Raw genomic sequence first — 430,075 nt, forward strand, 5'->3', positions numbered from 1 at the left:
CCCATTTCACATCTCCTCTTGTGCATGCCTCCTTTTTATGATGAGCTGTGTTGCTGTCAATCAGGTGAGATACCATGGTCTCTCCCCCCACACTTATCGCAGGTGCCACACTCAACGTCTATGTTGTGTGCTTCCATATCACCACAGCGTGTGTCCCTTTTGTACATCATTTTCGACATGGTGATACCACGACCTTAATGTTCAGCGTGCTTGTGAAATGAACCTCATTCACATGCTTTGCAGGGTTGTGTCATGTTTATTCTTGGCTGTGTAAGATTGAGGCAGAGGTGTTCTCCTGTCTCGTCTGCATTCTTGAAAGGTGAAGGTGTAGTGTACAAGGAGAGATATGTTAACACATGGGGAAGGGTCATATATTGTGGAACTCCATGTGTTCTCTGTCTCTCGGCAGGGTTTCCATGCTATGACCCACACTCAGAGCTCGTATGTGCTGCTGTCAGCCACCCGCGTTTCCGACTTTCCAAGTGTACATCTGCTAAGCTCATCAATAAGTGGGGGCACCCTGTCAGCTCAAGGTGATGAAGCTCGGCTACTCTCAGCCACGTTATAGTCCTGGCACTCGAACATCCAACCTTGAGGGTCTCTCACCCTGCGGTTGTGTGTCTTGCAGGAATAAGGCTCTCGTCACAAACGAGGGATGCAGCCCTGTGCATCCCTTCATCTGAGCATTCATCCAGGTCACAGATGCTAATTCCAAATGGCATTTTCTAGCAGGCAATAGAGGCTTCGAGCAGTCTCTGGAACTGCACATGGTTGCTTTAGACAATGTTGAGGGGAGCAATAGGATAGGAGCAAAGGTGTACTGAAGCTGAAGTGTGCTCTTTATTAGCAATGATACGAGCCCTTGAGGGCTTCATGGTGTGTGTGCACTGTGGACTTGACAAGGGCCAGGGCTGGCCAGGAGGGCACAATGTCAGCATTAAAGAGGAGGCATTTTAATGTGCGGCAGGCGAATGTTTGATGTCATCATGCTCAGGCTCCATGTTAAGCTGTGGATAAATGCGGCCCAGGATCGCTCACTGAGAGTGCCAGATATCAGTGTGATTTGGAAGAATGCAGCACCAGTGACTGAGTCATTTCTAAATGGATTCACAGCAGTAGAACGTCATCGGCTCCCTTGTCCAAGTGTGAATGATCTGATTCACCATCGATGTCACACAGGGTGTGTGGTTCTGTTGCTTCAGATGGATCTCCTTGAGGAATCTTGTCATGTTGAAGGTAGACAGCTACGAGATCACTGAGGATCGACCGATAGCTCCTGGCTCTTCTAGGCTGCCATTGCAACTGGGATGCTGGAGAGATGCTTGAAGAAGCAGCACCTTCTGATGTATGATGTCGGGATTCCTCCTCCAGTTATTACCTCAGCTCAGCATGGACACATGCTGCCGAAGGTCATCATCTGTCAAAGAATCAGGACAATATGGGCCTGATGTGTAACTATTCACTCTCATGTTGAAGTGCATGGGTGAAATGTAAGGAATAGGAATGCTGGTATTCATGTTAGCCCATAATGGAGGGCAGTTGCCCAAGATGTCAACTCATCGTCCTCCTTGTGGAATCTGGTGGCTTTGTCAGCCGCACATGCACGCCTGCTTCGTCTGACCCGTGCTATTGCCTCTTTCACTGCAGCCTTGGCTTCCTCTAACTCATCACCCTCATTCTCTTCGATGTCCTCCTCATCAGTGGACACACGTAGCTCCTCCATCTCATCTTCTGGCAAGTTCTCCCCACTTTGCAGTGCTGGGTTGTGCAGTGCTCAGCAAGCCATGATGATCCATGAGACCCTCTAGGGAGTGTATTGGAGTACTCCACCAAATCAGTCCATGCATCAGAATTGTAGCTTTAGGATCCCTATGATGTGCTCCACCAATGTTCGGCTAGCACCATAAGCCTCGTTGTACTTTCTCTCTGCAGGAGTCTGAGGTTGCCATACAGGCGTCATCAACCACATCCTTTGCAGGTACCCTCTGTCACCAAGAAGCCAGCCCTGGATCCTGCCTGATCCCTTGAAGATGTCCGGGATCTGTGATCTACTCAAGTTGTATGAGTCATGGATGCTTCCTCGGTATCTGGTGCAAACCTGCATAATCAGCTTCTTGTGGTCACTGACCTGCTGTATATTGAGCGAGTGGTAGCCTTTCTGGTTTCTGTATTGCAGCGCCTGTTGCCAGGGAGCTTTTATAGCCCCATGAGTGCAGTCGATGACATCCTGCACCTGTGAGAATCCGGAAATCTCAGCAAAACCCTGGCTTGTTTGATCTCTGTCGAAGTTGAAGTAATTGTGGGCCTGAGGAAGAAGGGCATCTGTGATCTCATGAATGCATTTGTGAGTGGACGCTTGAGAGATCCCACAGGGGCCCCCAGTGGAGCACGGGAAGGAGCCACTGGCGTAGGAGTTGAATGTAGCCGTTACTTTCAAAGCCACTGGCAATGGATGTCTCCCCAGTTCCCATGGCACCAATTCTTGGAGAAGGTGGGAAATGTGAGTCACCAGATCCCTGGACATGTGGAGCTGTCGGCAACACTGGTTCTTGCTCATCTGCGGATAAGACTTATGGGTTCTGTACCCCCTCGGTCTTGCGAGCTGCCTACGCACGTGTCTGTGAGCCTCATCCCCTCCTGGTTCTTGGTCTTTGAGGGTTTTGCTCCTCCCTTTGGCGATCCAGGTGCCTCTGCTTCAACCTTCTCCTTCTTCTCTACTGCCTGTAAGTGATAATGCAGCAGTGATAAATCCAGGCCCCATCTTCTCGATGGTTACCTCTCTGCAGCATCAATGAGAAACAGACAAGTGTCAGCATTAATCTCCAAGGGTCCTTTTCTGTCAATGAATCATCAGTGAATGTGGGTTCAAGGGCTTTGTTCCCGTGTCAGAGAGTACTCAACCCTGAAATGATGGCCGGTGCAGAGTACTTTTCAAAGTTCCCCCTCGCCCCGACTCGCATGACCAACCGCTATGACATTGCTTTGGCCAGGCACTTGGATGTGCTGCTTTCAGCCCAGGCGCTTGGAGCCTCATTCACTGCCCTCTAATACTGCACTCTTGTGAATAAACATGAGGGTAAATGTTTGTTCAGAGAATGAGATTATTTGAGGGGGCATGAGGTTTCTGTTCAGTGAATCATCCGGCACCAACTTTCTAACAGGCTCCTGGAGCTTGTTCATTCACCCAATTGCTCTGGAGTTTGTTATCGCTCTGGGGAATTTTCACGTTGTGAATAAGGGGTTAAAACAAGTAGATCGATTAGTACCACTTTGTGGGATTAGTCGTGCAAGAATGGACATCATTGCTTCACTTTCCTGATTACCTGCACTGTCATTGAAAGCTTCCTAACGTGTCTGAGCTGTGCCTCTCCCTTCACTCGGGAATGCACAGTTCAGTTGGGTGTCCCTTTAATTGCCCCCCCCCCCAACCAGTGCATGCACCTGCCCTCCAATCTGCCCTCAGAGTCCTCACCAGCAGAGATTCTCCTCATTTTAACTTTGTTCTGCGCCATCACTGCAGGTTAGAAGATGGTGGTGCTGAACTCTCACTGCCAGACCAGCCTCGACCCTCCCTGTGTGACTGTGGAAACCCCTCCCAGCCTGCTGGAGGAGCTTCATGTTCAGGTTTCCCTCCCCACCACACCTCTCAATCCTCCACCTGTATCCCTCGATCCCGTTGTGTTTCTGCTGCATGTCCCTGAACATTTTGAGTTGCATGTGCCTATGGCCTGTGTAGACCTCACCCATCCCCATCTTGAGGCCAATGACACTGTTCAACGTGATGCAAGGTGGGCAAATGAACCTCAAAGTCACAAGAGAATTGCAGGTCGCCAAGTGCAGGTTGCTTATATAGCTTTGTAAAACACGCCGTTCTAATTGCACGCTGATGTGCCCAGATGATCCAGTGTGAGAGGTTGATTCTGGTGAGGAGACATTATATTGACATGAAAAAATATTGAAATGATGTTCCTGGCATGCTGCGGTGGGAAACACTGCCTGCCAGTGGCAGCTGGAGCACACAATCACAGCCTGCTTTCATGACACCATCAAACCAATTTTTCTCGTGATATATTAGGCTTCCGCCCACCATTACACCTGCCACAAACAGGAGCGGAAAATCCCGGCCAATAATTCAGTACAAAATTAATAGTCACACAGACCAATGAAGGTTAAAGCCAGCCTGGACCTCTCAATGGAAAATCATGTTTTACTAACTTGCTGGAGTTTTTTGAAGAGGTAACAGTGGGGGCTGATGAGGGCAATGCTGGGGATGTGGTGTAGATGGACTTCCAAAAGGCATTTGATGCAGTGCCACACAACAGACTTGTGAGCAAAGTTATAGCTCATGGAATAAAAGGGACAGTAGCAACATGAATACAAAATTGTCGTGACAGAAAACAGCAAGTCGTGGTTAATGGATGTTTCTCGTGCTGGACGACGGTTTGTACTGGAGTTCCTCAGGGGTAGTGATGGGACCCTAACTTTTACTGACATATATTAATGACCTTGGTGTACAGGACACAATTTCAAAGTTTGCGCATGATATGAACTTGGAAGCATTATGAGAAGGATAGTATAGAATTTCAAAAGGACATGGACAGGTTGGTGGAATGGATGGACAGATGAAGTTCAATGCAGAGAAATGTGAGGTGATTCATTTTAGTAGGAAGAATATGGAGAGACAATATAAAACAAAGGGTACAATTCTAAAGGGGGTGCAGCAGCAGACAGACCTGGATATATGTGTGAATAAGTCATTGAAGGTGGCAGGACAGGCTGAGAGAGCGGGTAATAAATCATACGGTATCCTGGGCTTTATTAATGGAGGCATAGAGTACATGAGCAAGGAGGTTATGTTGAATTAAAAGCAAAGTACTGTGGAAGCTGCAGATTTTTTTTATTCAGTCATGGAATATGGGCATTGCTGGCCTAGCCAGCATTTATTGACTATCCCAAACTGCCTTTATTCAGAGGGCATTTAAGGGTCAACCACATTGCTGTGGGTCTGGAGTCACATGTAGGCCAGACCAGGTCAGATTTCTTTCCCTTAGTGAACCAGATGGGTTTTTATAACAATTGGCAATGGCTTCATGGTCATCATCAGATTTTAAATTCCAGGGCCAGAATCTTCTGTTCGGCGTGCAGGGGCAGGCCTCACACACCGATGCGTAAAGTGACGCACGGTGATGTCGGGCATGCGTCCCACTGTCATCACATGGCATTCTGATCTTCCGTTCGGCGGAATCGCACTGGAATCAGCTGCGCTCCCGCCGAACTGACAAAGGCCTGTTAAGGCCATTAATAAACTAATTAACCCTATTGAGAAACCTTAAGGTCAATGGGCAGACAAAGAGCCCAGAGGCCTTTGGATTTTTTATTTTTATAAAGGTTTCATAAATTAAATAAAAAATTTTATGAAAATTCACAAACATGTCCCAGCTGTCACATGAGGGTACATGTCTGAATATTTTTTTTAATTTTTTCCAAGTTTAAAACTTAGGTTAATCTCCCTGAGGCAGCTCTGTGCCTCAGGGGAGTTTCTGCACTCTTTCACGAGCATGCTTCCAGGCGCATGTCACGCTGGGTGGGCCTTAATTGGCCCACCCATGTAAAATGGCAGCGCAGCCAATCGTGGGCGCCTGCCTGCACCCACTCCCAACTGACGGGGAGAAAATTCCCCCCGCAGATTTTTATTGAATTCAAATACCACCATCTGCCATGGTGGGATTCAAACCCAGGTCCCCGGAGAATTACCCTGGGTCTCTAGAAAACTTCCCAGTGAAAACACCACTATGGATGAGGGGGGATCTGATTGAAACTTACAGAATACTGAAAGGCTTGGATAGAGTGGACGTGGGGAAGATGTTTCCATTAGTAGGAGAGTTTAGGACCCGAGGGCACAGCCTCAGAGTAAAGGGAAGACCTTTTAGAACAGAGATGCGGAGAAACAGAGATGAGGAGGCTAACTGGGTTGAATTATTTGATGAGTTAGCAGAGACGATTGCTGAAGGTAATGCAGTAGATATTGTATAAATGTGTTTTTGGAAGCCATTGTGTAAAGTAACCAGAGGCCATTAACTAGAGGTCATAGATTCAAAATCATTGTCAAAAGGTACTGGTTGGATTTGTTTGCGGACTAGTAGGGAATGTGCATCATTCAAAGGCACTCAATGCTTGTTCAAAGGACCTAGCATCAGGAAACGGGGCCCACTGAGAGCCACACCCTTGTTCTCTACTTTGATCCCCTCCTCCCCGATTCACTGGCAACCCCTCCTGCAACCCTTTCCCGCTCTCACATGCCTTTCTCCAGGGATCCAACTATGATCCCTGGTGAAAGCCCAAGGGGAGAGTTTTCCTCATGTCAGGTGGGCCGGTTAGGAGCGGGCACAGGCTGGCGCGCTCTGCCCACCAACATTGAGTACAGTAACATCATTGAATCCCTCACAGCATGGATCCCTCACTGGGTGTGACAGCAGAGATTGCCCATGCCCAGTTCACCATGAGAGGGTTGAACTAGGATGTGTTCTGCGTCCGCAGCATGTGTGACACTGAGACCCAGAGTATAGAATGGGGGTGAAGGTCAAAGGTCTGCACCTAGGCAGAGTGCTGGAACTGGGAAGCATGTCAAAGTCAGGGTGCTAACATGCTGGGAGGGGAGCTTCCTGTTGGCGGGGCACCAATCCATTTTCTGGTGCTTGTGCCTCCTTGCTTAGCAAAGTGGCACCTTGTGGTGCCACATGTGAAGGAGGCAGCATTTGGCCAATGTGGGGGGGGTGGTCAGCCCTGGCTTGTTTGGGTGAGTGTGCGGCAGCTGCGAGGTGATGAAGAACTGGAGTCCTACAATGTCCCACTCTAGCTGGGTTGGCAGGGATGCGATGGGAATTCCGGTGCAGGCTGGACTAATCAATGCTCCTCTCTCCTTTTCAGGAAAAGACTGTGCACAATGCATCAGAATGAATGCAGACTGGTGGAGGGCAGGCCCAGTTGGCCATTATTACGGCTTTCGAGCAGCAGGCCATGGATCTGGAGAGGTGCTCTGACCCCAGGTCCACCGGTGGTGGTGAGGCTGGGGTGCCACGGGGAGGTATGTTTGGCAAGCAGCCAGGTGTGTCACAGAAGCCATGGCACTGCTGGATGTTCCGTGATTGGAGTTAGCAACATGGGTTGACCATTGATTATGGAAGGATGAGCGCATAATAATGCAGGGGAGCAGCATGCAAGCTGACATTGTCTGCACTGTAACTAATCAAATGTCCTTTTTCTTCCTTTCAGCATCACTAGAGCAGGGCCGGTAGGAGGAGACAGAAGGCCCACCTCTCACACCTGAAGCCCCCGAGCAAATCCACTCACCAGTGTCACACCATCTCTGCCAGGCATGCACCAGCGCAGATACTAGCACCCCAGTGGGGATTAGATCTCCAACTGGTGTCCTGGGGCATGGTGGTGAGGGCACTTCACACTCAATTGCAGTGTGGGCAGAGACAGAGTGTGTCCAGTGCACCGGCAGTCGGAGGACTTCTGGGGACCAGGCACATGCTCGGTTGGTGGCTGATGATGTGCCTCTGGAGTTGTCTGTGAGGCAGCAGATGCTGGAAGTGCAGCAGGGTATTCTGGAGGAGCTGGTGGAGATACATGAGGCTGTGTGGCATGGTGCCCAGGTTGGAGGAGTCCATGCAGAGCATCACCGATGCAATGAGCCTCATGGCTGAGCGCCATGCTTCCTCCATGGAGAGAGTGGTGACTTTCATGGAGAGGCTCCTCCAGGAGAATGATCAGGCCCCCCTGGGGTTGCGCTCTGTCCTGCAAGCCCTCACAGCGGCATTGGCCACAGCTGGTCAGTGCCAGTGTGAGAGATAGTCTGGGCACCAAGTATCCCAGCTCAGTGCCCATCCATCTATGGGAGGTCTGAAGTGACCTCACATCGGCAGAGCAGCTGCCTGTCGGCTCTGCCGGCTCCTCTCAGGGCACTCTGGATGAGGGCAGTAGCTCCTCCGCCCCTCTGCCAGTGACCATTGCATCCGATGAGGCTGCGACAACTGGGGAGATGTCAGCTGTGGACCTGGCCGCTCCATTCCAGGCGGAGCGATCACATGCTCCACGGGCCAGAGGACGTGCGCCAAGGTCATCGAGGCCAACAGGACGGCACAGTGAGCAGGCTGTCTCAGGTGCCAGTGCCAGCCAGGGGACAGCACTTAGACGTAGCACCCAACAGCGTAAATTTAAGGCATCTTAGGCGCAGCACAGGTTTCTCACTGGTGCTTTTCTGTTGGCCCATAGTACTTAGTCAAAGACTTGGTGTGATGTCCAACACCGTTTTTGTTTTGCTTGATGAATTTGCTTCTGTTTACTCAAGAAATTTTGACATGTTGCCATGCCTCAGAATTATTCCTTATTTCTGCATGTTAATGGGAAGCCATGATGTTATGAGTGAGTTGTTTGACATTGAACTTTATTGACAAAGGCCTTAGTTAATGTTATTATCCAGGCTGATTTAGCACTCAGGTATCGAATATGGAGCCTGCAGCCCTGGCGTGTGTTGAAGGTCTACCTGTGGTGGGCTAGCTGAAGGTTCTTTGGATTAAAACCTCCCGGGTGTCCCTGCCTCCCTGGAGTATGCCTGGGTCAGCGTCTACCCCCTCAGTGTTCTCCTGTGCATGCTCATCCTCAGACTCACTGCTGGGCTCATCATGTGCATCCGGAGCAACTGCGTCCACATCTTCATTGTCCACAGCGTCCCCCCTTTCCAGCGCCAGATTGTGGAGAGCGCAGCATACAACCACTATCAGTGACACACAATCTGGGAGCTAGAGGGCGCCCCCTGAACGGTCCAGGCATCGGGAGCGCATCTTGAGAAGACCAATGGTTCTCTCCACCGCTCCCTTGTGGAGGCGTGACTCCTATTGTACCTACTATCTAAAGGCCACAACTGTCCTCAACATCTATGCCTCTGGCTCTTTCCAGGGGTCTGCGGAGTCTCCCAATCAGCTGTCCACACTTGTGTCAAGCAGCTGACAGACACTATTCAGGCATGCATTGACTTTCACCCACTACCACTGGGACGAGGCCAGCCAGACAGAGCGAGCCAGAGGCTTTGCAGTGATCGCTGGCTTCCCCTGCATCCAGGGTACAATAGACTGCACACATGTGGCCATCAAGGCACCGGCGGGTCAGCCGGGTGCCTTCGTCAACAGGAAAGGACTCCACTCCATGAACATGCAGGTAGCCTCTGTTCTTGGATGGCAGAGAGGCGTCATGAGCCACCTTCTGAGGGGATAGCCCTTATCACCCAGCAGCCATCCATCCAACCGGGCTGGAGCACTGAAGAGCCCTGGCACCTGGGAGTGTCTGAGGATGTAAGCGTCGTGGGAGCTGCCAGGGTACCTTGCACAGACTTGTAAAATCAGCATCCTGTGATCACACACTATCTACACGTTCATGGAGTGGAAGCCCTTCCTGTTGAAGAAGGCACCGGGCTCACCTGCTGGTGCCTTGATGGCCACATGTGTACAGTCTATAGCACCCTGGACACGGTGGAACCCAGAAATGGCCGCAAAGCCTCTGGTTCGCTGTGTCTGGCTGGCCTCGTCCCAGTTGTAGCGGATAAAAATCAATGCACGCCTGAATAGAGCTTTTGTCACCTGCTTGACACAAGTGTGGACAGCTGATTGGGAGACTCCACAGAGATCACCCACCGAGCCCTGGAAAGAGCCAGAGGCATAGAAGTTGAGGGCAGCTGCAACCTTTAGAGCCACTGGCATGGGGTGTCCACCCACACAGTTATCGGAGATCTCAGCCCAATCATCTAACAAATGGAGGCGACTGTTTCCCTTGAGAGACGGAGCCTCCTTCAGCACTGGACCTCAGGCATATTGAGGTAGCTGCTTCGCCGCCTGTATAACCTGGCAGCAGGGTATTGTCGCCTTCTGCGGCCCCTTCCACCCTGGACTTCCTCTTGCCCTGCACCCCTTGTGCCTGTTCCTCTCCTCTCAAAGATGACTCCCCTGGAGGCTGAATGTGGACTCCTGGCCTCCTCCCCCTTCTGGCCCTCCCTTCCTCCTCAGAGGAGGTGCCTCCAGTGGAGAGCACAACTCCCATTCCCAGGCTAAGGAAAGGCTTCCTGAAGGCTGCAGGCCAAAGAAATGATCTTTACTGTAGAGTCCTGACCAAGGCTTTTACCCCTGTCCTAGCAGCTGGAATGAGTTTTGAAGTCTTCCCGCTCACTCAGGCAAGTAAAAGTTACTTTCACACTTAAATACCTCAAACATCACATTCGCGACCCCACTCACCCCTCTTATCCCACCCGTGGATGAGGTTTATACAAATGTCTCCTACCCGCCTGCCCGTTGCGCCCGTGCAACATCCTGAAGATCGCACAGGCTGTGAAAAATCGAGATCAATTGTTGCCGCAAGGGCCTTAACTGGCCCGTTAATTAATGGCGATTGGACACGCTTCCGAACTCATAGCCAAATATTGTGATGGCGCGTGCTGACGCCAAGACGCTCACCCGACGTCACCGTGCGTCATTTCACCTGGGGGCGCGCGGGGCCTGCCCCCAAACGCCAATGGGAAAATTTTGGCCCAAGTGTATTACTGGCAGCACCTTTGTGGACATCTCAAGTGGCTTCCGGTAAATTCAATTACCTGTCCATTATCTTAACTCTTTGGGTAGAATTGATCCAGGTTTGCACTAAGTGTGGTAGCAGGCAGGAAAAAGGATGTTTTACCCGTCGGCTGCAATTGTGGCCTTTCATGCCATCCAGTCCCAATCCCACCTCATTAATTATGCATTTCCAGGAAACACGCTACTTCGATGGCGAGCGCGCTCTCATTCGCCCACCACGCCATCAACTCGCTGCTTCATCACACCGGGCACCACATTTAAAGTGCACCCGTGCACACACTGCTCAATGCTTCCAACCCAGGATTGCAGATGTGCACTGAAGATGTGGCCCCAAAAGAGAAGAAGGCTGAAGCCCCCCAATTTAATGATGTGGCCCTCGAGTGCCTTTTGGATGCAGTGGAGGCCCGCAGTGATGTCCTCTACTCCATTTTGGATGAAGACCAACAAACAAGGTCACCAATTCAGCATGGGAAGTGGTGGCAGTGGTGGTCAGTGCTAATGCCCTGCAAAAGAGGACAGCCAATCAGTGCCACAACAGGATGAATGATTCATCCATTCCGCCAGGGTAACTCACTCTTCTCATCACTCTCAACTCACACACTCACAAACCCATCGCATATCCACAGGCACTTCACTACTCAAGGGACAACAGCACTTGTGCAATGAGACGGAAGTAATTAATGATCTCATAATGATGGCGCCCCTAGGTAGCAGTGACAATAACATGATTGAATTTTACATTCAGTTTCAGGGAGAGAGGGGTGGGTCTGAGGCTAAGTTTTTAAACTTAAATGAGGGCAATTATGAGGGCATGAAAGCTGACCTGGTTAAAGTGAATTGGCAAATTAGGTTAAGGGATAGGTCAATAGAGATGCAGTGGCTAATATTTAAGGGGATAATTCAGAATGCACAGAATAGATACATTCCAACTAGTAAGGAAAAGTTCAAGGGTGGACCCACCATCCATGGTTAACTAAGAAAGATTAAAGATAGTATCAAACTTAAAGAAAAAGCATATACTTATGCAAAGATAAATGGAAGGCCAGGAGATTAGACAGAATATAAGGAACAGCAAAGAATGACTAAAAGACTAATAAGGAGGGAAAAATTAGAGTAGGAGAGAAAGCTAGCCAGATAGTAAGAGTTTTTATAAATATAAAAAAGAGAAAAGAGCTAACAAAGTGAGCGTTGGTCCGATAGAAAGTGAGTCTGGAGAATTGATAATGGGAAATAAGGAGGTGGCGGATGAATTGAACAGATATTTTCAGTTTTCACTATAGAGGATACAAGTAACATCCCAGAAGCAGCTATAAACCAGGAAATGGAAGTGGGGAAGGAAGTCAGGAAAATTACAGTAACCAGAGAAGTGGTAATGAGTAAACTGTTGGAGCTGCAGGCTGTCAAGAGCCCAGGTCCTGATGGACTTCGTCCTAGTGAAAAGAAGTGTCTAGAGAGATAGTTGATGCATTGGTCTTAATTTTCCAAAACTCCCTAGATTCGGGGAAGTTCCCATTAGATTGGAAGATAGAAAATGTAACTCCATTATTCAAAAACGGAGAGAGACAGTAATTGGGAATCTACAGGTTAGTTTAACATCTGCCATAGGGAAAATGTTAGAAGCTATTATTAAAGAAGCTATAGCAGGGCACTTGGATAACATCAAGGTCATCACGCAGAGTCGACATGGTTTATGAAAGGGAAATCATGTTTAACCAATTTATTAGAGCTCTTTGAGGAAGTAACATGTGCTTTGGATAAAGGGGAACCGGTGGATGTACTGTACGTAGATGTCCAGAAGGCATTTGTTAAAGGTTATTGTGGAAAATAAAAGCTCATGGTTTAGGGTGTAACATATTTGCATGGATAGAAGATTGGCTGGCAGACCGGAAGCAGAGAGTAGGCATGAATGGGTCTTATTCAGATTGGCAAGACTAACGATTGGTGTGCCACAGGGATCAGTGTTGGGACCTCAACTGTTTAAAATTTATATAAATGACTTGGCTGAAAGGGTGGATTGGATGGTTGCCAAATTTGCTGATGACACAAAGATAGGTAGGAAAGTGAGTTGTGAAAAGGACATAAGGAGGCTACAAAAAGAGAAAGATAGGTTAAGTAAGAGGGAAAAGATATGGCAAATGGAGTATAAGATGGGAAAATGTGAAATTGTCCATTTTGGGAGGAAGAATAAAACAGAAGCATATTATCTAAATGGTGAGAGATTGCAGAGCTCTGAGATTCAGAGGGATCTGGGTGTCCTAGTGAATTACAAAAGGCTAACATGCAAGTACAGCAAGTAATTAGGAAAGTTAATAGAATGTTATCATTCATTGCGAGGGAAATTGAATATAAAAGTAGGAAGGTTATGCTTCAGTTGTACAGGGCACTTGTGCGGCCATATTTGTGGTACTGTTTACAGTGTGGATCACCTTATTTAAGGAAGGATGTAAATGCATTGGAAGCAGTTCAGAGAAGGTTTACCAGACTAATACCTGGAATGGATGGGTTGTCTTAAGAGCAACGGTTGGACAGACTAGGCTTGTATCTGCTGGAGTTTGGAAGAGTAAGAGGCGACTTGATTGAAACATTTAAGACCCTGAGGTGTCTTGACAGGGTGGATGTGAAGAAAATATTTTCTCTTGTGGAAAAATCTAGAACTAGGGGTCACTGTTTTAAAATAAGGGGTCGCCCATTTAAAATGGAGGTGAGATGAAATTTTTTCACTCAGAGGGTCTTGAGTCTTTGGAACTCCCTTCCTGAAAAGGTGGTGGAAGCAGAGTCTTTGAATATATTTAAGGCAGAGCTGGATCGATTCTTGGTAAGCAAGGGGGTAATAGGTTATCGGGGGCAGGTGTGATGCAGATTTCAGATTACTATCAGATCAGCCATGATCTTATTTAATGGTGGAGCAGGCTCGAGGGGCTGAATGGCCTACTCCTGCTCCTTGTTCATAAGTTTGTAACTCTCACACGCACACTCTCACATCTTCCTCAGGTTCATATGCTCTCGAGCTCGCATCCCCATCCTGTCCATGGCTCCGCTTACCACACAAACATTCCACATAGTGCCAGGCGTCCGGCTCACACTCTCTCCATCTGTTTTCATGCAGGAGAAGCTGGCTCACATCAGCAGGGAGAGGTTCCAGGCTGGGGGTGGAGTGGCCCACATTAGGCCCCTCACTCACTTTGAGAAGCATGCCACTGCACTGACTGGTGAGGACGTGGACCCTGCCTGCAGTGACGGTGAGATCGGCGGTGAACACCCATGTGAGGATCCTGCACCACATCATCCCTCTCTCAACATAACTGAGAGTGCTCTCTCTCTCCTGCTTCTGACTCTGCTGCCATGCACTCATTATCTCTAACAAAAATAAAAATACCTGGAAAAACTCAGCAGGTCTGGCAGCATCTGCGGAGAGGAACACAGTTAACATTTCGAGTCCGTATGACTCTTCAACAGAACTAAGTAAAAATAGAAAGGTGAAATATAAGCTGGTTTAAGGATGGGGTGGGACAGGTAGAGCTGGATAGAGGGCCAGTGATAGGTGGAGATAACCAAAAGATGTCATAGACAAAAGGTCAAAGAGGTGTTGAAGGTGGTGATATTATCTAAGGAATGTGCTAATTAAAGGTAGAAAGCAGGACAAGCAAGGTACAGATAGCCCTAGTAGGGGTTGGGTGTGGTGAAGGGAAGAGATCGAAATAGGCTAAAAGGCAGAGATGAAACAATGGATGGAAATACATTTAAAAATAATGGAAATAGGTGGGAAAAGAAAAATCTATATAAATTATTGGGGAAAAAAAGGGCAATCAGAAACCCAGCCCCACTAGGGCTAACTGGAGGACTGTTGGGGAAGAGGCATCTGTGAATTCTGAGTCAGATGGCGAGCTTCTAGGTTTGGCCTTCCAACTCATCCTGGAGCGTCAGCAAAAGGCGAGGGAACATCACGTAGAGTGGTTGGAATCCTTCAGCAGAGTGGCATACAAATCGGCTAATAAAGGCAAGTATCCTATATGCCTTCTTAACCACCTTATCTACCTGCCCTACTACCCTCAGAGATCTGTGGATATGCACACCGAGGTCCCTTCGATCTTCAATACTTTCCAGGGTCCCACCTTGCCTTGTTAGCCCTCCCCAAGTGCATTACCTCACAAGTTTCTGGGTTGAATTCCATTTGCCAGTGCTCTGCCCATCTGATCAGTCCATTGATATCCTCCTACAGTTTACAGGTTATCCTCCTCACTATTTACCATCCTACCAATTTTCATGTCATCCACGAACTTCTTCACCATACCCCCTGCAATTAAGTTCAAATCATTTATGTACACCACAAACAGTAAGGGCCCCAGCACTGAGCCCTGTGGGACCCCACTGGAAACAGACTTCCAGTCACAGGACCATCCCTCTACCATCACCCTCTGCTTCCTGCCTCTCAGCCAATTTTGGATCCAACATGCCACTTTGCCTTGGATCCCATGGGCTCTTACTTTCTTGATCAGCCTTGCTAGAGTCCATGTAGACCACGTCAAATGCATTACCCTCATCAACATGTCTAGCTATCTCCTCAAAAAATTCAATCAAATTTGTCAAACACGACCTTCCCTTAATAAATCCATGCTGACTATCACTGATTAATCCGTGTCTCTCCAAGTGCAGATATATTCTGTCCCTCAGAATTCTTTCTAGTAACTTCGCCATCACCAAAGTTAGACTGACTGGCCTGTAATTTCCTGGTCTATCCCTTCCTCCCTTTTTTAACAATGGGACAATGTTAGCAGTCCTCCAGTCCTCTGGCACCTCACTTGTGGCCAGAGAGGATTTCAAAATTACTGCCAGGGTCCCTGATACCTCTTCCCTTGCCTCCCTCAATAGCCTGGGATACATCTCATCTGGGCCTGCGGATTTATCCACTATTAAGGCCACTAAACCTGCTAGTACCTCCGCTCTATGTTAATTTCCTGTAATATTTCACAGTCCTCCACCCTGATGTCTATACCTGTATCGTTCTTTGCTATTGTGAAGATTAGTGCAAGGTGGCCATTGGGGCCTGTACCCACGTCTTCTGTGTCCACACGCAGGTTACCTCTGTGGTCCCTAATTGCCCCTACTCTTTCCCTAGTTATTCCCTTGCCCTTTATATATTTAAAAAAACACTTTGTGTTTTCCTTTATTCTACCCACCAGTGCTTTCTCACGCACTCTCTTAGCTTTCCTAATTTCCTTTTTAAGTTCCCCCCTGCATTTTTATAACCCTCTAGGGACTCTGCCATATTGAGCCCTTTGTATCTGCCATAAATTCCGTATTTTTTTTAATCCTAACCTTCATGCCCCTTGACATCCAGGGTTCTCTGGACTTGGTCCTTTGTCTTTACGGGAATATATTTGCCCTCTACTCTCGTTATTTCCTCCTTGAATGCCTCCCACTGCTCTGACAATTTTATCTGCAAGTAGCTGCTCCCAGTCCATTTGGGCCAAATCATATCTCATCTTAGTAAAATTAGCCTTTTCCCAATTTAGAACTTTTATCCCTGGCCCAACATTATCCTTTTCCATAACTATCCTGAATCTAACTGAGTTAGGTCACTATCTCCATAATGCTTCCCCCACTGACACATCTTCCACCTGCCCAGGCTCAATTCTGAATATTAGGTACAGGACTGCCCCCTCTCTTGTTGGGCTGTCTCTGTACTGGCTAAAAAAGTTCTCCTGGATGCAATCTAAGAATTTTGCTCCATCCCTCCCTTGCACACTAAAACTATCCCAGTTAATATTTGGGTAGTTAAAATCCCCTACTATTCCTACTATTAGTGCCTTATTATTCTTACACTTCTCTGAAATGTGATTACATATTTGATCCTCTATCTCTCCCTGACTGTTTGGGGGCCTGTAGTACACACTCAACAGCTTGTTTTCCCCTTTTGTGTTTGTTACTTCTTTCTACCCTTATGGCTTCATTTGATGACCCTTCCAAGATATCATCCCTCCTCACTGCTATAATTGAATCCTTGATCAATATTGCGACCACCCCCCTTCCTCTTCTATCCCCCTCTCTACCTCGTCTGAATACCCTATAACCAGGAATGTTGAGCTGCAAATCCTGCCCTTCTTTTAGCCAAGACTCGCTCATAGCTATGATATCATACTCTCATGTGCCTATCTGTGCCCTTAGCTTGTCTGTCTTACTCCTCAGGCTCGTTGCATTAAAATATATTCCATTTAGCCTCGCTAAACTCACTCCTTTCTTATCTAGTCTATGTTTCCTCTGCCTTCCAGACTCACTTACCAGTATTTTAGCTCCTAATTCAATCTCAGCTTCTCTCCCCTCTGAACTACCTTTTAGGATCTCATCCCCCTGCCAATTTAGTTTAAATCCGCCCCAACAGCATTGGCAAACTTCCCCGCGAGGGTATTGGTCCCGTTCCTGTTCAGATGTAACCCGTCCAGCTTGTACACGTCCCACCTCCCCTAGAAATGGTCCCAATGCCCCAGGAATCTAAAGCCTCCCTCCTGCACCATCTCTCCAGCCACACATTCATCTGCTTTATCCTTCTGTTCCTATAGTCACTGCTGCGTGGCACAGGGAGTAATCCGGGGATTATTACTTTGAAGTCCTGTTTTTCAATTTCCTACCCAACTCCCTAAAGTCTACTTGCAGGACTTCATTTCTCTTTCTTCCTATGTCATTGGTCCCAACGTGGACCACGACCTCTGGCTGTTCACCCTCCCCCTTCAGAATGTCCTGCAGCCTTGACCCTGGCACCCGGGAGGCAACATAGCATCCTGGAGTCACGTCTACAGCCACAGAAACGCCTGACTACTCCCCTCACTAACAAATCCTCTACCACTATTGCCATTTCAAACTTCTTCCTCCAGCCCTGAACAGCTGGACCACCCACAGTGCCACGGCCTTGGCTCTAGTTGGCCTCCTCAGAGGAACTGTCATGCTCACCGTTTTCCAAGGCCGAAAAACAGTTTGTGAGTGAGATGCACTCAGAGGATTCCCTCACTACCTGCCTACCCTTCATCTGTCTGGCAGTCACCCATTCCCACTCCACTTGTATTTCCTTAAGCTGCTGGATGACCACGTCCTGGAACGTGCTATCCACAAACCTCTCAGCCTCGTGAATGCACCGACTGCTCCCAGCTGCTGCTCAAATCCCAAAACTCGGAGCTCCAGTTGCTCCAGTCGGAGGCATCTCCTGAACATGTGGTCATCCAGACCGGCAGGAACGTCTAGGATATCCCACATAGCGCAGGATGTGCAAAACATGGGACTGAGCTCCCCAGACATATCTTAACTAAATAGAATATGGACCCTTGCTTTTATTTAACCCTTACTCCTACTTGAGTGTAGGCTAGATGCTAGATCCTTTAGATAGACTAGATCCTCTAGGTGCTGCTGACTGCCTGTCCCAGGGATCTCCGCTCGCACTCTCCTCTAGGTGCTGCTAACTGCCTGTCCTAGGGTCCTCCTCTTGCACTCTCCTCTAGGTGCTGCTGACTGCTTGTCCCAGGGTCATCCTCTCACATTCTCCTCTAGGTGCTGCTGACTGCCTGTCCCAGGGTCCTCCTCCGGCACTATCCTCTAGGTGCTGCAGATTGCTTGTCCCAGGGTCCTCCTCTCACACTCTCCTCTATGTGCTTCTGACTGCCTATCCCAGGGTCTTCCTCTCACACTCTCCTCTAGGTTCTGCTGACTGCCTGACCCAGGGTTCTCCTCTCGCACAATCCTCTAGATGCTGATGACTGCCTGTCCCAGGGTCCTCCTCTCATACTCTGGCAGTAAGTCCCGACTTCTGCACGTCACACCTGTCAAGACATGTTCTGCATCGGCGTGTTTTCCCACTGACATGGGCAGACGATCCACTGTCGGGGGATGATTCCGGCGAGCTGGGATATAATGATATGCCGATGTATAACAATGAGGCTCCCAATGGCTGGAAACGCGGCCCGCCACTGACAGGCGGTTTCACGATGTCGTGAAACCAATTTTTGGCCTTCTCACATTATTGCCCACTCCCAGTCACCGCCAAACACGCCCGACGCCAACAGGTGTGGAAAATTCCTCCATCTGTCTCTTTCTGCTCAGGCAATTTCCTGACCTGGTCAATAATTTGTCTTCAATTCCATGAGCTTTAAGCTAACACTCTCTTTTGAGGGACTTAATCAAATAGATCTCCAGATAAATAAAATCCAGAGACATTCTCCTGTCCACTACTCCAAACTACCAAAAACCTTAATCAGGATTGTCTGCTATGACCTTCCCTTTACAACCCCATGCTGGATCTCTCTCATTAGCTGACAATTTATAAGATATTCAGTCACTCTATCCTTCATTATACACTCTGCTAACCTCCCGACAATAGGTTGTAGACTAACTGATCTAAGTAACTGATCTATAATTCCCTAGTTTTCCCCTGTCACTTTTCTTAAATAACTGAGCGACATGCACAATTTTCCAGTTTAAAGGAATGGTGCCTAAACTGAGAGAACCTGGAAAAACCTCTTCACCTTTAATATTAGGGATTTAGTGTCCATTCCCAACTTGGTGCATCAGGGATCCACTGTTCCGTCTGCATTCCCTTAACCTCTCCCTCCTTATGAAATCACCTACCCATATTCTTAGCCATTTCCTCAATCCTGCCATCTCACATGGTCTCTCTACTCCCATTGTGACAATCACAGATAAGGCCTTTTCTCATCATTTGTTTGTAACCCTCTCCACTCACAACCCCATTCTCCCTCATCCCTCACTTTCTTCTGTGTTCTTCACTGGAAAAGTGTCTCCCTCAGTTATTTATAACAGCACTTCAAATTGCCAAAGTAATTAGCAATTCTCCCAGCTCATCTTTCTTGACTTGTCTACAACTTTGACAAGGCTGACCTCACCATCCTCCTGCAATTCCTTCCCACTGCATTTCTGCAGCTACTGCAGCTACTCAATCACACTCTCACCTCAACCACTCATGGCATTGAAGAACTCTGAAGAAGAGTCATATAGACTTGAAAATTTAACTCTGTTTCTCTCTCCACAGATGCTGCCAGACCTGCTGAGTTTTTCCAGCATTTTCTGTTTTCATTTTGATGTCCTTGTCCCCATTCAAACTATTCTCTCTCACCAGGACTTTCTCCATGGTATGGTGCCATATCATCTCCCTTAAGTCCAAGGAATGCCGACTAAAATGTTTATAGTGGATTACTGGTTTATCCATTCATCACTGAGCTTGTTGTGCTCTCCTCTGCCAAAACTGTTCTCTATTCTCAGATCATCCTGCAATGCAAAAATTAACCTCAGCTTAAAGCAGACTTCTCCATACCACTACAAACTATTTTCTTAAACCCCTGTCTTCTGTCCTTCCTATTGTCATCTCCAACAACAAATGAGAAACCCATGGACTTCTCTGTCACTAAGATTGAAACCATCTGTTCAGCTGCCTCTACCACTCCCTCCCTTTCCCAATCCCATTGTTCTGTAAAGGGTTAACAGAATGAATAGACTAATCTATGGGGCACATGCTGATGTGGCACTGACACAGACATGGGTGAAGAACTGTATGGAGCAGACGGACAGCCCTGAGGGAAGAAGTGTCTTCCCAATAACTCACTATGTACATACTGTAAATAGTGTAAATAAACTCATTTTTTAAGTAAATACCTTGGTATGCCTGCAGCTATTCCTTGCTAGAATCCTGGCCTAGCACCTTCTACAACATCCATCAGGCCCAAACTTCCCTTCAGATTCTCCCCTACCCTAGATCTGAACTTGGATCTTTGTCTAATTTCCTTCCTATTTCTGCCCATTGTCACCCCAAGATCAACTTGCCCAGAAGACCCACTTCCTGCTCCCTCTATCTGATTCTCATCAAAGTATTGACCAACCTACTCCCTATCTGGGCCCCTTCATCATCTGCTATTGCTATCAACTCTCCACAGTTAATGTTCCTTTCACATTCCAATCCACCAGCAGTGCCTCCTCCTCTAAATAGCTACCCTTGACCCCTCTTTACTTGCAAATTACCAGCCCATTTCCAAACTCCCTGGGCAGAATTTTCTGCCTGTCGGGCGGGCCCAACCCAATCTCCGGCGGGTGGGGAGCCGATCCCCACCTGTCACATGAGATGGGACATGTTCATAATTTACATTATAAGCTTATTAAACTTTTTAAATCCCTACATGAAACCTCATCCCGCCGGTGGATGAGATTTCATGTTATTTCTATTTGCCACGGGGGCTCCTGGCCAACCCGCCAACCTTAAGGTTGGACGGACAGGTCGTTTAATTGGTTAAATGATCCTGTCAATGGCCTCAATTGGCCATTGACAGGTCGGCGGGCCCGCAGCTGATTTTGCTGCACCCGCGCCTTCCTGAAGATTTAAATAGGGTGGGGAAATGTCAAGGGTTCCGCCTGGCGTCATCCCGCGTCATTTTACGCGTTGGCAAGAGGGCCCTGCCCCTGCTCGCCGACGGCAAAATTCTTCCCCCTATTTTCAAAGTCCTTCAATGTATTGTCATCTCCCAAATCTGTGCCCACTTTTCCTTCATCAATATGTTTGAATTCATTGAATCAGAATTCGGTTCTCGCCACAGAACTGAAATCACCATTACAAATGACATCTTATGTGACTGTAACTGTGTAACCTTTCATTCCTTGTCCTTCTTTACCTTTGATCTGGGTGACCATACTATCCTTCTCCAATGCCTGTCTTCTGCCATTGCGCCAGTTGGCATTGGCTTCACCTGGTTCCAAATCCTATCATAGGCAGAGAATCACCAGCAATGAGGTCACTTCCTGTTCCTACACAGTTACCTCTAGAGTTCCCCAAGGCTCAGTACTTGGGCTCTTTAATTTCTCTTTTACGTGAGGCCGTTCTGTGACATCATCTGACAACACATCAGGTGCCACATGTACAATAACAAAACCCAGCTCTAGCTCAACACAGCATCTCTTGACCCCTCCACTGCCTTTGATTTGTCACTCTGCTAGTTAAACATCTAGTATTGAATGAGCAGAAACTTCCTCCAATTAAATATTGGGAAGTTCAAAGCCATTATCTTTGATTCCCCCTCCAACATACTCAGTTCACTAGCCATCATCTCGATCCATCATCCTGACAACTATCTGAAGGTCATTCATAGCCTCGGAGCACTGTTTGATCTGAGCTGAGCCGCGGATCCCTCATCATCTTCATCACCATTTGGGGGAGGAAATCTGCCACCCTAACCGGATCTGGCCGACATGTGATTCCAGACCCAGAACACTAACCTCTGAAATGGCCTATCAAGCCACTCAGTTGTAACAAAGTGCTACAGAGAAATCTAATAAAAGAAGATCGGACGGACCACCCAATCAACGTAAGGACCGGAAATTTCAAACGCCCAGTCGACCCTGCAAAGTTCGTATCAATAACATCTGGGGACTTGTGCCAAAATTGGGAGAGCAGTCCCATAGACAAGTCAAACAACAACCTGAGATAGTTTTAGTCACAGAATCATATCTTACAGCCAATTTCATAGACACCTGCATCACCATCCTTGGTATGTCCTGTCCCACCAGCAGGGCAAACTGACCAGAGGCAATGTCACAGTGATATACAGTCAGGAGTCATCAACATTAACTCTGGACCCCGTGAAACCTCATGGCATCAGGTCGAACATGAGGGAGGAAACGTCCTGCTGATTACCACCTACCGCCCTTCCTCAGCTGATGAATCAGTGCACCTCCATGTTGAACACCACTTGGAAGATACACTGAGGGTGGCAAGGGCACAGAATGTACTCTAGGTGGGGGATTTCAATGTCCACCATTAAGAATTGCTCATTAGCACCACTATTGACTGAGCTGGCTGAGTCCTGAAGGACATAGCTGCTAGACTGGGTCTGCAGCAGGTGGTGAAGGAACCAACAAGAGGGAGAAAAAACTACTTGGCCTCATTCTCACCAATCTACTTGTCACATCTGTCCATGACAGTACTGGCAGGAGTGACCACTGCACAGTACTTGTTCAGACAAAATCCAATTTTCACACTAAGGATATGCTCCATTGTTTTGTGTGGCGCTACCACTGTAATAAAAGGGACAGGTTCATAACAGATTTAGCAACTCAAAGCTGGGCAACCAAGAAGCATTGTGCGTTATCATCAGCAGCAGAATTGTATTCAGCCACAATCTGTAACCTCATGATTCAGCATATTCCTCACCACTATTGCCATCCAGTATGGGACCATCCCTCATTCAAAAAGGACTGTAGGAGAGCATGCCAGAAGCAGTACCAGATAAAAATGATGTGCTACCTGGTGAACCAAAGCACAGGATTACATGTATATTAAACAGAGGAAGCAACATACCATAGACAGGGATCAGCGATCCCACAACTAACAGATCAGATCAAAGCTGTACAGTCCTGTCACGTCCAACATGTACAGTCCAACATGAATGGAATCGGATACTCAACAACTAACGAGGGGAGGAGGCTTCACAAAACATCCTTATTCTCATTGATGTGAGAGCCCAGTATGTCAGGGCAAAGAAAAGAATGAGCACTTCCAATAGCCTTCAGCCAGAAGTCATGAGTTAATGATCCATCTCCCCCTCCTCTTGAGGTCCTCATCATCATAAATTCAGTCTTCAACTAATTCAGTTCACTCCATGTGGTATCAAGAAACAGCTGGAGGTATTGGATACTACTAATGCCAGGGGCTCTCAACAACATTAATAGTGGAGGAAGTGAAATGAAGAAGGGGAATACACTTGGGATCAAAGGGGAAACATTAAATTGAAATACAGGAAATTACTTTGAGAAAATTAATTCTCCAGGACATCACTGCAGGAGTTCCTCAGGGTAATGTCCTCAGCCCAAACATCTTCAGCTGCTTCATCAATGACCTTCCTTCCATCATAAGGTCAGAAGTGGGGATGTTCACTGATGATTGCGCAATGTTCAGCACCATTCGCAACTCTTCAGACACTGAAACAGTCCATGTCCAAATGCAGCAAGACCTGGACAATATCCAGGCTTGGGCTGACAAGTGGCAAGTAACATTCATGCCACACAAGCATCAGCCAATAACCATCTCCACCAAGAGAGAATCTAACCATTGCCCCTTGATATTCAATGGCATTACTGTCACTGAATCCCCCACTATCAACATCCTGCGGGTTATCATTGACCAGAAACTGAACTGGACTAGCCATATAAATACTGTGGCTACAAGAGCAGGTCAGAGGCTAGGAATCATGCGGCGAGTAACTCACCTCCTGACTCCCCAACGCCTATGCACCATCTACAAGGCACAAGTCAGGAGTGTGATGGAATACTCCCCACTTGCCTGGATGAGTGCAGTTCCCACAACACTGAAGAAGCTGGACACCACCCAGGACAAAGCAATCCGCTTAATTGGCACCACATCCACAAACATTCACTCCCTCCAACATTGACGTACAATGGCAGCAGTGTGTACCATCTACAAGATGCACTGCAGGAATTCACCAAGGCTCCTTCAACAGCACCCTCCAAACCCATGACCACTGCCATCTAGAAGGACAAGGGCAGTAGATAGATGGAAACACTACCACCTAGAAGTTCCCCTCCAAGCCACTCACCATCCTGACTTGGAAATATACCACCCTTCCTTCACTATTGCTGGGTCAAATTCCTGGAACTCACTCCCTAACAGCACTGTGGCTGTACCTACACCACATGGACTGCAGCGGTTCAAGAAGGTAGCTCTCCATCGCCTTCTCAAGTGTAATTAAGGATGGGCAATAAATGCTGGCCTAGCCAGTGAAGCTCACGTCCCATGAATGAATTAAAAAAAATGTCACTTAGTGTGCTGTTAAAACCTCAGTTATCCCTGAAACCACAAGTTTTAGTATTTGCGAGTCTTGATCTTATTCATTGTTAAAAGTTAATGGGGATGATTTTCCCTGGGTACTTGAGATACTAAAGACCCTCCAAGAAGGCCAAGATAAGGTCTTAAACTGAAACGATAATTTGACACAGGTTTGGCACAAGTTATTTTGGTTAAAGAGTTGAAGCTTACTCTAAGAATGGCCAACCAGGTTGGGATATGCCTCATAAATTGACTGCACTCTGTTCAATTCACATGTCGCACTCCGTTCTCTTAGGTCCAACCCTGACTTTGTTATCAAATACGCTCACAAGGATGGTGCTGTTATTGTCTGGCATACCGACCTCTACCTCGCAGAGACTGAGCGCCAACTCGCAGACACTTCCTCCTACCTCCCCCTGGACCATGACCCCACCACCGAACATCAAGCCATTGTTTACAGGGCTGTCACTTGCCTCATCTCCTCTGGAGATCTTCGCTCCAAAGCTTCCAACCTCATAGTCTCCCAACCCGGGACAGCCCGCTTGTACCTCTTCCTCAAAATCCACAAACAGGACTGTCCCAGCAGAACCATTATGTCAGCCTGTTCCTGCCCCACAAAACTCCTTTCTTCCTATCTTGACTCCGTTCTCTCTCCCCTTGTCCAGCCGCTTCCCATCTAAACCCACAATTCCTCTGATGCCCTATGTCATATCAAAAATTTACAGTTTCCTCGTCCTAACCATTTCCTCTTCACCATGGATGTCCAATCCTTCTACATCTCCATCCCCCACAGGGATGGTCTGAGGGGTCTCCACTTCTTCCTTGAACAGAGGCTTGAACAATCCCCATCCTCCACCGCTCTCCTCTGTCTGACTGAACTTGTGCTCTCACTGAACAATTTCTCCTTAAACTTGTCTCACTTCCTCCAAATAAAAGGTGTGGCTATGGGTACCCGCATGGGCCCCCGTTATGCCTGTTTCTTTATGGTGTATGTGGCACAGTCCTTTTTCCAGTCCTACTCAGGATCCCTCGCACAACTCTTTCTCCGGTACATCGATGACTGCTTCGGTGCTGCTTCATGCTCTCGTCTGGACCTGGAAAACTTCATCAATCTTGCTTCCAATTTCCATCCCTCTATCACCTTCATATGGTCCATTACCGAACTTCCCTTCCCTTCCTTGACCTCTCTGCCTCCATTTCAAGAGATAGGCGGTCCACCAATATTCATTACAAGCCCACCGACTCCCACAGCTACCTTGACTGCAGCTCCTCACACCCTGCTTCCTGTAAGGAGTCCATCCCATTCTCCCAGTTTATTCGTCTCTGATGCACCTGTTCCGATTATGCCACTTTCCAAAACGGCGCTCCTGACATGTCTCCCTTTTTCCTTAACCGAGGTTTCCGACCCACTGTGGTTGACAGGGCCCTCAACCGTATCCAACCCACCTCACGCGCCTCTGCCCTCACACCTTCTCCTCCCTCCCAGAACCATGATAGGGTCCTCCTCATCCTCATTTTTCACCCCACCAGCCTCCGCATTCAAAGGATCATCCTCCGCCATTTCTGCCAACCCCAGCATGATTCCACCATCAAACACATCTTCCCCTCACCCCCACCTGTCAGCATTCTGTAGGGACCGTTCCCTCTGGGACACCTTGGTTCAATCCTCCATCGCTCCCAACATCTCATCCCCTTCCCACAGCACCTTCCCATTGCAGAAGGTGCAACACCGGCTCCTTTACCTCCTCCATCCTCACCATCCAAGGGCCCAAACACTCCTTTTAGGTGAAGCAGCGCTTCAGACTGTGTGACCGCTTTGCGGAACACCTTCCGTCTGTCCGCAAGCATGCCCCGGCCTTCCTGCCACTTGCCATTTCAACACACCACCCTGCTCTCATGCCCACATGTCCGTCCTTGGCCTGCTGCAATGTTCCAGTGAAGCTCAACACAAACTGGAGGAACAGCACCTCATCTTCCGATTAGGCACTTTACAGCCTTCTGGACTTAACAATGAGTTCAACAACTTCAGACTATGAACTCTTCTCCATCTTCACCCCCTTTCTAATCCCCTTTTCTTTTTTTAAATTAATTTTTATTTTTTATCCACCTATTTTCATTTTTATTAATTTATTCATCGTCTTATCCCCTTTTTAAAATCCCCTTTTTCCTTTCTTTTTCCCCAACCACTGCCCCCTCCCCACAACCCATCCCCAAAAGGTCCATCTGTTCCTTGTTCCATGTTGTTCTTTCACAGAGTGCTTACCCTTCTTCTGCTATTAACACATTCTGCTTTCTTACCTTTAAGCAACTATCAGCACCTCCTTTAGTCCTTACTGCTACCATTAACACTCCTGTTGTCTTTTGTCCATGACACCTTTGTCAGTCTCTCCTTAGCCCCCATCTATTTCTGGCCTGCTACCCAGCTTCACCTGCTCCACCCCCTTAAACAGTATAAATTCCATCACATTTCTACTTCTCTTTAGCTCTGAAGAAGGGTCGTACGGACTTGAAACGTCAACTCTGTTTCTCTCTCCACAGATGCTGTCAGACCTGCTGAGTTTTTCCAGCATTTTCTGTTTTTATTTCAGATTTCCAGCATCTGCAGTATTTTGCTTTTAACACAAATTGTCTGATTGTGCTCATTAAAGAGGCTGTGTGGCACCATGGTGGCCAACACTTTAACTAACAGCAACCAGCTCTTTGGGAGTAAACTGGCTGTGCATTTTGAGCACAATTTAAAGGTTAAATCTTGCACTGCAGCTGGAGGTTTGAAGAAGATTTTTAAATACATTGGTAGGCATCTGAAACATTTGATCAAGTCTTCAACAATAATCTATCAACACTTATTCCAGAAATTATCTGAGGACATCACCTTGAAAGAGTAAGAGCTGTGCGGCTCGCTGGAAAATTCTAAAATATAAGGTACAACAAATAATTGGAAGGACCAAAGGAATCTACCAATGGTTTGTGATAAAATGGTGGAATGAGTAACAAAGTGGCAGATGGAATTCAGTGTATGTAAGTGTGCTGTGGTACAGAATGGTTTAAAAGGAAAAGTATGTACTTTGATGGGAAGGAAGATGGGTGAAGTCAAAGAGTAGCCTGGTCTGGGCACTAACGCTCATAAGACATTTAAAGCAGCACAAAAACTTTAAACCCTGAATTCCTTTAGCTTTTCATGCCAAAGTACAGACTACAAGAGTCGCGATCTCATGGTAAATCTGTATTGAATCTTAGGGAGACTGCTGTTGGCACACGGTGTACATTTTTGGGCACCATATTATAGGAAGTATGTTGAGGCAGATTCATTTGGATGTGACAATGTCTGGCAGCAGGAAATATAAATACTAAGAAAGTCTTTGAAAATTGAAACTGTTTTCATTTAAGCTGTGAAAATTAAGAGGTGACTTGATTGAGTTACTTGTCTAACTAACTTCTCTAAGACTTTTCATAAAGTGAATATCTACCATCGGCATGCCTGAGGGGAAATATTATGAAGAGCTATGATATAAATGGGGCATGTGGCCACTTAAGGGTTGTGAGGTGATATTGCTGATTTTAAAGGGACCATTTTCTTTTAGCAAAAGGATCAATAGCCAAAAGGAATTGACTTAAAATAATTGTTAGAAGAATTACACAGGAGTTGAGAAAGTACTTGTTCACTCAGAGGGAGGGAGGGGTTCTAGAACTTTCTACCTGAAGGGATGGTTAGAGGCAGAAGACGCCAATACATTTAAAACATATTTTGATGTGCACTTGATGAGCCGGAACCTACGAGGTTATGGACCAAGAGTGGGATTAGACTGGATAGCACTTTTTTGGCTGGCATGGACACAATGGGCCAAATTGTGGCACTCCTTCTATACCAGAAATATTTCTACATTTCTATGGGAGATCATCTAGACAATAACAAGTAATTTCATCTTTTGCAGAACCAGAGGACAGCCCGGGCTTGAAAGGGGGTAATTTCCAAACTAATCTGCAGAAACAATATTTCAGTGAGTGAGTGATGAATCCAATGGAAGAGACTCATCAATGAAATGCTGCAAATGTAAAACTAGATCGATCAATTTCAGAAATTAACATGTTGGGATCCAATATGTGAGTAATTTGAAAAGATGTGGGGTAAGTATAGAATGCTTGGCAGAAAAAAGGTGATTTTGGACTTTGCTTCCCAACCCTTTCCACCATGGGGTTTTTCCTCACCTCATGTCTGGGTGCGTTGTGGGTAGAGATTGATTGATATGAATTGTCGAATATCATTATATTGTACAACTTCCTAGATTATAGAAAAGAAACCAGATGGGCCCTAGCAATTGTTAGATGAGAAATGACCATGTTCTCTCTTCACTTCTAACCAATTCAGGATTTACCTCCTCCCAAATATCCTTCTCTTTTGTAAACACAAATGAGAAGTCCTTGTTCAGCATCCAAGCATATCCAATAACCTGCTGGTAACTCAGTATCAGCTCCTCTCAAGAGGAGACACCTGGTATTTAATCATTCCTTCTTAGCCATTATTTGTAGAATATTTTACTGATCTTTAATATTTCAAGATACTCTCCTCATAATTAGTTAGGCAGAGAGTGAGCATTACCCATAATGTGAACATCAAGCTGTGTGATGGAAGCTGTTTGACTCTGCCCTTTGGTAATTTAGCATCTTCTAATATTGTGGCTGAACACAGTCTAGAAAGAGCAGATGAATCAACTGGAGTAAAAGAGAAATGATGTGGTATTTAACGTTCGCTGATCAACAGGCATTAAAATGAAATATAGCAATAAAAGTGACATTTTAGGCCAGAGTAATGATGTATATATATATAGAGAGAAGAGTTGTGTGTCTATTTTGTTTGAAGCAATCGGTGACATTTGCCACAAAATAATTGTGTTTCTGACAAGTGTCCCCTTTAACAATGAGGATACCACAAAAAGATTGACTCACAACAAACTAAAAAGGGTTGTGAGTTAAGAATATTATTCTATTTTGACAGTAAAGTGAATATGTCCAGTGGTGCTCAGCAGTGTTTGCTGTGGAGGTAGTAGTCCAAACATTTAATGTCCTCTGATTGCAATTAATTGTTCACATTATAATTAGCACTAACTCACACTAACTGCCTACCATCTGTTTTGCTATACATGCCATATTTGTATTGGTCTATTATAGTATATTTATTAACTCAATAATTTAAACCATTGAAACTTGTTTCAAATGAAATGTGCAGAAGGTGGAGTTTGGTAGCATTTCTCAAACTCGGGCTATCTTTGCTAACAGTTGCAAATGGCAGTGATCATTGGTTCTTTCTCACTCGATGTTGCATCTTATCATTGCATTTGCAATAAGTCCAACAAAACGAAAAGGAGACCAGCAGCCAATCAGATAAATGGGGACTGGAGGGCGGGCCTAGGAGAAATGCATTAAAAACGATCGAAAACCGACCACAGACAGCTCGAAAGTGTTAAGACTGGAAGAGTAACGAGAGCCATAACCATGCCAAGCAAACAATTCACTGCAGCCGACAGGACTGCGCTCGCTCAGGTCGGCAAGGTTTTCACCCAGCATGCGGAAGCTCTAGGTGCAGAATCTTTGGCCAGGTAATTTCGTTAGATTTGCATTCTGTTCAAACTATTTTTGACGGGAATCTGTGATGATGAATATTTGATTTATTTTCTTCTAGAATCATGAGCTAAATGAAACGAAAATTTCTGCATAAAAGCAACAACTTTCTAAAGCAGTGTTTGGTGGTCTTAATACGAACTAACATGAATCTTCCTGAGATTCCTTTTCCTTGTCTTCCAGAAGAAACTTTAAATATTAGAATCGGGATACTGGGTTTGGATTGGGCTAGGTATTGCAGGTTTCAAAAGATGGAATAATGGTTTGTTTTATGTTCCTAAAGGTTGTTTGCAATTCATCCTGCAGCCAAGATTTATTTCAGTGAGTTCACTGACTACACTGCTGCCGGCCCTCGGGTCAGAGTCCACGGTGCAAAAGTACTCGGAGCTGTGGCCAAAGCGGCTGGGCACTTGGATGATCTGCATGCCCACCTGGACACGCTTGCCGCCAAACATGGCCAAGAACTTCTAGTGGATCCTCAAAACTTCCCGGTACGTATCCACTTCACAGATTCTTCCTGGTGTCCATCTGACCAAACTCTGATGATCAGAACTGTAATTGGACATTTCGATTGCTGCATTTCCAATTGAAATGTCAGTCTGTAAATACTTTAGGCCTGTACACAAATTTATGGCGGTAAAAGTATAAACGTCCGGTATTCATTTCTCTTTTTTAAAAAAAAATGAGAACAGCTTCCGACCAATACTCCATCTGGGATGCACACCCCAAATCAGGCACTCCGCAAAAATAGAGGGAACGTTGTTTCCAATTCATTTTCTCTTGCTTTTATTTTTACAGACATTTGCTACATGTATCTTGGTAACCGCGGCCAGCCACCTGGATGAGTTCGGTCCTGCTACCCACTGCGCTCTGGACAAGTTGCTTACTATAGTTTGCCAAGAACTGAGCTCCCAATATCGTTAGAAATGCAGCAGAAAGCAGTTTGATTCACATCCTTCAAACCTCTGTGTGCACCTTCCCTGCAAGGCAATAAATCCTCGCTCTTGTAAACAGACTTGATTTTGCTGTAGCTCCCACTGTTTAATCTTAGTCTGCATATTTCATCAGTTTTTTCCATTTTTTAATTGTTACTGAGGAACAATAAATATTTGCTTTCATCAATGAAACCTCGTCTTCTGTGTGTGATTTACAGAAACACTTTGCATTTAAGAATAAAAAAACTTGTAGAAATAAGTAAGAAAAAGGGAGATAAGTGCAGGCTGTACCTGAACCTCTACATGACAACCTAAGTGGGAAGAACAAATGGTGATGTAAAGACATTTTAGCAACTATAAAGACGTTGTTTGTCTTGCATTAGGGAATGAACAGATTCATAGCAGTACTTCATTCAATCAGAACCCAGAGTATTTCTGTCTTATGTGATCTGTACACAAAGACCTGTAATAAAAGCTTCCTTCATAACAAGGATAACATTTTACATTTGTTCTTTTTTTAAAAAATAATTAAATTGACTATTACCAAGTTTGCTTAGATTAAAATTTAAAATGTTAACTTACTTGGTGCTTCATGGTTTACCAGTAGCTCCATTAGAGCATTTCTTTTTATGATTAAGGGTTCATCTACAAACCTCCCATGGCAATATCCAGTTGATTCCAATATTTCAGTCTCTATCCTCTGGGAATCTATCCCAGGTGTTCAGCATTCTTTCTGTGAAGAGAACACCCTGATATCGCTCCTAAACTTCTCTTTCAGAACTTTCAGCCTGTGTTCTCCTTTCCAGGTGAAAGGTCGGAGGAATACTCTGGTACAAAATTTCAACACTCGGAGTCCAGATGCAAGGTTCAAGTAGTTCCTTTATTACACATGTGGGGAGTAAAATGCTGAGCAATCCAGGTGCTTTTCCACAGAAGTTCAAATGAGCAGAGTTTATTTATTTTTTACTATCAGTTACAGCTTAATGGTATTAGTTAGACAAAGGTCACAGCACAATGATTCCCCCCGGTGGGCTGATAATTGTGTTCTTGTACAGTAATTGCAGTGCAGAGACTAAGCATTGTCCTTTTGGGAGATAGCAAAGTATGTATGTTTGTTGTGTACAAAAGGTTTACAGGGGCTGAGTGGATGTGGTTCGAGGCCATCAGACAGTGTGAAATGTCCTTCCCCATTTCACAGAATCACAGTGCAGACGAGGCCATTTGGCCCATCAAGTCTGCACCGACACGTGAGAAACACCTGACCTACTTACCTAGTCCCATTTACCAGCACTTGGCCCATAGCCTTGAATGTTATGACATGCCGAGAGCTCATCCAGATACTTTTTAAAGGATGTGAGGCAACCCGCCTCCACCACCCTACCAGGCAGTGCATTCCAGACCCTCACCACCCTCTGTGTAAAAAGGTTTTTCCTCACATAAACCTCCCCCTAAACCTCCTGCCCCTCACCTTGAACTTATGCCCCCTTGTGACTGACTCTTCAACGAAGAGGAACAGCTGCTCCCTATCCACCCTGTCCATGCCCCTCATAATCTTGTACACCTCGATCAGGGGTCGCCCCTCAGTCTTCTCTGCTCCAACGAAAACAACCCAAGTCTATCCAACCTCTTTTCACAACTTAAATGTTTCACCCCGGGCAACATCCTGGTGAATCTCCTCTGTGCCCCCTCCAGTGCAATCACATCCTTCCTGTAATGATCGAGATATCCCGTGTCCCCGCCTGTGTGTGTCTCCCATTTCCTAATTGCAAATTCACAGCTGAGCCTTTTGTACAGGTTTTTAGCTTTCATGTAAGGCTGTGATTGTCTGTCTTTGCTTTGGTGCCCGAGCTGCTGGTCCTGGCTGGCACTTTAAAATAAATCCAAATTTTCTGCATCTTCAGTCCCCCTTTTGCGTGCGTAACCGTTAGGTTAAGCTAGCCAATTAATCTGCGTCCGATGGTTCTGTCATGGCTCCAGTGGTACTGATCCGAGCAAGTCCTATGGGCCATGGCATCACCCGGACCTCTCCCCAAGTTTTTAAACTTACTAATGCCCGAGATTCCTGTCATTCTGGTGGTGCGCGGCCACCAAGACGGGAGGCTGGGACCCTACTACATTAATATTGTGTCCTGTCCCAGCAGCTGCTGTTGCTCCTTTAACATTATTTTTGTCCTATGCCTAAGGGCTTCCTTCTTACAGATGCAACATGCTGCATTTCCCCACGCCAATGCTAACACTAGCTGCACTGCGACGAGTATATGAGAGATTATTCTTATCCAGGGGTGTATATCCACATTCACCCCCCAATCCCACACTTGCTCCCACCATGTCACATCTCTCAATTGCTCTTCCGTATCATTGATTAGCCGTTTAAACACTGCCTGTAACACGTGATGCTGTTTCATCACCTTTCATAAGTCACCTTTAATCTTTGTGAGACTTTCGGGAAGGTGGTGAATTGGGGCCTGCTTAGGTTCCTCATACTGTTCCAGGGTATCGTGGAGTGTGTCGGATGTGTTGACTGAGACCTGACCCCTTTGTTGGATGTACACCATTCGCGTGTGTCCAATAGTAACCGGGAGTCGGGTTTAAAGCAGAAGTTGGGTGTGGTGATGTTGCAATGTACGCTCTTGTATGTGTATGACTACTCAGTAGTTGTCACACAGTATTTCACCTTTCCCTTGTATCCTGAGCGGGTATGATGGTTTCCTCTGTGAGTAATTTCTAACATACAACCCTCCGTTCGGTTGTATCCGCATTCGTCCAGCCTCCCCCCCTGTTCTGACTAGATGGGGGCAAATCGTGAGCGTACCTTTCCTACTGCCTCCGCTCAGTGATACCCCGTGTATGATCTCATTCTTGTGTATGGCATGCATGTCTATGGGGTAGTACCGGAGCAAGTCGTTGTCTCGGATTAACCCAATGTTCTCCACTTGGTACTGAGGACACGGCTCCGTGTCTGCTGTGACTGAGGGGATTGCCAATAACATACCTGTCACGTGCATTTGGTTTTTGGCGCACTTCTGAATCACCGGATACACCCTGGTCGTTCCTTTCAATGTACAGGCATCAATGAAGCCTGGGTTCTTGGCCATCCCCCACAACCGGGCACTGTTGATCCAGCCCGGTACCTCCATCCTTTGGATCTGTGCCAGATTTTGCCTTAACCGCCTGATCATCCACTGGCCGTAAGCATGGCACAGCTGGATTTTTTGGGTGCTGTCCTCTTGTCATTGCTCCCTTTCTATTAATTGGCTGGTGGTTTTAGCATGGGTCTCTATAACGTGTACACTTTCTAATAGAGATGCCACACCCTTGCCCCCATGGGCCCCTGCCGTTTCACCGCCCCTCGCTGCCTCATGATTCCTTTAAGATTCATGACCTCAGAGTTGATTCCTTGAATGTCGAGAGAGTTTACCAGGGAAGTCCCTGTGTTCACCCCTGTCAGTATATTGTTAACTAGCCCTCTCTTCTGGTGGTGGAAAGCAGCAGGTCCCCTGAATCTAGTGGCGCCCGTGGCATCGGCCGCCTGATTAATCACAGCCTTACTCAGTCATTTGTATAGTTTTCGTCAGGGCGCTTGGTTACTGCAATACTCAGGCAGTTGCATACCTGCCAGGTTCACAATTACTGGTACAATTTCATGTTTAACATTTTCATACAATAGTTCGCCATCCATATACAGTACCAGTGGCCCAGGGGTCATGTCTGGGCAAGATAGTCTCTGTGGTGTCATTGTGTCCTGTGATAGCGGGGTGTGTCAGTCCAGGGGTCCGCCGTTGTAGTCAGAACCGTGTGTTTGGGCCTTAAGATCCAATGCCAGGTATCTGTCATTCCCAAGTCCTCCTCCCCGTGACAGTGACCCCAGTTGTTGTTGTCCTGGGGTGTGAAGGTAAATTGCGAAAAATCTCTCACACATTGTATCAGGACCTGTGCCCCCTTCGCATATGTCCAGGGTCCGTCCGAACCATCGCTGATCTGGAAGCATATTGGGCCATCATTTTTCCATCGGAGTTCCATTCCCATATGCGACCTCTGCCCTAGGCTCTCTCCATCGCTCATTCCAATGGATAGTTGCATAAACCCGGTGCCACACTTGAAGAGCATTGACCTTTCCGTTGAGACATTCACACCTCCTTTCACACAATATCTGTCGCTGACATTCTGGTAGTATAAGCCCATACCAGCCGCTGCTTTACGGTTTACGTTCTGTATTCTGGTGGCTGCGATAGCCAGGGCCCTGGTAATGATTATCGACAGCCAGCTTTTTTCCATCTTGGCGTGGAGGTTACCCAGTTATTGTTATTTCTGTATTGAAGCATATTGCTGGTGATCACCAGGGGTAAGGTCGTATATTAGAGGCAGCTTTCTCCTTTTCACCCCTCCTTGTACACAGTCCACAGTGACCCTCCCCGTAGTTGAGGATTCCCCCTTTGTCTTTCGGATGGCCAGTCCTCCAGATCGGGAATGAATCCTAAACCACTTGGCTAACACAGTATGGACTCCTCCCACTGCCCGGTAATTCAGTCTTTCTTACTCACATCATACCTTTTCAGTTGTGACCAGTGATTCAACCTAGCTTTTCCCTTCATATCGACGCAGGCACATGAATCGCTGGTCAAAATAATTTTGTATGGTCCAGTCCATTTTGGGGCAAAACCTGGTTGGCTCGGGGTGATTTGAACAAACACCATGTCTCCGACCTCAGCCGCTGGTGACGGCTTCCCCCCTTTGTCCTCTCTTCTAAATCCCTGATAGCCTGTTGGTTCTTCACTTCCAGTTATAATACCTTTAGCTGTCCATCCCATTGCTTAAAATAATTTATAATTTTATCTCTGATGGGTCCCATATCCCCGCTTCTGGTGGCTATGCCCCCTGGCAAGCGCATAGCCCTCCCGGTCATCAACTCATAAGGGGTTAACCTGGTTGTCCTGTTAGGGGTAGCCCTCAGTCGCATCAATATGCAGGGAAGCACATCCACCCATCCCCTACCAGTTGCTGTGATTGCCTTTCCAATAGCGTTTTTTAATGTGTGGTTCATATGTTCTACCATCCCTGAGCTTTGCGGAAAGTAAGGAACGTGAAATTTCTGTTTTACCCTGAGCAGCCCACATGTCCTTTTCATAACACTGCCCGTAAAATGCGTTCCTTGATCCGAACCTATCTGTAAAGGGATTCCCCACCTTGGTACCACTTCAAAAGCGATGGTCTTTGCGACCGTGGTGGTGCTGCGGTCCCTGGCGGGGAAAGCCTCCACCCATCTAGTGAACTGGTCGATTATGACCAGGCAGTATTTCTTTCCCCTGCTGTCAGAAGGGGTCCCACAAAATCTATCTGTAGGTTTTCCCATGGATCCTTGGGACGCGACTTGTGTGATAGCCTTACTTTGATTGGTTTGTCCAGGGTTATGCTGGGTGCAAATGATGCATCTGTGATAATAAAAAACAAAAACAGAATTACCTGGAAAAACTCAGCATGTCTGGCAGCATCGGTGGAGAAGAAAAGAGTTGATGTTTCGAGTCCACATGACCCTTCAACAGAACTGAGTGTAGTTAGGAGAGGGGTGAAATATAAGCTGGTTTAAGGTGGGGGGCGGGGGGAGAGAAGTTGAGGGTGGGGTGGTTGTAGGGACAAGCAAGCAGTGATAGGAGCAGATAATCAAAAGATGTCACAGACAAAAGGATCAAAGAGGTGTTGAAGGTGCTGATATTATCTAAGAAAAGTGCTAATTAAGAATGGCTGGCAGGACACTCAAGGTACAGCTCTAGTGGGGTTGGGGTGGAAAGACTGACAAGGTATTAGTTGTAGATTTAAAAATAATGGAAATAGGTGCGAAAAGAAAAATCTATATAAATTATTGAGAAAAAACAAAAGGGAGGGGGAAGAAACGTGGTGGGGATGGAGGGAGGGAGTTTAAGATCTAAAGTTATTGAATTCAATATTCAGCCCGGAAGGCTGTAAAGTGCCTCGTCGGAAGATGAGGTGCTGTTCCTCCAGTTTGCGTTGGGCTTCACTGGAACAATGCAACAAGCCAAGGACAGACATGTGGGCAAGAGAGCAGGGTGGAGTGTTAAAATGGCAAGTGACAGGGAGGTTTGGGTCTTTCTTGCGGACAGACCGCAGGTGTTCTGCAAAGCGGTTGCCCAGTTTGGGTTTGGTCTCTCCAATGTAGAGAAGACCGCATTGGGAGCAACGAATGCAGTAGACTAAGTTAGGGGAAATGCAAGTGAAATGCTGCTTCACTTGAAAGGAGTGTTTGGGCCCTTGGACGGTGAGGAGAGAGGAAGTGAAGGGGCAGGTGTTGCATCTTCTGCGTGGGCATGGGGAGGTGCCATAGGTGGGGGTTGAGGAGTAGGGGGTGATGGAGGAGTGGACCAGGGTGTCCCGGAGGGAACGATCCCTACGGAATGCCGCCAGGGGGGGTGAAGGGAAGATATGTTTGGTGGTGGCATCATGCTGGAGTTGGCGGAAATGGCGGAGGATGATCCTTTGAATGCGGAGGCTGGTGGGGTGATAAGTGAGGACAAGGGGGACCCTACCATGTTTCTGGGAGGGAGGAGAAGGCGTGAGGGCGGATGCGCGGGAGATGGGCCGGACGCGGTTGAGGGCCCTGCCAACGACCGTGGGTGGATCATCTCTGTTAATACTTGGCTACATCCCTGCGAATGCCAGTCTACCACCAGTTCTGAAGCAGCCTACTGAGCAGACTGCCCCGTCCGCTGTGGTCTGGTTCGTGATACAGTTCCAACAGGGTATATTGTATACAATTCAGGGCCTTTGCTAATAACCCTTTCCTCCAAATTCCGCCTTTTCCAGTGGTGGCCCCTGCCTTTCTCCATTTTTCCTTCTCCTCGGGATCTGTATCTGCCTTTAATTTCTACACATTCATCTCCTCTGCGCTATATGCAGCCACCCAGACTATGCGCGGTTCCTCTTTCTCAGCTGCCTCTTTGGCCGCTGCATCTGCCAGCACATTACCCCTTTGTTGCTGGTTTTCCACCTACCTATGCACCTGTATTTTAATAACTGCCGCCTCTTCAGGTGCCAGAGCTGCTTCCACTAACTCTCGTACTGTGCCTTATGTGCCCCCCTCCTGAGGTGATGATTCCCCTCCTATTACATGCTGCCATGTAGTTGTGGACTACCCCCAATGCATACCGGCTGTCAGTATACACGTTCACCCTCTTGCCTTTAGCCGCTTTGAGGGCCTCTGTAAAGGCAATCAGTTCAGCTACTTGAGCTGACAGGGCCCCTTCTAATCCCCCTTTTAGGAAAGCCTCTTCATTCTGGTCTACGACTGCCCACCCAGTCCGAAATTGCCCATTTATGTATTTTCTAGATCCATCCACATAGAGGATCAAATCTGGGTTTTCAAGTAGTTCATCTGAGATGCCCCCCTCCACCTTTTGCTCTAATCTCATCTGAAGCTGGTGCGGTTCCCCTTCAGATATCATTCCTTCTGCTGGATTAACTTTAGTATCCCTTATGATCTGTACTGCCTTATCTTTTGGTAGTAACACATGCTGCCTGTCTAGAGTCTGACACTGCTTCCAGTTTCCCAGTGTTTAACAGCTCCACTAAAGTACGCTGGGTGTGCAGTATTATTTATCCAGACATGGTGACAGGTTCACACACCCGGACTGTCCACGTGGCACAGCCTAGCGCTGCCACACACCAAGCCAGTCCCTTCACTGCAGGGTGCTGCTGTGTGCGACGGGTCTCATACTTTCTCCTCATTGTTGTGTCACAGCTGCGTTGTAAAAATCCCCATCAGCTGTAAACGTGGAATGGTTGGGACATGTTGGGTAGCGTGCGGTAGTGTTGACCTTGATCAATCTCATGGTGAGGCGGGGCTTAGTGGCATTGTCTATGTCCCTCACTAACGAATCCCCTATAATTGCTGCATTTTGACTCTTTCTTTCACCCCTGTGTGCAGTCCAATCTCAAAGGGTGCTGGGGAGGTTTGATTCTTATTGGATTCCTCCAAGGAGTCATCACTCTCTCTGATGTTCTCAAAATTAACTGATGAACTGCTGATTAAAATTAATAGTTTTATTTAATAAATTACGGGTGGAGATTTGAGAACTGACTGAGAAATGGATCCTGAATTTTCTTCTCACCGTGTTACCTCATGTGTACTTATGGTTTATAATAAAGTTAAATGAAGAATTCACATGTGACAAATGTCAGGGTAATATTGATTCTTTATTGTTGTTCTAAGTAATTGAAGGAAAATACATGGAGATATTTTCAGGAATTTGAGTCAGAATTAGCATATAAAGAGGAACATTGTTTTCAAGAATGCATCAGTTTTATTTTAACATAACTTGTTATTTATTTTTTTAAGAAGGGCACAGAGATTGTTATAGGTGTTGATAAGGGAACATTTTCATCAATTGCATTGCTTGATCAAAGCTGAAGGGTTATGTCATCTTGGATTTAATGGTACTGCTTGGATATAGCATCGACCACCACATTAAAAAATTTATCCCAAATTGCATGGATGTGAGGGGTGAACTTCTCCTTCTTTAACCAAGCCAGTTCCACAATGACGCAGGTAGTCAGCAGCTATGAGAAAACAAAGATCCATTATCTAATTTGGAACAAAATGTGTGCAAATGGGTTAAATTTAAAATTTAAAGCACCAAAAGATTTTGTCAGAAAATATTAAACGAGAAAGTTAATCACTCCAGGAAAAATCTCTGCATGCATGGAACAGTAAAAACAAATATTCATTAAGATCAGCTTGTAATCTTGTGTAAAACATTGTACGAGCCAATGAGAAGATGTGAGGACAACCTGGAACCAGTTGATGTATTTAAGTTTTGTGAACCTGCGCACTCCATGTCTAGAGTTATGGCTCCACCTGACTTTGCAGCAAAAGTGGAGTGAGACTCTCTTTTTCAGTGGAAACCAGATAACCCCAAAGCAATACTTTCCCTCTTTCAGGAAGTCTCAGTTTACTTTATTTCATTGTCATGTCAACTCTAATTCTGGAATTAGCTTTCATTTACAGCATAACTTTAGTAAAAATGGAACTTATATTTAAAAAAGATTAGTTTCTTACATGGAAGCTTCCAGCATCCACATACAACTCCTCAGCGTGCTTCCTGCTGAGCTCCTTAAACTGCGACTTGACATCATCCAAATGGGTGACCGCAGTACTCAGAGCACCAGACACTTTAGCTGCATGTCCTTGAACAGTAAATCCATGCCGGTCTTTAAAGTAGCGTGAAGTCCAGGGATAGACATGAAACATCCTGGAGGGAAAAAGCATAATAATTCAACTTAACATCAAACACTACATTGAATTTAAATCTCAAATCGAATCAATGAATCATTTGAACTAATAAAAAGTTAAGCTTTACATCAGTTTGACTGGAACTTCAATGAAACCTTTAATACTAATCCCCTTACCACGTAGCAATAAACACCCATCACCACAACGTTCGTGCAAAGAATAATGAATTACATTGAAATCAAACTGCATTCACACTATACCTGTCAAGGGCACTGGATATAATTTTGATTTTATCGATACTGCCCCATGTGTGGGTGATTTCCCCTTTCTCTTCTTGAGTCCAGTGCACCATTTTGCCTGTTAATATCTCGCCGCAGTACCTCGTACAAAAAGGCTGTGCTGATCAGCAGTTTCTGTCTGATTTTTATAGTCTGCAATAGGGCATGTCCCAAAGCAAAATCCCAATATCATAGGCTGACTGATTGGTAGGTGGGACCCTCTTCCCTTTCGCTGGGCAGCACTCTTCTGTGTTTGAGTGTTAAGATAAACACATGTTAAACATTCAGTCCTTCCTGCCTCTCTTGTGTTCACTCATTGCAAAGAGTCGTTGTACTATTTTGCTGAATAATATGTTAACACCAGGGCCAGAGAGAGAAGTCATGGGCCCTTTTGCTTCTCCCTTATTCCACCCGCCTGTTCCTTTAACCCTCCCCCTCAGTCATGCATGACATTTTTTCCCTGTTCAAGATTCACTAACTAATTTACCAAACAATCACAGAAAGGAATGATAACACACATTGTTGCATCTGGTTACAAATATCCTCTGATATATATGCAGCATGGGTCATTAACATTAAGGCAGTGTTAGTTTGTGTGCGTCCTATAGGTGATGCCACTAGGACCATTAAACAACCCAGGAACAATACAAATTTTACTGTATCAGCTTCATGTAATATTGTTAATTTGACAGGAAAATATCCCATTGGTTATTTATAACACTGTGGAGGTGATAACATTGATATCCATGACTGCCTCAGCCCTCAATGACATGTTCTGCACATTGCAACATATCAACACAGTGATAGTATATTCAGATTTGGGGGAAAGATTCAATACTTGCAACCCAGTTAAACTGCACAAGATCTTTTCCTTTCTGTAGAAGTAGAAGACTTTCTCTCATCTGGGTGCCCATAACCTCTGAGCTCCAGGGCAGTGTAACTGGTGGCTACCCCAAAGATGCTCTGGAGAACACCCCAGGCAGTTCCCAGGTAAGGATTGCGTGGCAATTGCCCAGGAAGTTCAGACTTCCAATGGGCAATTGCCCTGCACCGGGAACCATCCAATACTCTGTTTTAAGTCACAAACGTTTGGATGGTTCCAACTGTCAAACAATAATAGTTACCCAAAAAATTTAGGCCACTTCTAGCTTCTGGGTAACTATTGTTCTGACCCTCCCCAAACTCCTTCGGGCCCCTGACTACCCCCACCCCCCGCTACACAACTCTGACCCCCACGGGATCCTCCTCCACACCCCCAAGTGACCCCCCAACTCCCCAACTACCCCCAACCCCTTCGAGCCCCCCATCACCCTGGCTATCCCATGAGACATCCCTACACCCACCCCCCAACCCCCACAGGACACCCTAACTAAACCACCCCCAACTTCACCCTCCCGATAGTACCACACTGACTGCACTCATCAACAGCCCACCACACCATGCTTGTGCACTCCCCGTGATTGCACACTCCCCCCAGCAGCACCCCCACACCCCTGACTGTACCCCCTGACTTCACCCCCTTTGATAGCAGCTGCTCGAATACACACCCCAAGCCTGCACCATCCCCGACTGCCCACCCCCAACTTCAGCCTCCTCGAGTGCACCCCTTGACCGACCACCCCTGACCGAACACCCCACACTGACCACCCAACCCTCACCTCCCCACCCTTAGCACTGACCGTCCAATCCAAGCCCCTGACAACCCAAACAGTGACAACTAATGACACCCCACCCCCCGTCCCCAAACCTGCCCATTGACCTTACAAACCTAGCTTCTCCCTGGTTTAAGAGTGGCTGGGGCTTTAAACCAACATGATTTACGGCATCTAGTGACGTAAAAAAGGGGGCATGGCCTCCCTACATCCAACTCTGTAGCCCTCAACTAAATCTCTCAGGAGCGCAGTGCCCTATGCAGTTCTCACCCAGTCAGAGTCAGAAAGTCTGGTGTCAAAGGATCGTCTGGATTTCAGTGAAGGAGAGGAAGAGTGAAGCGGCAGTCCAATTGGAATTTCCACTCTGTGGAAGTTCAAGTCCATTATTTCATAGAAGGGGTGTAATTGGATACTATTTTATCAGTAATGTCACACAATAGAAAGAACAAATTATTCCTGAGCAACAAACTGGCATAATTGTACAAAATAAGTCTTCACTGTCATTGAGAAGTGTTGGAGCCCTCAGGTGACTCTGTGCGACACATCCTTTAAGAAGCCAGAGGGCAAAGGCTGAATGGTTTACAAAAGTTTTTGTGTTTGCTTGGTCAGCAAGTCTGAAGACTCTACTGTTTGCTGCTTCTCACTACAATATATTTTCGATATCTACTGTGCAACATAGCCTTATCACCATGGGTGTAAGCATCCCAGATTTCCAATAAGTGTGGTGTGGGCGGGCAAAAGTATGTTTTTCCCTTTGGCCGCAATGGTGGGTTTTTGCCAATCCCAATCCTGCCTCAGTAATCATGCATTTCTGGGAAACACGCCGTTTCAATGGTGGGTGGGCTCTCATTTGCCTGCCATGCCATCACCCAGCCATTTCATCATTCCAGATGCCAGGACCACTTGGCCCCAAAAGGCAAAAGGTTTGCAGGCCCCAGGTTTAGTGACACATTCCTCGAACACCTTTTGGATGCAGTGGAAACCTGCCATGATGTGCTCTACTCCCACTCCAGCCGCAGGGTGGGCAGCACATCACTAACCCGGCTTGGGAGGCAGTGGCAGCGGTGGTCAGTGCCAATGCCCTGCAAAAGAGGACAGCCACCAAGTGCCACAAGAGGGGAAGTCACTCTACTGTTCCGTCAGGGTAAGCCACTCTACTGACCACTCTTAACTCACACTCACAAAACCATCACACATCCACAGGGACCTCACTCATTGTCCGTTCAAGGACATCACCATTCACTCTCTCACATACACCTTCATTGTACTCATCCTGTCCATGGGGCCACTTACCACACATGCCAGGCATGCTTATAATCTGGCCTGGCAGGCATCCCGCTTACACTCTCTCCATCTGATTTCATGCAGGATAAGCTGGCACACAACAAGAGGGAGAGGCTGCAGACTGGTGGAGGAATGCCTGAAATCAAGGTCCTAATGGACTTTGTAAACAGAGCCATCCAGCTAACTGGGGATGACCGGGACCAGTCCTGTGCTGACGGTGAGGTCGGCGCTGCTCTACCAAGTGAGGATCCAGCAGTGCAACATCCATCAGGCAACCATGCTGTGAGTGATGTGTCCTGTTTCACAGGCCACTGCCATGCACTAATCTCTCCTTGCTTTTGCAGGCACATCTGGGAGACAGCTAATGAATTCCACGACCCAGGACCTCCAATCAAGCCCCAAAGAAACCTCTGAAAAAGAATCTGAAGGCACCCTCTCGGAAGTCCCGTCACAGCGCTCACCCACACTCTCCACCAGTGCAGAAACACACACCTTGGTGGGACCTAGCTTTAGAATATTTTCGGGATCACAATTTGGTGAGCACATCGCACTGTTTGATACACAGCAGTTGGCGACAGGGAGTTCCCAGGTCTGCGGCACTGGGAGGACTGCTGGAGGCCAGAGATTTGCTGAGTCCGAGTCAGATGAAGAACCTCTGGAATTGACCCTCCAGGTCTCAGCCCTCCAAAGGACGCCCGCCAAGGTTATCACAGACAGGGCGTAGCAGTCAGCAGGCTGCCTCTATCTCCTCTGTGGATGATGGAGAAGCACCAAGACATAGCGGCAGGGTTAGGAAGGTTGAGAAGATGTAACTCTTTTGGAGTTAAAACAATTAAACTAAATTAACAAAATAAGGGATAAAACAAGCACAGCCCCTAAGTCAGGTCAGCTGTAAAACCAAGGACAAAGTTTAAAGGAAACTTACGAACATTAAACCAAAATGTGATTAAAGGGGTCAACAAAACACCCCAGACCAGCGGTGCCCACCGAGCACAGGAGGCCTCGAGAGTGCCGGCAGACACCGCGTGCTCCCTCTCCAGGGACACCTGGCCGCGAACGTAGCTGCGGAAGAGGGACAAACAATCGGGCGGGACTCCCCCCTCGATCGCCCGCTGCCTGGACCTGTTAATGGCCAACTTGGCCAGGCCCAGGAACAGGTTCACGAGGAGGTCCTGCTCCTTCCCAACCCCCTTCCGCACCGGGCGTCCGTAGATCAGGAGCGTGGGACTGAAGTGCAAACAAAACAGTAACAAAAGGTTTTTTAAATAACTGAAAAGAGAGTGCAGCCTACAACACCCTATATACACGTGGTCCACGGACTCCACAAGACCACAAAAAGGGCAGGTGTCCTGGGAATCCGTGAACCAACACATTCTTCGATTGTAGGGGACTGCTGCGTCCGCAACACCCTCCAACCCAGGTCCCCGATAGAAAGAGGGAGAACACCTCCGTAGAGGGCCTCCCATCGGGGGCCTCCGCCGCCGGACGGCAACAAGGCACGCCAGGGCGTGTCCGGGCGGGGGATGAGGGCGAGAAAATGGAAGGTGTGCAGCAGCAGTCCGTACAGAAAACCCCTCCGCACCGTGCCAAATGGCACGGAGGGCATGTCCCCGAGGTGGCTCATATTGCAGGGCACCGGCACCCGAGGGAGGGTTCGGGGCTTGGGGCCAATGTGGAATTCCGTCCGAACAGGGGAACATTCAGCAGGAAGACCACCGCGCACCTAGGCCACCTCAAGACCTAAAATAACATCGGGTCTGTGCACAACCGTCCTTAGGTCTTGGATGGCATCGGCTGCGATCTGGACACTCACTGACGCGCAACGCGCCAACTCCTGCGGGAGCATCCAGCCCAGTCCTCCGCCACCCAGCACGTCCCCGATCCTGGTCACCCCGGCAGCCTCTTCCCTGTGCTCTGTGCAGCCTTCAGATCAAAGTGATGGTCCAGCCTCACATTCCCTGGACACATTACTGATGCCTGCACCTCGACGGTGCTGTCATTGCTGCCAGAATGTAGTGGGCAGGCGTCACAGAGTTCCTTCATTCTCTCTGTGTGCTCTCAGCACCTTTAAGGTGGGGCTGGCCCCCATCTCTTCAGCATCTGTGACCAGTGACACTGTGCTCCTGAGAGGCTCAGATGCTGAAGGCAGACAAACGATCAGGTGCATTTAAAGTTTCATGGCTGCATCGCTATGATATGACCCTGATCACAGAGCATGTGACCTGCCCTTGGCCAGACAAGAGTCAGACATTCTCAGAGACTATGTGAAGATCTATGGAGTGTCCTCACTGTATCTCAGCATCATCCTCCTGCCATCGAGTGACTGTTAGGCCCTCCTTTCATCCCTATGAAAGGAACTTTATCACAGAATGTATGTGTGCTGTCGTCAGCCAGACTGGGGTCAAACATTCACAGATGTAATGTAATTATCTATGGCGTCTCCTCACTGCATGTCATCATCATCCTCCACAAATCTAGCAGCTACGAGGGCCTCCTGAGCATGCTTGCCTTTTCTGGCCAGTACAATGGCCCCATCGCCTTCGAGAATCAGCTCACCCTTATGCCCATTGCCATCCTCCTCACTGGAGGAGACCTCCAGCTCCTCCATCTCCTCCTCAGCCAGCTCCTCTGCCGTTGCAGCGCCAGGTGGTAAAGGGCACAGCAGATGACGATGCGTGACACCCTCTGCGAACTGTATTGCAGGGCTCCACCAGACCGGTCCAGGCACCGGAACCTCATCTTCAACATCCTGATGGTCTGCTCCACCAATTTGCGAGCTGCAGCATGAGCCTCATTATAGCGTCGCTCTGCTGCAGTCTGAGGCCGCCGCTCGGGTGTCCTCAGCCACGGCCTCTGTCCCCGAGGAGCCAACCCTGCAGCTTCTGTGGACCCTGGAAGACACCAGGGATCTGAGACCGACTGAGAATGTAGGAGCCATGGACACTCCCTGGGAATCGTGTGCAGACCTGCAGGATTTGGTGCCATGGGGTCGAACACCAGCTGCACATTACGCGAGTGGAATTCTTTGCGGTCAAAGGTAAAAGCAAAAAACTGCGGATGCTGGAAATCCAAAATAAAAACAAAAATACCTGGAAAAACTCAGCAGGTATGGCAGCATCTGTGGATAGGAGAACAGTTAACGTTTCAAGTCCGAATGACCCTTTAACAGAACTAAGTAAAAATAGAAGAGAGGTGAAATATAAGCTGGTTTAAGGGGTGGGGTGGGACAAGAAGAGCTGGATAGAGGGCCAGTATAGGTGGAGATAACCAAAAGATGTCACAGACAAAAGGACAAAGAGTTGAAGGTGGTGATATTATCTAAGGAATGTGCTAATTAAGGGTAGAAAGCAGGACGAGCAAGGTACAGGTAGCCCTAGTGGGAGTGGGTTGGGGGGAAGGGATTGAAATAGGCTAAAAGGTAGAGATAAAACAATGGATGGAAATACATTTAAAAATAATGGAAATAGGTGGGAAAAGAAAAATCTATATAAATTATTGGAAAAAACAAAAAGGAGGGGGAAAATCGGAACGGGGATGGGGATGGAGGAGAGAGTTCATGATCTAAAATTGTTGAACTCAATATTCACTCCAGAAAGCTGTAAACTGCCTAGTCGGAAGATGAGGTGCTGTTCCTCCAGTTTGCGTTGAGCTTCACTGGAACAATGTAGCAAGCCAAGGACGGACATGTGGGCATGAGAGCAGGGTGGTGTGTTGAAATGGCAAGCGACAGGGAGGTCTGGGTAATGCTTGTGGACAGACCGAAGGTATTCTGCAAAGCGGTCACCCAGTCTGCGTTTGGTCTCTCAAATGCAGAGAAACCGCATTGGGAGCAACAAATGCAGTAGACTAAGTTGAGGGAAGTGCAAGTGAAATGCTGCTTCACTTGAAAAGAGTATTTGGGCCCTTGGACGGTGAGGAGAGGAGAAGTAAAGGGGCAGGTGTTGTACCTTCTACGTACCTTCTTTGCGGTCAATGCTGTTGACCGCTTGTTGCCACAGAGATCTGAGCACCAAGTGAGTGAATTTGATGGCACTTTGTATCTGTGCAGGATGGCACCTGATGGCACCTGAGATGTGGGCAAATCCCAGCGCTCTTGCATGCTGACTTTCCTGATCCCAGGCAAAATGCACAAACTTATATATCCTTTGCGAAGGTGGCATCTGTGATCTCATGGATGCATTTGTGGGTGGAGGCTTGTGATATCCCACAGAGGTCACCTGTAGAGCACAGAAAGGAGCCACTGGGGTAGAAATTGAGCATCGCTGTCACTTTCACGGCCACTGCCAGTGGTTGCCCTCCATGTCCCCATGGCACCAAATCCTGCAGCAGCTGGCAGAGGTGATTGACCAGCTCCCTGGACATGCACAGTCATCAGCGACATGGGTTCTCTGTCATCTGCAGGAAGGAGATGTAGCGTCTGTAAACCCTGGCTCTAGCTAGGTGCCAAGCAGTGACAGCTCACTGTGACTCTTCAGTGGTGTCTGCAGGTGCCCCATCCACCCCTTCTTCCAGACGGTGATGCTTCTCCCTCTATGAAGCCAGGAAAGTCCGTCACTCTCTTCTCCTTCGTCTTCTCTCTCTGTATGCTGTGAGGCATACAACTAATCCACCAGGCTCCATGTTCCTGATGTACTCCTTCTGCAGGATGAAAGAGAGATGCCTGGGTTAGCTTGATTATACTAAGAATCCCTCTTGGTTAAGTCTGAAGGCCTCTTATGCATCCCGGAGAGTGTTAGCAACCATTTAGGTGGCCAGAGTTTAGTGCACTACATGGCTGCCCGAAACCACACCCACCTCTGCCCCACTTCACCTGACCGATTGGCAGCAGCTTTGCACATTGGACTGCATGCTGTACTCTCAGCTCAGGCACAGGCATTCTCCTAAACCACACTGCAAGGCTGCACAGTTAGCTTGAACCATGGGGGAGACTGGTCCAAACCAGGATGATGACATTGTAAGGGGCTGTGAGCACCTCCAGCAGTGACTGCTCCATGGCCAACTTTAGCAAGGAGATTGTACAATGTGTCCAGTCATCCAACTGTTCTGCTGTCAACTAAAATGATCAATAGTTTGCAGTCTGGGCCGGAGGGGTGAAAAGTTCAGGAGAATTTGGTGGCACTTTCATGCCTCTGCGTTGCTTGTGCGGGCAGGTAAGCTAGAGGCCCAACTCCAAGCATGTCAATGTGCCTGCGCCTGACCTGTCACAGCTGGGGAGGAATGGTCCTTGTACAACCTTTATACAAGGTTTCCCTAATACATCCCTCCTCACCACCTCGCACGTGCTTGTGCACTACCATCAACTGCAGTGCAGCCCTTGCCCCCCAACAACTCGCCTCAACCGCAGGGCATCCCTTGTCCCCCGCAACTCATCTCGAATGCAGTGTAACCCTTGTCCACCCCACGCCTTCTCAACCTTGAATTCCAACAGATGACCCTGGTGAGTGCTGCACGACCTTACTGTACACTCTCCTCCGGGATCCCCTCAAAGTGCCCCCCGCCAAGTGCACACCTTATATATGCTGTTGTGAAACAGGTCAGTGTGTTTGGATGACCCAGCGTGGGGGATGATTCAGGTGAGAATGACGTGCAGATATAGTACAATGAGCTTCCCAACATTTGACGGTGGAAAACACAGCCCGCCATTGAGGGACAGAGCAGACGATTGCAAACTGGTTTCACGACGTCATGAATCCTATTTTTGGCCTTCTCGCCATATTCTCCACTCACGCCACTGAACATGCTTGACACATACAGGCATGGAAAATTCCACCCCATATTTCATACCTCAAAAAATTCATCATAAGCACCAGCATAGTGTGGGGTAACAGGTCAGTATATAAAAGGACAAGATTTGCCTCAATGGGAATCGAGAATCCTGTGCAGTGTAAAACAGTTTATTGATTCACTATGAGCCTACTACACACTCCTGTCCTGACAACTTCACCCCACAAAGCTCACTTGGTAAATTTCCACTTGCAACAAAATTAAGAGAACTCCAGCCTCTGTTTGGAAGATAATTAAGGATCAGAAATGCCATCTAGTGCAGCTCATCTCATCCATCTAAATGACATATGAACTTACATATTAAGAGCAGGAGCAGGCTATTTGGTCCCTCGAGCCTACTCTGCCACTTGTTAATATTGCCTACATTAGACCAGTGGCTACTACAACTCAAAAGTACTGAATTAGCTACAAAGTGATTTAGAACATCATGAATGGTGCTGTATAAATGCAGTTTCATTACGTTTGCATGCAGTTGGCAGAGTGACTGTAGCAATAGTGAAATTGGAGGCCCAATGCTGAATCTCTAAGGATAAATAATCACAGAGTAATCAACTGATGTGAGGAAAGTGGCTGTAAAGAAATTACTACTTTTACAAAACAATTCAATTCTGCAGCTAATCCAACCTTACCATTCTGACTTTCCTAGCACCAACCTACAACACACCACAAATGGCATCTGCCTATTTTACGCTGATGACCCTATCCCCATGATTTGTAAATCAAACATGTACCAGCGGCTTAGCAAGAATGTACATTTAATTGTTGATCTGAATTTTTCAGAGAAGAATGATTCATGGTGCAGAAGTTCAGTGCAGCCTTAACTCAAGAACTGGATTGTTTCCCCTTCCCCAAGAAGGCGTATTACAAATTGTGTTGTACACTGGATGGAGATTTGTAAAACCTTTTTGTAAGCAATCACCTACTGACAAATAGGGATTTCATCCCCAGACTTTGCAAGAGTAATAAAATGGGTGAAAATGAGTCAATGCCCTGTTTTGTATCACTCTTGGTTTTTATTTTCTTACATTTATTTTGATGAGGCCCGAGATTCTCAAACCTCTGGTACATCAACACAACATGTCATCAGAATTGTGTCTACTTTAGGGCATAATGACAATTAAATGGTTATTTAAAACCAAAAGAGAATTTTGAGAAGTGTACAGAATTTAATTTTGTGGTACTAAACCTCGAAGGGGACCCTCACCCCTAAAGGGCTGTGAACCAAGGCTCTTTAAAAACCTGGCATTAATCCATAAAAATGACAGAGGAGTAGGACATGCCTATTTCCACAATAGAGCCGGCCAGGTCGGGAGTGCCAGGTTCAGGCTTTTGACAGGAACCAGCCCGTACCCAAGAAAGGCACTCCTGAAAATCAGGCAGCTCGAAAATGGGGTGGGAATCGGGAACTGCCCACCACTTTTAAAGGGCTCCCAAGTCATTCTGTCTTGAGCAAAACTCAGTCCGTACTTCATAGTCAGGTGTGTGATGGAATACACCTCCACTTGCCTTGATGAGTGCAGCTCCAACAACACTCAAGAAGATCAACACCACCCAGGACAAAGCAGCCCGCTTGATTAGCACCCTATCCTCCACCTTTAACATACACTTTCATGACCACTGACATGTAGTGGCAGCAGTGTGTCCTATCTACAAGACGCACTGCAACAATTTCCAAAGGTTCCGTCAACAGCACCTTCTAAACTCGTGAACTCCATCACATAGAAAGACAAGGCCAGCAGATGCATGGGAACACCACCACCTGCAAGTTCCCCTCCCAAGTCACTCAACATCCTGACTTGGTACCTTTCCGTTCCTTCACTGTCACTGGGTCAAAATCCTGCAACTCCCTTCCCAATAGCACTGTGGGTGTACCTACGCCATATGGACTGCAGCAGTACAAGAAGGCAACTCACCACCATCTTCTCAAGGGCAATTTGGGATGGGCATCAATTGTTGGCCTAGCCAGTGATGCCCACATCCTGTAAAAGAATAAACAAATAACAATCCCTCAAAATCAGCTTTCACAAATCTGTTAACTTTTGTTTTGCCAAAGTGATACCCTTCTCTATTATCCTATTATATTATGGTCACTATTGCCTGATATTTCCCTACGTTTGCTTCTCTTATATGGTCCAGTTCATTCCTCATTATTAGATCCAATAGAGAATTTTCCCATGTTGGGCTTTCCACGTATTGAGTTCGAAAGGAATTCTGTAGGAGCAGTGTAGGAACTCCATTCCCTTATCCCTATTATCCAGCTCTTCTGTCCAATTAATATAGAGGATACAAGTAACATCCTAGAAGCAGCTATAAACCAGGAACTGGAAGTGGGGAAGGAAGTCAGGAAAATTACAGTCACCAGAGAAGTGTTACTGAGTAAATTGTTGGAGCTGCAGGTGGACGAAGAATGCAGGATCCATAAAGATCTGAGAGTTATAGGAACAGGAGTGGGATCTAACATTAGAAAGGAGAAACAAGGAGCTATATTTCCCCCTTTGTGGTGCAATTTTCCCGACATTGCAATCCAACCCCCAAAATGGCCCTGTCCCCCATCATGTTTTCACCCACCCTGAGTCAGGCTTAGGGCGGCTGCCTCTCCAAGTGTGGCGGAGGTATAATTCCTGCCGGAATTGGTGTCAAGTTCAGAGGTGGCTTCACCCCATCTCAGGATTGATAAAAGGGCTGCCTCAACAACCATCTTGGTACGGCTACATTTCAAAGAAAATTAATTGTTGTTTGGTTGTTCAAAGTTTGAGTATTGCTGATAGAAGAGACATGTCTAATCTTTTCATCTTGCACTCATCAGGACACTCACAAGAATACCAATATCAGGGGAAAACAACAATTTATACTGTAAAAAAGAGAGTGCTTAGCTCTCACAAGCATCTTTATTTGGTTCCATGAGAATCGTGTCTTTGATAGAATGACAGCAAACCTTGTATCCCTCGAATATTTCTGATACATGGATGATACATTTTCCATATTTAAATCCGTAGCTGCACGTAACAATTTCCTTACATATCTTAATGGGCTCCATCCTGCGTTCAAATTCACCTTAGAAATGGAGCAGTCAAATTAACTCCCTTTCCTTGATGTACTAGTTGAGAAATCTGCCAGGGGGTTCTCTACCACGGTCTACTGCAAACTGACCTTCACTGGTCAATATACGTGTTGAGATTCTTACAATTCCACACGCTAAAAGATTGGTCTTATCAGTAACCTCTTAAATAGAGCCCGAGCCTTTTGGTCACCATGCAAGATTGATACTGATATAGAGCGCATCAAAGGCATCCTGCGTGTTAATGGCTACCCTGATCAGATCATTTTGCACTATACATCATGCAAACTCATGAATGGGCCTAAAGCCCTGAAAAGTGCCCAGTGTACCCGAGATTACCCTGGAATAACAAGGTGTCTCAAAAATTTGAGCAACTAGTGAAGCTGGCTGTTTCACGCTGCTACTGTGCAGTAGCAACACAAGTGGTATTCGCCACTAACAGGAAGCTGCTGTCAAGCCAAAAAGATGTCCTGCCTATCACACAAATGAATAAGGTGTTTGTGAATTCCAGTGCCGGTGTGATGCTAGGTATGTGGGCCACATGTTCCATAGACTGGCGGTTTGTATCAGACAGTATGTCCCAGCTGCTGTCCACAATGGGCAGGGTACAGACCACACCCAACCAGCCCGTGCTTGCAAAATTCAAAACACAGTGTGCAACATTAGACATGATTCCACGATTGGACATTTGCTAAATAGTCCTCAGTGTGCTAAGAATTATGCTGACAACCAATTTAAGATTGTCAGTCAGGCTCACAATGTGTGTACTGGAAGCGACATATATTAATACACAGGGCCCTGTTCTTTGCAGACTGAAAAAGCATATACACACTTGCGCCTGTTTCAGTTAAACAAAATAAGTGACAGTCATTTGCTGATTCATTCCTCAGGGCAATGCCTTGACCAATCAGGGTCAAGCTGCCTGGTTTAAATTTCAAACAATGTTTGGCAGTTAACTGTCAGTCACCATCAGTGGTGAATTCTCCATGGCAATGCCTCTTGTCAACCTATCGGTACTGCCTCCAGTTTTGGACGTCATACTTGAAAGGAAGAACGTGAAGGCACAGGAGTGAGTACAGAGGAGATTCACAAGAGTGATTCCCGGGATGAAGAACTATAGTTATGACGATAGTTTGAAGAGATCGGGACTCTTTTCCTTGGAAAAAAGAAGTCTGAGAGGTGACTTGTTGGAGGTATTCAAGATCCTGCGGGCTATGGACAGGGCAGATGGTGATAAAATAAACCTACTCAAGTGAACATCGAGGACAGATTCAAATTAATTGGCAAAAGGAGTAAATGTGATGTGAGGAAAATTTTTTTCACCCAGAGGGTGGTTAGAACAATCTTCTTGAGAAGGTGGTGGAAGGAGGTTCGATCGAGATATTCAATAGGGAATTGGATTGCTACCTGAAAAAAGTGAATGGACAAGGTTACAGGGATAAGGCAGAGGAGTGGGACTAGGTGGACTGCTCTTTCAGGGAGACAGTGCAGACTCGATGGGCTAAATGGCCTCCTTCTGCAACGTAAAGATACTGTGATATTCTGTTATAAAAGTATAATAATTTTCATAATATTATTCTGGATTATTGTAAAGTAGGTTTATGGGTGTGATTGTAGATGGTTCTGTCTGTGTGATTTAATTACATTTGGAGTCAGGTAGGCGGCAAGCTTGAAATTATCAAAAGGAGCTAGGTATAGAAATAAACTTGAAATGCAAATGAATCAACATGGATGCAGTCTTAGCATGTAAGGTATGAAGGGAATTTGCATTTTTAGAAAAGTGAAGGGGTTGTTTGGATTTCGAAGGGATGTTAGGATGTTTACAACTAGCCAGTTTAGCAAGGCTAAGCAGTGTGTGTTTATTTTCCCAAGGTTACTGACAATATTGGCAACATGAGAGATTTTTACAATATGGGAAAGGTAAAGTTCCAAAGACATATGGAACAATGGAATTTACATATTAAAGAAAGCAAAACATATATAATGGAGAATGAAAGGCTATGTTGAGGGCCATGAAAGATCTAATGGGAGTGTGTGAAACAGCCTTCAGGAAGCCTTCAGCCATTTGTGCATAAGTCTTCTCTATCCAGTAACTAAAGTTGAAGACAAGATTTTGGAATTCCACTGTCAAGTAGGTACTGCGGTAACTTGTTGGCTTTTTTAAAAATTTAAAATCCATTTTGGACTGTTGACTTAAAATGGCGTACAATTGGCAGTCAGGTTAATTAGGAATTTAGGATTTGTTATAGTATTAAGTAATTACAGTCTTATTTATGTGCTTTAAATATTTTGGTTTGTTAATAAATATTTTAGTTTCATTCTTAAAAATCTCTAAACGTCTTAGTGAATTCATTGCTTCTGAATTCAGTGCACACATCTTCTCGAAATAAATACAAATTGCAAAACCATTGTGATAGCATTGTCAAGTTTCCCTTGTGTATTTGATCTGCCTGGCACACATCAGCTGCCATGTCATAACAACTGTGATTAGTATATTTGCGAGTGGCCTGATGAAAGCAAGATGAAAAGCTTAGACAGTCTCTTTTTCAGCAATACTCAAAGAAGATTGTTGAGGAAGTGATTGAAAACACTGCATCAAGTGGCTGAACTTTGACGTGGAACTACCATTGCTGATGTCATTGCTGTCTGATGTATTGTTGCTCTGTGAAAGTTGGACCAATATGAAGAGTCCCTTAGTGACCTCCTAACACATTTAGGATCCATTTCTGTCCTCCTCTGCGGCCAGTGGTTTCCTAGCTCTGAGGACTCTGCTTGACCAGCGTTTTGCTGCTGTTCCCCGAAATCTCTGCATTCTGCCAAGTGAACATGCAGCAGCTCAGAGCACAGCTCTGCAAGTGGGCACAGCAACCCAGCTCAGGCACTTAACCCCACACTCAGATCTCCACTCCACTACCCCTCACAACTCCCCCCTGTCTGCAATCTCAACAATCAGAGGCCAGACATTGAATAATCCCTTGGCTACTCCCAATCTTGCCTCATGCCATGGCATGTGTGCCCTTCAAGGAGCTCTGGCCCCTTACATAGTAGCCTTTCAGTTTCAATGCATGCTGCCCTGGCACTCGTACAATGGTGAGGCAACAAGCCTGTTAAACACCGTCCCCTCAATATCATAGCATCTTCTCAAGTTATTCATGCACCACATACTTAGAGAAAACACATAGTGACCCATGTACCCCTTCTAATCCAATAACAGGATGGCTGAAGGAGACGGCAGCTGGGAGACCTGGGACACGCTGATGCTAAGGATTATGAACCAAGATCTTGACCTCCTGGTGGTACTCTTCCTGCCTGGCTGCAAGCAAGCTAACCCCATCATAACCAAGAAGGCATGGACACAGATTGCAAAGGTGGTCAGTGACTTGAGGGAGTACCCAGGTGCAGTGCCACAAACCCTTCAGTTACCTGCTGAACTCTGACAAGGTTACTGGGACTCCCATCTACTCCGTGTTCCCCCTTGGATCACAACATGCAGCAAGAAAATCACCTGGGAGACACAACCTCAGAGCAGTTTGTCTCCAGGCCACTGACTCAGCAACTGCTGTTAATGTATATGGGCTGCCAAAAAGGAAATGTCATTTCAAAGCGGGAGGTTTTCCATGTCCGACTGAACCGTTTCATCACCCTCTCCCTCTTGTCCATGCAGGAGAATCGAGAACACGACATCTGAAAAAAGGGAGAAAACCCAGACTGGGAGTCAATGCTGCTCTCAGTATTGTCCATGGAGGAAAGGGCCATGGAAATTACCAGGTTGTGATAGAGGGAACGTGTGGGTGACAGCAAATCCCCCCTTACAGGTGCAAAGGGCCATGGAGGAGGCTCTCTCAGGAATATTGTGGCATTGGTTGTCATGGTGGTGGATCTTGGTGAATGATTGTTTTCTGGGTGCGGGGGGGACTTTAGATGGTGTAAGGGAGGCACTGAATCTGTGAGGAATGCCTAGTCTGACAGCATGCTGTGAATTGGGTGCAGTGTTCAGAAACATCCCTGAGGGATGATGAGTGTCTGCATGAATTCCTATATTAAGCTTCTCTTGTTTCTCTCACAGGTCCCAGAGGTGTGGTCCCACCCCCAGGAGCCACGGATTGCCTCAGACAACAAGAAAAGAGAAGCCTGTCTGAGAAAGCATTGTCACACCAGACTAGCTCATCAAGCAAAAGCTCAGGTACTTTCACGTTGATGGTTCCTTGTGAGGTTTTAGATTCAGGGACACTGGGTGAGGAACACAGCCCTCATGTGCAGGAGGAGGTGTTAGTGGCAGTGGCAGCTGTGGGACGTCCAGCACAGAGTACATGGCTCTGTATCTGGAGTGAGTGTAGAGCGAGGGGCCCTGAACAGGAGACTCTCGCAGGTGGCCCAGCGGCTGGAGGACGTGCAGCTGAACCCCAGCAGCACATAACTTCCAGCCAGCAGGACAGCACACCAAGGGCTGAGGAATCTTCAGAGGAGGATGAGGATCCCATGTAGTTTGTTGGATTGTCACCATTTTAATCATCTTACTAATAGGCTTGGATATTTTTGTTGCTGTAAATGACCAACTCAGTGATTAATTTTGTCACCAATTTTGTTTAAATATATTTGCACAATATTTTCAATATCACATTGAATGAGGCAGTTTTTGAAAAGAAACTTGGTTGAAACAAACATTAATTTTCAAATCAGCTCAAGCAGATGGCCTTACCTTTGGGTCATTATCTTATTGCAACCGAAACCGTGATCGACCCAAGTCTCTGGGAGGATGGGGATGACATTCCTGGAGCTGTTTGGGCAGATACACACTAACAAATTTTTTACACACCCATTTGGCACTCTTGTGTGACTTTAGCAGGCATGGACATAGAGGTGACATGAAAAATTAATTGACTGATTGTTTTCACATTGGAATATTTTGCAGTACTGAACCAATTGCTCTCCTTTTATGTGTGTTGTATTATATTTATGTGTATTATTTCAAATAAATGTAGTGGTAATATTCCTGGGTTTAGCATTAAAAATGTGAAAACAGACACTACTGTGCTTGAATGGCAGTGCAGTGGAATTTCCTGCATGATTTTCACTGGGTCACTGTGACTTCTGCTCATGTGGGTGCTACAATGAGAATTGCAGGTAAATGCACTCCAGACACCTGTGTACTCAGATTTGCTATTCTATCATCAAGAGAAAACCTTTACCAAAGAACTGTCAGTTCAGCTTCCAGACATACAGTTCCAATGTTATCTGTCGGAGTGAAATGCTCTTCTGTAGGAAACAGTCTTCAGTTTTCTCTTTTTAAATGGATAATGTTTTCACTGTTTCTGTACTGTGTGGCTTTACCTTTAGTCATGGAGACCATGTTCAGGACTGCGCCACTCCCAGCTTTTGCAATTTGACTCAGTTGGAGGCAACTAAATGGAAACAAGACTGCTTGACAGCTGCTGTAGCCATTCACATGACTCAACAATAACCCTTTTCTCACCACAAGAAATCTCCCTTGTTCTGACCTAATGTTTGCTACATGTTACCTGAAATAAGAGGAGAAATCTCTGACCAAAATAGCAGCCTATGCCGTTTCCCACCCCTCTGTTCCTCTACTTACTGCTTGGTACAACAGTCACACCATCTTACCATCTCCCACCAAGGCAAACTATAGCGATGTCCATAATTCTGCTTAAAATACTACCATCAGACCAGCCACAGCATGTATATTATGACATTAGCTATTACAGATTTTATGATACCATTTCTTCCTGCATGTGCAGCATAAATGGATATAAAAGGTGGGAGCCATTCTACTTGCTGACCAGCTCTGCAATAGTGTCTAAATAGTGATAAGAAATTTGCTTATTTCCAAAAGCAGGAGCCAGAGAATATCTCAGTTTAAGTTGTTTTGTTATCTGGGCAGAATTGTTTAGTTGGTGGGGGGTCTTGGTGGGAGCAGGTAAGGGTGGTTACTGAGCCAATTGCCGCCCCCAATCAGCTCCATGTCACCATTTTACGCGGGCATGCCAATTAAGGGCTGCCCAGCGTAAGACGCGAGCAGTAGCTGGCAGGGGGAGGAGGGAGATTTGGGGCATGCGCTCTTTCACGCATGCATATGAAAGGACGCTTCAATATCTCTGAGGCACAGAGCTGCCTTAGAGAGATTGAAGGACTTCTGAAATTATGAAATAAAAGGTTTATAAATTGATTTAAACATATACCTCATGTGTCACATGAGATTGGACACATTTTTATTTCCATGAAAATGTATTTATTTGTTTAATAAAAGCTTTAGAAGCCTCATCTCGCTTGTGGATGAGGTTTCCTAAAAAAAGCGAAGGCCGCTTGACCTCTTCGCCTGCCCGCCAAACGTAAGGTTGGACAGGCAGCGTAAACAATCACAATAATTACTTTGTTAATGGTCATAATAGGCTGTTTACATTTCAGCTGCCGCACAGCTGACTCCGGCGCGTGCCTGCCAAACAAAATATTGCTGGACTTCGCGATGATGCCTGGATGCATGCCTGATGTCATTGCGCGTCATTTTACGCGTTGGCATGTCGGGCCCGCCCCCGCACACCAACTGAAAAGTCCTGTCCCTGGCGTCACATTTCAGAGTTTGTGATTGTTGGTCGAGGAGGAATTTCAACTCAATTGATATTTAATTATTTAATTAAATTGAGCTCACAAGAATTTAAAGTCATAGAGGACATGCTGCTTTTGAGAATGCACTTCAGGTTGGAACTAAATGGCTGGAGAAATGTGGGACTAAATTGAATAGCCGCTGGCAATGGGTGCAGGGATTTCAATGCATGATTACACTGTACCTGTTCATAGAACTGCAGGCAGATTGGCAAATTTGTATTGCCTGCTCATTATAATGATTTCTATAGGCAATGTTATGCCCACAGCCAGTGTTAATTGCTGCGCAAACCAAATCCCAGAGGGAAACTTGGCTTACAGACCACAACCTTTTTTTTGTATTCTGAAAACGAGAAGGCATACTGATCTCAGCAGCAAGGAGTCCAGTAACATTTCTTGGATTTTCAAAATTACAAGTAACAGTTTTATTGACATGAAAAGAAGAAAACTTAAGCACACAAGATTATAGATACACTGTTAAACTTAGTCTTACAAACCATTCCCCCAAAAAGACACTCTAATTGGTCAGACCCACAAGTAAACACCTTCCAGGCAACACTACCTTTTAGAAGTTTAACTAGAAAAATACAGTAATGTTACCCAAGGCAAACTGCTGTAGCTTTAATAATGGCATATCACATGACCTGTAAGTCTCTTCCAATCTGCTGTGGGAATTCAAACTTCAGAATAAAACTGCTTTTTGCAGCCCAAGACTTTTCTGGCTTGACTGAATGACTGATTCAAACCTGCATCTTCTCCCAAACCAGAGCCATGGCTCCCAACTCAGCTCCAGCTCAACAGCAGCTTAGCTCCAGCTCTACCTCAACCAGCTTAGCTCCTCACCGTAACTCTAAAATACCCTTTTTTCCCTTTTATCTCAGATTCCATTGTTCTCACAACTCTTTGAAACTCAAATACTCCAAATATAAAATATTTCATGCCTCTATTTTGTCTTTGCTTTTCGGTCAATAAAATATAATATCCCCACTTCTACTTACCTATGGAACTCCTGCAAGATGCAAACATGTTTACTGTTATATCATATCTGACTTCCCTTTGATATTCAAACAAACTCTCAACTTATCTAAAAATCCAAATTTTAGATCTAACCTAGTTACTTGTACCTCAAACCTAACACCTCTATCCTTTTTATGTTTTAAACCAACCCCCCCACCACCCGACAACCTGTCCCTTATTAATCTCTGCCCAGCTTAATTAAATCATACACACACACACACACACACACACACACACACACACACAGCCTTCTAAACAGAATAACATGACATTCCCCAAAAATATTTTTAATATAACTTCCATTTCTCACACCAGCCAGTCTTAAACATGTTCAAGCATCAGCAGGGGCCACAATATTGTTGCTTTCTTCCTTAAAACTGACCTGCACTATTTAAAGTTAGTCGTACCTCTTAAAGGGAAGGTGCATCGTGGCTTCTGGAGATGCTGAGTTCATGGGGAGTCAGGCTGTGCCACAATGGCTGACCATGTGACAGCACACATTCCAAAGGTTTCAGGTTTTTACTGGGAATATTGATGGAGCTGGTGGAAGGGAGAGATCTCCTGTACCTGTGGGAGTGGATGGGTCGGTGTGGGATTTGCAGGAGGCCCCCCAACACACAATTAGAAGACAGGGGGGCAGATAGCCACAGTGGTCAGTGCTAGAAGATTATCCCCAAGGTCCTGGATGTAATGCTGCAAGAGGTTTAATGACCTCATGAGTGATTAAGGTCAATGAATGCAACTTCAAATATCATACCATAAAATCTGCACCAACAATCTCAATCACTGCTCAACTCACCACAGCCCCAATACTCAACTAACAATGATCCCTATCAATCTGGATTCAAACCTAACATTCATATGCTTCCCCTCACCTTCACACACTTAGTACTCATATCTAATCCTCCTTTTCAAATCCCACATTCCCTCACCCCACAACTTTGGCTGAGAAGCTGCAGGTGGTGTAAACATTCACTTCATACTTTCTCTTCTCCTCTCATCATGACCCAATGCTTGTCCTTTTTTCTGTTCAGATACCCAAGAACTTCAACCTGCCCTGCAAATGGTGGAAGATTAAGAAGCAGTGATGATGCAGGCACACTAGCAGTCAATTTCACACTCCCAGCTCAGATATTGGCACTGTGCACATCTTAAAACATAGCAGAAGGCAGGACCTGCACATCATGAGACTCCAGGCACATGTGCATTGCAGCCAAGCCAGGCTATAAGGGTAGAACAATTACAAACAAGTTTTAACTGCAGACTTTAGTTAAATACTTCAAGTAACTTAGAGAGCAAGTTCATTACAGCACAACAAAGGTACAACAAATGTTAGAAATAATCCTACACCATCTCCGAATTATGGACAATTGCATGGAAGCTTTAAAATTATCACCATCTTCCTTCAATTTCTCATTGGTCACCTTTGAGCTGGGATGTTTCATAATCTCCTTTCAGAGTTACACTTTATTCTTTCCCTTGCAAAAATATACTTTGAATGAAATGCAGCAATGTTAATATATATTGTTCAAAGTGGGACAGTTACCAAGGCATCAATTTATTCCAGAAACAAGGTGACTCCTTGGGCAACCTGCAGAGAAGCAACAGTTAGTGCGCAAACCAGGCATATTCTTTTGAAGGAAAAAAGAGAATCTAATACGCTCTGGATGACAAGAGAAATAAAAATTAAAAAGAAGCAAATAAAGGTGCTTACGACTAATGTCACAAACTGGATTCAGTTAATAATAACCAGGAAGGTCATACAAAGGATCGAATTGAAAAAGTTAATCCCAGAGACAACGAGAGTTTACAAGCAAATTTTATCTGGCAACATTACACTGAATCCTAAACATTTTCTAAAACATAAGTTTATGTGGTCGACAAGGGAAACATTGGAGCTACAAAGGACCTAAAGGGAAATCTTAATGTCGAGACACACAACGTGGCTAAGATAAAACATCTATTCTTCTGTTTTCAGAAAATAATTCGATGATGTGAAAGTTACACTGAAACAGAAGGGAGAATTCATGCATAAGACAGTAATAGAAAGAGAAGATTGTTTAGAATCAGTCTCTAAGCAGCAATACTCACCAACTAATCAACTTACAACTTTCCTGTGATGTCACACTTTGATTTTTGTTTCCAAACACGGCTCTGACTGTCCACAGGCTCCACAGGCCTGAACCACTCTCTCTTGTACTTTGATAGTCCTGATATCTCGCTCTCTCTTGTACTTTGATAGTCCTGAACTCTCGCTCTCTCTTGTACCTTGATAGTCCTGAACTCTGGCTCTCTCTTGTACTTTGATAGTCCTGAACTCTCTCTCTCTCTCATACTTTGATAGCCCTGAACTCTCTCTCTCTCTCATACTTTGATAGCCCTGAACTGCTCTCTCCTGCATTTTGATAGACCAGAACTCTTGCTCTCTCTTGCCGCTTTTATGGCCCTGAACTCTCACTCTCTCTTGTACTTTGATAGCCCTTAAAACATGGGCACCATAAAAGCGGCAAGAGTTTGGTGCCAATATAGGTGGAGAGATTTCAGTGAGAGTTCAGGGCTATAAAAGTGGCGAGAGTTTGGTGAGAGAGGCTATAACAGCGACGAGAGTCAACAAGAGTTCAGGCTCCAAAAGCGGGTGGAGGACGAGGTTCAAGACCATAGAAGCAGCGGGAAGGAGTGAGAGTTCAGGACCATAAAAGTACAAAAGAGCGATTGAGAGTCTATAGGCCACCAACTAATGAGAAGGATGTAGGGGAGCAAGTTTGCAGGCAAACTACAGAGAGGTGCAAAAATTATAGAGTGGTTATAATGGGGGACTTTCAATATCCAAATATTGACTACAATTGTAGTAGTAAAGGGCCGAGAGGGCCAAGAGTTCCTAGAACGTGTTCAGGAAAATTTTTCCACAGCAGTATGCTTCCAGTCCAATGAGGAAGGAATCACTGCTAGTCCTGGTTCCTGGGAATGATCATGTCACAGTCGGAGAACATTTAGGAGACAGTGATCATTGTATCGTAAGATTTAGGCTGATTATGGAAAGGGACAAAGAACAACCAGAGTAAGAATAATTAACTGGGGGAAAGACAACTTCACTGGGTTAAGAACAAATTTGGGCCGAATAAATTGGAGTCAAAGGTTGGCAAGAAAAATGTAGCTGAACAACATGGTTACCTTCAAAGAAGAGATAATTCAGGCACAGTCAAGGTGTATCCCCTTGAAAGGGAAAGGTAGCGTAAACAGGTCCAGAGCTCCCTGGATGACAAAAGGGATAGAAATTAAGATAAAGAAGCAAAAGTGTGCTTATGACAGGTGTCAGGTAGAAAATACAATTGAGAACCAGGTTGAATATAGAAGGTTAAGAGGGAAGGTGACAAATAAGAGAAACAAAGAGGGAGCATGAAAAGAGACTAGCAGCTAACATAAAAGCGAATCCGAAAGACTTCCATAGGCATATAAATAGTAAAAGGGTATTAAAAGGAGGAATGGGACTGATTAGGGCAAAGAAGGGGATTTATGCATGGAAACAAGGGGCGTGGCTGAGGTATTAAACAAACACTTTGCATCAGTCTTTACCAAGGAAGAAGATACTGCCCAGGCCATGGACATGTCCCAACTCATGTGACAATGGGACATGTTAGAGAAATTTTATTTTTTTAAATTTTATATTAAAATTTTATTTTATTTTTCTATTTTTAGCTTTTTTACATTTGGAGCTGATTTTCCTGAGGCTGCACATCGATTTTGGGATTCCCCCCAACTGCCCGCACAGGAAGTGCATAGCGCTTCCATGCGGATGTCACTCTGGGCGGGCCTTAATTGACTCATAAAATGGCACCGCTCGCCCAATCAGGGGCGCCAATCGGAAATACGCCTGTGTGCGCCCGCCCTTCAAGTACGCCCCCGAAAGGGGGAAAATCCTGGCCTAGATCTTATAGTGAATTGTAGGCCTTGTGAAGATGCACTTTCAGCTGAAGCCATCCTTAATAACACAGAGGTTTACATTTAACTCCAGAGTAAGGGCTCCGAGAGAGTCCATCGCAACCTATCTAGTGAAGTTAAAGTAGTTGACAGAACACTGCGACTTCGGAGACACAGTCAATGATATGCTGTGGAACTGATTAGTTTGTGGAGTTCATGACAACGCCATTCAGTGCTATTTACTCACAGGGGTTGAAATCGACTTGTGACGCGCCATGGAAATAGCACTATCCATGGAAAGTGCTGTGAGAGACTCATAGGCTTTACAACACGTACAACATGGCAATGTTCTTCATATGGAGCGGGAAACTACTGCTGGGCATGGGGCAAAAACTAGAGACACAGCCTTGAAGTGAGAGACAATATCTGCTGCCCAAAAAACAAAAAGCCCTAATTTCAGCATTTCAGCAGCGCCTCCGAGGTTAATCTCTCATAGATGTCGGGATACCCATGTTCCGGACCCCTGCAGATTCTAGGAGGCGGAATGCCATTACTGTCATTAAAAAGGTCATGTAATAAAGCAATGCAAGGGAAATTTGAGACAGCCCAAAAGGCAGCAGACCAAAATGATTGACGTGAATAATATAACAGAACCTGAAGCTGCCGATACCGACATCTATTCCCTGTATAATGTCACAGCTGTAAAAATTGAACCTGTTACTGTCACAATCCAAGTGAATGGGAAGCCACTAATAATGGAGGTAAATATGGGAGCCTCAACCACAGTGGTGGGAGAGCACACATTTAAATACCTAAATGACTGTACCCAGCCACTGAATCTGGAGCAGACCACTTCAATTGAAGTCATACACTGGAAAGTCCATCAGGTGAAGGGCATCACCACAGTAACTGTGTCCTATAGGCAACAGAGAGCCCAGCTTCCAGTGATCATAGTGACAGGTGAAGGACCTAGTCTTCTGGGCTGAGACTGGTTACAAAAAATCAAGCTCACTTGCTCTGAAATATTTCAAGTGAGAACAGGAGGTGTTCCTGAGATGTTAAGGAAATACGAGAGTGTACATGGCGATGATTTGTCAAGTTAAAAGGTTTGCAAGCAAAAATATATGTAGATTCTCAGGCGGCACTCCATTTCTGTAAGGCCAGAGCTGTGCCTTATGCCCTTAAGGAGAAGGTGGATGCAGAATTGTGCCACTTCAAAAATTTGGCATAATTCAGCCAGCCCAATTTTTGGAGTGGGCAGTGCCCAGAGTCCCAGCAGTGAAACCTGACCAAACTATATGCATTTGCGGGAACTACAAATTGACTGTGAACAAGGCAGCCAAACTAGGCAAATATCCTATCCCGAGGATAGATGACTTGTCCTCAAAGCTAGCTGGAGGCAAATACTATACCAAGCTGCACATGAGCATGCGTACCAACTGTTAGAGCTGCACGTCTAAAGGGTGTGTAAACATCAACACGCACAAGGGCCTGTATCAATATACTCGCCTGCCATTTGGAGTATTGCCTGCATGTGCAATCTTCCAAAGGACAATGGAGAGTCTTTTGCAAGCATTTCCCAGACTAGCATTCTGAGCACAGGGTCAATGGAAGCCAAACATTTGGCCAACCTTGAAAAGGTTTTAAGAAGATTCTTATATGATTAAATAAAGAGAAATGTACATTTCAAGTGCCTGAAGTCACTTATCTGGGTCACAGGGTGGATGCCACGGGGTTGCATCCAGTAGACGAGAAAGTTAGGGCAATCAAAGAGGCGCCCCCTCTGTCCAGTGTAACCGAACTCAAGGGCAGGATTTTTGGGTTGCCAGGCGGGCACCGCGGGCAGGCCTGGGAGCGGCTGTGAAATGGTCCACTGCCCGTGATTGCCCCCCAGCCGCGATTTCACGCTGGCTGGCTGATTAACGGCCAGCCAGCATGAAAGGGGCGCTGAGAAGATCAGCGCTGCTGGGGTAGGAGAGGGAGGAGGGCGAGCGCAATGTCTGCGCATGGGTGTGGAATGCGCATACTGAAAGCTCCCTGAGGGTAGGGAGCTGAAGAATTGTAAACCAATGAATAAAGGTTTTAAAAATCTGGAAAAAATGTACCCGCAGTGGATTCACTCACCTTAACGTGTATATTTGAAAAATTCTGCCCCAAAATTTTTATTTTTGTTATTTAGCTGCGGAAAGCTCATTGCCCCGTGGGTGAGGTTTTCTAAAAAATCCAAAGGCCGCCTGGCCGATTCGCCTGCCTGCCAACCAAAAGGTTGGATGGGCAGTGAGAAATAGCACTTAATTAATACTTAAATGGCCTTAATAGGCCTCATAATTGATGGCGGCCTGCTACCGACTCTTGTGCATGCCCACCGACCAAAATATTGTGCGAGTGCGTAATGACGTAAGGATGCTCGCCTGATGTCAGCATACGTTATTTCACGCTCGGTCATGTCGGGCATGTGCCCACACGTCAAGCTGAAAATCCTGCCCCAAGTCTTTTTTGGGCATAATTAGTTATTTTAGCCTTTTCTTGCCAAACTTGGCAACAATGTTAGCACTAATACACTTTTTATTGAAAAAGAAACACTGTTGGTCATGGAATTTGCAACAAGAAGAAGCCTTTGTAAAGTTAAGAAGCTATTACATTCATCACGTCTACTGGTACATTATGACCCAGCAAAAAAATTAATATTAGCCTGTGATGCTTCACATTATGGTGTGGGAGTTGTTATCACACAGGATGGAAGGTGGTTCCGGAAGGCCAATCAGCTATGCCTCCAGAACACTCTCTGCAGCCAAGAAGGGTTATCCCCAACTAGGGAAAGAAGTAGTAGTATTCGGAGTGAAGAAATTCCACCAGTACCTGCATGGATGAAATTTCACCATTATGTCGGACCATAAACTATTCATGAGTTTATTCAGTGAGGATAAGGCCATTCTGCCAATAGCATCAGCAAGAAATCAACATTGGGCTTTGATATTATCTGTGTAAGAGTATACCTTTATGCACAATCCTGGCTTAAATATTGCAAACACAGACGCACTCAGTCATCTCCCGTTACCAGATAGCATTGTACATGTTCCAATGCCACAAGAAGTTGTGCTTGTATTGAACTTCTTGGATTCTTCGCCTGTATGCAAAGCAAATTAGAAATTGGACAACAGAGATCCAATTTTGTCGAAAGTCCAAGGCCTTGTATTGGCAAAGGTGGTCAAATCCACCAGTGTCTGAAGAGATGAGACAATCCCATGCCTGTGAACAGAGCTAAGTTGTCAAGATGGAATCTGGTTGTGGGGACCAAGAGTTGATGTCCCTTCACAAGGAAGAGAGCCACTCTTGACAGAGCTTAACACTGCACATCCAGGCATATCGAAGATGGAAATGCTTGCGCAAAACTATGTCTAGTGGCCAGGCATTGACAGTGATATTGAAAGCATGGTCAAGCACTGTTTCCATTGTCGGCAACAACAGAAGTTGCCTGTTTCAGCTCCACTGCATCCATGGGAGTGGCCTGGTTGCCCCGGGGCTAGATTACATATTGATTATGTAGGTCCATTCTTACATACCATGTTTTTATTGACCATAGATGAGCATTCTAAATGGATGGATGTATATGAATTTCGATCATTGACACTGTGTGCAACTTTTGAAAAGCTATGCCAATGTTTTAGTATACATGGCCTACAGGAAGTCATAGCTTCGGATCTCGGTACAGTTTTTACTAGTACAGAATTTCAGAGATTCATGAGTTTAAATGGAATCGGACATATTAAAACATCACCACATCATCCCTCATCAAATGGGTTAGCTGAAAGAACTGTACAAACCTTGAAATCAGGAATGAAGAGGTTATCTAAAAGTACACTAGAATCTCGACTTTCCTGTTTTCTTCTCAATGATTGTACAAAGTCTCATTCAACTACAGATTCTACTCCATCTGAATTATTGATAATACACTGCCTATGTACAAGGTTAAATCTGGTGTTTCCAAACTTAGTGGGGAAGAAAGAGAAGAATCAAAGTAATCAATAATGGAATCATGGTGTTCATAGCAAAGCCCAAAGATTCACTGTCGGAGATAGTTTTCTTGTGGAATTTTGAAAGTGGACTTTGTTGGGTTCCTGGTACAATTGCCTAAAAAACTGGTCCCTTGTCATTCCAAGTGGAAGTGGAAGACTGAATTGTTTGAAAACATACAGATCATCTTAGGAGTAGAGAGACATTCCAATAACTTGATTGAAACATTTAAGACCCTGAGGTGTCTTGACAGGGTGGATGTGAAGAAAATATTTTCTCTTGTGGAAAAATCTAGAACTAGGGGTCACTGTTTTAAAATAAGGGGTCGCCCATTTAAAATGGAGGTGAGATGAAATTTTTTTACTCAGAGGGTCTTGAGTCTTTGGAACTCCCTTCCTGAAAAGGTGGTGGAAGCAGAGTCTTTGAATATTTTTAAGGCAGAGCTGGATCGATTCTTGTTTGGCAAGGGGATGATAGGTTATCGGGGGCAGGTGTGATGCAGATTTCAGATTACTATCAGATAAGCCATGATCTTATTTAATGGTGGAGCAGGCTCGAGGGGCTGAATGGCCTACTCCTGCTCCTTGTTCATAAGTTTGTAACTCTCATACACACACTCTCACATCTTCCTCAGGTTCATATGCTCTCGAGCTCGCATCCCCATCCTGTCCATGGCTCCGCTTACCACACAAACATTCCACATAGTGCCAGGCGTCCGGCTCACACTCTCTCCATCTGTTTTCATGCAGGAGAAGCTGGCTCACATCAGCAGGGAGAGGTCCCAGGCTGGGGGTGGAGTGGCCCACATTAGGCCCCTCACTCACTTTGAGAAGCGTTCCACTGCACTGACTGGTGAGGACGTGGACCGTGCCTGCAGTGACGATGAGATCAGCGGCGAACACCCATGTGAGGATCCTGCACCACATCATCCCTCTCTCAACACAACTGAGAGTGCTCTCTCTCTCCTGCTTCTGACTCTGCTGACATGCACTCATTATCTCTAACAAAAATAAAAATACCTGGAAAAACTCAGCAGGTCTGGCAGCATCTGCGGAGAGGAACACAGTTAACATTTCGAGTCCGTATAACTCTTCAACAGAACTAAGCAAAAATAGAAAAGAGGTAAAATATAAGCTGGTTTAAGGGGGTGGGGGGGAGTGGGTGGAGGGGGGGTTGAAGGAATCGAAATAGGATAAAAGGTAAGAGATAAAACAATGGATGGAAATACATTTTAAAATAATGGAAATAGGTGGGAAAAGAAAAATCTATATAAATTATTTGGGGAAAAAAGGGGGATCGGAAACCCAACCCCACTATGGCTATCTGTACCTTGCTTGTCCTGATTTCTACCCTTAATTAGCACGTTCCTTAGATAATATCACCACCTTCAACACCACTTTGTGCTTTTGTCTATGATCTCTTTTGGTTATCTCTACCTATCACTGGCCCTCTATCCAGCTCTACCTGTCCCATCCCCACTTAAACCTGCTTATGTTTCACCTCTTTTCTATTTTTACTTAGTTCTGTTGAAGAGTCTTACGGACTCAAAATGTTAACTGTCTTCCTCTCAGCAGATGCTGCCAGATCTGCTGACTTTTTCCAGGTATTTTTATTTTTGTTTTGGATTTCTAGCATCCGCAGTTTTTTGCTTTTAACTAATTCTCTCTACTTTGGTTCACAGGGAGCTCTGCCAAGTGACCAACACCTTCAGCCAACCAATCCCTCAGCTCCATCCACATCCTCACCTCCTGCCAAGAGGACACCTCCTCCATTGAAAAGCTGGAAATAAGCAGCCTGGAAGACCCATCACAGCGCTTACCCACACCCTCCACCAGCGCAGAGACACACACCTCAGTGAGATCTAGATCTAGAGCAGGCACAGGTTCACAATCTGGTGGTCACCGCACGGACACATGTCCGCAGCAAGAGGGAGCTTCGTGTGAGCTCCCCGGCACATGGAGGACTGCTGGGGAAGAGGCATCTGTGAATTCTGAGTCAGATGGCGAGCTTCTAGGTTTGGCCTTCCAACTCATCCTAGAGCGTCAGCAAAAGGCGTGGGAACATCATGTAGAGTGGTTGGAATCCTTCAGCAGAGTAGCACACGAATCGGCTAATAAAGGCAAGTATCCCAAATGCTTTCTTAACCACCTTATCAACCTGCCCTATTACCCTCAGAGATCTGTGGATATGCACACCGAGGTCCCTTCGATCTTCAAAACTTTCCAGGGTCCCACCTTGCCTTGTTAGCCCTCCCCAAGTGCATTACCTCACAAGTTTCCAGGTTGAATTCCATTTGCCGGTGCTCTGCCCACCTGACCAGTCCATTGATATCCTCCTACAGTTTACAGGTTTTCCTCCTCACTATTTACCACCCTACCAATTTTCATGTCATCCACAAACTTCTTCACCATACTCCCTGCAATTAAGTCCAAATCATTTATGTACACCACAAACAGTAAGGGCCCCAGCACTGAGCCCTGTGGGACCCCACTGGAAACAGACTTCCAGTCACAGGACCATCCCTCTACCATCACCCTCTGCTTCCTGCCTCTCAGCCAATTTTGGATCCAACATGCCACTTTGCCTTGGATCCCATGGGCTCTTACTTTCTTGACCAGCCTTGCTAAAGTCCATGTGGACCACATCAAATGCATTACCCTCATCAACACGTCTGGTTATCTCCTCAAAAAATTCGATCAAATTTGTCAAACACGACCTTCCCTTAACAAATCCATGCTGATTATCCCTGATTAATCCGTGTCTCTCCAAGTGCAGATATATTCCGTCCCTCAGAATTCTTTCTAGTAACTTCCCCACCACCAAAGTTAGACTGACTGGCCTGTAATTTCCTGGTCTATCCCTTCCTCCCTTTTTTAACAATGGGACAACGTTAGCTGTCCTCCAATTCTCTGGCACCTCACCTGTGGCCAGAGAGGATTTGAAAATTACTGCCATGGCCCCTGATATCCCTTCCCTTGCCTCCCTCAATAGCTTGGGATACACCTCATCTGGGCCTGCGGATTTATCCACTTTTAAGGCCACTAAACCTGCTAGTACCTCCGCTCTATGTTAATTTCCTGTAATATTTTACAGTCCTCCACCCTGATGTCTATACCTGTATCGTTCTTTGCTATTGTGAAGATTAGTGTAAGGTAGCCATTGAGGACTGTACCCTGGGTCCACACACGGATTACCTCTGTGGTAGGGACCCTACTCTTTCCCTAGTTATTCCCTTGCCCTTTATATATTTTTTAAAAAGAAATTGGGTTTTCCATTATTCTACCCACCAGTGCTTTCTCATGCACTCTCTTAGCTTTCCTAATTTCCTTTTTAAGTTCCCCCCTGCATTTTTATAACCCTCTAGGGACTCTGCCATATTGATTCCTTTGTATCTGCCAGAAATTCCCTATTTTTTTTGATCCTAACCTTCATGCCTCTTGACACCCAGGGTTCTCTGAACTTGGTCCCCACACTTTGTCTTTATGGGAGTATATTTGCCTGTACTCTCGCTATTTCCTCCTTGAATGCCTCACACTGTTCTGACAATTTTATCTGCAAGTAGCTGCTCCCAGTCCATTTGGGCCAAATCGTATTTCATCTTAGTAAAATTAGTCTTTTCCCAATTTAGAACTTTAATCCTTGGCCCAACCTTATCCTTTTCCATAACTATCCTGAATCTAACTGAGTTAGGTCACTATCTCCATAATGCTTCCCCCACTGACACATCTTCCACCTGCCCATGCTCAATTCTGAATATTAGGTACAGGACTGCCCCCTCTCTTGTTGGTCTGTCTCTGTACTGGCTAAAAAAGTTCTCCTGGATGCAACCTAAGAATTTTGCTCCATCCCTCCCTTGCACACTAAAACTATCCCAGTTAATATTTGGGTAGTTAAAATCCCCTGCTATGCCTACTATTACTGCCTTAATATTCTTACACTTCTCTGAAATGTGATTACATATTTGATCCTCGATCTCTCCCTGACTGTTTGGGGGCCTATAGTACACACTCAACAGCGTGTTTTCCCCTTTTGTGTTTGTTACTTCTTTCTACCCTTATGGCTTCATTTGATGACCCTTCCAAGATATCATCCCTCCTCACTGCTATAATTGAATCCTTGATCAATATTGCGACCCGCCCCTTCCTCTTCTATCCCCCTCTCTACATCGTCTGAATACCCTATAACCAGGAATGTTGAGCTGCAAATCCTGCACTTCTTTTAGCCTTCTTCTATGAGACTCGCTCATAGCTATGATATCATACTCTCATGTGCCTATCTGTGCCCTTAGCTTGTCTGTCTTACTCCTCAGGCTCATTGCATTAAAATATATTCCATTTAACCTTGCTAAACTCACTCCTTTCTTATCTAGTCTATGTTTCCTCAGCCTTCCAGACTAATTTACTAGTATTTTAACATCTAATTCCATCTCAGCTTCTCTCCCCTCTGAACTACCTTTAAGGATCTCATCCCCCTGCCTAATTAGTTTAAATCCGCCCCAACAGCATTGACAAACTTCCCCACGAGGATGTTGGTCCCGTTCCTGTTCAGATGTAACCAATCCAAATTGTACAGGTCCCACCTCCCCCAGAAATGGTCCCAATGCCCCAGGAATCTAAAGCCTCCCTCCTGCACCATCTCTCCAGCCACACATTCATCTGCTTTATCCTTCTGTTCCTATACTCACTGCTGCGTGGCACAGGGAGTAATCCGGGGATTACTACTTTGAAGTTCTGCTTGTCAATTTCCTACCTAACTCCCTAAAGTCTGCTTGCAGGACTTCATTTCTCTTTCTTCCTATGTCATTGGTCCCAATATGGACCATGACCTCTGGCTGTTCACCCTCCTCCTTCAGAATATCCTGCAGCCTTGACCCTGGCACTCGGGATGCAACATACCATCCTGGAGTCACGTCTACAGCCACAGAAACGCCTGACTACTCCCCACACTAACAAATCCTCTACCACTATTGCCATTCCACACTTCTTCCTCCAGCCCTGAACAGCTGGACCACCCACAGTGCCACGGCCTTGGCTCTAGTTGGCCTCCTCAGAGGAACTGTCATTCTCACCGTTTTCCAAGGCAGAAAAACTGTTTGTGAGTGAGATACACTTGGAGGATTCCCTCACTACCTGCCTACCCTTCTTCTGTCTGGCAGTCACCCATTCCCACTCCGCTTGCAATTCCTTAAGCTGCGGGGTGAACACGTTCTGGAACGTGCTATCCACGAACCTCTCAGCCTCGTGAATGCACCGACTGCTCCCAGCTGCTGCTCAAACCCCAAAACCCGGAGTTCCAGTTGCTCCAGTCGGAGGCACCTCCTGAACACGTGGTCATCCAGACTGCCAGGAGCATCTAGGATTTCCCACATAGCACAGGATGTGCAAAATATGGGACTGAGCTCCACAGACATATCTTAACTAAATAGAATATGGACCCTTTCTTTTATTTAACCCTTACTCCTACTTGAGTGTAGGCAAGATGCTAGATCCTTTAGATATTGGCCATTGACAGGTGGGCGGGCCCGCAGCTGATTTTGCTGCGCCCCCGCCTTCCTGAAAATTTAAATAGGGCGGGGTGACGTCGGGGTTCCACGTGACGTCATCCCGCGTCATTTCATGCGTTGGCAAGTGGGCCCCACACCCTGATCGCCGATGGCAAAATTCTTCCACCTATTTCCAAAGTCCTTGATTGTATTGTCATCTCCCAAATCTGTGCCCACTTTTCCTACATCAACATGTTTGAATTCATTGAATCAGAATTCGGTTCTTGCCACAGGACTGAAATTACCCTTACAAATGACATCTTATGTGACTGTAACTGTGGTAACCTATCATTCCTTGTCCTTCTTTACCTTTGATCTGGGTGACCATACTCTCCTTCTCCAATGCCTGTCTTCTGCCATTGCGCCGGTTGGCATTGGCTTCACCTGGTTCCAAATCCTATCATAGACAGAGAATCACCAGCAATGAGGTCACTTCCTGTTCCTACACAGTTACCTCTAGAGTTCCCCAAGGCTCAGTACTTGGGCTCTTTAATTTCTCTTTTATGTGAGGCCTTTCTGTGACATCATCTGACAACACATCAGGTGCCACATGTACAATAACAAAACCCAGCTCTAGCTCAACACTGCATCTCTTGACCTCTCCACTGCCTTTGATTTGTCACTCTGCTAGTTAAACATCTAGTATTGGATGAGCAGAAATTTCCTCCAATTAAATATTGGGAAGGTCAAAGCCATTGTCTTTAATTCCCCCTCCAACATACTCAGTTCACTAGCCAACATCTCCATCCATCATCCTGACAACTATCTGAAGCTGGGCCAGGTCATTCACAGCCTCGGAGCACTGTTTGATCTGAGCTGAGCCGCGGATCCCTCATCATCTTCATCACCATTTGGGGGAGGAAATCTGTCGCTCTAACCTGATCTGGCCTACATGTGATACCAGACCCAGAACACTGCCCTCTAAATGGCCTATCAAGCCACTCAGTTGTAACAAACTGCTACAGAGAAATCTAATAAAAGAAGATCGGACGGACCACCCAATCAACGTAAGCACTGGAAATTTGAAATGCCCAGTCGACCCTGCAAAGTTCGTATCAATAACATCTGGGGACTTGTGCCAAAATTGGGAGAGCAGTCCCATAGACCAGTCAAACAACAACCTGAGATAGTTTTAGTCACAGAATCATATCTTACAGCCAATTTCCTAGACACCTGCATCACCATCCTTGGTATGTCCTGTCCCACCAGCAGGGCAAACTGACCAGAGGTGTTGGCTCAGTGATATACAGTCAGGAGTATTCAACATTAACTCTGGACCCCATGAAGTCTCATGGCATCAGGTCGAACATGAGGGAGGAAACGTCCTGCTGATTACCACCTACCGCCCTTCCTCAGCTGATGAATCAGTGCTCCTCCATGTTGAACACCACTTGGAAGATACACTGAGGGTGGCAAGGGCACAGAATGTACTCTGGGTGGGGGATTTCAATGTCCACCATCAAGAATTGCTCATTAGCACCACTATTGACTGAGCTGGCCGAGTCCTGAAGGACATAGCTGCTAGACTGGGTCTGCAGCAGGTGGTGAAGGAACCAACAAGAGGGAAAAAAACTACTTGGCCTCATTCTCACCAATCTACTTGTCACATCTGTCCATGACAGTACTGGTAGGAGTGACTACTGCACAGTACTTGTTCAGACAAAATCCAATTTTCACACTAAGGATAAGCTCCATTGTTTTGTGTGGCGCTAACACTGTAATAAAAGGGACAGGTTCATAACAGATTTAGCAACTCAAAACTGGGCATCCAAGAAGCACTGTGGGTTATCATCAGCAGCAGAATTGTATTCAGCCACAATTTGTAACGTCATGATTCAGCATATTCCTCACTACTATTGCCATCCAGTATGGGACCATCCCTCATTCAAAAAGGACTGTAGGAGAGCATGTCAGAAGCAGTACCAGATAAAAATGATGTGCTGCCTGGTGAACCAAAGCACAGGATTACATGTATGTTAAACAGAGGAAGCAACATACCATAGACAGGGATCAGCGATCCCACAACTAACAGATCAGATCAAAGCTGTACAGTCCTGTCACATCCGGTCATGAATGGAATCGGATACTCAACAACTAACGAGGGGAGGAGGCTTCACAAAACATCCTTATTTTCATTGATGTGAGAGCCCAGTATGTCAGGGCAAAGAAAAGAATGAGCACTTGCAATAGCCTTCAGCCAGAAGTCATGAGTTAATGATCCATCTCCCCCTCCTCTTGAGGTCCTCACCATCATAAATTCAGTCTTCAACTAATTCAATTCACTCCATGTGGTATCAAGAAACAGATTGGATACTACTAATGCCAGTGGCTGTCAACAATATTGATAGTGGAGGAAGTGAATTGAAGAAGGAGAATACACTTGGGATTAAAGGAGAAACATTAAATTGAAAAGCAGAAAATTACTTTTAGAAAATTAATTCTCCAGGACATCACCGCAGGAGTTCCTCAGGGTAATGTCCTCAGCCCAACCATCTTCAGCTGCTTCATCAATGACCTTCGTTCCATCATAAGGTCAGAAGTGGGGATGTTCACTGATGATTGCGCAATGTTCAGCACCATTCGCAACTCCTCAGATACTGAAGCAGTCCATGTCCAAATGCAGCAAGACCTGGACAATATCCAGGCTTGGGGTGACAAGTGGCAATTAACATTCACGCCACACAAGCGTCAGCCAATGACCATCTCCAACAAGAGAGAATCTAACCATTGCCCCTTGATATTCAATGGCATTACTATCACTGAATCCCCCACTATCAACATCCTGGGGGTTATCATTGACCAGAAACTGAACTGGACTAGCCATATAAATACTGTGGCTACAAGAGCATGTCAGAGGCTAGGAATCGTGCGGCGAGTAACTCACCTCCTGAATCCCCAAAGCCTGTCCACCATCTACAAGGCACAAGTCAGGAGTGTGATGTTCCCTCAACACTGAAGAAGCTGGACACCACCCAGGACAAAGCAGTCCGCTTAATTGGCACCACATCCACAAACATTCACTCCCTCCACCATTGACGTACAGTGGCAGCAGTGTGTACCATCTACAAGATGCACTGCAGGAATTCACCAAGTCTCCTTCAACAGCACCTTCCAAACCCACGACCACTGCCATCTAGAAGGACAAGGGCAGTAGATAGATGGAAACACTACAAACTGGAAGTTCCCCTCCAAGCCACTCACCATCCTGACTTGGAAATATACCACCTTTCCTTCACTATTGCTGGGTCAAATTACTGGAACTCCCTCCCTAACAGCACTGTGGCTGTGCCTACACCACATGGACTGCAGCGGTTCAAGAAGGTAGCTCTCCATCGCCTTCTCAAGGGTAATTAGGAATGGGCAATAAATGCTGGCCTAGCCAGTGCAGCTCACGTCCCATGAATGAATAAAAAGAAATGTCACTTAGTGTGCTGTTAAAACCTCAGTTATCCCTGAAACCACAAGTTTTAGTTTTTGCAAGTATCGATCTTATTCATTGTTAAAAGTTAATGGGGATGATTTTCCCTGGGTACTTGAGATTCTAAAGACCCTCCAAGAAGGCCAAGATAGGGTCTTAAACTGAAACGCTGATTTGACACAGGTTTGGCACAAGTTATTTTGGTTAAAGAGTTGAAGTTTACTCTAAGAATGGCCACCCAGTTTGGGATATAACTGCCTCATAAATTGACTGCACTCTGTTCAATTCACATGTCGCACTCCGTTCTCTTAGGTCCAACCCCAACTTTGTTATCAAACATGCTCATGAGGATGGTGTTGTTATTGTCTGGCATACTGACCTCTACCTCGCAGAGACTGAGCAGCAACTCGCAGACACTTCCTCCTACCTCCCCCTGGACCATGACCCTACCACCTAACATCAAGCCATTGTTTCCAGGGCTGTCACTTGTCTCATCTCCTCTGGAGATCTTCCCTCCAAAGCTTCCAACCTCATAATCTCCCAACCCCGGACAGCCCGCTTGTACCTCTTCCTCAAAATCCACAAACAGGACTGTCCCGGCAGATCCATTATGTCAGCCTGTTCCTGCCCCACGAAACTCCTTTCTTCCTATCTTGACTCCGTTCTCTCTCCCCTTGTCCAGCCACTTCCCATCTACACCCACAATTCCTCTGATGCCCTACGTCATATCAAAAATGTCCAGTTTCCTCGTCCTAACCATTTCCTCTTCACCATGGATGTCCACTCCCTCTACATCGCAATCCCCCACAGGGATGGTCTGATGGCTCTCCACTTCTTCCTTGAACAGAGGCTTGAACAATCCCCATCCTCCACCAATCTCCTTTGTCTGACTGAACTTGTGCTCTCACTGAACAATTTCTCCTTAAACTTGTCTCACTTCCTCCAAATAAAAGATGTGGCTATGGGTACCCGCATGGGCCCCAGTTATGCCTCTTTATGGTATATGTGGCACATTCCTTGTTCCAGTCCTACTCAGGCCCCCTCCCACAACTCTTTCTCCGGTACATCGATGACTGCTTCGGTGCTGCTTCATGCTCTCATCTGGACCTGGAAAAATTCATCAGTTTTGCTTCCAATTTCCATCCCTCTATCACCTTCACATGGTCCATTACAGATCTTCCCTTCCCTTCCTTGACCTCTCTGCCTCCATTTCAAGAGATAGGCGGTCCACCAATATTCATTAAAAACCCACCGACTCCCACAGCTACCTTGACTGCAGCTCCTCACATCCCGCTTCCTGTAAGGAGTCCATCCCATTCTCCCAGTTTATTCATCTCTGTTGCACCTGTTCCTATGATGCCACTGTCCAAAACAGCGCTCCTGTTATGTCTTCCTTCTTCCTTAACCGAGCTTTCCGACTCACTGTGGTTGACAGGGCACTCAACCATATCCAACCCACCTCCCGCACCTCTGCCCTCACACCTTCTCCTCCCTCCCAGAACCATGATAGGGACCTCCTCGTCCTCACATTTCACCCCACCAGCTTCCACATTAAAGGATCATCCTCTGCCATTTCTGCCAACCCCAGCATGATGCCACCATCAAACACATCTTCCACTCACCCCCACCTGTCAGCATTCTGTAGGGACCATTCCCTCTGGGACTCCTTGGTTCAATCCTCCATCACTCCCAACATCTCATCCTCTTCCCCCAGCACCTTCCCATTGCAGAAGGTGCAACACCTGCCCCTTTACCTCCTCCCTTCTCACCATCCAAGGGCCCAAACACTCCTTTTAGGTGAAGCAGCGCTTCAGACTGGGTGACCGCTTTGCAGAACACCTTCCATCTGTCCGCAAGCATGACCCAGACCCTCCTGTCACTTGCCATTTCCACACACCACCCTGGTCTCATGCCCACATGTCCGTCCTTGGCCTGCTGCAATGTTCCAGTGAAGCTCAACGCAAACTGGAGGAACAGCACCTCATCTTCCAATTAGGCACTTTACAGCCTTCTGGACTTAACACTGAGTTCAACAACTTCAGACCATGAACCCTTCTCCATCTTCACCCGCTTTTTAATCCCCTTTTCTTTTTTTAAATTCATTTTTATTTTTTATCCACTTATTTTCATTTCTTTTAATTTATTCATTGTCTTATCCCCTTTTTAAAATCCCCTTTTTATCCCTTTTTCCTTTCTTTTTCCCCAACCACTGCCCCCTCCCCACATCCCATCCCCAAAAGGGCCATCTGTTCCTTGTTCCATGTTGTTCTTTCACAGAGTGCTTACCCTTCTTCTGCTATTAACACACTCTGCTTTCTTACCTTTAAGCAACTATCAGCACCTCCTTTAGTCCTTACTACTACCATTAACACTCCTGTTGTCTTTTGTCCATGACTCCTTTGTCAGTCTCTCCTTAGCCCCCATCTATTTCTGGCCTTCTATCCAGCTTCACCTGCTCCACCCCCTTAAACAGTATAAATTCCATCCCATTTCTACTTCTCTTTAGCTCTGAAGAAGGGTCATACGGACTCGAAACGTCAATTCTGTTTCTCTCTCCACAGATGCTGTCAGACCTGCTGAGTTTTTCCAGCATTTTCTGTTTTTATTTCAGATTTCCAGCATCTGCAGTATTTTGCTTTTAACACAAATTGTCTGATTGTGCTCATTAAAGAGGCTGTGTGGCACCATGGTAGCCAACACTTTAACTAACAGCAACCAGCTCTTTGGGATTAAACTGGCTGTGCATTTTGAGCACAATTTAAAGGTTAAATCTTGCACTGTCAGCTGGAGGTTTGAAGAAGATTTTTAAATACGTTGGTAGGCATCTGAAACATTTGATCAAGTCTTCAACAATAATCTATCAACACTTATTCCTGAAATTATCTGAGGACAACACCGTGAAAGAGTAAGAGCTGTGCGGCTCTCTGGATAATTCTAAAATATAAGGTACAACAAATAATTGGAAGGACCAAAGGAATCTACCAATGGATTGTGATAAAATGGTGGAATGAGCAACAAAATGGCAGATGGAATTCAGTGTATGTAAGTGTGCGGCGGTACAGAATGGTTAAAATGGAAAAGTATGTACTTCGATGGGAAGGAAGATGGGTGAGGTCAAAGAGTAGCCTGGTCTGGGCACTAACACTCATAAGACATTTAAAGCAGCACAAAAACTTTAAACCCTGAATTCCTTTAACTTTTCATGCCAAGGTACAGACTACAAGAGTTGCGATCTCATGGTAAATCTGCACCGAATCTTAGGGAGACTGCTGTTGGCACACGGTATACATTTTTGGGCTCCATATTATAGGAAGGATGTTGAGGCAGATTCATTTGGATGTGACAATGTCTGGCAGCAGGAAATATAATTGCAAAGAAATTCTTTGAAAATTGAAACTGTTTTCATTTAAGCTGTGAAAATTAAGAGGTGACTTGATTGAGTTACTTGTCTAACTAACTTCTCTAAGACTTTTCATAAAGTGAATATCTACCATCGGCATGACTGAGGGGAAATATTATGAAGAGCTATGATATAAATGGGGCATGCAGCCACTTAAGGATTGTGAGGTGATATTGCTGATTTTAAAGGGACCATTTTCTTTTAGCAAAAGGATCAATATCCAAAAGGAGTTGACTCAAAATAATTGTTAGAAGAATTACACAGGCGTTGAGAAAGTACTTGTTCACTCAGAGGGAGGGTGGGGTTCTAGAACTTTCTACCTGAAAGGATGGTTAGAGGCAGAAGATGCCAATACATTTAAAACATACTTCGATGTGCACTTGATGAGCTGGAACCTACAAGGTTATGGACCAAGAGTGGGATTAGACTGGATAGCGCTTTTTTGGCTGGCATGGACACAATGGGCCAAATTGTGGCACTCCTTCTGTACCAGAAATATTTCTACATTTCTATGGGAGATCATCTAGGCAATGACAAGTAATTTCATCTTTTGCAGAACCAGAGGACAGCCCGGGCTTGAAAGGGGGTAATTTCCAAACTAATCTGCAGAAACAATATTTCAGTGAGTGAGTGATGAATACAATGGAAGAGAATCATCAATGAAATGCTGCAAGCTGTTAGAATTCATTCATTCAAATGTAAAACTAGATCGATCAATTTCAGAAATTAACATGTTGGGATCCAATATGTGAGTAATTTGAAAAGATGTGGGGTAAGTATAGAATGCTTGGCAGAAAAAAGGTGATTTTGGACTTTGCTTCCCAACCCGTTCCACCACGGGGTTTTTCCTCACCTCATGTCTGGGTGCGTTGTGGGTAGAGATTGACTGATATGAATTTTCGAATATCATTACATTGTACAACTTCCTAGATCATAGAAAACAAACCAGATGGGCCTTAGCAATTGTTAGATGAGAGATGACCATGTTCTCTCTTCACTTCTAACCAATTCAGGATTTACGTCCTCCCAAATATCCTTCTCTTTTGTAAACACAAATGAGAAGTCCTTGTTCAGCATCCAAACTTATCCAATAACCTGCTGGTAACTCAGTATCAGCTCCTCTCAAGAGGAGACACCTGGTATTTAATCATTCCTTCTTAGCCATTATTTGTAGAATATTTTACTGCTCTTTAATATTTCAAGATACTCTCCTCATAATTAGTTAGGCAGAGAGTGAGCATTACCCATAATGTGAACATCAAGCTGTGTGATGGATGCTGTTTGACACTGCCCTTTGGTAATTTAGCATCTTCTAATATTGTGGCTGAACACAGTCTAGAAAGAGCAGATGAATCAACTGGAGTAAAAGAGAAATGATGTGGTATTTTACGTTTGCTGATCAACAGGCATTAAAATGAAATATAGCAATAAAAGTGACATTTTAGGCCAGAGTAATGATGTATATATAGAGAGAAGAGTTGTGTGTCTATTTTGTTTGAAGCAATCGGTGACATTTGCCACAAAATAATTGTGTTTCTGACAAGTGTCCCCTTTAACAATGAGGATACCATAAAAAGATTGGCTCACAACAAACTAAAAAGGGTTGTGAGTTAAGAATATTATTCTATTTTGACAGTAAAGTGAATATGTCCAGTGGTGCTCAGCAGTGTTTGCTGTGGAGGTAGTAATCCAAACATTTAATGTCCTCTGATTGCAATTAATTGTTCACATTATAATTAGCACTAACTCACACTAACTGCCTACCATCTGTTTTGCTATACATGCCATATTTGTATTGGTCTATTATAGTATATTTATTAACTCAATAATTTAAACCATTGAAACTTGTTTCAAATGAAATGTGCAGAAGGTGGAGTTTGGTAGCATTTCTCAAACTCGGGCTATCTTTGCTAACAGTTGCAAATGGCAGTGATCATTGGTTCTTTCTCACTCGATGTTGCATCTTATCATTGCATTTGCAATAAGTCCAACAAAACGAAAAGGAGACCAGCAGCCAATCAGATAAATGGGGACTGGAGGGCGGGCCTAGGAGAAATGCAATAAAAACGGGCGAAAACCGACCACAGACAGCTCGAAAGTGTTAAGACTGGAAGAGTAACGACAGCCATAACCATGCCAAGCAAACAATTCACTGCAGCCGACAGGACTGCGCTCGCTCAGGTCGGCAAGGTTTTCACCCAGCATGCGGAAGCTCTAGGTGCAGAATCTTTGGCCAGGTAATTTCGTTAGATTTGCATTCTGTTCAAACTATTTTTGACGGGAATCTGTGATGATGAATATTTGATTTATTTTCTTCTAGAATCATGAGCTAAATGAAACGAAAATTTCTACATAAAAGGAACAACTTTCTAAAGCAGTGTTTGGTGGTCTTAATACGAACTAACATGAATCTTCCTGAGATTCCTTTTCCTTGTATTCCAGAAGAAACTTTAAATATTAGAATCGGGATACTGGGTTTGGATTGGGCTAGGTATTGCAGGATTCAAAAGATGGAATAATGGTTTGTTTTATTTTCCTAAAGGCTCTTTCTATCTCATCCTGCATCCAAGATTTATTTCAGTGATTTCACTGACTACAGTGCTGCCGGCCCTCGGGTCAGAGCCCAGGGTGCAAAAATAATCGGAGCTGTGGCTGAAGCGACTGGGCACTTGGATGATCTGCATGCCCACCTGGAGAAGCTTGCCGCCAAACATGGCCAAGTACTTCTAGTGGATCCTCAAAACTTCCCGGTACGTATCCACTTCACAGATTCTTCCTGGTGTCCAAAACAAAAACAGAATTACCTGGAATAACTCAGCAGGTCTGGCAGCATCGGCGGAGAAGAAAAGAGTTGACGTTTTGAGTCCTCATGACCCTTCAACAGAACTGAGTAATATTAGGAGAGGGGTGAAATGTAAGCTGGTTTAAAGTGGGGGTGGGTTGGGAGAAGTTGGGGGGGGGGGGGGACGGTGGTTGTAGGGACAAGCAAGCAGTGATAGGAGCAGATAATCAAAAGATGTCACAAACAAAGAGGTGGTGATATTATCTAAGAGAATGTGCTAATTAAGAATGGATGGCAGGACACTCAAGATACAGCTCTAGTGGGGATGGGGTGGAAAGACTGACAGGGCATTACAAGTATAGATTTAAAAATAATGGAAATAGGTGGGAAAAGAAAAATCTATATAAATTATTGGAAAAAAACAAAAGGGAGGAGGAAGAAATGGAAAGGGGGTAGGGATGGAGGAGGGATTTCAAGATCTAAAGTTGTTGAATCCAATATTCAGTCCGGAAGGCTGTAAAGTGCCTAGTCGGAAGATAAGGTGCTGTTCCTCCAGTTTGCGTTGGGCTTCACTGGAACAATGCAGCAAGCCAAGGACAGACATGTGGGCAAGAGAGCAGGGTGGAGTGTTAAAATGGCAAGCGACAGGGATGTTTGGGTCTTTCTTGCGGACAGACCGCAGGTGTTCTGCAAAGCGGTCGCCCAGTTTGCGTTTGGTCTCTCCAATGTAGAGGAGACCGCATTGCGGGGCAACAAATGCAGTAGACTAAGTTAGGGGAAATGCAAGTGAAATGCTGCTTCACTTGAAAGGAGTGTTTGGGCCCTTGGACGGTGAGGAGAGAGGAAGTGAAGGGGCAGGTGTTGCATCTTCTGCGTGGGCATGGGGAGGTGCCATAGGTGGGGGTTGAGGAGTAGGGGGTGATGGAGGAGTGGACCAGGGTGTCCCGGAGGGAACATCCAGAAACATGATAGGGTCCCCCTTCTCCTCACATCACCCCACCAGCTTCTGCATTCAAAGGATCATCCTCTGCCATTTCCGCCAAATCCAGCATGATGTCGCCACCAAACACATCTTCCCTTCACCCCCACTGGCGGAATTCCGTAGGGATCATTCACTCCGGGACACCCTGGTCCACTCCTCCATCACCCCCTACTCCTCAACCCCCACCTATGGCACCTCCCCATGCCCACGCAGAAGATGCAACACCTGTTCCTTCACTTCCCCTCTCCTCACCGTCCAAGGGCCCAAACACTCCTTTCAAGTGAAGTAGCATTTCACTTGCATTCCTATAACTTAGTCTACTGCTTTCGTTGCTCCCAATGCGGTCTCCTCTACTTTGGAGAGACCAAACGTAAACTGGGCGACCGCTTTGCAGAACACCTGCGGTCTGTCCGCAAGAAAGACCCAAACCTCCCTGTCGCTTGCCATTTTAACACTCCACCCTGCTCTCTTGCCCACATGTCTGTCCTTGGCTTGCTGCATTGTTCCAGTGAAGCCCAACGCAAACTGGAGGAACAGCACCTCATCTTCCGACTAAGCACTTTACAGCCTTCCGGACTGAATATCGAATTGAACAACTTTAGATCTTGAACTCCCTCCTCCATCCCCACCCCCCTTCCATTTCTTCCCCCTCCCTTTTTGTTCCAATAATTTATATCGATTTTTCTTTTCCCACCTATTTCCATTATTTTTAAATCTAAAACTAAAACTTTGTTAGTCTTTCCACCCCACCCCCACTAGAGCTGTACCTTGTGTCCTGCCATCCATTCTTAATGAGCACTTTTCTTGGATAATATCACCACCTTCAACACCTCTTTATTCCTTTGTCTGTGACATCTTTTGATTATCTGCTCCTATCACTGCTTGCTTGTCCCTACAACCAACCCCCCACCCAACTTCTCTTCCCCCAACTCCCCCACCACCTTAAACCAGCTTATATTTCACCCCTCTCCTAATATTATTCAGTTCTGTTGAAGAGTCATGAGGACTCGAAACGTCAACTCTTTTCTTCTCTGCCGATGCTGCCAGACCTGCTGAGTTTTTCCAGGTAATTCTGGTTTTGTTTTGGATTTCCATCATCCGCAGTAGTTTTTGGTTTTTATCTTCCTGGTGTCCATCTGACCAAACTCTGATGATCAGAACTGTAATTGGACATTTCGATTGCTGCATTTCCAATTGAAATGTCAGTCTGTAAATACTTTAGGCCTGTACACAAATTTATGGCGGTAAATGTATAAACGTCCGGTATTCATTTCTCTTTTTTAAAAAAAAAATGAGAACAGCTTCCGACCAATACTCCATCTGGGGTGCACACTCCAAATCAGGCACTCCGCAAAAATAGAGGGAACGTTGTTTCCAATTCATTTTCTCTTGCTTTTATTTTTACAGATACTTGCTTCATGTATCTTGGTAACCGCGGCTTGCCACCTGGATGACTTCAGTGCTGATGACCACTTCGCTCTGGACAAGTTGCTTACTCTAATTTGCCAAGAACTGAGGTCTCAGTATCGTTAGAAATGCAGCAGAAAGCAGTTTGATTCACATCCTTCACACCTCTGTGTGCTAAAAACAAAAAAACTGCAGATGCTGGAAAACCAAAATAAAAAATACCTGGAAAAACTCAGCAGGTCTGGCAGCATCGGCGGAGAAGAGTACAGTTGACATTACGAGTCCTCTGTGTGCACCTTCCATGCAAGGCAATAAATCCTCGCTCTTGTAATCAAACTTGATTTTGCTTTAGCTCCCACTGTTTAATCTAGTTTGCATATTTCATCAGTTTTTTCCATTTTCTAATTGTTACTGAGGAACAAACTTTTGCTTTCATCAATGAAACCTAGTCTGCTGTGTGTGATTTACATAAACACATTGCATTTAAGAATAAAAAAACTTGTAGAAATAAGTAAGAAAAAGGGAGATAAGTGCAGGCTGTACCTGAACCTCTACATGACAACCTAAGTGGGAAGAACAAATGGTGATGTAAACATTTTAGCAACTATAAAGACATTGTTTGTCTTGCATTAGGGAATGAATAGATTCATAGCAGTACTTCATTCAATCAGAACCCAGAGTATTTCTGTCTTATGTGATCTGTACACAGAGACCTGTAATAAAAGCTACCTTCATAACAAGGAGAACATTTTACATTTGTTCTTTTTTTTAAAAAAGAATTAAAATGTTTGCTTAGATTAAAATTTAAAATGTTAACTTACTTGGTGCTTCATGGTTTACCAGTAGCTCCATTAGAGCATTTCTTTTCTTTATGATTAAGGGTTCATCTACAAACCTCCCATGGCAATATCCAGTTGATTCCAATATTTCAGTCTCTATCCTCTGGGTATCTATCCCAAGTGTTCAGCATTCTTTCTGTGAAGAGAACACCCTGATATCGCTCCTAAACTTCTCTTTCAGAACTTTCAGCCTGTGTTCTCCTTTCCAGCTGAAAGGTCGGAGGAATACTCTGGTACAAAATTTCAACACTCGGAGTCCAGATGCAAGGTTCAAGTAGTTCCTTTATTACACCATGTGGGGAGTAAAATGCTGAGCAATCCAGGTGCTTTTCCACAGAAGTTCAAATGAGCAGAGTTTATTTATTTTTTACTATCAGTTACCGCTTAATGGTATTAGTTAGACAAAGGCCACAGCACAATGATTCCCCTGGTGGGATGATAATTGTGTTCTTGTACAGTAATTGCAGTGCAGAGACTAAGCATTGTCCTTTTGGGAGATAGCAAATAATGTATGTTTGTTGTGTACAAAAGGTTTACAGGGGCTGACTGGATGTGGTTCGAGGCCATCAGACAGTGTGAAAGGGCCTTCCCCATTTCACAGAATCACAGTGCAGACGAGGCCATTTGGCCCATCAAGTCTGCACCGACACGTGAGAAACACCTGACCTACTTACATAATCCCATTTACCAGCACTTGGCCCATAGCCTTGAATGTTATGCCATGCCAAGTGCTCATCCAGATTCTTTTTAAAGAACGTGAGGCAACCCGCCTCCACCACCCTCCCAGGCAGTGCGTTCCAGACCGTCACCACCCTCTGGGTAAAAAAGTTTTTCCTCACATACCCCCTAAACCTCCTGCCCCTCACCTTGAACTTATGCCCCCTCGTGACTGACCTTTCAACTAAGGGGAACAGCTGCTCCCTATCCACCCTGTCCATGCCCCTCATAATCTTGTACACCTCGATCAGGTCGCCCCTCAGTCTTCTCTGCTCCAACGAAAACAACCCAAGTCTATCCAACCTCTCTTCACAACTTAAACGTTTCACCCCAGGCAACATCCTGGTGAATCTCCTCTGTGCCCCCTCCAGTGCAATCACATCCTTCCTGTAATGATCGAGATATCCCGTGTCCCCGCCTGTGTGTGTCTCCCATTTCCTAATTGCAAATTCACAGCTGAGCCTTTTGTACAGGTTTTTCGCTTTCATGTAAGGCTGTGATTATCTGTCTTTGCTTTGGTGCCCGAGCTGCTGGTCCTGGCTGGCACTTTAAAATAAATCCAAATTTTCTGCATCTTCAGTTTCCCTTTTGGGTGCGTAACCGTTAGGTTAGGCTAGCCAATTAATCTGCGTCTGATGGTTCTGTCATGGCTCCAGTGGTACTGATCCGAGCAAGTCCTATGGGCCATGGCATCACCCGGACCTCTCCCCAAGTTTTTAACATTACTAATGCCCGAGATTCCTGTCATTCCGGTGGTGCGTGGCGGGAGACGGGAGGCTGGGACCCTACTACATTAATATTGTGTCCTGTCCCAGCAGCTGCTGTTGCTCCTTTAACATTATTTTTGTCCTATGCCTAAGGGCTTCCTTCTTACAGATGCGACATGCTTCAATTCCCCACGCCAATGCTAACACTAGCCGCACTGCGACGAGTATATGAGAGATTATTCTTATCCAGGGGTGTATATCCATATTCAGCCCCCAATCCCACACTTGCTCCCACCATGTCACATCTCTCAATTGCTCTTCCGTATCATTGATTAGCCGTTTAAACACTGCCTGTAATACGTGATACTGTTTCATCACCTTTCCTAAGTCACCTTTAATCTTTGTGAGACTTTCGGGAAGGTGGTGAATTGGGGCCTGCTTAGGTTCCTCATACTGTTCCAGGGTATCGTGGAGTGTGTCGGAGGTGTTGACTGAGACCTGACTCCTTTGTTGGATGTACACCATTCGCGTGTGTCCAATAGTAACCGGGAGTCGGGTTTAAAGCAGAAGTTGAGGGTGGTGATGTTGCAATGTAGGCTCTTGTATGTGTATGACTACTCAGTAGTTGTCAAACAGTATTTCCCCTTTCCCTTGTATCCTGAGCGGGTATGATGGTTTCGACTGTGAGTAATTTCTAACATACAACCCTCCGTTCGGTTGTATCCGCATTCGTCCAGCCTCCCCCACTGTTCTGACTATATGGGGGCAAATCGTAAGGGTACCTTTGCTCCTGCACCCGCTCAGTGATACCCCGTGTATGATCTCATTCTTGTGTATGGCATGCATGTCTATGGGGTAGTACCGGAGCAAGTCGTTGTCTCAGATTAACCCAATGTTCTCCACTTGGTACTGAGGACACGGCTCCGTGTCTGCTGTGACTGAGGGGATTGCCAATAACATACCTGTCACGTGCATTTGGTTTTTGGCGCACTTCTGAATCACCGGATACACCCTGGTCGTTCCTTTCAATGTACAGGCATCAATGAAGCCTGGGTTCTTGGCCATCCCCCACAACCGGGCACTGTTGATCCAGCCCGGTACCTCCATCCTTTGGATCTGTGCCAGATTGTGCCTTAACTACCTGATCATCCACTGGCCGTAAGCGGGGCACAGCCGGATTTTTTGGGTGCTGTCCTCTTGTCGTTGCTCCCTTTCTATTAATTGGCTGGTGGTTTTAGCATGGGTCTCTATAACGTGTACACTTTCTAATAGAGATGCCACACCCTTGCCCCCTTGGGCCCCTGCCGTTTCACCACCCCTCGCTGCCTCATGATCCCATAAAGATTCATGACCTCAGAGTTGATTCCTTGAATGTCGAGAGAGTTTACCAGGGAAGTCCCTGTGTTCACCCCTGTCAGTACATTGTTAACTAACCCTCTCTTCTGGTGGTGGAAAGCAGCAGGTCCCCTGAATCTAGTGGCGCCCGTGGCGTCGGCCGCCTGATTAATCACAGCCGTACCCAGTCATTTGTATAGTTTTCGTCAGGGCGCTTGGTTACTGCAATACTCAGGCAGTTGCATACCTGCCAGGTTCACAATTACTGGTACAATTTCATGTTTAACATAATCATACAATACTTCGCCATCCATATACAGTACCAGTGGCCCAGGGGTCATGTCTGGGCAAGATAGTCTCTGTGGTGTCACTGTGTCCTGTGATAGCGGGGTGTGTCAGTCCAGGGGTCCGCCGTTGTAGTCAGCTCCGTGTGTATGGGCCTCAAGATCCAATGCCAGGTATCTGTCATTCCCAAGTCCTCCTCCCCGTGACAGTGACCCCAGTTGTTGTTGTCCCGGGGTGTGAAGGTAAATTGCGAAAAATCTCTCACACATTGTATCAGGACCTGTGCCCCCTTCGCATATGTCCAGGGTCCGTCCGAACCATTGCTGATCTGGAAGCATATTGGGCCATCATTTTTCCATCGGAGTTCCATTCCCATATGCGACCTCTGCCCTAGGCTCTCTCCATCGCTCATTCCAATGGATAGTTGCATAAACCCGGTGCCACACTTGAAGAGCATTGACCTTTCCGTTGTGACATTCACACCTCCTTTCACACAATATCTGTCGCTGACATTCTGGTAGTATAAGCCCATACCAGCCGCTGCTTCACGGTTTACGTTCTGCATTCTGGTGGCTGCGATAGCCAGGGCCCTGGTAATGATTATCGACAGCCAGCTTTTTTCCATCTTGGCGTGGAGGTTACCCAGTTATTGTTATTTCTGTATTGAAGCATATTGCTGGTGATCATCCGGGGTTAGGTCGTATATTAGAGGCAGCTTTCTCCTTTTCACCCCTCCTTGTACACAGTCCACAGTGACCCTCCCCGTAGTTGAGGATTCCCCCTTTGTCTTTCGGATGGCCAGTCCTCCAGATCGGGAATGAATCCTAAACCACTTGGCTAACACAGTATGGACTCCTCCCACTGCCCGGTAATTCAGTCTTTCTTACTCACATCATACCTTTTCAGTTGTGACCAGTGATTCAACCTACCTTTTCCCTTCATATCGACGCAGGCACATGAATCACTGGTCAAAATAATTTTGTATGGTCCAGTCCATTTTGGGGCAAAACCTGGTTGGCTCGGGGTGATTTGAACAAACACCATGTCTCCGACCTCAGCCGCTGGTGACAGGTTCCCCCCTTTGTCCTCTCTTCTAAATCCCTGATAGCCTGTTGGTTCTTCACTTCCTGTTATAATACCTTTAGCTGTCCATCCAATTGCTTAAAATAGTTTATAATTTTATCTCTGATGGGTCCCATTTCCCCGCTTCTGGTGGCTATGCCCCCTGGCAAGCGCATAGCCCTCCCGGTCATCAACTCATAAGGGGTTAACCTGGTTGTCCTGTTATGGGTAGCCCTCAGTCGCATCAATATGCAGGGGAGCACATCCACCCATCCCCTACCAGTTGCTGTGATTGCCTTTCCAATAGCGTTTTTTAATGTGTGGTTCATATGTTCTACCATCCCTGAGCTTTGCGGATAGTAAGGTACGTGAAATTTCTGTTTTACCCTGAGCAGCCCACATGTCCTTTTCATAACACTGCCCGTAAAATGCGTTCCTTGATCCGAATCTATCTGTAAAGGGATTCCCCATCTTGGTACCACTTCAAAAGCGATGGTCTTTGCGACCGTGGTGGTGCTGCAGTCCCTGGCGGGGAAAGCCTCCACCCATCTAGTGAACTGGTCGATTATGACCAGGCAGTATTTCTTTCCCCTGCTGTCAGAAGGGGTCCCACAAAATCTATCTGTAGGTTTTCCCATGGGCCCTTGGGACGCGACTTGTGTGATAGCCTTACTTTGATTGGTTTGTCCAGGGTTATGCTGGGCGCAAATGATGCATCTGTGATAATAAAAAACAAAAACAGGATTACCTGGAAAAACTCAGCAGGTCTGGCAGCATCGGTGGAGAAGAAAAGACTTGACGTTTCGAGTCCACATGACCCTTCAACAGAACTGAGTGTAGTTAGGAGAGGGGTGAAATATAAGCTGGTTTAAGGTGGGGGGCGGGGGGAGAGAAGTTGAGGGTGGGGTGGTTGTAGGGACAAGCAAGCAGTGATAGGAGCAGATAATCAAAAGATGTCACAGACAAAAGTATCAAAGAGGTGTTGAAGGTGCTGATATTATCTAAGAAAAGTGCTAATTAAGAATGGATGGCAGGACACTCAAGATACAGCTCTAGTGGGGTTGGGGTGGAAAGACTGACAAGGTATTAGTTGTAGATTTTAAAATAATGGAAATAGGTGGGAAAAGAAAAATCTATCTAAATTAGTGTTAAAATGGCAAGCGACAGGGAGGTTTGGTTCTTTCTTGCGGACAGACCGCAGGTGTTCTGCAAAGCATTCGCCCAGTTTGCGTTTGGTCTCTCCAATGTAGAGGAGACCGCATTGGGAGCTACGAATGCAGTAGACTAAGTTACGGGAAATGCAAGTGAAATGCTGCTTCAATTGAAAGGAGTGTTTGGGCCCTTGGACGGTGAGGAGAGAGGAAGTGAATGGGCGGGTGTTGCATCTTCTGCGTGGGCATGGGGAGGTGCCATAGGTGGGGGTTGAGGAGTAGGGGGTGATGGAGGAGTGGACCAGGGTGTCCCGGAGGGAACGATCCCTACGGAATGCCGCCAGGGGGGGTGAAGGGAAGATGTGTTTGGTGGTGGCATCATGCTGGAGTTGGCGGAAATGGCGGAGGATGATCCTTTGAATGCGGAGGCTGGTGGGGTGATAAGTGAGGACAAGGGGGACCCTATCATGTTTCTGGGAGGGAGGAGAAGGCGTGAGGGCAGATGCGCGGGAGATGGGCCGGACGCGGTTGAGGGCCCTGTCAACGACCGTGGGTGGATCATCTCTGATAATATTTGGCTACATCCCTGCCAATGCCAGTCTACCACCAGTTCTGAAGCAGCCTACTGAGCAGACTGCCCCGTCCGCTGTGGTCTGGTTCGTGATACAGTTCCAACAGGGTATATTGTATACAATTCAGGGCCATTGCTAACAACCCTTTCCTCCAAATTCCGCCTTTTCCAGTGGTGGCCCCTGCCCTTCTCCATTTTTCCTTCTCCTCGGGATCTGTATCTGCCAGTAATTTCTGCACATTCATCTCCTCTGCGCTATATGCAGCCACCCAGACTATGCGCGGTTCCTCTTTCTCAGCTGCCTCTTTGGCCGCTGCATCTGCCAGCACATTACCCCTTTGTTGCTGGTTTTCCACCTTCCTATGCGCCTGTATTTTAATAACTGCCACCTCTGCAGGCGCCAGAGCTGCTTCCACTAACTCTCGTACTGTGCCTTATGTGCCCCCCTCCTGAGGTGATGAATCCCCTCCTATTCCATGCTGACATGTAGTTGTGGACTACCCCCAATGCATACCGGCTGTCAGTATACACGTTCACCCTCTTGCCTTTAGCCGCTTTGAGGGCCTCCGTAAGGGCAATCAGTTCAGCCACCTGAGCTGACAGGGCCCCTTCTAATCCCTCTTTTAGGATAGCCTCTTCATTCTGGTCTACGACTGCCCACCCAGTCCAAAATCGCCCATTTATGTATCTTCTAGATCCATCCACATAGAGGATCAAATCTGGGTTTTCAAGTAGTTCATCTGAGATGCCCCCCTCCACCTTTTGCTCTAATCTCATCTGACGCTGGTGCGGTTCCCCTTCAGATATCATTCCGTCTGCTGGATTAACTTTAGTATCCCTTATGATCTGTACTGCCTTATCTTTTGGCAGTAACACAGCTTCCCATGCTGCCTGTCTAGAGTCTGACACTGCTTCCAGTTTCCCAGTGTTTAACAACTCCACTAAAGTATGCTGGGTGTGCAGTATTATTTATCCAGACATGGTGACAGGTTCATACACCCGGACTGCCCACGCGGCACAGCCTAGCGCTGCCACACGCCTAGCCAGTCCCTTCACTGCAGGGGGCTGCTGTGTGCTACGGGTCTCATACTTTCTCCTCGTTGTTGTGTCACCGCTGCGTTGTAAAAATCCCCATCAGCTGTAAACGTGGAATGGTTGGGACATGTCGGGTAGCGTGCGGGCCGGTGCTGACATGAGACCAGCCATCAACTCCGTATACGCTGTCTCTTGCTCTGGTCCCCATTCGATCTTTTCTATCCTGGGCTTTCCTCCCTTTACTAACCTCTGTATCGGCGTGGCCGTTGCTGCAAACTGGGGTAGGAGGTTGCGGCAGTAGTTGATCAGCCCCATGACCTTTCGGACCCCGCCTTACTGTAGTGGGGCGAGTCATGTCCGCGATGGCCATTTTCCTGTCCTATGGTAGGATCTTGTTTCCCTGACGGATCTCGTGTCCTAAGTATCTAACCAGTCTTTGCCCTACTTGCACCTTTTTGGGGTTTATTTTAAATCCAGCATTTTTCAGTGTCCTTAAGACCACCAGGAGAGCTCCGATGTGGCCCTTTCTGATTCTGACGCTATTAGGATATCATCTACATATTGTAAGATTGTACTGTTGTAAGACTCTACGTTGCACTGACTCAGCTTCTCACTCGTGACCCGATGGAAGATGTTCACGCTGTTGTGGAATCCCTGTGGGACCCTTGCCCAGGTATACTGTCTCCCTCCCACTGTGAAAGTGAGTTTATCTTGGGATTCCTCGTTCAGTGGTATTGACCATAATCCATTGGCTACATCTAAAGCTGTAAATATTTTATGTTTGGGTTTTTACAATTAAAGCACACCTCGGGTTTAGGGATGGCTGTCGCGGTGGCCAACGTTTCAATGGGGTCTGTAACCTCCACTGCCGACACCTTTATCTTAGTTTCCCCCATGTGGTTATCTACCCCGGTGGCCCATCTTCCTAGCTCATCACATGTGTTCTTGTCTGCTAGCCCGATGTCTAGGATTGCCTGGTGGGCCAGGCTAAGGCCATCCTTGTACAATAGCATAAACTGTACATCGTCTCGGTTCGGCGCAGCACCTACACCCCCATAGTTACAATATGCCTCAAACTTCCGATTGGCATATTCATGGGCACCCTCGCCCTTTTCTTGTTTTACTGCAGTCACTATATTCCAATTAACTGGGGCTTGCTCTATGACTTGTGCTATTTCTGCTTGAAAGGCTCGGAAATCAGCTTGCTGCTGTGCCTGGTCTGCCTGGTTGTATGGGCACCAGGGGCACATACTCTAAATTAATTGGGGCCATGAGATATGGGGGTGGTGATTCCCAACCCGCTTCCCATTGTTCCTCCAATCCTGCTGTCTGTTCCACCAGCCCGTTCCAATCTACATTATCTGCGTATTGCGCAGCTCCTGGTGGTTGTGTAAAAGCTGGCGAAACTGACATGAGATTTTTTTGCCGGTACCAGCTCTTCATTTTGGGATTTGTTGGCCAACATTCTATTTACTTTCTTACTTAACTCTACATGTTGTCTTAACATTAGGATCCATGCTTTATCATCTTTGTCTTTTTTCTGATTATCTCACCATTTTCTCTGATCTGTGGGTGAATCAAATGAGTTCCAATTGTTCTTTATCATTTTGCCTACCAATTTCTTATTTTGTCAGCTAAATGCTGTGTCAGGGATCGCTCTGTTCCCCACTCGAGTTTGTTACTAACCGGCCATCTCTGGGTAATACAGTCGGGGTATAGTTGTTGTCAGCGGTACGGTTCTTACCTGGGTCCTTTCTGACCAAACTTTTTACTTGCAACTTATACCGATGTAATTATAACAATCTATAATACAAGTGTTTCTACACCATCCTTACCACCCCTTGAACTATTGCCTGTAGCCTAGATTTCGGATATGCGGAGCGCCTGACACTTCCTGGGTCCGGACGGAGTCGGATTTAGCATGAATAAAAATGTACTCACACTGTGACTCGTCCTGCTTCCCCACTGGTGTCCTGCATCTTTTGTACCCTGCTCGCAGCGCCAATTGAAAGGTCCGAGGAATACTCTGGTACAAAATTTCAACACTCGGAGTCCAGATGCAATATTCAAGTTGTTCCTTTATTATGCATGCTGGGAGCAAATGCTGTGCAATCCAGGCACTTCTCCACCAAGGTTCAAATCAGCAGAGTTGATATATTTTTACTGTCAGTTACAGCTTAGTGGTATTAGTTAGACAAAGGCCACAGCACAATGAGCCCCCCGGTGGGCTGATAATTGTGTTATTGTACAGTAATTGCAGTGCAGAGACTGGGTATTGTCCTTTTGGAGACAGCAAAGAATGTATGTTTGCTCTATACAAATGGTTTACAGGGGCTGACTGGCTGTGGTTCAAGGCTATCAGACAGTGTGAAATGGCCTTCTCCATTTCTTGACCGAGTCATCCTGTGTCCCTGCCCGTGTGTGTCTCCCACTTCCTAATTGTAAATTTACAGCTGAGCCCTTTGTACAGGTTTTTAGCTTTCACGTAAGGCTGTGATTGTGTTTGCTTTGGTGCTCTAGCTGCTGGTCCTGGCTAGCACTTTAAAATAAATCCAAATTTTCTGCATCTTCACAGGCAAGTAATTTATTTCTGGAAGGCTGGTTAAAATGTTTAGGGACCTGTACATGGATTTGACAATTGGCTTAACTGAGAGTTTCTTGTAATCACAGTGGATCCAAAGGTAGTGCAAATTGTCATGTGTTGGGACAAGCAGCAGTAACTGTGAAGTTTTCAGATAATTATAAAAACCCAATTAGTTCACCACAACAATGACAGGCCTCATCGAGCTTCCGAAGCCCTTCTAAGTGGCCCCCAGAGCCAGTTTTCAAAATGTTGGTCAAACAGGTAAATTGGAGTAGAAGATTCTGCGAGGAACTGCTCCTCCAATCACAGGCCGTTGCTCTCCCACGTTTGCTGCTGCGAGGCTCATTGTGAGAGAAACAGCCTGTTATTGGAGGAGCAGCGAACACCAGTGGCGGTAAGTTTGCTGGGGAGAAAGAGGTTTCCTTTCAGGCGGGGGAGAGACGAGAGAGAAAGAGTGCCATAGTTGGTGAGAGTGCCAGGGCTCCTGGAAGGAGAGGCTGCCAGGGACTTGGAAAGATAGGCTGGCTGCGATGCCCAGGAGTAAGATACTGCAGAGTCCAGGGTCGTTGGAGCAGCAGTGGGAAGATGCTGGCTGGCTTGTGAGAGATTGAGTGAACGTGTGTGTGTGGAAATGAGAGAGTGAGTGTGTGTGTGTGTGTGTGAGAGAGAGTGTGTGTGTGTGTTTGGAAGTGAAAGAGTGAGTGAGTGTGTAGGGGAGTGAGAGAGCGAGTGAGACAGTGAAAGCGTGAGTATGTGTGGGAGTGAGTGCATGTGTGTTTGGGGGTGGTTGAGAGAGTGTGTGTGGGAGTGAGAAAGTGAGTGTGTATGAGAGAGAGTGTGTGTGTGGGAATGAGAGAGTGATTGAGTGTGTATGTGAGAGGGATGAGAGAATGAGTGTGTGTGGAAGTGAGAAAGTGAGAGTGAAAGAGAGTGTGTGTGGGAATGAGAGAGTGATTGAGTGTGTGTGGGAGACAGTGATTGAGCATGTGTGTGTGTGAGTGAGTGAGTGTGGGGGGGTGTTGAGAGAGCAAATGTGTGTGGGAGTGAAAAAGTGAGAGAGAGTGTGCGTATGTGGGGATGAGAGAGTGATTGAGTGTGTATGTGCGGGAGTGAGTAAGTGAGTGTATGTGAGAGAGAGTGTGTTTGTGAGAATGAGAGAGTGTGTGAGTATATGCGTGTAGGGGTGGGGTGAGAGAGAGAGAGTATGTGGCTGCCTTATTCCCAGTCTCAGGTTTCTCAACACTCTCATCACCTTACACATGCTGTTTATTAATTACTCTTTTTTTAATTTAGCAATTTATTGCTTTATTTTTGCTCAGCAATTGTTTCTTTTCTTAATGCCACAACTTTTTTTGAAATTCATGTTTAAAGTTGTGCCAACCCTAGTCTTTCTGAAAAGTGCTCAAAAAAATGGAAAGTGTCCCCCCCACCCACCCCCCCCCACCACCACCAAGCGAAAAGGTTGGACAAGCTTGGTTTATATGCTGCCTTCAATATCATAAAACATCCCAAGGCATTTCACAGAGCGATTGTAAAACAAAATATGACACCGAGCCACAACAGGAAATATTGGGACAGATGAACAAAAGCTTGGTTCAAGAGGTAGATTTTTAGGAGCACCTTAAAGGAGGAAAGTGAGGTGGAGAGGCAGAGTGGTTAAGAGAGGGAATTCCAGAGCTGAGGGCCGAGGCAGTATTCAGTGCCTTCACAGTAGAAAACAAAGGGCACATCACAGAAATAGAGATTAATCTAGGAGTGAAGAAATTTCGGTAATTATTGTCTGAAGGGGCTTGACATGGTAAACACTGAGAGGTTGTTTTCTATGGCTGCGAATCTAGAACAGTGGGGCACAATCCTAGATAAGGGCATTCACACTTATATGAGGAGAATTGTTTTCATTCAAAGGATTGTGAATCTTTGGAATTCTCTGCCCCAGAGGGCTGTGTATGCTCCATCATTGGATATTTAAGGCTGAAATAGACAGATTTGTGGTCTCTCAGGGAATCAAGGGATATGGGGAGCAGGCAGGAAAATGGAGTTGATACTGAAGATCAGCCATGATTGTATTGAATGATGGAACAGGCTGTATTGTCTGCATCTGCTCCCATTTCTTATTTTCTTAGGCATGAGAAGACACAGCCAACCATCTCCAGCTGCTTCATCAATGACCTTCCCTCCATCATAAGGTCAGAAGTAGGGATGTTCGCTGATGATTGCACAATGTTCAGCACCATTTACAACTTGTCAGATACTGAAGCAGTCCATGTCCAAATGCAGCAAGACCTAGACAACATCCAGGCTTGGGCTGACAAGTGTCAAGTAACATTCACTCCACACAAGTGCCAGGCAATGACCATCTCCAATAAGAGAGAATCTAACCATCACCCCTTGACATTCAATGGCATTACCATCACTGAATCTCCCACTATCAACATTCTAGGGGTTACCATTGAACTGGACTAGCCACATAAATACTGTGGCTACTGGAGCAGGTCAGAGGCTGGGAATCCTGCAGTGAGTAACTCACTTCCTGACTCCCCAAAGCCTCTCCACCTTCTACAAGATCCAAGTCAGGAGGGTGATGGATTACTCTCTACTTGCCTGGATGAGTGTAGCTCCAACAACATTCAAGAAGCTTGACACCATCCAGGACAAATCAGCCCACTTGATCCAATAGCTTTCACTCCCTCTGCCACTAACGCACAGTGGCAGCAGCGTGCACCATCTGCAAGATGCACTGCAGGAACCCACCAAGCCTCCTTAGACAGCACCTTCCAAACCCATGACCGCTACCATCTAGAAGGACAAAGCAGCAGACACATGGGAACACCACCACATGGAAGTTCCCCTCCAAGCCACACACCATCCTGATTTGGAAATGTATTGCCATTCCTTCACTGTCACTGCGTCAAAATCTTGGAACTGCCTCCCTAACAGCGCTATGGGGTAGCTACACCACATGGACTGCAGCACTTCAAGGAGGGAACTCACCACCACCTTCAAGAGCAAAAAGGGATGGGCAATAAATACTGGCCTAGCCAGCGACGTCCACATCCCATGAATGAATTTTAAAAATGGCGGAGCCATTAAAATCAGGGATACTCAAGAGGCCAGAATTAGAGGAGCGTAGATATCTGGAAGGGTTATGGGCTGAAGGAGATTACAGAGATAGCGAGGTGTGAGGCCATGGAGGAATTTGAAAACAGGACTGAGAATTTTAAAATCATAATTTGCTTCACTGTGTAGGTCAGGGAGCACAGGTTTGATGGGTGATTGGGATTTGCAGCAAGTAAGGACACAGGCACAGACAAAATCAAATATGGAACTGAGGTTGCAAACAGCCTGGTTCAGTGTCAGGCAATTGCCAGGGAGAGGGACTTGTACTAATTTTTAAACTTTGAGAGATAGTTGATATTAACACTGTGAAACTTCTGACAGACAGTTTCTGTCCCCGTTACTGAAGCGCTTGGCGCCAAAGTCGAAGGTGGGGAGAGGAGATCTTCCCCTCCCCCGCCGCCACCCAATCACCCAACGTATGGGCCAATATCAGTCGAAGCCTCCAGCTCTGCACCCTCCCTCGTTCCCTTGCTCCTGCACCTAAGTCAGGCCCTGGGAATGTTTAGGCCTCATCAGAGTGAATTTAACCTCAGACTCATGTGTGGCCCCAGGATCACTGCCAGCATTACCTATGGGCAATGGTACACTCACAGGCATGGGGACAAGCATGGATTCAATCATGGACCGGTTTGCATTTTCAGGGGGACTCGCCATGATGTTTTTAGTTTTACGTCCCACTTTCCTTCCACATGGACTGACTTCAACAGAGGGTTGAGTTAGGGTAGTGAGGGAGATGCAGTGGTGCCAGGCTCTACTGCCTGAGTGGTATGGGCAGCCTGGGAAGCAGGGCAGTTTTTCCAAACATGACCCACCTCCTTGCATGTTGGCACCGTACACCGTCTGTTGTCCAGAAGACATGATAGATGGTGCCCTATTGATCGATGGATAACCCCCACTCCATCATCTCCCCTTGTGCACCTCCATGAAATCCTGGAAGGAGAAGAAGATATGTCGAGGCTTGCCTCCCTGAACCCAAGTAGGATCGGCACTGCCCCTGACATCATCTCACTCAGTTAGCGACGGTGGTAAAGGAGGAGCGAACTCGCGGCAAATGGTGGCACATTAGAAATGATGACCCTCCGTGCAGTGGCTCCAGAGGGTACACCAGCAAGAATGTACTGCTCACCACGAGGCCCTTTTGGAGGGCCAGGTGCACTTCAGGAAGAATATGGGCTTCCTGTGTGTTTTTGAATAAGCAGCAATAGCTGAGGGGCCGACAGCCAGGGCCATGGCTTTCGCGCATGCCTCAAGCATTTGTAACCAACCTCATCTATAAGTGCAGAATGGATGATCCATCTCAGATTCTTCCACAGTCCTAAGATCACAGGTGCCAGTCTTCAACCAATTCGATTCACTCCACGAGATATCAAGAAAGGGCTGAAGGCACTAGATACTGCAAAGGCGATGGGCCCAGGCAGTATTCCAACAATAGTGCTGAAGATTTGTGCTCCAGAACTTGTCTTGTCCCTAGCCAAGCTGTTCCAGTACAGCTACAACACTGGCATCTACCCAGCTATGTGGACAATTGCCCAGGTATGTCCTGCATACAAAATCAGGACAAAACCAACCAGGCCAATTAATGCCCCATCTGTCTAATCTCGATCATCAGCAAAGTGATCAAAGGGGTCATCAGCTGTGGCATCTAACGGCTCTTGTTCAGCAATAACCTGCTCACTGATGCTTGAAAACAATATTTTCTGCCAAGACCACTCAGTTTTTTTTTTAAATTCGTTCATGGAATGTGGGCAAACCTGGCAAGGCCAGCATATGTTGCCTATCCATAATTGCCCTTGAACTGAATGGTTTGCTCAGCCTATCCAGAGTGCAGTTAAGAGTCAACAACATTACCGTGGATCTGAAATCACTTGTAAGCCAGGCAGGGTGAAGATGGCAGATTTCATTCCCTAAAGGACATTAGTGAACCATTAGTTCCTGACCTCATTACAGCCTTGGCCCAAACAGGCACAAAATAGCCGAATTCAACAGCTGAGGTGAGAGTGACTGCCCTTGACATCAAGGCAGCATCTGACTGAGTGTGGCATCAAGGAGCCCTGGCAAAATTGAAGTCAATGGAATCAGGGGGAAAACTCTCCACTGGTTGGAGTCATACCTAGCACAAAGGAAGATGGTTGTGCTTCTTTGAGGTCATCATCTCAGTCCCAGGAGCTGCTCAGGGAAGTGTCCTAGGCCCAACCATCTTCAGTTACTTCATCAATGCCCTTCCCTTCAACTTAAGATCAGAAGTTGGGATGTTTGTGGATGATCGCTCAATGTTCAGCACCATTCACGACTCCTGAGATACTGAAGCATTTCATGTCCATATGCAGCAATATCTGGACAAATTGGGCAGGTAAGTGGCATATCTAGCCACAAAAATGGCAGGCAGTAATCATTTCCAAGGACAAGGAGTCCAACTACTTCCAATTAAAATTCAATGGCATTGCCAAATATTCCAATCTCAATATTCAGGGGATTGCTATTAACCAGGAACTCAACTACACCAGTGATATCGCTATTAGAGCAGGTCAGGGGGCGGGTATTCTACAGTGAGTGACTCACGTCCTGGCTCCAAAATCTTCTCCACGACCTACAAGCAGAAGTCAGGAGGGTGATGGAATATTCTCCTATTGCCTGGATGAGGACAACTGCAACAAAACTCAAGAAGCTCAACACCATCCAGGACAAAGCAGCCCATTGATCAGCAGCCAATCCAACAACTCTGACGGAAATGTGTCGAGCAGACAAATGCTGATGTCAATCAGTGTGCAAGTCTATTTTGAGACTGAAAGTGCCATTTTGGAGCTCCACGCTCTAGCTAACACTTTCTCTTAACTTTGCAGTGTTAAGCAGCATGACAGACTCTCACACAAGTGCTATTTAAATAGATCATCAACAACTTACAGGTTAGTTGTCTGTTTATTTCTTCTGGCTGCTGCTGCAATGCCACTTGTTTTTGATGCTTTCCATAGTGTTTCAAGTTGCAAAAGTGTACAGAGAGCGGTTTGGCCAATGTTGAAGGACATTTTGCTGACTTCAGGGCTATTGCACAAACCAGTTGCTCCCAGATATGGCTGCACTAGTAGGCCTGGTCTTTCTCTTGGAACTGAGTATAACTGGGAGAATGAGTGGAAGCCATTCAGAACAGGAGAAGCTGCTGGAAAAGGGAATCGATGGAGGAGGAGAAGGGCTCTCAGTGGAAGGCCATATCAACAAAGGGTGCTCAGGGAGCAACTTTCCTGTCTGAACTTCAGCAACGACCAATGTTTGACACATCTGCACTTTTACAAGGGAGTTGTTACAGAAATATGTCAACTGCTGAAGTCACAACTTCAAGCTCAAGTTAAAGAATACAATTCCCTGATACGTCCCCTCATGTGACACTGTCACGTGAGTTGGGACATGTCCATCACCTTTTTAAAAACTTTAATTACATTTTTACAAAACCTACATGAAACCTCATCCCGCTGGTGGATGAGATTTCATGCTTTTTCTAATTCCCACCAGGACTCCTGAAAATTTAAATGGGGTGCGGTGACGTCGGGTGTTCAGCCCGATGTCATCCCGCATCATCTTACGCATCGGCGCGCGCGGCCCCCCACCCCCCCGCCCCCCCACCCACTCGCCGACAGGAAAATCCTGGCCAAGAAAAACATGACTCTGTCACATGAGCAAGCACTTGATAAAAAATTGTTTTAAAAGTTTATATATTTCTTTAAGTCACTGGTCAAAACAGCCTGGCCCTAGATGAGGTTTCGCAAAAAATACTTGGCCTATTTGCCTGCCCGCCAACCGAACAGTTGGATGGGCAGCGAAAACTTTTATTCAATTAATTAATTAACGGCCTTAATAGGCCTCTTAATTGCTGGCGGGTGTGCTACCGCCTCATGCATGTGCCCGCCGAGTGAAATATCGCGAGAGTGCGCAATGACGTCGGGACGCTTGCCCGATGTGGGAAGAATTCTGCCCTTGAACTCAGGAAAGTGTGTTGCCCACAAATGCCCACAGCATTCCAGCTGAGGCCTGAAAAATGATTTATGAAGTTCTAGCATGATCGAGTTTGCTTTATATAATATTCCACTCTTTATAAAGCTGAGTAACCTGTAACCTCTTTTTAACTGTCTAATCAACTTTTTCTGTCACCTTTAGGATTTAGAGTATATGGACACCAGGGTTTTTTGGCTCAATTACGTTTTTCAGAATTATGCCATGTAATACATACTGTCACTCCATATTAGTTCTCACACGTGTCAATTCACACTTCTCCATATTGACCTCTACCTACCATGCTTCTGTCTATTTCACCATTTCGACCTGAAGCCTAGAAAAACCCTCATCAGTGTTGACCTTGATCAATCTCATGGTGAGGCGGGGCTTAGTGGTATTGTCTATGTCCCTCACTAACGAATCCCCTATAATTGCTGCATTTTGACTCTTTCTTTCACCCCTGTGTACAGTCCAATCTCAAAGGGTGCTGGGGAGGTTTGATTCTTATTGGATTCCTCCAAGGAGTCATCACTCTCTCTGATGTTCTGAAAATTAACTGATGAAATGTTGATTAAAATTAATAGTTTTGTTTAATAAATTATGGGTGGAGATTTGAGAACTGACTGAGAAATGGATCCTGAATTTTCATCTCACCGTGTTACCTCATGGGTACTTATGGTTTATAATAAAGTTAAATGAAGAATTCACATGTGACAAATGTCAGGTTAATATTGATTCTTTATTGTTCTAAGCAAATGAAGGAAAATACATGGAGATATTTTCAGGAATTTGAGTCAGAATTAGCATATAAAGAGGAACATTGTTTTCAAGAATGCATCAGTTTTATTTTAACATAACTTGTTATTTATTTTTTTAAGAAGAGCACAGAGATTGTTATAGGTGTTGATAAGGGAACATTTTCATCAATTGCATTGCTTGATCAAAGCTGAAGGGTTTATGTCATCTTGGATTTAATGGTACTGCTTGGATATAGCATCGACCACCACATTAAAAAATTTATCCCAAATTGCATGGATGTGAGGGGTGAACTTCTCCTTCTTTAACCAAGCCAGTTCCACAATGACGCAGGTAGTCAGCAGCTATGAGAAAACAAAGATCCATTATCTAATTTGAAACAAAATGTGTGCTAATGGGTTAAATTTACAATTTAAAGCACCAAAAGATTTTGTCAGAAAATATTAAACAAGAAAGTTTATCATTCCAGGAAAAATCTCTGCATGCATGGAACAGTAAAAATAAATATTCATTAAGATCAGCTTGTAATCTTGTGTAAAACATTGTACGAGCCAGTGAGAAGATGTGAGGACAACCTGGAACCAGTTGATGTATTTAAGTTTTGTGAACCTGCGCACTCCATATCTAGAGTTATGGCTCCACCTGACTTTGCAGCAAAAGTGGAGTGAGACACTCTTTTTCAGTGGAAACCAGATAACCCCAAAGCAATTCTTTCCCTCTTTCAGGAAGTCTCAGTCTACTTTATTTCATTGTCATGTCAACTCTAATTCTGGAATTAGCTTTCATTTACAGTATAACTTTAGTAAAAATGGGACATATATTTAAAAAAGATTAGTTTCTTACATGGAAGCTTCCAGCATCCACATACAACTCCTCAGCGTGCTTCCTGCTGAGCTCCTTAAACTGCGACTTGACATCATCCAAATGGGTGACCGCAGTACTCAGAGCACCAGACACTTTAGCTGCATGTCCTTTAACAGTAAATCCATGCCGGTCTTTAAAGTAGCGTGAAGTCCAGGGATAGACATGAAACATCCTGGAGGGAAAAAGCATAATAATTCAACTTAACATCAAACACTACATTGAATTTAAATCTCAAATCGAATCAATGAATCATTTGAACTAATAAAAAGTTAAGCTTTACATCAGTTTGACTGGAACTTCAATGAAACCTTTAATACTAATCCCCTTACCACGTAGCAATAAACACCCATCACCACAACGTTCGTGCAAAGAATAATGAATTACATTGAAATCAAACTGCATTCACACTATACCTGTCAAGGGCACTGGATATAATTTTGATTTTATCGATACTGCCCCATGTGTGGGTGATTTCCCCTTTCTCTTCTTGAGTCCAGTGCACCATTTTGCCTGTTAATATCTCGCCGCAGAACCTCGTACAAAAAGGCTGTGTTGATCTGCAGTTTCTGTCTGATTTTTATAGTCTGCAATAGGGCATGTCCCAAAGCAAAATCCCAATATAATAGGCTGACTGATTGGTAGGTGGGACCCTCTTCCCTATCGCTGGGCAGCACTCTTCTGTGTTTTGAGTGTTAAGATAAACACATGTTAAACATTCAGTCCTTCCTGCCTCTCTTGCGTTCACTCATTGCAAAGAGTCGTTGTACTATTTTGCTGAATAATATGTTAACACCAGGGCCAGAGAGAGAAGTCATGGGCCCTTTTGCTTCTCCCTTATTCCACCCGCCTGTCCCTTTAACCCTCCCCCTCAGTCATGCATGACATTTTTTCCCTGTTCAAGATTCACTAACTAATTTACCAAACAATCACAGAAAGGAATGATAACACACATTGTTGCATCTGGTTACCAATATCCTTTGATATATATGCAGCATGGGTCATTAATATTAAGGCAGTGTTAGTTTGTGTGCGTCCTATAGGTGATGCCACTAGGACCATTAAACAACCCAGGGACAATACAAATTTTACTCTATCAGCTTCATGTAATATTGTTAATTTGACAGGAAAATATCCCATTGGTTATTTATAACACTGTGGAGGTGATAACATTGATATCCATGACTGCTTCAGCCCTCAACGACATGTTCTGCACATTGCAACATATCAACACGCTGATAGTATATTCATATTTGGGGGAACAATTCAATACTTGCAACCCAGTTAAACTGCACAAGATCTTTTCCTTTCTGTAGAAGTAGAAGACTTTCTCTCATCTGGGTGCCCATAACCTCTGAGCTCCAGGGCAGTTTAACTGATGGGTACCCCAAAGATGCTCTGGAGAACACCCCAGGCAGTTCCCAGGTAAGGATTGCGTGGCAATTGCGCAGGAAGTTCAGACTTCCAATGGGCAATTGCCCTGCACCAGGAACCATCCAAAACTCTGATTTAAGTCACAAACTTTTGGATGGTTCCAACTTTAATACAACAATAGTTACCCAAAAAATTTAGGCCACTTCTAGCTTCTGGGTAACTATTGTTCTGACCCTTCCCGAATTCCTTCGGGCCCCTGACTACCACCATCCCCCGCTACACCACTCTGACCCCCACGGGATCCTCCTCCACACCCCCAATGACCCCCCAGCTCCCCAACTACCCCCAACCCCTTTGAGCCCCCCATCACCCCGGCTACCCCTCTGATCCCCCATGAGACATCCCTACCCCCACCTCCCAACACCTACAGAACACCCTAACTAAACCACCCCCAACTTCACCCCCCCGATAGTACCACACTCACTGCACAGCCTCCTCGATAGCAACCCTTGACTGACCACCCCTGAACGAACACCCCACACTGCCACCCAACCCTCACCTCCCCACCCTTAGCACTGACCGTCCAATCCAAGCCCCTGACAACCCAAACACTGACAACTAATGACACCCCACCCCCCTCCCAAAACCTGCCCATTTACCTTACAAACCTAGCTTCTCCCCGGTTTGAGAGTGGCTGGGGCTTTAAATCAACATGATTTACGGCATCTAGTGACGTAAAAAAGGGGGCATGGCCTCCCTGCATCCAACTCTGTAGCTCTCAACTGAATCTGTTAGGAGCGCAGTGCCCTATGCAGTTCTCACCCAGTCTGAGTCAGAAAGTCTGGTGTCAAAGGATCGTCTGGACTTCAGTGAAGGAGAGGAGGAGTGAAGCGGCAGTCCAATTGGAATTTCCACTCCGTGGAAGTTCAGGTCCATTATTTCATAGAAGGGGTGCAATTGGATACTATTTTATCAGTAATGTCACACAGTAGAAAGAACAAATTATTCCTGAGCAACAAACTGGCATAATTGTACAAAATAAGTCTTCACTGTCAGTGAGAAGTGTTGGAGCCCTCAGGTAACTCTGTGCGACACACCCTTTAAGAAGCCAGAGGGCAAAGACTGAATGGTTTACAAAAGTTTTTGTGCTTGCTTGGTCAGCAAGTCTGAAGACTCTACTGTTTGCTGCTTCTCACTACAATATATTTTCAATATCTACTGTGCAACATAGCCTTATCACCATGGGTGTAAGCATCCCAGATTTCCACTAGGAGTGGTGCAGACGGGCAAAAGTATGTTTTTCCCATCAGCCGCAATGGTGGGTTTTTGCCAATCCCAATCCTGCCTCATTAATCATGCATTTCTGGGACACACGCCGTTTCAATGGTGGTTGGGCTCTCATTTGCCTGCCAAGCCATCACCCAGCCATTTCATCATTCCAGATGCCAGGACCACTCGGCCCCAAAAGGCAAAAGATTTGCAGGCCCCAGGTTTAGTGACACATTCCTCGAACACCTTTTGGATGCAGTGGAAACCTGCCATGATGTGCTCTACTCCCACTCCAGCCGCAGGGTGGGCAGCACATCACTAACCCGGCTTGGGAGGCAGTGGCAGCGGTGGTCAGTGCCAATGCCCTGCAAAAGAGGACAGCCACCCAGTGCCACAAGAGGGTGAATTATGTCCTCTGTTCTGTCAGGGTAAGTCACTCTACTGACCACTCTTAACTCACACACTCACAAACCCATCACACATCCACAGGGACCTCACTCATTGTCCGTTCAAGGACATCACCATTCACTCTCTCACACACACCTTCATTGTCCTCATCCTGTCCATGGGGCCACTTACCACAAATGCCAGGCATGCTTATAATATGGCCTGGCAGGCATCCCGCTTACACTCTCTCCATCTGATTTCATGCAGGATAAGCTGGCACACAACAAGAGGGAGAGGCTGCAGACCGGTGGAGGAATGCCTGAAATCAAGGTCCTAATGGACATTGAAAACAGAGCCATCCAGCTGGTTGGCGACGATCTGGACCAGGTGAGGTCGGCGCTGCTCTACCAAGTGAGGATCCAGCAATGTAACATCCATCAGACAACCATGCTGTGAGTGATGTGTCCTGTTTCACAGGCCACTGCCATGCACTAATTATCTCCCCTTGCTTCTGCAGGCACATCTTGGAGACAGCAAATGGATTCCACGGCCAAGGGCCTCCAATCAAGCCCCGAAGAAACCTCTGAAAAAGAATCTGAAGGCACCCACTCTGAAGTCCCGTCACAGCGCTCACCCACACCCACCACCAATGCAGAGACACACACCTCGGTGGGAACGAGCTTTAGAATATTTTCGGGATTACAATTTGGTGAGCACATCGCACTGTTTGATACGCAGCAGGAGGCGACAGGGAGTTCCCAGGTCTCTGGCACTTGGAGGACTGCTGGAGGCCAGAGATTTGCTGAGTCCGAGTCAGATGAACAACCTCTGGACTTGATCAGATCTCAGGTTGCTGGAGTTGCAAAAGCGAGCTTGGGAACATCAGGAAGGCATGTCCGCGGCACTCCTCAGATTGCAAGGCACAATGGAGGAGTACCTCCGCCTTCCGGCTGAGGTGATAGCGCCAACATGCCAACACACCAAGGTCAACACTGGTAGAATGGCGGCCACCATGGAGATCTTGGTCCTGGATATCGCTCCTGCACTGCTGCGCAGGCTGAACTCCGTCGCTGATGCCATATTTGGCCTCCAACAGTGTGTACACAAGAGGGGTGCCCGGCAGCTTGATCTCACTTCAGCTACTTCTTCCCCTCAAGGGGTTAGCCAAGAACTGTCGGACACCTATAGGGAGGGGGACCAGCAGCTCGAAACCCTGGGCCATCCACCAAGGTGACTCGAGGATTATCTGGCTCATCCAAATCCCCTTTTCCTGTGGCCTCAGCAGCTCCAGCTCCACAGTTCCAGGAGGGTGCCACTGTCACAGAGCAGGGCCCTGAAAGCAGGCCGGGGCACTCCAGGTCTCGGCCCTCCATAGGACGCCTGCCAAGGTAATCACAGACAGAGCATAGCAGTCAGCAGGCTGCCTCCACCTCCGCTGTGGATGTTGGAGGAGCAGCAAGACATAGCGGCAGGGTTAGGAAGGTTAAGAAGATGTAGTTGCACAACCTGAGTATGGATGTTAAAAACTTGTACATACTGTTCACTGCTGTAAATAAACACCCAAGAGTGTCTCCCTGCCTATGGCTCCTCATTCTAATGAACTGTGTTCGTGTCACTCAGATGTGAAACCTTTCTGCACAAGATAAAGGCAGGTGTCTCACTCCAGGGCCTCTTCCTTGTGCTCTGTGCAGCCTTCAGATTAAGGTGATGGTCCGGCCTCACACTCCCTGGAAACATTACTGATGCCTGCACCTCGATGGTGCTGGTCATTGCTGCCAGAATGTAGTGGGCAGGTGTCACAGAGTTCCGTCATTCTCTCTGTGTGCTCTCCACACCTTTAAGGTGGGGCTGGCCCCCATCTCTTGTGGATCTGTGACCAGTGACACTGTGCTCCTGAAGGGCTCAGGTGCTGAAGGCGGATAAAGGATCAGGTGCATTTAAAGTTTCATGGCTGCATCTCCATGATATGACCCTGATCACAGAGCACAAGCGACCTGCCCTTGGCCAGACAGTAGTCAGACATTCTCAGAGACTATGTGAAGATCTATGGAATGTCCTCACTGTATCTCAGCATCATCCTCCTGCCATCGAGTGACTGTTAGGCCCTCCTTTCATCCCTATGAAAGGAACTTTATCACAGAATGTATGTGTGCTCTTGTCAGCCAGACTGGGGTCAAACATTCACAGATGTAATGTAATTATCTATGGCGTCTCCTCACTGCATGTCATCATCATCCTCCACAAATCTAGCAGCTACGAGGGCCTCCCGAGCACACCTGCCTTGTCTGGCCAGTACAATGGCCCCATCGCCTTGGAGAATCACCTCACCCTTATGCCCATTGACATCCTCCTCATTGGAGGACCCTCCAGCTTCTCCATCTCCTCCTCAGCCAGCTCCTCTCCCCGTTGCAGCGCCAGGTTGAAAAGGGTGCGGCAGGCAATGACGATGCGTGACACACTCTGCGGACTGTATTGCAGGGCTCCACAAGACCGGTCCAGGCACCGGAACCTCATCTTCAGCATCCTGATGGTCTGCTCCACCAAGTTGTGAGCTGCAGCATGAGCCTCATTATAGCGTCGCTCTGCTGCAGTCTGAGGCCGCCGCTCGGGTGTCATCAGACATGGCCTCTGCTGGTAGCCCTTATCCCCGAGGAGCAAGCCCTGCAGCTTCTGTGGACCCTGGAAGACATCAGGGACCTGAGACCAACTGAGAATGTAGGAGCCATGGACACTCCCTGGGAATCGTGCGCAGACCTGCAGGATTTGGTGCCATGGGGTCACACACCAGCTGCACATTCAGCGAGTGGAATTCTTTGCGGTCAATGTTGTTGACCGCTTGTTGCCACAGAGATCTGAGCACCAAGTGAGTGAATTTGATGGCACCTCATATCTGTGCAGGATGGCACCTGATGGCACCTGAGATGTGGGCAAAACCCAGCGCTCTTGCATCCTGATTTTCCTGGTCCCAGGCAAAATGCACAAAATTGTGTGTCCTTGGCAAGGGTGGCATCTGTGATCTCATGGATGCATTTGTGGGTGGAGGCTTGTGATGCCCCACAGAGGTCACCTGTAGAGCCCTGAAAGGAGCCACTGGGGTAGAAATTGAGCATCACTGTCACTTTCACGGCCACTGGCAGTGGATACCCTCCATGTCCCCATGGCACCAAATCCTGCAGCAGCTGGCAGAGGTGACTGACCAGCTCCCTAGACATGCACAGTCTTCGGCGACATGGGTTCTCTGTCATCTGCAGGAAGGAGATGTAGCGTCTGTAAACCCTGGCTCTAGCTAGGTGCCGAGCAGTGACAGCTCACTGTGACTCTTCAGTGTTGTCTGCAGGTACCCAGCCACCCCTTCTTCCAGAGGGTGATGCTTCTCCCTCTGCGCAGCCAAGTAACTCCATCATTCTCTTCTCCTTCGTCTTCTCTCTCTGTATGCTGTGAGGCATACAACTAATCCACCAGGCTCCAATGTTCCTGATGTACTCCTCCTGCAGGTTGAAAGAGAGATGCCTGGGTTAGCTTGGTTATACTAAGAATCCCTCTTGGTTAAGTCTGAAGGCCTCTTAATGCATCCCGGAGAGTGTTAGCAACCATTTGGGCGGCCAGAGTTTAGTGCACGACATGGCTGCCCGAAACCCCACTCACCTCTGCCCCACTCCACCTGACCGATTGGCAGCAGCTTTGCACATTGGACTGCATGCTGTACTCTCAGCTCAGGCACAGACATTCTCCTAACCCACACTGCAAGGCTGCACAGTTAGCTTGAACCATGGGGGAGACTGGTCCAAACCAGGATGATGACATTGTAAGGGGCTGTGAGCACCTCCAGCAATGACTGCGCCATGGCCAACTTTAGCAAGGAGATTGTACAATGTGCCCAGTCATCCAACTGTTCTGCTGTCAACTAAAATGATCAATAGTTTGCAGTCTGGGCCGGGGGGTGGGGTGCGGGTGGGTGAGGGTGGGGGGGAGTTCAGGAGAATTTGGTGGCACTTTCATGCCTCTGCGTTGCTTGTGTGGGCAGGTAAGCTAGAGGCCCAACTCCAAGCATGTCAATGTGCCTGCGCCTGACCTGTCCCAGCTGGGGAGGAATGGTCCTTGTACAACCTTTATACAAGGTTTCCCTAATACATCCCTCCTCACCACCTCACACGTGCTTGTGCACTACCATCAACTGCAGTGCAGCCCTTGCCCCCCAACAACTCGCCTCAACCGCAGGGCATCCCTTGTCCCCCGCAACTCATCTCGAATGCAGTGCAGCCCTTGTCCACCCCAAGCCTTCTCAACCTTGAATTCCAACAGATGACCCTGGTGAGTGCTGCACGACCTTACTGTACACTCTCCTCCGGGATCCCCTCAAAGTGCCCCCCGCCAAGTGCACACCTTATATATGCTGTTGTGAAACGGGTCGGTGTGTTTGGATGATCCAGCGTGGGGGATGATTCAAGTGAGAATGACGTGCAGATATAATACAATGAGCTTCCCAACATTTGACGGTGGAAAACACAGCCCGCCATTGAGGGACAGAACAGACGATTGCAAACTGGTTTCACGACGTCTTGAATCCTATTTTTGGCCTTCTCGCCATATTCTCCACTCACGCCACTGAACATGCTTGACACATACAGGCATGGAAAATTCCACCCCATATTTCATACCTCAAAAAATTCATCATAAGCACCAACATAGAGTGGGGTAACAGGTCAGTATATAAAAGGACAAGATTTGCCTCAATGGGAATCGAGAATCCTATGCAGTGTAAAACAGATTATTGATTCACTATGAGCCTACTACACACTCCTGTCCTGACAACTTCACCCCACAAAGCTCACTTGGGTAAATTTACACTTGCAACAAAATTAAGAGAACTCCAGCCTCTGTTTGGAAGATAATTATGGATCTGAAATGCCATCTAGTGCAGCTCATTTCATCCATCTAAATGACATATGAACTTACATATTGAGAGCAGGAGCAGGCTATTTGGCCACTCAGGCCTACTCTGCCACTTGATAATATTGCCTACATTAGACCAGTGGCAACTACAACTCAAAAGTACTGAATTAGCTACAAAGTGATTTAGAACATCATGAATGGTGCTGTATAAATGCAGTTTCATTACGTTTGCATGCAGTTGGCAGAGTGACTGTAGCAATAGTGAAATTGGAGGCCCAATGCTGAATCTCTAAGGATAAATAATCACAGAGCAATCAACTGATGTGAGGAAAGTGGCTACAAAGAAATTACTACTTTTACAAAACAATTCAATTCTGTAGCTAATCCAACCTTACCATTCTGACTTTCCTGGAACCAACCTGCAACACACCGCAAATGGCATCTGCCTATTTTACACTGATGACCCTATCCCCATGATTTGTAAATCAAACATGTACCAGCAGCTTAGGAAAAATGTACATTTAATTGTTGATCTGAATTTTTCAGAGAAGAATGATTCATGGTGCAGAAGTTCAGTGCAGCCTTAACTCAAGAACTGGATTGTTTTCCCTTTCCCCAGAAACCGTATTACAAATTGTGTTGTACACTGTAAATTTACAGACTATCTGGGGTGAACCTAGGATGGAGATTTGTAAAACCTTTCTGTAAGCAATCAGCTACTGACAAATAGGGATTTCATTCCCTGACTTTGCAAGAGTAATAAAATGGGTGATAATGAGTCAATGCCCTGTTTTGTATCACTCTTGGTTTTTATTTTCTTACATTTATTTTGATGAGGCCCAAGATTCTCAAACCTCTGGTACATCAACACAACATGTCATCAGAATTGTGTCTACTTTAGGGCATAATGACAATTAAATGGCTATTTATAACCAAAAGAGAATTTTGAGAAGTGTACAGAATTTAATTTTGTGGTACTAAACCTCGAAGGTGACCCCCACCCCTAAAGGGCCGTGAACCAAGACTCTTTAAAAACCTGGCATTAATCCATAAAAATGACAGAGGAGTAGGACATGCCTATTTCCATAATAGAGCCGGCCAGGTCGGGAGTGCCAGGTGCAGGCTTTTGACAGGAACCAGCCCGTCCCAAGAAAGGCACTCCTGAAAATCAGACAGCCCGAAAATGGGGTGGGAATCGGGAACTGCCCACCACTTTTAAAGGGCTCCCAAGTCATCCTGACTTGATTAAAACTCAGGCCGTAATTCATAGTCAGGTGTGTGATGGAATACACCTCCACTTGCCTGGATGAGTGCAGCTCCAACAACACTCAAGAAGCTCGACACCACCCAGGACAAAGCAGCCCGCTTGATTTGCACTCTATCCACCACCTTAAACATACACTTTCTTGACCACTGACATGTAGTGGCAGTAGTGTGTCCTATCTACAAGACGCACTACAACAATTTCCAAACGTTCCATCAACAGCACCTTCTAAACTCATGAACTCCATCACCTAGAAAGACAAGGCCAGCAGATGCATGGGAACACCACCACCTGTAAGTTCCCCTCCCAAGTCACTCAACATCCTGACTTGGTACCTTTCTGTTCCTTCACTGTCGCTGGGTCAAAATCCTGCAACTCCCTTCCCAATAGCACTGTGGGTGTGCCCACGCCATATGGACTGCAGCAGTACAAGAAGGCAGCTCACCACCATCTTCTCAAGGGCAATTTGGGATGGGCATAAATTGTTGGCCTAGCCAGTGATGCCCACATCCTGTAAAAGAATAAACAAATAACAACCCCTCAAAATCAGCTTTCACAAATCTGTTAACTTGTGTTTTGCCAAAGTGATACCCTTCTCTATTATCCTATTATATTATGGTCACTATTGCCTGATATTTCCCTACTTTTACTTCTCTTATATGCTCCAGTTCATTCCTCATTATTAGATCCAATAGAGAATTTTCCCATGTTGGGCGTCCACGTATTGGGTTCGAAAGGAATTCTGTAGGAGCAGTGTAGGAACTCCATCCCCTTATCCCTATTATCCAGCTCTTCTGTCCAATCAATATTGAGGATACAAGTAACATCCCAGAAGCAGCTATAAACCAGGAACTGGAAGTGGGGAAGGAAGTCAGGAAAATTACAGTCACCAGAGAAGTGTTACTGAGTAAATTGTTGGAGCTGCAGGTGGACAAGTGCCCGGGTCCTGATGGACTTCATCCTAGGGTCTTAAAAGAAATGTCTGGTGAGATAGTTGATGCGTTGGCTTTAAATTTCCAAAACTCCCTAGATCTGGGGAAGGTCCCACTGGATTGAAAGAAAGCAAAAGTAACCATATTATTCAAAAAGGGTGGGAGACAGAAAGCGGGAAACTACAGGCCAGTTAGCCTAACATCTGCTGAAGGGAAAATGTTAGAAGCTATTATTAAAGAGGTTCTAGTAGGGCACTTGGATAAGCTCAAGCTCATCAGGCAGAGTCGACATGGTTTTGTTAAAGGGAAATCGTGTTTAGCCAACTTATTGGAAATCTTGGAGGAAGTAACGTGCTGTGGATAAAGAGAAGCTAATGGATGAACTGTACTTAGATTTCCAGGAGGCATTTGATGAATTGCCACATCGTAGGTTATTGTGGAAAATAAAAGCTCATGGTGTAGGGGATAACACATTGGTAAGGATTAGCTGGCTAACAGAAAGCAGAGAGTAGGCAGAAATGGGTCCTTTTCAGCAGTTTAGCAAGATGTAATGACTGCTGGGCCACAGGGAACAGTCCTGGGGCCTCAACTGTTTAAAATTTATATAAATGACTTGGATGAAGGGATGGATGGGATGTTTCTCAAATTTACTGATGACACAAAGATAGGTAGGAAAGCAAGCTGTGAAGAGGACGTAAGGAAGCTACAGAAATACATAGATAGGTTAAGTGAGTGAGCAAAAGATATGGCAAATGGAGTATAATGTGGGAAAATGCGAAATTGTCCATTTTGGGAGGAAGAATAAAAGAGAAGCATACTATCTAAATGGTGGGAGATTGCAGAGCTCTGAGGTGCCGAGGGATCTGGGTGTCCTAGTGCATAAATTGCAAAAGGCTAGTATGGAGGTACAGCAAATAATTAGGAAAGCTAATAGAATGTTATCATTGAGTGCAAGAGGAATTGAATACAAAAATAGGGAGGTTACGCTTCAGTTTTACAGGGCACTAGTGAGTCCACATTTGGAATACTGTGTTTAGCATTTGTCACCTTTTTAAAGGAAGGATGTAAATGCGTTACAAACAGTTCAGAGAAGGTTTACCAGACTAATACCTGGAACGGGTGGGTTGTCTTATGAGAAAAGGTTGGACAGGCTAGACTTGCATTCGCTGGAGTTTAGAAGAGTAAGAGGTGACTCGATTGAAACATATAAGATCCTGAGGTGTCTTGACAGGGTGGATGTGGAGAGAATGTTTCCTCTTGTGGGAGAATCTAGAGCTAGGGGTCACTGTTTAAAAATAAGTTGTTACCCATTTAAAACAGAGATGAAGTGACATTTTTTCACTCAGAGGGTCGTGAGTCTTTGGAACACTCTTCCTGAAAAGATGGTGGAAGCAGAGTCTTTGAATATTTTTAAGGCAGATGTGGATAGATTCTTGGTAAGCAAGGGGCTGATAGGTTATCAGGGGTAGGTGTGATGCAGATTTCAGGTTACTATCAGATCAGCCATGATCTTATTAAATGGTGGAGCAGGCTTGAGGGGCTGAATGGCCTACTCCTGCTCCTTGTTCATATGTAGTAGTTGAAATTTCCTATGATTACTATTCTAATTCTTTTAACGCCCTCAGTAGAGAATACAATAACAGGAGCGGGATCTAACATTAGAAAGGAGAAACAAGGAGCTATATTTCCCCCTTTGAGGTGCCATTTCCCGACATTGCAATCCAACCCCCAAAATGGCCCTGTCCCCCATCACGTTCTCACCCCCCCTGAGTCAGGCTTAGGGCGGCTGCCTCCCCAAGTGTGGCGGAGGTATAATTCCTGCCGGAAATGGTGTCAAGTTCAGTGGTGGCTTCACCCCATCTCAGGATTGATGAAAGGGCTGCCTCAACAACCATCTTGGTACGGCTACACTTCAAAGAAAATTAATTGTTGTTTGGTTGTTCGGAGCTTGAGTATTGCTGATAGAAGAGACATGTCTAATCTTTTCATCTTGCACTCATCAGGACACTCACAAGAATACCAATATCAGGAGAAAACAACAATTTATATTGTAAAAAAGAGAGTGCTTAGCTCTCACAAGCATCTTTGTTTGGTTCCATGAGAAATGTGTCTTTCATCGAATGATACCTAACCTCGTATCCCTCGAATATTTCTGATACATGGATGATACATTTTCCATCTTTAAATCCGTAGCTGCATGTAACAATTTCCTTACACATCTTAATGGGCTCCATCCTGCGCTCAAATTCACCTTAGAAATGGAGCAGTCAAATTAACTCCCTTTCCTTGATGTACTAGTTGAGAACTCTGCCAGGGGGTTCTCTACCACGGTCTACTGCAAACCGACCTTCACTGGTCAATATACGTGTTGAGATTCTTATAATTCCACACACTAAAAGATTGGTCTTATCAGCAACCTCTTAAATAGAGCCCGAGACATTTGCTCACCATGCAAGATTGATACTGATATAGAGCGCATCAAAGGCATCCTGCGTGTCAATGGCTACCCTGATCAGATCATTTTGCACTATATATCACGCAAACTCATGAATGGACCTAAGGCCATCAATTTCAGCCCTTTTAAGTACTCAATGTACCCCAGATTACCCTGGAATAACAAGGTGTCTGAAAAATTTGAGCAACAGGTGAAGCTAGCTGTTTCACGCTGCTACTGTGCAGTAGCAACACAAGTGGTATTCGCCACTAGCAGGATGCTGCTGTCAAGCCAAAAAGATGTCCTGCCTATCACACAAATGAATAATGTGTTTGTGAATTCCAGTGCCGGTGTGATGCTAGGTATGTTGGCCACATGTTCCAAAGACTGGCGGTTTGTATCAGACAGCATGTCCCAGCTGCTGTTCACAATGGGCAGGGTACAGACCATACCCAACCAGCCCGTACTTGCAAAACTCAAAACACAGTGTGCAACATTAGACATGATTCCACGATTGGACATTTGCTAAGTAGTCCTCAGTGTGCTTAGAATTATGCTGACAACCAATTTAAGATTGTCAGTCAGGCTCACAATGTGGCACACTTGTGTGTACTGGAAGCTACATATATTAATACACAGGGCCCTGTTCTTTGCAGACTGAAAAAGCATATACACACATTGCGCCTGTTTCAGTTAAACAAAATAAGTGACAGCCATTTGCTGATTCATTCCTCAGGGCAATGCCTTGACCGATCAGGGTCAAGCTGCCTGGTTTAAATTTCAAACAATGCTTGGCAGTTAACTGTCAGTCACCATCAGTGGTGAATTCTCCATGGCAAAGCCACTTGTTAACCTATCGGTACTGCCTCCAGTTCTGGATGTCATACTTGAGAGGAAGAACGTGAAGGCACTGGAGTGAGTACAGAGGAGTATCACAAGAGTGATTCCCGGGATGAAGAACGAAAACTATGATGATACATTGGAGAGATCGGGACTCTTTTCCTTGGAAAAAAGGCTGAGAGGTGACTTGTTGGAGGTATTCAAGATCCTGCGGGGTATGGACAGGGCAGATGGTGATAAAATAATCCTACTCAAGTGAACATCGAGGACAGATTCAAATTAATTGGCAAAAGGAGTAAATGTGATGTGAGGAAAATTTTTTTCACCCAGAGGGTGGTTAGAACAATCTTCTTGAGAGGGTGGTGGAAGGAGGTTCGATCGAGATATTCAATAGGGAATTGGATTGCTACCTGATAAAAGTGAATGGACAAGGTTACAGGGATAAGGCAGAGGAGTGGGACTAGGTGGAATGCTCTTTCAGGGAGACAGTGAAGACTCGATGGGCTAAATGGCCTCCTTCTGCAACGTAAAGATACTGTGATATTCTGTTACAAAAGTATAATAATTTTCATAATATTATTCTGGTTTATTGTAAAGTAGGTTTATGGGTGTGATTGTAGATGGTTCTGTCTGTGTGATTTAATTACATTTGGAGTCAGGTAGGCTGCAAGCTTGAAATTATCAAAAGGAGCTAGGTATAGAAATATACTTGAAATGCAAATGAATCAACATGGATGCAGTCTTAGCATGTAAGGTATGAAGGGAATTTGCATTTTTAGAAAAGTGAAGTGGTTGTTTGCATTTCAAACGAATTTTAGGATGTTTACAACTAGCCAGTTTAGCAAGGCTAAGCAGTGTGTGTTTATTTTCCCAAGGTTACTGACAATATTGGCAACATGAAAGGATTTTACATTATGGGAAAGGTAAAGTTCCAAAGACATATGGAACAATGGAATTTATACATTAAAGAAAGCGAAACATATATAATGGGGAATGAAAAGCTATGTTGAGGGCCATGAAAGATCTAATGGGAGTGTGTGAAACAGCCTTTGGGAAGCCTCCAGCCATTTGTGCATAAGTCTTCTCTATCCAGTAACTAAAGTTGAAGACAAGATTTTGGAATTCCACTGACAAGTAGGTACTGCGGTAACTTGTTGGCTTTTTAAGAAATTTAAAATCCATTTTGGACTGTTGACTTAAAATGGCGTACAATTGGCAGTCAGGTTAATTAGGAATTTAGGATTTGTTATAGTATTAAGTAATTACAGTCTTATTTATGTGCTTTAAATCTTATGGTTTGTTAATAAATATTTTAGTTTCATTCTTAAAAATCTCTAAAGGTCTTAGTGGATTCATTGCTTCTGAATTCAGTGCACAAATCTTCTCGAAATAAATACAAATTGCAAAACCAGCAACCCAGTTCAGGCGCTTAACCCCACACTCAGATCTCCACTCCACTACCCCTCATAACTCCCCCCTGCCTGCAATCTCAACAATCAGAACCAGACATTGAATAATCCTTAGGATAATCTCAATCTTGCCTCATGCCATGGCATGTGTGCCCTTCAAGGAGCTCTGGCCCCTTACATAGTAGCCTTTCAGTTTCAATGCATGCTGCCCTGGCACTCGTACAATGGTGAGGCAACAAGCCTGTTAAACACCGTCCCCTCAATATCATGGCATCTTCTCAAGTTATTCATGCACCACACACTTGGAGAAAACACATAGTGACCCATGTACCCCTTCTAATCCAATAACAGGATGGCTGAAGGAGACGGCAGCTGGGAGATCTGGGACACGCTGATGCTAAGGATTATGAACCAAGGTCTTGAACTCCTGGTGGTACTCTTCCTGCCTGGCTGCAAGCAAGCTAACCCCATCATAACCAAGAAGGCATGGACACAGATTGCAAAGGTGGTCAGTGACTTGAGGGAGTACTCAGGTGCAGTGCCACAAACCCTTCAGTTACCTGCTGAACTCTGGCAAGGTTACTGGGACTCCCATCTACTCCGCGATCCCCATTGGATCACAACATACAGCAAGAAAATCACCTGGGGGACACAACCTCGGAGCAGTTTGTCTCCAGGCCACTGACTCAGCAACTGCTGTTAATGTATATGGGCTGCCAAAAAGGAAATGTCATTTCAAAGCGGGAGGTTTTCCATGTCCGACTGAACCGCTTCATCACCCTCTCCCTCTTGTCCATGCAGGAGAATCGAGAACACGATATCTGAAAAAAGGGAGAAAACCCAGACTGGGAGCCAATGCTGCTCTCAGTATTGTCCATGGAGGAAAGGGCCATAGAAATTACCAGGTTGTGATAGAGGGAACGTGTGGGTGACAGCAAATCCCCCCTTATAGGTGCAAAGGGCCATGGAGGAGGCTCTCTCAGGAATATTGTGGCATTGGTTGTCATGGTGGTGGATCTTGGTGAATGATTGTTTTCTGGGTGTGGGGGGCACTTTAGATGGTGTAAGGGTGGCACTGAATCTGTGAGGAAAGCCTAGTCTGACAGCATGCTGTGAATTGGGTGCAGTGTTCAGAAACGTCACTGAGGGATGATGAGTGTCTGCATGAATTCCTATACTAAGCTTCTCTTGTTTCTCTCACAGGTGCCAGAGGTGTGGTCCCACCCCCAGGAGCCACGGATTGCCTCAGGCAACAAGAAAAGAGAAGCCTGCCTGAGAAAGCATTGTCATACCAGACTAGCTCATCAAGCAAAATCTCAGGTACTTTCACGTTGACAGTTCCTTGTGAGGTTTTAGATTCAGGGACACTGGATGAGGAACACAGCCCTCATGTGCAGGACGAGGTGTTAGGTGCAGTGGCAGCTGTGGGCCGTCCAGCACAGAGTACATGGCTCTGTATCTGGAGTGAGTGTAGAGCGAGGGGCCCTGAACAGGAGACTCTCGCAGGTGGCCCAGCGGCTGGAGGACATGCAGCTGAACCCCAGCAGCACAGACCTTCAAGCCAGCAGGACAGCACACCAAGGGCTGAGGAATCTTCAGAGGAGGATGAGGATCCCATGTAGTTTGTTGGAATCTCACCATTTTATTCATATTACTAATTAGCTTGGATATTTTTGTTGCTGTAAATGACCAACTCAGTGATTAATTTTGTCACCAATTTTGTTTAAATATATTTGCACAATATTTTCAATATCACATTGAATGAGGCAGTTTTTGAAAAGAAACTTGGTTGAAAAAAAACATTAATTTTCAAATCAGCTCAAGCAGATGGCCTTACCTTTGGGTCATTATCTTATCGCAGCCAAAACCGTGATCCACCCCAGTGACTGGGAGGGTGGGGGTGACATTCCTGGAGCTGTTTGGGCAGATACACACTATCAAATTTTTTACACACCCATTTGGCACTCGTGTGTGACTTTAGCATTCATGGACAGAGAGGTGACATGAAAAATTAATTGACTGATTGTTTTCACATTGGAATATTTTACAATACTGAACCATTTGCTCTCCTTTTATGTGTGTTGTGTTATATTTACGTGTATTATTTCAAATAAATGTAGTGGTAATATTCCTGGGTTTAGCATTAAAAATGTGAAAACAGACACGACTGTGCTTGAATGGCAGTGCAGTGGAATTTCCTGCATGATTTTCACTGGGTCACTGTGACTTCTGCTCATGTGGGTGCTACAATGAGAATTGCAGGTAAATGCACTCCAGACACCTGTGTACTCAGATTTGCTATTCTATCATCAAGAGAAAACCTTTACCAAAGAACTGTCAGTTCAGCTTCCAGACATACAGTTCCAATGTTATCTGTCAGAGTGACATGGTCTTCTGTAGGAAACAGTCTTCAGTTTTCTCTTTTTAAATGGATAATGTTTTCACTGTTTCTGTACTGTGTGGGTTTACCTTTAGTCATGGAGACCATGTTCAGGACTGCGCCACTCCCAACTTTTGCAATTTGGCTCAGTTGGAGGCAACTAAATGGAAACAAGGCTGCTGAAGCCATTCACATGACTCAACAATAACCCTTTTCTCACCACATGAAATCTCCCTTGTTCTGACCTAATGTTTACTACATGTTACCTGAAATAAGAGGAGAAATCTCGGACCAAAATAGCAGCCTATTCCGTTTCCCACCCCTCTGTTCCTCTACTTACTGCTTGGTACAACAGTCACACCATCTTACCATCTCCCACCAAGGCAAACTATAGCGATAAAAACAAAAAACCACTGCGGATGCTGGAAATCCAAAACAAAAACAAAATTACCTGGAAAAACTCAGCAAGTCTGGCAGCATCGGTGGAGAAGAAAGGAGTTGACGTTTCGAGTCCACATGATCCTTCAACAGAACTGAGTGTAGTTAGGAGAGGGGTGAAATATAAGCTGGTTTAAGGTGGGGGGGGCGGAGGGAGAGAAGTTGAGGGTGGGGTGGTTGTAGGGACTAGCAAGCAGTGATAGGATCAGATAATCAAAAGATGTCACAGACAAAAGGATCAAAGAGGTGTTGAAGGTGGTGATGAGGATCAAAGAGGTGTTGAAGGTGGTGATTATCCAGTGAAGCCCAACAGAAACTGGAGGAACAGCACCTCATCTTCCGACTAGGCACTTTACAGCCTTCCGGGCTCAATATTGAATTCAACAACTTTAGATCTTAAACTCCCTCCCCCCATCCCCACCCCGTTTCTTCCCCCTCCGTTTTGATTTTTTCAAAAATTTATATAGATTCTTCTTTTCCCACCTATTTCCATTATTTTTAAATCTACAACTAATACCTTGTCAGTCTTTCCACCCCACCGCCACTAGAGCTGTACCTTGAGTGTCCTGCCATCCATTCTTAATTAACACTTTTCTTAGATAATATCACCACCTTCAACACCTCTTTGATCCTTTTGTCTGTGACATCTTTTGATTATCTGCTCCTATCACTGCTTGCGTGTCCCTACAACCACCCCACCCTCAACTTCTCTCTCCCCCCGCCCCCCACACCTTAGACCAGCTTATATTTCAGTCCTCTCCTAACTATACTCAGTTCTGTTCAAGGGTCATGTGGACTCGAAACGTCAACTCCTTTCTTCTCCACCGATGCTGCTGAATTATAGCGATGTCCAGAATTCTGCTTATAATACTACCATCAGACCAGCCACAACATGTACATTATGACATTAGCTATTACAGATTTTGTGATACCATTTCTTCCTGCATGTGAAGCATTAATGGATATAAAAGGTAGGAGCCATTCTACTTGCTGACCAGCTCTGCAATAGTGTCTAAATAGTGATAAGAAATTTGCTTATTTCCAAAAGCAGGAGCCAGAGAGTATCTCAGTTTAAGTTGTTTTGTTATCTGGGCAGAATTGTTTAGTTGGTGAGCGGGCTTGGTGGGAGCAGGTAAGGGCAGTTACGGAGCCAATTGCCGCCCCTGATCAGCTCCATGTCACCATTTTACGCGGGCGTGCCAATTAAGGGCCGCCCAGCGTAAGACACGAGCAGTAGCTGGCAGGGGGAGGAGGGAATTTGGGGCATGCGCTCTTTCACGCTTGCACATGAAAGGACGCTTCAATATCTCTGAGGCACAGAGCTGCCTTAGAGAGATTGAAGGGCTTCTGAAATTATGAAATAAAAGGTTTATAAATTGATTTAAACATATACCCTCATGTGTCACATGAGATTGGACACATTTTTATTTCCATGAAAATGTATTTATTTGTTTAATAAAAGCTTTAGGAAACCTCATCTCGCTTGTGGATGAGGTTTCCTAAAAAAAGCGAAGGCCGCTTGACCTCAAACGTAAGGTTGGACAGGCAGCATAAACAATCACAATAATTACTTTGTTAATGGTCTTAATAGGCTGTTTACATTTCAGCTGCCGCACAGCTGACTCCGGCGCGTGCCTGCCAAACAAAATATTGCGGGACTTCGCGATGATGCCGGGACGCATGCCTGATGTCATTGCGCGTCATTTTACGCGTTGGCATGTCGGGCCCGCCCCCGCACACCAACTGAAAAGTCCTGTCCCTGGCGTCATATTTCAGGGTTTGTGACTGTTGATCGAGGAGGAATTTCAACTCAATTGATATTTAATTATTTAATTAAATTGAGCTCACAAGAATTTAAAGTCATAGAGGACATGCTGCTTTTGAGAATGCACTTCAGGTTGGAACTAAATGGCTGGAGAAATGTGGGACTAAATTGAATAGCCGCTGGCAATGGGTGCAGGGATTTCAATGCATGATTACCCTGTACCTGTTCATAGAACTGCAGGCAGATTGGCAAATTTGTATTGCCTGCTCATTATAATGATTTCTATAGGCAATGTTATGCCCACAGCCAGTGTTAATTGCTGCGCAAAACAAATCCCAGAGGGAAACTTGGCTTACAGACCACAACCTTTTTTTTGTATTCTGAAAATGAGAAGGCATACTGATCTCAGCAGCAAGGAGTCCAGTAACATTTCTTGGATTTTCAAAATTAAAAGTAACAGTTTTATTGACAAGAAAAGAAGAAAACTTAAGCACACAAGATTATAGATACACTGTTAAACTTAGTCTTACAAACCATTCCCCCAAAAAGACACTCTAATTGGTCAGACCCACAAGTAAACACCTTCCAGGCAACACTATCTTATAGAAGTTTAACTAGAAAAATCCATTAATGTTACCCAAGGCAAACTGCTGTAGCTTTAATAATGGCATATCACATGAACTGTAAGTCTCTTCCAATCTGCTGTGGGAATTCAAACTTCAGAATAAAACTGCTTTTTGCAGCCTAAGACTTTTCTGGCTTGACTGAATGACTGATTCAAACCTGCATCTTCTCCCAAACCAGAGCCACAGCTCCCAACTCAGCTCCAGCTCAACAGCAGCTTAGCTCCAGCTCTACCTCAACCAGCTTAGCTCCTCACAGTAACTCTAAAATACCCTTTTTTCCCTTTTATCTCAGATTCCATTGTTCTCACACCTCTTTGCAACTCAAATACTTCCAAATATAAAATATTTCATGCCTCTATTTTGTCTTTGCTTTTCGGTCAATAAAATATAATATCCCCACTTCTACTTACCTATGGAACTCCTGCAAGATGCAAACATGTTTACTGTTATATCATATCTGACTTCCCTTTGATATTCAAACAAACTCTCAACTTATCTAAAAAATCCAAATTTTAGATCTAACCTAATTACTTGTACCTCAAACCTAACACCTCTATCCTTTTTATGTTTTAAACCAACCCCCCCACCACCCGACAACCTGTCCCTTATTAATCTCTGCCCAGCTTAATTAAATCATACACACACACACACACACACACACACACACACACAGCCTTCTAAACAGAATAACATGACATTCCCCAAAAATATTTTTAATATAACTTCCATTTCTCACACCAGCCACTCCTAAACATGTTCAAGCATCAGCAGGGGCCACAATATTGTTGCTTTCTTCCTTAAAACTGACCTGCACTATTTAAAGTTAGTCGTACCTCTTAAAGGGAAGGTGCATCGTGGCTTCTGGAGATGCTGAGTTCATGGGGAGTCAGGCTGTGCAACAATGGCTGACCATGTGACAGCACACATTCCAAAGGTTTCAGGTTTTTACTGGGAATATTGATGGAGCTGGTGGGAGGGAGAGATCTCCTGTACCTGTGGGAGTGGGTGGGTCGGTGTGGGATTTGCAGGAGGCCCCCCAACACACAATTAGAAGACAGGGGGGCAGATAGCCACAGTGGTCAATGCTAGAAGATTAGCCCCAAGGTCCTGGATGTAATGCTGCAAGAGGTTTAATGACCTCATGAGTGATTAAGGTCAGTGAATGCATCTTCAAATATCATACCATAAAATCTGCACCAACAATCTCAATCATTGCTCAACTCACCACAGCCCCAATACTCACCTAACAATGATCCCTACCAATCTGGATTCAAACCTAACATTCATATGCTTCCCCTCACCTTCACACACTTAGCACTCATATTCCCTCACCCCACAACTTTGGCTGAGAAGCTGCAGGTGGTGTAAACATTCACTTCATACTTTCTCTTCTCCTCTCATCATGACCCAAAGCTTGTCCTTTTTTCTGTTTAGATACCCAAGAACTTCAACCTGCCCTGCAAATGGTGGAAGATTAAGAAGCAGTGATGATGCAGCCACACTAGCAGTCACTTTCACACTCACAGCTCGGATATTGGCACTGTGCACATCTTAAAACATAGCAGAAGGCAGGACCTGCACATCATGAGACTCCAGGCACATGTGCATTGCAGCCAAGCCAGGCTGTAAGGGTAGAACAATTACAAACAAGTTTTAACTACAGACTTATTTAAATACTTCAGTAACTTAGAGAGCAAGTTCATTACAGCACAACAAAGGTACAACAAATGTTAGAAATAATCCTACACCATCTCCGAATTATGGACAATTGCATGGAAGCTTTAAAATTATCACCATCTTCCTTCAATTTCTCATTGGCCACCTTTGAGCTGGGATGTTTCATAATCTCCTTTCAGAGTTACACTTTATTCTTTCCCTTGCAAAAATATACTTTGAATGAAATGCAGCAATGTATTGTTCAAAGTGGGACAGTTACCAAGGCATCAATTTATTCCAGAAAAATGGTGACTCCTTGGGCAACCTGCAGAGAAGCAACAGTTAGTGTGGAAACCAGGCATATTCTTTTGAAGGAAAAAAGAAAATCTAATATGCTCTGGATGACAAGAGAAATAAAAATTAAAAAGAAGCAAATAAAGGTTCTTACGACTAATGTCACAAACTGGATTCAGTTAATAATAACCAGGAAGGTCATACAAAGGATCGAATTGAAAAAGTTAATCCCAGAGACAACGAGAGGTTACAAGCAAATTTTATCTGGCAACATTACATTGAACACTAAACATTTTCTAAAACATAAGTTTATGTGGTCGACAAGGGAAACATTGGAGCTACAAAGGACCTAAAGGGAAATCTTAATGTCGAGACACAGAACGTGGCTAAGATAAAACATCTATTCTTCTGTTTTCAGAAAATAATTCGATGATGTGAAAGTTACACTGAAAGAGAAGGGAGAATTCATGCATGAGACAGTAATAGAAAGAGACGATCGTTTAGAATCAGTCTCTAAGCAGCAATACTCACTAACTAATCAACTTACAACTTTCCTGTGATGTCACACTTTGATTTTTGTTTCCAAACACGGCTCTGACTGTCCACAGGCTCCACAGGCCTGAACCACTCTCTCTTGTACTTTGATAGTCCTGAAATCTTGCTCTCTCTCGTACTTTGATAGTCCTGAACTCTCACTCTCACTTGTACTTTGATAGTCCTGAACTCTCACTCTCTCTTGTACTTTGATAGTCCTGAACTCTCGCTCTCTCTTGAACTTTGATAGCCCTGAACTGCTCTCTCCTGCATTTTGATAGACCAGAACTCTTGCTCTCTCTTGCCGCTTTTATGGCCCTGAACTCTCACTCTGTCTTGTACTTTGATAGCCCTTAAAACATGGGCACCATAAAAGCGGCAAGAGTTTGGTGCCAATATAGGTGGAGAGAGTTCAGTGAGAGTTCAGGGCTATAAAAGTGGCGAGAGTTTGGTGAGAGAGGCTATAACAGCGACGAGAGTCAACAAGAGTTCAGGCTCCAAAAGCGGGTGGAGCACGAGGTTCAAGACCATAGAAGCAGCGGGAAGGAGTGAGAATTCAGGACCATAAAAGTACAAAAGAGAGATTGAGAGTTCCGGGCTATCAAAGTGCGAGGGAGGGTGAGGTTTCTGGGCTATCAAAATGCGGGAAGAGCAGCTTTGGGCTATAAAAGTGCAAGAGAGAGTGAGAGTTCAGGACTATCAAAGTACAAGAGAGAGCGGTTCAGGCCTGTGGACACTCAGAACCGTGTTTGGAAACAAAAATCGAGGTGTGACATCACAGGAAAGTTGTAAGTTGATTGGTTGGTGAGTATTGCTGCTTAGGGACTGATTCTAAACAATTGGCAAATTAAAAAAGGATATAAATATTAAGTAGCAATAATAAATAACAAGTGAGTAGCTGGCGAGTATTATCTTGTCTTTTATTTCATAGTAAGTTTTATTACGAATAAGGTATGTTAAATATTAGTAGAATTTATCGGTGTTAGTAAGGTTTATTAACAGTCGTAAGGTTTATCAATCTCAGTATGGTGTATTAGTATCAGTAAGGTTTTTTAGCAGTAGCAAGGTTAACTAATAATTAAAGAAATGGCAGGGCTGCTCCAATCTCAAGAGTGCGCATCCTGTGCAATGTAGGAACTCCAGGATCCTTTCCGTGTCCTGAATAGGGGAGGTGGTGGCATAGAAGTATTGTCACTGGACTCGTATTCTAGAGGCCCAGGATAATGCTCTGGGGACCTGCGTTCGAATTCCACCGCAGCAGATGGTGAAATTTGAATGTTAAAAAAAATCAGGAATTAAAAGTCTGATGATGACCATGAAACCGTTGTCAATTGTTGTAAAATCCCAACTGGTTTACTAATGTCCATTAGGGAAGGAAATCTGTCATCCTTACCTGGTCTGGCCTACATGTGACTCCAGACCCACAGCAATGTAGTTGACTCTTAAATGCCTGAATGAGGGCAATTAGGGATGGGCAATAAATGCTGGCCTAGCCAGCGATGCCCACTTCCCATGAACAAAAAAATATATAACCATTTGTGCAGGAAAGTCTCATCAGCTGCAGCAGCGTGAGCTCTGGGTTTCGGAGCTTGTGCAGCAGCTGGTGCCACTGTGGTGCATCCATAAGTTTGAGAGCTTTTTGGATAGCACATTTATAGATGCGGTCACCCAGCAGCTTAAGAGTATGCAGCATGAGAGGGAATGGGTGACCACCAGACAGTCAAAAAGAAATAGGCTGGTATTGGTATTGCAGGATTCCCCTGATCGCATCCCACTCTCCAACCCACGATTCAGTTCTGAATACTGATGAGGGTGATGGTTGATCTGGGGAGTGCAGCCAGAGCTAAGTCCATGGCACTATGGGTGGCTCAGCTGTACAGGAAGACTGGCAGATCAATAATGATAGGTTCTTTAATTGTTAGGGAAATGGATAGGCATTTTTGTGGTCGCAGACATTAATCCAGGATATTGTGTTTCCTCCCCGGTGCCAGGGTCAAGGTTGTCACTGAGGAGCTGCAGAGCACTTTGTGTGGGGAGAGAGAATAACCAGCAGTCCTGGTGCACATCGGAGCCAACGACACAGGTAGAAAGAGGAATGTGGTCCTACAGTCAGAATTTAGTGAACTAGGTGGGAAATTAGCCAACAGGGCCTCAGAAGTAGTAATCACCAGATTACTCCCAGTTCCACGTGCAAGTGAGTATAGAAATTGAAGGATAAAGCCAGTGAATGTGGAACTCGAGAGATGGTGCAGGAGGGAGGGCTTTAGATTCCTGGGATATTGGGACTGGCTCTGGGGGAGATTGGACCTGTACAGACCAGACAGGTTTCGCCTAAACAGAGCTGGGATGGAGTTCCTTGCGGGCAGTTTGCTAGTGTTGTTGGGGAGGATTTAAACTAACTTGGCAGAGGCATGGGAACCAAAAGGAAATATCAGGGAGGAATACCAAGGTGCACAGAATACTGGCAGAGATAGATAATACCAGAATAGGAATAGTAAATTAATAGGTGGGACCAGAATAAAAGAGAAAGTAATAAAGTCTAAATCAGGGTCAATGTACATACGTGTGAATTCACGGAGTGTGGTAAATAAGATTGGTAAGCTACAGACGCAGATTGCCATGTGGAAATATGATGTTGTGGTGATAACAGAGACCTGCCTCAAAGAAGGGCAGGACCGGGTGTTAAATATTCCTGGATACAGGTGTTCAGGAAAGATAGGAAAGGAAGAAAAGTGGTGGGGGGGTTGGTGGCAGTATTGGTTAACGGGAGCATTGCAGTGCTGGAAAAAGAGGATGTCCCAGAGGAGTCAAGGACAGAATCTATTTGACTAGAGCTAAGGAACAAAAAAAGTGCATTTACATTGCCCAGTGTAGTCTTTAGGCCACCAACTAATGGGAAGGATGTAGGGGAGCAAATTTGCAGGGAAACTACAGAGAGATGCAAAAATTATACAGTAGTAATAATGGGGGCCTTTCAATATCCAAATATTGACTAGAATTGTAGTAGTAAAGGGCAGAGAGGGGCAAGAGTTCCTAGAATGTGTTCAGGAAAATTTTTCCACAGCAGTATGCATCCAGTCCAATGAGGAAGGAATCACTGCTAGTCCTGGTTCCTAGGAATGATCAAGTCTCAGTAGGAGAACATTTAGGAGACAGTGATCATTGTATCATAAGGTTTAGGCTGACTATGGAAAGGGACAAAGAACAACCAGAGTAAGAATAATTAAATGGGGGAAAGACAACTTCACTGGGGTAAGAACAAATTTGGGCCGAATAAATTGGAGTCAAAGGTTGGCAAGAAAAATGTAGCTGAACAACATGGTTACCTTCAAAGAAGAGATAATTCAGGCACAGTCAAGGTTTATCCCCTTGAAAGAGAAAGGTAGGGTAAACAGGTCCAGAGCTCCCTGGATGACAAAAGGGATAGAAATTAAGATAAAGAAGCAAAAGTGTGCTTATGACAGGTGTCAGGTAGAAAATACAATTGAAAACCAGGCTGAATATAGAAGGTTAAGAGGGAAGGTGACAAATAAGAGAAACAAAGAGGGAGCATGAAAAGAGACTGGAAGCTAACATAAAAGGGAATCCGAAAGTCTTCCATAGGCATATAAATAGTAAAAGGGTATTAAAAGGAGGAATAGGACTGATTAGGGCAAAAAAGGGGATTTATGCATGGAAACAAGAGGCGTGGCTGAGGTATTAAACAAACACTTTGTATCAGTCTTTACCAAGGAAGAAGATACTGCCCAGGCCATGGACATGTCCCAACTCATGTGACAATGGGGACATGTTCGAGAAATTTTAGTTTTTTTAATTTTATATTAAAATTTTATTTTATTTTTCTATTTTTAGCTTTTTTACATTTGGAGCTGATCTTCCTGAGGCTGCACATCGATTTTGGGATTCCCCCCAACTGCCCGCACAGGAAGTGCATAGCGCTTCCATGCGGATGTCACGCTGGGCGGGCCTTAATTGACCCATAAAATGGCACCACTCGCCCAATCGGGGGCGCCAATCGGAAATACGCCTGTGCGCGCCCGCCCTTCAAGTACGCCCCCGACAGGGGGAAAATCCTGGCCTAGATCTTATAGTGAATTGTAGGCCTTGTGAAGACGCACTTTCAGCTGAAGCCATCCTTAATAACTCAGAGGTTTAAGTTTAACTCCAGAGTAAGGGCTCCAAGAGAGTCCATCGCAACCTATCTAGTGAAGTTAAAATAGTTGACAGAACACTGCGACTTCGGAGACACACTCAATGATAAGCTGTGGGACTGATTAGTTTGTGGAGTTCATGACAACGCCATTCAGTGCTATTTACTCACAGGGGTTGAAATCGACTTGTGGCGTGCCATGGAAATAGCACTATCCATGGAAAGTGCTGTGAGAGACTCACAGGTTTTACAACACATACAACATGGCGCTGTTCTTCATATGGAGCGGGAAACTACTGCTGGGCATGGGGCAAAAACTAGAGACACAGCCTTGAAGTGAGAGACAATATCTGCTGCCCAAAAAACAAAAAGCCCTAATTTCAGCATTTCAGCAGCGCCTCCGAGGTTAATCTCTCATAGATGTCGGGGTAACCATGTTCCGGACCCCTGCAGATTCTAGGAGGCGGAATGCCATTACTGTCATTAAAAAGGTCGTGTAATAAAGCAATGCAAGGGAAATTTGAGACAGCCCAAAAGGCAGCAGACCAAAATGATTGACGTGAATAATATAACAGAACCTGAAGCTGCCGATACCGACATCTATTCCCTGTATAATGTCACAGCTGTAAAAACTGAACCTGTTACTGTCACAATCCAAGTGAATGGGAAGCCACTAATAATGGAGGTAAATATGGGAGCCTCAACCACAGTGGTGGGAGAGCACACATTTAAATACCTAAATGATTGTACCCAGCCACTGAATCTGGAGCAGACCACTTCAATTGAAGTCATACACTGGAAAGTCCATCAGGTGAAGGGCATCACCACAGTACCTGTGTCCTATAGGCAACAGAGAGCCCAGCTTCCAGTGATCATAGTGACAGGTGAAGGACCTAGTCTTCTGGGCTGAGACTGGTTACAAAAAATCAAGCTCACTTGCTCTGAAATATTTCACGTGGGAACAGGAGGAGTTCCTGAGATGTTAAGGAAATACGAGAGTGTACATGGTGATGAATTGGGCAAGTTAAAAGGCTTGCAAGCAAAAATATATGTAGATTCTCAGTCAGCACTCCATTTCTGTAAGGCCAGAGCTGTGCCTTATGCCCTTAAGGAGAAGGTGGATGCAGAATTGTGCCACTTCAAAAATTTGGCATAATTCAGCCAGCCCAAGTTTCGGAGTGGGAAGTGCCCAGAGTCCCAGCAGTGAAACCTGACCAAACTATACGCATTTGTGGGAACTACAAATTGACTGTAAACAAGGCAGCCAAACTAGACAAACATCCTATCCCGAGGATAGATGACTTGTCCACAAAGCTAGCTGGAGGCAAATCCTATACCAAGCTGCACATGAGCATGCGTACCAACTGTTAGAGCTGCACATCTAAAGGTTATGTAACCATCAACACACACAAGGGCCTGTATCAATATACTCGCCTGCCCTTTGGAGTATTGCCTGCATGTGCAATCTTCCAAAGGACAATGGAGAGACTTTTGCAAGGATTTCCCAGACTAGTATTCTGAGCACAGGGTCAATGGAAGCCAAACATTTGGCCAACCTTGAAGAGGTTTTAAGAAGATTCTTATATGATTAAATAAAGAGAAATGTACATTCCAAGTGCCTGAAGTCACTTATCTGGGTCACAGGGTGGATGCCACGGGGTTGCATCCAGTAGACGAGAAAGTTAGGGCAATCAAAGAGGCGCCCCCTCTGTCCAGTGTAACCGAACTCAAGGGCAGGATTTTTGGGTTGCCAGGCGGGCACCGTGGGCAGGCCTGGGAGCGGCTGTGAAATGGTCCACTGCCCACGATTGCCCCCCAGCCACGATTTCACGCTGGCTGGCTGATTAACGGCCAGCCAGCATGAAAGGGGTGCTGAGAAGATCAGCCCTGCTGGGGTAGGAGAGGGAGGAGGGCGAGCGCAATGTCTGCGCATGGGTGTGGAGTGCGCATACTGAAAGCTCCCTGAGGGTAGGGAGCTGAAGGATTGTAAACCAATGAATGAAGGTTTCAAAAATCTGGAAAAAATGTACACGCAGTGGATTCACTCACCTTAACGTGTATATTTGAAAAATTCTGCCCAAAAATTTTTATTTTTGTTATTTCGCTGTGGAAACCTCATTGCCCCGTGGGTGAGGTTTTCTTAAAAATCCAAAGGCCGCCTGGCCGATTCGCCTGCCTGCCAACCAAAAGGTTGGATGGGCAGTGAGAAATAGCACTTAATTAATACTTAAATGGCCTTAATAGGCCTCATAATTGTTGGCGGCCTGCTACCGACTCTTGTGCATGCCCACCGACCAAAATATTGTGCGAGTGCGTAATGACGTCAGGATGCTCTCCTGATGTCAGCATACGCTATTTCACGCTCGGTCATGTCGGGCATGTGCCCAGACGTCAAGCTGAAAATCCTGCCCCAAGTCTTTTTTGGGCATAATTAATTATTTTAGCCGTTTCTTGCCAAACTGGTTAACAGTGTTAGCACTAATACACTTATTATTGAAAAAGAACCACTGTTGGTCATGGAATTTGCAACAGGAAGAAGCCTTTGTGAAAGTTAAGAAGCTATTACATTCATCACGTCTACTGGCACATTATGACCCAGCAAAAAAATTAATATTAGCCTGTGATGCTTCACATTATGGTGTGGGAGTTGTTATCACACAGGATGGAAGGTGGTTCCGGAAGGCCAATCAGCTATGCCTCCGGAACCCTCTCTGCAGCCAAGAAGGGTTATCCCCAACTAGGGAAAGAAGTAGTAGTATTCGGAGTGAAGAAATTCCACCAGTACCTGCATGGATGAAATTTCACCATTAAGTCGGACCATAAACCATTCATGAGTTTATTCCATGAGGATAAGGCCATCCCGCCAATAGCATCAGCAAGAACTCAAAATTGGGCTTTGATATTATCTGTGTAAGAGTATACCTTTATGCACAATCCTGGCTTACATATTGCAAACACGGACGCACTCAGTCATCTCCCGTTACCAGATAGCATTGTACATGTTCCAATGCCACAAGAAGTTTTATTGAACTTCTTGGACTCTTCGCCTGTATGCAAAGCAAATTAGAAATTGGACAACAGAGATCCAATTTTGTCGAAAGTCCAAAACCTTGTATTGGCAAAGGTGGTCAAATCCACCAGTGTCTGAAGAGATGAGACAATCCCATGCCCATAGAACAGAGCTCAGTTGTCAAGATGGAATCTGGTTGTGGGGATCAAGAGATGATGTCCCTTCGCAAGGAAGAGAGCCACTCTTGACAGAGCTTCACACTGCGCATCCAGGCATATCGGAGATGGAAATGCTTGCGCAAAACTAGGTCTAGTGGCCAGGCATTGACAGTGACATTGAAAGCATGGTCAAGCACTGTTTCCATTGTTGGCAACAACAGAAGTTGCCTGTTTCAGCTCCACTGCATCCATGGGAGTGGCCTGGTTGACCCTGGGCTAGATTACATATTGATTTTGTAGGTCCATTCTTACATACCATGTTTTTATTGACCATAGATGAGCATTCTAAATGGATGGATGTATATGAAGTTCGATCATCGACACCGTGTGCAACTTTTGAAAAGCTATGCCAATGTTTTAGTATACATGGCCTACAGGAAGTCATAGCTTCGGATCTCGGTACAGTTTTCACTAGTACAGAATTTCAGAGATTCATGAGTTTAAATGGAATCAGACATATTAAAACATCACCATATCATCCCTCATCAAATGGGTTAGCTGAAGGAACTGTACAAACCTTGAAATCAGGAATGAAGAGGTTATCTAAAAGTACTCTAGAATCTCGACTTTCCTGTTTTCTTCTCAATGATTGTACAAAGTCTCATTCAACTACAGATTCTACTCCATCTGAATTATTGATAATACACTGCCTATGTACAAGGTTAAATCTGGTGTATCTAAACTTATCGGGGAAGAAAGAGAAAAATCAAAGTAATCAATAATGGAATCATGGTGTTCATAGCAAAGCCCAAAGATTCACTGTCGGAGATAGTTTTCTTGTGGAATTTTGAAAGTGGACCTTGTTGGGTTCCTGGTACAATTGCCTAAAAAACTGGTCCCTTGTTATTCCAAGTGGAAGTGGAAGACTGAAATGTTTGAAAACATATGGATCATCTTAGGAGTAGAGAGACATTCCAATAACTTGATTGAAACATTTAAGACCCTGAGGTGTCTTGACAGGGTGGATGTGAAGAAAATGTTTTCTCTTGTGGAAAAATCTAGAACTAGAGGTCACTGTTTTAAAATAAGGGGTCGCCCATTTAAAACGGAGGTGAGATGAAATTTTTTCACTCAGAGGGTCTTGAGTCTTTGGAACTCCCTTCTTGAAAAGGTGGTGGAAGCAGAGTCTTTGAATATTTTAAAGGCAGAGCTGGATCGATTCTTGGTAGGCAAGGGGGTGATAGGTTATCGGGGGCAGGTGTGATGCAGATTTCAGATTACTATCAGATCAGCCATGATCTTATTTAATGGTGGAGCAGGCTCGAGGGGCTGAATGGCCTACTCCTGCTCCTTGTTCGTAGGTCTGTAACTCTCACACACACACTCTCACATCTTCCTCAGGTTCATATGCTCTCGAGCTCGCATCCCCATCCTGTCCACGGCTCCGCTTACCACACAAACATTCCACGTAGTGCCAGGCGTCCGGCTCACACTCTCTCCATCTGTTTTCATGCAGGAGAAGCTGGCTCACATCAGCAGGGAGAGGTCCCAGGCTGGGGGTGGAGTGGCCCACATTAGGCCCCTCACTCACTCTGAGAAGCGTGCCACTGCACTGACTGGTGAGGACGTGGACCGTGCCTGCAGTGACGGTGAGATCGGCGGCGAACACCCATGTGAGGATCCTGCACCACATCATCCCTCTCTCAACACAACTGAGAGTGCTCTCTCTCTCTCCTGCTTCTGACTCTGCTGCCATGCACTCATTATCTCTAACAAAAATAAAAATACCTGGAAAAACTCAGCAGGTCTGGCAGCATCCGCGGAGAGGAACACAGTTAACATTTCGAGTCCGTATAACTCTTCAACAGAACTAAGTAAAAATAGTGAAATATAAGCTGATTTAAGGGCGGGGGTGGGAGGGTGGGGGGGGGGGGGGGTTGTGGGGATGCGGGGTTGGTGGGGGGGGGTGAAGGAATCAAAATATGCTAAAAGGTAGAGAGAAAACAATGGATGGAAATACATTTTAAAATAATGGAAATAGGTGCGAAAAGAAAAATCTATAAAAATTATTGGGGAAAAAAAGGGGGATTGGAAACCCAACCCCACTAGGGATATCTGTACCTTGCTTGTCCTGATTTCTACCCTTAATTAGCACATTACTTAGATAATATCACCACCTTCAACACCTCTTTGTTCTTTTGTCTATGGCATATTTTGGTTATCTCCACCTATCACTGGCCCTCTATCCAGATCTACCTGTCCCACCCCCACTTAATCCACCTTATATTTCAGCTCTTTTCTATTTTTACTTAGTTCTGTTGAAGAGTCTTACGGACTCGAAATGTTAACTGTATTCCTCTCAGCAGATGCTGCCAGACCTGCTGACTTTTTCCAGGTATTTTTATTTTTGTTTTGGATTTCCAGCATCCGCAGTTTTTTGCTTTTAACTAATTATCTCTACTTTGGTTCACAGGGAGCTCTGCCAAGTGACCAACACCTTCAGCCAACCAATCCCTCAGCTCCATCCACATCCTCACCTCCTGCCAAGAGGACACCTCCTCCATTGAAAAGCTGGAAATAAGCAGCCTGGAAGACCCATCACAGCGCTTACCCACACCCTCCACCAGCGCAGAGACACACACCTCAGTGAGATCTAGATCTAGAGCAGGCACAGATTCACAATCTGGTGGTCACCGCACGGACACATGTCCGCAGCAGGAGGCAAGTTCGTGTGAGCTCCCCAGCACTTGGAGGACTGCTGGGGAAGAGGCATCTGTGAATTCTGAGTCAGATGGCGAGCTTCTAGGTTTGGCCTTCCAACTCATCCTGGAGCGTCAGCAAGTTTCCAGGTTGAATTCCATTTGCCAGTGCTCTGCCCACCTGACCAGTCCATTAATATCCTCCTACAGTTTACAGGTCATCCTCCTCACTCTTTACTACCCTACCAATTTTCATGTCATCCACGAACTTTTTCACCATACCCCCTGCAATTAAGTCCAAATCATTTATATACACCACAAACAGCAAGGGCCCCAGCACTGAGCCCTGTGGGACCCCACTGGAAACAGACTTCCAGTCACAGAACCATCCCTCTACCATCACCCTCTGCTTCCTGCCTCTCAGCCAATTTTGGATCCAACATGCCACTTTGCCTTGGATCCCATGGGCTCTTACTTTCTTGACCCGCCTTGCTAAAGTCCATGTGTCCCACATCAAATGCATTACCCTCATCAACACGTCTGGTTATCTCCTCAAAAAATTCGATCAAATTTGTCAAACACAACCTTCCCTTAACAAATCCATGCTGACTATCCCTGATTAATCCATGTCTCTCCAAGTGCAGATATATTCTGTCCCTCAGAATTCTTTCTAGTAACTTCCCCACAACCAAAGTTAGACTGACTGGCCTGTAATTTCCTGGTCTATCCCTTCCTCCCTTTTTTAACAATGGAACAACGTTAGCAGTCCTCCAGTCCTCTGGCACCTCACCTGTGGCCAGAGAGGATTTGAAAATTACTGCCAGGGCCCCTGATATCTCTTCCCTTGTCTCCCTGAATAGCATGGGATACTCCTCATCCGGGCCTGTGGATTTATCCACTTTTAAGGCCACTAAACCTGCTAGTACCTCCGCTCTATGTTAATTTCCTCTAATATTTTACAGTCCTCCACCCTGATGTCTATACCTGTATCGTTCTTTGCTATTGTGAAGATTAGTGTAAGGTAGCCATTGAGTACTGTACCCACATCTTCAGGGTCCACACAAGGATTACCTCTGTGGTCCCTAATTGCCCCTACTCTTTCCCTAGTTATTCCCTTGCCCTTTATATATTTAAAAAAAATACTTTGAGTTTTCCTTTGTTCTATCCACCAATGCTTTCTCATGCACTCTCTTAGCTTTCCTAATTTCCTTTTTAAGTTCCCCCCTGCATTTTTATAACCCTCTAGGGACTCTGCCATATTGAGCCCTTTGTATCTGCCATAAATTCCCTATTTTTTTTAATCCTAACCTTCATGCCCCTTGACATCCAGGGTTCTCTGGGCTTGGTCCTTTGTCTTTACGGGAATATATTTGCCTGTACTCTCGCTATTTCCTCCTTGAATGCCTCCCACTGCTCTGACAATTTTATCTGCAAATAGTTGCTCCCAGACCGTTTGGGCCAAATCGTATCTCACCTTAGTAAAATTAGCCTTTTCCCAATTTAGAACTTTTATCCCTGGCCCAAACTTATCCTTTTCCATAACTATCCTAAATCTAACTGAGTTAGGTCACTATCTCCATAATGCTTCCCCCACTGACACATCTTCCACCTGCCCAGGCTCAATCCTGAATATTAGGTACAGGACTGCCCCCTCCCTTGTTGGGCTGTCTCTGTACTGGCTAAAAAAGTTCTCCTGGATGCAACCTAAGAATTTTGCTCCCTCCCTCCCTTGCACACTAAAACTATCCCAGTTAATATTTGGGTAGTTAAAATCCCCTGCTATTCCTACTATTACTGCCTTATTATTCTTACACTTCTCTGAAATGTGATTACATATTTGATCCTCAATCTCTCCCTGACTGTTTGGGGGCCTATAGTACACACTCAACAGCGTGTTTTCCCCTTTTGTGTTTGTTACTTCTTTCTACCCTTATGGCTTCATTTGATGACCCTTCCAAGATATCATCCCTCCTCACTGCTATAATTGAATCCTTGATCAATATTGCGACCCCCCTTCCTCTTTTATCCCCCTCTCTACCTCGTCTGAATACCCTATAACCAGGAATGTTGAGCTGCAAATCCTGCCCATCTTTTAGCCAAGACTCGCTCATAGCTATGATATCATACTCTCATGTGCCTATCTGTGCCCTTAGCTTGTCTGTCTTCCTCCTCAGGCTCGTTGCATTAAAATACATTCCATTTAACCTTGCTAAACTCACTCCTTTCTTATCTAGTCTATGTTTCCTCTGTCTTCCAGACTCACTTACTAATATTTTAACTTCTAATTCCATCTCAGCCTCTCTCCCCTCTGAGCTACTTTTTAGGATCTCATCCCGCTGCCAATTTAATTTAAATCCGCCCCAACAGCATTGGCAAACTTCCCCACGAGGATGTTGGTCCCGTTCCTGTTCAGATTTAATCAATCCAACTTGGACAGGTCCCAACTCCCCTAGAAATGGTCCCAATGCCCCAGGAATCTAAAGCCTCCCTCCTGCACCATCTCTCCAGCCACGCATTCATCTGCTTTCTCCTTCTGTTCCTATACTCACTGCTGCGTGGCACAGGGAGTAATCCGGGGATTACTACTTTGAAGTCCTGTTTTTCAATTTCCTACCTAACTCCCGAAAGTCTGCTTGCAGGACTTCATTTCTCTTTCTTCCTATGTCATTGGTCCCAACATGGACCACGACCTCTGGCTGTTCACCCTCCCCCTTCAGGATGTCCTGCAGCCTTGACCCTGGCACTCAGGATGCAACATACCATCCTGGAGTCACGTCTACAGCCACAGAAACGCCTGACTACTCCCCTCACTAACAAATCCTCTACCACTATTGCCGTTCCACACTTCTTCCTCCAGCCCTGAACAGCTGGACCACCCACAGCGCCACGGCCTTGGCTTTAGTTGGCCTCCTCAGAGGAACCGTCATTCTCACTGTTTTCCAAGGCCGAAAAACTGTTTGTGAGTGAGATGCACTCGGAGGATTCCCTCACTACCTGCCTACCCTTCTTCTGTCTGGCAGTCACCAATTCCCACTCCGCTTGCACTTCCTTAAGCTGCGGGGTGACCACGTTCTGAACGTGCTATCCACGAACCTCTCAACCTCGTGAATGCACCGACTGCTCCCAGCTGCTGCTCAAATCCCAAAATCCGGAGTTCCAGTTGCTCCAGTTGGAGGCACCTCCTGCACACGTGGTCATCCAGACTGCCAGGAATGTCTAGGATTTCCCACATAGCGCAGGATGTGCAAAATATGGGCCTGAGCTCCACAGACATATCTTAACTAAATAGAATATGGACCCTTTCTTTTATTTAACCCTTACTCCTACTTGAGTGTAGGCAAGATGCTAGATGCTTTAGATATTGGCCATTGACAGGTGGGCGGGCCCGCAGCTGATTTTGCTGCGCCCCCGCCTTCCTGAAGATTTAAATAGGGCGGGGTGACGTCGGGGTTCCACGTGACGTCATCCCGCGTCATTTCATGCGTTGGCAAGCGGGCCCCGCCCCTTGCTCACAGATGGCAAAATTCTTTCCTCGATTTCCAAAGTCCTTGAATGTATTGTCATCTCCCAAATCTGTGCCCACTTTTCCTACATCAACATGTTTGAATTCATTGAATCAGAATTCGGTTCTTGCCACAGAGCTGAAATTACCCTTACAAATGACATCTTATGTGACTGTAACTGTGGTAACCTATCATTCCTTGTCCTTCTTTACCTTTGATCTGGGTGACCATACTCTCCTTCTCCAATGCCTGTCTTCTGCCATTGCGCCGGTTGGCATTGGCTTCACCTGGTTCCAAATCCTATCATAGGCAGAGAATCACCAGCAATGAGGTCACTTCCTGTTCCTACACAGTTACCTCTAGAGTTCCCCAAGGCTCAGTACTTGGGCTCTTTAATTTCTCTTTTACGTGAGGCCTTTCTGTGACATCATCTGACAACACATCAGGTGCCACATGTACAATAACAAAACCCAGCTCTAGCTCAACACTGCATCTCTTGACCTCTCCACTGCCTTTGATTTGTCACTCTGCTAGTTAAGCGTCTAGTATTGGATGAGCAGAAATTTCCTCCAATTAAATATTGGGAAGGTCAAAGCCATTGTCTTTAATTCCCCCTCCAACATACTCTGTTCACTAGCCAACATCTCCATCCATCATCCTGACAACTATCTGAAGGTCATTCACAGCCTCGGAGCACTGTTTGATCTGAGCTGAGCCGTGGATCCCTCATCATCTTCATCACCATTTGGGGGAGGAAATCTGCCGCCCTAACCTGATCTGACCTACATGTGATTCCAGACCCAGAACACTGCGCTCTAAATGGCCTATCAAGCCACTCGGTTGTAACAAAGTGCTACAGAGAAATCTAATAAAAGAAGATCAGACGGACCACCCAATCAACGTAAGCACTGGAAATTTCAAACGCCCAGTCGACCCTGCAAAGTTCGTATCAATAACATCTGGGGACTTGTGCCAAAATTGGGAGAGCAGTCCCATAGACTAGTCAAACAACAACCTGAGATAGTTTTAGTCACAGAATCATATCTTACAGCCAATTTCCTAGACACCTGCATCACCATCCTTGGTATGTCCGGTCCCACCAGCAGGGCAAACTGACCAGAGGCAAAGGCACAGTGATATACAGTCAGGAGTCATCAACATTAACTCTGGACCCCATGAAACCTCATGGCATCAGGTCGAACATGAGGGAGGAAACGTCCTGCTGATTACCACCTACCGCCCTTCCTCAGCTGATGAATCAGTGCTCCTCCATGTTGAACACCACTTGGAAGATACACTGAGGGTGGCAAGGGCACAGAATGTACTCTGGGTGGGCGATTTCAATGTCCACCATCAAGAATTGCTCATTAGCACCACTATTGACTGAGCTGGCCGAGTCCTGAAGGACATAGCTGCTAGACTGGGTCTGCAGCAGGTGGTGAAGGAAGCAACAAGAGGGAAAAAAACTACTTGGCCTCATTCTCACCAATCTACTTGTCACATCTGTCCATGACAGTACTGGTCGGAGTGACCACTGCACAGTACTTGTTCAGACAAAATCCAATTTTCACACTAAGGATATGCTCCATTGTTTTGTGTGGCGCTACCACTGTAATAAAAGGGACAGGTTCATAACAGATTTAGCAACTCAAAGCTGGGCAACCAAGAAGCATTGCGCGTTATCATCAGCAGCAGAATTGTATTCAGCCACAATCTGTAACCTCATGATTCAGCATATTCCTCACTACTATTGCCATCAAGTATGGGGCCATCCCTCATTCAAAAAGGACTGTAGGAGAGCATGCCAGAAGCAGTACCAGATAAAAATGATGTGCTACCTGGTGAACCAAAGCACAGGATTACATGTATGTTAAACAGAGGAAGCAACATACCATAGACAGGGATCAGCGATCCCACAACTAACAGATCAGATCAAAGCTGTACAGTCCTGCCGCATCCGTTCATGAATGGAATCGGATACTCAACAACTAACGAGGGGAGGAGGCTTCACAAAACATCCTTATTCTCATTGATGTGAGAGCCCAGTATGTCAGGGCAAAGAAAAGAATGAGCACTTGCAATAGCCTTCAGCCAGAAGTCATGAGTTAATGATCCATCTCTCCCTCCTCTTGAGGTCCTCACCATCATAAATTCAGTCTTCAACTAATTCAATTCACTCCATGTGGTATCAAGAAAGAGCTGGAGGTATTGGATACTACTAATGCATGGGGCTCTCAACAACATTGATAGTGGAGGAACTGAATTGAAGAATTAGAATACACTTGGGATCAAAGGGGAAACATTAAATTGAAAAACAGGAAATTACTTTGAGAAAATTAATTCTCCAGGACATCACTGCAGGAGTTCCTCAGGGTAATGTCCTCAGCCCAACCATCTTCAGCTGCTTCATCAAAGACCTTCCTTCCATCATAAGGTCAGAAGTGGGGATGTTCACTGATGATTGCACAATGTTCAGCACCATTCGCAACTCCTCAGATACTGAAGCAGTCCATGTCCAAATGCAGCAAGACCTGGACAATATCCAGGCTTGGGCTGACAAGTGGCAAGTAACATTCACGCCACACAAGCATCAGCCAATGACCATCTCCAACAAGAGAGAATCTAACCATTGCCCCTTGATATTCAATGGCATTATTATCACTGAATCCCCCACTATCAACATCCTGGGGGTTATCATTGACCAGAAACTGAACTGGACTAGCCATATAAATACTGTGGCTACAAGAGCAGGTTAGAGGCTAGGAATCATGCGGCGAGTAACTCACCTCCTGACTCCCCAAAGCCTGTCCACCATCTACAAGGCACAAGTCAGGAGTGTGATGGAATACTCCCCACTTGCCTGGATGAGTGCAGTTCCCACAACACTGAAGAAGCTGGACACCACCCAGGACAAAGCAATCCGCTTAATTGGCACCACATCCACAAACATTCACTCCCTCCACCATTGACGTACTGTGGCAGCAGTGTGTACTATCTATAAGCTGCACTGCAGGAATTCACCAAGGCTCCTTCAACAGCACCTTCCAAACCCATGACCGCTGCCACCTAGAAGGACATGGGCAGTAGATGGAAACACTACAACCTGGAAGTTCCCCTCCAAGCCACTCACCATCCTGACTTGGAAATATACCACCCTTCCTTCACTATTGCTGGGTCAAATTCCTGGAACTCCCTCCCGAACAGCACTGTGGCTGTGCATACACCACATGGACTGCAGCGGTTCAAGAAGGTAGCCCTCCATGGCCTTCTCAAGGGTAATTAGGAATGGGCATTAAATGCTGGCCTAGCCAGTGAAGCTCACGTCCCATGAATGAAGAAAAAGAAATGTCACTTAGTGTGCTGTTAAAACCTCAGTTATCCCTGAAAACACAAGTTTTAGTTTTTGCAAGTCCTGATCTTATTCATTGTTAAAAGTTAATGGGGATGATTTTCCCTGTGGACTTGAGATTCTAAAGACCCTCCATGAAGGCCAAGATAGGGTCTTAAACTGAAACGCTGATTTGACACAGGTTTGGCACAAGTTATTTTGGTTAAAGAGTTGATGCTTACTCTAAGAATGGCCACCCAGGTTGGGATATGACTGCCTCATAAATTGACTACACTCAGTTCAATTCACATGTCGCACTCCGTTCTCTTAGGTCCAACCCCGACTTTGTTATCAAACATGCTCACGAGGATGGTGCTGTTATTGTCTGGCATACTGACCTCTACCTCGCAGAGATTGAGCGCCAACTCGCAGACACTTCCTCCTACCTCCCCCTGGACCATGACCCCACCACCGAACATCAAGCCATTGTTTCCAGGGCTGTCACTTGCCTCATCTCCTCTGGAGATCTTCCCTCCAAAACTTCCAACCTCATAGTCTCCGAACCCCGGACAGCCCGCTTGTACCTCTTCCTCAAAATCCATAAACAGGACTGTCCCGACAGAACCATTATGTCAGCCTGTTCCTGCCCCACGAAACTCCTTTCTTCCTATCTTGACTCCGTTCTATCTCCCCTTGTCCAGCCGCTTCCCATCTACACCCACAATTCCTCTGATGCCCTACGTCATATCAAAAATTTCCAGTTTCCTCGTCCTAACCATTTCCTCTTCACCATGGATGTCCAATCCCTCTACATCTCCATCCCCCACAGGGATGGTCTGAGGGCTCTCCACTTCTTCCTTGAACAGAGGCTTGAACAATCCCCATCCTCCACCGCTCTCCTCTGTCTGACTGAACTTGTGCTCTCACTGAACAATTTCTCCTTAAATTTGTCTCCCTTCCTCCAAATAAAAGGTGTGGCTTTGGGTACCCGCATGGGCCCCAGTTATGCCTGTCTCTTTAAGGGGTATGTGGCACATTCCTTGTTCCAGTCCTACTCAGGCCCCCTCCCACAACTCTTTCTCCGGTACCTCAATGATTGCTTCGGTGATGCTTCATGCTCTCGTCAGGACTTGGAAAAATTCATCGGTTTTGCTTCCAATTTCCGCCTTCACATGGTCCATCACCGAACTTCCCTTCCCTTCCTTCACCTCACTGCCTCCATTTCAAGAGATAGGCGGTCCACCAATATTCATCACAAGCCCACCGACTCCCACAGATACCTTGACTGCAGCTCCTCACACCCCGCTTCCTGTAAGGAGTCCAACCCATTCTCCCAGTTTATTCGTCTCTGTTGCACCAGTTCCTATGATGCCACTGTCCAAAACAGCGCTCCTGACATGTCTCCCCTCTTCCTTAACCGAGGTTTCCCACCCACTGTGGTTGACAGGGCCCTCAACCGTATCCAACCCACCTCCCGCGGCTCTGCCCTCACACCTTCTCCTCCCTCCCAGAACCATGATAGGGTCCTCCTCGTCCTCACTTTTCACCCCACCAGCCTCCGCATTCAAAGGATCATCCTCCGCCATTTCTGCCAACCCCAGCATGATGCCACCATCAAACACATCTTCTCCTCACCCCCACCTGTCAGCATTCTGGAGGGACCGTTCCCTCTGGGACACCTTGGTTCAATCCTCCATCGCTCCCAACATCTCATCCCCTTCCCACAGCACCTTCCCATTGCAAAAGGTGCAACACCTGCCCCTTTACCTCCTCCATCCTCACCATCCAAGAGGCCAAACACTCCTTTTAGGTGAAGCAGCGCTTCAGACTGGGTGACCGCTTTGCGGAACACCTTCCATCTGTCCGCAAGCATGCCCCGGCCTTCCTGTCACTTGCCATTTCAACACTCCACCCTGCTCTCATGCCCACATGTCCATCCTTGGCCTGCTGCAATGTTCCAGTGAAGCTCAGCGCAAACTGGAGGAACAGCACCTCATCACCCGATTAGGCACTTTACAGCCTTCCGGACTTAACACTGAGTTCAACAACTTCAGACCATGAATTCTTCATCATCTTCACCCCATTTTGATCCCATTTTCTTTTTTTAAATTCATTTTTAATTTTTATCCACTTATTTTCATTTTTATTAATTTATTCATTGTCTTATCCCCTTTTTTAAATCCCCTTTTTATCCCTTTTTCCTTTCTTTTTCCCCAACCACTGCCCCCTCCCCACATCCCATCCCCAAAAGGGTCATCTGTTCCTTGTTCCATGTTGTTCTTTCACAGAGTGCTTACCCTTCTTCTGCTATTAACACATTCTGCTTTCTTACCTTTAAGCAACTATCAGCACCTCCTTTAGTCCTTACTGCTACCATTAACACTCCTGTTGTCTTTTGTCCATGACACCTTTGTCAGTCTCTCCTTAGCCCCCATCTATTTCTGGCCTTCTATCCAGCTTCACCTGCTCCACCCCCTTAAACAGTATAAATTCCATCACATTTCTACTTCTCTTTAGCTCTGAAGAAGGGTCATACAGACTCGAAACGTCAACTCTGTTTCTCTCTCCACAGATGCTGTCAGACCTGCTGAGTTTTTCCAGTATTTTCTGTTTTTATTTCAGATTTCCAGCATCTGCAGTATTTTCCTTTTAACACAAATTGTCTGATTGTGCTCATTAAAGAGGCTGTGTGGCACCATGGTGGCCAACACTTTAACTAACAGCAACCAGCTGTTTGGGAGTAAACTGGCTGTGCATTTTGAGCACAATTTAAAGGTTAAATCTTGCACTGCAGCTGGAGGTTTGAAAAAGATTTTTAAATACATTGGTAGGCTTCTAAAACATTTGATCAAGTCTTCAAGACTAATCTATCAACACTTATTCCTGAAATTATCTGAGGACATCACCTTGAAAGAGTAAGTGCTGTGCGGCTGTCTGGATAATTCTAAAATATAGGGTACAACAAATAATTGGAAGGACCAAAGGAATCTGCCAATGGATTGTGATAAAATGGTGGAATGAGCAACAAAATGGCAGATGAAGTTCAGTGTATGTAAGTGTGCGGTGGTACAGAATGGTTAAAAAGGAAAAGTATGTACTTTGATGGGAAGGAAGATGGGTGAGGTCAAAGAGTAGCCTGGTCTGGGCACTAACGTTCATAAGACATTTAAAGCAGCACAAAAATTTTAAACCCTGAATTCCTTTAACTTTTCATGCCAAGGTACACACTACAAGAGTCGCGATCTCATGGTAAATCTGTATTGAATCTTAAGGTGACTGCTGTTGGCACATGGTGTACATTTTTGGGCTCCATATTATACGAAGTATGTTGAGGTAGATTCATTTGGATGTGACAATGTCTGGCAGCAGGAAATACAAATACAAAGAAGGTCTTTGAAAATTGAAACTGTTTTCATTTAAGCTGTGAAAATTAAGAGGTGACTTGATTGAGTTACTTGTCTAACTAACTTCTCTAAGACTTTTCATAAAGTGAATATCTACCATTGGCATGACTGAGGGGAAATATTATGAAGAACTATGATATAAATGGGGCATGTGGCCACTTAAGGGTTGTGAGGTGATACTGCTGATTTTAAATGTACCATTTTCTTTCAGCAAAAGGATCAATAGCCAAAAGGAATTGACTTAAATAAATTTTTGGAAGAATTACACAGGAGTTGAGAAAGTACTTGTTCACTCAGAGGGAGGGTGGGGTTCTAGAACTTTCTACCTGAAAGGATGGTTAGAAGCAGAAGACGCCAATACATTTAAAATATACTTCGATGTGCACTTGATGAGCTGGAACCTACAAGGTTATGGACCAAGAGTGGGATTAGACTGGATAGCGCTTTTTTGGCTGGCATGGACACAATGGGCCAAATTGTGGCACTCCTTCTGTACCAGAAATATTTCTACATTTCTATGGGAGATCATCTAGGCAATGACAAGTAATTTCATCTTTTGCAGAACTAGAGGACAGCCCGGGCTTGAAAGGGGGTAATTTCCAAACTAATCTGCAGAAACAATATTTCAGTGAGTGAGTGATGAATCCAATGGAAGAGGCTCTTCAATGAAATGCTGCAAGCTGTTAGAATTCATTCATTCAAATGTAAAACTAGATCGATCAATTTCAGAAATTAACATGTTGGGATCCAATATGTGAGTAATTTGAAAAGTAATGGGGTAAGTATAGAATGCTTGGCAGAAAAAAAGGTGATTTTGGACTTTGCTTCCCAACCCTTTCCACCACGGGGTTTTTCCTCGCCTCATGTCTGGGTGTGTTGTGGGTAGAGATTGATTGATATGAATTGTCGAATATCATTACATCGTACGACTTCCTAGATCATAGAAAACAAACCAGATGGGCCTTAGCAATTGTTAGATGAGAGATGACCATGTTCTCTCTTCACTTCTAACCAATTCAGGATTTACCTCCTCCCAAATATCCTTCTCTTTTGTAAACACAAATGAGAAGTCCTTGTTCAGCATCCAAACTTATCCAATAACCTGCTGGTAACTCAGTATCAGCTCCTCTCAAGAGGAGACACCTGGTATTTAATCATTCCTTCTTAGCCATTATTTGTAGAATATTTTACTGCTCTTTAATATTTCAAGATACTCTCCTCATAATTAGTTAGGCAGAGAGTGAGCATTACCCATAATGTTAACATCAAGCTGTGTGATGGAAGCTGTTTGACTCTGCCCTTTGCTAATTTAGCATCTTCTAATATTGTGGCTGAACACAGTCTAGAAAGAGCAGATGAATCAACTGGAGTAAAAGAGAAATGATGTGGTATTTAACGTTCGCTGATCAACAGGCACTAAAATGAAATACAGCAATAAAAGTGACATTTTAGGCCAGAGTAATGATGTATATATATATATATAGAGAGAGAAGAGTTGTGTGTCTATTTTGTTTGAAGCAATCGGTGACATTTGCCACAAAATAATTGTGTTTCTGACAAGTGTCCCCTTTAACAATGAGGATACCATAAAAAGATTGGCTCACAACAAACTAAAAAGGGTTGTGAGTTAAGAATATTATTCTATTTTGACAGTAAAGTGAATATGTCCAGTGGTGCTCAGCAGCGTTTGCTGTGGAGGTAGTAATCCAAACATTTAATGTCCTCTGATTGCAATTAATTGTTCACATTATAATTAGCACTAACTTACACTAACTGCCTACCATCTGTTTTGCTATACATGCCATATTTGTATTGGTCTATTATAGTATATTTATTAACTCAATAATTTAAACCATTGGAACTTGTTTCAAATGAAATGTGCAGAAGGTGGAGTTTGGTAGCATTTCTCAAACTCGGGCTATCTTTGCTAACAGTTGCAAATGGGAGTGATCATTGGTTCTTTCTCACTCGATATTGCATCTTATCATGCATTTGCAATAAGTCCAACAAAACGAAAAGGAGACCAGCAGCCAATCAGATAAATGGGGACTGGAGGGCGGGCCTAGGAGAAATGCAATAAAAACGGGCGAAAACCGACCACAGACAGCTCGAAAGTGTTAAGACTGGAAGAGTAACGAGAGCCATAACCATGCCAAGCAAACAATTCACTGCAGCCGACAGGACTGCGCTCGCTCATGTCTGCAAGGTTTTCACCCAGCATGCGGAAGCTCTAGGTGCAGAATCTTTGGCCAGGTAATTTCGTTAGATTTGCATTCTGTTCAAACTATTTTTGACGGGAATCTGTGATGATGAATATTTGATTTATTTTCTTCTAGAATCATGAGCTAAATGAAACGAAAATTTCTGCATAAAAGCAACAACTTTCTAAAGCAGTGTTTGGTGGTCTTAATACGAACTAACATGAATCTTCCTGAGATTCCTTTTCCTTGTCTTCCAGAAGAAACTTTAAATATTAGAATCGGGATACTGGGTTTGGATTGGGCTAGGTATTGCAGGTTTCAAAAGATGGAATAATGGTTTGTTTTATGTTCCTAAAGGTTGTTTGCAATTCATCCTGCAGCCAAGATTTATTTCAGTGAGTTCACTGACTACACTGCTGCCGGCCCTCGGGTCAGAGTCCACGGTGCAAAAGTACTCGGAGCTGTGGCCAAAGCGGCTGGGCACTTGGATGATCTGCATGCCCACCTGGACACACTTGCCGCCAAACATGGCCAAGTACTTCTAGTGGATCCTCAAAACTTCCCGGTACGTATCCACTTCACAGATTCTTCCTGGTGTCCATCTGACCAAACTCTGATGATCAGAACTGTAATTGGACATTTCGATTGCTGCATTTCCAATTGAAATGTCAGTCTGTAAATACTTTAGGCCTGTACACAAATTTATGGCGGTAAAAGTATAAACGTCCGGTATTCATTTCTCTTTTTTTAAAAAAAAATGAGAACAGCTTCCGACCAATACTCCATCTGGGATGCACACCCCAAATCAGGCACTCCGCAAAAATAGAGGGAACGTTGTTTCCAATTCATTTTCTCTTGCTTTTATTTTTACAGACATTTGCTACATGTATCTTGGTAACCGCGGCCAGCCACCTGGATGAGTTCGGTCCTGCTACCCACTGCGCTCTGGACAAGTTGCTTACTATAGTTTGCCAAGAACTGAGCTCCCAGTATCGTTAGAAATGCAGCAGAAAGCAGTTTGATTCACATCCTTCAAACCTCTGTGTGCACCTTCCGTGCAAGGCAATAAATCCTCGCTCTTGTAAACAGACTTGATTTTGCTGTAGCTCCCACTGTTTAATCTAGTCTGCATATTTCATCAGTTTTTTCCATTTTCTAATTGTTACTGAGGAACAATAAACATTTGCTTTCATCAACGATACCTAGTCTGCTGTGTGTGATTTACAGAAACACATTGCATTTAAGAATAAAAAAACTTGTCTCCCTTTTTCTTACTTATTTCTACAAGTGCAGCCTGTACCTGAACTTTTACATGACAACCTAAGTGGGAAGAACAAATGGTGATGTAAAGACATTTTAGCAACTATAAAGACGTTGTTTGTCTTGCATTAGGAAATGAACAGATTCATAGCAGTACTTCATTCAATCAGAACCCAGAGTATTTCTGTCTTATGTGATCTGTACACAAAAACCTGTAATAAAAGCTTCCTTCATAACAAGGAGAACATTTTACATTTGTTCTTTTTTTAAAAAATAATTAAATTAACTATTACCAAGTTTGCTTAGATTAAAATTTAAAATGTTAACTTACTTGGTGCTTCATGGTTTACCAGTAGCTCCATTAGAGCATTTCTTTTCTTTATGATTAAGGGTTCATCTACAAACCTCCCATGGCAATATCCAGTTGATTCCAATATTTCAGTCTCTATCCTCTGGGAATCTATCCCAGGTGTTCAGCATTCTTTCTGTGAAGAGAACACCCTGATATCGCTCCTAAACTTCTCTTTCAGAACTTTCAGCCTGTGTTCTCCTTTCCAGGTGAAAAGTCCGAGGAATACTCTGGTACAAAATTTCAACACTCGGAGACCAGATGCAAGGTTCAAGTAGTTCCCTTATTACACATGTGGGGAGCAAATGCTGAGCAATCCAGGTGCTTCTCCACAGAAGTTCAAATGAGCAGAGTTTATTTATTTTTTACTATCAGTTACAGCTTAATGGTATTAGTTAGACAAAGGTCACAGCACAATGATTCCCCCCGGTGGGCTGATAATTGTGTTGTTGTACAGTAATTGCAGAGCAGAGACTAAGCATTGTCCTTTTGGGAGATAGCAAAGAATGTATGTTTGTTGTGTACAAAAGGTTTACAGGGGCTGAGTGGATGTGGTTCGAGGCCATCAGACAGTGTGAAATGTCCTTCCCCATTTCACAGAATCACAGTGCAGACAAGGCCATTTGGCCCATCAAGTCTGCACCGACACGTGAGAAACACCTGACCTACTTACCTAATCCCATTTACCAGCACTTGGCCCATAGCCTTGAATGTTATGCCATGCCAAGTGCTCATCCAGATACTTTTTAAAGGATGTGAGGCAACCCGCCTCCACCATCCTCCCAGGCAGTGCATTCCAGACCGTCACCACCCTCTGGGTACAAAAGTTTTTCCTCACATACCCCCTAAACCTCCTGCCCCTCGCCTTGAACTTATGCCCCCTTGTGACTGACCCTTCAACTAAGGGGAACAGCTGCTCCCTATCTACCCTGTCCATGCCCCTCATAATCTTGTACACCTCGATCAGGGGTCGCCCCTCAGTCTTCTCTGCTCCAACGAAAACAACCCAAGTCTATCCAACCTCTCTTCACAACTTAAACGTTTCACCCCAGGCAACATCCTGGTGAATCTCCTCTGTGCCCCCTCCAGTGCAATCACACCCTATAATGATCGAGATATCCCGTGTCCCCGCCTGTGTGTGTCTCCCATTTCCTAATTGCAAATTCACAGCTGAGCCTTTTGTACAGGTTTTTAGCTTTCATGTAAGGCTGTGATTGTCTGTCTTTGCTTTGGTGCCCGAGCTGCTGGTCCTGGCTGGCACTTTAGAATAAATCCAAATTTTCTGCATCTTCAGTTCCCCTTTTGGGTGCGTAACCGTTAGGTTAAGCTAGCCAATTAATCTGCGTCCGATGGTTCTGTCATGGCTCCGGTGGTACTGATCCGAGCAAGTCCTACGGGCCATGGCATCACCCGGACCTCTCCTCAAGTTTTTAAGCTTCCTAATGCCCGAGATTCCTGTCACTCTGGTGGTGCGCGGCCACCAAGACGGGAGGCTGGGACCCTACTACATTAATATTGTGTCCTGTCCCATCAGCTGCTGTTGCTCCTTTAACATTATTTTTGTCCTATGCCTAAGGGCTTCCTTCTTACAGATGCGACATGCTTCAATTCCCCACGCCAATGCTAACACTAGCTGCACTGCGACGAGTATATGAGAGATTATTCTTATCCAGGGGTATATATCCATATTCAGCCCCCTATCCCACACTTGCTCCCACCATGTCGGATCTCTCAATTGCTCCTCCGTATCATTGATTAGCCGCTTAAACACTGCCTGTAATACGTGATACTGTTTCATCACCTTTCATAAGTCACCTTTAATCTTTATGAGACTTTCGGGAAGGTGGTGAATTGGGGCCTGCTTAAGTTCCTCGTACTGTTCCAGGGTATCGTGGAGTGTGTCGGAGGTGTTGACTGAGACCTGACCCCTTTGTTGGATGTACACCATCGTGTAGTTGTGTTCTATCTACCCATCTAGTGAAGTGGTCGATTATGACCAGGCAGTATTTCTTTCCCCTGCTGTCGGAAGGGGTCCCATAAAATCTATCTGTAGGTTTTCCCATGGGCCTTTGGACGAGACTGGTGTGATAGCCTTACTTTGATTGGTTTGCCAGGGTTATGCTGGGCGCAAATGATGCATCTCTGATAATACTTGGCTATATCCCTGCCAATGCCAGTCTACCACCAGTTCTGAACCAGCCTACTGAGCAGACTGCCCCGTCTGCTGTGGTCTGGTTCGTGATACAGTTTCAACAGGGTATATTGTATACAATTCGGGGCCATTGCTAACAACCCTTTCCTCCAAATTCCGCCTTTTCCAGTGGTGGCCCCTGCCCTTCTCCATTTTTCCTTCTCCTCGGGATCTGTATCTGCCTTTAATTTCAGGACATTCATCTCCTCTGGGCTATATGCAGCCACCCAGACTATGCGCGGTTCCTCTTTCTCAGCTGCCTCTTTGGCTGCTGCATCTGCCAGCACATTACCCCTTTGTTGCTGGTTTTCCACCTTCCTATGCGCCTGTATTTTAATAACTGCCACCTCTGCAGGCGCCAGAGCTGCTTCCACTAACTCTCGTACTACATTCTCGTGCCTTATGTGCCCCCCTCCTGAGGTGATGAATCCCCTCCTATTCCATGCTGACATGTAGTTGTGGACTACCCCCAATGCATACCGGCTGTCAGTATACACGTTCACCCTCTTGCCTTTAGCCGCTTTGAGGGCCTCCGTAAGGGCAATCAGTTCAGCCACCTGAGCTGACAGGGCCCCTTCTAATCCCTCTTTTAGGATAGCCTCTTCATTCTGGTCTACGACTGCCCACCCAGTCCAAAATTGCCCAGTTATGTCCCTTCTAGATCCATCCACGTAGAGGATCAAATCTGGGTTTTCAAGTAGTTCATCTGAGATGCCCCCCTCCACCTTTTGGTCCAATCTCATCTGACACTGGTGCGGTTCCCCTTCAGATATCATTCCGTCTGCTGGATTAACTTTAGTATCCCTTATGATCTGTACTGCCTTATCTTTTGGCAGTAACACAGCTTCCCATGCTGCCTGTCTAGAGTCTGACACTGCATCCAGTTTCCCAGTGTCTAACAACTCCACTAAAGTATGCTGGGTGAGCAGTATTATTTATCCAGACATGGTGCCAGGTTCACACACCTGGACTGCCCACGCAGCACAGCCTAGCGCTGCCACACACCTAGCCAGTCCCTTCACTGCAGGGGGCTGCTGTGTGCTACGGATCTCATACTTTCTCCTCGTTGTTGTGTCACTGCTGCGTTGTAAAAATCCCCATCAGCTGTAAACGTGGAATGGTTGAGACATGTCGGGTAGCGTGCGGGCCAGTGCTGACATGAGACCAGCCTTCAACTCCGTATACGCTGTCTCTTGCTCTGGTCACCATTCGATCTTTTCTATCCTGGGCTTTCCTCCCTTTACTAACCTCTGTATCGGCGTGGCCGTTGCTGCAAACTGGGGTAGGAGGTTGCGGCAGTAGTTGAACAGCCCCATGACCTTTCGGACCCCCCCTTACTGTAGTGGGGCGAGTCATGTCCGCGATGGCCATTTCCCTGTCCTATGGTAGGATCTTGTTTCCCTGACGGATCTCGTGTCCTAAGTACCTAACCAGTGTTTGCCCTACTTGCGCCTTTTTGGGGTTTATTTTAAATCCAGCATTTTTCAGTGTCCTTAAGACTACCAGGAGAGCTCCGATGTGGCCCCTTTCTGATTCTGACGCTATTAGGATATCATCTACATATTGTAAGATTGTACTGTTGTAAGACTCCACTGACTCAGCTTCTCACTCGTGACCCGATGGAAGATGTTCAGGCTGTTGTGGAATCCCTGTGGGACCCTCGCCCAGGTATACTGTCTCCCTCCCACTGTGAAAGTGAATTTATCTTGGGATTCCTCGTCCAGTGGTATTGACCATAATCCATTGGCTACATCTAAAGCTGTAAATATTTTATGTTTGGGTTTTTACAATTAAAGCACACCTCGGGTTTAGGGATGGCTGTCGCGGTGGCCACCGTTTCAGTGGGGTCTGTAACCTCCACCGCCGACACCTTTATCTTAGTTTCCCCCATGTGGCTATCTACCCCGGTGGCCCATCTTCCTAGCTCATCACATGTGTTCTTGTCTACTAGCCCGATGTCTAGGATTGCCTGGTGGGCCAGGCTAAGGCCATCCTTGTACAATAGCATAAACTGTACATCGTCTCGGTTCGGCGCAGCACCTACACCCCCATAGTTACAATATGCCTCAAACTTCCGATTGGCATATTCATGGGCACCCTCGCCCTTTTCTTGTTTTACTGCAGTCACTATATTCCAATTAACTGGGGCTTGCTCTATGACTTGTGCTATTTCTGCTTGAAAGGCTCGGAAATCAGCTTGCTGCTGTGCCTGGTCTGCCTGGTTGTATGGGCACCAGGGGCACATACTCTAAATTAATTGGGGCCATGAGATATGGGGGTGGTGATTCCCAACCCGCTTCCCATTGTTCCTCCAATCCTGCTGTCTGTTCCACCAGCCCGTTCCAATCTACATTATCTGCGTATTGTGCAGCTCCTGGTGGCTGTGTAAAAGCTGGCGAAACTGACATGAGATTTTTTTTGCCAGTACCAGCTCTTCATTTTGGGATTTGTTGGTCAACATTCTATTTACTTTCTTACTTAACTCTACATGTTGTCTTAACATTAGGATCCATGCTTTATCATCTTTGTCTTTTTTCTGATTATCTCACCATTTTCTCTGATCTGTGGGTGAATCAAATGAGTTCCAATTGTTCTTTATCATTTTGCCTATCAATTTCTTATTTTGTCAGCTAAATGCTGTGTCAGGGTTCGCTCTGGTCCCCACTCGAGTTTGTTACTACCGGCCATCTCTCGGTAAGACGGTCGGGGTATAGTTGTTGTCAGCGGTACGGTTCTTACCTGGGTCCTTTCTGACCAAACTTTTTACTTGCAACTTATACCGATGTAATTATAACAATCTATAATACAAGTGTTTCTACACCACCCTTACCACCCCTTGAACTATTGCCTGTAGCCTAGATTTCGGATATGCGGAGCGCCTGACACTTCCTGGGTCCGGACGGAGTCGGATTTAGCATGAATAAAAATGTACTCACACTGTGACTCGTCCTGCTTCCCCACTGGTGTCCTACATCTTTTGTACCCTGCTCGCAGCGCCAATTGAAAGGTCCGAGGAATACTCTGGTACAAAATTTCAACACTCGGAGTCCAGATGCAATATTCAAGTTGTTCCTTTATTATGCATGCAGGGAGCAAACGCTGTGCAATCCAGGCACTTCTCCACCAAGGTTCAAATCAGCAGAGTTGATATATTTTTACTGTCAGTTACAGCTTAGTGGTATTAGTTAGACAAAGGCCACAGCACAATGAGCCCCCCGGTGGGCTGATAATTGTGTTCTTGTACAGTAATTGCAGTGCAGAGACTGGGTATTGTCCTTTTGGAGACAGCAAAGAATGTATGTTTGTTCTATACAAATGGTTTACAGGGGCTGACTGGATGTGGTTCAAGGCTATCAGACAGTGTGAAATGGCCTTCTCCATTTCTTGACCGAGTCATCCTGTGACCCTGCCCGTGTGTGTCTCCCACTTCCTAATTGTAAATTTACAGCTGAGCCCTTTGTACAGGTTTTTAGCTTTCACGTAAGGCTGTGATTGTCTGTGTTTGCTTTGGTGCTCTAGCTGCTGGTCCTGGCTAGCACTTTAAAATAAATCCAAATTTTCTGCATCTTCACAGGCAAGTAATTTAGTTCTGGAAGGCAGGTTAAAATGTTTAGGGGCCTGTACATGGATTTGACAATTGGCTTAACTGAGAATTTCTTATAATCACAGTGGATCCAAAGGTCGTGCAAATTGTCATGTGTTGGGTCAAGCAGCAGTAACTGTGAAGTTTTCAGATAATTAGAACAACCCAATTAGTTCACCACAACAATGACAGGCCTCATCTAGCTCCCAAAGCCCCTCTATGTGGCCCCCAGAGCCAGTTTTCAAAATGCTGGTCAAACAGGTAAATTGGAGTAGAAGATTCTGCGAGGAACTGCTCCTCCAATCACAGGCCGCTGCTCTCCCACGTTTGCTGCTGCGAGGCTCATTGTGAGAGAAACAGCCTGTTATTGGAGGAGCAGCGAACACCAGTGGCGGTAAGTTTGCTGGGGAGAAAGAGGTTTCCTTTCAGGCGGGGGAGAGACGAGAGAGAAAGAGTGCCATAGTTGGTGAGAGTGCCAGGGCTCCTGGAAGGAGAGGCTGCCAGGGACTGGGAAAGATAGGCTGGCTGCGAGGCCCAGGAGTAAGATACTGCAGAGTCCAGGGTCGTTGGAGCAGCAGTGGGGAGATGCTGGCTGGCTTGTGAGAGATTGAGTGAACGTGTGTGTGTGGAAATGAGAGAGTGAGTGTGTGTGTGTGTGTGTGTGTGAGAGAGTGTGTGTGTGTGTTTGGAAGTGAAAGAGTGAGTGAGTGTGTAGGGGAGTGAGAGAGCGAGTGAGACAGTGAAAGCGTGAGTATGTGTGGGAGTGAGTGCATGTGTGTTTGGGGGTGGTTGAGAGAGTGTGTGTGGGAGTGAGAAAGTGAGTGTGTATGAGAGAGAGTGTGTGTGTGGGAATGAGAGAGTGATTGAGTGTGTATGTGAGGGGGATGAGAGAATGAGTGTGTGTGGAAGTGAGAAAGTGAGAGTGAAAGAGAGTGTGTGTGGGAATGAGAGAGTGATTGAGTGTGTGTGGGAGACAGTGATTGAGCATGTGTGTGTGTGAGTGAGTGTGGGGGGGTGTTGAGAGAGCAAATGTGTGTGGGAGTGAAAAAGTGAGAGAGAGAGTGTGCGTATGTGGGGATGAGAGAGTGATTGAGTGTGTATGTGCGGGAGTGAGTAAGTGAGTGTATGTGAGAGAGAGTGTGTTTGTGAGAATGAGAAAGTGTGTGAGTATATGCGTGTAGGGGTGGGGTGAGAGAGAGAGAGTATGTGGCTGCCTTATTCCCAGTCTCAGGTTTCTCACCACTCTCATCACCATACACATGCTGTTTATTAATTACTCTTTTTTTAATTTAGCAATTTATTGCTTTATTTTTGCTCAGCAATTGTTTCTTTTCTTAATGCCACAACTTTTTTTGAAATTCATGTTTAAAGTTGTGCCAACCCTAGTCTTTCTGAAAAGTGCTCAAAAAAATGGAAAGTGTCCCCCCCACCCGCTCCCCCCCCCCCCCACCACCAAGCGAAAAGGTTGGACAAGCTTGGTTTATATGCTGCCTTCAATATCATAAAACATCCCAAGGCATTTCACAGAGCGATTGTAAAACAAAATATGACACCGAGCCACAACAGGAAATATTGGGACAGATGAACAAAAGCTTGGTTCAAGAGGTAGATTTTTAGGAGCACCTTAAAGGAGGAAAGTGAGGTGGAGAGGCAGAGTGGTTAAGAGAGGGAATTCCAGAGCTGAGGGCCGAGGCAGTATTCAGTGCCTTCACAGTAGAAAACAAAGGGCACATCACAGAAATAGAGATTAATCTAGGAGTGAAGAAATTTCGGTAATTATTGTCTGAAGGGGCTTGACATGGTAAACACTGAGAGGTTGTTTTCTATGGCTGCGAATCTAGAACAGTGGGGCACAATCCTAGATAAGGGCATTCACACTTATATGAGGAGAATTGTTTTCATTCAAAGGATTGTGAATCTTTGGAATTCTCTGCCCCAGAGGGCTGTGTATGCTCCATCATTGGATATTTAAGGCTGAAATAGACAGATTTGTGGTCTCTCAGGGAATCAAGGGATATGGGGAGCAGGCAGGAAAATGGAGTTGATACTGAAGATCAGCCATGATTGTATTGAATGATGGAACAGGCTGTATTGTCTGCATCTGCTCCCATTTCTTATTTTCTTAGGCATGAGAAGACACAGCCAACCATCTCCAGCTGCTTCATCAATGACCTTCCCTCCATCATAAGGTCAGAAGTAGGGATGTTCGCTGATGATTGCACAATGTTCAGCACCATTTACAACTTGTCAGATACTGAAGCAGTCCATGTCCAAATGCAGCAAGACCTAGACAACATCCAGGCTTGGGCTGACAAGTGTCAAGTAACATTCACTCCACACAAGTGCCAGGCAATGACCATCTCCAATAAGAGAGAATCTAACCATCACCCCTTGACATTCAATGGCATTACCATCACTGAATCTCCCACTATCAACATTCTAGGGGTTACCATTGAACTGGACTAGCCACATAAATACTGTGGCTACTGGAGCAGGTCAGAGGCTGGGAATCCTGCAGTGAGTAACTCACTTCCTGACTCCCCAAAGCCTCTCCACCTTCTACAAGATCCAAGTCAGGAGGGTGATGGATTACTCTCTACTTGCCTGGATGAGTGTAGCTCCAACAACATTCAAGAAGCTTGACACCATCCAGGACAAATCAGCCCACTTGATCCAATAGCTTTCACTCCCTCTGCCACTAACGCACAGTGGCAGCAGCGTGCACCATCTGCAAGATGCACTGCAGGAACCCACCAAGCCTCCTTAGACAGCACCTTCCAAACCCATGACCGCTACCATCTAGAAGGACAAAGGCAGCAGACACATGGGAACACCACCACATGGAAGTTCCCCTCCAAGCCACACACCATCCTGATTTGGAAATATATTGCCATTCCTTCACTGTCACTGCGTCAAAATCTTGGAACTGCCTCCCTAACAGCGCTATGGGGTAGCTACACCACATGGACTGCAGCACTTCAAGGAGGGAACTCACCACCACCTTCAAGAGCAAAAAGGGATGGGCAATAAATACTGGCCTAGCCAGCGACGTCCACATCCCATGAATGAATTTTAAAAATGGCGGAGCCATTAAAATCAGGGATACTCAAGAGGCCAGAATTAGAGGAGCGTAGATATCTGGAAGGGTTATGGGCTGAAGGAGATTACAGAGATAGCGAGGTGTGAGGCCATGGAGGAATTTGAAAACAGGACTGAGAATTTTAAAATCATAATTTGCTTCACTGTGTAGGTCAGGGAGCACAGGTTTGATGGGTGATTGGGATTTGCAGCAAGTAAGGACACAGGCACAGACAAAATCAAATATGGAACTGAGGTTGCAAACAGCCTGGTTCAGTGTCAGGCAATTGCCAGGGAGAGGGACTTGTACTAATTTTTAAACTTTGAGAGATAGTTGATATTAACACTGTGAAACTTCTGACAGACAGTTTCTGTCCCCGTTACTGAAGCGCTTGGCGCCAAAGTCGAAGGTGGGGAGAGGAGATCTTCCCCTCCCCCGCCGCCACCCAATCACCCAACGTATGGACCAATATCAGTCGAAGCCTCCAGCTCTGCACACTCCCTCGTTCCCTTGCTCCTGCACCTAAGTCAGGCCCTGGGAATGTTTAGGCCTTATCAGAGTGAATTTAACCTCAGACTCATGTGTGGCCCCAGGATCACTGCCAGCATTACCTATGGGCAATGGTACACTCACAGGCATGGGGACAAGCATGGATTCAATCATGGACCGGTTTGCATTTTCAGGGGGACTCGCCATGATGTTTTTAGTTTTACGTCCCACTTTCCTTCCACATGGACTGACTTCAACAGAGGGTTGAGTTAGGGTAGTGAGGGAGATGCAGTGGTGCCAGGCTCTACTGCCTGAGTGGTATGGGCAGCCTGGGAAGCAGGGCAGTTTTTCCAAACATGACCCACCTCCTTGCATGTTGGCACCGTACACCGTCTGTTGTCCAGAAGACATGATAGATGGTGCCCTATTGATCGATGGATAACCCCCACTCCATCATCTCCCCTTGTGCACCTCCATGAAATCCTGGAAGGAGAAGAAGATATGTCGAGGCTTGCCTCCCTGAACCCAAGTAGGATCGGCACTGCCCCTGACATCATCTCACTCAGTTAGCGACGGTGGTAAAGGAGGAGCGAACTCGCGGCAAATGGTGGCACATTAGAAATGATGACCCTCCGTGCAGTGGCTCCAGAGGGTACACCAGCAAGAATGTACTGCTCACCACGAGGCCCTTTTGGAGGGCCAGGTGCACTCCAGGAAGAATATGGGCTTCCTGTGTGTTTTTGAATAAGCAGCAATAGCTGAGGGACCGACAGCCAGGGCCATGGCTTTCGCGCATGCCTCAAGCATTTGTAACCAACCTCATCTATAAGTGCAGAATGGATGATCCATCTCAGATTCTTCCACAGTCCTAAGATCACAGGTGCCAGTCTTCAACCAATTCGATTCACTCCACGAGATATCAAGAAAGGGCTGAAGGCACTAGATACTGCAAAGGCGATGGGCCCAGGCAGTATTCCAACAATAGTGCTGAAGATTTGTGCTCCAGAACTTGTCTTGTCCCTAGCCAAGCTGTTCCAGTACAGCTACAACACTGGCATCTACCCAGCTATGTGGACAATTGCCCAGGTATGTCCTGCATACAAAATCAGGACAAAACCAACCAGGCCAATTAATGCCCCATCTGTCTAATCTCGATCATCAGCAAAGTGATCAAAGGGGTCATCAGCTGTGGCATCTAACGGCTCTTGTTCAGCAATAACCTGCTCACTGATGCTTGAAAACAATATTTTCTGCCAAGACCACTCAGTTTTTTTTTTAAATTCGTTCATGGAATGTGGGCAAACCTGGCAAGGCCAGCATATGTTGCCTATCCATAATTGCCCTTGAACTGAATGGTTTGCTCAGCCTATCCAGAGTGCAGTTAAGAGTCAACAACATTACCGTGGATCTGAAATCACTTGTAAGCCAGGCAGGGTGAAGATGGCAGATTTCATTCCCTAAAGGACATTAGTGAACCATTAGTTCCTGACCTCATTACAGCCTTGGCCCAAACAGGCACAAAATAGCCGAATTCAACAGCTGAGGTGAGAGTGACTGCCCTTGACATCAAGGCAGCATCTGACTGAGTGTGGCATCAAGGAGCCCTGGCAAAATTGAAGTCAATGGAATCAGGGGGAAAACTCTCCACTGGTTGGAGTCATACCTAGCACAAAGGAAGATGGTTGTGCTTCTTCGAGGTCATCATCTCAGTCCCAGGAGCTGCTCAGGGAAGTGTCCTAGGCCCAACCATCTTCAGTTACTTCATCAATGACCTTCCCTTCAACTTAAGATCAGAAGTTGGGATGTTTGTGGATGATCGCTCAATGTTCAGCACCATTCACGACTCCTGAGATACTGAAGCATTCCATGTCCATAGGCAGCAATATCTGGACAAATTGGGCAGGTAAGTGGCATATCTTGCCACAAAAATGGCAGGCAGTAATCATTTCCAAGGACAAGGAGTCCAACTACTTCCAATTAAAATTCAATGGCATTGCCAAATATTCCAATCTCAATATTCAGGGGATTGCTATTAACCAGGAACTCAACTACACCAGTGATATCGCTATTAGAGCAGGTCAGGGGGCGGGTATTCTACAGTGAGTGACTCACGTCCTGGCTCCAAAATCTTCTCCACGACCTACAAGCAGAAGTCAGGAGGGTGATGGAATATTCTCCTATTGCCTGGATGAGGACAACTGCAACAAAACTCAAGAAGCTCAACACCATCCAGGACAAAGCAGCCAATCCAACAACTCTGACGGAAATGTGTCGAGCAGACAAATGCTGATGTCAATCAGTGTGCAAGTCTATTTTGAGACTGAAAGTGCCATTTTGGAGCTCCACGCTCTAGCTAACACTTTCTCTTAACTTTGCAGTGTTAAGCAGCATGACAGACTCTCACACAAGTGCTATTTAAATAGATCATCAACAACTTACAGGTTAGTTGTCTGTTTATTTCTTCTGGCTGCTGCTGCAATGCCACTTGTTTTTGATGCTTTCCATAGTGTTTCAAGTTGCAAAAGTGTACAGAGAGCGGTTTGGCCAATGTTGAAGGACATTTTGCTGACTTCAGGGCTATTGCACAAACCAGTTGCTCCCAGATATGGCTGCACTAGTAGGCCTGGTCTTTCTCTTGGAACTGAGTATAACTGGGAGAATGAGTGGAAGCCATTCAGAACAGGAGAAGCTGCTGGAAAAGGGAATCGATGGAGGAGGAGAAGGGCTCTCAGTGGAAGGCCATATCAACAAAGGGTGCTCAGGGAGCAACTTTCCTGTCTGAACTTCAGCAACGACCAATGTTTGACACATCTGCACTTTTACAAGGGAGTTGTTACAGAAATATGTCAACTGCTGAAGTCACAACTTCAAGCTCAAGTTAAAGAATACAATTCCCTGATACGTCCCCTCATGTGACACTGTCACGTGAGTTGGGACATGTCCATCACCTTTTTAAAAACTTTAATTACATTTTTACAAAACCTACATGAAACCTCATCCCGCTGGTGGATGAGATTTCATGCTTTTTCTAATTCCCACCAGGACTCCTGAAAATTTAAATGGGGTGCGGTGACGTCGGGTGTTCAGCCCGATGTCATCCCGCATCATCTTACGCATCGGCGCGCGCGGCCCCCCACCCCCCCGCCCCCCCACCCACTCGCCGACAGGAAAATCCTGGCCAAGAAAAACATGACTCTGTCACATGAGCAAGCACTTGATAAAAAATTGTTTTAAAAGTTTATATATTTCTTTAAGTCACTGGTCAAAACAGCCTGGCCCTAGATGAGGTTTCGCAAAAAATACTTGGCCTATTTGCCTGCCCGCCAACCGAACAGTTGGATGGGCAGCGAAAACTTTTATTCAATTAATTAATTAACGGCCTTAATAGGCCTCTTAATTGCTGGCGGGTGTGCTACCGCCTCATGCATGTGCCCGCCGAGTGAACTATCGCGAGAGTGCGCAATGACGTCGGGACGCTTGCCCGATGTGGGAAGAATTCTGCCCTTGAACTCAGGAAAGTGTGTTGCCCACAAATGCCCACAGCATTCCAGCTGAGGCCTGAAAAATTATTTATGAAGTTTTAGCATGATCGAGTTTGCTTTATATAATATTCCCCTCTTTATAAAGCTGAGTAACCTGTAACCTCTTTTTAACTGTCTAATCAACTTTTTCTGTCACCTTTAGGATTTAGTGTATATGGACACCAGGGTTTTTTGGCTCAATTACGTTTTTCAGAATTATGCCATGTAATACATACTGTCACTCCATATTAGTTCTCACACGTGTCAATTCACACTTCTCCATATTGACCTCTACCTACCATGCTTCAGTCTATTTCACCATTTCGACCTGAAGCCTAGAAAAACCCTTATCAGTGTTGACTTTGATCAATCTCATGGTGAGGCGGGGCTTAGTGGTATTGTCTATGTCCCTCACTAACGAATCCCCTATAATTGCTGCATTTTGACTCTTTCTTTCACCCCTGTGTACAGTCCAATCTCAAAGGGTGCTGGGGAGGTTTGATTCTTATTGGATTCCTCCAAGGAGTCATCACTCTCTCTGATGTTCTGAAAATTAACTGATGAAATGTTGATTAAAATTAATAGTTTTATTTAATAAATTATGGGTGGAGATTTGAGAACTGACTGAGAAATGGATCCTGAATTTTCATCTCACCGTGTTACCTCATGGGTACTTATGGTTTATAATAAAGTTAAATGAAGAATTCACATGTGACAAATGTCAGGTTAATATTGATTCTTTATTGTTCTAAGCAAATGAAGGAAAATACATGGAGATATTTTCAGGAATTTGAGTCAGAATTAGTATATAAAGAGGAACATTGTTTTCAAGAATGCATCAGTTTTATTTTAACATAACTTGTTATTTATTTTTTTAAGAAGAGCACAGAGATTGTTATAGGTGTTGATAAGGGAACATTTTCATCAATTGCATTGCTTGATCAAAGCTGAAGGGTTTATGTCATCTTGGATTTAATGGTACTGCTTGGATATAGCATCGACCACCACATTAAAAAATTTATCCCAAATTGCATGGATGTGAGGGGTGAACTTCTCCTTCTTTAACCAAGCCAGTTCCACAATGACGCAGGTAGTCAGCAGCTATGAGAAAACAAAGATCCATTATCTAATTTGAAACAAAATGTGTGCTAATGGGTTAAATTTACAATTTAAAGCACCAAAAGATTTTGTCAGAAAATATTAAACGAGAAAGTTTATCATTCCAGGAAAAATCTCTGCATGCATGGAACAGTAAAAATAAATATTCATTAAGATCAGCTTGTAATCTTGTGTAAAACATTGTACGAGCCAATGAGAAGATGTGAGGACAACCTGGAACCAGTTGATGTATTTAAGTTTTGTGAACCTGCGCACTCCATGTCTAGAGTTATGGCTCCACCTGACTTTGCAGCAAAAGTGGAATGAGACACTCTTTTTCAGTGGAAACCAGATAACCCCAAAGCAATTCTTTCCCTCTTTCAGGAAGTCTCAGTCTACTTTATTTCATTGTCATGTCAACTCTAATTCTGGAATTAGCTTTCATTTACAGCATAACTTTAGTAAAAATGGAACATATATTTAAAAAAGATTAGTTTCTTACATGGAAGCTTCCAGCATCCACATACAACTCCTCAGCGTGCTTCCTGCTGAGCTCCTTAAACTGCGACTTGACATCATCCAAATGGGTGACCGCAGTACTCAGAGCACCAGACACTTTAGCTGCATGTCCTTTAACAGTAAATCCATGCCGGTCTTTAAAGTAGCGTGAAGTCCAGGGATAGACATGAAACATCCTGGAGGGAAAAAGCATAATAATTCAACTTAACATCAAACACTACATTGAATTTAATTCTCAAATCGAATCAATGAATCATTTGAACTAATAAAAAGTTAAGCTTTACATCAGTTTGACTGGAACTTCAATGAAACCTTTAATACTAATCCCCTTACCACGTAGCAATAAACACCCATCACCACAACGTTCGTGCAAAGAATAATGAATTACATTGAAATCAAACTGCATTCACACTATACCTGTCAAGGGCACTGGATATAATTTTGATTTTATCGATACTGTCCCATGTGTGGGTGATTTCCCCTTTCTCTTCTTGAGTCCAGTGCACCATTTTGCCTGTTAATATCTCGCCGCAGAGCCTCGTACAAAAAGGCTGTGTTGATCTGCAGTTTCTGTCTGATTTTTATAGTCTGCAATAGGGCATGTCCCAAAGCAAAATCCCAATATAATAGGCTGACTGATTGGTAGGTGGGACCCTCTTCCCTATCGCTGGGCAGCACTCTTCTGTGTTTTGAGTGTTAAGATAAACACATGTTAAACATTCAGTCCTTCCTGCCTCTCTTGTGTTCACTCATTGCAAAGAGTCGTTGTACTATTTTGCTGAATAATATGTTAACACCAGGGCCAGAGAGAGAAGTCATGGGCCCTTTTGCTTCTCCCTTATTCCACCCGCCTGTCCCTTTAACCCTCCCCCTCAGCCATGCATGACATTTTTTCCCTGTTCAAGATTCACTAACTAATTTACCAAACAATCACAGAAAGGAATGATAACACACATTGTTGCATCTGGTTACCAATATCCTTTGATATATATGCAGCATGGGTCATTAATATTAAGGCAGTGTTAGTTTGTGTGCGTCCTATAGGTGATGCCACTAGGACCATTAAACAACCCAGGGACAATACAAATTTTACTCTATCAGCTTCACGTAATATTGTTAATTTGACAGAAAAATATCCCATTGGTTATTTATAACACTGTGCAGGTGATAACATTGATATCCATGACTGCCTCAGCCCTCAATGACATGTTCTGCACATTGCAACATATCAAAACACTGATAGTATATTCATATTTGGGGGAAAGATTCAATACTTGCAACCCAGTTAAACTGCACAAGATCTTTTCCTTTCTGTAGAAGTAGAAGACTTTCTCTCATCTGGGTGCCCATAACCTCTGAGCCCCAGGGCAGTGTAACTGGTGGCTACCCCAAAGATGCTCTGGAGAACACCCCAGGCAGTTCCCAGGTAAGGATTGCGTGGCAATTGCCCAGGAAGTTCAGACTTCCAATGGGCAATTGCCCTGCACCAGGAACCATCCAATACTCTGATTTAAGTCACAAACATTTGGATGGTTCCAACTGTCATACAACAATAGTTACCCAAAAAATTTAGGCCACTTCTAGCTTCTGGGTAACTATTGTTCTGACCCTTCCCAAATTCTTTCGGGCCCCTGACTACCACCATCCCCCGCTACACCACTCTGACCCCCACGGGATCCTCTTCCACACCCCCAAGTGACCCCCCAGCTCCCCAACTACCCCCAACCCCTTTGAGCCCCACATCACCCCGGCTACCCCTCTGATCCCCCATGAGACATCCCTACCCCCACCTCCCAACACCTACAGAACACCCTAACTAAACCACCCCCAACTTCACCCCCCGATAGTACCACACTGACTGCACAGCCTCCTCGAGTGCAACCCTTGACTGACCACCCCTGAATGAACACCCCACACTGCCACCCAACCTTCACCTCCCCACCCTTAGCACTGACTGTCCAATCCAAGCCCCTGACAACCCAAACACTGACAACTAATGACACCCCACCCCCCTCCCAAAACCTGCCCATTTACCTTACAAACCTAGCTTCTCCCGGGTTTGAGATTGGCTGGGGCTTTAAATCAACATGATTTACGTCATCTAGTGACATAAAAAATGGGGCATGGCCTCCCTGCATCCAACTCTGTAGCCCTCAACTGAATCTCTTAGGAGCGCAGTGCCCTATGCAGTTCTCACCCAGTCTGAGTCAGAAAGTCTGGTGTCAAAGGATCGTCTGTATTTCAGTGAAGGAGAGGAGGAGTGAAGTGGCAGTCCAATTGGAATTTCCACTCCGTGGAAGTTCAGGTCCATTATTTCATAGAAGGGGTGTAATTGGATACTATTTTATCAGTAATGTCACACAATAGAAAGAACAAATTATTCCTGAGCAACAAACTGGCATAATTGTACAAAATAAGTCTTCACTGTCAGTGAGAAGTGTTGGAGCCCTCAGGTGTCTCTGTGCAACACACCCTTTAAGAAGCCAGAGGACAAAGACTGAATGGTTTACAAAAGTTTTTGTGTTTGCTTGGTCAGCAAGTCTGAAGACTCTACTGTTTGCTGCTTCTCACTACAATATATTTTCAATATCTACTGTGCAACATAGCCTTATCACCATGGGTGTAAGCATCCCAGATTTCCAATAAGTGTGGTGCAGACGGGCAAAAGTATGTTTTTCCCATCAGCCGCAATGGTGGGTTTTTGCCAATCCCAATCCTGCCTCATTAGTCATGCATTTCTGGGACACACGCCGTTTCAATGGTGGTTGGGCTCTCATTTGCCTGCCATGCCATCACCCAGCCATTTCATCATTCCAGATGCCAGGACCACTTGGCCCCAAAAGGCAAAAGGTTTGCAGGCCCCAGGTTTAGTGACACATTCCTCGAACACCTTTTGGATGCAGTGGAAACCTGCCATGATGTGCTCTACTCCCACTCCAGCCGCAGGGTGGGCAGCACATCACTAACCCGGCTTGGGAGGCAGTGGCAGCGGTGGTCAGTGCCAATGCCCTGCAAAAGAGGACAGCCACCCAGTGCCACAAGAGGGTGAATGATGTTCTCTGTTCTGTCAGGGTAAGTCACTCTACTGACCACTCTTAACTCACACACTCACAAACCCATCACACATCCCAGGGAGCTCGCTCATTGTCAGTTCAAGGACATCACCATTCACTCTCTCACACACACCTTCATTGTCCTCATCCTGTCCATGGGGCCACTTACCACACATGCCAGGCATGCTTATAATCTAGCCTGGCAGGCATCCCGCTTACACTCTCTCCATCTGATTTCATGCAGGATAAGCAGGCACACAACAAGAGGGAGAGGCTGCAGACCAGTGGAGGAATGCCTGAAATCAAGGTCCTAATGGACATTGAAAACAGAGCCATCCAGCTGGTTGGCGACGATCTGGACCAGGTGAGGTCGGCGCTGCTCTACCAAGTGAGGATCCAGCAATGTAACATCCATCAGACAACCATGCTGTGAGTGATGTGTCCTGTTTCACAGGCCACTGCCATGAACTAATTATCTCCCCTTGCTTCTGCAGGCACATCTTGGAGACAGCAAATGGATTCCACGGCCAAGGGCCTCCAATCAAGCCCCGAAGAAACCTCTGAAAAAGAATCTGAAGGCACCCTCTCTGAAGTCCCGTCACAGCGCTCACCCACACCCACCACCAATGCAGAGACACACACCTCGGTGGGAACGAGCTTTAGAATATTTTCGGGATTACAATCTGGTGAGCACATCGCACTGTTTGATACGCAGCAGGAGGCGACAGGGAGTTCCCAGGTCTCCGGCACTTGGAGGACTGCTGGAGGCCAGAGATTTGCTGAGTCCGAGTCATATGAAGAACCTCTGGACTTGATCAGATCTCAGTTGCAGGAGCAGCAAAAGCGAGCTTGGGAACATCAGGAAGGGATGTCCGCGGCACTCCTCAGATTGCAAGGCACAATGGAGGAGTACCTCCGCCTTCCGGCTGAGGTGATAGCGCCAACATGCCAACACACCAAGGTCAACACTGGTAGAATGGCGGCCACCATGGAGATCTTGGTCCTGGATATCGCTCCTGCACTGCTGCGCAGGCTGAACTCCGTCGCTGATGCCATATTTGGCCTCCAACAGTGTGTACACAAGAGGGGTGACCGGCAGCTCGATCTCACTTCAGCTACTTCTTCCCCTCAAGGGGTTAGCCAAGAACTGTCGGACACCTATAGGGAGGGGGACCAGCAGCTCGACACCCTGGGCCATCCACCCAGGTGACTCCAGGATTGTCTGGCTCATCCAAATCCTCTTCTCCTGTGGCCTCAGCAGCTCCAGCTCCACAGTTCCAGGAAGGTGCCACTGTCACAGAGCAGGGCCCTGAAAGCAGGCCGGGGCCCTCCAGGTCTCGGCCCTCCATAGGACTCCTGCCAAGGTAATCACAGACAGAGCATAGCAGTCAGCAGGCTGCCTCCACCTCCGCTGTGGATGTTGGGGGAGCAGCAAGACATAGCGGCAGGGTTAGGAAGGTTAAGAAGATGTAGTTGCACAACCTGAGTATGGATGTTAAAAACTTGTACATACTGTTCACTGCTGTAAATAAACACCCAAGAGTGTCTCCCTGCCTATGGCTCCTCATTCTAATGAACTGTGTTCGTGTCACTCAGATGTGAAACCTTTCTGCACAAGATAAAGGCAGGTGTCTCACTCCAGGGCCTCTTCCTTGTGCTCTGTGCAGCCTTCAGATTAAAGTGATGGTCCGGCCTCACACTCCCTGGATACAATACTGATGCCTGCACCTCGATGGTGCTGGTCATTGCTCCAAGAATGTAGTGGGCAGGTGTCACAGAGTTCCGTCATTCTCTCTGTGTGCTCTCAACACCTTTAAGGTGGGGCTGGCCCCCATCTCTTGAGGATCTGTGACCAGTGACACTGTGCTCCTGAAGGGCTCAGGTGCTGAAGGCGGATAAAGGATCAGGTGCATTTAAAGTTTCATGGCTGCATCTCCATGATATGACCCTGATCACAGAGCACAAGCGACCTGCCCTTGGCCAGACAGTAGTCAGACATTCTCAGAGACTATGTGAAGATCTATGGAGTGTCCTCACTGTATCTCAGCATCATCCTCCTGCCATCGAGTGACTGTTAGGCCCTCCTTTCATCCCTATGAAAGGAACTTTATCACAGAATGTATGTGTGCTCTTGTCAGCCAGACTGGGGTCAAACATTCACAGATGTAATGTAATTATCTATGGCGTCTCCTCACTGCATGTCATCATCATCCTCCACAAATCTAGCAGCTACGAGGGCCTCCCGAGCACACCTGCCTTGTCTGGCCAGTACAATGGCCCCATCGCCTTGGAGAATCACCTCACCCTTATGCCCATTGACATCCTCCTCATTGGAGGACCCTCCAGCTCCTCCATCTCCTCCTCATCCAGCTCCTCTCCCCGTTGCAGCGCCAGGTTGAAAAGGGTGCGGCAGGCAATGACGATGCGTGACACACTCTGCGGACTGTATTGCAGGGCTCCACCAGACCGGTCCAGGCACCGGAACCTCATCTTCAGCATCCTGATGGTCTGCTCCACCAAGTTGTGAGCTGCAGCATGAGCCTCATTATAGCGTCGCTCTGCTTCAGTCTGAGGCCGCTGCTCGAGTGTCATCAGACAAGGCCTCTGCTGGTAGCCATAATCCCCGAGGAGCAAGCCCCGCAGCTTCTGTGGACCCTGGAAGACATCAGGGATCTGAGACCAACTGAGATTGTAGGAGCCATGGACACCCCCTGGGAATCGTGCGCAGACCTGCAGGATTTGGTGCCATGGGGTCACACACCAGCTGCACATTCAGCGAGTGGAATTCTTTGCGGTCAATGTTGTTGACCGCTTGTTGCCACAGAGATCTGAGCACCAAGTGAGTGAATTTGATGGCACCTCATATCTGTGCAGGATGGCACCTGATGGCACCTGAGATGTGGGCAAAACCCAGCGCTCTTGCATCCTGATTTTCCTGGTCCCAGGCAAAATGCACAAAATTGTGTCTCCTTGGCAAAGGTGGCATCTGTGATCTCATGGATGCATTTGTGGGTGGAGGCTTGTGATGTCCCACAGAGGTCACCTGTAGAGCCCTGAAAGGAGCCACTGGGGCAGAAATTGAGCATTGCTGTCACTTTCATAGCCACTGGCAGTGGATACCCTCCATGTCCCCATGGCACCAAATCCTGCAGCAGCTGGCAGAGGTGACTGACCAGCTCCCTAGACATGCACAGTCTTCGGCGACATGGGTTCTCTGTCATCTGCAGGAAGGAGATGTAGCGTCTGTAAACCCTGGCTCTAGCTAGGTGCCAAGCAGTGACAGCTCACTATGACTCTTCAGTGGTGTCTGCAGGTGCCCCAGCCACCCCTTCTTCCAGAGGGTGATGCTTCTCCCTCTGCGCAGCCAAGTAACTCCATCATTCTCTTCTCCTTCGTCTTCTCTCTCTGTATGCTGTGAGGCATACAACTAATCCACCAGGCTCCATGTTCCTGATGTACTCCTCCTGCAGGTTGAAAGAGAGATGCCTGGGTTAGCTTGGTTATACTAAGAATCCCTCTTGGTTAAGTCTGAAGGCCTCTTAATGCATCCCGGAGAGTGTTAGCAACCATTGGGGCGGCCAGATTTAGTGCACTACATGGCTGCCCGAAACCCCACTCACCTCTGCCCCACTCCACCTGACCAATTGGCAGCAGCTTTGCACATTGGACTGCATGCTGTACTCTCAGCTCAGGCACAGACATTCTCCTAAACCACACTGCAAGGCTGCACAGTTAGCTTGAACCATGGGGGAGACTGGTCCAAACCGGGATGATGACATTGTAAGGGGCTGTGAGCACCTCCAGCAGTGACTGCTCCATGGCCAACTTTAGCAAGGAGATTGTACAATGTGCCCAGTCATCCAACTGTTCTGCTGTCAACTAAAATGATCAATAGTTTGCAGTCTGGGCCGGAGGGGTGAAAAGTTCAGGAGAATTTGGTGGCACTTTCATGCCTCTGCGTTGCTTGTGTGGGCAGGTAAGCTAGAGGCCCAACTCCAAGCATGTCAATGTGCCTGCGCCTGACCTGTCCCAGCTGGGGAGGAATGGTCCTTGTACAACCTTTATACAAGGTTTTTCTAATACATCCCTCCTCACCACCTCACACGTGCTTGTGCACTACCATCAACTGCAGTGCAGCCCTTGCCCCCCAACAACTCGCCTCAACCGCAGGGTATCCCTTGTCCCCCGCAACTCATCTCGAATGCAATGCAACCCTTGTCCACCCCAAGCCTTCTCAACCTTGAATTCCAACAGATGACCCTGGTGAGTGCTGCACGACCTTACTGTACACTCTCCTCCGGGATCCCCTCAAAGTGCCCCCCGCCAAGTGCACACCTTATATATACTGTTGTGAAACGGGTCGGTCTGTTTGGATGATCCAGCGTGGGGTATGATTCAGGTGGGAATGACGTGCAGATATAATACAATGAGCTTCCCAACATTTGACGGTGGAAAACACAGCCCGCCATTGAGGGACAGAGCAGACGATTGCAAACTGGTTTCACGACGTCATGAATCCTATTTTTGGCCTTCTCGCCATATTCTCCACTCACGCCACTGAACATGCTTGACACATACAGGCATGGAAAATTCCACCCCATATTTCATACCTCAAAAAATTCATCATAAGCACCAAGATAGAGTGGGGTAACAGGTCAGTATATAAAAGGACAAGATTTGCCTCAACGGGAATCGAGAATCCTGTGCAGTGTAAAACAGATTATTGATTCACTATGAGCCTACTACACACTCCTGTCCTGACAACTTCACCCCACAAAGCTCACTTGGTAAATTTACACTTGCAACAAAATTAAGAGAACTCCAGCCTCTGTTTGGAAGATAATTATGGATCTGAAATGCCATCTAGTGCAGCTCATTTCATCCATCTAAATGACATATGAACTTACATATTGAGAGCAGGAGCAGGCTATTTGGCCCCTCGAGACTACTCTGCCACTTGATAATATTGCCTACATTAGACCAGTGGCTACTACAACTCAAAAGTACTGAATTGGCTGCAAAGTGATTTAGAACATCATGAATGGTGCTGTATAAATGCAGTTTCATTACGTTTGCATGCAGTTGGCAGAGTGACTGTAGCAATAGTGAAATTGGTGGCCCAGTGCTGAATCTAAGGATAAATAATCACAGAGCAATCAACTGATGTGAGGAAAGTGGCTACAAAGAAATTACTACTTTTACAAAACAATTCAATTCTGTAGCTAATCCAACCTTACCATTCTGACTTTCCTGGAACCAACCTGCAACACACCACAAATGGCATCTGCCTATTTTACGCTGATGACCCTATCCCCATGATTTGTAAATCAAACATGTACTAGCGGCTTAGGAAAAATGTACATTTAATTGTTGATCTGAATTTTTAAGAGAAGAATGATTCATGGTGCAGAAGTCCAGTGCAGCCTTAACTCAAGAACTGGATTGTTTCCCCTTCCCCCAGAAGCCGCATTACAAATTGTGATGTACACTGTAAATTTACAGACTATCTGGGGTGAACCTAGGATGGAGATTTGTAAAACCTTTCTGTAAGCAATCACCTACTGACAAATAGGGATTTCATTCCCTGACTTTGCAAGAGTAATAAAATGGGTGATAATGAGTCAATGCCCTGTTTTGTATCACTCTTGGTTTTTATTTTCTTACATTTATTTTGATGAGGCCCAAGATTCTCAAACCTCTGGTACATCAACACAACATGTCATCAGAATTGTGTCTACTTTAGGGCATAATGACAATTAAATGGCTATTTATAACCAAAAGAGAATTTTGAGAAGTGTACAGAATTTAATTTTGTGGTACTAAACCTCGAAGGGGACCCCCACCCCTAAAGGGCCGTGAACCAAGACTCCTTAAAAACCTGGCATTAATCCATAAAAATGACAGAGGAGTAGGACATGCCTATTTCCATAATAGAGCCGGCCAGGTCGGGAGTGCCAGGTGCAGGCTTTTGACAGGAACCAGCCCGTACCCAAGAAAGGCACTCCTGAAAATCAGACAGCCCGAAAATGGGGTGGGAATCGGGAACTGCCCACCACTTTTAAAGGGCTCCCAAGTCATCCTGACTTGATTAAAACTCAGGCCGTAATTCATAGTCAGGTGTGTGATGGAATACACCTCCACTTGCCTGGATGAGTGCAGCTCCAACAACACTCAAGAAGCTCGACACCACCCAGGACAAAGCAGCCCGCTTGATTTGCACTCTATCCACCACCTTAAACATACACTTTCTTGACCACTGACATGTAGTGGCAGCAGTGTGTCCTATCTACAAGACGCACTACAACAATTTCCAAACGTTCCATCAACAGCACCTTCTAAACTCGTGAACTCCATCACATAGAAAGACTAGGCCAGCAGATGCATGGGAACACCACCACCTGTAAGTTCCCCTCCCAAGTCACTCAACATCCTGACTTGGTACCTTTCTGTTCCTTCACTGTCGCTGGGTCAAAATCCTGCAACTCCCTTCCCAATAGCACTGTGGGTGTGCCCACGCCATATGGACTGCAACAGTACAAGAAGGCAGCTCACCACCATCTTCTCAATGGCAATTTGGGATGGGCATCAATTGTTGGCCTAGCCAGTGATGCCCACATCCTGTAAAAGAATAAATAAATAACAACCCCTCAAAATCAGCTTTCACAAATTTGTTAACTTGTGTTTTGTCAAACTGATACCCTTCCCTATTATCCTATTATATTATTCTCACTATTGCCTGATATTTCCCTACGTTTGCTTCTCTAAAATGCTCCAGTTCATTCCTCATTATTAGATCAATTAGAGAATTTTCCCATGTTGGGCGTCCACGTATTGGGTTCGAAAGGAATTCTGTAGGAGCAGTGTAGGAACTCCATCCCCTTATCCCTATTATCCAGCTCTTCTGTCCAATCAATATTGAGGATACAAGTAACATCCCAGAAGCAGCTATAAACCAGGAACTGGAAGTGGGGAAGGAAGTCAGGAAAATTACAGTCACCAGAGAAGTGTTACTGAGTAAATTGTTGGAACTGCAGGTGGACAAGTGCCCGGGTCCTGATGGACTTCATCCTAGGGTCTTAAAAGAAATGTCTGGTGAGATAGTTGATGCGTTGGTTTTAAGTTTCCAAAACTCCCTAGATCTGGGGAAGATCCCACTGGATTGAAAGAAAGCAAAAGTAACCATATTATTCAAAAAGGGTGGGAGACAGAAAGCGGGAAACTACAGGCCAGTTAGCCTAACATCTGCTGAAGGGAAAATGTTAGAAGCTATTATTAAAGAGGTTCTAGTAGGGCACTTGGATAAGCTCAAGCTCATCAGGCAGAGTCGACATGGTTTTGTTAAAGGGAAATCGTGTTTAGCCAACTTATTGGAAATCTTGGAGGAAGTAAAGTGCTGTGGATAAAGGGAAGCTAATGGATGAACTGTACTTAGATTTCCAGGAGGCATTTGATGAATTGCCACATCGTAGGTTATTGTGGAAAATAAAAGCTCATGGTGTAAGGGATAACACATTGGTAAGGATTAGCTGGCTAACAGAAAGCAGAGAGTAGGCAGAAATGGGTCCTTTTCAGCAGTTTAGCAAGATGTAATGACTGCTGGGCCACAGGGAACAGTCCTGGGGCCTCAACTGTTTAAAATTTATATAAATGACTTGGATGAAGGGATGGATGGGATGTTTCTCAAATTTACTGATGACACAAAGATAGGTAGGAAATCAAGCTGTGAAGAGGACGTAAGGAAGCTACAGAAATACATAGATAGGTTAAGTGAGTGAGAAAAAGATATGGCAAATGGAGTATAATGTGGGAAAATGTGAAATTGTCCATTTTGGGAGGAAGAATAAAAGAGAAGCATACTATCTAAATGGTGGGAGATTGCAGAGCTCTGAGGTGCCGAGGGATCTGGGTGTCCTAGTGCATAAATTGCAAAAGGCTAGTATGGAGGTACAGCAAATAATTAGGAAAGCTAATAGAATGTTATCATTTATTGCAAGAGGAACTGAATACAAAAATAGGGAGGTTACGCTTCAGTTGTACAGGGCACTAGTGAGACCACATTTGGAATACTGTGTATAGCATTTGTCACCTTTTTTAAGGAAGGATGTAAATGCGTTGGAAACAGTTCAGAGAAGGTTTACCAGACTAATACCTGGAACGGGTGGGTTGTCTTATGAGAAAAGGTTGGACAGGCTAGTCTTGCATTCGCTGGAGTTTAGAAGAGTAAGAGGTGACTCGATTGAAACATATAAGATCCTGAGGTGTCTTGACAGGGTGGATGTGGAGAGAATGTTTCCTCTTGTGGGAGAATCTAGAGCTAGGGGTCACTGTTTAAAAATAAGTTGTTACCCATTTAAAACAGAGATGAAGTGACATTTTTTCACTCTGAGGGTCGTGAGTCTTTGGAACACTCTTCCTGAAAAGATGGTGAGGGCAGAGACTTTGAATATTTTTAAGGCAGAGGTGGATAGATTCTTGGTAAGCACGGGGCTGGTAGGTTATCAGGGGTAGGTGGGATGCAGATTTCAGGTTACTATCAGATCAGCTATGATCTTATTAAATGGTGGAGCAGGCTTGAGGGGCTGAATGGCCTACTCCTGCTCCTTGTTCATATGTAGTAGTTGAAAGTTCCTATGATTACTATTCTAATTCTTTTAACGCCCTCAGTAGAGAATACAATAACAAGGAAAATGCAGGATCCATAAAGATCTGAGAGTTATAGGAACAGGAGCGGGATCTAACATTAGAAAGGAGAAACAAGGAGCTATATTTCCCCCTTTGAGGTGCCATTTCCCGACATTACAATCCAACCCCCAAAATGGCCCTGTCCCCCATCATGTTCTCACCCCCCCCGAGTCAGGCCTAGGGCGGCTGCCTCCCCAAGTGTGGCGGAGGTATAATTCCTGCCGGAAATGGTGTCAAGTTCAGAGGTGGCTTCACCCCATCTCAGGATTGATAAAAGGGCTGCCTCAACAACCATCTTGGTACGGCTACAGTTCAAAGAAAATTAATTGTTGTTTGGTTGTTCGGAGCTTGAGTATTGCTGATAGAAGAGACATGTCTAATCTTTTCATCTTGCACTCATCAGGACACTCACAAGAATACCAATATCAGGAGAAAACAACAATTTATATTGTAAAAAAGAGAGTGCTTAGCTCTCACAAGCATCTTTGTTTGGTTCCATGAGAAATGTGTCTTTCATCGAATGATACCTAACCTCATATCCCTCGAATATTTCTGATACATGGATGATACATTTTCCATCTTTAAATCCGTAGCTGCATGTAACAATTTCCTTACATATCTTAATGGGCTGCATCCTGCGCTCAAATTCACCTTAGAAATGGAGCAGTCAAATTAACTCCCTTTCCTTGATGTACTAGTTGAGAAATCTGCCAGGGGGTTCTCTACCACGGTCTACTGCAAACCGACCTTCACTGGTCAATATACGTGTTGAGATTCTTATAATTCCACACACTAAAAGTTTGGTCTTATCAGCAACCTCTTAAATAGAGCCCGAGCCATTTGCTCACCATGCAAGATTGACACTGATATAGAGCGCATCAAAGGCATCCTGCGTGTTAATGGCTACCCTGATCAGATCATTTTGCACTATATATCACGCAAACTCATGAATGGGCCTAAGGCCATCAATTTCAGCCCTCTAAAGTACTCAATGTACCCCAGATTACCCTGGAATAACAAGGTGTCTGAAAAATTTGAGCAACAGGTGAAGCTGGCTGTTTCACGCTGCTACTGTGGAGTAGCAACACAAGTGGTATTCGCCACTAACAGGAAGCTGCTGTCAAGCCAAAAAGATGTCCTGCCTATCACACAAATGAATAATGTGTTTGTGAATTCCAGTGCCGGTGTGATGCTGGGTATGTTGGCCACATGTTCCAAAGACTGGCGGTTTGTATCAGACAGCATGTCCCAGCTGCTGTTCACAATGGGCAGGGTACAGACCATACCCAACCAGCCCATGCTTGCAAAACTCAAAACACAGTGTGCAACATTAGACATGATTCCACGATTGGACATTTGCTAAGTAGTCCTCAGTGTGCTAAGAATTATGCTGACAACCAATTTAAGATTGTCAGTCAGGCTCACAATGTGGCACACTTGTGTGTACTGGAAGCTACATATATTAATACACAGGGCCCTGTTCTTTGCAGACTGAAAAAGCATATACACACATTGCGCCTGTTTCAGTTAAACAAAATAAGTGACAGCCATTTGCTGATTCATTCCTCAGGGCAATGCCTTGACCGATCAGGGTCAAGCTGCCTGGTTTAAATTTCAAACAATGCTTGGCAGTTAACTGTCAGTCACCATCAGTGGTGAATTCTCCATGACAATGCCACTTGTCAACCTATCGGTACTGCCTCCAGTTCTGGACGTCATACTTGAGAGGAAGAACGTGAAGGCACTGGAGTGAGTACAGAGGAGATTCACAAGAGTGATTCCCGGGATGAAGAACGAAAACTATGATGATAGATTGGAGAGATCGGGACTCTTTTCCTTGGAAAAAAGGCTGAGAGGTGACTTGTTGGAGGTATTCAAGATCCTGCGGGGTATGGACAGGGCAGATGGTGATAAAATATTCCTACTCAAGTGAACATCGAGGACAGATTCAAATTAATTGGCAAAAGGAGTAAATGTGATGTGAGGAAAATTTTTTTCACCCAGAGGGTGGTTAGAACAATCTTCTTGAGAGGGTGGTGGAAGGATGTTCGATCGAGATATTCAATAGGGAATTGGATTGCTACCTGATAAAAGTGAATGGACAAGGTTACAGGGATGAGGCAGAGGAGTGGGACTAGGTGGAATGCTCTTTCAGGGAGACAGTGATGACTCGATGGGCTAAATGGCCTCCTTCTGCAACGTAAAGATACTGTGATATTCTGTTACAAAAGTATAATAATTTTCATAATATTATTCTGGTTTATTGTAAAGTAGGTTTATGGGTGTGATTGTAGATGGTTCTGTCTGTGTGATTTAATTACATTTGGAGTCAGGTAGGCTGCAAGCTTGAAATTATCAAAAGGAGCTAGGTATAGAAATATACTTGAAATGCAAATGAATCAACATGGATGCAGTCTTAGCATGTCAGGCATGAAAGGAATTTGCATTTTTAGAAAAGTGAAGTGGTTGTTTGCATTTCAAAGGAATTTTAGGATGTTTACAACTAGCCAGTTTAGCAAGGCTAAGCAGTGTGTGTTTATTTTCCAAAGGTTACTGACAATATTGGCAACATGAAAGGTTTTTACATTATGGGAAAGGTAAAGTTCCAAAGACATATGGAACAATGGAATTTATACATTAAAGAAAGAGAAACATATATAATGGGGAATGAAAAGCTATGTTGAGGGCCATGAAAGATCTAATGGGAGTGTGTGAAACAGCCTTTGGGAAGCCTCCAGCCATTTGTGCATAAGTCTTCTCTATCCAGTAACTAAAGTTGAAGACAAGATTTTGGAATTCCACTGACAAGTAGGTACTGCGGTAACTTGTTGGCTTTTTAAGAAATTTAAAATCCATTTTGGACTGTTGACTTAAAATGGCGTACAATTGGCAGACAGGTTAATTAGGAATTTAGGATTTGTTATAGTATTAAGTAATTACAGTCTTATTTATGTGCTTTAAATCTTATGGTTTGTTAATAAATATTTTAGTTTCATTCTTAAAAATCTCTAAAGGTCTTAGTGGATTCATTGCTTCTGAATTCAGTGCACAAATCTTCTCGAAATAAATACAAATTGCAAAACCAGCAACCCAGTTCAGGCGCTTAACCCCACACTCAGATCTCCACTCCACTACCCCTCACAACTCCCCCCTGTCTGCAATCTCAACAATCAGAACCAGACATTGAATAATCTTTTGGCTACTCCCAATCTTGCCTCATGCCATGGCATGTGTGCCCTTCAAGGAGCTCTGGCCCCTTACGTAGTAGTCTTTCAGTTTCAATGCATGCTGCCCTGGCATTCATACAATGGTGAGGCAACAAGCCTGTTAAACACCGTCCCCTCAATATCATGGCATCTTCTCAAGTTATTCATGCACCACACACTTGGAGAAAACACATAGTGACCCATGTACTCCTTCTAATCCAATAACAGGATGGCTGAAGGAGACGGCAGCCGGGAGATCTGGGACACGCTGATGCTAAGGATTATGAACCAAGGTCTTGAACTCCTGGTGGTACTCTTCCTGCCTGGCTGCAAGCAAGCTAACCCCATCATAGCCAAGAAGGCATGGACACAGATTGCAAAGGTGGTCAGTGACTTGAGCGAGTACTCAGGTGCAGTGCCGCAAACCCTTCAGTTACCTGCTGAACTCTGGCAAGGTTACTGGGACTCCCATCTACTACGCGATCCCCCTTGGATCACAACATGCAGCAAGAAAATCACCTGGGGGACACAACCTCGGAGCAGTTTGTCTCCAGGCCACTGACTCAGCAACTGCTGTTAATGTATATGGGCTGCCAAAAAGGAAATGTCATTTCAAAGCGGGAGGTTTTCCATGTCCGACTGAACCGCTTCATCACCCTCTCCCTCTTGTCCATGCAGGAGAATCGAGAACACGGCATCTGAAAAAAGGGAGAAAACCCAGACTGGTAACCAATGCTGCTCTCAGTATTGTCCATGGAGGAGAGGGCCATGGAAATTACCAGGTTGTGATAGAGGGAATGTGTGGGTGACAGCAAATCCCCCCTTACAGGTGCAAAGGGCCATGGAGGAGGCTCTCTCAGGAATATTGTGGCATTGGTTGTCATGGTGGTGGATCTTGGTGAATGATTGTTTCTGGGTGTGGGGGGCACTTTAGATGGTGTAAGGGTGGCACTGAATCTGTGAGGAAAGCCTAGTCTGACAGCATCCTGTGAATTGGGTGCAGTGTTCAGAAACGTCACTGAGGGATGATGAGTGTCTGCATGAATTCATATACTAAGCTTCTCTTGTTTCTCTCACAGGTGCCAGAGGTGTGGTCCCACCCCCAGGAGCCACGGATTGCCTCAGGCAACAAGAAAAGAGAAGCCTGCCTGAGAAAGCATTGTCATACCAGACTAGCTCATCAAGCAAAATCTCAGGTTTTAGATTCAGGGACACTGGATGAGGAACACAGCCCTCATGTGCAGGACGAGGTGTTAGGTGCAGTGGCAGCTGTGGGCCGTCCAGCACAGAGTACATGGCTCTGTATCTGGAGTGAGTGTAGAGCGAGGGGCCCTGAAACAGGAGACTCTCGCAGGTGGCCCAGCGGCTGGAGGACATGCAGCTGAACCCCAGCAGCACATACCTTCAAGCCAGCAGGACAGCACACCAAGGGCTGAGGAATCTTCAGAGGAGGATGAGGATCCCATGTAGTTTGTTGGAATCTCACCATTTTATTCATATTACTAATTAGCTTGGAAATTTTTGTTGCTGTAAATGACCAACTCAGTGATTAATTTTGTCACCAATTTTGTTTAAATATATTTGCACAATATTTTCAATATCACATTGAATGAGGCAGTTTTTGAAAAGAAACTTGGTTGAAAAAAAACATTAATTTTCAAATCAGCTCAAGCAGATGGCCTTACCTTTGGGTCATTATCTTATCGCAACCAAAACCGTGATCCACCCAAGTGACTGGGAGGGTGGGGGTGACATTCCTGGAGCTGTTTGGGCAGATACACACTAACAAATTTTTTACCCACCCATTTGGCACTCGTGTGTGACTTTAGCAGGCATGGACAGAGAGGTGACATGAAAAATTAATTGACTGATTGTTTTCACATTGGAATATTTTGCAGTACTGAACCAATTGCTCTCCTTTTATGTGTGTTGTGTTATATTTACGTGTATTATTTCAAATAAATGTAGTGGTAATATTCCTGGGTTTAGCATTAAAAATTTGAAGACAGACACTACTGTGCTTGAATGGCAGTGTAGTGGAATTTCCTGCATGATTTTCACTGGGTCACTGTGACTTCTGCTCATGTGGGTGCTACAATGAGAATTGCAGGTAAATGCACTCCAGACACCTGTGTACTCAGTTTTGCTATTCTATCATCAAGAGAAAACCTTTACCAAAGAACTGTCAGTTCAGCTTCCAGACATACAGTTCCAATGTTATCTGTCGGAGTGACATGCTCTTCTGTAGGAAACAGTCTTCAGTTTTCTCTTTTTAAATGGATAATGTTTTCACTGTTTCTGTACTGTGTGGGTTTACCTTTAGTCGTGGAGACCATGTTCAGGACTGCGCCACTCCCAACTTTTGCAATTTGGCTCAGTTGGAGGCAACTAAATGGAAACAAGGCTGCTGAAGCCATTCACATGACTCAACAATAACCCTTTTCTCACCACAAGAAATCTCCCTTATTCTGACCTAATGTTTGCTACATGTTACCAAAAATAAGAGGAGAAATCTCGGACCAAAATAGCAGCCTATTCCGTTTCCCACCCCTCTGTTCCTCTACTTACTGCTTGGTACAACAGTCACACCATCTTACCATCTCCCACCAAGGCAAACTATAGCGATAAAAACAAAAAACCACTGCGGATGCTGGAAATCCAAAACAAAAACAGAATTACCTGGAAAAACTCAGCAGGTCTGGCAGCATCGGTGGAGAAGAAAGGAGTTGACGTTTCGAGTCCACATGATCCTTCAACAGAACTGAGTGTAGTTAGGAGAGGGGTGAAATATAAGCTGGTTTAAGGTGGGGGGGGCGTGGGGAGAGAAGTTGAGGGTGGGGTGGTTGTAGGGACAAGTAATCAGTGATAGGAGCAGATAATCAAAAGATGTCACAGACAAAAGGATCAAAGAGGTGTTGAAGGTGGTGATAAGGATCAAAGAGGTGTTGAAGGTGGTGATTATCCAGTGAAGCCCAACACAAACTGGAGGAACAGCACCTCATCTTCCGACTAGGCACTTTACAGCCTTCCGGGCTCAATATTGAATTCAGCAACTTTAGATCTTAAACTCCCTCCCCCCATCCCCATCCCGTTTCTTCCCCCTCCCTTTTGTTTTTTTCAATAATTTATATAGATTCTTCTTTTCCCACCTATTTCCATTATTTTTAAATCTACAACTAATACCTTGTCAGTCTTTCCACCCCTCCGCCACTAGAGCTGTACCTTGAGTGTCCTGCCATCCATTCTTAATTAGCACTTTTCTTAGATAATATCACCACCTTCAACACCTCTTTGATCCTTTTGTCTGTGACATCTTTTGATTAACTGCTCCTATCACTGCTTGCTTGTCCCTACAACCACCCCACCCACAACTTCTCTCTCCCCCCGCCCCCCACACCTTAGACCAGCTTATATTTCAGCCCTCTCCTAACTATACTCAGTTCTGTTCAAGGGTCATGTGGACTCGAAACGTCAACTCCTTTCTTCTCCACCGATGCTGCTAAACTATAGCGATGTCCAGAATTCTGCTTAAAATACTACCATCAGACCAGCCACAACATGTACATTATGACATTAGCTATTACAGATTTTGTGATACCATTTCTTCCTGCATGTGCAGCATTAATGGATCTTTTAGAGAGGGAGCCATTCTACTTGCTGACCAGCTCTGCAATAGTGTCTAAATAGTGATAAGAAATTTTCTTATTTCCAAAAGCAGGAGCCAGAGAATATCTCAGTTTAAGTTGTTTTGTTATCTGGGCAGAATTGTTTAGTTGGTGGGCGGGCTTGGTGGGAGCAGGTAAGGGCGGTTGCGGAGCCAATTGCCGCCCCCGATCAGCTCCATGTCACCATTTTACGCGGGCGTGCCAATTAAGGGCCGCCCAGCGTAAGACACGAGCAGTAGCTGGCAGGGTGAGGAGGGAGAGTTGGGGCATGCGCTCTTTCACGCTTGCACATGAAAGGACGCTTCAATATCTCTGAGGTACAGAGCTGCCTTAGAGAGATTGAAGGGCTTCTGAAATTATGAAATAAAAGGTTTATAAATTGATTTAAACATATACCCTCATGTGTCACATGAGATTGGACACATTTTTATTTCCATGAAAATGTATTTATTTGTTTAATAAAAGCTTTAGGAAACCTCATCTCGCTTGTGGATGAGGTTTCCTAAAAAAAGCGAAGGCCGCTTGACCTCTTCGCCTGCCCGCCAAAAGTAAGGTTGGACAGGCAGCGTAAACAATCACAATAATTACTTTGTTAATGGTCTTAATAGGCTGTTTACATTTCAGCTGCCGCACAGCTGACTCCGGCGCGTGCCTGCGAAACAAAATATTGCGGGACTTCGCGATGATGCCGGGACGCATGTCTGATGTCATTGCGCGTCATTTTACGCGTTGGCATGTCGGGCCCACCCCCGCACGCCAACTGAAAAGTCCTGTCCCTGGCGTCACATTTCAGAGTTTGTGATTGTTGGTCGAGGAGGAATTTCAACTCAATTGATATTTAATTATTTAATTAAATTGAGCTCACAAGAATTTAAAGTCATAGAGGACATGCTGCTTTTGAGAATGCACTTCAGGTTGGAACTAAATGGCTGGAGAAATGTGGGACTAAATTGAATGGCTGCTGGCAATGGGTGCAGGGATTGCAATGCATGATTACCCTGTACCTGTTCATAGAACTGCAGGCAGATTGGCAAATTTGTATTGCCTGCTCATTATAATGATTTCTATAGGCAATGTTATGCCCACAGCCAATGTTAATTGCTGCGCAAACCAAATCCCAGAGGGAAACTTGGCATACAGGCCACAAACTTTTTTTTGTATTCTGAAAATCAGAAGGCATACTGATCTCAGCAGCAAGGAGTCCAGTAACATTTCTTGGATTTTCAAAATTAAAAGTAACAGATTTATTGACAAGAAAAGAAGAAAACTTAACCACACAAGATTATAGATACACTGTTAAACTTAGTCTTACAAACCATTCCCCCAAAAAGACTCTCTAATTGGTCAGACCCACAAGTAAACACCTTCCAGGCAACACTACTTTATCGAAGTTTAACTAGAAAAATCCATTAATGTTCCCCAAGGCAAACTGCTGTAGCTTTAATAATGGAATATCACATGACCTACAACTCTCTTCCACTCTGCTGTGGAAATCCAAACTTCAGAATAAAACTGCTTTTTGCAGCCTAAGACTTTTCTGGCTTGACTGAATGACTGATTCAAACCTGCATCTTCTCCCAAACCAGAGCCACAGCTCCCAACTCAGCTCCAGCTCAACAGTAGCTTAGCTCCAGCTCTACCTCAACCAGCTTAGCTCCTCACAGTAACTCTAAAATACCCTTTTTTCCCTTTTATCTCAGATTCCAATGTTCTCACAACTCTTTGAAACTCAAATACTTCCAAATATAAAATATTTCATGCCTCTATTTTGTCTTTGCTTTTCGGTCAATAAAATATAATATCCCCACTTCTACTTACCTATGGAACTCCTGCAAGATGCAAACATGTTTACTGTTATATCATATCTGACTTCCCTTTGATATTCAAACAAACTCTCAACTTATCTAAAAAATCCAAATTTTAGATCTAACCTAATTACTTGTACCTCAAACCTAACACCTCTATCCTTTTTATGTTTTAAACCAACCCCCCCACCACCCGACAACCTGTCCCTTATTAATCTCTGCCCAGCTTAATTAAATCATACACACACACACACACACACACACACACAGCCTTCTAAACAGAATAACATGACATTCCCCAAAAATATTTTTAATATAACTTCCATTTCTCACACCAGCCACTCCTAAACATGTTCAAGCATCAGCAGGGGCCACAATATTGTTGCTTTCTTCCTTAAAACTGACCTGCACTATTTAAAGTTAGTCGTACCTCTTAAAGGGAAGGTGCATCGTGGCTTCTGGAGATGCTGAGTTCATGGGGAGTCAGGCTGTGCCACAATGGCTGACCATGTGACAGCACACATTCCAAAGGTTTCAGGTTTTTACTGGGAATATTGATGGAGCTGGTGGGAGAGATCGCCTGTACCTGTGGGAGTGGGTGGATCGGTGTGGGATTTGCAGGAGGCCCCCCAACACACAATTAGAAGACAGGGGGGCAGATAGCCACAGTGGTCAATGCTAGAAGATTAGCCCCAAGGTCCTGGATGTAATGCTGCAAGAGGTTTAATGACCTCATGAGTGATTAAGGTCAGTGAATGCATCTTCAAATATCATACCATAAAATCTGCACCAACAATCTCAATCATTGCTCAACTCACCACAGCCCCAATACTCACCTAACAATGATCCCTATCAATCTGGATTCAAACCTAACATTCATATGCTTCCCCTCACCTTCACACACTTAGCACTCATATTCCCTCACCCCACAACTTTGGCTGAGAAGCTGCAGGTGGTGTAAACATTCACTTCATACTTTCTCTTCTCCTCTCATCATGACCCAATGCTTGTCCTTTTTTCTGTTCAGATACCCAAGAACTTCAACCTGCCCTGCAAATGGTGGAAGATTAAGAAGCAGTGATGATGCAGCCACACTAGCAGTCACTTTCACACTCACAGCTCGGATATTGGCACTGTGCACATCTTAAAACATAGCAGAAGGCAGGACCTGCACATCATGAGACTCCAGGCACATGTGCATTGCAGCCAAGCCAGGCTGTAAGGGTAGAACAATTACAAACAAGTTTTAACTACAGACTTATTTAAATACTTCAGTAACTTAGAGAGCAAGTTCATTACAGCACAACAAAGGTACAACAAATGTTAGAAATAATCCTACACCATCTCCGAATTATGGACAATTGCATGGAAGCTTTAAAATTATCACCATCTTCCTTCAATTTCTCATTGGCCACCTTTGAGCTGGGATGTTTCATAATCTCCTTTCAGAGTTACACTTTATTCTTTCCCTTGCAAAAATATACTTTGAATGAAATGCAGCAATGTTAATATATATTGTTCAAAGTGGGACAGTTACCAAGGCATCAATTTATTCCAGAAAAATGGTGACTCCTTGGGCAACCTGCAGAGAAGCAACAGTTAGTGTGGAAACCAGGCATATTCTTTTGAAGGAAAAAAGAAAATCTAATATGCTCTGGATGACAAGAGAAATAAAAATTAAAAAGAAGCAAATAAAGGTGCTTACGGCTAATGTCACAAACTGGATTCAGTTAATAATAACCAGGAAGGTCATACAAAGGATCGAATTGAAAAAGTTAATCCCAGAGACAACGAGAGGTTACAAGCAAATTTTATCTGGCAACATTACATTGAACACTAAACATTTTCTAAAACATAAGTTTATGTGGTCGACAAGGGAAACATTGGAGCTACAAAGGACCTAAAGGGAAATCTTAATGTCGAGACACAGAACGTGGCTAAGATAAAACATCTATTCTTCTGTTTTCAGAAAATAATTCGATGATGTGAAAGTTACACTGAAAGAGAAGGGAGAATTCATGCATGAGACAGTAATAGAAAGAGAAGATTGTTTAGAATCAGTCTCTAAGCAGCAATACTCACCAACTAATCAACTTACAACTTTCCTGTGATGTCACACTTTGATTTTTGTTTCCAAACACGGCTCTGACTGTCCACAGGCTCCACAGGCCTGAACCACTCTCTCTTGTACTTTGATAGTCCTGAAATCTTGCTCTCTCTCGTACTTTGATAGTCCTGAACTCTCACTCTCACTTGTACTTTGATAGTCCTGAACTCTCACTCTCTCTTGTACTTTGATAGTCCTGAACTCTCGCTCTCTCTTGAACTTTGATAGCCCTGAACTGCTCTCTCCTGCATTTTGATAGACCAGAAATCTTGCTCTCTCTTGCCTCTTTTATGGCCCTGAACTCTCACTCTCTCTTGCACTTTGATAGTCCTGAACTCTCACTCTCTCTTGTACTTTGATAGCCCTGAACTCTCGCTCTCTCTTGAACTTTGATAGCCCTGAACTGCTCTCTCCTGCATTTTGATAGACCAGAACTCTTGCTCTCTCTTGCCGCTTTTATGGCCCTGAACTCTCACTCTGTCTTGTACTTTGATAGCCCTTAAAACATGGGCACCATAAAAGCGGCAAGAGTTTGGTGCCAATATAGGTGGAGAGAGTTCAGTGAGAGTTCAGGGCTATAAAAGTGGCGAGAGTTTGGTGAGAGAGGCTATAACAGCGACGAGAGTCAACAAAAGTTCAGGCTCCAAAAGCAGGTGGAGCACGAGGTTCAAGACCATAGAAGCAGCCAGAAGGAATGAGAATTCAGGACCATAAAAGTACAAAAGAGAGATTGAGAGTTCCGGGCTATCAAAGTGCGAGGGAGGGTGAGGTTTCTGGGCTTTCAAAATCGGGAAAAGCAGTTTTGGGCTATAAAAGTGCAAGAGAGAGTGAGAGTTCAGGACTATCAAAGTACAAGAGAGAGCGGTTCAGGCCTGTGGACACTCAGAACCGTGTTTGGAAACAAAAATCGAGGTGTGACATCACAGGAAAGTTGTAAGTTGATTGGTTGGTGAGTATTGTTGCTTAGGGACTGATCCTAAACAATTGGCAAATTAAAAAAGGATATAAATATTAAGTAGCAATAATAAATAACAAGTGAGTAGCTGGTGAGTATTATCTTGTCTTTTATTTCATAGTAAGTTTTATTACGAATAAGGTATGTTAAATATTAGTAGAATTTATCGGTGTTAGTAAGGTTTATTAACAGTCGTAAGGTTTATCAATCTCAGTATGGTGTATTAGTATCAGTAAGGTTTTTTAGCAGTAGCAAGGTTAACTAATAATTAAAGAAATGGCAGGGCTGCTCCAATCTCAAGAGTGCGCATCCTGTGCAATGTAGGAACTCCAGGATCCTTTCCGTGTCCTGAATAGGGGAGGTGGTGGCATAGAAGTATTGTCACTGGACTCGTATTCTAGAGGCCCAGGATAATGCTCTGGGGACCTGCGTTCGAATTCCACCGCAGCAGATGGTGAAATTTGAATGTTAAAAAAAATCAGGAATTAAAAGTCTGATGATGACCATGAAACCGTTGTCAATTGTTGTAAAATCCCAACTGGTTTACTAATGTCCATTAGGGAAGGAAATCTGTCATCCTTACCTGGTCTGGCCTACATGAGACTCCAGACCCACAGCAATGTAGTTGACTCTTAAATGCCTGAATGAGGGCAATTAGGGATGGGCAATAAATGCTGGCCTAGCCAGTGATGCCCACTTCCCATGAACAAAAAAATATATAACCATTTGTGCAGGAAAGTCTCATCAGCTGCAGCAGCGTGAGCTCTGGGTTTCGGAGCTTGTGCAGCAGCTGGTGCCACTGTGGTGCATCCATAAGTTTGAGAGCTTTTTGGATAGCACATTTATAGATGCGGTCACCCAGCAGCTTAAGAGTATGCAGCATGAGAGGGAATGGGTGACCACCAGACAGTCAAAAAGAAATAGGCTGGTATTGGTATTGCAGGATTCCCCTGATCGCATCCCACTCTCCAACCCACGATTCAGTTCTGAATACTGATGAGGGTGATGGTTGATCTGGGGAGTGCAGCCAGAGCTAAGTCCATGGCACTATGGGTGGCTCAGCTGTACAGGGGGTACAAGGAAGACTGGCAGATCAATAATGATAGGTTCTTTAATTGTTAGGGAAATGGATAGGCATTTTTGTGGTCGCAGACATTAATCCAGGATATTGTGTTTCCTCCCCGGTGCCAGGGTCAAGGTTGTCACTGAGGAGCTGCAGAGCACTTTGTGTGGGGAGAGAGAATAACCAGCAGTCCTGGTGCACATCGGAGCCAACGACACAGGTAGAAAGAGGAATGTGGTCCTACAGTCAGAATTTAGTGAACTAGGTGGGAAATTAGCCAACAGGGCCTCAGAAGTAGTAATCACCAGATTACTCCCAGTTCCACGTGCAAGTGAGTATAGAAATTGAAGGATAAAGCCAGTGAATGTGGAACTCGAGAGATGGTGCAGGAGGGAGGGCTTTAGATTCCTGGGATATTGGGACTGGCTCTGGGGGAGATTGGACCTGTACAGACCAGACAGGTTTCGCCTAAACAGAGCTGGGATGGAGTTCCTTGCGGGCAGTTTGCTAGTGTTGTTGGGGAGGATTTAAACTAACTTGGCAGAGGCATGGGAACCAAAAGGAAATATCAGGGAGGAATACCAAGGTGCACAGAATACTGGCAGAGATAGATAATACCAGAATAGGAATAGTAAATTAATAGGTGGGACCAGAATAAAAGAGAAAGTAATAAAGTCTAAATCAGGGTCAATGTACATACGTGTGAATTCACGGAGTGTGGTAAATAAGATTGGTAAGCTACAGACGCAGATTGCCATGTGGAAATGTGATGTTGTGGTGATAACAGAGACCTGCCTCAAAGAAGGGCAGGACCGGGTGTTAAATATTCCTGGATACAGGTGTTCAGGAAAGATAGGAAAGGAAGAAAAGTGGTGGGGGGGTTGGTGGCAGTATTGGTTAACGGGAGCATTGCAGTGCTGGAAAAAGAGGATGTCCCAGAGGAGTCAAGGACAGAATCTATTTGGCTAGAGCTAAGGAACAAAAAAAGTGCATTTACATTGCTCAGTGTAGTCTTTAGGCCACCAACTAATGGGAAGGATGTAGGGGAGCAAATTTGCAGGGAAACTACAGAGAGATGCAAAAATTATACAGTAGTAATAATGGGGGCCTTTCAATATCCAAATATTGACTAGAATTGTAGTAGTAAAGGGCAGAGAGGGGCAAGAGTTCCTAGAATGTGTTCAGGAAAATTTTTCCACAGCAGTATGCATCCAGTCCAATGAGGAAGGAATCACTGCTAGTCCTGGTTCCTAGGAATGATCAAGTCTCAGTAGGAGAACATTTAGGAGACAGTGATCATTGTATCATAAGGTTTAGGCTGACTATGGAAAGGGACAAAGAACAACCAGAGTAAGAATAATTAACTGGGGGAAAGACAACTTCACTGGGGTAAGAACAAATTTGGGCCGAATAAATTGGAGTCAAAGGTTGGCAAGAAAAATGTAGCTGAACAACATGGTTACCTTCAAAGAAGAGATAATTCAGGCACAGTCAAGGTGTATCCCCTTGAAAGGGAAAGGTAGCGTAAACAGGTCCAGAGCTCCCTGGATGACAAAAGGGATAGAAATTAAGATAAAGAAGCAAAAGTGTGCTTATGACAGGTGTCAGGTAGAAAATACAATTGAGAACCAGGCTGAATATAGAAGGTTAAGAGGGAAGGTGACAAATAAGAGAAACAAAGAGGGAGCATGTAAAGAGACTGGAAGCTAACATAAAAGGGAATCCGAAAGTCTTCCATAGGCATATAAATAGTAAAAGGGTATTATAAGGAGGAATAGGACTGATTAGGGCAAAAAAGGGGATTTATGCATGGAAACAAGGGGCGTGGCTGAGGTATTAAACAAACACTTTGTATCAGTCTTTACCAAGGAAGAAGATACTGCCCAGGCCATGGACATGTCCCAACTCATGTGACAATGGGGACATGTTCGAGAAATTTTAGTTTTTTTAATTTTATATTAAAATTTTATTTTATTTTTCTGTTTTTAGCTTTTTTACATTTGGAGCTGATCTTCCTGAGGCTGCACATCGATTTTGGGATTCCCCCCAACTGCCCGCACAGGAAGTGCATAGCGCTTCCATGCGGATGTCACGCTGGGCGGGCCTTAATTGACCCATAAAATGGCAGCGCTCGCCCAATCAGGGGCGCCAATCGGAAATACGCCTGTGCGCGCCCGCCCTTCAAGTACACCCCCGACAGGGGGAAAATCCTGGCCTAGATCTTATAGTGAATTGTAGGCCTTGTGAAGACGCACTTTCAGCTGAAGCCATCCTTAATAACTCAGAGGTTTAAGTTTAACTCCAGAGTAAGGGCTCCAAGAGAGTCCATCGCAACCTATCTAGTGAAGTTAAAATAGTTGACAGAACACTGCGACTTCGGAGACACACTCAATGATAAGCTGTGGGACTGATTAGTTTGTGGTGTTCATGACAACGCCATTCAGTGCTATTTACTCACAGGGGTTGAAATCGACTTGTGGCGTGCCATGGAAATAGCACTATCCATGGAAAGTGCTGTGAGAGACTCACAGGTTTTACAACACATACAACATGGCGCTGTTCTTCATATGGAGCGGGAAACTACTGCTGGGCATGGGGCAAAAACTAGAGACACAGCCTTGAAGTGAGAGACAATATCTGCTGCCCAAAAAACAAAAAGCCCTAATTTCAGCATTTCAGCAGCGCCTCCGAGGTTAATCTCTCATAGATGTCGGGGTAACCATGTTCCGGACCCCTGCAGATTCTAGGAGGCGGAATGCCATTACTGTCATTAAAAAGGTCGTGTAATAAAGCAATGCAAGGGAAATTTGAGACAGCCCAAAAGGCAGCAGACCAAAATGATTGACGTGAATAATATAACAGAACCTGAAGCTGCCGATACCGACATCTATTCCCTGTATAATGTCATAGCTGTAACAACTGAACCTGTTACTGTCACAATCCAAGTGAATGGGAAGCCACTAATAATGGAGGTAAATATGGGAGCCTCAACCACATTGGTGGGAGAGCACACATTTAAATACCTAAATGATTGTACCCAGCCACTGAATCTGGAGCAGACCACTTCAATTGAAGTCATACACTGGAAAGTCCATCAGGTGAAGGGCATCACCACAGTACCTGTGTCCTATAGGCAACAGAGAGCCCAGCTTCCAGTGATCATAGTGACAGGTGAAGGATCTAGTCTTCTGGGCTGAGACTGGTTACAAAAAATCAAGCTCACTTGCTCTGAAATATTTCACGTGGGAACAGGAGGAGTTCCTGAGATGTTAAGGAAATACGAGAGTGTACATGGTGATGAATTGGGCAAGTTAAAAGGCTTGCAAGCAAAAATATATGTAGATTCTCAGTCAGCACTCCATTTCTGTAAGGCCAGAGCTGTGCCTTATGCCCTTAAGGAGAAGGTGGATGCAGAATTGTGCCACTTCAAAAATTTGGCATAATTCAGCCAGCCCAAGTTTCGGAGTGGGAAGTGCCCAGAGTCCCAGCAGTGAAACCTGACCAAACTATACGCATTTGTGGGAACTACAAATTGACTGTAAACAAGGCAGCCAAACTAGACAAACATCCTATCCCGAGGATAGATGACTTGTCCACAAAGCTAGCTGGAGGCAAATCCTATACCAAGCTGCACATGAGCATGCGTACCAACTGTTAGAGCTGCACATCTAAAGGTTATGTAACCATCAACACACACAAGGGCCTGTATCAATATACTCGCCTGCCCTTTGGAGTATTGCCTGCATGTGCAATCTTCCAAAGGACAATGGAGAGACTTTTGCAAGGATTTCCCAGACTAGTATTCTGAGCACAGGGTCAATGGAAGCCAAACATTTGGCCAACCTTGAAGAGGTTTTAAGAAGATTCTTATATGATTAAATAAAGAGAAATGTACATTCCAAGTGCCTGAAGTCACTTATCTGGGTCACAGGGTGGATGCCACGGGGTTGCATCCAGTAGACGAGAAAGTTAGGGCAATCAAAGTGGCGCCCCCTCTGTCCAGTGTAACCGAACTCAAGGGCAGGATTTTTGGGTTGCCAGGCGGGCACCGTGGGCAGGCCTGGGAGCGGCTGTGAAATGGTCCACTGCCCACGATTGCCCCCCAGCCGCGATTTCACGCTGGCTGGCTGATTAACGGCCAGCCAGCATGAAAGGGGCGCTGAGAAGATCAGCCTTGCTGGGGTAGGAGAGGGAGGAGGGCGAGCGCAATGTCTGCGCATGGGTGTGGAGTGCGCATACTGAAAGCTCCCTGAGGGTAGGGAGCTGAAGGATTGTAAACCAATGAATAAAGGTTTTAAAAATCTGGAAAAAATGTACACGCAGTGGATTCACTCACCTTTACGTGTATATTTGAAAAATTCTGCCCAAAAATTTTTATTTTTGTTATTTAGCTGTGGAAACCTCATTGCCCCGTGGGTGAGGTTTTCTTAAAAATCCAAAGGCCGCCTGGCCGATTCGCCTGCCTGCCAACCAAAAGGTTGGATGGGCAGTGAGAAATAGCATTTAATTAATACTTAAATGGCCTTAATAGGCCTCATAATTGTTGGCGGCCTGCTACCGACTCTTGTGCATGCCCACCGACCAAAATATTGTGCGAGTGCGTAATGACGTCAGGATGCTCTCCTGATGTCAGCATACGCTATTTCACACTCGGTCATGTCGGGCATGTGCCCACACGTCAAGCTGAAAATCCTGCCCCAAGTCTTTTTTGGGTATAATTAATTATTTTAGCCGTTTCTTGCCAAACTGGTTAACAGTGTTAGCACTAATACACTTATTATTGAAAAAGAACCACTGTTGGTCATGGAATTTGCAACAGGAAGAAGCCTTTGTGAAAGTTAAGAAGCTATTACATTCATCACATCTACTGGCACATTATGACCCAGCAAAAAAATTAATATTAGCCTGTGATGCTTCACATTATGGTGTGGGCGTTGTTATCACACAGGATGGAAGGTGGTTCCGGAAGGCCAATCAGCTATGCCTCCGGAACCCTCTCTGCAGCCAAGAAGGGTTATCCCCAACTAGGGAAAGAAGTAGTAGTATTCGGAGTGAAGAAATTCCACCAGTACCTGCATGGATGAAATTTCACCATTATGTCGGACCATAAACCATTCATGAGTTTATTCCATGAGGATAAGGCCATCCCGCCAATAGCATCAGCAAGAACTCAAAATTGGGCTTTGATATTATCTGTGTAAGAGTATACCTTTATGCACAATCCTGGCTTACATATTGCAAACACGGACGCACTCAGTCATCTCCCGTTACCAGATAGCATTGTACATGTTCCAACGCCACAAGAAGTTTTATTGAACTTCTTGGACTCTTCGCCTGTATGCAAAGCAAATTAGAAATTGGACAACAGAGATCCAATTTTGTCGAAAGTCCAAGACCTTGTATTGGCAAAGGTGGTCAAATCCACCGGTGTCCGAAGAGATGAGACAATCCCATGCCCATAGAACAGAGCTAAGTTGTCAAGATGGAATCTGGTTGTGGGGATCAAGAGATGATGTCCCTTCGCAAGGAAGAGAGCCACTCTTGACAGAGCTTCACACTGCGCATCCAGGCATATCGGAGATGGAAATGCTTGCGCAAAACTAGGTCTAGTGGCCAGGCATTGACAGTGACATTGAAAGCATGGTCAAGCACTGTTTCCATTGTCGGCAACAACAGAAGTTGCCTGTTTCAGCTCCACTGCATCCATGGGAGTGGCCTGGTTGACCCTGGGCTAGATTACATATTGATTTTGTAGGTCCATTCTTACATACCATGTTTTTATTGACCATAGATGAGCATTCTAAATGGATGGATGTATATGAAGTTCGATCATCGACACCGTGTGCAACTTTTGAAAGCTATGCCAATGTTTTAGTATACATGGCCTACAGGAAGTCATAGCTTCGGATCTCGGTACAGTTTTTACTAGTACAGAATTTCAGAGATTCATGAGTTTAAATGGAATCAGACATATTAAAACATCACCATATCATCCCTCATCAAATGGGTTAGCTGAAAGAACTGTACAAACCTTGAAATCAGGAATGAAGAGGTTATCTAAAAGTACTCTAGAATCTCGACTTTCCTGTTTTCTTCTCAATGATTGTACAAAGTCTCATTCAACTACAGATTCTACTCCATCTGAATTATTGATAATACACTGCCTATGTACAAGGTTAAATCTGGTGTATCCAAACTTATCGGGGAAGAAAGAGAAAAATCAAAGTAATCAATAATGGAATCATGGTGTTCATAGCAAAGCCCAAAGATTCACTGTCGGAGATAGTTTTCTTGTGGAATTTTGAAAGTGGACCTTGTTGGGTTCCTGGTACAATTGCCTAAAAAACTGGTCCCTTGTTATTCCAAGTGGAAGTGGAAGACTGAAATGTTTGAAAACATATGGATCATCTTAGGAGTAGAGAGACATTCCAATAACTTGATTGAAACATTTAAGACCCTGAGGTGTCTTGACAGGGTGGATGTGAAGAAAATGTTTTCTCTTGTGGAAAAATCTAGAACTAGAGGTCACTGTTTTAAAATAAGGGGTCGCCCATTTAAAACGGAGGTGAGATGAAATTTTTTCACTCAGAGGGTCTTGAGACTTTGGAACTCCCTTCTTGAAAAGGTGGTGGAAGCAGAGTCTTTGAATATGTTTAAGGCAGAGCTGGATCAATTCTTGGTAGGCAAGGGGGTGATAGGTTATCGGGGGCAGGTGTGATGCAGATTTCAGATTACTATCAGATCAGCCATGATCTTATTTAATGGTGGAGCAGGCTCGAGGGGCTGAATGGCCTACTCCTGCTCCTTGTTCGTAGGTCTGTAACTCTCACACACACACTCTCACATCTTCCTCAGGTTCATATGCTCTCGAGCTCGCATCCCCATCCTGTCCACGGCTCCGCTTACCACACAAACATTCCACGTAGTGCCAGGCGTCCGGCTCACACTCTCTCCATCTGTTTTCATGCAGGAGAAGCTGGCTCACATCAGCAGGGAGAGGTCCCAGGCTGGGGGTGGAGTGGCCCACATTAGGACCCTCACTCACTCTGAGAAGCGTGCCACTGCACTGACTGGTGAGGACGTGGACCGTGCCTGCAGTGACGGTGAGATCGGCGGCGAACACCCATGTGAGGATCCTGCACCACATCATCCCTCTCTCAACACAACTGAGAGTGCTCTCTCTCTCTCCTGCTTCTGACTCTGCTGCCATGCACTCATTATCTCTAACAAAAATAAAAATACCTGGAAAAACTCAGCAGGTCTGGCAGCATCTGCAGAGAGGAACACAGTTAACATTTCGAGTCCGTATAACTCTTCAACAGAACTAAGTAAAAATAGTGAAATATAAGCTGATTTAAGGGCGGGGGTGGGAGGGTGGGGGGGGGGGGGGGTTGTGGGGATGCGGGGTTGGTGGGGGGGGGTGAAGGAATCAAAATATGCTAAAAGGTAGAGAGAAAACAATGGATGGAAATACATTTTAAAATAATGGAAATAGGTGCGAAAAGAAAAATCTATAAAAATTATTGGGGAAAAAAAGGGGGATTGGAAACCCAACCCCACTAGGGATATCTGTACCTTGCTTGTCCTGATTTCTACCCTTAATTAGCACATTACTTAGATAATATCACCACCTTCAACACCTCTTTGTTCTTTTGTCTATGGCATATTTTGGTTATCTCCACCTATCACTGGCCCTCTATCCAGATCTACCTGTCCCACCCCCACTTAATCCACCTTATATTTCAGCTCTTTTCTATTTTTACTTAGTTCTGTTGAAGAGTCTTACGGACTCGAAATGTTAACTGTATTCCTCTCAGCAGATGCTGCCAGACCTGCTGACTTTTTCCAGGTATTTTTATTTTTGTTTTGGATTTCCAGCATCCGCAGTTTTTTGCTTTTAACTAATTATCTCTACTTTGGTTCACAGGGAGCTCTGCCAAGTGACCAACACCTTCAGCCAACCAATCCCTCAGCTCCATCCACATCCTCACCTCCTGCCAAGAGGACACCTCCTCCATTGAAAAGCTGGAAATAAGCAGCCTGGAAGACCCATCACAGCGCTTACCCACACCCTCCACCAGCGCAGAGACACACACCTCAGTGAGATCTAGATCTAGAGCAGGCACAGGTTCACAATCTGGTGGTCACCGCACGGACACATGTCCGCAGCAGGAGGCAAGTTCGTGTGAGCTCCCCACCACTTGGAGGACTGCTGGGGAAGAGGTATCTGTGAATTCTGAGTCAGATGGCGAGCTTCTAGGTTTGGCCTTCCAACTCATCCTGGAGCGTCAGCAAGTTTCCAGGTTGAATTCCATTTGCCAGTGCTCTGCCCACCTGACCAGTCCATTAATATCCTCCTACAGTTTACAGGTCATCCTCCTCACTCTTTACTACCCTACCAATTTTCATGTCATCCACGAACTTCTTCACCATACCCCCTGCAATTAAGTCCAAATCATTTATATACACCACAAACAGCAAGGGCCCCAGCACTGAGCCCTGTGGGACCACACTGGAAACAGACTTCCAGTCACAGAACCATCCCTCTACCATCACCCTCTGCTTCCTGCCTCTCAGCCAGTTTTGGATCCAACATGCCACTTTGCCTTGGATCCCATGGGCTCTTACTTTCTTGACCCGCCTTGCTAAAGTCCATGTAGACCACATCAAATGCATTACCCTCATCAACACGTCTGGTTATCTCCTCAAAAAATTCGATCAAATTTGTCAAACACAACCTTCCCTTAACAAATCCATGCTGACTATCCCTGATTAATCCATGTCTCTCCAAGTGCAGATATATTCTGTCCCTCAGAATTCTTTCTAGTAACTTCCCCACCACCAAAGTTAGACTGACTGGCCTGTAATTTCCTGGTCTATCCCTTCCTCCCTTTTTTAACAATGGGACAATGTTAGCAGTCCTCTAGTCCTCTGGCACCTCACCTGTGGCCAGAGAGGATTTGAAAATTACTGCCAGGGCCCGATATCTCTTCCCTTGTCTCCCTGAATAGCTTGGGATACTCCTCATCCGGGCCTGCGGATTTATCCACTTTTAAGGCCACTAAACCTGCTAGTACCTCCGCTCTATGTTAATTTCCTCTAATATTTTACAGTCCTCCACCCTGATGTCTATACCTGTATCGTTCTTTGCGATTGTGAAGATTAGTGTAAGGTAGCCATTGAGTACTGTACCCACATCTTCAGGGTCCACACAAGGATTACCTCTGTGGTCCCTAATTGCCCCTACTCTTTCCCTAGTTATTCCCTTGCCCTTTATATATTTAAAAAAAACACTTTGAGTTTTCCTTTATTCTATCCACCAATGCTTTCTCATGCACTCTCTTAGCTTTCCTAATTTCCTTTTTAAGTTCCCCCCTGCATTTTTATAACCCTCTAGGGACTCTGCCATATTGAGCCCTTTGTATCTGCCATAAATTCCCTATTTTTTTTAATCCTAACCTTCATGCCCCTTGACATCCAGGGTTCTCTGGGCTTGGTCCTTTGTCTTTACGGGAATATATTTGCCTGTACTCTCGCTATTTTCTCCTTGAATGCCTCCCACTGCTCTGACAATTTTATCTGCAAATAGTTGCTCCCAGTCCGTTTGGGCCAAATCGTACCTCACCTTAGTAAAATTAGCCTTTTCCCAATTTAGAACTTTTATCCCTGGCCCAAACTTATCCTTTTCCATAACTATCCTGAATCTAACTGAGTTAGGTCACTATCTCCATAATGCTCCCCCACTGACACATCTTCCACCTGCCCAGGCTCAATTCTGAATATTAGGTACAGGACTGCCCCCTCCCTTGTTGGGCTGTCCCTGTACTGGCTAAAAAAGTTCTTCTGGATGCAACCTAAGAATTTTGCTCCCTCCCTCCCTTGCACACTAAAACTATCCCAGTTAATATTTGGGTAGTTAAAATCCCCTACTATTCCTACTATTACTGCCTTATTATTCTTACACTTCTCTGAAATGTGATTACATATTTGATCCTCGATCTCTCCCTGACTGTTTGGGGGCCTATAGTACACACTCAACAGCGTGTTTTCCCCTTTTGTGTTTGTTACTTCTTTCTACCCTTATGGCTTCATTTGATGACCCTTCCAAGATATCATCCCTCCTCACTGCTATAATTGAATCCTTGATCAATATTGCGACCCCCCATTCCTCTTTTATCCCCCTCTCTACCTCATCTGAATACCCTATAACCAGGAATGTTGAGCTGCAAATCCTGCCCATCTTTTAGCCAAGACTCGCTCACAGCTATGATATCATACTCTCATGTGCCTATCTGTGCCCTTAGCTTGTCTGTCTTACTCCTCAGGCTCGTTGCATTAAAATACATTCCATTTAACCTTGCTAAACTCACTCCTTTCTTATCTAGTCTATGTTTCCTCTGTCTTCCAGACTCACTTACTAATATTTTAACTTCTAATTCCATCTCAGCCTCTCTCCCCTCTGAGCTACTTTTTAGGATCTCATCCCGCTGTCAATTTAATTTAAATCCGCCCCAACAGCATTGGCAAACCTCCCCGCGAGGATGTTGGTCCCGTTCCTGTTCAGATTTAATCAATCCAACTTGGACGGGTCCCACCTCCCCTAGAAATGGTCCCAATGCCCCAGGAATCTAAAGCCTCCCTCCTGCACCATCTCTCCAGCCACGCATTCATCTGCTTTATCCTTCTGTTCCTATACTCACTGCTGCGTGGCACAGGGAGTAATCTGGGGATTACTACTTTGAAGTCCTGTTTTTCAATTTCCTACCTAACTCCCTAAAGTCTGCTTGCAGGACTTCATTTCTCTTTCTTCCTATGTCATTGGTCCCAACATGGACCACGACATCTGGCTGTTCACCCTCCCGCTTCAGGATGTCCTGCAGCCTTGACCCTGGCACTCAGGATGCAACATACCATCCTGGAGTCACGTCTACAGCCACAGAAACGCCTGACTACTCCCCTCACTAACAAATCCTCTACCACTATTGACGTTCCACACTTCTTCCTCCAGCCCTGAACAGCTGGACCACCCACAGTGCCACGGCCTTGGCTCTAGTTGGCCTCCTCAGAGGAACCGTCATTCTCACTGTTTTCCAAGGCCGAAAAACAGTTTGTGAGTGAGATGCACTTGGAGGATTCCCTCACTACCTGTCTACCCTTCTTCTGTCTGGCAGTCACCCATTCCCACTCCGCTTGCACTTCCTTAAGCTGCGGGGTGACCACGTTCTGGAACGTGCTATCCACGAACCTCTCAACCTCGTGAATGCACCGACTGCTCCCAGCTGCTGCTCAAATCCCAAAACCTGGAGTTCCAGTTGCTCCAGTCGGAGGCACCTCCTGCACACGTGGTCATCCAGACTGCCAGGAATGTCTAGGATTTCCCACATAGCGCAGGATGTGCAAAATATGGGCCTGAGCTCCACAGACATATCTTAACTAAATAGAATATGGACCCTTTCTTTTATTTAACCCTTACTCCTACTTGAGTGTAGGCAAGATGCTAGATCCTTTAGATATTGGCCATTGACAGGTGGGCGGGCCCGCAGCTGATTTTGCTGCGCCCCCGCCTTCCTGAAGATTTAAATAGGGCGGGGTGACGTCGGGGTTCCACGTGACGTCATCCCGCGTCATTTCATGCGTTGGCAAGCGGGCCCCGCCCCTTGCTCACAGATGGCAAAATTCTTTCCTCGATTTCCAAAGTCCTTGAATGTATTGTCATCTCCCAAATCTGTGCCCACTTTTCCTACATCAACATGTTTGAATTCATTGAATCAGAATTCGGTTCTTGCCACAGAGCTGAAATTACCCTTACAAATGACATCTTATGTGACTGTAACTGTGGTAACCTATCATTCCTTGTCCTTCTTTACCTTTGATCTGGGTGACCATACTCTCCTTCTCCAATGCCTGTCTTCTGCCATTGCGCCGGTTGGCATTGGCTTCACCTGGTTCCAAATCCTATCATAGGCAGAGAATCACCAGCAATGAGGTCACTTCCTGTTCCTACACAGTTACCTCTAGAGTTCCCCAAGGCTCAGTACTTGGGCTCTTTAATTTCTCTTTTACGTGAGGCCTTTCTGTGACATCATCTGACAACACATCAGGTGCCACATGTACAATAACAAAGCCCAGCTCTAGCTCAACACTGCATCTCTTGACCTCTCCACTGCCTTTGATTTGTCACTCTGCTAGTTAAACGTCTAGTATTGGATGAGCAGAAATTTCCTCCAATTAAATATTGGGAAGGTCAAAGCCATTGTCTTTAATTCCCCCTCCAACATACTCTGTTCACTAGCCAACATCTCCATCCATCATCCTGACAACTATCTGAAGGTCATTCACAGCCTCGGAGCACTGTTTGATCTGAGCTGAGCCGTGGATCCCTCATCATCTTCATCACCATTTGGGGGAGGAAATCTGCCGCCCTAACCTGATCTGACCTACATGTGATTCCAGACCCAGAACACTGCGCTCTAAATGGCCTATCAAGCCACTCAGTTGTAACAAAGTGCTACAGAGAAATCTAATAAAAGAAGATCGGACGGACCACCCAATCAACGTAAGCACTGGAAATTTCAAACGCCCAGTCGACCCTGCAAAGTTCGTATCAATAACATCTGGGGACTTGTGCCAAAATTGGGAGAGCAGTCCCATAGACTAGTCAAACAACAACCTGAGATAGTTTTAGTCACAGAATCATATCTTACAGCCAATTTCCTAGACACCTGCATCACCATCCTTGGTATGTCCTGTCCCACCAGCAGGGCAAACTGACCAGAGGCAAAGGCACAGTGATATACAGTCAGGAGTCATCAACATTAACTCTGGACCCCATGAAACCTCATGGCATCAGGTCGAACATGAGGGAGGAAACGTCCTGCTGATTACCACCTACCGCCCTTCCTCAGCTGATGAATCAGTGCTCCTCCATGTTGAACACCACTTGGAAGATACACTGAGGGCGGCAAGGGCACAGAATGTACTCTGGGTGGGCGATTTCAATGTCCACCATCAAGAATTGCTCATTAGCACCACTATTGACTGAGTTGGCCTAGTGCAGAAGGACATAGCTGCTAGACTGGGTCTGCAGCAGGTGGTGAAGGAACCAACAAGAGGGAAAAAAACTACTTGGCCTCATTCTCACCAATCTACTTGTCACATCTGTCCATGACAGTACTGGTAGGAGTGACCACTGCACAGTACTTGTTCAGACAAAATCCAGTTTTCACACTAAGGATATGCTCCATTGTTTTGTGTGACGCTACCACTGTAATAAAAGGGACAGGTTCATAGCAGATTTAGCAACTCAAAGCTGGGCAACCAAGAAGCACTGTGGGTTATCATCAGCAGCAGAATTGTATTCAGCCACAATCTGTAACCTCATGATTCAGCATATTCCTCACTACTATTGCCATCAAGTATGGGACCATCCCTCATTCAAAAAGGACTGTAGGAGAGCATGCCAGAAGCTGTACCAGATAAAAATGATGTGCTACCTGGTGAACCAAAGCACAGGATTACATGTATGTTAAACAGAGGAAGCAACATACCATAGACAGGGATCAGCGATCCCACAACTAACAGATCAGATCAAAGCTGTACAGTCCTGCCGCATCCGGTCATGAATGGAATCGGATACTCAACAACTAACGAGGGGAGGAGGCTTCACAAAACATCCTTATTCTCATTGATGTGAGAGCCCAGTATGTCAGGGCAAAGAAAAGAATGAGCACTTGCAATAGCCTTCAGCCAGAAGTCATGAGTTAATGATCCATCTCTCCCTCCTCTTGAGGTCCTCACCATCATAAATTCAGTCTTCAACTAATTCAATTCACTCCATGTGGTATCAAGAAAGAGCTGGAGGTATTGGATACTACTAATGCATGGGGCTCTCAACAACATTGATAGTGGAGGAACTGAATTGAAGAATTAGAATACACTTGGGATCAAAGGGGAAACATTAAATTGAAAAACAGGAAATTACTTTGAGAAAATTAATTCTCCAGGACATCACTGCAGGAGTTCCTCAGGGTAATGTCCTCAGCCCAACCATCTTCAGCTGCTTCATCAAAGACCTTCCTTCCATCATAAGGTCAGAAGTGGGGATGTTCACTGATGATTGCACAATGTTCAGCACCATTCGCAACTCCTCAGATACTGAAGCAGTCCATGTCCAAATGCAGCAAGACCTGGACAATATCCAGGCTTGGGCTGACAAGTGGCAAGTAACATTCACGCCACACAAGCGTCAGCCAATGACCATCTCCAACAAGAGAGAATCTAACCATTTCCCCTTGATATTCAATGGCATTATTATCACTGAATCCCCCACTATCAACATCCTGGGGGTTATCATTGACCAGAAACTGAACTGGACTAGCCATATAAATACTGTGGCTACAAGAGCAGGTCAGAGGCTAGGAATCATGCGGCGAGTAACTCACCTCCTGACTCCCCAAAGCCTGTCCACCATCTACAAGGCACAAGTCAGGAGTGTGATGGAATACTCCCCACTTGCCTGGATGAGTGCAGTTCCCACAACACTGAAGAAGCTGGACACCACCCAGGACAAAGCAATCCGCTTAATTGGCACCACATCCACAAACATTCACTCCCTCCACCATTGACGTACTGTGGCAGCAGTGTGTACTATCTATAAGCTGCACTGCAGGAATTCACCAAGGCTCCTTCAACAGCACCTTCCAAACCCATGACCGCTGCCACCTAGAAGGACATGGGCAGTAGATGGAAACACTACAACCTGGAAGTTCCCCTCCAAGCCACTCACCATCCTGACTTGGAAATATACCACCCTTCCTTCACTATTGCTGGGTCAAATTCCTGGAACTCCCTCCCGAACAGCACTGTGGCTGTGCATACACCACATGGACTGCAGCGGTTCAAGAAGGTAGCTCTCCATGGCCTTCTCAAGGGTAATTAGGAATGGGCATTAAATGCTGGCCTAGCCAGTGAAGCTCACGTCCCATGAATGAAGAAAAAGAAATGTCACTTAGTGTGCTGTTAAAACCTCAGTTATCCCTGAAAACACAAGTTTTAGTTTTTGCAAGTCTTGATCTTATTCATTGTTAAAAGTTAATGGGGATGATTTTCCCTGTGGACTTGAGATTCTAAAGACCCTCCAAGAAGGCCAAGATAGGTTCTTAAACTGAAACGCTGATTTGACACAGGTTTGGCACAAGTTATTTTGGTTAAAGAGTTGATGCTTACTCTAAGAATGGCCACCCAGGTTGGGATATGACTGCCTCATAAATTGACTACACTCAGTTCAATTCACATGTCGCACTCCGTTCTCTTAGGTCCAACCCCGACTTTGTTATCAAACATGCTCACGAGGATGGTGCTGTTATTGTCTGGCATACTGACCTCTACCTCGCAGAGATTGAGCGCCAACTCGCAGACACTTCCTCCTACCTCCCCCTGGACCATGACCCCACCACCGAACATCAAGCCATTGTTTCCAGGGCTGTCACTTGCCTCATCTCCTCTGGAGATCTTCCCTCCAAAACTTCCAACCTCATAGTCTCCGAACCCCGGACAGCCCGCTTGTACCTCTTCCTCAAAATCCATAAACAGGACTGTCCCGACAGAACCATTATGTCAGCCTGTTCCTGCCCCACGAAACTCCTTTCTTCCTATCTTGACTCCGTTCTCTCTCCCCTTGTCCAGCTGCTTCCCATCTACACCCACAATTCCTCTGATGCCCTACGTCATATCAAAAATTTCCAGTTTCCTCGTCCTAACCATTTCCTCTTCACCATGGATGTCCAATCCCTCTACATCTCCATCCCCCACAGGGATGGTCTGAGGGCTCTCCACTTCTTCCTTGAACAGAGGCTTGAACAATCCCCATCCTACACCGCTCTCCTCTGTCTGACTGAACTTGTGCTCTCACTGAACAATTTCTCCTTAAATTTGTCTCCCTTCCTCCAAATAAAAGGTGTGGCTTTGGGTACCCGCATGGGCCCCAGTTATGCCTGTCTCTTTAAGGGGTATGTGGCACATTCCTTGTTCCAGTCCTACTCAGGCCCCCTCCCACAACTCTTTCTCCGGTACCTCAATGATTGCTTCGGTGATGCTTCATGCTCTCATCAGGACTTGGAAAAATTCATCGGTTTTGCTTCCAATTTCCGCCTTCACATGGTCCATCACCGAACTTCCCTTCCCTTCCTTGACCTCACTGCCTCCATTTCAAGAGATAGGCGGTCCACCAATATTCATTACAAGCCCACCGACTCCCACAGCTACCTTGACTGCAGCTCCTCACACCCCGCTTCCTGTAAGGAGTCCATCCCATTCTCCCAGTTTATTCGTCTCTGTTGCACCAGTTCCTATGATGCCACTGTCCAAAACAGCGCTCCTGACATGTCTCCCCTCTTCCTTAACCGAGGTTTTCCACCCACTGTGGTTGACAGGGCCCTCAACCGTATCCAACCCACCTCCCGCGGCTCTGCCCTCACACCTTCTCCTCCCTCCCAGAACCATGATAGGGTCCTCCTCGTCCTCACTTTTCACCCCACCAGCCTCCGCATTCAAAGGATCATCCTCCGCCATTTCTGCCAACCCCAGCATGATGCCACCATCAAACACATCTTCTCCTCACCCCCACCTGTCAGCATTCTGGAGGGACCGTTCCCTCTGGGACACCTTGGTTCAATCCTCCATCGCTCCCAACATCTCATCCCCTTCCCACAGCACCTTCCCATTGCAAAAGGTGCAACACCTGCCCCTTTACCTCCTCCCTCCTCACCATCCAATAGGCCAAACACTCCTTTTAGGTGAAGCAGCGCTTCAGACTGGGTGATCACTTTGCGGAACACCTTCCGTCTGTCCGCAAGCATGCCCCGGCCTTCCTGTCACTTGCCATTTCAACACTCCACCCTGCTCTCATGCCCACATGTCCATCCTTGGCCTGCTGCAATGTTCCAGTGAAGCTCAACGCAAACTGGAGGAACAGCACCTCATCACCCGATTAGGCACTTTACAGCCTTCCGGACTTAACACTGAGTTCAACAACATCAGACCATGAACTCTTCATCATCTTCACCCCCTTTTTGATCCCATTTTCTTTTTTTAAATTCATTTTTAATTTTTATCCACTTATTTTCATTTTTATTAATTTATTCATTGTCTTATCCCCTTTTTTAAATCCCCTTTTTATCCCTTTTTCCTTTCTTTTTCCCCAACCACTGTCCCCTCCCCACATCCCATCCCCAAAAGGGTCATCTGTTCCTTGTTCCATGTTGTTCTTTCACAGAGTGCTTACCCTTCTTCTGCTATTAACACATTCTGCTTTCTTACCTTTAAGCAACTATCAGCACCTCCTTTAGTCCTTACTGCTACCATTAACACTCCTGTTGTCTTTTGTCCATGACACCTTTGTCAGTCTCTCCTTAGCCTCCATCTATTTCTGGCCTTCTATCCAGCTTCACCTGCTCCACCCCCTTAAACAGTATAAATTCCATCACATTTCTACTTCTCTTTAGCTCTGAAGAAGGGTCATACGGACTCGAAACGTCAACTCTGTTTCTCTCTCCACAGATGCTGTCAGACCTGCTGAGTTTTTCCAGCATTTTCTGCTTTTATTTCAGATTTCCAGCATCTGCAGTATTTTGCTTTTAACACAAATTGTCTGATTGTGCTCATTAAAGAGGCTGTGTGGCACCATGGTGGCCAACACTTTAACTAACAGCAACCAGCTGTTTGGGAGTAAACTGGCTGTGCATTTTGAGCACAATTTAAAGGTTAAATCTTGCACTGCAGCTGGAGGTTTGAAAAAGATTTTTAAATACATTGGTAGGCTGCTAAAACATTTGATCAAGTCTTCAAGACTAATCTATCAACACTTATTCCTGAAATTATCTGAGGACATCACCTTGAAAGAGTAAGAGCTGTGCGGCTCTCTGGATAATTCTAAAATATAAGGTACAACAAATAATTGGAAGGACCAAAGGAATCTGCCAATGGATTGTGATAAAATGGTGGAATGAGCAACAAAATGGCAGATGAAGTTCAGTGTATGTAAGTGTGCGGTGGTACAGAATGGTTAAAAAGGAAAAGTATGTACTTTGATGGGAAGGAAGATGGGTGAGGTCAAAGAGTAGCCTGGTCTGGGCACTAACGTTCATAAGACATTTAAAGCAGCACAAAAACTTTAAACCCTGAATTCCTTTAACTTTTCATGCCAAGGTACACACTACAAGAGTCGCGATCTCATGGTAAATCTGTATTGAATCTTAAGGTGACTGCTGTTGGCACATGGTGTACATTTTTGGGCTCCATATTATACGAAGTATGTTGAGGTAGATTCATTTGGATGTGACAATGTCTGGCAGCAGGAAATACAAATACAAAGAAGGTCTTTGAAAATTGAAACTGTTTTCATTTAAGCTGTGAAAATTAAGAGGTGACTTGATTGAGTTACTTGTCTAACTAACTTCTCTAAGACTTTTCATAAAGTGAATATCTACCATTGGCATGACTGAGGGGAAATATTATGAAGAGCTATGATATAAATGGGGCATGTGGCCACTTAAGGGTTGTGAGGTGACATTGCTGATTTTAAATGTACCATTTTCTTTCAGCAAAAGGATCAATAGCCAAAAGGAATTGACTTAAATAAATTTTTGGAAGAATTACACAGGAGTTGAGAAAGTACTTGTTCACTCAGAGGGAGGGTGGGGTTCTAGAACTTTCTACCTGAAAGGATGGTTAGAAGCAGAAGATGCCAATACATTTAAAACATACTTTGATGTGCACTTGATGAGCTGGAACCTACAAGGTTATGGACCAAGAGTGGGATTGGACTGGATAGCGCTTTTTTGGCTGACATGGACACAATGGGCCAAATTGTGGCACTCCTTCTGTACCAGAAATATTTCTACATTTCTGTGGGAGATCATCTAGGCAATGACAAGTAATTTCATCTTTTGCAGAACCAGAGGACAGCCCGGGCTTGAAAGGGGGTAATTTCCAAACTAATCTGCAGAAACAATATTTCAGTGAGTGAGTGATGAATCCAATGGAAGAGGCTCTTCAATGAAATGCTGCAAGCTGTTAGAATTCATTCATTCAAATGTAAAACTAGATCGATCAATTTCAGAAATTAACATGTTGGGATCCAATTTGTGAGTAATTTGAAAAGTAATGGGGTAAGTATAGAATGCTTGGCAGAAAAAAAGGTGATTTTGGACTTTGCTTCCCAACCCTTTCCACCACGGGGTTTTTCCTCGCCTCATGTCTGGGTGCGTTGTGGGTAGAGATTGATTGATATGAATTGTCGAATATCATTACATCGTACGACTTCCTAGATCATAGAAAGCAAACCAGATGGGCCTTAGCAATTGTTAGATGAGAGATGACCATGTTCTCTCTTCACTTCTAACCAATTCAGGATTTACGTCCTCCCAAATATCCTTCTCTTTTGTAAACACAAATGAGAAGTCCTTGTTCAGCATCCAAACTTATCCAACAACCTGCTGGTAACTCAGTATCAGCTCCTCTCAAGAGGAGACACCTGGTATTTAATCATTCCTTCTTAGCCATTATTTGTAGAATATTTTACTGCTCTTTAATATTTCAAGATACTCTCCTCATAATTAGTTAGGCAGAGAGTGAGCATTACCCATAATGTTAACATCAAGCTGTGTGATGGAAGCTGTTTGACTCTGCCCTTTGCTAATTTAGCATCTTCTAATATTGTGGCTGAACACAGTCTAGAAAGAGCAGATGAATCAACTGGAGTAAAAGAGAAATGATGTGATATTTAACGTTCGCTGATCAACAGGCACTAAAATGAAATACAGCAATAAAAGTGACATTTTAGGCCAGAGTAATGATGTATATATATAGAGAGAGAAGAGTTGTGTGTCTATTTTGTTTGAAGCAATCGGTGACATTTGCCACAAAATAATTGTGTTTCTGACAAGTGTCCCCTTTAACAATGAGGATACCATAAAAAGATTGGCTCACAACAAACTAAAAAGGGTTGTGAGTTAAGAATATTATTCTATTTTGACAGTAAAGTGAATATGTCCAGTGGTGCTCAGCAGTGTTTGCTGTGGAGGTAGTAATCCAAACATTTAATGTCCTCTGATTGCAATTAATTGTTCACATTATAATTAGCACTAACTTACACTAACTGCCTACCATCTGTTTTGCTATACATGCCATATTTGTATTGGTCTATTATAGTATATTTATTAACTCAATAATTTAAACCATTGAAACTTGTTTCAAATGAAATGTGCAGAAGGTGGAGTTTGGTAGCATTTCTCAAACTCGGGCTATCTTTGCTAACAGTTGCAAATGGAAGTGATCATTGGTTCTTTCTCACTCGATGTTGCATCTTATCATTGCATTTGCAATAAGTCCAACAAAACGAAAAGGACCAGCAGCCAATCAGATAAATGGGGACTGGAGGGCGGGCCTAGGAGAAATGCAATAAAAACGGGCGAAAACCGACCACAGACAGCTCGAAAGTGTTAAGACTGGAAGAGTAACGACAGCCATAACCATGCCAAGCAAACAATTCACTGCAGCCGACAGGACTGCGCTCGCTCATGTTTGCAAGGTTTTCACCCAGCATGCGGAAGCTCTAGGTGCAGAATCTTTGGCCAGGTAATTTCGTTAGATTTGCATTCTGTTCAAACTATTTTTGACGGGAATCTGTGATGATGAATATTTGATTTATTTTCTTCTAGAATCATGAGCTAAATGAAACGAAAATTTCTGCATAAAAGCAACAACTTTCTAAAGCAGTGTTTGGTGGTCTTAATACGAACTAACATGAATCTTCCTGAGATTCCTTTTCCTTGTCTTCCAGAAGAAACTTTAAATATTAGAATCGGGATACTGGGTTTGGATTGGGCTAGGTATTGCAGGTTTCAAAAGATGGAATAATGGTTTGTTTTATGTTCCTAAAGGTTGTTTGCAATTCATCCTGCAGCCAAGATTTATTTCAGTGAGTTCACTGACTACACTGCTGCCGGCCCTCGGGTCAGAGTCCACGGTGCAAAAGTACTCGGAGCTGTGGCCAAAGCGGCTGGGCACTTGGATGATCTGCATGCCCACCTGGACACACTTGCCGCCAAACATGGCCAAGTACTTCTAGTGGATCCTCAAAACTTCCCGGTACGTATCCACTTCACAGATTCTTCCTGGTGTCCATCTGACCAAACTCTGATGATCAGAACTGTAATTGGACATTTCGATTGCTGCATTTCCAATTGAAATGTCAGTCTGTAAATACTTTAGGCCTGTACACAAATTTATGGCGGTAAAAGTATAAACGTCCGGTATTCATTTCTCTTTTTTAAAAAAAAATGAGAACAGCTTCCGACCAATACTCCATCTGGGGTGCACACCCCAAATCAGGCACTCCGCAAAAATAGAGGGAACGTTGTTTCCAATTCATTTTCTCTTGCTTTTATTTTTACAGACATTTGCTACATGTATCTTGGTAACCGCGGCCAGCCACCTGGATGAGTTCGGTCCTGCTACCCACTGCGCTCTGGACAAGTTGCTTACTATAGTTTGCCAAGAACTGAGCTCCCAGTATCGTTAGAAATGCAGCAGAAAGCAGTTTGATTCACATCCTTCAAACCTCTGTGTGCACCTTCCCTGCAAGGCAATAAATCCTCGCTCTTGTAAACAAACTTGATTTTGCTGTAGCTCCCACTGTTTAATCTTATTCTGCATATTTCATCAGTTTTTTCCATTTTCTAATTGTTACTGAGGAACAATAAACATTTGCTTTCATCAATGAAACCTAGTCTTCTGTGTGTGATTTACAGAAACACATTGCATTTAAGAATAAAAAAACTTGTAGAAATAAAATTATCCACAGTAAGAAAAAGGAACACAGTGCACCTGAACTTTTACATGACCAAGAACAGCTGTTTCTTGCTCCTTCATATGATCTATACCCAGACAGCAATTTAAAAAATGAATTTCCCTTTTTATATTTTGAGTTGTTTCAGCAAACAGAAAATCAGAATGACTGATTGCTTAGATTCAAATTTAAAATGCTAAACTCATTTGGTCTGCCTTTCAAAAGTTCATGTCTGATGACAAATAGAAACTCCATTCGTGCATTTCTATTCTTCTCAAGATTAAGGGAAGCCATGAGGTCATCAGAAACCTCCCATGGCAATATCCAGTTGATTCCAATATTTCAGTCTCTATCCTCTGGGAATGCCTCCTAAGTGTTTAGCATTCTTTCTGTGAAGAGATATGATGTAGGAGCAGGAGGAGGCCATTCAACCCTTCAAACCTGCTCCACAATTCAATGAGATCATGGCTGATGATCTGCTTCAACACCTTTTTCCTGCGTTATCCCCATATCCCTTGATGTTTTAAATATGTAGAAATCTATCGATCTTAGTCTTGAACATACTCAACGACTGAGCCTCCCCAGCTTCTAGGGTAGAGAATTCCAAAGATTCACCACCCTCTGAGTGAAGAAATTCCTCATCAGTCCTTAAATGGCCTACCCCTTATTCTGAGACTGTGTCCCCGGTTCTAGACCACCCTCCCCACCCCCCAGCCAGGGAGACATCCTGCATCTACCCTGTCAAGCCCTGTAGGAGTTTTGTATGTTTGAATGAGATCACCTCTCATTCTTCTAAACTCCGGAGAATAAAGGTCCGGTCTGTTTAACCTTTCCTCATAGGATGTTCCCTCAATCTCAGGAATTAGCCTGGTGGACCTTCATTGCACTCCCTCTATGCCAAATATATCTTTCCTTAGGTAAAGAGGCCAAAACTTAATATTAGAATACATCCTGATACTGTGCCTAAACCTCTCTTGAAGTGGTGTTCCTTTTCCAGGCAAGTAATTTATTTCTGGAAGGTAAGTTAAAATATTTAGGGGCCTGTACATGAATTTGACAATTGGCTTAACTTTGAATTTCCTTTAATCACTGTGGATCTTAAAGTAATACAAATTGGCATGTGTTGGTACAACCAGCAGTAACCATGAAGTTTTCAGATGATCATAAAAACCTAATTAGTTCACTACAACAACAAACTATATTTATATGGTGCCTTCAAGGTCATAAAACATTCCAAGGTGCTTCACAGAACGATTGTAAAACAAAATTTGACACCGAACCGCAAAAGGAAATATTGGGACAGATGAACAAAAGCTTGGTTAAAGAGGTAGATTTTAAGGAGCACCTTAAAGGAGGAAAGTGAGGTGGAGAGGCAGAGTGGTTTAGAGAGGGAACTCCAGAGCTGAGGGCCGAGGCAGTATTCAGTGCCCTCACAGTAGAAAACAAAAGTTACATCATAGAAATAGGGGCTAATTGATGAAGTAGTTTAGAGTTCAAGAATAAAAAGAATTTAATATAACTAATATCTGAAGGGGTTTGACAGGTCATTTCCCCTGGCTGGGAAATCTAAATCACAGGGGCGCAGTTCCTGGATAAGGGGCCGGTCATTTGGGACTGAGATGAGGAGCAATTTCTTCACTTAAAGGGTTGTGAACCTTTGGACACTCTATGCCAGAGGGCTGTGGATGCTCCATCAATGAATACATTTGAGGCTGAAATAGATTTTTCTCAGAAATATGGAGAGCAGCTGCGAAAGTGGAGTTGAAACTGAAAATCAGCCATGACCGTATTGAATGGTGGAGCAGGCTCAATGGGCTGAATGGTCTACTGCTGCTCCTATTCCCCATGTTCTTAGGCATGAGAAGGCAGCAATGGTGGAGCAATTAAAATTAGGGATGCTCAAGAGGCTAGAATTCGAGGAGTGTAGCTATCTTTAACAGGCTGAAGAAGATTACAAAGCTAGCAAGGGGTAAGGCCATGGAGGGTTTTGAAAATAATGAATTTTAAAATCAGGATTTGCTTAACCAGGAGCCAGCATAGGTCAGTGAGCACAGGGCTGATAGGTGAATGGGACTTGCAGCAAGTAAGAACACAGGCAGCAGTTTTGGATGACTTTAAGTTTACAGAGAGTAGAATGTGGGAGGCCAGCCAGGAGTGTATTGGAATAGTCAAGTCTCGAGGTAACAATGGAATGAATGAGGGTTTCAGCAGCAGTTGAACTGAGGCAGTGGCATGGAGGTGGAAATATGTAACCTTAGTGACGGTGCAGATATGAGGTTGTAAGCTCAACTTGGTGTCCCAGACTCCTCCATCAGCATCCCTGGTATATCCTGGCACAGTGGTATACAGTCGGGAGATTGTTATCCCGGGAGTCCTCAGCATCGACTCCAGACCCAATGGAGTCTCATGGTATCATGGGAAGGGAAACCTTCTACTGATTACCATTCCACCCTCAGCTGATGAATTAGTGCTCTTCCATTTTGAACACCACCAGGAAGAAGCAATGAGTCCCAGCTTCACACCAAGAACATCATCCATTGTGTTGTGTGACAATGCCACCATGCTAAATGGACTAGATTCAGAATAAATCTACCAGCTCAAAACTAGGCCTCCATGAGGTGCTGCGAACCATCAGCAACAGTAGAAATGTATTCACTCACAATCTGTAACCTCATGGTCCAGACTGTCCATCACTCTACCAATGCCATCAAGCCAGGGCACCAAGCCTGATTAATTGAGGAATGTAGGAGAGCATACCAGGGCCATGCATACCTAACAAGCTAGCCTGGTAAATCTACAACACACGACTACTTGCCTGTGTATTGCAAGATATAGATAGAGTTAAGCGATCCCACAAGCAATGGATCAAATCAAAGCTCTGCAGCCTGCAACATCAAGTTGTGGATAGTGCTGGACAATTAAACAACTATCAGGAGGAGGAGGATCCACAAACATTCCCATCCTCAATGATGGTGAAGACCAGCATATTAGTGCAAAAGACAAGGCTGAAAGATTTGCAACAATCTTCAGCCAGAAGTGCCGAGTGGATGATCCATTTTGACCTCCTCCTGAAGTTTCCAGTATCACAGGTGCCAGTCTTCAACCAATTCGATTCACTCCACGTGATATCAAGAAACAATGGAAGGCATTGCGTACTGCAAAGGTTATGGGCCCTCAGAATCATACAATAGAATGGGTACAGCACAGAAGGAGGCTATTTGGCATGTAGTGTCTGTGCTGGCCCTCTGAAAGAGTAATTCTGCTCCCTTACCTTTTCTCTGTAGCCCTGATTTTTTTCACTTTTCAGATAAAGATCCAACTCCCTTTTGAAAGCATCAATTGACCCCGTCTCCAACACACTCTCAGGCAGCACATTCCAGATCCTAACCACTCGCTGCATGGAGCAGGAGGCGGCCATTTGGCCCCTCAACCCTGATCTGCTGTTCAATAAGATCGTGGCTGATCTGATTATGGTCTCAATCCCACATTCCTACCTGACCCCGATAACCTTTGACTCTCTTGTTAGTTAAGAATCCATCTATCTCTGCTGTAAAAATATTAAATGACCCTGCCTCCACTGCTCTCCGAGGAAGAGAGTTCCAAAGACTCATGACCCTCAGAGAAAAAAAAATCTTCTCATCTCTATCTTAAATGGGGAGACCCCTTATATTTAACCTATGTCCCCTGGTTTTAGTCTCTCCCATAAGGGGAAAGGTCCCCTCAGCATCTACCCTGTCAAGTACCCTCAGGATTTTATATGTTTCAATAAGATCACCACTCAATCTTCTAAACTTCCATGGATACAGACCCAATCTGTTCAACCATTCCTCATAAGATAACCACTCCCATCTCAGGTATCAGTCGAATGAACCTTCCCTGAACTATTTCCAATGCATTTATATCCTTTCTTAAATAAGAAGGCCAACACTGTACAGGTACTCCAGACGTGCTCTCACTAATTCCCTGTAGCAAAACATCCCTACTTTTATATTCCATTCCTCTGCAATAAACAACAACATTCCATTTGCCTTCCTAATCATTTGCTGTACCTGAATACTAACTTTTTGTGATTCCTGTACCAGGACACCCAGATCCCTCTATACCTCAGAGATCTGCAATCTCTCTCCATTTAAATACTATACTGCTTTTCTATTCTTCCTGCCAAAGTGGACAATTTCACATTTTCCCACAATATACTCCATCTGCCAAATTTTTGACAACTCACTTAACCTATGTCCCATTCAGACTCCTTATGTCCTCTTCACAACTTACTTTCCTACTTATCTTTGAATCATCAGCAAATTTAACATCCGTATACTCGGTCTCTTCATCCAAGTCACTGATATAAACTATAAATAGTTGAGCCCGAGCACTGATCCCTGTGGCACTCCACTAGTCACATCTTGCCAACCTGAAAATTCTGTTTCCTGTTAGCTAACAAATCCTCTATCCATGCTAATATGTTATCCTTGATACCTTGAGCGCTTATTTTGTATAGTAACCTTTGATTTTGTCAAATGCCTTCCGGAAATCTAAGTACACAACATCTTTTGGTTCCCCTTTATTCACATTAAATCACCTTGAATCTGTTCCCTCTAGTTCTCCATCCCTCCACCAATGGCAACATCTTCTCCCTATCCCCTCTGTCCAAACCTCTCATGATTTTGAACAGCTCTATCAAATCTCCTCTCAACCTTTTCTTCTCCAAGGACAACAGTCCTAATTTCTCCAACCTTTCTATATAACTGAAGTTCCTCATGAATTCTTTTCGCACCCTCTTTGATACCGTCACATCCTTCCTAAAGTGAATGCCCAGAACTAGAAGCAATACTCCAGTTGAGATCAAACCAAGGTAGGCATTCCTGGAAGAGAAGTGGCAGTGAATTAAACACTAAGATAAAAGCAAAATACTGCAGATGCTAGAAATCTGGAACAAAAACAGGAATGCCTACCTTGAAGAGGTGCCGCTCTTCTCCCCGATAGGATTTCCATTTGTCTCTTTTGTCCTGTTCACCTTCATTGCTTTCCATTTCCCTCCTGGTGTTTGACAAGGTGTTTACCAAAACTCGCTTTCACAGCCATTTTTCCTTTCTCAGTGACTGTCTCCGTCTCTGACTTTCCCCACTTGGATTCCTGCTGAATTTCTATCCCTCATGTTTCGAATCCCACCCAGGATTACAGGTACCTCTGGGACATACAATGTTCCTCAGACTGCTGTTCTCGTCGCATCCTGAGTTCCACACTCAGTGCCATGCGCCGCCATATGAACACACTCGACCTCTCCCTCCAGCAGCACTGACTCACCCTAAGTCAAAGCTGTCCTTGTCCCCAGTTTTATTTTATTCTTCGTCTCATCGGACGCCTTACCAAGGAACTTTGTCTCTTCCTTTCAGGTGCTAAAGAATGCAAGTTCCAACAATTCATTGATACTTACACCCATCCAAGACCCTCCACCCCTTCCCGTCCATCTCAGACACTTCCCCTCCCTTCCTTGACCTCTCTGTCTCAATTTTTGGTGATAGACTGTCCACCAATATTCATTACAAGCCTACCGACTCCCATAGCTACCTCCTCTATCAACTACAGCTCCTCACACCCCGCTTCCTGTAAGGACTCCATCCCATTCTCTCAGTTCCTTCGCCTCTGTCGCATTTGTTCTGATGATGCCACTTTCCAAAACAGTTCCTCTGACATGCCTTCCTTCTTCCTTAACCGAGGTTTCCCAACCACTGTGGTTGACAGGGCCCTCAACCGTGTGTGGCCCATCTCCCGCGCCTCTGCCCTCACACCTTCCCCTCCCTCCCAGAACCATGATAGGGTCCCCCTTGTCCTCATTTTCAACCCACGAGCCTCTGCATTCAAAGGATCATCCTCCGCCATTTCTGTCAACTCCAGCATGATGCCACCACCAAACACATCTTCCCTTCACCCTCATCAGCATTTTGTAGGGACTGTTCCCTCCAGGACACCCTGATCCGCTCCTCCATCACCCCCAACACCTCAACCCCCTCCCATGGCACCTTCCCATGCAATTGCAGAAGGTGCAACACCTGCTCCTTTACCTCCTCTCTCCGCACCGTCCAAGGGCCCAAACACTCCTTTCAGGTGAAGCAGCGCTTCACTTGCGCCTCATTGAATTTGGTCTATTGCATTCGCTGCTCCCAATGCCGTCTCCTCTACATTGGAGAGACCAAACACAGACTGGATGACTGCTTTGCGGAACACCTTCGGTCTCTCCACAAGCATAATCCAGACCTCCCTGTCGCTTGCCATTTCAACACGCCACCCTGCTCTCATGCCCACATGTCTGTGCTTGGCCTGCTGTAATGTTCCAGCGAAGCTCAACGCAAACTGGAGGAACAGCATCTCATCTTCCGACTAGGCACTTTATAGCCTTCCGGCCTTAACACTGAATTCAACAACTTCAGACCATGAACACTTGCCTCCATCTCCATCCCTTTTTATCCCCTTTTTTCAATATTCATTTTAATTTTTAAATTTTTTTATTTTTTATCCACTTATTTTTATTTATTTTCATTTTTATTCGTTGTTTTATCCCCACCTTTTATCCTATTTTCGATCTTTTTCCCACCACCCTCCCCTCCCCCCACCCCCACTAGGACCATCAGTCACTTGTTCATGTTGTTCTTTCCAGAGTGCTTATCCTTGTCCTTCTATTACCACATTCTGCTTTCTGACCTTAATTCCACCATCAGCACCTCCTTTAGCCAGTACCACTGCCATTAACACCCCTTTGTCCTCTTGTTCATGACATCTTTGTCAATCTCTCCTTTGCCTCCACCTATTGCTGGCCTTCTATCCAGCTTCACCTGCTCCACCCCCTTAAACAGTATAAATTTCATCACATTTTTACTTCTCTTCAGCAATGAAGAAGTCATACAGGCTCAAAACCGTAACTCTGTCTTTCTCTCCAGAGATGCTGTTAGACCTGCTAAGTTTTTCCAGCATTTTCTGTTTTTGTTTCAGATTTCCAGCATCCGCAGTATTTAGCTTTTATCTCAGCATTTTATACAGGCTTATCATAACTTCCTTGTTTTGTACTCTATGCCCCTATTGATAAAGCCCAGGATGCAGCCCTCTGCATCAACTGCTCTCTCAGCCTGTATGTCATCTTCAATGATTTATGCACATATACACCCAGGTCCCTCTGCTCCTGCATCTCCTTTAGAATTATACCATCTGCGTTCTTCCTACCAAAATGAATCACTTCACACTTCTCTGCATTAAATTTCATCTGCCACCTGTCCACCCATTCCATCAACTTGCCGAAGTCCTTTTGCAATTCTACAATAAATCCTCATGGTTCACAGTACTACCAAGTTTCATATCATGCACAGATTTTTAAATTGTGCTCTGTGCACCAATGTGTAGGGTCATTAATATACATCAGGAAAAGCATGAGTCCCAACACTTACCCCTGGGAAACATCGCTACAAACCTTCCTCCAGTCTGAAAAGACCACTGTTCATCTTTGTTTCCTGTCACTCAGCCAGTTTCAAATATAATGTTACTGTGCCTTTTATTCCACAAACTTTAACTTTCCTCTCAAGTCTGTTTCATGGCACTTTATCAAATGCCTTTTTTGAAATCAATGTACATCATACCAACAGCATTACCCTCATCAACCCTCTCTATTACCTCACCAAACAACTCAGGCAAATAAGTTACACAAAATTTTCCCTCAGCAAATCTGTGCTGGCTTTCCCTAATTAGCCCACCTCTCTCCAAGTGACTATTTTGTCCTCAATGGTCATTTCAAAAAGCTTCCCCACCACCAAAGTTAAACTGATTGTCCTTTGGTTGCAGGGCTTATCTTTACACCCTTTTTTGAACAATTGCAATTCTTTAATTCCCTAGCACTACCCCCTGGGTCTAAGGAAGACTGGAAAATAATGGTCATCGCCTCTTACATCCTTCAATATCCCTGGATGCATCTCATCTGATCCTGGTGCCTTATAACTTTAAGCACAGATAGGCTATCCAATGACTCCTCCTTATCAATCTTAAACTCTTTAAGTTTCTGAACTACCTCTTCTTTCACCATGACCTGGGCAGCATCATCTTCCTTCATGAAGACAGGTGCAAGGTATTCATTTTTTGGTCTCTAATTGGCCCCTCTCCTCCTTTTACCGCCTTTTTGTTATTTGTACGACTGTAAAAGATTTTTGGATTCCATTTTATGTTAGCTGTTAGTCTCTTCCTATACTCTTTCTTTGCTTCTCTTATTTCCTCTTTTCAATTTCCCCCTGAATCTTTTATATTCAGCCTGGTTCTTAATTGTATTATCCACCTGACATCAGTCATAAGCACACTTTTGCTGTTTCATCTTAGCCCCAATCTCTTCTGTCATCCAGAGAGCTCTGGATTTGTTTGCCCTACCTTCCACCTTTGTGGTATATACTTTGACTGTGCCTGAACTATTTCTTCTTTAAAGGCAGCCCTTGTTCAGTTACAGTTTTACCTGCTAATCTTTGATTCCAATTTATCTGGGCCAGGTCCATTCTTACCCCACTGAAGTTGGCTTTTCCCCTGTTAATTATTTTGACGCTGGATTGTCCATTGTTCTTTTCCACAGCCAACCTAAACCTTATGATACAATGATCACGGTCCCTTAAATCTTCCTCTACTGACACTTGATCCACTTGGCCCAAGTCATTTCCAAGAGCCAGGTCTAGCAGTACCTCCTTTCATGTTGGGCTGGAACATACTGCTGTAGAAAATTCTCCCGAACACACTCTCAGAACTCTTGCCCCTCTCCTCCTTTTACACTACTACTATCCCAGTCTATATTTGGATAATTAAAGACCTCCATTATAATGACTCTATAATTCTTTTTTGTAATTTCCATTGAAATTTGTTCCTCTACATCTTTCCCACTGGTTGGTGATCTATAGACTACACTGAGCAATGTAATTGCACCTTTTTTGTTCCTTAGCTCTAGGCAAATAAATCCTGTCCTTGACTCCTCTGGGACACCCTCGCTGTCCAGCACTGCAAAGCTCTCCTTAATCAATGCCACCACCTCTACTCCTTTCCTTCCATTCCTATCTTTCCTGAACAGCTTGTATCCAGGAAGACGTAATACCCAGTCCTGTCCTTCTTCTGGCCAGGTTTCTGTTATAGCACAACATTGTATTTACATGTGGCCAACTGTGTCTGCAGCTGACAACATCTCAGCTGCAGTACTGAAGATTTGTGCTCCAGAAATAGTTGAGCCCTTAGCCAAGCTGTTCCAGTAAAGCTACAATGCAGGCAGCTAGCTAATAACATGGAAAATTGCCCAGGTAAACATGTCCACGAAAAAACAGGACAAATCCAATCAGGCCAATTACCATCCTACCAGCCTATTCTCCATCATCAGCAAAGTGATGGAAAGTGTCGCTGACAGTGCTATCAAGTGGTTCTTTCTCAGTAATAACCTGTGCACTGATGCATAGTTTGGGTTCCACCAGGCCCATTCAGCTCCAGGCCTCATTACAGCCTTGGTCCAAATTTGGACAAAATAGCTGAATTCCAGAACTGAAGTGAGAGTGACTGCCTTTGACATCAAGGCAGCATTTGACCACATGTGGAATCAAGAGTCCTAACAGAATTGAAGTCAATAGGAATCAGGGGGAAAACTCTCCACTGGTTGGAGTCATCCCTCATTCAGAGGAAGATGGTCGTTTGTTGGAGGCCAATCATCTCAGTCCCAGAACATTGTTGCAGGAGTTCCTCAGGGTAGTGTCCTCGGCCCAACCATCTTCAGCTGCTTCATCAATAACCACCCCCTCAATATAAGGTCAGAAGTGGAGATGATTGAACAATGTTCAGCACCATTCACGACTCCTCAGGCATTGAAGCAGTTCATGCCAACAAGCAGCAAGACCTGGACACATTCAAGATTTGGGCAGATAAGTGGAAAGAAACAGGCATGCCACAAAAATGCCAGTCCAAGGCGATTTCCGATGAGACAGAGTCCAACCACTTCTAAATAACATGTACTGGCATTGCCAAATTCACCATCATCAACATTCAGGGGATTGCTATTAACCAGGAACTCAACTGCACCCAGCTACATAAGTGATATGGCTATTAGAGCAGGTCAGAGGGTGGGTATTCTACAGTGAGTGACTCACGTCCTGACTCCAAAAGCTTCTCCACAACCTACAACTCTGGAAACTATGTGATGATGATTGTTAGTTCCTCAATGAGAGGTTGACACTTGCTAGCGAGAATGATTGTCCTCCACACTTCCGAAGATGGGTGATGAGGCTAATTTTGGATCTGCAGAATTTATGGCTCGCAGGCATTTGTTGGCATGTGGGATCTCTGCTCGTATATTATCAGTCCACCTCATGGCATGTTCTTTTCGCCGCTTTCTCTTTCCTTTTTCATTTTGGGTCTCAGAATGTTGGGATCCTTCCAAGCAGCGGCAGAAGTGAGAGTGGCCCTGTGTGTAAACAGCGTGGAGAGAGAGTGAATAAAGAGCGGGGGAAAGAGTGAATAAAGAGCGGGGGAGAGAGTAGATAAAGAACGGAGGAGAGAAACAGAGGCACGCAAACAGCCATTCAAACCAACACTGAAAAAACAGAGAGTGAAGACACAGGAGAGCAGGCAGGTGATTAGTTGGTGAGTATTTCAGCTTTTAGCTTTGTTATAGATTTAAATTAGCAGCTGAGTAACTATCACTTGTTGATTATTATTAAATTAGTAATTTAAGGATGGGGGAAATAATAAAGGAAATAATAAAGTGGAGTTTACCTGTGAGGGAGCGGAGCGGCTGTGTAAAGAGCGGAGGGAGTTTACCTGTAAGGGAGTGGAGCAGCTGTATAAAGAGCGGAGGGAGTTTACCTGTGAGGGAGCGGAGCGGCTGTATAAAGAGCGGAGTGGAGTTTACCTGTGAGGGAGTGGAGCAGCTGTATAAAGGGCGGAGGGAGTTTACCTGTGAGGGAGTGGAGCAGCTGTATAAAGAGCGGAGGGAGTTTACCTGCGAGGGAGCGGAGCGGCTGTATAAAGAGCGGAGCGGAGTTTACCTGTGAGGGAGCGGAGCAGCTGTATAAAGAGCGGAGGGGAGTTTACCTGTGAGGGAGCGGAGCAGCTGTATAAAGAGCGGAGGGGAGTTTACCTGTGAGGGAGCGGAGCAGCTGTATAAAGAGCGGAGGGGAGTTTACCTGTAAGGGAGCGGAGCAGCTATATAAAGAGCGGAGGGGAGTTTACCTGTAAGGGAGCGGAGCGGCTGTATAAAGAGCGGAGGGGAGTTTACCTGTGAGGGAGCGGAGCGGCTGTATAAAGAGCGGAGTGGAGTTTACCTGTAAGGGAGCGGAGCAGCTGTATAATGAGCGGAGGGGAGTTTACCTGTGAGGGAGCGGAGCGGCTATATAAAGAGCGGAGTGGAGTTTCCGGTGAGGGATTGGAGCGGCTGTATAAAGAGCGGAGGGAGTTTACCTGTAAGGGAGCGGAGCAGCTATATAAAGAGTGGAGGGGAGTTTACCTGTGAGGGAGCGGAGTGGCTGAATAAAGAGTGGAGGGGAGATTACCTGTGAGGGAGCGGAGCGGTTGTATAAAGAGCGGAGCGGAGTTTACCTGTGAGGGAGCGGAGCGGCTGTATAAAGAGCGGAGTGGAGTTTACCTGTGAGGGAGCGGAGCGGCTGTACAAAGAGTGGAAGCGAGTTTACCTGTGAGGGAGCGGAGCGGCTGTATAAAGAGCGGAGGGGAGTTTACCTGTGAGGGAGCGGAGTGGCTGTATAAAGAGCGGAGGGGAGTTTACCTGTGAGGGAGTGGAGCGGCTGTATAAAGAGCGGAGGGAGTTTACCTGTGAGGGAGTGGAGCGGCTGTATAAAGAGCGGAGGGAGTTTACCTGTAAGGGAGCGGAGCAGCTGTATAAAGAGCGGAGCGGATTTTACATGTAAGGGAGCGGAGCAGCTGTATAAAGAGCGGAGGGGATTTTACCTGTAAGGGAGCGGAGTAGCTGTATAAAGAGCGGAGCGGATTTTACCTATGAGGGAGCTGGTTCTCACCCAGACACTCGGTGGTGCTGGAATTCGAAAGGAGTGACATCAGGACAAGGGAGGGAGCTGATTGGTAGCTAGTGGGTAATTTGCTTTTTTTCCCACTTTAAAGTGACATAACAGAAGGTGAGAGTCTCAGCATTTGTTTTTTTTGAGAAAAACTAAATAGTTTTCTACTTGGCTTAAATTTAAGGAAATCGTCTTTTAATTAAAAACAAACAAAAAGTACAGAGAGGGAGCTTAGTCCCGTGTGTTGTCCGGCCTGCAGTATGTGGGAATTCTTATAGACTCCTCGCAGTCTGGGTGACCATATGTGCAGGAAGTGCCACCAGCCTGACCAGCCTGAGCAACGGGTTTCGGAGCTTGAGCATCAGCTGGAGACATAGCGGTGCATCCGCGAGACTGAGGTGTACGTGGATAGCACGTTTTTAGATGTGACTCCTCAGTTTAAGGAAGTGCTGTCAGAGAGGGAGTGGGTGACCACCAGTTAGAGGAAGGGAGGCAGGCAGGTAGTCAGGAAAGCCCCAGAGTACATCTCACTAAAGAACCGTCTTTCTGTGTTGGAAAACAGTGAGGGTGAAGATTCCTCTGGAGAGTGCAGCTAGAGCCAAGTTCACGGCATTGTGGGTGGCTCCGCTGCACAAGGCGGGAGGAGTAAGAGTGCAAGAGCAATATTGGCAGGAGACTCAACAGTGAGGGGAGTAGACAGGCACTTCTGCAGCCATAGACATGACTCCAGGATGGTATGTTGCCTCCCTGGTGCCAGGGTCAAGGATGTCACAGAACGGCTGCAGAGCATTCTAAAGGGGAGGGCGAACAGTCAGAGGTCGTGGTTCATGTTGGTACCAACGACATAGACAGAAAGAGGGATGAGGTCCTGCAAGCAGAATTTAAGGAGCTAGGTAGCAGATTAAAAGGCAGGACCTCAAAAGGTTGTAATCTCTGGATTATTCCCTGTGTTACGTGCTAGTGAGTATAGGAATAGGAGTTTACAGAGGATGAATGCATGGCTGAAGAGATGGTGCATGTGGTGCAGGAGGGAGGGCTTTAGTTTCCTGGATCAATGGGTCTGTTTCTGGCGAAGTTGGGACCGGTACAAGTCAGACGGTGTGCACCTGAACCAGAATGGGACCAACCCTTGTGGGGAGGTTTGCTAGTGCTGTTGGTGAGGCGAGGGAGGGGGGGGAGTGGTGGGGTTTAAACTAATTTGGCAGGGGATGGGATACAGAGTGGAGGTACAGTAGGGGGTGATGCACAGACAAATATAGAAGAGAAACTAAGTCAGTCTGGAAGGCAGAGCAAATATAGACCTGTTAGGGCACAAGGGAATAATGCAAGGCTGGATTGCATCTATTTTAACACAAGGAGTCTTACAAGTGAGGCAGATAAATTGAGGGCCTTGATTAACACATGGGAATATGACATTGTTGCTGTCACAGAGACATGGTTGAGGGAAGGGCAGGATTGGCAGCTCAATGTTCCAGGGTATAGAATCATCAGGGGTGACGGGGGTTGGGGGAGGGGGGGCGTCACGGGGGGGTGTAAAAGAGCAGGTGGCATTGCACTATTGATCAAGGAGTCAATTCCTGCAGTAAGGAGCGACAGTATCTTAGAAGGTTCCTCAAATGAGGCCATGTGGGTAGAACATAAAAAAAAGTAGGCAATCACTTTGCTGCGAATGTACTTTAGGCCTCCAAACAGTCAGGGGGAGATAAAGCAGATGTCAAGGCAAATCTCAGAGAAGTATAATAATAATAGGGTAATAATAGTAGGGGATTTCAACTTCCCCAATGTTAACTGGGATAGTCTTAGCGTGAAAGGCTTAGAGGGGGCGGAATTCTTAAAGTGCATCCAGGAGAGCTTTTTGAGCCAGCACGTAGAAAGTCCTACAGGAGAAGGGGCGGTACTGGACCTAATCTTAGGAAATGAAGCTGGGCAAGTGGTAGAAGTGTCAGTGGGGGAGCATTTCGGGGATAGTGACCATAACTCTGTAAGATTTAATGTAGTTATGGAAAAAGACAAAGATGGACCAGAAATAAAGGGGCTGAATTGGGGGAAGGCCAATTTTAATATGATAAGACAGGATCCGGCCAAAGTGGACTGGGAGCAGCCACTTGTAGGAAAATCTACATCAGAGCAGTGAGAATCATTCAAAAAGGAAATAGTGAGAATTCAGGGCCAACATGTTCCTGTAAAGGTGAAGGGTAGGACCAACAAGTCCAGGGAACTTTGGATGTCAAGGGGTATAGTTGATTGGCTAAGGAAAAAAAAGGAGGCTTATTGCAGATACAGAGGCTGAAAACAATGGAAGCTCTAGAGGATTATGGAAAGTGTAAGGGGGAACTTTAAAAAAGTAATTAGGAGAGCGAAGAGGAGGCATGAAAAGCCACTGGTGAGCAAGATAAAGGAAAATCCCAAGGTCTTTTATCAATATATTAAGGACAAGAGGATAACCAGGGAAAGGGTAGGGCCCTTTATAGGGACCAAAATGGCAATCTGTGTAAGGAGCCGGAGGACGTAGATGAGGTGTTAAATGATCACTTTTCATCTGTTCACCATGGAGAAGGACAATGTAAGTGTAGAAATGAGGGAGGGGGGCTGTGGTATACTTGAACAAATTAACATTGAAAGGGAGGGGGTATTAACAGTTTTAGCTGCCTTAAAAGTAGATAAATCCCCAGGCCCAGATGAGATGTATCCCAGGCCACTCTGTGAGGCAAGGGAGGAGATGGCAGGGGCTCTGACACCAATTTTCAAATCCTCCCTGGCCACAGGAGAGATGCAAGGGGACAGGAGGACAGTGGATGTGGTACCATTACTCAAGAAAGGTAGTAGGAAGAAACCAGATAATTATAGGCCAGTGAGTCTAAGATCAGTAGTAGGGAAACTATTGGAAAAAATTCTGAGGAACAGGATGAATCTCCACTTGGGGAGGCAGGGATTAATCAGGGATAGTCAGCATAGCTTTATCAGGGGGAGATCATGTCTAACAAATTTGATTGAATTTTTTGAGGAGATGACTAGTTGTGTAGATGAGGTTAGTGCAGTTGATGTAGTCCTCATGGACTTCAGTAAGGCTTTTGATAAGGTACCACATGGGAGACTGGTCAAGAAGGTAAGAGCCCATGGGATCCAGGGCAATTTGGCAAATTGGATCCAAAATTGGCTTAGTGGCAGGAGGTAGAGGGTGAAGGTCAAAGATTGTTTTTACAATTGGAAGCCTGTGAATAGTGGCATACCGCAGGGATCGGTGCTGGGACCCTTGCTGTTTATAGTGTACATTAATGATTTTAGACGGGAATATAGGAGGTATGTTCAGTAAGTTTGTAGATGACATGAAAATTGATGGTGTCGTAAATAGTGAGGAGGAAAGCCTTAGATTACAGGACGATATAGATGGGCTGGTACAATGGGCAGAGCAGTGGCAAATGGAATTTAATCCTGAGAAGTTTGAGGCGATGCATTTTGGGAGTATTAACATGGCAAGGGAATACGCAATGAATGGTAGGATTCTAGGAAGTACAGGAGATCAAAGGGACCTTGGTGTACATGGCCATAGATCCCTGAAGGCAGCAGGAGAGGTAGATAAGATGGTTAAGAAGGCATTGGGGATACTTGCCTTTATTAGCTGAGGCATAGAATATAAGAGCAGGGAGGTTATGTTGGAGCTGTATAAAACGCTGGTTCGGCCACAGCTGGAGTACTGTGTGCAGTTCTGGTCGCTACACTATAGGAAGGATGTGATAGCACTGGAGAGGGTGCAGAGGAGATTCACCAGGATGATGCCTGGGCTGGAGCATTTCAGCTATGAAGAGAGACTGGATAGGCTAGGGTTGTTTTCCTTAGGGCAGAGAAGGTTGAAAGGAACCTGATAGAGGTATACAAAATTATAATGGACATGGATAGGATAAATAGGAAGAAGCTTTTCCCCTTAACGGAGGTGTCAATAACCAGGGGGCATAGATTTAAGGTAAGGGGCAGGAGGCTTGGAGGGGATTTGAGGAAAAGCTTTTTCACTCAGAGGGTGGTGGGAATCTGGAACACACTACCTGAAGGAGTGGTAGAGGCAGGAACCCCACAACAGTTAAGAAGCATTTAGATGAGCACTTGAAATGCCATTGCATATAGGGCTACAGGCCAAGTGCTGGAAAATGGGATTAGAATAGATAGGCCAGCATGGGCTTGATGGGCCTAAGGGCCTCTTTCTGCACTGTATAACTCTATAACTCTATGACTATGACTCTGAGACTCTGCCGCCATCTGCCTTGGTCCAAGGTGATGGTGTCCCAGGAGTTGGTGTCAATGTTGCATTTCTTCACATTGGCTTTCAGCACATCCTTGAAACACTTCTTCCGTCCTACTCTGGTGTGTCTGCACTCACTGAGCTGGGAGAAGATGACCTGCTTTAGGAGCCTGGTATCTGACACCCGAACTACGTGACCAACCCACTGAAGCTGGTGGTGGATGATTGTAACCTCAGTGCTTGTGGTGCCTGCGTGTGAGAGGACACTGATGATCTTCTGGAGGCAGCATTGATGATATGGCTTCAGTGCTTTGAGGTGCCTCCTGTACGTTGTGCATGTTTCAGCCCCATACAGTGTAGAAGGGATCACAGCCGCAAGGTAGACAATGAGCTTGGTTTCAGTTTTCATGTTGTGATCTTCAAACACTCGCTTCCTCAGGTGGCCAAAGGCTGCACCAGCAGATTTCAGGTGAAACTGGATTTCTTCGTCAATGTCAGCCTCCTGTCAATGGTAACTTCCACAATAATGGAAGTGTTCCACGTTTTCAAGGCACTCGTCATGAATCCTAATCAATGGGGCTGGGGAGTGTGCATTTGGAGCTTGCTGCTGGAGGACTTTGGTCTTCTGAAAGTTGAGTGTAAGTCCCATAGTAAATAATTCAATGATTCTCTGGAGATCCGTATCTGACACAATTCTTACTGCAACATCATCAGCAGATTGAAGCTCAAAGACTGAGGTCGGCATGGTCTTAGTTTTTGATTGGAGTCTAAATAGCTTATTTGATAATTAAGCTGCACTCCAGCAGGGAGCTTGCCTCTAGTCATACAGAGCATGGCAGTAAGGAAGATCGAGAAAAGAGTTGGAGTAATGACACAACCTTGTTTTGACTCCTGTCTTAAATTCAAAAGGGTCTGTAATGGATCCGTTGTTAAGGGACACTGCTCACATATCACCATGAAGCAGGTGAAGGATGGTAACAAATTTTGGAGGACATCCATACTTCAGCAGGACCTTTCAGAGTGCCTCACTATTTACAGAGTGAAGACCTTTGTCAAGTCAAAGAACACTACGTAGAGAGGTTGATGTTGTTCGCAACATTTTTCTTGTAGTTGGTGAACTGTAGAAATCATGTCAGTCATGCCTCTCGATGGCCTAAACCCTCATTGAGATTCGGAGAGTAACAAGTATAAGTCAGTTCAGAGAGTTCTTGTAATGATCTTTCCTGCAATGGAAAGTAGAGAGAGGCCTCTGCAATTTCCACTGTTGGATTTGTCCCCATTCTTGAGGATTGTCACAATCCTGGTGCCCTTGAGATCATTGAGGGTTTCCTCTTTATTGGAGCTATCATGTTAGTTCCTGTCCTCTGTGCTTAAAGATTTCAGCGGGGATTCCATCACCTCCTGCTGCTTTATTGTTCTTCATTTGTGCGATGGCTTTCATCATCTCAATAGGCATTAAAGGAGTTCCCAGCTCGTCTTTAAATGGATTTTTTGGGATGGAATTGAAAACACTCTCATCAACAATTGATTCTTGATCGAAAAGGCCTTCAAAATGTTCCCTCTAGCGGGCATTGACAGCTTCCCTTTCTTTGATCAGATCTCCCCCCCAGCCCTTAAGCCTCAGAGGGGCTGGCTCTTGAGTACCTGTCCATAAATGGTCTGTGTGGCAGTGAAGAAGCCATGGATATCTTTCATGTCAGCGAGATGTTGAATTTCTTTTGCCTTGTCTACCCACCATATGTTCTTCATGTTGCAGGTGCACCTTTGTACCTCGGCCTTTACTTGTTGGTAAGCCGGTTTCTTTTGCTTTGAGTTTGGGTCATTCCGCCAGGCACAGAATGATCACAAGCGCAAGACGATCAGTTTGTTGATATCCTGATCATTTTCATCAAACCAACCCTGATGTTTCCTGACAGAAAATCCAACTGTCTCTTTGGATGGGATTGGATGGGATTTTCCGTGCCCACTGGCAGTGGGCATGATAGGTGGCGTGCGTGGACAATATGACATAATTGGTCTCACGACGGCAGGAAGGCAGGTTGCAATTGTCCACTCAGCCCACCGATGCCGGCTGCGTTTCCCACCGACGGTCATCGGGGAGCTCATTGTAATACATCAGCATATCATTAAAAGGTCATCCCGCCAGGCTCTTGGACCCCCGCTGGATTGTCCACCCATGTCAGCGGGAAAGCACACTGACGTGTTTCACAACAGCACGCAGGTGATATGCACTTGGCAGCTTCACTTTGGGGGAACTGAGGTGAGTGAACAGCAGTGTTCTCCACAGCTCACCAGGGCCACCTGTTGCTTTGCAGGCTTCAGGGGCGCCAGGGGGCCGGGGTGAAGTGCCACCCTAACTCAGAGGCGATTGTTGTCGGGTGGGGCAACCGCTGCCCTGGCAATGGATCCCGCGCACAATAAATCGAGGTGGGGGGCAGGGTAGGCGAGAGAAGTGGCCACACAGTAGGGACACCTGTATAAACTGACCATTCTTCTACAACTGAAACAGTTCAGGCGCAGCCACTGTGATATGATTGGGGTCGGGCTCCTAGCCTTCTCACCCACACAAGCAACGCGGAGGCACCAAAGGGCCACAAAACACTTCAGGTCTTACCCTCCCCACCTCCCATCCCTCCCCTGACACAGGCTGCGAGTCTGCGACCACTTTACTAGACCATGCAGTTGTTGGGCTGCACACATACAATCTCCTCTCCAACACTGGCCATGTAGCAGTCACTGCAGCACTCAATTTCTACACCAGTGGCTCCTTTCAGGGCTCCACAGGTAACCTCTGTGGGATTTCACAATCCACCACCCACAAATACATCCATGAGGCCATGGATACCATCTTCAAGAGGGCCACACAACTTTGTGCATTTCGTCCGGGACCACGACAGCCAGGATGCAAGGGTCATTGGATTCTGCCGGGTCTTGGGATTCCCACAGGTGCAGAGTGCAATTGACTGCACCCATGTGGTGCTCAGGTCTCTGTCACCACACACAGTGGACTACATCAACCGCAAGGGCTTCCACTCACTGAATGTGCAGCTGGTGCGCGACCACCAGAAACACATCCTACAGGTGTGCGCACAATTTCCAGAGAGTGTGCACAACGCATAAATCCTCAGTTGGTCACAGAGCCCTGGAGCCTTCCAGGGCCCACAGAAGCTGCAGGATTGGCTGCTCAGGGACAAGGGCTACCCGCAGAGGCCGTGGCTGATGACACCCGAGCAGTGGCCTCAGACTACAGCAGAGCAACCGTATAATGAGGCTCATGCTGCACCTCGCAACTTGGTGGAGCAGACCATCGGGATGCTGAAGATGTGGTTCCAGTGCCTGGACCAGTCTGGTGGAGCCCTGCAATACAGTCCACAGAGGGTGTCACGCATCATCATCATCTCCTGTGCCCTTTACAAACTGGCACTGCAATGGGGAGAGGAGCTGGATGATGGAGGAGCCGCACGTCTCCTCCGATGAGGAGGACGCCGAAGGGGATGAGGGTGAGGAGGTCCTCGAAAGTGCTGATGACAGGGATGAGGCCCTCGCACTGGCCAGATGAGGCAGGCGCACGCGGGAGGCTCACATAGACGCTAGATTTGTGGAGGATGATGATGACATGCAGTAAGGTGACCCCATAGATCCTCACATTGCAACTGTGAATGTTTGACTCCAGTGTGGCTTATGGCAGTGCGAATACCCTCTGTGATAATGGTCCTATCATGGAGAAGCAGTGGAGGCCCTAATAGTCGCTCGATTGCAGGAGGATAATGATGACATGCTGTGACGATCCTGCATAAATCTTCACATAGCTTCTGAAAATATCTGACTCCTGCCTGACTGAGGGCAGCTCGCTTGTGCTCTGTGATCAGGGTCATGTCATAGAGATGCAGCCGTGAAACTTTAAATGCATATGTTCCTTTGTCCGCCTTCAGCATCTGAGCCCTTCAGGAGCTGGAGCACAGCGTCACTGGTCACAGATGCTGAAGAGATGGGGGCCAGCCCCGCCTTTAAGGTGCTGAGAGCACGCAGAGAGAATGATGGAACTCTGTGACACCTGCCCACCACATTCTGGCAACAATGACCAGCACCATTGAGTTGCAGGCATCAGTAATGTTTCCAGGGAGTGTGAAGCTGACCCATCACTGTGGTCTGAAGGCTGCACAAAGCCCAGGGAAGAGGCCTTGGACTGAGACACCTGCCTTTATTTTGTGCAGAAAGGTTTCACATCTGAGTGACTAGAACACTGCTCATCAGAACAAGGAACCATAGGCAGGGAGACATTCTTGGGAGTTTAATTACAATAGTGAACATTATGTACGAGTGATTAACACCCATGCCCAGACTGTGCAACTAATTCTCCTTAACTTTCCTAACCCTGCTGTTACGTCTTGGTGCTCCCCGGACATTCACATTAAAGATGGAGGCAGCCTGCTGACTGTGATGACCTTGACGGGCATCCTCTGGAGGGCCACGACTTGGAGGGCCCTGGCCTGCTTTCAGGGTCTTGCTGTGTGGCAGTGGCATCCTCCTCGAGCTGTGGAGCTGGAGCTGCTGAGGTCACAGGAAGAGGGGAGTAAGATGGGCCGGACACTCTGAGTCACCTGGATGAAAGGGCCTAGACTGTGCACCTGCTGATCCTCCTCCCTATGGGTGCCCAGGGGCCCCAGGCTGACTCCTTGATGAGTAGAGGTAGCTGGAGTGAGATCAAGCTGCCCAGCACTAATCTCGCGTACAGATTGTTAGAGGCGAACTATAGAGTTCAGCCCGCACAGCAATGCAGGACCAACATCCTGGTCCAAGGCAGCCACCATCCTACCTCATGTTGACCTCAGTGCGTTGGCATGCCAGCGCTATCACCTCAGCCTGAAGGTGGACAGATTCCTCCATCGTGCTTTGCAATCTGAGGAGTGCAGCGGACATCCCTTCCTGATGTTCCCGAGCTTGCCTTTGCAGCTGCAGCAACTGTGACATGACCGAGTCCAGAGGCTCCTCATCTGACTCGGACTCAGCAACGTTCTGGCCTCCAGCAGTCCTCCGAGTGCCGGAGACCTGGGAAGTCCCTGCCGCCACCTGCTATGGATCAGACAGTGCGATGTGCTCACCAGGTTGTGAATCTGAGGCTACTCTAAATTTAAGTCCCACCGAGGTGTGTGTCACTGCACTGGTGGAGGGTGTGGGTGAGCGCTGTGACAGGACTTAAGGGAGGGTGCCTCCAGATTCCTCTCCAGAGGTTTCTTTGGGGCTTGATTGGAGGCCTTGGGTCATGGACTCTGTTGCCTGTTTGGCAGATGTGCCTGCGAAAGCACGAGGAGATAATTAGTGCACGGCAGTGGCCTGTGAAAGAGGACACATCACTCACGGCATGGTTGTCTGATGGATTTTGCACTCCTGCATGGTCACTTGGTAGATCAGCGCAGACCTCACCGTCAGCACAGGACTGGTCCAGCTCCTTGCCGGCCAGCTGGATGGCTCTGTTTCCAAAGTCCGTGAGGACCTTGATTTCAGGCATTCCGCTTCCAGTCTGGGACCTCACTCTTTTATTGTGTGCCAGCTTGTCCTGAATGGATAGAGATGGAGAAAGGGTAAGCAGGATGCATGCCGGGCCAGATGATAAGTATGCCTGGCCTGTGCGGGTGGTGAGTGGTGCCATGGACGAGATGAGGACAATGACGGTGAGTGTGAGAGAGTGAATGGTGATGTCCCTTGCACTGGCAGTGAATGAGGGCCCTGTGGATGTGTGATGGGTTTATGAGTTGAAGGTTATGAGAAGAGTGACTTACCCTGATGGAATGGAGGAGGTCATTCATCTTCTTGCAGCACTTGGTGGCTGTCCTCTTCTGAAGGGTGTTGGTGCTGTCCACCACTGCCACAGCCTCCCAAGTCGGATCGGTCACATTGCTGCCCATCCTGCGGCCAGAGCAGGGGTACAGGATATCCTGGTGGGTCTCTATGGCATCCAGCATTCGCTCGCGGGACCCGTCATTGAAGCAGGGCGGCTGCGGTGTTTTTCCTTTGCTGGCCATGTCCTCCATGCAACAGTGGTGAGCTGGAAGCAATGAGCACTGTGCTTGTGGCTGGACTTTAAACATGGTGCCCAGGGTGATGGCCGACGGGTGAATGAGAGCCCGCCTGCCATGGAAACGGCGTCTTTCCCGGGAGTACATAAATAACGAGGCGGGTTTGGGACAATATGGCGTGAAAACCCGCCATCGCAGTCCGCAGGTAAAACATAATTTTACCTGCCCGTTACCGCACTTAGTGTAAATCTGGGAAAATTCTGCCCATTGGCCTTAAGGACAACCAGGCACTGTGGACACTCTTCTTCTGTTCTTGATTGAAGTTTGAAAATTTTTCCCTAAGGCATTGTTGGAATTGATCTCTTTTGATTGGATGCGTCAGAACTTTGATGTTGATCTTTCTTCTGTTGCAGCTGTTTGGGAGCCAGTTTGATGGACATAATTCAATGAACAAGTTGGTGATCAGTCCGGCAGTCATCAGCCCTGTCATTGCTCTGGTGCTGCGGACATCTTTGCGATTTCGGGTATGGACGATGATGTAATTGATCAAGTGCCAGTGCCTGAACTATGGATGTTGCCATGACATTTTGTATTTGTTCTTCTGGAGGAACACAGGAATTGATGATGATAAGCCCGTGTTCTGTGTATTTGGTAAGGAGAAGGAAGCCATTGGAGTTGACATTTCCAATTCCTTCCTTGCCAATAGTTCCATTCCATAGATTGGAATCTCTTCCAACTCTGGTGTTGAAGTCTCTGAGACGAATAAGCCTGTCCTCTGGAGCCCCACAGAGAGCTTGGTGAAGTTTGGCACAGAGATCTTCCTTGATTTCAGTGTTGGCATCTAGACTTGGGGCATGTGCACTGATCACGGTGGCAAATTGGCTCCTTGCCAGCTTCAGATTAAGAATCATTAGGCACTCATTTCTTCCAAGAAGGAACTCATGAAGCCTGTTCCCAAGTTGATTCTTGATGGCAAATCCAACTCTGTGAACACTGCATTCATCTTTTGATTTCCCTTTCCAGAAGAAAGTATAGCCACCTCGGAGTTCCTTGAGCTGCCCCTCACCAGCTGGTTGGGTCTCAATCAGAGCGGAGATGTCAATGTCATATCACCAGAGTTCTCAGGTGACAAATGCAGTGCAACGCTTTGGGCATTCATTCGCAGATGTATCGCTGAGGATCCTGATGTTCCAGGTCCCAAACTTTGTTGCTTGTCTCTTTTGTGTATTTCTGCCATGGAAGGTGATCTCTCTGGACGGGGCTATCCAGTCGGGAGAGATTACGCAGAACGGGTCTACTTTTCTTGTCCCCTCCCCAATATGGGGTGAGCAGAGTGGATCCTAAAGAGAGCTGGTCAGTCACAGTTACAGCTGCTGAAAGTCACCCCTGCCTCATCTAAGTGCTAGACAACCATTTTGGAACTGCCGCTTCTGTGCCACAACATGACTAGAAGGTTCCAGACAACACAATCCTGCTCCTGTTGCAGTTTGCTGTTTGACGAAGAGCTTGGATGATGTGCTTGGAAAGAAAGACACCTGTATGCAACATCTTTCAATGTGGAAAATCTGTCGCACACCAACTTTCACAAGTGTCTTGACAGAATAAAACCTTGATCCAACGGCGAGGAAACCAAGATGACTGGAGGTTTCATTCTGCTGCAGCCTTCATCAGCCAGGACAGCCTTTAAGATATTCCAGATGGCACATCTTCCTCCACCTGTTCTACCGTTGAGGACCTTTTTGCCTAAGCCCTGTTTGCTGAGTATTTCTAGGGTTCTTAACTGGCCTTTACAGTAACCAAAGTGGCTCGGGACATAAGGAGTTCCACCATACTTCAACCTGTTTTGATGGACTCTTTCTTACTCATTGCCCAGGTTCCTCGGTGGAGGCAAGGGGGTGGAATTTGGAACCCACCACAGAGTACCATCCATGTCAAGAACCTGCACTTGGAGTTTTTTAACATGGGGAGGCTGCTGTGCTGCACTACTGCATGGATCTGGCTGAGCTGCAGACTCTCCCACTCTTACTCCTGCCTAGGTATATTGGAAGGATTTGCAGGTTGATAATCAACCTGTTTAGCTGAATCCGAGTCGGATTCGAACCCAGAGCTTCTGGCTCAGAAGGAGGGACAGAACCATTGCACCACAAGACCTCCTTTGGAATCTATGCAGTGGCATTATGTATTGGACTGCAACACTTCAGGAAGGACTTCACTAGGGGAGCTAGGGATTGGCAATGTTTCACGTTTAAGGACAGCAATCTTCAACAGTGTCTGTCTCAGTGTGAGGTTTTGTTGGACTGCTTAGAAATAACAGCCTCATGGAAGAGTCACAAGACTATGGTAAGCTAGGTTGTACACTTAGTAAGATTGCATTTTTAAAACCCCAAACATCCCCTTTTCATAGCGAACAAAAAAGACACAAACATTCCCTTTTTCCCAGTGAACAAAAATACATTTGCAAGCATGATCCTGTGTGACTATGAATTACCCATGTTACCCACTATACACCCACTGTTCTCATGCATTAACAACTGTTGGTTCTACTAATCAGTCTCTGCACCTGCATTACACACATAGGAATAGCCCGCGGGGGGTTTTGTGGTGGGCAGGAGCAGAGAATCCAGCAGCAGGCAAAAAGCCACAAATCCGCCTTCCTAAAAACAGTTTGCAATTCTCCCAGTGGTGGGTTTACGGTAAGTTGGTTATCCCGCCGACTAATGGCGTGACCACCGTTTGCAATCTGCTCACCGGAATCTTGTCATGCCTTCCAACCTTGCCAGTGGGAAATTACGTCAGCATCAAACCCGTTTGAAAAGGTGTGATGTGCACAAGTCGGACCTCAGTTTGCTGATAACTTCAAGGTGAATGGAACATACATAGTTTACCCGCCATAGCGCTGTGCCGGTCTTGATATGATGAACACCACTCTGCTGGGGCTGCGGGGTTGGTCTGCTCCTGCTTTTTGCCTACATTGTCCTGAGGAACACCATTGTGTGTGGTACTCAAGCAGGCCTCCACTTCCAGCAATTAGCACTTCAACCAAGGGTGGGCTGTGAGACATGGGTGAGGTTAATGGAAACAAGGGGAGCAATGGGGAGTGAAGGCTGTGGAATGGTGGTAAGAAGGAAGGGTGAATACGAGGGGGGGCCTTTCTGGGGTCACCCTCTGACATCTTGTTGCCAAAGGAGTGAGCAGGAGTCTGCTCAGAAATAAAGGAGGAAGACCTCATTCGATGAAAGCCAATGGCTTCGTTAGCACTGTTAAAGGGCCACTCAGAACTCAATGGCTTCACATCACAGTCGCTGCATCTCAAGAGTAACGCATAGTAATGTAGAATTTGGGAATGCAGGCAATAGTGAAGGAGGCACAGCTGTACCATATATGGCATTCCATCAATGAAGGCCTGTCACATGTTCACCAGATGTGACACTCCTAATGGGCCACAGGGCATCCATTCATTGACCATGAGCATCTGATTGGTCATTAATATGCCACATCAGAGATTGGAGCACAGAGCTAGGTTGGGTCATTCATCTCACTTAAACATTAGCATCCCACACAGGGCTCATGATGTTATATATCTGCGATGCCATCTTGGTCACCTCAATGTGTGTGCTGGTGTCACAGGGCCAAGGCGGCATCAGCCACCATGCAAGTAGGGCAGGAAAAACTATAGACCCCGACAGTCTCCAACCATGTAATCCTCTGAGCTTCACTTTCTTGCCCCTTGAATCATTAATGTCTTCAATGTTTCCTTTCAGAGAGAAGGCAAAAGCAGACATGGATCCAGGGCTCAGTGCTGCCTTTGTCAGGGTCCTAATGCAATGGAGATGGTGAAGGAAGGAGAGGCTACTCCATGCACAGCACCAGCAGGAAGGACATGGTCAAGCGGAGCCAGAGTGTTTACAGAAGGGTCAGGAGGAGAGACCCAGACAATGGGGGCGACTCGGCCAGAACTAGGGTTTATCATCGAAGAGTCTCCTATTTACAAATGAGTGAGATGCAATGCCGTGCACGTCTGTGCTTGCCCTGAGCTCTGGTACATCACATATGCCACATTCTTTGTGAAGACCTGATGCCACGTGGAGTTGGAGGGTATCCCTTGCCAGTGGCTTTGAAGGCAACCGCTGCACTCAATTTCTTGGCCTCTGGTTCTTTCCAAGGAACAATAGGGGACCTGTGCGGCATCTCTCAGTCCGCAACACATCAATGCTTAAAGAGGGCACAGATGCCCTTTACAGAAAGGCCCATCATTATGTCGGGTTTGCTCTGGATGACGATAGCCAGGCTGCGAGATTCACCGGCATCACCGCCATCTCAGGCTTCCCAAGAGTGCAGGGGGCAATAGACTGCACCCATGTGGCTATACGGTCTCCATGGCAGCAGGCCCTAATGTTTATAACCCACAAGGGCTACCATTCCATCAATGTACAACTGGTGTGTGGTCACCGGAAGCACATACTGCATGTTTGTGCATGGTACCCTGGGAGTTGCCATGACTCCTACATCCTGAGTCACTCCCAGGTGTCTGAGATTTTCAAGGGATCATTACATCTGCAGGGATGGCTGCTTGGGGATAAGGGGCACTCACTGAAACACTGGCTGATGACACCAGTGCATCGCCCTCAGAGTAGTTCCGAGGAGAGGTACAACGCTGTTCACAGCTCCACACACTCCCTTATAGAGCAGACCATAGGGATTCTGAAGATGCGTTTCAGATGCTTGGGCCACTCAGGTGGCTCACTACAATACACTCCCGACAGGGTTTCCCGCATTGTCACAGTGTGTTGTGCCATTCACAATCTGGCAATGCAAAGAGGTGACCCCCTGCCAGAGGATGACCTGGAGGAGGATAAGAGTTCATTGGAGGATGAAGAACCAGAGGCCCAGGAACCTCAAGAGGCTGCTGATCATGATCAAACCATGAAGGAAGACATACCTGGGAGAAATACTCATGATACGTTACTTACTGACAGGTTCCAGGAAGAGTAAAGTTGTGAGGGAATATGGCCACATCTCTCCTAGCCCTCAATGCCATTTACTTTCATCTCAGGGGATGTCCACTTGCAGCAACAATGAGTCCCACACTCACACTTGCGCATTCTGACCTCATGAATGGCCAGGCCATGATCTTTGCTTTGGTCCGTGGGGCCCTGTGAGTGAGCTCTCTCTGGGAACTGAGAGTCCACTTAGGAACAAGAGCGATGTGAAAGGTGACTTGAAGCCTTCGCCGCCATCTAATGATGCAAACACTGCTGTGACTGAGATGTGCACATGCCTAGGGATCCGCTCCTCCCGTGCATGTCTGTTCTTCTGTCACTACCACTGAGGAGACACAAATGTCGCTAGATTATCAACGCTGATGAGCTGCCCTCACTCAATGGTTTTCTTTGAGGAAGAAGTGTTAGAAACTCTTACATCAGCCGCTTCCAATAAAGATTTAAACACATCTCCCTGACATCAGACAAGGTTGCGGAGAGTAGTTCAACTGAGGTTGACATCACAGGAATGTGAATCTCACAGTGGGACACTATCACTGAGTGGGAGGAAGGCTAAACCTCGAAATGAGGGTTCCAAAGTACAAAATCACAACACCTTCATTTGACAGGAACATTCACATAAACATCGAATGTATTAACAAAAGTGCAACGTATTTACATGTCCAGCACACCAGTGATCTAAAAGTGACATCAATTTGTCTTAACTTTTCTAACTCTGCCGCTACTCCTGGGTGCAGCCCTGACACCCGCAGCAGAGTTGGAGGCAGCCTGCTGACTGCTACGTCTTGATGTCTGTGATGACCTTGGTGGACGTCCTCTGGTGGCCCGAGGCCTGGAGGGCCCCGGCCTGATAAGAGTCACCTGCTCAGGGGCAGAAGTGCCCTCGGTGGCCTGAGCAGCCAGAATGGATGGGGTGACAGGCAGAGGGGGCTGTGAGCAGCTGCACACCCTTGGAGTGTCCTGAGAGGAGGCCCCTGGGGTGTCTGGCTGACGCTCATCCTCCCTGTGGGTGCCCCAGGGCCCCACCCTGACTCCTGCAGGAGATGGTGCACCCGGAGGGAGGTCACCTACATCCTGATGGTGCCACCCAGGGTGTGTGGCCATGGAGTGCAGGGCCAAAAACAAACCAAGGTCTCCATGGTGGTTGCCAGCCTTCCCATGGTGACCTCGAGGCGCTCGCAGCCACGACATCAGACAGAACGCAGACTCCACCATCATTCATTCTAGTCTGCTGAGTGACTGTTGAATCTCTGCCTGATGTTCCACCGCCTGTCGTTGCATCTCCAGCATTTAGTTGTCGGCTGCTTCCAAAGGCTCATCATCTGACTCAGTCTGAGCAGGTGGCTGGTCTCCAGCAGCCCTCCGAGCACTGCTGCAGGGACGTGTCAGTGAGGTGTTCCCCAGAAGGTGAGCCCGAGCCTAATCTACAGCTGTGCCCCACCGACATGTACTCCTCTGAGCTGGTGGACGGTGCATGTGAGTGCTGGGACAGTTCCAGAACAAACTTAGTTTCATGAAGCAAAAATTCCATCCATAGTCTTTAAATCATGCACGTCTCTTAATGGCGCGCGGGCAAGGTGACATTGGCTCTTTGTCTGGTTGATGTTCTTTGTCCAAAGAGTTTCTTTCCCATGGCCCTCGTTGCCTTTGTTCCATTAGGGTTATTGGGGACTCGTGGACTTCTGGGATTGATGGTAGTTCTGTACTCAGTGCAGCTGGTGAGATCACTTCTCCCTGACTGGTCGATTGCAGTGAAGGAACAGCTTCACTCTTTAAGTTTACACATGGGTTGACTCTTGTTGACATCGTTGAGGGTTTGTACCCCGACTGACTCCTCATGTTTTTTCATGGCTACAAATTGACTCTTCAAGAAGTATTTCAAGGTCGTAACTACTTTGTATGACTTTTCTGTCTGCTCTTTTGCCTGGCTTTTATCTGTTTTCAACTCCTGCTTTGAGTTGCCAACTGTGGAATTGTACATAAGAACATACAAACAAGGAGCAGGTGTAGGCAATTCGGACTCTCGAGCCTGCTCTGCCATTTAATAGAATCATGGCTGACCTGATAGCAATCTCAAATCTGCATCCCCAATAACCTATCACCCCCTTGCTCACCAAGAATCTACCTACCTCTGCCTTAAAAATATTCAAAGACTGCTTCCACCACCTTTTCGGGAAGAGAGTTCCAAAGGCTCATGACACTCAGAGGAAAAATTTCACCTCATCTCTGTTTTAACTGGGCGACCCCTTATTTTTAAACAGTGACCCCTAGTTCTAGATTCTCCCAGAAGAGGAAATATCCTCTCCACATCCACCCTGTCAAGACCCCTCAGGATCTTATATGTTTCAATCAAGTCGCCGCTTACTCTTCTAAACTCCAGCAGATACAAGCCTAGCCTGTATAACCTTTCCTCAAAAGACAACATACCCATTCCTGGTATTAATCTAGTAAACCTTCTCTGGGCCGCTTCCAATGCATTTGGATCCTTCCTTAAATAAGGTGACTAATACTATACAAGTACTCCAAACGTGGCCTCATTAGTGCCCTGTACACCTGAAGCATAACCTCCCTAGTTTTGCATTCAATTCCTCTTGCAATAAATGATAACATTTTATTAGCTTTCCTAATTACTTGCTGCACCTGCATACTAGCCTTTTGTATTTCATGCACTAGGACACCCAGATCCCTCTGAATCTCAGAGCTCTGCAATCTCTCACTATTTAGCTAATATGCTCTTTTATTCTTCCTGTCAAAATGAACAATTTCACATTTTCCCACATTATGCTCAATTTTCCTGATCTTTTCCCACTCACTAACCTAGCTATATCTTTTTGTAGCCTCCTTATGTCCTCTTCGCAACTTACTTTCCTACTCTTCTCTGTCATGAGCAAATTTGGCAACCATCCCTTCAATTCCTTTATATAAATTGTAAACAGCATTGATCCTTGTGGCACTTCCACTCGTTATATCTTGCCAACCTGAAAAAGACCCATTTATGCCTACTCTCAGCTTCCTGTCAGCCAACCAATCTTCTATCCATGTCAATATGTTACTCCCGAGACCATGAGCTTTTATCTTCCGCAATAATCTTTGATGTGGCATTTCATTAATCTATGCACAGTACATCCACTGGTTCCCTTTTATCCACAGCACATTACTTCCTCAAAGAACGTCAATAAGTTGGTTAAACACGGTTTCCCTTTCACAGAACCATGTTGACTCTGCCAGATGACCTTGAGCTTATCGAAGTGCCCTGCTATAACCTCTTTAATAATAGCTTCTAACATTTTCCCTACAACAGATGTTAGGCTAACTGGCCTGTAGTTTCCCGCTTTCTGTCTCCCTCCCTTTTTGAATAATGGAGTTACATTTGCTATCTTCCAATCTAATGGGACCTTCCCTAAATCTAGGGAGTTTTGAAAAATTAAAACCAACGCATCAACTATCTCACCAGACACTTCTTTTAAGATCTAGGATGAAGTCCATCAGGGCCCGGGTACTTGTCCACCCGCAACTCCAACAATTTACTCAGTATCACTTCTCTGGTGACTAATTTTCCTGACTTGCTTCCCCACTTCCAATTCCTGATTTATAGCTGCTTCTGGGATGTCACATGTATCCTCTATAGTGAAAACTGATGCAAAATACCTGTTCAATTCATCTGCCACCTCCTTGTTTTCCATTATCAATTCTCCAGACTCACTCTCTATAGGACCAACAATTGTGGGTTGTTCTTTCCTCCTGGTACCTTAGTGTTGTCCCTGAAATATGTTCGCTCAGAATCTTGCACAGCTTGGTTCATTGAAGACTTCAGTTTATTGTGCATTTTGAATGGTATATATTCAGCTGGAATCTTGCCCTTCAAATCTTTCAGTTCAGCTCTGATGTGTACATTTTCCTGCAGAACTTTCATTTTCCTTCAGCTCGTGCCTTTCTTCATGCTGACATGGTCAGCACCCATCTTGTGCTTTACTTACATATTGTCTCCCTCACTCTGGAATCTTTTGTTTCCCTTTCTCTGTTGGCATGTTTAGACTTGATTCAGCTGAGATGAGTGGCTGTTGTGTCCCATCTATAATCTGGAACTCCAGATCTTCCTTCTTGCCATCACATTGGGCTCTCAGGCTAATTTGTCCTCTTGGTATGAGTATTGTGTTTTTTATATAGCCTCAATCTTACTTTCAAGGGCTTCATTTTCAGGTTGACACGTTGAGCCACTTCACACAGATCTGTGAAGATCATTATGCACTATGATGCACCAGTGTCTAGTTGACATTTCTTGTTTGCCTGATTCTCTCCCTCTGCGGTCATCATAGTAATCATTTGTCATCTATAGACATGGCTGAACCAAACTGTTGTGTGGTGTATGGTTCTTCATCAGACTCTTCTGTTGATATCTCTCCCATGGCCATCTGTATGGGCTTGTTTAGCTTCTTTCTAGCCAAACACTTGTGTGCCAAATTATTTTACTTCTTGCAGTTAAAACACCACTTACCCAACACTGGGCAATCCTTGTCCTGTGCAAGCTGTCCTCCGCAGTATTTGCATCCTGCCCTTTGTCTGTGATTGCTCCGCTCTTTCAGCTTGAACTGTCCCTCAGTATAATGTATCTCCTGATTTGCTCTGCCATACATATGCTCTAGCTGTTATTTCACAACTTCCACATTTCGACACGTCTATCACGCTCTTTAGCGTCAGTTTCTCATTTTTCAGCAGACTTGCTCTCACCGAGGTGTCTCTCATGTCTAAGACCAATCTATCTTTAATCAGATCATCTTTTAGTTATCCAAATTCACATGATTCTGCTAGCTGCATTACTGCCGTGACATTCCGTTCAATGGTCTCGTTCTCGCCCAGAACACTAGTGTTGATATGTAGCATTTACTCAGGGTTCAAAATGTGCATTCAAGGTGTTCAAAATCTCTGCTGTCTGTTTTCTTTGCTTGTTAGTTAGATTTAGGTGTGGTATACACTTTGTAGCAGTCTTTTCCCAGCAGTGTTAAAATTGTGACTACTCATCTTTTCAGGCTTGTTAATTAATCTCATAGTTTTACCATTTTAAGTGTCATGCGTCACTGTCCAATGTTACTGGAGATGGGATTGGAAAGTTTACTGCAGCCATTTTTATTCACTATTTATTTGCAGCCTTTGTCTGTTTCCCTTTGTCCTTTTCAGCAGCATTTTGCAGATTTGAACCTTTCTGTGTTCCTGGCTCTCTGCATCATTTGCAGGGTTCAATAATCTGTTTTAACTCCACTTCCTGACACCATGTTTCATGTATAAGGACAGCAGTCTTCATCAGTATCTGTCTCAGGGAGAAACTTACTGAAATGCTTAACAAATGGCAGCCTAGGTCTTGCCTCATGGCAGAGTCACATGATTATGGCAAACTAGGTAGTACATTGAGCTAGATTGTGTTTTCAAAATCCCAAACATGCGTTAATATTGGCCTTGCCAGTGATATCCATATCACAGGCATTATTAAAAAATACAAGAAAAATTAGATGGAGTGTCAGAGTCTGAAGGAAATAGCAAATTGTTATGCCTGAAATCCACCATGCACATGACATCCTAGCCCTCAAAATTTCCAAAACTGGCTTCACAAAATTAAACTCTGTACTGGATAACCTTTAGGGTTCAATGTCACCAGCCCATCCTGTAAGCAAACTGTACATTCCTTCAAATCAGGCCTATGCCTTTACTGCATAATATCTATGTATACAATAGCATGACCCAAGCCATAACCCCTTGTGGAGCTGCAGGATATCATAAACTCACAATATATTGATCTGTCTTCCATAGGTGAACAGGAAGACGAATCAAATTAAGAAGCTGCTTTACATGTAATATACGAACAAAGAGAAGACAGTTTCCATATTGAATCAAATCATTACTCCTCCTTGTAATATGAAAACTAACTAACTACCCAAATTTATCCTTTGATGGAGTTCAAGTTTCATTTTTTCAAGACATTTGCAACATTGATCATCTGGGCTGTTTCCACTCCAAACTCTGATGACTGATTTTTTTTCTCTTTTACATGGACAGGGAGCCAAAGATTTGGCCACTGAACTTCATGCATTGGCTGCTTGAGCTGCCAGTCAAACCTCTCGCATGGTATCTACATTGACTGCTCAGCTAAGAGCCCCTGCAATGGCCTTACTGAACTCATTCTGAACATGGTAGCAAAAATACCACTGAAGTGTTCTAACTCAATTGCCTCCAGCTGATGTAGTATATGGCAAACACCAAATGAATGATATTGGGCTTATTGGCTGCATGTAGAAATCACTATAATGAGCAAGCAATACAAATTTGCCAATCTGCCTGCAGTTCTTTGAACAGGTACAGGGTTATCATGCATTGCAATCCCTGCACCCATTTTCGGGGGATATTCAATTTAGTCCCACATTTCTCCAGCAATTTAATTCCAACCCGAAGTGCATTCTCTTTAAACTCTTGTGAGCGCAATTTATTTTAATAATTAATTATAAATTGATCTGAAATTCCTCCTAGACTAACAGTAACAAACCCTGAAAAATGACACCAGATAACAAAACAGCTTAAACTGAGATATTCTCTGACTCCTGCTTTTGGAAATAAGCATATTTCTTATCACTATTTAGACACTATTGCAGAGCTGGTCAGCAAGTAGAATGGCTCCCATCTTTTAGATCCATTAATGCTGCACATGCAGGAAGAAATGGTATCACAAAATCTGTAATAGCTAATGTCATAACGTACATGTTGTGGCTGGTCTGATGGTAGTATTTTAAGCAGAATTCTGGGCATCACTATAGTTTGCCTTGGTGGGAGATGGTAAGATGGTGTGACTGTTGTGTCAAGCAGTAAGTAGAGGAACAGAGGGGTGGGAAACGGAATAGGCTGCTATTTTGATCAGAGATTTCTCCTCTTATTTCAGGTAACATGTAGCAAACATTAGGTCAGAATAAGGGAGATTCCTTGTGGTGAGAAAAGGGTTATTGTTGAGTCATGTGAATGGCTTCAGCAGCTGTCAAGCGGCCTTGTGACTGTTTCCATTTAGTTGCCTCCAACTGAGCCAAATTGCAAAAGTTGGGAGTGGCGCAGTCCTGAACATGGTCTCCATGACTAAAGGTAAACCCACACAGTACAGAAACAGTGAAAACATTATCTATTTAAAAAGAGAAAACTGAAGACTGTTTCCTACAGAAGACCATGTCACTCCGACAGATAACATTGGAACTGTATGTCTGGAAGCTGAACTGACAGTTCTTTGGTAAAGGTTTTCTCTTGATGATAGAATAGCAAATCTGAGTACACAGGTGTCTGGAGTGCATTTACCTGCAATTCTCATTGTAGCACCCACATGAGCAGAAGTCACAGTGACCCAATGAAAATCATGCAGGAAATTCCACTACACTGCCATTCAAGCACAGTAGTGTCTGTTTTCACATTTTTAATGCTAAACCCAGGAATATTACCACTACATTTATTTGAAATAATACACGTAAATATAATACAACACACATAAAAGGAGAGCAATTGGTTCAGTACTGCAAAATATTCCAATGTGAAAACAATCAGTCAATTAATTTTTCATGTCACCTCTCTGTCCATGCCTGCTAAAGTCACACACGAGTGCCAAATGGGTGTGTAAAAAATTTGTTAGGGTGTATCTGCCCAAACAGCTCCAGGAATGTCACCCCCACCCTCCCAGTCATTTGGGTGGATCACGGCTTTGGTTGCGATAAGATAATGACCCAAAGGTAAGGCCATCTGCTTGAGCTGATTTGAAAATTAATGTTTTTTTTCAACCAAGTTTCTTTTCAAAAATTGCCTCATTCAATGTGATATTGAAAATATTGTGCAAATATATTTAAACAAAATTGGTGACAAAATTAATCACTGAGTTGGTCATTTACAGCAACAAAAATTTCCAAGCTAATTAGTAATATGAATAAAATGGTTAAAATTTAGATATTTACGAAGCATGCACAACAACCTCAGCTGCTCTTTCTTTTAAAAAAAAGCTCCTGTTAGATCTAAAAATTGCCCAGAATACCCAAAGATTTCCCGGAGTACTTTATAAACTCTGTACTAATCCATGCAATGCCAAGTTAACTCAATCTGAGCAAACTGGCCCCGGCTCATAGCTGCCCCCTTGACAGAGGGATTGTGGACACCAGGGATGGTGAGATTCCAACAAACTACGTGGGATCCTCATCCTCCTCTGAAGATTCCTCAGCCCTTGGTGTGCTGTCCTGCTGGCTTGAAGGTATGTGCTGCTGGGGTTCAGCTGCATGTCCTCCAGCTGCTGGGCCACCTGCGAGAGTCTCCTGTTCAGGGCCCCTCGCTCTGCATTCACTCCAGATACAGAGCCATGTACTCTGTGCTGGACGGCCCACAGCTGCCACTGCACCTAACACCTCCTCCTGCACATGAGGGCTGTGTTCCTCATCCAGTGTCCCTGAATCTAAAACCTCACAAGGAACCATCAACGTGAAAGTACCTGAGATTTTGCTTGATGAGCTAGTCTGGTGTGACAATGCTTTCTCAGACAGGCTTCTCTTTTCTTGTTGTCTGAGGCAATCCGTGACTGCTGGGGGTGGGACCACACCTCTGAGACCTGTGAGAGAAACAAGAGAAGCTTAATATAGGAATTCATGCAGACACTCATCATCCCTCAGTGACGTTTCTGAACACTGCACCCAGACTGCTGTCAGTCTAGGCTTTCCTCACAGATTCAGTGCCACACTTACAACATCTGAAGTGCCCCCCTCACCCAGAAAACAATCATTCACAAAGATCCACCTCAATGACAACCAATGCCACAATATTCCTGAGATAACCTCCTCCATGGGCCTTTGCCCCTGTAAGGGGGGATTTGCTGTCACCCACACATTCCCTCTATCACAACCTGGTAATTTCCATGGCCCTTTCCTCCATGGACAATACTGAGAGCAGCATTGACTCCCAGTCTGGGTTTTCTCCCTTTTTTCAGATGCCGTGTTCTCGATTTTCCTGCATGGACAAGAGGGAGAGGGTGATGAAGCGGTTCAGTCGGACATGGAAAACCTCCCGCTTTGAAATGACATTTCCTTTTTGGCAGCCCATATACATTAACAGCAGTTGCTGAGTCAGTGGCCTGGAGACAAACTGCTCTGAGGTTGTGTCCCCCAGGTGATTTTCTTGCTGCATGTTGTGATCCAAGGGGGAACACGGAGTAGATGGGAGTCCCAGTAACCTTGCCAGAGTTCAGCAGGTAACTGAAGGGTTTGTGGCACTGCACCTGGGTACTCCCTCAAGTCACTGACCACCTTTGCAATCTGTGTCCATGCCTTCTTGGTTATGATGGGGTTAGCTTGCTTGCAGCCAGGCAGGAAGAGTACCACCAGGAAATCAAGACCTTGGTTCATAATCCTTAGCATCAGCGTGTCCCAGATCTCCCGGCTGCCGTCTCCTTCAGCCATCCTGTTATTGGATTAGAAGGTGTACATGGGTCACTATTTGTTTTCTCCAAGTGTGTGGTGCATGAATAACTTGAGAAGATGCCATGATATTGAGGGGACGGTGTTTAACAGGCTTGTTGCCTCACCATTGTACGAGTGCCAGGGCAGCATGCATTGAAACTGAAAGGCTACTGCGTAAGGGGCCAGAGCTCCTTGAAAGGCACACATGCCATGGCATGAGGCAAGATTGGGAGTAGCCAAGGGATTATTCAATGTCTGGCCTCTGATTGTTGAGATTGCAGACAGGGGGGAGTTGTGAGGGGTAGTGGAGTGGAGATCTGAGTGTGGGGTTAAGTGCCTGAGCTGGGTTGCTGTGCCCACTTGCAGAGCTGTGCTCTGAGCTGCTGCATGTTCACTTGGCAGAATGCAGAGATTTCGGGGAACAGCAGCAAAACGCTGGTCAAGCAGAGTCCTCAGAGCTAGGACACCACAGGCAGCAGAGGAGGACAGAAATGGATCCTAAATGTGTTAGGAGGTCATTAAGGAACTCTTCCCTAATGGACCAACTTTCACATAGCAACAATACATCAGACAGCAATGACATCAGCAATGGTAGTTCCACATCAAAGTTCAGCCACTTGATGCCGTGTTTTCAATCACTTCCTCAACAATCTTCTTTGAGTATTGCTGAAAAAGAGACTGTCTAAGCTTTTCATCTTGCTTTCATCAGGCCACTCGCAAATATACTAATCACAGTTGTTATGACATGGCAGCTGATGTGTGCCAGGCAGACCAAATTACAAGGGAAACTTGACAATGCTATCACAATGGTTTCGCAATTTGTATTTATTTCGAGAAGATGTGTGCACTGAATTCAGAAGCAATGAATCCACTAAGACATTTAAAGATTTTTAAGAATGAAACTAAAATATTTATTGACAAAACAAAAGATTTAAAGCACATAAATAAGACTGCAATTAGTTAATACTATAACAAATCCTAAATTCCTAATTAACCTGACTGCCAATTGTATGCCCCTTTTAAGTCAACAGTCTAAAATGGATTTTAAATTTTTTAAAAAGCCAACAACTTACCGCAGTACATACTTGACAGTGGAATTCCAAAATCTTGTCTTCAACTTTAGTTACAGGATAGAGAAGACTTATGCACAAATGGCTGGAGGCTTCCCAAAGGCTGCTTCACACACTCCCATTAGATCTTTCATGGCCCTCAACATAGCCTTTCATTCCCCATTATATATGTTTCGCTTTCTTTAATATGTAAATTCCATTGTTCCATATGTCTTTGGAACTTTACCTTTCCCATAATGTAAAAACCTTTCATGTTGCCAATATTGTCAGTAACCTTGGGAAAATAAACACACTGCTTAGCCTTGCTAAACTGGCTAGTTGTAAACATCCTAACATCCCTTCGAAATCCAAACAACCCCTTCACTTTTCTAAAAATGCAAATTCCCTTCATACCTTACATGCTAAGACAGCATCCATGTTGACTCATTTGCATTTCAAGTATATTTCTATACCTAGCTCCTTTTGATAATTTCAAGCTTGCAGCCTACCTGACTCCAAATGTAATTAAATCACACAGACAGAACCATCTACAATCACATCCATAAACCTACTTTACAATAATCCAGAATAATATTATGAAAATTATTGTACTTTTGTAACAGAATATCACAGTACCTTTACGTTGCAGAAGGAGGCCATTTAGCCCATCGAGTCTGCACTGTCTCCCTGAAAGAGCAGTCCACCTAGTCCCACTCCTTTGCCTTATCCCTGTAACCTTGTCCATTCACTTTTATCAGGTAGCAATCCAATTCCCTATTGAATATCTCGATCGAACCTCCTTCCACCACCCTCTCAAGAAGATTGTTCTAACCACCCTCTGGGTGAAAAACATTTTCCTCACATCACATTTACTCCTTTTGCCAATTAATTTGAATCTGTCCTCGATGTTCACTTGAGTAGGTTTATTTTATCACCATCTGCCCTGCCCATACCCCACAGGATCTTGAATACCTCCAGCAAGTCACCTCTCAGCCTTCTTTTTTCCAAGGAAAAGAGTCCCGATCTCTCCAAACTATCGTCATAACTATAGTTCTTCATCCCGGGAATCACTCTTGTGAATCTCCTCTGTACTCACACCTGTGCCTTCACACCCTTCCTCAAGTATGACGTCCAGAACTGGAGGCAGTACCGATAGGTTGGCAAGTGGCATTGCCATGGAGAATTCACCACTGATGATGACTGACAGTTAACTGCCAAGCATTGTTTGAAATTTAAACCAGGCAGCTTGACCCTGATCAGTCAAGGTATTGCCCTGAGGAATGAATCAGCGAATGGCTGTCACTTATTTTGTTTAACTGAAACAGGCACAATATGTGTATATGCTTTTTCTGTCTGCAAAGAACAGGGCCCTGTGTATTAATATATGTAGCTTCCAGTACACACAAGTGTGCCACATTGTGAGCCTGACTGACAATCTTAAATTGGTTGTCAGAATAATTCTTAGCACACTGAGGACTACTTAGCAAATGTCCAATCGTGGAATCATGTCTAATGTTGCACACTGTGTTTTGAGTTTTGCAAGCACGGGCTGGTTGGGTATGGTCTGTACCCTGCCCATTGTGAACAGTAGCTGGGACATACTGTCTGATACAAACCGCCAGTCTTTGGAACATGTGGCCCACATACCTAGCATCACATCGGCACTGGAATTCACAAACACATTATTCATTTGTGTGATAGGCAGGACACCTTTTTGGCCTGACAGCAGCTTCCTGTTAGTGGCGAATACCACATGTGTTGCTACTGCACAGTAGCAGCGTGAAACTGTTGCTCAAATTTTTGAGATGCCTTGTCATTCCAGGGTAATCTTTAGCACACAGAACACTTTTCAGGGCTGAAATTGATGGCCTTAGGCCCATTCATGAGTTTGCATGATATAAGGTGCAAAATGATCTGATCAGGGTAGCCATTAACACGCAGGATGCCTTTGATGCGCTCTATATCAGTATCAATCTTGCATGGTAAGCAAATGGTTCGGGCTCTATTTAAGAGGTTACTGATAAGACCAATCTTTTAGTGTGTGGAATTGTAAGAATCTCAACATGTATATTGACCAGTGAAGGTCGGTTTGCAGTAGACCGTGGTAGAGAAACCCCTGGCAGATTTCTCAACTAGTACATCAAGGAAAGGGACCCGCATGGGCCCCAGCTATGCCTGTCTCTTTATGGGGTATGTGGAACATTCCTTGTTCCAGTCCTACTCCGGCCCCCTCCCACAACTCTTTTCTCCGGTACATCGATGATTACTTCGGTGTGGCTTCATGCTCTCATCGGGACCAGGAAAAATTTATTAATTTTGCTTCCAATCTCCACCCCTCCATCATTTTCATATGGTCCATCTCTGACACTTCCCTTCCCTTCCTTGACCTCTCTGTCTCAATTTCTGATGATAGACTGTCCACCAATATCCATTACAAGCCTACCGACTTCCAAAGCTACCTCGACTACAGCTCCTCACACCCCGCTTCCTGTAAGGACTCCATCCCATTCTCTCAGTTCCTTCGCCTCCGTCGCATCTGTTCTGATGACGCTACCTTCAAAAACAGTTCCTCTGATATGTCCTCCTTCTTCCTTAACCGAGGTTTTCCACCCACGGTCGTTGACAGGGCCCTCAACCGTGTCTGGCCCATCTCCCGCGCATCCGCCCTCACGCCTTCTCCTCCATCCCAGAAACATGATAGGGTCCCCCTTGTCCTCACTTATCACCCCACCAGCCTCCGCTTTCAAAGGATCATCTTCCGCCATATCCACCAACTTCAGCATGATGCCACCGCCAAACACATCTTCCCTTCAGCCCCCTGGCGGCATTCCGTAGGGATCGTTCCCTCCGGGATACCCTGGTCCACTCCTCCATCACCCCCTACTCCTCAACCCCCACCTATGGCACCTCCCCATGCCCATGCAGAAGATGCAACACCTGCCCCTTCACTTCCTCTCTCCTCACCGTCCAAGGGCCCAAACACTCCTTTCAAGTGAAGCAGCATTTCACTTGCATTTCCTCTAACTTAGTCTACTGCATTTGTTGCTCCCAATGCGGACTCCTCTACACTGGAGAGACCAAACGCAAACTGGGCGACCGCTTTGCAGAACACTTGCAGTCTGTCCGCAAGAAAGACCCAAACCTCCCTGTCGCTTGCCATTTTAACACTCCACCCTGCTCTCTTGCCCACATGTCTGTCCTTGGCTTGCTGCATTGTTCCAGTGAAGCCCAACGCAAACTGGAGGAACAGCACCTCATCTTCCGACTAGGCACTTTACAGCCTTCCGGACTGAATATTGAGTTCAACAACTTTAGATCTTGAACTCCGTCCTCCATCCCCACCCCCTTTCCATTTCTTTCCCCTCCCTTTTGTTTTTTCCAATAATTTATATAGATTTTTCTTTTCCCACCTATTTCCATTATTTTTAAATCTATAACCATAATACCCTGTCAGTCTTTCCACCCCACCCCCACTAGAGCTGTACTTTGAGTATCCTGCCATCCAACCTTAATTAGCACATTCTCTTGGATAATATCACCACCTTTAACACCTCCTTGTTCCTTTGTCTGTAACATCTTTTGATCATCTGTATCACTGCTTGCTTGTCCCTACAACTCCCCCCCACCCAACTTCTCTCCTCCCCCACCCCCCCCACAACAACCTTAAGCCAGCTTATATTTCACCCCTCTCCTAACTTCACTCAGTTCTGCTGAAGGGTCATGAAGACTCAAAACGTCAACTCTTTTCTTCTCCGCCGATGCTGCCAGACCTGCTGAGTTTTTCCAGGTAATTTTGTTTTTGTTAAGGAAAGGGAGTTCATTTGACTGCTCCATTTCTAAGGTGAATTTGAGCGCAGCATAGAACCCATTAAGATATGTAAAGAAATTGTTACATGCAGCTACGGATTTAAATATAGAAAATTTATCGTCCATGTATCAGAAATATACGAGGGATACGAGGTTAGGTATCATTCTATCAAAGACATGTTTCTCATGGAACCAAACAAAGATGCTTGTGAGAGCTAAGCACTCTCTTTTTTACAATATAAATTGTTGTTTTCCCCTGATATTGGTATTCTTGTGAGTGTCCTGATGAGTGCAAGATGAAAAGATTAGACATGTCTCTTCCATCAGCAATACTCAAGCTTTGAACAACCAAACAACAATTAATTTTCTTTGAAGTGTAGCCGTACCAAGATGGTTGTTGAGGCAGCCCTTTTATCAATCCTGAGATGGGGTGAAGCCACCTCTGAACTTGACACCATTTCCGGCAGGAATTATACCTCCGCCACACTTGGGGAGGCAGCCGCCCTAAGCCTGACTCGGGGGGGGTGAGAACATGATGGGGGACAGGGCCATTTTGGGGGTTGGATTGCAATGTCGGGAAATGGCACCTCAAAGGGGGAAATATAGCTCTTTGTTTCTCCTTTCTAATATTAGATCCCGCTCCTGTTCCTATAACTCTCAGATCTTTATGGATCCTGCATTCTCCTTGTTATTGTATTCTCTACTGAGGGCGTTAAAAGAATTAAAATAGTAATCATAGGAAATTTCAACTACTACATGTGAACAAGGAGCAGGAGTAGGCCATTCAGCCCCTCAAGCCTGCTCCACCATTTAATAAGATCATAGCTGATCTGATAGTAACCTGAAATCTGCATCCCACCTACCCCTGATAACCTATCACCCCCTTGCTTACCAAGAATCTATCCACCTCTGCCTTAAAAATAGTCAAAGACTCTGCTTTCACCATGTTTTCAGGAAGAGAGTTCCATAGACTCATGACCCTCTGAGTGAAAAAATGTCACCTCATCTCTGTTTTAAATGGGTAACAATTTATTTTTAAAGAGTGACCCCTAGCTCTAGATTCTCCCACAAGAGGAAACATCCTCTCCACATCCACCCTGTCAAGACACCTCAGGATCTTAAATGTTTCAATCGAGTCACCTCTTATTCTTCTAAACTCCAGCGAATGCAAGCCTAGCCTGTTCAACCTTTTCTCACAAGACAACCCACCCGTTCCAGGTATTAGTCTGGTAAACCTTCTCTGAACTGTTTCCAACGTATTTACATCCTTCCTTAAAAAAGGTGACAAATACTATACACAGTATTCCAAATGTGGTCTCACTAGTGCCCTGTACATCTGAAGCGTAACCTCCCTATTCTTGTATTCAATTCCTCTTGCAATAAATGATAACATTCTATTAGCTTTCCTAATTATTTGCTGTAGCTGCACACTAGCCTTTTGCGATTTATGCACTAGGACACCCAGATCCCTCTGCACCTCTGAGCCCTGCAATCTCTCACCATTTAGATAGTATGCTTCTCTTTTATTCTGTCTCCCAAAATGGACAATTTCACATTTTCCCACATTATACTCCATTTGCCATATCTTTGCTCACTCACTTAACCTATCTATGTATTTCTGTAGCTTCCTTATGTCCTCTTCACAGCTTGATTTCCTACCTATCTTTGTGTCATCAGTAAATTTGAGAAACATCCCATCCATTCCTTCATCCAAGTCATTTTTATAAATTTTAAACAGTTGAGGCCCCAGGACTATTCCCTATGGCCCACCAGTCATTACATCTTGCTAACCTGCTGAAAAAAAACCATTTATGCTTAGTCCCTGCTTCCTGATAGCCAGTCAATCCTTGCCAATGTGTTATCCCCTACACCATGAGCTTTTATTTTCCACAATAACCTATGATGTGGCAATTTATCAAATGCCTCCTGGAAATCTAAGTACAGTTCACCCATTAGCTTCCCTTTATCCACAGCACATTACTTCCTCCAAGAACTCCAATAAGTAGGCTAAACACGATTTCCCTTTAACAAAACCATGTTGACTCTGCCTTATGAGCTTGAGCTTGTCCTAGAACCTCTTTAATAATAGCTTCTAACATTTTCCCTTCAGCAGATGTTAGGCTAACTGGCCTGTAGTTTCCCGCTTTCTGTCTCCCTCCCTTTTTGAATAATGTGGTTACTTTTGCTTTCTTTAAATCTAGTGGGATCTTCCCTGGATCTAGGGAGTTTTGGAAACTTAACACCAATGCATCAACTATCTCACCAGACATTTCTTTTAAGACCCTAGGATGAAGTCCATCAGGACCCGGGCACTCGTCCACCTGCAGCTCCAACAATTTACTCAGTAACACTTCTCTGGTGACTGTAATTTTCCTGACTTCCTTCCCCACTTCCAGTTCCTGGTTTATAGCTGCTTCTGGGATGTTACTTGTATCCTCTATATTAATTGGACAGAAGAGCTGGATAATAGGGATAAGGCGATGGAGTTCCTACACTGCTCCTACAGAATTCCTTTCGAACTCAATACGTGGACGCCCAACATGGGAAAATTCTCTATTGGATCTAATAATGAGGAATGAACTGGAGCATTTCAGAGAAGCAAACGTAGGGAAATATCAGGCAATAGTGACCATAATATAATAGGATAATATAGAAGGGTATCAGTTTGACAAAACACAAGTTAACAAATTTGTGAAAGCTGATTTTGAGGGGTTGTTATTTATTTATTCCTTTAGGATGTGGGCATCACTGGCTAGGCCAACAATTGATGCCCATCCCAAATTGTCCTTGAGAAAGTGGTGGTGAGCTGCCATCTTGAACCGCTGCGGTCCATGTGTTGTAGGTACACCCAAAGTGCTGTTGGGAAGGGAGTTCCAGGATGTTGCCCCAGCAACAGTGAAGGAACAGTGAAGTTCCAAGTCAGGATGGTGAGTGACTTGGGAGGGGAACTTGCAGGCGGTGGTGTTCCCATGCATCTGCTGGCCTTGTCCTTCTAGGTAGTGGAGTTCACGAGTTTAGAAGGTGCTGTTGATGGAACGTTTGGAAATTGCTGCAGTGCGTCTTGTAGATAGTACACACTGCTGCCACTACATGTCAGTGGTCAAGAAAGTGTATGTTTAAGGTGGAGGATAGGGTACTAATCAAGCGGGCTGCTTTGTCCTGGGTGGTGTTGATCTTCTTGAGTGTTGTTGGAGCTGCACTCATCAAGGCAAGTGGAGGTGTATTCCATCACACACCTGACTATGAATTATGGCCTGAGTTTTAATCAAGTCAGGATGACTTGGGAGCCCTTTAAAAGTGGTGGGCAGTTCCCGATTCCCACCCCATTTTCGGGCTGTCTGATTTTCAGGAGTGCCTTTCTTGGGTACGGGCTGGTTCCTGTCAAAAGCCTGCACCTGGCACTCCCGACCTGGCCGGCTCTATTATGGAAATAGGCATGTCCTACTCCTCTGTCATTTTTATGGATTGATGCCAGGTTTTTAAAGAGCCTTGGTTCACAGCCCTTTAGGGGTGGGGGTCCCCTTCGAGGTTTAGTACCACAAAATTAAATTCTGTACACTTCTCAAAATTCTCTTTTGGTTATTAATAACCATTTAATTGTCATTATGCCCTAAAGTAGACTCAATTCTGATGACATGTTGTGTTGATGTACCAGAGGTTTGAGAATCTTGGGCCTCATCAAAATAAATGTAAGAAAATAAAAACCAAGAGTGATACAAAACAGGGCATTGACTCATTTTCACCCATTTTATTACTCTTGCAAAGTCTGGGGATGAAATCCCTATTTGTCAGTAGGTGATTGCTTACGGAAAGGTTTTACAAATCTCCATCCTAGGTTCACCCCAGATAGTCTGTAAATTTACAGTGTACAACACAATTTGTAATGCGGCTTCTGGGGGAAGGGGAAACAATCCAGTTCTTCAGTTAAGGCTGCCCTGAACTTTTGCACCATGAATCATTCTTCTCTGAAAAATTCAGATCAACAACTAAATGTACATTTTTCCAAAGCCGCTGGTACATGTTTGATTTACAAATCATGGGGATAGGGTCATCAGCGTAAAATAGGCAGATGCCATTTGTGGTGTGTTGTAGGTTGGTTCCAGGAAAGTCAGAATGGTAAGGTTGGATTAGCTACAGAAATGAATTGTTTTGTAAAAGTAGTAATTTCTTTGTAGCCACTTTCCTCACATCAGTTGATTGCTCTGTGATTATTTATCCTTAGAGATTCAACACTGGGCCTCCAATTTTACCATTGCTACAGTCACTCTGCCAACTGCATGCAGAACGTAATGAAAGAAAGACAAAACCTGCATTTATACAGCACCATTCATGATGTTCTAAAGGCTGGAGTTCTGTTAATTTTGTTGCAAATGGAAGTTTACCAAGTGAGCTTTGTGGGGTGAAGTTGTCAGGACAGGAGTGTGTAATAGGCTCATAGTGAATCAATAATCTGTTTTACACTGCATAGGATTCTCGATTCCCATTGAGGCAAATCTTGTCCTTTTATATACTGACCTGTTACCCCACTCTATCTTGGTGCTTATGATGAATTTTTTGAGGTATGAAATATGGGGTGGAATTTTCCATGCCTGTATGTGTCAAGCATGTTCAGTGGCGTGAGTGGAGAATATGGCAAGAAGGCCATAAATAGGATTCATGATGTCGTGAAACCAGTTTGCAATTGTCTGCTCTGTCCGTCAATGGCGGGCTGTGTTTTCCACCGTCAAATGTTGGGAAGCTCATTGTACTATATCTGCACGTCATTCTCACCTGAATCATCCCCCACGCTGGGTCATCAAAACACACTGACCCGTTTCACAACAGCATATATAAGGTGTGCACTTGGCGGGGGGCACTTTGAGGGGATCCCGGAGGAGAGTGTACAGTAAGGTCATGCAGCACTCACCAGGGTCATCTGTTGGAATTCAAGGTTGAGAAGGCTTGGGGTGGACAAGGGCTGCACTGCATTCGAGTTGAGTTGCAGGGGACAAGGGCTGCCCTGCGGTTGAGGCGAGTTGTTGGGGGGCAAGGGCTGCACTGCAGTTGATGGTAGTGCACAAGCACGTGCGAGGTGGTGAGGAGGGATGTATTAGGGAAACCTTGTATAAAGGTTGTACAAGGACCATTCCTCCCCAGCTGGGACAGGTCAGGCGCAGGCACATTGACATGCTTGGAGTTGGGCCTCTAGCTTACCTGCCCACACAAGCAACGCAGAGGCATGAAAGTGCCACCAAATTCTCCTGAACTTTTCACCCCTCCGGCCCAGACTGCAAACTATTGATCATTTTAGTTGACAGCAGAACAGTTGGATGACTGGGCACATTGTACAATCTCCTTGCTAAAGTTGGCCATGGAGTTGTCACTCGTGGAGGCGCTCACAGCACATTCCTTAGACAATATCAACACCTTCAACTCTTTGTCCTTTTGTCTGTGACATCTTTTGGTTATCTCCACCTATACTGGCCCTCTATCCGGCTCTACCAGTCCCACCCACACTCCCCCCCCCCACTTAAACCAGCTTATATTTCACCTCTCTTCTATTTTTACTTAGTTCTGTTGAAGGGTCATTTGGACTTGAAACGTTAACTGTGCTCTTCTCCACAGATGCTGCCAGACAAGCTGAGTTTTTCCAGGTATTTTTGATTTGTTTTGTATTTCCAGCATCCGCAGTTTTTTGCTTTTACCTTTGACCGCAAAGAATTCCACTCGCTGAATGTGCAGCTGGCCCATGGCACCAAATCCTGCAGGTCTGCACACGATTCCCAGGGAGTGTCCATGGCTCCTACATTCTCAGTCGGTCTCAGATTCCTGATGTCTTCCAGGGTCCACAGAAGCCGCAGGGTTGGCTCCTCGGGGACAGAGGCCGTGGCTGATGACACCCGAGCGGCGGCCTCAGACTGCAGCAGAGCAACGCTATAATGAGGCTCATGCTGCAACTCGCAACTTGTTGGAGCAGACCATCAGGATGTTGAAGATGAGGTTCCGGTGCCTGGACCGGTCTGGAGGAGCCCTGCAATACAGTCCGCAGAGGGTGTCACGCATCGTCATCTGCTGCGCCCTTTACCACTTGGCGCTGCAACGGGGAGAGGAGCTTAATGAGGAGGAGATGGAGGAGCTGGAGGTCTCCTCCAATGAGGAGGATGTCAATGGGCGTAAGGGTGAGGTGATTCTCCAAGGCGATGGGGCCATTGTACTGGCCAGACAAGGCAGGCATGCTCAGGAGGCCCTCATAGCTGCTAGATTTGTGGAGGATGATGATGACATGCAGTGAGGAGACACCATAGATAATTACATTACATCTGTGAATGTTTGACCCCAGTCTGGCTGACGACAGCACACATACATTCTGTGATAAAGTTCCTTTCATAGGGATGAAAGAAGGGCCTAACAGTCACTCGATGGCAGGAGGATGATGCTGAGATACAGTGAGGACACTCCATAGATCTTCACATAGTCTCTGAGAATGTCTGACTCTTGTCTGGCCAAGGGCAGGTCACATGCTCTGTGATCAGGGTCATATCATAGCGATGCAGCCATGAAACTTTAAATGCACCTGATCGTTTGTCTGCCTTCAGCACCTGAGCCCTTCAGGAGCACAGTGTCACTGGTCACAGATGCTGAAGAGATGGGGGCCAGACCCACCTTAAAGGTGCTGAGAGCACACAGAGAGAATGACGGAACTCTGTTACGCCTGCCCACTACATTCTGGCAGCAATGACCAGCACCATCGAGGGGCAGGCATCAGTAATGTGTCCAGGGAATGTGAGGCTGGACCATCACTTTGATCTGAAGGCTGCACAGAGCACAGGGAAGAGGCTGCCGGGGGGACCAGGATCGGGGACGTGCTGGGTGGCGGAGGATTGGGCTGGATGCTCCCGCAGGAGTTGGTGCGTTGCGCGTCAGTGAGTGTCCAGATCGCAGCCGATGCCATCCAAGACCTAAGCACGGTCATGCTCGGACCCGATGTTATTTTAGGTCTTGAGGTGGCCCAGGTGCGCGGTGGTCTTCCTGCTGAACGTTCCCCTGTTCGGACGGAATTCCACATTGGCCCCAAGCCCCGCACCCTCCCTTGGGTGCCGGTGCCCTGCAATATGAGCCACCTCGGGGACATGCCCTCCGTGCCATTTGGCACGGTGCGGAGGGGTTTTCTGTACGAACTGCTGCTGCACACCTTCCATTTTCTCGCCCTGGTCCGCTGCCCGGACACGCCCTGGCGTGCCTTGTTGCCGTCCGGCAGTGGAGGCCCCCGATGGGAGGCCCTCTACGGAGGTGTTCTCCCTCTTTCTATCGGGGACCTGGGTTGGAGGGTGTTGCACGCAGCAGTCCCCTATAATCGTAGAATGTGTAGGTTCACGGACTCCCAGGACACCTGCCCTTTTTGTGTCTTGTGGAGTCCGTGGACCACGCATATATAGGGTGTGGTAGGCTGCACTCCCTTTTCAGTTATTTAAAAAACCTTTTGTTACTATTTTGTTTGCACTTCAGTCCCACGCTCCTGATCTACGGACACCCGGTGCGGAAGGGGGTCAGGAAGGAGGAGGACCTCCTCGTGAACCTGCTCCTGGGCCTGGCCAAGTTGGCCATTAACAGGTCCAGGCAGTGGGCAATCAAGGGTGTCGTCCGACCCGACTGTCTGCCCCTCTTTCGCAGCTACATTCGCGGCCGGGTGTCCCTGGAGAGGGAGCATGTGGTGTCTGCCGGCACTCTCGAGGCCTTCCGTGCCCGGTGGGCACCGCGGGGACTGGGGTGGTTTGTTGACCCCTTTAATCACTTTTTGGTTTGATGTTTGCAAGTTTCCTTTAAACTTTGTCCTTGGTTTTACAGCTGACCTGACTTAGGGGCTGTGCTTGATTTATCCCTTCTTTTGTTAATGTAGTTAATTGTTTTAACTCTAAAAGAGTCCAGACACAGAGGAGAGAGGGTGTGCTGCTGCTGCTGCTGCTGCTCCTGTTCCTGACTGTTGCTGCTGCTGTCTCCTGAGGGTTGCTGCTGTCTCCTGAGGGTTGCTGCTGTCTCCTGAGGGTTGCTGCTGCTCTTGTGGAGCTGAAGGAGAGAGAGGGAGAGGAAAACAACTACTGCTACAGGACAGGAAGGCCAGGAGGCCTGGTCTGGGACTTGTAACATCCTAGGTGGGTGTCTGGACTTTCTATTTGTTCAGGTGGGGGATATTAAAGACTGTGTTTTGTAGGGGGAGGCCAGAAGACTTCCAGAGGGCTTGGGGAAGGAAAAGGGGTGGGGGGAGGGTTGTGTGTGCATTGAAACATCTTGCTGACACCCCTCCCCTGCCCAGCCTTTTTTTCCTTGTGGCCAGTTGGCTTAAGACATCGCCTCCCCCTACCGGAAGATCATCAAGCCCCCACCCACCATACATCTATCAACCCAGAGGCACCCACCTAGACTTTCCCCTTTCCTTCCTGTGCCTCCCTGTCCTCCACCCCTCTCCCTCCTCTCCTCTACATATATCTAAAAGGGGGAGGTTATTTCCACCTTTCTCCCCCTTTCCCCCCGTCCAGGGAGGAACTTTAATTTAAAAAAAATTTACAAATATAAATATATTTTTTTAAAAAAGACACAATGGCCAATCCTTCTCGGGGTGGGTGTGGCTCAGGCCCAAAGGCCAATTTACCATCGCCTGTGGCCGGGCCCTCGAGGGCAAACGTGGAGGCGGTATTGTCACCGGTGGCAGGGCTTTCGAAAAAGACCTATGCGGGGGTGGCTGCTTCTGAGGCTCCTGCTGCTCCCGCGGCCCTGTCACCTTTCCACCTCCTTACCAGGGCCCTGGGGGTGAAGAGCTACGCTCACCCCGACATGACAATCGAGGCCTGCGTTAAAGCTATGGCTGGGGTTGTCGGCCCCTCGGCCATAGTCGCAGCCTCGAAGATGTAAGGAAAGGTCATATTCTTCCTGAGGTCCGAGTGGGCGGTGCACCTCGCCCTGCAAAAGGGGCTCACTGTGGGCGGGACGTTTCTGGCGGTGGACCCCCTTGAGGCCACTGCCCAGAGGATTATTATTTCAAACGTCCCGCCCTTTCTGCCTAGTGAGCTCCTCCTCCCCCACCTTTGTAAACTGGGGGAGGTCAGGTCGGAGGTAGCACCGATCCCGCTCGGCCTCAAGGACGCAGCCCTCCGCCACGTGTACTCCTTCCGACGCCAAGTATTCGTCCGCTCGGCCCGGGAGAAGTGCCTGGAGGGGGCCTTTTCTATCAATTATGAGGGGACCACCTACCGGGTGTTTTGGACCGCGGAGGACGTGCCATGCTTGTAAGGAGGCGGGGCATGTCAGGAAGAACTGCCCCGCCTCCAAGGCCACTAGCTCCACTCAAGTGGCCACGGCTGGCACCGCCCCTCCTCCCCCCACCACTACTCCATCTCCCTCTCCGCAATGGGAGGCGTCGCTGGCAGCCACTGCCATCTCGGTTGTCGGTGAGGCGGGGGGGAGAGCCCCTGCGCCGTAAGAAGGCGCGCAGGAAGACCTGCAACCTGGGGGCGGTCCCTGAGACTCCCCAAACCCCCCAAATTCCCAAGGATCCCCAAATCCCTGTAGACACCGGCTCGGGGGATATATTAACATACGGCCCCGGCGTCGTCCCTGCGCGTACTCCCGGGCCTGTGGGCGCTGAGGCGCCATGTGCTGGGACTGGCGTCGTCCCTGCGCGGGTTCCCGGGCCCGTGGGTGCTGAGGCGCCATGTGCTGGGCCCGGCGTCGTCCCTGCGCAGGATCCCGGGTTCGGCGGGGGCGAGACTCGTGCCCCCGAACCGGTAAGAGAACATCCCAACCCCAGAGGGCGGGGCGTCCGGGAAGGCTGGACAAGGTGGAGGAGGCCTCGCAGATGGAGGTCTCCCTAGCCCCCAGCCTACCCTGGAAGAGACGTCACCTCTCGGAGAAGGAAGAGGAGGAGGAGGGCGACGCCCAATCTGATGAGGTTGGGTGTGTCCCCTCCCCTGATGAGGAGGTGGTGGCGTCTCCACCTAATAAAACCTCGACCTGCCCTCTGGGAGAAACACAAACCCCTACACCCACACCCATTGGTCCCCCCACAGACCTGCTGCAGTCCCCTGAGCAGGGCCCCTCGGGGGTCACTGAGGGCACCTCCCTTGAGGAGTTGCCTTTCTTAGACCCACTAAATACCCCCGAGGTATCGTCTGGCCCGTCGGGGGACTCCAGCCTCCCCATTTTAAAAATATTTACTGGGTCACTGGGTGGTGGTGGCGAGGAAGGCCTTCCCGCTCCCTCCCAGAACTTAGCACCGGGCGTCCTAGTGTTAGGGCAGGAGCTCGTCCTGAGCTCCCTGGACGACCCGGTGCCGGGAGGAGAGCGGGCATCTGTAGTGCCGCCACCCTCTGACCCGAAATCATTAGAGGAGACCAGAGAGGACCACTCTGGCCTTGATCCTGGGGGTGGGATCGAGGTGGAGGTGGAGCCGACTGGCAGCTCCGGACCAGCCCCCGTACTCAATACAGGGGAGGGGTTGGGAGCTGGAGGCGACGACCCGGAGGAGGACGGAGTTTCGGTGGTGAGCACCGGGGATGACGTCGACTCGTTCTCAAGCGAGGCAATGGATCCCCTGGTGCCCTCCACTGACTCTACCCTCATCCCCCCACGGAACTCCGGGACTTTTTGGCGAGTCATCGCGGTCGCCGAAACAGAGTCCAGTTGGCCTTGGACCGGTGGCATTCATTTCCGCTAGTGTTCTGGTCCACTCGCGAGGCCCTCAAGGCTCCCGAGTTGGACAGGAACACCCGGCGGAGGGTCCAAATGTTTCTCGCTGGGCTCCTGAAGGAGAGGAAGGATTAAAAGTCCTCTCCTTCTTTTAAATAAGGTGACGATTGTATGTACCTTTGACAATGAAGACGACTGTAGCCAGCCTCAACACCCACAGCAGCAGGGACGCACAGCGCAGGTTCCAGAACTTCTCGGTTCTCCGGGAGGGAAGTATGCGGTGTGCTTCCTGCAGGAAACCTAGACCGTTCCAGGAGACAAAGCTACGTGGCTCCTGGAGTGGCGAGGGGGTGTCTACATGAGTCCCCCAGCCTCCAATTCTGGCGGGGTGGCTATCTTGTTGGCCCCGCATTTTCAGCCGGAGATCTTGGGGGTCAAGGAGCCGGTGCCAGGCTGGTTGCTGCACCTTACTGTGCACCTGGGGGGTGCGGGGATCACTTTGTGAATGTGTACGCTCCCCTGGGCGCGCAGCAGCAAGCGAGACTCTTTGAGGAAGTGTCCACTCATCTCGGCTCCATCGACGCAGGCGAGTGCATCGTCCTCGGAGGGGATTTAAACTGTACCCTCGAGGCCCGGGACTGTCACGGTACCCAGCACCGCTCGCTCGGTGTGAGTAAGTTCCAGGACCTAATCGGGTCCTTCGACTTGTTGGACGTCCGGCGACATCTCCATCCCGACTCCAGCGTTTTCACTCTTGTGTCACCTGGAGTCAGAGCGTCCAGACTCGACCGTCTTCACGTTTCAAAGGCCTACGTGTCCTGCATTCCGGCGGCTTCTGTGCAGCAGGTTCCGTGTACGGACCACCGTCTGGTGTGGGCGGAGGTCGCTCCATTCTGCGCTTGGACGGAGTCTGCGTACTGGCCCTTTAACAAGCTGCTGCTGGAGGACGAGCGGTTCCTGGACTCGTTCCGTTGTTTCTGGGCCGGCTGGAGAAGGAAGCGGGGAGGCTTCCCCTCCTTGAGGCTCTGGTGGGACGTGGGCAAGATTCACGCCTGCGTTTTCTGTCAGGAGTACGCGAGGGGGTCGACAAAGAGGCGGAAATCCAGGGTCGAGGAGTTGGAGAAGGAGGTGCTCGACCTGGAGGCAGGTCTCCGTCAGCCCGATGCGGACCCGGCCCTGCGGTCGGTGTACGATGAGAAGAAGGGCGCGCTGCGGGACCTGCAACTCGTCGGGTCCCGGGGCACGTTTGTGAGGTCACGGATCCAGTTCGTCATGGACCTGGACCATGGCTCCCCCTTCTTCTACTCGCTGGAAAAAAGGCACGGGGTCCGTCAGCAGCTCCTTACACTGCTGGCCGACGACGGATCCCTCGTCTCGGATCCGGAGGGCATCAGAGCCATTATCCGAAACTATTACACTGCCCTGTTCTCTCCGGATCCATCCAGCGAAGATGCTCGCAGGGTTTTGTGGGAGGACCTGCCGCAGGTCGGCCCGGAGGGCGCCGGAAAGCTTGACTCCCTGATAAGTCTGGGGGAGCTGACCAGAGCCCTCGACAGCCTCTCCAGGGACCAATCCCCGGGACTAGACGGGCTGACCGTGGAGTTCTTCAGGGCGTTCTGGGACGTCCTGCGGAGCGACTTCGCGGGGGTCCTGGGGGAGAGTATTGCTACAGGGGAGATGCAGGGCCATGATTGCCCTGTTGCCTAAGAAGGGGGATCTCCGCCACCTTAAAAACTGGCGCCCAGTCTCCCTCCTCGGCGCGGATTACAAAATCTTCGCCAGAGCCATGTCTTCTCAGCTCGGCACTGTGCTGGACCACATAATCCACCCTGATCAGTCTTACAGCGTCCCAGACCGTACTATTTACAATAATATCCATCTGGTCCGGGACATTATCCACTTTTCCCAGAGGGCTGGTCTGTCGAGCGCCTTCCTGTCTCTTGACCAGGAGAAGGCGTTCGACAGGTTGGACCACGAATATTTATTCGGAACTCTGCGAGCATTCGGGTTCGGGACGCATTTTGTCACCCGGATCCGACATTCTGTACACTGCCGTGGAGTGTCTAGTGAAGGTTAACGGGTCCCTGACAGCGCCCCTTCACTTTGGGAGAGGGGTACGTCAGGGCTGCCCCCTGTCTGGCCAGTTGTATTCTATCTGCGTGGAGCCTTTCCTGCGCCTCTTGCGGAGGAGTTTGTCGGGATTGGTTCTGCGCGGGCCGGGCATCAGGGTGGTCCTCTCGGTTACGCCAATGATGTGCTCCTTGTGTTTAGCGACCCGGCTGACCTGCGGAGGATGCGCGAGTGCCAGGAGGTCTACTCTGCCGCTTCTTCTGCTAGGATCAACTGGGAGAAATGTTCTGGACTCCTGGTCGGTACGTGGCAGATGGATCCCCTACCCGAGGAGCTCAGGCCTTTCACCTGGAGCAGGACCAGCCTCCTCTACCTGGGGGTCCATCTCTGCCCTGCCGAGGAATCCTGGCCGGCGAACTGGCAGGAACTGGAGACGAAAGTCACCGCTCGCCTGCGGCGCTGGACAGGACTGCTCTGAGTGCTGTCTTACCGGGGTCGAGTTCTGGTCATAAACCAGCTGATCGCCGCCATGTTGTGGTACTGGCTGGTCACTTTGTTCCCTCACCCGGACTTTGTCACGAAAATCCAGAGAATGCTCGTCGAGTTCTTCTGGGACAAAAGATTGCACTGGGTCGCTGCTGAGGTTCTGAGTCTCCCGCTTAGGGAGGGCGGTCAGGCGCTAGTGTGCCTATGCACACAGGTGATGACTTTCCGTCTGCAGACCCTGCAGCGATACCTTTACGTCGAGCCTCCTCCGAGATGTTGTGCCCTGGCGACGTATTTCTTCCGCCAGGTGCACGGCCTGAATTATGACGTGCAGCTCCTGTTTATAGAGCAGAGGGGCCTCGGTGGCTCCTCACAGGCGTTGCCCATCTTTTATCAGGACCTGATCAAAGTCTGGAACATGGTCGTCTCGCGACGCAGCTCTCCCCTGTCAGAAGTAGCGGCTATCGTTAGAGGAATCCGCCCCTCTGTCCATTTCAGAGGCTGGCAGAGAGGAGGGCTGTTTGCACTTCAGTCGCACACTCCTGATCTACGGACACCCGGAGCAGAAGGGGGTCGGGAAGGAGGAGGACCTCCTCGAGAACCTGCTCCTGGGCCTGGCCAAGTTGGCCATTAACAGGTCCAGGCAGCGGGCGATCGAGGGGGGAGTCCCGCCCGATTGTTTGTCCCTCTTCCGCGGCTACGTTCGCGGCCGGGTGTCCCTGGAGAGGGAGCACGTGGTGTCTGCCGGCACTCTCGAGGCCTCCCATGCCCGGTGGACACCGCTGGTCTGGGGTGTTTTGTTGACCCCTTTAATCACATTTTGGTTTAATGTTCGTAAGTTTCCTTTAAACTTTGTCCTTGGTTTTACAGCTGACCTGACTTAGGGGCTGTGCTTGTTTTATCCCTTATTTTGTTAATTTAGTTTAATTGTTTTAACTCCAAAAGAGTTACATCTTCTTAACCTTCCTAACCCTGCCGCTATGTCTTGGTGCTTCTCCATCATCCACAGAGGAGATGGAGGCAGTCTGCTGACTGCTACACCCTGTCTGTGATAACCTTGGCGGGCGTCCTTTGGAGGGCTGAGACCTGGAGGGTCAATTCCAGAGGTTCTTCATCTGACTCGGACTCAGCAAATCTCTGGCCTCCAGCAGTCCTCCGAGTGCCGGAGACCTGGGAACTCCCTGTCGCCACCTGCTGTGTATCAAACAGTGCGATGTGCTCACCAAATTGTGATCCCGAAAATATTCTAAAGCTAGGTCCCACCAAGGTGTGTGTTTCTGCACTGGTGGAGAGTGTGGGTGAGCGCTGTGACGGGACTTCCGAGAGGGTGCCTTCAGATTCTTTTTCAGAGGTTTCTTTGGGGCTTGATTGGAGGTCCTGGGTCGTGGAATCCATTAGCTGTCTCCCAGATGTGTCTGCAAAAGCAAGGAGAGATTAGTGCATGGCAGTGGCCTGTGAAACAGGACACATCACTCACAACATGGTTGCCTGATGGATGTTGCACTGCTGGATCCTCACTTGGTAGAGCAGCGCCGACCTCACCGTCAGCACAGGACTGGTCCCGGTCATCCCCAGTTAGCTGGATGGCTCTGTTTACAAAGTCCATTAGGACCTTGATTTCAGGCATTCCTCCACCAGTCTGCAGCCTCTCCCTCTTGTTGTGTGCCAGCTTATCCTGCATGAAATCAGATGGAGAGAGTGTAAGCGGGATGCCTGCCAGGCCAGATTATAAGCATGCCTGGCATGTGTGGTAAGTGGCCCCATGGACAGGATGAGGACAATGAAGGTGTGTGTGAGAGAGTGAATGGTGATGTCCTTGAACGGACAATGAGTGAGGTCCCTGTGGATGTGTGATGGGTTTGTGAGTGTGTGAGTTAAGAGTGGTCAGTAGAGTGACTTACCCTGACAGAACAGAGGACATCATTCACCCTCTTGTGGCACTTGGTGGCTGTCCTCTTTTGCAGGGCATTGGCACTGACCACCGCTGCCACTACCTCCCAAGCCGGGTTAGTGATGTGCTGCCCACCCTGCGGCTGGAGTGGGAGTAGAGCACATCATGGCAGGTTTCCACTGCATCCAAAAGGTGTTCGAGGAATGTGTCACTAAACCTGGGGCCTGCAAACCTTTTGCCTTTTGGGGCCAAGTGGTCCTGGCATCTGGAATGATGAAATGGCTGGGTGATGGCATGGCAGGCAAATGAGAGCCCACCCACCATTGAAACGGCGTGTTTCCCAGAAATGCATGACTAATGAGGCAGGATTGGGATTGGCAAAAACCCACCATTGCCGCCGATGGGAAAAACATACTTTTGCCCGTCTGCACCACTCCTAGTGGAAATCTGGGATTCCTACACCCATGGTGATAAGGCTATGTTGCACAGTAGATATTGAAAATATATTGTAGTGAGAAGCAGCAAACAGTAGAGTCTTCAGGCTTGCTGACCAAGCAAACACAAAAACTTTTGTAAACCATTCAGTCTTTGTCCTCTGGCTTCTTAAAGGGTGTGTCGCACAGAGTCACCTGAGGGCTCCAACACTTCTCACTGACAGTGAAGACTTATTTTGTACAATTATGCCAGTTTGTTGCTCAGGAATAATTTGTTCTTTCTATTGTGTGACATTACTGATAAAATAGTATCCAATTACACCCCTTCTATGAAATAATGGACCTGAACTTCCACGGAGTGGAAGTTTCAATTGGACTGCCGCTTCACTCCTCTTCTCCTTCACTGAAATCCAGACGATCCTTCGACACCAGACTTTCTGACTCAGATTGGGTGAGAACTGCATAGGGCACTGCGCTCCTGAGAGATTCAGTTGAGGGCTACAGAGTTGGATGTAGGGAGGCCATGCCCCCTTTTTTATATCACTAGATGCCATAAATCATGTTGGTTTAAAGCCCCAGCCACTCTCAAACCGGGTAGAAGCTAGGTTTGTAATGTAAATGGGCAGGTTTGGGGAGGGGGTGGTGGGGTGTCATTAGTTATCAGTGTTTGGGTTGTCAGGGGCTTGGATTGGACGGTCAAGCTAAGGGTGGGGAGGTGGGGGTTGGGTGGTCAGTGTTGGGTGTTCGTTCAGGGGTGGTCGGTCAAGGGGTGCATTCGAGGAGGCTGAAGTTGGGGGTGGGCAGTCAGGGATGGTGCAGGCTTGGGGTGTGTATTCGAGCAGCTGCTATCAAAGGGGGTGAAGTCAGGGGGTACAGTCAGGGGTGTGGGGGTGCTGTTCGGGGGAGTGTGCAATCATGGGGAGTGCACAAGCATGGTGTGGTGGGCTGTTGATGAGTGCAGTCAGTTTGGTACTATCGGGGGGGTGAAGTTGGGGGTGGTTTAGTTATGGTGTCCTGTGGGGGTTGGGTGGTGGGGGTAGGGATGTCTCAAGTGGGATCAGAGGGGTAGCCGGGGTGATGGGGGGCTTGAAGGGGTTGGGGGTAGTTGGGGAGTTGGGGGGTCACTTGGGGGTGTGGAGGAGGATCCCGTGGGGGTCAGAGCTGTGTAGCGGGGGGTGGGGGTAGTCAGTGGCCTGAAGGAGTTTGGGGAGGGTCAGAACAATAGTTACCCAGAAGCTAGAAGTGGCCTAAACTTTTTGTGTAACTATTATTGTTTGACAGTTGGAACCATCCAAAAGTTTGTGACTTAAATCAGAGTATTGGATGGTTCCCGGTGCAGGGCAATTGCCCATTGGAAGTCTGAAATTCCTGGGCAATTGCCGCACAATCCTTACCTGGGAACTGCCTGGGGTGTTCTCCAGAGCATCTTTGGTGTACCCACCAGTTACACTGCCCTGGAGCTCAGAGGTTATGGGCACCCAGATGAGAGAAAATCTTCTACTTCTACAGAAAGGATAAGATCTTGTGCAGTTTAACTGGGTTGCAAGTATTGAATCTTTCTCCCAAATATGAATATACTATCAGCGTGTTGATATGTTGCAATGTGCAGAACATGTCATTGAGGGCTGAGGCAGTCGTGGATATCAATGTTATCACCTGCACAGTGTTATAAATAACCAATGGGATATTTTCCTGTCAAATTAACAATATTACATGAAGCTGATACAGTAAAATTTGTATTGTCCCTGGGTTGTTTAATGGTCCTAGTGGCATCACCTATAGGACGCACACAAACTAACACTGCCTTAATATTAATGACCCATGCTGCATATATATCAGAGGATATTTGTAACCAGATGCAACAATGTGTGTTATCATTCCTTTCTGTGATTGTTTGGTAAATTAGTTAGTGAATCTTGAACAGGGAAAAAATGTCATGCATGACTGAGGGGGAGGGTTAAAGGGACAGGCGGGTGGAATAAGGGAGAAACAAAAGGGCCCATGACTTCTCTCTCTGGCCCTGGTGTTAACATATTATTCAGCAAAATAGTACAATGACTCTTTGCAATGAGTGAACACAAGAGAGGCAGGAAGGACTGAATGTTTAGCGTGTGTTTATCTTAACACTCAAACACAGAAGAGTGCTGCCCAGCGATAGGGAAGAGGGTCCCACCTACCAATCAGTCAGCCTATTATATTGGGATTTTGCTTTGGGACATGCCCTATTGCAGACTATAAAATTCAGACAGAAACTGCAGATCAACACAGCCTTTTTGTACGAGGTACTGCGGCGAGATATTAACAGGCAAAATGGTGCACTGGACTCAAGAAGAGAAAGGGGAAATCACCCACACATGGGGCAGTATCGATAAAATCAAAATTATATCCAGTGCCCTTGACAGGTATAGTGTGAATGCAGTTTGATTTCAATGTAATTCATTATTCTTTGCACGAACGTTGTGGTGATGGGTGTTTATTGCTACGTGGTAAGGGAATTAGTATTAAAGGTTTCATTGAAGTTCCAGTCAAACTGATGTAAAGCTTAACTTTTTATTAGTTCAAATGATTCATTGATTCAATCTGAGATTTAAATTCAATGTAGTGTTTGATGTTAAGTTGAATTATTATGCTTTTTCCCTCCAGGATGTTTCTTGTCTATCCCTGGACTTCACGCTACTTTAAAGACCGTCATGGATTTACTGTTAAAGGACATGCAGCTAAAGTGTCTGGTGCTCTGAGTACTGCGGTCACCCATTTGGATGATGTCAAGTCGCAGTTTAAGGAGCTCAGCAGGAAGCACGCTGAGGAGTTGTATGTGGATGCTGGAAGCTTCCATGTAAGAAACTAATCTTTTTTAAATATATGTCCCATTTTTACTAAAGTTATGCTGTAAATGAAAGCTAATTCCAGAATTAGAGTTGACATGACAATGAAATAAAGTAAACTGAGACTTCCTGAAAGAGGGAAAGTATTGCTTTGGGGTTATCTGGTTTCCACTGAAAAAGAGTGTCTCACTCCACTTTTGCTGCAAAGTCAGGTGGAGCCATAACTCTAGACATGGAGTGCGCAGGTTCACAAAACTTAAATACATCAACTGGTTCCAGGTTGTCCTCACATCTTCTCATTGGCTCGTACAATGTTTTACACAAGATTACAAGCTGATCTTAATGAATATTTGTTTTTACTGTTCCATGCATGCAGAGATTTTTCCTGGAGTGATTAACTTTCTCGTTTAATATTATCTGACAAAATCTTTTGGTGCTTTAAATTTTAAATTTAACCCATTAGCACACATTTTGTTTCAAATTAGATAATAGATCTTTGTTTTCTCATAGCTGCTGACTACCTGCGTCATTGTGGAACTGGCTTGGTTAAAGAAGGAGAAGTTCACCCCTCACACCCATGCAATTTGGGATAAATTTTTTAATGTGGTGGTCGATGCTATATCCAAGCAGTACCATTAAATCCAAGATGACATAAACCCTTCAGCTTTGATCAAGCAATGCAATTGATGAAAATGTTCCCTTATCAACACCTATAACAATCTCTGTGCTCTTCTTAAAAAAATAAATAACAAGTTATGTTAAAATAAAACTGATGCATTCTTGAAAACAATGTTCCTCTTTATATGCTAATTCTGACTCAAATTCCTGAAAATATCTCCATGTATTTTCCTTCAATTGCTAAGAACAACAATAAAGAAGCAATATTAACCTGACATTTGTCACATGTGAATTCTTCATTTAACTTTATTATGAACCATAAGTACACATGAGGTAACACGGTGAGAAGAAAATTCAGGATCCATTTCTCAGTCAGTTCTGAAATCTCCACTCGTAATTTATTAAATAAAACTATTAATTTTAATCAACATTTCATCAGTGATTTTCAGTTTGAAGATCAGGTAGTGTGATGACTCCTTGGAGGAATCCAATAAGAATCAAACCTCCCCAGCACCCTTTGAGATTGGACTGTACACAGGGGTGAAAGAAAGAGTCAAAATGTAGTAAATATCAGGGATTCGGTAGTGTGGGACAGGCATTTCTGTAATCACAAGCATGATTTCCAAATGGTATATTGTCTCTCTGGTGCCAGGGTAAAGGGTATCATAGAGCGGGTACAGGACATTCCGCAAGGGGAAGGGGAAGAGCCAGAAGCCATGGTCCATGTTGGAACCAATGACAGAGGCAGAAAGAAGTATTGAGATCCTTCAGGCAGAGCTTCAGGAACCAAGAGAAGGATTAAGAACGGGATTTCAAAGGTAGTAATCTCAGAATTTCTCCCAGTGCCATGTGTTACTGAGTATAGAAACAGGAAGATAGTGCAGGTAAGTGTGTGGCTGGAGAAGTGGTGGATGAGAGAGATTTTCAGTTATTGGGGTATTGGGATTGGTACCGGGCCAGGGGGACCTGTACAAAATGGACAGGTTACACCTGAACAGTCAGGGCCAATGTTCTTACAGAGGTTAACAATTACTGTTGGGGAGGGTTCAAACTAATCTAACATGGGGAGAGGAATCAGAAAATAGCAGAGAGGAACACAAATGGCAGTAAAATTAGAAATATCCCAAAAATTGCTACTAATCAAGATTTGCACTTATATATTGCCTTTCACAACCTGAGAGCATCCAATATGCTTTCCAACCAATTAAGCACATTTGAAGTGTAATCACTGTTGTAATATAGGAATCGTAACATCCACAGCAAGCTCCCACAAACAGTAAGGTGATAATGACCAGATAATCTGTTTGAATGATGTGGATTAAAAGTTAAGCATTAATCACAACACCAGGGATAAAGTGCCTTCTCATCTTTGAAATAGTGCCATGGGGTCTTATACCTCCATCTGAGACGGACAGGGCATCATTTTAACATCTTCATTAGGTGGCACCTCCGACAGTGTAGCACCACTCTTGTTATTGCTCTAGAATGACATTTTTATGTTCAAGTCTCTGGTGTGGGGCATAAACCTCCAGCCTTCTGACTCAGGGGTAAGTGTGCTACTAACTGAGCCACAACTGAGATTGAAGAGACTAGCTTGAGAAAGTAGCAAAAATGACGAAGGAATGGTATACGCAGTGTCCATAAAATAACAAATAAGATTGGTGGACTGCAAGCAGAAATTGCTATGTGGGATAATGACATGGCTGCATAAAGTATTGGAAAAAGCATATGAGCTACTCGGGTGTATAAATAGAGGAATAGAATATAAAAGCAACAAAATCATGCCGTAAATTTATAAATCATTGGTTAGGTGTCAGCTGGAAAATTGTGGGCAAGTCTAGACAAACACTTCAGGAAAGATATAAATGCCTTAGAAATGAATACAGAAGAGGTTTAACAGAATAAGAATGGTTTGAGAAAGTCAGGGCTGTTCTTGCAATAGTGAACGGTAAGAGTTGATCTATTAGAGGGTTTCAAGATGATGAGATGTTTTGCTAGATGGAGAAAGATTATTCCATCTGAGGAGCAGGTCAACCAGAGGCTAGAGGTTCAAAATCATTGAAAATGACTTAGAGGGGAGATTCCTTTTTATTGTTTGAAGGTGGCAAGAGAAGTTAACCTCCTGACCTTTGACCACCTCAGTAGAGTGTAAAGTAAAATTGCTTCCATCTCCATGACAACTTTACTGACTTCTAGGAAATACATGTTGCACCAGGTAAGTATAATTTGGGTTCTTATTTGCATTGTAGGAGTTCAATTAAAATGTGCTAATATTCGTCCTGTTTCTCCATGACGTGATATTCAGGACTGGAATTTTACATTGAGAAATTGAGACCGCTGTGCAAGTGTAAAATCCAATGGGTCACCACATGGATGATTCATTTTGTTGCTTTTCGCTGAATACAAGTGAGGCGCTGTCATATTGCAATGCTGGGTGGGTTTGATACAGGGGCAGTGAGGGCCGTGAGGTTCAGGTTCAGCAGGGAGAGACAGCGAGGCAGGATGTTCCGCTCCCGCCAGCGGCGGGGATCGTGGCGGGCAAGGGCGCTAAATTTGGCGTGATGGATGGCAAAAGTCAGTTTCCCGCCGGCGGGAAAATAGTTTAGAATTTTGTTCTCCCGATGGGTTAAAGGCGGGTGGAGTTCACTGCTGATCTATATCAGAAACCATGTTTGTATCCATTTCCATCTCATGAACCCCCATGACCAACTCACCTGAATTACATTCCCCCTCCAAATTAAGCACCCCACCAGTGGATAATTAGAATGGTCTGTTTCTTGACTGTGAATAAATGGCGTGCACCTGGCGAGCTTCACTTCATCAACAACTTCGAGGTATGTAGATGCTTCTTTCACCTTCCTTTAACAGCGCAGCTGTGAGATTTCAGGTGCTTGTATCAGAAGCTGCGCCAAGGCTGGGCATGGGAGGCAAGATCAGCGGGGAGGGGAAGACAGGGGCAAGACTTGGGGAGATTGTGGAACACGGGGGAAGGAGGAAGATGGAGGCAGGGCTGGGGATCAAGGGGCAGAGTGGAGTTGTAAAAGACTATCTTGGGCAAGAATTATAAGACCGTCCAAGGAGGAATCAGAGACTCTCTTAATGCTGAGGTCACGCTGTTGGAGGGTGATTGAAGGGACTGTCCTGGGGCTGTGGGGGCCATGTTACAGTGTTCTGCTTGGCACGCATGTCTTGGTCCCAGTCTTCGGCGGGGGAATGCTTCTCTGGGCAGTGACAGTCGTGCAATGCATGGTGTGCAGAGTGTGATCAGTCACCTAAGGTAATTGGTCTTGGGAGTTAGAGGCATGGTGCTGTGAGGCAGATGACACAACCATGGTCAGGGGAGACATCTGTACCCTGTAAGCCAGGAGCTGAGAAGTCATGTGGGGGTATTGGATGGTTTCATGGAGAGTATCCCGGAAAGTCACAGTGTATGTGGTCTTGAGAAGGGAAGGGATCAGATCGACAAAGGGCATGGGGACATCAACATTAAAGTGTTCGGGGTGGACGGAGGGATGACAGGGATATCAAAATGTACAATGATGGGGTCAAGGGTAACAGGGGAAGGCTAGATAGTGATGGGGCGAATGAGAATTAGGGGGTGGTGAGGGTGGAGGAGGATTGGAGGGACTTGGTGGGTGACTGGGGAAGGTTGGAAGCTTGACTCTCACAGGAATATTAGCAGCACCATTTTCCACTTTATCTTCCAATGACTGTTCCAAAGTCAGGAAAAGAATTGACTGGGGAGGGTTCTCAGGGTGTTATGGAGGAGCTCAGCACAGCAAATCTTGACTATTTGAAGGGGCATCCTATAATTGCCTTGCTCAAACCATGGAGGGCATGGCTCAGCTGAGTGCTGGACTCCCTGGTCTCATGCACAATGGATGAGCTTGGCTGCTTTTCTAATGTTGTGCATTCAGGCGACAATCCATCATGTTTAGGTGCTGCTATGCATATGATTTTAATTGGCACCTGATCCTCACAGAGGCATGTCAGAACAGATGCAAGCTCTAAGAATCAATGGCCATGCCTGCTGTGCAGAGGCAGCATGGACCACACAAGCCTCCATCTTCCCAGTGCAATAGTCATGGCATTCAAGGCACCAGGCTTGCAGCCAGGACACAAGTCCAAGGACTAGGTGTCCATAGTTGCTGTAAAGGCCACTGGAGGACAACAAACACAAGACTGACTGTGGCTCCTAGGACTTGGGCCTTTGGACCCTAATGAAGACCCTAATTGTGAATTCATGCCTGAGGAAGATGATCAGCCACCTGTCATCCTCCAGAATGACATCATCCTACAAGGGGTAGCCTTAGCAGAGTGAGGAAAAGTCAAGGAGTGGAAAATGTACATCTGCCTTGTATATGGAGGAGGACAAATCAATGGTAACTAACATTGATTACTCAATTGCATCAGTTCACAGAAACAAGGAGGAGTTGAGAATGCAGGCTGCAGGCAATGCTACCTTCTTGCTAGCTTTGATATGTGTTATGACACAGCCATGGTAAATTCTGAGCTGTTCAAATCCCAGAGGGAAACTGGAAACAACTGCCACAACTTGTTTTGCAATTTGTATAAATTTCGAGATGTGTGCCTTGAATTCAGTAGTAATAAGATCACCAAGTCCCGTAGGTTTCTTACAAAACTAAATTACACCTTTATTAATAGAAGAAATGATTTTAAATACATACGTAGATCTACAAATTACTACTATGATAACTTCTAAATCCCCTAATTAATCTAACTCCCAGTTACACTTTCGTTAAGGCAACAGTAAGAGACATAGATTTTAAAAGACACAGATAAAGTGACACACAATACCCCGAACCAGTCGAAATCAATGGGTGGAAATTTCTGAGCCCACTGGCGGCCGATGTGATAGGTGGCGTGCGTGGAAGATATGACGTGATCTGCTTCACAACAGCATGTAGGCAGGTCACGATTGTCCGCTTAGCTCACCAACAGCGGGCCGCGCTTCCTGCCATCTGTCGGGGGGGGAGCTAATCGTTATACATTAGCGTATAGTTAAAAGGCCATCCTGCCAGGGTCTTGGAACCCCATCATATCGTCCATCAACGTCGGCGGGAAAGCACACCGATGTGTTTCACAACAGCACACTTGGCGGCCTTCATTTTGGGGGAACTGAGGTGAATAAGCAGCAGTGTTCTCCACAGCTCACCCATTGTTTACAGGCCTCAGGGGCGCAGAGCCAACTGATGCCTGGCCTCGGAGGTAACTGTTGTTGGTGGGGTGGGAGGGGAGTCAAGTCCTGCCCTGGTGTTGCATCCCACGCACAGGCAATTGAGGTGGGGGCCAGGATAGGTGAGGGAAGTGGCCACCATGCCTCTGCAACTGAGACAGATCAGGCACAGCCACAGTGATATGACTGGGGTTGGGCTCCTAGACTGCCCATGCAAGCAATGCAGAGGCACCAAAGGGCCACCAAGCGCTTCATTACCTTACCCCACCTGCCCCCTCCACCCCCCAGCACAGACTTCGAGTCTGCCGCCACTTTATTGAACCACAGAGCAGCTGGACTGCACACATTGTACAATCTCCTCGCCAATGCTGACCATGTAGCAGTCACTGCTGGAGGTGCTCACAGCCCCTTGCAATCTCAGCATCCTGGTTTGGACCAGTGTCCCCCCATGTCACAGGCTGACAGGGCAGCCATGCAGCGCACTCAACTCTATGGCCATCCGAGTGGTGACCAGCACTCTCTGGGAAGCATTAAGGGGCAGTCACACAGGGCCAGGAAAGGTGCAAAATACACCCATTATAACCACGTCTCTCTCTCTCTTTCATGCTGCAGGAGGACCATGTCAGGATAATGGATCCTGGTGGCCTAGCTGTATGCCTGATGGCCTACAGAGGCCGTAAAAGACAGAGGAGAGAGTGTCTGAGGCTCCTGGCTGCACAAAGGCAGGATCAGCAACCTCATGAAGAAGGGGCAGCAGGGGCTCCCGCACACACTGCCCAGGAGTGACAGTGAACCGTGGCTGTTCAGCGCCTAGCAACACCCAGAGTCTATAGGCACCACCTGCCATTCCTGCAGATAACTGAGGACCAGTGTCGCCGACGACTGCTCATGTCCAGGGACCTGGTCACTCACAACTGCCACTTACTGCAGGACTTGGCGCCAAGGGGACATGGAGGACATCCACTGGCAGTGGCTGTGAAAGTGAATGCGGTGCTCAATTTCTACGCCAGTGGCTCCTTTCAGGGCTCCACAGGTGACCTCTGTGGAGTTTCACAATCTGCCACTCAAAAATACATCCATGAGGTCACGGATACCACGGATATGGGAACAGTCAGGATGCAAGGGGCATTGGATTTGCCCTGATCTCAGGATTCTCACAGGCGCTGGGTGCGATTGACTGCACTCATGTAGCGTTCAGGTCTCCATCGCTACACTCGATGGACTTCATCCACCGCAAGGGCTTCCACTCAATGAATGTGCAGCTGGTGTGCGACCACCAGAAACACATCCTGCAGGTATGTGCACGGTTTCCAGGAAGTGTGCATGACGCCTACATCCTGAGTCTCTTGCAGATCCCTGCAGCCTTCCAGAGTCTACAGAAGCTGCCGGGTTGGCTCCTCAGGGACAAGGGCTACCCAGAGAGGATGTGGCTGATGACACCCGTGCGGTGGCCTCAGACTGCAGCAGAGCGATGCTATAATGAGGATCATGCTGCAGCTCACAACTTGGTGGAGCAGACCATCGGGATGCTGAAGATGAGGTTCCGGTGCCTGGACCGGTCTCGTGGAGCCCTGCAATACAGTCCACAGAGGGTGTCACACATTGTCGTCGTCTGCTGTGCCCTTTGCAACATGGCGCTGCAGAGGGGAGAGGAGCTGGCTGAGGAGGAGATGGAGGAGATAGCAATCTCCTGCGATTAGGAGGGTACTGACAGGGATGAGGGGGAGGGGGTCCTTGGTGGTGACAATGACAGGGATGAGTCTCTTACACTGGCCAGATGAGGCAGGCGTGCACGGAAGGTCCTCATAGCTGCCAGATTTGTGAAGGATGATGACGACATGCAGTGAAGTGTCCCCGTAGATCCTCACATCGCAGTTGTGAATGTTTGACTCCAGTCTGGCTTATGGCAGCGCCAATAGCCTCTGTGAGAAGGCTCCTGTCATGGAGATGCAGTGGAGGCCGTAATAGCCATTCGATCGCAGGAGGATGATGACAACATGCTCTGAGGATACTCCATAGATCTTCACATAGCCTCTGTGAATGTCTGACTCCTGTCTGGCTGAGGGCAGCTCGCTTGCGCTCTGTGATCAGGGCCATCTCAGAGACGCAGCTATGGAACTTTAGATGCATCTGATGCTGTGTCTGCCTTCAGTGACTCAGCCCTTCAGGAGCTGGTGCACAGCATCACTGGTCACAGATGCTGAAGCGATGGGGGCCAGCCCCACCTTAAAGGTGCTGAGAGCACACAGAGAGAATGACGGAACTCTGTGACGTCTGCCCACTACATTCTGGCAGCAATGACCAGCACCGTCGAGGTGCAGGCATCAGTAATGTTTCCAGGGAGTGTGAGGCCGGACCATTGCTTTGCTCTGAAGGTTACACAAAGCACAGGGAAGAGACCCTGGACTGAGATACCTGCCTTTATCTTGTGCAGAAAGGTTTCACATCTGAGTGACACGAACACTGCTCATCAGAACAAGGAGCCATAGGCAGAGAGACATTCTTGGGAGTTTGTTGACAATAGTGAACAGTATGTACAAGTGATTGACACCCGTGCCCAGACTGTGCTTCCTGACTGGTCTCAGCTACAGCTCGTTGCTGTTGCAGTTTGGAGTTGGGTGGGTTGCTGCTGTGGCTGTGACTGTGGGATTACCAGTGGCTGTTCCTGCTGCTATTGCTGTTTTGCTGCCTTGCCTCCAGCCTTCTGTGTTGCCAGGGACCTGGAGCCTGCAGGGCCTTAGGCCTGAGGAGAGAGAGAGAGGGAGGGAGAGAGGGAGGAGGTGCTGCTGCTGCAGAACAGGGGGGCTAGTAGGCAAGGACTGTTGGTTTAACCTCCTAGCTGGGTGCCTGGACTTTTCTTTGGTTGGGACTGAAGACAGCCGTGTGTTTCATAGGGGCAGGAGAGAAGACCACTGCAGACACTTGGGGGAGAAGGGGTGTGTGTGCATCAGTTAAAATCTTGCCACGACCCACCACCTCCCCCCTTGCTTCGACTGAGTCTGAGTCCAGGTAACTGGTGCTGCCTGGTGAAGATGGGCAGGGCTGACTCCTGTGTGCCATGCAGTACCAGCTGCCTGGTGAAGACATTGCCCTCCTTATAGGAAGAACATCGAGGCTCCCACCCACACTCCACTCCACCGAGTGACACCCACCTACCCTTCACCCTTTCCCTCCTGTGTCCCTCTGTCCTTTACCCCTCCACCTCCTCTCCTCTCTGTTTTTGTCATCCTGGAGGGGGAGGTTACACCATCCTTTCCCCCCTCTCCCCGGGGTGGGATATTGTTGAATATGGAGCTGGGGGTGGGTGTGGCTCAGCCCCTATGGCTGTGACAGTGTCGCCTGGAGCCGGGCCTTCCCGGGTGAATGTGGAGGCGGTGCTGACACTGGGGGTGGGGCCCTGTCACCTTTCCACCTCCTCACCAAGGCCCTGGGGGTGCAGAGCTACACCCACCCCGACATGTCGATTGAGGCATGCGCCAGGGCTGTGGCTGGGGTTGTCGACCCCTCAGCCGTAATTACAGCAAAGCCGTAATCCTCTTGAGGACCGAGCGAGCGGTGCACATGGCCCTAGAAAAGGGGCTCACTGTGGGCGGGACCTTTCTGCCTGTGGACCCCTTGGAGGTCACCACCCAAAGGCTCATCATTTCCAATGTCCCGCCCTGTGTCCCCAGTGAGCTCCTCCTCCCCCACCTCCATCAACTGGGGGAGGTCAGGTCAGGCTGATCCCGCTCGGCCTCAGGGACACGGCTGCTCCTTCCAGCACCAGACTTTCTTCCACCTGGCCCGGGAGGAGTGCACTGAGGGGGGGTTTTACTGTGGAATATCAGGGGGCTGCCTACAGGGTCTTCTGGACTGCGGAGGGTGTGCGGTGCCAGGCCTGAAAGCAGGTGGGGCACATCCGTAAAAGCTGCCCCATCTCCAAGGCCACCAGCACCATCCAGGGGGGCTGCAGCTGGCATCACCACCCCTCCCCCTACAACCATCCATCTCCGCAACCCCCACCCCCCCCACCCAACAACACCCCCCCACCCCCACCCACCGCGTGGGGAGGTGCCACTGGTAGCCCCCACAATCTGAGCTGCCAGTGAGGTGGGGGGAGAGACCCCACGCTGTAAGAAGGAGCGGAGGAAGACCCGTCACCTGGAGGCTGCCCCTCAGACCCCCCAAAGCTGCCCTGATCCCCAGACCCCTGAAAACACCAGCTCGGGGGTAAAAACATCATCCGGACCCAGAGACGTCCCCACGCGGGTTCCCGGGCCCGTGTGTGCCTCAGTGCCATGTGCTGGGCCCAGCGTCATCCCCACGCGGGTTCCCGGGCCCGTGTGTGCCTCAGTGCCATGTGCTGAGCCCAGCGTCATCCCCACGCGGGTTCCCGGGCCCATGTGTGCCTCAGTGCCATGTGCTGGGCCTAGCGTCGTCCCCACGCGGGTTCCCTGGTCCAGTGGGGGTGGAGTGCGTGACCCCGAGCCAGTGGTCCTATTAAAGAGGGTGTACCTGCCCAAACCCCAGAGGGCGGAGTGTCCGGAGGGGCTGGACGAGGTGGTGAGGGCCTCACAGATGGAGGTTTCCCCAGCCCCCAGACTAACCTGGAGGGGAGGCCACCCCTCGGAGGGGAAATACCTCACGACTCACGAGGTCGGATGTGTTCCCTCCCCCAGCGAAGTGGTGATGGTGTCTCCGCCCCATTAGTCCTTGCTCTGCCCTCTGGGGGGAACCCAAACCCCCGTTCCCTCGCTGGAGCCCCCTGAGTAGGGCTCCGCGGGGGTAGGTGAGGGTATCGCCTTTGCAGTGGTGGCGGCAAGGAGGACCTCCCCGCTCCATCTCAGCCTTTGGCACTGGGCACTACTGTTTTGGGCCCAGAACTTTTTCCATATTCTCCTGGCGACCCGGTGCCTGAGGCGGAGCGGGTCTCTGAGCTGCTGCTGCGCTCGAGGCCCTCAAGGCCCCTGGGCTGGACCGGACGCTAAGAGGAGGGTCCACACGTTTCTCGCTGGGCTCCTGAAGGAGAGGAAGGATTAAAATAGTCCTCTCCTTCTTACACTTTGCATTAGGTGATGGTAGCACATTCTCCTGACAATGAAGACTACCATAGCCAGCCTCAACACCCACAGCAGCAGGGACGCACAGCAAAGGTTCCAGAACTTCTCGGTTCTCCGGGATGGGAAGTATGCGGTGTGCTTCCTGCAGGAAACCCAGACCGTTCCGGGAGACAAAGCTACGTGTCCCCTGGAGTGGTGAGGGGGGGTCTACATGAGTCCCCCAGCCTCCAATTCTGGCGGGGTGGCTATCTTGTTGGCCCCACATTTTCAGCCGGAGATCTTGGGGGTCAAGGAGCCGGTGCCAGGCCGGTTGCTGCACCTTACTGTGCGCCTGGGGGGCGCGGCGCTTCACTTTGTGAATGTGTACGCTCCCCTGGGCGCGCAGCAGCAAGCGAGACTCTTTGAGGAAGTGCGGCGGCCTCAGACTGCAGCAGAGCGACGCTATAATGAGGCTCATGTTGCAGCTCACAACTTGGTGGAGCAGACCATCGGGATGCTGAAGATGAGGTTCCAGTGCCTGGATCGGTCTGGTGGAGCCCTGCAATACAGTCCGCAGGGGGTGTCACACATTGTCATCGTCTGCTGTGCCCTTTACAACTTGGTGCTGCAACGGGGAGACGAGCTGGATGAGGAGGAGATGGAAGAGTTGGAGGTCTCCTAGGATGAGGAGAATGCTGACAGGGATGAAGGGGAGGGAGTCCTTGGTGGTGACGATGATGGGGATAAGGCTCTTGTACTGGCCAGATGAGGCAGGCGTGCTCGGGAGGCCCTCATAGCCGCCGGATTTGTGGAGGATGATGACGACATGCAGTGAGGAGACACCACAGATCCTCACATCGCAGTTGTGAATGTTTGACTCCAGTCTGGCTTATGGCAGCGCCAATACCCTCTGTGATAATGCTCCTGTCATGGAGACGCAGTGGAGGACCTAATACTCACTCAATTGTAGGAGGATGATGACAACACGCAGGGAGGGCACTTCATAGATCTTCACATTGCCTCTGCGAATGTCTGACTCCTGTCTGGCTGAGGGTAGCTCGCTTGCGCCCTGTGATCAGGGTCATATCATAGAGACGCAGCCATGGCACTTTAGACGCATCTGATGCTGTGTCCACCTTCAGCACCTGAGCCCTTCAGGAGCACAGTGTCACTGGTCACAGGTGAAGAAGAGATGGGGGCCAGCCCCACCTTAAAGGTGCTGAGAGCACACAGAGAGAATGACGGAACTCTGTGACACCTGCCCACTACATTCTGGCAGCAATGACCAGCACCATCGAGGTGCAGGCATCAGTAATGTTTCCAAGGAGTGTGAGGCTGGATCATCACTGTGGTCTGAAGGCTGCCCAGAGCACAGGGAAGAGGCCCTGGACTGAGACACCTGCCTTTATCTTGTGCAGAAAGGTTTCACATCTGAGTGACAAGAACACTGCTCATCAGAACAAGGAGCCATAGACAGGGAGACATTCTTAGGAATTTCTTGACAATAGTGAACAGTATGTACAAGTGATCAACACCCATGCCCAGGCTGTGCAACTGCTTTTACTTAACTTTCCTAATCCTGTTGCTACATCTTGGTGCTCCCCGGACATCCACAGCGGAGATGGAGGCAGCCTGCTGACTGTAACGCCCTGTCTGTGATGACATTGGTGGGCGTCCTCTGGAGGGCCCTGGCCTGCTTTCGGGGTCCTGCTGTGTGGCAGTGGCACCCTCCTCGGCTTGTGGGGCTGGAGCTGCTGAGGTCACAGGAAGAGGGGCTTTGGATGGGCCGGTCACTCACAGAGTCACCCAGGTGGATGTCCCTGGAGTGTGAACCTGCTGATCCTCCTCCCTATGGGTGCCCGAGGGCCCCTGGCTGACTCTGTGAGCGGATGGGGTAGCTGGAGTGAGATTGGGCTGCCCAGCATCCATCTCGTGTACACGCTGTTGGAGGCCAATGATGGCATCGTCAATGGAGTTCAGCCCACACAGCAATGCAGGAGCGACATCCTGGACCAAGGTCTCCATGACAGCCACCATCCTACGGACCATCCTGCGGCCTCCACGGCAGTGTTGACCTCGGTGCATTGTTATGCCGGCACTATCACCTCAGCCTGAAGGCAGACAGGCTCTTCCATCCTCCTTGTAATCTGAGGAGTGCAGCGGACATCTCTTCCTGATGTTCCCGAGCTTGCCTTTGCAGCTCCAGTAAATGTGACGTGATCGAGTCCAGAGGCTCACCATCTGACTCGGACTCAGCAACGTTCTGGCCTCCAGCAGTCCTGCGAGTGCTGGGGACCAGAGAAGTCCCTGCGCCACCTGCTGTGGATCAGAGAGTGCGATGTGCTCACCAGATTGTGATCCTGAGGCTACTCTAAAGCTAGGTCCCACCAAGGTGTGTGTCTCTGCGCTGGCGGAGGGTGTGGGTGAGCGTTGTGATGGGACTTCAGGGAGGGTGCCTTCAGATTCGTCTTCAGAGGTTTCTTCAGGGATTGATTGGAGGCCCTGGGTAATGGACTCCTTCGTCCATTTGGCAGATGTGCCTGTGAAAGCAAGGAGAGATAATTAGTGCATGGCAGTGGCCTGTGAAAGAGGACACATCACTCACAGCATGGTTGTCTGATGGATGTTGCACTGCTGGATCCTCACTTGGTAGAGCAGCGCTGACCTCACCGTCAGCACAGGACCGGTCCCAATCATCGCCGGCCAGCTGGATGTTTTCAAATTCTGTCAGAAAGCTACCTGGATCTGCACCTTAAGTGCTGTAAGCTGCAGGGCTATGGGCCGGGTGCAGGAAGGTGGCACCTGGGTGTCCTCAGGCTGGCATGGACAAGATGGACCGAATGGCCTCCTTCTGTGCTGTAACTTTTCTATAGTTCTATGGTTCTAACTTTGATCTCCAGCATCCCTCCACCTGTCTGTGACCTTTCCCTCCTGTTGAGAGCCAGTTTGTCTTGCATGGATAGAGATGCGGAGAGCGTAGGCAAGACACCTGCCAGGTCAGATAATAAGTATGCCTGGCATGTGTGGGTGGTGAGTGGTCCCATGGATGGGATGAGGACAATGAAGGTGTGTGTGAGAGAGTGAATGGTGATGTCCCTTGAATTGGCAGTGAGTGAGGGCCCTGTGGGTGTGTGATGGGTTTGTGAGTGAGAGTTGGGAGTGATGAAAAGGGTGACTTACCCTGACGGAATGGAGGACATTATTCATCCTTTTGCGGCACTGGGTGGCTGTCCTCCCCTGCAGGGCATTTGCACTGACCACTGCTGCCACCGCCTCCCAAGCCAGGTTGGTGACTTTGTTGCCTGTCCTGCGGCCAGAGCTGGGGTAGAGCACATCCCTGCGGCCTCCACGGCATCCAGCAGTCGCTCGAGGGACCTGTCGTTGAAGCGCGGGGCTGCAGTGGTGATCTGGTGGCGATGAGCGCTGTGCTGACTGCCTTTTAAACCTGGCAGCCGGCATGATGCAACAGTAGGGTGATGGTGGGCAGGTGAATGAGAGCCCGCCCACCATGGAAATGGCATGTTTTGCAGGAGTGAATAAATAATAAGGTGGGCTCGGGACAATACAGCGTGGAAACCTGCATTTTCACGAGCGAGTAAGACTCCATTTTACCCGCCTGCTACTGCACTTAGTGCAAATCTGGGAAAATTCCACCCAAAGTGAGTTTCTTTAACTTCAGTACTTTGCAGACAGCAGCTTGAGGCTTAAATGCTGAAGGCTTTTCACACTTGTTAGATCTTAAAATGCTTCCCCTTACACACAGCCTTCGCTCCTTTATAGATGTTTTCCCCTTTGAATGCAAATTCCCATTGTTTCACTATGTCTTTGGACTTTACTTTCCTGATCATAAAATCTCTCATAGTACTAAGTTTGCCAGTAATCTTTGGGAACAATAAACACTGTTTCTGAACTTCACCTGGCTAGCTGACACATTTCATTCCCTCTTTTGAAAACAATCTAGTCTGATTTATTTAAAAATGCAAATGTCCCCTTGACACCTATGTCTGCCTGCATAACATTTCAAACCTTGCTCAAGTTCTACCATATAAAAGCCTTCAGGCCAGCTGCCTTTAATCCAATTAAGTCTCTCTCTCACAGACACACACACACACACACACACGCACACACATGCACACAGACACAGATATCACTATTTTACAGTAAATTCCAATAACATTATTATACCTTCCTGGCACACGAATGAAGAGAAGAAGGGCCCATTGCCATTTGGCACTGCTCAAGCAGGACTATCGCCCTGGGAAGCAAATGCCAGCAGGGCCCCAGGAAGACCCAGATGCTGTCGAGGAGGGATCGAACCCATGAAGACGTTTGACATGATCAAGGGTTTGTGGAAGACACAGCTCATACATGGAGATAAGCAAAAGACAGTGCTGCAGATGCCTTCCCTTGTCCAAGGATGTTGTAGCTCCTAATTGCCACATTCTCCGTGAGGAACTTAAGTTCGCTGCCGCACTCAACTTTTTTGCCAGCTGATCCTTCCAGGGCTCCACTGGGGACCTCTGCAGAATCTCACAAACAAGGATGCATAAATGCATAAGGGAGGTGACAGATGTCCTTTTCAGTAAAGCTCACCATTACGTGCAGTTCCACATGGATGATCCAAGCCAGGCTGCCAGGGCTGTGGGATTCGCAAGGCACCATCGATTGCACATATGTGGCCTTCGGAGCTCCTTAGCAGCCCCTGAGACTCATTAATAGGAAAGGATTTCAGTCTCTAAATGACCAGCTGATCTGTGATCACAGAAAGCAGATCATACATGTTTGTGTTGGGTATGCAGGGAGCTCTCACACCTACTTACATCATGACTCACTCACAGGTGCCACAGATCTTCAAAGGCCCTCACCGCACAGAGGGCAGGCTTCTCAGTGATAAGGGGTACTTGCTAAAGACACAACTAATGACACCTGTTCGTCATCCACAGAGAGCATCTGAGCAGAGATACAATGCTGCACATTCAGCCACAAGATCCTTAATAGAGCAGACTATTGGCCTCTTAAAGATGCATTTCAGATGTTTTGCCTGATCAGGTGGAGCTCTCCAATACTCACCGCAGAGGGTGTCCCGCATCATCGTTGTTTGCTGCGCCCTGCACAATCTAGTGTTGTAAAGGGGGTTTCGCTGCCAGAGGGACACATGGAGGAGCTACACATCTCCTCGGATGAGGAGGATGTTGAAGGTGATGAATTTGAAGAAGGCGAGGATTCAGACAAGCCACGTAATGATGCCATTGCACCTGCATGATGCAGAAGACGTGCCCATGATAATCTCATATCTAAGAGATTCTAGGAGGAATAAGGTGAAGACAAACCGATACGCGTTCAGTTCTCCTGACGCTTCGTTGCGGGGGAGACAATTGTCATCCTCAACATCTCACAAAATGACATCAGTCTTAAAATGATAATGGAGGAAGCATAAGTCACCTTGAACGCAAATGATGGGGGCACCCTTGGAAGGCACAGTAGCCTAGAGAGCATGTGGCCTCTGTAATGGGATGAGCACTCTACCAGCTCAAATCCTTAAGCAACTACACATAGTGCAGTACGTTCAACCATGGCATAAAAAATTCAGTGGCCATGGCAGCCTTAAAGAGGCAGAAACGCTTTTGCACACGTCAATGTGCTCATGCAAGCATGGCAGGAGCTTAGCAAGGTGGCTCTAAGAGAAAAAACATCCGTCAATGGCTATTACTTGACCATCTGAAGATGGAGCTATATCCAGACAACACCATCTCTCCAAGTGCTAGCTCTTATGTATGATTGATGCAGAGGCCGCACCTTGACACTGAGCCCCAGGATGCCATTGGACACCAGGAAATAGTGATCTGTAACACAACAACATGGATGTAAAGCTGCGAGTTATGTTAGCATTGTCCTCACAGAGTGGTTCAGCAGGGCCATTGTACAATTATTGACAATTACTCATTACCCTGCATTTGGCAGAAGCCTGCCAGGTTTATGCCCTACATTGCCTTGGCGTTTAGGAGAGATATGGCTCAGTCAGTTTTGATACTGCAGTCAATGATAAGTTATTCCCTTCATAGGTACTGATGAACACTCAGGAGATGTGCCACGGCATTGCTTTCACACCATTCCAGTCCTTGACCTTGTCCATCTCACAAAGGTCAATCCTTGCTATGAATCCTAAGACACTGATGTGCAATTGTGCAGATCATCTAATGAAATCCATACTGATTGGCATTCTGTGACCTCACAGAGGGATCCTGTCAAGCAACGCTAGGCAGCTGTTCAGGGGCAAAGTAACATTCTCACATGTAATTTGAAGGCTTCATCAGGATGAGCACACACCTCTGACATCCCATAACCATTCCCCTCTAGCCGACATTTCCAATATCACCGAATGGAACCAACTCCCATCACTCAGTGTCATGCATGGGGAGAGTGGGAACTAATGTTCAGTAATGTTCAGCCTTAAAGGTGGAGGTAAAATAATGCTGCAGGGACACCTGAAAGGCTATGATCCCTGACGATGAATAATACTTTTACCAAAACCTCACAGTCATAAAATAAAGACCATTGCAAAGTGCACGTGGTTGAAAAGACTCCAATGTGGGTCATGATAAACACTTATAACACCAACATACTGCAGACTTCAGTGCAGTAGCATCAGGATAATCACTGACCTTCCATGAACAATTCTCATGAGGCCCGATAATGTGACCTCAAATGCAAGGGTTACAGGTGAATTGTCCAGCTATCATTCTCATGTCGGAGCTGCTTTTGTTCATGTCGTTCATGATGAACTAAAGGCGACTGACTCTGATGAGATTGAGTGGGACCTCATGGAACTGAGGGACAAGGTGGGAGATAGTTAGGGATGGAGGGGAACTTTGGTTCCCTTGAATGAACACAGAACATTGCATCACATTGATGAGCCATTGGGGAGAGATTAAAAGCAAAATATATTTACAGAAGTGAAAATACTGTGATTTAACACCCATGCCACCATTGTACATGCTTCTTAATTTTCGTCACGTTACCACTGTGTCTTTGTGCAGCCTGCTGGTTGCCATGCCCTGTTGTCTGAGAAGCCTTTGTCCTCTGGAGGCCCGAGGACTGAAGGGGCCTGGCCCGCTGAGGGTCTCCTGCTCCGGGGCAGGTACACCCTCCTCGGCCTGACCTGCTGGAGTTGATGGGTCACAGGCAGAGGGGATTTGGAGTGGCAGGATATCCTTGGGTGGATGGCCCCAGGGTGTCTTATTAGCGCTCCTCCTTCCTTTGGGTGCCCAAGAGTTCCTCCCTGATTCCTTGAGGAGAAGGGGTGCCTGGAGTGAGTTTGAGGTACCCCATTTCCCCTCTCACCTAGCCACTGGTGGAACACACTCAAGGCCAGAACAATGGTGTGCATGTCTATGCACAAATCCAGCAGAAATTTTGTGTTCTGCTGGGCCTGGGTCCCCAAGGCAGCCGCCACTCCTCACATGGAGATTTCAATGGGCTTGCATGCTGGAGCCATGACACCAGATAGAACATGGACAGACTCCTCCATCCTTCATTCCAGTCTGGTGACAGCCTCTGACAACCCTGCCTGATGTTCCCCTGCTTGTCTCTGCATCTCCAACATTTCTCTCAGGGCCAATTGCAGAGGCTCAATATTGGACTCAGACTCTGCCAGGGCCTGGTCTCCAGAAGTCCTCCAAGTGTCAGAGACCTCAGCTGTCACTGCCTCCGCCTGCCGTGGACACGTGTCTGTGAGGCGATCCCCAGATTGTGAACTCAAGCCTTCGCTAGAACAAGGACCCACCAAGGTCCTCCCATTTCCTGGTTTATAGCTGCTTCTGGGATGTTACTTGTATCCTCTATAGTGAAAACTGATGCAATTCACCTGCCATTTCCTTGTTTTCCATTATCAATTCACCAGACTCACTTTCTATGGGACCAACACTCACTTTGTTAAATATTTGTTTATTAAATATTTATAGAAACTCTTACTATCTGTTTTTATATTTCTGGCTAGCTTTCTCTTGTACTCTAATATTTCCTTCCTTATTAATCTTTTATTCACCCTTTTCTGTTCCTTATAGTCTGTTCAATAATACCTTTCTCTTTTGCCTTGTCTCTACTCTATGATTTACCACAACTTCCCAGATTTGATCCCTTGCACCCACTACTTAGTTTAAAACCCTCTCTACTTCCCTAGTTAGGCGGCTCGCAAGAACACTGGTCCCAGCACAGTTCAGGTGTACATGGACCCAACGGTACAGATCCCACTTTCCTCAGTATTGGTCCCAGTGCCCCACAAACTGGAACCCACTTCTCCCAGACCAGCCACACATTCATCTCCCTAATCTTATTTGTCCTGTGCCAGTTTGCATGTGGCTCGTGTAATAATCCAGAGATTATGACCTTTGAGGTTCTGTTTTGTAATTTAGTGCCAAGCTTCTCATACTGACTATGCAGAACCTCCTTCTTTGCCCTGCCTATGTCATTAGTACCAGCATGGGCTATGACGATTGGGTCCTCCCCCTCCCACTGCAAGTTTCTCTCCAGCCCCAAGCAGATGTCCTGAACCCTGGCACTGGGCAGGCAACACAACCGTCTGGACTCATGCTCTTTGCTGCAGAGAACAGTGTTAATCCCTCTGATTATACTTTCCCATACTACGACTGCATTCCTTTTAACTCCCCCTGCTTGAATGGCTTCCTGTACCACAGTCCATGGTCAATCAGCTCATCCACCCTGCAGCCCCCACTCTCATCCAAATGAGCTGAAAAACTTCAAACCTGTTGGACAATTGCAAGAGCTGAGGCTCCTGCACTCCTGCCCCCTGGATCCCCTTACCTGCCTCATTTGCAGTCACACCCTCCTGTCCCTGACCACGAACCAAATCAGAAGGCTCCATCCTAAGGGGTGTGACTGCCTCCTGGAATAAAGCCTCCAGGTAACTTTCCCCCTCCCTGATAAGCTGCATTGTCTGCAGCTCGGCCTCCAGCTCAATAACTCGGAGCTGAAGTTCCTGCAGCTGCAAACATTTACTGCAGATGTGTTTGCCCTGGACCACACCGTTACCCAGAAGCTCCCACATCCTGCAATCGCAGCACATCACCTGCCAGGCCATCTCCAATATGTGTTATTTAATTAATGATTGTTAACTAATTGCTAATTAACTAATTATAATTAATAAAGCCTACACCTCCCAATAGGTTTTGGTGCCAATAAATTTTACCATACTGATAAAACAATACAGTACTTAAACTATTGATAAAACTAATAACACTAGTTCCTGGTTTACCTGCTCCTTCTGCTGCACCAAAGTGGAAATCAAATACTAGAGGCTGAAAACGAGTAGAAGAAAAAAATCACCTCCTCCCCATCCTTCACCGAACTCCCCACTCAGCACACTTTACTTCTTGCAGTGAACCTTACCTAAAGCACCTCTTTCCCCACCCATGTACTGAATTTGCATGTTGAACCAAATTCCCAAATATACTCACTCAATCTCTGTCTCACTCAGGCTGAAGTCTCCCCTCTCTGGCCTCCTACTGCCTCTTACATCACCACTCACTCTCTCACACACACCCTCACATCTCCATCTGGCCTCATCTCCTCTGGAGACTGCCTTCTCAGCCTTCACCATCTCAAAGCCACATGCACAGATCAGCATGTGCCCCCACACACACCCTGGGATACCCCCGTTCCCCAGTTCAGCCCTCGCCCTGCAGCCTCTTCCCTTGCCAGAGGCCACTTCTCCCACTTCCTCAAGCAAGCTCTAGACCTGCAGCCATTGAAAAGCCACCCCCACCTTACAGCTGGCCTGGTAGGTAGAGACCTGCCCATGAGTTGCCATGAAAGTGATGTGGTGCTGCCTGTGAAGCCTGGTGCTGATGACCATGAGTGCCACCCGAAGCAAGGTAGGCAGACAAACCTCGAAGTCCTGAGCAAAGTGCAGCTCACCAGGTGCACGTCGCTTACATACAGTTGTGAAACACACTGATGTACCTGGATGATCCAGCGTCGGGGGGATGAGCCCGGCAAGCAGGGATCATAATGAAATGAAAGTATTGAAATTAGGTTCCCGCCATGCAGCAACGGGAAATGCGTCCCGCCATTGATGGGCAGAGCGGACGATCACAAACTGATTTCACAACGGTATAAAACTAATTTTTGGCCTTCTTGCCATATTGCCCACTCAAGCCGCCAAACACACCTGATGCCAAATTCCGCCCTTTGTTTCCTGTGACTCAGCCAACTTCATATCCAAGCTTCCGCTGTTCCTTTTATTCCATGTGCTTCAACTTTGTTAGCAAGCCTATTATGTGGCAGCTTATCACTCACGGCTCCATTCACCACACCCCATCACTCATCTGCCAAGAATCTCTATCAATTAGGACTCATATCTAATAGCCATAGCTTCATTTCATCCTCATATACTTTGCACTGCAACAAACCTTCCTCCCACATCTACAGTTTGTACACATTACCATGACAGCCACATCACCAATCATTGCACTGTGCTCACTGGCAACTTTCCCTCTCTCTTCAAGGTGAGGTGCTGCATAATCAAAGGTAACAATTGCTAACAAGCACGGGACATTATATTTCTTTATCCTTACCACCATGGAGGAGACAGTGCTCACCATCATTGTAGTGGTCATTTCTGAGCCTGTTGCCAGCAATGGAGCTGAAACAATAAAAGATGATAATACTATCATTCTCAACCCTCTTTCTCACATCGAGCTTCCTCTTCATCCAACAATCTCATCTGATTTACAAGCTGTGGGTGATGTGAGGATGCACCTCTTACATTGACACCCTCCCCTCACCACAACATGACCCTTGTTCCTTTCTCCTTTCAGTTACCCAAGATCTGCTACCTGGTCAGACAATGGTGGACGTGCAAGAGGTGGAATAAAAACAAGACAATAATGATGAAGAAACACCATCGCCGGACCTCACACTTGCAGCTACTGGCTCAAATACCGACACTGTGAGTAATTTCGAAGTTAGCTTAGAAGTAAGATATGTACTTGATCAGATATCAGGCATGAGTGACCAGCAGCCAGAGCAGGGGGGGGCAAGGTTAGTTCAGATGTTAGCTCCCCTGAGGGTAAGGTCATAGATGAGTTCTGCTGCACAGGGTTCACATGAGGAGTTTTATGGGGAATGGAGGAAGGATTCTAATGAGCATACACGATAAAACACTTGGTGAACTGGCAGCCTACCAGAAAGCCTGCATTGTGATGTCAAGAAGCATGGAGGAGTTTGGCACCAACTTTGCACAGGGCTTTGCACAGAGTATGGAGACTAACCTCTCCAGTGTGGAAATGCTGGCCAACTCCATTAGCACCCACCTGTAGACCCACACACAGTGCAGTATCTGAAGGCTGATGTCTCAAATTCCATTGCAACAGAGACAGAAGCCTCCCAATGTTTGGGTGCTGCAGTTGAATCTCAGCCTGAGGTCATGTTGGCTAAGACTATTGTCTTCATGGCTCCAGATACTCGTACTCAAATGGGTTTTCACAGTCCAACAATCTGTCCCCCAGCAGATTACTAGGATTGCTGAAGGAGGTGGGTAGTGTCCCTGCCTCTGGGTCAGAAGCTCTGGGTTCAAGTCCCACTTGAGGACTTGATGGTCATGGAAGATGCATTCATGATGCAGCCAAACAGATTAATTATCTATCTGTAAATCCTTCCAACACAATTATGGCAGGCAGTAAGTGTGGGAGAGTTTCCTGGTCAGCCAGGACTGTGTGGTAGTTGTAGCCTACAGCAACCCCATCTTAAAAGACTACACATGCAGGTTCTTGCCATGAGCTGTACTCTGTGGCAAGTATCCTCCTCACTGTGAGGGATTAGAAAGAAAGAGGATTACTGAGGGTCTATCCCCGGAGAGTGGCAGTGGCTCCATGGAGCACAAACCTACTGTCCTCTCTCAAGATGACAACATTAATCCTCCCACCACTGCCACACTTCCAGTGGCCTTGCTGTTGCCTCTCAGCCAGCTCAGACTACTGCTGTCCATTCCCAAATGGTGCAGTCTGAAGTCAGGACTTTTAGGCCCAGAGCTGCTTATCCTGTAGGGAAATCTGCAGTCCCCTCCACTGAAGAACAGCAACCTTCACCAGCCATGCTGCAGCTACTGAGATTCTTGGTAAATGGGAGACAGAGTTGGATCAAGTGATATCACAGCTGGGTGAGTTGCTCACAGACAGCACGGGCATAAAAGGGCTGCCTAGGATGCATCCTTCCTTCCTCTTCTTCCTCCTCTTTGTCCTCCACCTGTTGCTTCTCCTCATGATACTCAGCTTCTTGTCATGTAGCTGTTTGCAAGACTAATGAGATTGTGCAACATGCAGCAGACTTTCATGACTCTTGCCACTTGCTCTGCCTCATTCTGCAAGGTTCCTTTAGAGTGGTCCAGCAGCAGAAGCATTGTTTCAGCGCACCAATGGTCTGCTTGATCACATTACATGTGGCAGTGTGGCTTTCACTGTATACACATGGGTATAGGTTTCACACCAGAGTCATGAGACATGTCATCAGCAGATAGCCATTGTGGCCCAGTTACTACCCTGTGTTTTGCCGTGGTGTCTCAAATGCAGATGACACAGCCAACTGGTGCAGAAAGAAGACATCATGACTGCTCCAGGATACCTGACATGTACATACGAAGATATGAAATAGGAGCAGAAGTAGGCCATTCGCCCCCTCGAGCCTGCTCTACCATTCAATAAGATCATGGCTGATCTGTTTGTGTTTTGAATTCCACATCCCCATCTACCCCCTATAACCTTTGATTCTCTTGCCTAACAAGAATCTACCTACCTCTGCCTTAAAAATATTCAGTGACCCTGTCTCCACTGCCTCCTGAGGCAGAGAGTTCCAAAGTTGCACAAGCCTCTGAGAGAAATATTTTCCCCTCATCTCTGTCCTAAAAGGGTGTCCTCTAATTTTAAAACAATGCCCCCTTGTTCTGGACTCACCCACAAGAGGAAACATCCTTTCCATGCTCACCTTGTCAATGCTATTCAGGACCTTATATACTTCAATCAAATCACCCCTCACTCTTCTAAACTCCAGTGGAAACGAGCCCAGTCTGTCTAACCTTTCCTCATAAGACAACCCAGGTATCAATCTAGTAAACCCCCTCTGAACTGCCTCCAATGCATTTACATCCTTCCTCAAATAAGGAGACCAAAACTGCACAACATACGAGATGTGATCTCACTAATGCCCTGTGTATCTGAGGCATAACATCCTTACTTTTATGTTCAATTCCTCTTGTAATAAAGGATAGCATTCCAATAGTCTTCTTAATTACTTGCTGTACCTGCACACTAATGTTTTGTGACTAATGCACTAGAACACCTAGATCTCTCTGCACCTTGGAATTCTGCAGCCGTTCTCTGTGTAAGTAATAGTCTGCTTTTTTATTCTTCGTGCCGAAGTGAACAGCTTCACATTTTCACACAATATACTCCATCTGCCAGATTTTTGGCAACTCACTCAAGCTATCTATATCTGTCTGCAACTTCCTTATGCCCTCTTAGAATCATAGGGCCATACAAAGTTACAGCACAGAAAGAGACCATTCATCCAATCGTATCTGCGCCAGCTGAAAAAGGAAAAAAAACAAAAATTTGCTGTTCATTTTAATCCCACCTTCCAGCTCCTGGTCCATAGTCTTGCAGGTTAAAGCACTTTAGATGCAGATCCAGCTGCCTTTTAAATCTGCCTCCACCACCAAACCAGGCAGTGAATTCCAAACACCCACCACCCTCTGGGTGAAGAAGTTTTTCCTCATGTCCCCTCTAATCCTTCTACCAATCACCTTAAATCTGTGTCCCCTGGTAATTGACCTCTCAGCGAGGGGAAACAGGGTATCCCTGTCTACTCCATCTAGGCCCCTCATGTTCTTGTACACCTCAATCTGATCACACCTCAGCCTCCTCAGTTCCAAGGAAAACAATCCCAGCCTATCCAATCTTTCCCCATAGCTGCAACTTTCAAGCCCTGGCAACATTCTTGTAAATCTCCTCTGGACTCTCTCCAGAGCAATTATGTCCTTCCTGTAATATGGCAACCAGAACGGTACACAAAATCCCAGCTGTGGCCTAACCAGCATTTTATACAGTTCCATCATTTCATCCCTGGTTTTCTATTCTATACCTCGTCCGAAAAAGGAAATCATTCCATAAGTTTTCTTTACAACATACTTTCCTACCTATCTTTGTGTCATCTGCAAATTTGGCTGCCACGCCTTCACTCCCCTCAGTTAAGTCATTGATATAAATTGCAAAAAGTTGAGGCCCCAGCACAGACTCCTGCGAGACTCTACTCATCACATCCTGCCATTCAGAAAAAGACCCATATATGCATATTCTCTGTTTTCTGCCGGCCAGCCAATCTTCTATCCATGCTAATATATTACGCCCTGCACCATGAGCTTTTATTTTCCACAATAACCTTTGATTTGACACCTTATCAAATCTGGAAATCCAAGTACAGCACGTCTACAGGCTCCCCTTTATCTACAGCGCATGTTACTCCTTCAAAGAACACAAATAAATTGGTTAAACATGATTTCCCTTTGACAAAACCATGTTGACTCTTCCCAATTGCCTTGAGTTTCTCTAAGTGCCCAGCTTTAACCTCCTTAATGGTCAATTTTAACACCTTCTCCATAAAGAAGTCAAGCTAACAGGCTTATAGTTTCCCATTTTCTGCCTCCCTTCCCCCTTGAATAGAAGGGTTATATTTGCTACTTTCCAGTCTGATGGAACCTTTCTAGTATCTAGCAGATTTTGGAAAATTAACACCAACGCATCCATTACCTCATTAACCACCTCTTTTCAGACCCTAGGATGAATCCATCAGGACCTGGAGACTTGTCCATCCACAGCTCCATCAGTTTGCTCAGGACCGATTCCTTAGTGATTGTAATTTCACCAAGTTCCCCTTTCCCTACCACCTTCTGATTTACAGCTATTACTAGAATGTTTTTTTATATCCTCTAGAATGAAAGCAGAAGCAAAATATTCATTCATTTCATCTGCCATTTCCTTATTATCCACTATTAACTCCCCATTCTCACTCTCCAGAGGACCAACACTCACTTTACCTACTCTTTTCCCATTGAAATACCTGTAGAAACTCTTTCTATCCAATTTTACATTTCTAGCTAGATTCCCCTCATACTCTAATTTCCTTCTCCTGATTAACCTTTTGGTCATTTTCTGCCGTTCTTTATATTCTGACCAACCATCTGACCTGCCACTCATCTTTGCGTAGTTATATGCTTTTTCCTTAAATTTGATGTTTTCCCTATCTTTAGTTAACCACGAATGGTGGGTCCTCCCCTTAGAAGTTTTCTTTTGAGTAGGAGTATACTGATTCTGACCATACCTTCCTTCCATCATAAGGTCAGAAGTGGGGATGCTCGCTGATGATTGCACAATGTTCAGCACCATTGGCAACTCCTCAGATACTGAAGCAGTCTGTGTCCATATGCAGCAGGACCTGGACAAGCTCGAGTTGACAAGTGTCAAGTGACATTTCTGTCACACAAGTCAGGCATTGACCACACCAACATAATAAATAGGAACAGGAGTAGGACATTTGGCCCCTGAAGCCTGGTCCATGCCATTCAATAAGAGTTTGCTGATCTCATTGTGGCTTTCACTCCACTTCTCTGCCTGCCCCCCCATAACCTTTGACTAATGTAGATCAAAAATCTGTCTCGTTCAGGCTTGAATATATTCAATGACCCAACCTCCACTGCTCTCTTTCTTTGTTCTACCTCTATCTTTGGTACCCACGAGGACTATGACAACTGGATCCACTCTCAGATCATCTCAAGCTCAAGTAGATGTCCTTAACCCTGGCTCCGAGCAGGCAACACAACCTTCGGGACTCACGCTCTCAGCTGCTGATGGTGTTGCTATGAATCACAATGGGGTCCACAGCTCCAACAGACTAAAGCCACAACACATCACCTGTCCTGCCATCCTTATTGTATTTTGTGTAACTAATTAAGGTTTCAAGTTTAGAAATACCACTCAATGATAATTTATAGCTTTCTTAATTAGTTTAACTAGTTAAGCTCCAGCAAGGAAGAATCTAACCATCTCCCCTTGACATTCAATGGCATTACAACATCAAAAACAATTTATATTTATATAGTGCCTTTAATGTAATAAAACGTCCTATGAAGCTTCACAGCATTATAAAACAAACTGTGCCACTGAGCCACATAAGGAGATGTTAGGTCAGATCTCCAAAAGCTTGGTGAAAGAGATAAGATTTAAGGATTGTTTTAAAGGATGACAGTGAGGTAGAGATGCAGAGAGGTTTAGGGAACAAATTCCAGAGCTTGGGGCCTAGGCAACTGAAGGCACAGCCTCCAATGGTGGAGCATATTCGTAATTGGGGATGCTCAAGGGGGCAGAATTGAAGGAGAACTATTATTCCAGGGCTGGAGGAGACAACAGCGATAGGGAGCTGCAAGGCCATGGAGGAATTTGAAAACAAGAATGAGAATTTTAAGATAGAGGCGTTGCTTGACCAGGAACAAATGAAGGTCAATGAGCGCAGGAACAATAGGGGAACAGGACTTAAAAAATGGGCAGCAGAGTTTTGGGTGACCTCAAGTTTACATAGGGTAGAATGCCTGAGGCCAATGAGGAGTGTGTTGGAATAGTCAAGCCCAGAGGTAACAGGGGCATGAAAGAGGGTTTCAGCAGCAGATGAGCTGAGACATGGGCGAAGTTGGGAAAAGTCGCGGAAGTGGCACTGATATCAGATTGGAAGCTGATCAAGGGGTCAAACGTAACACCAAAGTTTCAAACAGGCTGACTTAATCTCAAAATTTTGCCAGGGCGAAGGATAGAGTCAGAATCTAGGGAACGGCATTTGGAGCAGGGACCAAAAACAATAGCTTCAGGACATTTCTGCTCAACCAATACTGGATGTCACCTAAATACTGTGATAGTTCAGCAACAGTAGAGGAGCCAAAAGGAATGGTGGTGAAGTAGAGCTGGGTGTCATCAGTGTACATGTAATATTGTGCCTTTGGATGATGTCATCAAAGGATTGCATGTAGATAAGAATTAGGAGGGGCCAAAGATAGGTCCTTGAAGGATACCAGAGGTAATTGTGTTGGCGCAGGAAGAGGAACCATTACAAGTGATTCTCTGGCTATGATTAGATAGATAAGAATGGAACCAGGTGAGAGCAGGCCCATGCAGCTGGACGACAATGGAGAGGTGTTGGAGGAGGATGGTGTAGTCAACCATGTCAAAGGCTGCAGGCAGATCAAGAAGGATGGGAAGGGAAAGTTTATCATTGTCACAGTCACATAGGATGTCATTTATGACTTTAATAAGAGCTGTTTCGGTACTGTGACAGGGTGGAAACCTGACGGAGGGATTCAAACTCTGAGAAAGATTACCAGCACTAAATCAGTGACCATTAACATCCTGGTGGTTACTATTGACCAGAAACTTAACAGGATCAGTGAAATAAATACTGTGACTAAAAGAACAGGTGAGAGGCCAGGTGAAGACTCTTTGATCATGCTACATGGCATGAGATAATGCTTGACATTCTGGTCACATTGCAATGAGTTTGCAGTGTCATAGAGTGTTGAAATCACAGCGTGCTGACTGCAGAGAAAAGCTTTGAGGATACAGTGCCAGGATCGTGCTCAAATAAAGAGCTAGTAAGTAGATGGATCCCTTGTGGTGAGATTGCAGCACATAGCCTATTAGTTCAGTGCGTGGGACAGTGCGTCGAGGGGACCAGCACCAGATTAGCTCGGTTGGAGCAGGTGAGTGACCAGGGTGTGGGCTGGATTGATAGCAAACAAGCAAAGAGTCAAACAAAAGAAAACAAACAAACATAAAAATCGGGCTAGAAAAGGTTGCAATTATAGAGGGTGGGTTTAGGAGTTGCAGAAGAATAAATTGAATAAAACAAAGAGGAAGGTCAAAGAGATGTTGTCAAAATGTCCACAAAAGTCCCCAATTAGAATTGGGATGTAGCTGACCTACTATCCAAATTCAAAATGTTTTAAACAGAGCTATGGTTTCTTGATTCAGGTGCATCTAAACCAGACAAGCAAGCCATTTAACTTCACCTAGCAATTGGGAATGAAGGTCTACAAAGGCTGAATATGTCAGGATTAACAGGAGAGCTAAAGGACCTCCAACAAATATGGGCTACATTGGAAGACCGGTTCAGAATCAGGTTAAACTTCCATATTCATGATGTCATTTCGACAACAGCCGACAGAATCCATAGACCACTTCATAAGCAGATGCAGAGAAAAGAGTACATACTGTGATTTTTTGGATGCAGAGCTAACAGACAGAATTGTTGAGTTGATGATCGCAACTACTCCCATGGAAGTATTCCAGAAAGATCTGCTAGACAAGCCCAAAATATACAGCATCGAAGAGCTACTCAACGATGGAGGCAAGTAAGAAGTGATCCTCATAGGCTGATGAAGTTTACAGGTCCTAAATACAACCCCAGCTGTTGATGTACTGACCAGACCACCTAAACCTAGCAAGCCATGTAGGAGGTGTGGCCTTCTGCATGCACCAAGGAAATGCCCAGCTTTCCACCAATTCTGTCAGGCATGTAGCAGAAAGGGCCACTGGCAGCAGCAATGCACTAGAGCAAAGGCTGATGCAGCTACAAAGAGCTGATCCAAAAGGACCGTACGCAGCAGGTACTTTCAAGCAATAAGAATGACCATCTGGCATCTGGTCAGAAACATATACATGAGATGACTGACAAACCAGAAAATGATGATGATGTGACGACAAGGTGAAGAGTGGTGAACACAGGTTTCATACTGTCAATCTTGTGGAAAACATAGACACCATTACACTATCTGAAGTGTTTACCAAGATTCAAATTATCCACCCTAAGAATGTGGGCAACTACTTGACTAAGATTGACACAGGGGCAAGTGCCAATATTCTATCTCTGCGAATTCTAAAAGGCATGTATCCACAGACGTGAAAAGCCATGGTGAAACCTATTACTATGAAACTTTCAGCATATAACTTTTCACTAATTCCATATGCAGGATCCATCATCCCGGAGTGCAAATACAATCAATCCTCCTTGGTGTAACAGATGTTCTACATCATGGAGACTAAAGGCCTAGCGATTGCAGGTCTACCAGCATGCCAACCCTTGCACTAGTATCAATCCATGGAATCAGTCAGATATCACAAGGCAGATCAACCTCAGAAATTACTCCCTTCACCTCTGTTCATAGGAACATAGAAACATAGAAACTAGGAGCAGGAGTAGGCCATTCGACCCTTTGAGCCTGGTCCGCCATTCATCATGGTCATGGCTGATCATTCAACTCAAAAGCCTGCTCCCGCTTTCTCCCCGTATCCTTTGATCCATTTCACCCCATGAGCTATACCTAATTCCTTTTTGAAAACATACAATGTTTTGGCCTCAACTACTTTCAATGGTAGCGAATTTCGTTTGGTCACCACTCTCTGGGTGAAGAAATTTCTCCTCATCTCGGTCCTAAATGGTCTACCCCGTATCCTCAGGCTGTGACCCCTGGTTCTGGACTCCCCCACCATCGGGAACATCCTTCCTGCATCTACCCTGCTTAGTCCTGTTAGAATTTTATAGGTTTCATTCTTCTGAACTCCAGCGAATATAATCCTAACTGACTCAATCTCTCCTCATATGTCAGTCCCACCATCCCAGGAATCAGTCTGGTAAACATTTGCTGCACTCCCTCTATAGCAAGAATATCCTTCCTCAGATAAGGAGACCAAAACTGCACACAATATTCCAGGTGTGGTCTCACCAAGGCCCTGTATAATTGTAGCAAGACATCCCTGCTCCTGTACTCAAGTCCTCTTGCTATGAAAGCCAACATACCATTTGCCTTCTTTACTGCCTGCTGCACCTGCACGCTTATCTTCAGCGACTGGTGTACGAGGACACCCAGGTTTCATTGCACATTCCCCTCTCTCAATTTATAGCCATTCAGATAACAATCTGCCTTCCTGTTTTTGCTACCAAAGTGGATAACCTCACATTTATCCATATTATACTACATCTGCCATGCATTTGCCTACTTGCTCAGCTTGTCCAAATCACACTGAAGCTTCTCTGTATCCTCCTTACAGCTCACCCTCCCACCCAGATTTGTGTCATCTGCAAATTTGGAGATATTACATTTAGTTCCCTCATCTAAATCATTAATATATATTATGAATAGCTGGGGTCCCAGCACTGATCCCTGCGGTACCCCACTAGGCACTGCCTGACCTAACATTGAAATATCCAGAATGTTTTGACAAAATTGGCAGTTTCAATGGAGCTGCAACATTACATTTGTAGGAGAATGCAAGTCTGTCCATTGATCTGGTACATTTTACGCAATGCAAATACATGCAGCTACAAGAAGAAACAGCAAAAGACTCTACACTACAGAAACTGTGGAAAACCATCATTGAAGGATGCTCTGATTTAATTCAGAATGTCCACAAACATGTGAGACCATTTTGGCCTTACCAGGACATGCTAGGCTTCTCCTGAAGAGTCACTTTTAAAGGCAGGAAGGTCATCATACCAGAATCTCTGTGACCTGATATTCTTCAACAAATTCATCACTCACATACAGGCATAGAGCGGATGAGAAGACTCACAAGAGAGACAGTCTATTGGCTGGTATGAACAATGACATTGAAGTCATCGTCAAGAGGCATGTCAAAGAGCAAGTACCAAGTCAGCACAAAGAACAATTAATTCCACATGAAGTTCTTATCCATCCTTGGTACAAAATCACATCCGACCTCTTTCATGTCCATGGCATTGACTTAATTGTCATTGTTGACTACTTTACCAAGTATCCCATAACTAGGTAATTGCACAATGTGTCAAACACAACTGTTGCACACTCTAAGTGCTATTTTCAGTTTATTTGGTACACCGAGAGAGATCATTATGGATAACAGTCCGCGATTTATCGGTAAGCCATTTCAGGGATAGTAGCCTGCGATCGCTAGAAGGGAAGTGTGTCATGTGATCCAGTCTCAGTTTCACTTTGGCCTATGAGCAAAACACAGCACATACAGCTATACTGCTGATGTCTTCAAGCTTTATATCTCTGTATAAATGCTCCCTGTGCCTAGTTTAAATAAATGAATCGACAACATGTTTACATAAATCCCTTATGAGTGATTGGTGCATTTATATCATTATAAAACACAACAATGGGCCTTTAGTTTTAAAATCTCATCTGAAAAACAGTACATCTAATAGTGCAGCACTCCCTCAGTACTGCACTGGACTGGAGTATCAGCCTAGAATTTTGTGCTTGAGACTTGCAGTGGAGTTGAACCCAGAACTAATTAAATCAGAGTTAAGTAGTCTACCAACTGAACCAAGGCTGACACTAATACCCAGCTCATCGAAATCAATCAGCAGATAACTTGAAGGCAGTCGATGATTTGAGTAATTATCACTGATGGGTGTTGCTTCCTGTTGCTGATTGTGTTCAACATGTCTGATTAAGAGATGGTGTTAGCTGGAGCATTGTACTCCAAAATGGCAGGACTGGTGTCAGATCAATGCTACACATTATACTGATTGACATCTAGATCTGTCTACTAAGACCATAAGAATATAAGCAATAGGAACTGGAATAGGCTATTTGGCCCTTAAAGGCTGCTCTACCATTCAATATGATCATGGGCTGATCTTCTATCTCAGCTTCCCCTTCTCAGACTATACTTTAATACCCTAGCACCCAAAAATCTATCAATCCCAGTCTTGAATGTGCACAATGACTGAGCATCCACAGCCCTCTGTGGTAGATTATTCCAAAGATTCACCCTTTGAGTGAAGAAGTTTCTTATTTCTTGCTAAATGACTAACCCTTTATTCTAACCCTGTGTTCTAGACTCCCCAACAAGGTGAAATATCCTCTCAGCATCTATCCTATCAGCCCTTAAGAACTCTATATGTTTCAATGGGATCATCTCTCATTCTTCTAAACTCTGGAGAATATAAACCTAGTCTAGTCAATTTCTCTTCATCAAACAGTCCCTTCATTCTAGGAATCACTCTCATGAACTATCACTGCACTCCCTCTAAGACAAGTATATATTCCCTTAGGTAAGAAAACCAAAACTGTACCTGAGATGTGGTCTCACCAAGGCCTTAAACAATTACATTAAGACTTCATTACTCATATATCCCAATCCCTTTATAATATAGGCTGACGTCCAATTTGCTTTCCTAAATGCTTGTTGTGCCTGCATGTCACCTTTCTGTGATTCAGACACAAGGACAGGCAGGTCTCTCTGAATACCAACATTCCTCAGTCTCTCACCATTTAAAAATATTCTGTTTTTTCATTTTCCCTTCCAAATTTGTTCACATGGTATTCCATGTGCCACATTATCAGATAGTAATAGTGGGGGATTTCAACTTCCACAGCATTAACTGGGTTAACCATATGATAGGTTTAGAGGGAGCAGAATTCTTAAAATGCATCCAGAAGAGCTTTTTAAGCCAGCATGCAGAAGGTCCTACAAGGTCCTGGACTTAATTTTAGGGAATGAAGCCAGGCAAGTGGTAGAGGTATCACTGGGGGAACATTTTGTAGACAGTGATCATAAGTCTGTTAGATTCAAAGTTGTTGTGGAAAAGGACAAGGATAGACCAGAAATCAGATTTCTAAATTGGGGGAAAGCCAATTTTAATAAGGTCAGATTTGATTTGGCCAGAGTGGACTGGGAGCAGCTACTTTTAGGTAAATCTACATCAGGGCAGTGGGACTCATTCAAGAAGGAAATAGGGAGAGTACAGGGCCAACATATTCCAGTAAAGAAAAAGGGTGGGACCAACAAATCCAGGGAACCCTGGATGTCAAGGGATATACAGGATTGAACAAAGAGAAAAAAGGAGGCTTATGGCAGATACCGAGGGCTCAAAACAGCAGAAGCCCTAGAGGAGTATAGAATGTGTAGGGGGGAACTTAAAAAAGGAAATTAGGAGATCAAAAAGGGGGCATGATAAAGCATTGGCAGGTAAAATAAAGGAAAATCCAAAGTTATCTTACAAGCACATTAAGAATAAGAGGATAACTAGGGAAAGAGTAGGGCCCATTAAGGACCATAGTGGTAATTTGTGTGTGGAGCCGGAAGATGTAGGTAGGGTTCTAAATGAATACTTTGTGTCAGTGTTCACAAGTGAGAGGGATGACGTGGGTATGGAAATCAGGCAGAAGGACTGTGATATAATTAAAGAAATTAGCATAGAAAGGGAGGAGGTTCTAAGTGGCCTGGCAGGCTTAAAAGCAGATAAATCTCCAGACCCGGATGAAATGTATCCCAGGCTGTTGAGTGAGGCAAGGGAAGAGATAGCAGGGGCACAGGCAATAATTTTCAATACCTCTCAGGAGAGGTGCCAGAGGGCTGGAGAACAGCCAATGTGGTACCGTTATTCAAGAAGGGAGGAACATAAGAACATAAGAACCAGGAGCAGGAAGAGGCAATTCAGCCCCTCGAGCCTGCCCCACCATTCAATACGATCATGGCTGATCTCATTTCGGCCTCAACTCCAATTTCCCACCCCCTCCCCATAACCATTCAACCCGTTACTAATTAAAAATCTGTCTATCTCCTCCTTAAATTTATTCAGCGCCCCGGCATCCACTGCACTCTGAGATAGTGAATTCCACAGATTCACGGCCCTTTGAGAAAAGTCATTCCTCCTCATCTCTGATTTAAATCTACCATCCCTTAGCCTAAAACTAAGGCCTCTCATTCTAGAATGCCCCACAAGGGGAAATATCCGCTCCACGTCTACATTGTCTACCCCCTTTAGCATCTTATGTACCTCAATTAGATCTCCTCTCATCCTTCTAAACTCTAGCGAGTATAGGCCTAAACTGCTCAATCTCTCCTCATAAGAAATGCCCCGCATCTCTGGAATCAATCTAGTGAACCTCCTCTGAACCGCCTCCAATGCAACTACATCCTTCCTCAAGCAAGGGGACCAAAACTATCCACAGTACTCCAGGTGCAGTCTCACCAACACCTTGTACAGTTGCAACAACACTTCCCTATTTTTATACTCTATTGCTTTTGCAATAAATGCCAAAATTCCATTTGCCTTCCTTAATATCTGTTATCTCCTTAATATCTCCTTAGTACCTACATACTAGCTTTCAGCAATTCATGCATGAGGACACCCAGAACCCTCTGCACTGAAGTTTCTCTCCATTTAAATAATAAGTTGCCTTTTTATTCTTCTGACTAAAATGGATAACCTCACACTTATCCACATTAAACTCCATCTACCAAATTTTTGCCCCTTCACCTAACCTGTCCATATCCATTTGTAAATTTCTTATTTCTTCATTGCAACTTACTTTCCCACCTATTTTGGTGTCATCTGCAAATTTAGCTATAGTACCTTCTATCCCTGAATCCAAGTCATTAATATAGATTGCAAATAGTTGGGGCCCAAGGACCGAACCCTGCGACACCCTACTAGTTACAGCTTGCCATCCAGAAAAATTCCCATTATCCCGACACTCTGCTTTCTGTTGGTTAGCCAATCCTCTATCCAAGCTAATATATTACCCCTAACTCCGTGTGATCTTATCTTGTGTATTAATCTTTTGTGAGGCACCTTATCAAAGGCCTTCTGGAAGTCCAGATATACTACATCTACAGGATCCCCATTATCCACTTTGCTTGTCACATCTTCAAAGAACTCTAGCAAATTTGTCAAACACGATTTACTCTTCATCAAACCATGCTGACTCTGATGGATTGCATTTTGAATTTCCAAATGCCCCATTACTACTTTTTAATAATAATGGATTCCAACAATTTCCCCAATGACAGACATTAAACTAACTGGTCTATAGTTTCTTACTTTCTGCGCCCCCCCCCCCCCTCCTCTTTTTTGAATAAGAGCATTATATTAGCATTTTTCCAATCCACTGGAACCTTTCCAGAATCTAGGGAATTTTGGAATATTATAGCCAGTGCATCCACTATCTCTGCTACCACTTCCTTTAAGACCCTGAGATGTAGGCCATCAGGTCCTGGGGACTTGTCACCTTTTAATTCCAATAGTTTGCTCAGTACCTTTTCTCTAGTAATGGTGATTGTTCTAAGTTCCTCCTTCTCTATACCCCCTGCGCTACCTGTTACTATTGGGGTGGTACTGGTGTCCTCCACCGTGAAAACTGAGGCAAAATATTGATTAAGCATCTCTGCCATTTCTGCGTTCCTCACTATTAACTCCTGAGTCTCATCCTCCAAGAGACCAATATTCATTATAGCTACTCTCTTTCCTTTTATATACTTGTAGAAGCTTTTGCTATCAGTTTTTACATTTTGCGCTAGCTTTCTTTCATAATATACCTTTGCTCTTTTTATTATTTTTTTAGTAACCCTTTGTTGATCTTTAAAAGTTTCCCAATCTTCCAGCCTGCCACTGACTTTTGCAATTTGATATGCCTTAGTTTTTGCCTTTATGTTACCTTTAACTTCCTTGCTTAGCCATGGATGCTTTTTCCCCCTCTTACCATCTTTCTTCCTCTTTGGAATATATTTTACTTGGGAGGAATTGAATATCTCCTTAAATATCTGCCACTGTTCATCAACTGCCCTACCTTGTAGTCTTCTTGCCCAGTCCACTCGGGCCAAAACTGCCCTCATGCCTATGTAGTTACTTTGTTTAACTCCAGAACACTGGTGTGAGACTCAGGTTTCTCACTCTCAAACTGAACTTGAAACTCTAGCATGCTATGATCACTCTTCCCTAGAGGATCCTTTACTATGAGATCATTAATTAATCCCATCTCATTACACAAAACCAAATCCAGAATAGCCTGCTCCCTGGATGGTTCCACAACATATTGCTCCAAGAAACAATCTCTAATACACTCTATGAATTCTCCCTTGAGGCTACCCTTGCCAATTTGATTAGTCCAGTATATATGCATATTAAAATCACCCATGATTATTGCCGTGCCTTTCTTACATGCTCCCAGTGTTTCCTGGTTTATACTGTGCCCAACTGCTGAACGGCTGTTTGGGGATCTATAGATTACTCCCACCAGGGACTTCTTTCCCTTGCTATTTCTTATTTCTACCCAAACTGAGTCTACGTCTTGCTCTCCAGTGCCTCTATCATTCCTCATAATAGCACTGATCTCTTCCTTTACTAATAAAGCTACACCACTTCCTTTTCCTTCCTGCCTATCCTCCCAAAGCACTGAGTACCCTTGGATATTCAACTCCCAAACCTGTTCTCCCTGTAACCACATCTCAGTAATCGCCACCAAATCATACCTATTTATCTCTATTTGCGCTGTTAATTCATTAGTTTTATTCCAAATGCTACATGCATTCAGATACAAAGCATTTAAGTTTGCCCTATTGTCAATTTTCCCTACTCTAATATGATTCTTTGGTGCAATATGGCGTTCACACACTCTGTCCCTTCCTTTCACTTTTTGGTAACAATCAGCTTCGTCACTAACCTGCACTCTTACCCTCTCCTTAAACTTTGATTTTTTTATATTTCCATGCAACTGAACCCTCCCCTCCCCACTATTTAGTTTAAAGCCCTATCTACAACCCTAGTTAAGCAATTCACCAGCACACTGGTCCCAGCACGATTCAAATGGAGCCCATCAGAACGGAATAGCTCCCTCTTTTCCCACTATTGGTGGGATAAGCCAGGGAACTACAAGACAGTCAGTTTAACCTCAGTGGTGGGGAAACTATTGGAAGCAATTCTGAGGGACAGAATTAATCGACACTTGGAGAGGCAGGGATTTATCAAGGACAGTCAGCATGGTTTTGTTAAGGGGGAGGTCATGTCGGACCAATTTGATTGAAGTTTTCGAACAAGTGACCAGGTGTGTAGATGAGGGCAATGCATTTGACGTCGTCTACTTGGACCTCAGCAAGGCTTTTGATGAGGTCCTGCATGGGAGACTGGTAACGAAGGTAAGAGCCCATGGGATCCATGGCAATTTGGCAAATTGTGTCCAGAATTGGCTGAGTGGCAGGAAGCAGAGTGTGGTGATCGAGGGGTGATTTTGTGACTGGATGCCTGTGTCCAGTGGGGTTCCACAGGGATCGGTGTTGGGTCCGTTGCTGTTTGTGGTATATATAAACGATTTAGACTTGAATGTAGGAGGGTTGATCAGTAAGTTCGCGGATGACATGAAAATTGATGGAGTGGTAAATAGTGAGGAGGATAGCCTTAGATTACAGGAGGATGTAGACGGGCTGGTCAGATGGTCTGATCAGTGGCAAATGGGAATTAATCCGGATAAGTGTGAGGTGATGCACTTGGGCAAGACAAACAAGGCACGGGAATACACGATGAATGGTAGGACCCTGGGAAGTACCGGGGGTCAGAGGGACCTTGGTGTGCATGTCCACCAGTCTCTTAAGGTAGCGGGACAGGTAGATAAGGTAGTTAAGAAGGCATATGGGATACTTGCCTTTATTAGCCGAGGCATAGAATACAAGAGCAGGGAGGTTATGCTAGAACTGTATAAAACACAGTTCGGTCACAGCTAGAGTATTGCATGCAGTTCTGGAATCCACATTATAGGAAGGATGTGATTGGACTAGAGAGAGTGCAGAGGAGATTTACCAGGATGTTGTCTGGGTTGGAGAGTTTTAGTTATGAGGAGAGATTGGATAGACTGGGGTTATTTTCCCTGGAGCAGAGGAGATTGAGGGGGGCACATGATTGAGGTGTATAAAATTATGAGGGGCATAGATAGGGTAGACAGGAAGGAACTTTTCCCCTTGGTGGAGGGATCAATAAGCAGGGGACATTGATTTAAGGTAAGGGGCAGGAGGTTTAGAGGGGATGTAAGGAAGAATTTTTTCACCCAGAGGGTGGTGGGAATCTGGAACTCACTGCCTGAAAGGGTGGTAGAGGCAGAAACTCTCATAACATTTAAGAAGTATTTGGATGTGCACTTGCGATGCCATGGCATTCAAGGCTATGAGCCTAGTGCTGGAAAATGGGATTAGAATAGTTAGGTACTTGTTTGACTGGCGCAGACTTGATGGGCCGAAGGGCCTTATCCTGTGCTGTAGATCTCGATGACTCTATGACTCTGTGATATTCTTTTCCACTCAAAAATGTTCCTGTTTTCTTCTCCCTCTTCAATTCTCTTCTGCAGAAACCCATGTTCCCCCACAACTGCACCCCTCCCACCTACTTCCACCCCCACCAACACTCTGTGAACTCATTGCGCTTTTCCCCTCTGTTAGGTACTAGCTGTGGGCCAGTGAGTAACACTCTTGATTCTGTGCCAGCAGGCTCTGGGTTCAAATCTTGCTCCAGTATCAAAAGCAAGATTGACACTTCAGTGCCGTACTGAGGGAATGCTCCTCTCTTGGAGGCACTGTCTCTTGGATGAGCTGTTAAACTGAGGGCCTGCCTGTTTGTTCAGGTAATTGTAAAATATGCCATGGCATTATTCTTCAGCTGCTTTTCACCCCCTTCGCAGCTTATTTTCGCACTATTGTCAGCAAACTTGGGCACAATACACCTCGTCCCCTCCTTTAAGTCATTGATGTAGATTGTAAATAGCTGAGGCCCAAGCATTGATCCTTGCAGCACTCCAGTGTCACTAGCTAGTTGGGAGTTGGGAACACCAAATTCCCATCCCCAATAACCAGGAATGCCAAAACTCCTTGAATCTCCAGTGCCTCTTTCACTACACTTATCAGTTCCAAGATGTTTGAAGGGTCCCTTCTGGTTATTTCCCTCTCCCTGATGTTCTATGCTTCCATCACCTGTAAGGAGAGATAGAGGAAGGGCATATGAGTGAGTGTTCATCTGATGGCTAAAGCGCATTTTGTGAGAGTGATTATGAGAGAGAAGCGCAACATTGCAGAAGGATGAGGGTGAGCGGGAGTGGTGGATGGGTAGATAGGCACATAAGGATCTGCATAGGCATAGAAGGATGAGTCCACTCGCACAGTAAGTAGATGTGAACAGTGATGTGTAGGCTTGAGACGGCAGAGTGAGTTACAGGGATGATGTGCAGAGCATGACTAGAGATGAAGACGTTACTGCTTTGTTCATTAGAGAGCTTCCTGCACTGAATCCAGGAGCATATGGCACCACAGTCCTGCTGACCTCCTCGGCAACCTCCAACCATGCCTTTTTGAGACCGCGACACCTGCGAATGACAGGTTTTCTGAGTACATATGAACATATGAATTAGGAGCAGGAGTAGGCCACCCAGCCCCTCAAGCCTGCCCCGCCATTCAATAAGATCATGGCTGACCTGAATGTAACCTCAACCCCACATTCCTGCCTACCCTGATAACCTTTCACCCCCTTGTTCATCAAGAATCTATCTAGCTCTGCCTTAAAGATATTTTAGGCGCTTCCACCACCTTTTGAGGAATAGAGTTCCAAAGGTTCACAGCCCTCTAAGTGAAAGTATTTCTCCTCATCTCTCTCTTAAATGAGCGACCTCTTAGTTTTAAACAGTGACCCCTAGTTCTAGATTCCCCCGCAAGAGGAAACATTCTCTCCACATCCACCCTGTCAAGATCCCCCAGGATATTAAAGGCTTCAGTTAAGTCAACTCCTGCTCTTCTAAATTCCGGTGGATACAAGCCTAACCTGTCCAACCTTTCTTCATAACACAACCCACCCATTCCTGATATTAGTCCAGTAAACCTTCTCTGAACCACTTCTAACGTATTTACATCTTTCTTTAAACAAGGAGACCAGTACACAATACTCCAGATGTGGTCTCACTAATATCCTGTATAATTGAAGCATAACCTCCCTACTTTTGTACTCAATTCCCCTCACAATAAATGATAACATTCTATTCGCTTTCCTAATTACCTGCTGTACCTGCATACTAACCTTTTGTGATTCATGCACTAGGACACCCAGATCCCTCTGAATCTCAAAGCTCTGCAATCTCTCAGTTTTTTATTCTTCCTGCCAAAATGAACAATTTCACATTTACCCACATTATTATCCATTTGCCAGGTCTTTGCCCACTCACTTAACCTATCTAAGTCACTTTGTGCCAAAGATATGATGAAATGAGCTGAAAAAGGACCCCTGCATGCAACTTGGGAAAGCCTCGCATAGAAAATGGATACAGAAATGAATGGAGAGGTGTTCAGCTTCTCAACATTAACATCCCTCACATTATTTCTCACAGAAATCAGAAGAAAAGTAAAATACACTGAAATAGACTGCGCAAAGATTACTGCATAATCACAGCAGATTCTGCTCAAACTAAATGAATCACATAAGATGATATAACTGCGTAACTTTGAAATTGGTGTTAATGCAGATTATTAATGGTTGTTGCTTTAGAGATAGTAGAAAGACTGGCTCTACTTGAAGTTGATAATGCAGCCAGGCCAAATAAGATGCATCCAAGAACACTGAGGGAAATACAGTTGGACATTGCAGAGGCACTGGCCATAATTTGCCAGTCCTCCTAAGATACAGGGGTGGTGCCAGACAACTTGAGAACTACAACTGTTGCACTCTTCTTCAAAAATGTGTATAAGGATAAGTCAGCAACAACAGGCCAATCCGTTTAACCTCAGAGGTAAGAAAGCTTTTAGAAACAATAATCTGGGACAAAGTTAACAGTCACTTGAAAAATTGTAGAATGATTAAGGAAAGCCAGCATTGTTAAAGTGTTATGACCACAGCCGGTGTTAATTGCTACACAAGCCAAATCCCAGAGGGAAACTTGGCTTAAGGGCCACAACCATTTTTTTGATATTCTGATAATGAGGAGAAAATGTACTGATCTCAGCAGTAAGAGGACCAGTAACACTTTTGGGTTTTAAAAATTAAAAGTAAAAGTTTTACTAACAAGAAAGAAAAGAAAACTTAAGCACTCAAGATTACAGTTACACAATTACGATTAGTCTTACAAAACATTCCCCAAAACTCTCTATTTTCCAGGCAGCACTCCCTTATAGATATTTAAATCCAGTAATATCACACAAGGTAAACTGTTGTAGTTTCGATAAAGGTGTACCACATGATCTTTACCCTCTTCCACTCTGCTATGGAATTCACTTCAAAATAAAACTCCTTGCTGCAGCCCAAGACTTCTCAACAGCTCAGCTATCTCCAGCTATCTCCAGCCATCTCCAGCTTAATAGCCCTCCAGCTCAACAAACCTCCAGCTCAATAGCTAAAAACCAGCTATTCTGGTTTATATAATATACCTTTTTTAACTTTTACCTCAGTCCCATTGTTCTCACATCCCTTTGAAACTCAAACCCTTCCAAATATAAGATCTTTCATGTTTCCAACTCGTCTTTGCTTTTGGGTCAATAAAAATATAATATCTCCCCAACTATTTACCTATGGACTCTTGCAAGGTGCAAACAATTTTTATGTCACCTCTGACTGCCCTTTGAAATTCAAACAATCTCTCAACTCATCTAAAAATGCAAATGTTAGATCTATTTACTTGTACCTCAAACTTAACACTTTTATCCTTTGCATGTTTCCAAACCCGACTCCTATCAACCTCTTGCCCAACTTAATTAAATCACACCCAGACACCCAGCCTTTTTACAGAATACCACAATATTCCCCAAAACATTTTAAAAAAACATCCATTCTCAATAAAGGCAAATCATGTTTAACAGATTTGATTGAATTTTTTGATGAGGTAACACAGGGAGGGGCTGATGAAGATAATGCAGCTGATGTGGTGCACATCGACTTCCAAAATGCATTTGACAAAATGGCACACAACAGGCTTGTCAGCAAAGTTGAGGCCCAGGGAATAAAATGGGGAGTGGCAGCACGGATACAATGTTGGCTGAGTGACAGGAAACAGAGAGTAGTGGTGTATGTTTTTTTCTAGCTTGGAGGAAGGCATAATAGTGGGGTTGCCCAGGTACCAGGACTGCTATTTTTCCCAGTATATATTAATAACTTGGACTTGATATGCAGGGCACAATTTCAAAATTTGCTGATGACACAAAACTTGGACATATTGTGAACTGTGAGGAGGATGGTGATAGGCTTCAAGAGGACATAGACTGTGAAATGGGGAAACATATGACAAATTAAATTTAATGCAGAGAAGCGTGAAGTGATTCACTTTGGTAAAAAGAATGGAGGGAGCCAATATAAAATAAAGGGTACATTTATAGAGAGATGCAGGGGCAGAGAGACATGGAGATACAAATGTACAGATCATTGAAAATGGTAGGGCAGATTGAGAAAGTGGTGAATAGATATATGGGATCCTGTCATTTACAAATAGAGTCCAAAAGCAAGGAACCTTATGATGAACCTTTATAAAACACTGCTTCAGCTTCAAGTGGAGTACTGTGCCCAATTATGGGCGCCACACTTTTGGAAAGATGTGAAAGCATTAGAGAGGGTGGAGAAAAGATTCAAAAGAATGGTTTCAGGGATGAGGAACTGCAGTTACTTGGGTAGACTGGAGAAGTTGTGTTGTTTTCCTTGGAGAAGAGAAGATTGAGAGGAGATTTGATAAAGGTGTTCAAAATCATGAGGGCTCTGGACAGAGTAGAGAGGGAAAAACTGCTGCCTTTGGAGGGGAGGTCAAGAACCAGGGGACCCAGATTTAAGGTGATTGGCAAAAGAAGCAACAGCAACATGAGAAAATATTTATTTATGCAGTGATTTGTTGGGGTCTGGAATTGTCGAGAGTGTAGAGCAGCCAGATATATTCGGGGCTTTCAAAAAAGAATTGGAAAAGCAACTGAAGAGAAAAAAATACAGGGCTACAGGGAAAGAACAGGTGAGTGGATTGCACTTTCAGAGAACCAGAGCAGTCTCAACGGGTCAAATGGCTTCCTTCTGTGCTCTAACCATTCCAATTCTATAAGCGACACCCCCTTTCAAACTTGGATATTTGAGGACATTGAGGATTCTATTTGCACCACTGGGTACCAGTGTTCCTCCACATCCTTGAGTATTTTTCTATTATATTTATGTTCCTGTTCCTTGTTTCCCTCCCAATTGCATGACCTCACACCTCTCCCGCGGAATTTGGCAGTTTGTCATTCCACAAAATGGTCAGTCCTTTGTAGGTCTTTTACAGCCCTTTTGCGAATGTTATACTGTGCAATACTGCAAAAGTTGATAATCTGAAATAAAAACAGAAAATGCTGGAAAGCTCAACAGGTCTGGCATCAACTGTGGAGATAGTCAATGACCTTTCAACTATTAAATAATGCATTTTGGAATTTTTAAAATTTGTTCATAGGATGTGGGCATCATTGACTAGGCCATTGACTAGCCGAGCTTCCCGGCGTCATCCCGCGCACACCGTGATATTTTGGTTGGCGGGTGGGCACAAAAGTCAGAAGCAGCCCACGACAATTAAGAGGCCAATTAGTGCAATTAAAGTTGTAATTGTCTCTAACTTTTCGTGGTCCATCCAACCTTACAGTTGGCGGATGGGCAAATCTGCCAGGCGGACTTTGCATATTTCATGAAACCTCATCCAAGGGCGGGATGAGGTTTCCGTTATTATATTAAAAAGATAAAAATGCATGGACAGGATTTTTGTCATATGTATGTTCAGGTGACTGATTGTGACGCGTGGACATTTTTGTCTTGATTTTAAAAACTTTATTTATTAGTTTTAATGTCTTCAGCTCCATGAGGCAGCTCTCTGCCTTCAGGGAGCTTACGTCAGCGCCCGCACTCCTCCTATCCCCACCCCGGTAGTGCTGAGCATTTCAGCGCACGTTTCACACTGGCTGGCTATTAGTTGGCCAGCCAACATGAAATCGTGGTCGGGGACTGATCGCGGTCAGCAGTTCATCCCTTTGCCGTCCCCAGGCCACCAACCATGCCCACATGCTGACCTAAAAACCCTGCCCATGGTTTCTATTCAACCTGCATGCTCAATAGTGAGACAATGAGTGATTATTTGCTCTGACTTCTAATGTTTGTTGTGCATGTAGGATGAACTTTCATAGTAAACTTTCTGAAGTATTTAACTAAAGTCTGCAGTTAAAACTTGTTTGTAAGTATTGAAACATGGTGCTTAAGTGATGCCAAGCTGACACAATGTGAACATGATTGATAATTGAATTTGCTCTGATCATTCACTCACAGACTTGTGTATGTTCAGTATACATGACATGTCCAAAACTATGAAGTGCGTGTTCATCGCTTCAAACCTGATAAGCAAAGTCAGCCTCCAAAGATACTCAGTATCGGTCAGAGTTAGATGACTCAGCAGTAGATGCTGAGCTAAAATTTGCTGAATCATTGTACTAGATGATAGCCATTTGCCTTCAATATCCAATATGCAGTTGGCCAGGACTCTGAACTGTTTTGTTTCTCTTGGCAATCATCATTTTTGGAAAAGCTGCATTGGATATCCGCTGTCCCACACCTTTGAAACCTACAGATAAACTGACACACCAAATACGTGGGGTCTTCAGATAGACTGTGCTCCCCATCTCTGTGCCCCCAAGTTCAAAAAATGTTCTTTACTTCCTTGAAGAGCTAAAACTTTAATAACGGTTAGCCATTTAAGTCAGCTTCCAAATGATGTAACATTTTCATTGTTTCATATTATAAGAATGTGTTTCTTAACAATTTAAATGCTGAATATTTTAAAGTCATCTAGCAAAATGCAAAGCTACAGAAAATGTAGTATGGAGTATTATATATTTTAAATTTCTTTACAACTAACAATTGGTTCAATATTAATGAAATTGCACTGAGGACATGATATGAAAATCATGTCAGTCATGGGTTAGTTGGTAGTGCTCTTGTCTTAGAGACCTGAGCACACAAATCTTGCTGACACTCCAGTGCATTACTGAGGCAGTACAGCACTGTCAGAGGTGCTGTCTTTCACATGCAACATTAAACCAAGGCTCAGTCTGCTCTCTCAAGGGGTCATGAAAGATCCCATGGGGCTACTTTGAAGGAGAACAGGAGAATTCTTCTCCAGTGTCCCGGCCAATATTTATCCCTCAAGCAACATCACTAAAAACAGATCATCTGATTATCATCTCATTGCTGTCTGAAAGAATTTGCTTGCTCTGCGCAAATTGCTGTCATGTTTCCTGCATTGCAACAGTGGCCAGACTTCAAAAGAAAAAATATTTCTTTGGCTGTAAGGTTCTTTGGGACCTCCTGCAATCAGGAATGGTGCTATAGAAATGCAAGTCTTTCTTAATCTGTATTTCTCATGAAACTTTTCATAAAAAGATGGCACAAAGCCGCTGACAGTCAACAGAGACTAGAATCACGCAGTAAGGATATAAGAACAATATAAAGGAAAGAAGAAGATTTTAAGGCAATGGAATACTCAATTTATTTTTTGCAATAGCCTCTTGGCTCTGGTCAAGGGTCTTCAATGAATCGTGCATTATAACATTCAGGTCTTTCTGGTACTCAGCAGCCTTGCATGGCACATGCATGCTTAGAATTGTTCCTACCCAAAGACATGATGCTATAATTATTAATGTTAAGAGACATCTGCCAGATACCTTCTCACTTCCACACCACAAATCTGCCTGCAGTGTTTTACTCCTCTAAAGTCCTTCGTACTCAACATTTAAAGATGCTGATTCCTCCAGGACTGCATTAGTGATCAGTCCATCCCAAGCCCCAGGGAACTCGACCAAAATCAATAAAAAAATAAATAGCTTTTGGTGTGAAGGTATGCTATCTCCTGTAAAGATTTTCCAGACAATCTCCGTACCCCCCTCCCACTCCCACCTGTAAGATTTCTTTAAAGGTAGAGACGGGCCATTTGGTGTTGGGATTGAGATTTAAATATTTTTACTTCTCACCCACACACTATTCACCCATTCTTGGGAGTTAAAATTACCCCCAGTGCTCACTAGCAGCATCGTGTGGTAAATGATGGAATGACACAGCAGAGTGTGTTGAGCTCCAGATGCTTTCAAAAAACTGGAACCCACACTGACAGGTACAGGAACATGGGCCAGGATTTTACAGCCCCTCCTGCCCAGTGGGATATTACGGCCCCGCTGATCTGAATGGAGATTTAAATGGCTCGCTGTTTCTGCCGGGGACAAATATGTCGCGGCGGGGCTGTAGAATCCTGGCCATTGATTTACGTCAAGGCCAAATCGTTCCCTAATTCCTCTCACCACCTTGGTTTCATATCTCTTAATGCCTTTGCCTAGAAAAAAATCTACCAATCTCAGATTCAAAATCAGGAATTGAGTCAGAATCTATCGCTTTTTGCTGGAGAGAGTTCCACACTTCCACCGTCCTTTGCATGAAGTGTTTCCTAACTTCACTCCTGAATAGCCTTGCTCTGATTTTTTAAAAATTCATTCACGGAATGTGGGCTTCGCTGGCTGAGTCAGCATTTATTGCCCATCCCTCGTTGCCCTTGAGAAGGTGGTGGTGAGCTGCCTCCTTGAACCGCTGCAGTCCATGTGGTGTAGGTACACCCACTGTGCTGTTAGGAAGGGAGTTCCAGGATTTTGACCCAGCAACAGTGAAGGAACGGCGATATATTTCCAAGTCAGGATGGTGAGTGGCTTGGAGGGGAACTTCCAGGTGATGGTGTTCCCATCTATCTGCTGCCCTTGTCTTTCTAGATGGTAGTGGTCATGAGTTTGGAAGGTTCTGTCTAAGGAGCCTTGGTGAATTCCTGCAGTGCATCTTCTAGGTGGTACCTCCTCTGTCTCCTTCTCCCATGCTCCTCAACAGTCAAAAATATTTTGCTTTATCCACCTTGTTGACTCCTTTTGATATCTGAAATACCTCAATTAAATCGCCCCTTAACCTTCCATAGTCCAGGGAATACAAATCGAGTTGATTTAATCTCTTCCCATAACTAAACCCATGGAACACTGGTAATATTCCCAAAGCAACCTGAATAATCCAGAAATTGAAACTAATGTTCTGGAGATATGAGTTCAACTCCCAACAGGGCACCTGAGGAATTGAAATTCAATTAATTAATTAAATTTGGAATAAAATGTTAAAATCAGTATCTTTAAAAACCCATCTGGTTCACTAATGCCCTTAAGGAAGGAAATCTGCCAATCTTATGTGTGACTCCAGACCCACAGCAGTGTGGTTTGCTCTTAATGACCCTCTGAAATAGCCTTGCAAGACATTCAGTTTTATTAAACCACTACGAAAATGTCTAATAAGAAAACCAGACGAACCACTCGCATGAACTGGAACTGGACTGCCAAAATTGGGAGAGCTGTCCCACAGGCTAGTCAAGGAATAGCCTGATATAGTCATACTCATCAAATTATACCTTACAGCCAATGCGCCAACTCCTTAACCACCATCCCTGGGGATGTCCTGTCCCACTGGCAGGACAGACCCATCAGAGGTGGCAGCACAGCATTATACAGTCGGGAGGGGTTTGCCCTGAGAGTCCTCAACATCGACTCCGGACTTTATGAACCCTCATGGCATCAGCTTAAACGGTCAAGGACCCTCCTGCTGATTACTGCCTACCACCTTCCCTCAGCTGATGACTCCTCCATGTTGAACACCACTTGGAAGAAGCACTGAGTGTGGCAAGGGCACAGATTGTACTCTGGGTGGGGATTTCAACGTTCATCACCAAGAGTGGCTCGGTAGCACCACTACTGACCAAGCTGGCTGAGCTCTGAAGGACGTAGCTGCTAGGCTGGACCTGTGGCAGGTGGTGAGGGAACCAACAAGAGGGAGAAACATACTTGACCTCACCCTCACCAACCTACCTGTCACTAATGCATCTGACCATAACAGTAATGGTAGGAGTGACCATTGCACAATTCTTGTTGAGACAAATTCTCATTTGCACGCTGAGGATAGTGTTGTGTGGCATTTCCACAGTGCTAAATGGGAAAGATTCAGAACAGATCAAACGGCTGTGGGCCATGAGCAGCGGCAGAATTGTATTCATCCACAATCTGTAATCTCATGACCCAGCATAACCTTCACTCTACCTTTACCATCAAGCCAGGTCCAATGAGGAGAATAGGACAGTATGTCAGTAACACCACCAGGCATACCTGAAAATGAGGTGCCAACCTGGTGAAGCTACACCACAGGACTTCATATATGTCAAACAGTGGAAGCAGCATGGAATAGACAGAGCTAAGTAATCCCGCAATCACTTTGAAATACACTTGACATGCTGTAATCTACAGGGCTATGGGACAAGAGCTGGAAGGTGGGGTTAGGCTAGATCAATCTTTTATGGCTGACATGGACATGATGGGCAGAATGGCCTGCTTCTCTACCATAAATCTGTCTACATTTCTTTCTAGGTCTCTATGTTTCAATGATTTTTAGATCAAAGCTCTCCAGTCCTGTCACATCCAATCATTTGTAACTATCTTCAGCCAGAAGTGCCGAGTGGATAATCCATCACAGCCTCATCCTGAGGTCTCCAGCATCACAGAAGTCAATCTTAAGCCAATTCGATTCATTCCTGATGATATTAAGAAGTGGCAGAATGCACTGTTCATTGCCAAGGCAATGAGTCCAGACAATATCTCAGCTGTAATGCTGAAGACTTGTCCTCCAGAATTAGTGTTCCTATAGCTAAGCTGTTCCAGTACAACTGGCATCTACCTGACAATGTGGCAAATTGTCCAAGTATACCCTGTGCACAAATAGCAGGACAAATCCAATATGATCAATTGCCACCTCATCAGTTTACTTTCAGTCAACCTGATGGAACATTTCATTGACAGCGCTAACAACCCGACTCACCAACAACCTGCTTACCAATGCTCAGTTTGAGTTTAGCTTGGGGCATTTAACTCCAGAACTCTTTAAGGCCTGGTCCAAACATAAACAAAAGAACTAAATTCCGTAGGTGAGGTGTGAGTGATTGCTTTGACATCAAGGTAGCAGTTCACCGAATGTGGCCTCAAGGAGCCCTAGCAAAACTGAAGTCAATGGGAATCAGGGGGGAAACTCTCCACTGGTTGGAGTTATATCTAGCACAAAGGAAAGATGGTTGTGGTTATTAAAAGCCAATCACCTCAGATGTGTTCCTCAGGATAGTGTCCTAGGCTCAACAATCTTCAACTGCTTCATCAATTGAAGAGTCAGATGGACTGCAATGGTTTATGAATGTGACTCACCACCACCTTCTGAAGAGCAGTTAGGGATGGGCAATAAATGCTGGTCTTGCCTGCAACATCCACATCCCATGAAAGAAAAATAAAACTCTTCCAATATAAGCTCAGAAGTGGGGATGTTTGCTGATGATTGCAGAGTTCAGTGCCATTCACAACTGGTTCAAATGCAGCAAGACCTTGTCAACATTCAGATTGGGCTGATAAGTGGCAGGTAAATTCACACCACACAAGTGTCAGGCAATGACCATCTCCAACAAGAGAGAACCTAACTACCTCCCTTTGATATGAAACAGTATTAATACTGCTGAATCCCCTACCATCAACATCCTGGGGGGAGGGAGGATACCATTGGCCAAAAATTTAATTGGAACATAAATTCTGTGGTGACAAGAGCAGGTCAGGGGCTGGGAATCCTGCAGCAAGTAACTCACCTCCTAACTTCCCAAAGCCTGTCCATCATCTACAAAGCACAAGTCTGGAGTGTAATGGAATACTCTCCACTTACCTGGATGAGCGCATCTCCAACAACACTCAAGGGGCAGAATATTCTGCCTGTCGGGCGGACGGGCCTGACCCAATCTCTGGCGGGCGGGGAGCCAATCCCTGCCGGAGAAGTGGGCCCCGCCGCCATTTTACGTGGGCGGGCCAATTAAGGCCCGCCCAGCGTGAAGTTCGGTGGGAAGCGCTATGCACTCACTGTGCGGGCGGGGGGGTGGGATTCCCCAAAAGCGAGAGTGTGCTCTTTCGCGCATGCGCACGAAACAGAGCACATCTCCCTGAGGCTAAGTGCTGTCTCATGGAGATCGCTGACATTTAAAAAAATATTAAAAATAGAAAAAAAAATCCTTAACATGTCCCCTCATGTGACAATGTCACATGAGATGGGACATGTTAATAATTTACATAATAAGCTTATTAAACTTTTTAAATCCCTACATGAAACCTCATCCCGCCGGTGGATGAGGTTTCATGTTTTCTCTATTCCCCGCTGGGGCTCCTGGCCTGCCCGCCAACCTTAAGGTTGGACGGGCAGGTCCTTTAATAGCATAATTGATCCTGTCAATGGCCTCAATTGACATCAGTGAGTGGGCCCCGCCCCCTGCTCGCCGACGGCAAAATTCTGCCCAAGATGTTTGACACCATCCAGGACAAAGCAGCCCACTTGACTGGCACCCTATCCACCACCTTAAACATTGACTCCCTCTATCACTGATACACAGTGGCAGCAGTGTGAGTAAGCCAGGAGCAGTGTGTATGCCATCTGCAATTGACGAAGGAGGTGCTCACAGAACTCTACCATCTTTTGCAAGCAGAACTGCAACCTCAGAACAGGGTGAGGTGGCAGTGCCAGTGCAGGTGAAGGTGGCCATGGCCCTCAATTTCTTTGTGTCAACACTCTTTCAGACCAGTGTAGGCAACAATTGTAACAACTCCCATTTTCCCGACCATGTTGCATCAAAGAGGTGATAGATATTATTTTTGCCAGGAGAGGGAGCTCATTGTTTTTTCTCTGAGCAGGGAGAAGCTGGCAGAGTGTACACGTGGCTTTGCCAGGCTAGCAGATTTCCCCATGGTACAGAGTGCCATCAACTGTACTCACATGTGGTGCTGCAATGGAAGTTGAGACATCAGCCAGACGCTGCATCATAGTTGGGTCTGTAAATATTCTCATGGAATTGGCCGCCATTTCCACATTGGAAAGGGTGATCCAAGCTCTCTGTTAAGCCCTGTTCCAAGTTGGAACTGAATTCCTCCATTCTCTCTGACAGAGACATCAGGCTTTCTTGACAGACCTGCCAATGCACTAACCAGCTGGGAGTACATATCCACCAACCTTTAAGTGGTGTTAGACTCGCAGATACATGGATCCCTTGCTGAGGCGTGTCATTAATTGCCAGCACGAGTAGTCATTTATATTAGCAAGTAGCACAAAGTTTGGGGTGTGTGGTTTTTTTATTTTCTATCCTTCATATTTCTTGTCACCTTGTGAATCATGTCGATCTCTGTTCCCTGCTGAGGCTTCAGGTTTTCTTTCCATGATAAGATTGAGAAAATATAAATAAGGGGTCATTATGAGATTGAAAGGATGCTGACTAATGAACAGCCCATTTTACAACTCGCAAAATTCCTGTTCCCACTGACGCCGAGAAGATGTCAATCAGGCTGCATACTCATTCTTATCTATCTGTGTTTTGTACACCCTTCTTTCTATGACTTTCATCTCCCTCCCTCTCTCTCCCTCTCTCTGATGTTTACAGAGCATAAAACTAAATCTATGACAGATGTGTTTTCACAACACCTTGGATTTTCGGCAATAATGTTAATGGGTCAATATCAGATCAGCTGCCTGTTATCCATTCCTCCAATCACACTTTTCAAGCAGTGGGTATCATACCCAGTTATAACCTAGACAAAAGTTAAAATTATCCCCCTTCCTTTCACTCTGCATCTCCCACAAACACACAGGCAGAAGCGGGCGTAAAAATGAGACAGAATGCATCAGACCGTTTTCACATTGTTTTCCCATTTGACCAGCATGGAGGGAGGGCTGGGCACATCGACAAGGCAGGAAGGAATGAAGCCAGACAGGTGGCTGAGGTGGTGGTGGGCGAGCATTTTGATGATAGCGACCACAACATGGTACAGTTGAAGTTTGTTATGGACAAAGAAATTGACAAGTTGCAAAAAAATGTCTTGGATTGGGGGAGAGTGGATTTTAGTAAGATAATGCAGGATCTGGCCAAGGTAGACTGGGAACAGCTACTTGTGGGGAAATCTACAGAGGAGCAGTGGGGGGTGTTCAAAAAGGAAATGGGGAGGGTACAGGCTCAACATGTTCCCTCTAGGGTGATAGGAAGGAGTAACAAGCCCAGAGAACCATGGATGACCAGAGATATTCAGGATACGATGAGAAGGAAAAGAGAGGTTTTTAGCAGGTACAAGGGAAGCAAATCAGCAGAGGCATTAGTGGAGTACAGAAAGTGCAGGGTGGAGCTTAAGAAAGCAATTAGGAGAGCAAAGAGGGGATATAAGAAAGCTTTGGCTAGTAAAAGTAAGGAAAATCCCAAGATATTCTATAAGTATATCAATGGGAAGAGGATAACCAGGAAAAGAGTAGGGGCATAAGGGACCAAGGGGGCAATCTATGGGTGGAGCCAGAGGACATCGCTAGAGTGTTGAATGAATACATCACGTCTGTCTTCACACAAGAGAATGAGGATGAAGGTATGGAACTCGGGGAGAGAGACTGTGAGGTTCTTGAGCAAATTGATATAAGGAGTGACAAGGTATTGGAGGTGTTGGCAGGCTTAAAAGTAGACAAAGCTCCAGCTCTGGATGATTTGTGTCCCAGACTGCTGAGGGAGGCAAGGGAGGAGATCGCAGGGGCTCTGACCCAAATTTTTAATTCCTCTCTGGCCACGGGGGAGGTGCCAGACAATTGGAGAACAGCTAATGTGGTTCCGCTATTTAAGAAAGGTTATAGAGATAAGCCAGGGAACTACAGGCCAGTGAGTCTCACATCAGTGGTAGGGAAACTATTAGAGAAATTCCTAAAAAAGAGTATCTATCTCCACTGGGAGAGGCAAGGTTTGATCAGGGATAGTCAGCATGGCTTTGTCAGAGGGAGGTCATGCCTAACAAATTTGATTGAATTTTTTGAGGAGGTGACCAGGTGTGTAGATGAGGGTAGTGCAGTTGGTGTTGTTTATATGGATTTCAGGAAAGCCTTTGACAAGGTCCCACATGGGAGACTTATAAAGAAGGCAAAGGCAAATGGGATACAGGGTAATTTGATAAGGTGGATTCAAAATTGGCTTAGTTGTAGGAGACAGAGGATGATGACAGAAGGCTGCTTTAGTAACTGGAAGCCAGTATCCAATGGCATACCACAGGATCTGTGCTCGGTCCCCTATTATTTGTCATTTATATAAACGACATAGATGACTATGTAGGGGGGTAGGATTAGTAAGTTTGCGGATGACACAAAGATTGGCCGGGTGGTTAACAGTGAGGTTGAGTGTCTTGGGCTACAGGAAGATATAGATGGGATGGTCAAATGGACAGATCAGTGGCAGATGGAATTTAACCTTGAAAAGTATGAGGTGATATACTTTGGAAGAAGTAATTTGACAAGGAAGTATTCAATGAACGGCATGACACTAGGAAGTTCTGAGGAACAAAGGGACCTTGGCGTGTGTGTCCATAGATCTCTGAAGGCGGAGGGGCATGTTAGTGGGGTGGTGAAAAAGGCATATGGGACACTTGCCTTTATCAATTGAGGCATAGATTACAAAAGTAGGGAGGTCATGTTGGAGTTGTATAGAACCTTGGTGAGGCCACAGCTGGAGTACTGTGTGCAGCTCTGGTTGCTACATTATAGGAAGGATGTGATTGAACTGGAGGGGGTGCAGAGGAGATTCACCAGGATGTTGCCTGGGATGAAACATTTAAGTTACAAAGAGAGGTTAGATAGATTTGGGTTGTTTTCATTGGAGCAGAGAAGACTGAGGGGCGACCCCTGATCGAGATGTACAAGATTATGAGGGGCATGGACAGGGTGGATAGGGAGCAGCTGTTCCCCTTAGTTGAAGGGTCAGTCACAAGGGGGCATAAGTTCAAGGTGAGGGGCAGGAGATTTAGGGGGGATGTGAGGAAACACTTTTTTACCCAGAGGGTGGTGACGGTCTGGAATGCACTGCCTGGGAGGGTGGTGGAGGTGGGTTGCCTCACATCCTTTAAAAAGTACCTGGATGAGTACTTGGCATATCATAACATTCAAGGCTATGGACCCAGTGCTGGTAAATGGGATTAGGTAAGTAGTTCAGGTGTTTCTCACGTGTCGGTGCAGACTCGATGGGCCGAAGGGCCTCTTCTGCACTGTGATTCTGTGATTCTGTAATTAAGGCCATTAAGTGGCCAAATAAGAGCAACTTTAAGGAGGTTTTTGAATTTCACAAATGGCACGCGAGAAATGTGCAGCTTCAGATCCTCGCCCAGTGAAAGGAGGTAGCAAGTATGTTGGAGCTCAGTGCTGCTTCTCTCCAGTGACCATTGTGAGAGCCAGTCTGCTATGCCAGGGAGGGTGGGGCACAGGGGGAAGCAGTAAACAAAGCTGGACGGTGTGGGTGGGGGAGATGCCAGCAATGCAAGGGCATGCTACCAAAGTGCCATGGGGGCAGTGGCACTTGAACAAAAGAAAGAAGTGGGGGAAAGTGAGAGGAGCCCCTTCACACTGAGTGAGGCCTCCTGCCATGGGCTTTATCCACCAAGGCTTCTGGTGCAGAAGAAGGGCAGCAGAGAAACGGGAAGGCCCTGGCACCAGCAGTGAGACATCAGAAACCCCTGGGCCAACAGGAGTTAGTACATAGGACAGGGACACAGAAGGATATGCCAGCAGCCTCCTTAGTGCAGAAGAGGTTACCCTCCAGAGAGGGTTGAGTGTCGGAGCTGCAAATGTCTGAGTAGCAGTGTCTCTGAAGACTATGCCTCTCTTCAGGGATGCCTTCACTGCTTCTTGTGCCATGCTAGAGGATGAGCTCATTGTCCTGGGAGTTGGCGGATACTCAATATCAGTGGCTCTGAATGTCACCGTGATTCTGAACTTCAATGTTTCTGGATCTTTCCTGGGATCCACTGGAGATATGTGTGGATGTATGTGAGATACACAGTCTACAGCGCTTCAAGTATGTGGCCAATGCCCTTTTCAAGAGGCTCTGTGCGCTGATGTACCAACCCAATCCAGACAGGTCCATTGGATTAGGGGCCATCTCTGGATTCCTTTAAGTTTCCAGTATTTCAGGCAGACAGTCACAAGCCAGTGTAAAGCAGGCAGCCCTTTAGATATGGTGGCAGCGCCTGCTGTGCCATCACCTGGCACCTCTTCTGCCATTGCGCTTCCTGCCAATACTGCAGATGCTGGAAATCTGAAATCAAAACAGAAAGTGCTGAAAGTACTCAGCAGGTTTGGCAGCACCTGTGAAGAGAGAAACAGATGCCCAAGTTTTCATCAAGTTGGAAGGTCTGTACACCTTATCCAAAATGGCACTCAAGGCCCGATTCCGGAAGTTCCATTCCACCTTAACCCAGTACCCACCATTTTCACCGGGACTGGGGGTGGGAGTGGGGTGTGGGTGGCAACAGAGGCAGTTGTAGTTTGCATATCTGTGGTTCATGTAAAAATGCAGCTGCCTTCAAGCAGATCCAATTTTCATTAGTGGGATGTCCAAAACATGACTCATGGACTTCAGAGAATTGAACAAAAGGTTTAAAGCTGCCAGGGTTATTTGAGGAGGGACAGTACCCTTTGAGAGAGGTGGGAGAGACCCAGATACCCCTTTGGGAGAGGTAAAGTGCTTTTTGGGAGAGGTCAAGTGCCCCTTTGGGAAAGGCAAGGTGCCGTTTAGGAGAGGTTAGGCGCCCTTTGGGATTGTTAAAATTAGATGTGAATGTGTGTAAAACATGGATGAACTCAGAGGAAGTGTCAAGCTGTCAAAGCTCTTTAAATTTGGGGGTGGGGGTGGGGGGAAACAGCTGCACTGAAAAAAAAATCAGAGCTTACAATTTCACTAGCTTCCTGTTGACATAAGCCTGTGGGTTATCATTATAGGATTAGTACTGCATGGCTGATTCCACAGCCTATCTTTATCACAGTGGGGACATGTAAATTCAGTTTGATTGACAGCTCCAAGTTGTTATAAAGCCCTTGATGTGGGGCTATGAATACAAATGTTTGCTATAAGGGGTGAAGTAAATGGAGAAATTTAAATCTATTGAATGGACTTTTATGAATGAGAGTGTTTTTTTTAATTAGTAAAGTTATGAATAGACACAGAACTTTTTTTCATCTCAATATGGCTCCTGAGGTCTGCTCATGGTGGATGCTGAGTGAGTTGGCATGGAGGGTGTATTAAGTCACTAATACTTTTGCAACAATTAGCATCGCTGGTATCTGTCATAGGCTTTAGTAAAAGAACAACATTTAATAAATACAACAACCACTTATATTCCTATAAAACCTTCAGCATCATAAAATGTCCCAGATGCTTCACAGGAGCATTATAAAGAAAGAATGACACCGAGAGAAATAAGAAGATATTAGGTCAGATGACTGAAATCTTGATCAAAGTTTTAAAGAGTGTCTTAAAGAACTAAAGTGAGGGGGAGAGGTGTAGGGAGGATTTTCCGGAGCTTGGGGCCTAGGCATGGTCACCAATGGGGATGCTCAAGGGACCAGAATTAGAGGAGCACAGATATCTCAGAGGGTTGTGGGAAGGAGATTACAGAGCTAAAGAGGAGTGAGGCAATGGAGGGATTTGAAAACAAGGGTGAGAATTTTAAAATGAAGGTGCTGCTTGACCGGGAACCAATGAAGATCAGCAAGCACAGGGGTGATAGGAGAATGGGACTTGTTGTGAGCTACAACACAGGTCACAGAGTTTTGGATGACCTCAAGCTCACAAGAATGTGAGAAATGAGCCAGGAATGCATTGGAAGAGTCTGGAGGTAATGAAGGTATGGATGAAAGTTTCAGTCTGAGCTGAGGGAAGAGTAAAGTTAGGGGATATCACAAAGGTGGGAATAAGCAGTCTTAGCAATGGTGCAAATAAATGATCTGAATCTCACCTCAGGTTCCAATATGATACCACCAAAGCTGTGAGCCGTCTGGTTTCGTGTCAGAGAATTGCCAGGGAGAGGGATTGAGATGGTAACTAGGGAATGGAGTTTGTGGCAATGACTAGAAACAAATAAATGTCTTCTCAGGATTAAATGGAGAAAATTGCTGCTTTTCCAGTACCAGATGTTGAAGAAGCAGTCTGAGAATTTAGTAACAGTGGAAGAGTCGAGAGAGACGGTGGTGAGGTAGAGCTGGGTGTCATCAGGGTACAGGCTAAAACTAATACTATGCTTTCAGGTGGTATTGTCTGTGGCTAGTATGTAAATGAGAAATAGGAGGAGCCAAGGGTCGATCCTTGGGGGACACCAGGGGCAACGGTGCAGGAGCGGGAGCAGGAGCAGGAAGAGAATTCATTGCAAGTGATTAGATAGATAAGAATGGAGCCTGGTGAGAGCAGTCCCATCCAGCTGGACAACACAGTGGAGAGGCACTGGAGGAGGATGGTATGGTCAACCATGTCAAAGGCTACAGACAGGTTGAGAAGGATACAGAGGAAAAGTTTATATTTGTCACTGTCAGATTGAAAGTGACCTTGATAAGTATTAGTTTGGAATGGTGATGTGTTGGAAACTTAATTGGGGCAATTCAAACATGGAGTTCCAGGAAAAACAGGAATGGATTTGGGAGGTGAAAAGGCATTCAAGGACTTTGGAGAGGGAAGGCAGGTTGGAGATGGATGGTTGTTTACAATGACAGAGGGGTCGAGGGTTGCTTTTTTAAGGATTGGGGTAGCAACGGCAGATTTAAAGGACAGAATACAACAGCTGAAGAGTGAGAGAGCCATTTACAATATTGGCTAACATGGAAACCAGGAAGGGAAGTTGGGTGGTCAACAGTTTACAGGGAATAAGGTTGAGAGAGCAGGAGATGGGTCTCATGCATAAGATGAGCTCAGAGAGGGCCTGAGGGCAGATATGAGAGAAATGAAAGAAAGGTGTGAGTTTGGGGCTAGGACAGGAATGGAAGTTTGGCCAGGTGGGCTAGTGGAAGGGAGGGAAGCAGCAGAAGCAGTTGATTGGATGCTTTCAATCTTAGTGACAATGAAATCCATGAGCCCCTTGCACTTGTTGGAGGTTAGGGTGGAGGGGGCAGGGGAGAGGGATTTAAGAAGATGGTTTACAGTTGAGAAAAGAAGCCAGGGGTGATAATTGTATTCCACTATTCCACTATTCAGGAATAGTGATCGATTTTAGCAGATAGTAGTATATATGGTCCAACAAGATCTGGCAGTGGATGGCTAGGCCAATTGTCCACCATATCCTTTCAATTCTGCATCCCTCGGACTTAAAGGAGCAGAGAAGATGCCAAACTGAGGCATGGCCAGGGTGTGAAAGGCTAGGGCATCAAAGATGCATCAACAGCAATTGTTAATTGTAACTGGAGGCCAGCCAGGAGCCTTCATCTTCAGGGTGTGAGGAGGTTAAATTAGCAGAAAAGGTAAGGGAGGAAAGCGCTACTTGGATAATGTGGAAAATACTCAAAGTTTCCCTGGAAGTACTAACATTTATAAATGAATCTTGCTTTCACACGACCAAATCTACCTCTTTCCATCAGTTCAGATATTGGTTGCACAGCCCCACCTGCTGGATTAAAACTAGACACTTCAGGATGGCTTTTACCCTGAGTGCTGATCTAGCTGAGGGAGAATGTAGAAGGATGGTTGGATCTGGAATAAGACAAGATCATATTTATACCATATTGCAGTGGACTCTCTAATTTGTTCAATTTCTAGAAGGAAATAAAAAATGAGAAGTTAAAGGGCCCTGAGAGAGCAGGAAATTCACCCTGACTCTTCAAGGCAATGAAACAAAAATTGATATTATAATCAACCTTTTATTCAACCTCGACCTGCTGCACAGCTCAAAAGTTCTCTTGTTCTGAATACAGAAGTGCTTCAAGACAAAAAGAATCGGCAGATGTTAGTAACTAAAATGAACACAGAAAATGCTGGGATAAAAGCAAAATATTGCGGATGCTGGAAATCTGAAACCAAAACAAAAATTACTGGAAAAACTCAGCAGGTCTGACAGCATCTGTGGAAAGGAAGGCAGAGTTAATGTTTCGAGTCGGTATGACTCTTCATCAGAACTCATCAGAAAATACTGGATTTGATTCATTCATATCCATATAGTGAATAGGTAGGTTAACATTTTACATTCAGGCTGGTGGTTTATAGTAAGTAGATTGTGGTGCCACTCAGCATGCAGCATTAATTTGACACCATCACTGCCATTTCCAACCTTGTTGTTCCAGCTAATGCGCTTTCGTAAATACTCAGAGCTGATGAAAGAGGCATCTGCCACCTCTCCCAGGCAGAGCTACAACTTTAGAACAGAATGACAGGCCACCTTGTCCTGCAAGAGGGAAATGTTTCAGTGAATGTGGTGCAATGTGTCTGGGTGTTGTGACTGTCACAGTTGAATAGCTGGTAATGTGTGCCAGGTTTGAGATAAGGGTGTGAAGTGCTGTGAGTGTGAGGGTGAATGTTAGATATGAGTCCTAATTGATAGACTGATAGATAGTGTTGGGAGTGGCGTGAATTGAGCAGTGGTTAAGGCTAATGCTGTAGCTGGTAGGATATGGCATCTCAATGGCTCAAAGCATCATGGCTGCTGCCAGGGCATTTAATGTATGGCCACATAATTAACAGTATGTTGATGAAGTGGTAGCCTGTATGGTTCCAGTACATCTCCATATTTACGCATAGGGCCTGAACATGTGTGCAACCAATGGCTCCCTCCACCACTGGGAATCCCACTATACTGGCAAAGCCATGTGCCTGCTTCTCCTGCTTCTCTTGGGGTAGAAAGAAGTCCCCTCTCCTGGCATACGGGCCCTCTGCCACACCTCCTTATGGCAGAGAGGGGTAATGGCCCACTGATGCAGTGATACACAACAAACAGTGAAACATTGGCAGTATCACCTGCTCCCACCTGGACAGATCTGCCGGTGTAGAAATTGAGTGCCTTGATAACCCACACAGCCACTGGCAATGCCATCCTCACTCTGCTGTGTGGCTGCAGGTCCACTTGGATGAGGTGGCACAGTTCAGTGACCGTCTCCTTGGTGAATTGTAGCCGCCTCAGAAACTGTTCCTGGCTCAAGGGGAGGTAAGGGAGGTCTCCCTGAAGACCCGAGGTGGGTACAGCCTTCTATTGCGAGCCCTCCCTCCTCCCTCCTTTGCTCACAGCTCCCCCTTTCTGCTGCCTCTTCTCCATTTCCCTGTTGTGCTGCTGCCCAAGAGGAACTGTAACTATAACCCCCATTACTGATAGAAGGCTTTCTGCTGACAGGCGTTCAAACTCCTCTGACCTCCTTGGCAAAGTCCAGCATCCCTCCCTTCAGATTCTAACAGCTGTTCAGAACTCCCCCAAGATCAGGGAACACAATGCTTCCACTCACCCTGCAGCAGTGAATGGAAGTCAAAAAGGCCTCACCTGAAAATCCCATGGCGATGTCTTTAAATAATGTTGGTGGGGGGTCATCCTTCGTCCATCTGAACAAATGTTCAGCTAAATGTCTTTCAGAGAGGGCCTGAGAGGTTCAAAATGGTAGATAGTGGCCAAATCAACATAGGCGAGGTCACAACCTGTCCACTCGGCATATATGTCCCTACCTAGTCTGATCCATGAAACTAGCATCCATTGGAAAGCTGCCTCTGCAGAAAACAGTGCAGCCATTTTACATTGCGGATTCGCTTCTAATAGTGGAGTTAGAAACAGGCTAGATAAGACCCAGCTTAATGCAGGACTGCCAACATTCACAATTCTCAAAGCATTTCTAACACCCTAGCATGTCTTTGGTTCTGCTTCAGTGTTACTTCATCTCTCCTGCCTGGAGTTGCTCCAGACTCACCTTTGAGAATTGGTGGCACTGTTAAGAGCATGAATAAAGTACAGTAAGTATACCAGGGAAGGGATTGATTTCAAGACTCCAACCTGGTCTCAGCATCCTGGTGCCAGTTAGAAATCACTTAGCGAAAAGAAAATTCTAACCTCGCAACCACTTGTTGAAATCCAATTGCAATGAATAAAGACAGCAGAGTGGTTTTGGGTAACTATGCAGAACAATGTGGCTGAGGTCAATGGCCTCTTGGACCCTGCCAAAGATCTGACCTCTCTCAGAATGTTTCACACTGCAATAGGGAAGGGAATTTAGGTGTTCCTTCTGTTGTAAAGGAAAAATGATTGACATTTATCTAGCTGCTTTCACAACCTTGAGACATCCTGCTTCCTACATTAATATTAACTACACTTCAAAAGTACTCCATTGGCTGTGAAGCTGTTACAAATTAGAGATAGTTTAAGCAAGTTATATTTGTATTTGTAGGTGTTAGGAATGAGTTTTAGCTTTAAAGTTTAAGCTTGATTTGTATTTCTGTAGCTGTGTGTTAAGAAAGGTCAAAATGAGTTTTAGTTTCACTTTAAAAAGTGCCTGCATTTCTAATGAGATTTTTATGCCACTAAGGGCAACACTTTCCCCCCACTGGAGGGGATGTGCAGGAGCGGGTGTGGGCGGGCGGGTTCCCAATCGGCGCCCCCAGTTGAGGCGCAGCCAGCGTGATGTCCACCAGGAAGCGCTATGCACTCCTTGTGCGGGCGGGAGGAGATTCCCTGAGCCAGGAGTGTGCTCTCCCACGCATGCACGTGAAAGAGCACACAGATCACCCTGAGGCAAAGTGCTGCCTCAGGGAGATCGGCTCAGGTTTGAAACATTGAATGAAGATAAGAAAAAAAATTACTGACATGCCCCTTCATGTGCCACTGTCACATGAGCTGGGACATATCAATTTCTTTTATTTAGAGATTTCATGCAAATTTTAATAACCTCATGAAACCTCATCCTGCCTGTGGATGAGGTTTCAAGATTTTTCAGAAGCCCGCCTAGGCTCCCGGCCTGCCCGCCAACCTTAAGGTTGGACGGACAGGTCCATTAATCACTTTAATTACTCTTTTAATGGCCTTAATAGGCCTTTGACAGTTTGGCAGGCCCGCTGAGCTGAAAATCTAAATGACGCGGGGTGACGTCGGAACGCACGCCCCCGACATCACCCTGCGTCATTTTACATGTCGGCAAGCGGGCCCCGCCCCTCACTCGCTGATCAGAAGATGCAGCCCTAAGTTCAGTTAAACAAGCAACAATAGAGAAACTGGACTGTTGCCTGGCAACAGGAATCCAGAGAGGCAGGTCCCTCCCACAGACACACACAGAAGAAACTAGAAACAGCAGTTTTGATTTGGAAGCCGTTTGAGTTCAGTTGGTTTTGAAAGTAGCCACCAGGAGAGACTGGAGCAAAGGGGACAGATAGCTAGACACAATCTAAAGAAAAACCCCAAAATCCAGGGGAGTGGAACAGGAGAAAGTCCCAAGAAGACCTTCTAGTCAAAGGGAAGGACAAGAAACTGGAAAAGATCCTGTTAAGTGAAGTTAAGAGTGAGGGGCAGAGAGAGTCCAAGCTTCAGATTTAAAGAGACAAAGGGCAGGATTTTTAGGTTGGTGGGTGGGTGCAATCCGCGGGCCCAGGATTGGTCAGGGAACGGACCACCAACTGCGATCGGCCCCCCAACTGCTATTTCATGCTGGCTGGCCGATTAATGGCCACCCAACGTGAAGCTGCCAAGGTGGAGGGGGCAGGAAGAGGGCGGGCACTGATGTAAGTGTGGGCGCAGGTGAGTGATGAATGAAAGCTCCCCGAAGGCAGGGAGCTGCCTCAGGGAGCTCAAGACTTGAAAACAGTTAAATAAAGACTGTAAAATCAGGGAAAAAAGGTCCAAGCATCACAATGAGTCACCTGAACATATACATAAAAATACTGCCCATATATTTTTATTTTTTTTATTTAATAACGGAAACCTCATCCTGTCCTTGAATGGTGTTTTATGAAAAATGCAAAGTCCGCCTGGCCTATTTGCCTGTCTGCCAACCATATGGTTGGACACATCATGAAAAACCGGAGACAATTACAACTTTATTGACCTCAGTGGGCCTCTTAATTGTTGGTGGACATGCTTCCTACTTTTGTACATGCCCTCCGACCAAAATATTGTGCAAGGGCGGGATGACATCGGGACACTTGCCCACACACCGACCTAAAGATTCTGCCCAAAAGGTGTAGAAAGCAGATTTAAAGTAAGAACAGCTTGCAAGAGGCCAGAAGGTCCAAAGAGACAACTGAAGGTCTGTAACTCTTTGCTTATGGGCATGTGAAGCATTGGTGTCCTGTTGACAGCTGAGTCGGTGAGCGAGAGCACATGGAAGACAGATTGAATGCATGTGGTAACCCAGGAAAGAGGGACATCGGAAGGAGAGTGCAAAACCCTGGAGGTGAACCCTTATGGAAGGCAATTGAGGGAAAGTGTCAGTTTGGGAGAAGATTCCAAAGCGAGATCTTGGAAAGTGAAGATTGGAAATCCTCATGTGAAAGACGGAGTTCAGTGAGGCTGGTTGGCTCACGGCGTGACAAGCATCTGGGGGGAGTTGATGAGAGATCCATAGCATCTGGTTAAGATGGCATCTGTCACTTGGTTTCAGAGTGTGGTGTGTCTGACCACAGGTCGCTTATTGGTTTACATGGATGTACTTACTGTGAACATTAGAGTATAGATAGCTTTTGTAACTTGCGTCATCCTTACAAATATATATATATATATATACATATATATCTGCAAAGGTATTGTTGTGGGTGAAGAAGTATTGCAATATAGTTCATCTTTTCTTGTTTAATAAATGTTTTATGCTTTTGTTAAAAGTTCATTAGCTGACTCTGGTGATTCTGTTCAGTAGCCCTTCTTCATGTATCTAAACAAACAAATAAAAGTTAGGATCTATCAAGCTGGGTTCCACCCAGGGATCAAGCTTCTCCGGGGGTAACCTCAGCTGGGATCATAACAAAGTGCATCGAGAGATCCGGCAATTGTGAAAGTCGCTATATAAATGTTAAGTTTTTTTTCTTTCAAAATGCTTTTCAACTAATGAAGTGTTTTTGGAAGGGTAGTCACTGTTGTAATGTAGGAAATTCAGCAGCCACTCAGAAGGGAAAAAACAGTTCAGACCAGTACTCTTATTTCCCAGTTTTATTGGTGTTCCATTTTAAGGTATACAAGACCAGTTCAGACCAGTATTCTTATTTCCTAGTTTTTACTGTTTTTTCCTTCTGGGCAATCAGGCACAGCAAGCTCCCACAAACAGCAATGTGATAATGACCAGGTATTCTGTTTTGTGATGTTGGTTGAGGGATAAATATTGGCCAGGAAACAATGGAAACCCCTCTGCTTTGAAATTGAGCCTTGGGATCTTTTATATCTACCTGAGTGGGGAAAAGGGCCTTGGTTTAATGTCTCACATCCAACAGTGCAGCATGCTCTTAGTACTGCACTGGCAGTGCCAGCCAAGATTTTGTGCTCAAGTTTCTAGAGTGAGACTTGAACCCACAACCTTCTGACTCAGAGGCAAAAATGCTACCAACTGACAGCAGGTCTCAGGCATTTCTTGCAAAAAGTTGATGTATGTTCCCTGAATACCTGCTGTGGATACCGTCTCCTCTACAATGCCATCCTCTTTCTCACTTGTGGCAGCTTCCTATTACTGCAGTCAAACTATCTATGACACCATCAACAACAGTGCAAAACAAGCAAAATCATGCTCTCTTTAGACCAAAAGAACATTCTATAGTGTTAAAATACACCAGAAAATGTCCAGAAATTCAACAGGAGCCTCAAAGCAGCAACAAACGTGAATGATGCCTTTACATAAAGCTGATGATGGGGGAGGGCTCCATATCCTTCCACTTGCGGTGGGAATCTGCCAGAATGAGTGATTCATTTCCTGAGTACTGCTGCTGGGGACTCAGGAGAAAGTGTCTTTGTGCACACAGTTTGTGTGTGCACGGCAACTTAGCTGTCGTGACTTATACCTAATCCACATTGTTGTTTTTATTCTTTCATAGGATGTCACTGGTCAGGCTAGCACTTGTTGCCTATTCCTAGTTGGCCTTGAGAAGGTGGTGGTGAGCTGCTTTTTTAAACCGCTGCAGTCCATGTGGTGTTAGGGAAGGAGTTCCAGAATTTTGACCCAGTGACAGTGAAGGAACGGTGATATATTTCCAAGTCGGGGTGGTGAATGGCTTGGAGGGGAACTTCCAGGTTCCAATATTCTTTACAATGCATAGAAGGTCAGGCAGATTTGGTGCCTCCCCCTGGCGGCTGTGCCTCACCTCCCTGAAGGAGAGCTTTAGTGATGGCTATGGGAGTCAGTGACTTGAAGTAGATTTTGTTTTGGTTTTATTTATTATTTTTATAGTTTGCTTCTCTTTGTTAGAAACCATTGCACTTATAGTTATTTCAGTGTTGCTTGTGTTGAATCAGTGATATTTACTTATGTTTCTCATTGTGCTCAATACTAGAACTATCACAGAAATAGTTTTTATTTAAACATTACTTATCCATAGATCTTTCTATTCTTTCCTCTTCTTTATTTGACTTATGAATTATATGCTTCATCTCACTATAAAACAAAAAAGGGCTATTATTGTATTTGGGGCTTGCTGATACAGTAGGTAAATGCAATACAATTAGCAAACAGTGGAGAAATGTCTTGCGATCAAATGTCATGCGATTAAACACAAGTCACATTATCGAATGCCATGTGATCAATGTCACATGATCAAATCTCCAAGTTTTTGCCAAAGTAGAGTTGGCAATCCCATATATGGTTTTGCTCTCTTTATTTAAGAAAGATACCATCGCATTAGAAGCAGTTCAGAGAAGGTTCCCACAACTGATTCCTGGGGCTGAATATTATGCTCCCAGATCGAGAGCTTTCATTGCTTTGCGGAGCATATTATGAGGCGCGATGACATCGGGTGCTGTTTACAACATCATCATGCTGATTCCCAATAATACGATAAGCAGGCGGGTCAAAAAATCAGCATTCAAATAGCAATTGAAAACCTAATTAAGGTAAATAACTACCCATCTCACTGCTTTAATACAGTCAGAAGGCAATGATACACTTTCAGAGTGAGATTTACGAAAGGTGCGAAATCTGTTTTTTCAAGGGCAAGCTTGTTTGAGTGGGTTTTAAAACTGCAGCTAAGGCCAAGCCTCAGCTTTGCATTTCAAACTCTAGTGACTGCAGGAACTGCTCATTTGAGTGAACAGGGTGACATTTTGGATATTTTTTCATGAGGAGGCCTCTCCTCAGATTTAGAAGACTCTCTTGATTGCATTTTCCTGTCCTTTACTCAGAGTTGAGGGATGAAAAGTGCCTGAGACAGGTGGGGATTGTGGTCTCGGTTGGAGACACACCTCCAGCGAGGAGGAGAGAAGGATTAGGAGGAAGAAGAGGAGGAGAAGGGTGTGAGGAAGAAGGGAACACAGGGAGGCTCATGATGCTGTGGTTCCTCATGAAGGGAACAGAGCAGTGCCAACCCGAGGGTTAGGAGGAACACAGAAACCCTCAGCAGAGGCACAGATGAACTTATGCGCCCCAAAGGTAAACAGGCAGCAACTGAGCAAGACTCAGCGCAGAAGCCAACTCAGGCTTTCAAGGGCAATTGTGGCATCACTTTGTGAGATGTTTGCAGGGAAGGTATCATCCAACTGCCTTGAGGGAAGCTCTGTGGAGCTTCTTGCCACAGCTACAAATGGGATTTAGTGAAATCTCACACCTCATTTTCCCAGTTATAATAAGAGAATCATGTAGTGCTTACATTCAAATATTCTCCATCAGCCCGCATGGGAACATGATTCCTCTTGCCCCCCCAACCTTTGATTTCTTCCCTCAACTTTTAGACACCAGTCACACAGCTACAGCAATCAATAAAAAACATCAGCGTGACGGAATGTGAGAGCTATGGACTTGGCTTTCCAGACAGGTTTCTCATTAGGAACATTGAACTTTATTTACAGGCTGCAGCATCAGTTACATGCTTCCATCAAGCTTCACAACTGGAAGAAGAATTCTCACTCTAAGGTTCCCCATGCTTAGGGCTGATTCGTTCACATTGTCATGTGATACTATACAACACAATGAGTCTTAACGCTACAGTCACTACATTCCTTAAATTACTACAGTGAGTTTAGTGGTTATCCACAAGCTTTCAAGGCTTAACAACATCAATAAAAAAGGAACCACACCCATGTGCCCTTATTCGTGACAAATGTGGATATTTAGTAACATGTTCACAAGTGCTCTGATACAGTGCTCCCCCCTTGCTTGTGACTGCACTGGACGGAGGCATTTGATTTGCCACCCCCCCTTGCCCTGGATGCCCTCAGCAGGTATACTTTGTGCGGCTGTGGCCTTGAGCGGCCCACTCCAGGAAACTCCTGCTGACACACACATGAGTCTTCAGTTGCCACGGCAATAGTCGAGGCCTGTGTCAATGGATGAAGGGGTTGCTGCCCCCATCAGAAGTGCAATGAGAGGAGCTTCCAGATGGGATTAGCTGCTGCTCACCTTCCGCCACTAGGCCTGGTTTGTCCTCCCTGCCAACCGGTGATGTTCCAGCATACTAGTGTATGTGATGCCACAAAGCCACTATCAGATCAGTGTCTGCCACCCTGAAGCCTATGCTCATACGTCATAAAGTGATCCTGCGAACCACCCACCATATAACTAGACCATTGCTTGACATGCACAATGGCATGGTCTAGGACAGCTGTGTCCTTGTGGAATCTTGCAACCTTTGAAGAACAACTAACATCAATTACCTCCTGCATTCGCTATCTAGACCTGTATCACACTGGACCAGGATTGCTCATACTCACCCTTGCTGACTTCACCAGGTCATTGAGTCTTTTGTGGCGCTGGGACCAAGTCCTCTTCACCACATCAATGCTGTTGACTTCCTCGGCCACCTCCTCCCATGCAGCACGAGTCTGCCTGGGCTTCCTCCTCTTCCCAGCGCTCAGCATGAGCTGGTCCTGTCTGTCAGGAGGGCACCAAGGTTGGCCTCACTGAATCTGAGGGCAACTTTGCCCTTCTACAACTCCTCTCCCCTCGCTCCAATGGCACCGACATCTATGCATGGAAATATGTAAATAACGTCCAACCCCCCAATACCAAAAGGTAAGATTTTTGCTGATTTTTTAAAAATATGCCACCTTTGAATATTGACATGGCTGGCAGGGATTAGCTTGAATTTAAATAGACTCACCTGGCTGGACTGGAAAATTCACAAGCCTTCCTAATGTATAGTTTCTGCTCATGAGTGACCAGCTGATGGGTCACCTGACACTGTCCCATGCCAGAGGGCCCTTTAAACTACTGGCCATGACCTTGTTCCGGGTCACAGCCTGCAGCGTGAGGCCTCATATCCAGCCCTCCAGCACTCAATGGGTGGGATGATGGCCTGTAACCCGCCCTTGCCGATAATTGGCGGCAATTAACGTATTATCAGGCATGCACCAACGGCAGGCCCAGAGGTCGGAACGCTGCCGACCTCTGTGTACAGAACCCGCCATCAGAGTGCAAGTGTATTATTCAGCCCCTGGGATGAGGCAATTATCTTCTGAGGAAAGATTGGACAGGTTGGGCCTGTATCTTTTGGAGTTTAGAAGAATGAGGAGCAATCTTATTGAAACATTTAGAGCAGAATTTTAAGGCCCCTCCTGGCGGTGGGATTTTCCATTCCTGACAAAGTCAATGGGATTTTGAATGGCTCATCGAATTCTGCTCAAAAGATCCTGAGGGGACTTCACAGGGTGAATGCTGAATGGATGTTTCCCATTGTGAGACAGACTAAACCCAGGGGACACAGTTTAAAAATAAAGGGTCTTCCCATTTAAGATGGAGATGAGGAGAAATTCTTTCTCTCAGAGAGTCGTGAGTCTGTGGAGCTCCCAGTGAGCAGTGGAGGCAGAGTCTTTGAATATTTTTAAGGCTGAGTTAGATAAATTCTTGATTGACAAGGGAGTCAAAGGGTAAATGAGGTAGGAAGGAAAGTGGTGTTGAGGCCATAATCAGATAAGCCATGATCTTACTGAACAGCAGGGCAGGCTCGAGGGGCCGAATGGCCTACTCCTGCTCCTAATTCATATCTTCATATGTTCGTATGATGGGGCCTCCCTACCAACTAATGCCATGCGTGGATGTATGGACGTGTGTGTTCAACACATGGTGAGTCAGGTGCAAATAGATCCTGCAACACTCTAATTTAAATAAGTCATTCAGCTCTTTAAATATGTCCCGCAGGTTCTCCTGACGCCAAGACAGCTGCTCACACCATTATGGTATGTAGTGTACTGCTGATTTATAATGTGTGTACACTATCTACCCACCTCATTGAAAGGTTGGGTTTCTATTTAGCATCTGAACAACCAGTGTTGTATTGGTCAAACATCCAAACAAGGTCCCGGGATAATATTGCTGTTAGTTAAATCAGTAACAAAAGTTTCAGAATAGTGGATCATCTTTAAACACGTGTTTATGAAAAATGATGAAAATAATATAAAAGTGAAGCTTTGAAACTGAAACCCCTTTGAAAGGCGTTGGGCAAGATTAAAAATGTTTGGCTGGATATCAGAGTGTCAGCTCTCAGTCTCTCCAGGACAGAAAAAATAACGGATCTGGTCAACAACACAGCCAGAAACTGCAGTGACAACCATGTGCATTTATATAGTGCCTTTAGATGACCAAATGTGCCATGGTGCTTTACAGTGTTTACAGGAGAGTCATCAGATAAAAATTGACACTGACCCAAAGAAAAAGACATTAGAACAGATGACCAAATACTTAGTTAAAGAATTATAGGATTTAAGGAGGAAAGAGAGAGAGAGGTGGAGATGTTTAGGGAGGAAATTCTAGAGCTTAGGATCTAAACAGCTCAAGGCATGGCCACCATTGGTGGGCAAAGGAAGTTGCTAATGCACAAGAGTCCGTTGGAGGAATGCAAAGTTCTCAGGGGGTTATACGGCTGGAGGAGATTATAGAAATAGTGGGGGTGGTTAAGGGGTGCATGGCCATAGTGGGAAGTGTAACCATGGGGGATCTGAACAAAGGATAAGAACTTGAAAATCAAGATGATGTTAGTTTAACATATTAATCATATTATCAAAAGTTAAGGCTATTGAATATTTTAGAGAAAAAACAGCCTATTTTTTATTCTTTTAATTATTTCTTAACTCTAATAGAGAGTGATTCATTGAGGGTTTCTTAAGAAATATTTAATGTCATACCTTAGGTTACAAATTAATAATTACATTTAACAACACCTGCCCTTCACTACAAAAAGCCTAATGGAATCAATGTGATGGCAGGATACAGCATTAATACCAGAAATCTGAAGCCTGCAATGTGTTCTCTTAGCATTGTATGTTATAGCAACCTAAACACTAAATACTGATCATGGTTTCAGCCATTCCATCTCTGAATTCAGAACTGTATTGTAATAGGTGTCCTCATGCATAATTAAAAGTGGCTGTCTGAGTTTAGATTGGCAGAGATAGGTTAACAACTTTATTCATGATAAACCTTGCTACACAAGATTATAATTCATCCTGCTAATGGTCCCGATTCATGGGGGAGTTTCTTAGAACATTTTAAATATGGGAGAAAGTAGCTGCACATTTATGTCAAGCATTTGGCAAACTTCATTCCCCTAAAGAAAACAATTGGCATGCAAGAGAACAGTAAACAAATTGAGATGTAGCTCCCCAGTCCCTACAGTGGGAATCAGCACTGAAAAAAATTAAGAAAAGATGGAGTTCATCCAGGCTGGGATTCTTTTGCACAAGTATCTCCGCCTTCGCTCAAGATGGAACATCTGGTTCAGATTAACTTTGTCATGATAATGAAGGAAAAAACATCAAATTGCGTCCGGAAATATTGGACTTTAAAAATAAGGCCTGAGTTTTTTTAAAATGCACATAAGCCACTGACTGGAATGCTGCAAGGGTGACTCCCTAAGAGGTAATGAAAACCCACCTTATTGCCAGACAAGGTACTTCTAAAGACATCCAGAAACTAATTACTCACTCCGTTAGAGACAATGCGACATAATGGGAGATGAGTGTCATCTCATTAAGAAATCCCATGAGCAATGCCCAAACAGATTTGTGAATTCGCTTCCCATTTGGAATATACAATGAAGGGGTTAAAAGTGAGCTGAAAACCTGCCCCGGTGTCTATCTGTTGGTGGGTGTTCTTAGAGAGCAAGTGCAGGAAGTTTGACTCAGAAGTAACAGCTACACACAGTATCTCTGCAAATCACCATTTTGCGGGTATCTTGATCTCTCTCTCTACCAAAGTCAACACTACTGGAACCTTGAAACTGATTATTCATCTATCAGTGTCAACTCTACTGGAACCTTGAAACCGACTATTCACCTACTGAAGCCAACACTACTGGAACCTCGAAACCAACTATTCGTCTACCAAAGTCAATTCTACTGGAATCTCGAATTGCAATGGCTGCAACACTCAATCACCTATTCCCCACAAGATATATATGTATTATATATATATCACTTACTTCAAGCTAAATTCTTACTTTTAACCTGTATGATCGTATATGCATGTGTTTTATCCTTTCTTGCTTTTAGCAGTTAATAAACTTACTCTTACCTTTAACCCAAGTAAGTCTGATCAAATTGGCTCCATCAAAACCAGAATAATTGGATCTGGGATCAAGGTATCCGCGAGAGGGATCTTTTTTAGATTAAACCTTGCTGCGATCAATAGAGGGGGTGCAGGAGGGGCTCAATAAAGACAGGGTGCCAGTTAATCCCTCCTCATTCAGGACATAGCAATTTGGGGGTGTCCCAGCCAGACAGTGACAAATTGAGGGGTCTCACCTGGATCAGCAACTTTGGGAACCTCACCTGGGGGTGGGTCATAACAACTTGGATGTCTTGATGTTTAAGGACCGTCCAACCCAGTATGGGAATGCTATTATGCCTCTTCTGTGCACATGTAGCATTAACTGGTAGCCAACACAGCAAAACTTATTGCAGCAGATAATGCAGGACATGAGGGAAGAGCCAGAGGTGGTCCTCCACAGATTTGCCAGTTGACAACTGAGAAGGTTTGGAAGTGCTGGGGGCATTTTGACATCCCTGGGCATTGGAAAAGGACAAATTGAGATTTCCCAGGTGCTTGATGGCAGAATTAAACCTCAGTGCCCCACATGCCATTCAACACTCAGCCATGTTAACTTGATTTCAGCGGAGTGGAAAATGATCATCTTTATAATGTTAACTTGTATCATTTCTACATTGCCAGTACTAATTCATATCTTTTCTCCCACCAGGGCCTTCACGAATGCAGCAAGAAGGACCTTGCTGATGATAAATCAGGCAGAAGGTCCACTGTAACAGGATTCATCCTTACCATGCACCAGTCCAGATACTTACACTTCAAAGGGACCAATAAAACAGTTCACTGATTTTAACCTGGTGACTCACCTTCATAAGTGAGCAAAAGCAAACACTGATGGTAGGGACAGAAGTGGAGAGCCTTCATCAGCCTCCTCTCCTCAGCTGGACACAGATGCTGTACTCTGGGGGCAGCTGGAAATCTGACAGGCCTTCTTGGAACACTGTCCATCTTTCTTCTCCTCTCCTCTTCCTCCTCTTCTTCCCTGGATTTGTGCATAGACGATGTGGGCTGGGCACCTTGTTCCTCCTACAACTCCAGTTCTCATTGATGTGCAATGTTGTGCAGAGCAGAGCAAACCACAATCATCCTGGAGACCCTGGCTGCTATGCACCGAAGAACTCCTTTTGGATCTGTCCAGGAACCTGAGGCACATTTTGAGCATTGCTTGCTCAATAACACATCTGGTGGTCACATGGTATTTATTTCCCACTTTTAGGATTCATTGGTCGGGTTTCTCATGAGTGTCACCAGCCAAGTTTAAAGGGCATACCTTTTATTCATAAGCCACCACTTAATTCTATTTGCAGGTCCATGTAAGTCAAGAAGCTTGGATTGCTGCTGAATGAAAGCATCAGGACAGTCTCCCAGAATTTTGGTGCATTCCTGTATAAACCTTTCCTTGTAGTTGGACACTGACTGAGCATTGATGGAATAGAACCCCTTGCAGTTTACCAATACTCCTGGGTGATTGGGGAGTGCCCAAATTACCCTGCATCTGTGGAAAGTGAGCCAGAGAATATAAACCCAAGCATCCCGCTCATTCTGACTAGTGTCATCACAGGGGTAGCTGGCAGCTATGAATTGGCGAAATTATTACTGCAGATATTAGACAAAGATGTAGTAAAGGCAACATAATTTTAATGGGGGATTTTAAGTGCCATATTGATTGGGATCAGCAGAAAAACTCATGTCAGAGAGGTAGCAAAACATTTTGAGTATGTTCAGGATAGTTTTCTGTAACGAAATATGCTATAACAAACAAGGGGGATGGTTTATTAGATTACTGAACTACTGAATTATCATAAAAGCCCATCAGCTTCACTAATGTCCTTTGGGAAGAAAATCTGCTGTCCTTACCTAGTCTGATCTATATGTTGATTCCAGACAGAGTATATTGACTCTTAGCTTCGCTTTGAAATGGCAAGCTTCTCATTTAAAAAAAAAAAATCAATTTTGGTATGTGGGCATCGCTGGCAAGGCCAGAGCTTGTTGCCAATCCCCAATTGCCCGTAAGAAGGTGGTGGTGAGCCATATTCTCAAACTGCTGTAGCACACATAGTTGGGTTTGCAGATTTGAAAGGTGCTGTCAAAGGAGCCTTGGTGAGTTCTTGCAGTGCATCTTGTAGGTGGTACAGACTGCTGCTACAGTACGTCAGCGGTGGAGGGAGTAGATATTGAAGGTGGGGGGGATGGGTGCCAATCAAGTGGGCTGCTTTGTTCTAGTTGGTATCGAGCTCGAGTATTGTTGGGGTGCATACATCCAGGCAATTGGAGAGTATTCTATCACACTCCTGACTTGTGCCTTGTAGATGGTGGACAGGCTTTGGGAGTCAGGAGGTGAGTTACTCGCCGCAGAATTCCCAGCCACTGACCTGCTTTTTTGGTTCTATTGAATTCCTTTTGGAAATCCAAGTATACTATGCTGTCTCCCCTTTATGTACCCTGCTAGTTTAAGACCGTGGCGGAGACACAGTGTAAAAGAGCGTGAGGAGAGCGGCGGAGACACAGGATAAAAGAGCGCGAGGAGAGCAGTGGAGATGCAGGATAAAAGAGCGCGAGGAGAGCGCCGGAGACACAGGATAAAAGAGCACGAGGAGAGCGGCAGAGACACAGGATAAAAGAGCGCGAGGAGAGCGGCGGAGACACAGGATAAAAGAGCACGAGGAGAGCGCTGGAGACACAGGATAAAAGAGCGCGAGGAGAGCGGCGGAGACACAGGATAAAAGAGGGCGAGGAGAGCGGCCGAGACACAGGATAAAAGAGCGCGAGGAGAGCGGCGGAGACACAGGATAAAAGAGCACGAGGAGAGCGGCGGGGACACAGGATAAAAGAGCGTGAGGAGAGCGGCGGGGACGCGGGAGAAGAGAGCGCGAGGAGAGTACCACGGAGCAGAGTCGGAGGGCAGAATTCCAGAGAGTTGAGTATAAAAACCTGACCTCAGGGATTCACGGACCTCGGGTCTTTAAAAAAAATTAAAAGTGGCGTCACGGTAAATCTGTGACCTGATTGGCTGGTAGAGAATCTACACTGAATTTGAAACTAAAACATTGTTAAACTAATTAAACCAAATAAATTAATCACTTAATTAATAAATAGAGGGTATCTAGACCAGAAGCAGGGGATTACTGTTCTTAGAATTTAGCATTTATAGTAGAAATCTAGCCCTAGGAAACGTATAGTTAACAAGGAGTCAATAAGCAGTTATTAGATTTAAATTCATTTATTAAATAGCTCTAGAAATGGCAATTGCTGGGGTGAAGTGCTTCACCTGTGGGATGTGGGAAATCTGTGACGCTTCAAGTGTCCCGGACAACTACATCTGCAGGAAGTGTACCCAATTGCAGCTCCTCACAGACCACATGGATCGGTTGGAGCAGCAGTTGGATGCACTTAGGAGCATTCAGGAGTCGGAAAGCGCCATTGACAGGAGTTTTGGAGACGTGGTCACACCCAAGGTACAGACAGATAGATAGGTGACTGCTAGAAGGGGCAGGCAGTCAGTGCAGAAATCCCCTGTGGCTGTCCCCCTCTCTAACAGGTGTACTGTTTTGGATACTGTTGGAGGGGGATGGCCTATCAGGGGAAAACAACAGCAGTAGCCAGAGCAGTGGCACCACGGCTGTCTCTGTTGTTCAGCAGTGGGGGTCAAAGCACAGAAGAGCAATCGTCATAGGGGACTCTATAGTCAGGGGCTCAGATAGGCGCTTCTGTGGTCGTGAAAGAGACACCAGGATGGTATGTTGCCTCCCTGGTGCCAGGGTCTAGGATGTCTCTGATCGGGTATGAGACATTCTGAAGGGGGAGGGAGAACAGCCAGAGGTCATGATACACATTGGTACTAACGACATAGGCAGGAAGAGTGACGAGGTCCTGCAGCGGGAGTTCAGGAGTTAGGCAGAGAGTTACAAAACAGGACCTCTAGGGTTGTAATCTCAGGATTACTCCCTGTGCCACGTGCCAGTGAGGCTAGAAATAGGAAGATAGTGCAGCTGAACACGTGGCTGAACAGATGGTGTAGGAGGGAGGGTTTCCGATATCTGGATCAGTGGGATCTCTTCCGGGGCAGGTGGGACCTGTACAAAAAGGACGGGTTGCATCTAAACTGGAGGGGCACCAATATCCTGGCTGTGAGGTTTGCTAGTGTCACTCGGGAGGGTTTAAACTAGTATGGCAGGGGGGTGGGAACCAGAGCAATAGGTCAGCAGGTGAAATAAATGACTGGGAACTAGTGAATATGGCCAGTAGGACTAAGAGGAAGGGCAGGCAGGGAGAAATTACTGAACACAGTGGGACTGGGGGTCTGAAATGCATTTGTTTCAATGCGAGAAGTATAACAGGCAAGGCAGATGAGCTTAGAGCTTGGATTAGTACTTGGGACAATGATGTTATTGCTATTACAGAGACTTGGTTGAAGAATGGACAGGATTGGCAGATAAACGTTCCAGGATTTAGATGTTTCAGGCAGGATAGAGAGGGATGTAGAAGAGGTGGGGGAATTGCACTGCTGGTTAAGGGGAATATCACAGCTGTACGATAGGAGGACACCTCGGTGGGCTCATGCAGCGAGGCAATATGGGTAGAGCTCCAGAATAGGAAGGGTGCAGTCACAATGTTGGGGGTTTACTGTAGGCCTCCCAATTGCCGGTGGGAGATTGAGGAACATCTATGTAGGCAGGTTTTGGAAAGATGTAAAAGCAATAGGGTTGTTGTGGTGGGTGATTTTAACTTTCCCTATATTGACTGGGAATCACTTAGTGCTAGGGGTTTGGATGGTGCAGAACTTGTAAGGTGCATCCAGGAAGGCTTCCTGAGACAATATGTAGATAGTCCAACTAGGGAAGGAGCAATACTAGACCTGGTATTAGGGAATGAACCCGGCCAGGTGCCTGAGGTTTCAGTAGGGGAGCATTTCAGGAAAAGTGACCATAATTCACTAAGTTTCAAGGTACTAATGGATAAGGATACAGGAGTCCTCGGGTTAAGGTGCTTAATTGGGGGAAGGCTAATTATAACAATATTAGGCAGGAACTGAAGAATCTAGACTGGAGGCAGATGTTTGAGGGCAAATCAACAACTGACATGTGGGGGGCTTTCAAACGTCAGTTGATACGAATTCAGGACCGGCATGTTCCTGCTAGGATGAAGGATAAGCATGGCAAGTTTCAGAAACCTTGGATAATGAAGGATATTGTGAGATTAGTCAAAAAGAAAAGGGAAGCATTCGTAAGGGCTAGAAGGCTGGGAACAGATGAAGCTCGTGAAGAATATAAAGAAAGTAGGAAGAAACTTAAGGAAGGAGTCAGGAGGGCTAAAAGGGGTCATGAAAAGTCACTGGAAACCAGGATTAAGGAAAATCCCAAGGCCTTTTATACATATGTAAAAAGCAAGAGGGTAGCCAGGGAAAGGGTAGGCCCACTCAGGGACAGAGGTGGGAATCTGTGTGTGGAGCCAGAAGAAATGGGAGAGATACTAAATGAATACTTGTCATTAGTATTCTCCAAAGAGAAGTACATAGCGGTCGATTTGTCTAGGGAAGAGTGTGTAGATAGCCTGGATCATGTTGAGATCAAAAAAGAGGAGGTATTAGGCGTCTTGAAGAATATTAAGGTGGATAAGTCCCCAGGGCCAGATGGGATCTACCCCAGAACACTAAGGGAGGCAAGGGAGGAGATTGCTGGGGCCATGACAGAAATCTTTGTATCCTCACTGGCTACGGGTGAGGTCCCAGAGGACTGGAGAATGGCCAATGTTGTTCCATTGTTTAAGAAGGGTAGCAGGGATAATCCAGGAAATGACAGGCCGGTGAGCCTTACGTCAGTGGTAGGGAAATTATTGAAGAAGATTCTTCGTGACAGGATTTACTACCATTTGGAAGCAAATGGGCGTATTAGTGAGAGGCAGCATGGTTTAGTGAAGGGGAGGTCGTGTCTCACTAACTTGACCGAGTTTTTCGAGGAAGTGACAAAGATGATCAATGATGGAAGGGCAGTGGATGTTATATACATGGATTTCAGTAAGGCCTTTGACAAGGTCCTTCATGGCAGACTGGTACAGAAGGTAAAGTCGCACGGGATCAGAGATGAGCTGGCAAGATGGATACAGAATTGGCTTGGTCATAGAAGACAGAGGGTAGCAGTGGAAGGGTGCTTTTCTGAATGGAGAGCTGTGACTAGTGGAGTTCCACAGGGATCAGTGCTGGGACCTTTGCTATTTGTAGTATACATAAATGATTTGGAGGAAAATGTAACTGGGCTAATTAGTAAGTTTGCAGATGACACTAAGGTTGGAGGAGTTGCAGATAGTGAAGAGGATTGTCAAAGGATACAACGGGATACAGATCGGTTGGAGACTTAGGCGGAGAAATGGCAGATGGAGTTTAATCCGGACCAATGCGAGGTAATGCATTTTGGAAGGTCTAATACAGGCAGGAATTATACAGTAAATGGCAGAACCCTTAAGTGCATTGACAGGCAGAGGGATCTGGGTGTACAGGTCCACAGGTCACTGAAAGTGGCAACGCAGGTGGATAAGGTAGTCAGGAAGGCATATGGCATGCTTGCCTTCATTGGCAGGGGTATTGAGTATAAAAGCTGGGAAGTCATGCTGCAGCTGTATAGAACCTTGGTTAGGCCACACTTGGAATATTGCATGCAATTCTGGTTGCCATATTACCAGAAGGATAAGTTGGAGAGGGTGCAGAGGAGGTTTACCAGGATGCCTGGTCTTGAGGTTATTAGCTATGAGGAGAGGTTGGAGAAACTCGGATTGTTCTCACTAGAGCGACGGAGATTGAGGGGCGACTTGATAGAAGTTTACAAAATTATGAGTGGCATGGACAGAGTAGATAGTCAGAAGCTTTTTCCCAGGGTGGAAGAGTCAATTACTAGGGGACATAGATTTAAGGTGAGAGGAGAAAACTATAGGGGAGATGTGCGGGGCAAGTTTTTTACGCAGAGGGTAGTGAGTGTCTGGAATTCGCTGCCAGAGGAGGTGGTGGAAGCAGGTACGATAAGAGGCAGCTTGACAAATACATGAATAGGATGGGAATAGAGGGATACGGACCCCGGAAGTGCAAAATGTTTTAGTTGACGGGCAATATGATCGGCGCAAACTTGGAGGGCCCAAGGGCCTGTTCCTGTGCTGTACTTTTCTTTAAGATAAAAGCAAAAAACTGCGGATCCTGGAAATCCAAAACACAGTTAACATTTCGAGTCCGCATGACTCTTCAACAGAACTAATATCACCACCTTCAACACCTCTTTGCCCTTTTGTCTGTGGCATCTTTTGGCTATCTCTACCTATCACTGGCCCTCTATCCAGCTCTTCTTGTCCCAACCCCCCCCACTTAAACCAGCTTATATTTCACCTCTTTTCTATTTTTACTTAGTTCTGTTGAAGAGTTATACGGACTCAAAACGTTAACTGTGTTCCTCTCCGCAGATGCTGCCAGACCTGCTGAGTTTTTCTAGGTATTTTTATTTTTGTTCTGTACTTTTCTTTGTTCTTTGTTCTAGTTCCATCCTCAGGAAAATCTAATAAATTTGTCAAACACAATTTCCCTTTCATCATGTTGAATTTTTCAAGTGCATTATTAAAGAATTCCTTAATAATAGATTCCAGCATTTTCCCAACAACTGATGTCAGGTGAATTGGCTTGTAGTTCCCTGTTTGCTTTCTCCCTGCTTTCTTGAAAAAGGTGTAAATTTGCTGACTTCCAATCTGCTGGGACCGTTCCAAAACATATGGGATTAAGGGAAATCATAGCCCACGGATCCACTATCTCTGCACCTACCTCTTTTAGAGGCCCTATGACGTAGGCCATCAGGTCCTTGGGATTTGTTGACACTTAGCCCCTTATGTTTCTCAAATACTATTTCTCTGCTGATATTCTTAATTTCCTCACTCTTATTAGCTCTTTGGCTGCCCTCTATCCCTGGTATGTAATTTGCATTTTCTACTATGAAAACAAACACAAAGAGTTGAATTTTTGTGGGGTCATTGGGACTTCGTAAACCTTCCAATATAAGGGGTGGGATGAGGACATGTAAGTCACGCCCATATTTCTGACAGATTCTATCTTTGCCATTAGGGGAAAGGGGTAGTGGTGTGAATCACACACAAGGGAAAATCAAACACAGTTAGATGCTGAGTTCAAATTGGCCCCATTTTGGTTGTCACAAGGACACTAACCCACAGTGTGTGAATCATAAATTCATAGAGTAGACATAATTGCTTTGGAATGGTGCAGAGGTCTGTATAGCTCTCATGATGTAAAGCTATTTAAATGCCAACTCTTTAAAAATGAAAACGAAAGGCCGTCGGTGTCAGTGACAGGTAAAAAGAAAACTGTTCTAACAGTTACAATAGCCATTTGTTGACATGTTTGGCTGATTTCCACTGGCTATAATTATTTCAGCAGGGAGGTTCACAGTTTGATTAACAGTTCAAAGAGGTTATTAAAGGATTAGCAGTCTTTGATGTGGCGTTATGAATACAAGTTTGCTTTTATAAGAAATTAACCAGTTGAGGAGACTTAAAATGCTTTGATGTGTTTTCATGAATGGGATTTTCTATTTTTCGTGAAGGTTGCAGTACAATTTTAGCCTTTTATTTTATTTCATCGCAACATGGTTCCTGGGGTCTGACCATTGTGGATACTGGGTGAGTTGGCATGGATGATGTAAGGGCCAAGAATGGTTGGTGGGAGGACATGTGTTGGAATGGCTTAGCATTAAATTGGCATGGGGCCAAAAGGAACCTTGGGATGGGTTGAGGAGACATGACCTGGCATGGAGGTTATGAAGGTCATGGAGGTAGCTTGGGGAGTGGATGGAGGGTGATGAGTTGTGAGAGGTGAGGGACGGAGGGCCTAAAATTAAACATAACAACTGGGATAAAGTCCCAGGGTAATGGGGTGGGCCTTTTAATCAGGCCACTTGGGCACTTGGCCGCTCCTGTGGACACCTCCGATCTGCTGCAGGAGTGATGGGCCTGGCTGTATCCCACGCCTGCTCCCCACCACAAGCCCCCACCCCACACCCCCCCCCCCACCCCCTCATGGGGTGAAAATTGGGTCTGATGTGGCACTTTCTACCAAGGCTCGAGTCAGGAAATTTCCTGACTCATGCTATCTGCCTTGGTAGCAAAAATCTAGTAATCATTCAACATCTCTGCCATTTCTTCATTTCCCAGATTTCCCATGATAATTTCTCCTGTCTCTGCCTCTACAGGACCAATGTTTACTTTAGCTACTCTCCTTTTTATATACTTGTAAAAACTCATATCTATTTTATATTGCTGGCTGGTTAAGACTAATATTCTATTTTTCCTTTTTATCAAGTGTTTGATCAATATATGCTGGCTCTAAAGCTCTCCCAATCCTCAGGCTTATTATTACTCTTCACAATATTAAAAACCTCTACTTTTAACGTAATATCAACTTTAACATCCTTGACAAGCCACCAATAGATCTTTCTTGCTGAGTTTTTGGCTGGGATTTTGGTGCCCGCCAGCATTGGGAGTGTTCGGTGGCGTGAGCAGACAATGTGGTGAGAAAGGAAAAAATTGGTTTCACAACATCAATTGAAAATGTTTGCAATCGCCCACTCAGCCCCCTGATGGCAGGCCACGTTCTCCGCCATTGGACGTCGGGAACCTCATTGTGATACATCAGCATATTATAAGGCCAACCTGCCGGACTTATCCCACCATGTTGGCGGGAAAACACACCAACGTATTTCACAACAGCATGTATAAAGTGTGTGCCCAGCAGGCTGCACTTTGCTCTGGACTTCAAGGTTTGCTTTCCTACCTTGCTTCGATCAGCACTCGCAATCATCAGCACCAGGCTTCACAGACAGTTCCACATCACTTTTACGGGGGCTCACGGGTAGGTCTCTAACTACCAGATCAGCCATATGTGGGTAGCTTTTCAATGGCTGCAGGGCCAGGACTTGCTTGGGGAAGGGGGAGAAGTGGCCTCAGGCAAGGGAACAGGCTGCAGGATGAGAGCTGTACTGGGGAAGGAGGGTGTCCCAGGGTGTGTGTGGGGGCACATGTTGATCTGAGCAAGTGGCTTCAAGATGGTGAGGGCTGAGGAGGCAGTCTCCAGAGGAGATGAGGCCAGATGGACATGTGAGGGTATGTGTGTGAGAGTGAGTGGTGATGTCCTTTGAGCTGGCAATGAGTGAGATGCCAGCGAACGTGTGATGAGCTTGAGTGTGTGAGAACACACGTCATGTTATCCGCCCGCTACAGCACATAGTGCAAATCTGGGACAATTTCGCCCTTTGTTTTTTGTGGAATATATTTTTGTTAAACATTATAAATAAAAACTGAAGGCATTTCCTCTTTATCATTAATCACATCACCAGAAGTCGAATTGTACTGGCTATAGAAACAGAATAGCTACCAAAGCTGGGTTTATGTGAGTACACTATGACAAAAGGCTCACCTTCTGACCTGTCAAAGTATTTCCACAATCCACAACACTTATGTCAAGGATGTGGTGGAACAAATGAAAAATAGATTCTTACAATTGGTCTGCTTCAAAAGGCTTCATTAGAAAGGGGTGTAAGCATCCTAACATTACAAATGAAAAAACATGACATCATCATACCTTAGTAACAATCTGCAGAACTGGAAGCGATAATTCTGGACTTTATCTAATGTTTTTTGTACTGTTCTAAAATGTCTCAAGTAATTTATCATATTGTATTTTTAGGACAGTCACAGTACGCACAGCTAAACATGGCATTATGGGCTGAATATGTGATTATTTCTATTGATTTTGTGAAGAGATTTCCCATTCCTGTTGCAGATTTCAGAAAGTATTGTGGAGGAAATGACCTTTCATGGTGTAAAACACATATTGAGCCTGAAATTCTGTCAATACGCACACATTCCATGATCCCTGAAATTCTGTTTACACATTGGAGGGACTTAATGAAAAGTATTTTGACTGCAGCACATTACAGAACTGAAAATACTTACCTAAATTGGCAGTTGCAGTTCGGGAACTAAAGTTCCCAGTGGGCCTTGGGCCTTCTGTGCATGCGCCGGTCGGGAAAGGGCTGCACATATGCAGTTAGTGTCCTTTTACATTCATTCGGCCAGCCCTGCGCACGTGTGCAGAAGAAAAGGAGAAAAGAAGTAAACCAGCGCGTAACTGGAGGTCAGGTGGCCTGAAGAGGAGTGCCATTTGAGAGGTGTCTCAGGGAGCAGGACATAGGGAGGAGAACAAGGAAAAGGTTGCAAACCAAGAAGGTCCCAAACCAGAGAATGGGACAGAAAGAGGTCCCAGAAGAAAGTCCCAGGCAGGGACAAAGACAGGGATCAGGGATAGATCCCATTGAATCAAGATAAACAACAGGAGCAGAGAAAGAGGCTCCAAGTTAAAGAAAGGGCTGCAGGGAGCAGACTTGAAGCAAAGTGGGCTTGAGAGGAGTGCTGAAGATCTGAGCAGGCAGCCGAAGGTTGGTGACTCTGTGCTGCGGGCTCTAAGGACAAAGGAATCCTTATGGAGCAGTGATGTTCTGCTTGGCATGGCTGTAGGCCTGAAAATGTCCTTGGAAGGTGAAGCTTGAGCGTATTTGCAGATCCAGGGGAAAGAAATTTCGTAAGGCGACAAGAGGTTGATCCTTGTCGAAGCCGTCCACGTGGGAGTGACTTTTGAAGAGAACTCCAAGGAAAATTCTTCTAATGTGGAGGCTGAAAACCCTCATGAGAAAGATAGAGATTCAGTGAGACTGGTTGGCTCACTGTGTAACAAGCGGCTGGATGGGTTGCCAGGAAATCCATAGAATCTGTTTTGGTTGCATCTGTCATTTTCTTTGGGGTGTGATGTGTCTGAACAGGTAGCCAGTTGGCTCATATGTACCACATACTTACCCTGAATTTTAGAGTATATGATAGATATTTCAAATTGTGATACCTTTCTGAATTTGTATGTTTCTGTAAAGATATAGCTGGGGTGAAGGGATAGTGAATATTTGAATCATTTTTTTGTGTTTCTATTGAGATATTTCCAACCTTATTGTCTTGTGTAACATGATTCATTTTTCTTGTTTAACAAATATTTTATTCTTTGTATTAAAAGTTCATCAGCAGACTCCTGTGAATTTGTTCAGTAATGTTCCTCCATGGTTTCTAAAATAATATAAGTTCAGATTGCAAGACTCCTAATTAGGGGTCTCACTACCCTTTAAGGTCCTCACCCTGTACTTTGGTATCAACAACACAAAACAAAGTATGGATACCATTTCCACTCTATGTGGAAAGCCTTTATTAATTCACTAAGCAATAGTATATACTTACAATATCAGTTGCTTAGTAAGATCCACTTGCAGGTGCTCACTCCTGTATGATTAGTCCACTGAAGGAATTCCTCCACATGACTTCCTGTGACTGACCAAATCACACTTCCTAGTTGCAGCTCCAATGTCCTTGGGAGCTGTGACTTTACACCCCTTCCAACTCTGGTCTCTCGGCATATAAGGTAATGTATTAAATCAAGTCATCTGATTGGATTATCAATCCCACCCTGGCCAAGCAAAGACAATCTGCGTATGGTAATTTCCTGCTCTCAGCAGGTGTTGTCCCCAGGTACCTGCAAGCAATGGATATGATGTCTATATCTTAGTAAGACAGGAAGAGAGCTATTCACACAACTGAGACACCATTGTCTAGGTCTGTTTCTGTAATCAGGGTGTCTGGTGGTGAGCCACCACCCCAGTGACACGTCCTGATGTCTGTGTCAGTATATCCTTGTTCAGTCTTTTTTTTAAGTTTCATATAAGCCACAGAGTTGATGTTTTCGATAAAAAATCTTCTCCCTTTGTCCCGGTGTCCTCCGCACTCCATGTTCCAACCACCTGGCTCTGAGCTCAAGACATTGGTCCACCTGAAAACTGGTTACATTTTGACACAAGTATAAAGATATTACATATTAAGAAGAAACAAAGGGCAGCCTCATAGTATAACAAAAATACACAAAATATCAAAATGTCTTGCAGGACCTATCAAGCCAGGTTCCCCTCTCGAATCTGACTTGTCCAGTAGTTACATCAGCTGGGATCATAACAAGTAGAGAGGATTATTGAGTGCATGGGGTATGGATATGGAAAGCTGATCTAAGCATGCATAATGAGGCTTGGCTGAGAGCCCAGACTCCCACACTTTGTTGCCACATCTGAAGATAAAAGAGAACTTTGCCACATTGACAGCTTTATGATGTTATAACACCTTATTTTTTCTGTGATCCTTTTTTCACTGTCTCAATGTTTAGTCGCACAAAATGAAGAGGTGTCAATTGCTTATAGCTTCTGTTATTTATACTTTAAAGTTCTGGTTGATTGACACCTTTATAGGGTTGCAGCAACAGTAGTTTTCTCAAAAACAAAATTATGAATGGTTGATTATTTAAGCAGTTCCACACATGCGATTGTTACTATAGGGTTCATTGGTTCTTTAAAGAGTGTATCCTGGGTGAATGGGCATGGAACCTGCAATGGAGGATATGAGGGGCATTTGGGGATAGGTAGGGGTATGAGTAGGCATGGAGGTGGGTTGAGGGTGGGGTGATGATGGGGTATGAGGGGTGAGGGTTAGAGGGCCTAAAATATAAGCAAACAACTGGGTTAAAGCCCCAGAGAACCAAGATAGACCCTTTAGCCAACTCACCTCAAGACCCTTATGGCCGCCTCTGATTTGCATCTGGGAGCAGTGGCTCCAATTCCCCACCCCCATCACTTGGAGCAAAAATTGAATCTGACAGACACTTTCTACCGAGGTGGGACTGCCAATTCAGGGAATTTCTCGACCTAAGTTACCCACCTCACTAGTGAAAATCCGACCAATAGTCCCAGGCAGAGAAAGTGAGATCTGACCTGAGTTCCTCTGCGGGTCTAATAAAAGGACCCAAGCCTTTGCGAGGGAAAGATATTCAATTCCAAACAGGATTGGCTGCATTCCGTGTGAGGCCCACTTGCTGGCTGTACTTAAGAAAGTGCAAGATTCAAGGAAGTGTCTGATGCATGCACATGGGTCATGATTTTTCAATACATATTCTGTTTAAATTTCATCACACAACAAATCCCCAAATTGCAGATTCATCTTGACAATTTTTGGGGCCTTACATCAATATTTCACGTGCCTGGCAACTTTCTCATCTCTTCAGTTACCCATTCCCCTTTTAGTCACCTGATCTCTTAGCTCTGTTTGTATGTCCAGCCATATACTGCTCCACCACACCAGCCCCGCCCCCACTAATGCACACATATATATTCCAATAGTCATTGCTGAGATCTGCAACCTGGACCAATAATGTCACTGGACTAACAATCCTGAGGCCTGGAGACATGAATTCAAATCTCACCATGGCAGCCAGTAGAATTTAAATTTAACTAATTAATCAACCTGGAATTGAAAATTAGTCCCAGCAAGGATGGTCATGAAACCATTGTATTGTCATAAATTCCATCTGATTCACCATGGAGGAGTACTGATTCATCAGCTGAAGTGTGGGGGCGGGGGGGATCGTGGTGGGGGGGAGGGGGCACAACCAGCAGGAGTTCCCTCACCCATATTTAACCTAATGCCAAGGGACTATGTGCAGACTGAAGTCAATGTTGCAGACTCCCAGAGTCACTCCCTCCTGGCTGTATGCCACTGTGCCGCCACCTCTGCTGGGCCTGTCGTCTGTCCTGCTGGGGGGACACGACATACCCACGGATGGTGATGGTGGTGTCTGGGACATTGGCTGGGTGTGATTCAGTGAGTATGACTATGTCAGGCTGTTGCTTCACTAGTTTGTGGGGCAGCTCTCCCACTTTTGAAACAAGTCCCCAGATGTTAGTGAGGAGAATTTTCAGGGTTGTCTGGGCAGGCTGTGAAGGGTCATGAGGACTCGAAACGTCGACTCTTTTCTTCTCCGCCGATGCTGCCAGACCTGCTGAGTTTTTCCAGGTAATTCTGTTTTTGTTTTGTACCTTTCACATGTCTGATGTCTAGGTCACTATGGTTGGTCCGTCTAATTCTTTTGTTATTGTATTTTTTTGTAGTTGTTTGGTACATGCGAGTGCCTTGCTAAGCCATTTCAGAGGGCAGTCCAGAGCCAACAACATTGCTGTGGGTCTGGAATCACATGTAGACCAAATGGGATAAAAACAGTTGATTTTCTTCCCTCCATTCCCTCTATCACCTCTCTCAGTCCTTTGATGACCAGCTTTGAATGCTGAATTTTTCCAGGTATTTTTGTTTTTGTTTTGGATTTCCAGCATCCGCAGTTTTTTGCTTTTATATTTGAATGTCACCCATCTGCACCTGCTGCTTCACCCTATCAGCTGCTGAAATCCTCATCCATGCCTTTGTTACCTCCAGACTAGACCATTCCAATGCTCTCTTGGCCAGTTTTTGAACCACTATAAACTTGAGCTCATCCAAAACTCTGCAGCCTGCATCCTAATTTACACCGAATCCAGTTAACCCATCATCCCAGTGCTCACTGACTTACATTGGCTCCTGGTCCAACAATGTCTCAAATTTAAACTTCTCATCTTAAAGAACCAACATGGCTGATCTCAGTGGTGTTATGACCATGTGAGGAGGGGGTGAAATGATTCCCCTATTCTCCCACTCCAGGTCTGATCGTAACAGGGCTTTTTGTGAATCTAGAGAGGATCTGCTTTGCCAATACCACAGGAGTCCCACTACTTACGCTTTCAGTTTGTAAAGGATTACTCAGGCAGGTTCTTTTAGGTTAAACAAAGAACAAGATAAGTTTATTGAAACTACTTCCTGGATTTAAAAAAACTAGGTAAAGCGCAAACCACCGTTTATACGTCACATCCCCTGGCTCCACATACAAACCAGTGCAGATGGCAATATAAGAGGATAGGCTTAAGGATATTTTAGTTTGTGAAGAAGGTAAACAAAGGAGCTGTTCTTTGGCTGGTCTCAATGTGGCTTTTCCACCTTGTGACCATTTTGTCCAGTTGTCTTCCTAGGTGCAGTTGTATGGAGCAGATTTCCACATTTTATTCCCAAAAGATTTTGGTTTGCAGTAGACTTCTCTTCCCAGGATAGTTACTTGGCCATTTGGATCACAGTACTACCGAGAAAGAGGAAGAGAGACAGAGAGGGCACACATTCAGCAGCCTGTTTCAGTACAGCATTGTCTTTCAATCTCTCTCATTTGCATGGTAAGCAGTCCCTTAAAGTGCCTTGCCGGCTGCATTTTTTTAATTCACTCACAGGATGTGGGCTTCGCTGGCTAGACCAATGTTTATTGGCCATCCATTGCGTGCTCCCTTGTGCCCGCACAGACTCCAGCACTTTCCCTCCCTACCCCGGCAGTGCTGAGCCTTTCAGCGTGCGTTTCACACTGGCTGCCTGTTAATTGGCCAGCCAGCGTGAAATCGCGCTTGGGAGCTGATCACGGTCGGCGGTCCATTCCCTGGCTGCTCCTGGCCCACCACCTGCCGACCCAAAAACTCTACCCCATTCTGCTGCAGCTATTGTTTCAAAACAGGCAATTGCATTTTGATGTCTCATCTCAGTAACATTCAAAAGGTCTCGGGATGGTATGAAGCCAACAGGAGATTGGTGTGTTCCACACTCCCCAAGGAGTGTGTCTCTGTTTCTTTCATCGCACTTGGTGGAATGCAATTGTATAATGTAGCAGTCTGGGCAGTTTCCATTGTCTTTAGAGGGTTCCAGTTCTTTTCCAAATCTAGCCTGATTAAAAAAAAATAGAAATTGTATCTTTACAAAAAGTGCATCTTTGTAACAGTGTACAAATAGCCTTGTACAAACCACCGGTGCCCTTCTTGTCTGCTTGCTTACCTACTCTCAGCCTCCTACAAGCTGTGCTCACCAACCTACATTGGCTCCTAGTCCAGCAATACTTCAGAATTAAAGTTCTCATCTTTGCGTCAAATCCTTCTGAGACCTCAACTCTTCCTGTCTCTGTAAGCTCATTCAGTTCACTATCCTCCAAGAACGCTGCGCTCCTCAAACTCTGGCCTATTGAGCATCGCTGGTTTCCTTCACCCCACCATTGGTGGCCACGTCTTCAACTGCCTAAGCCCTAAGTCCAGGAATTCCCTCCTTAAACACCTCCCTCTCCTTTAAGGCAACCCTTAAAACCTACCTCTTTGACCAAGCACTTAACCTGTCGTAATATCTCTTTATGTGGATCAGTGTTCAATTTTGCTTGATAATGTGAAGAACTTTGGGAGGTTTTACTATGTTGAAATTGCTATATAAATGCAAGTTGTTGCTGAAAGACTGCTTATTCACCATCCAGTCTTGGATAATCTTAATTCCCTCCAGTTAAACATTAGGAAGCCAAATACAATCACCTTCAGCCCCATCACAAACCTTTGTTGCTGATTCTATTCCCCATATCCATTGTATGAGCCTGAATATTTATAACCTCAGCGGCTTGTCGGTACCTTCACCTACGGCACCAACTGCCACTGAACCCTGGAATACGTTTAGGTTATAGTTGGGTGAACTAATTGTTTTTCCTACAGTCCTCTCTTTTTTTTTGTTTTGACCTCATTCCCAATGTTCCTGATTATTTTCTGAGCCTATACAAACTGCCACACATTCTGCTTACACACGCCAACATAAGCTTTCTAATTCCCCTGGGTTTATAGCTCGCTGTGTTCCAGATGATTTTGATTACATTGTAGAGGTGTTTAAAACTAAAACAGTCTTGTTCCCTTTCCAGGGCTTTGAACTGCCCTGTTTCCACAACCTGGATTATGTTAGACTCTTGGCATCTTGTTGGAATCAGCAGCTTTTCCTGTTGTGAAGAGAACTCTTTCCCATTATTGCAGGTTTAAACATCGAGTTTAATCATATTTTGTGCCTTAAAACAATTAGATGCAGATCTGCAACCAACTTTGATCTTTTTTAGAAAGCTCTCTTAACAGCCAGAAGTCTTTGGACACATTTGTCACCATTTTTATAGAAATAACAGATGAATAAATGAACAATATATTCATTGTTCTTAGAATAAACGTCTGGTGTCAAAGATAACATTTGTAAACGAACCTGCTGGATGGCCTTTTTAAAACAGATTCTTCTTAAAATCATTTCCAGCAGAATCTTACATCTAAGGGCGGAATTTTCCATGCCCACAGGCACCGGGCGTCATGGCTGGTGTATGTGGGCAATATGGCGAGAAGGCCAAAAATCAGTTTCTCGACGCCGTGAAACACGTTTGCAACTGTCCGCTCCACCTGTCAACAGCGGGGGATGTGTTTCCCCAGCCGCATGTCAGGAACTTCAGTGTAATACGTCTGCATATCATTATAAGCCCAGCTCGCCGGAATCATCCCCCCCCCCACCACCAATGCTGGATCATCCGAGCACGTTGGCATGATTACACACTGACCTGTTTCACAACAGCATTTATAAGGCGTGCACCTGGCAATCTGCGCTTCAAGGGGAACTCAGAGGTGAGTGCACAGTAACGTGCGCAGTGTTCGTGAGGGTCGCCTGTTGGACCTCAGGGTTGAGGCACCACATATTCAGGCGAGGGCACAGGTAAGTCGCTTTTTCCTGGCTGACTGACAGTGCGGTGCCAGGGCAAGGGCTGCCCTGTGGTTGAAGGCAGTGCACAAGCACGTGTGGGGTAGGGAGGGGAAGGAAGCAGCTACACATTAATGAAACCTGTATAAAGTGACCATTCGTCTGCAGCTGAGACAGTTGAGATGCAGCCACATTAACATGATTGAAGTCGAACCTCTAGCTTATCGGCCCACACAAGCAACGCAGAGACATGAAAATGCCACCAAATGCTCCAGAGCTTTTCACCTTTCGGCACAGACCGCAAATCAATGAGCATTTTATTGGACTGCAGAACAGTTGGATGACTGGGCGCATTGAACAATCTCCTCGCTAAAGTTGGCCATGGAGCAGTCACTGGTGGAGGCGCTCACAGCCCCTTACAATGTCATCATCCCGGTTTGGACCAGTCTCCCCCATGGTTCAAGCTAACAGTGCAGCCTTGCAGTGTGGGTTAGGAGAATGCCTGTGCCTGAGCTGAGAGCACAGCATGCAGTTCAGTGGGCAAAACTGCTGCCAATCGGTCAGGTGGAGTGGGGCAAAGGTGGGTGTGTGCCATGCAGCACACTGGCCATTCAAGTGGTTGCCAGCACTCTCTGGAATGCATTTAGGGGACTTCAGGCTTAACCAAGAGAGGTTCTTAGTACACCCAAGCTAACCCAAGTGTCTCTCTCTTTCATTCTGCAGGAGGAGTACATCAGGCCATGGAGCCTGGTGACCTATCTGTATGCCTTGTGGCATACAGAGAGTGGAGATGGAGGAGAACAGAGTGACAGAGGTGTCTGGCTGGGCAGATGGAGGAGCAGCACCCTCAGGAAGAAGGGGTGGCTGGGGCTCCCGCACACACAGCTGAAGAGCAACAGTGAGCCATCGCTGGTCGGCGCCTAGCTAGACCCAGGGTCTATAGACACCGCCTTTCATTCCTGCGGATGACTGAGCACCAGTGTTGCCGAAGACTGTGCATGTCTAGGGAACTGGTCGATCACATCTGCCAGCTGCTGCAGGATTTGGTGCCACAGGGACATGGAGGGCATCCACTACCAGTGGCTGTGAAGGTGACAGCAGCGCTCAATTTTTACAGCAGTGGCTTGTTTCAGGGGTCTACAGGTGACCTCTGTGAGACATCACAAGCCTCCGCCCATAAATGTCATGGACGCCATCTTTGTGAGGGCACACAAGTTTGTTAATTTCACCCGAGACCAGGAGAGCCAGGATGCTAGAACGCTGGGATTTGCCCAGATCTCGTGTTTCCCACAAGTGCAGGGTGCCATCGACTGCAATCACGTGGCACTCAGGTCTCCGTCACAACAAGTGGTCAACTACATCAGCGCAAAGGCTTCCACACACTTAATGTTCAGCTGGTGTGCGACCACCACAAGCACATTCTACAGGTCTGTGCATGGTTTCCAAGGAATGTCCATGATTTCTACATCCTTAGCAGGTCTCAGGTCCTTGATGTCTTCCAGGGTTCACAGAGGCTTCAGGGTTGGCTCCTCGAAGACAAGGGCTACCTACAGAGGCCGTGGCTGATGATACCCATGCATCGACCTCAGACTGCAGCAGAGCGACGCTATAATGAGGCTCATGCTACAACTCGCAACTTGGTGGAGCAGACCATCAGGATGTTGAAGATGTGGTTCCAGTGCCTGGATCGGTCTGGTGGAGCCCTGCAATACAGTCCACAGAGCAAGTCATGCATTGTCGTCGTCTGCCACGCTCTTTACAACCTGGTGCTGGAACGGGGAGAGGAGCTGGATGAGGAGGGGCTGGAGGTCTCCTCCAATGAGGAGGATTTCGACAGGGTTGAGGGTGAGGAGGTCCTCAAAGGCATGGATACAGGTGATGATGCAATCGCACTGGCCAGATGAGGCATGCACGCTTAGGAGGCCCTCATAGCTGCTAGATTTGTGGAGGATGATGATGACATGCAGTGAGGTGACCCATAGATCCTCACATCGCAGTTGTGAACATTTGACACCAGTCTGGCTTAAGGCAGCGCGCACACCGTCTGTGATAATGCTCCTGTCATGGAGATGCAGTGGAGGCCGTAATAGTCGCTCGATTGCAGGAGGATGATGACGACATGCAGTGAGCATGCTCCATAGATCTTCACATAGCCTCTGAGAATGTCTGACTCCTGTCTGGCTGAGGCCAGGTCGCTTGCGCTCTGTAATCAGGGTCATATCATGGAGATGCAGCTGTGAAACTTTAAATGCGCCTGATCCTTTATCCGCTTTCAGCACTTGAGCCCTTCAGGAGCACAGCGTCACTGGTCACAGATGCTGAAGAGATGGGGGCCAGCCCCACCTTAAAGGTGCTGAGAGCACACAGAGAGAATGACGGAACTCTGTGACGCCTGCCCACTACACTCTGGCAGCAATGACCAGCACCATCGAGGTGCAGGCATCAGTAATGTGTCCAGGGAGTGTGAGGCTGGACCATTACTTTGGTCTGAAGGTTACACAAAGCACAGGGAAGAGGCCCTGGACTGAGACACCTGCCTTTATCTTGTGCAGGAACCAAGGTTTCACATCTGAGTGACACGAACACTGCTCATCAGAACAAGGAGCCATAGGCAGGGAGACATTCTTGGGAATTTATTTACAATAGTGAACATTATGTACAAGTGATTAACACCCGTGCCCAGACTGTGCTTCCTGATTGGTCTCAGCTGCAGCTTGTTACTGCTGAGCTGTGAGTTGTTGCTATGGTTGAGCTTGATGCTGGCTGGGGCTGTTCCTGCTGCTGTGAGATTTCCTGTGGCTGTTCCTGCTGCTGTGAAATTTCCTGTGGCTGTTCCTGCTGCTGTGGGATTTCCTGTGGCTGTTCCTGCTGCTGTGCGATTTCCTGTGGCTGTTCCTGCTGCTGTGGGATTTCCTGTGGCTGTTCCTGCTGCTGTGGGATTTCCTGTGGCTGTTGCTGCTGCTGTGGGATTTCCTGTGGCTGTTGCTGCTGCTGTGGGATTTCCTGTGGCTGTTCCTGCTGCTGTGGGATTTCCTGTGGCTGTTCCTGCTACTGCTGTGGGATTTCCTGTGGCTGTTCCTGCTGCTGCTGTGGGATTTCCTGTGGCTGTTCCTGCTGCTGCTGTGGGATTTCCTGTGGCTGGTCCTGCTGCTGCTGTGGGATTTCCTGTGGCTGTTCCTGCTGCTGCTGTGAGATTTCCTGTGGCTGTTGCTGTGGGATTTCCTGTGGTTGTTCCTGCTGCTGTGGGATTTCCTGTGGCTGTTCCTGCTGCTGTGGGATTTCCTGTGGCTGTTCCTGCTGCTGCTGTGGGATTTCCTGTGGCTGTTCCTGCTGCTGTGGGATTTCCTGTGGCTGTTCCTGCTGCTGTGGGATTTCCTGTGGTTGTTCCTGCTGCTGTGGGATTTCCTGTAGCTGTTCCTGCCGCTGCTGTGGGATTTCCTGTGGCTGTTCCTGCTGCTGCTGTGGGATTTCCTGTGGCTGTTCCTGCTGCTGCTGTGGGATTTCCTGTGGCTGTTCCTGCTGCTGCTGTGGGATTTCCTGTGGCTGTTCCTGCTGCTGCTGTGGGATTTCCTGTGGCTGTTCCTGCTGCTGCTGTGGGATTTCCTGTGGCTGTTCCTGCTGCTGCTGTGGGATTTCCTGTGGCTGTTCCTGCTGCTGCTGTGGGATTTCCTGTGGCTGTTCCTGCTGCTGCTGTGGGATTTCCTGTGGCTGTTCCTGCTGCTGCTGTGGGATTTCCTGTGGCTGTTCCTGCTGCTGCTGTGGGATTTCCTGTGGTTGTTCCTGCTGCTGTGGGATTTCCTGTGGCTGTTCCTGCTGCTGTGGGATTTCCTTCTAGTCCTCAACTGGAGCAAGAAGACTGCTGCCAACAAGGCTGCTGCTGCTGCTATTGCAACCTGCTACTGTGGGCCAGGGCCTTGTAAGGCCTAGCAAGGCCTGAAGAACCTGGGACCGGGAGTTTGGGGAGAGCTGGAGGGGAGAGGACACGACTCCAGCCGGAGGGGGGGGGGGGGGGGGGGTGCTTTTGCTGCAAGCAGTGGGTGCCTGGGGGAGAAAAGAGCTGTCTTCTGTCTGTCTGCTTGTCTGCAGGGGGAGGAACGGAACATCCAAGCAGGGAGAGCTGTGAGAGACTGAACTTTGAGGGGAAGAAGGCCTGTACCCTACTCTGCCCTCCCTTGCCTCGCCTGGGTTATCTGGCACTGCCCAGAGCCAGCTGCATCTGCAGACATTTACTATCTTTCCTGAACTGTGCCTGGGCAGTGTTAGCTGCCCAGGTGAAGACTCCTCCTCCCCCTGCAGCAGAACATTGGAACCCCCACCCCCGCCTCAAGAAACCCCCCACTTTTGTCCTCTCCCTCTCCCCTTCCCCCTCACCACCCACCTTGCACTCCTCTACTCCCACTCCCCTTTGCTCTGTTTGTTGTGTATATTTTGCCTGTACCGGGGTGGGTATAGCACTCCCTGATGGCGGCGATGACATCTTCACCGGTGGCGGGACCCACTCGGGTCACCTTTGTGGGGGTGGCGGCCTCTTCGGTCCCTGCATCTCCTGCAGCCCTGTCACCATTTCAACAGCTGACACGTCAGCTTGGGGTGAAATGCTACACCCACCCCACAATGACAATTGAGGCCTGGGTAAAGGTTGTTGGCCCTTCGATCATAGTCACAGCCTCGAAAATGTACAGCAGGGCCGTGATCATTTTAAAGGCCGAGTGGGGGGGCAGCTCGCCCTCGAGAAGGGGCTCACGGTGGGCCACAGCCCAGAGGCTCATATTATCGAACGTCCCGCCCTGCATCCCCGATCAGCTCCTCCTCCCTCATCTTCATCACCTGGGGAGGTGAGGTCGGGGATGGTGACCATCCTGCTCGGCCTAAAGGAGGCCAGCCTCTGTCACGTGTACTCCTTCTGGCGCCTGGTTTTTGTACGCCTGGCCTGGGAGGAGTGCACCGAGGGGCTTTTGATGTCATCTTTGATGGGACCGCCATTCCTGCAAGGGGGTGGGGCACGTGAGTAGGGATTTCCCCACCTCCAAGGTCACCAGCACCATTCAGGCAGCTGCAGCTGGCACCACCGCTCCTCCTCCCACCACCACTCCATCCTCCTCCCCACAAGGGAAGGTGCTGCCAGCAGCCACCGCCATCTTGGCTGCCAGTGAGGCAGAGGGAGAGCCCGCACCATGAGAAGGCGCGGAGTAAGGCCTGACAACTGGAGGTGGGCCCCTCAGATCCCCCAAACCCACCCTGATCTCCAAACCACTGAGGACACCGGCTCGGGGGGACAAAAATCATCCGGCCCCAGTGTTGCAAATGCGTGTGTTCCCAGGCTTGTGTGTGCCTCAGTGCCATGTGCTGGGCCCAGCGTCATCCCCACGCGGGTTCCCGGGTCCAGTGGGGGTGGTGTGTGTGACCCCGAGCCGGTGCTCCTATTAAAGAGGGTGGACCTGCCCAAACCCCAGAGGGCGGAGTGTCCGGAGGGGCCTCACTGATGGAGGTCTCTCCAGCCCCCAGCCTACCCCGGAGGCGAGACTACCCCCCGGAGGGAGGGGACCTCACGACTCACGAGGTCGGATGTGTCCACTCCCCCAGTGAAGTGGTGATGGCGTCTCCACCCCATAAGTCCTGGCTCTGCCCTCTAGGGGGAGCCCAAACCCCCGTTCCCTCGCTGCTGCCCCCTAAACATGGCCCCTTGGTGAGGGTATCACCCTTGTGTGGTTGCCCGACCCCAACCCACCTTGTACCCTGCAGAGCCACCTGCCCACCAGGGGACTGCAGCGGTCCCTTCATGGCCCCGACCGCTGGGTCATTGGGCGGCAGTGATGAGGAGGGCCTCCTGGCTCCCTCCCAACCTTCAGCACCGGACACCTCCGTCCTGGGTCCAGAGCTTTTTCTGGACTCTTTGTGTGACCCGGTGACTGAGAGGGGAGCGGGGGTCTGAGCTGCTGCCGCCCTTTAGCCCATATCCCCGAGAGGAGACCAGAGATGGCCCCTGTGCCCTTGATCCTGGGGGTGGGATCGAGGTGGAGGTGGAGCCGTCTGGCAGCTCCAAACCAGCCCCCGTACTCAATACGGGGGAGGGGCTGGAAGCTGGAGGCGATGACCTGGAGGAGGGCGGAGTTTCGGTGGTGAGCACCAGGGACGACTTAGAGTCATTATCGGGTGAGGTGGTTGATCCCCTGGTGCCTCCCACCGATTCTCCCCTCATCCCTTTACGGGGGCTCCAGGATTTTTTAGCGAGTAATCACGGTCATCGAGACAGGGTCCAGTCGGCCCTGGACCGGTGACATTCTTTCCCCCTTGTGTTCTGGTCCGTCCACGAGGCCCCCAAGGCCCCTGGGCTGGACCGGACGCTAAGAGGAGGGTCCACACGTTTCTCGCTGGGCTCCTGTAGGAGAGGAAGGATTAAAATAGTCCTCTCCTTCTTACACTTTGCATTAGGTGATGGTAACACATTCTCCTTACAATGAAGTCTACCATAGCCAGCCTCAACACCCACAGCAGCAGGGACGCACAGCGCAGGTTCCAGAACTTCTCGGTTCTCCGGGACGGGAAGTATGCGGTGTGCTTCCTGCAGGAAACCCAGACCGTTCTGGGAGACAAAGCTACGTGGCTCCTGGAGTGGCGAGGGGGTGTCTACATGAGTCCCCCAGCCTCCAATTCAGGCGGGGTGGCTAGCTTGTTGGCTCCGCATTTTCAGCCGGAGATCTTGGGGGTCAAGGAGCCGGTGCCAGGCCGGTTGCTGCACCTTACTGTGCGCCTGGGGGGTGCGGGGATCACTTTGTGAATGTGTACACTCCCCTGGGCACGCAGCAGCAAGCGAGACTCTTTGAGGAAGTGTCCACTCATCTCGGCTCCATCGACGCAGGCCAGTGCATCGTCCTCGGAGGGGATATAAACCGTACCCCCGAGGCCCGGGACCGTCACAGTGACCAGCACCGCTCGCTCGGTGTGAGTAAGTTCCGGGACCTGGTCGGGTCCTTCGACTTGGCGGACGTCCGGCGACATCTCCATCCCGACTCCAGCGTTTTCACCTTTGTGTCACCTGGAGTCGGAGCGTCCAGACTCGACCGTCTTTACGTTTCGAAGGCCTACGTGTCCTGCGTTCGACCGGCTTCTGTGCAGCAGGTTCCGTGCACGGACCACCGTCTGGTCTGGGCAGAGGTCGCTTTGTTCCGTGCTCGGACGGGGTCCGCGTACTGGCCCTTTAACAAGCTGCTGCTGGAGGACGAGCGGTTCCTGGACTCGTTTCGTCGTTTCTGGGCCGGCTGGAGAAGGAAGCGGGGAGGCTCCCCCTCCTTGAGGCTCTGGTGGGACCTGGGCAAGACTCACGTCCGCGTTTTCTGTCAGGAGTACGTGAGGGGGTCAACAAAGAGGCGGAAATCCAGGGTCGAGGAGTTGGAGAAGGATGTGCTTGACCTGGAGGCAGGTCTCCGTCAGCCCGACGTGGACCTGGCCCTGCGGTCGGTGTACGATGAGAAGAAGGGCGCGCTGCGGGACCTGCAACTCGTCGGGTCCCGGGGCGCGTTTGTGAGGTCACGGATCCGGTTCCTCAAGGACCTGGACCGTGGCTCCCCCTTCTTCTACTCACTGGGAAAAAGGCACGGGGTCCGTCAGCAGCTCCTTACGCCGCTGGCCGACGATGGATCCCTTGTCTCGGATCCGGAGGGCATCAGGGCCATCGCCCGAGACTATTACACTGCCCTGTTCTCTCCGGAGCCGTCCAGCGAGGATGCTCGCAGAGTTTTGTGGGAGGACCTGCCGCAGGTTGGCTCGGAAGGCCCCGGAAAGCTTGACTCCCTGATAAGTCTGGGGGAGCTGACCAGCGCCCTCGACAGTCTCTCCAGGGGCAAATCCCCGGGACTAGACGGGCTGACCGTGGAGTTCTTCAGGGCGTTCTGGGAAGTCCTAGGGAGTGACTTCGCGGGGGTCCTGGGGGAGAGTATCGCAACCAGGGAGATACCCCTTTTGTGGCGCAGGGCCGTGGTTGCCCTGTTGCCAAAGAAGGGGGATCTCTGCCTCCTTAAAAACCGGCGCCCGGTCTCCCTCCTCAACACGGATTACAAGATCTTTGCCAGAGCCATGTCTTCTCGCCTTGGCACCGCGCTGGACCACATGATCCACCCTGACCAGTTCTAAACCGTCCTGGGCCGCACCATTTATGACAACATCCTTCTGGTCCGGGACATTATCCACTTTTCCCAGAGGGCTGGTCTGTCGAGCGCCTTCCTGTCCTTTGACCAGGAGAAGGCGTTCGACAGGGTGGATCACGAATATTTATTCGGAACTCTGCGAGCATTCGGGTTCGGGACGCATTTTGTCGCCCGGATCCGACATTCTGTACACTGCCGCAGAGTGTCTAGTGAAGGTTAACGGGTCCCTGACAGTGCCCCTTCGCTTTGGGAGAGGGGTACGTCAGGGCTGCCCCCTGTCTGGCCAGTTGTATTCTATTTGTGTGGAGCCTTTCCTGCGCCTCTTGCGGAGGAGGTTGTCGGGATTGGTTCTGCGTGGGCCGGGCATCGGGTTGGTCCTCTCGGTTACGCCCATGACGTGCTCCTTGTGTTCACCGACCGGCTGACCTGCGGAGGATGCGCGAGTGCCAGGAGGTCTACTCTGCCACGTCCACTGCCAGGATCAACTGGGGTAAATGTTCTGGACTCCTGGTCGGTCAGTGGCAGATGGAACCCCTACCCGAGGAGCTCAGGCCTTTCACCTGGAGCAGGACCAGCCTCCTCTACCTGGGGGTCCACCTCTGCCCTGCTGAGGAATCCTGGCCGGCGAACTGGCAGGAGCCGGAGGCCAAAGTCACCGCTCGCCTGCGGCGCTGGACAGGACTGCTTCGAGTGCTGTCTTACCGGAGTCGAGTGCTGGTCATAAACCAGCTGATTGCCGCCATGTTGTGGTACCGACTGGTCACTTTGACCCCTCCCTTGGACTTTGTCACAAAAATCCAGAGAATGTTCGTCGACTTCTTCTGGGACAAAAGGCTGCACTGAGTCGCTGCTGAGGTTCTGAGTCTTCCACTTAGGGAGGGCGGTCAGGTGCTGCTGTGCCTCCTCACCCAGGTGGCGACTTTCTGCCTTCAAGCCCTGCAGCGATACCTTTACATCGAGCCCCCTCCAAGATGGTGTTACCTTCTTCCGCCAGGTGCACGGCCTGAATTATGATGTGCAGCTCCTGTTTATAGACCTGAGGGGCCTTCGTGGCTCCTTGCAGGCGTTGCCCGTCTTTCACCAGGACCTGATCAAAGTCTGGAACATGGTCCCCTCGCGACGCAGCTCTCCCCTGTCAGGAGTAGCGGCTATCATCAGAGAGCCGCTACTCAGGAATCCGCCCCTCCGTCCTTTTCAGTGGCTGGCGGAGAGGAGGGCTGTGGCTGCCGGGGTGACCAGGATCGGGGACGTGCTGGGTGGCGGAGGAGTGGGCTGGATGATTCCACAGGAGTTGGCACATCGCCCGTCGGTGGACGTCCGGCTCGTGGCCAATGCCATCCAAGGTCGCAGGACGGTCATGCTCGGCCCTGATGTTATACTGGGTCTCGAGGTGGTGCAGGTGCCCGGTGATCTTCCGTCTGAGCATTCCCCTGTTCGGACAGAATTCCACATTGACCCCAAGCCCTGATCCCTCCCTCAGAAGCCAGTGCCCCACAACCTGAGTCACCTCGTGGAAATGCCCTCCATGCCCTTTAGCACGGCGTGGAGGGGTTTTCTATACGGGCTGCTGCTGCACACCTTTCATTTCCTCGCCCTCACCCGCCGCCCAGACACACCCTAGTGTGCCTTGTTGCTGTCCAGCGGTGGAGGTCCTCAGTGGGGGGTCCCCTATGGGGGTGTCCTCCTGATTTCCATCGGGGACCTAGGGTGGAGGGTGTTGCACGCAGCAATCCCCTACAACCATAGGTTGTGTCAGTTCACAGGCTCCCAAGATACCTGTGTCTTTTGTAGCCTTGTGGAGTCCATGGACCACGTCTATGTTAATTGTTGTAGGCTGCACCCCCTTTTCAGCTTGCATAGAGGTTCACACTCTGATGACAAATTGGGAAAAACCTCACAAATCCCACAAAAAGTTGAACCATCTTCACATCTGTTGGTTGCTGCATCTCTGCTACAGCTCATACCTCATCAAGATCAGGGCAAAGTCCTCTACTTATCAATACATGACCTCTGTACTTGACTTCAGTCATCTTCAGTTGCAGTTTTTTTTTGTTCAGCTTTAGGTTCATCTGGTGAGCTCTCTCTAGCAGTCTCACTAGACTCTGCTCATGGTTTGCGATGGCTTCTTCAATCGCATCTCCACATCCAGGCTAGCAGGTAATCCTCAATCGCATCCACTCGCGGAAGATCACTAACTATCTACAGCTGGCGGAGTTGATACTCTTCCGGAGCCGTGGAAATGCCAAACAGCCTGCACAACCATCTGCACCTCCCAAATTGCATCCAAAACACTGCCAGAAAACTGCGGGTTCATCCAACTTCACTTGACAGTATCCACGATTCATATCTAGGTTAGTAAAGACCTTTGCCTTGACAAGTTGTCACAAAACTTTTTCAATTGTTGGCATAGGGTAGTGAGATCTTTTCAAAGTTTCATTGAGGTTCTGTGGATCTATTCACACTCTCCGTTTTCCAGGTTGTTTTACTGCTGCCACGCTGCTAATCCAGTCCGGAGGAGCTGTCGCTTTCTTGATTACTCCCATCTTTTCAAGTTCCTCTATCTTGTCTTCCAGGCTGGACTTGAGGGCAGCTGGAACTCTCCCCAGAAAATACTGAGCTGGTTTCACAATCTCATCTGCTCCAAGATGAAATTCACCAGGGAGACATTCAAGATCGGTGAAAGCATCCTTGTGATTTTTCAGGATCTGTTCAGCCGTCAATGGCTTGGTGCCACGTGAAACATTGCAAACCTCTTCTGGTACATGGTGGGGTTACCAGCCCAAGTTTGGGACTTGTTTCAGCTGAGATGAGGGGAGTTTCGTGTCTACTACCTGGAAATGTAAATCTTCTTTCTTCCCATTGCATTGGGCTCTCAGTTAGTTTGTTCTCTTGGGGTGAGCATCGTTCCATGTTAGAGCCTCAACTTTACCTTCGATGGATTAATTTTTGGGTCACCAGCTTGAGCAACTTCACACAGGTCTGCAAAACTCATGATGTCACACATAGGAACAGTGTGTATCTGACACTTCACATTAGCTTAATGCTCTCCTTCTGCAGTCATCATCCCAACAGTCACAAAGCATTTTTTACCTTGAGACTTGACGGTGCTAACCTGGTCTAAGGTGTAGAGTGATCGATCAGAATCATAAGACTATAAGACCATAAGACATAGGAGCAGAAATTAGGCCATTCGGCCCATCGAGTCTGCTCCGCCATTCAATCATGGCTGATAAGTTTCTCAACCCCATTCTCCCGCCTTCTTCCCGTAACCTTTGATCCCCTTACCAATCAAGAGCCTATCTATCTCGGTCTTAAATACACTCAATGACCTGGCCTCCACAGCCTTCTGTGGCAATGAATTCCATAGATTCACCACTCTCTAGCTAAAGAAGTTTCTCCTCATCTCTGTTCTAAAAGGTCTTCCCTTTACTCTGAGGCTGTGCCCTCGGGTCCTAGTCTCTCCTACTAATGGAAACATCTTCCCCACGTCCACTCTATCCAGGCCTTTTCAGTATTCTGTAAGTTTCAATCAGATCCCCCCTCATCCTTCTAAACTCAATCGAGTATAGACCCAGAGTCCTCAAACGTTCCTCATATGTTAAGCTTTTCATTCCTTGGACCGTTCTCGTGAACCTCCTCTGGACCCTCTCCAGGGCCAGCACATCCTTCCTGAGATACGGGGCCCAAAATTGCTCACAATATTCTAAATGTGGTCTGACGAGAGCCTTATAAAGCCTCAGCAGCACATCCCTGCTTTTATATTCTAGTCCTCTCGAAATAAATGCCAACATTGCATTTGCCTTCCTAACTACCGACTCACCCTGCAAGTTAACCTTAAGAGAGTCCTGGACTAGGACTCCCAAATCCCTTTGTACTCCAGATTTCTGATTTCTCTCCCCATTTAGAAAATAGTGCATGCCTCTATTCTTCTTACCAAAGTGCATGACCTCACACTTCCCCACGTTATATTCCATCTGCCACTTCTTTGCCCATTCTCCTAACCTGTCCAAATCCTTCTGCAGCCTCCCCGCCTCCTCAATACTACCTGTCCCTCCACCTATCTTTGTCTCATCTGCAAACTTAGCCAGGATGCCCTCAGTTCCTTCATCTAGATCATTAATGTATAAAGTGAAAAGTTGTGGTCCCAACACTGACCCCTGCGGAACTGCACTAGTCACCGGCCGCCATCCTGAGAAGGACCCCCTTATCCCCACTCTCTGCCTCCTGCCTGACAGCCAATCTTCTATCCATGCTAGTACCTAGCCTCTAACACCATGGGCTCTTATCTTACTGAGCAGCCTCCTGTGCGGCACCTTGTCAAAGGCCTTCTGGAAGTCCAAGTAGATAACATCCATTGGCTCTCCTTTGTCTAACCTACTCATTACCTCCTCAAAGAATTCTAACAGATTTGTCAGGCATGACCTCCCCTTGTCGTCAGACATCTCTCCAGTAACCATCTTTATGGGCTTTTGTTTGGTGTCCTCCACAGTATTTACATCTAGTATTCTGGCCTTGATCTTTCTGCTGGCCATTTTGTAAATAACTCTTCCTTTTGTCCATTGTCTTGTGCTTGGAAGTACTGAGCTGCCTCTTTGCATAGTGCAAAGGCTCATCAGTTCCCCCATCAATACTTTTCAGCTGATGATTAACCACCTCAGCACTTCTGCACATGTCAATAGCTTTCTTGAGTGTAAGTTTCTCTTATCAGCAGATGTGCTCTCACACAGGATCTCTTGTTCCTAAGACAATCCCTGGTCTCTGATGAAATCATCCTTTCAGTTGTCCAAGATTCAGCTAGATGTCTCAGTGCAGTCACATACCAATCAATATTCTCCCTCTCTTCCTGAGCTTTGGTGTTAAACACTGAGCATTCATAAATAACGTCAGTAGAGGGTTCAAAATGGGTCTTCAAGGCCTTCAAAATTTCACAAGACTGGCTCTTCTGCTCCTTAGTGAGGTTTAGGCTGCAATACAGTTTGTGGCACTCTTCCCCCAGCATTGATAACAGAGTTGTTACTCTTATTTGTTCAGGTTTCTTGTTTATCTCTGTGACAATGTCATAATTCTGCCATTAAAATTGGAAGAATTTCCAATTCAGTCTCCAATCTCCCTTCATCTCCTTCATTCAATCCCAGCTCTACACTTCTGACACCATTTTCAATGCGATGTGTAAAATGGCTACTGCCCTAAAACCTTTATTTACAAAACATTACCTCAGAGGTCACAGGAGTGTGGAAAGCCACAGTAAAGAAAGGCATTTCTCCAAACGCTCAGTGCCCTTGGTCAGTAATTGGAAAAATTAACAGTTCTCTGCTAAATCAATATTGTCTAGGGAAAATATGAAAATACTTTTAGGACAGTAATTGCTGCTAAGGAAGGGGCAAAACTTTTTGAAGACATTGAAAACCTTCGGTCTGGGTGGCCTGTACACCCAGCATTTAAGAAGTCAGGAAAATTGGCAAAAGAACTGCTTAGCAAAGTACAGAGCAGTGAGTTTCATTTCTATCATGAATAGAAAATTAGTAGCCATTCTGAAGGAAGTTATCATAAAACACATGGAATGATGAAGCCATCAGGGCACCCAGCATAGCTTTATGGAAGGGGAGGAATATGTTTGACAAGCTAGTTGAATAGGTACTGGAGTGTGAGGAGAAAGGGACCTCCCTAAGCATTGCTGATCCAGACTTCCATAAGGTATCAGTTTCAGTTAGCAGGTTACAGGCTCTTTCAGCAGAGACAGTAGCTGTGGGTTTAAGCACAAGGACTTAAGCACAAGACCTCAGCTAAAACATCAATGCAGCACTAAGAAAGTGCCACTCTGTCACATGCGTCATTCTTATGATAATGAGTTAAACCATTTGCCTATTCAGGTGAATGTAAAAGATCCCCGCAGCACTAATACAGAAGAGCAGGAAGTTCTCCAGATGTCCTCAAGCAATGTAGTGTAAAGGGTTAATGCTAAATATGTAAATAACAGTCTACATCATCAGTGATGTAAGATCACAAGACAACAGAGGATGCTGAGGCATAGTTCTATGTGAAGCCTTGTGCTAAGCCTGGTCCTGTGTATAGTTCGGAGAATGTTTAATAAAAGGTAAAGTTTACCAATAGCCATGCTGCCAGCAGTCTCTTTCGATCCTGACCAAGGACAACCTAAGCTAAGACCCACAAAAATGATAACAGATGGTGGCAGTGGAAAAGACAATGAAAAATCACCAAGCAATGAGTCAGCAACTGGAAAAAGCATCAAGAAAAATGACTGCCTGGGTATGCCAACAGGACTCAAAGAAAGGCTAGAGTGAAGAAAAACCATGAAGAAAATCTTACCCTTGCCAGAATGCTTCAAGCACGTGGCAGAACTGGCATCACAGGTTTACAATGTGCAGAACAGCTTTGAGACTAGCAAACAAACCTAGCAAGGAATAGGTCAGTACCCTTCTCCATGTCATAGGCAGTAGTGCTGATGGCATAATAGTCAGACAGGGCATAGACAAAAGAACAACAACAAACAAAGATGTTATAAAAGGTTTGCTGTAAGAGTATTACAGGAGATTTCATTAGATTTTCTACAGTCAGGGGAAGATTTAAAGTTATCAAAGTCTATGCAGTTAACAAGGCAGGCAAAAACAAGGAAGTAAAATCAGGTATTTATTTGAGGTGACAGGGAGATTTCCTGGAGAAAAATGACTGACACAATGCGGTTTGTAGGATGCAGAAGTAGCAGTACACCCACTCAAAACCAGGGAAAGGGTGAAGAGGGCACGGTAGCCACCATTACTCAATGTTCTCACTGTGGTTGCATTGGCACGAAATTTGTCCTGTCAAAAATGCAGATCCCATTCCTTTAAGAGGAGAGGAAATTTTAAATCTGTATGCTGCAGAAAAAACTTCCCAAATCAGAAATTTAAAGAGAAACCATTTAAAACAAGCGGCATTCAATAAATTGAAGGTGCAAAAGACAATGAAGTGCCACTCTTGGGAGAAATTACAGGATCAAATGGAAACAATCGGAGTGCAATATTAAGGTCAACAGACATAAAACAAACTTCAAATTAGACACTGGCGCAGGAGTTTCAGTTCTTTCAGACACAGAACAGTGGCTAAAGCAAGACTTCCTCCAGCCATCGACCATATGACTCCACAGTCCAGGAGACATTCAACTGAAGGTCAAGGGGCAGTTGACTGCTAAACTCCAACACAAAGGAAGAGAAATCACAGAAACTTTGTATGTGATCCAAAACCAAGAGTGTTCAGTGTTAAGCTGAAAAGCTTGCACAGATCTACAACTCATCTATAAAGTAGATCAATTGGGAAGCCAAGACAAACCAACAGAATTCAGGGCAGAATTTCCAAACTTACTTAGAGGCCTTGGGAAGGTGAAAACAGCTTCTCATATCACATTGAGACAAGGTGCAAAACTAATGTGCTTGTTCACCCCAAGGAAAGCTCCACACCCATTTTTACAGAAGGTGAAGCAAGAGATTGAGGAAATGCTGCATCAGAGAGTCATCTCACCTGTAAGAAAATCTACAAGTTGGTGCTCGGGCACGGTTCCAGTACCAAAACCAAATGGCTCACTGTGAATCTGTGTTGACCTCACACAGTTAAACAAACTGTGGGAAGGGAGATCCACCCAATGGCAACTGTGGATGTGAGTTTGCCAAAGCGAGCAAACAGCACAATTTTTACCAAACAAGGTGCAAACAGTGGCTTTTGACAACTACCTTTGGATGAGGAATCCAAATTACTGACTACATTAAGCACATGTTTGGGAGATATTGCTCCAATCAACTCCCCTTTGGTATTACGTCAGCACCAGAGAGTTTTCAGAGGATGATGAGTATTCTAGAAGGACTAGAAGGGGTCATCTGCCACATGGATGACATCCTGATCCATGGGTCCATGACATCGGAGCACGATGCCAGAGTGAGAGCAGTGTTGCAATGCTTGCAAGAAGTAGGACTAACTCTTAATAGTAAATGAGTTCTTGCAAACAGCCATTGAATTTCTGAGACACATCATTCATGCATCAGGTATCAAGGACTGGACTAGGAGCAGTGCTCTTTCAGACTCAGAGATAGTAAATGAAAACCAGTGTACTATGCATCTTGATCATTTACTGAAATGGAACAAAGATACACTGTAATTGAAAAAAGAAGCATTAGCTGCTACATGGGCTTGCGAGAAGTTTATAGACTATTTCTTAGGCCTAAAGTTTACCATTGAAACAGACCACAACCCACTGGCTATGCTGAAGAATTAGCAAAGATGTCATCAAGAGTGCAGAGGTTTTGTTTGAGATTGATGAGATTCGATTTTATAACCGAGTATGTCGAAGGAAAACAACAAACTACAGCAAACAGTTTGTTGCACATTTCTGTTGAAAAGCCTGAACAAGAGGGCATGAGTTTTGTCAAAGATATATAGGAGTCCTATACCTCATTGACCACAAAATTTCTACCAGCAACAACACAGAGGCTAAATTAAACTCAAAAGGCACAAAAGCAGCTGAAGAATGTGCCCAAATTTGGGAATACTGCATCAGAGGATGGCCACAATATGTGCTAAATAATCTCATCCTGAAGCAATACTTTGAGTGAAGAAGACATCTCAGTGATGTGGATGACCTGCTGATTTATAATGAGAGATTGGTCATACCTAGAGTCCTCAGACTCAAGATCCTTCAGAGAATACACCATGGACACCTGGGTATTACAAAGTGTCATGCCAGAGCATGAAATTCTGTCTGCTGGCCAGGCATCTCAAAATCACTGGAGGAAATGTTTTCAAACGGCATCACCCTGTGCGACCCATCACCAGGAGCAAAGAGAACCACTGATGGTATCCTCATTTCCACCTAGACTGTGGGAATGTCTCAGAATGGATCTTTTCGAGCTCAAAGGGAAGACATTCCTTATAGTTATTAACTATTACTCCAGATGGATTGAGGTTAAGCGTCTTCATAGTCCCACTCGGAAGCTGTCAGTCCAGGCAGAATTTTTCGATCCCGCCAGCTGCAGGTTTCATGGCAGGTGGGAGAGGAAAATTCGGAGAGAGGCCAAAAGTCGGATTCCCACCGGTGGGAAAACAAGTCAGAATTTTCCCCTCACCACCTTCATGGCAGGATGATGGTGGGTTGGTTTCCAGCTGGGAACACAATTTGCGTGCATTAGCCTGTCACAAGAACACTCATTAAAAACACAACTTGCCAGAATCACGTTTCCCCCTCCCAATTACACGTCTTGCCTGTGGGAAATTTGACCGGTCTAAATCGCGAGCAGATGTAACTGGTGTGCAGCTGTCCACCCTCACTTCACTTGTGACTTCAAGGTGAGTGCCGCATTCAAAGCCTCGCTGCAACAGCGCTGCTCCGGTTTCTCAGCAATGCCAGTGTTAGCCCACATTGGTGGGTGTGTTGAGCTGGGCTGCTCATGGTAGCTGCTGCGCTATTCCAGCAGGACAGCAGAGTGCACTGTGAGTCTCAGGCAGAGCTGCACTCGAAAAGTGAGTGCAACATGGTGACCCGGGGCAGTGAAGATGACAGAGACATAAGGGTAAAGAGGGCTAGGTAGGGTCGGTGGGGCATGGGGGGGGCGGCGCGGGGGGTTGGTGGGGGCTGGAGGGGGGGCAATAGCAGGCAGGAGGAGGATTGGGGGTGAGGAAGCTGGAGCCCAACATGGAACAGTAGAACACAGGCACAGAAGGAGGTGGATGGGATTCCATTTACATGAATGGAATGGGAATCACTGCAAATCCTGTTCCCGCTCCAGGGAGGGGCTAGGCCTGTGTGCTCAGTGGGGATCAGGCTCAGCTTGGTGTGCAGGATGTGGTCATACTCTCACACTCGGTGGTGATGGGGGTGCCTGGCTCGGTACTGGGCTGCAGATGGGATAGTCATGGTCAGGGGAGGCATCTGCAGCCTGTAAATGGGGCAAAGGTAATAAGGGGGAGGTGCACGAAGCTCTCCCAGGTGGGGTCACCTCTGTATGTGACTGTAATCACTGCCTCAAGATGGGGCAGGGTGAGGTCCACAGGGGGCATGGGGACATCAACAGTGGTGGGTTCAGGGGGGAGGACAGGAAAGTCCACAACAATGACAATGGGACCCAGTATTACTGGGAGAGGTAGGAGAATAACCAGAGGGAGTTCTACCTACAAATCACGAAACTCCAGGAAGATCGGGGGAGAGCTGAACTTTCTCAGGGAGAAGGTCGATGCTGGTCTCAAAGTAAAAATGCAACATCACCATCTTGACACCCTGAAGTTAAAATCGAAACTGGAAAAGAATCTGCAGGGAGGGGTCTGAGGCAGTGTGGGAGGAGTCCATGGCTGGACGCAGGGGTCCCAACAGGGGGCAGCCTCCCACAGCTTAGAGTAACAGATGAGGTTTCCTATAAAGTGCAAAAGCCGTTTGGCCTTTTTGCCTGCCCGCCAACCGTAAGGTTGGACGGGCAGTGAAAAATGTCAGTTAATTAAGACTTTAATGGCTTTAACAAGCCTTTTAAAAGTTGGCGGGTGCACTGCCAATTCCTGTGCGCGCCCACCGATCGAAATATTGTGCGACTGCGCCTTGACGTCAGGGCGCTTACCTGACATCAATGGGCATCATTTTACGCTCAAGCGGGTCGGGCATGCGCCCACCCACTGAGGTAAAATTTTTTCCCATAGATGATGAGGGGGTCAGACCCATCCCATGGAAGCGACTCACACGACAAAGGGTCTACCAAAGACACCTTTCCTATCTGGAGGTGAATGAGAGACAATGCCAAGCACATCTATGCTTGTCAACATGTTAAATGTTAAAAGCATTACTTAATTGCCAGTATATTGATTTTATATTTATACAATGCAGCAGAAGGTAGGCAAGGTAGAGAAGCATGGAGAAGCAGTTATTGAAATCAATTGGAACTGCTTGTACCAGTGAGTGACCATGCACAGATTGGGCCCAGAGTTGCAGGAATTGAAGACTCCAAAGGATTAATTCTCTGTCCTCTGCTATTCAAGTTGAATAGCAATGATTTGGATATAGACAAAGAAACAGAACTATCAACATTCCCTGATAACAGGAAGAGGATGGAGAGATTGCAGGAATTATCTAGCAGGCTGATCATATTCTGAAAGATATAAACAAATTGGGGAGTTGGGCTGCAAGTCACAAATGAAATTTGGTGCCCATATGAGCAGTAACGAGGCTAAAAAGAAGAGTTGAAGGATAATAAAGGTCTGAATCTTCCAATATGGGGAGCAATGGTTGTTGAGATATTCGCCGGGGATGCATGTTGAGATCCAGAGGAAGTTCCAAGGTGCACACATGTGCACTGAATCTTCACAAAGTTTGAACATTCCATGGGCAGTTCTCTGGATTTATAGGATCATGTGGTATTTTTAATTGAAAAGGCCATGACAACATAGGCTTGGGCTACATAGCCCAGAGATATCCAGAAAATTACACATTTCTGGCTCGAGCTTTTCATTGCAGGTGTAAGACCAGGTCAGCAGTGATTTTGAAAGTGGAACAGAATTGGCAAAGCACCAGCAGCAGCTGAATCACCAAGCTCCTCAAGGCTTGTTCAAACAATTTTGATGTTGCATGAAGTTTAAAAGCTGTAACTTTCCAGGATGGCTCCATAAGATAGATAGGTGATTTTTTTTCTTTTTACTTTTTCATACAATTTGTTTCTTTCGCATATTTTATATAAGAGCTACATGTTATAGGTCTGAATTCACTTCTACAAACCTCTTCAATGCAATATGGCTTTTCAGCATATTTTATAAAAGCACTATGTGATATATGACATGACATCCATCTTCTTCATCCTCTTCTCACACCTAGAGCAGAATGAGGCAAAGACAATGCTTATGTCTGTTTCTGTAGCTAGTTTTTCCTGGTAGCTAGTTTTTCCTGGAACAGGTCACTGATCTGTCGCCAGAGGCTATAAACTTGAGGAACATCACTCTGCATCAAGCATAGTTAACCAAGAGACTCTCTATTCTGTGTGCTTATAAGCCGTTGTAATGTAAAAGTGGTTGTCAGTGCAAAGGTTAATGGGGGACAGGAGAATAGCACCACCCACAGTATGATGTATAGAGTCACATGGTAATAGACTCAGAGAACAGTTTAGAAAGAACCTGCATGGCAGCAGCAACATGCATGGCAGTAACTGGGATCTGTACAGAGTTAAAGATTACCAATAAATGGTTCATTTCTGAACAGTTAAGGTTTCGAGTCCTCATGACTCTTCAACAGAACTAAGGAAAAATAGAAAAGAGGTGAAATATAAGCTGGTTTAAGGTGGTGGGGGGGTGGGGGGTGGGACAGGGAGAGCTGGATAGAGGGCCAGTGATAGGTGGAGATAACCAAAAAATGTCACAGACAAAAGGTCAAAGAGGTGTTGAAGGTGATGATATTATCTAAAGGAATGTGCTAATTAAGAGTAGAAAGCAGGACGAGCAAGGTACAGATAGCCTTAGTGGGGGTGGGGTGGGGTGAAGGAATCGAAAAAGGCTAATAGGTAGAGATAAAACAATGGATGGAAATACATTTAAAAATAATGGAAATAGGTGGGAAAAGAAAAATCTATATAAATTATTGGAAAAAACAAAAAGGAGGGGGGAAATCGGAAAGGGGGTGGGGATGGAGGAGAGAGTTCATGATCTAAAATTGTTGAACTCAATATTCAGTCCGGAAGGCTGTAAAGTGCCTAGTCAGAAGATGAGGTGCTGTTCCTCCAGTATGCGTTGAGCTTCACTGGAACAATGCAGCAAGCCAAAGATGGACATGTGGGCATGAGAGCAGGGTGGAGTGTTGAAATGGCAAGCGACAGGGAGGTCTGGGTAATGCTTGCAGACAGACCGAAGGTGTTCTGCAAAGTGGTCACCCAGTCTGCGTTTGGTCTCTCCAATGTAGAGGAGACCGCATTGGGAGCAACGAATGCAGTAGACTAAGATGAGGGAAGTGCAAGTGAAATACTGCTTCACTTGAAAGGAGTGTTTGGGCCCTTGGACGGTGAGAAGAGGAGAAGTAAAGGGGCAGGTGTTGCACCTTCTGCGGTTGCTTGGGAAGGTGCCGTGGGAGGGGGGTTGAGGTGTAGGGGGTGATGGAGGAGTGGACCAGGGTGTCACGGAGGGAACGATCCCTACGGGGTGCCGCCAGGAGGGGTGAAGGGAAGATGTGGTGGCATCATGCTGGAGTTGGCGGAAAAGAAGGAGGATGATCCTTCGAATGCGGTGGCTGGAGGGGTGATAAGTGAAGACAAGGGGGACCCTATCATGTTTCTGGGAAGGAGAAGAAGGTGTGAGGGCAGATGCGCGGGAGATGGGCCAGACACGGTTGAGGGCCCTGTCAACCACCGTGGGTGGAAAACCTCGGTTAAGGAAGAAGGAGGACATGTCAGAGGAACTGATTTTGAAAGTGGCATCATCAGAACAGATGCAACAGAGGCAAAGGAACTGAGAGAATGGGATGGAGTCCTTATAGGAAGCGGGGTGTGAGGAGCGGTAGTCGAGGTAGCTTTGCGAGTCGGTAGGCTTGTAATGGATATTGGTGGACAGACTATCATCAGAAATTGAGACAGAGGTCAAGGAAGGGAAGGGAAGTGTCAGAGATAGACCATGTGAAAATGATGGAGGGGTGGAAATTGGAAGCAAAATTAATAAATTTTTCCAGGTCCAGACGAGAGCATGAAGCAGCACCGAAGTAATCATCGACGTACCGGAGAAAGAGTTGTGGGAGGGGGCCGGAGTAGGACTGGAACAAGGAATGTTCCACATACCCCATAAAGAGACAGGCATAGCTGGGGCCCATGCGGGTACCCATAGCCACACCTTTTATTTGGAGGAAGTGAGAGGAATTTAAGGAGAAATTGTTCAGCGTGAGAACAAGTTCAGCCAGACGGAGGAGAGTAGTGGTGGATGGGGATTGTTGGGGCCTCTGTTCGAGGAAGAATGGGAGAGCCCTCTGACCATCCTGGTGGGGGATGGAGGTGTAGAGGGATTGGACGTCCATGGTGAAGAGGAGGCAGTTGGGGCCAGGGAATTGGAAATTGTTGATATGATGTAGGGTGTCAGAGGAATCATGGATGTGGGTGGGAAGGGACTGGTAATTTCCCGTCTTTTGCCTCACTCACTGTTTAAGAAGGGAGTGAGGCAAAAGACGGGAAATTACAGGCCGATTAGCCTGACATTGGTAGGATTTTAGAGTCCATTATTAAGGATGAGATTTCAGAATACTTGGAAGTGCATGGTAAAATCGGGCAAAGTCAGCGTGGTTTCATCAAGGGGAGGTCATGCCTGACAAATCTGTTAGAATTCTTTGAGGAGGTAACGAGTAGGTTAGACAAAGGAGAGCCAATGGATGTTATCTACTTGGACTTCCAGAAGGCCTTTGACAAGGTGCCGCACAGGAGGCTGCTCAGTAAGATAAGAGTCCATGGTGTTAGAGGCAAGGTACTAGCATGGATAGAAGATTGGCTGTCTGGCAGGAGGCAGAGAGTGGGGATAAGGGGGTCCTTCTCAGGATGGCGGCCGGTGACTAGTGCAGTTCCGCAGGGGTCAGTGTTGGGACCACAACTTTTCACTTTATACATTAATGATCTAGATGAAGGAACTGAGGGCATCCTGGCTAAGTTTGCAGATGAGACAAAGATAGGTGGAGGGACAGGTAGTATTGAGGAGGCGGGGAGGCTGCAGAAGGATTTGGACAGGTTAGGAGAATGGGCAAAGAAGTGGCAGATGGAATATAACGTGGGGAAGTGTGAGGTCATGCACTTTGGTAAGAAGAATAGAGGCATGCACTATTTTCTAAATGGGGAGAGAAATCAGAAATCTGGAGTACAAAGGGATTTGGGAGTCCTAGTCCAGGACTCTCTTAAGGTTAACTTGCAGGTTGAGTCGGTAGTTAGGATGGCAAATGCAATGTTGGCATTTATTTCGAGAGGACTAGAATATATAAGCAGGGATGTGCTGCTGAGGCTTTATAAGGCTCTCGTCAGACCACATTTAGAATATTGTGAGCAATTTTTGGCCCCGTATCTCAGGAAGGATGTGCTGGCCCTGGAGAGGGTCCAGAGGAGGTTCACGAGAACGATCCCAGGAATGAAAGGCTTAACATATGAGGAACGTTTGAGGACTCTGGGTCTATACTCGATTGAGTTTAGAAGGATGAGGGGGGATCTGATTGAAACTTACAGAATACTGAAAAGGCCTGGATAGAGTGGATGTGGGGAAGCTGTTTCCATTAGTAGGAGAGACTAGGACTCGAGGGCACAGCCTCAGAGTAAAGGGAAGACCTTTTAGAACAGAAATGAGGAGAAACTTCTTTAGCTAGAGAGTGGTGAATCTATGGAATTCATTGCCACAGAAGGCTGTGGAGGCCAGGCCATTGAGTGTATTTAAGACCGAGATAGATAGGCTCTTGATTGGTAAGGGGATCAAAGGTTACGGGAAGAAGGCGGGAGAATGGGGTTGAGAAACTTATCAGCCATGATTGAATGGTGGAGCAGACTCGATGGGCCGATTGGCCTAATATCTGCTCCTATGTCTTATGGTCTTATGGTCTTATGGACAAGAGGAGAGAGAATGGAGTCAAGATAGCAAGAAATGAGTTCTGTGGGTCAGGAACAGGCTGACACAATCGGTCTGCCGGAACAGTCCTGTTTGTGGATTTTGGGTAGGAGGTAGAAACGGGCCGTCCGAGTTTGGGAGACTATCAGGTTGGAAGCTGTGGAAGGAAGATCTCCAGAGGAGATGAGGTCAGTAACGCTCCTGGAAACAATGGCTTGATGTTCAGTGGTGGGGTCATGGTCCAGGGAGAGGTAGGAGGAAGTGTCTGCGAGTTGACGCTCAGCCTCTGCGAGGTAGAGGTCAGTGCGCCAGAGAACAACAGCACCACCCTTGCAGGCGGGTTTGATGACAATGTCAGGGTTGGACCTGAGAGAACGGAGAGCAGCAAGTTCAGAGAGAGACAGGTTAGAATGGGTGAGAGGAGCAGAGAAATAGAGGCAACTAATGTCACGCTGACAGTTCTCAATGAAAAGATCAAGAGCAGGTAAGAATCCAGAGGGAGGGGTCCAGGTGGAGGGAGAATATTGGAGGCGGGTAAAAGGATCCGTTGAACGAGGAGAGGACTCCTGCCGAAAGAAGTGAGCATGGAGACGAAGGCAACGGAAGAAGAGTTCAGCATCGTGCCGAGCCCGAAATTCATTGAGATGAGGGCGTAAGGGTCTGCAACTAAGTCCTTTGCTGAGCACTGAACGTTCAGCGTCGGAGAGGGGAAGGTCAGGGGGTATGGTGAATACACGGCCCGGGCTGGGATTGGAAGACAGGATGGGGACAGAGGGACAGGCAGGGGTGGAGGGTCCTGGATGGGTGTTGGTGTCGATGAGTTGTTGGAGCTTGCGTTCCTTTGCACCTGAAAGAAAGAGACAAAGTTTCTTGTTGAGGCGTCGGATGAGACAAAGAATAAAATGAAACTGGGGGCACGCACAGTTTTGAAAAAGGGTGCGGCGGTGCTGCTGGAGGGAGAGGTCGAGTGTGTTCATATGGCGGCGCATGGCACTGAGTGTGCATCTCAGAATGCGACGAGAACAGCAGTCCGTGGAGCGTTGTATGTCCCGGAGATACCTGTAATCCTGGGTTGGTTCGAAACATGAGGGATGGAACTTCAGTTGAAATCCAGGTGGGGTAAGTCGGAGACGGAGACAGTCACTGAGGAAGGAAATGTGGCTGTGAAAGCGGGTTTTAGTAAACACCTTGTCAAACACCAGGAGAGAAATGTAAAGCAATGAAGGTGAACAAGGCAAAAGAGAGATACGAAAATCCTGACGGAGAGAAGTGCAAAACATTTTCAAGGTAGGCATTCCTTGAAGAGGAGTGGCAGTCAATTAAATACAGAGATAAAAACAAAAAACTGCGGTTGCTGGAAATCCAAACCAAAAACAAAAATACCTGGAAAAACTCAGCAGGTCTGGCAGCATCTGTGGAGAAGAGCACAGTTAACGTTTCAAGTCCGAATGACCCTTCAACAGAACTAAGTAAAAATAGAAGAAAGGTGAAATATAAGCTGGTTTAAGTGGGGGGGGGGAGTGTGGGTGGGACTGGTAGAGCCGGATAGAGGGCCAGTATAGGTGGAGATAACCAAAAGATGTCACAGACAAAAGGACAAAGAGTTGAAGGTGGTGATATTATCTAAGGAATGTGCTGTGAGCGCCTCCACAAGTGACAACTCCATGGCCAGCTTTAGCAAGGAGATTGAAAGAGGTGAAATATAAGCTGGTTTAAGGGGTGGGGGGGCGGGGGGTGGGACAAGAAGAGCTGGATAGAGGGCCAGTGATAGGTGGAGATTGCCAAAAGATGTCACGGACAAAAGGACAAAGAGGTGCTGAAGGTGGTGATATTATCTAAAGGAATGTGCTAATTAAAGGTAGAAAGCAGGATGAGCAAGGTACAGCTAGCCCTTGTGGGGGTGGGGTGAAGGACTCGAAAAAGGCTAAAAGGTAGAGATAAAACAATGGATGGAAATACATTTAAAAATAATGGAAATAGGTGGGAAAAGAAAAATCTATATAAATTATTGGAAAAAACAAAAAGGAGGGGGGAAATCGGAAAGGGGGTGGGGTTGGAGGAGAGAGTTCATGATCTAAAATTGTTGAACTCAATATTCAGTCCGGAAGGCTGTAAAATGCCTAGTCGGAAGATGAGGTGCTGTTCTTCCAGTTTGCGTTGAGCTTCACTGGAACAATGCAGCAAGCCAAGGACGGACATGTGGGCATGAGAGCAGGGTGGAGTGTTGAAATGGCAAGTGACAGGGAGGTCTGGGTAATGCTTGCGGACAGACCGAAGGTGTTCTGAAAAGCGGTCACCCAGTCTGCGTTCCCTCCCAGAAACATGATAGGGTCCCCCTTGTCCTCACTTATCACCCCACCAGCCTCTGCATTCAAAGAATCATCCTCTGCCATTTCCGCCAACTCCAGCATGATGCCACCACCAAACACATCTTCCCTTCACCCCCCCTGGCAGCATTCCGTAGGGATCGTTCCCTCCGTGACACCTTGGTCCACTCCTCCATCACCCCCTACAACTCAACCCCCTCCCACGGCACCTTCCCATGCAACCGCAGAAGGTGCAACACCTGCCCCTTTACTTCCCCTCACCTCACCGTCCAAGGGCCCAAACATTCCTTTCAAGTGAAGCAGCATTTCACTTGCACTTCCCTCAACTTAGTCTACTGCATTCGTTGCTCCCAATGCGGTTTCCGCTACATTGGAGAGACCAAACGCAGACTGGGTGAGCACTTTGCAGAATACCTTCAGTCTGTCCGCAAGCATTACCCAGACCTCCCTGTCGCTTGCCATTTCAACACTCCATCCTGCTCTTATGCCCACATGTCCATCCTTGGCTTGCTGCATTCTTCCAGTGAAGCCCAACGCAAACTGGAGGAACAACACCTCATCTTCCGACTAGGCACTTTATAGCCTTCCGGACTGAATATTGAGTTCAACAATTTTAGATCATGAACTCTCTCCTCCATCCCCACCCCCTTTCCGATTTCCCCCCTCCTTTTTGTTTTTTCCAATAATTTATATAGATCTTTCTTTTCCCACCTATTTCCATTATTTTTAAATGTATTTCCATCCATTGTTTTATCTCTACCTATTAGCCTTTTTCGATTCCTTCACCCCACCCCACCCCCACTAGGGCTATCTGTACCTTGCTCGTCCTGCTTTCTACTCTTAACTAGCACATTCCTTTAGATAATATCACCACCTTTAACACCTCTTTGACCTTTTGTCTGTGACATCTTATGGTTTTCTCCACCTATCACTGGCCCTCTATCCACCTCTACCTGTAACCCCACCCCCCACCTTAAACCAGCTTATATTTCACCTCTTTTCAATTTCCCCTTAGTTCTGTTGAAGAGTCATGCGCACTCGAAACGTTACCTGTGCTCTTCTCCGCAGATGCTGCCAGACCTGCTGAGTTTTTCCAGGTATTTTTGTTTTTGTTTTGGATTTCCAGCATCCGCAGTTTTTTTGCTTTTATCATTTCTGAACATACCGGTCTCCAGGTCTCATTAATGAGACACCAAACAAGCCCATAACACAACATTCCCCCAATCTTAACACCTGCCATAGACGTATTGGAAGGATTTATAGGTTGATAGTTAACCTGTTCGGCTGTGTTATGAACACACCTTCCTTGGCCCTCAAGTCCTGAAGGGGGCTCAAACCCTGACTCAGAGACAGGGACACTATGCACTGTGCCACAAGACTTCTAACATGACATCCATAAGCTGACTTGAAGTAGCTTAAACTTTCTCTTAACAGGTATTGCAATCTCTTCTGGATTCCAATTGGGAGCTACCTTTTGGCGATTCTGGCATCTTGCTTTCTGTTACGTGAGTGTGCTAGCTAGAGCAAGGGCATGATGCAGGTATAGGGACCACAAAAGGAGATTCAGGCACCATATCCATTTGTTGATCAAGAAGAATCAACTACCCACCCCTGAGAGTGTATGGGGAGAGGATGTCATTCAATATGATGTCGGAGGAGTTGTGCATCAGGCCCATATGACATTCTGCAGCAGGACCTGAAGTCAAGCTTCACACCACCTTATCAGTGGCTATGAAGGCAACCACTGCACTGAATTTTTTTATGCTTGTGAGTCATTTCAGTCAGGTACTGATAACATGTGCAACATCTCCCCAGAGTGTTGTGAGGGCATGTATTCACCAGGTTACTGAGACTATCTACCATAGGGCTTCTGATTTCATGAACTTTGAGACAGTGTGTTGCTGGCAGTGGTCCTTAGTTGGATTCTGGAGGGGGTACAAAGTGTTTGGGAGGAAAGCAAGGGTCTAGGAATGGGATGAGGGTGGATGCGATTGGAAATGTGCGGATGACTAGCAGAAGGAGGGAGGCTGTCAGAAGGAGGTCGAGTTGTGACTGGCAGCAACCCATGGTTTAATGTGGAGCCAGAAGTAGTGTTCCTGTCGGTAATTTTAAAAAAAATTTACCTCTTCTGTAGTGGCCTGCAGTTATCCCTTTACTAACCACTGGTTAGGAAGCATGTCGACTGTTTCCCTGAATGTGCCAACAGTAGTAAAAGCAGCCAAATTTTATAAAGAGGACCTCAATGAGGCATTAAGTACCCTATTTGCATTTGCAATCATTTCGGGCATGCATTCTGGATGCCTCTTTTTCTGCCTTAACCAATATGGTAGCTGACATACTTCCAGCAGATAATGAACCCAGTCACCCTGTCCACCATGTTGGATTAAAAATCAAGTGAGTCACCATTGAATTTCTAGACCCATGTTCCTTGCCCCTGAAGCCAAGTAACATGGCAGCACACATGTCAATTGTTTGACACCCTGTAATAAATGCTACCACATTGAAGTCTCAATCTCAGTCATTGTTCCCACTGACCTTCAATATTCTCCATTCCATGAACCCTGACAATTTGTGAGTACAGGTTCTGGAGAATGCACAGCTAATTAATGTTTAGATCTCTCTGCAGAAGAAAACAGCACATACTCTATGGAATACCCAGCCACAGGGAACGGGTCTGCATAAGACCACCACTTAATAGACTAAATTTTTCCCAAACAATAATGGCAAGTTTATGACATACACGTAATAATGCACAAATCAGCCAGCTAATTCAGGGAAGGAGAATTACATCGTGGCCAGAATATTGCCGTCAGCATGCGAGGGTGGACCCACGGGTGAGATGAAGTTTCCTGAAGGTTTAATAAAATAATTAAATAATTTTTGCAAAATGCACGAACATGTCCCAGCTCATGTGACACTGTCGCATGAGGGGGCATGTTTAAATAATTTTTTAGGTCATTTAATAAGAAGTTTCATTATCAACTTAGTCTTCCTGAGGCAGCTCCATGCCTCAAGAAGATTTCTGCACTCTTTGCATGCATGAAAGAGCACAGGCCCCGACTCTCCCTCCTCCCCCCGCCCGTACAGGTAGCGCTGAGCACTACCAGCCGCGTATTACGCTGGGTGGGCCTTAATTGGCCTGCCCACATAAAATGGCGGCACATAGCCGATCGTGGGCGGCGATCGGCTCCGTGCCCACCCCTGTCCAGCCCGCTCAACATAGATAAGATTTAGCCCCATGAGATGTGAATCCCCATAACTTGCTCAATTTGAATATTAATTGCCCATTAAACTCACCTCAAAAAACTAGGGTTCATACATAACAACCGAAGTACCCTTTTAGGGATGTGGTAACAGTTAATTTAATGTTAATCTTTGGCCCAAAAGGAGAGCAATTTAAACTGTTGAGTCTCATTCCTGTGCGTAGTATATTTTTCTCAGCAATTTCAATATTTTTAAAAAGTCTTCCTTTTCTTCTCTCTCTTTTCTCTCTCTCAATAACATGGAACAAGTAACAGAGGGCTCTTTTGAGGATGAAGTGGGGGAAGGGGCAGTGGTGGGGAACAAAGGATAGAAAATGGGATAGAAAGGGGGATAAAAAAGGGGAAAAAACCATGGATAAGTGAATAAAAATGAAAATAAAAATCACTGGATAAAAATAAAATTGAATATTGGGAAAAAGGGGTTTAAAAAAGGGGTGAGGATAGCGGAGAGAGTTCATGGTCTGAAGTTGTTGAACTCAATGTTAAGCCGGAAGGCTGTAAAGTGCCTTATCTACATTCATTTTTAATGGTTTTTTATAGCCCCCTTCTATCCTTTTCCCCCCCACTGCCCCCTCCCCCCACCCAATCCCCAAAAAGACCATTGGTTACTTGTTCCATGTTGTCCTTTCAAGCAATGCTACCCTTGTTCTGCTATTATCACATTCTGCTTTCTTACCTTTATGCCACTATCAGCACCTTTTTTAGCCCTTACCACTGCCATTAACACTCACTATGTCCTTTAGTTCATGACATCTTTGTCAATCCCTCATTTGTCCCCACCTATCGCTGGCCTTCTATCCAGCTTCACCCCTCTTAAACAGTATAAATTTCATCACATTTCTACTTCTCTTCAGCTCTGAAGAAGGGTCATACGGACTCGAAACATTAACTCTGTTTCTCTCTCCACAGAAGCTGCTAGACCTGCTGCGTTTTTCCAGCATTTTCTGTTTTTGATTCAATCAAAGCTGCCACAACCCTGGAGAAATGGTTGGTTCTGAAAAATTGGCTGTTCCTCTCAGTAATTTGTCTGGGAACAGCATTGGATTATACAAGATGGCTATGCTGATAAAGAGGGTGCTGATAATTTGCCTTGGAAAGGGGAGTGCACTGCAAATTGGCTGATCTGACAAAGTTCCCTGTAGCTCCCTAGAATTACAATTACATATTGCATAAATGTTGAGAACGCTGGTCACTTTGCCACAGTCAGAGCTTTTCATGCTGTAAACTTTGATTGCTCATCTGGCTGCAGGAATGAACAGTTCTCCTCCACTTTAGAGCTGAAATTCAACTTCCTGAGGCAAATCTCCTGAATGGATTCGGAATACATGATTAGTTTGATACATCATGCTGCGCGAAAGTGCTGAGATGATTATTATATTATGGTATAAGGTGAACTAAGTGGACCATTCGATCCATCAGTGGAAGCAACTGGGCTCAGCTGTGCCAGCTGTTTGCTCGAACAATTCAAAATTAATCCCATCACCTTGCTCTCGTCCCATAACCCTGTATATTCCTCAGCTTGACGGAGAAGGTACAGAATCTGAATTTGTTTATGGTAAAGAACAAACACCTTAAGAATATCCAGTGGTGTAGTGGGAAATTTTGAAGTGCAAGAGCTCTGAGAAAATGTGTTGGCCACACCATTTCTAAACCTACTTTAAATTGTCTTCCTATGTAGCAATCATTTGAGTCCCCAAAAATCAGTAAACTGTGATTTTTAAGTGAAAATATTAGTGCCGGTAGGCAGCAGGCATTTTATTTTGAATTGTGTGGTATTTTGAATCATTCGTCTTCAGCATAGCTAGAATCTCATTCTGCAACATTTTACAGGTCGAATATCCTTTATCTGAAATCCTTGGGGCCAATCGCGTTGCGAATTTCAAATAATTTCAGCTTTCAGATATTGCATATAGGACTAAGTCTACTTACATTGTAATAGCCTAAGCCTTAGCTCACTATAGTCTAAAGTCACTAAAGTGATGTATCACTGAATGATAAATACACGGTGCCTGTAATAAGGTCCAACCCATGGCACCATCTTCAATTCTGCTTGTAGGGGAGTTTCAGTGTGTTGATGTACTCTGCTAGGAGGCATTCTTCAATAGTTCTTCCAGCATCATCTCCCTCATCAACATCGTTTTTCGGTTCATAAGTTTGTCTTTTATTTTATGGTTTGATATTATTTCTTGCTCACTTAGATACACTCAAACAATGTGCATTTATATCAACCTGTCACATATCTTAATGATATTGTCCATGGGCACTTTCTCTACCTGATTCACTATGTCATCCTCGTCATCACTGTTTTTATCATTCACATTTCATGGCATGAAAATTGCATTGTTCCTTTGACTGAATTAATGACCATATGTTGGGCTTGGAAACTTTAGAAATTGTCCTGTTTTCTGTGGGCAGCAGTTAGCAATTCTGACTGAGGCCTTTCTCCCTTCAGGCTGGCAGTGAGTACTGAGTAGGGCAGTGGACTTTAGGCTGTTTTAATTTAGAAGCTGTTAATCTGCCATTTTGAGGCAGCGAGAGCCGGGAGTTGGGAAAAAAAAAAATGTGGATACTAAACAGGCGATAACTGGCACACAATACGGTGGCGCTGGGAAACGGAAAGTAGTTTCGGCACATTGTTCACCTTCAGGGTTTCAATCTCACCTTCTGCAATGACTCCGGATCTCCACGTACACTCAAGCTTCACCTTCCAAGCCCATTTTCAGATCTTTGGCTGTGTCAGGCAGAACACCACTGCTCCAAAGGTCATCAGTAAGGAGTCACCAACTTTCGACAGCCTCCTCGGGTCTTCAAGGTTTCTTTCAACCCGCTTTGCTTCTCCATTTGCAGCTGCTTCTGTAACTTGCAGCTTTCTGTAACTTTAACTTTACTTCTGGAAGTTCTGGGACCTTTCTCCTGCCCCCCCTTGCTGTGCCCTGCTCCGTGGGCCACCTCCTCTGTAATGGCACTCCTGCTCAGATTACCTGACCTGTACTTTTGTTGTGTGAGGGCCCTTTAAGCCCTTTTCTACTGTGCATGCACACAGGGCAAGTCGCCTGCCCAAGGAATAACAAAAAGCAAACTGCATATGCGCGGGCCAGTTCCCAGTCAGCGCATGTGCAGAAGACCTGAGAGCAGCCACAGCATGCTGGGATATGTAATTCCACAGCAAAGGCAGTGGCAGCAAGTTCCCACTACATTCCTTGAGCTCAAGGGAATTGGGGCTGCTCGGGGTAATGGGCGGGGTAGACGGGGCTGCTCTGGGGAGTTGGGATCCTCGGGGGGAGTCGGGACAGCTTAGGGTTGAGGGGAGTTCGGGGGCTGCTTGAGAGAGTCGGGGCTCTTCGGGGGGAGTCGGGGTTGCTCTGGGGAGTTGGGATCCTCGGGGGGAGTTGGGACCCTTGAGGAGAGTCGGGACTGCTCGGGGCGGGGGTGGATGTTGGGGCTGCTCGAGGGAGTTGGGCTCTTCGGGGGGGAGTCGGGGAAATGGGGCAGTTGCTGGCCGGAAGGGGAGGTGCCGGGGCAGCACTCTGGCAGCGCTGCACCACTGAGAATATCGGCAAACTGAACCCTGTTTACCAGGACCCCAAGGAGGACAACAAAGGGGCATAGAATGCAGCTCTGAAAAGGAAGGTGTATAGGACACATCAGGTAAAACTACTTCACACAGTGGGTGGTGAATATTTGGAATGGATTTCCCAGGGAAATCGCTCAAGCTGATAAAGTCAATCATTTTAGAAAGATGTTGGGCAGACATTTGACAAAAAATCAACTGAGGAATAAAGATTGTGAACTATGTACTTTATTCTGATTCTCGAACTCTATGGTTGCAATGAAATGGTAGCTCCTGATCCTAATTTCTTTGTTCTAAATTATCTCAACTGCTTTTCTTTAGTGTTATTAAAGAACAGGCTAAATTGTTTTTGTGCCTTTACTGAGGAGCTGTACTCATGATTGGAAGTAAACTTGGATTCATGTGAGCAAATGAAACTATGGATGGTTGCAGTTGGGTTCTGTTGATTACTTAGTACGATTGTACCCATTTAATTCATCCATTTGTTATGACTGGTCCCCAGGGGAGCTCAACTTTCTGAACACTACTCCGATTTTGTAATGCTCCTAGGTGAGGAGGAATGAGCTGGCTCCCCTTCCTTATTCAAACCCCTCGCTTGGTCGCAACAAGTTAATTGAAAAGTGATCCCTTCCCCCATGGATACCTTTTCCCAGTTCAAATGTACGATATCCAAATCAGTCTTTGGCTTGTCCATGAGGCTTAGATGCTGAAACAATGCCATTAAGTTGGGTGATTCCAGTAGAGCTGACTTTGGCAGTTTAGGAATTGGTTTGGGGACACTTGCTTCTGCCGGTTGGCTAAAGAAGCTGTCCTATTTCCTTTTTGATTGTGGCTTTTGCTTAAAGTCTTGCCTCCAGTAAGAGAAAGAAAGTGAGAGAGAGGCTTTGCCTGCAACTACAAGTTGATCTTCTTGTGCTATCGCTCTCACAGTACACTAGCACACACTGAACTGCTCTGTAGCTAGCTTTTAACCCATTTTCCCTGTGTATCCCTGTAAGGGAAAAGACCATGGCTAAAATTTTAGCTCGGTGGGCAGGTGCGCACCCAACCCGCTTGAGCGTAAAATGACATGCGTTGACATCGGGTGAGCATCCCGACATCAATGCATAGTCGTGCGATGTTTCGTTCAGCACGTTGGCAGCGCGCCCGCCAACAATTTAAAGGCCTGTTAAGGCCATTAAATTATCAATTAAATGGAATTTTTTGCTGCCCATCCAAACTTACAGTTGGCAGGCAGGTGAAAAGGCCAAGCAGCCTTTGCACTTTAAAGGAAACCTCATCCATGGGCGGGGTGAGGTTTTCTAAAGCCAATAAAAATAAAATAAAAATGTTGAAACTTAATTAGTAATATGTCCCTGCGCATGTGACAGAGTCACATGATGGAACATGTCTATTACACTTTTAATGTCTTTATTATATTTTCATATAACTCTTCATCTACCCGAGGCAGCTCTGTGCCTCAGCGAGATTATCAAGCGCACACTTGTGCGCATGCACTAAGTTCACGCTCGCCCCGCTCGCCATCCACCCCCCCGCCCATACAGGCAGCGCTGAGTGCTGCCGCTCGCGTTGCATGCTGGGCGGGCCTTAAACGGTTCACCAGCGTGAAATCACCTTCTGGCCTCAATTGCAGGCGATGGTTGGCTTCCCTACCGACCTTGCCGAGCCCACCTGACATGGGTGAATTTCTGCCCCATGCCTTGTGCCCAGAATCTGTTTTCTTTGATTTCCAAACACAATCTGAGATATAAATCAACAGGAAATAGATTTTAGATGACTGCTGAGACATGGGCCTGAATTTTCCCGCTCGCCGAGGGGAAAATGACACAGGATGACGTTGGGAGGAACCCCTGATGTCATCCCGCCCCATTTAAATTTTCAGGAAGGCGGGCGGACAGCGAAATCAGCTGCGGGCCCGCTGACCTGTCAATGGCCAATTGAGGCCATTGACAGGATAATTAAGCTGATTAAAGGCCCTGCCCATCCAACCTTAAGGCTGGTGGGCAGGCTAGGAGCCCCGGGGGGAAGGAGAAAAAACATGAAACTTCATCCACTGGCGGGATGAGGTTTCATGTCTGTTTAAAAAATCTTTAGTAAAGTTTATGTAATATTTATTAAAATATCCCATCTCGTGTAACATTGTCACATGAGGGGGACATGTTAACAATTTTTAAATTTTGCTATTTTTGATGTTTTTTAAACTTTCAGCGCTCTCCCTGAGACAGCACTTAGTCTCAGGGAGATGCGCGCTCTTCCATGTGCGTGCGCAAAAGAATTGGGGTATCCCTCCCCCCCACACAGGAAGCGCATAGCCCTTCCCGTCGGCCAGCCTGCCCACTCAAAATGGCAACGGGGCCCGTTTCGGCAACAGAGTTCAGCTGCCCGCATGCTACCGAGCCGGTTGGGCCCGCCCATCTTTTGTCTCTGCAACCACAGGAGATTAAAGTTCAGTCTTTTGGATCTCTCTTATCTCCTTTTTTAAGCATCTCTACCTGAAGAAGGAAGAGGGCAGAATATTTCACTCATCGGGCCGGTGTGTGTCAGACCTGAACAAATGCAAAATGACGTGTGATTACGTCATCATGCACTCGCGCAATATTTCGGTTGGCGGGCATGTGCGGCCATTAAAGTCATAATTAAAATAAATTTTTCGCTGTCTGGCCAACCTTACGTTTGGCGAGCAGGCAATTGGCCCAGTGGGTCTTTTGGATTTTTAGCAAAACATCACCCATGGGTGGGATAAGGTTTCAATCAGTGATTTTTTAAAAATTTAAATCTATAAAACTAATTTCAAAAAGTCCCTGATCATGTGACAAAGTCACATGAGTGGACATGTTTTTAACATTTTTAAATTCTTTGTTTTTTATTTAACATATCTTCAGCTCCCTGAGGCAGCTCTGTGCATCAGCGAGCTTTTACTGGGCGCACTCGCACGAACTTCCACACTCGCCCTCCTCCCATCCCCGCCCCAGCAGCACTGCAGCACTCTACCCACTGTGGTCCATTTCGCAGTCGCTCCTGCTCGCCCCTGCCCGATGACTGGAAATTCCTGACCCATGAGGCCTTTTCAGGTGCAACATTCCATGTTGTCTCAGGACAGGTCTGTCGGTCAGTATAATCCACATGGGAATTTTCCAGAAAGTGGTCACTTTACATTATCAGCCATCCTCTGATCAGTCTTTACTTGTATCATTTTTTTTAAAAACAGATCTTCCTTAAAAAGTTCAATATACCTGTAAGCAATTTGTGGCTGCAGTCAGCTTCTATGATACACCCCCTGCACCACAAATGAAGTAATATTATCTCTTCAGTTCTAAACGGGTCTCTTTAAGTTCTGGGCAGGGCGTTTACAATCATATTTGATTTCCCAGCACTGTGGGCAATACCTCCAACAGAATAACCTGGCATTCTGTGTCTTAAACCTTTCCACAAAGGTTGAAGGGTTGTGGTCAGTATGGATTGTGGTCTCTCTGTATCCATTTCAGACATATATCTCAAAGCGTTTGAGAGCTGGCAATAAACTGAGCTGAGAGCACAGCATGCAGTCTAGTGGCTGAAGCTGCCACCAATCTGTCAAATGGAGTGGGTGGTGGGGTTTCAGACAGCCAATGAACGTACTACACACTAGTCATCCAAGTGGTGGTCAGCACTCTCTGGCATATGTGAAGTGGCCTTCAGTCTTAACCAAGAGAGGTTCTTAGGACACCTATGCTAACCCACATGTGTCTCTCTTTGATCCTGCAGGAGGACATAAACAGGATCATGGAGACTGGTGATCTAACAGTATGCCTCATGACTTCCAGAGAGCAGAGAAGAAAAGAAGAGAGCAGCAGAGGCACCTCGATTGGCAAAGGGAGCAGCACCTCCCTCAAAATGAACGGGTGGCAGGGCCTGCTGTGCACGCAGATGAAGATCCACAGAGAGCCATCGCTCCTAGGCACTTTGCTAGACCCAGTGTCTGTAGACACCTCTTGTCATTCCTGCAAGTGACTGAGAACCAGTGTCACTGAACATTGCACATGTCTAGGGAACTGGTTGGTCATATATGCCCCCCCTTTTATTTTATTCATTCACAGGATGTGGGCTTCACTAGCTGGGCCAGCATTTATTGCCCATCCCTAGTTGCCCTTGAGAAGGTGGTGGTGAGTTATTGCTAAACAAGTGCCGCTTGAAGACTGTTGATGACCCCTTCCATTACTTTACTGATGATCGAGAGTAAATGCTGCAGGATTTAGTGCCACAAGGACAAGTGACCGAGGCGCTCAATTTTTACACCAGTGGCTCCTTTCAGGGCTCTACAGGTGACTTGTGTAGGATCTTGCAAGCCTCCATGCACAAGTGTATCCATGAGATCATGGACGCTATCTTCGCGAAGGCACAGAACTTTGCGCATTTTGCCTGTGTGGTAATTATGGTTTGATGTAATGTGTAGTATACCTTTAAGAAAGATGTTATAAAGGAAGATCACATGATCTCATGTAACCAATAGAGGAGTAGCGTGGGCTACTTCTGTAATCAGTAGTCTGAGTTAGTAGTCAGAGGTATGGAGACAGGGTTTGAGTTGAAAGCAGACAAGTGTAGCTGCTGAGTACCTTTGTAAATAAACAGAATATGTTTCACCTAAGAAATGTCTACTGACCTATTCTGTCTATTGTACCAACTCAGCCATCCCAAAACAAGCATGCAACCCGGATCCTTAAGTCCCAATAAACTGCTGACCTGAATCCAACAGCCCAGGATCAGGAAAACCAGGAAGCAAGAGCGTTGGGATTTTCACAGATCTCTGATTTTCCACAGGTTCAGGGTGCCATGGACTGCACTCACGTAGCGCTCAGATCACCGTGGAAACAAACAGTCAACTATGTCAACTGCAGGAGCCTCCACTCGCTGGGTGTTCAGCTGGTGTGCAACCATCACAAACACATCCTACAGGTCTGCGCACACTTCCCAGGGAGAGTCTACGACTCTTACATCCTTGACAGGTCTCAGATCCCTGACATCGTCCAGGATCCAGAAAGGCTGCAGTGATTGGTTCCTCAGGGTCAAGGGCTACCCACAGAGGCCGTGGCTGATGACACCCATACAGAAGCCTCAGACTGCAGCAGAGCGAGGGTATAGCGAGGCTCATGTCACAATCCGGACTTTGTTGGACCAATAGGCATTTTGAAAATGAGCTTCCAGTGCCTCGACAGGTTCGGTGGAGCACTGCAATACAGTCCCAAGAGGGGGTTCCACATCATCGTCACCTGCTGCGTGCTCCACAACCTGGAGCTGAAACGGGGGCGGGGACCTGGCTGAGGAGGAGATGGAGGAGCTGCATGTCTCCTCCAATGAAGAAGAGGACATTGAAGGGGATTACGGTGAAGGGGTCCTCGAAGGTGAGGAGGCCAGCGATGAGGCCATCGCACTGGCCAGACGAGGCACGTTTGGGAGGCCCTCATACCAGCAAGATTCGTGGAGGATGATGACAAGATGCAGTGAGGACAGTCCTGACATCCTCAACTTAGATCTGTGAACGTTTGACTCCTGTGTGACTGATGGCAGCACACATACCCTCAGTGCTTAGGCCCCTGTCAGTGGAGGCCCTAATAGTCACTAGATTCCAGAAGGATGATGACGACATGCAGTGAGGACACTCCATAGATCTTCACATAGCCTCTGAGAATGTCTGACTCCTGTCTGGCCAAGGGCAGGTCGCTTGCGCTCTGTGATCAGGGTCATATCATAGAGATGCAGCCATGAAAGTTTAAATGTACCTGATCCTCTGTCCACCTTCAGCTGTGGCTCAGTTCATAGCACACTCGCCTTTGAATCAGAGGGTTGTGGGTTCATGTCCCACTCCTGGAAAACCAAGAACTGTGATTGTACTCGAAAGAAGTTGCAATCTGTGACTGTTGGTAACTCGAAAGAGTTTCAGCACCTGAGCCCTTCAGGTGCACAGCGTCACTGGTCACAGATGCTGAGGAGATGAGGGCCAGCCCCACCTTAAAGGTGCTGAGAGCACACAGAGAGAATGACGAAACTCTGTGGTGCCTGCCCACTACATTCTGACAGCAATGACCAGAACCATTGAGGCATCAATAATCTGTCCAATGAGTGTGAGGCTGGAGTGTGAAACATCTCTTTTGTCTGAAGGTTACACACTACACAGGGAAGAGGCCCCGGACTGAGACACCTGCCTTTATCTTGTCCAGGTTTCACATCTGAGTGACATGGACACTGCTCATCAGAACAAGGAGCCATAGGCAGGGAGACATTCTTGGGAGTTTATTTACAATAGTTAACATTATGTACAAGTGATTAACATCCATGCCTACACTATACAACCATATCTTCTTAACATTCCTAAGCCTGCCACTATGTCTTGGTGATCTCGCCACATCCACAGCGGAGATGGAGGCAGCCTGCTGATTGTTACACCCTGTCTGTGCTGACCTCAGCAGGTGTCCTCTGGAGAGCTGAGACCTGGAGGGCCCTGGCCTGCTTTTGGGGTCCTGCTGTGTGGCAGTGACACCCTCCTCATGCTGTGGAGCTGGAGCTGCTGGGGCCACAGGACTAAGGGATTCAGATGGGTGGATGGCCCCAGGGTGCATACCTGCAGATCCTGCTCCCTGTGGGTGCCCGAGGGCCCCTGGATGACTCCTTGAGGAGAAGGGGATGCTAGAGTGAGATTGAGCTGCCCCGCACCACTCTCGGGTACACACTGTTGGAAGCCTACTATGGTGACAGCGATGGAGTTGAGCCCGCACAGCAATGCAAGACCGATGTCCTGGGCCAAGATCTCCATCCTACCCAGTGTTGACCTTGGTGTGTTGGCATGCTGGCCCTATCACCTCAGACTGTAGACAGACGGCCTCCTCTATCGTGCCTTGCAATCTGAGGAGTGCAGGGACATCCCTTCCTGATGTTCCCGAGCTTGCCTTTGCAGCTCCAGCAACTGAGGTATGAAAGAGTCCAGAGGCTCATCATCTGACAGATGTCTCAGCAGATTTCTGGCCTCCAGCAGTCCTGTGAGTGCCGGAAACCTGGGAAGTCCCTGCTCCCTCTTGCTGTGGATCAGAAAGTGCAGTATGCTCACCAGATTGTGATCCCGAGGGTACCTTCAGATTCCTCTTCAGAGGTCTTCGGGGCTTGAGTTAAGGACTTGGCTCACTTGGCTGCTTCGCAGATGTGCCTGTGAAAGCAAGGAGAGATAGTTAGTGCATGACAGGGGACAGCAGGACAAGGGAACTGACTCACAGCATGGTTGTCTGATGGATGTTGCACAGCTGGATCTTCACTTGGTTGAGCACCACCGACCTCACCGTCAGCACAGGAAAAGATCATTGCCAGCCAGCTGGATAACTCTATTTGAAAAGTCTGTGAGGGCCTTGATGCCAGGCATTCCTTCACCAGTCTGCAACCTCTCCCTCTTGTTGTGTGCTGGCTTGGCCTGCATGACTACAGATGGGGAGTGTGTGAGCAGGACACCTGTCAGGCCAGATATCAAGGATGCCTGGCATTTGTGGGTGGTGAGTGGTGCTATGGACAGGATGAGGACATGATCCGCAGGGCAGATGATGTGTGTGAGAGTGAATGGTGATGTCCCTTGAACTGGCAGAGAGTGAAATCCCTGTGGATGTGTGATGGGTTTGTCAGTGTGTGAGTTGAGAGTGATGAGAAGAGTGACTTACCCTGGCGGAACGGAGGAGATCATTCATCCTCTTTCGACACTTTTGCAGGGCATTGGCGCTGCCCACTGCTGCCACCACCTCCCATTCTGGATTGGTGACCTTGCTTGCTGGCCTTTGCCCAGAGAGGGGTAGAAGACTTCATGGTGCCCTCCACTGCTTCCAGTAGGGCAACCGAGGGAGGTGTCACTAAATTTGGGGGCAGCATGTTTCCCCGCTTTGGCGGACATGACTTTCCAGCAGCTCCCGCTCCCTTGGAGAGAGCTAGCTCTGTGCAGGGGTGTCCTTTAAATATGGCGCCAGGATGACTGAAGGCCTGAGGTAATGGCAGAGCAGGGCAGGTGAATCAGAGGCTGCCCCACCAGTGATCAACGTGTTTCCCAGGAATACATTATTAATGAGGCGGGATGTGCCGCGCATGGGACAATACAGTGCAAAAACCCGCCATTGCGGCCAGCGGGTAAAACGTCTTCTCTCCTGCCCGCTACTGCACTTAATGCAAATATGGGACAATTACACCCATAGTCGCCTGGCTGAGAGGTCCAGACCCCGGCATATATGTCTGCCTATTTCTTCATAGCTGTCTGGGAGATTTTAAGTGTTCTCAGGTCACATCACAGGCTCTCGTGAGTTGCTCCCGGAACACTGTTACATACTCCAACATGGAGACTTCCTCCTTCTGTTCTAAAAACCTTGCCTTGATTAGTTTCAGAGGCCCTCACACTTGGTGCCTGTAAACTAAGTCAAACAGAGCAAAGCTGTTGGACTCATTGGTTGAGTCCCTGGTAGCGAACAGAAGAAAACTTCGTCCTTTATCCCAGTCATGGGAGTACTCGTGGCAGTATGCCTTGATAATTCTGTTTAGTGTCATGACTCACTGGGGATAGTGCGCTGTAAAATCAAGCCCCACTGTTCCCCGAGCTGCAACAAATGTGAAAAGTTTGACCAAACCACCAGGTTGCCCCAATTCTACCTAACTGTTTAATTTAGGTTAACAGAATATGAGCAGCAGGTTTAAACTTAATAAGTAAATAATTGTTTATTGAACAAATTGTCTTTAACTAGTGGCATAAGAAAGAAATATGAACTACTAACTTCTAACACTTTAATTTAAACTCTACCCCTTCTTAAATCCCAATATACACACACACACACACACACACACATCTAAGACACAAAAAAACATGGATTTTGAGGGTGGGATAAAACAATTCAAAAGCACCATTTCCGGAGTGCAGGATTCGATGGGTTGATTTTGATCGATGTCTTCCAGATTCTTTTCAGTTCTTGTTGAGGACATGAGGTGGTCTTCCTGCACTTTCAGTCTTTAGTTCGCTGGTTGAGAACTTGCTTTTCAATGTCTCTAAAACTGATTTTCCCCTTTTCCTTTTTACACGGGTTTCCTCAGAGAGAGGGCTGGTTATAGAGATATAGAGAGGAAGAGAGATTTTAGATGTTTTCTCTTTGCAGGCCAGGAGCTTTCTGCTGCGGAATTTCTGGAATCTTCCACATACAGGAGAAAGAGGTTTTAGGTCTTGTTCCTTTCAGGCTAGGAGCTATTCTGCACTGCTCTCACACAAATTCACCTGGTCAGGAGCCAATAAAAATGCTGTTGCCAGGCAGTTCCCCTGGTTCAGGGCTCCTTTCAGGCACCATCCTGTCTTTCATGGCACATTCTGTCCAAGGACGGTATATATCTCTCATCCTGCCCCAGTGGACATGTCTTTCAAACTGCAGCCATTGTAATTTTAAAATCCATATTCCAACAGAAAATAGAAGGAGATGTTCTTTACAACAGTACAACAGAAATAAAAAGATATGTTACTTACATGTCTCCACCCTTAAAATGCGTTTCATCACAAGGTATGTGACACGTGGACAACAAAGCACGAAACTTACTTCCAATTATCCTTTCACCCCCTTATACAGTCTTATACAATCTTCAACATTTCTTACCCTTTAACTTATTTTAGTATTTTACAGCCGGGATAATGCATCCACGATCACATTATCTTTACAGCATTGTGAACAATCTTTATGTTGAATGGTTGAAACAATAGACTCCATCTAAACAGTCTCACATTTCAAGTTTTAAACCTTTCAATGAACCCCAGCGGATTATGGTCAGTGTAGATTAGATGTTTCTTTGTTATCGTGTCGGACATTAACTTCAGAGCGTTGAAGAGACAACAACAATGCTAGAGTTTCTTTTTCTACTGTAGAGTACTTCCTCTGATATTGATTTAGTTTCTTGGAAAAGTACCCCACCAGCTTTTCTATCTTTAATTGATCATCTTATAACAGGACTGCACCTACCCCCAAGTCACTTCAATTGTCATTTTATAAATGTTGGTAAAGTCAAGAGCGGCCAGCACTGGTTCATTTATTAAGATCGCCTTCAGCTTTTCAAAGACTGCTTGGCATTCTGCTGACCATACCACTTTTTCCTGTTTTCTTAACAAACTGGTGAGAGGTACAGCTATTGTGCTGGAGTTATGCACAAACTTCCTATAAAACCCACACATTCCCAAAAATCTCAGGATTTCTCTTTTAGTTTTAGGAATGGGGATTCAATTAGTGCGTTCACTTTTGCTGTTCTTGGCAACACCTGCCCTTGCCCTATGATGTGACCTAGATAAGTTACCCTTGCTTTTGCAAATTCGCTTTTGGCCAGATTTATGACTAAGCCAGCCAATTGCAATTGCTTAAACAGGGCCTCTAATTGCTTTACATGTTCTTCCCATGTGTTATTATATATTACGGCATCGTCTAATTAAACCACACAGTTATGTACTTCAGCTATGACTTGATTCAGAAGTCTCTGAAATGTAGCTGGGGCATTTTTAAACCCAAACAGCATGACTAGACATTGATACAACCCACTTGGTGTAACAAAGGCAGATATTTCTTTAGCCCTTGATGTTAATGGCACCTGATCAATTTTAGAATGAAATGAGGCACTGCCAACCCCACCGATGCAATCATCTAACCGAGGAATTGGGTACAAATCTGTCTTTGTTACTACATTCACTTTCCTGCAGTCTATACAAAATCTAGTGGATCCACCCGGCTTAGGAACTAATACTACTGGTGAACTTCAGCCACTTTGGCTAGGCTCAATCAATTGCTTGTCCAGCATCTATTGGATCTCTATTTCTAACTGAGCTTGTTTTTCTGGGCTCAACCGATAATGATGTTGTTTTATGGCACCAAGTCTCCTACGTCCACATCATGTTTAGCTAATGTAGTACATTCAGGTGTATCCCTACAAATTCCCTTATACTTCCTAAGTAACCTTCTTAGATCTCTCCTTGGTCCTTCCTCTAAATATGAGGACACAGTGTCTAAATGACCTAGTGTTATATTGGCGAGTCGAATTGTAGGAGGTTCGCTTTGGGCACAGCCTACTTCTCCTTCTACCTTGTCCTTGCTGTTTCTGTCATCCTCCATTACTCCTACTACCTGGCACACCTGCTCTGTCTTATCGTCTTCTCTGCGATCATATTGCTTCAACATGATTATGTGACATAACCATTTCTTCTTCCTACACTCAGGAGTATCTATCAGATAAGTCACTTAACTAACTCTCCTACCTATCTTGTAGGGGACCACTGAATTTTGCTTTCAGGATACTGCAAAGGTAATAATATCAATACTTCACCACCTGCTTGGAACATTCTAGTTGTAGCATGTTTGTCTGCCCATTCTTTCATTTTGGCGTGGGAAATTTTTAAGTGCTCTCGTGCTACTTTACATGCTCCTGTGAGTCTTTCTAGAAAAATGGATACATAATCCAACATGGAGGATTCGTCTTTCTATTTTAGAAACTTTTCCTTAATCACTTTTAATGGGCCTCTTATTTCATAACCATAGTTCAATTCAAAGGGACTAAATCCAGGAGATTCATTCAGAGAATCTCTGGCAGCAAATAGTAAGAAATCTAATCCTTTGTCCCAATCCTTTGAGTATTCAAGGCAATAAGTCTTAATCATGGTTTTGAGAGTCTGATGGTATCTCTAAAGCTCCCTCTGTCTGTGGGTGATGGGCAGTAGACTTTAGTTGTTTGATACACAAGTTGCTGATTATGTCCTGGAAAATTAGGCACGAAGTTAGAACCTTGGTCAGATTGTATTTCAATTGGTAGACCATAATGAATGAAAAAATTAGTTAACTTTTCCACTACCACCTTAGCTGTAATTGTCTTTAAAGGAATAGCTTATAGAAAATGGGTTGTCATATCCATGATAGTAAGGATATACTGATGTCCTGCTTTCGTTTTGGGTAATGGTCCTACACAATCTACTAATACCCGACTGAGTGGTTCTTCAAAACTGGTATGGGTATTAAAGGTGCTGGTTTGATTACATGTTGAGGTTTACCTACTACCGGATATGTATGAGACGTTTTACAAAATTGCACTACGTCCTTATGAAACCTTGGCCAGCTAAAATGTTTGTTTATCAATGCTTGGGTTTTCCACATTCCTACATGTCCTGCCATAGGAATTTCATGTGCTACTCGCAATACCTCCTTATGATATTTGGGCGGTGCCACTATCTGATGAACAACCATCCATTCCTCATCCGCAGCTCTGTGAGGGTGTCTCCACTTCCTCATCAGAACTCTGTTTTTAATGTAATAGCACTCGGGAAATCCTTCAGTCTCAGCTTCAGTGTGAGCTGACTGTGCTAACTTGTTTAACTATGGGTCTGCTTTCTGAGCCTCAAATAATGAAGACCTGCCAAACACTTCCTTTGAAATATCCTCATCCTTAAAGAAAGTTTCAGCTACTCTAACATCTGCTTGTGGTGTTACTTTGATCTCTGGTGATGGACTTTGTTCAGCCATTGCTCTGGTCACCACACAAGATGGAAAAATACCAGGAACTTGTTCTTATAACTGCTCCGTCTCTTTAGCCTCTCTCAGACTTTCCGTAATTATATTGGTGAAGCTATAACCTTCACTCCTGCCAAATCATTCCCCAGGAGTAAATCAACTCCATCTACAGGTAATTTCTTAACCACTCCTACAACCACCGATTCAGACAACAAATCACACTCCAATTGCACTTTGTATAATGGAACCGGGATATACTTTCCACTTATCCTGTTTACCAATACTTAAGCTTTCATTGAACTCTCTGGAGGGAAAACTAGGCCCTTCTCCAGCAAAAGAGTTTGATTATCTCCTGTGTCCCTTAATATAGTTATGGGTTTAGCTGCATCATTTGACAAAAATGGGGTTATTTTCCCTTTAGACAAAAAGCCTTGATATCTCTCATCTACTTTATTCAATTCACCTGCATTCACAGCAGTTTTTACCTCCAGTCCCTTATTTGTAGTTAAAGCTACAATTTGATCTGTGGCATTTTCTTTTTGAGTTCACTTTTCGGACTCACTCTTACAAACTCCAATAAGTCCCATGGGCTTCCCCCGCAACTTCCAGCATTCAGAACGAATATGTCCCACTTTATTAAACACTTAGGCCTTTGAGTTTCACCTCTACCCTCAGTACCTTCCTTCCTGATCGGGAGAGGAGATCTCAAGGTATTCCCAGCTATCCATCCTTTACTCTTGCTATTTGCCTTCCTTTCACTCTCCCATTTTCTATTCTTTTCAAATGTATGGGGGTGATGGAAAAATGGTTTAGTTTTATGGATCAGCTCATAATCGTCAGCCATTACTGCTGCCTGTCTAGTAGTTGTAGCCCTTTGATCTTCAACATGGGTTCTTATTACAGAAGATAGGGAGTTTTTAAATTATTCCTAGAGAATGGTCTCTCTGAGAACTTCATAGGTAGTTTCAACTCCTAATGCCTGTATCCACCTGTCAAAACTATTTTGCTTAATCCTTTCAAATTCAATGTAAGTTTGCCCAGGCTATTTCCTTAAATTTTGAAACTTTTGTCTGTACGCTTCAGGGGCCAACTCATATGCACTCACAATGGCCTTTTTCACCACATCATAATCCCTAGAAACCTCCTCTGACAGTGAAGCATAAATTTCCTGTGCTCTACCTCTCACTTTGCTCTGCATGAACAATGTTCAGTTTTCCTTTGGCTGGTTAATCTGTCTAGCTATCTTCTCAAATTAAAAAAAGAATACTTCAACAACCCTTTCCTCAAATTTTGGAAGAGCTTGTACAAATTTAAACATCTCCCCACTGGGTTCTGATCTGGGAATCAGTCCTTCCTCACCTACTGGTGTCTCTTTTTTAACTGTCAGCTTTCTAAGCTAGAATTTGCTCTCTTTTTCTCTTTCCTCCTTTTCTAACCTCACTATTTATAATTCCTTTTTTTGTTTTCTTTCTCTCTCCTGCCTTCCTGCCTCTTCCCTTTGAAATGCTCTTTCTTTTTCTGCTGCCTCTAGTTCCAATTTTTCTCATTTGCAACTGATTTTCTGCCCATTCCAATGAACCACCCCTTGGAGAATTCAGTCTCTCGGGTATTCCTTCCAATTTCAAATGCTGTACCATCGCTTTGATTATCTCTGCCTTCCTAGCATTGGCAGGCAATCCTACTCTTCATTTACTTGCTAATTCAATTAACCTGGCTTTTGGGATCCCTTGTAAAATCATCAAGGACATCTCTTCCACTTGCAGGAAGGTTTTAGCAGTTCCCAGTGCCATCTTATTTTTGATAGCACAAACCTGGTGTTACCTTTTAGCTTTTATTACTTATTAAATGTACACCCGAATCGTCATTGTCTTTTGTTCCAAAACATCCTGGACCCAAGCCGCCAAATTTTGTCATGACTCATTTGGGATAGTGCGTTGTAATATCAAGCCCCACTGTTTCCTGAGCCACGACAAATGTGAAAAGTTTGGCCAAACCACGAGATTGCCCCAATTCTACCTAACTCTTTAAGTTGGGTTAACAGAATACGAGCACCAGGTTTGTAAACTTAATAAGTAAATAACTGTTTATTGAACATTATGTCTTTAAATAGCGGCAAAAGAAAGAAATATGAACTACTAACTTCTAAAACTCTTCCCCCTTCTTAGATAGATACACACACACACACACACAAACATGGATGGTAGGATAAAACAATTCAACAGCATAAATTCTGGAGTGCAGGAGAACAGTCTCTGGGAAGCGAGTAGCCACATCCATGATGGCGAGGATATACTGGTAGCCCCCTTTTGTTATGAGCAGGGCCCCCACACAGTCCACGAACACCTTGTTGAATGGTTTACCGAAAGCCGGCATGGGAATCATAGGTGCAGGTTTTATTGCAGGCTAGGGATTTCCCACAACCTGACAGGTGTGGCAGGTTCTGCAAAGCCTGACTAAGTCCCCTGTGGAGGTGCGGCCAGTAGAAATGCTGGCTGATGCGGGCTTGAGTTTTGCAAATACCAACATGCACAGACATCAGAATTTTGTGAGCTAGTTGTAATATTTCCCTATGGTACCTTGGTGGCACCACTACCTGGGGGATCACTGTCCACCCCTTGTGATGTGGTCTCCAGTTCCTCATTTATACCTCATTTTTAACGTAGTAGCATTCAGGGACTGCTTCTGCTTCAGCTTCAGTGTGTGTAGTCTGAGCTAATGTTTTTAACAGTGGGTCGGCTTGCTGGGCCGCTGCCAACGATGATCTATTTATTACCCTCATAGGGTCTTCTAGACTCCTGAAAAAGTTTCAGATAACCAGACCGGAGGGTCATCTGTCTGCAGTGCCACTTCAGCGTCACTGACGGAGTTTGTCTGGCCATAGACCGAGTTACCACAGTCAGGGACTTTACTCTGCTGTTCGGTCTCCCTGACCTCAGTTGGCTTCTCTGAGACCAACAGAGATGCTATTACCTTTCATCCTGCCAGGTCATTGCCGAGGAGCAGGCCAACACCATCCACTGGCAAACTGGGGACGACTCCACGGTCACTAGTCCTGACACAATGTCACAGTGCAGATGCACCTGGTATAAGGGAATGGGCATGTATCCCCCCCTTCAACTCCTTTATCAGCACCTTGGCACTTACTGCACACTCTGGTGGAAAGGTCATGCCTTTTCCCAGCAGTCGAGTTTGGCTCAACCCTGTATCCCTCTGTATTACTACAGGTTTACTCACCTCACCCTGAAATGTAGCCAACTTTTCTTCCGATACAAAATCCTTGTGACTCTCAGGGATTTGTTTAATCTCATCCACACTCTCAGGAGTGCATCTTCAGGATTTGCAGCCGCAGTCAGAGCCATAGTCTGGTCTGCCCTGCTCTCTGCCTGACTTCCATTCTCTGCGCGAGGTGTATGTGCCCTGATATAAAACCCACTGGCTTTTCTCATAACCTCCAGCAGTTGACCCGGAGGTGTCCTACCTTTCAACAGTTAAAACACGCAGGCTTCTTGGCCTCACTTATCATTTCAGCAACCCCTGTCTGTCCTGTGGAGGGCTCCCAGCATTTCCTTCTCTCCCAGTTTCCTATCACTCTCTCCCCCTCTTTTCTTTTCCAGTTGGTTAGGGGTGACCAGGGGAGGGTCTCTTCTGGATCAAGTGTTTGTGGATCAGCTCATAGTCGTCAGCCAGTCTGGCTGCCTGCCTGGCCCCTGCTTCTCTAGGTGCCTTCTTATTGGAATGGGTAGGGAGTTTTTAAGCTCCTCAAGGAGAATTATTTCACAGAGGTTTCTGTTTTAAGTACCCGCACCCACTGATCAAAAGCAAGTTGCTTAAACCCTTCAAATTCCAGGTACGTCTGGTCAGGCTGTTTCCTGAGGGTATGGAATTTCTGATGGTACATCTCCAGCACTAACCGGTACGCACTTAAAATAGCCCATTTTACTGCCTCACAGTCAGTGGCACTTTCCTCAGACAAGAGGGAGTAAACTTCGTGAGCCTTTCCTGAAAGCTTACTCTGCACTAATATGGACCACTGTTAGACTGGCCTCTTTAACTGCTGTGCTACCCGCTCAAAAGATATAAAGGAGGCTTTCCAGCTCTGCTTCATCAATCTTATGGGTTTAAATGAGCAAACTGGGTTGCCTCAGTCTTTAAGTCTGAGCTATTGGTGTCTTCAAGGGACACAGTCGGAGTCCCACCCCTCAGATCAAGCTGTTTTAGTTTAAATTCCCCTTCCCTCTCTCTGTCCTGAAATTCTCTCTCTTCTCTCCATGTCCTTTCTCGTCTTTTCTCTTTCTCTCTCTCTCTTTCCTGAAACTCTAATTTCAGCTGTTCCAATTTTAATCTCTCTACTACTACTCTATCTGTTTCCTAGTCCTCAATTTCCACCATTGACCACTCCTTTTAAAATTTCAGGTTTGGTGGCTTTCAAGCGAAATTCTAATCCTAGGTGCCTCACTCGCTCTTTTAACTGTTCGAGGGACAGAACTGTTACATTTTCATTCTGTCTGTACGAACACTGGAATCAAATGTGGACATTTTTGTACTTTAGTTGGGCAGATGCAAGAAAACCTTTTTGCAGTTTTAAAAAATTGGCTTCAAAGGAACAATTTACTTTCCCCATTCTAATTCTTTTGTGTCAACTGTGGGACTATTCTGGCACTGAACCCCCAATTTGTTACAACTAGTCCCCGGGCGAGGTTCCCAAATTGTTAACTTTCCTGAACGGGACCCTAATTTTGTTATGCCCCCAGGTGAGGAGGAATGGTTTGGCTCCCCTTCGTTATTCAACCCCCTCGGCTGGTCGCAACAAGATTAATTTAAAAGGGATCCCCCCCATCAATGGATACCTCTTCCCAGTCCGAATGTATCTATTTTTTAGAAGGGGCCAATTTAACCAGGCTTTCTTGAGTCAAAGAAAAAGTAAAAGTTTATTAGCTGCTAAAAACTGAGAAAAAGAATAAAAACACAACACACATATACACAGTTCAAAAATGAGAGTTTAAGAGCCCAAATAATTTTAACAGATTTACAAATCAGTCTTTGGCGTGTCTGTGAGGCATAGATGGCAAAGAGTTGCAACTGTTAAGTTGGGTGATTCCGGTAGAGCTGACTTTGGCAGTTTCGCAGTGGGTTTGGGGACACTTGGTTCTGCAGGTTGGCTGAAGAAGCTGCCCTATTTCCTTTTAGATTGTAGTTTCTGCTTTAAGTCTTGCCTCCAGAGAGAGAGAGAGAGACACAGGGAGAGAGAGACACAGAGAGAGAGAGAGAGAGAGAGACACACAGAGAGAGAGAGAGACACAGAGAGAGACACAGAGAGAGACAGAGAGAGAGACTTCATCTGCAATTGCAGGGGTGACTAGTTGATCATCTTATCCTGTCACTCTAACAGCACACGAGCACATACTGCACTGTTCTGCAGTTAAGTTTTAACCCATTTTTCCCTGTGTATTCCAGTAAGGGAAAAAAAACATGCCTCGCTTCCAGCGTCTGTTCTCTTTGATCTCCAGCCATTTTACACATGCTGAGATATGAATCAACAGGAGATAGATTTTAAATGACTGCTGGGATGTGGCAATCAGTCTTTAATCTCCTGTGGTTGCATAGACAAAAGTTCAGTCTTTTGTACCTTTCCTATCTCTGTCTCTGCTTGAAGAAGACCATGACACTTTTGTCAGGTGCAACAATCCGTGCTCTCTCAGGACAGGTCTGTCAGTATAATCTACATAGGAATTTTCCAGAAAGTGGTCACTTTACATCATCAGCTATCTTTTTCTCAATGTCCTTGCTTGTATCCTTTTAAAAAAAACACACAAGTCTCCTTTAAAAAGTTCAATATACCCAGAAGTAATTCATGGCTGTAATCAGCTTTTATGGCACATTTAAATGTATTTTCCGCATTCATTCACCACAGGGATCATACAGTTTGTCTTGCTGATCCCTTTTGTGTTAAGTGACGAGGTCAATGTTTATTGAATCTGACTGTTGTGATAAGGGTGCCGAATATAGTTGGCATGCACGAATGCTTACAATTCAGTATACTGTGTTAATCATCTCTTACAAAGGTTTTATACACAGTCATGAATGAGTCACTTATTATGTGTTCAATTCACTGGTCCAGATAAAAGAGTTCTTATTAGAATTTCATCCCTCATACCTGTTCCCAGTACACAATTGACCAAACTGAGGAGCAAATTTAATTCACAAAGAGTTTACCTGGTCTGTCTCTATGGGTGAATTTCCAATGAAAGGATATTCTAGAATTTGACAACCACAGCTCCAATTGGCTGAGAACTGAAGGTGCAATGAGTAAAGAAGCCAGAGGGGTGCAGTGTAAGCACCTTTTGAACAGTGTGATTGTGTCATGTCTGACAGTGTCATGGTATGCAATATGGAATGATTAGGTTTCATCTGCATGAACTGTAATCTGATATTGCGTACTTTTCAACCTATTTCATGTTTTTTTATTCTTTCATGGGATGTGGGCTTTGCTGTCAAGGCCAGCATTTATCGCCCATCCCTAGTCACCCTTGAACTGAGTGGCTTGCTAGCCATTTAAGGGGGAAGTTAAGAGTCAACCACATTGCTGTGGGGGGTTGGAGTCACATGGCATATTTCCTTCCCTAAAGGACCTCAGTGAATCAGACGGGTGTTTACAACAATCGACGATAGTTTCATGGTCACCATTACTGAGACTAGCTTTATATTCCAGACTTATTAATGGAGTTGAAATTCCATCAGTTGTTGTGGTGGAATTTGAACCCACGTGCCGAGAGTAAAAGCCTGGGTCTCTGGATTACTAACCCTATGACATTACCACTATGGTACCAGCTCCACTTATTACATTAGCCACTGTGCTAGATTTACTAAAGGAGTTCCATTATGGAGTTCTAAAGTGTGAAAAATTCTAATGTTTGACGCAGCTAAATGAAAAACAAAGTAACCGTCTCCATTCTAAGTCACTAAAAAGCACTTTAAGAATAACGTGAGATTAAACTTCGAAATGAACATTGCTCCCCAGTGTAAAGGCACTTGTTTAGCAGACAGAGCTGAAGGTCCCAGTTTGGAATCAGTTTTCTCAGAGCCAGCTGACTGGGCTGGGTTGGGAGCTGAGATGCTGCAGTTAGCCGCATTTCTTCAGATTAGAGAAATGTGGAAACATCCAGGATTTTTATTCCTGACTGCTGTCTAATGGCTTCTGCTGGAATATGCACATGCAAGTGTAAAGTGAAAGCAGGATTGCTCTCAGCTGTAATGCCATCTACATTTTAATCGCCTGCTGACACTCATTGTCCAGGCCCTGACACATAGAACGTTTACGGAAGTGAGGTTACGGGATTGTGCCAGAAACTCTGGAAATGCTCAGCGGAGTTTTGGATCAGTACCTTCACAAGGTGGCAAAATGATTAAAAATATTGGTCACCAAACTAACAGAGGTTGCTAAAAGTTGCAAGAGGTAATTTAACAATAATGTAAAATGGGCAATATTGAATAGGCCATCCATTACATACCTCACCTGATTTCCCCAGCCACTGATTTCAGTATTACAAATCTGATATGGGCAGAAGTTAGAATTACTCCCATTCACTCTAAAACATAACTGGAGCTTAACTTTCATTATTTGCACCTGAACTAAATGAAAATGCAGTTTTTGAAATGTAACATTTAGTCAACCAGGTTTTGTCTCTTAATCAATTAACAGTTAAGGATCAAACAATAGCTGAGGCTTCAGAGTTAATTACTGGCCTCTCAGTTGATTGATATATATGCCCAGGTCTTTCGGTCTCCAGATGGTTGGATACTGCATGTATCCTGGAGATTGCCCTACGGGGCTCCTCGGAAGTCCCACTGCAAGGACTCTGCGGGAATTGCCCGGGAAGTTTCAACTTTCAACTTCCAACTTACTTGTGCCTGGAAGCCTCCGCAAAATTCTCCAGCTTTGAGTTAGAGTTGGAGATGTCGGGCGGTTCCGACTCAGTTACCTGGATAGTTACCCAGGAAATATTAATAGGAACAAAACCATATCGAGTTCCTGAGTAACTATACAACAGCTCCCCACACACCCCACTGACCACTCCCCCGAAGTACCCCTCCCGATCCTCCAATCCCCCAACTCTCTGAATTTTCACCTGACCCTCCAATTCCCCGTCAACCCCCTGAAACCCCCAACCTTCCAAATCCCCCTCAATGCTCTGACACACCCAAACCATCTGAAAGTCCCTCCCCCGCGACCATCTGACTCCCCTGACTATCTCAACCAACTCCCAACTTACCTGGCCCTCCGACACCTCCAATCCTCTGACCCTCCAACTAATCCCCCAACCCAACCTCACCACCCTACCAACCCTACCACCTACCACCCTAGCTGGCACCCTACCCACACTGCCACAGACCATCTGGCCACCCTGCCCCTTACCACCCTACCCAGCTGCCACCTGTTGCCGAACCAGTAATTCAGAGACCCAGGGTAATGATCTGGGGTTCGAATCCCACCAGAGCAGGTGGTGGAATTTTAAACCAATAAAAAAAAATCTGGAATTAAAAGTCTAATGGTGACCATGGAACTATTGTCGATTATTGTAAAAACCCATCTGGTTCACAAATGTCCTTTAGGGAAGGAAATCTGCCATCCTTACCTGGTCTGGCCTACATGTGACTCCAGACCCAAAGCAATGTGGTTGACTCTTAAATGCCCAGTGAAATGGCCTAGCAAGCCACTCAGTTGTAACAAACCGCTACAAAGTCACAAAAAAGGAATGAAACCGGACGGACCACCCGGCATCGGCCTAGGCACCGGAAACGACAATGGCAACCTCAGCCCTGTCGACCCTGTAAAGTCCTCCTTACTAACATCTGGGGGCTAGTGCCAAAATTGGGAGAGCTGTCTCACAGACTAATCAAGCAACAGCCTGACACTATCATCCTCACGGAATCATATCTTACAGATAACTTTCCAGACACCACCATCACCATCCTTGGGTTTGTCCTGTATCACGGGCGGGACAGACCAGGAAGAGGTGGCGGCACAGTGGTATACACTTGGGTAGGAGTTACCCTGGGAGTTCTCAATATAGACTCCGGACCCCATGAAGTCTCTGGCGTCAGGTCAAACATGGGCAAGGAAACCTCCTGCTGATTACCACGTACCGCCCTCCCTCAGCTGATGAATCAGTGCTCCTCCATGTTGAACACCACTTGGAGGAAGCACTGAGGGTGGCAAGGGTGCAGAATGTATTCTGCCTGGGGGACTTCAATGTCCATCACCAAGAGTGGCTCGGTAGCACCACTACTGACTGAGCTGGCTGAGTCCTACATGACATAGCTGCTAGACTGCAGCGGCAGATGATAGGGGAAACAAAATACGGCAAAAACACGCTTGACCTCATCCTCACCAACCTGCCTGCCGCAGATGTACCTGTCATGACAGTATTGGTAGGAGTCACCACCGCACAGTCGTTGTGGAGATGAAGTCCCATCTTCACATTGAGGATACCCTCCATCGTGTAGTGTGGCACTACCACCGTGCTAAATGGGATAGATTTTGAACAGATCTAACAACTCAAGACTGGGCATTATTGAGGCACTGTGAGCCATTAGCAGCTGCAGAATTGTAGTCAAACACAACTTGTAACCTCATGGCCCAGCATATCCCCCACTCTACCATTACCATCAAGCCAGGGGATCAACCCTGGATCAATGAAGAGTGCTGGGGGGCATGCCAGGATCAGCACCAAGCATCAGCCTGATGAAGCTATGACACAGGACTACTTGCGTGCCCAACAGCAAGTAATATTCAGAGCTAAGTGATCCCACAGCCAAAGGGTCAGATCTAAGCTCTGCAGTCCTGCCACATCCAATCGTAAATGGTGGCAGACAATTAAACAACTCACTGGAGGAGGAGGCTCCACAAATATCCCCATCCTCAATGATGGAGGAGCCCAGCACATCAGTGCAAAAGATAAGGCTGAAGCATTCGCAACAACCTTCAGCCGGAAGTGCCGAGTGGATGATCCATCTTGGCCTCCTCCAGAGGTCCCCAGCATCACAGATGCCAGTCTTCAGCTAATTCAATTCATTCCACGTGACCTTAAGCTAAAGGCACTGGATACTGCAAAGGCTATGGGCCCTGACAATATTCCGCCAATAGTACTGAAGAATTGTGCTCCAGAATTTGCCGCGCCCCTAGCCAAGCTGCTCCAGTACAGTTACAACACTGGCAGCTACCCGACTATGTGGAAAATTGCCCAGATATGTCCTGTACACAAAAAGGACAAATCCAACCTGGCCAATTACCGCCCCATCAGCCTACTCTCCATCATCAGTAAAGTAATGGAAGGGGTCATCAAAAGTGTTATCAAGCAGCAATTGCTTATCAATAACCTGCTCACTGATGCCCAGTTTGCGTTCCGCCAGGGCCACTCAACTCCTGACCTCATTACAGCCATGATTCACACATGGACAAAAGAGCTGACCTCCCGAGGTGAGGTGAGAGTGACTGCCTTTGACATCGAGGCAGCATTTAACTGAGTGTGGCATCAAGGAGCCCTAGCAAAACTGGGGTCAATGGGAATCAGGGGGAAAACTCTCCGCTGATTGGAGTCACACCTAGCACAAAGGAAGATGGTTGTGGTTGTTGGAGGTCAGTCACCTCAGTTCCAGGACATCACAGCAGGAGGTCCTCATTGTAGTGTCCTCACCCCAATCATCTTCAGCTGCCTCATCAATGACCTTCCTTCCATCATAAGGTCAGGAGTGGGGATGTTCGCTCAATGTTCAGCACCATTCGCGACTCCTCAAATACTGAAGCAGTCCATGTCCAAAGACCTGGACAATATCCAGGCTTGGGCTGACAAGTGACAAGCAACATTCACGACACACAAATGGCAGGCAATGACCATCGCCAACAAGAGAGAATCCAACCATTGCCCCTTGACATTCAATGGCATTACCATCACTGAATCCCCCACTATCAACATCTTGGGGGTTACCATTGACCAGAAACTGAACTGGACTAGCCATATAAATGCTGTGGCTACAAGAGCAGGTCAGGGACTAGGAATTGTGCGATGAGAACTCACCTCCTGACTCCCCAAAGCGTGTCCACCATTTAGAAGGCACAAGCCAGGAGTCTGATGGAATGCTCCCCACTTGCCTGGATGAGTGCAACTCCCACTACACAAGAAGTTTGACACCATCCAGGGCAAAGCAGCCCACTTGATTGGCACCACATCCATAAACATTCACTCCCTCCACCACAAATGCACAGTAGCAGCAGTGTGTACCATCTACAAGATGCACCGCAGGAATTCACCAAGGCTCTTTGGACACCTTCAAACCCTCGACTACCACCATCTAGAAGGACAAGGGCAGCAGATAGATGGGAACACCACCACCTGGAAGTTCCCCTCCAAGCCATTCACCATCCTGACTTGGAAATATATCGCTGTTCCTTCATTGTCACTGGGTCAAAATCCTGGAACTCCCTTCCTAACAGCACTGTGGGTGTACCTACACCACAAGGGCTGCAGCGGCTCAAGAAGGCAGCTCACCACCACCTTCTCAAGGGAAACTAGAGGTGGGCAATAAATGCTGGCCCGGCCAGCGACACCCACATCCCATGAATGAATTTTTAAAAATCCCTACTCAGCTGCCATCCTGCCACCTACCCATTTACCTCACTCACACTCATTCAATGACACAGTGAAAAGCTAATTAAATGTCCCAAAACTTTTCAGTGTGTTTGTGAATGAAGACTTCAAGCACAGTAGGTAGTGCTGTATATAGGGGCTGTGACTTATCTTTCCACAGTCATCCTGCACTGTGAGGAAGGACTCCCAGAACAGTTATGGTTTCCGAAGAGACCTTGTTTGGAAGTTTGGGACAGAAATGCAGAGCTCCAACTTAGTGTAAAACAATAGGAGTGGAGTGGCAATCCAACAGTGATTGCATTCTTCAGAAGAATTTGCCACAAAGAACAACATTTAAGTAAAACGTTTAAGATAATAGCCCTGTAAAGTAAAGTGGCCTCAGTTCAAGGGAAAGGGCTGACTGGTAGTGAACTGATGAGTGCTTATTTAAGTCTTAAGTTGATTTCTCTTAATTTATTTAATAGTGTAATTAGATAAAGGACGACAGGCCACCTCATTCCCATAGAATGCACACCCTGTTCCATGTGGAAACTCCTGAGGAGTTCCCATGCCCTGGACAGCCACATGTGCAGGAAATGTTGGCAGTTTGAGCTCTGAGTTTTGGAGATTGAATAGCAGCTGGAATTGCTGCGGTGCATCCACAACATTGAGAGTTTAATGGATAGCACATTTCTGGAAGTGGTCACGCCACAGCTTAAGAATATGCAGGCAGAGGGAATGAGTAATCATAAGGCAGTCAAGAAGGACTAGACTAGTAGTGTGGGAGTCCCCTGAGTGCATCACACTCTCCAACTGGTGTACAGTTCTGAATTCTGGTGAGGGTGATGTTATAGGGAGGCAGGAAGAAGATTGGGAAAGCAATTGTGTTAGGGGATTCTATAGTTAGGGGAAAAGACAGGTATTCCTGCAGCCACAGGCATGAATGCAAAATGGCATGTTGCCTCTCTGGATGCCGGGGCCAAGGATATCACTGAACAGCTGCAGAGGGCCCTGAAGGGCTGGTGGAGGGTAAACAGCAATCGATCATGGTCCATATCAATAACAATGACATAGGTAGAAAGAGGGATTTGGTCCTGCAGGCAGAGTTTAGGGAAGTGGGGAGGAGACTAGCAAACAGGACCTCAAAAAGGTAGAATTCTCCAGATTACTCCCAGTATCAGACACAAGTGAGTACAGAAATAGGACAGGAAGAAGGTGGTGTTCCCCAGGAGTCTCTACTGGGACTACTGCTTTTCTTGATCTATAATGACCTAGACTTTGGTGTACAGGGCACAGTTTTTAAATTTGCATGTGACACAAAACAAGGAGGATCATAAACTGAGAAAGCCTTCAAGAGGACATAGGCAGGTTGGTGCCTATGGGCGCAGCAGATGAAACTTAAAGCAGAGAAGCCTGAAGTGATACTTTCAATAGGAAGAATAAGGAAAGGCAATAAAAAATAAAAGGTGGAATTCTAAAGAGGGTGAAGGAGCAGAGATAGCCGAGGCTATACGTGCAGAAATTGTTCCAATTGGCAGGGCAGGCTGAGAAATTGGTTAAAAAGGAAAATCGGGTCCTGAGCTTTAAAAATTGAGCCAAAGAGTTCAAAAGCCAGGAAATTGCAATCAACCTTTATAAAATATTGGTATGGTTTCAACATGTGTCCAGCTCTGGGTACCACTTTAGGAAGGATGTGAAGGCATTCAAGAGGATGCAGAAAAGATTTGCAAGAATGGTGTCAGGGATGAGGAACATCAGTTACGTGGATATATTGGAGAAACTGGGCTTGTTCTCCTCAGAGAAGAGAATGTTGAGAGGAGGTTTGATAGAGGTGTTCAAAATCATGAGGAGCCTGCACACAGTAGATAGGGAGGAACTGTTCCCATTGGCAAAGGGATCGAGAATCAGAGAACACTGATTTAAGGTGATTAGTAAAAGGAGCAATGGCGATATAAGAAATTTTACACACAGTGCTTCAGGTTGGTAATGCACTGCCTGAGAATGTGGTGGAGGCAGGTTCAATTGTGGCTTTCAAAACGAAATTGGATAAGCAGCTGAAGAGAAAAATTGTGCACGAGCAAATGGGAATTCTCTTGCAGAGAGCTGAGGCGGACTCTAAGGGCCAAAGGGCTGAATGACCTCGTTTGAAGAAACACCTTATCCCAATTTCTGGTTCTGAATGACTTCAGTTATTATATTAGTTGTAATGTTTTATTGAAATCTTTCATCATGAATGACTATAGGCAACATTTTCCCCCCGTTTGGGGGAGGATATGCGGGAGCAAGCGTGGGCGGGCAAGTTCCCGATCAGTGCCCCCAGTTGGGGGCGCGCTGCCATTTTACATGGACAGGCCAATTAAGGCCCGCCCAGCGTGATGTCCGCCAGGAAGCGCTATGCACTTGCTGCGTGGGTGGGAGGAAGGGGGATTCCCTGAGCCAGGATTGCTCTCTCTCACGCATGCGCGTGAACGAGCGCACAGATCTCCCTGAGGCAAAGTGCTGCCTCAGGGAGATCGGCTCAGATTTGAATCTTCAAATAAAGATGAGAGAAAAATTTCGCTGCCATGTCCCCTCATGAGACACTGTCACATGAGTTGGGACATGTCCATAACTTTTATTTTGAAATATTCTGAGATTTTTTTGTCACTCATGAAGGCTCATCCCACCCGTGGATGAGGTTTCATGCTTTTTCAGAAGCACTGCCAGGGTTCCCGGCCTGCCCACCAACCTTAAGGTTGGGCAGACAGGTCCATTAATGGTTCCAATTAGTTTTTTTAATGGCCTCAATAGGCCGTTGACAGGTTGGCGGGCACACAGCTGATTCGGCTGCGCCCCCGCTGACCTGAAAATTGAAATGACATGTGGTGGTGTTGGGACGCATGCCCAATGTCACCCTGTGTCATTTTACACGTCGCTGAGCAGGCCCTGCCCCTGCTCACCGAACAGAAGATTCTGCCCTGTAAGAAGTTCCTTGTGACATTTAGGCTACTGTTAAATTTACCATTGATTATCCTGTCACTAATGTCAGAAAATCTGTGCCAGAAAGTAAGCAAAGTTCATCTCAAATTATTGCCAGGGAAAGTTGGTAGCTAGGGAACATGGTTTGGAGTGTGGCAGAAAACAATGGCTTCAGTGTTCTGATATTTAATTGAAGGAAATTTCTGCTCATCCAATATTGGATCTCAGATAAGCAATCTGATAGTTTAGCAGCTGTTGAGGAATCAAGTGAGGTGGTGGTGAGGCAGTGCTGGCTGTAATTGGCATACATATGAAAATTAACACTGTGCTTTCAGATGATATCGTCGAGGGACAGCATGTAGATGAGAAGTAGGAAGTGGCCAAAAATAGATCCTTGTGACACGCCAGAAGTCAATGCGTGGGAGCAGGAAGAGGATCAATTAATACTGGCTACGATTAGATCGTTAAGAATGGAACCAGGTGAGAGCAGTCCCACCCTCCTGGATGACAATGGATGATGTCGGAGGAGGATGGTATGGTCAACCATGTCAAAGGCTGCAGACAGGCCAAGAGGGATGAGGAGGGAGAGTTTACTTTTGCCACAGTCACATAGGATGCCACTTGTGAATTTGATAAGAGCTGTTTCAGTACTGTGGCTTGTTAAGCTTGTTAAAGATAACTTAACGATTTAACCCATCTGACCCAACTAAATGCACAGCTAAAAATCCTTTGCAAAAAGCATAGCACAGAGAGACATTAATTTCACACACACATGCAGGCACAAAGGCCTTGAACAGGCTTCTTCCAGACAGACAAACAAACACTAGCATTGCAGCTGTATTTTAAAAAATACATGTTTTTGGGGTTATATTTTTGTTCTTCAAGAAATACTCAAACAAAAGGGTCTAACAGTAAGACAGACGTGGTTAGCTTATTCTAAATGCAACAGATTTTTTAAAAATTAGAAACTTAGGTAAACAAGTCAGTTGGCTTTGCACGACCAACAGAGAGTTGATGCTAAATATTGTTTCCTCTCAAGTTGGGATAAAGACTGCAGAAACCACACTTTATACTTTTGATTGTGAGTATAAAAACTAGTTGTTATTTGTTTGAATATCCTATTTTATTCTCTAAGTGGATTTGAATCTTTCATTTACTTTTAAGTAAATGTGTACTTTGCATTACACATCGATAAATTTGTTTACAGATTCACAGGATCACACAGTGCAGCAGAGGCCTTTCGGCCCATCGAGTCTGCACTGATACGTGAGAAACACCTGACCTACCTGCCTAATCCCATTTACCAGCACTTGGCCCATAGCCTTGAATGTTATGATGTGCCAAGTGCTCATCCAGGTACTTTTTAAAGGATGTGAGACAACCCGCCTCCACCACCTTCCAGGCAGCGTATTCCAGACCGTCACCACCCTCTGGCTAAAGATGTTTTTCCTCACATCCCCCCTAAACCTCCTGCCCCTCACCTTGAACTTATGTCCCCTCATGACTGACCCTTCAACTAAGGGAAATAGCTGCTCCCTATCCACCCTGTCCATGCCCCTCATAATCTTGTACACCTCGATCAGGTCGCCCCTCAGTCGTCTCTGCTCCAACGAAAACAACCCAAGTCTATCCAACCTCTCTTTATAACTTAAATGTTTCATCTTGTTGTTGATAAACTTGCAAGTTTATCTTGCATTTACACTGTAATATTCAAAACATGATTAGAATGTAATCCAAGATTTAAGCTTATAATAAAGTACTATTAAGAAACCGATAGAAGAAGTTGTGGACTCACTCTGTAAATTTCAAGAACCCTAACTCTTCTAGGGTTCTCTTAGAATGAATTCTAAGTTCTAGGAGAGGTAAACTCTTTAACAGACATTTCTGCAATAATATACCTGTAAAATGTACATTTTATTCCAAGATGCCTTTGCTTAGACCAAATACTCCTGGGAAAGTGAGCATTTTATCCGTGCCCACTGGTGTCAGACATGCTTGGCAGCATGAGTGGACAATATGACGAAAAGGCCAGAAATCGGTTTCAATGGCGGGCCGCATTCCCCACCATCAGACGTTGGGAACCTCATTGTAATATGGCTGCATATCATTATAAGGGCAGCCCGATGGATTCATTCCACAACCCACTCCTCCTGCTGGATCATCCACCCACATCAGCATGATTGCACACAGGTGCAGAACACATCTTCACACGAATGATGTGCAGAAGTCAGGATTTACCACCAGGGCCTTGCTCACATCGGGGACACCCGAGGAGCAGAAGATGTTGTAGCTCAACAGCAATGGGACCCTGGAGGAATGTCCATGGCCTGCTGGGTGGATTCTCATGGACATGGCTCTGCTGTGAAGCAGCTCACGGAAGGTGGAAAGTCACCATTGAGGGTCTGCTCACAATGGATGATGGTCGAGTGGGTGGGGAGGAAGGTCCAGCTGTGATTGGGGGAGGAAGATGTACCGGGGGGTGGGAGAGGGAGGTCTCAGATCGACTTGGAGAGGAAGAGGTGTCAAGATGGGGTGTGGTTGGGGGGAGTGTATGAAGGTGTCGGGGGGGTTGCAGAGGTTGGGGATGGGGAGGGAGTACAGGAAGGAGTGGGTAACGGAAGTAGGTGGAAACTGGGGAGGTAGGTGTAAAGGGGGTGCAAGATACAAGGGAAAAGGTTCAGAGAGAGTCCTGGGGGAGGAAGTTTATGGGAGTGTGATCAGTGGGTGGGTGGAGATGCAGGTCAGCTCAGATGGACAACCGAAAGAGAACTCCAGCAGGCAGCATTGAAAATGCTCGGGACATTGTGGTGAGTGTGATAGGGGAAGGATCCGCGTGTGTGGGAGAGGCTTGCATGAGGCTTCGAAAGGAACTACTACACACACACACACACATTTCCCTCCAGAATCACTCGTTGGCCAGCTGCTCCCTCTGTGGTGACAGAGGACGAGTTTGAGGGGCTCACAGGCAAAGGGGACTCAGAGGGAGAGGACAACCTCTGAAATTCTTGAGCGGATAAACCAGGGGTGTCCCGCTACTGCTCCTCCTCCCTTTGGTTGTCTGAGGGACCCGGCCTGACGCCTTGAGGGGAAGGAGCACATGGAAGGACATTGAGGTGCCCCATTTCCCTCATGTTGCCACTGCAGGAACTCACCCATGGTTCCCATGATGCAGTGCAGATCTGCACACATCTCCACGTTCTACTGGACCAGGGTCTCCATGGCGTCCACCATGCTTCCCATGGAGACCTCCATACATGCACGTGGGCACCACTTCATCAGAGACCAGGCGGACTCACTCCTTTGACTTGCGTGCCACTCTATTGAGGGCTCCCAACAGCTCTGTGTGATGTTCCCACGCCTTCTGCTGACTCTCCTGGATGAGTTGGAAGGCAAAATCCAGAGGCTCATCATCTGACTCGGACCCCACAGATACTTGATTCCCAGCAGTCCTCCGAGTGCCAGGGAGCTCGGCTGAACCTGCCTCCTCCTGCTGCGGACATGTGTCCGTGCGCTGACCACCAGATTGTGAACCTGAGCCTGCTCTAGACCTAGATCTCACTGAGGTGTGTGTCTCTGCACTGGTACAGGGTGTGTGTAAGCGCTGTGACGGGTCTTCCAGGCTGCTTATTTCCAGCTCTTCATTGGAGGAGGTGTCCTCTTGGCTGGAGATAAGGATGTGGATTGAGCTGAGGGACTGGCTGACTGAGGGTGTCAGTTGCTTGGCCGATCTCCCTGTGAACCAAAGTAGAGATAATTAGTGCATGGCACAGAGTAAGAAGCAGGAGAGAGAGCACTCGCAGTTGCATTGAGAGAGGGATGATGTGGTGCAGGATCCTCAAGAGGGTTTTCACCACCGACTTCACCATCATCACAGGCAGGGTCCACTTCCTCACCAGTCAGTGCGATGGCACGCTGCTCAAAGTGAGTGAGGGGTCTAATGTGGACCACTCCACCCCCAGTCTGGGACCTCTTCCTGCTGATGTGAGCAGGCTTCTCCTCCATGAGAACAGATGGAGAGAGTGTGAGCAGGACACATGGCACTGCGTGGAATATTTGTGTGGTGAGCAGATCCATGGACGGGATGAGGATGAGAGCTCGAGAGGGTATGAGTCTGATGGAGACATGAGGGCGTGTGTGAGAATTAGAGGTGTTGTCCCTTGAGGTGTGAGATCCCTATGGATATGTGAAGTTTTTGAGAGTGTGTGTGTTGAGAGTGATGAGAAGAGTGACTTACCCTGATGGAACGGATGAGACCATTCATTCTGTAGTGGCACTGGGTGGTTGTCCCCTTTTGCAGGACGTTGGCGCTGAGCACCGCTGCCAGCACCTCCCATGTTTGATTTGTGATGCAGCTGTCCATCCTACGGCCAGAGTTGGGGTAGAGGACATCACAGCGGGCCTCTACGGCGTTCAAAAGACATTTGAGGAACGCGTCACTAAACCTGGGGGCTGAAGTCTTTTTACCTTTCGGGGCCATCCTGTCTTCTGTGCGCAGTCGTGGACTGGAAGCACTGAGAGGTGTGCGCGACTGCATGATGAAGCGGCAAAGTGATGGCGTGGCAGGTAAATGTGAGCCCACCCATCATCAAAACGGCGTGTTTCCCGGGAATGCATGATTAATGCGGCAGCGCATTGCAGCTGGCGGGTAAATGTTGTTTTACCCACCCGCTACCACACTTAGTGCAAATCTGGGATGATTCTGCCCATAGTCTTCCACATGGTGGCATTCATGAAAGAACCAAAGGAATATAAATAGCACATGTGGCATTTTGAATACTAGAATCATAAAGCATTCAACAAACGCCTGGGTTGCACAGCATTGCCAAGATGATTGAAGATTTTGTAGGTTGAGTTTAGTTATTGTACTGCCAGAAATGAAAACACAGATATATTGAAAAGAATGAATTTACGCCCTCAATCTGTAATCACAGAATGGAATTTGTTGCTGAATGCATGCTTTCCCAGCTATCATAGAACCATAGAAAGGAGACCAGAAGGAGACCATTCAGCCCATCTTGTCCATGCCAGCCCGAGGACACCCAGGTGCCCTTTCTAATCCTACCTTCATGCACCAGGCCCATAGCCCTGCAGCTTACAGCACTTTAGGTGCAGATCCAGGTACTTTTTAAAAGAGTTTAAATTTCTGCCTCTACCACCAACTTGGGCAGTGAATTCCAGACACCCACTACCCTCTGCGTAAAAAAGTTCTTCCTCATGTCCCCCCTACACCTTCTGCCACTTATCTTGAATCTATGTCCCCTGGTTCTAGAATTCTCCATGAAGGGAAACAATTTTATCCTGTCCACTCTATCTATTCCCCTCATAATTTTGTACACCTCAATCAAGTCACCTCTCAGCCATCTTTGTTCCAGGGAAAATAACCCCAACCTATCCAATCTCTCCTCGTAGCTCCACTTTTCTAACCCTGGTAACATTCTTGTAAACCTCCTCTGCACTCTCTTCAGAGCTATTACATCCTTCCTGTAATGTGGTGACCAGAACTGCACACAATACTCCAGTTGTGGCCTCACCAGTGTATTATACAATTCCAACATTATATCCTTACTTTTACATTCTATACCTCTGCCAATGAAGGAAAGCATTCCATATGCCTTCTTTACAACCTTGTCTACTTGAACTGCTGCCTTCAGGGACCTGTGTACTTGTACGCCAAGATCTCTCACTTCATCTACCCCTCTTAGTATATTCCCATTTATTGTGTAATCCCTGTAACTGTTTGACCTCCCTAAATGTATGACCTCACACTTCTCCATGTTAAAATCCATCTGCCACTTTACCGCCCACTCCACCAACCCATCTATATCATTTTGGAGATTATGGCTATCCTCTACACTATCCACTACTCGGCCAATCTTTGTGTCATCTGCAAATTTCCCAATCGTGCCCCCCACATTCACGTCCAAATCATTAATATATAACACAAACAGCAAGGGTCCCAACACCGAGCCCTGTGGAACACCACTTGAGACAACTTTCCATTCGTAAGGGCATCCATCGACCATTACCCTTTGTTTCCTGTTAAAAAGCCAACCTTTTATCCAGTTTACCACATTACCCTGAATCCCATGGGCTTTTACTTTCCTGACCAATCTGCCATGTGGGACCTTGTCAAATGCCTTGCTAAAATCCATGTACACAACATCCACTGCACTACCTTCATCAATCCTTCTTGTCACTTCCTCAAAGAATTCAATCACATTTGTGAGGCAAGACCTTCCTTTAACAAATCCATGCTGACCATCTCTGACTAGTCCATGCCTTTCCACATGACAGTTAATCCTATCTCTCAGGATTGATTTTACTCATTTGCTCACCACCGATGTAAGACTAACTGGCCTATAATGGTTTGGCATTTCCTTTGATCCCTTTTTAAACAATGGAACTACGTTTGCATTTCTCCAGTCCTCCGGTACCTCCTCTGTATCTAGTGAGGATTGGAAAATCATCCTCAGAACATCTGCTATCTCCTCCCTGACTTCCTTCAGCAGCCTCGGAAACAATCCATCTGGCCTTGGTGACTTATCAACTTTCGAGGATTTCAACCCTTCAAGTACTTCCTCTCTCTTAATGACTATCCCGTCCAATATCTCGCAGTGTTCCTCCTGGACTACTACATCTACATCCTCCCTTTCCTTTGTAAACACGGAGACAAAATATTCATTCAAAACCCTTCCCACAGCCTCTGCATCTACACACAAGTTTCCATCTTCATCTCTGATAGGTCCCACTTTTTCCTTAACTAACCTTTTAGCATTAATGTATTGGTAAAACATCTTTGGGTTATCTTTAATTTTACTTGCTAATCTTTCTTCATGCCCTATCTTTGATTTCCTTATTTCCTTTTTTACTATTTATCCTATTTACAACAACCATCATTTGTTCATTTGTACTTGAAGCCTTGGAGGTTTCATTGCTTACTCCTGTATAATTTGTACCAGTGTAGCCTGTTGAGATATTAGCTTCCTCATTAATTATTTCTAGACCAAGTTCCTTACAGGTTCCTGTTGTCTGTAACCAAAGCCCTGTTGTTAATGTTCTTGGTGATATTTAGCACAGTACTTGAGACACTTTGGAGGATTTGTTACAGAATTCACAGCCCTTGAAGAGCTTCCTATTTTTTGCTTTATGTTTGTTTGGCAGTTGTGTTATGCTATCTAGTCCTTGTAGAGGTGCCAGTGAAGTATTAAACAGCTACACCATCTCTGGAGGGAAAGATAAATGCCAAATGCATAACATGTGGGGCAATCTTAACTTCAAAGGTTCCAGTCAAACATTTGCAATGTGAGGCAATGGTCAGAGGTTTCCAAGTAATTGTTCACCCATTTAATCTCAACATAGAAAATTACAAGAGAATCTCGTGAGCTTTATTGGCAACGGCGTGTAGAGCAGTCAGGTCCCGTTAGATGGAAATTCAATTGTCTAAAAGGAAGATAGTTCAGTATTTCAGGAACTGCTATTGGCTTTGACAGCAAATAAATCCAATAAATGCCTTAGCTACACAAACCAGGGAGGTCCAAGTCTCCAATTATGTTAATTAAGCCATTTCCTCCCAGTTTTTA

General features: G+C 46.1%; 8 protein-coding genes and 4 long non-coding RNA genes across 13 annotated transcripts; 7 read left to right on the plus strand and 5 right to left on the minus strand.

Moving 5' to 3' along the window:
* Positions 1-29,726: 29,726 nt before the first annotated feature.
* On the plus strand, positions 29,727-31,081 carry LOC144690638 (hemoglobin subunit alpha-like). Its single transcript, XM_078558352.1, has 3 exons — positions 29,727-30,041; positions 30,347-30,554; positions 30,862-31,081. Exons 1-3 carry the CDS (start codon positions 29,938-29,940, stop codon positions 30,985-30,987), a joined length of 438 nt encoding a protein of 145 aa, XP_078414478.1. The 5' UTR covers positions 29,727-29,937; the 3' UTR covers positions 30,988-31,081.
* An 8,103-nt stretch (positions 31,082-39,184) lies between these two features.
* On the minus strand, positions 39,185-40,860 carry LOC144690644 (hemoglobin subunit beta-like). The gene is made up of 3 exons (XM_078558357.1): positions 40,500-40,860; positions 40,066-40,258; positions 39,185-39,566 (listed from the first exon to the last, which is right to left on the minus strand). The coding sequence occupies exons 1-3, from the start codon at positions 40,589-40,591 to the stop codon at positions 39,438-39,440; spliced, it is 414 nt and encodes a 137-aa protein (XP_078414483.1). The 5' UTR covers positions 40,592-40,860; the 3' UTR covers positions 39,185-39,437.
* A 41,437-nt stretch (positions 40,861-82,297) lies between these two features.
* On the plus strand, positions 82,298-85,837 carry LOC144690640 (hemoglobin subunit alpha-like). Its single transcript, XM_078558354.1, has 3 exons — positions 82,298-82,459; positions 82,765-82,972; positions 85,394-85,837. Exons 1-3 carry the CDS (start codon positions 82,356-82,358, stop codon positions 85,517-85,519), a joined length of 438 nt encoding a protein of 145 aa, XP_078414480.1. The 5' UTR covers positions 82,298-82,355; the 3' UTR covers positions 85,520-85,837.
* LOC144690650 (uncharacterized) lies at positions 85,685-150,839 on the minus strand. Its single transcript, XR_013578925.1, has 2 exons — positions 150,646-150,839; positions 85,685-85,936 (listed from the first exon to the last, which is right to left on the minus strand). It is a non-coding gene; the product is annotated as an uncharacterized LOC144690650 (long non-coding RNA).
* On the plus strand, positions 92,553-95,043 carry LOC144691208 (uncharacterized). Its single transcript, XR_013579060.1, has 2 exons — positions 92,553-94,057; positions 94,955-95,043. It is a non-coding gene; the product is annotated as an uncharacterized LOC144691208 (long non-coding RNA).
* On the minus strand, positions 103,601-105,073 carry LOC144690645 (hemoglobin subunit beta-like). Its single transcript, XM_078558358.1, has 3 exons — positions 104,814-105,073; positions 104,380-104,572; positions 103,601-103,880 (listed from the first exon to the last, which is right to left on the minus strand). Exons 1-3 carry the CDS (start codon positions 104,903-104,905, stop codon positions 103,752-103,754), a joined length of 414 nt encoding a protein of 137 aa, XP_078414484.1. The 5' UTR covers positions 104,906-105,073; the 3' UTR covers positions 103,601-103,751.
* LOC144690652 (uncharacterized) lies at positions 120,765-122,136 on the minus strand. Its single transcript, XR_013578927.1, has 3 exons — positions 122,031-122,136; positions 121,037-121,114; positions 120,765-120,878 (listed from the first exon to the last, which is right to left on the minus strand). It is a non-coding gene; the product is annotated as an uncharacterized LOC144690652 (long non-coding RNA).
* Positions 149,186-150,544, plus strand: LOC144690643 (hemoglobin subunit alpha-like). Its single transcript, XM_078558356.1, has 3 exons — positions 149,186-149,397; positions 149,703-149,910; positions 150,219-150,544. Exons 1-3 carry the CDS (start codon positions 149,294-149,296, stop codon positions 150,342-150,344), a joined length of 438 nt encoding a protein of 145 aa, XP_078414482.1. The 5' UTR covers positions 149,186-149,293; the 3' UTR covers positions 150,345-150,544.
* Positions 150,840-162,542: 11,703 nt separating the features above from the next.
* LOC144690651 (uncharacterized) lies at positions 162,543-426,848 on the plus strand. The gene is made up of 3 exons (XR_013578926.1): positions 162,543-162,737; positions 181,455-181,571; positions 426,793-426,848. It is a non-coding gene; the product is annotated as an uncharacterized LOC144690651 (long non-coding RNA).
* On the minus strand, positions 164,639-182,086 carry LOC144690646 (hemoglobin subunit beta-like). 2 transcript variants are annotated; one of them, XM_078558361.1, is made up of 3 exons: positions 182,061-182,086; positions 165,418-165,610; positions 164,639-164,918 (listed from the first exon to the last, which is right to left on the minus strand). In XM_078558361.1, the coding sequence occupies exons 1-3, from the start codon at positions 182,069-182,071 to the stop codon at positions 164,790-164,792; spliced, it is 333 nt and encodes a 110-aa protein (XP_078414487.1). In that variant the 5' UTR covers positions 182,072-182,086; the 3' UTR covers positions 164,639-164,789. The 2 variants fall into 2 exon arrangements, with proteins under 2 accessions (XP_078414487.1, XP_078414486.1); XM_078558360.1 differs by lacking the exon at positions 182,061-182,086 and adding an exon at positions 165,852-165,968.
* Positions 210,215-211,753, plus strand: LOC144690641 (hemoglobin subunit alpha-like). Its single transcript, XM_078558355.1, has 3 exons — positions 210,215-210,604; positions 210,910-211,117; positions 211,425-211,753. Exons 1-3 carry the CDS (start codon positions 210,501-210,503, stop codon positions 211,548-211,550), a joined length of 438 nt encoding a protein of 145 aa, XP_078414481.1. The 5' UTR covers positions 210,215-210,500; the 3' UTR covers positions 211,551-211,753.
* On the plus strand, positions 271,079-272,654 carry LOC144690648 (hemoglobin subunit beta-like). The gene is made up of 3 exons (XM_078558363.1): positions 271,079-271,338; positions 271,580-271,772; positions 272,272-272,654. Exons 1-3 carry the CDS (start codon positions 271,247-271,249, stop codon positions 272,398-272,400), a joined length of 414 nt encoding a protein of 137 aa, XP_078414489.1. The 5' UTR covers positions 271,079-271,246; the 3' UTR covers positions 272,401-272,654.
* Positions 426,849-430,075: the final 3,227 nt, after the last annotated feature.

This window comes from Cetorhinus maximus, chromosome 15 (assembly GCF_964194155.1).
Source record: "Cetorhinus maximus chromosome 15, sCetMax3.hap1.1, whole genome shotgun sequence".
Classification (NCBI taxonomy): Eukaryota; Metazoa; Chordata; class Chondrichthyes; order Lamniformes; family Cetorhinidae; genus Cetorhinus; species Cetorhinus maximus.

What these genes read in the sequence shown, in the direction of transcription:
- LOC144690640 (XM_078558354.1), top strand. Translation starts at nt 82,356, where the DNA reads ATGCCAAGCAAACAATTCACTGCAGCCGACAGGACTGCGCTCGCTCAG. An exon ending in GGTGCAGAATCTTTGGCCAG is followed by an intron (nt 82,460 to 82,764) that starts GTAATTTCGTTA and finishes ATTTTCCTAAAG; the next exon opens with GCTCTTTCTATCTCATCCTG. An exon ending in TGGATCCTCAAAACTTCCCG is followed by an intron (nt 82,973 to 85,393) that starts GTACGTATCCAC and finishes TTATTTTTACAG; the next exon opens with ATACTTGCTTCATGTATCTT.
- LOC144690643 (XM_078558356.1), top strand. Translation starts at nt 149,294, where the DNA reads ATGCCAAGCAAACAATTCACTGCAGCCGACAGGACTGCGCTCGCTCAT. An exon ending in GGTGCAGAATCTTTGGCCAG is followed by an intron (nt 149,398 to 149,702) that starts GTAATTTCGTTA and finishes ATGTTCCTAAAG; the next exon opens with GTTGTTTGCAATTCATCCTG. An exon ending in TGGATCCTCAAAACTTCCCG is followed by an intron (nt 149,911 to 150,218) that starts GTACGTATCCAC and finishes TTATTTTTACAG; the next exon opens with ACATTTGCTACATGTATCTT.
- LOC144690645 (XM_078558358.1), bottom strand. Translation starts at nt 104,905, where the DNA reads ATGGTGCACTGGACTCAAGAAGAGAAAGGGGAAATCACCCACACATGG. An exon ending in ATATCCAGTGCCCTTGACAG is followed by an intron (nt 104,573 to 104,813) that starts GTATAGTGTGAA and finishes TTTTCCCTCCAG; the next exon opens with GATGTTTCATGTCTATCCCT. An exon ending in TGGATGCTGGAAGCTTCCAT is followed by an intron (nt 103,881 to 104,379) that starts GTAAGAAACTAA and finishes GTTTTCTCATAG; the next exon opens with CTGCTGACTACCTGCGTCAT.
- LOC144690644 (XM_078558357.1), bottom strand. Translation starts at nt 40,591, where the DNA reads ATGGTGCACTGGACTCAAGAAGAGAAAGGGGAAATCACCCACACATGG. An exon ending in ATATCCAGTGCCCTTGACAG is followed by an intron (nt 40,259 to 40,499) that starts GTATAGTGTGAA and finishes TTTTCCCTCCAG; the next exon opens with GATGTTTCATGTCTATCCCT. An exon ending in TGGATGCTGGAAGCTTCCAT is followed by an intron (nt 39,567 to 40,065) that starts GTAAGAAACTAA and finishes GTTTTCTCATAG; the next exon opens with CTGCTGACTACCTGCGTCAT.
- LOC144690648 (XM_078558363.1), top strand. Translation starts at nt 271,247, where the DNA reads ATGGTGCACTGGACTCAAGAAGAGAAAGGGGAAATCACCCACACATGG. An exon ending in ATATCCAGTGCCCTTGACAG is followed by an intron (nt 271,339 to 271,579) that starts GTATAGTGTGAA and finishes TTTTCCCTCCAG; the next exon opens with GATGTTTCTTGTCTATCCCT. An exon ending in TGGATGCTGGAAGCTTCCAT is followed by an intron (nt 271,773 to 272,271) that starts GTAAGAAACTAA and finishes GTTTTCTCATAG; the next exon opens with CTGCTGACTACCTGCGTCAT.
- LOC144690638 (XM_078558352.1), top strand. Translation starts at nt 29,938, where the DNA reads ATGCCAAGCAAACAATTCACTGCAGCCGACAGGACTGCGCTCGCTCAG. An exon ending in GGTGCAGAATCTTTGGCCAG is followed by an intron (nt 30,042 to 30,346) that starts GTAATTTCGTTA and finishes ATGTTCCTAAAG; the next exon opens with GTTGTTTGCAATTCATCCTG. An exon ending in TGGATCCTCAAAACTTCCCG is followed by an intron (nt 30,555 to 30,861) that starts GTACGTATCCAC and finishes TTATTTTTACAG; the next exon opens with ACATTTGCTACATGTATCTT.
- LOC144690641 (XM_078558355.1), top strand. Translation starts at nt 210,501, where the DNA reads ATGCCAAGCAAACAATTCACTGCAGCCGACAGGACTGCGCTCGCTCAT. An exon ending in GGTGCAGAATCTTTGGCCAG is followed by an intron (nt 210,605 to 210,909) that starts GTAATTTCGTTA and finishes ATGTTCCTAAAG; the next exon opens with GTTGTTTGCAATTCATCCTG. An exon ending in TGGATCCTCAAAACTTCCCG is followed by an intron (nt 211,118 to 211,424) that starts GTACGTATCCAC and finishes TTATTTTTACAG; the next exon opens with ACATTTGCTACATGTATCTT.
- LOC144690646 (XM_078558360.1), bottom strand. Translation starts at nt 165,943, where the DNA reads ATGGTGCACTGGACTCAAGAAGAGAAAGGGGAAATCACCCACACATGG. An exon ending in ATATCCAGTGCCCTTGACAG is followed by an intron (nt 165,611 to 165,851) that starts GTATAGTGTGAA and finishes TTTTCCCTCCAG; the next exon opens with GATGTTTCATGTCTATCCCT. An exon ending in TGGATGCTGGAAGCTTCCAT is followed by an intron (nt 164,919 to 165,417) that starts GTAAGAAACTAA and finishes GTTTTCTCATAG; the next exon opens with CTGCTGACTACCTGCGTCAT.